Here is a 573,184-nt window from a genome sequence, read left to right on the forward strand (position 1 = left end):
TCTAACAGGTAGTTCTATGAGTAAAGGAAACCACACCATTACTCTATGAGGCGTTTCCAATGGTGTAGGTTTACAGAAAAAGCCCCGTCAGGATAGACCTCAACTCGAAGGTGTTGTTAAAAAGAAAGTTTGATAAGAAAATATACACAGGAAAACAGTTGCTCTGGATGGGGGATGTGTAGAAGCAGTTGATTCCTCTGGTGAACACAGCCGTTGGTTATAAACGCTGGAAGTCTTCTAACATGATGATACTATTCGTATTACCACCATTCTGGTATCTTTCTGTTGCCCGCTAGTTACCATCTCCACACATTCATCTACCACAGGACTCATAAAGGGATCAGATCTCCACAGTATTCCTCGGACATGTCTGCCACAGTTTAATTTCAATGACAACTTCTTTTCTATAAATTTTTTTCTTTTTTATTGGCCGTGCAGTGCAGCTTGCAGGATCTTAGTTCCCCTACCAGGGATCGAACCCCTGCCCCCTACAGTGGAAGCACAGAGCCCTAACCACTGGACCACCAGGGAATTCCCCACAAATTTTTTTTTCAAATAGGGAGGGTGAGCTTGGCTCATGGTATCTGCCCAGCGGCTCAAAGTTTCCTCTAGAGGATAACTTTTTAGGCTTTGTGAGCCACACAGTCTCTTCACAACTTTGCAGTTGCAGCAAGGAAGCATCCGTAGACAATGAATGCGTGTGGCTGTGTTCAACTAAAGCTTCATTTGTCGACACTGAAATGTGAATTTCACGATTTTCACATGTTGTCACACGGGTAACAGATCTTTTTCAATTGTTTAAAAATGTAAAAGCCATTCTTAGGTCCCAGGCTGCACAAAAACAGGTGATGGACTGGCAATTGGTGTGTGTGTGTGTGTATATATATATTTATATAAAAGAATATTTTAATTCTTGTCCTTAGAAACTGTAAAGACTGTACACCATTTGGAAATGAGTCCGTACCAAACAATGGCCAGAGAAGAATCATCCACTCTATGCCTTCTCTTTTGTCTGGTTACTCAGAAATATGTTATCAGTTATAACCGTTGTTGCTTGTCACCTCACATTATTTTAATCCATGTATTCACCATAGTCTACTTTCCCTTCCACATAAATTCGAGACCACTTTTTTTTTTTTAAGATGTTAGCTATGAGTTTTTCTTTTTTAAAAAAAAATTATTTATTTATTTATTTATTTTTGGCTGTGTTGGGTCTTCGTTTCTGTGCGAGGGCTTTCTCTAGTTGCGGCAAGCGGGGGCCACTCTTCATCGCGGTGCGCAGGCCTCTCACTATCGCGGCCTCTCTTGTTGCGGAGCACAGGCTCCAGACGCACAGGCTCAGTAGTTGTGGCTCACGGGCCTAGTTGCTCCGCGGCATGTGGGATCTTCCCAGACCAGGGCTCGAACCCGTGTCCCCTGCATTAGCAGGCAGATTCTCAACTGCTGCGCCACCAGGGAAGCCCGAGACCACTTTTTTACGTACTGATAGAGCCGTTGGTATTTTATTCATAGTTAAAGTTAAAAGAAGGCAACTAACCCCCTTTTTTAAAAAAAAAAATTTATTTATTTACTTATTTTTGGCCATATTGGGTCTTCGTTGCTGCACGGGCTTTGTCTAGTTGCAGCGAGCTGGGGCTACTCTTCATTGCAGTGCGTGGGCCTCTCATTGCGGTGGCTTCTCTTGTTGCAGAGCACAGGCTCTAGGCGCGCAGGCTTCAGTAGTTGTGGCTCGCAGGCTCAGTAGTTGTGGCGCACGGGCTTAGTTGCTCCGCGGCATGTGGGATCTTCCCGGACCAGGGCTCGAACCTGTGTCCCCTGCACTGGCAGGCGGATTCTTAACCACTGCGTCACCAGGGAAGTCCCTCCTCACTCGGTTTTGAATGCAGACTTTAAGATTTCTTTGGCCCAGGTCTGTAACGTCCCTGGGGAGAAAGAAACTCAGACAACAGAGTGAGTGGGAGCAGCTGGACAAGAATAAGAGCTAAATCATTGGAGCCTGCAGGAGAGAAAGGAGTGAAAGGAAAACCAGTATGTCAATGAGAAGTGATGTGGGAGGAGGGTATTTAACTAGCAGGGAGACTCATCCCCACTATTTTAGAACAACACTTAAATTCAGTTTCTGTTTCTAGTTGATTCTTAAACTATGTGGAAATAGTAATACAGTCATTTTCAGTAATAAATTATTATTTATAGCTCCTTGTTTGATGTCACCAACTTCCTTGAGGGCAGGGAGCTTGTCATGGTATGTGCCCAGTGTCTGGCACATCATGCCAATCGATAAATGGTGAATGAATGAGTATCATGTCCCCAGATCTAAATAAGTCAAGATAACTGAGGAGCTGCTATGTTGGCTGTCACCAGCATTATTACCTCTTGTTTCTTGTGTGGAAGCCAAATGAAAATAAGTTGAATGGAGCTGGGGGACAGAGGACCCCAGGCCCTGAATTTTTTTTTTTTTAAATTAATTAATTAATTAATTAATTAATTTTTGGCTGTGTTGGCTCTTCGTTTCTGTGCGAGGGCTTTCTCTAGTTGCGGCAAGCGGGGGCCACTCTTCATCGCGGTGCGTGGGCCTCTCACTATCGCGGCCTCTCTTGTTGCGGAGCACAGGTTCCAGACACGCAGGCTCAGTACTTGTGGCTCACGGGCCTAGTTGCTCCACGGCATGTGGGATCTTCCCAGACCAGGGCTCGAACACGTGTCCCCTGCATCGGCAGGCAGATTCTCAACCACTGCGCCATCAGGGAAGCCCAAGGCCCTGAATTTTTCAACGTGCATTTTTTTCTTGGTGTATAGACAATGGAGACAGTGGAACAGGGTACGGGGCCGAGAAGAGAATAAAGTGGCCTCATTCACTCCCTCTGGTGTGCTGAGTCCTTCCAAGTGGGCTGGGCTCTTGGATTTTCAGAGCTGCTCTTCCTACCTCTGAGACCAGCTCACGGTTTAAGGTGTTGAGGTGGCCAATAAGGAGCACATTGAAACCTTCCTCAGGGAGACATCAACCCATACAGGAAAGGCTGAGTGCTGAGAATGAGGTCCCTTTATCCTGCTGTGAAAGGAGCCTGGCAAGGGCAGTGTGGCCAGAGGGATAAAGGAGGAGCAAGGACAACGCCTAAAGCCTCAGCCCCTCCCTCTCACCCTTTTCCACCAATGTTTTGGCAACATTCCTAAAAGGCTTGTGACTTCCAATTCTGTTTGCACTCAGAACACCTGAAGTCTATGCTGTAGGGGAAGGAAAACATATCTTTTTCCCACTACCCTCCTAGGTTCTCCAGTTGGGGCCCCATCATTAGACTGACAAGACAGATTAACAAGAGACAAAGAAACAGACTTTATTAACATGTGTCATGCATACATGGGGAGAACTCAGATGAGTAACTCAAAGGAGTGGTTAGAACTTGGGCATATACAGCATTATAACAAAAGAATAATAAATTTTTAAAGAAGTGATGAGACAAAAGGAAAAGGACTTTCTAGGCTGGCAAACGGTAGGAAAGTAAGTATATGGGAAAAACTAATGCGAGATAAGTGTTAGGTTTGTTATGTGGATTTCTTCTGGTGCCATCTCTGGGCTAAAGGTCTAGAGTTGTCTCTGGTGATTAACTTCTGTCCTTCCTGGTAGAGAAGGTAGGCGGGCACCTTTACAAATTTCTGTTCTGCTTTTAGGCAACTAGGGGAAGGGCAGAGGGCTTTTCTTGTATCCACTTCTCATTCCCTTCAGCTCGAAATAATCAATATGCCAAAGTGGCATATTTTGGGGTGGCATATTCTGCTACCCTTCAATGTCTATTTTTGGAGGGGAGTACTCCACAAGACACAGGTCGAAATCCTTAAAGATGTCCAGGGTGAAAAGAGATGTCATTGTTGGGTAAAACCATCACAGATTTAAAAAGATGTGAGAAACATGAGCATTCTTTAGAGCTCTAGATAAGCAGATTTAGGTGAAAAACAGCCTTATGTTTTCCTTCATGGGGCTACACATTTAGGAACCACAGAAGAGCTGATGTAGCTGAAGCTGTTCCCTAGGGAGCAGCAATGTGGTTGGAGGGCAGGAGCTGAAGCTGTATTTGTGTAGTGCTTTACATAATAAGAGTTGGCCTGGAAGTCTCATTAGTGCCAGGCATTGTTCTAATGCTTTCAATGTACTCACTCATTTAATCCTCACACCTAAAAGAAAGGTACTGTTATCATCCCCATTTTCAGGTGAGGAATTGAGGCAGGAAGAAGTTAGTGCCTTGCCCAAGGTCATATAGGAGTAAGAGCCAAAATGCCAACCCAGACAGACAGGCTCCAGAGCCCAAATTCTAAAGACTCCCTATTCTGCTTCTACCAAGGTTACAGACACATAATTATCTATATGGGAAAGAGCTATTGGAAAGCTTCGCTAAACCACCCCAGCACTGTCACTCAGTACACAACTCCAGAGGCTTTTTGGAAAATTCACAGGTAAGAGATGTCATGTTAGGAGGCATTGCAGGCCAGAGGTGCCACTCTCATAGAATTCAATGCGAGTGATACCAGGAGGGCACAACTTGGGGCTCTTGCCTGTGGCTCCCTGTGGTGCCTGCAGAATCCAGGGCTGGATCTGAAGTCTGTTTCAAGAAAGCATTTTTTACGGATGCAGGTCAAATTTCCTATTCCCTGAAAACTTGTTTAGTCCTGAGATAGGGCCTTATAGTGTCACCTTTAGGTCTTGGGCATGTAGAAGAGAGAAGGAAAAAAAGAAAAGAAGAAATAAAAGGAAAATAGGTTGGGGGGAAAGAAGCTGGCTAGTGGGGGAAGCAGGTGCTGACAACCTCTAGCCTCCAACATCAGAAAAGAGCCTAAGGTCCAGGTGGTCTAAAGTTGCCCTCTGCTATGGTCTGAAGGTTTGTGTTCCACCCAAATTCATATGCTGAAAGCCTAACCCTCAAAGGTGATGGTATTAGGAGGTGGGACCTTTAGCAGATGCTTAAGTCATGAGGGTGGAGCCTTCAAGAATGGGATTTGTGCTCTTATAAAACAGGCTCCACAGCGCTCCCTGGCCCCTTCCACCATGCAGGATACAAGGAAAAGTCTGCAATGAGGAAGAGAGCCCTCGTTCAACCACAATGGCACCCTGATCTTGTAACAGGGAAGAGCAAAATCTGACTCCATGTTGGATCTGTTTCTTTGACTTTAACCTTTGCTTTTCGTTGCTTTTGTTATTATAATCATACATAATGGCCTGCCTCAGGGAACCCTCCCCACCTGTGAATGGCTGCAGAAAAGAAGAAACTAACACATCCCCTCCCATATGCTGGCCAAGCCAGGCAAAACTAATGGCCTTTTTCTTTACTTCCTCACCTCCTCTCCCTCTCTGCTCTATAAAAGAAACTGACATTCAGACCCCGATAAGATGGTTCTCTGGGGACACTAGTCCGCTATCTTCTCAGTCTGCTGGCTTTCCGAATAAAGTCACTATTCCTTGCCTCAACACCTCGTCTCCTGATTTATTGGCCTGTCGTGAGGTGAGCAGAGTGAGCTTGGACTCAGTAACAATCTCAGACTTCCAGCCTTTAGAACTGTGAGGAATAAATTACTGTTGTTCATAAGCTACCCAGTCTATGATATTTTGTTATAGCAGCCTAAATGGACCAAGGCACCCTCTAATATTTTAAAGAGTCTAATGGACAAAAGGACTAAACTACAGGTGTACTTGTGAAATGAGGTTGGTAAGAGGGTCAAGCCCAATGTCTGGTATGACAAAGGCCAATCCCTTACCTTTCCCCTGTCTGGAACTTGGTGATAAAGGTACTTCTCTCTTAAGTTGAAAGCTGGCTCCCCCAAAATACCACAAAATAATCTGTTGGTAAGGCAAAACCGAGCTTCTTGCTTATTGGAGTAACAGAGGGAATGTCATTGATAAAGTCTTAGTAGAGTCTCAGAATGGGGGTGCAAAGGCAGGGTATTGATGGGAATTCTGGAGTCTGGTTTACAGGGGGTATTTCATTGTGGGGGGAGGCAGGGGTTGCTGATTGAGATTAGGCATACTCTGTGGCAAAATAATTTAGGATTGGTGGGAAATATTTTCTAGGGAAGGGTTTCCTAGCTACTCTTGTTTGATGAGTCATTTTACGCTAAGGACACTTTGTCGGGATGTCTAGTTCCTGGGCAAGAGTTTCCTGGGTTAGTAAGGTCTTGTTAATGCAGACCTTCACATAGTGAAGTCAGGTTAATGTAAACAGCAAACTGTGTGGGTGTGGGTTATTTTAGTGGCCATTTAACTCACAAAGTTTGGCATATGGCACATGCTGTAGCCAATAGGAAAGGGGTTAGAATACAGGTTTTTTTCATTAGGGAAGAAGGGGCAGGAGATTTAAGAGGTAAGCAAATGTGCAAAGGCACAAATATCCCTGAAGTAAAGGTACAGTACTTTTCCTGCAACTAGATATGCTACCACCAGGTGGAGCTAGACCCTTCTGGCATGGCTATTCTTCCAAACGTGATGCTATGTTACAGGCATAATTTCCTGGACATAGAGTTAAGTATGAGGAATTACAAATAGTTAACTTCACTTATCAGATTGGCAAAATTTATTATTATTATTTTATTTTATTTATTTATTATTGGCTGCGTTGGATCTTCGTTGTGGTGCGTGGGCTTCTCACTGTGGTGGCTTCTATTGTTGTGGAGCATGGGCTCTAGGCGCACGGGCTTCAGTAATTGTGGCACGCGGGCTCTAAAGTACAGTCTCAGTAGTTGTGGCGCACAGGCTTAGTTGCTCTGCACCATGTGGGATCTTCCCGGACCAGGGCTTGAACTGGTGTCCCGTGCACTGGCAGGCGGATTCTTAACCACGGCGTCACTAGGGAAGCCCCGGGAAAATTTTAAAAGCTTGTATAGGGGAGGAAAGAATACTTTACCTCTACCCTTCCAAGTTCTTGGTTGAAGAACCCCCCTCCCGCCAACATTAAAAAGATTAACAGGAGAAAAAACAGAAGTTTAATAACATATATACCTCCAGTACACATGTTTCCAGGAAAACTCACCAAAATGGCTGAAGCTCTCACCTTAAATACTGTCTCTAGCTAAAGGCACAAAATGTTGGAGTGTTGGGGACGCAGAGCTAGTTATGGGAGGTTTTCAGGCAAAACACAGTAAAAAGGGTAAGGTTTGTTATGCAAATTTAAGTCTGTGCTTTCTCCATTGATAAGAGGTTTCTAGAGACTTGGTCATGCTCTTCTTCCAGGTACAGAAAGGGAGACACCCTTACAGATGGAGATTTCCCTTCAACATGTAAATTTCTCTTACAAAGGGTAACTTCTACTTGGTTTTCAGAGCTTTTCCTGTGTCTGCTGTTTTTAAAAAGTAAGCAACTCAAGATAATCTTTATGTCAATGTAGGGGAGCAGAATTTGCCGCTTTAAAATATGTCTCATTGGCATATTTATTGTTTGAAGCTGGTTATTTTCTGAGGAACAGCAGACATGGGAAGCGCTCTGAAAACCAAGTAGGAGTTGCCCTTTTGTAAGAAACATTTACATTTGTGAGGGAAATCTCCATTTGTAAGGGTGTATCTTCTCTGTACCTGGAACAGGAAGAGGACCAAATCTCTGGAAACTCTTAGCAATGGAGAAGGCAGTGACTTAAATCTGCATCACAATCACCCTTGCTTACTGTGCTGTTCCTGGTAGCTTCCCATAACCGACTGCCCCCATCCTAAACGTTCTCTTTTGACTTTAGTTGAGGATGGTATTTAAAGTGAGGGCTTTGGCCATTTTGGTGAGTTACTCAGTTTTCCTGGGTCTCTGCCCTGTACACATGTTATTAATTAAATTTTGTTTGATTTGCTCCTGTTAATCTGTCTCATGTCAATTTATTTCTTAAACCAGCCAGAAAAACCTAGTTGGGTAGAGGAAAATTTCTTCCTCCTCAATACCAAAAAGGCACATTTTGGGGTGGCATTTTCTGCTCCCCTTCACTTGATAATACACTTGATCGTCAAGGCTGTGGGGGAAACAAACACTCATATGTTGTTGGTGTGAATACAAAAGGGAGGGTGGGACTTCCCTGGTGGTCCAGTGGTTAAGAATCCACCTTCCAATACAGGGGACACAGTTCGATCCCTGATCAGGGAACTAAGATCCCACATGCCTCGGGGCACCCACGCACCGCAACTACTGAGCCGACACAGCCAAATAAATAAATAAATCTTTAAAAACACACAGACACACACACACACAAACCAAAAGGTAGGGCAATTTGTCAATATCATAACAAAAGTACATATACATTTAAAATTTGACCTGGTCATTATGTTACCAGACCAAACTCAGGTCCACTCACCTGCCATGCAGCAAAGCCAATCTACTGATATCAGGTTGTGGTGAAGCAAAGTACAGCATTTATTGCAGGGCACCAAGCAAGGAGACTGGGCAGCCTGTGCTCAAAAGACCCGAACTCCCGATGTCTTTCAGGGAAGGGTTTTTAAAGGCAACATTTGGGGTGAGGATTGCAGCTCATGGAGTTTCTCCTGACTGGTTGGTGGTGAGGCAACAGGGTGATGTTTCAGAAGTCTTTTTTTTTTTTTTCCACTCTATGTGGCTTGCAGGATCCTAGTTACCTGACCAGGGAATCGAACCTGTGCCCCCTGTAGTGGAAGCGCAGAGTCCTAACTCCTGGCCTGCCAGGGAATTCCTGATGTTTCAGGAATCTTGATCACCAACCTTCTGGTTCCAACCAGTCCGGGGTCTATGTGCTGTGGTCAGCATGTAGTCACCATCCTATACCTGGGTGTGTGGGTGGGGAGTGTCTTAGTTTCTGCAGAACAACTCAAAGACATGCGTCAGATTGTTATCTACCTCCCTTGAGGAGGAAATAGAACACTGTGTTGTGGCTGAAATATTGTTAAGCTATCATTACTTTTCTTGCTTGACTGCTTTTCCTTTTTTTCTGCATTCCCTCACTTCCCTAATAAGTAACTGTTTGAGTCTGCTCTTTGGAACTCAGAGAAAGCCTAAGGGACTAAATCCTTTTTCTACAAACAAGAAACAGGGGACAAGGAGGACTTTTTGTACCTGGGAATTCCCTGCAGGGTCCTGCTCATTTTTCAATCTCCTCCTTTACTTTGATACTTCTCAATCCTGAGGGGAACAGGGGCGGGACAAGAAAGTGAATAAAGTTTTGGATAGAGAGGTTAATCATAAACTGAGCAGGAGAACTCAGTTTTAGAGGGACTCGGTTTCAATCCCATGTCTAGGAATTTACCCTGAAGATATACCTCTAACAGTATGAAAATAAATGTAGGGACTTCCTGGGTGGTGCAGTGGTTAAGAATCCGCCTGCCAATGCAGGGGACACGGGTTTGAGCCCTGGTCCAGGAAGATCCCACATGCTTCAGAGCAACTAAGCCCGTGCACTACGACTACTGAGCCTGTGCTCTAGAGCTCGTGAGCCACAACTACTGAAGCCCGCACGCCTAAAGCCCATGCTCCACAACAAGAGAAGCCACCGCAATGAGAAGCCTGAGCACCGCAATGAAGAGTAGCCCCCGCTTGCCACAACTAGAGAAGGCTCGTGCAGCAGCAAAGACCCAATGCAGGCAAAACTAAATAAATAAATAAAATTAAAACAAAAACAAAAACAAAAAACAAAGAGCATTTGTGGAATAGAGATTTATATAGTAGTCAGGAAGGGCATTCTGGAATAAATCAACTAAGTTAGAAATAAGCTGGGCAATAAAACTTTGGGGGTAGTCTTCAATCATTTGTGTTTTTAAGAGGCAAAAATTGACAAGTTAACGTGTAACTTCAGAGTTTAGGCCCTAATTAATTGCAACTAGTAAATGAAAGGTTTGTACCTTAGAGCAGCACTGTCCAATAGAAGCATAATGCAAGCTGCATATGTAATTTAAAATTTTCTTTTAACCCTATATAAAAAGTAAAAAAAAAAAAAAGTGAAATTAACTTTAATATATGTGTGTGTGTGTAGCCAAAATATTATCATTTCAATATGTAGTCAATGTAAAAAATTTCTTTTCTTGCTTAGTCTTCAAAATCCAGTGTGTATTTAACACTCACATACAGCTCAGCTCAATTTGTATACTATATATTCATCAGAATTGTTGATGTTGCATTTTGATTTCATAAAATTTATAGTGAAAAAGTTGTTCCAAACATAATTAAAAATATACTGTGAATTCTCCGGCAGTCCAGTGGTTAGGACTGCCGAGGGCCTGGATTTGATCCCTGGTCGGGGAACTAAGATTCTGCAAGCCGTGTGGCATGACAAAAACAAACAAACAAACAAACATCCCCCAAAAAACCCACCCAAGATGCAAATAAAGACAAAGACTTACATTAATATATATGTATATATATATATATACATATATATTTAAAAGTTTCCCAATAACTGAAGTTTAAAATTTTAAATTAATTAAAGTTAAATAAAATTAAACATTTGGTTGTGCTAGCCACATTTTAGGTGCTCAGTAGACACCTGTGACTTGTGGTTACAGTATTGGACAGCCCGGAAGGAAAGAATGAGATAATCCTTGGGGGAGCCTCTTGGACCATGCTTGTGTGTGACCTTGAAGCCACATGCAGTCATCCTTTCGCCTTATTTGCAAGTTTTGGATAATTTTTGTTAAGAGTTCTGAGGGTATATCAATTACCTTGATTTTTAAAAACAGCTTTATTGGAATAGAATTCACATACCATACAATTCGCCCACTTAAGGTGTACAGTTGAATGGTTTTTAGTATATTCACGGAGTTGTATAACCATCAGCACAATCAAGTTTAGAACATTTTCATCACCCCCAAAGAAACTCCATACCCATTGCAATCACACCCCATTTCCCCCAACCCTGTCGGCCCTAGGTAACCACTAATTTACTTTCTCTATCGATTTGTCTATTCTGAATATTTCATATAAATGGTTCATCCATTTTGCAGCATGTATCAATAGTTAATTCATTTTTATCACCAAAAAATATTCTATTTTATGGATTTGCCATATTTTATTTATCCACTTATCAGTTGATGGACTTTTGGGTTATTTCTCTGGATTTTGTATGTTGACTGAGCAATGGACATTGTCAGCCAGGTCATTTATGGGGCTGCATTCAGCTGGGAACTTGGCAGGGGCTCCTTGGTTCTCCTCCATGCCTCTCTCTCCAAGTTGTGTCTCACACTCCATGACCCCTCTTTCTCCAACAGGATAGCTTGGACTTCCTTATCCATGGAGGCTGAGTTCCAAGAGAGCAAAAACAGAAGGTGCCACTTCTTAAGGGCTAGGCTACACCTACATGATTTCTGCTACATTCTATCCGTCAAGGAGGTGACATTGTCAGATTTGGAGAGAGGGGAAATAGGCTGCACCTCTGATGGGAGGAGTGATATCCCCATGTAACCAATGGGGAAGGAATGTGGGTGACATCTTTGGATTCTGTCTACCACACCCACATGTACCAGTGTTTTTAAAATTAGGTGGGGCCATTTGACTAGTTGTGGACAATGGGCTGTCAGCAAACGTGACGCATTTCATTTCCAGGCTAAAGCAAAGAAAAGCCTGCAAGATGCTCCAGATGTATCATCTGTTCTGTAACCAAGAAGGCCTCATGTTGAAATTACTGTGAACTGCTCCATGGATGACAAATATTTTGCAATCACCTGGACTTGCAGGTGACTGCATTAGCACGCAATAAATCTCTGTTGTGCTAAGCCACTGAGTTTGGAAGCTGTTTGTTAGGGAAATATAACGGAGTCCATCCTGATTAAAACATATGGCTTATGTCCTTACCTCACCCCTAAACCCAATACTGCTGCTGCTGCTGCAGCTCTGACTTCCGGCTGCCTGCCTCACCCACTGAACCTGCTTTTGTGCTGTTGCTTCTGACTTCTCTGGGTAAACTTGCCTGATATAGCTTGACTCTGGGACCTCCCACCCTTAGTGGCTGGTGTACCTGGATTGACCTTGGATGCCCCCTGGGACCTGTTGTAGGGTCATGGCGAAAAGAGGGAGTTGCAGCAAGGTAATTGAAGGTCCTTGTGGCTTCAGTTTACACTTACCTGCAAAAACCAAAAAACAAAAAAACTATAGGCAAAGGGGAGCTGTCAAGAAGTTTTTTTTGTTTGTTTTTTTTTGTTTAAACTTTTGGGTTTATTTATTTATTTATTTATTTATTTATTTATTTATTTATGGCTGTGTTGGGTCTTCGTTTCTGTGCGAGGGCTTTCTCTAGTTGCGGCAAGTGGGGGCCACTCTTCATCGCGGTGCGCGGGCCTCTCACTATCGCGGCCTCTCTTGTTGCGGAGCACAGGCTCCAGACGCGCAGGCTCAGTAGTTGTGGCTCATGGGCCTAGTTGCTCCGTGGCATGTGGGATCTTCCCAGACCAGGGCTCAAACCCGTGTCCCCCTCATTGGCAGGCAGATTCTCAACCACTGCGCCACCAGGGAAGCCCTGTCAAGAAGTTTTTAATCTGAAGAGTGAGTTGGGGAAAAAAAGATTTGAAGAATAATTTGCTGATGAGAGCAGGGTATATGTCTGTGATATTGTGACTTGTAATAAAAAATATATATATTTGGTGTTCATCTCCGTTTCTGGCACAGAGTTCTAAAACCCTTGAAATTTCCTAAATGATGAGGACAATAAAGATGTCTTTTGTTATGTGAATGAGGTGAAATTTGGACGCCACCTAGGGATAGGGGCTGGTTGGCAGAAGAACCAACCCTGTGATTAGAGGGTTGGAACTTTCAGTCCCACCTCCCTTGACCTTTAGGGAGGGGAGAAGAGTTGGAGGATGAACCAACCAATGGCCAACGATTTAGTCAATCAAGACAATGTAATGAAGCCTCCATAAAAATCCAAAAGGAGAGGGTTCCGAGATTCTGGGTTGGTGAACAAGTGGAGATTCGCGGAGAGTGGTGTGCTCAGAGAGGGCATAGAAGCTCCGTGCCCTTTCCCCGTACTTGCCCTATATATTTCTTCTATCTGGCTGTTCCTGACTTATATCCTTTCATAATAAACAGGTAATCTAGTAAGTAAAATGTTTCTCTGAGTTCTGTGAGCTGCTCTAGCAAATTAATTGACTCCAAGGAGTGGGTCATTGGAACCTCTCATCTATAGCCAGTCGGTCAGAAGCACAGGTGACAATCTGGACTTGCAACTGGTGTCTGAAGGGGGGCGGAGTGGGCGGTCTTGTGAGACTGAGTCCTTAACCTCCCGGTAGATAGCATCAGAATTGTGTTGAATTGTAGGACACCAGCTAGTGTCGAAGAATTGCTTGGCAGTGTGGGCAAAATCCCGCCTCCCCCGCTAGAACTGGGTCAGAACTCTTTTTTTAAAAAATATTTTTGGATTTATTTATTTATTTTTGGTTGCGTTGGGTCTTCATTGCTGTGCACAGGCTTTCTCTAGTTGTGGAGAGGAGGGCTGGTCTTTGTTGAGGTGCATGGGCTTCTCATTGTGGTGGCTTCTCTTGTTGTGGAGCACGGGCTCTAGCTACACAGGCTTCAGTAGTTGTGGAGCACAGGCTCAGTAGTTGTGGCGCACGGGCTTAGTTGCTCTGCGGCATGTGGGATCTTCCCAGACCAGGGATCGAACCCGTGTCCCCTGCATTGGCAGGTGGATTCTTAACCACTGCGCCACCAGGGAAGCCCCTGTGTTGTCATATTGTTCATGTTCTCCACAGTGGGGGTCCTGGTGCTCAGTCTGAGTCCAGGCAGCAACGATGGTGGAGCATTTTAAGGAACTAGATTTAAAATGGCGGCAGAAGAGCCCATTCCTTTAATTTTCAGATACTTTGACTTCTTGGGGCCTTACTTGCCCTGCAGGGACTACCCCTCTCCGGGTTAGCTAATTCCTAGGGGTAGCAAGCAGCTTGCTTGTGAGCATTCCTGCCATGTGCAAACGAACCAATCCTGAGCCCATACCCTCAGCCACCTGTCTATTATGCTCTTTCACTCTGGGCCACTATCCACCTGCCCTAATCACCCAGGGTCAGGTACCAGACAACTAGGGACAGTCCCTGTGCCCCAGAGGCCGCTGAAATTATTCAAACTAGCCAATCCTAAACCTGCTTATCCTGCCTTGCCTCTTCCTTCCTGTGGAAACCACAATAAAGGCTCTTGTGTAAGTTTTCCCCTCACTCCCTCTGCCTCCTGATTGACCCTGGTTCTTCCCTGTGTGGGTCCCCCACTCCTGTGATATGGCATCCCACCCCTCCCTTGGGAACTGTGAGTATAACTATCTCTTTTTTTCTTCCAGTTTTTTTAAGATATAGTTGACATACAGCACTGTATAAGTTTAAGGTGTACAGCACAGTGATTTGATTCACATACATCCTGAAGTGATTATCACAATGATTTTAGTGAACATCTGTCATCTAATACAGGTACAAAATTAAATAGAAAAAAAAAATAAAATTTTTTTTTTCTTGTGCTGAGAACTTAGGATTTACCCTCTTAACAACTTTCATAACATACAGCAGTGTTAATTATATTTATCATGTTGTCCATTACATCCCTAGTACATTTTTTTTAAAAAATAAATTTATTTATTTATTTTTAGCTGCGTTGGGTCTTCGTTGCTGTGTTCGGGCTTTCTCTAGTTGTGGCGAGCGGGGGCTACTCTTCGTTGCGGTGCGCGGGCTTCTCACGCGGTGGCTTCTCTTGTTGCGGAGCACGGGCTCTAGACGCGTGGGCTTCAGTAGTTGTGGCACGTGGGCTCAGTAGTTGTGGCTCGCGGGCTCTAGAGCACAGGCTCAGTAGTTGTGGTGCACTGGCTTAGTTGCTCCGCGGCATGTGGGATCTTCCCGGACCAGGGCTCGAACCTGTGTCCCCTGCATTGGCAGGCAGATTCTCAACCACTGCACCACCAGGGAAGTCCTTTTTTTTTTTTAAATTTAGGAAAGTATTTTATAAGTCCTTTCGACTCAAAATCTGAAAGATATTTTTTTAAATTGATAAGTATGACAATATAAAAAGAACTTTCCATGAAACCTTTAGGCAATGGAATCATCACCTCAAGCAAAGCCAAAGCTAGATATCCAACAGGAGAAAATGTTCACCGCTTCCATTATAGACAAAGGGCCAGTCCCCTGAATGTGTAAATTGCAGATGCAGGCCCTTAGGATAAAGCCCAACCGAGAACCCAGGAAGAAAAGGGCCGAAGACCCCCAACAAGGAGTTTGTTCACAGAGAGAAAATAAAGGCGACTCTGAAACAGGAGAGGACGCTCAACCTTATTTACCCAAGATTAGAAAGCAGCAAATCCACACTACGCTGAGGTACCATTTTCACCTATGAGATCGACCCCATCCCCCTTTCACCACCCCGCACCAAAAAAGCATTCCCAAGTTTGATGCCACGTGGGGTTGTTGGCGAGGCTGCGGAAAGAGGCGCTGCCGGAGAACGCCTGCCCTGCTCTTCCGGTCACCGTCCCTGATCTCCCGAGATTCCAGGCTCCGTTGCAGTGAGGGTGGCTGGCACCGCGACGGCCCTGCACCACCGTGAGGGCACAAGGGCACCCGACCGGCCTCCGCAGAGCGCCGTGCACGGGGGCTGGGCGCCATTCACAGGCCCTTCAGTCCGTGCACGTCGATTTGAGCAAATTCCGCGGGAGTGAATCACGCTGAGAAAACGGAGATGCTAAAGTATTGATTTGCGACGCGCAGTGTTGCATTCCAACGACTGTCACCCAGGACATCCCTTCTCAGGACGACCCCCCCCCCCCACGGGACCCGAACTGTCGGGCAGAAGACGGGCGGGCGAACACCGACGCGAGCAGAGCGGCCCCGAGCAAGGAGGGGTGAGGGGGTGTGGTGGTGGTTGAAGAGCCCCCGTAATCATGGCTTGTGTCGGGCACTGGCTAAGCGTGTAGGAGGCACGCCTACTCATTGAACGGTTGTTGAATGTGCAGTGCGTGCGGGGGGAAGAGCGGTGGGCAAAAGCAAGTTCTTGATTTCCGGGGCTCGAACCGTGAGAGCTGCTGCCGTGTCACCGCTTCCTTCGCATTCTCCGGCTGCCGCCCCTGTCCCCGGTCTGCAGCATGAAGTGCACCGGCCAGGAGGCCAGGAGTCGGGCTCCCGGTCTGGCCTGGGCTCCCGGCGCGAGGAGGCGGTCCGGAGGGTGGAGTCCGCTCGCGGTAGCCACGCCTCCTCGGGGGACAGAAGGCGGAGCATGCAGATTGGAAATGGCTGTTCGGCGCGGGAATGACGGAACAATCAAGTACATAGAATTTCTCCTCACAAAGTAGAGAGCAGAAAGCCTGCACAGGAGTCCACGATAGCACTGTCGACGACGCAAAAGGAATTAGACAAAGAGTGTGGATTAGGATGCTCACCATACTTGAATAGGGATGAAGGAAGAACCGCAACGGCCAGAGCCAATCACCTAGTGGCGCGTCTCGGTGTTTTCATTAAAGTCACGCCTAAGAATTGTTTGTGTTAACTTAGCATTTGATATGTTTTGTGTCAAAAAGTAACACATTACATGAGTTTTTAAAACTCGTAGTTATAACGGCGGCCTGTTTTTGTTCGCTCTGCGCATCGGCTTCTTTTTGTAGTGCTGTTGAAGACAGTGCGGTTTCCATACAGGAGGTAATTCAGGGTGTCAAGATTAGCTCTTGGGGGGGTGATTCATTGTGTCAACATTAGCACTTGTGGTGTTGTCTACTAATCGCCTTTTTTTCCATAGGGCTTTGACAATGGTTTGTCTTGTTTTTCTGTAAACTGTGGAGTAAAGAGAAAGGCTGGTAGGAGTAGCTACCTTAAAACTACTTGTCCATTGAGTAGAAGCGCTGCTGCTGTCGACGGAGCGTAAGGCGGGAATGTTTTCGTCTTTTTCTAGATATGTGTTCAGTGACTCTCATTCTGTAGAACTTCGTTTCTTTTCCCGCTTCTCATTTTATGAGTTTTATAGCCCGAAAACTTTTCTATCCCTTCTTTTTTTTCTGAAGGAGGGACTCCTGATGGAGCCGTATGGAAATGATACAGCACTCTGCCATGGGAGAGAGCTGAAATCGGCACACAGCGTTACTGGTTACTTACAGTCTGAACGAGAAGGACGTGGTTGCCGAACAAGGAACTCCGGACATGAAACTCGGGAGACGGAGAAGCTTTTCGGCCAACAAGGCCCTGCAGGATCCTGCTCCATTTCACGGTTGTGAACTTTCACGTCAGCATTCTGTACGTCTGCGAAATACTAGTTGCGAAGTTTTTTTGTTTTTTTTTTCCAGAAAACTGTGAGATTCCTACATACAGCTTTACTTTCTCCGTGAAGGGAAGCGTGTGTTCAGTAATTTATAGTTTTAGTATTCTTATTTTGGAAAGATCCAGTTAGCTAATGAATCTCCATCAAAACCCTTTATTTTTTCTTGAATTTTACTTTATTTTTTTATACAGCAGGTTCTTATTAGTTATCTATTTTATACATATTAGTGTATATATGTCAATCCCAATCTCCCAGTTCATCCCACCATTAAGTTATACTTAACCTAGAGTATAACTGTCTCTTCAATGACAGTTGTGTCCTCATTTATTGGCCTTGCCATACCTAAGTAGTAATAAAAGCTATATTTTAAAACAGGGGCTGGTGTTTCATGTTGGCTTCTCTGGTGGTAGACACTGAAAAGGAGTTTGAGGTACAAGATGGTCTTTGGAATCCAAACCTGTGAAGGAAAAGAAGGGCGGTGATAGCAGGGAATGGAGACAGGCAAGGTTTAAGACTTTTTTAAAAAAAAATTATTTCTTTATTTGGCTGCGTCGGGTTTTAGTTGCAGCACGTGGGATCTATCTTTAGTTGTAACATGTGAACTCTTAGTTGCGGCATGTGGGACCTAGTTCGCTGACCAGGGATCGAACGTGGGCCCCCTGCACTGGGAGTGCAGAGTCTTAGCCACTGGACCACCAGGGAAGTCCCAGTTTAAGACTTTTAAGTGATATTTAAAAGGCAGAATCAGTAGGATTTGAACCAAGTCTTCCAACTCAGCTTGAGTGGATGGTTAGTACTGTTCTTAGTCCCAGACAAGTGGGGCTCCTGCTCAGGGTGCTTTAGAAGGCACCACGCTAGTCTCCGTGGCAGTGCCCGTCTGCACAGGGTGAGGAGTCCACAGATCCATTTTCCCTACCAAAGGAGACAGCCTGTCTGCAGAAGTAAAGAATGAGTAAAAGAAGCAAGAAGAAGATGAAGAGAGTAGCCTGAGGACCTCACCTGAGCCTGTACTTACCCCATCATGCCCCTGACTCCACCTCTGGATCTCCTAGTCACATAGCTGATAAATTCTACGTTTTTTGCTTATGGTGGTTTTTGAGGTAGATTTCTATCACTTGGAATTGAAAGATTCCTGACTGCTATTAACAGCACAACATGTTGAAGCAGAGGATGGAAATGTACTTCATTTTAATGTAGGCAGACAGCTGGATCATGGGAACTAAATGTTGAGATTAAGAACAGACAACCGAGCTTCTTTAACATAGAAACCATATATATATATATATATTTTTTGGCTGAGCCACACGGCTTGTGGGATCTTAGTTCCCCGACCAGGGATTGAATCTGGGCCCTCGGCAGTGAAAGTGCAGCGTCCTAACCACTGGACCGCCAGGGAATTCCCTAGAAACCATATTTTATTCATCTTTATATCCTGGCATCTATTAGGACACCTAGCTCATAGAAGATAGTAAATGCTCTTATACAGAGCACGGCCTAGAAGGAGAGATGCAAAGTCTTGGGTTAGGAAAAACATCTAAATAGGCAAGTTTTGCTGTGAAAACCTAGCCTAGACAGGAGATGGTGCAACAAAGAAGAGTTAGGCTTCCCCATATAAGACAACATTGGGAAGTTGGCAATTGATCGATGTGGGAGGCTAGGGAGAGGCTGTTATAGGTCTGGGAGCCAGAGGCGGGGTCACTCTTCTGAGGGGGAAATTCAGCCAGTAGGAAGTTCCTTGTTGCAGGGATGCTGAGAAACATGAGAGCAGAGATGCCTAATTCCCATTTTTATTTATTTTTTGGGCTGTGAGGTAATTCCTCTGTTATCCAAAACCTTCGGTAGCAATCTACACAACTGTCTTGGATTGGTGATGTTTTGCAGATGAAAGAAGGGGCTCCATACTTGGTCCTACATACAGTGGAGAGAAGAAAAGAACGTGGGAGGAGAGATGTGAGAGAATTCAGCTAGAACAGGAAGTCGGAGCCAGAGGTGACCATAAGGAGCCCCTGGGAATCCCCTGAAATCTCAGAGAGGGTGCTGGGTTTTTCCATAGTATGTAAGGCAGGAAATTGAGCCAATGGATTTTTTTTTTTTTTTTTTTCCCCCAGTTTTAGAGGGAAGAGTGTCCAATGGAGGTTGGAAGACTTGGACTTGGGGACCTCCTGACTGGAATGTCTTACACATTCATTTGGCTTACACATTCATTTATTTTTTATTTTATTTTAATTTTTGAATTTTATTTTATTTTTTTATACAGCAGGTTCTTATTAGTCATCCATTTTATACACATCAGTGTATACATGTCAATCCCAATATCCCAGTTCATCACACCACCACCACCACTTCCCCCAACCCCCGCTTTCCACCCTTGGGGTCCATACGTTTGTTCTCTACATCTGTGTCTCAATTTCTGCCCTGCAAACCAGTTCATCTGTACCATTTTTCTAGGTTCCATATATATGCGTTAATATATGAAATTTGTTTTTCTCTTTCTGACTTACTTCACTCTGTATGACAGTCTCTAGATCCATTCATGTCTCAACAAATGACCCAATTTCATTCCTTTTTATGGCAGAGTAATATTCCATTGTATTTATGTACCACAACTTCTTTATCCATTTGTCTGTTGATGGGCATTTAGGTTGCTTCCATGACCTGGTTATTGTAAATAGAGCTGCAATGAACATTGGGGTGCACGTGTCTTTTTGAATTATGGTTTTCTCTGGGTATATGCCCAGTAGTGGGATTGCTGGATCATATGGTAATTCTATTTTTAGTTTTCTAAGGAACCTCCGTACTGTTCTCCATAGTGGCTGTATCAATTTACATTCCCACCAACAGTGCAAGAGGGTTCCCTTTTCTCCACACCCTCTCCAGCATTTGTTGTTTGTAGATTTTCTGATGATGCCCATTCTAACTGGTGTGAGGTGATACCTCATTGTAGTTTGGATTTGCATTTCTCAAATAATTAGTGATGTGGAGCAGCTTTTCATGTGCTTCTTGGCCATCTATATGTCTTCTTTGGAGAAATGTCTATTTAGGTCTTCTGCTCATTTTTGGATTGGGTTGTTTGTTTTTTTAATATTGAGCTGCATGAGCTGTTTATATATTTTGGAGATTAATCCTTTGTCCGTTGATTCATTTGCAAATATTTTCTCCCATTCTGAGTGTTGTCTTTTCGTCTTGTTTATGGTTTCCTTTGCTGTGCAAAAACTTGGAGAGACAGTAACCATTCTGTGATCATGAGGCTGAAAAAATTTATATATACAAAGGATGGTGAAGCAGGAACATCAAAGAAGTCAAGTACCCTCTTGAGACAGTTGTGTCTCACATCAGTCCTCCATTGCCTGCCCCTGGAAATTTTGTTTTGTGATAAATAACCTCCTGAACTATTTAAGCTGCTATAAGTTTTTCTATTATTTGCAGCCAAATATAATCCTTGGCTAGGGGTTCAAGAAACGGACTCTTTTAGGACAGATTAGTGGTTGCCAGAGGGGAGGGGGCTTGGGGGAGCAAAGTAGGTGAAGAAGATTAAGTACAAATTTCCAGTTATAAAAAAAGCGAGTCATGGGGTTGTAATGTACCACATGGGTTATATAGTCAATAATATTATATTAACTTTGTAAGGTAACAGATGGTAACTAGACTTATTGTGGTGACCATTTTGCAATATACATAAATGCTGAATCAATATGTTGTACCCCTAAAACTAATATAATATTGTATGTCAATTACACCTCAACAAAAAAAAGAAAAAGAAAGAAATGGACCCTTTAAATCTCTACTGGTAGAAATAAAAATTGATACAAAGTTATCAGGCAGATGATATAGATAACTTCAAAAATGTTTATAGATGTCTTTAGTCTAAATCTTGGTGCCCTAAATTCACCTGGTCCCCAGAAAGTTATTCATATATCTGAGTCTCAGTTTCTTTAACTGAATACAGATCACACAGATAATAATAAAATACAGATAATAATGGTAAAGTCCTCACATATTGTTTTTTAAAAATTAAATGGAATAACATTACACCACTTATAAGAGTGCCCAACTTATGGTAACTGCTTGATACATACTAGCTATTATTTTATTGTGTTCTTGAGAGTTTTGAAAAGTCTACTTCAATTCAATTTCAGTCACTCATTAAAAAGACATTTTTGGGCCTTTCTGCTGCTGAAGAATCACTGTGCCATGCATTGTGGTAAACTCTGAAACAGATGCAAAGAAAACAAAGACATGTTCATTGAGTTGTAGAGTGCAGTGCGAAAGAGGGCAAAGTCAGGGGAATGGCAGGGAGAGACATCCATGTAAGCAAATAATTCAAACACTATGAGTACACTTTTTTTCTACATAATTTAAGAGACTAATGCATTAAAAACATTATTAGTTTATGTTTTTGGACACACAATGTTAGATGTAATTTTGTGACAACAACAACTGAAGGGTGGAGAGCTATAAAGGAACAGAGTTTTTATATGATATTGAAGTTAAGCTGGTATAAATTCAAATATGATGTTATAACTTCAGTATGTTACATGTAATCTCCATGTTAAGCACAAATAAAATAGCCATAGGATATACACAGAAGGAAATGAGAAAAGAATTTGAACGTTTCACTACAAAAAAATTTATAAACTAAACTTAAAAGAAGACAGTAATGCAGGAGATGAGTAATGAAGATCTATAAGACATATAGATAACAAAGCAAAATGACAGAAGTAAGTCCCTCCTTATCAGTAATTACTTGAAATGTAAATGGATTAAATTCTCCAATCAAAAGATAGAGATTGGCAGAATGGATTAAAAAATCATGATCCAAGTTTATACTGTCTCCAAGAAACTCACTTTAGATCTGAAGACACAAATGTGTTGAAAGTAAATAAAAGTGAAAGGGGGGAAAAGATATTCCATGCAAATATTAACAAAAAGAGGGCAGGGTTGGTACACTAATATCAGACAAAATAGACTTTAAATTTTAAAAAGTTGCAAGAGACAAAGGACATTATATATTAGTAAAGTTTCAATACAGCAAGAAGACATAGCAATTATTAACATTTATGCAACTAATAATAGAGCATTAAAATATATAAAGCAAAGATGGACACGATTGAAAGGAGAGATAGTTCTACAATAGGCATGCAGCCCCAAAGGGAAAGGGGTGGGAGACTTAATCATCAGACCAGAACAACCCCTGAGTTCTCCTTCCAAGGGGTGGAGGAACTTTTCCTTACTGTCTCCCTCCCTCGATGAGCTTCTTGGAATGAGGACTTCCCTGCTAAGCTGGGATCCTGTGCTTGTTTTGTAAACTCCCTGGGGATTGCTGCTGAGTCCTTTAGGAGGAAAGCCCAGTGACGCCACTGCCCACATATTTTGCTCAATGGAGGCAAGAACTTTGGTTTTCTCAGGGCCAGCCTAGGCTCAGCACAGAATCATAGACTTAGAATTTATCATGAAGTTCATTTACTTCCACGGGAAACAATATAAAGTTACAAAATTAAAAAAATTGCCAATTGAAGATTAAGAAGCAAAAATAGAACATGTTATCAGTATCATCTTAAATGAAAGGTATTCTAACAACAACAAAATAGAAAGGCCATAATCGCAGAGTAAATATAGTTCTTTAGCTTGAATATATTTATTTCCATGGAAAACGCACAATTTTGTTCTTTTTAAAAAAATAGTTGTATTATTTTAAAATATTTATTTATTTATTTACTTTCTGGCTGTGTCAGGTCTTAGTTGAGGCATGCGGGATCTCTTGTTGCGATGCGTGGGCTTTTCGTTGCGGTGGGCATGCTTCTCTCTAGTTGTGGCACGCGGGTTTTCTCTTCTCTAGTTGTGGCGTGCGGGCTCCAGAGTGCGTGGGCTCTGTAGTTTGCGGCACGCGGGCTCTCTCGTTGAGGCACGCGAGTGCAGTAGTTGTGGAGAGTGGGCATAGTTGCCCTGTGGCATGTGGGATTTTAGTTTCCTGGCCAGGGATCGAACCCATGTCCTCTGAATTGGAAGGCGGATTCTTTACCACTGCACCACCAGGGAAGTCCCACAATTTTGTTCTTATATTTTGTATGTTGTATGCCAACCACTGGAAGTGTCATGACCTGCCACATCTTCAGACGGCAATTTGTGACTCTTTGATTCAGTACAAACCTTTCTCATGATCAAAACCTTTGACATTATTCATATCCCAGAGCCAATGATTTCTTTGAGAAAAAACATTTAAATCCCTTTCCCAGGGGCTTCCCTGGTGACACAGTGGTTAAGAATCCACCTGCCAATGCAGGGGACACGTGTTCGAGCCCTGGTCTGGGAAGATCCCACATGCCATGGAGCAACTAAGCCCGTGTGCCACAACTACTGAGCCTGTGCTCTAGAGCCCGCGAGCCACAACTACTGAGCCCACATGCCACAACTACTGAAGCCCATGTGCCTAGAGCCCGCGCTCCACAACAAGAGAAGCCACCGCAATGAGAAGCCCGTGCACCGCAACGAAGAGTAGCCCCCGCTCTCCACAATCAGAGAAAAGCCCATGCGCAGCAACAGAGACCCAATGCAGCCCAAAACAATAAATAAATAAAATAAATAAATTAAAAAAAACCCCTTTCCCAGTGATAGAATCAACTACTTCCTCCTATGTATTTTCATAATTTTGAGGCAAGCTTTTACTATATAACTAATATTGTTGCACTTCAAATATTTATTTATCTTTTATAGCAGTTCTTAGGAAAAAGTTGGTGGTTTCCTACGTTTGCTAAGCTAATATTTTCTATTTCGAGGATGTCAAGGAAATGAATTACTCAATAGGTCCGGATGAATTAACATAAGTAAAGAGTTCTCTGATGCCAAGGAGTAAGAATTTTTAAAAATTGCAAGAATAGATCATAACCAGGTCTAAAACCTGGTTCTGCTACCAGGATGTTGTGACTACAAAACAATCTTTCAGTACTCCTGTACACTTTGATATTCTGTAAGATTGCAATGTTAGTGTACTTATTGGGGTAAAACCAGGATGGATTTTTGAGTGAGGAATGGATGTGGTGATATTTTTTTAAAGGAGTGTAGTTTTATTCAATTTGAAATTTTAATGCAAAGTGTTCCTCAAGATATATATTAAGATACACAAATTCAGATTTCATATTTTTGAAAAACACTAATATATGTTATTATACCCCAAATATTGGGATTTTGGAACGTAAGGGCTCTGTATTTCAGAATGTCAGCACATGCCAAACCTGTACTGCAATCACAAACTCCCCACCCCCCCAACCAGGCCCAGGTTTTAGGGCTGCTCAGTCTCATCCAGCAATTACACACCTTTCTGGTAGAGGTCACTGAATACACATTTGGCCATACAGTCTCAATAGTCCCACGTTAGAAGCTGTATTCAACAGATGATAAAGCCATGTGCTGATGCGCAAAGAATGAACATCGGAAAGAATTTTCAATCCAAATGTAATTTTAAATGTATTGCTTTATTTCCCCAAATTTTACTAGTCAAATTTTAGAAGTTTGATATATTGTGTAGGAACAATATTTCTCGGCTCCCTCAGCTGCTAGCTTGGGTCTGTGTCATTGGTTACTATAATGCATATGAGTAGTAAATACTTGCTGTTGACTGAGATGATGGAGAGAAAGATTTTGGGAGTGATATATATATATATATATATAGTGCTTGTGCGTGTGCGTGTGTGTGTGTGTGTCCTGATTGAAGATGATTTCTCAAGGAAAATTTTCCCTACCATTTTCCTGTTGAAGACCCAGAATCAGTTATTCCTTTCATTCCTGCTTGCAAAACACACCACCTTTTCTCCCTGAGGTCCTGTCCTTTGTAATATAGAACCAAGGCAGCTGACATGCAGTGCTCACGTTGTTTCCCAGAGGTCTTCCCTTAAAGCTCCAGTGCAGTAGTTACATCACATACCTCCTGAGATACCACAGGCAACACATGTAACATTTTTCCTACAACAGAACACAGAACTCCATCCTGATAACCTCCAAGATTAGTTTCTTCATCAGCTATAAACATACCACCAAGCCAGGGCTACATATTTGATTTATTTCTTGAGGCTGGAAAAAGGACGATGTTGACTTGTGCCCTGCCTGGTAAAGCCTTCAGCCTGAAAGTGACCCCTTCTGCTTACATTTCTTGGCTAGAACAATTCCCATGGCTTGTCTAACTTCACAGAGAAGAGGTGCAGTCTTCCACGTGCCTCAAAAAAGAAGAGAATTAATCACAGTGAACAACCCTAATGATTACCTGAGAAATTCCCTGATGAAGTGATATTAGTGGTCATTTCCGTATGGTTGTACCAAAGAGCAGAGATGCACAGGAGACAGGTCAGTCCTCTCTGCATCTCTCCCTCCCTCTCTCCTTCCCTGCAACGCAAATACAGACAGGGTGATATATAGAAGCACATGGGTAAGTGTAAGTTATTAATAATATTCCAGTTCTGGGGTTGGGTAGTGGTTTATACATGTGTAAGGCATTTGCTTTCTTCAACACTGAGCATGTTGAATGGCTCCTGGGTGCTGGAGGCCCAGGAATGAGAGGAAGCAGTGCCCTGAACATCAGCATCTGGTCCCAGAGAGCCGGCCAAACAGCAGAGGGGATGGGGATGAGGAGTCGTAAGTTCAGTGGTCAGCCAGAGCGTGGCCAGTGGACAGTGCTGAAAGGAATTGGGCTGGGGGTGTGTGTGGAATGGAGAAATCTTGTTTGTAAGCATGAGTAGACCATCACCTGGGGATTATGGGCTCCAGTGTGGGCAGGAACTCTCCTAATAATGGGAAGGAATGAAAGCCAGAGAGATTCAGTACCGTGAATTCCAGCTCAATAGAACTCCTGGGCTGGTGGACCCTAGGACAGTACAAGTTACATTAAAAACAGTTAATGATATGAAGTTGATAATTGCATGTGGTTATATATGAGGATATCCTTATTAGGCAAATACACACTTATCTAGGGGAAAGGGCCTTCATGTATGTAACTTACCTCAACTTGTTCAGAAAAAAGTGTGTTTGTGTATGCATAAAGAGAGAGGGCATACATGATAAAGCAAATGGGGTAAAATACTAACAATAGGTGAATCTAGGTAAAAGGTATATGTGTGTTTTTGTGTTATTTTTATTTTTGCAATGTTCTGTAAATTTTCAATTATTTCTAACCAAAAAGTAAATAAAAGATGACATGACAGCGCGAAACATGTCACACTCTGGGTTTGGACAAAGTCCAGTAGGAAGACAGGGGAGAAATCCATCAGCTTTGCCTGTGGCTGGGCGTGTCAGGGAAGGCTTCACGGAGAAGTTTCAGGAGAGACTTGAAGGATGCCGTCTTGACAGAGATGTGTGAGGCACTGGAGCATCTGACTGAGGTGGGAGCAGGAGAGGTTGCAGGGAAGAATTGTAAGGTCCCATCCATCCTGAAAGTCTGTTACAGAATGTAACACTGTATGTGCTCTGACCCAGCAGGGTTCCCCCTCCTCAGATGGTGAGTGTCACCAGTGTGACCAAGAGCACTGCTCCCTGCCCCTCCAGCCAGTCACACATTCCTTCTCATTGCCAGGGTTCAAGGCCCCGGGGACCTTCAAGGGAAGGACTCCCGAGCGAGGGACCTGCAGCCTGAAGTGAGCAGGGCTCGGCGGGGCCCTCGTGGTTTGCTCTCCCCATAAAGGCTCAGCACTTCACCCACCTCAGGACTCTCTGCAGAGGCGGTAGCTCTGAGTCTCCACTCGGCTGGGAACTCTCAGCTCCTGGCATCTGTGAGGAAGGAAGGAGGGGGCTCTCCGTGCTGTGAGGAAGGTGTTTCTGAGTCTGAGACAAGATCCGAGTGTGTGGGGAGCCATGATGCCAGCTCAGATCTGGTCTTGGTCTCAGAGATGCGGAGTTTCAGAGAAAGGAGCCTGTGGCCCCTTAAGGATTTGTAGCATTGGATAGAGGTGGGGGCTATTCCAGGAGGTTCCAGAATGCTCATAATCCCATCACTTTCCATTTGAGGTTTCCTTACTCAGAAAGTTCAAAGATCAAGGATGGAAGGAAAAGATGGGCAAGCCAATGACCTTGTGCATCTCCTTTCCCCTTAGGGGCCAGGGGCCAGATTCTGCCTCCTGCTTTTCCCCTCTTTGGCCACCAGAGGGCCGAGTGCAGGTAAATCACTCAGGAGGCGCAGATTCTTCAGCTCACCTGAGGTGTGCAGTGGAGAAGGAGTAGAGCTGGGCTGGATGCTGAAGTCCTGGGCCAGAGCGGAGTTGTGAAGATGCAGAGAAGCCACACTTTGCAGCCGACTTGAGATGCGGCCTGGGTGCTGACTGCTGGCCTCTCTGGGGTCTGGTCTGAAGCTAAGGCATGTCTTGGGGCCGCAATCTGTGCCTCTGTGTGGCTTAGCAGGCTCAGGGAGCCATGATAAAGACTGTGCTCCCTTCTAACTACTCCTACTGCTATGGCCTTGGCCCGGGGATTCCCAGAGGGAGCTGCTGGGTGGTCAGAGCTGTGTCCAGGGAATATCCTTCTTTAGTCCCCATCCTCACAATTCCATCCTCACAGTAGGTGTAATGATACTTTTCATTTTTAATTAATTGAACAGAAGAATGCAAGTGTTAAGCCTGTACTAGATTGTGGGTCAGCTAGTCTTAGCAGAGAGGATCCTGACCTCTGGGGCCGCATAGCGCAGTGATGAACTGGTGAAGTGGGCAGGGGCTGGGATCTGATGGCCAGGAAGGCTGCTGTCAGCAGTACCAGACTATTAATGAGAATTATCTTCGCATCCTCTAGCAGCGACCCATTCTCCTGAGACATTTCAGGAGAGCAAAACCTGTGCTTCTTTCCTGTCTTTCCTGCCCAGAAGCATCAAGGAAATCAAAGAAAGTTGTGGTGAAGCAAGTGGTGAGTTATAAACCAACCCAGCATCCTCTCATTTTAGTCACTTTTAACCTAAAGGGACCCCAGTCATGGACAGCAAGAGGAGTGTACCCATCACTCCTGTCTGCTCTGACTCCAGCTACAGCCAAGGAGATTTCCAGTGAGAATTTTGAGGTTTTTCAGTCTCACCCAGGCACAGCAGACATGATCTTCTGAACACAGAGAGAATGCAGTGTTCCTGGTGACTCTTAAGGTGGTGGCCAGAGCGGTGATGAGTCTAAGATTTTCCCCTTCTTGTAAGCTAAAGAGTTAACCTGCCACAGTTTCATAGATGCTGGCAGAAAATATGAAACTCCTGACAGTGAGACAAAGAAATTTATTACTCACATTCATAGCAGTAGCCAGAGTATCAGCATTTTCTTGTGCTGGTTCCCTGAGTCCCATCCCCACAGGGTGACGTGAAGAGGGCCAGGAAACATTTGCAGATTTAGTTTGTTTGCCAAGCAGCCCATAAATTGGGTTCGTCAAGCAACTACAAACCTTTTCAGATAAGATTATTCTCTTTGGGGCTGAGCATGAGGAGGAACTCTGCGCTTAGAGAATCTGAATCTTATATAAAGGGCTGAGACCATGCCTGCCCTTTACTCTTAGTTCCAGAGGCTACATCCTGATGTAGACTTGAGATGTGGTTGGGTGCTGATTTCTGGCCTCTCCAGGCCAGAAGGAAGCACAATCCATTGAGAGTTAATATCTCTGTCTTCTAAGGATGTTAGTGCTACAAAGTCTTTGAACATGTAGCGTGGAACAAAGGCTGTCAGTGTCCCTGTTCATAGATGACCCATAGAGAATTGTACTCTAACAAATGGATATGTGTGGGAGCCTCTAGGATACATTTCTGACTTTCCAGGGTGTTTCTGGTTTTGGAGCCTGAGGTGGACCCTGTGCTCGCAGACACGGGCTCTCTAGGCTGGTTCCCTCCGCAGATGGCCTGTATTTCCTCCACACTGAGAATGGCGTCATCTACCAGATCTTCTGTGACATGACCTCTGGGGATGGCGGCTGGACCCTAGTGGCCTGTGTGCACGAGAACCACATGCCTGGGAAATGCACGGTAGGTGATCGCTGGTCGAGTCAGCAGGGCAGCAGGGCAGACTGCCCAGAGGGGGACGGCAACTGGGCCAACACGTTTGGGTCTGCAGAGGCGGCCACCAGTGATACAAGGTAGGTGGCACTGACCACCCAGCTGGGAAAGGGTGAGGAGCTGAGTGTGGCTGGAGCAGAGCATGTGGAAGGGAGGATGGGAGATGGGGATGAGGAGGTAGGGCTGGAGAAGAAGAAGGAAAAAAGTCCATGTCCTGAATCATGACTTTCTCCCACCGGGTCTTTTTGGGTGGTGGGGCCTTATCGTCTGCTGGAGGTGGCAGGTGTCTGAGCACTGCTGGGCACCTGCCCCCTGGAGCCCAGAGCTCTCAGCTCAACTGAGAACGGCATGTATGGGTCTTTGGTTAGTGGGACCTCCTGAGCTGTTCAGGCTCAGTGTCCGTGTTGCTCTGCAGAACCCTGGTTACTATGACATCCAGGCCCAGGACCTGGGCACGTGGCACGTGCCCAACAAGTCCTCCCTGCAGCACTGGAGGAACAGCTCCCTGCGGAGGTACCACACCAACATTAGCTTCTTCCCGAATCTGGGACACGATCTGTTTGGACTCTACCAGGTATATGGGGCTGCTGGCTGTTCACACTCCTTTTGGTGGACAGAGAGCCAAGTGTTTGGGGTGAGGAGTAAGTCTGCTCTGGGTTCCGTATCACTAACAGGTGCTTGCGCTTGGCTGTTTCTTCCACCTGTGGGTCAGGTGAACTCATGTGCTACCTCTCTCAGGAATCTGAGCTGAGCACGGGATGAGGCCTATGGAGGAGGAGAGAGCGGGTAGAGAGGGAAGAAGGACAAGGGGCTTGAAGCTAGTTAGGAACCTAGCTATGGGGTGGGGGGAGGGGGAAGGAGTCACTATTATTTAGGCTGATTTCTGCATATTGACACCTGAAGGCTCGAAATCCCCAAATTCCCAATGTGGCAGCTTCTCTACTGTCCTGACACAACCTGTACCTTGGGTCCCTGCAGAAATACCCAGTGAAGTACGGATCAGGGAGCTGTCAGACTGACAGTGGCCCAGCTATTCCTGTGGTCTATGACTTTGCTGATGCTGAGAAAACTGCATCTTATTACTCACCAATTGGTCAGCGTGAGTATCTGCTTCCAAAGCCCAGTCATCAATCCTTCCCTGCAGTCTTGGGGAAAGTGTAACTAACAACAATTAACAATTGTAGCATTTGTTGAACGCATACAATGTGCCAAACTCTTTTCTAGGAACTTGACATGGTTCTGTGTCATTTAATCATCATTAGAAAACTATGAAGTTAGAATTACTATCCTCTCCAATTTATAGGATATAAACCCAGGCTTCTTAACCAATACCCTGTATGGCTCTTAAAATAGTAAAAACTAGGCTAATGTTCACAGGTGAGAACAACTTGCAGAGTGGCGAGAAAAATTTATTTTTGTTATGATGGATAGCTATTATTTTAAAGAAGATATTTTTTCAGCATAATAAAGCCACAGAATTTAAGTCTTTGGTGGGAAAACAAGAGCCATTACTTTTTACATTTACTATTTCAGTGAGAGCAGGTAATGGTAGGCAGGGAAAATAAAGTCATGGTAATTGGATGAGAAGTGTGCCAGCATAAACAGATGGCCACATCTGATCATTGCTTATTCCTGCTGGACCTCTGGAGGTCTTCTTGCTGATCTTTCAGTGGAGTCTAATTTCTCCTATGAGCCTTAGGCAGACAAGTGACCTCTTGTGAGCCCATGCCTTGGTCCTCTTTCCCCAGATGGAGGGAGGTTCTCTTCTAGCCAAGTTCAGGGTCAGGATGTAGCAGCCATTGTCCACAGAGGTGCAGGGCTCTCTCCCCATAGCTTGGAGTGTTGAGCTGTAACCTGACCTGTTGGTGTAGGGAATCCCTGTGCTGGTGAAAGGGAAGCTGTTTCCAGTTCTTCCTTTGAATACTTGGCCCTTCTCTGCCTCTTCTTTTCCAGGGGAATTTGTTGCAGGATTTGTCCAGTTCAGGGTGTTTAATAATGATAGAGCAGCCCAATGCCCTGTGTGCTGGGATGAGAGTCACTGGTTGCAACACTGAGCACGTGAGTTTATTTATTTATTTATTGCCTGCGTTGGGGCTTCGTTGCTGCACGCAGGGGCTTTCTCTAGTTGCGGCGAGCGGGGGCTACTCTTTGTGGCGGTGTGTGGGCTTCTCATTGCGGTGGCTTCTCTTTGTTTTGGAGCACAGGCTCTAGGCGCGTGGGCTTCAGTAGTTGTGGCTTCCGGGCTCTAGAGCGCAGGCTCAGTAGTTGTGGCGCACGGGCTTAGTTGCTTCGCGGCATGTGGGATCTTCCTGGGCCAGGGTTCGAACCTGTGTCCCCTGCATTGGCAGGCGGATTCTTAACCACTGCGCCACCAGGGAAGTCCCAAGCATGTGATATTTGAGAAGATATACAGCCTGGCGTGTTTGTGTGTGTGTATGTGTGTGTGTGTGCACACCCACCCTATGGAGTAGGTTGATGTGTTTCTCCATGACTTGCATTTTTACTTTTTTGCTGGTATTTTGTGGACATAATTTTTAAATTGTTACTATTATTTTTTAATCGACATATAACATTATATAAGTTTCAGGTGTATAACATAATGATTCTCTATTTTTATATATTGTGAAATGATCACCATAATAAGTCTAGTCAGCACCCACCACCACACATAGTTACAAATTCTTTTTTCTTGTGGTGAGAACTTTTAATATCTACTCTCTTAGTAACTTTTCAATGTACAATACAGTATTATTAACTATAGTCACCAGTCTGTACATTACATCCACAGGACTAATTTTATAACTGAAAGTTTGTACCTTTTGACCACTGGACATAATTTCCTGTATTGAAGTGCAATTTATCTGTATTCTTATGTATGATTAGTACTTTTATGTTGTGTTTAAAAAGTATTTCCTTATGCTGAGGTCATGAAGATATTCTCCACTATTCTTTTTTTTTTTTTTTAACATCTTTATTGGAGTATAATTGCTTTACAATGGTGTGTTAGTTTCTGCTTTATAACAAAGTGAATCAGTTATACATATACATATGTTCCCATATCTCTTCCCTCTTGCGTCTCCCTCCCTCCCACCCTCCCTATTCTCCACTATTCTTATTAACTTGTAGAAGCTTTATGTTTTTGTCGTTTTTCCAGTCTTGTAGAAGAGAGCACCATAGGTGTGGTGACTGGAGACTGCCTTTGAGGGAAATTTTGTGGCTGGAAGGGCAGGAGGAAGATGGAGTCAGAGCTATAAGAATAAGGGCATTCACGTAGGGCCTTTTCCTTCCTTTCCTTCCTGTCAGTCTGAGAAATGTGACCCTGAAGTCAAGAACATCTTCACTTCCCCCATGAATTATCAGTTTGTCCATTTGTCAGTCAAAATGAGGCATCTGTGCCCTCGTGGAAGGACCCCTAGTTTGTGATTCAGAAGACAATCCAGACATGTGTCAAACTCAAGTTTGACATAGCAGTGTGAAGGATATGGATTCAAGAGCAGGGAAACTAAGGGCAGGGAGGCCATGAGGCAGATGTAAAGGTGCAGACGTGAAATAATAAGGACCTGAGCCAGGGTGTTCTTGATAAAGTTGAATGAGCAAGGACAGATACATAGACGGTGGAATCAACTGTTCTTGATGACCAAATGAATATGGGGGATGGCATGTGAAGGAGACTGAACATACTTCAGGTTTTTGTTTTGGGTGACTGGGTGCTATCAATTAAGATGGGTGACAAGATGAGGAATAGATTTAAGGGCAGCAAGAGAGAATTCGTTTGGTTTTGCTCAAGCAGAGTTTTAGATCTAGAGATACTTAGGTGGAGACATCCAAGTGGTGGCTGGATATGGAGTTTCAAGCACAGAAAATATCTGGCTGATCTCCGACATTTAGGAGTATCTTGACAATATATGATTATGCTGGTACTAGCTAAAGTCATGGGAGGAGATGAGCCATCATCGGGAGAGTGAGGTGTGGACAGAGCCATGAGGAATAGCATTTGGGGAATCGATTGAGGAAGAGAGGTGAGCTGAGGGGCCTGAGAATAAATATGAAGGAAGGTAGAAAGGAATTCAGGAAAGAGCATGATTTCAGAGTCCACTGGAGGGAGGGTTTTGTGTGGGGCGGTGGTCAAGGCCAAGTAGGATGAAGACCAAAGATTCCGGGGGATTCTACCATTAAGAGCTCACTGGTGTCCTAGCCAATCCCTCATTGTGTCTCTTCCCCCTGCCCCCCAGCACTGCATCGGCAGAGAAGGATTCTTCCCAGAGGCCAATCCCATGCAGTGTGGGGACTTCTCCTCCTTTGACTGGAATGGATATGGAGCTCACAGTGGTTACAGCTGCAGCCGGGAAACAACTGAGGCAGCTGTGCTCTTGTTCTACCTCTGAGAGCTGTGTGGTATGAGACGTGGAACCCAGCTCCTAAGCTCTGATACTCAGAGATGGAAAAACGGAATGTTAAGAAGGAGAGGAAGAGAATAAATTACATCACATTGTGGTCCTAAGTTTCTCTGAATTCTTTTTACAAATTGACTGAGACCTGGAGGGATGTTTTAAAATAATGCCTCTTATTCTAATGATTTCTACTTTAGACGATCTGAGTTTGGAACTTCAAGTCTCTGGTATCCCAGAACACAAGTTTGCCCCTCTTTCTAGGGAAACCCTGAGTGAGATTGAAGAGCAGGGGGAAATCTTTCTTGTTAAATTTCCTATCATACTGTTGTTATTGGTTAATGAAATAAAGCCCTCAACATCAACGTCTTAAGGAAGACAAGATGACTATTATTTAGATCCATAGGAAAAAAGAATTCGAGGTCACAACTGTCCATTTCTTTTATTCCTCCTGCTTTGACAGTCGGGATAGTATCCTTAAAATGATTCTAGAGCAATTCCAATGTGTGTGTTGGGGAGGGTTCTCACAGCACCAAGAAATTCACTGACGGCTAGCTGGATGTCCTACAACTCAACACAATTTTGACCCAGTCTATCAGGAGACAATATCAGATCCGCATGTGAAGGGCTCAGTCCTACAAGTCTGCCCGTGGAATCCCCCACTCCAGATGCCAGTTGCAAGTCCAGATTGTCACCTGTGCTTCTGACTGACTGGCTATAGATTGGAGGTTCCAATAAACCCTTCCTTGGGTTCAATTAATTTGCTAGAGTGGCTCAGAGAACTCAAATAAACATTTTACTTACTAGATGATCAGTTTATTATAAAAGGGTATAACTCAGGAACAGCCAGATGGAATAGATGCCTGGGGCCAGTATGGGTGAAGGGCACAGAGCTTCCTTGCCCACTCCGAGCACGGCATTTTCCCCCAGTCTCCACATATTCACCAACCCAGAAGCTCTCCAAACCCTATCCTTTGAATTCTTTTTTTTAAAACATCTTTATTGGAGTATAATTGCTTTATCCTTTGGATTTTTATAGAGGGTTCATTACACAGGCATGAATGATTAAATCATTGCCCAGGGCAATTGGTTAAACCTGCCACTCCTCTCCAGGAGGGTCAGGGTAGGTGGGACTGCGTTTCAACCCTCTCATCACAAGTCTGATTCTAACTTCATTAATTTTACTGAAGGCACCCCCCTTTTTTCCCCCTCTGATCCCTTAGGTAGTGTTAAGTGTTTTAGGAGCTCTTTGCCAGAAACAGGATGAAGGCCAAATTTATTATTCATATTGTGATTCTCAACATCATGCTCCCCAAGGATGGATGTGAATGGCAAGGTCTGGGCTCCCATCTTCTGTTGCTTATTCAAAAGGGGAGCCAAAGGTTCCAGTGAGGTCTCAGTGTTTCATCTATGGAAACAGGAAGCTGATGACAGCAGTCCTGGCCTGTGAGCAGATCAATCTTTTTACAGTTTTGCTCAAAGTGCAAATCTGATCATAACATTCCCCACCTCCCATCACCATACTTTTTCTTTATTGCTCCTGTGGATTAGGGCAGTGGTTCTCAAATAGGGTGGGAGGTGGGTGGTATCTCTTCTCAGGTAGGGCTGCCAGATTTAGCAAATAAAAACACAGGAGACCCACTTACATTTTAATTTCAGATAAACAGTGAATAATGTTTTTAGTATAAATGTGTCTCCTGCAATATTTTTCTGGTGACCCTACCCCCAGGGAACATTTGGGAATATCTGGAGACATTTTCATGACTGGGAGGTGATGTGTGGGTGGGAGAAGTACTACTGGATAGAGGCGAGGGGTGCTGTGAAACACCTTCCATTGCACAGGACTCCTCCCCCAAATGGAGAATGATGTGGTCTGAAATGTCAGTAGTGCTGTGGTTGAGAAAAGCTGGATAGAGGATTTCATCTTTACCATTTTTTTTAAAGCAATTTCCACAAAGGTCAGTTTCATTATTGGTGGTTAGTACATTTAACAGTTAAATAGATTTAAATAATGTAAGGTGACTGCATGACTGCAGCATTGGTAACTAGACAGATTACCAATTTAACTAGAAGCCAGCTAACATGAAATTGCCTACACATTTAAAATACAGTTCTTGTTTAGATGGTCTTTTGTTTTGATCACTGGGGGTCAGGAGAGGGGGAGGGAAGCCTACTGTCAAAGGGGAAATGTATTCAGGCCAAACCTTCTGATATCTCTTCCCAGAAGTTTCTACAGCTGGATTCACCCCCAACCCCAGAGAAAGCCCAGGTTCATGGCTTCCAGCAGTAATGTTCTTCCTGTTTACCAGTACAGACAGTGTCAGCTTCATACCAGGCACAGAGGCTGAATGTAGCCCATTCCAAGTGAACTACAATTGTTGACTTTTGCAGAAACAGAAGCAGTGGGATCCAACTGATATTTAGCTGCAATGTCCAAATGAGTGCAGCTGGTACCTAATATCCAAGCAAGATTCATCCAAGTGTCAAGATCTTCACATCCTTTCTGATAAATCGATCCTCCAAATTCTGTCCCCAGAATCACTGGCATAGTATGCAACTGGAAGTCCCCAGTCCTGTAAGGCACTGAAAATTTATTCCTTTTCAGCTTTGATTTGGCACTCTCCCAGGTCATGGGCTGGTACCCAGCAAGCTAGCCACCACAGTCAAAGACAGCTGAACCATGGATTGCAGGTCCAGCAAAACCCGAGTCAACATCACAACCAAGGTTTATACACTCCCTCTTGTAAGAAGACTTGATTTTACCATTTTCCTTTACCATGCTAGTGTGAGAAGGTAGTACCAAATCTTATAATCAAACCTTGAAAAATCTGGTCCTCATTTGTAATTTAATTCTGCTCCCAGAGTGTTATCAGTGTTCCATTGTTCTGTGCTAGATCAAATAGTATATGTATTTGGTCTCCAAGGTCCCAGGAAATTGACCTGTGTCCGTATTAGATGATCCAGATGTTGAGAATTTTGTGTCAGTGCATGATTTTGTTTTCACATCCAGACAACCCCAAACCAAATCCTTCACAGAAAATATCTCTGGCAGATTTGCCAAGGTCAGCCCATGATAGAGCCCATGATAGAGGAATACACATTGTTCACATACTCCATGGCAAGACTGTGAGAAGAGGTGGCCTGGTGTTTCCTGAGGGGAGAGTTGCAGCCACAGCTGAGGCCACTGCACTTGCTCTGGGTTGGGCAGCAGCTGTCCTGGCTGGAGGGTGAAATAAAAGCCTTGTGGTTGTTCTTGGCTAAACCTGATTTGTATGGTACTTGGTCAACTCCTGTTAATGTACAGTTGATCCCTGAACAACGTGTGGGTTGTGAAGACCGACACTTTGCACAGTCTAAAATCCACATATAACTTATAGTTTGTCATCTGTACCCATAGTTTCACCATATCTGTGGTTCCTCTGTTTGTGGTCTGCAGATTCAAAGAACCATGAATTGTGTAATACTGTGTTATTTACTATTGAAAAAAAACCCACGTGTAAGTGGACCAGCACAGTTCAAACCCACTTTGCTCAAGTGTCAACTGTATTTGCTTTTTTCTAGTATCTTCTCTTTTTTTCACCTCCCTAATAAATCTTTGTTCCTTACTACCTCATTCCTGATTTTCCTTCCTGCTCTTTTATTCCTTCTTTCTCTACTCATCTTTGATACCTCTTGCCTTATTTCTCTCTCCGCATGTCAGGGTGTTACAAAATCAAACTTGAGTCCACATGCCTGTGTGCAGTAAAGCCAATCTACTGACACAGGGTTGTGGTGAAGGAAAGTGCAGTGTTTACTGCAGGTGCCCAGCAAGGAGTTTGGGTAGCTAATGTTCAAAAGCCCCCCGAACTCCCAGTGGCTTTCAGGGAAAAGTTTTTAAAGACAGGGCGAGGAAGAGGGTTACAGTGTGCGGCATCTACTAGTGGACATTTTTCTGATTGGGTTGATGGTGAGGTCATTGGGATCAACATCATCAACCTTCTGGTTCCAAATGGTCTGGGGTCTACCTGCTTGTGGTCAGCATATAGTTAACTTCTTCCACTTGGTGAGAGTTTTAGTAATTGCAAAACAGCTCCAAGGATATGGCTCAGAAGGCGTTTGTCATCTGGAAGGAGTATTTTTGGAGCACTGGCAAACTTTAATTTCTTAAACAGGATGGAGATTCATAGGTACTTGCTTTTCTGTAATTTGTGAAACTGTATATTTATGTTTTATATCCTTTTCTATATGTGTTTTAATTTTTTCCAATAAAAAAAATTTTTTTTTTAACAGTAAAGTATAAACAAGTCACTTGGAGAAGCTGGGCTGGATGTGAGGTTGGAAGGGGGTTGGCTATTTCCCACACTATTCTCTCTCCACACACACACATACTGTCAATTTTTTTTTTTTTTTTTGCCTAAAATACATTTTGAATTATGTTGATAAAGACTGGTGATTGGTTATGAGTCTAAATTCACAAAAAGCAATACTCTATCAGAGTCAATTTTTTATTCCTTCTTTTACATTCTTACCAACCCTCCTTCACCTTCCAACAATTTCCAGCTTGTCACCACACACAACACAGACTCAAACTCTACCTTGTCTCCCCAGTTGAGTCTGTCCTGTAGTGGAAAGATCAGTTGGCTGCAATCAGTACCTCCTAACATTTACCTCACTTTCCCCAGCTCCTTTTCACTGCCAAAGCTGTAACATTCCTTGCTGTTTCTACAGTTTCCCTCTTAACTTCTCTTGCTGATTCCTAACTTCTAGTGCACATGGAAATTCAGTGATGAGAGGAAGTGATCTACAGGGCATACGGGCACAAAGTGGGGAAGAGAAAGGTGGAGAGGGCAAGTGCCAGGTGTTCACGCAATCCCACTGACCAGCAGCAATGGGTCCCTCTTCCTTTCAGATATATGAGAAATTTGACTCTAAAGCCCATCCTGACAGCCTGTTTCCAGAACCATTTCTGGTGCTATTTATCTTAGCCTGGATCCTCCACATGTGAAAGCCTGAGGCAAAGATGAAAGTGCTAACACTTGAGTTGGGAGCTGCCAATTCAGAAATAAGGATTAGGAAAAAATGGAAGAGATGAAGAAAACATTAGAAACTATGTTATTTGTGACCTCTCTGCCTATCTCTTTATAATGATTCTGGAAGAGGCATGGAGGATGCAGAGTCCTGACCAGAAATCTGTCACAGGTCCCATGGTGGATTGTCCAGTGTGAGAGAGAGCTTGGCTGACGACAGCTGATTCCATATGAGGGACAGGAACGAGTAAGGGCAGAGAGAGGAAGGGGGGAAAGAGAGGAAGTGGTCAGGAGGTAAAGAACGTGAAGCGCAAAAGAAGTGAGAGTAGGGAGAGTGATGGCAAAGTCGAGGTGCTGGGGGGTGGGCAGGATCATTGAGGGAGGAGAGAAGGTGAGAGAAGGTATTCAAATGTCCCAGTGACACCATGTGCAGTAGAAACAAGCCATCTCCACTGAGCTGTTCTTAAACTGCAGACTCATGAGCAAAAGAAATGATTGCTGCTGTGTTAAGTCACTGGGTTTGGAGTGGCTTGTTGTACCACAGTAGATAACTGATCCAACCTCCATGGTGTGCAGTTTGAGCCTGGGGGTATAGCTGATGACATAACTGTTTTCATTGGGATTATGGAAGTGCTTTGTGGTTTATAAGGACCCTTGCTAGCAGCAGCAGTGTGGGGAAGGGATTGGAGTGGGCCAACACTGGACACAGTGAAGATTACGAGGGGGCAGGAGGCCAGTTCAGGAATGGAGGACCTTGTTCTATGGTCACCAACATCATTCCATGTCCAGATGATTAGTTGGAGGCAATCAAAGTCATTCCACCCTTCTGGCCAGAGGCTGATTCTGGAGTGGGCATGTGTCCTATCTCTGCCCAATGAGACAGTAGGAAAAGTGTGCTGGAGCCTCTGGGAAAAGCTTCATTTCTTCTAAAAAGGAGTCAGAGGAAGTGATCCCTCTTTTTGCTCTTGATATTTCTTAGTCTTATAGATTGTTATGGGTTGTCCAATAGAAGAATGGGCAGAAGACCTTAACAGACATTTCTCCAAAGGAGACATACAGATGGTCAGTAAGCAGATGAAAAAATGCTCAACATCACGAATTATTAGAAAAATGCAAATCAAAACTACAATGAGGTACCACCTCATACCAGTCAGAATGGCCATCATTGAAAAGTCTACAAATAACAAATGCTGGAGAGGGTGTGGAGAAAAGGGAGTCCTCCTACACTGTTGGTGGGAATGTAAGTTGGTGCAGCCACTATGGAAAACAGTGGGGAGGTTCCTCAGAAAACTAAAAATAGAATTACCATATGATCCAAGAATCCCACTCCTGGGAGTATACCCAGACAAAACTATAATTAAAAAGGATACACGCATCCCTATGTTCACAGCAGCACTATTCACAATATCCAAAAAATGGAAAAAACTTAAATGTCCATCGACAGATGAATGGATAAAAAAGATGTGGTACATATATACAATGGAATACTACTCAGTCATAAAAAAGAATGAAATATTGCCATTTGCAGCAACATGGATGCATCTAGAGATTATCATACTAAGTGAAGTAAGTCAGAAAGAGAAAGACTAATAGCATATGGTATCACTTATATATGGAATCTAAAATATGGCACAAATGAACCTATCTACAAAACAGAAACAGACTCACAGACATAGAGGACAGACTTGTGGTTGCCAAGGGGGAAGGGTATGGGGGAGGGAAGGACTGGGAGTTTGGGAAGAGCAGATGTAAACTATTATATACAGGATGGATAAACAACAAGGTCCTACTATATAACACAGGGAACAATATTTAATATCTTGTGATAAACCATAATGGAAAAGAATATAAAAAAAGAATTGTCTATATGTGTATAATTGAGTTACTTTGCTGTACAGCAGAGATTGGCACAACATTGTAAATCAACTCTACTTCAATTAAAAAATTATTAAAAAAATTTAGATTATGATGTGTTGAAATGTGTTTCCCCCAAATTCATACCAGAACTCTAACCCTGAGTACCTCAGAACGTGAGTGCATTTGGGGATTGGGTCTTTAAAGAGTTTTTGAAGTTAAAATGAGGCCATTAAGCTTGGGTCCAATCCACTCTTATTGGTATCCTTACAAGAGGAAACAATTTGGACACAGAGTCATGAGGGATGCATCACAGAGGAAAGACCTTGAGGACACAGTGAGAAGGTGGCCATCCGCAATCTGCAAGCCAAGGAGAGAGGCCTCTCAAGGACCTAGACCTGCTAACATTTGATCTAGGACCTCTACCTTCCAGAAATTTGAGAAAATACACTGTTGTTTAAGTGCCCTGCTCCCACACAAGTCTGCGGTGTTTTGTTATGGTAGACCTACAAAACTATTACACAGGTGCTGCTTGGAGCACTGACAGACATTTTACTCTCAGCCAGAGGATGAGCCAGGGTAGAGAGGCTGAAAGTGCTGGGGTCTTGAAGACAGTGAGCTGGTGCCGAGTCAATCAATCCTGAAACTGCCCTGCCTCTAAATTTCCTATTTCATAAGGTGATGTATTTACTTTTTGTTTAAGCCACTTTGAGGTGGGTTTTCTATTAGTCCCAGATGAAAGTCTTGTAACTGATCTAGACCTGAACTAATCAAGCGTCAGAGGCAGTAAGACTTGAGGGCGGTGGTGTGGGAAACAGATTTAAGAGGAAGTAGGAGGTAGAATAAATGGGACACAGTCATTGATTGTGACTGGATGTAGGTGGTTTGAAGGGGTGCTGTCCCTAAGTTTACTTCTACCATTTCCCCAGATGCTTAGGTGCCGTCAACTTTAGGTCATTCCATAATTTATATCCCACGAAGGATGAGATGCACAATGAAATTAAAGATGTCAAAATATGAAAAGCTATATCTTAGAATCAATAAAATAATGTATTACAAGAAGCATAAGTTTTCTTTTTTTTAAAAATAAATTTATTTATTTATTTTTGGCTGCATTGGGTCTTCGTTGCTGCACGCACGCTTTCTCTAGTTGCGGTGAGCGGGGGCTACTCTTTGTTGTGGTGTGCGGGCTTCTCATTGTGGTGGCTTCTCTTGTTGCAGAGCATGAGCTCTAGGCGCGTGGGCTTCAGTAGTTGTGGCACGTGGGCTCAGTAGTTGTGGCACGCAGGCTCAGTAGTTGTGACATGCGGGCTCAGTAGATGTGGCTCATGGGCTCTAGAGCACAGGCTCAGTAGTTGTGGTGCACAGGCTTAGCTGTTCCGTGGCATGTGGGATCTTCCTGGGCCAGGGCTCGAACCCGTGTCCCCTGCATTGGCAGGTGGATTCTTAACCACTGTGCCACCAGGGAAGTCCCAAGAAGCATAAGTTTTCTTTGGAGTTTTTCTTGGGCACTGTTTCATTTTCCTTTATCAATGTATCCGAGTATTTTGTGTAAGTCAATACTTTGAACCTACAAAGACAGAAGATGTTAGCTTAACAACAACAACAACAAAAGGCTCAATCTTAGCCTAAGGCTTGCAATGTTATCAGCGATATAATAAAGTGATGTATTAGGTATGTGGTAATCACTGTGGATGAACTGATCAATTCTATTATAGCTGAAGGGAGAATCCGAGAACAGAAGAATGCCATTGGGACAGAAATGATAGATGAAGCTTGAAGCATCAGAGGTGGTTTGTACGGACTTATCCTGAAATGTAGTCTCTTCATTTGCTCATCTGTAGTAAATATTCACCAGTTTGTGGGAAAATGAGAAAATAAAAGACAAAGTAGTGTCGCTGTGTGAAACTACATTTATTTCAACTGAAGATTTATATGTATTCTGAGACGATCAGTTCCAATTTTCTCCTTAAAATATCTTTTTTTCTATGAAATGATGATGATGGTTGATGTTTAATTGAAAACAATTTTTTTGTGTATGTTTTGCCAGAAGGAAGGACACAAGCAAAAAACCGAAAGTAACACCAGTTCTTATTAGTCTTGTCCCCATGTGTGTATTTTTTTTTTTTTTGAAAATAACACAGGTCCATGAAATCCCTGCATCTGGACACTATGCTGCTAGTTGATCTTTAAGATTTGTCTTTTATAGTCTGTTGAGCTTCTAGAGAGAAAGCTCTTAGGGTCCAGCCGGCTGTCAGCTCTTGGCTTCTGGCCCCAGTGTGGAGGGAAATAGGGGACTCTGCACTGTGCTGCTGAGACTCAGACAAGATCTGTTGAGTGTGGAAGCCCGGATTCCAGCTCAGAGATGTGTGGAGGACAAGGGATCCTTAGCCTTCAAGTCTTTGTAGGACTGGACAGGGGTGGGAGCTGGGACTGAGGGGAAAACGAAGGTCAGGAAGGTAACCTTCATCTTGTTTTTCCTTAGATTACAGGGATCCACCCCGGCTTCCTGCTGTTTCTCATGGTGGCCACAAGAGGGTGCAGTGCAGGCGATTGTCTCCTGGAGCAGCACTTCCTCCCCTTCTCCTCTAAATGTCAATAACAGAACTGGGCTGGGCTGTTCTCAGGGTCCTGGAGACTCTGGGGCAGAGGGGATGTCTTTGAGCTGCACAGAGACCACTTCCTGCTGCAGACTTGAGATGCCTGTAGGCTGAGTGCTGATTTCTGGCATCTGGTGGGATCTGGCCTGTAGAAAGCAGTTCGGGTGTTGGGTGAGGCATGTCCTGAGTCCCAGCTCTGTGCCTCTGTGTGGCCCTCAGGGGCCTGTGGTAAGAACTGTGTCCCCTTCCAGCCTCTCCTCACTCCAGTGGGCTTGGTCTTGGGATTTCCAGAGGGGGTCGAATGGTCTGTTTTTTTTTTTTTTTAACATTTATTTATTTATTCATTCATTCTTGGCTGTGTTGGATCTTCGTTTCTGTGCGAGGGCTTTCTCCAGTTGCGGCAAGCGGGGGCCACTCTTCATTGCAGTCGCGGGCCTCTCACTATCGCGGCCTCTCTTGTTGCGGAGCACAGGCTCCAGATGCGCAGGCTCAGTAGTTGTGGCTTACGGGCCCAGCCGCTCCGCGGCATGTGGGATCTTCCCAGACCAGGGCTCGAACCCGTGTCCCCTGCATTGGCAGGCAGATTCTCAACCACTGCGCCACCAGGGAAGCCCCGAATGGTCTGTTTTGTTCCCAGGACTGCTCTCTTCCCAGTCTTCCTCTCCACAGCAGGACTAGCAATGGCATAAAAATTGGTCTTTCTCTTCATTGTCATTTAGGCATTTTTTCAAACAAGTAAAGCATGTTCCTCAATATTGTCTCACCTGGTCTTCACCAAATCACTGTTTACTAGCTTCGTTTTAGGTATGAAGAAACAGGCTCATATATGTTAGGTATAATTGCAAGTCCTCAGCTCTAAGTGTTGAGCTTCTTATAATTGAATACCTCTGACCTGAAAGCTTGGGATTTTTTGTTCTCCCAAACTTTTTGAATTGTCTGCAAACTCTTCAAAGTTTAGACTAGCACACAGGGTTCTTCATTCTACACCTCTGTTGGCCTGTTGGCCAGCTCTGACCACTTCCTACCTTACACCTCATGTTTCAGACGCATTAAGCTACTGACATTTCCTGACAGGTGGACCATGCTTTATTATTTTTTCCCTGCCTCTGGGCATGCTGTACTTCCTGCTTTGCATTCTCTTTTCTTCCAAATGAAAAGTCAGGTCTATTCTCTCAGGATAAGCTAAGGTGTCACCAGGACTAGGAGGCCTTCTTTGAGTAACCACTGGCATCCTTTCCCCAGACAAACCCCCTGCCCCCAGACTGGCCACTCCAGTATCCAGTCTCATCTCATAGTCTCTGTTTTGCTCTCCTGGGCTTGTCTTTCTTTTATTATTTATTCTTCTCAACATAATTTTCTGTTGAGGTAAATTCTTGGGGGAGTGTTTGATTTCTTTGAAAGGCCTGTGCCCAGGGCAGGACCCAGCATAGGCATGAGGTCATGTGGAGGGAGGGATGCAATAAGTCTGTGCTGGACGCTGGGTCAGGTGGGCTGAATGGAGAGGATGCTGGATACCTCAGGACCTTACATCCCAGGCAGTGAGGCTCTGCTCCAGTGGCGGAATGGGATTGGGACTAGTAGCAAGGAGAGGCTGGGTTTTGTGTCAAACCAGTAGTAAGAATAAAACTCTGCATATTCTCTGTGGTCAATACTTTGGTTATGCAATGGAAAGAGAAATGGACCTGTCATTTTTCTGTCCATCTCTGCCCAGAAGCTACAAGGAAATCAAAGAGAGGTGTTGTGGTGCCTGTGATAGGTGATGAAGCATTGACACCAAGCCCATCTGGACAGTTAGATTTCTGTCCACTGGGAGATTTTTAAAAATTGTGATAAAATTGAGATAATATAAAAATTACCATTTTAATCATTTTATGTGTACAGTTAAGTAGTATTGATTGTCTGCACAGTGTTGTGCATCTATTTTGCATCTAGTGTGCAAAATCACCACTATTTCCCAAACTTTTTCATCACCTCAGACAGAAACTCTGTACTCACCAACAATAACTCCATATTCCTCCTCTCCCCCAGCCCCTGTTAAATTCTATGTCTCTATGACTTTTCTATTTTAGGTACCCTGTTAAATTCTATGTCTCTATGACTTTTCTATTTTAGGTACCTCATATAAATGGAATAATGCAGTATTTGCCAATTTGTGTTTCACTTAGCTTACTTACATCAAGTTTCAAGGCTTATCCATGTTGTAGCATGTGTCAGAACCTCATTCCTTCTTACCCATTGTATGTATGCATCACATTTTGTTTATCCATTCATCTGCTCGTGGATACTTGGGTTGTTACCTCATTTTGGCTCTTGTGAATAATGCTGCAGTGAACACTGGTGTAGAAGCATGTGAGTCTCTGTTTTCAGTTGCTTTGAGTATATACTTAGGAGTGGAATTGCTGGGTTTCAATGTTTACATTGTTGAGGAACGTCACTGGAAGTTTTGATAATTCTATGCTCTGCCTCAGTCACGGGGCATGGCCTTCTGAACTCAGGGAGACTCCAGTGCCAGTAGGGGCACTCAGTGATAAGATTCAGTGGAGGAGCTTTAGGCCATGTTTCTAGTTCCCAGGACCATTTTGGTTGTGGAGTCTGAGATGGACCCTGTGCTCTCAGACAGGGCATCTCTGGGCTGGTTCCTTCCGCAGATGGCCTGTGTTTCCTCCACACTGAGAATGGTGTTGTCTACCAGACGTTCTGTGCCATGACCTCTGGGGATGGTGGCTGGACCCTGGTGGCCTGTGTGCACGAAGACACATGTCCAGGAAGTGCACAGCGGGTGGTCACTGGTCCAGTCAGCAGGGCGTCAGGGCAGACTACCCAGAAGGGGACGGCAACTGGACCATTTACCACACCTTTGGGTCTGCAGAGGCAGCCACCTCTGTCGGCAGACTACAAGGTTGGTGGCACTGACCACCCAGCTGGGAAAGGGTGGGGAGCTGAGTGTGGCTGGAGCAGAGCGTGTGGAAGGGAGGGTGGGAGATGGGGATGAGGAGGTAGGGCTGGAGAAGAAGAAGGAAAGAAATCCATGTCTTGAATCACGACTTCCTCCCACCAAGGCTGTTTGTGTGTGGGGGGCCTCATCATGCGCTAGAGGGTGGAGTGTATGAGCGCTGCTGGGCACCTGCCCCCTGGAGCCCAGAGCTCTCAGCTCAACTGAGAGCTGCATGTGTGGGTCTTTGGCTGGTGGGACCTGCCGGGCTTGTCAGACTGAGTGTGTGTCACTCTCCTGAACCCTGGCTACTACGATTCCAGGCCCGGGACCTGGGCATCTGGCATGTGCCCAACAAGTCCCCCCCTGCAACACTGTAGGATCAGCTCCCTGCGGAGGTACCGCACCAACAGTGGCTTCTTCCTGAGTTTGGCTTCTTCCAGTGTTTCATCCTACCAGGTGCACAGGGCTGCTGGCTGGGGCTGGTTTCCTGAGTGTAGAGACAAGGAAGTGACTGAGGTTGGGCATGTTGTCCTATCATCATGTTCCCCTAACGAGGATTCTGTGATGGCTCCTGTCCTGCTTATCTCAGGAGTTCTGAGCCAGGCGAGGGAAGAGACCTATGGGAGAGGAGGATTCAGCAGGGGGGTGTGTGGGGGGGGTGGGTTTCGGGGAGGGGGACAGAGGGAGAGAGAGAGCGAGCAAGAGCAAGGAAGGGCATGCATGGTGGCCCGGGCTGTCAGAGACGCAGATCTCTTGAGTGACTGTCATCAGGAAAATCGAAAGATCTTTGACTGGTTTTGAAATAATCTTAGTGACTGAGGAAGCATTGTTTCGCCTTTGCCCTCTAAGAATGGCAGCATCTCTGAGAGAGTGAAAGCTATTGTCCTCACGCAATGACTTACTTGTACCTTGTAGACATTCCCCATGAAACGCGGAGGATAGTGTTGTACTGACAATGGCCTGGCAATACCTGTGGTCTGTGATTTTGGTGATTCCCAGAAAATGGCATCTTATGACTCACCCCTTGGCCAGAGTGAGTCTTTAACGCTCCTCTGAACTTGTAATAGGACAGGCGATACATTCAATTATGTTAGGTAACAGTTATGTTCACTTACTACAGCCTGGTTCTCTTCTATAAACGTTATGTGTGTTGTCTCATTGAATCTACTCTTGACATCAGAGCTATTACCAGATCCATCTTATAGCGTAGGAAACTGAAGCACTGTGTGGGTTCAAGAGCTTGCCCAAGGTCCCCCAGGGTATACATTGGAGAGTCAGGGTTCAGAATGAGGAAATTTGGCTCCAGACTCTTTACTTCTCTAACCTCACCGTCAGCCCCTCTGTAACTTGTTAGGACCAGGCTGGATTCATGTGCACGGGGCAGAATAACCAACACAACAGTGAGACAGTTTTATTTCTATTGTGATGGGTAACCATTAGTTTATTTTAGTGAATCTGAAGTTGGCAGCGTAATATCCTTCATGGAGGCTGAGCCTTTGATATAAAATTAAAAGCAGTCATTATTTATGTTTGGGAATTTGAGACTTTAAAGGAGAACAAGAAAAGTGTGAACAGGATCAGAGTGAGTAAATCTGCCAATACAGCCACTGCGCCCTTGGAGGTGTTTGGTGGTGATCTTCCTCTATAGGTGAGTTTCTCCTTTCAAGCCTCTGGCAGACCAGGGGCCGTCTCTGAGGAACGGCTCTTGATCTCAGGGTGGGGAAGAGGTCCCTCTTGGCTAAGTTTGAGGCCAGATGCACCAGCGACTGTTCACAGAGGTGCTGGGCTCCACCAGTCTGGCTGGAGTATTGGGCACAGAGAATCTCTGGGGCAACCTAAACAGGCTATTTCTAGTATGTTCCTTAATACTGTTTTCTGCCTCTTGTTTTCAGAGGACTTCACTGTGGATTTGTCCAGTTCAGGAATTTAATAATGAGAGAGCAAGTCAGAGCCTTGTGTGCTGGAGTGAGAGTCACCAGGTGACCGTCACATGGAACATGTGAGTCCTTGTGGGGCTCAAGGGGAACTTGCTTAGACTCGTTTGTCAGTGTGTGTGTGTGTGTGTGTGTGTGTGTGTGTGGCCAGGTGTGTGTGTGAGTGTGGTATGACCATGGTGTGAGTGTGTATATGTATGTGGGAATGTGACCTTCCTTTACTCCTTGCTGAGTCTCTGGGGCCAGGGCTATAGGATCCTCTGTCCAGGTACAGACATACTGTACATTTGAGGACTGAACCGCAAGGGCTGGGGCTTCAAAAGAACCATTGTTGGATGCTTGGCGTTTGGGATAAGCTGCTCAGTTGCTTGAGTTGGATAAGGCTTGTGTGCAGAAACATTCTGTGGAAGGCTTTTGGACCTGAGATTGCTTGAGAAACACAAGGTGTTGTCATTCTCAACCCGATGGTTTAGCTTTTCAGAGCAAAACTCGACCTCCCTCTCCCTGGCCAGTGTCTGCACAGATACTCACTGTGTAGGGGGGTTACTGGAAGAATCTTGGGCATCCCTTGGACTCACTCAGGCCACCCACCTCCCCACCATGGGCTGTCTCTCTGGTCAGCGGTCACCATGAGCATTGACGTCCAGGGCAGGTGGACTCAGCTCTCACCTGCAGCAGCCCCCATGTCTCTTCTGGGCCAGAGACCATTCGACTCCTGTTTTTTCCAGTCTCTGTGGGATGTCTCATGGGCAGAGGCAGGATGAGGAGGAAGCCCTTGGGCTTCCCAGAGTCAGAGTTGTCAAGAGTGAGCATGCTCACTGGGGACCCACCCCTCTCCAAATGTACAGTTTGAGACAAGGGCCCTTAGCTGCTGGCAGGTGACTCTGAGATCCTATCTCTTCTTCCTCCTCAGTCTTCAGCTTGTCCCTCTCCCGGTCAGGATGAGGTAGTTTCCCTGTCAGGGAGGACCTGGGATCTGATGGGGGAGTGATGAGTGTGGGGCACGTCTCTGTGCATTCCTCCTCCTCCTTGTGATAGCTTGGCCCCCATGGCTCTGTCCAGCCATGGTCCAAAGCATGTGTGAGGTGGTGTGCATGTGTGCCGACGTGCACCTTAAGAAGTGTGAGGGGAACAGCTACTCTGTGCTGGTGTGGGAGCACACAGATGGCATGTGCCTTGCTCAGTGTCTGGCAGGACAGACATCCACCCCAACACAGAATTATAATCTGAAGCATCTGAAGTATAACAGAAATGTTACTGAGGGGCCATATGAGCACCTAACTCTGCTGGGATGTCAGGGGTGGTGACTGCAGGAAAAGTAACTTCCAAGCTGTGTCTTGAGAGATGTGTAGGAATTTATAGGGCAAAAGCTTCACAATGTTGAATTTGGTAATGATTTCTTGGATATGACACCAAAGGCACAGGCAAAAAAAGTAGACCCATTGTATTTCACGAAAAATTGAAAAAAATTGTGCCTGATAAGACACAGTTAGCAGAGTAAAAAAGCAGAATGGAAAAAATATTTGCAAAACATATATCTGATATGGGATTAAGGTCCAGGATACACAGAAAACTCCTAAATCTCAACAGCAACAACAACCAACAAGAAACTCAATTCAAAGATGGGCATAGGACTTAAGTAGACATTTTTCTAAAGAAGATATAGAACCAGCCAACAAGCACATGAAAAGATGTCCTACACCACTAATCACTAGGGAAATGCTAATCAAAACTATAATGAGATACCACTTTACACCCTTAGGATGGCCTTTATAAAAAAAAAATAAACAGAAAATAACAAGTGATGGAAAGGATGTGGAAAAATTGGAACCCTTATGTACTGTTGGTGAGGATGCTAAATGGTATGGCCCCTGTGGAACACAATATGGCAGTTGCTCAAAAAATTAAAAATAGGGGGCTTCCCTGGTGGCACAGTGGTTGAGAATCTGACTGCTAATGCAGGGGACACGTGTTGGAGCCCTGGTCTGGGAAGATCCCACATGCCGCGGAGCAGCTGGGCCTGTGAGCCACAATTACTGAGCCTGCGCGTCTGGAGCCTGTGCTCCGCAACAAGAGAGGCCGCGATAGTGAGAGGCCCGTGCACCGCAATGAAGAGTGGCCCCCACTTACCGCAACTAGAGAAAGCCCTAGCACAGAAACGAAGACCCAACACAGCCAAAAATAAATAAATAAAAAATATATGGCCTCGAGGAGCCGTCCCAGGAGTGCCAACCCACAAACATTAAAAAAAAAATTAAAAATAGAATTACCATATGATTCAGAAATTCCACTTTTGGGTATATACTCCAAAGAATTGAAAGCAGGGTCTTGTATAGCAGGGTCTGGTCCTGTCCAGAGCAGCATTCTTCACGATAGCTTAAACATGGACACAACCAAGTGTCCACTGACTGATAAGTGAATAAGCAAAAATGTGGTATATACATATAATGGAATATTACTCGGCCTTTAAAAGGAAGGAACTTCTGACATGCTGCAACATGGATGAACCTTGAGAACATTATGCTAAGTAATGTAACCCAGTGACAAAAAGACAAATTCTGAACAATTCCACTTAGGTACTTAAAGGTATTTAAATCATAGAGACAGAAAGTAGAATGGTGGTTCCCAGGGACTGGGGGGGAGGATGAGAATGGAGAGTTGTTGTTTAACAGGTAAAGAGTTTCAGTGTTGCAAGATGAAAAGACTTCTGGTGATGGTTGCACAACAGTAAGAATGTAATTAATATCACTGAACTACACTCAAAATGGTTAAGATGGTAAATTTTATGTTACGTGTATTCCAACAGTTCCAGATTCCCATTTTCCAGAGTCCTTTCCACTGTCCAGGAAGGTGGAATTTTTTCAGAGCAGTGGTTCTCAAACTGTAGTGTGCATCAGAATAATCTAGAAGGCTCCTTAGAACACTCCCTGGAGTTTCTGATTCAGGAGGTATAGAGGAAGACTCAGGAATTTGCATTTCTATCAAGCTCCTAGGTGACTCTGATGCTGCTGGTCTGGCAACCACACTTTGAGAACCACTGTCCTAGAATTTCTTTTCCCTAATTAGGGTCCTATATCAGATTGTTAGAGCTGCTGTAGCAAAACACCACAAACTGGGTGGCTTAAACAACAGATATTTATTGTTTCATAGTTCCGGAGGCTGAAAGTCTGAGATCAAGCTGTCAGAAGGGCTGGTTCCTTCTGAAGGTTGTGAGGGAGAATCTGTCCCATGCCTCTCCCCTAGCTTTCGGTTGTTTGCTGCCAATCTTTGGCATTCCTTGACTTGTAGCTGCATCACCAGAATTCTGCCTTCAACTTCACGTGATGTGTCTGTCTCTGTGTCCAAATTTTCCTTTTTCATAAGGACACCAGTCATATTGGATTAGGGCTTACCCTAATGACATATCTTAATGTGATTTTCTCCAAAGACCCTATTTCAAATTAAGGTCCTAAGCTGAGGTACTGGGGATTGGTACATCAACATCTTTTGGGGGGACACAATTCAACCCATAACAGGTCCCTTATATATTTTGGTCTCCACATGGCTGAACAATTCACTCAGCAGCACATTAAGCCCTACCATAGGCAATTCTATCCTTTCCTTTTCTGCAATCCTGTCCTGGCCTTAGCTGCTTTTTAACTGTAGGATGCCTTTGTCTTCCTTTATATGTTAGGCTTGCAACAGAGTTGGGCTTCTGGTTCCACTCTCTTGGAATTTTAGGGGAGGGATACTCCCTTCTTTGTACATTATTTCTGCTCCTTCAGCACTAAGAACAAACCACAACCCATCACAGTGGGACCATGAGACAAAACTGTATGTACAGAAACCAATAACTCTCCCCTTTATTTAAATAACAAGTTAGAAGACATAATGGAAGAAAAGATCCCATTTATCAATACAATAACAATAAAAAATAAAATATTTGGGGATAAATTGAACTAGTAATGTGTGAGGTCTAGATGACGAAACTATAAACACCGAGATATTTTGAGGAGGAAAATGGTTCAGTCCTGGAATAAGTAGGGCGAAGGTGCCAACAAAGCATACTGACAGATGTTACATGGAGACAACCTGTCATGGTCTCCACAGTTAAAATAGCCAAGTCTTCTGAAACTGTTTCCTTTGATAACCCACTCAAGTGCACATAACAATGATAATGCCATGTGGGATTTTTAGGAATTCTTTATATGCTCTAGACACAGCCTTTTATTAATTATGTGTGTTACAAATTCTTTTCCCATTCTGTGCCTTGCCTTTTCACTTTATGGGTTCTTGATAAACAGAGATTCTTAATTGTAATGAATTGCAATTTACTGTTCCTGTTCCTTTTGTGTCTTATTTAATAAATTTTTCCTTATTCCCAGGTCATGAAGATACCTGTGGGGGTATCTTCACAGGTATCTTTACCTGTGTAATATTCTAAAAGCACTGTTGTTTTATGTTTCACATAAAAATCTACAGTTGAGCTGTAATTGATTTTTTTCTTTATTGAGAGGTAAGAGTTGCTTAATTTTCTTTTCCATTTTGATTTCACATTGTCCCAGCACCCCTGTGATTGATTTACTGTTATTTTCCCCACTTCTCTGCACTTTCCCGATGGGTGGTTTGGTGCCCACTTGCTTTTTCCACTTATTTTCTCTCCACATCTTCATGTCCTTAGAGTGTCCTATCCATGGAAATCCAGGCTGGGAGTAAGGGAATTTCACAAAACTGGGTTCTCCTTTGGGCTGGCAGGAAGACCATTTAAAATGGGTAAGAAAAAGAGACTCCAGCAAAGGCCCAGAAATCATCTCCCCAGTTTTGGAGTCTGCAGTGCGCTGAAGGTTCTCTGCAGCTCAGAGGCATCCACTCTGATACAGGGTAGACCCTGCTGCCAAGAACATCTTAGCACAGCTCTGTTACCTCCACTCCATTGAACCACTAACTTGAAGGAATTATTGCTCCTAAGAAAGTGACTCATGGACAGGACCCCTCTCCTGGCTATGAAGAAAACAACAGAAAAGAGATTCTGGTCATTGGCATTGAAAAAATATAACCAAGGTGTAGAAAGGGTCCTAGTGATCACTTTTATTTCCCTTTTTCTTTTCTAGGCATGAAACCCCAAAGGGAAAGGGATGGGAGACTTAATGACCAACCAAGAACAGCCCCTGAATTCTCCTTCCAAGGGGCAGAGGAGCTTTCTCTTACTCTCTCCCTTCTTCCACCAGCTGCTTGGAATGGAGATTTTCCTGCTAAGTTGGGATCCTGTGGTTGTCTTGCAGACTCTCTGGGGATTGCTGCTGAGTCCTTTAGGTGGAAAACCCAGTGTTGCCTCTGCCCACATACTTTGCCCAATGGAGACGAGGATTTTGGTTTTCTCAGGCTAAGCAGAGAATCACAGACTTAGAACTTGTCATAAAGTTCATTTACTTCAATGGGAAAAATATAATGTTACAAAATTTAAAAATTTGCCAATTAAAGATTAAGAAGCAAAAATTTAACATCTATTATTATTTACTATAAGTATATAATATTTTAAATATTTAGAGCACATGTTTGTAGAGCACATTTTACTAAATATAAAAGTCAAAAACATTAATAAAAAAGGAAAAATTTCAGGCTTTGACATTTCAGGAAGCTTTGAAGACTATAGTCTCCCAGATATTTAAAAACAAAACAAAACCAAACCTCAAGAGCAGTTTCTGTGAGAAAGATATAAAATAATCTTTGGTCCAGAAATGGGTGGACTTCAGCACTTCACTTGAAGGATTTACTTGGAGCCCTACATGCATCTCCAACAGAACCCACACTAAGCCTGCAAAGCTCTTCTTTCTAAGGAAGAATAAGTGAAGCAAATACAGTATGAGTTCTATGACAATTCAGGCAACACATAAAAAAACCAAACTTAATGTCCCTTCATGCAAGATATCAAGGTCTCCACTTCATCTCAAACAGCTGATGCCAGGGACAGAATCTGGTTTACCTTGATGCAAGAGGCCACTGATACAAGACAAAGTGTGTTTTCTAAATGACTGCACAGTAAGAAAAAAAATCCAGGATTTTCAAGGTGGGGAAAAGTTATAAGAGACTCCTTCCACATTGACTAAATATCTGAGGTAAGAGCAATCAGAACTAATCGCTATCCCTTCTCCCAACCTCAGGGAGCTGTAGAAAAGGTCACCTTGCTGTTCAACAGAGAAGGAAAGAGAAAAAAAATACACATATATATATGAGAAGATTAGTCTCAACATAGATTTACACCCCATTCATTTGATCAAAACAAATTATAAAACCATCATACTTATTTCCACAATATGCTCAAAAGTATGTACAGGCAACCAGAAACTATAAGTCTACATAGAAGGTCTGAAGAAAAATAAATGAATTGCTAGAAATGTAAGATATAGTTTTTAAAATTCAATTAACATCTATTTTTAATATCATTTTACATGAAAGATATTTTAACAACAACAAAATAGAAAGGACATAATCACAGAATAAATATAGTTCTTTACCTTGAATACATCTAATTGCATGGAAAATCCACATTTTTGTTCTTATATTTTTTATGATGTATGCCAACCCCTGGAAATTATCATGACCTGCCACAATCTTTAGAAGGCAATTTGTGAATCTCTGATTTAGTAAAAACTCCTCTCATGATCAAAACTTTTGACATCATTCATACCCCAGATCAATGAGTTCTCTGGGAAAATATATTTACATCCCTTTCTCAGTGACAGAATCAATCACTTCTTCGTATGTATTTTCATAATTCTGAGGCAAGCTTTTATTATGTAACTGATAACATTGCATTCAAATATTTATTTGCCTCTTTTAGCAATTATTAAGAGAGATGGTGATTTCCCATGTTTGCTAAGCTAATATTTTCTATTTTGAGAACATCAAGGAAATGAATTACTCAAAGGGTTCGGATGAATTAAAGCAAGAAATGAGTTCTCAGATGTTTAGGGTTACAAATTTTTAAAAACACAACAACAAAAAATTGCAGGAATAGGCTATAACCAGGCTTAAAACCGGGGTCTGCCACAAGGATGTTGTGACTACAAAACAAGATTTAAGTACTCCTGTACACTGTGATATTCTGTAAGATTGAAATGTTAGTGTACTTACTGGTCCTGTACACTGTGATATTCTGTAAGATTGAAATGTTAGTGTACTTACTGGGGTAAAACCAGGATGGGTTTTTAAGCAAGGAATGGATATGGTGACATTTTTTAAGAGGAATGTAGTTTTATGCAATTTGAAATTTTAATGCAAAGTGTTCCTCAAGATATATATTAAGATACACATTCAGATTTCATATTTTTGAAAAACACTAAAGTATTTTATTATATCCGAAATATTGGGATTTTGGAACTTAAGAGCTCTGTATTTCAGAATGTCAGCATATGCCAAACCTGTACTGCAATCACAAATTCCCCACCAGGCCCAGGTTTTCAGGCTGCTTGAGGTCTTACCCAGCAGTTACACAGTTTTCTGGTAGAGGTCACTGAATACACATTTGTCCTCATATTCTCAATAGTCCTATGTTAGAAACAGTATTCAGCAGAGGATAAACGCATATGTTGATGACCAAAGAATGAACATCTGGAAGATTACTAAATCCAAATGTAATTAAAAATGTATTGTTTTACTCCCCCAAATTTTACTAATCAAATTTTAGAAGTTTGATATATCATGTAGAAACAATATTTCTCAGTTCCCTCAGCTGCTAGGTTGGGTCTGTGTCACTCGTTACTATATTGCACATGAGATACCACATAGCAAATACATGCTCTTGACTGAGGTGGATGGACACAGAGATTTTGGGAGTGGTATTTTTGTGTATATATATATATATATATATATAGTGCCTGCATATGTGTCTGTGTGTGTGTGTGTCCTGATTGAAGATGATTTCTCAAGGAAATTTTTCCATACTGTTTGCCTGTTGAAGACCCAGAATCAGTTATTCCTTTTACTCCTGCTTGCAAAACAGACCACCTTTTCTCCCTGAGGTCCTGTCCTTTGTAATATAGAACCAAGGCAGCTGACATGCAGTGCTCACATTGTTTCCCAGAGGTCTTCCCTTAAAGCTCCAGTGCAGTAGTTACATCACATACCTCCTGAGAAACCACAGTCAACACATGTACCATTTCCCCTACAACAGAACACAGAACTCCATCCTGATAACCTCCAAGATTAGTTTCTTCATCAGCTATAAACATGCCACAGCCAGGGCTACATATTTGAGTTATTTCCTGAGGCTGGGAAAAGGACAATGTTGACTTGTGCCCTGCCTGGTAAAGGCTTCAGCCTGAAAATAACCTTTTCTGCTTACATTCCCTGGCTAGAACAAGTCCCATGGCCCTTTTTAACTTCACAGATAAGATGTGCAGTCTTCCATGTGCCTCTAAAAAGAAGTGAATTGAATCAGAGTGAACAACACTAATGATTACCTGAAAGTTTTCCTGATGAAGTGGCATTAGTGATCATTTCCTTATGGCTATAAGAAACAGCAGAGATGCATGGGACTCAGGTCGGTCCTCTCTCTGTATCTCCTTCCCTCTCTCTCCTTCCTTTCCTCCACCCCTCCCTCCCCCTTTCCTTTTTTTAATAATGACTTAGACACTTATAAACCGCTACCCAACCCCAAAACTGGAATGTTATTAATAACCTATACTACCCATGTGCTCCTCTACATTGCCATTGTCTGAATTTGTGTTTATCATTCTGTTGTGTAGACTTACTTGGGCCAAGATTGTGGTCTGAGCTCTACTTCCTCTCATAGGCACAACAAAATTAAAACAGAGTAACTATTGATGAGAAAGATTGGCATCTAGCAGAAAAGATCTTCTACAACTAAAGATATAGAGAAGGAATCTCAAGGAGATAGGTAGGAGGGGTGGAGTCTCGATATATCAAGACCCATACCCTTGGGAGGACGACCCATAAATGGGAACATAATTACAATTGCAGAAGCTCTTCCCAAGGAGTGAGTGCTCTGAGCCCCACATCAGGCTCTCCAGACTGGGGGTCTTGCACTGGGACGATGAGCCCCCAGAACGTTTGACTTTGAAGGTCGGCAGGGCTTAATTTTGGGAGAGCCAGAGGGCTGTGGGAAACAGAGACTCCACTCTTAAAGGTGGCACACAGGATCTCACACACTCCAGGACCCAGGGCAGAAGCAGTAATTTGAAAGGAGCTTATAGCTCATAGCCACCTGCTTATCCTGGGGAGCCTCCTGGAGAGATAAGAGGTAACTGGAGCTAACCCTGGTGACATAGACATTAGTAGCAGCCATTTTTGGGAACTTGTTCTACTACCTGGGCACTGGTGCTGGCAAGCACCATTTTGTAATCCTCTCTCTAGCTTATTAGCACTGGAACCTGCCCCACCCACCAATACTGTGATGCCTCAGGCCACGCAACTAATTGGTGGGGACACAGTCTCACCCACCAGTAGGCAGGCTGCCTTAAGACTCCCTGAGCTGACACATTCCTTGTGACATGGCCTGTCTACCAGAGGGCCCAGGACCCTGCCCCCCACACCAGGGCATAGGCAGTAACCCTAAGACCCCCAGAGCCCTGCAGCCAGAAATTCCAGGATCTGGCTCTGCCTGCCAGTGGACTGGTAGGCCAAACGACAAGTAAGACAGAAATACAGCCCCACCATCAAAAAAAAAAAAAAAAAAAGGAACAACAAAAAAATATGTTACAACGAAGGAGCAAGGTAAAAACCTACAAGACCAAATAAATGAAGACGAAATAGGCAGCCTACCTGACAAAGAATTCAGAGTAATGATAGTAAAGATGATCCAAAATCTCAGAAACAGAACGGAGAAAATACAAGAAACGTTTAACAAGGATCTAGAAGAACTAAAGAGCAAACAAACAGTGATGAACAGCACAATAACTGAAATTAAAAATACTCTAGAAGGAATCAATAGCAGAATAACTGAGGCAGAAGAAAGGATAAGTGACCTGGAAGATAAAATGATGGAAATAACTGCCGTGGAGCAGAATAAAGAAAAAAGAATGAAAAGAATTGAGGTCTCAAAGACCTCTGGGACAACATTAACTGCACCAACATTCGAATTATAGGGGTCCAGGAGAAGAACAGAAAGAGAAAGGGTCTGAGAAAATATTTGAGGAGATTAGAGTTGAAAACTTCCTTAACATGGGAAAGTAAATAGTCAATCAAGTCCAGGAAACACAGAGAGTCCCATACAGTATAAACCCAAAGAGAAACACACTGAGACACATATTAATCAAACTTTCAAAAACTAAATACAAAGAAAAAAATATTAAAAGCAGCAAGGGAAAGCAAAAAATAACATACAAGGGAATCCCCATAAGGTTAACAACTGATCTTTCAGCAGAAACTCTGCAAGCCAGAAATGAGTGGCAGGACATATTTAAAGTGACGAAAGGGAAAAACGTACAACCAAGATTACTCTACCCAGAAAATATCTCATTCAGATTTGACAGAGAAGTCAAAAGATTTACAGAGAAGTGAAAGCTATGAGAATTCAGCACCACCAAACCACCTTTACAACAAATGCTAAAGGAACTTCCCTAAGTGGGAAACACAAGAGGAGAAAAAGATCCACAAAAACAAACCCAAATCAATTGAGAAAATGGTAATAGGAACATACATATCGGTAATCACCTTGAATGTAAATCAATTAAATCCTCCAACCAAAAGACACAGACCAGCTGAATGGATACAAAAACAAGACTCTTATATATGCTGTCTACAAGAGACCCACTTCTGACCTAGGGACACATACAGACAGAAAGTAAGGGGATAGAAAAATGTATTCCATGCAAATGGAAATCACAAGAAAGCTGGAGCAGCAATACTCATATCAGATAAAATAGACTTTAAAATAAAGACTGTTACAAGAGATAAGGAAGGACACTACATAATGATCAAGGGATCAATCCAAGAAGAAAACATAACAATTATAAATATTTATGCACCCAACATAGGAGCACCTCAATACATAAGGCAAATGCTAACAGCCATAAAAGGAGAAATTAACAGTAACACAATAATAGTGGGGGACTTTAACACCCCACTTACACCAATAGACAGATCATCCAGAGAGAAAATAAATAAGGAAACACAGGCTTTAAATGACACAAGATAGACTTAATTGGTATTTTTAGGACATTCCACCCCAAAGCAGAAGAATACACTTTCTTCTCAAGTGCTCACAGAACGTTCTCCAGAATAGATCACATCTTGGGTCACAAATCAAGCCTTGGAAAATGTAAGAAAACTGAAATCATATCAAGCATCTTTTCTGACCACAAAGCTATGAAATTAGAAATCAATTACAGGAAAAAAACAGTAAAAAACACAAATACATGGAGGCTAAACAGTGCACTGCTAAATAACCAAGAGATCACTGAAGAAATCAAAGAAGAAATAAAAATATACCTAGAAACAAATGACAATGAAAACACGATGATCCAAAACCTATGGGACGCAGCAAAAGCAGTTCTAAGAGGGAAGTTCATAGCAATTCAAGCTCACATCAAGAAACAAGAAAAATCTCCAAAAAAAATCAAACTTTACGCCTAAAGCAACTAGAAAAATAAGAACAAAGAAAACCCAAAGTTAGTAGAAGGAAAGAAATCATAAAGATCAGAGCAGAGATAAATGAAATAGAAACAAAGAAAACAAGAGCAAAGATCAATAAAACTAAAAGTTCATTCTTTGAGAAGATAAACAAAATTGATAAACCTTTAGCCAGACTCATCAAGAAAAAAAGGGAGAGGACTCAACTCAATAAAATTAGAAATGAAAAAGGAGAGATTACAATTGACCCTGCAGAAATACAAAAGATCAGAAGAGACTACTATAAGCAACTGTATGCCAATAAATTGGACAACCTGGAAGAAATGGACAAATTCTTGGAAAAGTACAACTTTCCAAGATTGAACCAGGAAGCATTAGAAAATATAAACAGACCAATCGCAGGTAATGAAATTGAAACTGTAATTAAAAACCTTCCAACAAACAAAAGTCCAGTTCCAGATGGTTTCACAGGTGAATTCTATCAAACATTTAGAGAAAAGTTAACACCTATCCTTCTCAAACTCTTCCAAAGAACTGTGGAGGGAGGAACACTCCCAAACTCACTCTACGAGACTACCATCACCCTGATAGCAAAACCAGAAAAAGATATCACAAAAAAAGAAAATTATAGACCAATATCCCTGATGAACATAGACGCAAAAATCCTCAACAAAATACTAGCAACCAGAATCCAACAATGCATTAAAAGGATCATACGCTATGATCAAGTGGGATTTATCCCAGGGATGCAAGGATTCTCCAGTATACGCAAAACAATCAATGTGATACACCGTATTAACAAATTGAATAATAAAAACCATATGGTCATCTCAATAGGTGCAGAAAAAGCTTTTGACAAAATTCAGCACCCATTTATGATAAAAACTCTCCAGAAAATAGACATAGAGGGAACCGACCTCAACATAATAAAGGCCATATATGAGAAACCCACAGCAAACATCATTCTCAATGGTGAAAAACTGAAAGCATTTCCTCTAAGATCACAACAAGACAAGGATGTCCACTATCGCCACTGTTATTCAACATAGTATTGGAAGTCCTAGCCACAGCAATCAGAGAATAAAAAGAAAAAAAGGAATACAAATTGGAAAAGAAGAAGTAAAACTGTCACCATTTGCCGATGACATAATACTATACATAGAAAATCTTAAAGATGCTAGGATTCTAGAAACAAATGAAATCAGAAAACTACCAGAACTAATCAATGAATTTGGTAAGGTTGCAGGATACAAAATTAATGCACAGAAATCTCTTGCATTCCTATACACTAACAACGAAAGGTCAGAAAGAGAAATTAAGGAAACAATCCCATTTGCCAATCTCAACAATAAGAATAAAATACCTAGGAATAAATCTACCTAAGGAGGCAAAAGACCTGTACTCAGAAAACTAAAACACTGATGAAGGAAATCAAAGATAACATAAACAGATGAAGGTATATATCATGCTCCTGGATTGGAAGAGTCAGTATTGTGAAAATGACTATACTACCCAAAGCAATCTACAGATTCAATTCACTCCGTATCAAATTACCAATGGTATTTTTCACAGAACTAGAATAAGAAATTTTACAATTTGTATGGAAACACAAAAGACCCCGAATAGCCAAAGCAATCTTAAGAAAAATGGAGCTGGAGGAATAAGGCTCCCTGACTTCAGACTATACTACAAATCTACAGTAATCAAGACAATATGGTACTGGCACAAAAACAGAAATATAGATCAATGGAACAGGATAGAAAACCCAGAGATAAACTCATGCACTTATGGTCAACTAATCTATCACAAAGGAGGCAAGGATATACAATGGAGAAAAGACAGTCTCTTCAATAAGTGGTGCTGGGAAAACTGGACAGCTACATCCAAAAGAATGAAATTAGAACACTCCCTAACACCATATACAAAAATAAGCTCAAAATGGATTAGAGACCTAAATGTAAGACTGGACACTTACTTTACTCTCTTAGAGTAAAACTCTTAGAGGAAAACATAGGAAGAACACTCTATGACATAAATCACAGCAAGATCTTTTTTGACCCACCTCCTAGAGTAATGGAAATAAAACCAAAAATAAACAAATGGGACCTAATGAAACTTAAAAGCTTTTGCACAGGAAAGGAAACCATAAACATGATGAAAAGGCAACCCTCAGAATGGGAGAAAATATTTGCAAATGAAGCAACTGACAAAGGATTAATCTCCAAAATATACAAGCAGCTCATGTAGCTGAATATCACAAAAAAATCCCCAGCCCAATCCAAAAATGGGCAGAGGACCTAAACAGACATTTCTCTAAAGAAGACAAACAGATGACCAACAAATACATGAAAAGATCCTCAACATCACTAATCATTAGAGAAATGCAAATCAAAACCACAACGAGGTATCACCTCATACCAGTCAGAATGGCCATCATCAAAAAGTCTACAAACAAGAAATGCTGGAGAGGGTATGGAGAAAAGGGAACCCTCCTGCACTGTTGGTGGGAATGTAAATTGATACAGCCACTATGGAGAACAGTATGGAGGTTCTTTAAAAAACTAAAAATAGAACTACTATATGACCCAGCAATCCCACTCCTGGGTATATTCCCTGAGAAAACCATAATTCAAAAATATACATGTACCATAAGGTTCATTGCAGCACTATTTACAATTGCCAGGACATGGAAGCAACCTAAATGTCCATCAACAGATGAATGGATAAAGAAGATGTGGCACATATATACAATGGAATATTACTCAGCCATAAAAAGGAATGAAACTGAGTTATTTGTAATGAGGTGTGTGGACCTAGAATCTGTCAGAATGAAGTAAGTCAGAAACAGAAAAACAAATAGCATATGCTAATGCATATAAGTGGAATTAAAAAGTGGTACTGATGAACCTAGTGACAGGGCAGGAATAATGACGCAGATGTAGAGAATGGATTTGAGGGCATGGAGGGGGAAGGGGAGGTTGGGATGAAGTGAGAGAGTAGCACTGACATATATACACTACCAAATATAAAATGGATGGCTAGTGGGAAGATTCTGCATAGCACAAGGAGATCAACTCGATGCTTTGTGATGACCTAGAGGGGTGGGATAGGGAGGGTGGGAGGGAGACTCAAGAGGGAGGGCATATGGGGATATATATATACATATAGCTGATCGCTTTGTGGTACAGCAGAAACTAACACAACATTGTAAAGCAATTATACTCCAATAAAGATGTTAAAAAAAAAAAAAAAAGAACAAGAACAACAAAAATAACAAAGAGCCTAGAAAAGAGAATAAAAAGGAATAGCCAATGGACTGCAAATGGGCCTGAGAAATCTTTTGGGGGTGATGAAAATGTTCTAAAACCAGTCTGTGGTAATGAAACTGCAAAACTCCATAAATTTACTAAAAGTCATTAAATTGTGCACATAAAATGGGTGAATGTAAATTATACCTCAATAAAGCTGGGATGGTTTTTTTTTTTTTTTAAAACAAAACAAAACAAAACAAAAGAACAAAAAGAACAGGGCAGGGGCTTCCCTGGTGGCGCAGTGGTTGAGAATCTGCCTGCTAATGCAGGGGACACGGGTTCGAGCCCTGGTCTGGGAGGATCCCACATGCCGCGGAGCAACTGGGCCCGTGAGCCACAATTGCTGAGCCTGCGTGTCTGGAGCCTGTGCTCTGCAACTAAGAGAGGCCACGATAGTGAGAGGCCCGCGCATCGCGATGAAGGGTGGCCCCCGCTTGCTGCAACTAGAGAAAGCCCTCGCACAGAAACGAAGACCCAACACACCCAAAAATAAATAATAAATAAATAATAAAATAAAAAAAATTAAAAAAAAAAAAAAAAGAAGAACAGGGCAGGAGGAACCAATGCATTTAGAAAAGATAAAGGGACTGGATGTGAAAGATAAAATGCTATTTTTCAGACTTGAGGAAGTGAATAGGAATAAAATTTCTGGGGTCCAAGACCCAAAAGTTATCCTTTGATATAGTCTGAGAAGAATTACTAGAATTAAAACACAAGGCAACAGAAGTCTCTGCCAAGGACTTCTAAATCTGAAATGATGCTTTAAAAACCTCAGTTGGAATGAGGCTGATGTACTTTTTGACATTTAATGGTGTGTCTAACACTTGCGCTTGTGCTGGATTGCCCTGGCTGGGATGGAGGGCAGAAAAGCAGTATCAGATAAGAGAGTGGAGCAAGGGGAGGTCAAAGCATGTGATCCCCAAGTCTCTATCTTCAGAAGAAGAAAGCACACAGATGTGCTAAGGAACACCAGCAGAGGCAGTTAGAACAGAGTCTGCCAGAAAGACTGAGAGAACTTCACATGAAAGTTATATAGGAAGGTTGGATGGGGGGAGAAAAAGGGGAACTCTTGGGGGACGGGAAATACGATCTAGGCTCTTCATATTTTGTGGTCTAATATGTGGGTATGTGGGCATGTGTAACCTGTGTAGTAGATGTAACTGCACATGGAATCAGGAAACCTGTCAGCACTGATATGGATTATACGTGACAGACAAACAACAATGTGGAGAAAAGAAAATCCTCCAGAATAGAGTTTGCCATGTCAAGAAAATTTCATTTATGGTTTATTGTGAATGTTCATATAATTAAAAAAACAAGATAACTTGGTTTTAAGCTTCTAACTGCAGTATGAAACTTTGATCACATGCTCTTGTTTTCAGAGGTGCCAGTGTACCACAACTTAAAAAATTAAAGGGAACATTGACTTGCACAAATTACCTTATCATTCAAACCTCAGTTTTGAGCTTCTAAATTTATAATTCACAAAGTAGGTGTAATTCACAAACTAGGTGGCAGGGCACCTAGAGTCAGTATGTTTTCTTTTCCATTTTTGCAAAACATGCTGATATATTAATATGTCAAATGTAACAATTTAAGTATAAAATTTGATGCTAAATCAGATTCTGATTTATACTACAAAGTTGACCCTTGAAAAATGAACAATGTGGAGGTTAGGGGTGCTGATCCCGCCCCTACCAAAGTCTAAATTTTGAGTATAACTTTATAATTGGCCCTCCATACAGGCGGTTCTGCATCCGTGGATTCAACCAGCCACAGGTCAGGTAGTACTGCAGAACCTATTTAGTGACAAAAAAAAAAAAAAAGGTTTACTCTCCCTCAAGTAAGAGAAAATTCTCCTGCCTGATGACCTTCAAACTGAGACATTGGCTCTGCAGATTTTGGATTTGCCAGCCTCCATAATTTCATGAGTCAGTTCTCTATAATAAATCTCTTTATCTCCATCTCCATTTCCATCTCTATCTCTCTATCTATGTCTATATATCTCCTATTGGTTCTGTTTCTCTGGAAAGCCTCACTAATACATTGATCTTATGTTATGTAGTTGAAAACCTGGGAACTCGGAGAACTGATACTTTAAATCATCTCACGTGTAATATAGTTATTGTAAAAAGTTCTGGACAGGAAGTATATGTGGAATAAAAAGTAAAAGTCACTCACTCACCTCTACTCAAAATTCTACTTCTTTATCTAAAGGTTGCCATCATGAATATATATATATATATATATATATGTAATTTTTTTTTTTTTTTTTTTGGCTGTGCTGGGTCTTTGTTGCTGCGTGCGGGCTTTCTTTAGTTGTAGCGAGTGGGGATTACTCTTCGTTGCTGTGCACGGGCTTCTCATTGTGGTGCCTTCTCTTGTTGTGGAGCACGGGCTCCAGGTGCGTGGGCTTCAGTAGTTGTGGCACCCGGGCTCAGTAGTTGTGGCGCACGGGCTTAGTTACTCCGCGGCATGTGGGATCTTCCCGGACCAGGGCTCGAACCCATGTCCCCTGCATTGGCAGGCAGATTCTTAACAACTGCGCCATCAGGGAAGCCCCCATCATGAGTATTTTTCCCCAGGCATGTTTCTTTGCATTTACAACCATTCAGAGAACATAAATACACACACATTAGTTTGTCCACCTAAACAGAACTATATTATGCAGATGGTTTTGTGAATGTCTTAAGGTTCTTTTCATGTGAGTATGTGGACATTTATTTTACTCTTTTAAAAGCCTTCTTAATATACTGTAGTATAGAATGAATACACCATATTTTTAAAACTGTTCCCCACTGATTAACTTTAGGTTATTTCTGATTTTTTACTTAACAATGCTATAAGGAAGAATCTTGCTTATCTTTGGGCATTTGTGAAAGTATTAGTCAGAGTATTTCTGTGGGTAAATTCAAAGGGGGTATTGCTAGGTGAAAGGGCATATGTATTTAACATGTTAATGATTACTATTAAATTGCCTTCTAGTAAATTATCAAAATTGAAGGTGGTCTTAGGGACCCCAAATTTAAAATTTGTCTCAGAAGTGGGTGGATTGTTTCAGACATTACATGAAATTTCTAAAAATCTTATATGTTCTGGTATAATGTTATAAGTCATAATTCTAGTATTACTTTAAAATGTATATCTCAGAAATAACTAAATTTCCTTGTCAATTGCATTATTATGAACTTTCATCAAATCTTTAACCGTGGTCATTTTTAAGTCTTTTGTCATTTACAGACAGTTCTGGGTGTACTCTGATGCTTTTGCAAAAATGTTCCTATAAAAGGGTTTCATCTTCAAGGAATTCATGGAGAAGACTCTGACAAGTGCAGGTTTCTGGTAACTGACTATACTGCTGAACTGAATGAATAAGCATTTTCAGAACTCTAATGGAAAACTGATGAATTCATAAAACTGTTAACAAAATATCAAGATGAAAAAAAAATTAATTACATGGGACTGAGTGAACTGATGAGGATGATTATAATTTTTGTGACTTTCTATTTGAATAAAAAAAAATCCCACAAGGACTCAGAGATAAAAAGTATACAAATCAATTTTCACTGCAAAGTAAAGGAGCTGTTACAGTGGAGGATTACTGGACTGAATGTCAATATTATGACATAGTATGAGTGTGTTTCGTGTTTGGTAATTGCAATCATTGTTGCTTTTGTTGTGGTCATCCAAAAAAAAAAAAAAAAAGAAGAAGTGGGTGGATTTGGGGACTCGTCAGTGTTGTAGCTGGGATATACTAGAATGACCTTGACTCCTTGAAACATGGTGAAAGTGTGATTTGAGAAAAAGAAGGATGAGAGGGTGGGGGTTGATGAAACTAATTCTTGGATGGTCACTGACCATTAAATGTCCAAGACTTACAAATACCTGGGAAATATGCATGGGAAATGGGAATACAGGAGTTTCTGAGTTTATGTGGACTTTGTAGCATGTTGGGTCTTCATGCTAAAGTGGCCGGATTACACAGAAGGGCTCTTTGTACAAGGATCCTGCAGGGCAAGATATAAACTCCATGAAGGCAGGGACCATGGTGACTTAGTTTACCAGTGTATCTCAGAGGGAAGGGAAATGCTTTCTCTAGGGAACTCATTCATTCCTTCAGCACTCAACAATCTATAACCAACTATTAAGAGCCAGGCACTGGGCCAGGCTCTGGAAACACTAAACTAAGGAGAGAAAAGACTTCATGTAGAAGAGCTCAAGGTCAGGCAGGGCAGTGTGGAGAACAAGTAGCAGTTATCATGGGGTAGAGTATGGTCAGGACCACAAGACACAAAGTGGTACATCTACTTCCAGTTCAGTTTCCAGGGGATGGTAGGTCAGCCATGTGACTGGTGGGAAGAGGATGGAGCTGGTGCTGGGGTCAGGAGCGGTGAACCACATTCCTAATTCATGTTGTCCATTAGTTGCTTTGAACAGATGGACCTTGTCCTCCATCTTTAACGGAAGGAAATTTACTCTTCCTTATTTTATCATGCCTTGAGCACCATTTCTTAAGGTCAAGGGCATGGCCAGATCAACTCTGAGGAAATTTCCCAGGGCTGAGGGCTGCCCCTTGGGAGGAGAAAAATGAGAGAAGAGCTGATAACCATTAGATTAGCTGGAAAAATCTGTGTGGGTCTATGTTTAAGAAAACAAAACCTTACCGTTGTCCAGAGTTTTTTACACGCATCCTCTCAGGTTCAGTTTTTAATTTGATTCTGAAACTACCTTGTGAGGGATGGGAGCCAAGTATTGTTGAACCCACAGGCTCAGAAAGTAATTTGGTCAGGATCATACAGGTTGTGTGTTGCTGAACTGGAACTCAAGTCTACATCTTTGACTCCAAATCCAGTACTCCATCCGGAATATCACTGCTGCCTTTTTTGGCAGGCAAGGCTTTCAGTCTGCCTCCCCTCAGCCCAGCTTCAGACAGGGTGACTGGAAATGGATCAAAAGATGGAAAAGGAGAAGAAAGACTGACCTGAAGTGAACTGAAAGTATTTTCTGCTAAGGGGAAAGCAGAAGAAAGAGAAAGGCATAGAACGCTGGGGTGTGGTCTCAAAGCAATTGCGTTCTGGGGAAGGTGGGCTGCCTCCGCCTTTCCCTGGCAGGGTGAAGAGGATCAGATGCTACCTGGCCTTTCTGGAGGGTGGAATCAAAGTGCGTGCTGGGGGGAAGCAAACATGCGTCTACATCCTGTCTGGGTGAGAGAAGCTGAGAGAAGGAATAAAGGACTATTAAAGGAAAGTAGAAAAAGAAGAAGGGAGGGAATTTAGAAGTACAGATAGGAAACTAGGGCAAAAACACATTCTTAAGAAAAAAAATTTAATTTGCATATGCTTAAACTTTGGTATCAACTTGCAGAGATTCCCCAGGCCTGTTAGATTTTTCCAGTGCCCCCTACTTGTCTTCTTCAACATTTCACCCACTTATCTAGGGTTCCACTTCTCAGTCCACATCCTTCCCAAACCCTCTCCCCTCCACCTTCACCATGTCTGTTGGGATGGGACAGGCTCTGATGATGGCTGTTTGGTCCCCATGTAGGTTTCTCCATATTGCCAGTAGGATGCAGAGAATTGGAAAATTTCTTGGACATCTGTCCTTTAAACAAAGCAGCTGGGCTGGGGCAGAGCTTGGGACAAGATTTTGAAGCTGGTTTTGTGAGTCACTGTGAACTCTGAGCACCCGCCCACTTGAGGCAGACTTTGCAAGTTTAGCTTACGGGACCTATCAGACCAGGTCCAGGGACTGGGGCTTCCTCAACGGCCTTGTTAGCGTTCAGCTAATGAGAACAGCCTCAAGTTGAGGAAACTGTGGCTGGAGCGAGGCAGTTCTGCTCCCCGTCACCCTCCTGCTGATGGGTGGCTGCTGAGCCTGTGCAGGGCAGAGCATCTGGTGGGAGAGGACCCGGCCTGACCCCTCTGTCTTGTGGGGATGTTGGGGCAAGTGCTTACCCTCACACTCTTCCTGCTCATCAAGGGACATCGGGGCCAAGGTAAGGAGGCTCAGCCTGGCAGGGGTGGGGTTGGTATGGACTAGGGGCCGTGGCCTTCAGGGAGATCAGCATCCAGAGCCTCTGGGTTGTGCTGCTTACATGGTGACCTGGAACTGTGACTGAGCAGTTCCCCGCAGCTCTGGACAGGCTGGGTCAGAGACCAGAGGCTGGCAGTGGGTTGGGAGGTCCTTGAGAAGTGCCTCTGGCCAAGCAATCCAGGCCACCTCAGGCAAGGTGAGTCTTTTCCACTGGCTTCAGTTTTCCTTTCTGTCTAGTGGGGAGAAAGTATCCTCCCTGCTGGCTGTAAGAAAGACAAAGGAAATATCCTCTAATTTGGTGGGATTACCAGCAGAGAGGAGAAGTGGCCATGAGCTTCATGGGTTTCTCCAAGGAAATAGGGGTACTGGAGCTCAGAGACTGACAGATTATTCTCTGAGGCAGGAAAGCTGAGCCCTGGCAAGGGGGAGGGGAGAGGGGAAGTGTGAGGCCAAGGCCAGAACAGACGCTTTACCAGCATGGCCTGGTCCCTCATCCCTCAGCTCTTCCAGCAGCACAGAGGCCATGGGAGCCTGAGAATTATTAGGGAAATGTTGTCTGGGGGCAGGGTGCGGGGAAGGGAAGAGAAGGAGACATATATAAGGAAGCTCCATAGCAAACTGATAACTGTCAGCTGGGCCCAAGCCAACTAATGTTTGTGTGTGTGGGAAGCAGTCTCCCCCTCTTTTTCCAACCCTGTCTAGGATGCTCTGAGACTTGGAGCCTGCATTTTAGATCAGCGACTCTTTGAGGGGCATCATGAGCGCGGCGTGCAGTGAGAGGAGGGCACACTTTTGTGCAAAGGGAAGAAACAGAGGCACAAGGAAGTATTTGTGCAAGGCCTGTTAGAAGCCATCCCTGGGTACTCAGTTCAATCACTGAGCCCCTGAGCACTCTGGTATCTTTCAAGAAGACACATTCTAGGCTCCGGCTTTTGTAACGAGTACAGGCGGAGTAAGGCAGGGTGTAATAAGGAACAGGGAGCAGAGAGAGAAGTCTGGAGACTGGGGCTCATGCGTGTGGGCTGGGGGGACCCAAAGACGCAGGATCCTAGGTAAGAGAGCTAGGTTGGAACCTGGGCTAAGTAGCCTTGAAAGCTGAGATAGGACCCACATGCTTTGATGCCTGGCTTTGGGGGTGGGAGGGACAGAAGGTTGAGGCTGACTCAGATCATGAGCCCAAGTGGCAGGAGGATGGTGCTCCCTCCATCCTCATTCCCAGGGCTGTGGTGCTCTCTTTGGGTGTGGCTATGACAAGACTCATTGGTAGGGGGTAGGGGGGAGCCTGGCAAGTGATTCTTTGAGCACAGGGACGGATGGACTTTGGTCTTAGGGAACTTCTCTCTCTTCTTGCTATGCCCTGTGTCTGTGGGGCCGGCTGATGTAAGCTGACTGAAACTACTCTGTTTATTTAGTTCAATTTTTAAACTTCTTAATTGAAAATAATTTTGAAGTTTCAGGGAAGTTGCAAGAATAGCACAAAGAATTTTTGTATTTCCTTCACCTAGATTCACCAGTTGTTAACATTTTATCACATTTGCCTTATTTCTCTTTCTCTCCAAATATAGGTATGTGTGTATAGCTGTATAATAATAATTATTTTTGTGGAATATTCAAGAGTAAGTTTCAGACATCATGCCCCTTTACTCTTAACTATTTTAGCACACATCTTCTAAGGACAAGGATGTTCCAATATCATATCATATCATATCATATCATATCAGCACAGGTATCAAATTTAGTAAATTTAACATAGATACAATCAAACATACAGTCCATATTTAAATATTACCAACTGTCTCCAAAATGTGCTCTACAACATCTTTTTTCCCCATCCAGAATCCAATCAGGATCATGTATTGCATTCAGTTGTTATGTCTTTTTTGTCATCTTCAATCTATAATTATTCCTTTCTTTGTCTTTTATGACTTTGACATTTGTGGAATACAAGTCAGTTGTTTTCTAGAGGGTTCCACAATCTGAGTTTGTCTAATGTTTTGTCATAAGACTTAGGTCATGCACTTTTGGCAGGAATACCACGAAAGTGATGGCATGTCTTTTTCAGTGCATCCCATCAGGTGGTACAATGATAGTGAAACATTTTTTCTAAGACTTGGTTTACTGAAGAATGTAATATGCATCACATATGTGTAAGAGGCTCATATCACTCTTGAGCATTGTAAAAGTCTTCCAAAGTCTTCTCACTTCACGTAGAGTAAAAGCCATACATTTTGCAATGGCCCACGTGATCGGACCTCCCTAACCACCGCCCCTTCCTCTCTGATCTTCTCACTGCATTTCAGCCACGCTGGCCTGCTGGTCCTCACGCATGTTCCACTTGGGGGCTTTGCACTGTCTTCTCCACTTAGAATGCTGCTTTCCCCTCATTTGCCATGAGGCTTGCTTCCTCATTCTGCTCAAATAACACTTCTGCAGTGATATCTTTCCCATTAAAAATGTCAACCCCTTCATCCTGTAACTTCTTATCTCCCTCTTCGTTTATTTTTCTCTGTAGTGCTCGTCTCCATTTTACATACTATCTGTTTACTTATTTGTCTTATTTTCTATCTCCTAGGCTCTTCTTTACCTCATTAGAATGTAAGATCCTTGAGGCCAGGGCTTTTGTTTGTTTTGTTCACTGCTGTATCTTCAGCATCTAGAACAGTATCTGGCACAAGTAGACCCTCAATATGTATTTATTGAATGAATGAGTACTTTAAATAATCCATGGAATAAAGTGAGTTTATCTGCCTACCAGAAAGCTTCATTGGGAAAACTGTTTTAGATTTTAAAGCATGTAAATACTAACTACCTCTGTGGCCTTGAGGAAGTTAACTAACTTCTTGTTTCTCAATTTTTCATTCATAACATGAAGTTAACAGTGGTGCCCATTTCCTGGGGGATGTGTGAGGATTAGATGAGATATAGTGTATAAAGTGTTTAGAGAAATGTTGAGTTATGACAAGTCCTCCAAAATGAATGCTCATGTTATTCAGCTCTTTGGAGGCAGGGCATATATTTCACTTAGTTTTGTAGTCAGAGTAAAGAAGAGAGACTATTCAGTAATCCTTTGTTGACTTTAATTAGTTGAAGAGAAAGTGAGTTAGAGAATCTTGAGATAAGATGATAAAGTTTTAATGTGTGACCCTTTTCTGAGGGTTTCTCATTATCATAACCAGGATCTTAGGGAGTCTTCAACATTTTTAACTTAAAGGAACATGTATTCAAGACATTTAATCACATGATTACATCGTAATGTAAAGTAGTCTGTTTTCACAATAGCATCTCCCTCTCTATTCCCATTCCTTCCCTGGATATGTTTTGAGTAGCTCTGCACCAGGTGCTGGACAAGATATTTAGGATTCAGTAGTGATTAAGTACACGGCCCCTTTGTTCATAGAGCCTACACCATTTATATCCATCAGTATATAATTACAGCTGTGATTAGTGCCCAACGAAGTGCCCAACACAGTAAGTGCTCCAAACATGTTAGTTGAGTGAGTAAATGAATTGTTTTCAGGCATCTTAGAGGAAGATTGGGATAATTTTTGGGTCAGATGGTTTGGGGACCAGGGACCTTCAAATCACTGCCCATAAGTGTGGACTTGGGCCCTAAAGTTCATTTTGGACCCTAAATTCAGGTTTTGGCTATGCATTCTGAAGAAACTACAAAGGACACACCAGAGGCTATAAATGCCCAGGGGCAACAAGGTGAGATGTGCTGGACAAAAAAAAAGGGGCAGGGGCAGTGTCTCACAGATCAGCTCTGAAGGCTGCAGGCTGTTCCCATAGGTTGTATTGAAACTTTCACTTCTCAGGAAGGAGTCACTGATCGCAACTGCTCTGGCTGGGATCCAGACAAGTTCTAAAAAGGCTGGATTTATTTTTGTCCATCTTTTCCTGATTGTACTCCCCCTCAGACAAAGTGTGAAGAGTGAAGTATCTGTCCACAGGAGAGAGGTCAGGACTCAGAGAACTCAGGGCTGCAGCACCACTGGAGGAAACCAGTTCTATAGAAATCCCTCCAGAGATAGCTGGGCCACGGTCTTCATGATATGTGTGCAGAAAAGTGTGCAAAATTATAAACGTACCATCTCAATGAGTTATTGTTAAGTGAAAACACCTGTGTGTCTACCACATGTTCCCTCCTTTCCTTACCTCCACCCTCTTCCACAAATACAACCACTCTTCTGACTTCTAACATCATTGGTTAGTTTTGCCTGTATATAAATGGAATCATAAAGTATATACTCCTGTATTTGGCTTCTTTTGCTCAACATCTGATGAGATTTATCTCTGCTATCAGTTGCAGCTGGTCGTTTTCATGGCTGTATTTCATTGTATGACTATATAATAGTTTATTAATCTATTCTACCATTGATGAACCTTTGGGTTGTTTCAAGGGTTTTTTCCCTATTATAGTCACGCTGCTAAGAGCCTTTTGGCCAAGCTGCTTGGCATGCGGGATCTTAGTTCCTTGCCCAGGGATGGAGCCCACGGCCCCTGCAGTGGAAGCGCAGAATTTAAACCACTGGACCACCAGGGAAGTCCTCTATGAGACTTTTAGTGCATGCACGTCTGTTGGGCGTATCTCTGGGGGTAGAATCACTGGGTATGTAGATATACCTCTAGCAGTTGCTGCCAAACTGTTTTCCAAAGTGGTTGAACCAAGCAGTGTGTGAGAGTTCCAAGTTGTTTCAGGGCCACCAGCTTTGTGTTCTGAGGACCTGCAAATGGGAAATGAAAGTGCAGGGGTGTGGAGCCTGAAAGGTGAAAGTCAAAGCCAAGAGAACCATGTCTGTGTGGCTTCCCTGGTATACTGCACGAAATTCCTACGGGAGAGTCATTTCTGGGAGCTGAATTTAATTGATTAATTAATCAACTGAACACTTCATTAAACCCTTACTATGTTCCAAGAACTATGCAAGATTTTGTGGAGGAAACAAAGATGAAACACACATTGGTTCCATCCTTAAGAATCTTTCAGACAGTTAGAGGAAAATAGGCCTGTACAATATCAACTCTAAGGGAAGACAGAAAATGCTAAATGCTAAGTGTCTCTGACAGGCAAGATACATTTAGAGCACAAAGGGTGCAAAGAAGATGGAGATTCCTTCTAGGTAGGGACACTGGGGAAGTGGCCTTGAAGGATAAATAAGAGTTCAGGAGATAGAGGTAAGGTAGAAGGACAAGCTAAGCAGAGGGAACAGCCTAAACAGAAGTAGGGAAAACAGGTTTGAATGAGGAGATATGAGAAGCAAATGCACTTGTTATCTTGGAAAAAGACAGTATTATAAATGGGATGATTCAGTTAACTGATACAAAGAGTGGGACATAGGCTAGGTAAGTTGACAGAGGTAAGGGGTTGCATTGTCTGAGAGGTGGAGTCAGTATGGTCAGGAGGAAGCCCTCCAGGGTGGGGCTAGGTGAAGAAGAAGAGAGGCGATGAATTGGGTTGTGGACCTGGAGGGGATTTTGTCTACTTTATAATTTTGCCTTGACTAGGGCCGGCCCTGCCCCAGCACTTTTGGGACCTCACTGAGGTTTATCCACCCAGACCCCATCAGGAACCCCTTCTGTTGCCTTCACTCCAAGCCTGGTGGCACAACCCTGAGCTGAGGAAACCTCAACATCCTTTGTTGGCTAGGGGAAGTTATACTTTTCTGAAAGTTCTCTTTTCTCTCCCCTGTCCCCTCTCCCAGTCTCTCAGGCCTCAACCTTCTTCCCATCTCACCCTTCCTCCGACCAGCAGGTCAAGGTGAGAGGGAGCTGAGCTGACAGTGGACACTGCGGGACTTTGGAGGCTGCAGCTCTTGCACCCAACTCTGAGGCTGAGCGGGACTCACTGCTGGGTCAGATCGTCTCCTTGACCGTCCTCTGTGCTGGCTTCCCTCTTCTTCCTGAGGAGGTGGTGGAGTTAATCACTTGACCTCTGCCCTCCCTCTGCAGAGTTGTTTCACCCCATTCTTTCCTAACCACCGGAAGAGAGGCCCCAAAGCTGCTGAGTGGTAACAACAGAGGTAGCAGCAGCCCTGGGGCCTGCTCTGACCACCGGAATCTGCTGTGGCCTCTCCGCTCTGAACAATCCACCACTTGTCGGGGCCTCCTCCACCTCTCACTAAGCATGTGAGAACTTGTGTTGAAGTTATCTTATCATACTGCGATTTCTTGTCTCTCCATTTGGCATATGTGCCCCTCGGGGACAGGGACAGAGGTCTTTCTGCATCAGTCACAATACCCAGTACATAGTACCTTGCCCACTCATCTTTCTGCTGTATCCTCCCACTCCAACCTCACCCCACCGCCATCCCTGTCTAGCCCTGCCTCACCCTGAATATCTTCCTTTTCCCCACACTGGGCTGTTGAGGGCTGCAGAAGAAAATTCAGCAACAAAGAGCAACTACAGATTGAGAGCCTTCAATTTCAGCTGGGTCCTCAGTGCCCTGGGAATCCTTGTTTCTGATCCACAGCTTTCCCCTTTCTCCAAAGGGGTGATTCCAAACCTTCACCATCTCTTCAAGATCCTGTTCCATCATCATAGCTTTTATCAGCCTACATTCTCCTTCTCCAAGTAAACGGAGGCCCCAATTAGGGATTCTGCCGACCTCACCAACAATCCTTCAACATCAACTGACCTCATCTGCGCCCATAAATGACCACAGTCACCTCTGCTCTGCATTAGGGAGCTCTCCTCCTTTCCTTGGTCTGTCCTTCCCCGTGTGCTCTGGACTTCACGGCTTCATCTGGTAGGTCATCCAGGACCTGCCCAGTCCATGATATCTCTGATCTTTCTTCAACTGCTCCTTTTCTGTTGGCTCTCCACTCTTAGTTCATTATCCTCCCATTTAAAAATCTATGTTGGAATACCATCCAGTTTTTCCCTACTGTGTCTTTCTTTCCCATGTGTCTCTTTTACTACTCATACAGAACACTTCACTTCTGATACCTCTGGTCTCCAAATGTGTGTGAGGTTCTTTCCCCATACCAAGCAACTCTCTGTGACACCAGCTGGGTGTCTTACAATTTGACTCAATTCTGACACCATCTGCCAGGAGACAGTGTTAGATTTCACAGATTAAGGGCTCGTTCCCACAAGATTACCTCCCTCTGCCATTTCAGACACCAGTCTCAAGCCCAGGTTGTAGATCAGAGGTTCCAGTGAACCCCTCTTCTGATTCAATTAATTTGTTGGAGTGGCTCATAGAACAGTGGGAAACACTTACTTACATTTACCAGTTTATTAAAGGATATGATAAAGGATACAGATGAACAGCCAGATGAAGAGATAAATAGGGCAAGTTCTGGAAGGGAGCTTCTGTTCCCTTGGAGTTGGGGTTCACCAAACTGGTAGCTCCCCTAAACTCATGCTATTGGGATTTTATAGGGGCTTCCTCATGTAGATGTGATCAGTTATTAACTATTAACTCCATTTCCAGCCTCTATCCCTCCTCCAAAGGATGGGAAATGGGGCTGAAAATTCCAAGCTTTTAATCATGGCTTGGCCTTTTTTGTGATCAGCCCCTCCCGCCCAGGAGTTGATCCAGAGTCATTTAATAGAATAAAAGATGCTCCTCTTATTACTTAGGAATTTACAAAGGTTTTAGGAGCCCCATGTCAGGGATGGGGTCAAAGACTAAATACTAAAGCAAGAGATGCTTTTATCACTGGGAAATTATAAGGATTTAATTTAATTTAATTTAATTAATTTAATTTAATTCCTCTGTGCCAGGAACTGGGGGGAGAGAATAATATATATATTTCCATTATCTCACAAAAGTCAAACCAACAAATCAAAATAACACCTGGTGTTCTTCCTGTGGTAGCTTGTTTCCTACCTCCTTTTTAGTTGGAGACAAACCCTTCTTAAGTGTGTAAACTAATACAATTTACATAAAAATAGAATAGTATAATTAAAAAAATGACTACAATGGCAGTATAGCATCAGGAGGGTAGATCACACATTCGATTCCTTAATAATTTAATAGTTTAGTTAATAACTTAATCATTCCCTGTATACTCTATGTTCAGTTTTTTAAAATTTAATTAATTAATTAATTAATTAATGGCTGTGTTGGGTCTTCGCTGCTGCACACGGGCTTTCTCTAGTTGCAGCGAGCGGGGGCTACTCTTCATTGCGGTGCGTGGGCTCCTCATTGTGGTGGCTTCTCTTGTTGCAGAGCATGGGCTCTAGGCGCACGGGCTTCAGTAGTTGCAGCATGCGGGCTCAGTCGTTGTGGCTCGCAGGCTCTAGAGCGCAGGCTCAGTAGTTGTAGCGCACAGGCTTAGTTGCTCCGCGGCATGTGAGATCTTCTGGACCAGGGCTCGAACGTGTGTCCCCTGCATTGGCAGGCGGATTCTTAACCACTGTGCCACCAGGGAAGTCCTATATTCAGTTTTGTCATGATGAAGGAGAACCAGAATGAAGGCTCTATGTTTTGATCTGATGGTGGTTATTCAGGAGTTTACTTTATAATTATTCATTATACTATGCATTTATATTTTAGGCACCCTTTAATATTTGTGCTACCTCTCAATTTTATAGAAGGTAAAAATAAAATAAAACCATCACAACCCCCTAAAAATTAAACTCATGTTCTATCACCCCACTCTCCAGACCTGCTGGAGAGAGCTTTATTACCATCCTTAGCAGACCCATAAGCCAGAAGTGTGGGTGTCTGTAACAATGCTGCTGTTCTGTCTGTGATGCCCTCTTCCATACTCCTTTCTCAATCCACCTGGCAGGCCTGGGTGCCCCAGGCAGCACCTAGGTCTCCTCCTCTGGGAAGCCACTCCTAATGCCCCAGGGAAGAGTAAAGCGTGCTTTCCTTATGCTTGTGTCACGCCTTGGGCATACCCCCATAGCACATTTCACATCAAGTCTTAGTTGGCTGTTTTAGGTCTATCTTCCTCTAGACTGTAAGCACAGTAAAACAGAGATTGTAACTTTTCCTTTACGTCTTACCCAGTGCCCTTAATAATCCCATTCTCCAAAATAGGAGTGATATTACAAATGATATTACAGATATGATATGAGCAACAACAATCATAACAGATGCCAGCTCTGAGCAACCTGGAAAGCTTTATTTGATGTATTGGCTGAACTTCTTCCCTGCCTTTGGGCCAGTAAGATGCACCCATGCATGCACCAGTAACCTTGGCTGTTCACTGTTCCCATATTACACTTATATGCTTCTGTTTTCATCCTCTTCTCTTCTTATGATTTGGCTTTCATTCCTTATTTAAAATCCTGCCCAGCCCTATAGATTCTGGTTTTGTGGCAAGCATTTCTGGCACCCATCTTGGAGCCCTTAAACTTGGCGTTTCTTGTTGGTCTTGGAGTTGGCTCCTGTGGAATACTCAAGATCCATCTGTAGTCTCAGCCCTTTTGCTGCCTTAGGTGGGGTGGAGCTTTAGATACCCATTACTTAGCCCAGTGCCTGGCCAATGAAATATGCATCCATTGGTGTGGCTCCCTCTCTGTTGGGCCTTACCCTTGACCCTTCATATGACTGACACTGCTATTGCCAGTTAACCAGTCATGGGAGTTCCATATCTTCCTTTAGCACTTGCTTGTTATGTATGGGGGGCATTTCTATCTTTCTGCGTACCATTCTATTTGCAACTCTCCCCAACTCTACTCGCCTGGGTTAATCTCTTGAATGTAATTTGGTTGTTTTATCATCTCCCATTTCTAGTCTGTGAAGGTGATGTCCTGTTTCTAGGAAATTAAGACTTATGATATGTATGTATTTCTTTGTAAATGCTGCCAACCACTAAGACCATCTTGCTTAGTTCTTCTATCTCTAATATTCTGCCTAAGGGCTGCACCGTCTGCTTGATTCCCTGTCCCCAGAGGAGCTGTGAAGTTGCAGTTCCCCCTACCCAGAATGTTTTTTCTGTAGCTCTTCGCCTGGCTGGATCCTTCATATCTTTCATTTCTTAGCTCAGATGTCACCTCCTCAGAGAGGTCTTCTCTGGCCATGAATCTACCAGTCAGTCTGTTATATCACCTTTTAAAACTACCTTCATGGCACTTAACGCTTCTCTGAAAGGATCTTGTTTCATTTTTCACTTATTTATGGTGCGTACCCCAACTGGAGTGTAAGCTTCATGAGAGCAGGGACCGTGTCTCTCTTGCTCACCCCTCTAGTCCAATGCCCTTGAGCAGTGGTTCTCAAGTGGGGACAATTTTGCCCCCCAGGGGACATTTGGAAATGTCTAAAAACTTTTTTGTTTGTCATGAATGGGCCAGGGGTGCTGGCATCTAGCGGGTAGAGGCCAGGGATGATGTTACACATCTTTACAATGCACAGGACAGCTCCCCTTCCCTCTGCAACAGGGAATTAACAGACCCCAAATGTCAAGTGTTGAGATTAAGATATCCTCCCTACAGCAATACCTGACACACAGAGAGTATTCAATAAATAATTGTTGAATATAGGAGTGAATAGTCTTCTCATTGCCTCAAAGGGGCTCACTGATTCTTATAGATGTACCTGGAACCTAGGTTTAGGACATCTTTGTCAATCTGTAAATTTGCCCAACCTATTTCCTAGTCTATTTTACCTGTGAGAATTTCTGATCCACTGATTTCTGGTTGTCATTTGAGTAAGTATCAGGAAGACTTTTGAGTAAGTATCAGGAAGACTTTTCTAATATTTCTCCAAAAGTGAGTGCAGAAATCTCCTGTTTTTCCACTCTTGCTGTGGTAATGTTTCCACAGTGGCAACATCTTACTTTGCTCTAATCAAAGTACATTTTACTTAGTTTAATGATCAGAAGAGCTCTCTGAGAGGTAGTAATTACTCCTTTTTTACACTTTGTATTTTTATCAAGATATAACTTACAGTAATGTACAAAAAGTTTAAGTGAATAGCTTGATGAAACTTTATATATGTATGTACATGTAACCACCACCCATCTCAAGATGTAAAACATTTCTAGCACCCCAATAGTCTTCTTTGTGTCCCCTCCAACTTGATAATCTCCTCAGAGTTAACCAATATTCTAACCTCTTACCATAGATTTGTGTTTTTTCGGATTTTGAATTTCATATAAGTAGAATCATTCACTATATACTTTTTGGTGTCTGGCTCCTTTATTAATAACCACGTCGATAAGATCCATCCACATTTTTGCTTGTAGAAGTAGTTTATTCTTCTTTTTTTAAAAAATTAATTAATTTATTTTTGGCTGCATTGGGTCTTCATTGCTGCATGCGGGCTTTCTCTAGTTGGGCGAGCGGGGGCTGCTCTTCATTGCGGTGCACGGGCTTCTCATTGTGGTGGCTTCTCTTGTTGCGGAGCACCAACTCTAGGCATGCAGGCTTCAGTAGTTGTGGCATGTGGGCTCAGTAGTTGTGGCTCGTGGGCTCTAGAGCACAGACTCCATAGTTGTGGCACATGGGCTTAGTTACTCCACAGCATGTGGGATCTTCCCAGACCACGGATCAAACCCATGTCCCCTGCATTGGCAGGCGGATTCTTAACCACTGCGCCATCAGGGAAGTCCCAGTTTATTCTTTTTCATTGCTGTGTAACATTCCATTATATGAATATAACATGATTGATTTATTCATCTAATGATGACTGATATTTGGGTTGTTTTGCATTTTGAATTATTATGAATAAAGCCATTATGAACGTTCTTGTATATGTTTTCTTGAGTATGTACAAATTCTCCTGGGTCATAGGGCATATGTAACTTTAGTTTTAAAAGATATTGTCAGTTTTCCAAAGTGGCTGCACCAATTTACACTTCCATTAGCAATGAATCAGAGTCTCAGTTGTGCCTCATCCCTGTCAACACTTGGAATTTTTGGTCTTTTAAATGTTAGCCATTTTGGTGGGGATATAGTAGAGTCTCATTGTTTTCTGATATCCAGCAATGTTGGGGACCTTTTTGCTGCTTGTTTGTTAATTGGGTATCATTTATTTGTCAAGTGCCTGTGCCAGTCTTCTACCTTTTTTTTTTTTTTGGGTTGTCAGTTTATTTCTTACTGATTTTTAGGAATTCTTTATAGACAGGCATACCTCATTTTACTGAGCCTCACTTTATTGAACTTTGCAGATACTGAGTTTTTTACAAATTGAAGGTTTGTGTCAACACTGTGTCACACAAGTCTATTAGCTCCATTTTTCCAACAGCATTTGCTCACTTCGTGTCTCTTTGTCACATTTTGGTAATTCTCTCAATATTTCAAACTTTTTCATTATTATTATATTTGTTATGATGGTCTGTGATCAGTGATCTTTGATGTCACTATTGCAATTATTTTGGGGTGCCACAAACTGCACCCATATAAGATGGTGAAGTTAATCAATTGTTAAAATGACAACAAAAGATTCAGAATATTACATAAACTTAGTTGATGAAGCAGCAGCAGGGCTTGAAAGGATTGACTCCAATTTTGAAAGAAGTTCTACTGTGGTTAAAATGCTATCAAACATCATTGCCTGCTACAGAGAAATCATTTGTTAAAGAAAGAGTCAATCCATGTGGTAGAGGAGGCTCAGGTAAAAGGCGGAGCCTGACTTTCCTTCCCCAAACCACTACTCCCCATCTGGGTGGAGACTACTCCAATGTGCATGGTGTGAGGGTGTGCTCTAACTTTATTGATTTACATGTAGTTGTCCAACTTTCCCAGCACCACTTGCTGAAAAGACTATCTTTTTCCCATTTTATATTCTTGCTTCCTTTGTTGATGATTAATTGACTGTAGGTGTGTGGGTTTATTTCTGGGCTCTCTATTCTGTTCCATTGATCCGTATGTCTGTTTTTGTGCCAATACCACACTGTTTTGACTATTGTAGCTTTGTAGTATTATCTGAAGTGTGAGAGGGTTATGCCTCCTGCTTTGTTCTCTTTCCTTTGTATTGCTTTGGCAATTCTGGGTCTTTTATGATTCCATATAAAATTTAGGATTATTTGTTCCAGTCCTGTGAAAAATGTCATGGTTATTTTGGTACGGATTGCATTAAATCTGTAGATTGTTTTGAGTTCTATTGCCATTTTAACAATATTAATTCCTCCAATCCAAGAGTATGGGATATCTTTCCATTTCTTTGAATCATCTTTAATTTCCTTTATTAATGTATTATAGTTCTCAGCATATAAGTCTTTCACCTCCTTGGTCAGGTTTAATCCTAAGTATTTTATTTTTTTTTTGGTGTGATTTTAAAAGGTATGGTTTTTTTACATTCCCTTTTTGATATTTCATTATTAGTGTAAAGAATTGTAACTGATTTCTGTATGTTAATCCTGTATCCTGCTACCTTGCTGAATTTATCTATCAGTTCTAGTTGTTTTTGTGTGGAGTCTTTAGGGCTTTCTATATATAATATTATGTCATCTGCATATAATGGCAATTTTACCTCGTCCCTTCCAATTTGGATAACTTTTATTTCTTTTTTTTGTCTGATTGCTGTGGCTAGAATTTCCAATACTATGTTGAATAGAAGTGGTGAGAGTGGACATCCTTGTCCTGTTCCAAATTTTAACAGGAAGGATTTCAGCTTTTCACCATTGAGTATTATATTGGTTGTGGGTTTGTCATAAATGGCTTTAATTATGTTGAGATATGTTCCCTCTATACCCACTTTCGTAAGAGCTTTTCTTAAAATCATGAATGGATGTTGAATTTTGTCAAATGCTTTTCCTGTGTCTGTTGAGATAATCATGTGGTTTTGTCTTTCTCTTTTGAATGTGGTGTATCACATTGATTGATTTATGTATGTTGAACCATCCTTGTGACCCTGGAATGAAATCAGCTTGACCATGGTGTATGATCCCTTTTATGTAATGTTGGACTCAATTTGTTAATATTTTGTTAAGGATTTTTGCATCTATGTTCATTAAAGATATTCACCTGTAATTTTCTTTTTTTGTGGTGTCTTTGTCTGGTTTTGGTGTCAGGATGATGATGCCTTCATAGAATGAATTTGGAAGTGTTCTCTCTTCTTAAATTTTTTGGAATAGTTTGAGAAGGATAGGTATAAGTTCTTCTTGGTATGTTTGGCAGAATTCCTCAGTGAAGCTGTTCAGTCCTGTATTTTTGTTTGCAGAGAGTTTTGCTTTGTTTTGTTTTTAAATTACAGATTGTATTTCACTTCTAGTGATCAGTCTGTTTAAATGATCTGTTTCTTCTTGACTCAGTTTTGGCAAGCTGTATGTTTCTACAAACTTGTTCATTTCTTCCAGGTTGTCCAATTTGTTTGCATATAACTATTAGTATTCTCATAATTTTTTTGTATTTTTGTGGTATCCGTGGTTAAAATTTCCCTCTTTCTTTTCTTATTTTGTTTATTTGGGTCCTCTCTCTTTTCTTCTTGGTGATCCTGGCTAGAGGTTTGTTGATTTTGTTTACCTTTTCAAAAAATTAGTTCTTGGACTTATTGATCTTTTCTATTGTTTTTTTGGTCTCTATTTTATTTATTTCCTCGCTGATCTTCATTATTTTCTTCCTTATGTTGACTTTGGGTTTTGTTTGTTCTTCTATAATTCTTTTAGGTGGTAGTTTAGGTTGTTTGTTTAAGATTTTTCTTGTTTTTTGAGGCAGGCCTGTATTGCTATGAACTCTCTTAGAACTGCTTTTGCTGCATCTCATAGATTTTGTAAGGTTGTGCTTTCATTTTTGTTTGTCTACAGGTATTTTCTGATTTCTTCTTTGATTTCATTTTTGACCCATTGGTTTTTTAAGAGCATGTTGTTTAGTCTCCATATGTTCTTCTCCTGTTTTTCTTCCTGTGGTTGATTTCTAGTTTCAGATTTTTGTGGTCAGAAAAGTTCTCAGTTGAGTTTATTTTTCAGTTATTTTATATTTTATTCCCACAATTTTCATTTGGTTCTCAAAAAATTCATTTTTTCAGGTAACTATTGCTGTATAATGAAGCACCTCTAAACTTAGTAGTTTAAAACAACAACCACTTATTTAGTCAATGATTCTGCTAGTTGGCAATTTGGGCTGGGCTCAGCTGGGTCATTATTTTCATTTCAGCTTGCACCATTATGCATATATGGTCAGCTGCCAGATTGACTGGGGACGGCTGATCTAAGAAGGCCTCAACTTGCTGCATGTGATCTCTCATCCTCCAGGAGGCTATCTGAGTCTTGTTTATATGTCAGCTAGACAACATGCCAAGAGAACACGTAGAGGCACATTCCAAGAGGCATGTGCAAGGCCTCTTCAGATCTAGGCTTAGAACTGGCACAACAACATTTTTACTGCATTCTGTTCAGAAAGCCAGCCCAGTTACAAGAGATGGGAAAGTGAACTCTATCTCTTGATGATGGAAGGAGCTGCAAAGTCACATTTCAGGGAGCATGGCCATTTTGCTTTCTATCACACTAGTTCTCTGCTGTAATTCTCAAACATATTTTATTTCCTTGAACATGTTAAACAAAATTACTTTAAAGTTTATGGCTGATAACACTATTATCTAGATGTCCCTTGGATTTATTTCTATTTTTTCTTTTGGTTTTTGGACATGTTTCCTCTTCTTATGCCTGTTTATTTTTTTATTTCATTTTGGACATTGTTGTATGAAAAATTTTAGAAATAGTTTAATGCGCTGGTTTTTGTTATTTTCCTCCAGGAATAATTTATATTTGCCTCTAGTAGTCAGATTAGAAATACTAGAGATATTAGATAATGTTAATCCAATTCAGGGTTGAAATTATTCAAAACTGGGCTTCAATCTCTGTGAGAGCTGGCCTATTTCTTTTCTTTCTTATTAACTTTTTGGCTGCGTTGGGTCTTTGTTGCTGTACCTGGGCTTTCTCTAATTAAGGCGAGCTGCGGGCTACTCTTCATTGGGATGCATGGGCTTCTCATTGCGGTGGCCTCTCTGGTTGTGGAACATAGGCTCTAGGTGTGTGGGCTTCAGTAGTTGTAGAGCGCAGGCTCACTAGTTGTGGCTTGCAGGCTCTAGAGTGCAGGCTCAGTAGTTACGGCACATAGGCCTAGTTGCTCCATGACATGTGGGATCTTCATGGACCAAGGATCGAACCGGTGTCCCCTGCATTGGCAGGCAGATTCTTTTTTTTTTATAAATAAATAAATTAATTAATTTATTTTTGGCTGTGTTGGGTCTTTGTTGCTGCACGTGGGCTTTCTCTAGTTGTGGCGAGCGGGGGCTACTCTTCGTTGCGGTGTGTGGGCTTCTCATCGCGATGGCTTCTCTTGTTGCGGAGCAAGGGCTCGAGGGTGAGCAGGCTTTAGTAGTTGTGGCATGCAGGCTCAGTAGTTGTGGCGCACAGGCTTAGTTGCTCTGCAGCATGTGGGATCTTCCAGGACGAGGGCTTGAACCCGTGTCCCCTGCATTGCCAGGCAGATTCTTAACCACTGTGCCACCAGGGAAGTTCCTGGCCTATTTCTTGTTCACCCTTACTCTTAGTGTGTAGACCTTTATGGTATCAACCCCAAATCTGCTGGATTTTAGGTATACCCACTTCCTATCAAGAGGTTCCTGAACTCCATGTTCTCTTAGTTCCTTAAGCTTATTGTAAACTCTGCTTAGCTTCTCAGCATTTCAGCTGCTTTTTATGGACTCAGAAGATGTCTCCAAGGAGCAACAGTCAAAAATTCAGGTTCCACCTCTCTGAATTGCCTTCTTCCAGATCTTGGCCCTATAATTTTATACTGCTTTATTAGCTCTCTGATGCCATTAACAACATGCTTTTATACTTTGCCCGTTATTTCTAGTTATTCTCAGTAGGAACATTGGTTAGCATGTCTTAATCTGGTCTTCCATTATCAGAATTAGAATTCTTTAGATGATTATGTATCTCAACCTTTAAGTATATGCTGTAGGATGAAAGCATGTTCTATTTCCAGATCACAAATTCTCTGGAGTCAGGAACCATATCTTATACATGAAGAGGTCCTGCCTTTTCAGGGTCCTCATTACAGTGGGGACTCAGTAAAGACTGAATAATTGGTGATGACAGTTCATGTCATTTTTGTAGGTTTAGTAATTATTTTTCTGTTCACCTTTGTTCTCAACATCTTTAGGCAGTGCTAGGACCTCAAGAGACAAAGTCACAGAGATGTATATCACAGTCTCTGCTTTTGGCTTGGTAATGAGCACAGCCAGTTCAAATCATGGGAATATGAATATGAACCTCATGTGTTTTACTCTTAGGAGTGTCAAACCAGAGGAACATATTATATTAACCAGATAGTAATTACGAGTCCTTTAATTATTTACTTAGTCTCTTGAGAAAATGCTGACATGAAGGTATGGTTAGGAGTGAGGGTATTTATAATGCATGTGGACATCTAAAGATCTCTCTCCATCACTCTCTTCTCAATGTCCTCCATTTTAACAGATCTGTTTGTATAACTATCTCCTTCTTTTATTCTCTCCTCCAAAGTCTCCCTGACCCTTTTCAACCCGCCCAGATAGACCTTTTTATCTCCAGCATCCACTGGGCCATGGCACATAGCTTCCCTGCCAAAAATGGCCACAGGGATTTCCACTTGTTTTCATTGATTGCACTGGGGTACTCTAGGGTAGGCAATGACAAGCAGCTCTATTGCACATTGTCACGGTCATTAACCCCCATCTTGGTCCTTAGAGAGGGATGTGCTAGGATATGCCTTGGCAATATAGTTTTATTTTTCTCTATTTGTTTTCTATGGAGCGATTCTGTGGATACTTTCTAGTAACTAAAAAATTGGCAAACACTAATGAATAAAGACCACAATCCTATGTGCAAAGTGCTACAAGAAAGGATTACGAATCTAGTTCTATGAGGACGGAGGACGGAGGAGGGAGCCATTAGTTCAACTTGGAGGGTTAGTCTTATTAGGTCTGGCCATTAAGAATTTCCAGCAGTCACTGATGGCCACTGTTGGTTGCCTCAGCACTGCAGGGAAGGAGTGACATCATATATGATATTTATAACATTGTGGTGGTTAAGAATTCGTCCTCTAAAGCCCAATTGACTGGATTTTAAGCTCATCTTTCTCACTGTGTAACTTGGGCCAATTACTTTTAAGTTCTTTCTAACTCAGTTTCCTAACCTGTAAAATGGGGATAAGACTCTTTTAGGGTCATTGTAAAATGAAATAGTAAAAATATGTAAAGTGTTTAAAACCTGTCTGTCCCATAATAAGAACTCAGGAGATTTTAGCTATTATTACTGGTTTGTGGGCCCTTCAGACTCGGGCACAGAGCATGGAGGGAGGGGAGGCAGATAAGGGAGATACACTTTCAGGTTCTCTTAGACTTTGGGCTCCTCATATGCATTTCCATCCTCTTGGTTTAAGGAAGGTCACATCCAACAACACACAATGTTCAGGCTTGAATCTCTTCTTTCCACCTCCAGCCTGCGTTCTCTTTCCTATAATCCCTAGGTTCTGCTGATCATGTGGTTGGAATCTCGGGAGAGTCTGTCTGGTTACGGCCCCCCAGCGTACAGATAAGGACATACTCTGTTAAATGGAAGATGCAGCCATACTCAAATTCAAGCTGTTTTTTGATACACTCTTGGAAGAATGTTTCCAGCCAGAGCGATGTAGGGAAGAGTTTGAATTGGACTCCAAATCATTTCAACAATAGACTCAGCTTCATAAGCGAAAACTTAACTCTTCTCATCATGGCAGTTCAGCAGCAGGACAGTGGCCTCTACTTCCTGGAGGTCACTGAAGACACTGGGAAGGTTTGGAGACATAAGTTCCAGGTTTCCGTATTTGGTGAGTCCTCAGGACAGCTCATGCTGCACCTCTGACTCCTGCAGGGCTTGTATTTCCAGCACCTTTCTGATCAGAATCTCTGCTTCCAGATCGTGTTGAGAAGCCCCAGCTGGTGGAGAGGTGGAAGGTCCTGGGCAGGGGGATGTGCCAAGTGACTCTGTCCTGCTCAGTCTCCAGAGGTGGTGATGTGAGCTATGCTTGGTATAAAGGGACTGAGCTGATTCAGACACCCAGGAACCTCACCAAACTGGAGGAGAAGATTGATGTCAGTGGTTTGCACACATACACCTGCAATGTCAGCAACCCTGTCAGCTGGGCAAACCACACCCTCCAACTCACACAGGGCTGTCTGAATGCCCACCCGAGTAAGTGGAGCACTTTGCGCTGTAACAGGGGCTGAAGGTGTGGGACCCCACAGCCAGGCTCATGTGCAAAGGAGACTTGGATCTGAGATCCCTTGGCTGCCTCCCCCAGGGCTTTGCAGTCCTTCCCCAGGGAGGTCCTGGCCTCTAGGCACACAGTTTCCATAAAGCCAGGGCTGTCTTTGTCTGGGAAGGATTTTATCCCAATAAAGAATCTCCTTCTGGGAGATGCGCATTTCTCCTTCATGTAGGGAATGCTTAGTTGTTTGGTGAGTCGCAGCCCTGCCATGATGCTGATCGTTACTTTCTTTCTCTGAGAGACTGATGGAGATCTACTTTCTCCTCCTGAGTGACAACTCCCCCAAACCATATAGTTCCCCAAGAGGTAACTATGCTGTACACAGTGTTCTGGGTCATAGGGTCATCAGGATGATCTTGGGGGTACCTAGAAGAGTTCTTGTTTTTTTTTTGCTTATGCTCATCCTAAGAGTTACCCCGAGTTAAGTTGACACCACTATTGATTAGATAAACAAAGAATTACTGTGCCATCAGCATGGGCATGACAGGAAAAAACAACCCACAGTTCGCATACTTAAGGAACTTATAATCAAATGGGGCAACAAACTAAGCATTCATGGGCAAAAAAGAAACAAAACAAGCTGAAGTAATGTGGAGTGACAAGGACACTGGAGTTTGGTTCATGCCAGCCATGGCTTCATCATTCACTAGCTCTGTGAACTCAGGCTGATGCATTACCTCTCTGAGCCTCAATTTTTCTTTTGGGTAAAATGGGGATGTTAATAATAAGTACCTCACAGGATTGCTGTTAAGGTTAAATGAGATGATGTTTGTAAAGAGCCTAGTCAGCTGGCATCTGGAACTTTAATTCATTTCCCTTCTCCCCATGTTGGCTGGGTTATATAACAGGCTACACGTGTGACACAAATGTTAAAGTTTGAATGAAGAAGAGCAGTGAAAGCAAGAATAGCAGAAGGTGAAATGGAAGACTTGCCTGGCACATAGTAGGTGTGCAACAAATGTTTGTTGAGTTAAAAACAAAAGAGTGAATGGATTAACATTTGCTGTGCCAGATGTTTTACATATATTAGACCCCGTAATTAACCCCCATGTGTAGATAACATTATCTACTTTCTGTAAGTGACAAAACAGAGGCTCAGAGAGTTTAATTAAGGAAGTTGCCCAAGGGCACAGAGCTTATAGAATTAGAATCGAGCCTGGCCTCTGAGATACTAATACCCATACTCTTAGCATCACTCAGGGGAGGTCACCCAATTGAGAAGAGAGATGACTTTGATGGTGAATTCACAGGGTGCGTGGAGACCAGCCATTTGAGAGAGGAGTGTGGGTTTTGAGACAGTCCCTGCAGCAGACAGGTGGGAAGGGAGAACAGAGAGGGCTTAGCACTCAGGCCTGGTGCCTTCCATATCCCTCAGGTTTCATCTTTCTGTTCATTTTGGTGAGCATCGTGATTCTCCTAACGGCATTGTTCCTGGGCACCCTCACCTGCTTCTGTGTGCGGAGGTGGAAGAGGAAGCAGTCACGTAAGTGGAGGGTCCCTAGGAGGTGTGTTGCCTGATTTGACATCCCCAGTGGCATGCACCTGGGGGCACAGTACCTGCTTTTCCTTGGGGGCATTGAGGTATGTGTGTGTGTGCTTGGGGGAGGGGAAGCAGTGGCTGCTGGGCCCTCTCTCCCAGTTCACGCCTTCTGCAGTGGCTGCTGGATGTTTACAGTCTGATCCCCAATGTGCAGATTTACCTGCACTCTGCCTGGCCTGACGGAATAGGTATGTCAGGGCAAGTTGCTGCCACTGTGCATTTCGGGTATCCTAGGGAGAGCACTAATCTGCCTCCTTTCTAGAACTTTTCTCAAGGTCTTGGTCATCTGGGATGGAGGGAGGACCGCCAGTAGCAGAAGCCTGGACAGGACGCCCTCTGGAGGTCTCTGCAGCTCTTTTCTTTGCTTCTTTGCTTTCCTCTCACAGAGACCAGACCAGAGGAATTTCTGACGATCTATGAAGATGTCAACAACGTGCAAACCAGGAGAAATCAAGTATGGCGCCCTAGGGGCTGCGGTTTCTCTCAACGAGTCTGGGAGATGCTCTTGGGAGGATGACCATCCAGAGCAGGGGGACAAAGAGGACCAGACAATTGTCCTCAGTCCTCCCCATCTATCTTTTCTCCGTCAGCCTCCTAGCTCTGGCCATGGAGGAAAAGAGGAAAACAAGGGGGCGGGGTGCAGAAAAAATGAAGGAGGCAGAAGGGGCATCTTGGTGCAGAATCACACCTGTTGGGAAGGGATGGCCCCCTGGTGTCCTCATTTCTGTCCTGTCTTACCAGCCAGGCTCAGCCCCATGAAGAGTCCAACCTTCTTGTATTTTTGTATCTGACCACAAAGTCTCGGGTCCCTGCAAGTCCGAGTTTACTTTTGTGGGTCCCTTGATCGTTGCCCAGGCTGGGAAGGAGGCCAGCCTGAGCAGCCAAAGCACAGCTGTTTCACAGCTGGCTCAGTGGTCTGTGCTCACAATGCTTTGGGAGGAAGAGGCCCGAGTCTGGCTGAGGTGCTAGAGAGAGTATCCAGGTTAGCACAAAGGTTAGTTCCTCTGCGAACCTCTCTGGCCGGTCAGTGTCTGCAGCTAGTGGCCTACTCTGCCTGCCATCCAGGGGTGTTGAAGAGGAGGAAACTGCAGGGGGCTGCAGGGGCCCTCCTGCTGCTCTGCCCCTGAGCAGGGCAGGATGTGTGACAGGCCTCAGGGAAAGGCAGTGCCCAGCTGAACTGCCAGGTGGGAAGGGTGATGGGCGTGGGGAGGAAGGGCCCTCTTCCCACCCCCATTCCTGGTGTTCCACCTGCGGAGGCGAGGCAGGAAGTCACAACAGTGGGACTCTCCCTTGTCACAGGTGTGAGGCCCTGTGAGGCCTCATAGAACAGAGAAGCAGCTTCCCAAATGTCTGGGCTCAGTGGGAATTAGGAATCAGTGTGGCTCCCCTGGCCCGTTTCCTTGCCCCACCCATGGAATATTGGGGCATGAAAAACAAAAGGAGACTTTGTTTCTCCCATCATTACTGGATGCTGGTACAAATTCCTGAGAGCAAGTGCATCTTCCTACAGCCACGGATGCCCAAATGCTCAATAAAAATAGCCTTTCTTCCCCAACAAAATGAAGGTGACTTCAGATTAAGTAAACGGAGGAGAAGACAAAGGAAAATAACTACTCAGAATAAGAGAGATCTCTTGGGGATTCAGGTCTGTTACTCTGCATCTGACTCAGGGCTTCCTCCCTCCGTGGCCACGTCTCTCCATGGCCTGTCCCTTCTGTCCCCAAGGTTCTGCTTGAAGGTCTAAATCTTAAGCTTCACGTGGTCTCACTTTGGGTCCCAGCTTTGACCTTTCTGGAGACACTTCACTCAGGTCTGGGCAGAAGAGAAAAGCACAAACTCCTGTTTCTTGCCGGATGCCAGCGACTCCAGCCTCCGAGCACGGCTGATGTTTTTCTGCTCCTCTTAGTGTCTTCCTGCTTCTGGGGAGTTCAGCTTCTTCCTTGTCTAATGGACTCTAATGGTCTCCATGGGCTCTCCCCCAGAGCCTAGCCTGGCAGTCTGTGTTCGGGGTCGAGCAGCATGAAATGCCTCCAGCCCCAGTCTCCCGTGGGACAGGACTGAAGAGAGAAGCAGGAAGGGCGTGTGCTCCCTGCCTTTGGCCTTGGTCCAGGGCTCCACCCAGCACCACAGCTGCTCAGAGGCTGGCTTGAGGCCAAAGGCAAGCTGGCCACCAAGGCTGGATCTAGAGAGGGGGCTTTAGAACATTTAGAGTCCCTGAATTTGTGTCCTTTATAGGTAAGGCTCAGATTAGAGCCCCACCCAAAGCTCTGCCCCTTATCAGTAGTTACGTGGCAAATTTAGTCAGAAAGTCAGCAAAGGCAAGTTTCTAAGTTACCAAAGTAAAGCAAGTGACAGGAGACCCTTTGGGCAGGGTCATTCGATGCAATTCTTTCATACTTGGGAGGTTCCCCACTTCTGACACTAACTGCTGCACGGTGAGTCGCTCCTACTGTCTCTCCCTATCCTGAGATGCTCAAAGACCACCTCCCTCCCAGGTTCCTGGGAGCGCCTCTTCTTATGCTGTTCCTCCCCCACTCGATCCAAATTCAGACAGACACAGCTGTCTGCTCACGTTACCATATGTCCTTTTACTATCTCTTGTGCAGGAGCAGAATTCCTCTGGAGAAGGGCACACCATCTACTCCATGATCCAGTCCCAGGTACCACTCTGGTTTCTCGAATCCATTCTGTACCTGTCCATGGGGCTTCCTAATGCCCCCTAGACACTCACACCCTTGAATGGCAGAGTAAGACCTTGGTGCTCCTGGAGTCTGGAAGACAGCTCGGCCTCAGCTGCATTAAGTTGTTTGCAAAGATGAGTGTGATTCTGGAATGTCTCGACAGCTGAACAGAGCTGGAAAGTCTGATGCAGACATTCTTTTCTCTTCCATGCCTGGTAGCAAGTGTGGTCCAGATAAAGTCAGTGGGAGGAGGAAACTTGTCAGGGGACTCAACTTCTGTTTTCCCTCCCTGTTGCTTCCAATACTTGGGGGCCTTGTACTTTTTATTCCTGCCCTGATTATACCTGTTTTCAGGAGATAATGCATCTGTGTTGTTCTCTTCTATCTAATTATGACTTAACAATAGCATTTATTAAGCACGTAACATGTCTATTTTCTTATTGAATGTCACAAAACAACCTCATGAAGTAGGTCTAATAAAAACCCCATTTTGGGGACTTCCCTGGTGGAGCAGTGGTTACGAATCTGCCTGCCAATGCAGGCGACACAGGTTCGAGCCCTGGTCCAGGAAGATCCCACATGCCGCGGAGCAACTAAGCCCGTACACCACAACTACTGAGCCTGTGCCCTAGAGCCCACGAGCCACAACTACTGAGCCTGCATGCCACAACTACTGAAGCCAGTGCGCCTAGAACCCATGCTCCACAACAAGAGAAGCCACTGCAATGAGAAGTCTGTGCACCACAATGAAGAGTAGCTCCTGCTCACCACAACTAGAGAAAGCCCGTGCGCAGCAACAAAGACCCAACAAAGCCAAAAATAAATAAATTAAAAAAACCCCATTTTGTGGATGAGGAAACAAACTCAGAGGTTAAATAACGTGCTCAAGGCCACATAGCTGTGTTGCGGCAAAGCTGAGCCAAATGATTTCCGAGTCTTCACTCCACCTCTACCTACTTCATCTGTAACATTCTGGGATTGTAGAAATTCACCCATAAACTGGAGAAGGAGCCTGTAACATTGACTACTAAAATGACTGTATTGATAACCCGGACTGCTGAGGCATCTCTCGCAAAGGAGACACTGCCCCCTGGTGGCCAGTAATGATAATGTCTGATAAAAATGACATTATTTTACTTATTTATGTTTTAAAGAATTAAGACTTGAAGCAGCAACCTCTTCAGCTTGGTAGCTAGGCTGCAGGGCAAAGAAAACTCCTGGGGAATGGTGATAAGCTTCAGAGGAAGATCAAGAAAAGAGGGAAGAGGAGAAAGGGAAGGGGAAGAGGAGAAGGGAAGGCAATGGAGGGGAGAGGAAGAGAGGAGAGAAATGGAAGAGAGGGAGGAAAGGAGGAAGGAAGGTGCCCGACCCCTCAGAGCCACTCTGGAATTCCCAAGCTGGGTGTTGCCTACTCCTACTCCCCTTAAGATAACGTGATTCACTGATAATGGGTCAAAGTCAAAGAGAGATGTAAGGGCCATTGATATCTGGCAGTTTTCTGGCTTTAGTCACATTGAATTCCAACAAGAGGAATTTAAATAAATGCAAGGAAGAAATCCTCTTAGACTGAGATGATGATGAGAATGAGATTTCTCCTCTGGAGCATCTTAAAAAGAGGATGGTTACCTGCCTTTGAGGACACCTGGCTCAGGTCCAGAGAGGGAAGGTATGATGTCAAAGGGAGGCACTGAGGTGTTGAGGAAAGAACCTTGGAGAGTCTGAGGTCTAGATCCCGCTTCTACTGTGAGCACACTCTCTGACTTGGGCTATTTACCCTTTTGGAGTCTCATCTGTAGAATGGGGCAAATTATGATTATTCCTATTTTGTAGGAGTGTTATAAGGGTTAGAGGAGAATGCATATACAGAGTAAGCACTCAAAAAATAGCAGCTGTCTTTAATAACAGAGCAGGACTAGCTTTCAGGTTGTCTGACCTCCCAACTAGTCCAGGATTCTTTTCACTAACACTTAAACCTGCTGTCTGGGCAAGGTTGAAGGGGAGGAATGGAAGAGATAGATGCCTGCCTCCCCAGGGTTGTGTTGGATCTCTGCTTCTGAAATGGTTTTATTTCTCTTTTCTTTAGTCTTCTGCTTCCACATCACAAGATAATGCAAATACATTGTATTCATTAGTACAGTCTTCCTGGAAGGTAAGTCTCCTCCACAGGGTGTTCTTTATGCACAAATGTATTTTGCCTGTGCATATGCAGGCATGTGTTTGCAGAGGGTGTGTGTGTGTGTGTGTGTGTGTGTGTGTGTGTACTTCTGAGCGAGTTGTCTTCCACTGTGTGTATCTGAGTAGCTTGTGTTAAATGACTGTGTTTAAATGTTAATGGGTCAACTAGAAATGCCTTTCTGGTTCTGTCTGGGGAAAAAGGACAGCTCTGAGATTAGGAGAAGCGTGGATTCTATAGGAGTTTCTGTGGGAGGCGGAGGACCGTCAAAGACAGAAAGGAGGTGCTTTGTGCAGAAGGACCACAGAGCCCTCATTAGACCAACTGAGGCTATGGTGGGAGATACTGGAGTCATTTCCAAGGCAGGGGCATATAACCTGGAACTGGAGGAGTAGACTGGACCTAGAGAGAAACAGTGTTGACTTTCAGAGAATCAGACAAAGGTTCTGGCCAGTCACCTGCTGGTGGAGGTCTCCAGACCGAGGCAACCCATCACGGTCTCCTTGAATCCTGCTCCAAGCTGAGCTCACAGCTGTTACATGTGCCTGGGACCACAAAGTGGGACGTCTTAGTGCCCATGGTCATATTTCCACCTTGGGGGGTTGGGGGGTGGGAAGAATGTTAATTCCAAGGCTGGAGTCACTGTATGAAGCCAAAACCTTACCATGGTAGTATGGGAAGTTTGGAATCTGCCAAACTGTGGAAGTGTTGAGTTCATGTGTGTCAGGGATCCTGTGTTTGTGTCAAATGGGGGAGAGGTTTGGGAAGATTTTTTAGACTTTTCACTCGCCCTCCTTCTAATAAGTCATTAAATCAACTTGGATTCTACCATGAGAGGTATTTATATTTAAATTATACACTAGAGTTTATGGACATATAGATGGTCACAGGCACCATGATCACATGCTTTTGTATTAGGTTATGAAGGCTCTGTATACTACTGAAAGTGCTTCTGAGTTCCTGCACTGTCTCCAGTGTTTCACCATGTTCAGGGTATGTGCTAGGATTGGTACTTATGTATGTGCCAGAATTGTTTACACTAAGGTGTGTATGTATGCTATGTGTTGAAAAGATACATAGTTTGAGGCAGTATTTGTATTAGGTTTGTCTGAAGGGTGTGTGTGTGTGTGTGTGCTGGGAATGTGTGTATGTGTGGATTTTAGGGGTATGTGGGTGTGGGATACTAAACTCTTTTGGTTCAGAAATGTCATATCTTAGGCAAGTATGTACTGTGCCTTCTTTGGAAACCGTAAACACCATTGTTTACTCCCGGGGTAGGAAATTCTATTTGCTTTTGGCTGGGGATACTTCAGGGACTTTCTGGGCCTTGAGTCTCCTTTGGGATCTCTCACATCAGTTAGGAGTGGGACATTTCTTAACTTGAAGTTAAGCACTCTTTACCCTCTGAATTTCCAGTCTGGATCCAAGAAGATGAACCACAACACTTCCTTCAATAAAACTGTCTATGAAGAGGTAAGGAACTCCTCTGAATGGGTTTAGTGCTCATAGCATAGCCCTGAAGTCATACACGTGTGAAAAGTCATCCATAGAGTCTCAGGGCTGTAGGGATTTTAGGGATCTTCTAATCCAAATCTTCATTTTAGAGATGAAGAAACTGAGGTTCAAGGAGAGTGATGGTCTAACCCAAGATCATATCATATTTTGGAGTTTGACTCCTGTTGGGGAGATAAAGTTTTAAGTTAGGGCTATCCCCAGGCTAGTTTCCCAGCTGTGTGCCACACACTGGACATCTCTCCTTTCCACGGGTATGTGTGTGTTGGGGAACGGGGAGCAGAGAAGGGAGGATAAATGAATCTAAATGATTTTCCCATTAGTAAGTAATTGGGAATCATTCCAGGACATAGGTGATCTTCAGCTGCTGCTGGGATGGACACTGCACAAAAGAGACCAACGAGCCCGGTGGCCAGATTGATTCCCATTAGGCCATTTAGGGAATGGAAAGTAGGGACTCAACGTTTATTGGAGGTTTATTGCATATGTGTGTATATATATATATATTAGCCTGCCAGTGACTTCATGTGAACTATCTTATTTAATCCTCACAGAATACTATGAGGTAGTATAATTACACTTCCTATTTATACCCAGAGAATTTAAGGCATGGAGAGCACCCCGCCCATCAACCTCAGTTAACACCTGAGCTTCCACCTGTGGCCTGATAAAGATGTTGCCCCTGGTCACAAGGGAGAGGATAGATGGGTGCCTGCTGGAATTTCTGGCACTTGAGCTGCGGCCCTACATTAAAGCCAGCTGGACAGGCCAGGGTTGTAAAGGGCACCATGTGGGCCAAGGCAATCTAGGTGGGTCACGAAGAGGGGTGGTGTGGTTAAAAAGCACTAGAAATGGAGCCAGAAGAACTGGATTCAAGCCCCTCCTTTACTTCTTACTAGTAGTTGACCCTGAATTATTTGCCTTAGCCATCTGAGCTTCCTTTTCTTATGAATTGTGAATCAGGATAATAATTCACAGCCCACAGGGTTGTTATAAGGATCTCTTAGTGGGAGGGTCTGAAGTTCTCCTCTTCTTCTGCAGGTGGGAAAGAGAGCATCCAAAGCTGCAAACCCTGCTCGACTGAGCCGCAGGGAGCTGGAGAACTTCTGTGTATATCCCTAGTTGCCGCAGCTGTTCTCACCTTTCTTACAGTTCTGCTTCTGTCACAATGGATGACACCACATGACTCTCTGCAGAGCGGTTCCTAGTCTGGAGAGGATACGAGAGTTTGTGCATGGTCTATATTTTGTTTTGAAAATGATTGCTAACAGCCATTATAGGAGCAAGGCTGTTAAATACTATCTCAACCCACAGACTGGACAAGAATGGGTAGAGATATTGGGTAGTTTCCAAAAAATGACTCAGCAATCCAAGTACTGGTAATCTTTCAAGTGCTATGTAAATGTATGGTGGTGTTATTATTAGCATTAAGATTCCCTTCCTCTGGTTTTCTAATCTATGACTTGTTTTCCCTCCTCCCTAATCAGGGATGACCACATTTTTAGACCCTTCCCTTGCCCAGGCTCATCTTCCAAAGAGGAAGGAAAGATAATGGGGATGCAGAGGAAAAGAAACAGCCCCCTCTGTGAGGGTGGAATAACTAGCCATAAGCCAGCTGGCAGGTTCTCCAAGGGGGCCATGCCTGGGCTTTGGTCACAAAAGGGTGTAGGCAGGAGCGAGGGTAGATGGTGCAAAGCAAGCCCATCTGTGAGTGGAAAAATCACCCAGAGCCCATGCCATCCTGATAACCTGGCAGTAGGACCAGCTTTGTCTACAGATCGAGGTTTGACTTACAAAAACACATTATTGGACATCTATTTTGGCCTCTTCACAGTTAGAAACAATATTGTATTTAAGTTCTGAGTTCTGATGTTCCCCATGGCACATGCTGGAGGGAGGGCTCAGACCGCTGAGCTACTGGGAACCAGACACCTTGCTGGGCTCCCCTGAGTCTTCAGGCCAGACCCTTCCACAAGGCTGTGGGGAGCAGGCTGAGACTCTGGCCGACCCCAGGAAAGGGTGAACTGGAAGAGGGCCTACTGAGAGACCCCCAACAGGTGGCATTGCATGGAGCATTGTTCTTCAATTGCCCCACTCTGTATTTAAGGTATGAATTTAATATAGAACTGTGTTGTTATTTAGAAGCAGTCTAAATTTCTTTCCTGAATTAAATGTCTGGGTCTCCTCCCTATTCTGTACTTTTCTTCTCTATAGCAGCCAAAGGGCACTCGTGGGCCATCAATAAACACGTCTGTTCAACTCCTGCTGGAGAGGAGTCTGGCTTCCTGGTAAGCTGTCAGTGTCTCCCAGCCTGCGTTCACACTGGAACCACAGATTCTAGGGTCCCCAGATCCCAGGGCCACTTAGTCTTGGGGGATAGCCACTTGCTCATGCCCCGCCTGATCCCTCTCCCCTGCAGGTGTGTGGTTGGCCAGGCTAGCTTCTTCCTGGAGACAAGTGTGGACAGACCACATCCTGGAGAAAGTGTCAAGGGTAAAACTTGGAAAATATATGCAAAAGGAAGAGGGGGAGGAGCCGAGGCACCTATTAGGAGCTGAGCTGCTCAGTCAAGGAGTTTGGTGAGAAGAGGGAGTGGGAAATGATAGGGGTCACAGCAGTTCAGATGAACACCAGAGATGTGGACCGTTGCCTGCTGCTGGCCTTTCACATGTCCTGAGTTGCATAGCTCTTGAACTGGCCAGATTTGTTGAAGGAGCAGAAGAGATCCTATGAGCCCAAGACCTTTTGGGATGCTCTATTCTGGAATGTAATAATGGACATCATTATCATCTTACATGTCTTTGTTGAGCTTCTGTGATAAAGCCTTACAAAGATAATTATCCATGCAATGACCAGCCAATGAGCAAAGCAGTAATTAAGCTCCTGCTGTGTAGGAAACACTGCCTGGCTCCCTGAGAGTACTCACTTCAGGCCACAGGAGTCATACTGACTCCATGGACCACGTGCAGGGGCGCATGACAGCGGAAGCACAGTATTCAAAAACATAAATGGGCTGCAAAGCACATGTAACGCAAGCGGACCCGAGAGTATCATGAATGTAAGTCAAGGGCAGTGTACAAGCAGGGGGACAGGGCTGAGGCCACAATTTGGGGGAGAAGAGAGATATTATGGCTGTTATGCATCCAGACCTGACAATAAGGAGGGAAATTCTTTTGGGTAAATACGGGAGGCTTATACAGAAGACGCATTTTAAGCACTTAAAAAATATATCAAAAGAGTAGTACACACAAGTGGTTTAAAAAATATCTGGCAGTACAAAAAGTATGCATTAAAAAAATCCCCAAGCCAATCCAGTTCCCTCCACAGAGGCAGCCCCTGATAAGATTTTTGTATTTCCTTTCAGAACTTTTCTTTATCTATATAAACATACAGTTATTTTTTTATCCAACTGGTAGCATATGAAACACACTGTCCAAGACTTTGTTCTTTCCATTAACAATGTATCTTAGAGCTCATTCTATATTAGCACATATTAGTCTTTACTTTCCTTTCTTTACAGAAGTGGCAAGTTTTGCCATTGCATGGGTATACTTTCATGTGCTTAACCAGATTCCTACTAAATGGACACTTAGGTTATTTGTAGCCTTTTATTTAAAAAAATACTACTGTGGTCATGATTTCACCTAGATCTTTGTGTCTGTAAGTGAGAATATCTGTTGGATTTATCTTAGCAGCTGTTTAGAGGAACATGTGAAGGTCCAGGTCCCCTTCTACAACATGACAAGCCTTGGCAGAGTTTTGAGGTGTGCACCTGAGTTGAGAGGCAGAAACAGTATGAGCATGCAAGGAGACAAATGGAGCCCAGAAGTTGTCTGATCTGTTAATGGGTTTGGGAAGTCATGGGGGTGAGAGGAAGGGGGAGGCACAAATCCAGGCATCGCCGAGACACTGAAGGAAATTCTGAAGTGCTTCTGCCTGCAGGAGCCCCAGGCCCTATTAGGTCCAGCACTCCAACCTCATGGAGGGAGGCAGCTGCTTTTCAGGGGACATTTTCATAGGTAGATATTTCAGGAGACTCAAGGTCATTCTGTTGCGGTGCTGGCGCCACCTGTGAGCCAAAAGACACACAATAATATGGTTAATAAAGCAATTATCCAAGCTGATGACAAGCATTTACGGAGAATCTCCTAATGGTGAGGGCCATGCGCTAGGCTCTTTGGAAGGGAGATATAAGACAGTTTAGTGCAGCAAATTGAGGGTGTTCAAAAATGACAATAAAAGGCCTTGCTCTCGTGAAGCTACAGTCTAATGATCCCAGTCTCTACCCTAGCGAGAGAAACAATACAGACATTTATATAAAGATAATTCAGGTGATAGAGGCTAAGTTCCAAAGTAATAGTCCAAACCATTAGACCTTCATATTCCAGGGGTTCTGAGGATCCCTTGTCTGAGAGTGTTCAGGAAAGGCTCTAAAGAGAAGATGAGACTTGAGCTGATGCAGAAAGGAGGTTGGGTACCATCAATAGCTTGGAAATAGCACAAACCTTCTTTGAGAGATCATGCAGAGACAAGTGTCAGAAAATAACTAAAGTAGGTTTGAGAATTTCCTGGTCAAGTGGGAAATAATGGCCTTAGGAGACCCAGAACCAGAATTCCTGGTCCTGAAAATTCTGAGGGCAAGGAATAAATTCTTTCTAGAGTTTGGCTGAGGAAATGCACTGATTTCCACTTATATTGTGGGTGAGGGTGGTTTTAGGGGTCTTGAGTTCCTGGAGTGGTGTGGGAGTCATGCAGGACTGACCAGATAAGGTGGGGGGGGGGTCACATGACCATTCTGAAACTCAAAGCAGGGACTGCTGTCCATGACTTTAAGATTGACCAGTATTGACCCAAACACAAAGGGCCAGGCCCAAGCAGCTTTAGTGAACGTAGTCAACAGTACAGATTTGGCCTTGAGACCAAAGATAAAGTTCCTACCTGGCTAGGCATTAGGCCATGCTCTAGAAATCAGGACATGAGGCAGATGATGGTTGAACCAAACTGTGTATTTGCACAAATGTTTACTGAGCAAATTCTACCCATCTTTTAAGGCCTAATCCAAATTATTTTTTTCATGAAGCCTTTCCTGGCTACCTCCATGCAGGGCTGTCTACCATTTCCAATGTCTGAAAAACCCTTGGGAACTGCACACATAATAAGCAGTCATGTAGAGTATTTTCTCTCCCCTTTCAGGTGACTAAATCAATCCAACTCTCCTACATCAAAGATAGATAACAAGTCTTCAAAGTCAAAAGTGGTGCCTTAAACATATTTGAATCCCCATAGCACTCAGCCCAGTTCTGGGCAAACAAAAGGTATTCAATAAATATCTACTGATTGATTCATCAATCACAGAGAAGTAGCATAATTGAAAAACTTGGAGAGTTAAAAAAAAATCTTGTTCGAACATATTACAGTGAGGAAATTCTGGGGGAGACTTGAAAGCAAAAGTATGAATGGACTCAATATTTTCAGGAAAGTGAAAGTGGAGTGGACAGCCAGATTCAGATCAAGGTTAATTGTTTAAGACTTTTCAGGATTATTTAAAAACTCCTTGTGGTTTTTAATATTGAAATTCCAACCACTATCTGTGTGAACTTAGGCAAATTTAATTCCTGAATCTCAGCTTCTCTGGCTATAAAGTTTGGATGACAGCACACTTGTAGAGTTGTTTTAAGGATCAGATGAGAATATGTTTGCTAATGTTTTGTAAACTGTAAAACTTTATATAAACTTATTATTAATGGGGAATTCTATGCTGAAGGGATGTTTTAACGCTCTAATGAAACCAAAGGGCTGTAGTTAATAGCACATATTCCAAAAAATCTTGGCATTAGACTGTTGGCTAATTTCCAGTTGTTTTGGGAAGTTGCCATTTTGATGGATTAGAGATAGATTTTTAGAGATAGATTTAGAAACATACATGGACCATACAGTGTTTGGGTTTACAGACTCTTATTCTGGTCAGTGTTAAGATTAATCAATATAAGATATCATTAAATTAATTAGAAATATTCAGCTTTTGGCCACACCAAAATATATTATATTATATTTTAATATATTATATATTTAATATATATTAATATATATTTAATATATTAATATATTATATTTTATATTTTATATTATATTTTCATATATTATTATATTATATAATATATTATATAATTATATATTATATTATATTATAATATATTAAATATATTATATTCCAGATACAAATCAGGAATATTTGTTTCAATATCTCTATGCACCATGGAGTGTGTCATGGGAGCACACAGTGAGTGGAACTTGAGCTCCTCTGCTTTCAGTTAAAATGGTCTGGGCAATATTTCCTCACTTTATGGGCCTTAGGATACAGAGAAAATTGTTCTCACCTTCTGAGGTTTCTGTATAGAGCAGTAGATTGTGGCTGACCTCTCTTTCTTCTGAGGAACTGGGGTCTGTCTCTGTAACAGACCAACACCAGGATATCCATAATCACCAGACGAGAGCTTTCCAGAGATTCGCCCTCAACTCTTGAGGAAAAGGGGCACCCCACCAGGTTCTGATTACACATAGAGGGTGGGAACTGCCTTAGTGCAGTGGAAACAGCGCCTCTGGTTTCCCAACACCTCCCTTATTTACGGCCCAAGAATGGGAGCGAAGTTCCTTCATTTCAAGGGACCCCAAGGTTGGTAAACATGGATAGAATCACAATTCTCTGCCCTTGCACCGCTGGTCCTGTCTCCCAGTTTGGAGAGATTAGTCTTCCAGGTTACTGGATGGTCCTAGAAGGGGGAGGGGGAGGGAAGGTGTACTGATCAAAAGAGCTCACCTGAAAGTCAAGGAACACCTGTGTATACACAGTTTCCCCTTCAGTCACAAGCGCCGGTGCCGTGTCATCTGGAGTGACGAGATCGTACTCTGCTTGCCCCTCGGAGTCATGTCCAGCATCCTCCTGAGTGACCAAATCACACACCTGGTCTCTTCCATTGACAGGTTGGTGCCTCTCTGTCCTCTCCTCATCCTCCTCAGTTGTTCCATTGCTGTCAGAGCTGCTGTCGGAGACGTGCCTGGCAGTCTTAGGGAAAGTGTCCACCTTCTCATACCCTTGGGAGAGCATGGAGTATACTGTGTGGTCAGCAGTGGGCTCTGGAACACATTGTGCAGGGTTGGTAAAACGTGTGTCAGCCCCCTTCTCTCTCTTGCTTTGTGCAAGGATCCAAGCTGCTCTGACTCCTACCCCAGACGAGGCCTAGAGAACTGGAGGAGAAGGTGTTTTCCTGTCTCGCCTCACAGGACTCCATTCCACTCCCCCTTCCTTCTTCCTTTCAAGCATTCACTTGTTCATTCATTTGATAAGCATTCATCGAGTGTGTTACGTGATGGACTTAGGAGCTCTCAGTGAGCAGGACTGGCCCCGTTGAATAAACCATCCTAACTGCCATGACAGGTACTCTGGGGAAACACAAAGGTGAATTAGACCTGGTCTTGAAGGAGTACACTGTCTACCTGGGGGTCAGATCTATACATAAATCAACTAATGTAAGGCCAACTGTGACAAGTGTCATAGGAAAAGTATGAGGAAAGTACAGAAGTGAGAGGAGATGGTCTCTGGTTAGGAAGCAGAGAAGAACTTGTGAAGTGGCAGAATTAAGGTAGGCCTTGACATTGGGGCAGGACTTTGATGAATGACAGTGTATTCTTGGTGGAGAGAACAGCATGATTAAAGGCAGGTATGAAACCTGAGGCACCCTCTCTTTTGGGAAAGGATGATACTTAAAATATTTAACAACCACAATGGTTTGGGCATAGGACAATCAGAATGGGTGCCTGCTATGAACAACTGGGTGGATGTCTACTGCCTTTGGGGCATATCAAGCAACCCATTTGATCTAAGTGTAGAATAATAATGGCTCACATTTATTAAGTGCCTACTATGTGTCAGTCACTGTTCTAAATGTTTTTCATGAATAAATTCATTTAACCTGCATAAAACCCCATGAAGCCTAGACAATAACTATTCTTATTTATGTTTCGCAGATGAGGAAACCGGAGCACATAAAGGTTGAATATTTGCCCAAGTAAGTGGGAGGGTCAGGATCTGAATGCAGGTAGTCTGGTCCCTGGTGTTCTTAACTGCTACTCAATACTGCCCCCTATGGGCTTTGTGTAGGAAAAAAGTAGACAAAAGTAGCGATAATCATAGTTACCACTTACTGAGTGCACACTGTGGGTGCTGCCCCACGCAGTCCTCACAGCAACTGAGAGGTTGGTGCCTTCATTTTGCAAAGTAAGGAAACTAAGGCTTAGAGACTGAATTGCCCAAGATCACTAAAAAGGAGGAGAGCTAGGATAGAAACACAGGATTATCTGACCTCAGGACTCATACACATGACCACTAGGTTATCTTGCCTTTTGAGTAACAGACAAAGCCATGAGGAGCCACTGATGGTTTTAGAGCAGTCAGAATTAAGCTTTGCAAAGGGGGAGCAGAAGGGATAGAAAGGAAAAGTTCTGGAGAGGGAATGGCCAGTTAGGAAATTATTACAATATTTCAGGGAAGAAGTTACAAGGAATGGGAATGTCCGTTAATAAGGACTTGTTAAATAAATTAAGGTACATCTGTAGAATGGAATAAATGGGAGTCAGTCTTAATCTACGTATGCTAATATTGCTAGGATCTACTGTTAAGTTAAAAAAGCAGATTCAGAAAAATGTTATAGATGGCTCCCGTGTGTGTAATCAAAGGAAGAATATATGGCTTGTAAATGCATTAAAATGCTCTGAAAGGATTTAAACATACATATATCTTAACAATGGAGGTCTCTTCAGGGAGAGCTGGAGATTGGGATTTAGAAGGAGATTATTTTTGATTTATACCATGTGAATATGTGACTTTTCAATTAAAAAAAGAACCTGTTTAAAAAAACAAAAAATTGATGACAGCAAGAACTCAGGCAGTGGCAGAGTCTCCAAAGAGGAAACTCTGGAGAGATAGTAGAGAAATAAAAGAAGCAGGCCTTGGGCACTGAGGAGATGTGCTAGGGGAGGGAGGAGGGACAGGAATGACAGTGGTGTTCCCAAAACTTTTTTATGCCTCCTCCTGTGCCCAGGGCGTCAAGGAAGGAGCGTTCAGGCTAGGGGAGACCAGGGTCTGTTCTGCCAGCTCTAAGGAGGAAGCTGGTGGGAATCTCCAAAGTCTAGCTTCATTTCCATTTCATGCCCCCTTTTTCTTGGTTACACTTTCCCATCAGAAAAGGCTTCAGTGTTGGATTTCTGAGCCCCTGGATCCCCCACACATTCCCTCCTCCTATTCCATCTCCTTGGGACATCCCCTCCATGAGAGGTGACATAGGGTTTTTTAAAGCAGGGTTTGACTGAGTGGCCAGAGTTTGAGGATTCCTTAGAACTCCAGAGCTTCAGAGTTCAAGGTGGTAATTTAGGACACTGAGATTTGGGGCTGAGAGAATAAGGTGTAGGCATCTCAGCTCTCCACCCCAACACTCATCAGAACAGCTCCACTTTTACGTGCATTGTGATTTGGGGGTGTTACATAATATTTTGTTTGAAGAAAGCATTCCTTAGCTTTTTCAAAAATTGGGAAAACCACTGCCTCAGTAATACTTACGGGTAATAGGTATCTAAACAGTCTTATGAGTTTTAATTTCAACTAAGTTTTAATTTTGCTTCTGTCACAGATTTACTGTTTCATCTGGTCTTTGTTTCTCCATTCTTGGAGTGGAGACGGTAAATTCATCCTCATCATGGGGCACATTCCAGTGATGGCAGTCAATGCCTGAGGAATCCTAGAGACACCGGAGGAAGGACTAGTTCTCCTAGCTCTGGTTACCAACTTTCAGGAGTTCAGCCTGGTTGTGGCTTTTGTTCTCCAAACCACTTTCCTTTCAACACGTTGCTTCTCAGACTTTAACAGGCATATGATTCACCTACAGATCTTTTTAAAATGCAGGTTGGTGTTCAGTATTCTGGGGTGGTACCCAAGAGTTGCGTTTCTAACAAGCCCTTGGGTGTACCCACGTTGCTGGTCACACATTGAGTAGCCCCACTCTGGAGCTTCCATCTGGCCTGGGAACCCCATAGCCTGTGTCATTGGTGATATATTACCTGGTGTGTCAGCTGGAGCCTCAACTTGACTGGAACTGAAGGCTGGGGCTGAACCTGAGAAATCAAGTTAGAGAAGGGTTATCATTAGGGCTGTGAGGGGAGAGAGTCTCTGATTCTGTGAGAGTCAAAGGAGAGGGAGAGAGATTTCTGAGAACATAGGGAAAAAGCTTTAGGGAGGAGAGTGGACCCTGATGTGAGTACAAGCCCATGGGAAAGGATGGCCAGAGTCTAGGGTCATCTTCAGCTGAGGAGAATTCTCTGGAGCTTCCTGCCATCTCTCTGGAAGGGAGAGCTCTAATCCCTCTGTGGTAGCCACTCATCAGGTTGGTTTGCTGGCTCACAGTAATTCTTCCAGGGACCCTATATATTCTAACCAATCTGTTCTTTCTGGGAACTACTCCATTTCCCACTTCAATACTGACATTCCAGAAGGAGCTACCAATCACAAACACTCATTCCATTGCCCACAGTGATTAGTCCAAGCAATAGTCACATGACCTAAAGCTGAGCCAATCAGAGAGATTTCTGAGGTTCTTCAAATTGGAATTGGAGGGGAAACATCTTTTTCCCCTTTCTGATGTCAGAACTACTAGTATGTGTGAGTCTGGAGCTACCAGTTGCTGTGTTTTGGTACATTCCACCCCCACCCCTGCCCTTCAGCCGGCTGTATTAAGAGAGTTAAGCTGGCTTATAGGGAAAAATAGCGATGAGAGATGGAGAGCTCTGGTGGCTTTTGAGTCTCTGGTGACATTTGTCTCTAGGTCAGCTCTTCTCTTCCTTGCCCATAGACTGATTATGTGAGTCTCCAAATAATAAAGCACTCCCCTTGCACTTCTCCCCACCCTTTCTTGTCTAAACTAGTTTTGAGTTGGGTTTCAATTATTTGCAACTAAAGAGTCCCAACTGACACTCCTCCCCTATCATTCTGAGAAGAAATGAGGTCTTGGGAGAGAAGGGCTAGGAGGGAATTATGAGAGGACAAAGAAGTCTCCAGAGGTCTTAGGGAAATGGCCTAATGCTGGCAGATGTCATTGATCTCAGAAACTCACATCGTCCTTTTTTCTTCCAAAAGCACCAGCCAGAGATCCCAAAGCACAGAAGGCTGAAAAGAACCATCAGGGAGAGCCCAGACCAAAGTGCTGTCCTTCTCTCAGGTCCTGTGAAGAGGAACGGAGTGATATCAGTAAAAATAACAACAAGGGAGTTGGGGCAAGCAATGGACAAAACATAAAGGCCATCCTACCTGCCTCTTAAAATCCCATACTATTGCAGGAAATATTCCTTTTCATTCATTCATTCATTCTACAGCTATTTATTGAGCAATCATATTCTAGGCAAGAAATTATAGCAGTAAGGCAGACACCGTCCCTGGGTAGAGAGGTTTATTGCTTGCCCAGTGTCACAGAGTTTTAAGTACCTGATCTGGGATTTGAATGCAGGCTGTCAGATCCTAAAACACCCTTATCCATCACACTACACTGCCCCTCTCTATAAATGGCATAAGGAGAGTTCTAGACAGTGAATCCAGATTACTATTGATCGGAGCTCTAAAACCATTTGCCAGACACAGCCTGACCCAGCATTTTCACATCCTGGGTAGACCTTCCTTTTTTTCTACTTCTCTCTAGGGAAGAGCAGAGCACAGAACTCAGAGCCTCAATCCTGCTTCTGCTGTGTGACCTTGGTTAGTATGACTAAGGAATTAAATTGTCTATTTAATTTTAATTAATTAAAATTTAAATTAAAAATCAGCTACTCTAGTCCTTATTGAAAAACTGATAAGTATATTTAGAACAACTTGGATATAAATATATTTTTTCAACTGCAAATTTTATGAAATCTGAATACAGATCAACTACTGCCCATGAGAATTTAGCACCTGAATTAAGATGTGCTGTAAGTGTAAAGTACATACTGGATTTCAAAGACTTAGTACAAACTGAAATGCAAATTATGTCATGAATAATTGTTTGTATTGACTACATGTTGAATTGATGATATTTTGGATATATTGGGTTAAATAAAATATATGATTAAAATTAACTTTACCTGTTTCTTTTTGCTTTTTCTAATATGACTATTAAAAATTTAAATTATGTATGTGGCATCCATTATATTTCTATTGGAATGTGCTGCTCTAAAGACTCTCACTCACACTCCCTCACTGCACTTTATAAAGAACCACTCAGAATGAAAACTCTTGGGTCCACGGACTCAAGGCTCTGAGGTCTGGCTGAACAGGAGAGCAACCTGGACAGAGGTCCCTAGAAAGAAACTGCTGGGAGCTGTTGCTGACAGGATTGCTGGCTCTGCACGTGAAGCTGGGGTGTTTTTCTCCACTTCTCCAGGAGACGCTGAGGTGAGCTCCCCCTTGGGACACGACAGCTCCTTTCGGTAGGGGGCTCCATCTGTATGTCACGTTGTGTCCACTGTCCTCCACTGAGCATGTCAGGCTGACCCTGCAGACGCCGTCCTCTGTGAGCCCGAGGTTCCCGGTGACTTTTGGCTTCTTCAGTCTCCCTATGTGAGGAGAAAGGTAGACCAGATGTGGAGTCAGGCCTGCACCCTGGGCAGTTACCACTCAAAATATATTCATGAACTTGTGGGTTGACATTGCCTTAGGGCTGGGAAGGTGCCTCCAGGCGTGCACCTGAACTTTCCTTTGATAGCTCTAAAATCTCGGACTCATCACTTTACTCATCTTTGGTCCTTGGAAATAGAGGAGTTAATGAAAAGTGAAAAAAGATACCCCATCATTCTATACAGTATACTGTGAAGAACAAACAAACCAATCAACACAAATAAGCACAACACTTCCAAGTGCCCTGAGGCCCTTCAAGGCTTACATTCTGAGGTCCCATTATCTAATTTGTTTACTTACATGAGATAAGGAATATGGAGAGGTGAGCACAGCACTGTCACAGAGTAAGCACTTAATAAATGCTAACAATTTTAAAAGCAACGTAAGACTGGCACTCTTTGTTCCCAATTTCTTATTCTTTTGACTTGATCTTCTTCCTGGTTCTTTGATATTTGAGTCACAGTAGGCAATAGATGTGAACTAGCGGACTTGCATATTTTAACACGACCATGGACAGTGACACTTTTCTCATGTACTGAGACACCAACATGCCCAGGCAGGGGATAGGTTGACCATGTCTGAATGGTACAGGTGAAGGAGCTGGCAAATATAAATTATCCAAACCGTCCAGCTAAGCTCCTGTGAAGCACAGGGCTGAGGAGGAAGACTCTGAGTTCTTTCCCTCACACTCAAGGAAGCCAAGTAGCCTTCCAAGCTCTTGGAGGTCACAGGACAATAAAGGCTTTCTCCTCAGTCTTCTATGATTTTACCCAGCCAGCTCTGTCTTTATGCAAAGTGATAATGTTCTATAAAAATACAGGTTGGAGAGTTCCTTGTCCCACCCAATAATCAATGCAGGAGGACAGGGCAAGTACCAGAAGTTGGTTGATTGAGGCTTAACTGGAAGCCTAGAAGAAGGGGGCCTGGGCCAGGGGAATTTGCCCAGCTGCTGATTGTATTGTCCTCCTGTGAACTGACTGGTGTGAACTGAGTAGCTGTCCTGTGGGTCTGAGGCATTTTGTAGGAGGAGGGAGGTGGGATAGGCAGCAAAGAGGAGAAACCTTTCAGGGAATGAATCTAATGATGGGCGCTCTACTCAGAAACTCACGGTAGATGCTCAGGTTGATATGTTTTGTGCTGGCAACTCTGGCGTTTGAGCACACATAGGCGTGGTAGGGGCCAGCGTCCTCCATCTTCAACTGGCCAATCTTTAGGGAGTAGTCCTGGCTGGAGACCCACGCCGTGTTCAGATTTGGATCCTTGAACTTAATGAGTTGATTGGCTGTTGCTTCTTCTCCCCGCTCTTTGCTGATAATAGAGGTGTTAAACATCCAGACAACGTTGTCTATGTGCTGACTGTCCGGGAGTGCCAGGGACAGGGTGATGGACTCCCCCAGGATCCCCGCCACTGTCTCCCCCACTGGTCCTCCTCTGGAAGCTCCTAGATCTGTAGCCAGAGGTGAGACATTGCAGTTTCAGACACTGGTCTCTATCCCTTGACCCTCAGCCTGCCTGAAGGGGACCATAGCCCAATACACCCTCCTGCCCAGGCCTCCTTCCCCCTTTCTCTGATGAGGCATCCCTGCTGCTTTCCCATGACCACTTGTCATGCACAGGTATGCACATGGCTCTGCCTATTGCATACGCAGGCCCCTCCTGCCCTCTCTGCCCTTCTAAGGACACCCTAGGAGACACCCCTACCCAAGCAAAGAGCAATCTGGATTTCTGCATCCATACTCTCTTTTTCTCTCTTGTGTTATAGCCCCTTAGAGTTTCACAGTGCCCTGGGAGTTCCCAAGTCCCCTGCCAGTCTCTCTCAGGCTCCTGAGGGTAGAGAAAAAGGGATTTTCGGGCCTGTTCTCTTACCTCCCTACCTCATCTCTGTCCTGCCAGAATCCTGGGGTTTAGACTCTATAGCTGCTTAGATTGTTTCTGGAATCCCCTGGAGGGCCTTAGTGGAGCCAGTTACCTGTACAGAACTGCCAGGCATGGACAGGGCGGGAGTTGCTCTGGCTGACTGGGTTCTTGGCTCTGCAGATGTATGGCAGGTCTGAGTCACAGGGCAACCAAGAGATGGTGAGACTAGGCCCCACCCAGGATTCAGAAGCATGGGGATCCCTCGAAGTCCAGTAGTACTGAACATCTTCCCCTGCCCCCTTCACGGAGCATACCAGGGTGATGTTACAGGAGGCGTTCTCAGACATGTTCACAGACGTCATGGTGACTCGGGGCTCCTGCAGCTGTTCTGCAGGAACAAGGGCAATAGGAAGACTACTCAGAATGCTTCCCCAGCAGGAAAGGGCTAAGTGAAAAAGATGGTGATGGTAGAGGAGCTGGGGGCCGAAGGAAGAGGCCAGCATTATCTGTTCCAGTGGGAAGTCTTTTTCTTTCTCTTTGTATCCCATGCAAGCTAGGTTGATTGCCTTCCCTCAGTGCTTCCATAGTATCCTCTACAGCTGTTATCACCAAGACTCAACATGACAATAGTCTGATTACTTCTCTCTCTCCCCCACCAGTTAGTGAATTCCTTGAGGACAGAGCCAGTGTCTGTGCCTGAACATCTAACATCTGCCTGGTGCATGAAAGACACTCATGAATGTTTGGTAAATAAATGGATGAATGAGTCAGCCCCAAACACTGGGGATTTGGAAGCTCTGCCTCTATAATTTGAGTTGCCCTTGCCTTTTGGTCTAGATTTGGGACCCACTGTGCTTCCAGACTTTCTTCCTGGTCCTCTCCTTTCCTTTTGTTCCATCTCCTCTGTTCACAGCCTGTGTGTGTGTGTGTGTGTGTGTGTAAGTTCATTTTCTTTTTCTTTTTTGAATAGGCAATACATACATAAAATTGAAATTGCAAAGATACAAAAAGGTACACATGCACACACAAAAAAAACAAGCTTTCTTGCCCCAGCCACCTAGTTCCTCTTCTCAGGAATTATTGTTCTTGGAGGCAATTACTGTTAGGAGATTCTTGTTGATCTTCCCAGAGATATTCTACTTGTAGACACATATATATAATAGCATGCTGTACATATTGTCCTGAAGCTTTTAAAAATTTTAATAATATATCTTGGAAATTGTTGTATGTTAGTACATATTAAGTTGATTCATTCTATTCCTGTTAACTGCAAGGAATTCCATTTCCTTAATATATCCAGAGCACCCTAAAAATCATTCAGAAAGATCAAACAATCCAATAGAAACATGGTGTTATAGGCTAAATTCTGTCCCCACAAAGTTCATATGTTGAAATCCTAACCCCAAGTACCTCAGAGTGTGATTGTATTTGGATATAAGACTGTATTTGGAAATGGAGGTAATTATTTTAAAATAGGGTCATTAGGATGGTCCCTAATCCAACATGTCTGGTGTCCTTATAAGAAGAGGAGATTAGGACAGAGACAACACAGACAGAGAGACAACCATCTGAGGACATAGGGAAAGAAGGTGGCCGTACGCAAGCCAGGGAAAGAGGTCTCAGAAGAAACAAAACCTGCTGACCTCGTGACCAGCCCCAGATTTGTGAGAAAGTAAATCTCTGTTGTTTAAGTTACTCAGTCTGTGCTATTTTGTTATCGCAACCCTAGCAAACCAACACAGATTTTGGCACCAGAACTGGGGTGCTGCTATAATGAATACCCAAAAATATTGAAGTGGCTTTGGAACTGGTTAACGGATAGAGGCTGGAAGAGTTTTAAGGTGCATGTTAGAAAAAGCCTAGATGGTCTTCAAGAGACAGTTCATAGAAATATGGATGTTAAAGGTGATTCTGGTAAGAGCTCAGAAAGAAAAGAAGAGAGCTGTAGAGAAAACTTCTATTATCTCAGAGATAGACATATTATTGTCAATATAACATTGGTAGAAAGATAAACATTTAATGTGTGGCTGGTAAGGTAATAGTTGAAAATGAAGAGCCTGTTATTGGAGGAAAGGTGATACTTATAAAGTGGCAAAGAACTAAGACAAATTATGTTCTAGTGTTTTGTAGAAAGTAGAACATTTAAGTGATGAACTGGGTGTTTAGTTAAGGAGATCTCCAAGCAAAGTGTTGAGGGCACTGCCTGTTTTCTCCTTTTGCTTGTAGTAAAATGTGAGAGAAGAAAGATAAATTGAGGAAGGAATTGTTAAGCAAGAAGAAACCAGAATTTAAAGATTTGGAGAATTCTCAGCCTATCTATAGAGCAAAAAATGAGAATTTGTGTCTGGAGAAAACACTGAGAGTATGGATAGACAATGGTGTAATTCAAGGATCCAGTCAACCATTTCAGTAGAAATTCTGCCACCTTGGACTGAAGGGACACAGATGGGACAAAATGAAGGAAGGCTGTCAGATTTGGGGGATTTTACAGGATAAGCCAATAGAGATGTCCAGCTGAGACCATGCTTTATCCTTCAAGAAAAGGGAAGAACGACCCCAAGGGCAGTTCAGAGGTTGACAGGTCTGCCACTGGTGCCACAGGCCTAAAGGGCATAGGCCCAGGGGACATTGGTGAGGTGGTTTCCTCCTTGGTTCCAGGGGGCAGGGCTGCTGGCCAGGGCCCAGGGCTAAGGGGTGTGGCTGTCACCCCAGCGGACCAGAAGGATAAACCATAGAGCCAAAGGGGATTATTCTCGGACCTAAGAAGATGTGGAGACTTCCCTAGTGGCGCAATTGTTAAGAATCCGCCTGCCAATGCAGGGGACACGGGTTCGAGCCCTGGTCCGGGAAGATCCCACATGCCGTGGAGCAACTAAGCCCATGCACCACAACTACTGAGCCCGTGTGCCACAGCTACTGAAGCCTGCGCACCTAGAGCCCATGCTCCACAAAAAGAGAGACCGCTGCAATGAGAAGCCCATGCACCGCAGCAAAGAGTGGCCCCTGCTCGCTGCAACTAGAGAAAGCCCGCACGCAGCAACAAAAAACCCAATGCAGCCAAAAATAAATATATAAATAAATAAAATTTATTAAAAAAAAAATACATCATCAAAAAAAAAAAAGATGTGGTATATATATACACAATGGAATATTACTCTGCCATAAAAAAAGAATGAAATAATGCCATTTACAGCAACATGGATGGACCTAGAGATTGTCATACTGAGTGAAGTAAGTCAGACAGAGAAAGACAAATACCATATGACATCACTCATATGTGGAATCTAAAAAAAGGGTATAAATGAACTTATCTACAAAATAGAAATAGAGTTACAGACGTAGAAACTAAACTTATGGTTACCAAGTGGTAAGGGAGGGGATAAATTGGATTGACATATACACACTACTATATATAAAAGAGATAACTACCCCAATAAAATTTTTTTAAAAATCTAATAGAATTTGCCCTAATAGGTTTTAGACTTGTTTGGGACCTGTGACCCATTTCTTCTTTCAGATTTCTCCCTTTTGGAATGCAAATGTCTATGTTGTGCCTGTCCCATCATGAAAGCAGGTAACTCATCTGGTTTCAAAGGTTCACAACTGGAGAGGAATTTTGCCTAGGATGACTTATACCTCAAGTCTCACTTATACATGATTTAGATGATATCTGGATAAGATTTTGGACTTGATGTTGGAATGGGTTAAGACTTTGGGGGCTGTTGAGATGGGGTGAATGTATTTTGTGAGAAAGACATGAGTTCTGGGGGGCCAGAGGGCAGAGTGTTATGGGCTGAATCAAAATTCATATGTTGAATTCATAATCCCTATTACCTCAGAATGTGACTGTATCTGGAGATAGAGATTTTAAAGAGATAATTAAGTTAAAATGGGGTTGTAATGTGGGCCTTAATCCAGTATGACTGGTGTCCTTGTAAAAAGAGGAGACTAAGACACAGTCAACACAGATAGAGGGACGACCATGTGAGGACACATCAAGAAGGTGGTCATCTGCAAGCCAAGGTGTGAGTCTCAGAAGAAATCAAACTTGCTGACACCTTGACCTTGGGCTTCTACCCTCTAGAATTGTGAGAAAATAAATTTTTGTTGTTTAAACCACCCAGTCTGTGATATTTTGTTATGGCAACTCTAGCAAGCTAATACCGATGGATAAAGGATATTAATAGAGAGTGAGAATCCAAATGTCAGAAAAGAGGATCCAAATAGCTCTTAAACACATTTTGGCTGTTCTTCACTCTTGACATCTGTGTTTATGGAATTGGGTGAAAATGACCAATGTGATAGTTCTCTTTGTCCTAGAGAGATTAATTCCTGGAGAGGAAAAAACCCTGCTTTTAAAAATAAAAGGTCAAAACCCACAGACGCTCTCTGGAACTCACCATAGATAGACAGGGTGAATTTCTCACTTGTGGTGACTTCAGAATTCTTTTGGTTTATCTGGGCTTTGTAGGATCCTGCATCTTTCAGAGTCAGCTTGTTGATAGACAAGGAATTGTTCTGGGTGATGTTTATTCGCCCCTGGTAGCTTTTGTCTATAAAGATAATCTTTCCTCTTGCATCTGCTAAAGCCAAAGCTTCTTGGGGACCACTCCAGGCGATGTGCTCAATTTCTGTGCCTACTGAAATGTTCAGGGAGAGAATCACCGAACCCCCTAGAATCCCTTTCACCACTGTTGGGGCTGAGTCCTTTTCAGAGGCTCCTAGCCCTGCAGAGACAAAAGAGGGACTTGGAGGAGGAACTGGAGTCCTCAAGCCAGCGTTCATTTGTTTGTTCGTTTATTCATGCATGCGTGCATTCATTCATTAAATAAACACATATTGGTAATAAATGCCAGATGTTGAGAAATGAAATGATATTTTGGCTGTCCTCCATCTAGGTCCATTGCTTAGCAAATGGACCTCATTCATCCATTCATTCACTTCCCAAACATTCTCTCCCAGGAATGTAGCTACAATAATCAGTAAAACAGATTTTATACGTTTCTATTCCTACAGGGAAATTAACATTGTGACTTTTGATGAATTTCTGAATTTCTCTGAGAATCAGTCTACTCATCTGTAAGACAGAAATGTTCACACCTGTACCATCTTCCTCCAAGAATGTGGTCGAGAAGAAATAAAATCAGGTTGCTGTAAATCATAAAGAACTAATGAAGTAAAAAAATGGAGCATCTTTAAAAAAACAAGATGGATTGATGGATGGCTAAAAGGGTGGATAGAAGAATAGGTGTGTGATAAAGCAAGTAAAGTAAAACACCAGTGACAGAACTGAGCTGGGAGGTATCTGAGTGTTCACTGCAAAATTCTTCCAAGTTTTCTGTACGTTTGAGAATTTTCATAATAAAATATTGGGAATAAAAGGAGCATCTCTCACCTCTATTATCACCTTACCTTTCCCTCATTGTCCACGGATCTCAGCCTGACTTTGGCTTGGCCAAGGAAATCTGGTCTGTGCTTGGGAACAAGGTTTGAGGTTGGGAATAGGTAGGTAGCATTGATTCAGCCCCTGATTTCCTCATCTCAGGAAAGACTCAGATCTCTGATAACCATTGTTACCAAGGGTTCCAGAGACCTGACATTTGCCCACGGCAGCTTATTTCCTTGTAGAGGTCCTGTGAGTATCCGCCGGGTGACCCCAGCCTGGATTCCCAGATTCCAGGGCTTCTGAGGCTCTAGAGAGTGCTCTGTAAACCCTAGACCAACTCAGATGGGTTCAGGACCCAGACTACACCAGGAATTCTGGGTGGAAAAATATGTAGAAAATGTTAGAGAGAGAGGAGTGTCCAAAGTACAGCCTGGAGGGATGGGAAAAGGTTGAAGTGTGTTCGGAAAGCCTAAAGGTTACAACTTCCGTAGACACAGAGAAGAGATTGGTGCAGGCCAAGGGGGTCTCTGTCCAGACCCCCATCAGCAGAGCACTTGGACCTTGTGGCGTGGTAGCTAGGGAGGACACAGGACTAGGAAGCCTGGACATGAAAGGGTCAGTTCAGGTAGACTCTGGGGGCAGATTCAGAAGACAGAAGCTTAGCTGATGTGATGTTGGTTTGAGGTTGCCTAAAAGAGAGCTCTTCTCATCCAGAAGACACTGCTTATGATTGCTATGTGTGTATTAGGCACTTTGTAGAAATCACTTCATTTAATCCTCAAAATTATCTGATAAGTAGCCCTGTTCTTCTGATAAGGAACTGAAATTTAGAGAGTTTAAGCCACTTGCCTGAGATCACAGATTTGGTCAGTTGCAGAGCCCAGATTCTATGTACATGATGCCCCGGAGTATAGAGGTCAAAAGCACTCACCACCCTATCCTGGAAGCCCAGAGGTGCTGGGTCTTGGCTGGGTTCATATGAACATGTTTTGATCTCATCTTTCCTCACATCAACGATAAACAAAGCCTCTCATACTGTCAGTGGGAGGAGCAGGATGTGGTCCTGATCATATTGTAGCAGAGTGCTACATAGCTCCCTGCAGAGTGACAGGAGTCCCAGGTATCATCCATCTTATTTTTGAACTACATCATTTGACAAATAATTAAAGGGGGGTTCAAAGACTGTGATAACTGAATTTGACTTGCCCACCCTTTAATAGTGTCTGAGAATAATGTACTTAACAGTGATTATCATAATAACAAACATAGCTTCCACCAACTACGTGCCAAGCACTGTACACATACCATCTCTATCTATAAAACAGTCTTGCATAATACATCTTATTATTTGTATTCTACACTTAAGAAATAGAGTATGAAATTAGAACACTCCTTAACACCATACACAAAAATAAACTCAAAATGGATTAAAGACCTAAATGTAAGGCCAGACACTATCAAACTCTTAGAGGAAAACATAGGCAGAACACTGTATGACATAAATCACAGCAAGATCCTTTTTGACCCAGCTCCTAGAGAAATGGAAATAAAACCAAAAATAAACAAATGGGACCTAATGAAACTTAAAAGCTTTTGCACAGCAAAGGAAACCATAAACAAGAACAAAAGACAACCCTCAGAATGGGAGAACATATTTGCAAATGAAGCAACTGGCAAAGGATTAATCTCCAAGATTTACAAGCAGCTCATGCAGCTCAATAACAAAAAAACAAGCAACCCAATCCAAAAATGGGCAGAAGACCTAAATAGACATTTCTCTAAAGAAGATATACAGATTGCCAACAAACACATGAAAGAATGCTCAACATCATTAATCATTAGAGAAATGCAAATCAAAACTACAATGAGATATCATCTCACACTGGTCAGAATGGCCATCATCAAAAAATCTAGAAACAATAAATGCTGTAGAGGGTGTGGAGAAAAGGGAACACTCTTGCACTGTTGGTGGGAATGTAAATTGATACAGCCACTATGGAGAACAGTATGGAGGTTCCTTAAAAAACTAAAAATAGAACTACCATATGACCCAGCAATCCCACTACTGGGCATATACCCTGAGAAAACCATAATTCAAAAAGGGTCATGTACCAAAATGTTCATTGCAGCTCTATTTACAATAGCCAGGACATGGAAGCAACCTAAGTGTCCATTATCGGATGAATGGATAAAGAAGATGTGGCACATATATACAATGGAATATTACTCAGCCATAAAAAGAAATGAAATGGAGATTTTTGTAATGAGGTGGATGGAGTTAGAGTCTGTCATACAGAGTGAAGTAAGTCAGAAAGAGAAAAACAAATACAGTATGCTAGCACATATATATGGAATCTAAGGAAAAAAAAAAAAAAAAGGTCATGAAGAACCTAGTGGCAAGACGGGAATAAAGACACAGACCTACTAGAGAATGGACTTGAGGATATGGGGAGGGGGTGGGGTGAGATGTGACAGGGTGAGAGAGTGGCATGGACATATATACACTACCAAACGTAAAATAGATAGCTAGTGGGAAGCAACCGCATAGCAGAGGGAGATCAGCTCTGTGCTTTGTGACCACCTAAAGGGGTGGGATAGGGAGGGTGAGAGGGAGGGAGATGCAAGAGGGAAGAGATATGGGAACATATGTATATGTATAACTGATTCACTTTGTTATAAAGCAGAAACTAACACACCATTGTAAAGCAATTATACTCCAATAAAGATGTTAAAAAAAAAAAAAGAAATAGAGGCTCACACACGTAAGAAATGATGGAGCAAGGACTTAATTTCAAATATTCCTGGTACTAAAGCTTGGGGCGGGGGTCAAAACTTTTCACCCTACTGCCTCCTAAGTTCCTGAAACAACTCCTTGGAAACACAAAAGCATCAAGGAAACTCCCTTCTAGACCCAAACAGTGAGGTTTGAGGTAACCCTAATTGGTGGAGCCAGACAGAGGGAGATGTCTCTTTGCCCTGAACTGTTTGAAATTCCCTGCATTGACCATCTGAGGCTTGGGGGTCGTTGGATGTGGCTAATTCCAGGTTTATCCAACATAACCAAGAAGCACCTCGAGAGTTGGGTGTGGATATAAACAGCCCTGCTGCTGCCTGTGTTTTTATGGTGAGCAAGGATGAAATAGAAAGTGAAGAGAGGGGGCTTCCCTGGTGGCACAGTGCTTAAGAATCCACCTGCCAATGCAGGGGACACGGGTTCGATCCCTGGTCTGGGAAGATCCCACACGCCACAGAGCAACTAAGCCCTTGCGCCACAACTACTGAAAGCCATGCGCCCTAGAGCCCGTGCTCTGCAGCAAGAGAAGCCACAGCAATGAGAAGCCCGCGCACGGCAACAAAGACCCAACACAGCCAAAAAAAAGGGAAAGGAGGTCAAACTAAAATTCAGCCTTGAGGTCTAGGCTCCCTCTACCCCCATACATGCATCTAAGAGTTTTCTAGAGTTTTCCTCACTGCCCATGCCCACCTCCATCCTCACTGCTGTCAGGTCCTTAGTGGTACCTGCATTATCCTCCCTGAATCCCTGGTGAGGAAGCAGGATTCCAGATGGACAGTAACCGCCACAGCCACATCCAATGACCTCCAAGCCCAGGTGGTTGAGATCCTCCCTGGGGTACTGGGTCAGCTCTGCCCACTGGAGAGGGGTGACCCAGGCCATGCTCTTGAGAAATGTTTCTCAGAAACTAGCAGGACTTGGGCCTTGAGGGGGAGGTAGGATGGTGGGGAGAAAGGATATTCACATAGAAGCCACCTAGCCGAGGGCAACCAGACCATCTCCAGATCCCCAATGAAGCCTCCATACATGTGATGAACAAGGCAGGATGTAGAAAGAAGCTCCAGCAGTTCTATCCCTCCCTAGGAAATTGACAGGTGGCTTGTCCTCAGGACAAGTTCCCTGTATCTCTCTGTGTGTTTTACCCACAGCGTATACGGAACAAACTCATCACCCAGTATTTCTTAGCAGGAAAATGTGAAGGTGAGAGGAATAGAGTCTGAGCCCAGAGTTATTTGTGACCGGGGCTAGAATGTCACCTATTCATGGTATGTAACTATGCATACTCACACACACACATACAGAGCTCAGAGTAAGGTGGAACTTGCAGAATCATTACCAAAAGGAGAAGCATTTCCTGCTTTTAACAATTAGAATCCCCAGCAGAAATGTGACCAGCCTCAGAGGAATACCAGTAGCAAGCAGCGGTGACCATAGTGTGGACTTACCCATGAGCAGGAAGAGGAGAGGGGTCCACAGAAAGGGAGAGGATATGTGTGGCTGACTCTTTGGTGGCTTATTGGAGAAAGGTTGTAGAGCCCAGCCATCTGTTTGTCTTCCTGGGCTCGCCATGATGATCTACTTTCAGATAACATGCTGACGGAGGAAATACCACAGCTTCCGCAATTGCATGTGTGTGTGTGTGTGTGTGTGTGTGTGTGTGTGTGTGTGTGTGTGTGTGTGTGTCCCAGGGAGGGTTGTTTATACCCAGCACCACCAGCTCCTCCCACATGCTCAGGCTGGGGTAGAGGTCCCAAGTCGATTAATAACCTTCATGGGATTTGCAAACCAATAGCGGCTATCACTTGCTTCAGCCTCAGGAGACTTAGGTTCTAAACTTGGCTCTGAAGATGCAGCTTAAACATCTCTACCTCCTGGTATTCATGCCCTAGTGTAATCACCTCTCCTTGAGTGTGGGATAGATTTTGTGACTTGCTTCTAGTGAGCAGAATGTGGCAGAAGGGATGGGATGTGGCTTCCATCTTGGGCTCTCTTTCTCCACCCCCATCCCTCCTTGAGCTCATGCGAGGAGCCAGGTATTATGCTGTGAACTGCAGGGCCCCAAGATAAGGAAGGCCTCCAGCCAGCATCCAGCATGGAACTGATGTCTCTGGCCAATGGTCGATGAGAACCTGAGGCCTGCCAAGAGCCACAGGAATGAAATTGGAAGTGGATCCTCCCCTAGGAGGGCCTTGAGATGACTGCAGCCCTGGCTGACACCTTGACTGTAGCTTAGTGAGGGACCCTGTGCCAGAGGCACCCAGCTAAGCTGTGCCTGGATTCTTGATCCACAGAAGCTGTGAGATAATAAATGTTTATTGTTTTAAGCTGCTAAGTTTTGCAGTTTGTTACGCAGCAATGGATAACTAATACAATGGTCCAATAAATTCCCTATTTTGCTTAAGCCAGTTTGTGTTGGCTTCCTGTCAATGCAACTGAAAGACTTTGAATTAATCCTGAAAAAACACCAGGGAAACTGTGCTGAGGATGGATGTTGCAGGTGACAGTTGTAGAACTGGCTGAGTTGAGAAGGTAAGTTGCGGGGGGGTGGGGGTGTAGCATAATTCCCTTTATTTGCCTTGGGAAGCTGACTTCTTCTTTCAATTGATAGTGTAATAGCTGGTTAAGCTGTAGTTTGTTGTATCTTGAGATTTATATGTTTACTTAGGCTATAACCTTAGAGGACTTAGAAAACTTCAGGATGGTGGAGTGTGTGGCTTTAGCTAACATTCAGTGAGTGCTTCTTGGGTGCTAGGCCCTCTTCTAAAACTTGACACATATTAACTCATTAGTCTTCACAACAGCTTTATGAGATAGGTATTTTTTATCATCCCCACTTTATAGATGAGAAAACTGAGGTATAAGGAGAGTAAGTAGCTTGCTCTGAGTTTTGTAGTTAGTGAGAATTTGAACCCAGGAGGTCTGGGAGGAAGGAGGGAGAGAGGGGGTCAATTAGGATAACAGGCCTCTGCCCATGGAGAGCTTCTTCAGAGGCTGGTCATGAGCTGATGTTGCAGAATCCTGAGAGGGAAGTCCTCTTTAAATTTGTGCTTTAGACACCCCTCTCACCTCACTCTAGTACTGGCCTTGTGGCTAGAATATGGTTGCCTAGAGAGAACTGCAGGACATGGGGCCAGGAATGGTTGCTGTAGCTCAGATAAAGGGTCTTACAACCTAGGAGCTATGGACTAAATGTTTGTGTCTCCCCAACATTCACATGTTGAAGTCTAATCCCAAATGCAATGGTTTTAGGAAGTGGAACATTTGGGAGATGATGAGGTCTTGAGGGTGGAGCCCTGAAGAATGGGATTAGTGTCCTTATACAAGAGACCCCAGAGAGCTCCCTCACCCCTTGTGCCATGTGAAGACACAGTGAGAAGATGGCTGTCTATGAACCAGGAAGCAGGCTCTCACCAGACGCTAAACATGTTGGTGTCTTGATCCTCGACTTCCCAGCCTCCAGAACTCAATTTCTTGTTTATAAGGCACACAGCCTGTGGTATCTTTGTTATAGTGGCCCAAATGGACTAAGACATAAGACTACAGGCAGTGATGGTCCAGCAAGTGTTTTTAAGCAGAGGCATGGCATGACTCAAGGACTTGAAGAAAGATTACTCCAGCAGCAGAGTGGAAGGTGGATGGAAGGAATGAGACTGAGATATGAGAAGACAGGTCACTAGGGAGCCCAGGTAAGAGCATGAGAGCAGGGACAGCCTGGATGGGAAGAGAGAAGAAAGGTGGGAGAGGGTTCAAAGATATTGATAATAATAAAAATAATCACATCTGTTGAGTAATTGCTGTGGGTAAGGCTTTGTGCTTGGAGTTTTACATACGTTTTCTCTTTTAATCCTCAAATCAACCCTATTTGGTTGGTACTCCTATTATTCCCATTTTAGAGATGAGGAAACTGAGGCTTAGTGAAGGAAAAGTCATTGGAAGGACCTTCTTTGAAGTTGTGAACATAGGTAGACGCAGTCTTGTGATACACAGAATCCAAATGAAGTATCATTTAAGTATAGTAATTAAGTGCAATAAAAATCTAAAATAATGTGAGTTTTGATATAATGCAGTTGGCAAATGGGGTCTTTACTCACCCAGCCCCTGTCTTCACACAGCGAGGGCTAATATTCTCATTGGGCCATGGATGCAAAGGCACCTAGTGTTGGGAAGCAGAGTGGAGGCAGGTTGGCCCCAGCATCTCCAGTTTCTCAGTGTCCTTGTACCAGGCCAGCAAAGGGTGCAAATGACTGGAAAGTCTGGAACCCCTGCTACTGTCCTGGAAATCCAGCCAGTCACAGGCTCCTATTTACTGGGCATTGCCTTCAGGTAGCACCAAACTCCAGCCTGGGCTGAAATTTGGATCCTGCAACCATAGTCCCAAATTTAGTTGCATAGATTCACCATGAGCCCCAAACCAGCCCTTTAATAACTTTGCAATTAAGACGACCCTGCATTTTACACAACTGCATTTTTTGGACTTTATTTTTAATGTTATGTGGGGTTCTAATATGTACTATTCCTAAAGATTGGAAGAATATGAAAAGAGTATAGAATTTTGGCAAGTTCAAAGCTCTTTACACCTAAATGGAAAGAGAGTTAAATATCTTAAGAGCAAAAATAAATGCAAAGGAAAAATCAAGTTCTGTAGCTGCAGGAAGGGGAAAAATTAGGTAATATCACAGTGTGCAAATTGAATCTAGGGGACAAGGGCATGAGACCAGCCTTTTAGAGGGCATCAGCAAAGTAAATAAAGGGACCATCAGCTAAAGTCTCAGTGATATCTGGTCATTAAGCAACAGTCCTTGGTTGAGAAGGTGGCCCAGGGAATAGCTGGGATTGAGATGATTGTTTCCTTTGTAGTTATGAATCTTTCAATCCTGGAAAGATAAGGAATTCAGAATAGACATGTTCAAGATATCAGTTAATACTTTTTGTTTAAGCATATGTATTGTTTAAGAAATCCAGCTTATTAAAGTAATAGTTAACTTTGTGGTTCTGATTTGAACTGTGTTAATTGAGTAATTGATTTACACTTTGATTTTAGTTGGAAATCTTAAGTATATATGAAGTATTGAATATTTTAAAACAACTTAAGAATTACCATATTTAAAACTTTAGTTATTAGATTTATAAGCTCTCTTTAAGTATTTGGGGAGGCTTATTTGTTGATTAAAATACTTTAGAAGGAAATTAAATATATGACATTCAATAGTGAGGTTTGAAGTCCTTAAGGGAATCAATTTATACATTTGTAAAATGAGTCAAATATTATCAATTAGCCCCTAAAAAGGGTTATTAGAAGTTTCCTGACTTGTAAATGGAACAATATGTTTGTAAGCTGAACTGGCCTTAAGGCTGACAGGTTTTTAATTTGTCTGTTTGGTTTTTTTTTTAGTAAATTGAATATGAATTCTTTTTTTTTTTTTAAGTATTTGTTTATTTGGCTGGGCCAGGTCTTAGTTGCGGCACACAGCATCTTCGTTGCCGCGTGCGGGATCTTTAGTTGCAGCACAGGGGATCTAGTTCCCTGATCAGGAATCGAACCCAGGCCCCCTGCATTGGGAGAGCGAACTCTTAACCGCTGGACCACCAGGGAAGTCCCTGAATATGAATTCTTAAAAGCAGTATAACCTATGAATGATTTTTTTAAGCACTAAAACCACCTTCAGGGAAATAAATGAGAGTGGGAGAGTCTTACTGACTGGAAGGTAGTTTGCTAAGGTCACAGAGCTAGCAAGCAGCAGAGGCAGGATTCAGATCAAAAAGCTTCACACACACCCCACTGCACCCAATCCCTCCTGAGGCTACATCACTCACATAACTTTATTTTTCTATTGATGTGACTTTCCCACTGGCCTGTGAGCAACATGCTTGCAGAAACTTCTTTTCATCTTTGAATCCCCAGTCTCAGCACAGTGCCTTTGCAGCTCCCAGCAGGAGCTCATATGTGTGTTGAATAATTGAGTGAGGAGAACCCAGTGAGAATAGCATCCCGGAGCACCCTCCAGGGACGGTTTCAAGCAGGGAGTGTTCCAACGTCAAATTCCACCAAGCGGTCATAGAAGATAAGGACCAAAGGGTCTATAGGATGTGACTGATGGGAGACCATTGGTGACGTTCTTAAAAGCAACATAGATTCTCTTCAAGTCTTGTCGGGACACCTAGCCTCCACACACTGAAGGCCAGGGAGATACTTATCAAAGTCCGAGAAGTAAGGGAGCCTTACTTCTGACTAGATTGTGACTAGCGACAGGAGACACTAGTCACAGTCACCTTCTCATGGAGATGTCAGAGGAGTCTGCATAGCCTAGCAAAGCCATCAGGACTCCTTGGTGTGGAGAGGTGGGGAGGGGAGCTCAATACCTGCCCCAGCTGTCCCCTCTCTCTCCATCCACCCATGGACCAGGACTTTTCACACAACTCCCTCAACCGTACCACTAACAGGGCAAGATAGTAAAATGATATCTGGTGGTCCTTCATGGTTGGAGGTAGAGGTGGTCCCAAAAGTCTTGTTCCCTGGATCCTTCCAGCCTTGTTTCTGTGCTAAAGAAGCTACAGCCAAGCCTGTGCCTGTCACATTTTTGTCCTTGGGCCATTCTGGGCTCGTTCTTCTCTGCCTGTTGACTCCGTGTCTGCTCATGGACTTACCAAGCATGTAGGAACTAAGCCCTTACTATATGCTGATACTGAGCTAGTCACTGGGAACTGAAAAGTGAAAAAAGTAGGCCCTACCCTCAAAGCGCTGAGAGACTACTAGGAAGAGTATGCAAGTAAGCAGATGTTTATGGCACAGCAGGATGGGTGTTACCATAGAGGCGAGTAGGGGGAAACTGAGAGGCCCAGAAGAGGGCAACTGTTCTAGTGTGGCATTTCAGGCAAAGCCTTTCTCAAGGCGGTGATGACTTTAGTCGGGGAATGGGAGGATATTAGAGGGAGGCAGGTGAGCCAGGTGGCAGGGACTAGGGTAGTCCAGTAAGCCGAATTGCAGGAGTCAATTTACAATGGTGAGAAATCATAAGGTATGTGGGGGGGAGTCCAAGATGTGAGACTCGGTGACAACATGAGGCCAAGCTCATGTCGGGAAGCCAGCAGATCCTGAAGGATTTCATCTGTCAGGACTGTGACCCTGGACTTTACCTTGTAGGGGATGGGGGACCTTAGAAGGGTTTAAAGCAAGGCTGCGACGTCGTCAGCTTTGGCTTTTAAATAGCTCACTCTGCTGCCTCTCACACTTCTTTCTTTCATATCCCCTTTTTTTCATATCATGTGACTCAAAAGCTGCATGTGATTAAAGCGGTGAACTCTAAAAATGGGAAATGTTTGTGGGCTGATATTTACACGCACACAGCCTATCAGCTGTCGTGAGGCAGGCCAGTTCGCTGCATATTATGGGTCTTTCTCTACTGTGGTCCTTGCTCCTCCATGGTCTTCTCACTGGTAAGTCTGTCCTTGCCACTGCCTCCCAGGCACCTCTACCTGCCTGCCTGTTGGGTTTCTCCAGCAATGGGTCATTTTCACTGAAGATGCCGCCTCGCTGGGAGCCAGACTCTGTGTGTGTGTGTGTGTGTGTGTGTGTGTGTGTGTGTGTGTGTGTGAGGTGTGTGTGTGTATGAGGGGTGCGTGTGCTATCATCTCAGACCATGCAAACCCAGATTGTGTCCTGTCACTTTCACACTTCTTCTGCTAGTGAGTCACAAGGACCCTGGACGTCCCCAGACAGACCGATGGTGGAGGCATGAGATAGGAGATCTGCCACAGCCAGTTCCAGGACCTCGTTTGCATCTTGCCATTTCAAGCATGATCCTCTTATGTCTCTCTCCCCCAAGCCTCTGAGAGTCACCTTTATTGTGAATTGGGCTTTCCTGTCGCATAAATGACTTCAGTAGGGGATCTCAAACCTGGCACCTCGTGGCTGTTCCTGTCCCTCTGGGTCCTTACTGCTCACTCCCATGCCCCCAAGGACCTGAGTGGTGGCAGGAAACAGACTTGAGAACCGCAGGCCAGAGGAACAGAGCTCTTAAGAAACCCATGGTGAGGGGCCAGGTTCTGCTCTTAGTCTCCAGAGTTTCAGTCTTTCGCTTTCATCCTCATTTAGGAGGAAACCAGCTTGCACTGGTTATCAGGGTCACCTGTCTTCAGGGTGGCCGCCACCCCAGCCTTTAGGGTGTCCCCTAAGCCTGCTGTAGAATCCTTTAAATGTGTTTAAAACTTGGCAGTTTATAAAGAACTTTTACTCAAATTTAAAATAACCTGATCCCAGGCTTCCCTGGTGGTGCAGTGGTAAAGAATCCACCTGCCAATGCAGGGGACACAGGTTCGAGTCCCGATCCAGGAAGATCCCACATGCCGCAGAGCAACTAAGCCCGTGCGCCACAACTACTGAAGCCCGCGCACCTAGAGCCCGTGCTCCACAACGAAAGGAGCCACCGCAGTGAGAAGTCCGCGCACCGCAACGAAGAGTAGCCCCCGCTCACCGCAACTAGAGAAAGCCCGTGCGCAGCAACGAAGACCCAACACAGCCAAATATAAATAAATAAAACAAATAAATTTATTAAATAAATAAATAAATAAAATAATCTGATCCCTACAACAATCTTGTGATGTAGATAAGGCAGATAGTATTAAGCATATTTTACAGACGATGGACTGAGAGATTAGGTGACATCTTCTGGCACACAGCTGGTGATCTGTGAGAACGGAAGTCAGCGCTGCCCAGCTGTGGGAATGCAGCAGCAGCAAGGAAACTCAGAGAACCACAGTGTCCCCAGCCAAAGTCACAGAATTGAAACTCAGAGGCCGGATTCCTGGAAGCTTCCCCTTGCCTCCACTTTCATATCCCTCCACGAAGCAAGCACATCTGTGAGCTTCCCTTCCTCTGTGGCATCCAGGCCAGGCCCTTGGAGGTCACTGTTGACGGGGCATCCCTAGGGCACGTGGCAAAAGAATGGGTGAGACAGGTCTTGCCCTAAGAAATGTTCATATTTCTTCGGTTCAATTCCAGAAACATTTGTTGAGGCCTCTTGTGTGCTGGTCCTGTGCTGTGTGTGTGTGTGTGGTGGGGAAAGGGGTCAGTGGCACACGGGGAGGAATTAGGTGTGGTGCAATTCTGCTGCTGGCAGCACAGTGTAGTCCACAGAGCATAAGCTTCGGGGTCAGGCGAACTTGGGTTTCATGTGACCTCTATTGCTACCTAGCTGGTGACTCTGGGAAAGTAATTTTCTTAAGCTCTTTGAGTCTCATGGTCTTCATCTGTGAAGTGGGAATAAGAATACGGACCTTACTAGTTTGTTGGGAAAGTTAAATAAAATAATGTGCTTAACGTACTCAGCAGTGTCTGGCACTGGGGTTTCATGTACTGATCTGATCCCTTTGTGTCTCTTTCCCTCATTGAATCCAGAAACAGGATTCAGAAAGGGAAGCTCTACACACATCCCACTGCACCTAACCACGTGGCTAAACTCTCAGCCTTACTTTACTTTATTGCTCAGACACTAATTCCCTTCTACCTTCTCCTGGGGAGCTCATGAACTATGGGGAAAGACAAACAACCCAGCTAGTTGTATGAGGCAGAATGAAGTAAAAGCTTTAAACAAAACAAGCCAACAAAAGCACAGGCTGAAGGAAACTAGGAGGAAGGCATGGCCAGACCGGAAGTATGGAGCTCAGCTAAGGCTCCAGAAAGGAAGCAGCACTTGAACTAGGCTTAACGAGTTACTGCACTCAAGGGTGCAAGGGTGAGCATAGCTGCTTGGTCAAGGTGGAATTCCTCCAGGCCAGACTTTAGGTCCTGGGCCAACTTGGGATGAGAAAGATCCATCTGGTGCCAGCACTGCCTTGGCATGCTTCCAGACTATTTGCACAATCCTCCAAGTGGAGCCAGAATAGCTCCATGGAAGAAATGAACAGCAGGCCGTCCAGTGGACTCTGTGGTGGGCACACAGGATGCTGTACATCCCCCCGTGTGGAATCCCCACTCCCACAAGACAGCCACCACTCTCTTACCCCTCGTCACCGCAGCTGCTATCACAGGACTTCTCAGTTCAACTTTCAGCAGAAAAACCTCACCACCAGGCCTAGGAATCAGTGATGCAGCCAGTGCTTCTGGATTCCAGTTTGAATCAGGACCTGCATCCCTCCCTGGGCCAGGCAGCCTTTTCTCTTTAAATAACTATGCAGCAGACCTGAGTCAGTTTCAGACTTTCTGCCTCCTGGGACTGTGTATCAGTGTTGCAAAAATAGAGGTGGGTCGCACTGCACTACTTAGGAGTGTTTTTTTTACATTTCTCTGCAAGAGCACTGACTAGTTTTGGTAAGGATGCAAACAAGATGTGGTCACCAACTTATTTCAGTGACGTTAAGTATCTTTAATAATACCATAGTGAGGCATTTACTTGCATTATCTCATTTAACACTCACAAAATCCTGGAAGATGGCACTCCCTGTTTCACAGGTGAGAAAACCAGGACTCAGAGAGGTTAAGTAACCTGCCAAAGATCACACAGCTAGCACCTGGTAGAGCAAGGGCTTGAACTTGGGCAGTCTGACTAGTGCCCTGGTGTTACACTCTTCTCTCAAGAGCAGTATAGGCTAGTATCCAAATGACTGTCCCACTGACCACGCTTAACCTGGCTTGGCTAGCACAGCACCAGCCCTCCTGCTCTAGAAAGATATGTTCCCAGATTCCTGACTGGGCCTCAGAGGAGCTGGCTTTTGTTTCAGAAGTGGCCAAATAAGCAATTATGGGGGATGCTGGAAAGCAGTGCCTGCTGTGGATGGAGCTGGGCTAAGTGAGTTCTGGTCCTATTCCCTGAATCGGCAAGAGAGTGACTCAGAGAAACGGCAGAGATCACTGCCCCCATAGGCCCCTCCCAAGAATTTTGCTTACTCTCCATCACACTTAGTACCTGAAACCCTTAGGACAGCCTTCATTGATTATTTCCTCATATGTTAATTAATGTAAATGCTGAAGGAGACCACTTTGGTGTGGAGGAGTGACCAAGTTGTGTTCTACTTCTATCCCTAACTAGCTATGTAGTCTTGAGCAAGGCACGTAAATTCTGTGGGTCTCTGTTTTCTCACCTATAAAATAGGAATGATAATCATGGCCCTGACTCTCTCTCTCAGGCCTGTTGTGAGCCTCCAATGCAATAGGCTGCCTCTGAAGCCTCTGTTCTGTGTTTGCAGGACCAGGGGCTTCCAGAGATGACTCAGCCCCCATGGTGGTAACTGGAACCCTAGAGGGGTCTGTCATTTTGCCCCTGCAGCTGCAGGATGGACAGCAGGTGGAGAGCATCTCCTGGATGTGTCGTTCGGTCCCCGGGGCAATAGCCATGGTAACCTTGGTAGAACCCGGAGGGCCAGACAGCTTTTACCAGGCAGAAACGCAGTACTGGGGTCGTTTGAGTGTGGTGGGCCCAGGCTGCTCCCTGCAGATCAGCCACCTGAGCTGGGAGGATGCAGGGTCCTACCGAGCCCATGTTAATCTGTGGAGTTCCCGCATCACCCATGCCTGGGAGTACAGCCTGCACGTCTATGGTGAGTGTCTGGGGAACGGCAACAGGTGGGTGTGTGTGGTGACTGTCTTTCAGTCATTTTTTTTTTAAAATAAATTTATTTATTTTATTTATTTATTTTTGGCTGCTTTGGGTCTTCATTGCTGTGCACAGGATTTCTCTAGTTGTGGCCAGCGGGCGTACTCTTTGTTGTGGTGCATCGGCTTCTCATTGCGGTGTCTTAGGCTCTAGGCACTTGGGCTTCAGTAGTTGTGGCACTTCGGCTTCAGTAGTTGTGGCTCGTGGGCTCTAGAGCGCAGGCTCAGTAGTTGTGGTGCACGGGCTTAGTTGCTCCACGGCATGTGGGATCTTCCCGGACCAGGGCTCGAACCCATGTCCCCTGCATTGGCAGGTGGATTCTTAACCACTGCGCCACCAGGGAAGTCCCGTTCAGTCATTTTTATAGCCTTTGCCACTTCTCTTTTGGTTACATTTATAATTTTCTTTCTAATTACAAGGCTAACACATGTTCACTGGGGGAAAACATGGAAAGTAGAGTTACCTGGGAGAATATCCTGAAAAGTCTTGGGGCCCAGGACGTGTCCCAGACCAGTTGCAGCAGAACCCCTGAGTCTGGGCAGAGAATGGTATTTCAGGCCCTGAGAACTGGCTTCTGCCACAACCTACTTGTGTGGCCTTGAGCTTTCTCCTTGCTAAGATAGGAACACTACCTTCTGTGAGAATAAAATTCATGGGAAAGAGCTTTGTAAAGCTCTGTACAGATGTACGAGAACACTATTATCATATTCACTAAGCAAATTTAAACGATTGTTTTAGCGGGGGAAACTACGAAGGGGACAAGGAGTCGGGGGTGCCAGGCATATGCAGCCGCAAGATCGGCCAGTGAAGACACAGTCAGGTACTTTTAGATTCAAACAGCTTATTACTTATATAGGTAGTGAGAGGGAGAGGGGCCAAAGGTCCCAGATCCCTGGGTCCTCATCCCACACCCCAGAAATGATGACACTGAGAAAAAAGGGACCGGATGAACATAATGGGGGTTGCTGAGAAACAAATTCTAGACTGCAGAGAAGAGGTTTTGTAGTCAGCAGCTCTGTTCTGCGGGGGTGGAGCAGGAAGCCCCGAACCTCATGACAAACTGCTCATGACAGCCTCCCAGGAGGGACCGGTGGGAGACCCGTGGGAGATGGCTTCAAGGTAATGCCTCACAGGCCACCGTCCTGTCATGTTCTGGGGCGATCACAAGGCCTTTTGCAAGACTCGGATTAACTGTGATTCTAGTCTTTGCTTGAAGAACAATGATGCCATGGATGGCAAGTTCACCAGGCAAGGTCACCATGATGCCATGGCAGAGCCGTTCCTCTACAGTGGGTAGCAGGAAAGGTACCAGTGATGAGTGAGGATGAACACAGGAAGCTAAGTGATGGAGAGAAAGTGGAGAACCTTCTCAGACATTTTCCTGGGTTATGCGACAGGAAATATTCCTATTAGATGAAGGCATTTTTTTTTTTTTTTAAGTCGGGGATGATGGAATTGCCGCGGTCAGGTTCACATGGCTGGGGAGAAAGCATTTCTGCCATAAATTGGCCTGGAATGGCTGCGGCCCGTTCCTCAGACGGGGCAAGGGAACACTGGGTGAGGGGCTGCTGGGACCTGGGGTAGGACTGTTCACCCCAGGGGTGGTGGGAGAGCCCTCTCACTATGCTGATGGTCATTCTGGCAGGATGAGCTCAGTGTGGATTCTGGGCAGGATATAAAGCTGTGCTAACCAATCAGAGGTGGGGGTCTTCCAGAGAGGGCTCCTGGGGCCAGAGTGATGATAAAGGGCCAGGCTTTCATCCTTCACAGGGTATTTCCCAAGTCACTGGCGGTTCGTGACAACCTTGCTAACAGGCAGGAAAGGGGTTTGGATTTCTAGGCTAAGGAGACTGAGTCTCAGAGAGAAAAAAATGACATACCCATGACAGAGAGCTAGAAGGATGCAGAGGGCTGGGAATAGAACTCAGGTACCCCAATGCCACACCCTGGATTTCCCATATGTCCCTGTATTTATCTTCCTGAGCTTGAGAGAACACTGAGGAGACAAGGGCCTGCAGGAGGAGTCACAGAGGAAGGGTTTGGATCCCAGGGCCTGGTCTACGGAAGACACACTGGAGTGAGGCAGCAGAAAGTTACCCAGCAGTGGACATCTCCAGCTTGCCTTCTCCTGGGGGACATTCTGGGCTGTGTTGTCCTATTTTGCACAGTTGAGTTGCCCCTGGGGCTACTGTTAGGTGGACCCCAGGGCAGAGGCCCAATACCAGAGCAGCCTTCTCCCAAGCCTTGTGACTTTGTTGCCTGTCCTGATTGTCTGTTGTCTGCAACTGCTCTTGCGGCTGCCCTCAAACCCTCCTGATTCTGGCCTGGGGAGGCAGGTGGGCAAATAACGAGACTATGTGTACCTTAAGGAGAGCATCCGGGTGCCTGGTCCTGGGGTAAGAAGGGATGGAGTGGAGGTGGAAGGGAATGCAAGGACGTAGGAGAAACCTCAAAGGTATAGGGCCACATCCTCTGGGAGCCTCGTTCAGCATCTGGAAGCTCAGTGTATATTGCAGAGCCCCCTACTGGGGAAAGATGTAATTACAACACGGTTCCTTGCTTGCCCGTACAGACAGCCTTCATCTACTCAGTGCAGGGTGGGAATTCAGCTTTGAGGTCAGATCCATTGGATTTGGGATCGATGAGACTCTGGGCAACTAACTTAAATAGAGTAGATATAACACCTTCCTTAGCTACTTCATAAGATTGTTCTGGGAATCTGAGGAGATATTAAGTGACATGCCTTATAAAGCCCAAAGCTTGAGAATAGACGTGGCCAGCTTCTGCCTCTGTTGTTCCTTATGTGTATTCAGGGTGGTGCAGGGTCTTGGCAGCCACGCCTCCTGCTTCTGCCCTGTGAAGGGGAGGCCCAGAGCAGTTTTCCAGTCCTCCGTTGGTTCTTCTTTGCACGCACAGAGCAGCTGGCCCGGCCCCGTGTCACAGTGAGCTCCAGGATGAGTGGGAACGGACACTGCCTCGTCGTACTAACGTGCATGGCAGAAAGCAGAGGGGGCACTGCGACCTACAGCTGGACAGCCCTGGGGCCCCGGACTGCTGTGTCCCACGGAGGGTCTGTCCTCAGTGTCTCCTTGAGACCTGGGAACGGTGCTCTGAACTTTACCTGCGTGGTCAAGAACCCAGTCAGTAACAGCAGTTCCCTCCCTGTCTTGGTGCCGCCCTCATGCACAGGTACCTGAAACCCAAGCACACACCCTGCTCGGCAGCTCTGGGGTGGACGGAAGCTGGAGGGAGGAGTCTTGTCCCCTTCAGGCCCCAAGGAGAGCGGCGAACACCCTTGAGAGAGTGGGTGGGCCAGGGTTGGTCCGTGTGGTCAGGGGAGAGGGAGGAGACCCGCTGGAGCTGATGGGGAGGCTGGAGGGGTCTGGGCAGGAGGGGCTGGATGGGACCTGTGGCTGCCCCAAGTGGGCAGGGAGGCCCTGACGCTGAAGCTGTGGTTTTCTCTCTCCATTTGCAGGACCAGGAATCCTGGGAGGGGATTCAGTAGGGGAGATAGTGGTCAGCACCCTTGGGAAGTCAGCCACTCTGCCCCTGGAGGTCTCGGTGGGGCAGGAGGTTGAAAAGATTACCTGGAGCTCTCCAGGGCTTGTGGCTATTTTGCAACCAGGACCGGCAGGCAAACCAATCCTGGTTGCTGGGACTCAGGGACCCAAGAGCAGGAGAGTGAATGTCCTCCGCCACGACTACTCTTTTCAGATCAGCTCCCTGAGGCTGCAGGACTCTGGCTCCTATAGAGCCTGGATAACTCTGCAGAGTCCCCTGATCAACATGACCAAGGATTTCACCCTGCGCATCTATGGTGGGTGGGGGTGGGGGGGTAGAGGGCCTACGTTTGAACTCTGACCTTTCTTCTCCTCTGCTTGGCCAGGCCAGAGCCTTCTCATAGCTTGAACTATCCCTTCTTGGCACAGACGGTCTGCAAGAGCCCAATATCACGGCCAGCTCTCAGATCATGAAGGATGGGACCTGCTTCATCACCCTGGCTTGCTGGATGGACCAGGCTGGAGAGGATGTTAAGTAGAGCTGGGACCCCCAAGGCCAGGGGGCAGTTGTGTCTCACGGGGGTACCACTCTCAGCATGTCCTGGAGATCTGGGGTCAGTGACAGGTATCGCTGTACTGCCAAGAACCCCATCAGCCAGAGCTCCAGCTCCCTCCCTGTCAGGCCCCTCTGCTCAGGTAACCGCTTCCTTCTGAGAACCTTTCACTGTAGACTCGGTCCAGATTCACAGCATCCCTGCCTGCCTTCCTCAGGGTTCTAGGAGTGGTTAAAGAAAAATAGGGCAGGATTAGTTTGCAGGAGGGAGCGTCTCTGGGGTGGCAGGAGATGAGGGTTCTGGCACTACCATCTCGCTCTGCCCACCTTCTGTCGGCCCCAGACCCCCATGTCTGGACTTGCAGCAGACTCAGCTGGGTATTGGCTCATTCCCGGGACTCCCTGAGGGAAGGTGCTTCCCCCATCCCCACTCAGTCCTGCAGAGCCCAGCGAGGAGGGGTCCCAGACCTCCTTGCCTGTGTCCTCAGAGAAGCCTCAGCCCCTACCCCTGCCTAGAGCTGCTCCGAGAGGGTAACAGGGCTGTGCTCCTCCGGTGGGCAAGGGTGGCCTCTCCTGGTTTCCACAGGCCATGACAGGAAACCGCCTTGGTCCAAACACACCTGTTCCTCTCCTCTTCTCCACTGACCTCTGAAACAGTTGTCTCTGCTCGCTGTCTCTGGTTCCTCACCAGCCATTCACTCGTCAACCCCTTGTGGCTGGTTTGCCCCAGTAGCATCCTGATAGCTAAGCTCAGGGGCTACTTCTCAATTCTGTTACCCTCGACCTGCTCTCCTCAGCCACGTGGGCTGGACCTCTTCTCTCGGGTCACAGTCCTTCCCAGGACCGATGTTGCCCCATGCCCATGCCTCTCCCCACACCCCTTGTTTTCTTCCTGTTGCCAAAGGCAGAAAGCTGGTTTTTTAGAGCCCTCGTCTTCCTCACGCTACCAGCCATTGCTCACACCTTCCTCACTTCACGTATTCCTCACCTGGTCTCCTAACTCCCCTCCCCTCCAATCATCCTCCTGACTGTGCTGCTAGCGGGTTAAGTCTAAATGAAAGCAATGCTTGTGTTTCTTTTCGCTTAAAACCCTATGATGTCTGCCCACTACCTAAGGTATAAATATTTTTGCACCTCTTTCTTCATTAAGCAACATGCATTTACAGAGCATTTTTAAGGCACCCTGTGTTGTTCTAGTCATTGAAGATACAGTGAAGAAGAGGTCTGGATATATTCCCACCCCTTGGGGCACTCACCGTTACAATCATCACGATCTGCAGCTAACCCTAGTAAATGACTTTAGGAGAGCCTTGAGCATGCTGTATAATGGCCTTTGTGCATGTGTCTGTCTTCTCCATTGAACCATGACAAAGCCCATGCTTACCCTTCTCTGCATCTCCAATACACAGCATGTAATAGGTGTTTGAAGTGTGAATCTGACAAGATTTTAAGGAGCAGCCTATGCTGGGTGTAATGGGACACAAGGAAACAGGATAATTGGCTTCAGACATTAACATTCTCCCTCCCTCTCTATGGGGCCAGGAGGACATTTCAGCTCCATCCCCAGATCCAGCTTCCTCAAGGGGTCTCCAGCCCACTCACACCTCTGACTTTTCTTCCTGGAATACTCCTTCCCCTGCTTCCCTGTCTTCCCATTTCTTTTCTTCTCTTCCTTTTACCCAATTCCTAACCTGTGATCATTGTTTATTCAGGTTCCTTCCTACTCTGCTACTTGAGGAAAGAGTTTCTTCTCTTTTTGATCCTGGGAGCTTTGCAGATTAAATAGATTTCACCTTGACATGCGGAGAAGCCAAGAGGAAGAATGTGAGAAGAGGGTCATCCTGTGAGACACAGAGATAAGGAAGTCTACACAGAGAGAGAGTGTGACCTGATACCAGCATTTCCTGGTGTGAGTGAGAGAGAGACATCGATTCTGATTAAGTGTAAAACTGATTTCTTTTGCAAACCGAGTTCAAAACAAACAAGAAACTGCTACATATCTTCAGCTTAAAATAATCTGTTTATGTTTTGTTTAACTGTGTTTTAAAGTGTTCAGAAAGAAAAGAGGGCTTATTCACATAAGAAAACTTGAATGGTTTGAAACATAGTTAATATATAATGATAATACATAATTAACAAAACTATTAAATTTTGTACATATACATTATTTTTTTGTTAAAATTTAAGTAAATGGGCTCAGACGGCCCAGATTCAACTTAAATTTCATCTCCTTGGAGCAGCCTTTGACCACCTTATTGAAGCGGATCTTACTTCTTATTCATAGTCATTGTACCCGGTTCAGTTTTGTCAAATTATCACAATTTGTAAATATATATTTATTTGTTAGTTGTCGTGGTCTGAACGCGGGTTGGAAAATAACTTCTGGACACAAGGCAGAATGTAAAGAAGATAGAATTTATTGGAGGGAAGGGTCGCTGCCAGAACAGCGTGTCAACTTCCTAGTAGTCTGGGACAGTCAAGCCCGAACATGTGCTATTGCTCAGTTTTTATAGCCAGAAAACAAAGGAATGGTCCAAGGTGAAAATTTCATTTACTGATTGGTCGAGGCACATATACCTTCCTTCTATAGGGTGGGAATGGGACAGGACATATGCCTTTCCTTATTTGGGACAGGTCCTGTTGCCCAGGTGGGCATCGCCCAGGTGGGCTCAGGAATTTTGTAACCATTATAACATGGTGGGGAGGGCAATTAAGAGTCCAGTAGAGGGTGTAACGCTGACATTTTTTCAGGCAGCGCCGTCCTTTATCCTTGAAGCATCATTGTCCTTGGAGCACCACATTAGTTTACTTGTTTATTGTCTGTCTCCCCCACAAGACATTCACCCCATGAGGACAAGAACTGTATCTATTTTGTTTACAACTGTAAACCCAAAGGGTAATAGAGTTCTTGGCTTGTGGTAGATATTTCAATATTTTTTCAATGCATGAATAACTAGATGGATTAGAGTTGAGAACATTCTTTTTAAGATTTGAAGACTATCAGGAAGTTTCATAAAAATCTGGGACCTATACCATTGTGTGTGTGTGTTTTTCTTTCTGCTTTTGATAAAGGAAGAAGAAAATGGGATCTTTAGCCTAAAATTTCCTTGAATGCTCAACAGCTAGCAAAAGAAAGAAGTTAAAATAAGAAGAAAGTCTTTTCTAGGAGGTTCTGACATCAAGCTGCTCTGAAGTGCTAAATAGGTTGATCTAGAGTTTGAACCATATATAAACAATGGAGCCAAAATCATAAGTTAGGTGTGAGAGAGACCTTGAACATCTTCTCTTTTTTCACTCTCAGCTGATTACCTTGGTTCCCATTTCACTTACAGTGAGGATTGACAAACTCCATCCATTACACACAAATCTTCTAGTCAAGTAGTTAGTGATTTATTCTGAAATATAAATGGGTTGCTGGAATCACAAGATATTTGAGGAAAACCTCAGTTGAGAAAGACAGTCTCCAAAAAAACAGAATCAATTAAAAAAAAAAAAGGAACTTGGAAGACAGATAATGCAGGGAGCAAGAGAAAATGAAATAAAAGCCCCTAAACATGTATTTAATATTCTTAGAAACATATGAGAAGACATTACATTTTTAAAAAGGAGTGGGGAGCTTCTCAAGATGGCAAAGGAGTAAGACGTGGCACTCACCTTCTCCCCACAGATATATCAAAAATACATCTATATGTGGAACGACTCCCACAGAACCTCCATTGAAAGCTGGCAGAAGGCCTCAGACTTCCAAAAAGGCAAGAAAATCTCCACGTAACCAGGTAGGGCAAAGGAAAAAAGAAAAGAAAAAGAGACAAAGGAACCGGGTGGGACCTGCACCTTTGGGAGGGAACTGTGAAGGAGGAAAAGTCTCCACTCACTAGGAAGCCCCCTCACTGGTGGGGATTTGGGGGGAGCTTCAGAGCCTCAGAGGAGCGCGCAGCAACAGGAGTGCAGAGGGCAAAGCAGAGAGACTCCTGCACAGAGGGTCAGTGCTGACCGGCACTACTCAGCCTGAGATGCTTGTCTGCTCGCCTGCTGGGGTGGGTGGTGGCGGAGTGCTGAGACTCGGGCTTCAGAGGTCTGAGGTTGGCTGTGTGAAGACAGCCTGAGGGGGCTTAATGCACTACAGCTGAGGGAGTCTGGGAAGAAACCTGGGCCTGCCAGAGAGGCAAGAGACCACTGTTGGGGGGTGCGCAAGGAGAGGAGCAGGCCTGCCATAGGAGCTTCTATCTCTGTGCACTCACAGGTGGCAGGGCACTGCCTACACAAGCTCCAGGGGCAGGCGTGAGCTGCGGCTGCTATCTTGGACCCCAGAGGCAGGTCTGCTGCTGCCCCTGCCACCAAGGGTCCTGTGAACAAGAGCAGGCCACTGCCCACACCTTTCCGGGAGCCTGTGCAGCCTGCTACTGCTGAGGGCCCTGCGATCTGGGGCCAAATTCCCCAGGAGAGCGCACAGCACGCCTCAGGCTGTTGCAACTTCCTGCTGGCCTCTGCCGCCACAAGGCAGTCCTCACACATCCCAACTGTGACGGCTCTATCTCTCCCTCTCCCTGGCCTGAGTGAGCAAGTGAGCTCTAATCAGCCACTGCTTTTGCCCCCTCCTGCCTGGGCGGGGAACGGATGCCTGAGGGTGGCCCACATGGAGTGGTGGGGCCAAAACCAAAGCTGAGCCCCAGTGGCAGTGCAACCAAAGAGGAAGGGAAATCTCTCCGTGCAGCCTCAGGAGCAGCTGATTAAATGCCCACAGTCAGCTTGGTAAACCTTGCATCTGTAGAATATCTGAATAGACAAGTGTTCCCACAATTAAGGCTGTGGACTTTGCAGGTAACTGTGGACTTTGGGGGCAAGGACACGCAGGAGTTGGGACAGTTCAGAGTCTGAGCTGGCCCCGAAGTGCCTACAGCAGGTCCAGAGAACTACCTAGAGGTTTTGGAGGACTTCAGGTGGAGGCAGGGATTCACTGTGGCTCACTGAGGGGGCAAGGACACTGACAGCTGAAGCCCCAGGAAAATGCTATCATTTTTACAATTATTTTTGTTGTTTGGTTTTTTCTGTTGTTGTCCTTTTTCTTTTATTTTTTACATATTTTTTCTTTTATTTTTTATGCTTCTATTGTTAATATATTTAAAAATTTTTTTCTATTTTTACTTTACTTTTTTGTTATATTGTGTTTTTTCCTTGTTCTTGTTTTTTTTCTTTGCTTGGTTTTGATTTTATCTTTTTTAACCTATAGTTTCTATTTTTACTTTACTTTTATCTTTTGTGTTTTTTCCTTTTATTTTCTTATTTCTTTTATTTTGTTTTTATCTTTTTTTTGATCATTTTTGTGTGTTTGTTTTATGCTTTTTTGACTTTTTTTTAACTTTACTTTCTGTTTTTGATTTGTTTTTTGTCTTTGTTAGTTTCGTTTTTATTGTTTGTTTTCATTTTCAGGTTCATTTACTGTTTGGTTGCTCTCTTCTTTTTAGTTATCTCTCTTTCCCTTTATTCTCTGTTTTTGTGTGTCTGTGTGTTTCTCTGTGTGTTTTTGTCTGTTTGGTTTTGCTTTTACCATTTGACTTGGGGTTTTGTTTGTCTGTTCGTTTTCTTTCTTTATTCCTTTTTGTTTTTTCAAGCCACGTGGCTTGTGTGGTCTTAGTTCTCTGGCCAGGCTTTGGGCCTGAACCTCAGGTGGGAGAGCCAAGTCGAGGACTCTGGACCACCAGAGAACCCCTGGTCCCAGGGAATATTAATCAGTGAGAGCTCTCCCAGAGGTCTCCATCTCAACACTAAAACCCGGCTCCACCTAAGGGCCAGCAAGCTCCAGTGCTGGATGTCCCACACCAAACAACTAGCAAGACAGGAACACAATCCCACCCATTAGCAGACAGGATGCCTAAAGCCATACTAAGCTCACAGACACCCCAAAACACACCACCTGACGCAGCCCTGTCCATCAGAGGGACAAGATCCAGCTTCACCCACCAGAACGGAGGCACCAGTCCCACTGCCTGGAAGCCTACACAAGCCACCAGACCAGCCTCACCCACTGGAGGCAGACACCAGAAGGAAGAAGAACTACGATCCAACAGCCTGCAGAAAGGAGACCCCAAACACAGCAAGTTAAACAAAATGAGAAGGCAGAGAAATATGTCGCAGACAAACGAGCAAGATAAAAACCCACAAGATCAAATAAATGAAGAGCAAATAGATAATCTACCTGAAAAAATATTCAGAGTAATGATAGTAAAGATGATCCGAAATCTCAGAAATAGAATGGAGAAAATACAAAAAATGTTTAACAAGGACCTAGAAGAACTAAAGAACAAGCAAACACTGATGAACAACACAAAAGCTAAAATTAAAAATACTCTAGAAGGAATCAATAGCAAAATAACTGAGGCAGAAGAATGGATAAGTGAGCTGGAAGATAGAATGGTGGAAATAACTGCCATGGAGCAGAATAAAGATAAAAGAATGAAAAGAATTGAGGACAGTCTCAGAGATCTCTGGGACAACATTAAACACACCAATATTCGAATTATAGGGGTGCCAGAAGAAGAAGAGAGAGAGAAAGTGTCTAAGAAAATATTTGAAGAGATTATAGTTGAAAACTTTCTTAACATGGGAAAGGAAATAATCAAGTCCAGGAGGCGCAGAGAGTCACATACAGGATAAACTCAAGGAGAAACAGGCTGAGATGCATATTAATCACACTAACAAAAATTAAATACAAAGAAGAGAAAAGACAGTCTCTCAATAAGTGGTGCTGGGAAAACTGGACAGCTACAGGTTAAAGAATGAAATTAGAACAATCCTTAATACCATACACAAAAATAACTCAAAATGTAATAAAGACCTAAATGTAAAACTGGACACTATAAAACTCCTGGAGGAAAACATAGGCAGAACACTCTTTGACATAATTCACAGCAAGATCTTTTTTGACCCACCTCCTAGAATAATGAGAATAAAAACAAAAATAAATAAATGGGACTTAATGAAACTTAAAAGCTTTTGCACAGCAAAGGAAACCATAAACAAGAAGAAAAGACAACCCTCAGAATGGGAGAAAATATTTGCAAACAAAGCAACTGACAAGGGATTAAACTCCAAAATATACAAACAGTTCATGTAGCTCAATACCAAAAAAACAAACAACCCAATCAAGAAATGGGTGGAAGACCTAAACAGACATTTCTCCAAAGAAGACATACAGTTGGCCACAGGCACCTGAAAACATCACTAATTATTAGAGAAATGCAAATCAAAACTACAATGAGGTATCACCTCACGCCAGTCAGAATGGCCATCATCAAAAAATCTACAAACAACAAATGCTGGAGAGGGTGTGGAGAAAAGGGAACCATCTTGCACTGTTGGTGGAATGTAAATTCATACAGCCACTATGGAGAACAGTATGGAGGTTCCTTAATAAACTAAAAATAAAATTACCATATGACCCAGCAATCCCAGTATTGGGCATATAACCTGAGAAAACTATAATTCAAAAAGACACATGAACCCCAATGTTCACTGCAGCACTATTTACAATAGCCAGGCCATGGAAGCAACCTAAATGCCCATCGACTGACTAATGGATAAAGAAGATATGGTACATATATGCAATGGAATATTAGTCAGCCATAAAAAGGAACAAAACTGGGTCATTTGTATAGACATGGATGGACCTAGAGACTGTCATACAGAGCAAAGTGAGTCAGAATGCGAAAAACAAATTTCATATATTAACACATATATATGGATTCTAGAAAAATCATACAGATGAACTTGTTTGCAAGGCAGAAATAGAGACACAGATGTTGAGAACAAACGTATGGACACCAAGGAGGGAAAGGGGGGGTGGGATGAATTGGGAGATTGGGACTGACATATTTACACTACTATGTATAAAATAGATAACTAATGAGAACCTGCTGTATGGCACAGGGAACTCTACTCAGTGCTCTGTGGTGACCTAAATGGGAAGAAAATCCAAAAAAGAGGTGATATATGTATACATATAGCGGATTCACTTTGCTGTACAGCAGAAACTAACACAACATTGTAAAACAACTCTACCCTCCACAAAAAAAAAAGGAATAGAATGGAAAATGGAGGAGTAGGAAGACCCTGAGCTCATCTCCTCCCACAGGCACAGCAAAATTATAACTATTTACAGAGAGACTATTGATGAGGTTGTTTCCATGTCTTGGGGACTGTAAATAGTGCTGCTATGAACATTGGGGTGCATGTATCTTTTCAAATTAGAGTTTTCATCTTTTCTGGATATATGCCCAGGAGTGGGATTACTGGATCATATGGCAACTCTAATTTTAGTTTTTTAAGGAACTTCCATACTGTTTTGCATAGTGGCTGCACCAATTTACATTCCCACCAATGGTGTAGGAGGGTTCCTTTTAGACTCCACTCTTAAAGTGGACACACAGGATCTCACATACTCTGTGACCCAGGGTGGATCAGACCTACCTGCTGACCTTGGAGAGCCTCCGGAGAAGCAGGAGGCCCCTGGAACTCACCTTGGGGACATAGACACAGGTGGCAGCCATTTTGGGGAACTTGTCCTACTACCTGGGCACTGGTGCTGGCAAGTGCCATTTTGGAATCCTCCCTCTAGCTTATTAGTGCAGGGACCTGGCCCAGCCCACCAGCCTGTTGGCAGCAGTACTGGGATGCCCCAGGCCAAGAAGCTAGCTGGGCAGGGGTGCAGCCCCACCTACCAGCAGTCCTGGTCCTAAAGACACCCTGAGCCCATAGCCACTTCCACCAGAGGGCCTAAGACCCAGCCCCTCACACCAGTGGCCTGGCACTCGCCCTGGGACCAGCTTCACCCACCAGTGGGCAGGCATCAGCTCCAGGACCCCTTGGGCCCCAGCCCTGTCCACCAGTGGCCTGAAACACCAACTCTGGGAATCTCTAGGGCCCTGATGGCAGAGACCTGGGACCCAGCTCTGCCCACAGTGAGCCTGCACTAGGCCCAGGACCAGGTTTCACCCACCAGTAGGCTGATAGCAGCTCCAAGAGACCTTGGACCACTTAGCCAGTTACCCCAGGATCCAGCTCCACTCACCAGCAGGCCAACACTAGATCTGGGACCCCTGGTTCTGTAACCACACACTCCAGAACCCAGCTCTACCTAAGTGGACCAAGACTAGCCCCTGGCCCTCCTGGGGTCCTGCAGCCAGCAGCCTCATGACAAAACCTGCCCACCAGTGGCTGGCAGCCTCTGCATAAGACAGGACCTGGCAATCAACTGGGGGCCAGTCACGCCTACCAGATGACCCACTGTAGTCAGCCCACAGCAATAGAAGGACCCACACAGCCCAGATAGGGAACATCCCTAAGCATATAGCTCCAGTGATCAGAAGGGAGTGTGTTGCTGGGACACATAGGATGTCTCCTACAAAAGGCCACTTCTCCAAGGTCAAGAAATGTAGCCAATCTATTGGATACATAGAAATAAAAACAACAAATTAGGCAAAATGAAGGGACAGAGAAATGTGTTCAAAATGAAGGAAAAAGAAAAGCCCAGAAGAACTAAGTGAAGTGGAGATAGGCAATCTACCCTATAAAGAGTTCAAGGTAATGATCAGAAATATTATCATAGGAACTTCCCTGGTGGTGCAGTGGTTAAGAATCCACCTTCCAATTCAGGGGACATGGGTTCTATTCCTGGTTGGGGAACTAAATTCCCACAGGCTACAGGGCAACTAAGCCTGCGCACCACAACTACAGAGCCTGCAGTCTCTGGAGCCCATACACCACAACTAGAGGGTCTACGCACTGCAACTACTGAGCCCGCGTGCTCTGGAGCCTGCATGCCACAACTAGAGAGAAGCCTGCGTGTTGCAATGGAGAGCTGATGCACCACAGTGAAAGATCCCACGTGCCACAACTAAGACCTGATGCAGCCAAATAAACACTAAAAAAAAAAGAAAAAAGAAATATCATCATAGAACTCAGGAGAAGAATAGATGAACAGAGTGAGCGGTTAGAAGTTTTAACAAAGAGTTAGAAAATATGAAGAAGAACCAAACAGAGATGAAGAATACAATAACTAAAATGAAAAGTACACTAGATGGAATCAAAAGTAGGTTAGATGATACAGAGGAACGGATCAGAGATCTGGAAGACAGAGTAAGGGAAATCAGTGTAGAGGAACAGAAAAAAAGAATAAAGAATAAAAAGAAATGAGGGCAGTTTGAGAGACCTCTGGGACAATATCAAGCATACTAACATTCACATTATAGGGGTCTCAGAAGGAGAAGTGAGAGAGCAAGGGGCAGAGAACATATTTGAAGTCATAATAGCTGAAAACTTCCCTAACATGAGAAAGGAAACAGACACACAGGTCCAGGAAGTCCCAAACAGAATCAACCCAAAGAGGAACACACCAAGATGTGCTGTAATTAAAATGTCAAAAATTAAAGATAAAGAGAGAATATTAAAAGCAGCAAGGAAAAGCAGCAAGTTACATTCATGGAAACTTCCATATATCACCTGATTTTTCAGCAGAAACATTGTAGGCCAAAAGGGAGTGGCCCAATATATTTAAAGTGATGAAAGGGAAAAACCTTCAACCAAGAATACTCTACCCAGCAAGGCTTTCAATCAGTTTTAATGGAGAAATCAAAAGTGTTACAGACAAGCAAAAGCTAAAAGAGTTCACACCACACCAGCTTTATAAGAAATGTTAAAGGGACTTCACTAAGTGAAAAAGAAAGGCCACAACTAGAAACATGAAAGTTATGAAAGGAAAAATCTCATTGGTAAAGGCAAATATACAGTAAAGGTAGCAGATCAGCCATGTATAAAGCGAGTAGGAAAGGTAAAAGACGAAAGTAGTAAAATCATCTCTATCTGCAATAAATAGTTAAGGGATACACAAAACAAAAAGATGTAAAATATGATGTCAAAAACAGTAAACGTGAGGAAGGGATAAAAATTCAGGGTTGTTAAAATGTCTTTGAACTTAAGAGATCAGCAACTTAAAACAATCACAGATAGATAAATAGTTATGTACAGTGTGGAGAATATAGTTAATAACTATGTGTATCTTTGAATGGTGACATATTGTAACTAGACTTATCCTGGTGATTATTTTGAAATGTATAGAAATACCAAATCACTATGTTGTGTAATAGGAACTAACACAGTGTTGTAGGTCAAATATACCTCAAAAACAAACAAACAAACTTATAGAAAAAGAGAGCAGATTTGTGGTTACCCGAGACAGTGAGGTGGGGGGAGGGAGAATTGGATGAATTGGTGGTCAAAAAGTACAAACTTCCAGTTATAAGATAAATCAGTACTAGGGATGTAATATATAGCATGATAAATATAATTAACACTGCTGTGTGTTATATGTAAAAGTTGTTAAGATAGTAAATCCTAAGAGTTTTCATCCCTAGGAAAAAAGTTTTTCTCTATTTCTTTAGAAATAGAAAATTTTATATTTTTCTATAAAATAAAATTCTATAAAATAGAATTTTATATCTACATGAGATGATGGATGTTCCCTAAACTTATTGTGGTAATCATCCCATGATGTGTGTAAGTCAAATCATTATGGTGTATACCTTAAACTTATACAGTGCGGTATGTCAATTATATCTCAAAATTGGAGGAAAAAAATAAAATAAAACCTTAAAAAAAAGGAAATAGAATGCCAAATAAGAAAAACTGATAAAATCAGAAAATAAGGAAACACTCTAGAAAATAAAAATATATGATAACAGAAATAAATAAAAAACAATGGAATTTTTGGAAAATTAAGTTGAGGAACTCAGAAAGCAGAGCAAAAGGCAAAGAGATAAAAATAAAAGAGAAAAGATAAGACAGTTAAAGAATCAGCCCAGCAACCCCAACATCTGAATAATACAAGTTCCAGTAAGAGAGAGTCAAGAAAACAGAGAGAAGAAATTTAAGAAAGAAATAATAAAAATTTTTTTCCCTTAGATCTAAAGAACATATGTTTTTCAATTGAAAGGTGTTAAAAAAAAACAAAATCCAACTGAGTAAATTTGAAGATCTAATTGTCTTTATTCAATGATTCATGAATAGATCGGCATACCATTTAGTAAATAGAAAGGTGTTCTGAGGAGCTGTACAAAATGGAGGGTTTTTATAGGAGTGTTGGGCAAAGAATTTGTCATTAAAAGAAAAGAAAGAATGGTTTTAGGCTGGGTCGCTTTCTTTTGGGAGGAAGGTGAGGGTCTATCATGCAAACTACCTCTTCTTCCTTTGACAGGGGGATGGAGAGAACACATGTGACAGAATACCTCACTGATACTGACCAGAAAATTCCAGACTGGCTAATTAAGATTATGTCCCTGGGGAAGGTCATAACTACAGTTAGGTCAGATATTAAATCTAGGTTTGTGGTCATAGGCTTTAGCACAAGTGACACCATTTTGGGCCTGTGGTTTTCTCTTTCACAAAGGGCCCATCTGATTCCCAGAAATATAAATGAAAAAACACCCACTTCCAGCCACAAGATCATGCATAGAAAAAGAACAGGAATAGAAAAAATATTCTCAAAACTTTCAGAGAGAAGGGGCTTCCCTGGTGGTGCAGTGGTTAAGAATCCACCTGCCAATGCAGGGGGGCACGGTTTTGAGCCCTGGTCTGGGAAGATCCCACATGCCGTGGAGCAACTAAGCCCGTGTGCACAACTACTGAGCCTACGCTCTAGAGCCTGCGAGCCACAACTACTGAGCCTGTGTGCCACAACTACTGAGCCCATGCACCTATAGCCCGTGCTCCACAACAAGAGAAACCACCATGATGAGAAGCCTGTGCACCACAACAAAAAGTAGCCCCCAATTGCTGCAACAAGAGAAAGCCCGCGCAGAGCAATGAAGACCCAATGCTGACAAAAATAAATAAATAAATTTATAACAAACAAAAAAACGAAAACAACAAAAAACCCAACTGACTAGTAAATTGGCTGAATTTGCTAGCTGACACCAGGAGGGGGCAGCAGCCAGCTGACCCAGGGCTTTCTAAATGACTTGATGGAAAACCCTGAACTCACTACTGTGCATTGTGACCTTGCTTTCACTATTCCCTCCGTTTTTTTTTTTTTTTAATTTTTTTAATTTAATTTTATTTATTTTTTATACAGCAGGTTCTTATTAGTTATCTATTTTATACATATTAGTGTATATATGTCAATCCCAATCTCCCAATTCATCCCACGACCACCCCCCCGCCCCACTTTCCCACCTTGGTGTCCATACGTTTGTTCTCTGCATCTGTGTCTCAATTTCCGCCCAACAAACCGGTTCATCTGTACCATTTCTCTAGGTTCCACATATATGCGTTAATATACGATATTCGTTTTTCTCTTTCTGACTTACTTCACTCTGTATGACAGTCTCTAGATCCATCCATGTCTCTACAAATGACCCAATTTCGTTCCTTTTTATGGCTGACTAATATTCCATTGTATATACGTACCACATCTTCTTTATCCATTCATCTGTCGATGGGCATTTAGGTTGCTTCCATGACCTGGCTATTGTAAATAGTGCTGCAATGAACATTGGAGTGCATGTGTCTTTTTGAATTATGGTTTTCTCTGGGTATATGCCCAGTAGTGGGATTGCTGGGTCATATGGTAATTCTATTTTTAGTTTTTTAAGGAAGCTCCATACTGTTCTCCATAGTGGCTGTATCAGTTTACATTCCCACCAACAGTGCAAGAGGGTTCCCTTTTCTCCACACCCTCTCCAGCATTTGTTGTTTGTAGATTTTCTGATGATACCCATTCTAACTGGTGTGAGGTGACACCTCATTGTAGTTTTGATTTGTATTTCTCTAATAATTAGTGATGTTGAGCAGCTTTTCATGTGCTTCTTGACCATCTGTATATCTTCTTCGGAGAAATGTCTATTTAGGCCTTCTGCCCATTTTTGGATTGGGTTGTTTGTTTTTTTTAATATTGAGCTGCATGAGCTGTTTATATATTTTAGAGATTAATCCTTTGTCCATTGATTCATTTGCAAATATTTTCTCCCCTTTTGAGGGTTGCCTTTTCGTCTTGTTTGTAGTTTCCTTTGCTTTGCAAAAGCTTTTGTTTCATTAGGTCCCATTTGTTTATTTTTGTTTTTATTTCCATTACTTTAGGAGGTGGATCAAAAAAGATCTTGCTGTGATTTATGTCAAAGAGTGTTCTTCCTATGTTTTCCTCTAAGAGTTTTATAGTGTCTGTCTGGTCACATTTAGGTCTCTAATCCATTTTGAGTTTATTTTTGTGTATGGTGTTTGGGAGTGTTCTAATTTCATTCTTTAACCTGTAGCTGTCCAGTTTTCCCAGCACCACTTACTGAAGAGACTGTCTTTTCTCCATTGTATATCCTTGCCTTCTTTGTCATAGATTAGTTGACCATAGGTACATGGGTTTATCTCTGGGCTTTCTATCCTGTTCCATTGATCTATATTTCTGTTTTTCTGCCAGTACCATACTGTCTTGATTACTGTAGCTTTGTAGTATAGTCTGAAGCCAAGGAGCCTGATTCCTCCAGCTCCGTTTTTTTCCCTCAAGACTGCTTTGGCTATTCAGGGTCTTTTGTGTTTCCATACAAATTTTAAGATTTTTTGTTCTAGTTCTGTAAAAAATGCCACTGGTGACTTGATAGGGATTGCATTGAATCTGTAGATTGCTTTGGGTAGTATAGTCATTTTCACAATACTGATTCTTCCAATCCAAGAACATGGTATATCTCTCCATCTGTTGGTATCATCTGATTTCTTTCATCAGTATCTTATAGTTTTCTGAGTGCAGGTCTTTTACCTCCATAGGTAGGTTTATTCCTAGGTATTTTACTCTTTTTGTTGCAATGGTGAATGGGATTGTTTCCTTAATTTCTCTTTCTGATATTTCATTGTTAGTGTAGAGGAATGCAAGAGATTTCTGTGCATTAATTTTGTATCCTGCTACTTTACCAAATTCATTGATTATCTCTAGTCATTTTCTGGTGGCATCTTTAGGGTTCTCTATGTATAGTATCATGTCATCTGCAAACAGTGACAGTTTTACTTCTTCTTTTCCATTTTGTATTCCTTTTATTTCTTTTTCTTCTCTGATTGCCATGGCTAGGACTTCCAAAACTATGTTGAATAAGAGTGGCGAGAGTGGACATCCTTGTCTTGTTCCTAATCTTAGAGGAAACGCTGTCAGTTTTTCACCATTGAGGATGATGTTTGCTGTGGGTTTCTCATATATGGCCTTTATTATGTTGAGGTAGGTTCCCTCTATGTCCACTTTCTGGAGAGTTTTTATCTTAAATTGTTGTTGGATTTTGTCAAAAGCTTTTTCTGCATCTATTGAGATGATCATATGGTTTTTATTCTTGTTTGTTAATATGGTGTGTCACATTGATTGATTTGCATATATTGAAGCATCCTTGCATCCCTGGGTTAAATCCCACTTGATCATGCTGTATGACCCTTTTAATGTGTTGTTGGATTCTGTTTGCTAGTATTTTGTTGAGGATTTTTGCATCTATGTTCATCAGTGATATTGGTCTGTAATTTTCTTTTTTTGTAGTATCTTTGTCTGGTTTTGGTATCAGGGTGATGGTGGCCTCATAGAATGAGTTTGGGAGTGTTCCTTCCTCTGCAATTTTTTGGAAGAGTTTGAGAAGGATGGGTTTTAGCTCTTCTCTAAATGTTTGATAGAAATCACCTGTGAAGCCATCTGGTCCTGGACTTTCGTTTGTTGGAAGATTTTTAATCACAGTTTCAATTTCATTACTTGTGATTGGTCTGTTCATATTTTCTATTTCTTCCTGGTTCAGTCTTGGGAGGTTATACCTTTCTAAGAATTTGTCCATTTCTTCCAGGTTGTCCATTTTATTGGCATAGAGTTGCTTGTAGTAGTCTCTTATGATGTTTTGTATTTCTGTGGTATCCATTGTAACTTCTCCTTTTTCATTTCTAAATTTATTGATATGAGTCCTCTCCCTCTTTTTCTTATGAGTATGGCTAAAGGTTTATCAATTTTGTTTTTCTTCTCAAAGAACCAGCTTTTAGTTTTACTGATCTTTGCTATTGTTTTCTTTGTTTCTATTTCATTTATTTCTGTTCTGATGTTTATGATTTCTCTCCTTCTACTAACTTTGTGTTTTGTTTGTTCTTCTTTCTCTAGTTCCTTTAGGTGTAAGGTTAGATTATTTATTTGAGACTTTTCTTGTTTCTTGAGGGAGGCTTGTATTGCTATAAACTTCCCTCTTAGAACTGCTTTTGCTGCATACCATAGGTTTTGGATCGTCGTGTTTTCATTGTCATTTCTCTCTAGGTATTTTTTTATTTCCTCTTTGATTTCTTCAATGATCTCTTGGTTATTTAGCAACGTATTGTTTAGCATCCATGTGTTTGTGTTTTTCACGTTTTTTTCCCTGTAATTGATTTCTAATCTCATAATGTTGTGGTCAGAAAAGATGCTTGATATGATTTCAATTTTCTTAAATTTACTGAGGCTTGATATGTGACCCAAGATGTGATCTATCCTGGAGAATGTCCTGTGTGCATTTGAGAAGAAAGTGTAATCTGATGCTTTTGTATGGAATGTCCTATAAATATCAATTAAATCTATCTGGTCTATTGTGTCATTTAAAGCTTGTATTTCCCTATTAATTTTCTGTCTGGAAATTTCTGTCTGATCTGTCCATTAGTGTAAGTGAGGTGTTGAAGTCCCCCAGTATTATTGTGTTTCTGTCGATTTCCTCTTTTATAGCTGTTAGCAGTTGCCTTATGTATTGAGGTGCTCCTATGTTGGGTGCTTATATATTTATAATTGTTATAGCTTCTTCTTGGATTGACCCCTTGATCATTATGTAGTGTCCTTCCTTGTCTCTTGTAACATTCTTTATTTTAAAGCCTATTTTATATGATATGAGTATTGCTACTCCAGCTTTCTTTTGATTTCCATTTGCATGGCATATTGTTTTCCATCCCCTCACTTTCAGTCTGTACGTGTCCCTAGGTCTGAAGGGTCTCTTGTAGACAGCATATATAAGGGTCTTGTTTTTGTATCCATTCATCAAGCCTGTGTCTTTTGGTTGGAACATTTAATCCATTCACGTTTAAGGTAATTATCGATATTTATGTTCCTATGACCATTTTCTTAATTGTTATGGTTTTCTTTTTTAGGTCCTTTTCTTCTCTTGTGTTTCCCACTTAGAGAAGTTCCTTTGGCATTTGTTGTAGAGCTGGTTTGGTGGTGCTGAATTCTCTTAGCTGTTGCTTGTCTGTAGAGCTTTTGATTTCTCCATCGAATCTGAATGAGATCCTTGCTGGGTAGGGTAATCTTTGTTGTAGGTTCTTCCCTTTCATCACTTTAAGTATATCATGCCACTCCCTTCTGGCTTGTAGAATTTCTGCTGAGAAATCAGCTGTTAACCTTATGGGAGTTCCCTTGTATGCTATTTGTCGTTTTTCCCCTGTTGCTTTCAGTAATTTTTCTTTGTCTTTAATTTTTGTCAATTTGATTACTATGTGTCTAGGCTTGTTTCTCCTTGGGTTTTTCCTGCCTGGGACTCTCTGCGTTTCCTGGACTTGGGTGGCTATTTCCTTTCCCTTGTTAGGCAAGTTTTCAACTATAATCTCTTCAAATATTTTCTCTGGTCCTTTCTATCTCTCTTCTCCTTCTGGGACCCCTATAATGCGAATGTTGTTGCATTTAATGTTGCCCCAGAGGTTTCCTAGGCTGTCTTCATTTCTTTTCATTCTTTTTTCTTTATTCTTTTCCACTGCAGTGAATTCTACCATTCTGTCCTCCAGGTCACTTATCTGTTCTTCTGCCTCAGTTATTCTGCTATTGATTCCTTCTAGTGTATTTTTCATTCCAGTTATTGTATTGTTCATCTTTGTTTGTTTGTTCTTTAATTCTTCTAGGTGTTTGTTCTTTAATTCTTCTAGGTGTTTGTTAAACATTTCTTGCATCTCTTTGATCTTTGCCTCCATTCTTTTTCCGAGGTCCTGGATCATCTTCACTATCATTATTCTGAATTCTTTTTCTGGAAGGTTGCCTATCTCCACTTCGTTTAGTTGTTTTTCTGGGGTTTTATCTTGTTCCTTCATCTGGTACAAAGTCCTCTGCCTTTTCATTTTGTCTATCTTTCTGTGAATGTGGTTTTCCTTTCACAGGCTGAAGAATTGTAGTTCTTCTTGATTCTGCTGTCTGCCCTGGGGTTGATGAGGCTATCTAAGAGGATTGAGCAAGCTTCCTTTTGGGAGGGACTGGGGGTGGGTAGAGTTGGCTGTTGCTCTGGTGGGCAGAGCTCAGTAAAACTTTAATTCACTTGTCTGCTGATGGGTGGGGCTGTGTTCCCTCCCTGTTGGTTGTTTGGCCTGAGACGACCCAACAATGGAGCCTACCTGGGTTCTTTGGTGGGGCTAATGGCGGACTCTGGGAGGTCTCACGCCAAGGAGTACTTCCCAGAAGTTCTGCGGCCAGTGTCCTTGTCCCCATGGTGAGCCACAACCACCCCCCACCTCTGCAGGACACCCTCCAACACTAGCAGGTAGGTCTGCTTCAGTCTCTTATGGGGTCACTGCTCCTGGTGACCCGATGCAGACACTACTTTGTGTGTGCCCTCCAACAGTGGAATCTCTGTTTCCTCCTGTCCTGTCAAAGTCCTGCAATCATGTCCTGCTAGCCTTCAAAGTCTGATTCTCCAGGAATTCTTCTTCCTGTTTCCAGACCCCCAGGGGAAGCCTGACATGGGGCTCAGAACCATCACTCCAGTGGGTGGACTTCTGTGGTATAAGTGATCTCCAGTTTGTGAGTCACCCACCCAGCCATTATGGGATTTGATTTTATTGTGATTGCACCCCTCCTACTGTCTCACTGTGGTTTCTCCTTTGTCTTTGGATGTGGGATATATTTTTTGGTGAGTTCCAGTGTCTTCCTGTTGATGATTGTTCAGCAGTTAGTTGTGATTACCGTGCTCTCACAAGAGGAAGTGAGTGCACGTCCTTCTACTCTGCCATCTTGAACAAATCTCCTTTTAATTTTTTTATTTTTTTTAATGCATGTAGTAATTTATTGTTTACAGATGAAGAATCTGAATTAGGAACAGAGCAGTTAGAAAAGTTGTTCAAAGCTTCAGGACCAAGGAAAGGAGTACCATGATGGAATTCCAGCTTCACATCATTTCATCTTGGGATATGTTGGGAGTAGCAGTGACTTCTTTGTAATGATACAACCAGCTGACAACAGGTGCAGGTGAACTGCTAACTTGGCACAGCACTTTGGCATTCTCTTCTGTTTGAACTTTTGAGGAGATACCACTTCTCTGAAAGTGAGTTTTTGGTAAATTTCCAAAACAACGGTAGCTTCCTGTGTCTGTCCTTTGGTATCTGTTGCTTGACAAGATATATCCATGCATCTTCTATATTTGCAATGTAGATGGTTAATCGTGACCTAATACCTTCCTTCTGCACCACTACCCTCTGTGTTGAAATTATCTTCTCTCCTTGAGGATTATACTAATCTGTACTCTTAGGTTCACCAATTGCTGTATGTGTGAAAAATTTAGATTCACCCACACTGAGTTCTACTTTGCTAAGTGGAATTGTCACTTGAAGAACAGCTTTTTTCTTTTCCTTTGTGCTTAGTCTAGTTTCACTTGCTCAGAGGGTGCTGCATGCAGAGGTCTTGCACCCAGAACTTCAGACCAGGGTTCCTTGTTTTCTCTCTGTTTTTCTTTGTCATCTGTGAAATGAAGAGGTTGCATTGAGTGATCCTTAGAGTCTCTTCCAGCTCCATAATTCTGTCTGTAAGGTTTAAATAGGAGAAGTTTGGCTTTGATCTAGGCTCTGGGGACAGAACAGAGAAGTCTTCAGACAAGAATTCCCCATCCTTATGAGGCTTACATTCTGGTGGGGACTTCCAGAGCCCTGTGGCTGCCACAGTGATGTGGAACGTGTGAGGAATGGAGGGTGTGGGCTGGACAGGGCCTCAGACCAGTGCTTGACCAGTAGGCACTTGACCAGAAAACAAGCAGTGAAGGAAACAACAAGGGGTTTGCTGGAGAGTGTTAGGTACATCACTTGATCTGTGAACACTGGTCTGCCACCTCTTATGACATGCTTCAATATTTTAATTATTTGATTAACAGCTATCCTCAGATCTTCAATTATTCTTTATACTTAAAGGTAGAGGTTCAGTTCCAAATGGAATGTGCATGATCAGGCAGTGACCTACTTAATACTAGGTAACTTTTGTTGAATGATTATTATGTAATAAATGCTCTGCTAAACCATTTTCCTGTATGATTACCTTTAACCTTTAATCTCACTACAGACCTATGAGGTAGAAACTATTATCTATATTTTCTAGATAAGGAAACTGAGATTCAGAGAAGCTAAGCTCCTTGCTCATGGTTATAGGATCAGGAGGAGATATATAATACTCAGAGCTGTTCTTTCTCTCTCTCTCTTTCTCTCATCCCAGTTTTCAGGGTGGCAAAAGTAATTCAGATTAGTGATTAACCACCTTTGGGAACATGGACTTTTCCTTTCCTTTCTCATTTTTAAATTAAGAATCCTTTATTTTTGTTCCCTGGTGCTCTAAGCCAGTTTACCCCTTGGTTTTTGTTCTGCCTAGTGTCAACCAAAAAATAATGCAGTAGCCTGCAAATAAGAAAAGAGTTTAAGGGACTTCCTTGGTGGTCCAGTCATTAAGACTACACTTCCACTGCAGAACATGCCATGCAGCACAGCCAAAAAAAAAAAAAAAAAAAGTTTATTTAGGGTCTTAAGAATTGCAATTCAGGAGACATAGATTTGGGTAACCTCAAGAGAGTGTAAGAATGTTCCAGGGAAGAGAAAGAGTCAGGGACTTATAAAGACAAAAAGCCACAAGGTTGTTAAAAGTTGCCTGGTGAAAATTGTGGTTGACTCTGAAGCTATTTTAGGGTAGGGGTCCAATAATGTTATCTTCTAAGGAGTGACATGGCTGGTGCCAGAAGGAGAAAAACTGATCTTTATGGTTGAGTAGGTATTTCTGCCATTGGTGAGGTCTGGTTAACACATAACACATAATGCCGCTGCACAATACACACTATGGGTGGGGGGGAGGAGGCCAAAAGGCAGAGAAAAAGTTTTATGTTTAATTTTTTCTTGTCTTGCCTTAAAATGTGAATTTTTATTTCATCACTGGTTTATTATAAAAGATACATTTCAGGAGCAAACTAATGGAAGAGATGGACAGAGCAAAGTTATGTGGGAAGGAGTGTGAAGCTTCCATGTCCTCTCCAGGCTCACCATTCTCCCAGAACCTCCATGTGTTCACCACCCTGGAAGCTCTCTACCCCCTTGGCTGGGGATTTTTTTTTGGAGGCTTCATTATGTAGGCATGATTGATTAAATCATTGAACACTGGTGACACAACTTTATCTCCAGCCCCTCTCCCATCCCTGGAGATTGGAGGTGGGTGAGTAGAGGAGTTGGGGGAAGATGGGGCTGAAATTCCAGCCCTGTAATCACATGCTTCGTTTCCCTGGCAACCAGCCAACATCCTGAGGCTATCCAGGAACCTCCTGCCACCAGTCATCTCATTATCAAAAAATCACTTCACTTTGAAGATTTCAAGGGTTTTTGGCACTGTGTGCAAAGAAAGTATAAGACCAACATATATTTTTTATTATATCACAATATCACAGCCTCTTTCATTAGAATGTTAAGTACCCTGATGGCAGAGACCTTTGTTTTGGGCTCACTGCTATATTCTGTGTTCAGCACAGTGCCTGGCACTGAGTGGTGTTCATTAAGCCCTGCTGAATGAGTAAATAATGAAGGCATGCATGAACAAATGAATACCTGTCTAAAATGGTAGACTCCTTTTCTGTATTTCTATATTTGAGAACCCGGTATTTACAGCTCACAAGCCCCAAACCACACAGCTCTGGGGGCTGCAAGTGTTGGACCTTGACGTGAAATGTGACTTCTCACCTAACCAGCTGGTGGTTTCCTTTGCCTGCTGGTTGAGCTCCTGAGGTGAGGTCTCCTTCTGCATCTGGCCTTGGGAAAGATCTTGAGTGTCCAGACTCCAGATCTATTGGTATCCCTGGGCCCAACTTCATCACTGGTGGGAAAAAAAAAGAGGAAGGGGGAGAGTAATTCTAATTGTTTTACCATCTGAACTGGCTCAGAGGAGAGAGGGGGTGGGGGAACGGATGCATTTGAAAGCTAGCAGTTACAATTCTCCCCCTCTTAATCTTCACCCCTTTTGAAGCTCCTCCAACCTCAAGCCGCCCTCTCTGTAATCTTTTCCTCTGATCATCGTGGAGGGGCTTCCTCACCTCTTCCCACCCATCCTCACTCAGAGGAGGCACTTTCCATCCTCCTCCACCTCACCACCAACATGTGGGTCTCAGACTTTCCCTTGCCCCTCACAGTGGGCAACACCTTTGTTTTCCCTCATGGAATGTTTTTTAAAATTTCTTCCACTCTTGAATTTCCCTGGTGGTGCAGTGGTTAAGAATCTGCCTGCCAATGCAGGGGACACAGGTCCGAGCCCTGGTCCTGGAAGATTCCACAAGCCGTGGAGCAACTAAGCCTGTGCGCCACAACTACTGAGCCTGCGATCTAGAGCCCGTGAGTCACAACTACTGAGCCCGTGTGCCACAACTACTGAAGCCCGCATGCCCAGAGCCCGTGCTCTGCAACAAGAGAAGCCACCGCAGTGAGAAGCCCGCACACCGCAGTGAAGAGTAGCCCCGGCTCGCCGCAACTAGAGAAAACCCGTGCGCAGCAACAAAGACCCAACACAGCCAAAAATAAATAAATAAATAAATAAAACAAAATTCTTCCACTCTATTATGTAATACGTGCTTTCTCATTAAAGAACATTTGACAAATGAAGACAAGTAGAAGAAAACCATGCCACTTATCACCCACCCCCCAAAAAACCAGTGTTAATATTTTGATGTTTTTCTCTTCTGATGAAATAAATTCATATTTTATGGCAAGACAAAAAAAATTTAAACATAAAATTTTTCTTTGCCCATTTTGGCCTCCTCCCTCCCCCTTACTGTGTATTGTGCATCTGCAATAACCAGACCTCCTTAGGAGGTAACATTCCTTTTTAATCTCATAAAGGGTTATAACTCCTTAGGAGATAACCTTCCTTCTTAACCTTGCAAGGGGTCATGACCCATGACTCACTACTTGCTTTGTATGCATAGAGCTGGATTGTGTAAACTGTCAATAATCCATCATTTGACTATAACCGTTTGTCTGAAAACCATATATAACTGTGTCTCGGCCTCTAAGGGGCTGAACAGTCCTCAGAGCTTTCTGAAAGACTGTCTCCCAGGTTATAATCCTCAGGTTGGCTGAAAGAAAATTTTCCATTTCTTCCTTAGATCAACTATTGATTAATTTTTTCACAACAATTTTTTTGCATAGGCGTTTTTAAAAAGCAGTTTTAATTATACAGCATATTAAAATTTACATTCTACTTTTTTCACTTGTGATGTTGTAAGGGAAGAAAAACAATCTTCCACCCTCTACCTTTCTAGGTTCTATAACTGAGACCTTCCCCTTAATCAAAGATTAACAAGAGAATATTCTACCCCAAAATGTGCCACTTTGGCAGGTGGATTATTTTGAGCTGAAGGCAATCAAGACGGAACCAACTCAGAAAAAGCTTTTTACCATCCCCTAAACTGACTAAAAGAATTTAGAAATGGGGTCTGTGCCAGAAAGAGAGCTACTACCAGAGACAACTTTTTCATCTGAGTCACTTATCTGCATGGCAGGGCTCTTCTCATCTTCCTGTGAGTTGTCTTCTACCCCTCTGAAGTCCCAGACCCACATTTCTTTCATTAGCTCAGGATGGTATATAGGCTTTAATTGTCTGACTGCCTTTGAGTCTCATATTCTTATGGGTCTCCTGTATGTATAAAATTGAATTTGTTTTTCTCCTGTTACTCTGTCTTCCATCAATCTAATTATTATACCAGCCAACGAACCTAGATGGTAAAAAAGGGAAATTTTTTCTCCCCTATAATAGATACTTATCTTTTAAGGGCTGAGTCTCCACTTTAATGCTTCTGTTACCTTATTCTGAGTTGACTTTCGGGAAGTTAACCACTTTTTATGTACTGTCTTTTTCCCTAAACATCATGTACCATATGTGAATCTCCAACTACAGGCCAAGCACTTGTTTCATATAATCCCCACATTGCAAGCCCTATAAGGGTTTTAGAGATAAGAAACTAGAAGCTCATGGAACCCAAGTCTTTGGTGAGGGTTACTCTGCTAGTAGGGCCTCAACCCCAGCCCTGACGGTCTCCAAAGCTATGTCCTTTCCTCCACCTACAGTTGGGAAGAGGGGGGACCACCCCTCTCAATCTTTGAGCCCCATCTTCCTCTGCAGTAGATAATGGGTGGTGGAGAGGGCACTGCTTTTGTTCTAGCTTTGGTTGCATACTGAAGTGTGGAACTTCAGGCAAGTTTCCTAGTTTGTCTTGGTTTCAGTTTCAACATCTGTAAACTGGACATACATACCCCAGATGAGCTGGTCCCACAGGAGTCATATGAGGACCCATGGGACAAAATTTACACGAAAGTAACTGGTCCCTAGCAAGGGATTGTAGGTCGGGGATGTGTGGGGAGAGAGGGGAGTCTTAGAAGACTCACTTGTTGTTGGGAGGTTTAGGCGGGTGCAAAATGCTAGTGGAATCTCAATGACACATTTTCTCCAGTGGAGTCAGGCAAACACCCAGAGAGGTTGTCATCTCAGTTTAGGGAATACCGTAAATTAGTATTTTTTTCCACTTAGAATAATGGGGGACTCACACTCTTGCCTAAAGACCCACCTGGCTTTGGGCTGAAGGAGAAAGAGCAGCGCAGCTCAGAGAACAAAGTATCAAAATTTTGACTAAAGACAGAATCAGTATTACTAATTTTTCCTTTTCCTTCAGTCTCCAATCTGACTTGGCATGGCACTTCTTTATTTAAAATTTTGATATTTTGTCCATCACAGTGATGGGGCAGAGAACAGACCACCCCAAGTTGTGCCACTCTGGCATGCAGATTATTTTGAGCTGAAAATTACCAAGGTTAGTCATCAGTTAGATCCATTAAACTTGTAACCTGCCTTCACTGATTGAGCTTGTTTTAATAGTTTTTACAAAAACTTTCATGTTCTCCAAGAGTCATGTAGCCTAAATGATAAGATGTTTGCCTTAATTGTTTTTCAGGAATTTGGAGTTAGCTATGTTCAGTTGGAGCTCGAGCCAGTTAAGACCTCGGGCCCTCCAACTGGGCATGCATGAGTGTCCTCTTGGTGACCTTTTAACAGCAGAGGGTCTAAAACTCCACCCTCAGGACATGCATGCAGGCGTTTTCTGAATATGCATCCTATGAAGAAGCCTGTAGTTTAGTTGCAGTGTGCAGAATGATGATTACCTCACCTTTTTTTTTTTTATTTGAACATCTTTATTGGAGTATAATTGCTTTACAATGGTGTGTTAGTTTCTGCTTTATAACAAAGTGAATCAGTTATACATATACATATGTTCCCATATCTCTTCCCTCTTGTGTTTCCCTCCCTCCCACCCTCCCTCTCCCACCCCTCTAGGTGGTCACAAAGCACAGAGCTGACCTCCCTGTGCTATGCGGTTGCTTCCCACTAGCTATCTATTTTACGTTTGGTAGTGTATATAAGTCCATGCCACTCCCTCACTTTGTCACATCTTACCATTCCCCCTCCCCATATCCTCAAGTCCATGCTCTAGTAGGTCTGTGTCTTTTTTTCTTATTTCCATTCACCTTTTCCCACATTCCCCATGCTTCAGACCACCCTGCTTTCTTACCCCATAAATAATCTGAGCCCCTCACCTTTGGGGAGGTGGATTTGAGATTTGTTCTCCTGTCTCTCCACTTGGCTGTCTCAAGAATAAACCTTTTCTCTGCTGCAAATCTTGGTGTCTCAGGAAGAACCTAGAACTTACCCCTTACTGCCTAAAAGACTTTAAGATAGGAGGCCTGTCCAGGAAGATGCTATCACCATAGATAACTATATAAAGTATTAGGAGTGGCAGACAGTGGTAGAACCTAGCAAAGCCCATTTGGTCAAAGTCCTGTGTCCCATTATCTTTTGATGGCCCAGTAAACATTTGTTTACCAAACATTAACTCTTTTTATCTTCCTGTGAGTTACCTTACTTCCCCTTGAAACTTCAGACCCCTACCTTCTTCTCTTTAGTCCAGAATATATACACACCTCACCTTGTCTTGCTGTCTTTGAAATTCTTCATACTTATATGGATTCCTACTGTGCATGTAATAAATTTGATTTTCTCCTGTTAATCTGCCTTATGTCATTTTAATTGCTAGCCAAAAGAACTAAGAGGGGAAAGAAGGGAAACACTCCTTCACCCGTAATGGATTTTTTGCATTAATTTTGATTTTTCTAAATATTGCACAAAAATATTATTTACCTTGATGGTTGAGTGTTTTGGTGCTCCCTTAAATTTTGTGCCATGATGAATGCCACACTGGCTTCACCCTAGGCCATGAAGATGTGGTACAGTGTCACAGCTGAGGTGGCATCAGTGTGCGTCACACATATACTTAGTTGGTAGCTTCTCTTTCTGGCTCCAATGTAGATCACTCTCCCCTCCAAGTGCTGCTATAGCTACACTCCACCCCACCCCACCCCACCCCAAAATTTGTGAGAATTAGAAAAAAAAATCTTCCTCAAGACATGCTTATTTTATTAAAAAAGTAATTGTAGTAATAAATACAGACATTTACAATATTTATATGTGAATCACACTCTATTTGATGTGGTGTCTCAGAAAGGACACATCTGTGAAGGGGAGCAGAATTTGTCACTTCAAAAATATGTCTCTTTGGCATAAGGATTATTTTATGCTGATTACTTTTAAGAAACAACAGACATAGGAAGAGCTCTGAAAATGAGTAGAAGTTACCCTTTTGTAAGAGACATTTACATTTACAAGAGAAATCTCCATTTGCAAGGGTGTCTCCTTCTCTGTACCAGGAGGAGGGGGGTGATTAAATCTCTAAAAACTCATCAACGGAGAAGGCAGTGATTTAAAACTGCAAAACAACCATGTGGTACCGTGCTTTGCCTGATAACCTCCCATAACTGCCCCCACCTCCGTCTTCTTTTGTCTGGAGATGTTGATGGAAGAGGCCATTTCAGGAAGGTTTATTCAGTTTTCCTGGGTATCTCACATGTATATAGGAGGAATACTTGTTATTAAACGTGTTTGTTTTTCTTCTGTTAATCTTTTTATTATGGGGTCTCAACCAAGAACCCAGAAGGGCAGAGAAAAATTATTTTTTCTCATCTACATCTGCACGGCTCCACGTGGAGGCCAGCTGGGCCCTCCTCCAGGTTCCTCAGAGCTGGGGGACTGCCTCCTACTCACATTTGTTTCCCCTCAAATCAGCCTCAGACTGTTCTCTTGGTCCCCTCCCTTTTAGTTTTTTTCTTGAAGGCTTATTATCTCTTACATTGGCCATTTTATATCTGAAGGTTTTTTTTTTCTAGATATTTCCTCTTTCTTTCTCTCTCTCTCTCCATCCCTCTCCCTCCCTCCTTCCCTCCCCCCCCCCTCATTCTCTCTCTCTCTCTCTCATGGTTTAAAACAACAATTTTTAAATTTCTCACTATTCTCTGGATTGCCTAGCTGGTTCTTCTGCTTCACGTGGTATTGGCTGAGGTGCCAAGAATGATGGAATATACAAAATGGCTTCCCTCTCATGGCTGGCAGTTGGTGCTGGCTGCTGGCTGGAAGCTCAGCTTGGCTGTCAGCCAGTGGCCTTGCTCTTCTCCCATGTGGGCCTTTCCACACAGAGCAGATATCTTCTCCCTTCACAAACTTTAACACACATTTCTCCACCTTATTTCTAATAATTCATATATTTGGACCCACAAAATGGCAGCTACCCCAGTGGTCCAGCCCACATCACGAATCTAAGCCTAAGTCAGCCTGCACTTATGGGAAACACCTGTCCAGGAACCTAACATCCACTAATCACAATCCTCCAACTCAGCTTTCCCTAGCTCACCTTGCCCTAGAAACTAGAACTTATAGGGAAATCCCCACCTCTTAGCCAATCATGCCCTGTTTCTAAGTTGCCTCTTCTAAAACTCTATAAAACTCACTCTTGCCCAAAATCCCTCAGGAAGAGTGCTGCACTGTTTGTGAGGCACTGTACTCCAGAAGTTGTTTTCCCTTGAATAAAGGAAACACTTCACACCCCTAGACCTGAGACCTCAGATCCCTTTCCAACATTTCCATTCAAGATGTGTGTCCAGGAAGACATCCAAAGCAACCCTCTCCCTCCACATGTTTCTCATTTCACTAAAAAGGTGAGCTCTATGGGGGCAGGAATCATGTCTGTCTTATTTGCTAGACTCACCTAACAGAGGTTCCTAATAAATATTCATTGAATGAATTAAACAACTTTAAATGTTTGCAAGTCTTCTATAAATAGATTCAAAGTATGTCTTCAGGCGCAGTTCTTCTACTGAGATGGGTTCCTGCATAGGCCTAAGGCCTGGGTTTCTCCCTTGCAGCACAAAAGTGTAAATGAAGCTGGGGCAGTGGTCAATCACACTTCTGAGCTTCCACTCAGCCAAACTGAGTCTTCTACTTGGCTTCTCTGTCCTTGTGCGCTTTGACTCCCAAGTCCTGTGGATCCACACCCGACCCCCCTGGGTGTTGGGAATCAGTGGTCAGGTCTGCTGCCACTGCCCACGGAAGTAGTTCATGAAGGGTCAGTTTCAGGAGAACAGAGAGCACATCTGACGAAAATCACAGTAAGCTCAGCACAGTGTCAGGCACGTCGTTGATGAGTCAGTAAATAAATCCATTTCTGACTGCTGTCTTCTGCTTCTGCGGGGAACATCAGCTGCCTGCTCTGAAGTTCTTGCCCTCTTGGCAACCAAACCCTTGGTATATTCCTCATCTCCAAACCCTGGAATGGGAGCTGTCATTCAAATGTGTGAAACTGCATTTACATTTCAACAGAGATGCTTCTAAGCCCTTGCTTTGAGTTGGCTGATAAATTCCCAATCACATTTCCAGGAGGGATTCTGGATTTGAAGAGATTTCTCAGCAGTGGGTAGGATTAAGAACTCTCTCTTTTTTTTTTTTTGGCCTCACCACACTGCTTGTGGGATTTTAGTTCCCCAACCAAGGATTGAACCCCGGCCCTCAGCAGTGAAAGCACAGAGCCCTAACCACTGGACCACCAGGAAATTCCCGGATTAGGAACTCTTAAGTCTGAAGGAGCCTAAGGGATACTTTATTCTGGAAGGAAGTCAGTGTCCTTCATTCTTCCTTGATGTTTTTGGTCAAGTCAGTGAATTCTTTTGACCATTTTCTTTGGAACACATGGCTGCTTAGATGACATTCTCATGGGTAAATTGCCTTGGTGTGTCTGGCAACGTGGGCAGTGAGTGGGATTTCTCCACCTGCTGGGCAGACATAAGGATGCAGAACACTGGAGAGGAGCAGAACTATGGACCCCCCCCAGGAGACCCCACCATCCCAGACACTCTTCATTGCCAAGGGTACCCAACCCAAACCTCTCGCTATGCTTGCTCCCATTGTTTAATCATTTCGACTTTAGAAAAACTACTCCTCAAGCCTAACCCACATTTATCTTGTTGAATGCTTAATGAACTCAACTTTCCTTCTAATAATCTATCCAAACCAACCTTTCCTATTACTAGGCAAAGTGTTTTACCCATCCTCATTTTTCTGATGTGGTTGGGAGAGGAGACAGGAAGGTATCCCTGCTTCTGCCAAGCGTGATCTGTGAAGGAATAAGCTTTAAAAGCTTACTACGTTAGTAGCTTGACTGGGGAGAAGTTGCAAATCACATGTAACATAGCTAGACCATGGAAAAGAAGAGGAACACTCTCCTGCCTCCAGTTTGCTAGTGGCTCAGAAACAAGCCGGAGTTGTCTCCCCAGCCATCCCTTTCTCCCAGGCACAGCCTAAGCCATGGAACTTTTCCCATGCCCTCAGTCAGGATCCTGCTGATTTTCCCTATTGATCCCGCCTGGAACCTCTCTCCTACTCTATTTGTTCCACATTACCCCCATTTTCACTCTTAAAACACAATTCTCTTCTATTCCCCACATACTTGTGTAACCTTAAGCAAAGGGAATGGGTATCCTGGTGTGCCTTTTAGTAACAGGGAAAATGAGATCCCTGGGGCCCAAGAAATTCTAGCTAAACTTGAAAAAGGAAGAAGGATGGGACAGCTAAGATAAAACTCAGCTCTAAAGCTTCTTACCTTTGGGGGTATTTTCACAGTGGAATAAAGTGTATTTACTGCATTTTCCTCTGGTATAGTGCTCTGTTAAAAAACAAAAAACAAACAAAAGAAATCATCACCAACCCCCTGGGTCACATAGACAAGGCCAAAGAGACAACCAGAATCCAGAGAAGGGAAAACAGAGGTGGGAGGAGAGGGTGAGAGAGAAGAGAGGGTTCTGGAGCCAGAATGGGGGAGTGGGAAGTGCTCTTGTCAGTGACTGCTATTGTAATTATTAATGACATTTTTCAAGAAGCAATTGTGGGCTTCCTTGGTAGTGCAGTGGTTAAGAATCTGCCTGCCAATGCAGGAGACGTGGGTTTGAGCCCTGGTCCGGGAAGATTCCACATGCCACAGAGCAACTAAGCCCGTGCACCACGACTACTGAGCCTGTGCTCTAGAGCCGCAAGCCGCAACTACTGAAACCCACGTGCCTAGAACCCGTGCTCCTCAACAAGTGAAGTCACTACAACGAGAAGACCGCGAACCACAACGAAGAGTAGCCCCCGCTCACCACAACTAGAGAAAGCCCACGCACAGCAACGAGGACCCAATGCAGCCAAAAATAAATAAATTTTAAAAAAGAAGAAATTGCATTATTTTAAAACTGTATCTTGTTTAAATTACTTAATAAATATATAAGATATATTAAGTCCTATGAGCTATGAGCCTCCTAAGGTGATTAAAGGATAATTTGAAATCATATTGTCAATGTTGGAAATAAACTTTTCCATCAGTCAAAAGAGCTTATGGAGCAAATCAGAAATGATGACTAAAGGGACAAAACAAAACAAAACAACGACAGCAATAACAAAAGCTCCTTCCAGGCTGGAGAAAAATATCCTGGGTCAGTGAAATTTATTTCACTGGACAGTCACTGGACAGTCTTGTGGTCTCCAGGGAATGTGTCTTGAGCAGGGGAAGAGGGAGGATGGTGATAAAGTGATCAATTTTGACAGAAGCCGGGCTGAGTGAAGCACAAAGAGGTCGCCCCTGTGAGGAAGGAAGGAGCTCTCAGGACACCAACAACTTCGAAGAGGAAACATAATATCTCCTCTTGGAAAAGTTGTGGATAAGTGTAAGAAGATGCATCCTGATCAGGAGACACTGAAGGCTGGAGTAAAACTAAGATTTTTTTTTTTAAGTTAATTAATTAATTAATTAATTTTTGGCTGTGTTGGGTCTTCGTTTCTGTGCGAGGGCTTTCTCTAGTTGCGGCAAGCGGGGGCCACTCTTCATCGCGGTGCGGTGCGCGGGCCTCTCACTATCGCGGCCTCTCTTGTTGCGGAGCATAGGCCCCAGACGCGCAGGCTCAGTAGTTGTGGCTCACGGGCCTAGTTTCTCCGCGGCATGTGGGATCTTCCCAGACCAGGGCTCGAACCCGTGTCCCCTGCATTGGCAGGCAGATTCTCAACCACTGCGCCACCAGGGAAGCCCAAAACTAAGATTTTTGAAGCTCCAAAGTGCTTTTATTTCTTCATTAAGTGGGCCAATGTGGAAAGGACACTATGACCTCTAAGGAGCAAGCCTAGCCTTGGCTGCAATGATTTTTGCCAGTGGACATTTTGAAGCTGTCTACGTAGTTCCTGTCTCCAAATTGTCTCTTGTTATTTGTATTTCTTTAAACCTTAGTCTTAAGATTTTCTTTTCAAAGAGTTTTCTTTGAATTAACCTTGTGTTCATTCACTGCAGCTTGGCGACCCACACTTGGGAAGCCTTGAGTGAGGGCCCAGAGCCACCATGGACCCTCTGAGCCCCCTCCTGATGGTTCCTTGAGTTGCCTCAGAGGAAATGGCATCTCTAAAGCCAGTTTTCTGACACCATAACTCAAACATCATGTCAAAGTCACATTTCTCTACCCGCCATCCTATGCAAAAGGAATTGGGTCTGTTGAGTGGCCATTTTGAACAGTGGAGGGGAAGGAGTGATCCCGTAGATCACAGTGTGAACGTTACTGGCTAGGTCAGAACCAGATGCTCCAGGGGCCACCAGTTCCTGCACAAGAGAGAATCCATAAATACTTGGGGGAGACACAGGTACATTGGGTTTAAAGGGTTATACATTTTCATTTCCCATGTTGCCCAAATCCATGAAAAAATCTCAAGTAAAACAAGGAGGGCCTCAGAGAGGAGAATCAGGCCCCAGGAAAGATGGGAAAGAACTCACATTAAAGTAAGAGATTATGTCATACTCCGAGGTCTCTTCAAAAGCGGGGGAGTAGTTAAGAGTTTCTGGATGAAGGTTCAGTCCCTTCTTCTCTTCAATGAACTCTGAAACCAAGATGGGAGAGAATCAGAGCTGGCTCCTCCTTCCACTGGCCACCCTCATTGGCCCACCATCTGGATGACCCACTTAGGGTGGCCAACCATCTTGATTTCCCTGTAACTCAAGGGTTTTCCAGGACATGAGACTTTCAGTGCTAAACCCAGGAACCCCAAGATGAACTGGTCACCCTCATCACTTCACTTCCCAATTTCTGGACAAAGGCAACCAAAAGAGGAAGCAGAGGAGATCAGAAATGCTTTTACAGTGTTTCCAGGAGGGAGAGAATATCTCAAAGTCTGCAGTTCATACCCAACCAGCGCTTAGGTCCCTCCCCAATACCCTGAGTGGACAGTATCAGTGGGAACCCGAGAAGACAAATCAGCAGGGTTTAGGGACACAGAGCATGGGGTACAGCCTGGAGAAAGACAGAGAAAGGCTTCTCCAGGAGTAATGTATCTAGACTGAGGTGGGGAGTAGAGAGAAGTCTCTGGAGTTGATCCAATGGAGAGAACAGGGATGGATTGGGGGCTCTGACAGGGATGGGCTGAACGGACGGTGCTGGTTTGTGGACCTCAGAGTTGGAGGCCATGGCCTCCCAGTCAGGGGAGCAGAGTCAGCAGTGTGTGACCTGTGTCAGCAGGAGGGATACACTAGTAAGTCCCTCTGGGGGGAAGGAGAAGGGCAGGCACTGGAGAAGGAACTAGGAGAACCCTGGCCTTAGGAGAGAAGTTAAGGGCTCAGGTATTCTCTCCACTCCAGAACTAAGGAGTACAGATGGATGGTGCTGTCCTTTAGGGCAGAGATGATGGCTTCTTCATTTCTGCATCCTTAGTGCCTAGCACCAAGCTTGGCACACAATCCAACATACTGTTGAATGAATGAGGGAGAAAATGCATGATTGAGGGTGAAGACAAAAATAGTTTATGCTGTACCTTTTCTTCTTTCTCTTCGTATGATCAAAATAATTAGCACCAGTGCAATGAAACAGAGCAGGATGAGTGACAACAGGAGTTTCAGGATCACAGAGGTAGCCAGGCCACCAGCAGCACCTTTAAAGAGAGAATGGATGGAGGCACAGGGCAAGGAGAAGAGTCAGCTAGGGAAAATGACCCAACTTTTGGAGCAATTGTAACCTTCCTCCCAGTCTGATGACTTCCCCAGGGCTTCCAGTTTTCAGAAAGGGCTTGTTCCCATGGGGGACCAGGAGCTGAAGAAGATATAGGTCCTAAGACCAGTGGCTCCTGGAGAGAGAAGAGAGACAGTCACCTTCACAGAGGTTCCAGGCAAAGATGGGGTTTGAGGAATTGCTGCTGATGGGGTTTCTGGCCATGCAGATGAAGGTCATGTCCCTTTTCTCCTGCCTCCAGGATATGGGGAGGATGGAGCCACTATGAGACTCATTGGTCGCCTGTCCCAGGGACTTCCAGCTGTAAGTTACATCCTCTCCTCCCTGTTCCATGGAACATGTCAGATTGGTTACACATGTGCCATTCTTATTGTTCTGCAGACCTATGATGACTTTGGGCTTTGACAGGTGCTCTGTAAAAGAGAAACAGACAACCAAGTGTGGAAACTATGCCCATAGCCCTCCTTTTTTCTGCATTATTCTTGTAAACCTTGGACCTGAATCTCCCTGGTGTGCTACAGAGTGGAGAGGAAACAGTAGTTCAGAGCAGAATTCTCATTCTTATCTGGGGAAGAGAACTATCTAGGTCAGATTGCCCACAGCCATAAAACAACAATAGTAGTAGAAATATTTACAGTGCAACAAGAATGAGCTGCCATTTACTAAGCACAGACATATGGCAAGCACTGTGTTAAAAGCATTTTAGATGTTCATTAGTTTTATCTTTTTTGGAGGCTCCCTATTCCCCTGTCCTCAGGCTTCCTTGAAGAGACTCACTTTACTCTCTAGGAGAGAACAAAGGTATTGGAGCAACACTTCTGGTTCCCCTCTCTACCTTGTGCTCATTCTTTCAGAGGATGAGCAATTGTTTCATTGCTGAGATGGTGAGTCTGACATCCCTCAACTACATTTCTCTATTTACATATTTGAGCTGTTATGATTGTTGTGTAAATGTGGTTTGCTCTCCCCCCACCCCCCCCACCCCACTAGTTTGCCTGCAGAATGCATGTCTTCCATTCTTTTCAACTATGTCTATATGGAGGACACATCTGGATTAAGGTGCATGGTCTACCTCCTACAAGCAAACCTGCAGGCCCATCTCCTGGTGTCCCTGATATTGCAGCTCAGTGAGAGAGGCAGCTATTCTTGTAGCTGGTTGAGTAATTGTTTCATAAGTTCATTTTCCCTGAATAGGCACCAAAGTCTAGACTTGGGAGAAAGTATTTTTATTATCCAGCTTTACCAGAAAAAACAAAGTTGATATTTTTATCTTCCTTTCTAATTCTTGTGTCTATTTCTCATTTGGTTAGAATATTCAGGGGAAGAGGTGTGATTGATAGTTATACCTGATAATCTTTCTAAGATAGGTATCACTTTACTCCCCATTACAGATATGGAAATGAAGTTTCAAAGAGATCAAGTAACTTGTCTAAGGCCATGTAACTAGTAAGTAGAGAAGCCAACATTTGACCTGCGTGATTGTCACTTCTCATAACGCCTATCTGCTCCACCACAGTCCTTCTTACAGAATCTCTAAGAGGGGACTTCAAGGGTTGACTATATCTACTTCATCCACGCACGAGTTCCCTCTTCCACTTTATTGCCAAGGGTTTATCCAGCCTTTGTTTGAACAGCTCCAATATCAGGGAGTTCACCATTTTAAGAAGGCAGTCATCCACCTTTGGAACTGATTCTGCTCACCATAGACCCGCAGCTCATACTCCTGGGTGAGGGGATCCTGGAGGGTTGAGCTGTATATCTCCACACGGTAGACACCTGAGTCATTCTTCTTCAGTTTGCTGAGCCTCAGGGAGTAGCCTTCATGTGGGAAATTCACCCTTTCCTTGTTACGATGTTGGGTCACTATGATAACGGCTTTTTTGTCTGCCAACTTTGGCTGTATGGTGACGAGAGTGGTTGTGTTGAAGACCCAGATAATGCTGTCAATTGGATCTACTGAGAGATTCAGTGGGAAAGTCACAGACCCACCAAGGGCACCAACTAGCTTCTTCAGTACTCCAGAGGCTGCTGGCCCTGCAGAAACAGAGAACCATAAAATAAACCTGAGTTCCTGCCCTTGCCACCAATTACTCACTCCCTTTAGGTCCCGGAAAGGTCCCAAGAAACCCTCTCAGTCTAACCCAACCAGTCCTGGGAAACCCTTTGGAACCTCACTCACACAAAGGCACTGAGGTCAGAACTCTCTGCCTGAAAGGGGTGACTACAGGCGAACCCACCCCATTCCCAGAGATCTCTGGCTGAAAAGACCAAGCTCTGAGGTAGACCATGACGTCGGCTGCATCCTTGACAAGTTCCTGTGGGGTGACAAGTGGGAAGGTTACTGTCCAAGCTCCATTTAGGACTCCCAGATTGCTCCTGGGAGAGCTGATTGTGTTGCAGATGAAGAAGGTAGCAGTCTATCTGACCTGGGGCAGAAGTTCTCAAGCACAAACCAGGGCACCAGGAGGCAAGCTCTAAGTTTTTAAAGATAGTGGTAGCTTAGAAGTTTGAGGATGATTTATCTTTCTATTTTATGGTAGATGGGAGTGAATTCAAGATCATCCCCAAATGAGGTTCTCATTCACTTGAATTCCAATATCCTTCCTTGAGTGGAAAGGAAAAGGGTGAGTGACTGGGAGCTCTGGAATATGCCCAGGCTACCTTGTGATGTTTACCCTGAACTATCAGGAATTGTAGTAGGGCTTTACTGCTCCCTGCCTCCCAAATTTCTGTTTCACTGCAATCTTAATTCACCTCAGAAAGCATGACTTGCAAACAACCATCACTGATTTTGTGGCTCCAGGTGAAAAACAGTTAAGAATGTCTGCTGGAAAAGCTTCCAGAAGTGGTCAACTGAGCAGCAACCTAATAAATAGCTCATGGGCCAAACCTGGCCTGCCCCCTGTTTTTGAAAATAAAGTTTTATTGGAACACAGCCATGTTCTTTCCATTGCACATTGTCTATGGCTGCTTTTCAACTACAAAGGCTGAGTTGGATAGTTGTGACAGAGATCATACTGCCTGCAAAGCTTAAAATTTTAGTATTTGGCCCTTTACAGCAAAAGTTTGTTAACTGGATTTGATTTAAAAAAAACAAACCTGAGATTCAAAAAAACCTAAGTAGCTTTTCCAAGGGCACAAAGCTAGCAGCTGATAATTTCAGGATTTAACCCAGTGTCACTGCAGCCCTGGAGCCTGGACTCTTTCCTCTATGGCTCAATTTGAGGGTCCCTTGGCATTTGTGCCAGCTCCAGCCCTTTCCATTAGTCCCCTTCTTCAGTTCCCTCAAGGGCTCAGGTGTCAAATCTGAAGCCCTGGGGTCTCATGGAATCCCGATTTACCATTCAAGTCCTTTGGTGACCTTCCTTCAAGTACAAGCTGCTCTACCAGTGCCCCCAGATTAAGGGAATCTGGTGTTACCAAATGTTGACCTAGCCCCTTGATAACAGGTCTTGGATCTTGACCAAATTTTTTGCTAAATTTATCTCTAAAAGTACTGGTTTCTCTTCCTGAGTAAATTCCTTTTAGGAGCTGATTCCTGTTTTCAAACATTTGTCCCCTATAATTTATATATATGCATATATACTTTGGATCACTCAAGCCTTTATCAAGTCATCCTGTTAAGTAAGCTGAGTTTCCAAAAAGCTGCCCTCCCTGCTTTTCTAATACTAAGGGAGGATGGTTTCTCATTACTCTCTCTTTGATCATCTCATGGGGTGTCAAAACATTTCCAGTAAATGTTATAGACAAGACCAGTTTTATTTGAATTTTTGATTTATCAATTAATGTATTCATTCTTTTACTTCAACCATGAGATGGAAGGGGTGAATATTTTGCAGTCAAATAAAGATTGGATATCACTTGCCCACAAGTAGGTGCAATTCTTGGATTAGGGCATCTTTGAGTATTTTAATTTGCATGTGAGGTTTGGGGGACATGTATATGTCAAGGAGGTGACAAAATTGTAAGGATGTGGCTTTAGTGTTTTAGCATGTGTGCGTGCACTTAAGCCATGAATAATTAATTGTTCTTTTCACATCTTTGTAAACATGGTGCTATCTTCCTAGGGTACATTTTAAGAAATGTTAATTGTGTGGAGATATAAGAAAATATCTCCAAATGCATTGTTCCTTGTTAGAGTGAAATTGGAGGACAATACAGTGCAAATTGCCAACATGAACCTAGATGGAGGATATTGTTCTATCTTTATTGTATCTTCAGGGTGAGGAGAAGAGTCATAAAAGAAGAAAGTAGTTCCATGCCATTCCCTAAATGTGAGCTCAGACATTAGGGGGCTGGGTTGGTTAAGTCCTAAGCAGTTTTGTTTCCTCTTCCCAGTTGACTGTGAAAGGGGATCCAGAAACAAGACACTTCTCTTCTCAGCTTCTAAGACTGAACTGAAGCTCCCCTTTCTCTGATGGCTTCTCCACCTGTGGTGTGTGACCCTATAGGGTTTTACCATGTCTAGGTAAGTCATGCTCTGCTCATTCAGTCATTCCTTCCTTTAACAAGAATTTGTTTAGTTCCATACTTGTGCCTGGCACTCTGTAGGAGCTGAGGGTATAACTGGGGAGCAAGATAGTCATGATCCTTGCACTCATGGAGTTGGGAGAGAGTCATTAAATAAGTAACAACATATGCTGTGAAAGGGGAAATGACAGTACTTAGGGAACACATGATGGGGGTGGGGGATGTAACATGACCTGTGTGATCAGAAGGCCCTAGAGAATGAGTAGCTACTAGCACCTATCTACAAGGCCAGGGAGGATTGGGCCCCATGAGACTCATCTACCCTCCCACCTGGATTAATGTGGTGAATGTTGTAACTTGCCTCCTCTGTATACATTTCACTCCTTCCTCATTTTTTAGCAACCATATGGTTTGGTAACTCAACTCAAGTGGTAGCCTTCCTCTGCATAGTAATTAGTTCAGGGGTATCACATGTCCCAGGTTGATTGTATCTGAGAGAAGCCCAGGGCTTTTGTTCCTAGGCCAGCAAAAGTTGATGCTGTGGGAAGATATGAAGCCTTGGACTGCCACCCACTTACTACCACCAGACAAGCAGTCAGGGCTCCTCCTTCAGCTTATCCTCAGTTTATGTCCTAACTCACGCTTTTATTGGTGTTTTATCCTTTTCTGTGTCCATCTAAACCTTATTTAAGACCCATAAATCCTAGTTCAAAGCCCTTCCCTGAGGAAGTCTTCAACTCTTTCTCACACCTACCCTCTGAAATTCCACCATGAATGTCACTTCATTTTCCACTTTATATTCCCCATGAGGAGCTATTCCCCTGGGTGGTGACTGGACATACCATTTTGCTGTGAGTTAGCGGATCATTGATCTACAGGCATTAGGTTCCAGATCACCTGGTGATGGGGTCTGGAGTCTCATCCAGGGACGGGTGGAGATGGCCTCTTCTCCCAAGCAACATGCAGCAGTGTAAAAAAGTTAGAGGTCTGGCCTAACTGGGGGTCAGGAGACCTGGGTTCCATTCTGGTTCCTCTGTAATAATAACTCCAGCAATGAATACTTGGTTTAATGGGTATTCTCGTTCTTGATCCTCAAGTCAACTCCATGTGATAAACGTTAAGCTGCACTTTATAGATGAAGACATTGGGGCTCCAAGATGCTGAGTGACTTTCCCAAGGCCCCAAACTGGAAAGTGGCAGATGTGACATGAGAAGCTAGTGCGTTCCCCCATCTCCTCTAGAGGCCTGCATTCTTTCCGCTGCTACCTCCCACTACCACTTTGAATTTCAGTGTTCTCACCTCTCATAGGAGAAAAAGAATAACCTTTATTCACCAGGATTTAGGGAAGGATGAAGGGTGAATACAGATGTGAAAACATTTTGAGAAGTACAGAGCAGTCTGAGACACGGTGGGAGGCAAGAGGGAACGACAGGCAGTAGTGCTATAAGGGACAGGCTTTGAGAAAGCTTCCCACTTTTTGGTCTCATTTCTGCAAGAATAGCTAAAAGTGAGATTTCCCAAAACTTCTTTGGATGGCTTCTCAGTAAGGTAAGCTTCTTAGAAGGTGGTCTGGACCCTAACGCCTATACATCAGTCACTGGCTAATTCACAGCAAAAGATAAGTCCAATCACCACGCAGGGAGATAATTCCTATGGCAAGCATCCCCACCAACCTACTTTTGGAGGTTGAGGGAGCTGGGACAGGAGACCCTTTGCTTTCTGCCCTGGCCAAGTCTCAGGTATTTTTGGCACCAGGAGATTCAGCCCTAAGATGCTCTTCATAACAAGAACGGACAACAGCTCTTCCCTTTTGCCACCTGCCTTTCCTTTTGGCTGTCACCTCCTCCCCTTAACCTGTTCCCCCAAGGCTCATGTGTTGAGTGGAGGGAGGGAGCCAAATTAGGAGGAAGGGACACCATCAGTACAGCCAGAATCAAGGGATGGTGACGTAGGAGGAAGACCTCGGCATAGCGGAGTGTGCAAAGCCCACCTCCTGCTTGCCAGCCCAGTCCCCGAGCACCTCTTCCAGTACTGGGTGCCTCTATCAGAATGCACCAGCGTGTCATGCCACCCTCACCATGGAAACCAAGGACCAGAGCATCTCAAAGCTAGGAGGAATTTTAGGGACTACTTAGTCCAATCCTATTTTATAGATGAAGAGCCTGGTGCTCTGAAGGTTATAGTGATGTGTGCCAAGTGAGTGGAAGGTCAGGATTAGTAACAAGGGCTCCTAAGGCAAGGTTTCCCAAGCTGTGCCCCTGCTACCTTTGAGGTCTGTGGCAGTGCCTCAGTGTATTTCTTGGGAGCTTAGATGGAGGTCAAGGGGGTAAGGGATGGAGTGGAGGCTATGGAACTCCCCCCTCCATCAGGGAGGCTTCAATTCTATGCATCAGAGTTGTTTGTTTCTGTGTAAGTTTTCTTTTTATAAAAGGAAACCACTGCTTAAAAAAGAAAAAAACGACTTTGGAAATTACTGCTCTTTACCCAAATTCCCCTTAATTAATGTACTTGGAAAGGGCATTCACAATCAGTACCATGTAAGATGTACATAGAACAGAGGCTGGCAAGCCTCCCAATTCACCAACTACCTTTTCCAACACTCCAGTTCTAACCTGCAACATTCATATTCAAGTTTCCTACTGTTCTGCCCCTCACTCATCTCCGAAACGCTCCTCTTGTTTGTCTTTTCTGGTCTTTTTCAACACCTCCCCAATACCTCCTCACCCACTTTTTCTGATTTCCTTTTATAAACTGTCTCCTCAACCCTACTGTATCCTATAATCATCATAAAATTGTGCCCATTTTCCAGATGAGAATACTGAGGCGGCAAGAGTTCTTCCTTGGTCCCTCTGAATTTGGCCAGGGTGATTTTTGTTTGGTGCTTTCACATCCTGGAAATGGAGTTTCCTACACTTCTTGGGCATTTCCAGTGCCTACCTTGGCCTCATGTACCTGGAGAGGGAAGGAATCTCTGGGGAAGATTCATCTCAAATACACATTTGTTGAACACTTTTTCTGAGGGTACAATATTAGGCCGTTAGCCTGGTGTGATGAAATGAGCACTAGCTTCGGAAACTCAGTCTCTGTTCTACCTCTTAATAGCTGTGTAATCTTGCCTAAGACACTTGACCTCTCAGAGCCTATTTTGGGGATAATAATATCTATCTTATAGACTTGTGAGGAGATTGTATGAAAAATGCCTTGGACGTAACAGGAGCTTAATAAATGGTGATTATTATTATATTGTTTTGCATTTGATATCTTATTTAAAACATCACAATAATTTGCAAGTTAAGTTTCATTTTCTGTTACATACTTGTAAAGACCGAGGTTCAAAGGCTAAGAAACTTATCCACAATAATATAGCTACTAAGTCAAACCCAGGAGTTCTTCTCCAGGGCCAGCACTGCTTTCACAGTCCTGCCCACTGGAGGCTCTACGACAATCTCAGATTGTTCTTTCAGTCACGGAAGGTATATCACAGCCTCCTGGAGCAGGGTGCACACTTGCAACTTGCACCTTGCTGCCCCAGGTCATGTTTCAGGTGGGCACCTGGGTTTTGAAAAGTCCTGCCATGTCCTCCCCCATTTCACCATCCCCAAGTTCCACTTCTGATCACCATTTCCGTTCAGGGAGTGGTTTTTAAAGTAAGGGTCAGTTCCAGGACCAGGTGCTTCCTAAAATTGCAAACTTTTAACGAACTCACGGAGGGTGAGAGTCTGTTGATGCTGAACAGTTCAAGAGGCCAGGTTGCAGGGAGGAAAGGATTGGGAGCCCTGACTTACTATGAGGGCTTGGGCAGGTCTCTTCTGGCAGGCCTGGGGCACACATAAATGAACCAGCCACACCAGATCCTCAGAGGGAGACCTCATGGTGGTTCTCCATGAGTTTGATGACCAGAGAGATATTCCTAACTTATGGGGTTCCTGGTCCTTTCTGAGAGCCCTGAAGATAGTAACATCTTGAAAGACTAGAATACCTGTGACAGGCATAGAAAAGTCCTCAGCCCTTCATGGCATTAAATATAAAGTGCCTACCTATGAGTTGGTTTTCTAAGTAGAGACTGATTGGGTTACTTGGGTTAAGAGAGAAAATTCAAAGGTTCTCTGCCATCAGTATGATTGTTAAATGCATAATAATTTAAAATATTTTTCTAAATAATACATATTTATATTTACATAAATATAAAACATAGAAGTATATGTATAAATGTTATAAATATATTTAAATTAAACTATTTTAAATATATATTTCTAAGTAAATAAATATACACCTGTACCATCTCATTTTGTTTTAAAAATTACCCTCAAAATGAGGGAGGGCTGAGGTCCGAGGAAGATGACATTCTTCATCTATTTCATGGCAGAATCCAGATTAGGACACAGGTTTTTCTGATACCCAACACCACTTCTTTCAGCCCTTCCTTCCCTGGGACAGTCAGAAGGACAGTCAACTCCCAAAGTCATTCCTTCTCCTCTCCCTCCAGTCTCTTCCTGCCCTCTGTGAGCCAGAGACCACAGGATATAAAAAGCAATATTAGATGAGGGAGCAGAGCCTCCTAAGTTAAGCCAGAGGCCCAGAGTGGAGCCAGGAGTCTGGAGCTACATGCAGGGTGAGGTAGGCAGTCAGTAAAACAGGAGGATCTTGCTGGACTCACCTGTGAGCTGGCAGAGGAGAAAGATGAAGGCGAAGCGTGCTGGGGAAGCAAGCATATTGCTCTTTGGATGTCAGTCACTAAAATGAACCCACTTCCCTCTTGTAGTCACCCTCTTATATCTCTTCCCCTGCTGGGATTTTAAGTAGGTGGGGTCATGAGATTGAGAATGAGTCATCTCAATTTTCTCCATATGGCCAGCTTTTTCTGTTATACCATGTGACCTTTCAGAGGTTCAGAATAGAGAACATGGAAGGAAATAGAAGGTTATACGGAGAACAAAAAGGTGGCACTGGGGATAATAATAATATCTATTGAGCTTTGTTAAGTACCAGGAGTACCTGCATTTTTTAATTTATTCTTCATAGCAGCCCTGTGAGTGAAATACTACCATAATGCCTAGTTTACAGATGAGAAAATGAAGGCTTAGAGTATAGTACAGCAAAATTAAGAAGTTCTTTTAATCAAAAGAAACCATTATAATAGTAAAAAGGCAAGCCATGTAGTGGGAGAACATATACATAATACATTTAATCCACAAGAGCCTTATATCCATAATATATGGTTGTCCAATTGTTCCAGCACCATTTGTTGAAAAGACTGTCCTTTCTATATTGAATTGCTTTTTATTTTAAAATTAATTTTTATTGGAGTATAGTTGCTTTACAATGTTGTGTTAGTTCCTACTGTACAGCAAAATGAATCAGCTATACATATACATATATTCCCTCTTTTTTGGATTTCCTTCCCATTTAGGTTACCACAGTGCATTAAGTAGAGTTCCCTGTGCTATACAGTATGTTTTCATTAGTTGTCTATTTTGAATTGCTTTTATACCTCTGTCAAAATGCAGTTGATCATACTTGTGTGGGTATATTCTGGGCTACCTATTCTGTTCCATTGATTTATATAATGTAGTTATTGATATATTATGGCTTAAGTCTGCCATTTTATTGTTTGTTTTCTTCTTGTTTCTTCTGTTTTTTTATTCCTCCGTTTTACTTTCCTGGGCATTCTGTAGGTTACTTGAATATTTTTTAAATAATTCCATTTTGATTTATCTATAGTGTATCTTGAGTGTATCTCTTTGAATAGATTTTTAAATGGCTGCTCAAGGCATTACATTAAACATACGTAACTTATAGTTCACTGATGTTGGCTTTTTACCAGTTCAACTAGCATGTAGAAACATTACCCTTGCAAGATTCCTTTACCATCACTCCTTAATAACTTATCTTAACTATATCCTCTCCACGTATTGAGAACCATATCAGGTAATGTTATAATTTTTGCTTCAATTGTCAAATATAACTTAGAAAACTCAAGAGGAGAAGGATAGGGAATTCCCTGGTGGTCCAGTGGTTAGGACTCAGTACTTTCACTTCCAGGGCCTGGGTTCAATCCCTGGTGGGGGAACTAAAATCCTGCAAGCCGCCTGGTGCAGCCAATAAAAAGAAAGAAATGAGGAGAAGGATAGTCCATGATATTTAACCCATATTTTTACTCTTTCCATTGCTCTTTCTTTATTCCTGATGTTCCAAGTTTCCTTCTTTTTTCTTTCTGTTTCAAGATATTCCTTTAGCCATTCTTTTAGGGTAGGTCTGCTGGTGACAAATACTTTTAGTTTTCCTTCACAATGAGGATGTCTTGATTTCACCTTCATTTCCTAGGTATAGAATTCTATTTTTTTTCACAAATAAGATCTTTTATTTATCACCATTAGAAGTCTGATTTTTAAACAGATTCTTGGACTGGTGGCTCATATCCATCAGTTCATTCAACTTTAGCACCTGCTGCATTCCCAGTAGCTTTTCCAGAACTACTACCTTCACTATGTAGCTCCATGAGTTTTCCCAATTCAAACTCGGGTTTCTTCAGCATTTTTACTTTTCTAACAAAGACATCATGGAGTGGATAAATAGATTGGAAGGCCTTTTCTGTCTTTCCCAATGCTGCCTGGAATGAATTTATTTACCCTCTTTCAAGTCAATTGTCTGCACCTCTTGGGTCATGATTTTCATCATCTTCTTGCGGATCTGGAGGAGGACCTTCTGGTATTGGGCATAAGAGGTCTTCCGAATCTGATTGTTGTGTTTTTTAGTAAAACCCATACAGAATAGACGAAGCAAATAACCATAGGTAGTCTTGACATCAATGTGAGCTTCAATCATGGTCTGCCATTTTTTGACCATGGAGCACATTTTGTCTTGGGTAAGATCCATGCCATGGAAATTAGTCAGGCAGTTTTTGTCCTGAACATCCTCAGTAATTAGCATGAATTTTCTAAATGCAACTTCATCATTCTGCAGATCAGCAAAGCTCACTTCAAAAATATGACCCTTGAGGCCATCAGATGCGATTTTCCTTCCTTGAGTTCTCATGACTAGTGTTTTCCTAATATTTCTTATATTGAACATAGCTGGTGCTTTCACATCATACCAATCTTTCTTAGAAAATGGGTCAACAACTTTCTTCTTGGCTCCCTTTTTACCACCCTTTGTAAGGCGCTTGTTCTTGCTGACCCTGGGTATAGAATTCTAGATTGACAGTTCTTTTCTTTCAGCACTTGAAAAATGTTATGCTACTCCTCTTGCCTGCATTGGTTTCTGATGAGAAATCAGCAGTCATTTAAATTGTTTTCTCCTGTAGTTAATATGTTGTTTCTCTCTGTTATGAAGATATTTTTTCTTTTTTGTTAGTTTTCAGCTGGATGATTATTATGTGTCTTGGTATGTATTTCTTTGAGTTTCTTTGGGGTTCATTCAGTTTCTTGAATCTGTAGATTTATGTTTTTGCCAAGTTTGGAGAAATTTCAATACTTTTTGAATACTTTTTCTCTTTTTAGCCCAGCATTCTTATTTTTTCTCCTCTCATTCTGAGACTTTGATAACAAGAATGTTAGATTTTCTATTATTGCCCCCATAGAGCTCTGAGTCTCTGTTAATTTTTTTCAGTCTATTTTCTTTCTGTTGTTCAGATTGGGCATTTTCTATTTTCTATCTTCAAGTACACTGATTCTTTCCTTTATAATCTCCGTTTTGCTATTAAGCCCATCAAGTGACTTTTAAATTTCATTTACTGCATTATTCACTTCTAAAACTTCCCTTTGTTCCTTCTTCATATATTCTGTTCTCTTGTTGAGACTTTCTAGTGGTTTTGTCTTTTTTCATTTCCAGGGTTTTATAATTACTTGTTGAAGCATTTTTATGATGGCTGCTTTAAAATCCTTGCCAGATAATTCCAACATCTGTTATCTTGGTTTTGATTCCTATTGATTGCCTTTTCTTCATTCAAGTTGATATTTTCCTGGTTTTTGGTATGATGAGTGATTTTTGACACTGGGGTGGTGGGGTAGGTGATGTTATTACCACTGGGTGGTTGTGAAAATCCAAATTCTCCCTTGTCCTTGCTCAATAACACCCCAAGCAAGAGAGGGAAGTACTGCCTCATTACTTCAGGGTGGGAATGGAAGTTCAGTCTTCCAACTCAGCCTCTTCTGATGTCACCCCAGTTGGGAAGAGGAGGGATTCCTCCTTACTGCCAAGAGAGATGGAGGTCTAGGCCTTCCTCTTGGCCTTGCTGATGGTGTGGGGTCCCACATTTTTCCAATGGCATTTGGCCAGAATAAGGTGATTATTGCCTAAAGGCTTCTGTCTTGCTAGGCCATCTCTTTTCTCATCCTTTGCCAAGAGAGAGAAGAGTTCTCTTGGGATTGGCATTTCTGGGTTACAGACTTGTTTAACACACAGCCCAAGATATATACATGACAAAAAGGAAACCCAGGGAACTAACCACGATGTCATTCCTTGGATCTTGAGGTCCCTAACCAGCACTTCTTCTCTCCACCTTTTAGAGTCTTCTTGTGTTTCTGTTTTATATATAATGTCCAGGGTTTTTATCTGTTCTTGGAAAAGTAGAGAGAAGTGTGCCCACTTCATCTTCTCTGTAATGAGTAGTCTGATCATGTGTTTTTATAGCCTTTCTAATATATCTATCTATCTTTCTCTCATTGAAATAATGGTGGAATCTTTAAAAATGACTCCTTGTTAATTGGTAAGATCTCAGAAGATTTAATAAAAACTTGGTAAAATTCAGCACTCACTCATAATTGCAAAAATTTGTAGAAAACTACAGCAAACATCATATTTAGGTAGTGAGCCTTTAGAAGCAATACTATCAAAGTCAGGAATAAGGCAAGAATTTCTCCAGTTACTGCTACTATTTATTAATTAACTGGTGTCTTGGCCAAAGCAATGAGACAAGAAAAATAAAAATGTATGTGGATTAGAAAAGGAGACACAAATTATCATATTTTTAGATCACATTACTGCTGATGTAGAAAATCCAAAGGAATATGAAGGCAAATTATGAGAACAAATAAAGGAGTGAACAGGACTCCAGCAAACAACCATATCGTATACGAGATATTTTTCTAACTTGACTCACAGGTTAACACTTGTTTACTAATCTTGACATAGTTCAAGATTACCTCCTAGTAAGTCCTCAGTAAACATTAGCTATTATTTTAATTATAATTCATTTAAAATAGCTTCTAATCAGTTATAAAGAGCCAGGCCTTGGGCTGTAAGCATAAACAGATGAAGTCCCAGTCTTTTTTTTTTTTAAGTCTTTATTGAATTTTTTACAATATTGCTTATGTTTTTATGTTTTGGTTTTTTGGCCGGGAGGCATATGGAATCTTAGCTCCCTGACCAGGGATCGAACCCACACCCCCTGCATTGGAAGGCAAAGTCTTAACCACTGGACCGCCAGGGAAGTCCCCTAGTCCCAGTCTTTACGTGAGGAATGCTGGTGAGCCATATGCCTGCTGTGCATCTCCACTTGCCCTCTGCCCTCTGCACTGATGTTCCAGCTCCCTCCCCACTGCAGAAAAGCTACCTGACCCCTTCAGGTAGGCCACAGCACTCCTAACTGATACCTCATCTCTGATTCCCTGACTCTTTGCTGCTATCTGCTGGCACAGATATGTGTGCCATGTGCCAGGCTTAGGTAAGAGGGATGGGAGAGGTAGGTGGGAGACTGAGGGTGTGTGTAAGTTGACAAACATGGAGATGTCTGCTATGTCTAGTCTCTGTTTTCACAGAGCTCATGCCACCAATTGTAAATTCTGACATTATAATCATATACAGTAGTCCCTTGGTATCCATGGGAGATTGAGTCTAGGACTGCCCACTCCATACCAAAATACCCTGGATGCTCAAGTCCTTTACAATCACCCTCTGTATCTGTGGGTTCTAGAAACATGGATATGGAAGGCTGACTGTAATGTAAATCTTTTTCAAAAAAGGAGGGGGGGATTTGGTAGAAAGCTCAACATATTTCAGTTACTTAGCAGCTGTGCAAATTAGTATAAACAGATTTACAAATCACTTTGGGAGCCATTTTGTGGAAATTTAGGGTGATTTTTATATAAAATACTATATTTTGATGTAAAGAAGGTAGACTGTGTTAGTACATTAAGATGAAAATCACATCAAATTGATACTAAGACTAGAAAGCACACTGGAAGAACTTGCTACCATGTGCCCCTGGCAAGCTGTGACCAGCTCTGATCTCATGTAAGTAGTCAGTATTGACTCCACAGCCAAATTGGACAAATGAATGCAGTTACAGTTAGTAAAAACTCACAAAAAGAACACACAGGTATTGTGATTAGCAAGTGTATAGAAAAATTCAGTGTTAGAAGAGACAGGAGTAGAATGAGCAAGATGGTGGTGTAGGATTTTTTAGTGCCTGTCCTCTCCTAGAAACATCAATTTGAACAACTCCAGTGGCTCCAGGCAGCTTCTGTGACAACAGGCTCCTGGTGGACTCCAGTGAACCCAGCCTCCTGGACCACCCCAGAGCAAGGCAGCTCCCTTAGCTCATGACTACTGTGGCCCCAGCTCCCAAACAGCTCCCATGAATCTAAACTCCTATGAACCCAGACTCCAGCTGGGCCTGTGCTACCACACCCCAAGCTGCCAGCCTGCCCCAGTGCCAGGCTGGCCCCTGCAGACCTAGACTTTAGATAATCTCTTACAGACCCAGGCTCCTGGTCTGCCCCAGTGCCAGATGACTTCTCTCAGACCCAACCTTCAGGCCAGCAGCTGTGGCCTCAGGCTCCAGGATCACCCTAGGTCCAGGCCAATCCCCATATCCCCAGCCTCCAGGCTGGCTCCCACAAAACCAGGTTCCTGGCCCAAACCAGCACCTGGCTGGTCCCTTTAGACCCAGATGTCAGGCTCATCTCACTGGTACCTGGAGCCTTGGTTGACCCCTGTGGTCCTAGAAGACAGGTCTTCCCATTTGGACACAGATCCCAGGCTCCCCACCACAGACTTATGCATCAGACCCACCCAAGTGAACCCAGGCTCCAGGCCCAACCCATGGACCTAGGCACAAATGAACCCAAGCACCAGGCCTGCCAGTCTGCTGACCCAGGCACCATACTTGCCAGTCCAAGGACTCAAGAAGCAAGCCCACTCAGGATCTCTGGATCTCTGGATGGGCTGACTGGTAAAGGGTTTTGCCTGCTGAAGCTAGTCTTTAAAGACTGGAAGAGGTGCCTACTTCCTCAAATGTGCAGACACCAATTCAAGGCCACAAGGATCATGAATAATCAAGGAAACATGACACCATCAAAGGAAACTAATAAAGCTCCAATGGCTGACCCTAAATAAATGGAGATTTATAAAGTATTTGACAAAGAATTCAGAATAATCTTCTTAAATTCAGTGAACTCTAAGAAAACACATATAGACAACTAAATAAAATTAGGAAAACAGTGCAGGAACAAAATGAAAAGTTCAACAAAGAAATAGAAACCATTAAAAAAAAAAAAAAACAAAAAAAAACACCCCAAAACAGAAATCCTATGTTGCAGAATACAGTAACTAAACTGAAAGAGTCCATAGAGAGCTTCAACAACAGACTCAACCAAATAGAAGAATTAGTGAACTAGAAGACAGGTCCTTTGAATCATTCTCTCAGAGAATAAAAAACAATGAAAAAGAGCGAAGAAAGCCTATGTGAATTATGGGCTAACATTAAAATAAAAAATCTACACATGATTGGAGACCCAGAAGGAGAAGAGGAGGAAAAAGGGGCAGAAAGCTTACTTAAAGAAATAATGGCTGAGCAAGATCCTTTTTGACCCACCTCCTAGAGAAATGGAAATAAAAACAAAAATAAACAAATGGGACCTAATGAAACTTAAAAGCTTTTGCACAGCAAAGGAAACCATAAACAAGATGAAAAGACAACCCTCAGAATGGGAGAAAATGTTTGCAAATGAAGCAACTGACAAAGGATTAATCTCCAAAATTTACAAGCAGCTCATGCAGCTCAATGTCAAAAAGCAAACAACCCAATCCAAAAATGGGCAGAAGACCTAAATAGACATTTCTCCAAAGAAGATATACAGATTGCCAACAAACACATGAAAGAATGTTGAACATCACTAATCATTAGAGAAATGCAGATCAAGACTACAATGAGGTATCACCTGACACAGATCAGAATGGCCATCTTCAAAAAATCTGGAAACAATAAATGCTGGAGAGGGTGTGGAGAAAAGGGAACCCTCTTGCACTGTTGGTGGGAATGTAAATTGATACAGCCACTATGGAGAACAGTATGGAGGTTCCTTAAAAAACTAAAAATAGAACTACCATATGACCCAGCAATCCCACTACTGGGCATATACCCTGAGAAAACCATAATTCAAAGAGTCATGTACCACAATGTTCATTGAACCTCTATTTACAATAGCCAGGACATGGAAGCAACCTAAGTGTCGATCAACAGATGAATGGGTAAAGAAGATGTGGCACATATATGCAATGGAATATTACTCGGCCATAAAAAGAAAAGAAATTGAGTTATTTGTAGTGAGGTGGATGGACCTAGAGTCTGTCATACAGAGTGAAGGAAGTCAGAAAGAGAAAAACAAATACTGTATGCTAACACATATTTATGGAATCTAAAAAAAAAAAAAAAAAAAAAAAGGTTCTGAAGAACCTAGGGGCAAGACAGGAATAAAGACGCAGATGTACAGAATGGACTTGAGGACACGGGGAGGGGGAAGGGTAAGCTGGGATGAAGTGAGATAGTGGCATGGACATATATACACTACCAAACATAAAATAGATAGCTAGTGGGAAGCAGCTGCATAGCACAGGGAGATCAGCCTGTTGTGTTGTGTCCACCTAGAGGGGTGGGATAGGGAGGGTGGGAGGGAAATACAAGAAGGAGGAGTAATGGGGATATATGTATATGTATAGCTGATTCACTTTGTTATAAAGCAGAAACTAACACACCATTGTAAAGCAATTATACTCAAAGATGTTAAAAAAAAATAAGAAAGTTCTAAACAAACAAACAAACAAACAAACAAACAAAAAGAAATAATGGCTGAGAATTTCCCAAATCTGGAAAGAGATTTTGACATCCAAGTTCATGGAGCTAATAAGTCATGGACATGTTGGTCATTTATATGTCTTCTTTGGGAAAAATGCCTATTCATGTCCTCTGTCCATTTTTAAATCATATTTCTTTCTATTGAGTTGCATGAGTTCCATATATATATATTTTATTGAAGTATAGTTGATTTACAATGTTGTGTTACTTTCTGCTGTAAAGCAAAGTGAATCAGTTATACATATACAGATATCTACTCTTTATTAGATTCTTTTCCCATGTAGGTCATCACATAGTATTGAGTAGAGTTCCCTGTGCTATACAGTAGGTCCTTATTAGTTATCTATTTTATATATAGTGGTGTGTATATGTCAATCCCAATTTCCCAATTTAACCCTCCCCCCTTTCCTCCCGGTAACCATAAGATTGTTTTCTACTTCTGTGACTCTATTTGTTTTGTAAATTAGTTCGTTTGTACCATTTTTTTAGATTCCACATATAAGCGATATCATATGATATTTGTTCTTCTCTGACTTACTTACTTCATACTTTATTCAGTATGACAATCTTTGGTCCATCCACGTTGCTGCAAGTGGAACGATTTCATTCTTTTTTAGGGCTGAGTAATATTCTATTGTATATATGTACCACATCTTCTTTATCCTTTCCCCTGTCAATAATCATTTAGGTTGCTTCCATATCTGGGCTATTGTAAATAGTGCTGCAATGAACATTGGGGTGCAGGTTGCATGAGTTTCTCATATATTTTGGATGTTAACCCTTTATCAGATGGTTTGCAAATACTTTCTCCAATTCAGTAGGTCACCTTTTCTATTGTTTCTTTTGCTGTGCAGAAGCTTTTTAGTTTGAGGTAGCTCCACTTGTTTATTTTTGCTTTTGTTGTTTGTTCTATTGGTGTCATATTCAAAAAACCATTACCAACACCAGTGTCAAGGAGTTTTTCAGCTATGTTTTCTTCTAGGAGTATCACAGTTTTGGGTCTTACACTTAAATCTTTAATCCATTTTGATAGTTTTTGTGACTGGTATAAGATAGGGATCTAATCTCATTCTTTTGCATGTAAATAACCAGTTTTCCCAGCACCATTTATTGAAGACTATACTATTCCCATTGAGTATTCTTGGCGCCCTTGTCAAATATTAGTTGACTGTATATACGTGTGTTTATTCCTGGACTCTCAATTCTGTTCCACTGGTCTATGTGTCTGTCTTTATGCCAGTACCACACTGTTTTGATTACTATAGCTTTGAAATAAAGTTTCAAATCAGAACATGTGATGCCTCCAGCCTTGTTCTCCTTTCTCAGGATTGCTATGGCTACTTTTGGTCTTTTGTGGTTCCATATAAATTTTTCTATTTCTATGAAAAATGCCATTGGAATTTTGATAGAGTTTGTACTGAATCTATAGATGGCTTTGGGTAGTATGAATATTTTAACAATATTAAATCTTCCAATTCATGAACACAGGACATTTTTTCATTTATCTGTGTCTTCAATTTCTTTCATCAAAGCCTTGTGATTTTTTTTAAAAAGAATTTGTTTATTTATTTATTTTTATGGCTGTGTTGGGTCTTCATTTCTGTATGAGGGCTTTCTCTAGTTGTGGCAAGCGGGGGCCACTCTACATCGCGGTGCGTGGGCTTCTCACTATCGTGGCCTCTCTTGTTGCAGAGCACAGGCTCCGGATGTGCAGGCTCAGTAATTGTGGTTCACGGGCCCAGCTGCTCTGCGGCACGTGGGATCTTCCCAGATCAGGGCTCGAACCCGTGTCCCCTGCATTGGCAGGCAGATTCTCAACCACTGCACCACCAGGGAAGCCCAAAGCCTTGTGGTTTTCAGTTTACAAATTTTTCAAATCCTTGGTTAAATTTATTCCTAAATAGTTTATTATTTTTGATGCTATTACAAATAAGATTGTTTTCTTTATTTTTCAGCTAGTTCATTGTTAATATATAAAAATGACTCATGATTTTCCCTTGACAAGCAAACCAAAAATATACCAATAACACAGATCCTGTTGTGTTCATAACCATCAAGTGAATAGCTCAAACTATTTCTCAGAAAGATATATGTATTGACCCCTACAATAAAATCTTGTGGCTAGTTAAAAAAATGCAGTTGATTTTTGTATGTTGATTTTGTATCCTACAACTTTATTAAATTCCTTTATTAGTTCTAACAGTTTTTTGGTGGAGTCTTTATGACTATTTAGACAAGTTTACTTCTTGCTTTCTAATTGGATGCCTTTATTTCTTCTTCTTGTTTAACGGCTCTGGCTAGGACTTTCAGCTCTACGTCGAATGAGAGTGGTGAGAGTGGGCACATTTGTGCCCACTTTCTTAACGTTAGAAGAAAAACTTTCAACCTTTCACCACTGAGTATATCGTTAGCTATGGTTTTGTCATATATGACCTTTACTATGTTGAGGTACATTCCTTTTACACCCCATTTGCTGAATTTTTATTATAAAAGATGCTGAATTTTTTAAAATGCTTTTTCTGCATCTATTAAGATGATCATATGATTTTTATCTTTCACTCTATTAATATGGCTTATCACATTTATTTATTTGCCTGTGTTGAAATCCCAGGGATAAATTCTGCTTGATCACGATGTATAATCCTTTTAATATGTTGTTGAATTTAGTGTGCTAGTATTTTGTTGAGAATCTTTGCATCTATATTCATCAAGGATATTGGCCTGTAGTTTTCTTTTCCTGTAGTTCCTTATTTGGCTTTGGTATCAGGGTAATGCTAGCGTAATAAAATTAGTTTAGGGATGTTCTCTCCTCTTCAGTTTTTTTGGAAGAGTTTGAGAAGGATTGGTGTTAATTCTTTTTTAAATGTTTGGTAGAATTCACCAGGGAAACCATCTGGTCCTGGCTTTTTCTTTGTTGAGAAGTTTTTGATTACTGATTCAATCTCCTTTCTTGTCATTGGTCTGTTCAAATTTTCTATCTCTTCTTTATTCAGTCTTGACAGGTTGCACATTTCTGGGAATTGATCCATTTCTTCTGGGTTATCTAGTTTGTTGGCATATAGTAGTTCATGGTAGTCTCTTGTGATGTTTTGTATTTCTGTGGTGTGAGTTGTAATGTCTCCTCCTTCATTTCTGTTTTTATTTATTTGAGTCTTCTCTCTTTTTTTCTTAGTCTAGATAAAGGTTTGTCAATTTTATCTTAAAAGGAGATGGCATGTTTACTGGAACATGCAAGAAATTTACCTTCTGAGAATATAACAGCACAATCAGAGTTATAAACTGTTCTACTCAAATAATGGGCACAGTGGAGGGTGACTAGAGAATAGTGTGATAAATGAATGGAATTTAATGCCTTCCAGAACATTCACAGAAAAGTAGAAAACCACTGTTTTCTCCAAAAGGGGAGAAGATCTTGGTACTTCAGTCTACACTTTCTCAACCTCCAGAAAGTCTCTGTGTGAAGGTTAGCCAACTGTGAAGTTAGGGGCAGTCCCTAAGAACTCCCTCACTTCTGACACTAATTACAAGTTCAGGGGCTTCCCAAAACCACACTCTATTTTGATAACTCACTAGAATTCACCTCACATGTGAAAGGTTCGAGATTTGTAACCAGGTTGAAATACCAGGCTCTCCAGGCAGTTCTGGAGAGCAGCAAAATGAACCTTACCCTCACAGGCCCCTGTGAACAAGAACAGAGTTGGCCCAGGGGATTAGTGTACACCGCAGGGCTTGGGTTTGAATCCTGGTTCTGCCACTTGGCCACTGTGTGAGCTCTTTGCTGTGCTGACCTCTCTGGGTCTCTCTCTCCATTTGTTAAAAAAAAAATTCACCAAAATCTTTATACTCATGGTTATGATTTATTATAGGGAAAGGTTACAGATTAAAATAAGCCAAAGGAAGGGATGCTTGTGGCAGAGTCCAGGAGGGTTTTAAACATGGATCTTCCAATTGTCCTCTTCCCATGGAGTCATGAACAGCATTAACTCTTCCTGGCAGTGATGAATGACAATATACCTAAAGTATTGTCAGTCAGGGATGCTTACTCCAGTCTTGGTGTCCAGAGTCAGTGTTGGTGTTTCATCATTCAGCCTCCAATATTGCTGATCTCAGTTTTCAGCCCTTCAGTAAGTTGAGTTGATATATATGACCCAAAGTCCCCACGTTGAATCACATTTTTGATGTGGCTCAAATCCCCTAACCTAAATCACGTTGTTACTATCTGGCAGGTGCAAGCTCCCCTGGCAAACAAAGACACTCTTATCAGGCTTGACATTCCAAGGGTTTAGAGATTACCGCTCAAACTTCGAGGAAAACCATCTTTGGCTGAGCTTGTTTATTAGAGAGATAAAGCTGTGTAGACCAGACAAGAGTGAGGGAAGAGTGACGCCTGCCTTGAGAGTCACTCTCCTGTGAGGGAACTATACATCCAGGAAGTAAATGGTGGTGATTTCCACAGTCAGATAGCTGGATAGGGGAGAACCACCAGCACCACCAGACCTGAAAATTCTACTTTCTGCTGCAAAAATGTCATAAAAGACTTGAATAACATCTACAGAGTTGAGGAAGGTGCAGATGATGACCCAAGAACTCTATTGCCACTTCAAGTCATCATTTAGTACAAGGGAAAAGAAGGAACATTCTCAGATGCACAAAAAAATATGCCACCCTTGTGAAGTTTTAACTGAATGAGCTATAGTCAATGCATGTTTAGACTGGTATGCCAATTGCTTATACTGATATCAACTTTATCTTCTTGATATTAGAAAAATTCCATCATAAATAACATGACAGGGGATAGACGAAGCCACAGGGAAAGAGTAAATCATTCAGGGACCATATGTGAGAAGAGAAAGGATGAAGGACACAATTCTGGGAACTGCCAGTAATAAAAATGAACACAAGAAATAGAATCAGAGAGGTAGAAATGAAACAGGAGTGGAGTTTGGGATTAGCAGATGCAAACTATTATATATAGAATGGATAAACAACAAGGTCCTACTGTATAGCACAGGGAACTATATTTAATATCCTGTGATAAGCCATAATGGAAAAAAATATAAAAAAGAATATATATAACTGAATCACCTTGCTGTACAGCAGAAATTAAGACAACATTGTAAATTAACTATATTTCTATAAAATAAAAGTTAAAAAATAGGAGTCTCTCATGTGTATTTGTCTACAATATTTTTCTTCAACAATATATAATAGATTTCTTTTGGATCAATACCTTCTGTTTTGTCTCATTCTGTATTACAGATTCATATTGTTCCACAGTATGTTTATACCATAATTTATTCACCCAACCTCCTATTGATTGGTATTTGTAAATTATTTCCAACTTCTTTCATTGTGAATTATGGTGTAATGAACATTGTTTTACTTCTCACTTATCCTTGTGCAATTGTGCCAGTATGTGTGTATACAGATTGTTACAAGTAGAACAGAGTACCAAGGGTATCAAACAGTTAAAATTTTGACAGGTAACAATAAATTTTTCTCCAAAAAGTCCGCACCAATTTATACTTCCATAAACAGTGTATGTATCTGGTTTCCTCTAATTTTGTCATCACTGGAATCTATCAATTATTTTTTTCCAATTTGGTAGGCAATATTATCAATAGCTGTTTAATTTACATTTCTCTGATTCCTAGAATGAATGTGCATTTTTCATGTTTATTAAGCATTTTCTTATTCTTATTCTATAAATTGCCTGTTTATATACATTGCAATGAACACATCCCTGTAACATTATTGTATTTCATTTCTGCAGTATTTGACATTGTTAATATCCCAGTTCTTCAAATTCTCTAATTTCCTATTGACTTCCTTTAAAACGCTTTAATTTTCTTCCTACTTTTCTAGTGAGTTGTTGTCAATCTCCTCTGTGTATGTCTCTTCCGTTACAATTCTTTAAATGTTAGTATTGCCAGGATGCTATAGACTGGATGTTTGTGTGCCCCTCCCTTTCCAACACCCTAAGTCTTCTGTTGAAACTTAATCTCCAGTGTGATAGCATTAGAAAGTGGGACCTTTGGGAGATGATTAGCTCAGGAGGGTGGAGCCCTCATGAATGGGATTAGTGGTCTTTTTTCCCTTCTAGTTTCATTGAAATATAATTGACATACAGCACTGTGTAAGTTTAAGGTGTACACCATAATGATTTGAATTTCATACATCATGAATGATTATTACAACAAGTTTAGGGAACACCCATCATCTCATAAAGAAACAAAATTAAAGAAATAGAAAAATTTTTTTTCTAGTGATGAGAACTCTTAGGATTTACTCTTTTAGCAATTTTCATATTTAAGGTACAGCAGTGGTCATTATATTTATCATGTTGAACATTACATTCCTAGTACTTATTTATCTTATAACTGGTAGTTTGTAGCTTTTGACCACCTTCATCCAATTCCTCTCCCCACAACCCCAGCCTCTGGTAACCACAAATGCGATCTTTTTCTATGATTTGTTTGTTTATTTTTGAAGTGTAATTGACCTACAACACTGTGTTAGTTCCTGTGCCACAACATAGCAATTTGGTATTTCTATACATTTCAAAATGATCACCACGTTAAGTCTAGTTATGATGTCATCATACAAAGATATTAGTTATTGACTATATTCCCCCCATTGTACATAACTATCTATCTGTATCTATCTGTTAATACACACACACACATATAGTTATTTTAAATTGCTGATCTCTTAAATTCAAATGCCTTTGACAACCCTGCATTTTCACTCCCCCCAACACACTAACTGTTCTTGATGTCATATTTTACATATTTTTGTTTTGTGTATCCCTTAATTACTTACTGCAGATATACACGATTTTACTACCTTTGTCTTTTACCCTCCCTCCTAACTTTATACATGGCTGATTTACTGTATATTTGCCTTTACTAATGAGATTTTTCCTTTCATAATTTTCGTGTTTCTAGTTGTGGCCTTTCTTTTTCACTTAGAGAAGTCCCTTTAACATTTCTTGTAAAGCTGGTGTGGTGTGAACTCTTTTAGCTTTTGCTTGTCTGTAACACTTTTGATTTCTCCATCAAATCTGATTTAAAGCCTTGCTAGGTAGAGTGTTCTTGGTTGTGGTTTTTCCCTTTCATCACTTTAAATATATTGGGCCACTCCATTTTGGCCTACAGAGTTTCTGCTGAAAAGTCAGCTGATAGCCTTATGGGAGAGCCCTTGTATGAAACTTGTTCTCTGCCCCTTGCTCTCTCACTTCTCCTTCTGAGACCCTTATAATGTGAATGTTAGTATGCTTGATGTTGTCCCAGAGGTCTCTTAAACTGCCCTCATTTCTTTTTATTCTTTATTCTTTTTTTCTGTTCCTTTACACTGATTTCCCTTACTCTGTCTTCCAGCTTGCTGATCCATTCCTCTGAATCATCTAATCTACTGTTGATTACTTCTAGTGTATTTTTCATTTCAATGATTGTATTCTTCATCTCTGGTCTTCTTCATATTTTCTAACTGTTAAAAACTTCTAACTTCTCATTCTGTTCATCCAGTCTTCTTCTGAGTTATTTGAACATCTTTATGATCATTAACTTGAACTCTCTATAGGGTAGATTGCCTATCTCCACTTCACTTAGTTCTGCTTCTGGGGTTTTATCTTATTCCTTCATTTGGAAGATATTCCTCTGTTACCTCATTTTGCTTAATTTGCTGTTTTTATTTCTATGTATCTGTAGGTTGGTTATGTTTCCTGTGCTTGGAGAAGTGACCTTTTGGAGGAGACCTCCTATGCCTCCCAATAGCGTATTCCCCTCTGGTCACCAGAGCTCTATGCTCTAGGGTTGCCCCCTATTTGGGCTGTGTGGGTCATTCTGTTGTGGCAGGCTGACTATTGTGGGCAATCTGGTAGATGTCGCTGGCCCCCAGTCCAGTTGGTTGCCAGGTCCTGCCTTGTGTGGAAGCTGCTGGCCACTGGTTGTCAGGTCTGAGTCATGAGGCTGCTAGCTGAAGGACCCCAGGGGGTTTTGGGTCTAGTGCTGGCCCACTGGTAGGCAGAGCCAGGTCTGGCATGGGTGGTTGTGAGGCCAGGTGTTCCAAATCTATTGTCAGTCTACTGGTGAGCAGGGCCAGTTCCTGACACAAATGGCTGTGGGGTCTAAGTTGTCCCAAGACTAGTGTTGGCCTATGATGAGTGGGGCTGATACTAGGGCAGCTGAGTGAGGGGTCCAAGGTGTCTTGAAGCTGGGGTTGGCCTGCTAGGGCCAAGGCCAGCAGGTCGTGGGGCTGCTGCCTACCCACTGGTGGATGAGGATGGTCCTGGGGCTAGTACTAGTTCATTGGTGGGCACAGTCAGGTCCCAGGGCCTCTGACTGCATGACCCTGGTGTTCCCAGGGCTAGTGTTGGCGCACTGGTGTATGAGGTGTGGTCCTGGGCCCTCTGATGGGCAGGGTCTGGTCCTGGGATGGCTGTGGGCTCAGGAGGCCTTAAGGCAGAAGCCCTGCTAGTGGCTGGGACTGTGTTCTCGACCAGCTTGCTGCTTGGCTTGAGGCATCCCAGTACTGGTGCTGAAAGACTGGTGGGCTGGGCCAGGTCCCTGCACTAATAAGCTAGAGGGAGGATTCCAAAATGGTGCTTGCCAGCACCAGTTCCCACATGGTAGAACGAGTTCCTCAAAATGGCTGCCTCCAGTGTCTATGTCCCCAGGGTGAGCTGCAGTTGCCTCCTGCTTCTCCATGAGGCTCCCCAAGATCAGCAGGTGGGTCTGATCCAGGCTCCTTTCAAATTACTGCCTCTTTCATGGGTCCCTCAGTACAGGGAATTTTGTGTCACCTTTTAAGACTGAAATGTCTACTTCCCATAACCCTCTCACACCCCTGAAAGTAAGCCCCATTGGCTTTCAAAGTCAAACATCCTGGGGGTTCATATTTCTGGTGCAGGACCCCAGGCAGGGGAGCCCAATGTGGGGCTCAGACCCCTTGCTCTTTGGGAAGAACCTCTACAATTATTATAGTCCTCCCACCTTGGGTTATGGGTCTTGACTATACCGTGTCTTCACTCTTCTACCTGTCTCCTTGTGGCTCCTTCTTTATATCGTTAGTTGTAGGAGATCTTTTCTGCTAGTCTTCCAGTTTTTCTCATCAATAGTTGCTCTGTAAATAGTTATAATTTTGTTATGCCCATGAGCTCAGGGTCTTCCAACTCCACTCTCTTGGCCCTGTCCTAGATTAATACTTTTTAAAAAGAGACCTCAGAGAGCTCCCTCCTCTTTTCTACCATGTAAGAACACAGTGTGAAGATGCCCATCTATGAACCAGTAAGTGGACTCTCACTAGACACTGAGTCTGTTGGTTCCCTTATCTTGGATTTCTCAGCCTCCTGAACTGTGAGCAAAAAAAAGTGTGTTGTTTAAGCCATATAGATAATGGTATTTTTGACATAGAGGTTGGCATGGACTAAGCCACAGGGGATGCTCCTCCTCAACCCCCTTTTCACTTTACATTTTCTTTCCAAGAAAGATCCTTCTAGCACATGGTATGACTTCAACCACAATTTGTGTGCTACTTATACATGTAACGGGTATGTAGCTCAGGTGACTCTTTTTAGTCCCACATCCATATATTCAACTCTGTCATAGACATCTTAATCTTAACGTATCCCAAACTGAACTTATCATCTCTCATGTCCCAACTTGTCCCTTCTCTTATCTTGGGTTTGATCACCCAAGTCAGCAACCAGACTCTTCCTTTTCCCTCTCCTTCAACTCGCATATAAAACCAGGTATCAAGTTTTGCTGAATCTGACTTGTTCCGTTTATCCACCCCCCCTCCCTGCCCCACTTCAACTAAGGCCTTCATTATTGCTTAGCTGGATTCTTCCAATAGCCTTGGAATATCTCCTTGTTTCTAGTCTCATTCTCCTCTTCATCAGTTTTGTTTCTAACCTGTGAATTGAAGTATAACATTCCTCTGCCCCAGATCCTTTCTTTACATCTCCTTGAAAGGCTACAGGATAAAATCCAAACTCCTAATCTTGGACACTAAAACCTTAGCACTATGGACCAGGTTTTCTTTCCTTTTCTTTCAACCACATTAAAATATCCTCAGTTTCTTGAACTAGCTAAGTTCTCTGGCTTCTTAGATATTACCCTTGTTCAGCCTCATTATGTAACATACTTCCCCTGTTCTTCAAAGGAACCACACCTATTAACTTCTTTCCCAGCAGCCTCCTCTGATAACACAGAGTTATGTTATGCAGTCATTCTAAGTGACCGCATAGTTTCACAACCACATTTTAATGCTTTGCTTCTCTAGCTCGTTCCTCCATGAGACTGAGAGTTGCTTAAGAGCAGACAAGAATGTAACTTTTATTTCTACATCCTCAGATGTAGCTCAAGAAATATCCAATAAATAGAAGGAAGAAGGAGAAGAGCAAAGGAGAATCTGGCATTTACCTCCACAAAAATAATGCTCACCAAGATCAACGTTACCAGTGACCACACAATTACTAAATGCATTGGACATACTTTTTGCTAATCTGGATATAGTTTTGAAAATCTTTTCCTTGTTTCTTTGTTTTGTTTTTTGAGACATTGCTTTCTCTTAGACTCCTGTCTATCAGGTGGATCCTTCTCATTTTCCTCTTCAGGATCCTTTTCTTCTGCTTGTTTCTTAAATATTAAGCTTACCTCCTACCTCAGGATAGTGTGCTGGGTCTCCAGTTCTTTTAGTTTCACTGGAGACCGAGGTCCAAGCTGGAGCTTACTCAGACACCTGCAGAGTTGTACTGCCACCTACTGGAACCAGCAAGAGGCCAGCCAGCAAAAGTAGAGCCCCTCATCCTAGGGTGTTGTAAATAGGTTTTGCTATTCTCTGCTGGCTAAGACCTCAAATGTTTCAGCAAAACACTGGGCAACAGGGAGATTGGTTCAAGATGGCAGAGTAGAAGGATGTGCTCTCACTCCCTCTTGCAAGAGCACCAGAATCACAACTAACTGCTGAACAATCATCAACAGGAAAACACTGGAACTCACCAAAAAAGATACCCCACATCCAAAGACAAAGGAGAAGCCACAATGAGATGGTAGGAGGGGCGCAATCACAATAAAATCAAATTCCCTAACTGCGGGATGGGTGACTCACAAACTGGAGAACACTTATACCACAGAAGTCCACCCACTGGAGTGAAGGCTCTGAGCCCCACGTCACGCTTCCTAACCTGGGGGTCTGGCAATGGGAGGAGGAATTCCTAGAGAATCAGACTTTGAAGGCTAGCGGTATTTGATTGCAGGACTTTGAGAGGACTGGGGGAAACAAAGACTCCACGTTTGGAAGGCACACAAAAAGTAGTGTGCACATTGGACACAGGGGAAGGAGCAGTGACCCCATAGGAGACTGAGCCAGACCTACCTGTTAGTGTTGGAGGGTCTCCTGCAGAGGCGGGGGATGGCTGTGTCTCACCATGAGGCCAAGGACACTGGCAGCAGAAGTTCTTGGAAGTACTCCTTGGAGTGAGACCTCCCAGAGTCCGCCATTAGCCGCACCAAAGAACCTTGGTAGGCTCCAGTGTTGGGTTGCCTCAGGCCAAACAACCAACAGGGAGGGAACCCAAACCCACTCATCAGCAGTAAGGTGGATTGAAGATTTACTGAGCTCTGCCCACCAGAGCAACAGTCAGTTCTACCCACCACCAGTCCCTCCCAACAGGAAAATTGCACAAGTCTCTTAGATAGCCTCATCCACCAGAAGGCAGACAGCAGAAGCAAGAACTACAATCTTGCAGCCTGTGGAACAAAAACCACATTCACAGAAAGATAGACAAGATGAAAAGGCAGAGGGCTAGGTACCAGATGAAGGAACAAGATAAAACCCCAGAAAAACAACTAAATGAGGTGCAGATAGGCAACCTTCCAGAAAAAGAATTCAGAATAACGATAGTGAAGATGATCCAGTACCTTGGGAAAAAAATGGAGGCAAAGATCGAGAAGATACAAGAAATGTTTAACAAAGACATAGAGGATTTAAGGAACAAACAAACAGAGATGAACAATACAATAACTGAAATGAAAACTAAACTAGAAGGAATCAATAGCAGAATAACTGAGGCAGAAGAATGGATAAGTGACCTGGAAGACAGAATGCTGGAATTCACTGCTGCAGAACAGAATAAAGAAAAAACAATGAAAAGAAATGAAGACAGCCTAAGAGACCTCTGCAACAACACTAAACACAACAGCATTCGCATTATAGGGATCCCACAAAGAGAAGAGAGAGAAAGGACAAGAGAAAATACTTGAAGAGATTATAGTCAAAAACTTCCCTAACATGGGAAAGGAAAGAGCCACCCAAGTGCAGGAAGTGCAGAGAGTCCCATACAGGATAAACCCAAGGAGATACACGCCGAGACACACGGTAATCAAATGGGCAAAAATTAAAGACAAAGAAAAATTATTGAAAGCAGCAAGGGAAAAACGACAAATAACATACAAGGGAACTCCCATAAGGTTAACAGCTGATTTCTCAGCAGAAGCTCTACAAGCCAGAAGGCAGTGGCACGATATACTTAAAGTGATGAAAGGGAAGAACCTACAACCAAGATTACTCTACCTGGCAAGGATCTCATTCAGATTCGATGGAGAAATCAAAAGATTTACAGACAAGCAAAAGCTAAGAGAATTCACCACCACCCAAACAGCTCTACAACAAATGCTAAAGGAACTTCTCTAAGTGGGAAACACAAGAGAAGAAAAGGACCTAAAAAACAAACCCAAAGCAATTAAGAAAATGGTCATAGGAACATACATATTGATAATTACCTTAAACATGAATGGATTAAATGCTCCAACCAAAAGACACAGGCTTGATGAATGGGTACAAAAACAAGACCCATATATATGCTGTCTACAAGAGACCCACTTCAGACCTAGGGACACATACAGACTGAAAGTGAGGGGATGGAAAAAGATATTCCATGCAAATGGAAATCAAAAGAAAGCTGGAGTAGCTATACTCATATCAGGTAAAATAGACTTTAAAACAAAGAATGTTACAAGAGACAGGGAAGGACACTACATAATGATCAAGGGATCAATCCAAGAAGAAGGTATAACAATTATAAATATATATGCACCTAACATAGGAACACCTCAATACATAAGTCAGCTGCTAACAGCTATAAAAGAGGAAATCAACAGTAACACAATAATAGTGGGGGACTTTAACACCTTACTTACACCAATGGACAGATCATCCAAAATGAAAATAAATAAGGAAAGAGAAGCTTTAAATGACACAAAAGACCAAATAGATTTAATTGGTATTTATAGGGCATTCTATTCAAAAACAGCAGATTATATTTTCTTCTCAAGTGCGCACGGAACATTCTCCAGGACAGATCACATCTTGGGTCACAAATAAAGCCTCAATAAATTTAAGAAAATTGAAATCACATCAAGCATCTTTTCTGACCGCAACACTATGAGATTAGAAATGAATTACAGAGGAAAAAACGTAAAAAACACAAACACATGGAGGCTAAACAATACGTTGCTAAATAACCAAGAGATCACTGAAGAAATAAAAAAGGAAATCAAAAACTACCTAGAGACAAATGACAATGAAAACATGACGATCCAAAACCTATGGGATGCAGCAAAAGCAGATCTAAGAGGGAAGTTTATAGCTATAAAAGCCTACCTCAAGAAACAAGAAAAATCTCAAATAAACAATCTAACCTTACACCTAAAGGAACTAGAGAAAGAAGAACAAACAAAACCCAAAGTTAGCAGAAGGAAAGAAATCACAAAGATCAGAGCAGAAATAAATGAAATAGAAACAAAGAAAACAATAGCAAAGATCAATAAAACTAAAAGCTGATTCTTTGAGAAGATAAACAAAACTGATAAACCATTAGCCAGACTCATCAAGAAAAAGAGGGAGAGGACTCAAATCAATAAATTTAGAAATGCAAAAGGAGAAGTTATAACAGACACCGCAGAAATACAAAGCATCCTAAGAGACTACTACAAGCAACTCTATGCCAATAAAATGGACAACCTGGAAGAAATGGACAAATTCTAAGAAAGGTATAACCTTCCAGAGTGAACCAGGAAGAAATAGAAAATATGAACAGACCAATCACAAGTAATGAAATTGAAACTGTGATTAAAAATCTTCCAACAAACAAAAGTCCAGGACCAGATGGCTTCACAGGTGAATTCTATCAAACATTTAGAGAAGAACTAACACCCATCCTTCTCAAACTCTTCCCAAAAATTGCAGAGGAAGGAACACTCCCAAACTCATTCTATGAGGCCACCATCACCCTGATACCAAAAGCAGACAAAGATACTACAAAAAAAGAAAATTATAGACCAATATGACTCATGAATATAGATGCAAAAATCATCAGAAAAATACTAGCAAACAGAATCCAGCAAAACATTAAAAGGATCATACACCATGGTCAAGTGGGATTTATCCCAGGGATGCAAGGATTCTTCAATATATGCAAATCAATCAATGTGATACACCATGTTACCAAACTGAAGAATAAAAACAATATGATCATCTCAATAGATGCAGAAAAAGCTTTTGACAAAATTCAACACCCATTTATGATAAAAACTCTCCAGAAAGTGGGCATAGAGGGAACCTACCTCAACATAATAAAGGCCATATATGACAAACCCACAGCAAACATCATTCTCAATGGTGAAAAACTGAAAGCGTTTCCTCTAAGATCAGGAACAAGACAAGGATGTCCACTCTCACCACTATTATTCAACATAGTTTTGGACGTTCTAGCCATGGCAATCAGAGAAGAAAAAGAAATAAAAGGAATACAAATTGGAAAAGAAGAAATAAAACTGTCACTGTTTGCAGATAACATGATACTATACATAGAGAACCCTAAAGATGCCACCAGAAAATTATTATAGATAATCAATGAGTTTGGTAAAGTAGCAGGATACAAAATTAATGCACAGAAATCTCTTGCATTCCTCTACAATAACAATGAAAGATCAGAAAGAGAAATTAAGGAAACACTCCCATTTACCATTGCAACAAAAAGAATAAAATACCTAGGAATAAACCTACCTAAGGAGACAAAAGACCTGTATGCAGAAAAGTATAGACACTGGTGAAAGAAATTAAAGATGATACCAACAGATGGAGAGATATACCATGTTCTTGGATTGGAAGAATCAATATTGTGAAAATGACTCTACTACCCAAAGCAATCTGCAGATTCAATGCAATCCCTATCAAATTACAGATGGCAGTTTTTATGGAACTAGAACAAAATATCTTAAAATTTGTATGGAGACACAAAAGACCCCAAATAGCCAAAACAGTGTTGAGGGAAAAAAACGGATCTGGAGGAATCAGACTCCCTGACTTCAGAGTGTATTACAAAGCTACAGTAATCAAGACAATATGGTACTGGCACAAAAACAGAAATGTAGATCAATGGAACAGGATAGAAAGTCCAGAGATAAACTGACGCTCCTATGTCAACTAATCTATGAGAAAGGAGGTAAGGATATTCAATGGAAAAAAGATAGTCTCTTCAGTAAGTGGTGCTGGGAAAACTGGACAGCTACATGTAAAAGAATGAAATTAGAACACTCCCTAACACCATACACAAAGATAAACTCAAAATGGATTAAAGACCTAAATGTAAGGCCAGACACTATAAAACTCTTATGGGAAAACATAGGCAGAACACTCTATGACATACATCACAGCAAGTTCCTTTTTGACCCACCTGCTAGAGAAATGGAAATAAAAACAAAAATAAACAAATGGGACCTAATGAAACTTAAAAGCTTTTGCACAGCAAAGGAAACCATAAACAAGATGAAAAGACAACCCTCAGAATGGGAGAAAATATTTGCAAATGAAGTAACTGACAAAGGATTAATCTCCCAAATATGTAAACAGCTCATGCAGCTCAATATTAAAAAAACAAACAACCCAATCCAAAAATGGGCAGAAGACCTAAGTAGACAGTTCTGCAAAGAAGACATACAGATGGCCAGGAAGCACATGAAAAGCTGCTCAACATCACTAATTATTAGAGAAATGCAAATCAAAAGTACAATGAGGTACCACCTCACACCAGTTAGAATGGGCATCATCAGAAAATCTACAAATGCTGGAGAGAGTGTGGAGAAACGGGAACCCTCTTGAACTGTTGGTGGGAGTTTAAATTGATAGAGCCACTAGGGAGAACAGTATGGAAGTTCCTTAAAAAACTAAAAATAGAATTACCATATGACCCAGCAATCCCAGTACTGGGCATGTACCCTGAGAAAACCATAATTCAAAAAGACACATGCACCTCAATGTTCACTGCAGCACTATTTACAATAGCCAGGTCATGGAAGCAACCTAAATGCCCATCGACAGACGAATGGATAAAGAAGATGTGGTACATATATACAATGGAATATTACTCAGCCATAAAAAGGAACAAAATTCCGTCATTTGTAGAGACATGGATAGATCTAGAGACTGTCATACAGAGTGAAATAAGTCAGAAAGAGAAAAACAAATATTGTATATTAACATATATGTGGAACCTACAAAAATGGTACAGAAGAAACGGTTTGCAGGGCAGAAATTGAGACACAGATGTAGAGAACAAACCTATGGACACCAAGGGGGGAAAGCGGTGGGGTGGTGGTGGTGGTTGTGTGATGAACTGGGAGATTAGGATTGACATATATACACTAATATGTATAAAATGGATAACTAATTCTAATAAGAACCTGCTGTATAAAAAAATAAGTAAAATAAAATTCAAAAATTAAAATAAAAAAAAGATCAAGAGAAAAAACAAAAACAAAAAACAAAAGAAACCCACTGGGCAGCAGCCCTTTTGAAAAATCCTCAGAGGATTCAGTCTGAGCAAATCCCATGACCTTGACTTCCATCCTTTACCCTGTTCTGTCATTTGACTCCGCCTACTCCTCCTCAGCTTCTTTTTCATGGTTCACTTTAAAGTCTTCCTTAGTTAATTCCACTTCAACCTTGCTCATTCTACTCCTGTCTCATCTTCTAGTCCAAATGTTTACTGTAGTCCACGTTGGGGGAAGAGCTGAATGAAAACTGGGCTTGACTGGAGCTGAAGCATGACCTCAGGCAAGTCTGACGCTGAGTTTCAGTTCGGAAATTCAGGTAGTAATACCTGTCCTCACCTCACAGGGCTCCAACATGATCAAGTGTCATATACAATTTCTGGTATTTAGCCGACTCCATTTCCCCATGCTGATCCTTTGGAGAGGGTAACTACTTCCAAGACAAGAGTTCAGAGATTGAGGAGAGCAGTGTTTTTATTTGTCATCTCAATGTTGAGAATCAGAAATGTCCCCAATTTGGAAATAGCTACTAATATGCTGTATCAGGGACTGTGGCTAACTTATGGGTCTCCAAATTGTCCTGGGTGGGCAAATAATTCATTTAGATACAAGAGGGATGGGCCTGAAATTTCTTAGACCACAAGCATGTGGAATCCATTCATTTGGGTCAAATAACCTTGCTTTTCTACTAATGTTCAGTGGATAGGCCAATGTAAAGGTTCATACAGTGAATTTATCATAAGGGAGGAAGAGCCTGGGGGTGAGAGACCAGTATTCAAACTGTGTAGATCTGATTTCCCACACTTTGTGCTCTCAACCTACCCACACATGATCTACTCCTCACATGATTTAAAGTTGGCTCAGGCCAGAAATCCCCTTGGGTGGGTACCTGCAAATTTTAGCCTCTGGATTAATCAGGGTGATTCCTAACTGGGAAACCAAAAGCAGATATTCTCTATCAGGGGTCTTTAATCTTTTCTGAGCACTGACATCTCTGAAAACCAGTAGAAGCTATGGATCCTCTCACCAGAAAACAAAACTAACACACATTCAAACAAAATGGTTCGTTTCCGTTGTGCTCTCATTAAAAAAAAAAAAAAAAAAAATGGGGTTTCCTGTTTTTGGTGCCCAGGCCCCACCCACGAGTTGCTGGATGGAGAGAAGAATTCAGTGCTTTTTTTCTCTAATCTTAAGACACGAGTTCAAGAGAGTCCTCGGTCCCTTCCTAGCTTGGTTCTGGCCTGTCTCCAGAGTTCCTGGGAAGTTCTGGAGAGTAGCATGTGCTCCAGAAGGTGGGAACTGTCTCTGGCTCTGGAACTTCTACTGCTGCCTCATTTGTTCCTGGCAACCAGCGTACAAGGTACTTTCCACAAATTGTCTGCCTCTAATTGTGCACTGAAAGCCCTGTCAGACGGAAAAGGGAATATGGGGTGTGGCTCCACCTGGAAGTGGAGTAGGGGGTCCGGGCAGCAGTGGTAAATTGGGGAGCCTTCCTTAGCCTGGAGAATCAGACTCCATCTCTTTCCCCAAGGGGCCGTGACAAAATTAGGACCTTGGTGAGATGGGGATGTAGGCCTCTCATATTTAGTGCTGTGGTTTGTCCTCTGTAAAGTCTCCTTGCATTGTGAATAACAGGAAGCTACTCTGATAGCCGCCACATTTTATGCTCAGGTGTGTTGTGCTCCTTGAGGCATTCTTTGAGACCTTTGTCTTTGCAAGGAGTTGTGTCATGAGCAAAGGTAAATGATGCTGTCATTGTCCCAGAGAGAGACAAAACTGTGGGAAAGGAAACTTGTCTAGGGTCTCTGAGTGAGAGTCTGAGCAGAGAACTCAGTATCAGAGGAACCTCCAAACATCTGATTAAGAGTTCAGGTTCGTTCTTCTGCCATGGGCTTGTTCTGGTCCCCTCGTGTGCTAATTTTCCTTTCCCTGTTACAGCTGCCCAGCCCTCCAGAACCTGTCTGAGAATTGAGAGCTAAGTTATTGTCTTTCTCACTATTCCCCCTAATAAATACTCAGGTCTTTTTCATTTGAGGGGCTTTAATGCTCACCACTATGGAAAAAAATGAGTAAAAGTGAATGTTCTTATGGGAAACAAATATAACATCATAGAATTATGACAGTATGTAACTTTTAGGGAGACGAGATAGCAATGCTTAAAGGAAACCTTGTTGGCCAATTATGCAAGGCCTCTCAGGGTGGTAATACATTGGATCTGGTTTATGACTGGTTTAGGAGAGGAAGAAATTTTTCTCTACCCTTCTAGGTTCTTCTGGCTGGTCTAAGAATTAAATTGACATGAGACATATTAACAAGAGAAAATCAGAGTTTAATATTGCGTACATGGGAGAAACCCAGAAAACCTGAGTAACTTGCCATAATGGCTGAAGTCCTCACCTTAAATATCATCCTCAGCTAAAGACAAAAGAGGATGTTGAAGGTGACAGTTCTGGGAGGTTATCAGGAAGAGCACAGTAAACAAGGGTAAGGTTGTTAGGCAGATTTAAGTTAGCGCCTTCTCCAGTGATACGAGTTTCTAGAGATTTGGTCTCCCTCTCTGTCCTCTTCCGTACAGGGAGGGAGATACCCTTACAAATGAAAATTTCCCTTACAAATATAAATGTTTCTTACAAAAGGGTAACTCCTACATGGTTTTCAGAATGTTTACCACGTCTTCTCTTTCTTTAGAAAATAACCAGCTTAAAACAATTAATATGCCAAAGAAACATATATTAGGGTGGCAAATTCTGCTCCCTTAGGCTGTATGAGCCTAGAGACATGATGTCTTCAGGGCACTCGTGGCTGTGTGGGCTCCATGGGACTGACTGTACTCATAGGACACTGATATGACCTTGGGAGTGGGGACTGGCCTGAAGTATTCATCCCATTGTTGGGAAAGATAAAGATGCCAAGAGAACTGGAATATTTCAGGACTTTTCTAGACTTAGGTCAATGTGTCTAAATATTTTTATGTCTAGATTATGCCTACAGATGGTCCTTTTATCCCCAATTTATGACCCCCTCACCCCATAACCACATTTCATCTAAATTTAACTTTGCTGTTTGCCTTGAAGGAGGTTCTGTCTCTCTTACCTCTAGGTCTATATAAATGCCTTTCCTTCTGCCTAAAATTTCCTTCACTCTCTTCTCTCCAGCTCCTCCCTTAGCATTCCATTTTCATGTGACTTCCTCCTGGAAACCTCAGGCTCCAGGTTATGGTTGGTGAACTGCTTGATTGTCTGTTTCCTTGAGCCCCGTGAGGACAGGGACCTTGTCCAGTGCTAAACCTGGCACAGTGCCTAGAACATGGCATGGGCTCAATAAATAATTATTAATCCTATGAATGAATGACATCAAAGGACTTCCTTTCAGGTTATCTGTCCAGATCTTCCTAGGGGTATAGTAATTCTCTCCTCCCCAGTAAGGGATGCTCTTGTGACGAAATTTAAGAAGTAGTTTTAAATCTTCTCCTTAATCCCTCCTCAGACTTGAGTTTCTCAGCTCTCTGACCTCAGGGCCCCCTCATCACTAGTAGGCATCTTCCCTGTCTCCCTTCAGTACAACAGAGTGTGGTGGAAACAGCTTGAACTGGGAATCAGAAGACCTATGTTCTGTGTTCCATGCCATGGGACTTTCTATAAATTGTGAAAGCTTCCTGAGCCTCAATTTTCTCCACTCTGTTATGGGTATAACAATATGCTCACCATTTTTTCAAGGGGTTATTGTTAAGATCAAAAGAAATAAAGAATGTGAAATTGCTCTGTGATTGTGACCACATACAATTTGAGGTAGATAAGAGCTGAGAAGAACATAAGGAAACTCCAAAGCCCAACACGCTCTCCTGAGCCACAGACCTGAATTTCTAACTGCTTTTAAAACATCTCCAGACTCTCCAAACACATTTCCAAAATCTAACTCCCCATCTTTGTTCCAGCTATCTACTGCTGCATAACAAGCCACCACAACACTGGGACTTCCTCACCTTCCATTTAGTCATTGCAATCTGGCCGATTAAACTCATTAGACTTCCCATCTCAGGAAATGGCACTCTCTCTGTTCATCTTGTCCCCCATGACACACATCTGGAATCTTGATATCTATTGACAAATTACTTCCTTGAAAGGTTTGTACAGGTTTGTTAAATATTTGATCTCATTAGAGAGCTCCAGGTAACTCTATATCAATATCTTTAAGACTCATCTCTTTCAGTTCTTCAAAGTTTTACTAGAAATCACATGACTTGTTTTTAGAGTAATCAGAATTTCTCCTTTAGGACCTCTTTCTCCTTCCTGGGTAGACTCTTTTTGTATGAAATTACAACTTCCTTTGATCTGATTTTTCCCCCTGTTTTAGTTTTGCTTCTCTACAGACAAGAAACATGGTTAAGCACAGGAAAGATCTGCTTCATTTTCTGTTATAAACTACAGGTAAACACCGTTACTTTATCCTAAGCATCCACACACATAACCAACTACTTCTTCTTGATAGAATTAAATCAAAATAGTACTTTTCTTTAAGTAGTTTTCTACTTCTAAAACATGGAATTGTTAGGAAGGCAAATCAAGATTTTTTCAATTTACTTTAAAAATTGAAAAAATACATAAATATATTATACATAAGAAAAATATAAGTGAATCTATCTATCTGAATTTATTAGACAATCCTCTGTAACAGACTAAACCACCACCTTGATATCCTAAATTGTACTACAATGGCTGGGCATTAATTTTTGCAATCTATATCAGTAATATTAATGCATCTTTCTTCAACTTGTGATTGGATTAAAGAATGCTTCTAGAAGACTAGAATATTTTTTGTTCCCTTTTTTTATGGTTAATCAAGCATTCTTTCTACTGTTTCTATCTTTAGGTTCATGTTGCTTTTTAAGCCTACCCTTTCATTAGATATTTCATAACAAAACTCACATTTCTTTTATTAAATTAATTTTTATTTTATGTTGGAGTGTAGTTGATTTACAATATTGTGTTAGTTTCAGGTGTACAGCAAAGTGATTCATTTATACGTAAACATATATTCATTCTTTTTCAGATTCTTTTCCCCAAACTCACTTTTCCTTTGCTATTCTCAGGCATGAGTCTCAGCCCATGAGAGGTTGCTGGGTTTATATTTCAAGGTTTCCCTTAGCTGCTTTTTATTGATTTGTTGATACTGAAACCATGAATGCTCTACTCAACACTCTTTTATGTTGTTCCTTTTGAGAGTTTCTGGGCAGCTTCTCCATTGCTCCTCTGCTGTCTATGTCCTAATAGTCATCTTTTATTCATTTATTCAGGACCCAACCATAAGACAGGGCTGCTGCACTGTCCCAGTTTGGGCACATTATGATACTTAAGAAACACTGTTCATTGGTCATAAGTAATTAAATAGTAACTCCAATTTCTACTTGAAGTCTCTCAAAGGATGTTAAAGGGAATCCAATTTATAAGCTATAGTAATACTTCTACCATATCCTCTCCTGTCCTCTTCAGTCTTCTCAAACCATCCCACTCATGTGCTGCCCAGAGATTCTCACTCTTCTGAGCCTTAATACTATAGCTCCCCGATTTCCTAAACCAACCTGAGTGGTCCCTGTTTATCTTCTCCTTTCCTCTCTGCCTTTTCAGTCCAAACCAATCTTAAGAAGTAAGCAAAAAAAAAAGGCTAAGTGGCAGTAAAAATAAGAAAAATGTGACTAGTAGGAGGTCATGAGGAGATGACTGGGAACACTTATGTATGCATTTGTGTCCCTGCCATTCATTCATTCATTCATTCTTTCATTCTATACTAAACAACAAATGTGAGCCAAGTATTGTGGGGATTCAAAATTGAGTAAGACATGGTTTTTGCCTTTGAGAAGTTCACAATCTTAGTGACTATGTGTCTGTTATAGTTTCTCCCTCCCCCTCACACTTTAGTTTGAAGTTCTTTTGAGCATGTTGGGGATACCCTGGACAAACAAGATCTCATTGTTATAAAGCAGACTCCATTCTCACAAGGAGAAATGATGTGTATTATAACTGGGTCTGGATCATGACTTGAGTCTATATGCTCTGTATTCTTCATTCCTCATTGGGTTCATCTTCATTCCTCCTTCCCCAAGGAAGCTTCAGGTAAGTTCTCTGGTCTTACCATGTTGCTGGGGCCTCTTTCTTATCATCACATGTCCTAGCCAAAGACTTGGTTTTGTTTTTCTTTTGTGCATGCTCATGTCTTTTACTTTTAGACCTAGCCTGCAAGTGAAAGCTTCTTCAGGAGCTGCTACAGTTTTTTGGATTTTTGGCCCCTACTTCAACATTCTTCACTCTTCCAGATTCACATATAGGCATTCATTCCTAAAAAATATATCATTAGTCTAGTCCTTATTTTACCACTGTTTTGGTACAATAAAGTAAGTTCAACAGGCAGTTGTTAAACATCTCAATACTTAATGCATAGTACTAGATGTTATGGATACAAAATTAATGTAGGTAATAATAATAAAACAATACATGACATTTATTGAATACTTACTAATCTTCCAAGTATTATTCTACGTACTTTATGTGTATTGATTATTTGTATTAATTTAATTGTATTCTAAGCATTTATTTGTGTAACTCTGGGTCAGGGTTCTTTAGAGAAAAAGAACCAATAGGATATATATAAATATATAGAAAGAGATTTATTATGAGGCCCATGCAGTTATGGAAGCATAACCCATATTATGTACTTCTTTGGAGAAGTCCCATGATCTGCCATCTGCAAGATGGAGGCCAGGAAAGCTACAGGTGTAGTTCCAGTACAAATCCACAGGCCTGAGAATATATAGACTCATGATTTGAGTCTATTTGCTCTGTGTCCTTCATTCTCAGTGGACTCATCTTCATTCAACCTTCCACAAAGAGGCTTCAGGGAGCCAATGGTCTAATTCCTAGTCCAAGTCCTAAGGTCCAAGGACCAGGAACACTGATGTCCAAGGGTAGGAGAAGATGGATATCCCAGCTCAAAGTAGAGAGCAAATTTGCCTTTTTTTCTGCCTTTTTGTCGTATTCTGGTCCTCAATAGATTGGATGATGTTCACACACATTGGTGAGGGTGATCTTCTTACTCAGTTTACTGATTCAAATGCTAATCTCTTCCAGAAAAACCCTTATAGATGATCCAGAAATAATGTTTTACCAGCTCTCTGGGCATCCTTTAACTCAGTAAACTTGACACATGAACTTCACCTTCACAAACTCTGTAAGATAAATACTAAAACAAAGGCAGAGAGGCTAGGTAAAATGCTCAAGGTTATACATCTAGTAAGTGGGCTAGGATTTAAATAGTCTAATTCTAGAGCCCATGATCTTTTTTTTTTCTTTTTGAATTGTATTTATTTATTTATTTATTTTTGGCTGTATTGGGTCTTTGTTGCTGCACGCAGGCTTTCTCTAGTTGTGGCGAGCTGGGGATACTCTTCGTTGCAGTGTACAGTCTTCTCATTTCAGTGGCTTCTCTTGTTGTGGAGCACGGGCTCTAGGCACGTGGGCTTCAGCAGTTGTGGCATGCAGGCTCAGTAGTTGTGGCTCGTGGGCTCTAGAGCACAGGCTCAGTAGTTGTGGCACACGGGCTTAGTTGCTCCGCGGCATGTGGGATCTTCCTGGGCCAGGGCTCGAACCCGTGTCCCCTGCATTGGCAGGCAGATTCCTAACCACTGCACCACCAGGGAAGTCCCCAGAGCCCATGATCTTAACCATTATACTACAATGGAGAATGAGTTAAACTCATGAGATTCGTTTTTTGTCCGTAGGAAGCATGTGGTCTGGTGATAAAGGCAAGTAATAGACATTAAATGGATCACTTTAATATGCTATGAGTTCTAAGATATAGACATGCACAGGATATTGTAGCTTTCCTTCCTCCTTCCTTCACCACCTATGTGTAATGATTCAAAAAAAGCCATCCTGGTGGTTGGCTGTGACTTCTCAGTGAGAAATAAAGTGGTTAATTGTGGGTTGTGCTATCTTCCTAAGCATATGTCTGAGACTTGTTGGAGAGTCTACCAAGGATGACCTAGGCCAGCAGTTCTCAACCAGAATGAAGACAGGAAGATTTTTCCTCCCAGGGGGCATTTGGCATTGTCTGGAGATATTTTTGATGGTCACAACTGGAATGATGCTACTGGCATCTAGTGGGCAGAGGTCAGGGAGGCTGCTAAATATCCTACAATGCACAAGGACAGCCCTTCACAACAAGGAATTCTCTGGTCCAAAAAGTCAATAATGCCAAGGTTGAAAAACACTGACCTAGGCTGTCTATTGTCACCACTTTTATTAATTCACATGGAAACAAGTAACAGAATGAGAACGAGTCTAGAATATGTGTCTAGTAATTTTAAAATCTTGAAGAGAAAGTATGCTCCTGAAGAGGCTGTATGGTCCAAGAGGCCAGAGACTCTGCATTGCTGATGTCAGAGCCTAGAACAGGACCTGGCACATAGTCATTGTTCAAATACTGTTGGTTGGACTGAACTGATTATGTCACAGAGATTATAAAATATGGAATGGATCAATCAGAAACAGTGTGGAAATAAATGTCTGTGTGTGTCTGTGAATGCACCAGGCATACATTAAATGCTCCATAACTGGTTGTTGAATGGATAGATGGATGGTTGGAAGGATTAGTGACTAGGAACTTGAAAGACCTGGGAACACAGGCATTTTGAATCTTTATTGAAAAGAATGTTTTTGGAAATGATAGACATGTGGAAATTAAATAGGTATAGATACGATGTTAAACAATATGAAGTTTTGTGTGACAGTATATGAGGTAAGAGCGATATAGATCATATTTCTTCTTTCCTCTACCATTAGCTTTTTTCTACTGCTCTTTCTCAGCCTATACATTTACACTTAGTTTTCCTCCCTCCACAGAGAGTGTTAGCAGACCTCCCTTCATCTTATGTCTTCTGGCTATCACCTTTTCTTTCTCCTTGCATTCAAGAAACCAGGTTTTTTAGAACTGAGGCTTATACAATTTGGGGTGCCCTCATGAGAAAGAGAACAGAACTGTAAATACAAATAGGAAAAAAAAATGAATGTAGTTAGAATGAGAAAAGAAAGCCCAGTGTATCACAAGTTTTTTTTAAAAGCTGACAAATACAAAAATCACAAAAGCCAGAAAAATAGCACAATATTTTTATTAATAAAATGCTTTCACTCTCCTATAATACTTTGCCACTGACTAACTCTGGTTCCCTTTCATTTCAAACCTTGTTTCTCCTTTACTTCTTACCTACTGCTGGAGAACTAAATTGAACCACAAGGAACACAAACACAGAGAGGAGACGTGACTCGTCATCATTTTATTTGAAAATGTCCTGTTATGAGAGTAAGGGAGAGAGCCAGGTCTGGCTCAGTGTCCTTTTTCTTTCTCGTCTAGGGCAGAATTAGACGGATTATAAGCACACCTCCTGTCCTCATGCCCACTTCTCAAGCTCTAACTATCATTGAATTCCTGATCAGTGGTCAGGCCCTCTGATAAAGATCATACTCACTGCTCCCAAGCAAAAGTCTCTTCCTTCTTCTTTGTTCCACCAGCCCAGGCCAAAGCCTGGGCCACTGGGCAGCTCTGCCTTCTCTAAAATGGGTCTCACTCACTCTGACTCTCATTGGCAGATTATTCAAAATATGCCGTCTCCGGCAGCAACGTGAGTCTGCCAATCTCCAGTTTGCCGAGGAACTACAAATCACTCACCTGGTTTTATACTGCTGACCAGAAGATTGTAGAATGGGAATCCGGTCAGCTTAAATACTTCAATACTAAACTTAAGGACAAGGCCAGGCTTGATCTTCAAAGTGGCACACTGCACATCGATAACGTCCAGAAGGAGGACAGCAGCACTTACCTCCTGATGGTGCTGAAGGACACTGGGGATGAGGACGAATGGAAGATCTCACTGGTGGTGCTTGGTGAGTTCGGGGAACCAAGCAGCAAGTCCCCACTCTAGGGCCCTGGACGGACCACTGGGAGGGGACTCTCCCTGGGCGGGGGGAAACCTCAGGATAGGCTTAATTCATTTCTCCTGGAGCCAGTTCCACTTGGAAGTGAGGCTGGGCCAGCCAGACTCAAAGTAGATTACTCTGGGACATTTAAAACCTCTTCTGACATTAAGGAGTCTAAGATTTGAAGATAAAGAAAACAGTAAGGATGGTTTCCTCGCTATTCTCTTCATGCTCTCCTGTGATCAACCCAAATCAGTTCTGAGCTCTTCTTAATAACATAACTGAACAAAGACTTCATCAAACATAAGGAAAAAGATAGAAGAGATAAAGAATTGGGCAAGAGCTGTTCAAGAGTGTTTTTACCTTTCAGAATGGTTGGGACAAAAACTTCCACTCCTAGCGCCAGCCTAACCAGTATATGTGAAGTAAGGGCTTGAACATTATACTTGGAGTCAGACAGACCTGGGTTTAAAACCCTGGTCAGTAACTTACTATCTGTGTGAACTTGGAGAAAGATCTTGCCATCTCTGCCCCATTAGGTAAGATTCTGTTGATGGCAAGTGATGGAGACCAATTTGATGTACCTTTAGCAAAAAAGGAGAATTTCTTTGAAAAAAAGAAAACTAGGACTATTTAAAGCAATGCAAGGAGTTTAGTAGAGTCAAGAAGAGCTGAAGGGGAGGAAGAACGGTCTAAGAGGCTAAAATCCCCTGCTCACTCACTTCCTCCATGTCATATGGCCTGAAAATTCAAGACGTACTGGGAACAGGAAAGATTCAAAGGCTTTTACAGTGGTTTTTAAAAAAAAAACCCCAAATTTATATCATTTACCAAATTCTGTGGTAAATACTCCCACCACAGCCACCTCCAAACTGCTAACGGTTTCACAACCAACTTGCAACATTTCTGCATATCTTAAAATCCACAAACTGGCTTGGCTTTAGCACACTTGCCTAGGGATAAGACCCTGAGGATGCGATTAGCAGAAGAATCATCCTTCAGTCCAGCCCAGGAATTTCTGACAGCTCAAAGGGGGCCTCTTGGAGCCAGGCTGCCCTAGCTGGCTCTGTCCACAAAGTGCTCAGGGCTGTGCTGCTTACCATGGGAAATGAGGAAGGTATGCAAGACTTGAGGCCAGACCACAGGAAATGATGAAAAACAGTATGAAGATTGCTCATATAAAGTATGCAGGAGGAGTCCAGCAATCTGATAGGGTTTCATGGAGGAGATGGATCTAGAGTTCAGGAGGTCAGATGGCAGAGTCTCCATTGCCCCTCACAGACATACAACCCAGAGGCCAGCACTGATTGGGTCAATTCTCTGCCACATTTTAATCCTCTGACATCTGAGCTGCATTGATTCTGTAAGTGTTTTACCCTTGACCAGAAGGAAAAGACCCCAGAGGATTTCAGGTAAAGCAATCCTAGTCAAGGAAGGAGCAGATGATGGGATTACCTCTCAACCAGTCTGGCTGCAGGATGACAGCAGTGATGACGCTGTGACCTCCAGCATGCATGTAACGCTTACACCCTGCAAAAGCACTTCCTCATGGACCATGACATTGTATCTTACTAACATTGTGCTGTGAAGCAGTCATCTTACATGCAAGAAGGAAGTTCAAGGGGTTAATTATCTTGCCTAATGTCACTCTACCAGGGCCAAGTCCAGGACCCAGGCTGGTCTCACTGTAAAGCAAGTGTTATGTCTTTTCTATCGCATAACTGATTCATCCATCCATCCATCCATCCATCCACCTATCCCTTTCATCAGATACTTATAGAATACCTGCTCTGTGGCTGGCACTGAGATACCAAAGTTAACTGATGCAGTGCTGTTCATCACTACTGATTTTTGCTGGGAATTCCATGAGGTTCTTCTCTGTAGTTCTGCCAGCGTCCAGGAAAGGTATAGGGTGATACCTCTTACCCCAGGACTCTTGCTGAATCTGAGCCCAAGAACTCTTGAAGGACTGATAGGCCAAGGTGCCAAGTGTGGGCCATTGCTAGAGAAGGGGCCCTGAGCAGCTCAGACAGTTGGGATATCAAGTCCAACCCTGCTGATCTCTATGCTAAACCTCTGCTGTTCTTTCTGGCCCACAGACGGTCATAACCCCATTTTTGTTTCTGGGTGCATGGCTCCCCCTTCTGGATCCAGCTTAGCTTCACTCCAAGGAGTAGCTGTTTCAGTCGGAAGCCTCCAGAGGTCAAAGCTGCTCACTGGCTCCCTCTGCAGGGGCCTCCTCTCCATGACTGCTCCTGCAGCCCTCTGGGGCTCCCTTTGTACTTTGTTGGCTAAACCCTCCCAGCATAAAGGTTTCATAAATGCATAAACCCATTGTCTCATCTTAACGTATTCATTTTTAGACCCTGTACCAAAGCCTGACATAAAAGTCAAGAAGACACAGGAAGTGAACAAGTGTAACCTAACCCTGTCCTGTGTGACCCAGGACCAGCCTGTAAACTACACCTGGTATGCAGAGTCCCTTCCAAAAGAGTTCCAGAGCAGTGTGCTTGAAGTGACCCATGCACCACAAAACTACTCCAGGTCTTACACCTGCCAAGTCAGCAATCCTGTGAGCAGCCAAAATAAGACAGTCAACTTCACTTCACCCTGTGTACAGGGTAAGAGATACTGCCAGGGGACCTGAGGTGGGCACAGGGTAACTAGTCTTCTCTTGAAGGAAGAAAAGCGTGGAGATCTTATTCAGCCTCCTGGCACAGAAATTAGTGGAGAATCCCAAAGGCGTCTGTGAGGCATGGAAGACTTGGGTTCTCTAAGGTTTCACTGCCTTGCTGAGAGGGTTCACCGCCTCTCAGCAAGCTCACCTCGGCTTTGTGGAGCTCAGTGTCCTCATCTGCAAAGGGCAGTTGGCACAGGGGCTCTGATTTCCCCTTCTCCTGCCATGCTCTAACAGTGCATGGTCCTGGAATCTGAGGCCAGTGTCCTTGCAGAATAATCTGAGATTTCAGGGTGAGCAGGGAGAAAAAGGGCAAGTAGGGGAACAGTCCAGACACTGTTGGGCAGCAACACAGAGACATTTCTGGTAGGCAGCAAAGGAAAAAAGGGCCAAGTGGACGAGCATGAGCGAGAACAAGTGGTGAACAGGAGATCCTGATCCTAAGGTAGAGACTTTCTGTTCTTCCCCAGGTGTATGCTCCTTGATGAAGTTGGAAAAGCAAACTCTGGGTTTCATGTTTCAGATTTCTCTGTCGCCTGGGAGGATCCACTCATTAGAGCATCAATCCTGGTTCTCTCTCAAGCCTACACAGGTCCCATAGTGGGGTAGCTATGAGCATAGGTTTTGGAGCCAGTTACACCTGGGATTAATCCTGGGACTGTCACTTACCAGCTAAACAAGTTACTTAGCTTCTCCAAGTCATGTCCTTCTTTTTTTATTTTTACATCTTTATTGGAGTATAATTGCTTTACAATGTTGTGTTAGTTTCTGCTGTACAACAAAGTGAATCACTGTATGTATACATATATCCCCATATCCCCTCCCTCTTGAGCCTCCCTCCCACCCGCCCTATCCCACCTCTCTAGGTCATTGCAAAGCACCGAGCTAACCTCCCTGTGCTATGCTGCTGCCTCCCACTAGCTATCTATTTTACATTTGGTAGTGTATATCTGTCAGTGCTACTCTCTCACTTCATCCCAGCCTCCCCTTCCCCCACTGTGTCCTCAAGTCCGTCCTCTACGTCTGCGTCTCTATTCCTGCCCTGCCAGTAGGTCCATCAGTACCATTTTTCTAGATTCCATATATATGCATTAGCATAGGGTATTTTTCTCTTTCTGACTTACTTCACTCTGTATGAAGTCATGTCCTTCTTAAATAAGACAAAATAATAGTTCTTATCTCATACTGTTATAAGGATTAAATGAGACAATACAGATAACTACCTAGCACAGTATCTAACAAGTCCTCAGTGAATGGTAGTTAACTTAGGCCCAGTCTTTTTAATTCTAGAGACACTAGGGATTTGGGAACCACTTAATAAATTTGGATCACCATCTTCAGCATTCCAGGCCCTGTACTCTCCACACGCCTGAAATCATATCCCCAAGCCCTGGTGTACAAATCTCTCCAGAATAACTCATACCTGTGATGCCAACATTTACCTGAGATCCCTGTCATACCAAATCATCAGGGATCATGGCCCCTGGAGACATGGCTCTTTCATGGTCTTCCTGGACCCAGTCTACTCTGCCCACCTGTGCTGATTTCTTTACCTCTGCTCCCACACATGAGCTATGGAAGCTGTATGTTCAGTATTCTTCCCAACCTACTGATCATGTCTCTTCTAGTCTTTCCTGATATGCCCTGCTTTTCTGACACCATAGACCCAATATGACACTTTGGTGTCTGACCATAAGACCACCAGTTGGCTGGGTGGTTCTAGCACCACCTTTATATCACCACCATATCCTGAGATCCAGAAAAAGGAAGAGAAACAATCTCTGTCCTTTATAGAATGAAGGTGGCTGCTCATTCACAGAGAGGATGAAAGCAATAATACATCTATTTTTTGAAGGGCTAAGCCCATCTTGTCACTTTTTAGCTATCCAAATTATCCTAGAAAAGTATCCCTAATTCTTCTACCCTAATTTATCAGGATCCTCTCCTCCCCTCCCCTGCCTTCCCCTTCTGTATCTCTTTATCTCCCTTTCTTTTTTTTTTCCTACCCCTTTTTTCCTCCTAGTTGGTACTGATGGTTAGTAGTGTAGAGAAACACGGAAAGGAAGTAATACTTCCTTCCCTAAAGGAAGGAAGCGCATAGCATCATATTATCAACTGCACCTGAAGCTCTGCCCTACTTAATGGCTGCCCAGTGTAGGAGAGTGATTCTTTCCCAGGTCCATAGATGTGCCAAGGTAAGCTTCAAGTACAGGACTCAGCTCAGCCAGTGATATTTAAGAGATTTCTGTACTCTTTATACTTTACATCTGGGAGTTTGAGCTTTGCTCAATCTGGGAAAAGGATGTCCCAGGAACACTGGGTCTGGATTCAGGGAGGAAACAGTTCCCCTGCTCTATAAGCTCCCATGCCAATGTCAAGTACCCCTGCCCCTTCTCAACACATTAATCAAGACACCTAAATGTTTTGTGTTTTCTTGCTATTTCAGCCCCATCCTCTGGAGTAGCTTGGACTGCAACTTGGCTAGTGATCATGGTAACCACTGTTCTTGGTCTCCTATGGATCTGAGATAAGCTCTTCTAACTCAAGAGTGAAACTTCAAGAATGCAAGATCTTGCCCTCATCAGTAACCATACTATTAACCAGGACAGAAGTTCTGGCTATATAGGATGGGGGAAAGTACTGAGATGTCTACAAGGATTTTCAAATTAACTTTTTTAAACCATAGTAATATTTTATTTTATATCCTCTAGTTGTTTTTTAACATACATATACACATGCATTCTTCCCACCAAAAAATGGGCAAAATGTATTATGCAATGTTTTCTTGTTGGAATAAATATTTGATATGATTGTCAAAGTGGATTCCTAAAGTTGCCCCAAATTTGTTGGACAATGCCTGCTCCATTAGCCTAGACAAACTGGAACATGGAGATACAAAGGGGAACACCTGGGACCACTGCCTCCTGTGTGCCTACAGGGCTGGGGGGTAATTTGTTCTGTCTCTAACTCTTGCTTCCACATCCTTGCCAAACCTCCTGGGGTTCCAGCTCTCAAACTCCTCCCCCACTAAGTTCTGGTCTCCTTCTCAGTGGTTTGCCTTGTTCTAGCCTCTGTGAGGAACATACTTACTAGGTTTCCTGGGAATGTGAGGTCAGGCTTACTCCCCCAGAACTGAGTATGCAGCTTTTTTTTTTTTGCCCTGATTTTTTACATCTTTATTGGAGTATAATTGTTTTACAATGTTGTGTTAGTTTCTGCTGTATAACAAAGTGAATCAGCTCTATGTATACGTATATCCCCTCCCTCTTGAGCCTCCCTCCCACCCTCCCCATCCCAGCCCTCTAGGTGTCACAAAGCACTGAGCTGATCTCCCTGTGCTATGCGGCAGCTTCTCACTAGCTATCTATTTTACACAGGGCAGTGATATCTGTCAATGCTAGTCTCTCACTTCATTCCAGCCTCCCCTTCCCCTCCTGTGTCCACAAGTCCATTCTCTATGTCTGAGTCTCTATTCCAGCCCTGCCACTACATTCATCAGTACCATTTTTCTAGATTCCATATATATTGAGTATGCAGCTTTACCACATAAAGAGGGTCCTTCCCAAGCCTCTTATTGGGAGCTGAGTTTCCTCTCCTCCTCTTTTCACCATTGTTGCTGTGTGGGCAGCTCTTCAAGTCCTAGTTGTGTCCTGAGATCCAAAAAACCATCAAATCGACTAAATGCTGTCACCAGGGTCTTTCATTATAGGAAGGTAAGAGCTACCAGGCCCACCATTGACATAACACCTGGATTTTTTGCTGTATGTTCTCCTCCTCTAAGGTTCTCCATGGGCCTGAAGCTGAGAGGGTCACTAAAGGATGTGCTTCCCTTTCAATGAACTGTCCCACCACAGACCATTTTCTCTTTACACCAAATCAGCCTTACCTCCCCTTCCCCTCATCAACTCTGTGGCAGAGATAATACTGTGTGTTCATCAAACACTTTCATTTCCTTTCTGGACTTTGACGGTTAATAATTTTATGTGTCAAACCTTATTCTGGGTGTGTCTCTGAGGGTGTTTCTGGGTGAGGTTAACATTTGAATCAGTAGACTGAGTAAAGCAGATTATCCTCTCCAGTGTGGGTGGGCCTTATCCAATCAGTTGAAGGCTTAAAAAGAACAAAAAGGCTTACCCTCCCACAAGTATGGGAGAACTCCTCCTAACTCACTGCCTTCAAGCTGGGACATTTGGTTTTTCCTGCCTTCGGACTTGGACTGGAACTACGCCATCAGCTCTCCTGAGTCTCCAGCTTGCTAACTCAGATCTTGGGACTTGTAAACCTCCATAATTGCATGAACCAATTCCTCATAATAAATCTCTTTAAATGTGTGTGTGTGGTGTGTTACTGGTTCTGTTTCTCTGGAAAACCCTGACTAATACATCAGCCAATAGAAAAACTCTTTTTCCCAGCTCCCTTTTCATCTAACTGGGGCCCTGTACCTGGTTTTAGCCAATAGAATGTGGGTAGAATTGATGTAACAGAAAGTGAGGGACTCAGAAGTGGAACCACATAATGCAAGGAGCCTTGGTTCAAGCCATTGCTTGGAAGCCGGCTGTCTGATCTGCATTGGACATGCATGACAAGAAAGTTTGGGTTTGTTTGTTACAACAAAAGATAGCCTGGGCTCCCTAAGACACCCTCTGTCTTCTCTCTCAGCCCAGCCTGCAGTTCCATCCCAAACTGACCTCTGATCAGCTTGCATCCTCCAATCAGGCTGTCTAGATCTCTTTTCTGTATGCAGTGTCCTCCCCTCTTCCTTCACTTTATTTTGGTAGAGGAGGAGGTTTTGTTGGGAGAAACACACACACACACACACACACACACACACACATGGGCATGCATGCACACATACACATGAATGGAATAAAAGAGCATTTCTGGGGAAAGTAGTAAGAGGAAAGAAATGTCACTTTATATCACAAATCAGCGTATTCCTGGGCTGCTAAGGAACAGGCACACCTCTCCAGGCATCACGTTTCTATTGGTTCTAGTTACTTAAAAACTTGCGGCAAATCCCACCTTAGATAGCTTAGGTCACCAGCAGCAACTCTTCTCTGCCTCTCCCATCTCTTGAGGCAGTGCCAGATACAAAATACGTGGGGCTCCGTACAAAATGGAAATGAAGGACCGCTTGTTCAAAAAGCAGGAAAAGAGTGCCATTAAATGTACCAAAATGAAGCTTTTTCCTTTCTTCCACAGACTCTCTCTACTTGGGATGGTATTTTTTAACTTGTTATTTAAAGATGTTCTAAGTAAAGGAAAATTAAAATCTTAAATTATTACTATGAATCTTACTGTTTATATTGTGCAATGTCAGTTTTGAAAGAAATACAAGAATATTTACTTTGTATGTAGAATCATTGAAATTACTCAGTTCATATTTCATAGCTCATACATCCACACACATTCTACCAGCACTCTATGGAAGCCAGTGGCTTCCGTGACACAATTCCTTTGTGCTTGTTTTGAGTCTCACTGAACTCCTATGCATCGTGCATCCGCTGGATTCTGCACTCATGCAGTACCATGAATGAGGTCACAAGGAACAGTGATTGACATTCACAGTACACACATCTCCTGCTCATGTGTGTCCTCCCTTGTCTCAATGGACTTCACTTAAAACACAAGTTGAAAGATAAAATTATTAAGAATTGCAACTCCAAATATCATGTTATTACTTATATGTGGAATCTAAAATAATTATATGGGGCTTCCCTGGTGGCGCAGTGGTTGAGAGTCTGCCTGCCGATGCAGGGGACACGGGTTCGAGTCCTGGTCTGGGAAGATCCCACATGCCACGGAGCAACTGGGCCCGTGAGCCACAATTACTGAGCCTGCGCGTCTGGAGCCTGTGCTCCGCAACAAGAGAGGCCGCGATAGTGAGAGGCCCGCGCACTGCGATGAAGAGTGGCCCCCGCTTGCCACAACAGGAGAAAGCCCTCGCACAGAAACGAAGACCCAACACAGCCATAAATAAATAAAAATTTAAAAAAATATATTAAAAAAAATTATACAAATGAACTTACTTGCAAAACAGAAAGACTCACAGACTTCGAGAGCAGACTTGTGGTTGCCGGGGGTGGGGGGGGGGAAAGTGGGGGAGAGAGATAATTTAGGAGTTTGGGAATAACATATACTCACTATGTTACATATAGTAACATATACTCACTACTATACATAAAATAGATAATCAACAGTGACCTACTGTATAGCACAGGGAACTCTACTCAATTTTCTGTAATAACCTATATGGGAAAAGAATCTGAAAAAGAATGCATATACTTATATGTATAACTGATTCACTTTGCAGTACACCTGAAACTAACACAACATTGTAAATCAACTATACCCCAATATAAAATAAAAATTAAATTACAAAAAAGGAAAAAAAAAAAGAATTTCAAGATGGTGACAGCAGAGTACTAAACCAAGTGCAGCACCCTTCTGAGCATAGGGCCCTGTTTGATTGCTTAGGTCACAAGCCCATGAAGCCAGGTTTGCCTCGAGGATGCCTCATACCCTACGGCCAAGACAATTGCTCCTCTGAGAGTTCTAGTACAGGGATCAAACCTGATTCTCATGTGTTCCCCAGACCCTCATATATTTCAAAAGTTAGTGGGATGATTATCAGTGAACTCAAGCCATTTGTCTTTGTGCAAAGAAGATATTCCAGCATTGGCCCAAAGTTCTTACCATGAATAGCCTCATGTGAACTGAAGTCTGAAGACAAGTTTCCTGTCATCCTTCAGTCAGCTCTGGGGAGCTCTACAGCACTGCCCTCTGCTGGCTCCACGGCAGCAAGTTTAAGTTTAAAAAGTCTTGGATTAGTCCAGTGCTTCTCTAACCTTCACTTTAACAGTAGCAAATCACCTTGGGATCTTGTTAAAATGCAAGCTCTGAATCAGTAGGTCTGGGGTGGAGACCAAGACTCTGCATTTCTAACAAGACCCCCACAGGATGCTAACGCTGCTGTCCATGGACAACTTTCTGAGCCTCAAGGCACAAGAAAATGTCTCTAAGCTTCCTTGTTCTGAACTTAGCTTCAGGATTCTAGGCCTGTCCATGGGACTTGGTTCGCTCCTCCACTGCCTGCCCTACTCTGCTCCTGGATACCACACTCCTTCCCTTCTCAAATTAAATTTTCCATTGGTCCCTCCCAGGTTCCCATGGTCCTCTGGTGCATCAGATATGCCACCAGGGACCAGCTTGTTCCAACAGGCAGCACAAGGTGACACATGGAAGGTTTGCAAGGCCAGGAGCTCCTGTGAACTGAGAGAATGCAGCTTTCATATCTGACTCTGCACAAACAGATTGGATTGGCCCTGGAGGTGGGACCAGGCAAATTAAACCTGGACCCTTGGATCAATGAGTTCATTCATTACCTGCCCATATTTAGCAAGTGCCTGGCCATGCTGGATACTGAGGCTCTGTGTTGGGAGCTGCTTAATAAGAACTAACACTGATGGAGGTTGTCTATGTGCCTGGCTCTGTGTCAAGCTCTTTTCCTGAACACTCTTCTTAAGGAAGCGATGCTGGGTGTTGGCAGAAGAAGTCTTTCCAAAATTCTTCATTGGGTTTTAGATTTAAATGGCTTCTTTGACCATGTGTATTTACACAAATCTTGCTGAGAGCAAAGCAGTCATAGAAATGTTCCATCCTTTATCCTTACTTCTTGTCCAGGAATAACAGGATCAACCTCCTCCAGTACCTTTGGGTTATATTTAAGTGCATTTGTTAAAGTGGCAGCCCCTGCACCTGGAGAGGTGTGCTTTCCTCTCCTCCCAACCTCCTGCTATTCTCCTGCACTCCCCCCACCTTCTCAGAAGATTGCATGGTGGGGGAGGGGACAGATATAGCCCAGAGACACCTGTACCAGCTGGAAAGTGGTAACCACAGAACCTTTTCCTCTTTCACCAGCTGCTCTACCCATCCCCCCATGCTCCAGCTGGGCAAGCTATAGCACAGTCCCTTTGCCCCGTCCCCTCCCGATCACGCCCACCTCTTAGTCTTCTCTCCTCTCTCCTCCATCTTCTCTCTTTCCAAACTTCTGTCACCCTCATTTTCTATTCCACTATCTTCCCATCTCTTAATTTTTCATTCCTCTGTTCCACCTCACCCTACGGATTATTTCTTTCACCACTCCTGCTTTTTACCCAGAAATTTTTGCCTCTGATGTACCATCTGCCAATGAGGGTCTGCACAGTTCCTGATAGGCAGTACCTTGGATGATTTCTTTCCTTCCTTAATGAAATGAGAAATGTGATCTCCTGAATGAATGCCTCCCAGGACAGTAACCTCTGTGGCTGGGAGCCCAGTTTAGGCAGAGGCTCCCTATGGAGCAGACAGCACAACAAACCCATTGGCTCATTCCCTCAACAAATATTTGTTTGTTTGTTTGTTTTTTAAACACCTTTATTGGAGTGTAATTTTTTTACAATGGTGTGTTAGTTGCTGCTGTATAACAAAGTGAATCAGCTATATGTATATATATATCCCCATATCTCCTCCCTCTTGCGTCCCCCTCCCACCCTCCCTATCCCACCCCTCTAGGTGGACACAAAGCATCAAGCTGATCTCCCTGTGCTATGTGGCAACTTCCCACTAGCTATCGGTTTTACATTTGGTAATGTATATATGTCCATGCCACTCTCCCACTTCATCCCAGCTTACCCTTCCCCCTCCACGTGTCATCAAGTCCATTCTCTACATCTGCGTCTTTATTCCTATCCTGCCCGAGGTTCTTCAGAAACATTTTTTTTAGATTCTATATATATATGTTAGCATACGGTATTTGTTTTTCTCTTTCTGACTTACTTCACTCTGTATGACAGATGCTAGGTCCATCCACCTCACTACAAATAACTCAATTTCGTTTCCTTTTATGGCTGAATAGTATTCCATTGTATATATGTGCCACATCTGCTTTATCCATTCATCTGTCGATGGACACTTAGGTTGCTTCCATGTCCTGGCTATTGTAAATAGAGCTGCAATGAACATTGGGGTACAAGACTATTTTTGAATTATGGTTTTCTCAGGGTATATGCCCAGTAGTGGGATTGCTGGGTCGTGTGGTAGTTCTATTTTGAGTTTTTTAGTTTATTACGGAACCTCCATACTGTTCTCCATAGTGGCTGTATCAATTTACATTCCCATCAACAGTGCAAGAGGGTTCCCCTTTCTCCACACCCTCTCCAGCATTTATTGTTTGTAGATTTCTTGATGATGGCCATTTTGACTGGTGTGAGGTGATACCTCATTGTGGTTTTGATTTGCATTTCTCTAATGATTAGTGATGTTGAGCATACTTTCATGTGTTTGTTGGCAATCTGTATATCTTCTTTGGAGAAATGTCTATTTAGGTCTTCTGCCCATTTTTGGATTGGGTTGTTTGTTTTTTTGACATTGAGCTGCATGAGCTGCTTGTATATTTTGGAGATTAATCCTTTGTCAGTTGCTTCCTTTGTAAATATTTTCTCCCATTCTGAGGTTGTCTTTTCATCTTGTTTATGGTTTCCTTTGCTGTGCAAAAGCTTTTAAGTTTCATTAGGTCCCATTTGTTTATTTTTGTTTTTATTTCCATTTCTCTAGGAGGTGGGTCAAAAAGGATCTTGCTGTGTATGCCATAGAGTGTTCAGCCTATATTTTCCTCTAAGAGTTTTATAGTGTCTGGCCTTACGTTTAGGTCTTTAATCCATTTTAAGTTTATTTTACTGTATGGTGTTAGGGAGTGTTCTGATTTCATTCTTTTACATGAAGCTGTCCAGTTTCCCCAGCACCACTTATTGAAGAGGCTGTCTTTTCTCCATTGTATATTCTTGCCTCCTTTTTCAAAAATAAGGTGACCATATGTGCGTGGGTTTATCTCTGTGCTTTCTATCTGTTCCATTGATCTACATTTCTGTTTTTGTGCCAGTACTGTCTTGATTACTGTAGCTTTGTAATATAGTCTGAAGTCTGAGAGTCTGATTCCTCCAGCTCCATTTTTCTTTCTCAAGATTGCTTTGTCTACTCAGGGTCTTTTGTGTTTCTATACAAATTGTGAAATTTTTTGTTTTACTTCTGTGAAAAATGCCATTGGTAGTTTGATAGGGATTGCATTGAATCTGTAGATTGCATTGCGTAGTAGAGTCATTTTCACAATGTTGATTCTTCCAATCCAAGAACATGGTATATCTCTCCATCTGTTTGTATCATCTTTAATTTCTTTCATCAGTGTCTTATAGTTTTCTGCCTACAGGTCTTTTGTCTCCTTAGGTAGGTTTATTCCTAGGTATGGTATTCTTTTGGTTGCAGTGGTAAATGGGAGTGTTTCCGTAATTTCTCTTTCAGATTTTTCATCATTAGTGTATAGGAATGCAAGAAATTTCTGTGCATTAATTTTGTTTCCTGCTACTTTACCAAATTCATTGATTAGCTCTAGTAGTTTTATGGTGGCAGTTTTAGGATTCTCTATGTATAGTATCATGTCATCTGCAAACAGTGACAGCTTTACTTCTTCTTTTCCAATTTGGATTACTTTTATTTCTTTTTCTTCTCTGAATGCCATGGCTAGGACTTCCAAAACTATGTTGAATAATGCTGGTGAGAGTGGGCAACCTTGTCTTGTTCCTGATCTTAGTGGAAATGGTTTCAGTTTTTCACCATTGAGAACGATGTTGGCTGTGGGTTTGTCGTACATGGCCTTTATTATGTTGAGGTAAGTTCCCTCTATGCCTGCTTTCTGGAGGGTTTGTATCATAAGTGGGTGTTGAATTTTGTCAAAAGCTTTTTCTGCATCTATTGAGATGATCATATGGTTTTTCTCCTTCAATTTGTTAATATGGTTTATCACATTGATTGATTTGCCTATATTGAAGAATCCTTACATTCCTGGGATAAACCCCACTTGATCATGGTGTATGATCCTTTTTTTTTTTTTTTAAACATCTTTATTGAAGTATAATTGCCTTACAATGGTGTGTTAGCTTCTGCTTTATAACAAAGTGAATCAGTTATACATATACAATATGTTCCCATATCTCTTCCCTCTTGCATCTCCCTCCCTCCCACCCTCCCCATCCCACCCCTCTAGGTGGTCACAAAGCACCGAGCTAATCTCCCTGTGCTATGCGGCTGCTTCCCACTAGCTACCTATTTTACATTTGGTAGTGTATATATGTCCATGACACTCTCTCACCCTGTCACATCTCACCCCACCCCCTCCCCATATCCTCAAGTCCATTCTCTAGTAGGTCTGTGGCTTTATTCCCGTCTTGCCACTAGGTTCTTCATGGCTTTTTTTCCCCTTAGATTCCGTATATATGTGTTAGCATACTGTATTTGTTTTTCTCTTTCTGACTTACTTCACTCTGTATGACAGACTCTAACTCCATCCACCTCATTACAAATACCTCCATTTCATTTCTTTTTATGGCTGAGTAATATTCCATTGTATATATGTGCCACATCTTCTTTATCCATTCATCTGTCAATGGACATTTAGGTTGCTTCCATGTCCTGGCTATTGTAAATAGAGCTGCAATGAACATTTTGGTACAAGACTCTTTTTGACCTATGGTTTTCTCAGGGTATATGCCCAGTAGTGGGATTGCTGGATCGTATGGTAGTTCTATTTGTAGTTTTTTAAGGAACCTCCATACTGTTCTCCATAGTGGCTGTATCAATTTACATTCCCACCAACAGTGCAAGAGAGTTCCCTTTCCTCCACACCCTCTCCAGCATTTATTGTTTCTAGATTTTTTGATGATGGCCATTCTGACCGGTGTGAGATGATATCTCATTGTAGTTTTGATTTGCATTTCTCTAATGATTAATGATGTTGAGCATTCTTTCATGTGTCTGTTGGCCATCTGTATATCTTCTTTGGAGAAATGTCTATTTAGGTCTTCTGCCCATTTTTGGATTGGGTTGTTCGTTTTTTTGTTATTGAGCTGCATGAGCTGCTTGTAAATCTTGGAGATTAATCCTTTGTCAGTTGCTTCATTTGCAAATATTTTCTCCCATTCTGATGGTTGTCTTTTGGTCTTGTTTATGGTTTCCTTTGCTGTGCAAAAGCTTTTAAGTTTCATTAGGTCCCATTTGTTTATTTGTGTTCTTATTTCCATTTCTCTGGGAGCTGGGTCAAAAAGAATCTTGCTGTGATGTATGTCATAGAATGTTCTGCCTATGTTTTCCTCTAAGAGTTTGATAGTGTCTGGTCTTACACTTAGGTTTTTAATCCATTTTGAGTTTATTTTTGTGCATGGTGTCAGGGAGTGTTCTAATTTCATACTTTTACATGTACCTGTCCAATTTTCCCAGCACCACTTATTGAAGAGGCTGTCTTTTCTCCACTGTATATGCTTGCCTCCTTTATCAAAGATAAGGTGACCATATGTGCGTGGGTTTATCTCTGGGCTTTCTATCCTGTTCCATTGATCTATATTTCTGTTTTTGTGCCAGTACCAAACTGTCTTGATTACTGTAGCTTTGTAATATAGTCTGAAGTCAGGGAGCCTGATTCCCCCAGCTCCATTTTTCGTTCTCAAGATTGCTTTGGCTATTCGGGGTCTTTTGTGTTTCCATACAAATTGTGAAATTTTTTGTTCTAGTTCTGTGAAAAATGCCAGTGGTAGTTTGATAGGGATTGCATTGAATCTGTAGATTGCTTTGGGTAGTAGAGTCATTTTCACAATGTTGATTCTTCCAATCCAGGAACATGGTATATCTTTCCATCTATTTGTATCATCTTTAATTTCTTTCATCAGTGTCTTATAGTTTTCTGCCTACAGGTCTTTTGTCTCCTTAGGTAGGTTTATTCCTAGGTATGGTATTCTTTTGGTTGCAGTGGTAAATGGGAGTGTTTCCGTAATTTCTCTTTCAGATTTTTCATCATTAGTGTATAGGAATGCAAGAAATTTCTGTGCATTAATTTTGTTTCCTGCTACTTTACCAAATTCATTGATTAGCTCTAGTAGTTTTATGGTGGCAGTTTTAGGATTCTCTATGTATAGTATCATGTCATCTGCAAACAGTGACAGCTTTACTTCTTCTTTTCCAATTTGGATTACTTTTATTTCTTTTTCTTCTCTGAATGCCATGGCTAGGACTTCCAAAACTATGTTGAATAATGCTGGTGAGAGTGGGCAACCTTGTCTTGTTCCTGATCTTAGTGGAAATGGTTTCAGTTTTTCACCATTGAGAACGATGTTGGCTGTGGGTTTGTCGTACATGGCCTTTATTATGTTGAGGTAAGTTCCCTCTATGCCTGCTTTCTGGAGGGTTTGTATCATAAGTGGGTGTTGAATTTTGTCAAAAGCTTTTTCTGCATCTATTGAGATGATCATATGGTTTTTCTCCTTCAATTTGTTAATATGGTTTATCACATTGATTGATTTGCCTATATTGAAGGATCCTTACATTCCTGGGATAAACCCCACTTGATCATGGTGTATGATCCTTTTAATGTGCTGTTGGATTCTGTTTGCTAGTATTTTGTTGAGGATTTTTGCATCTATGTTCATCAGTGTTATTGGCCTGTAGTTTTCTTTCTTTGTGACATCTTTGTCTGGTTTTGGTATCAGGGTGATGGTGGCCTCATAGAATGCGTTTGGGATTGTTCCTCCCTCTGTTATATTTTGGAAGAATTTGAGAAGGATAGGTGTTAGCTCTTCTCTAAATGTTTGATAGAATTCGCCTGTGAAGCCATCTGGTCCTGGGCTTTTGTTTGTTGGAAGATTTTTAATCACAGTCTCAATTTCAGTGCTTATGATTGGTCTGTTTATATTTTCTATTTCTTCCTGGTTCAGTCTCAGAAAGTTGTGCTTCTCTAAGAATTTGTCCATTTCTTCCAGCTTGTCCATTTTATTGGCTTAATGTTGCTTGTGGTACTCTCTCATGATCCTTTGTATTTCTGCAGTGTCAGTTGTTACTTCTCCTTTTTCATTTCTAATTCTATTGATTTGAATCTTCTCCCTTTTTTTCTTGATGAGGGTCCGGCTAACGGTTTACCAATTTTGTTTATCTTCTCAAAGAACCAGCTTTCAGTTTTATTGATCTTTGCTATTGTTTCATTCATTTCTTTTTCATTTATTTCTGATCTGATCTTTATAATTTTTTTCCTTCTGCTAACTTTGGGGTTTTTTTGTACTTTTTCTCTAATTGATTTATGTGTAAGGTTAGGTTGTTTATTTGAGATGTTTCTTGTTTCTTGAGGTAGGATTGTACTGCTATAATCTTCCCTCTTAGAACTACTTTTGCTGCATCCCATAGCTTTAGGTCATCGTGTTTTCATTGTCAATTGTTTCTAGGTATTTTTTGATTTCTTCAGTGATCTCTTGGTTATTAAGTAGTCTATTGTTTAGCCTCCATGTGTTTGTATTTTTTACAGATTTTTTCCTGTAATTGATATCTAGTTTCATAGTGTTGTGGTTGGAAAAGATACTTGATATGATTTCAATTTTCTTAAATTTACCAAGGCTTCATTTGTGACCCAAGAGATATGATCTATCCTGGAGAATGTTCCATGAGCATTTGAGAAGAAAGTGTATTCTGTTGTTTTTGGATGGAATGTCCTATAAATATCAATTAAGTCCATCTTGTTTAATGTATCATTTAAAGCTTGTGTTTCCTTATTTATGTTCATTTTGGATGATCTGTCCATTGGTGAAAGTGGGGTGTTAATGTCCCCTACTATGATGGTGGTACTGTCGATTTCCCCTTTTATGACTGTTAGCATTTGCCTTATGTATTGAGGTGCTCCTATGTTGGTTGCATAAATATTTACAATTGTTATATCTTCTTCTTGGATTGATCCCTTGATCATTATGTAGTGTCCTTCTTTTTCTCTTGTAATAGTCTTTATTTTAAAGTCTATGTTTTCTGAAATGAGAATACCTACTCCAGCTTTCTTTTGATTTCTATTTGCATGGAATATCTTTTCCATCCCCTCACTTTCAGTGTGTATGCGTCCCTAGGTCTGAAGTGGGTCTCTTGTAGACAGCATATATATGGGTCTTTTTTTTTTTTTTAAACATTTAAAAAAAATAAATTTATTATTTTGGCTGTGTTTGGTCTTCATTGCTGCACGTGGGCTTTCTCTAGTTGCAGCGAGCAGCAGCTACTCTTCGTTGCAGTGCGCATGCTTCTCATTGCGATGGCTTCTCTTGTTGTGGAGCATGGGCTCTAGGTGCACAGGCTCCAGTAGTTGCAGCACGCAGGCTCAGTAATTGTGGCACACGGGCTTAGTTGCTCCATGGCATGTGGGATCTTCCCGGACCAGGGCTCTAACCCCTGTCCTCTGCATTGGCAGGTGGATTCCTAACCACTGCACCACCAGGAAAGTCCCTGGGTCTTGTTTTTGTACCATTCAGCCAGTCTATGTCTTTTGGTTGGAGCATTTAATCCATTTAAATTTAAGGTAATTATCAATATGTATGTTCCTGTTACCATTTTCTTAATTGTTTTGGGTTTGTTATTGTAGGTCTTTTCCTTCTCTTGTGTTTCCTGCCTAGAGAAGTTCCTTTAGCAATTGTTTGGAAAGCTGGTTTAGTGGTGCTGAATTCTCTTAGCTTTTGCTTGTCTGTAAAGGTTTTAATTTCTCCATAGAATCTGAATGACATCCTTGCTGGGTAGAGTAATCTTTGTTGCAGGTTTTTCCCTTTCATCACTTTAAATATGTCCTGCCACTCCCTTCTGGCTTGCAGAGTTTCTGCTGAAAGATCAGCTCTTAACCTTATGGGTATTCCCTTGTATGTTATTTGTTGTTTTTCCCTTGCTGCTTTTAATATTTTTTCTCTGTATTTAATTTTTGATAGTTTGATTAATTTGTGTCTTGGTGTGTTTCTCCTTGGATTTATCCTGTATGGGACTCTGTGTGCTTCCTGGACTCGATTAACTATTTCTTTTCCATATTAGGGACGTTTTCAACTATAATCTCTTCAAATATTTTCTCAGTCCCTTTCTTTTTCTCTTCTTCTTCTGGGACCCCTATAATTCAAATGTAGGTGCATTTAATTTTGTCCCAGAAGTCTCTGAGACTGTCTTCAATTCTCTTCATTCTTTTTTCTTTATTCTGCTCTGCAGTAGTTATTTCCACTATTTTATCTTCCAGGTCACTTATCCATTCTTCTGCTTCAATTATTCTGCTATTTATTCCTTCTAGAGAATTTTTAATTTCATTTATTGTGTTGTTTATCATTGTTTGTTTGCTCTTTAGTTCTCCTAGGTCCTTGTTAAACGTTTCTTGTATTTTCTTCATTCTATTTCCAAGATTTTGGATCATCTTTACTATCATTACTCCGAATTCTTTTTCAGGTAGACTGCCTATTTCCTCTTCATTTATTTGGTGTGGAGAGTTTTTACCTTGCTTTCTTCTGCTGTGTGTTTCTCTGTCTTCTCATTTTGCTTAACTTACTGTGTTTGGGGTCCCCTTTTCGTAGGCTGCAGGTTTGTAGTTCCCGTTGTTTTTGGTGTCTGCCCCCAGTGGCTAAGGTTGGTTCAGTGGGTTGTGTAGGCTTCCTGGTGGAGGGGACTAGTGCCTGTGTTCTGGTGGATGAGGCTGGATCTTGTCTTTCTGGTGGTCACGATCACGTCCAGTGGTGTGTTTTGGGGTGCCTGTGACCTTATTATGATTTTAGGCAGCCTCTCCACTAATGGATGGGGTTGTGTTCCTGTCTTGCTAGTTGTTTGGCATAGGGTGTCCAGCACTGTAGCTTGCTCATCGTTGAGTGGAACTGGGTCTTAGCATAGAGATGGAGATCTCTGGGAGAGCTTTCACTGTTTGATATTATATGCAGCCAGGTCTCTGGTAGATCAAAGTCCTGAACTCAGCTCTCCCACCTCAGATCACAGGCCTGACACCCGCCCAGAGCACCAAGACCCTGTCAGCCACATGGCTCAGAAGAAAAGGGAGAAAAAAAAGAAATAAAATAAAATAAAATAAAAAAGTTATTAAAATAAAAAATAATTATTAAAAATATAAAAAAGTTAAAAAGAAATAAAAAAGGAAAGAAAGAGGAGAGCAACCAAACCAAAAAAACAAATCCACCAAGAATAACAAGTGGTAAAAACTATCCTAAAAAAAAAAAAAAACCACAAGTAAGAACAAGAAAACGGACAGACAGAACCCTAGGTAAATGGAAAACTATACAGACAAAATCACACAAAGGCGCATACACATACATGGTCACAAAAAGAGAAAAAGGAAAAATATATATATTGTTGCTCCCAAAGTCACCGTCTCAATTTGGGGATGATCCGTTGTCTATTCAGGTATTCCACAGATGCAGGGTACATCAAGTTGATTGTGGAGATTTAATCCGCTGCTCCTGAGGCTGCTGGGAGGAACTTCCCTTTCTCTTCTTTGTTTGCACAGCTCCTGGGGTTCAGCTTTGGATTTGGCCCCGCCTCTGAGTATAGGTCGCCTGAGGACGTCTGTTCCCGCCCAGACAGGATGGGGTTAAAGTAGCAGCTGTTTAGGGGGCTCTGACTCACTCAGGCCGGGGGGAGGGAGGGGTACAGAATGAGGGGCGAGCTTGCTGTGGCAGAGGCCAGCGTGATGTTGCAACAGCCTAAAGCGTGCCATGTGTTCTCCCGGGGAAGTTGTCCCTGGATGATGGGACCCTGGCAATGGTGGGCTGCACAGGGTCCCGGGAGGGGAGGTGTGGATAGCGACCTCTGCTTGCACACAGGCTTCTTGGTGGCTGCAGCAGCAGCCTTAGTGTTTTATGCCGGTGTCTGGTGTCCGCGCTGATAGCTGTGGCTCGTGCCCATCTCTGGAGCTCATTTAGGCAGTGCACCCCGAAACAATGAATCCCTTCTCCTCACGCACCCCGAAACAATGGTCTCTTGCCTCTTAGGCATGTGCAGACTTGTTCCCGGACTCCCTCCCGGCTAGCTGTGGCACACTAACCCCTTCAGGCTGTGTTCACGCCGCCAGCCCCAGTCCTCTCCCTGGGATCCGACCGAAGCCCAAGCCTTACCTCCCAGCCCCCGCCCCCCCCCCCCTCCGGCAGGTGAGCAGACAAGCCTCTCGGGCTGGTGAGTGCTGGTCGGCACCGCTCCTCTGTGTGGGAATCTCTCCGCTTTGCCCTCCGCACCCCTGTGGCTGCGCTCTCCTCCGTGGCTCGGAAGCTTCCCACCCCCCACCCCGTCTCCACCAGTGAAGGGGCTTCCTAGTGTGTGGAAACCTTTCCTCCTTCATGGCTCCCTCCCAGAGCTGCAGGTCCCGTCCCTATTCTTTTGTCTCTGTTTTTTCTTCTTTCTTTTGCCATACCCAGGTACGTGGGGAGTTTCTTGCCTTTTGGGAGGTCTGAGGTCTTCTGCCAGTGTTCAGTAGGTGTTTTGTAGGAGTTGTTCCACATGCAGATGTATTTCTGATGTATTTGTGGGGAGGAAGGTGATCTCCACGTCTTACTCTTCCGCCATCTTGAAGGTCTCTCCATTTATCATAAAGGGATGAACAGCCAGAGAAAGAGGTGGAGGGCGAGGTCTGGAAGGGTCCTGAGTCCAGGAGCTTCTGTCTCCGTGGAGTTTAGGGTCCACCACTCTCCCAAATTGTGGACGGGTTCCCCAACCCAGAAGTTCTTGGAACACCTTTATTTAGGGTTTTTATGGAGCTTCCATTAGGCACTACTGATTAAATCCTTGTCCATCTGTAGCAGCTCAGTCCCCTGCCCCTCTGCCCTCTGTGGAAGCTGGCTCAACAGATATTTGTAATGGAGTTCCTGGCAGGACTTTTCCAAATGCCTCTCATTTAGAGCTAGAAGAAAGAGACCTCACATTCTAAATAGAGCTGCAAATAAATCAGGGATAGCACTATGTCTAGGTTTAGTCAGGGGTGACTGAACTGACTTTGCTACCCCAGCAATCACCCCAGCACTCTTCATCCCCCTTCTGTATAAGCAGAAGACTAGGGAGAGAGGAGAAAATCATCAGGATCAAGACTGTTGGAGTTTGGAGAGACCTGTGACTTTCTCCTCCCCTCCTCAGGAGTGTGGTCCCTTTCCCGCAATGCCAGATGAAGGGGGCCCTGAAAGTATTACATGAGAGATTTAAGATGCGCAAAGGAAGTGTAGAGTAACATCTTACTCTCTAGTTGGGCAGTAGGTCCATTGATCTTCCCTGAGGTAGAAACACGACATTGGAGCTAGATGAAGAAGCAGCCTATACACTCACTGCTTAACATGTAGGAGTTTCCACAGTGGACTCTGCAGACAGTACCAGGTTTCAGTTGTCTTGCCACCTTGGCCACCAGGAAGGCAGGTCTCAGAAGCAGGAGGTTCTATGGTACATCATCAGTGGGAGTTGAGTCGAGGGAGGGCAGGAAGAGGGAAAGCCAGAGAACATCTCCCACAACAGCACTCTTCAGTGGAGAACTCCTCACCCCCACCACCGCCAAGACACTCAAACCCATGCTCCACCAAAGAGCCAATATTCAGATATCTGTCAGAGAAGGCATCTACAGTGGATTAGTATTATTCAGAGAAACAGAGATAACCAACAGAAGCCAAGTAACTAAGAAAGAGTTTGGCCCTTTACTCCCTGACCTAAAACCACTTGAGAAGCTGGAAATGGGCGAGGTAAAATAGGAGGGGTGCGGGAGAGTTTAAACCATACCCCCCTCCCTATTATAGACTTTTTTGGACCATGAGGCAAGCCTGAGCTGGAGTGACAGGAAGAGGTTAAAGGGGAGTTTTACATTGAACTGTACTGTTAAGTTACTAGAAGTGATAAAAATGAAACTGAGGGATTTTCCCAAAACATCCTTAAGTGACAGAAGGCAGTTTGACATAGTCCTGATGTAAATGGGGGGAAAAGCGCATTCTTTGATGTTAGTGTCCAAACAACCAAGTTCAGACTATTTTATTTTTATTATTATTATTATTTTTTAATTTAATTAATTAATTTATTTATGGCTGTGTTTGGGTCTTCGTTTCTGTGCAAGGGCTTTCTCTAGTTGCGACAAGCGGTGGCCACTCTTCATCGTGGTACGCGGGCCTCTCACTATCGCGGCCTCTCTTGTTGCGGAGCACAGGCTCCAGACATGCAGGCTCAGTAGTTGTGGCTCACAGGCCCAGTTGCTCCGCGGCATGTGGGGTCTTCCCAGACCAGGCTCGGACCCGTGTCCCCTGCATTGGCAGGCAGATTCTCAACCACTGCACCACCAGGGAAGCCCCAGACTATTTTTAAAAGTGGTTATATGTATTTATTGAGCAACTGCTATGATTCAAACACCATTCTAGATATAGCATGTAGAAAGACAGACACAGTTCTTGCCTTCATGCAGATTACATTCTACTCTGGAAGACAGCACACAGGAAAATTGGTAATTTAATTTCAATTGTAACAATGCAACAGGTGTCAGATATGACAACTGCTAGACAGATGAGCTTGTGAGAGCTGAGCATATGCAAACCAGGAAGACTGGATCTGGTTTTGAGGGTCAGAGAGAACTTCCCCTTGGAATCAGAGGCTGAAAAATGAGCAGACATTAGATAGGTCAGGGACGGGTGTGTGGAGGAGCCTTTAAGGAAGAGGAAAGGAGCATGAAGCAGGGATGCTCTGGAAGAAAAAAACAACCTGGTTGCTGGAGAGGTCTGAATTAAAAAGTATCTAAAATAAGCTATTGCCACATTTCTAGGTGGAAAATAGAGAGCCATCTTGGGTAGTGGCTCTTGAGAAATAAACCAGTTCTCAAAGAATCAAATGTTCCTTAGCACAATAATTCTGGGACTTTAATTTCATAAAAGTCAGGGTCAGATCAATAAGAAAAGTCTTATTTTCCTGGGACTTCCCTGGCAATCCAGAGGTTGGGACTCCACACTTCCAGTGCAGGGGGCGCAGGTACAATCCCTGGTGGGGACTAAGATCCCATATGCCACACAGCCCAAAAAAAAAAAAAAAAAAAAAAAAAAAAATCCCATTTTCCTAATGTGACTGATGTCTGCTTATTTCTTGGGAATACTAGTGAGAAAATCAGCTGCAAAATTTCACTGACAAGGCGACTCAATCAGAATGGAGTGGACCCATTTTCTCCTTCACCCTTTAGACTAGAATTTACCTTTCTCCACTTCAAAATCAACTTTGATTGAGCAAAGGAGAATTTCAAGCAATGTCAGGGCAAAGCCAGGGCATTTGTATTTGCAAAAGATGAGAAAGGATTGAAAGGGCAGAAACTGTGCCTCATGTATCAGCTAGTTGTACGCAAGATACCCAAACAAAAAAGGTTGGAGAGAATCTCACTGAAGGGTTTTGGAGTAAATTGAAGAATCAAAAGAAAAGCTAAACACTGACATCTAGGTGGCAAGATTTAATGGGCAAATTTTTAGGGTTCCCCACAAAGGTGAATCAGCTTTGCTTGCAGACTTGTGACATTCTGCTTTATATGTAAATTCCTATGACCTGTTTTTGCTAAAGTTCCCTGGGCTTTTGAGATCCCGTGGACAATTCAGTAAAGAAATTTATATACATCCATAGTAGGCTGGGGTGTTCTTTTTACGAGAAAAACTGGAAAGGCAGGAGGTACTCTGAAAAGAGCCAGTGATTCCTCTCCAATCTCTTGCGAGGGCTCTGGAGAGGTGAGGCTGGAGGAGAATCAGCCCCATCCTCTTATGAATTTCCAAGTAGAGTCGGAGATAGTTATTCGTACCATCGGACAGATCCATAGACCAGTACCTATAGAGACACTGCCTTAATTCCCACCTCCTCCTGCCTTGCATCAGCACCAAAGATACAAAACTGAATTCAGGAAACCATAATTCAGGAGAAGCTTGCCACTCCTGAGATTCAGATTGAGAGAAGACCAGTGTGTCTGGGAAAGCTAGAGAAAGCATAGCAGGAGACAAGACTGATGGGGTAACAGGGACCATATCATGCAGGGTCTTGGGAATTTTATCCTAAAAACATTGACAAGCCATTGCTTGGCTTTGAGCAGGAAAGTTGCACAGCCAGATTTGTGCTTTGATAGGTTGCTCTCGCTGATGTATGGGAAATTTCAAGGATGTCACAGGTATTGATAGAAGTGTTTCTGTATGAACTTTCTACAGGGTGAGTTGGCAAGTTAGAAAATTGTGAAATTTGAAATATTTCATTGAAAAATTCTGAATATTAATTTGGTTTTATTTTATAAATTTTTTTCTAGATATGGGATAATTAATGTAATGCAATACCAAGGTTTTATAGGTAGACCTGTGGGCCTCAGAAATGATCCTGATAAATATATATACTTATATAAATTTTATTATGTATTTATATAATGATAATAAAATAATAAAATATATTTATATGTTACATAATAGTATATTTCTATATAAAGGGGAGAGAAAATAGGTTCAAAGTGTTGTGGCTCAAATGGATAAAATTAGGGAAGGATCTGAAACAAAACTTTATAAGTCAGTATTTTCTCCCAGTCACTATTTCTCATTATCTTTCTTTATTGGAATATTACATATGTTCTGAAAAGTGCTTGGTAAATTTCTACAAAATAAACATACCTGTAAAATTAGCACCCAGACCAAAAACTTGCATTTAACTTTTAATAAATGTGAGGGATAAATTCTATTGTGACACTGTTCTCAGAGAAAATAAGATGAGCACATAATGTTGGCAGATGTCCTCCCCATTCTCCTTGACTGCCAAGCAAATGTTCACGCAAGCACATACACCTTCACCTTCTTCCCATACATCCAATTACAAATATGTCCTCTCTTCCATGATCAAACCATTCTCTGGGTGGCAGAGACTCCTAATTGCTTATTAAATAAATATTTATCTTCCTTTTTTTCTCAAACTAACAAACCCTGATGTTTAGTTGGATGTGTTCCATTCATCTAAAGGGTGCATTTCCCAACTCCTTTACACATAGCTAAGTTTTAGCCCTTGCTATATAAGCAGAAATTGTGTGGGATTTCTGAGAATGAATGGGAAGGTATTTTTCATTTCTTCCTTCATCCTGCTGCCTGGGACAAAAATGGATGGATGGAGCTTCAATAGCCATTTTGGACCATGAGAACAAGGGTTACAACATAAGGATAGTAGAACCACCATATCCTAGAGCTATCCCAGATATTCTAGAGATATCCAAAGAATCACCATACTAAAATAAACTGCCTACCTCTTGTCTTCTTTTAGTTTAGTTGAGGGAATAATAAACATGTATCTTGCTTAAGGCACTCTTTTTCAGCCTTCTTCAACTCATCTAATCCTAACCCTAACTGATTCGCCATGTGTAGCCTCAAATGGATTTACCTCCTTCCCAAGAGGAACCAACTAAAAGTTACAGCCAACTCTTGTACACAGAAGTCACGTCATTGTTACTGACTTTTCTGAGTTCAGTTGTCCAAATGATGGTTATTCTTCTTTTAGTTCTCTGTATTATAGGCCGATCTCACTTGTGGATAGAAATTCTAAATAAAATATTAACAAATGGAATTCCTTAACCCAATAAGATATACCATAGGTTTATCCCAGGAATGCAAAGATGGTTTCACTTGGAACAATCTATTTATGCAGTTAATCACAATGGCTCATTAAAGGGGAAAAAGCATACAATCACTTCAATAAACAAAGAAAAGATGTAAAAATTTTATGACAATTAAAAAAATCAACCTAGTAGATGAGAATCCCCTTAATAGAAAGAGAATTTCACCCCCCCCCCCAAATAGTAGGTGTTAGCAAAAATGGCAGAGTATGGACCTCCGAAAACTCTCTTATCTGTAAAAGCAATGAGAAAACTGGGTGGGAGGGGTGTGGTGATGATCAGAATCAACTTTTTCAGAATCCTAGAAATTAACCAAGGGCTTACAACAATTCAAGGAATGTTTATTCAAGAAAAATGGCTGAATCCCAGTAAGAACAGTGAGCTTTGTGGCATTTTAACCTGCCCTGTTCCCACTCCACTCTCTCTAGCCTGTCTCTTGCCTTTAAAACCAAAATCCCACAATAATGGTGAAAACTAACAGCCTGGAAGCCACTGGAGGGGTAGAAAGGGATTGGAACTCTTTCAAAACCTCATTCCCAGAGAACTGTCATTATTTGATCTGTCTGGCGGTTCCTTGAAAGACCCCACCTGCAAGGCTGTCTTTATTAAACCTGGCTGGAAAATCACACAGTGTGAAAGTCTTTCCCCTGAGGGTTTTTGTCAAAAACAATAGAGGTAATTAATTAATTCTGCAGCTCTATGAGGTGTGGATAACAGTGTTCTTCTTACCATTTTTCTGTCCAATCAATCAAGAAGAGAAGAGGGTTGTCATGAATAACAGATAAGTAGGGGCTACAGGTTGGCTGTGGCTCTGGATGGTCTGTCCCACAAATGTCTTTCCATTCCAGTTCCCAGGCAATAGGAGTACCTCCTTTCTTTGTTGTGCTATTCTCTGTTAGAGGGCAGAAATCAGAGCAGAAGGGTCTTTTTAAAACACAAGTTTTACTGTGATATCTCCATGCTTACAGTCTTCAAGGATAAACTGTTTAGAGGGCCTCAAGGTTACTAATTAATGTCTACATGACTTGGCTTCTGTGGATGTCTCTTGTCTAATTTCTAACCTGGCTCCTCCCTTGCAGCAAGTGCTGTAACTTTCCTGAACTACTTGCAGTTCCCCAAACTCACTCAGCACCTTTGCTCAATCTTTTGTACTTCCTGGAATCTCCCCTCCCCCTCCTTGTTTGCCTAACAAACTCCTACTCATTTGTTAAGATTCAAACTAATTGTTGCTTCTCCAAAGCCCCCAAACCACTTCTTAGGGATGAGTTTCTCTCTTTCCCCATACATGACCTCTTTCCATACCCTGTGTGATGGAGATGATTATTACAGAGAAGACTTGGAAATCATCAGCTGGGAAGCCCAGAAAATTTGCATTTCCCCATATTTTCTTCAATCTTAGAAGACCAAGAGAGGGAAGTGATATGCCCAAGGCCACGTAACAAATTACGAGCAGAGTTGAGGCTAGAAGTCAAAAATGTTTTCTCCTTCCTTTAGGATTTGCTGATGCCCACTAGGCACTCCCTTGGGCTTGACCCATTACCTATTTTATGTTCATAAGGGTCTCCTGGACTCTCCCAGATCCCAGAGCACTGAATTCTGCAGGGTCTGCTAAGATGGCAAAATTGAAGGGCCTATTGGCACCTAGAGAAAGCACTGGAATGGACATGTTTGGTATCCATGCTTATACTTAAGACCTGGAACCACACACGAGCCTCTGGAAGGTTGCATGGTATAAGGGAAAGAGTATAACCTTTGGAGCCAGACAGTCTTGGGTTTGAGTTCCAAATCCACCAGTTTTAGAACTTCAGGAAAACTAAACTTTCTAGTCTCAGTTTCCTTACATAAAAAAAGTGGATGATCTTTTCACCAGGATTAAATAAAATAACTTCAATAAATCATCCAGAACAAGGTCTTAGCCTAAGTTTTTCCAAATGTAGAATAAAAAGGAATTGATTACATGATCTCTGTGCCCCCAAATAATACCTTCTTTCTATTCTTCTTGCTTTTATCAATTTTCCCATTCAGATCTGTGGACTCCACAGAAAGCCTGCCCATGGGTGTGACCTGCACAACAGAGATTTGGCTCTCAGAGGAAGTGAAGATGGGTCAGGAGGTACCTGGGGAAATGCAAATTTGGTGGCTAAATAGGACTTCTCTGGGTCTGATGATTTCCAAGATGCCACTGAGGTATAATTTCAGTGATGATGTGGAGAGGAGAGAGGCCAGTCCTACCTCAAAGAATGGTTGCAATTAGCATGTTCATTCCACAAACACTTTTAACACCTACTGTATAGTAGGCATTGTTAGATCGGGGAAACATAAATACAAATAGAGTGAAATGAAACTCAGTTAGGGAATAGGTACACTGACCCAAGAGACCTGATTTCTGGCCATGGCTTTACAAAAACTGGCCACGTGGCTTCTGGCAAATTCCTCAGAAGTGGTAACCTCTAAACCTCAGCTTTCTGAGGGTGAGATGAGGAAGTTTGAAAGGTGGCTTCTAAGGTTTTTTTGGTTTTGTTGTTGCTGTTTTTCTGCAGATTATATCTCTCCTCTGAAATTCAGCTCTATATGTTCAAGTACTCCCTGGAAATCTCCATCTGGATGAACCAAAACCACTTCAATTCTACATATCCCAAGCCAACAAAGTAATCTTATGCCCTTGCTCCCAATTTTGATCCAAAGTTCTCTCCATCTCCTATACTTCCTATCTCAGAGAATGACATTGCTATATGCCTGGAAACTACACCATAAGTCTAAACGTCACTTTAGAGGTCCTTCTCCTTTAGACCCCATATCCTAACAGTCACCAAATGCTACCAAACCCAACTATAAAGTGTCTCCAACGGACCTCCTTCTCTCCCACCCCATTGCCACTTATTAGTGGAGACCATTGTTTCTGCTAATCATTTCCCAGCCTCTAGTTTTACCTAAATTTCTCCCACACTATGGCCAAAGTAAGCTTTCTAAACAGAAATATGACCTGGTCACTCACCAACGGAAAACTTTTCATGGTTCCCATCAGGAGGATGAAAGACTTTCCAAGAATGTTTTTAACTATTTGTATGTGAAAAGGAGTTTTGATCAGGTGGGAGGAGGGACATTGCCTCCTGTTAGAAGGCCTAGGTTCACTAGGTCAAGTATCATTAGGAATCAGTGAGAGAAAAGAACAATAGGAAGGGGAGGGAAGTAGCAAATATTGAGTGCCCATGCTATATCAAATACTGTACTTTATATACCCTATGTTGTTTTAACATTCAAAAAATATATGCTATATCTTAGGTCAGTTCTTCCCAACATAGACTGAGATGGAGATGTGTGTGCAGGAAGTTTATTGGGGAGTACTTGTGGAATCAACGCCTGTGGGAAGCAAAGGATGTAGGACTGAGCAGACAGAGGAGTCGAACTCTGAATGCAGTTACAGCAAAAACCTCAGCTGGCTCCATGAGGAACTCTTGACCTGGGATGCTCCTGAAGGGCTGCTCTAAACTGAGACAGAGGGACTGGACTTCTATATCCTTTCATTGACCAACTGACCAGTTGTTAGAGGTGGGTGGCCCTCAGGGAAGGGACTGGCTGAGGCCAGCTCCAGAAGTGGGACTCAGCTGAGAGCTGTCAGTCATCAATGTTTCCAGCAACTGGGGAATGATTGCTTTTGTTCTGAGGAGGTCTGAGCAGCACATCACAGTATATACTAGGTAACTTGTAGTGCACTCACTATTTTATAGGTAGAAAAGCTGCGTTCCACCAACAAGGTGACTTATCCTAGAGGTTATACAAGTAGTGAGTGAAAACTCTGTGGTTCAAATTCATATTTTTCTGATTCCATCCTCCTTTGACTACAGACACCTTTGCAATTTGGAAAAAAAATTCCACTAGCGTAAAGTCAAATTCGAACCCTCAGGTACTTGGGTGGCAGTATAAGCTGTCACACACATTAATCCTTTGAGGAAGAATTTGAGCAAAAGTGAGGTCAAGTATTGAACGTCCTAGATACAAATATCATATGATATCACTTACATGTGGAATCTAAAAAAATGATACAAATGAACTTATTTACAAAACAGAAACAGACTCACAGACTTCGAAAACAAATGTATGTTTACCAAAGGGGAAACTTGGGGTGGAGGGATAAATTAGGAGATTGGGATTAACATATATACACTACTATATATAAAATAATCAACAGGGACATACTGCATAGCACAGGGAACTCTACTCAATATTCTGTAAAAACCTACATGGGAAAAGAATCTGAAAAAGAATGGATATATGTATATGTATAATTGAATCACTTAGCTGTGTACCTGAAACTAACACAACATTGTAAATCAACTATACCCCAATATAAAATAAAAATTCAATTGAAAAAAAAAGAAAGCCCTAGATAGAGATTTCTGAGAAAAGACAGAGTAAGAATCAGGACCTGTGGAGACTCGATGTGAAACTGAGAACAAGGAAAGCAGAACCATGCTTATGGCATGCCCAGAATGAGTCTTTGTAGAAAACTGGCAGCTGAAAATGCTAGTAAGGCAGCAATCACAGACCTGGACCAGTGGCCAGAAATGTCCTGGGAGCTAGAGAGCTCAAAGGGCTAATGGGAGTGGGACAGAGGGAGGGGGAGAAAGAGGGAGCCTAAGGTCAAAATGGAGGCAGTTCTTTTTTTTTTTTTTTTTTTAAAGGGAAAGAGAGAGTGCAAAGTCAAGGTGTTGGGCCTGGCAGAGCTCAGGGCTGCCTTCGGTTTTCTTTTTTTTTAAATTAATTAATTTATTTATTTATTTTTGGCTGTGTTGGGTCTTCGTTTCTGTGCGAGGGCTTTCTCTAGTTGCGGCAAGCGGGGGCCACTCTTCATCGCGGTGCGCGGGCCTCTCACTATCGCGGCCTCTCTTGTTGCGGAGCACAGGCTCCAGACGCGCAGGCTCAGTAGTTGTGGCTCACGGGCCTAGTTGCTCCGCGGCATGTGGGATCTTCCCAGACCAGGGCTCGAACCCGTGTCCCCTGCATTGGCAGGCAGATTCTCCACCACTGCGCCGCCAGGGAAGCCCCGAGGCAGTTCTTAAGAAGAGGACAGAAAGTACTAAAGAAGTCAAGAGTCATAGATACTTATGGATAAATATATAGAATACAGGGTACAGAGCCCAGAAAGAATGTGATAGAATGAGGGCATACGGTCATAGCCGTTCTCTTCCTCTGATGTCTCCTTATGTGGCCTTCTTGTCCCTAGACATTAAGGGCTTTGATAATGGCTTTGCTAGGAAGCGTGTATTCCAAGCCAGTGTGGCAGGAGGTGGTAGAACTTATATTCAAGTGCTGTACTTGCTACTTATTTACTGTGTGACCTCAAGCAAGTTATTTAACTCTCTAAGCTTCAATTTCCTCATCTGTCAATTGGGGATAATAATTGTAATGTCTAGGCCTGGTGCAGAGCTCATGGGAGAAATAAGCTGTTTCTATTTTAGAATTCTCATATTCTTCCACGCCCATGACCTAACACACCTGTGTGGACAAACCAAATTTAGAACCCAGGCTCTTAAAGTAGATTCTTGTATTTTAAAGAGTTCAGTAAACAACACAGGAAGCAATATGATTGCCTGTCTTTCTCCCAGCCCTCTGTCCCAGTGTGGGAGTCTCCCCAAGGGGGAAGAGTGGACACTTTGGGATTCAGGGGGGAACATCTGCAGAAGTTCCTGCTGTCAGCTCTAGCTGGTGGGAAATTTGAGAAGGACAGCTGGAGCTCAGGTTGCCATCTGAGCAAGTAGGACTTAATATCTCAGCCGCTTAAGGCCCAATGAGACCAAGATTCAGCATTTAAATGTCTGTTTTCCTGCTCTGTCATCAGAACTGGGAGCTATGAGCCATCCTTCTTAAAGATAAGACAACATAAATAGAGACCTCCTCTTTTTTTTTTTTTTTTTTAGAGGCCTCCTCTTAATTGACTTATTAATGCCCAGAAAAATATCATAGGATGGGAACTGCTTCTTACTGTTTTAACTCTGTTATCTTGCTTAACAGCACAACGTTTAGAAACAGCAAAGCTAAGAAGACAACCTCTGTCTTGGGGTACAGTCTGTACTTCTTTTATCTCATAGAATGCCTCCTAAAGCCTAACAATTTAAACAATCCTTTGCTCTTCCTTTGCTCTCTTTTCAAGGCAAGATAATTAACATGAAATTCTTTAAGAAGTCTCTGTTCATAAACTAAGCAACACATATAACAATACATTTTATGTATAATGTTAAATTAAAAAAACACAAAACTGTTTGCACACCAGTCGTTTTAGTTACATATGTGCTTATAGAATAAGTAGTCCACTGAGGCAAGAAAGTACTTAACTGAAGATACTGCACAGTAAGGAGTATTGTTCCCACTGTCTCCACCCTGTCTTGATTGTAATTATTTGGAAGTAGCCCAACTATCAGACGTTTACTTATGATGATACCCAAAGGCATTTTTGACTTGAAATTTCTTAATACAGCAAAAGAATAAATTGAGGTGACCAAACCACACTACAATGAGAACCCTATAGGTATTTGATACAGTTACAGTTAAAATAAAAAATAAATGCCATTATTATACTGTGTGATTTTGATATTGACTTCAAATCCTCCCACACATGAATTTTGCAAAATTGAATCAGGTGTGGCTAAGGGTTCAGTTCATATTTTCATTCTGTTTTACATTTTCAGCTCTGATTCATATTTTATTTTATTGTTCTTATTCTGTTTTATACACTGATATTTTTCTTTATCAAATGTGATGGTCTGTGCTGAGAATTTTCAATTGTTTTATAACAGGGCTTTTAAATACTGATTGCAGAAGATCTACCTTTCTGTCTTCAATTGCTAAAGGTTCTTAATGGTCCATGATGTGCTTTGTCTCTAATTTATGCTGCAGATTTACCGTTGGTCTTATGAAGAAAACCAGGAATGACATCCCTTTCTGGGGTGCCTGAGGCATTCTGTTCCAGGTGTCTGAGTATTGCCCCTGATTTTGACCAGAGGTAGTACTTCCTGTGCATCAGCTGCTGCAGCTACATGAGGTTTGTCATTTAATCACTTATGCCTACTTACCAGAAATAATGAAAATGACAGATGCCAAATGCAGTATGGCCACCATACTCCAGACACTGCGCTGAACACCTTACTTGCATTAATGTCATTTAGTTCTCCCAACAACCCCATGAGATGGTTCATCTTAACTCTGTTACTGCTGAAGAAAGAAAGGCTTAGAGAGATTAAGTAACTTGCCAAGGTCACATGATCTATAAATAACAGACGGGGGACTTAACCCCAGGTCTCCCTGACCACAGAGCCAGAGTTCTGAACCAGTCACTCTAGTACCTTATAAACAAAGATTTACATGAGATTTGCAAACTTGAAAACAGTTGTGACAAGATTAGAAAACTATGGAAGATTTTCTTTTCTTTCTTTTAAAATTTTCTTCACTGCTGTATTACATTTGCAATTTTTAAAAGAGGAGACAGAACCCTAATATTTAAAAATCCCATATCCTAAATGTCCTGCTCTTAACTAGAAATGATATCTGATAAAGTAATTCGAGTGGTGGATAATTAAATGTGTTAGTCCTTGTATGATTACATCATTAAAGGATGTTTGGAGTCATTATGTTTTAAGCCAATGGAATGGTTTTCTCAGGGTAGTGTTGGGGCAGGCAAGTGGATGGAGAAAAGGAAGCTACTGGACTTCCTCTACCATGCTTCATCTGGGGCTGTCCCCACAATTCATTGCACTCTCCAGTGATCCCAGCTAGTGTTCGTCACTGAAGCTTATTAGTCTATAGCTTGTTGTTTTGGTTTTGTTTGTTTTTTTGTTCTGTTTTGTGTTTTTTTTTTTTTTTGTTTTTGCCTTTAAGAGCCCTTCTTTTATTGGGAAATAAATACAGAGTCAAATAGGTGGGCCAGCCAACATCTGTATTTCTGGGGGCTAAGAGGAAGGAGTCTGACTTTCTCAGAACTCAGTATCCTAGCTTCTCCCTCTTCCCTGGACTCACTTCAAGTCAGCCCACTTCTTTGTCATGACAGCACAGGAATCCCTGTTCTGGGCTGCATACATGACCCATGAGCATCTCAGAGGATCATGGAATGACTTCGTGGAGCATGCAGCCCTCATTCCCCGGCTGTCTCTGTCTCCCAGGGAAGCTTTGGTTGGTTGGGGACTGGAACTATTCAGAGACAAAGGAGAATCCAGCTCTGTGCCAGCCTCTGCAGGAAGAGTGCTCAGTGGATGTACCAAAGAGTCTTCTAGAACCGCCAAAGATGCGGCCTTGGTTTGAGCTTTGTACAGAGGGAAGAACAAAGCTGAATGTGGTTAGTCAGGGTTTCTAGGGTACTGCGCAAATTATTGTCATATTTACCACTCTTGTCTAAGAAGGTAGATCAGAGTTATGGGAGGCAGTTTTTGGTGCACAGAAAAGGTTTGAGGTTGGTGACTCAACAGTCACAGTTACTGGTCCCTAAACCCTGTTCCTTCCTAGAAGGTGTGGAATGGTAAGGACATTTCCCTCTCTCAAGTGGCTTATGGCAGCAGAAAGCAAGCTAGCAAACTACGTGGCTTGCCATGTAGGGTAATTTGAGGGACATTAAAAAGTACCCCCAACCCTACCAAGAATACTTCTCAAAGAGCTGTGGAGACTGCGGGGACATGAGAAGTTCAGGGTCAAGTCCCAGGAAGGCCCCAGAAGGGGAGAGATTCCACATATTGGCTCTGGGGTCTGGAAGGATGGCAGGAGCATCAGGAAAGTGACAAGGGTTCGGGGAGAAAATCCTCAGATTACAGATGCTCATGAATCTCTCTCCTCAACCTCCAGACTCCAGTGCTCTGAACCAGGTCTGAACCCTGGAGGAGGCACTGATGTGGAAAACCTGGTAAAAGCCTTGGAGTGGGCTGTCTGAGTAGCACAGATTGGGTAAGGTCCAGAAGGCACTGCCAGTGGGCGTCATCACAGACCATACTGGGCTATGTCCCCAGCTCCCTTCCTTATGCCTGGGCACATCTATCTTCTCAGGAAGGTGACTTCCTGAATTCTCAGGGGAAAGATGCTGGATAAAACCTGGGCCTAGATCTGAGAGAGAGCCACCTCATAGTCTCATTTTCACCCCCATCTCTGCTCAACCTTACAACCCCAGCCCACGGCAGGGCTGTTTGGTACACTGGTCTGCTCAGCCTCCATATCAGACACCTGTCCCCATGGGCTTCCTCATCTCACCCAGCATGGCTGACCCCAGGGTATTTTTCCCAGTGCTTTCCCCAGGCCAGTTTTAGACTCTGCAATCAGATCTCCTAGGAGATGTTTCAGAGTTTGGGGGAATTTTATACTTTCATTTTGTTTTTGTGGGGGTTTTGTTTTTTGATTTTCTTTTACTTATCCAGATAAATGTACTCATCATGGGCTCCAAGTGGCCAGGTGGTCTGGACTGCTTCTCAGTGACCCTTCACTGTGGGGCTGGCTTATATTATAGAGACCTCTGGTCAGAGACCGTGATGAGAACCATCACTGGCTGGGAAGATGGGATGCTCAGGGGCAGCCCAGACCCAGGCACCTTCAGGCAGGTCACTTTGCCATCCTAGGCCTTAAAGTGTCAGAAGGGAGAGCAGCAAGTCTCAGGGGGATATTTAGACTCTCTTGTTTAAGAACAGGAGATGACCTCATTGTGCAGCCCACCTGAGATTGTTTAGGGAGGGGTTTTTCCCACAGACACATGATCCTCTTTGCTTTCAGGGAGGGACTCCACATAGCCAAAGGGAAGGAAGTGGTGCTTTGTCACAAGTGATGAAGGTGTGGGGCAGGAAATGGTGCTCACCCGGGATGCTCTTGTTGCCTATACGTTTCTCTGTGCCAGATGGAATGTTCCACGGATAATGGGCTATTGACCAACACAAGCTTGAAGATTGGTTAAGGTTCTTGCCAGTGTAATAAGTGGTATGGTGCGTGGATAGAGCACAAACTCTGGAGTCAAATTAGGATTGAATCCAATCCTCCCATTTTTTTGGCTATGAGCCATTAGACAAGTTATTTAGAAGCTCTGTTCCTCAATCTGTAAAATAGTGATAAATATGCCTGCTTTTTACTATCATAAAGATTAATGGAATAATGTATGTGGAGGCCCTGGACATTTAGGGAGTTGAGTTAGCAGAATTTTCCTCTTCCTACCCTCTTGAATATTCATGGGGAAAATGAGTACACTCCAGGGGAAGAGAAAGAGGTCTTGACCCAGGGTCAGGATTCCCAAGTTTGGTTCAGACCCTGCCTTACCACCAGCACTGCCTCCTTCATAGGGCTGTTGTAAAGATCAAATAAGGCAATGAATGTGAAGGCCTTTGAAAACGGCTTTGTAAATACAAGGCATTGTCACCTGTGTATCTTTTGTTCTTGGTCTGCCAAAGTCTGTTCTTTATAGCTGATGAAGCAGCTTGGTGTACCAAGCATAATAACTGCAAACCTCAGGTTAGTCACCTTGCCTCTCAGGTCCTGTAACTGTTCCCTGCGGCTGCTATAACAAAGTACCACACATTTGATGGCCTAACTGTAGGATTTTGTGGATATTCTTTATCAAATTGAGAAGTTCCCCACTATTTCTAGCTGGTCAAGAGTTTTTATCATGAAAAACTGTTCAGTTGGTAAATTATCTACCTGGGTTCTCTGGAACTTTAATCTTCTGTGATCTCTAAGAGTAAAGGAGAAAAAAGAGCTTTTAGATTTGTGCAGGAGGACCTTCAAGAAGGCAGAGGAGTAAGACGAGGAGATCACCTTCTTCCCCACAAATACATCAAAATTACATCTACATGTGGAACAACTCCTACAGAACACCTACTGAATGCTGGCAGAAGACCTCAGATTTCCCAAAAGGCAAGAAACGGCCCACGTACCTGGCCATGTGGCTGACAGGGTCTTGGTGCACCAGCCGGGTGTGAGGTCTGAGCCTCAGAGGTGGGAGAGCCGAGTTAAAGACATTGGTTCACCAGAGACTTCCCGGACCCATGTAATATCAATCAGTGAGAGGTCTCCCAGAGATCTCCATCTCAATGCTAAGACCCAACTCCACTCAATGACCAGCAAGCTACAGTGCTGGACACCCCATGCCAAACAACTAGCAAGACAGGAACACAACCCCACACATTAGCACAGAGGCTGCCTAAAATCATAACAAGGTCACAGGCACCCCAAAACACACCACCGGATGCAGTTTAGCCCACCAGAAAGACAAGATCCAGCCTCATCCACCAGAACACAAGCACCAGGCTCCTCCACCAGGAAGCATATACAATCCACTGAACCAACCTTAGCCACTGGGGGCAGACACAAAAAAACAACAGGAACTATGAACCTGCAGCCTGTGAAAAGGAGACCCCAAACACAGTAAGTTAAGCAAAATGAGAAGACACAGAAAAACACAACAGGTGAAGGAGCAAAGTAAAATCCCACCAGACCAAACAAATGAAGAGGAAGTAGGAAGTCTACCTGAAAAAGAATTCAGAGTAATGATAGTAAAGATGATCCAAAATCTTGGAAATAAAATGGAGAAAATACAAGAAACGTTTAACAAGGGCCTGGAAGAACTAAAGAGCAAACAAACAATGATGAACAACACAGTAAATGGAATTAAAAATTCTCTAGAAGGAATAAATAACAGAAAAACTGAGGCAGAAGAATGGAGAAGTGACCTGGAAGATAAAACAGTGGAAATAACTACCACAGAGCAGAAAAAAGAATGAAGAGAATTGAGAACAGTCTCAGAGACTTCTGGGACAACATTAAATGCACCAACATACGAATTATAGGGGTCCCAGAAGAAGAAGAGAAAAAGAAAGGGATTGAGAAAATAATTGAAGAGATTATAGTTGAAAACTTCCCAATTATGGGAAAGGAAATAGTCAATCAAGTTCAGGAAGCACAGAGAGTCCCATACAGGATAAATCCAAGGAGAAACATGCCAAGACACATATTAATCAAACTATCAAAAATTAAATACAAAGAAAAAATATTAAAAGCAGCAAGGGAAAAGCAACAAATAACATACAAGGGAATCTCCATAAGGTTAACAGCTGATCTTTCAGCAGAAACTCTGCAAGCCAGAAGGGACTGGCAGGACATATTTAAACTGATGAAAGGGAAAAACCTACAACCAAGATTTCTCTACCCAGCAAGGATCTCACTCAGATTTGACGGATATATTAAAATCTTTACAGAGAAGCAAAAGCTAAGAGAATTCAGCACCACCAAACCAGCTTTACAACAAATGCTAAAGGAACTTCTCTAGGCAGGAAACACAAGAGAAGGAAAAGATCTACAATAACAAACCCAAAACAAGGAATTGATAATAGGAACATACATATCAATAATTACCTTAAATGTAAATGAGTTAAATGCTCCAACCAAAAGACATAGAATGGCTGAATGGTACAAAAAGAAGACCCATATATATGCTGTCTACAAGAGACCCACTTCAGACCTAGGGACACATACAGACTGAAAGTGAGGGGATGGAAAAAGATATTCCATGCAAATGGAAATCAAAAGAAAGCTGGAGTTGGAGAGGGTGTGGAAAAAAGGGAACCCTCTTGCACTGTTGGTGGGAATGTAAGTTGATACAGCCACTATGGAGAACAATATGGAGGTTCCTTAAAAAACTAAAAATAGAATTACCATATGACCCAGCAATCCCACTACTGGGCATATACCCAGAGAAAACCATAATTCAAAAAGACACATGCACCCGAATGTTCATTGCAGCACTATTTACAATAGCCAGGTCATGGAAGCAACCTAAATGCCCATCAACAGACGAATGGATAAAGAAGATGTGGTACATATATACAATGGAATATTACTCAGCCATAAAAGGGAACGAAATTGAGTCATTTGTTGAGACGTGGATGGATCTAGAGGCTGTCATACAGAGTGAAGTAAGTCAGAAAGAGAAAAACAAATATCGTATATTAATGCATGTATGTGGAACCTAGAAAAATGGTACAGATGAGCCGGTTTGCAGGGCAGAAGTTGAGACACAGATGTAGAGAATGGACATATGGACACCAAGGGGGGAAAGCTGCGGTGGGGTGGGGATGGTGGTGTGCTGAATTGGGCGATTGGGATTGACATGTATACACTGATGTGTATAAAATTGATGCCTAATAAGAACCTGCAGTATAAACAAACAAACAAACAAAACAACTAATACTAAACTTTCATTGGGTTATTTGTATGGAAATATGTTAATATAAATGTTTCAGACATTACATGAAATTTCTAAAAATCTTATATTTGCATTTGTATGGAAATATGTTAATATAAATGTTTCAGACACATGAAATTTCTAAAAATCTTATATGTTCTGGTATAATGTTATAAGTAATAATCCTAGTTATTACTTTAAAATGTACATCTCAGAAATAACTAATTTTCTTGTCAACTGCATTATTATGAACTTTCATCAAATCTTTAACTGTGGTCACTTTTAAGTCTTTTGTCATTTACAGACAGTTCTGGGTGTACTCTGATGCTTTTGCAAATATGTTCCTATAAAAGGGTTTCATCTTCAAGAAATTCATGGAAAAGACTCTTGACAAGTACAGGTTTCTGGTAACTGACTGTACTGCTGAACTGAATGAATAAGCATTTTCAGAACTCTAATGTAAAACTGATGAACTCAAAAAAGTGCTAACAAAAGATCAAGATGAAAAAAAAATTTAATTACATGGGACTGAGTGAACTGATGAGGATGAATATAATTTTTGTGACTTTCTGTCTGAATTAAAAAAAAAAAATCCCACAAGGACTCAGAGGCAAAGAATATACAAATCAATTTTCACTGCAAAGTAAAGGAGCTGTTACAGTGGAGGATTACTGGACTGAATGTCAATATTATGACATAGTATGAGTGTGTTTCAGGTTTGGTAATTGCAATCATTGTTGCTTTTGTTGTGGTCATCCATGTACAATGCTTGGTGTCAGTCTATTTATCTCTTGTAAAAATAAAATACAGTGTGTGTGTGTGAAAAAAAATAGTTCTATACATTACAATTCTTGGCTTCATGTCCTTCACCATGTTGTAAGAGAAATTATTTAAAAAATACTATTTTAGTCATAAAATTAAAGTTTGCGGGCTTCCCTGGTGGCGCAGTGGTTGAGAATCTGCCTGCCAATGCAGGGGACACGGGTTCGAGGCCTGGTCCAGGAAGATCCCACATGCTGTGGAGCAGCTAGGCCCGTGAGCCACAACTACTGAGCCTGCGCATTTGGAGCCTGTGCTCCGCAACAAGAGAGGCCACGGCAGTGAGAGGCCCGCGCACCGCAATGAAGAGTGGCCCCCGCTTGCCACAACTAGAGAAAGCCCTCGCACAGAAACAAAGACCCAACATAGCTAAAAATAAATAAATAAATTTATAAAAAAAAAAATTAAAGTTTGCATTGCTATCAGTAAAAAAAAAAAAAAAAAAAAAAAAAGAAAGCTGGAGTAGCAATTCTCATATCAGACAAAATAGACTTTAAAATAAAGACTATTACAAGAGACAAAGAAGGACTACATAATGATCAAGGGATCAATCCAAGAAGAAGATATAACAATTGTAAATTTTTATGCACCCAACATAGGGGCACCTCAATACATAAGGCAACTGCTAACAGCCATAAGAGCGGAAATTGACAGTAACACAATCATAGTAGGGGACTTTAACATCCCACTTTCACCAATGGACAGATCATCCAAAATGAAAATAAATAAGGAAACACAAGCTTTAAGTGACACATTAAACAAGATGGACTTCATTGATATTTATAGGACATGCCATCCAAAAACAACAGAATACACTTTCTTCTCAAGTGCTCATGGAACATTCTCCAGGATAGATCACATCTTGGGTCACAAATCAAGCCTTGGTAAATTTAAGAAAATTGAAAGTATATCAGGTATCTTTTCTGACCACAATGCTATGAGACTAGGTATCAATTACAGGAAAAGAAAACTGTAAAAAGTACAAACACATGGAGGCTAAACAATAACTAATAAATAACCAAGACATCACTGAAGAAATCAAAGAGGAAATCAAAGAACACCTAGAAACAAATGACAATGAAAACACGATGGCCCAAAACCTATGGGATGCAGCAAAAGCAGTTCTAAGAGGGAAGGTTATAGCTATAAAAGCCTGCCTCAAGAAACAAGAAAAATCTCAAATAAACAATCTAACCTTATACCTAAAGGAACTAGAGAAAGAAGAACAAACAAAACCCAAAGTTAGCACAAGGAAAGAAACCATAAAGATCAGATCAGAAATAAATGAAAAGAAATGAAGGAAACAGTAGCAAAGATCAATAAAACTAAAAGCTGGTTCTTTGAAAAATAAACAATATTGATAAACCATTAGCCAGACTCATCAGGAAAAAAAGGGAGAAGACTCAAATCAACAGAATTAGAAATGAAAAAGAAGTAACAACTGACACTGTAGAAATACAAAGGATCATGAGAGATTACTACAAGAAACTATATGCCAATAATATGGACAACCTCGTAGAAATGGACAAATTCTTAGAAAAGCACAACCTTCAGACACTGAACCAGGAAGAAATAGAAAATATAAACAGACCAATCACAATCACTGAAATTGAAACTGTGATTAAAAATCTTCTAACAAACAAACGCCCAGGACCAGATGGCTTCACAGGTGAATTCTATCAAACATTTAGAGAAGAGGTAACACCTATCTTCTCAAACTCTTCCAAAATATAGCAGAGGGAGGAACACTCCCAAACTCATCCTACGAGTCCATCATCACCCTGATACCAAAACCAGACAAAGATGTCTCAAAGAAAGAAAACTACAGGCCAATATCACTGATGTACATAGATGAAAAAATCCTCAACAAAATACTAGCAAACAGAATCCAACAGCTCATTAAAAGGATCATACACCATGATCAAGTGGGGTTTATCCCAGCAAAGCAAGGATTCCTCAGTATACGCAAATCAATCAATGTGATACACCATATTAAAAAGTTGAATGATAAATACCATATGATAATCTCAATAGATGCAGAAAAAGCTTTTGACAAAATTCAACACCCATTTATGATAAAAACTCTCCAGAAAGTAAGAATAGAGGGAACTTACCTCAACATAATAAAGGCCACATATGACAAACCCACAGCCAACATCATTTTCAATGGTAAAAAACTGAAATCATTTCCACTAAGATCAGGAACAAGACAAGGTTGCCCACTCTCACCACTATTATTCAACATAGTTTTGGAAGTTTTAGCCACAGCAATCAGAGATAAAAAAGAAATAAAAGGAGTCCAAATCGGAAAAGAAGAAGTAAAGCTGTCACTCTTTGCAGATGACATGATACTATACATAGAGAATCCTAAAGATGCTACCAGAAAACTACTAGAGCTAATCTATGAATTTGGTAAAGTAGCAGGATGCAAAATTAATGCCCAGAAATCTCTTGCATTCCTATACACTAATGATGAAAAATCCGAAAGAGAAATTAAGGAAACACTCCCATTTACCATTGCAATGCAAAGAATACCTAGGCATAAACCTACCTAAGGAGACAAAAGACCTGTATGCAGAAAATTATGAGACACTGATGAAAGAAATTAAAGATGATACAAACAGATGGAGAGATATACCATGTTCTTGGATTGGAAGAATCAACATTGTGAAAATGACTCTACTACCCAAAGCAAACTACAGATTCAATGCAATCCCTATCAAACTACCAATGGCATTTTTCACAGACCTAGAACAAAAAATTTCACAATTTATACGGCAACACAAAAGACCCCAAATAGCCAAAGCAATCTTGAGAAAAGAAAAATGGAGCTAGAATCAGGCTCCCTGATTCAGATGATACTACAAAGCCACAGTAATCAAGACAGTGTGGTACTGGCACAAAAACAGAAATATAGATCAATGGAACAGGATAGAAAGCCCAGAGACAAATCCACACACATATGGTCACCTTATCTTTGATAAAGGAGGCAAGAATATAGAATGGAGCAAAGACAGGCTCTTCAATAAGTGATGCTGGGAAAACTGGACAGCTACATGTAAAATAATGAAATTAGAACACTTCTTAACACCATACACAAAAATAAACTCAAAATGGATTAAAGACCTAAATGTAAGGCCAGACACTATCAAACTCTTAGGGGAAAACATAGGCAGAACACTCCATGACATAAATCACAGCAAGATCCTTTTTGACCCACCTCCTAGAGAAATGGAAATAAAAACAAAAATAGACAAATGGGACCTAATGAAACTTAAAAGCTTTTGCACTGCAAAGGAAACCATAAACAAGATGAAAAGACAACCCTCAGAATGGGAGAAAATATTTGCAAATGAAGCAACTGACAAAGGATTAATCTCCAAAATATACAAGCAGCTCATGCAGCTCAATATCAAAAAAACCAAACAACACAATCCAAAAATGGCCAGAAGACTTAAATAGATATTTCTCCAAAGAAGATATACAGATTGCCAACAAATGCATGAAAGGATGCTCAACATCACTAATCATTAGAGAAATGCAAATCAAATCTACAATGAGGTATCACCTCACAGCGGTCAGAATGGCCATCATCAAAAATTACAAACAATAAATGCTGGAGAGGGTGTGGAGAAAAGGGAACCCTCTTGCACGGTTGGCGGGAATGTAAATTGATACAGCCACTATGGAGAACAGTATGGAGGTTCCTTAAAAAAGTAAAGTTAGAACTCCCATATGACCCAGCAATCCCACTACTGGGCATATACCCTGAGAAAACCATAATTCTAAAAGAGTCATGTACCACAATGTTCATTGCAGCACTATTTACAATAGCCAGGACATGGAAGCAACCTAAGTATCCATCGACAGATGAACGGATAAAGAAGATGTGGCACATATATACAATGGAATATTACTCAGCCATAGAAAGAAATGAAATTGAGTTATTTGTAGTGAGGTGGATGGACCTAGAGACTGTCATACAGGGTGAAGTAAGTCAGAAAGAGAAAAGCAAATACTGTATGCTAACACATATATATGGAATTAAAAAAAATGGTTCTGAGGAACCTAGGGGCAGGACAGGAATAAAGACACAAACGTAGAGAACAGACTTGAGGACACTGGGTGGGGGAAGGGTATGCTGGGATGAAGTGAGAGAATGGAATAGACATATATACACTACCAAATATAAAATGGCTAGTGGGAAGCAGCTGCATAGCACAGGGAGATCAGCTCCGTGCTTTGTGTCCACCTAGAGAGGTGGGATAGGGAGAGTGGGAGGGAGACGGAAGATAGAGAGGATATGGGGATATATGTATTCATATAGTTGATTCACTTTGTTATACCACAGAAACTAACACAACAATGTAAAGCAATTATACTCCAATAAAGATGTTTACAAAAAAATAAAAGATTTGTGCAGAGGGAAGAAAAAAACTGTTCAGTTTTGTCAAATTATTTTTCTGTGTCTATTAATGTGATCATGTGATTCTTCTTCTTTAGCCTGTTGGTATGATGGATTAATTGTTTTTCAAATGTTAAACCAGTCTTGCATACCTGGGATAAATCCCACTTTGTTGCAGTATATAATTCTTTTTGTACATTGTTGGATTGGAGTTGCTAATATTTTGTTGAGGATTTTTCTGCCTATGCACATGAGAGTTATTCGTCCGTGGGGTTTCTTTCCTTGTATAGTCTTTGTCTGGTTTTGTTATTAGAGTGAGTTAGAGTATGGAAAATAATGAGTTCAGAAGAATTCCCTTTACTTCTATCTTCTGAAAGAGATTCTAGAGAACTGGTATGACTTCCATTAAATGTTTGGTAGAATTCACCAGTAAGCCCATCTGGAACTGATGCTTTCTGCTTTGGAAGGTAATTAATTATTGATTCAATTTATTTAATAGATGTAGGCCTATTCAGATTGTCTATTTCATCCTGTGTGAGTTTTGGCAGGTTGTGTCTTTCAAGGAGTTAGTCCATTTCATTTAGATTTTCAAATTTGTGGGCATAGAGATGTTCATAGCATTTCTTTATTATCCTTTTAATGTTTATGAGGTTGGTAGTGATGTTCCCTGTTTCATTTCTAATATTAGTAATTTGCATCCTCTTTTTTACCTTATTTAGCCTGGCTACAGGTTTATCGATTTTGCTGACCTTTTCAGAGAACCACATTTTGGTTTCATTGATTTTCTCTATTGATTTCCTGTTTTCAACTTCATTTCTTACTGTTCTAATTTTATTATTTCTTTTCTTCTGCTAACTTTGGATATAATATGCTCTTCTTTTTCTAGTTTGATGAAGTGGAAGCTTCAATTACTGATTTTAGTCCTTTATTCTTTTCTAATACATGCATTCAATGCTATAAATTTCTTTCTAAGCACTACTATTGCTATATCCCACACATTTTCATTAGTAGTGTTTTCATTTTCATTTTGTTAAAAATATTCAAAAATTTCTCTTGAGATTTCTTCTTTAACCTATCTTATTTAGAAGTGTGTTGTCTAATCTCCACATATATTGAAGTTTTCCATTTTTTCTGTTGATTTCCAGTTTTATTCCATTGTGGTCTAAGAGCAGACATTGTATGACTTGTATTCTTTTAAATTTGTTAAGGTGTGTTTTATGGCCCAAAAGGTGGTCTATGTTGGTGAATGTTCCATGTGAGCTTGAGAAGAATGTGTGTTCTGCTGTTGTTGGATGAAGTAGTCTATAGATGTACATTTATACAGTTGATTGGTGGTGGAATTGAGTTCAATGATGTCCTTACTGATTTTCTGCCTGTTGGATTCGTCTGTTTCTGATAGAGGGATGTTGAAGTCTCCAATTATGACAGAGGATTTATTTCTTCCTCCTTGTAGTTCAAACAGTTTTGCCGCACATGTTTGAAGCTCTGTTGTTAGGCACATACATGTTAAGGGTTGTTATGTCTTCTTGCAGAATTGACCCCTTTGTCATTATGTAACATCCTTCTTTATCCTGATTACTTTCATTGCTTTGATGTCAGTATATCCGAGTTTCTGGCCTTTATTATTTTCCTTCTCTATAAAGAACTTCTTTTAACATTTCTTACAAGTCAGAACTACTGGCAACAAATTCCCTCCATTTTTGTTTGTCTGAAAAAGTCCTTATGTCTCCTTCACTTTTGAAGGGTAATTTCAACAGGGTACAGAAAATTATAGGTTGGTGGTTTTTTCCTCAACACTTTAAATATTTTACTCCACTCTCAATTCTTGCTTGCAGTTCATTTTTTTAAGTTAAATAAATGTGGAGACATTTTGAAGACATATATTGTGACCTCACTTGCTCTTCAGCGACACTACTGACTTTATGCTGAATAAGATGATAGTTTTTAAGTACTAGAAAATATTTCCTCAATTTTTTATGTATTTCACAGTGATCTGATATTTTATCTCCACAACAGAGATACAATAGATGTAAATGTTCTCAAGAGCATAGAGAATAGTAAAATGTAAAATAATTAAGAAGTAATGAGTTTTTATTCCCTTAGTTTTTGATATAATTTATTTAATTGTAAGTTTATATAATTCAATTTTTAATAATGTAATGTTTATCAATAACCAGCTCACAAGATTTCTGAAAATTTAACAATTGGCTCTCATGAGTTGGTATGTGCTGGCCCCAGCACACCACTGGGTAGTGTTGTGGGGAGGATAGTTGGGTGTCAGGTGTTTGTGTGTGGGGGGGGGGTGATGAGAATAAAGAGCACTTTCACATATATCAGCAGTTCTTATTACCCTTGTCCTCTTAGGGAGGCCCATTGGAAAGTGCCTTTGACCTGTTAAAATGGACTTTCAGTTTCCTTGTGAGCCAATAATAGCATCTTTCCCATGTTTCATATTTATAGCTTAACTTACGGAAAAGCACAAGATCTTTCTTCTGTCAACTCTAGTCCCTTCTCCTCAACAAAAAATTAGTTACAAATTCTAAAATAAGGTGGCCCCTCCAAACACAGCACAGGGCTCACTAAATTCTACCACAGTGTACCCAGCAGGGAAATTGGGTTTCTGCCAGCTGACCCACCTTTGCCCACCCCCATCTCTCTGTGACTTTGGCACCAGGACCTGACTGCATGGAGAGGTGTTCTCTGAAATTATGAAACAAATCAGAAGTAAAAGGTCCATCAGCTCATTAAAGGTCAGTCATCCAAGTTCAACTTTGAACTAACACATCCAAATTTGGGGTGGCCTGACATGACTACATCTCTTTCTTTATATAATAAGAGTTACCAGGCAGAACCGCCCAGAGAGTCTTGACATCCCTTTCCGGAAGACAGCTAAGAAAGGGAGGGGGGAGCACATTTCTGCCCAAGGCTGGGGTTTGACCGAGGTGACTACACAGCTCCCTTCTCGGCTCTTGCAGTCTAAGCACCTGACTTTGACTTCTTGGGAACAGCAGAGTGACTTAAAGCCTGAAAGGAGATGAGCAATCCTCGAGGCACAGGCAGAAAAAGTCCCAGTGAGACAGGAAGCCTGCTGGTTCCTGATGCATAAACTAGACAGTAGAGGCAGCACTTGCCTGACAAAGAGCTCACTCTGCCGTGGCGTCTGCGAGCAGCTGCCGGGTTCCTCACCAGGCTCCCTTCCCTCTCCTCACTGGCTGATGGATCCCAAGGGGCTCCTCTCCTTGAACGTCCTGCTGTTTTTCTCCCTAGTTTTTGAGCTGAGCTGCAGAACAGGTGAGTGCTCATCTGTCTGAGGGCTTGGGTCTCATGATTACCTGCCAGGAATCAGCTGTAGCCCATGGATGGAGAGAAGATGCAGGGGTGACTTCGGCTGCCTCTTCCTCAGAGACTGACTCTTGAGTTCTTCCTGCCGCTTTTAAAGAGGAAGGAACATTGTAAGTTACTGGGCTCCTGGCTTCTGAGGCTAAGCCCCACCAGTCCTAGTTTCCAAGGAAACCAGGAGCTCTAAGCCAAAGGCACTGGTCACATTCTAGACCAGCCTCTCTGTGTGAGAGGCTCCAGTCAAAGTCCTGGCTGAGTGGTTGGTTTTGCATGAGTATCCTTCTGGCAAAGACCCAGGCTAAGGGAATGAGCTGTAGGGATGGAGCTCTGGGAGAATATTACTCCTACAACCCTGTCCTGGATGGGGATCATCACACACACAAGCAGACAAATGAAAAGCATGGTCCACCTACATGAAAGGGTTGTAGTGGGAAGAGAGGGTAGAAGTGAAAACCCCAGGCACTGGCTGAGAACAGATAGTGGCCACAGTGTGGTCATACTGGTGGCTACTTTCCTGGAAGAGAAGGCTCCAAGGCAGCAAGAGGGGGAGAGGCCAGGATTTTTGGAGCCCAGGGCTGGTTACAGTAAGTGAGAAATGCAAATTGGAAATGCTCAGGGTCAGGGCAGCTCCAGTGTAGGGCCGGACACAAGACAAAGTGTTTGGAGCTGGGCTCTGCTCCTGTCTTTCTGGTTTGCTGGTATTCTCTGTTTAGTAATAGCTGAGCTATGAGAAAATGTGCTTGAGAAAGAAAAAGCCAAACAATGGGCAGACTTTGGGCTCACTATGGAGTGGGTGAGAATCTCCTTTCTGCTTAAATGCCTTGGGACTGTGGGAAGCAGTCTGGAGTGGAAGCAGCATTAAGGGAGGGGAGACGTCCTGAGGCTCCGGATGTTCTGTTTTTGGGGTTTTCAAGCCCACAAATCCATTATGGACTTTTCCAGGAGAAGCCCAGAGATATGCTAGGATTGTCAGAGGGGCTGCACTTGGGATCTCTCTTTTGCCAGATTCCCAGATGAATAGGCCTTCCTTGGCCCCACTTTTCCTCAGAATCAGGCAGACCCATGGCTCTTGCTACCCAAGGTCTCAGAGAGCAATAATTGAACTGAGGGCTCAGAAAGCCAAACGGAACCACTTTAAGCCATCACAGGGAGAGTCAAACTTTACTGGGTGCACCCCATTTGTGACTCCACCATTTTTGGAATTCTTCTTAGTGACTATCAGGCGTGATGGGTTTGAACAGTAAGCTGGACTTTTCTATCTCTGTGCTGGCTTGCCTCCTGGCCAGTCTGGCCCTGGCATTTCAGGTTCTGCTGACAGCTGCTGCACGGAAAGCTTTGGAGGTCACTGGTCAGTGAGAATCAGCCCAGATCCATAGGCATGTCTACCCAATCGGTAGTGTCTCCCTTCCTTGCCTTTGTCTTCTCTGAAATATGTACAAAAATTTTAGTGTTTTTATTTTAAAATATGCACCCTTTTGTGAAACCCCAATAAAACCCAGATGGAAATGCTTTGCAAATGGGACAGGTCATTCATGACAGATTCACCCAACCAAGAAACCCCATTCTTGTAAAATCAGTACCCACTCCCTTTCCCATCTCTACTCAGCTTGACTTCCAATTCCCAGTCAAAACTGTAAAAGTCAAAAAGTCCACATGTCCCTCCCCCCAATAAAGTGAATTTTCCATTTCCACCAATGATATATTTTTTAATAGACTTCATTTTTTTAGAGCTGTTTTGGGTTCACAGCAAAACTGAGCAGAAGATACAGAGATTTCCAACTACCTCCACACAGGCACAGCCTCCCTCATTATCAACGTCCCCACCAGAGTGGTGCATCTCTTACAACTGATGGATCTACGCCAGTGAGATTTTTTATTCCTTCATTCAGGTCCTCCGCACCTCCTTCACACACATGAGGGGAGAGGTGAGGGACAAGTGGGGGCATCCTAGACTTGGCCCAACCTTGTTGTTCACTGGCCCATTGTACCCCAAGATGCAGATCTAGGCACTTTCATCTCTCAAAAGCTTTAATACTGTGATATAATGCCACTACCTTCACTGTCTCCAGTGTTGGACTGGAAATCAGAACCTCAAGGCTATTTGGTTTTATCCATAGATTGCCTTTGAACAATCCCATTCAGCAATGGTCTACTAAGGACACACGATGTGGCTAGCACTATGTGAGGTGTGAGGTGTGGGGGAAGTAAAATGAACAACCACAGCCTCTGCCTAGTACTTGACACAGTATCTGGTACATGAGAGCCCTTCCATGAATGTTTGTTGAATGAATAATAATAGCATGTACAGCATCCTGGCTGTATACCAAACACTGTTGTAAGTGCTTTATGTGTATTATTCATTTAATGATCATACCAACCCTATGAGATATGTGTAGTTATTGTTACAATATGATTTTATAAAAGAGGAAAAAGAGGCACAGAGTAGTTAGCAATTTCTCTTTAATCACCCAGCCTGACTCCAGAGGCCTGAATGAATGAAACTCGATAAGCTTATGTTTAGGGAGGAGGAGAATCCTAAAATTTGTATCCAGGTCCCATGGTAAAAATTAGAATATGCTATCTATAATTGAAGCATATGAGTTGATTTTAATTGAATTGAAATGAAATATAGGAATTTTCAAAAGGTGAGAGAAGTTGACAAAATCAAAGAAGGAAGTACAAGGCGTATGGAAGTATTTGATCTGGAATTTGAAAAGTGGATAGAAACATCTTTCATCATGTAGCTTTCATTTAATTTTTTGTTAACGAGTTTGTTTACTGGAAGAGTATCACATGTATGTCTATAAAACTTCAACAGTATAAAAGGGTACAGAATGGAGACAAATCTCCCTTCTATACCCCTCCCTACTGTTACCAGTTTCTTGCATGTCCTTTTAAATATATACATCAGGTAGGTTGGATTTTTATATAACTTGAAAAGAGTACTCTAGATGAAGGCACAGATGCAGAGGTAAAGTGCTGTGAGTTTTCACGGGGAACTGTAAGTGGCCTGTTGCACCTGAAACAGAGGTTTCATAGCTTAGGCACGTCTAGCTCCTCACCTGGCAAATAGGGATAAGGGTCCCCTTCACCTCCCTATATAAACAACTCTTATGGATGTTATAAAGATAAAGGAGAGTACATTCAGATTTTGGAGAGAGAGAAATTAGACTCTGTTTTGTCATTTGTTCATTCATTCATTCGTCTCATTCAGTTTTTTCATTCTCTCGGGCAAAAAGGATTTATTGAGTTCCTACCATGTCCCAGGTGGGTATTAAGATTACAGCAGTGAACAAAACAGACACAGTCCCTACTCTTGGAAACTTATAACTGAGTAAGGATGACAAGCATTGAACCAGAGTTAAAAGTGTATTGAGTGATATGAAAGGAGAGATGCAAAGTGAACTGGAAGCACATGGCAGAGAAACCGAATCTAAGCCAAGGGTCAAAGGCAGAGGCCTGAAGGACAGAAGGAGTTAACCCGGCAAATAAAGCGCAGTAACAGGCTTTCAGGCTGGGGAATGGTGAGTGCAAATATTCTAAGATAGAAATACCCAGCAGCGTCAAGGAATGGGACTAGGAGGACAGCTGGTAGGACTTCAGTTTAAAAAGGAGACTTATTAAAGACACATTATCTTTTCTTTGTAAGCCTAGATTTCCCATAAGAACTGTGAGGGCTCTGAGTCCTACCTGAAAGACATGCTGTAGCAAGATGCCCAGTATCAGGGCTGGGCAAAAAAAAAGTTATCATTAGGTAGAATCCCATTCTGTGAAAGGTTTGGCTAAATGCTACTGATTTCAGGAAAATATCCACGGGCCCAGGTGAATCACTCTACTTTCTAAGTAGAATTGCCCTGGAAGGAAAGTGAGTTGGTGTTAACAGCTACAAATGTTTCCTCCAGACTCTCTTAGTAACCAGGGGCTGACTGAATCACAGACCCGCTGGAAAACACTCATCAGGCAGTAGGATGTTTCAGGAGCTGGGACTCTACTTGAAGGGTTTTATGAACCACTTTAAAGTCCCCACTTATTTTTCCACTCTTGCTTAGGTGGCAATGAGTTCACGTACCCCCTGCAGACCTGGCCACTCACACACTCAGTTGTTACATCATCATTCTTTATGTGGGTTGTAGCATGTGAGGGTCTCTTCCTGATGAAGTTTTGATTCCACTCCCCATGACTGAGTCTGCCTAAACCACTCAGCCTTTTCTTCTCATCTGCCCTCTCTTTCTTTCCCTCTTTACCCTCTTCTTTTCTTTTTTCAAAAATTTTTTTCTTTTCTTTTTTCTTTTTTTTGGCTACTCCCTGCCCCATCCTCTATTTCCTTTTCCCCCCTGACTCCCTTCCAATTCCAAGTTCTGAAAACAACCACGGCGTAAAGAGTCTGTTGGGTTACATGGGCGGAAGGGGCACACGGGAGACACAGCAGGGTGGAGACTTATGGTCTATGAATGGGTATAATTTCCATTTCTTTTTTCTCCATATTAAAATTGATCCAAAATAATCAACAGTATGATGGCAATTCTCAACCTTGATTTGAAGCCCAGACTCCTTTGAGAGATGACATTAATGGCTATGCTCCCAGAAAAATGTACATATGCTTATTTATACCACTTTTGTACGCAATTTCAGGGGGCCCATGTACCACATGACATTTCTCCTTGCATGGATGGTTCTAGTTTTCTGTCATCGCTTTATTGGTAGAAGTTTAAGTTCAGGATTCAAGAGGTTACTCTCTTGGGTACTGTACCTACCACATTATCTGAACAGTCAGGCATCCATAACTGTGGCTGGAAGGAATTCCAACATGCCCTCCAGTTTATCTTTATAAAAACAGCAACACCAGCACCATGAACAGCAGTCCTTATTGAATCAATTAAGCAACAAGGGAGAGCATTCTGTTTCAAGAGTTGATGTATTAGCAATATGTAAAAGAGCAAATGCCTAATTGTCTTTCTCACTATTCCTTAATAATGATAAGTGTCAGGAATTCCCTGGCAGTCCAGTGGTTAGAACTCGGGGCTTCCATTACCGGGGCCCAGGGTTCAATCCCTGGTTGGGGAACTACGATCCTGCAAGCCATGTGGCATGGCAAAAGAAAAAAAAATACTATGTGTCAACCACTCAAATCCTGATTTTTCTTTTTTCCCAACCTCTGAATCTCTAGTCTGATATCAGCTGGGCCCTTTACAGGATCTCAGAGCATGTTGGTGTCAAGAACATCTGAATCAGTTTGCCCAAAGTTCCAACATCCATCTTAACCACGAGTTATTGTGTCTTTTCTAAGTGGCTGCATTACTTAGGCAGACAGTTTTATTGTACTCTTCTGACTTTCTTATCAACTAGAACAATTTGTGCTCTCTCTGACTCATGGGCTCCTTCTTTTATGAACATTAGCTTATGGTTAAGTTCAATTATTAAGTTCAGTCACATACTGGGCAGAGCTAAATAAGAGAGGTTTTAGTCAGGTAACATGGCTTTCAGCATTCATAAATTGAACAGATATTTATTTAAAGCCTACTATGTGCCAACCACAGTTGTGAGTCCTAGGGACAAAGCTTTGAACAAAATCAAATTCTTCCTCTTGAGAAGTTGGCATTCTAGTGTTAAAAAATAAAATGAATAATATATACAGTATAACATCAGACAGTGATAAGCACAACAAGAAGGGATAGGTTAGGATAGATAGGATAGTCAGAGCAAGTCTCTCAGAGAAGATGATTTTTTGAGCAGAAATCTAAAATAAAATGAGGGAATGAGCTCTTTAGATATGTAAGGGAAGAGATTGCCAGAGAGAGAGAGAGAGAACAGCAAATGCAAAAGCTCTGAGATGAGAATATTCTGGATGAGTTACAGACCAGCCGGAGCCAGTGTGGCCATAGTGCAGTGAGGACAGGAGATGGAGTTGGAGAGGTACCAGGGATTGGGTTATTCAGTCTTTGAAGCAATAACAGGGACTATGGATTTTATTCCATGGGTGCTTAGAAAGCCCTGGAAGATTAAAAGCAGGAGAGAGTCAAAATCTGATATAGTTTTAAAAGGTTACGCTGTCCATTGCATGGACGCAGGGAGATTAGTTGGAAGACAATGGCAGGGCCAGGCTGGTGATGTTGTTGGTTGAAAGTCCTCAGATGCCAGATATATTTTTAAGGCAGAGCCAACGGGATTGCTGATAGATTGAATGTGGAGTATTAGAGGAAGAAAGGAGTCAAAGATGATTCCAGTGTTTTGGCCTAGGAATTGTAATGTTGTTTGCAGAAGGGGCTATAGAATCAAGAGTTCATTTGCTAAGTTTGAGATGCCCTTTAGACCTCCAAATACCAATACCAATCGGTGTAGGCAATTTGGAGTACTGTGAAGGGTTTGGGTAAGAGATATATCTCTGTAAGCATTCCAGAAACATGTCAAACTATGCAACTAGATAAGTGTGGCTGAGAAAGAGAAGAAGTCTGAGTACTGAGTCCTGGGATGCTCCAGTCTTAGAGGTCTTTAAGAGCAGAAGGTTCCAGGCAAGGAGACTGAGAAAGGGCAGCCAATGAAATAGGAAGAAAACCAGGAGAGTGTGTTGTTCCCCAGGCCAAATGAAGGCAGTGTTTCAAAGGGGCAATATGAACTATGCCAAGTGAAAGCAAGATGAGAAAGCAAGGATGAAGATGGAGAAGTGACTTAGTATTATGGAATATATGGTGACCTTGACAAGAGTGGTTCCAATAAGTAGTAAGGAGAAGGCTGGTCTGGAGTGGGTACAAGGAAAAATAAGTCAGGAAATGGGGACAGAAGGTATAAACACACATTAAGGGACTTTGGGATAAAAGAAAACAGAGAAATGGGGAGGTGGCTGGGGATGGACCTGGGACCAGGGGAGGGGTTTTTAAGATGGGGGAAATTACATGTTGGTATGTTGTGTGTTAATAGAAATAACCCACAGCATACCATAACAATAACAAAGTTGATGACGCAAGGGGTGGGGGAAGTTGCAGGAGCAAAGCCTTGAAGGGAGTGAGTGCTCCATGAAGGAAGAGGCTAGCCTTATCTGGGAGCAGAGACCATCCATCCAAGTAGGTAGGTTGACTTGGTGGTGGAAACAAATGGAAGTTCTCTTTTGTTTCTTCTCCTTTTTCAGTGAAATGAGAAGCAGGGTCATCAACTGAGGTTGTGGGTTTGCGGAGAGGGGAGGTGTTAAATCATCAGCAGTAGGATCCTTTACAGTGGTGGTTTGAAAGGTTTGGTTTTTTTTGGTTGTTGTTGGCTCAGCTTATTTGAAAAAGAGAAATAAAAAAATTTCTCACCCTTGACATTGTTAAATATCTTAGCTTTTGGGGGAGTTAGGATTCCACAGTTTGAATATGAGTCTCATCTCCTCCTGGACTCCACATCCCTCAGACTTTTCTCTTTCCCCCTCATCTGAAATGATGTTTCTGTAACCTTGGTCTCTTGGGCTCACAAGCTCAGAATTAGTTTCAGTTACTCTCCATTCTTCATGCTATATATCCAATGGTGGTGGGAAGTCTGGCTGAGGAATTAATCCAGTTACTAGTTATATGACTTTAGGCAAGTCATTTAACTTCTCTATGCCTTAGGTGCCTTAATTGTAAATCTGAGTTGATAGAATTTCCTCCTAGATCAAAGAAACCCAGTGTCCTAATTAGTCTATACAGCTCTATCATAAGTGATTTTAAGATTTCCACTGGAATTTTTGAACACTGAGAATATAGTGGCAAATACTGAGAATATAGTGGGATCCTCATGACAGTCCTTATAAACTACTAAGGACCTGGCAACCCCAGGGATTGGCCAAGAGGAAGAGGGAGATCGTCCAGTCTATTATTCCTGATCCACAGACAGGATGTGAGTCTCAAAGGCTTCCATAATAAGGGACTTCATTCTCCTTCCTCCCACAGGTGAGGGCTCAACGAATTGCCCAGTGATGATCCTTGGGCGGCTGGGAAGCAGTGTGCTGCTGCCCCTGACATCTGAGGGGATAAGTAAGAGCATGAATAAGAGTATCCACATCCTTGTCACAATGGCAGAATCACCCGTAGACACCATCAAGAAGAAAATAGTGTCTCTGGATCTGCGGAAAGGTGACTCTCCACGCCATCTGGAGAATGGCTATGAGTTTCATCCAGAAAACCTGAGCCTGAGGATCCTGAAAAGCAGGAAGGAGGATGAGGGCTGGTACTTTATGAGCCTGGAGGAAAACGTTTCAGTCCAGCAATTTTGCCTGCAGCTGAAGCTCTATGGTAATGATGGTGGCTTCCCCAGTCCCCAGTGGAGGGACGAGATAGTTCCTTGCCTAAGAATTTAGGCCTCTCTCAGAAGCAAAGGGTATTCAGAGTTGGAAGCAACTTGAAAGACATTTCAGTCCAGGGGTAAACCGTCCTTCAGGAAGAAGTTTTAGAAGTTCACAAATCTTTTTTTCGTCCCAATTGCACGTTAGTGATAGCTGATTAGCACAAGTTACCTTTAACCCCATTTTCTTGGGGCTCCAGGACCTCTTGCCTACAGCCCCGCTGCCTGTAGGCAAGAGGACCTGGAGCCCCAAGTGTCTCAATTTACAAATAAGATTTTATTTGGAAAAAGGTGTCTTTTTTTAATTAAAAAAATTTTTGAATACCACTGATCAAGCTCAACCTCGCTTTCATAGATGAGGACACTGAAATCTAGAGATAAGTGGTTTGCACGTTCCTACTCACATCTGCGTAGGTGGGTTCACTGCACTAGGAGTCCTGGGAGAAGGAGGGTTGAAATTCAGCCCACACACCACTCACCAAGCCCCGCCTCCTGGCAGAGGATTGCATCTACCTGGTGGAAGAGGCATATTTTTCTCACTTAAACAAATGCTCTGATTATAAAATTGCTTAGTTGCAGAACTTAAACTAGAACGTAAGTCCATCTAAATCTAAGGCCAGTGCATTTTTGAGTCTCTTTACCTGCCAGCCCCTCTTGAACACACCCAGAGTTTGTCTCTTAAGTCCCAAGGCTCCCTTGAATTCCCAGGGAATTCCCAGGGATCCTGGCAGCCATGTGAGCTACGCTGCTTCTTCACAGTGAGTTTCTTATCTCTGAGGATGGGGCAGGGAGCCCCAAACACCCAACATTTCTTTAAAATCCTCAGGTACCTACAGGAGAGACAGAAATACCCTCCCTGCCCTTCCCCTGGCCTTAGCATTCCCTTCCCTCCGAACAGTGTATGCAGAATTCCCACAGCCTTCCACCAGGTATCAGGGTGTCCTGATCATTCCAATAGTGTTCCCGGGCCAAGGCTGCCATGAGCACAAAGATTACACATGCATTTTCTAGAACAGTTCACTGCCTTTGTCACATCTTGTCTTTTATGATCAAATTCTTACCTTAGAAAATATGGTTTCTGCAACCATGGTGTTCTTCTCAAGTCAAAGAAAGAGTCTGAATCTTGGAGTCAGAAAGACATAGTTTCAGATCTCAGTTTGGCTGTTAGAAGCTGAGTGACATTATGTAAGACACTCCACCTCTCTGGGTCTCAGTTTCCTCATCTATAAAATGGGAATAATTATAACTAGGTTCATAATTGTTGAGAAAGTTGTTGAAAAGATTAAAGAATATTATGAATGTGAAATTCTAGCATTATGCCTGTCCTATAGTATGTATTAAATAAATAAGATTTCCCTTTTCCCTTGTCTATTTCACAGCATTAGAGTGAGATAAGTTGGTGAGGCCTGTGGCTATCTCAATTTCAGACACCCTAAAGCACTTGCTATAACACACACACACACACACACACACACACAGAGTATAGATGAAATCTCACCAGTAAAAAGTCATTCTTTTAGATCTGGAAGGTAATACTTTAGCCAAGGACAGTTAAAGCCCGTGGGGGAGTTAGCTGACAGCAAACACCACAGGTAGAATACAGGAGAGCAACCTAGATGAGGAACAACAGAAAGGCAAGGGGAGCCCTAACAGTACTGGTAGGGGGGAACTAAAAGACAATTTTTTCTCCTCTATTTTATCCCAAGGTGATCCTGGAAAGGAGTATGGGGGAGGGGTATATGAGAGAGGGATGGTATGAAGCAGTAGGTCCCCACAGAAATAAATCACACTGCAGCTCCACAAGGAGGGAAAGATGCCATTAGGTTGCATTTTCTTCTAACAAGAAGGTTAAGACAGCATTCCAGAGGATTCATTTCAGTGATGGCTCCCTTCCTCCTCCTCCTGACAGAACAGGTCTCCACTCCGGAAATTAAGGTGTTGAACTCCAGCCAGGAGAACGGGACCTGTAGCCTGATGCTGGCCTGCATGGTGGAGAAAGGGGACCATGTAGCTTACAACTGGAGTGAGGAGGCGGGTGCCCCCCTGCTGAGCCCCACCAAGAACTCCCACCTCCTGTATCTCACCCTTGGCCCTCAGGATGCCAACAACATCTACATCTGCACCGTGAGCAACCCCATCAGCAATGGCTCTCAGACCTTCATCCCGTGGTCCAGATGCAGCCTCGGTTCCTCAGGTGAGTGCCTTGTGGCGGCTAGTGTGCCACATTAATGATATGGGCTCAGTCCCCACCTGGACCAATTGCTCTTCTTCCATAGCCATGGTCTTCACCTTGGGAACAACACTTTATATTTTCTCTATAGTTTGTAAAAGCCTCCCATGTGCATTCAGTGAGTGGTTACAGTTCATAATGACCGGGGTGGCATTATGCTCAGTTCACAGTGGAGGAAACCAATGAGAAACGATGGAGCCAGACCCGGAGCCCAGGTCTCAAGTTGTGATCCTTCCTCTCCCCTCCTGCAGTGGCACCAACCTGAAAGGCTGGCCGGGTGAGGGAGTGCAGGTGGCAGGTCCTGACTCCCAAGTCCATGCTCTACTAATGGTGGGATGGTTCTACACCATCAATAAGAATTTATCAATCACCTATGCTGTAGGAAATTGGGAATAGATATGATAAATGACCTCTCCTCTCCATCAACATGTTATAAAGATAAGACATGACACATGTGCTCAATAATGAAAAGCAGGATGTAATAAAGGGCCACATTTCATGAAATGTACTGTGAATCCCATAGCAGGTCAGAGGGCCAGGGTAGTCAGTTCTCTGACTAAGACCTAGACTGTGAAGTTTGGGAAAATGATAAATCATAGGGCACTTTATTATTGGCAAAGCGCTTTCAACTGTATGATCTCTTTTGATCCTCACAATGGTCTTATCAGATAAGTGTTGTCATCATCTTCATTTCACAAATTAGGAAGTTTAAGCTCATAGCATGTAAGTACCCTCCTCAAGTTTCTTCAGCTAATAAATGGTAGAGTCAGCACCTAAACCTAGATCTTCTGACTGATCTTTCTCTGGAAAGATACAGCTTCATTATTCTGTTATCAAAAGGAACGAAGGGCTGATTAAGTAAGCTCATCTAACCACTTGAGATTGGAAACAGGATAGACCACTGAGCCTTTTCATTAATCCATCTTGTGTCCATGCCTCAGGTAGGTTCAGGGACAGAAGAACCAGGGTGCTGGCCTTGCAAGGTATTACCTGTGCCCTGACATTCTTCCCTCTGCATCCACTGGGGGGAAACAAGAGTCATTCCAAGGAGACTCCTGCCCACAGTAGACTTGGTGTATATTTGGAGGGTTTCTCCAGATGACCAAGGATCCAGGGACAGGGGAATGAAGCCAGGGCATGCCCTTCAGCAGAGCATGTCCAGTCAGCGACTCCCCTGAGGTATTCCAGAGGGACTGCTGGGAAAATCCACCTGGTCTCTGCATCTGAGAGTTCGGTGGTGAGCCTAACCAACTGCCTGTTTCCTCCCCCAGCCATTCATGGCAGAGTCGGCCAGCTGTCCACCCACTCAGTGTGCCTGGCTGCTTGCCCACCTTGCACACAAGCCACATTCACAGTTTCCTTCCCCAGTTCAGACCTCTCTCTCTGCCCACAGCTATTCAGAACATGCTGGTGGGATCAAGAAAGCAGTCTTGCATGAGTGCGGAGTTTACAGAATGTGACTCCAGTTGTCCTAGATCCAATATTACCCTTTTTACTCACAAGGATAAGCCACTTAACCTGTCTAAGACTTAGATTCTTTATCTAAAATAATAACAGCTGAAAGGTCTTAATTGTTTACTATGTGTCAATATGTGGCATCTCATTTAATCCTCCCAGCAACCAAATAGTATTAGTATCCCCACCTTACAGATGAGGAAACAAAGATATGGAAAGGTCACACACAGAGCAAGGGGCAGAGCTGAGTTGCCTGATTCTGAAATCCTCATAGGTACTAGTGGAACAGATAATACACTTTTTAAATGCCTTATAAATCATAATAAAAATGTGTGTTTTTCCCTCAGGGCTGAGGAAGGAGTAGCCCTTACCCCTGCACAGCCTTCTCTGGTCGTAGCAACCCTCTTAGAGTAAAGACAGGGCACCAAATGTTTTACCCTGACCCACCTCAGAAAAGAGGAATAATTCTCTTCATGCTCCTCAATATAGTTTAATGAGAATTTAATCAATATTTTCCAAAGTCTTGGCCATAAAGCTTCGCCTAGGGGCACTTAGCTCAGGACATTCTTAAGAAACATATAGGGACTCCCTGGTGGCGCAGTGGTTAAGAATCTGCCTGCTAACGCAGGTGACACGGGTTCGAGCCCTGGTCCAGGAAGATCCCACATGCAGCGGAGCAACTAAGCCCGTGCGCCACAACTACTGAATCTGTGCTCTAGAGCCCGTGAGACACAACTACTGAGCCTGCAAGCCACAACTACTGAAGCCCGTGCGCCTAGAGCCCGTGCTCCGCAACAAGAGAAGCCACCGCAATGAGAAGCCCGCGCACCGCAACGAAGAGTAGCCCCGGCTCCCACAACTAGAGAAAGCCTGCGCACAGCAGTGAAGACCCGACGCAGCCAAAAATAAATAAATAAATAAATAATTTTTTTTTAAAAAGAAAGAAACATGTAAAAGTACTTCCCTGGTGGTCCAGCAGTTAAGACTCTGTGCTTCCACTGCAGGAGGCGCAAGTTCGATCCCTGATCAGGGAACTAAGATCCCACATGCCGTGCAGTGCAGCCAAAAACTAAAAAAAAAAAAATTTAAAAAGTACTCTTTAAAAAAAAGCATGTAAAGATGCTCTTACCCATCTAAGCCACTTTGAGGACCAAGTATGCCCTAGTGTGACCAGATTTACTGGGTATGGAGCAGGCTTTTGTGAGATGGGGAAGGACAAGAAGAAGAGGAAACATGGCACCATGGGAAAGCCCTGTCAGGACCTCAGCTCAGGCATTAAGACAAATACCCAGCAGCCACTGCACTTTCTTGGGCCTCTGTTTCATTATATGTGAAATGAAAATGGTGAACTAGTGACATTCTTTCCAGAGTAAATATTCTATGATTCAGTTTGTATGTACCTGAATAAGAAATGCTAATAAAGCGTTACCAAGGTATATTAGTTTGCTAAGGGTGTTGTAAAAAGATGCCATAAACTGAGTGGCTTATATAACCAAAATTTATTGTCTCATGGTTCTGGAGGCTAGAAGTCCAAAATTAAGGTGTCAGGAGGGTTGGTTCCTTCTGAGGGCTGTGAGGGAAAGATCTGTTCCAGGCCTCTCTCCTTGGCTTGTAGATAGCTGTCTCCTCCTTTTGTCTCTTCACGTTGTCTTCCCTCTATGTGTATATCTGTCCAAATTTCCCCTTATTATAATGACACCAGTCACGTTGGATTAGGACCCACCTGTACTTAGTTTGCTAGGGTTGCCATAACAAAACACCACAGACAAAGTGGCTTAAATAACAGAAATTTATTTTCGCAAGTTCTGGAGGCTAGAAGTCCAAGATCAAAGTGCTGGCAGGGTTGATTTTTTCCTGAGGGCTCTCTCCTTGGCTTGTAGATGGCTACCTTCTTGCTGTGTCTTCACACAGTCTTTCCCCTGGGCATGCTCACCCCTAGTGTCTCTTTGCGTGTCCAGATTTCTTCTTCTTATAAGGACACCAGTAAGACTAGATTTGGGTTCACCCTAATGACCTCATTTTAACTTGATTACCTCTGTAAAGACCCAGTCTCCAAATAAGGTCACATTCTAAGGACTTCAACATATGAATTTTGGGGGAAACACATTCAACCCGTAACACAAGTAAAGATCCCCTCCCCTGCCTCCAGGGATGGGGAACCACAGCATGTCAGAAACAAATCACACAGCTAGTTTGTGGCATGCCGTTCGCAGTATACCAGGTTGCCTAAATATGGAAAACAGAGTTTTGTTAGTTCATTGATTTGTGTTTGCAAATGAATGTCACTAATTTTTAAATTACTGTGCTTAGTTCGACAAAACATTTACTGAGGTTCTACTATGTTCCAACATTGTGTTAGGTGCTGAGAACACAAAGACAAAAAAAGACACAGTCCTTGCCCTTAAAGAAGGAATAGTTCTATAAATAACTAATTATCCCAGGTCTGGTAGTGCAACAGGTGCAAAACAGAAGTATGTGCAAATTAACCAAGAGGAGGGAATGATTGACACTGTCTCAGGGAATCAGAAAGAGCATCACAGAGGATGTGACATAAACAAGGTTTTGAAGAACAAGTAGAAATTACCCAAGCAGATAAAAGAAAGACATTCCAGGCAAAGGAAAAGGCAGATATAACTGGGTCTTGTTCTGTATTATCTTTTAGTATCCTGATGGGAACTAATAGATAGTTTTAGGTAGAGGAGTAACACGATCAGCTTTGCATTTCAGAGAGAAAATTCAGTGGTGTGGAGAATAGATTGGGGTGGGGAAGAGGCAGAAGAAAGAGAAACTAGTTATGAGGAGGGCCCATTATTTCAGTCACCCATCAAGAGATGATGAGGCCTGAACCAGAGCAGTGGCCGTTTGTTTAACAAAGACTCCATTCAAGGGAAACCCCAGCCTTGGGCTGAAGTGGTGGGGTGTGAGGGTTTATTAGAGGTCACTTCACCATCTATAATGAGGACAGTGATTTTAAGATATTTTTCACTTTCATTAATGAAAAACTCAAAGTGGTTAATGATGTGATGAGAGCAAATGAGACATGAGGTCAGCACTGCTTCTCATCAGGACTCAAACTAAACCACAAAAGAACATATTTGTTCCTCAAAATCTTTTCTTTCTTTTTAAAGGTAAATCGATTTTTATTTTATTTATTTATTCATTTTTTTTTTTTTTGGCTGCACTGCGTGGCTTGTGGGATCCTAGTTCTCCAACCAGGGATGGAACTAGGGCCCCCTGCAGTGGAAGCTTGGAATCTTAACAACTGGACTGCCAGGGAATTCCCTGTTCCTCAAAATCTTTTCTTTCTAACAACTGTCCAGGCTCTCCATCATACATAAATCTTTATTCCAACTGCTATCTCAGTGTTTACAGCAAGAAACACCTTCATGTCTATTGTTATGATGTCTCTTTATTGCAAAGTCCATTTCCAAGGGTGCTACCAAGCATTCTCTTAGGTCATGCAGTGCATGTCGATGTGGGTCAACACTGGACAGTGTGTGACAAGCTGCCGTCCTTCATGACCATGTTCTGAAATAGTTCTTTCTGTGCAAGAAGGAGTAATACTAAACCTTAAATAGCTTAACTCAAAGGGAATACCCCTGGAAGCTCATCTTGAAAAGAGGATCCCTTTCTGCAGATTAGCAAAAAGTTGGCTCAGCAAGTCTAGGTTAGCTCAGTGGAAGGAAAAGCTGACACCTGCCAGTGTGTTCTGGGGGCTCCCCATTTCTAACAAGGCCATTTCATCAAAAGGGAGCTCTCATTGTTACAGAGTCACCTAGCTGTTCCATGCACAGAGCAGGTCCCTCTCCCTGGTACTCCCAATCCAGGACGCATGGCAACAATCTTGGAAGGATGGAACCTGGACACTTCTCACGGACCAGAGCCTTGTCACGTGACCACACCTGCTACACAGGATGTTGAGAAATGTAATCCTTAGCTGGGCAGCCATGTGACTGGACAAGACTTACATTGTCATGGGAGAATGAAAATGCCCCTGGAGGCACACCTAGTAGACCCTGCAACACAATGCTGGGTAGGATAGGCAGTTGTAAGGGATTTTTCTGGAAGCTGTGAACTCTGTAATAATTTTAACCTGGATGGTCCCAGATCTTAAATTAGTGTATGGTATGGTTTAGGACCACCCTTCCCCCACTAACAATTCTGAGAGGAAACTGCCACCAACAAAAAGATGTCTCTTGAAGATGGTTGACTTCTTCAAGTTGATGTGCTCCAGGCAGGCGGCCTTTCTGACAGAACCACATGAAAGGCAGGAAAGAGATCTGGCACTCTCAGACGGTTACATTAGCATCTCAGTATCTCCTGGGATTAGCTACATTTGTTTCTCAGATTCTTTTTATTTTCTTCTTTACCTGCCTTAAAGAATAAAGGTTTGGGGACTTGAGAGAGAGGAGCTTTTGTGTTTCCATGGCAGCAGACTTTCAGAGATAAAAAAGGCCCTTCAGCATTTTCCTTGGAGGCATGTCTACGTGCCAAGTTATCAGGTTTAAACCACAGCCAATCTAATAGAAGACCAGGGGTGGAGACTTGTGCAAAGAACTCTTCATAAAATGTACTGGAGTTCTCAACCAGCCTGCTCAGCTACCTCTAAGAGGCTCCAGGGAGGAAAAAGTCCCAAACCTCCTGTTTAAGAATGTTAAGATAACATTTTTTTGTGGACGAAGAATGGGACCTGTGGACCCCAGAACAATATTTTCGAGCTGATTTTCGAGCATTGCCATCCTGAGGGGCCTCACTACATGACTGAGCAAAAAGAAGGAGAGCTGGAGATTCTGCCACAGGAAATGGTGGTTTGAAAATAGGAACACAGATGGTGCTGAGAGCACAGATGCACATAATAATATAATAAATATAATATAATAAATATAATAAAGCACATGCCAAGTAGGTCATTGCTTGTTCCCTTCTACCCCTGCCTTGGGCCATTCAGAAGATGACTCTGCATTCCTTCCCAGACTTTCTCATACTTAGTGCTCTGATAATTCTTAATGAAAGGTACATGACAGAATTCTCCTAGCTTCATTCTACTGCCTCTAAATTAACTTAGCCCATCACGTGTATATTGAGTGCCCTCCTGCCCTACACAGAGTCATGTGGAAAGGGGAATGCATATGAAGCATAAGGTACAGCATCTACCTTCAAGGAGTTTACAATCTAGATAGGACTCAGAAGCTACTAGGTAGAAAAATATGATCATATTAAGGAAACTACTACTAGAATTCCTCTTTGGAAGGGAACAGAGTTTGTTTAGGGTAGTAGCTTCATAAATGCTAGACTGCAGAAGGTGAGACCCCGCCCCCAAAGAATCCAGCTGTAGGTTAGATAGTTCTGTATTATAATGGGGGAAGATGTTGCTTGTGCAGATATAGGAAGAGAAAGAGAGGGTCTGAGCCTGTCAGATGGTGGGAAGCTGCCTAGTTCATGATGGAATCTGCTCCTTGTGACCCTTCAAATCTACACTAGAGGATTTGAACCCACACAATTCTTAGTGTAGGTTTTTTTGTTTTGTTTTGTTTTTTGTAGAAACTGATGAAGGCACTGAACCTTGCACCCAGGACAGCCGAGACTAGAACAAGTAGAGCTGCAGGAGAGAAAACTTAGAGGACCATGAGGAAGTTATTCCCAGAAATTACAGAAATCATGGGCAGCCTGACCCCAACAAGCTGTAAAAGTAGCATTTTGTCCATATTTACCCAAATTCCTGACAGCCTAGAGTCTGACATTTAGTTTCCATATACATATCATAATTGAATAAGAGCACCAAAAAGATGAACAACAAGTGTAGAAATATTTGGACCTGGTAGACAGATAGAGAAATTAAGTCATAAGCAAATGCCATGATGGTGCTGAAGCATCCCTGAACATCAGTGAAGGGACCCCTCTGGACTTGAGATCAAACCTATCTCCTTGTCCTTATAATCAACCAGCAAGAATTTACCAAGGACCTCTATGTGTCAAGTAGTAAGAGAGCTGCAAAAGAAGTAAAGAGGTGGTCTCTGGCCTCCAAGACCCTAGCAGCTAGTTAGAGAATTGAGGCAAGTGGAGCTGACATTTATTCACCACGTGCTGGATTGCAGGCATTGCTCTGAGCACTTTCCATACATTATTTCATTGGTTCATCAGAACAGCTCTGTGAACTGAATATTTTTATGTTCATTTTGCAGATGAGGAAACAGGGGCCCCAGAGAGTAGGAGCAGCCTATCTGAGGTCACAGAGCTGTCAAGTGGTAGACCCAGAATTTGAATCCATCTGTCTGGCTCTAAATGCCCTCACTGAAAATAGTCTCCACAGCAGAGATAATTCTAAGATGTAGGACATAAACCAGGGTGCTTCAGAGTCCAAGGGGGAGGGAAGAATGGGAGCTGGAATGGTCAGGAAAAGTCACACAGAGGAAGTAAGATTGACCTGGGAGGGGGGTGGGTCAGGACTCAGCGGGGACGGGGGGTGTGGTGGACCGCTGAAGGTGCAGCGGGAGGGAGAATAGAGGACCGAGCACATGCACAGGTGTTGGATGGAAGATGGTGAAGGGACTAGTTGGCACCTCAGAGGGCTTTTGACTCACGAGGTCTCCCAGGCACCCCAGCCTTCTGCTGTTTTCCATATGGAGGCCTCACCACCACAGGCTAAAAGACAGACTATAAATTCTGCAGGTCTTATGTCACCTGGCTCGACCATCACCTTCTTCTGTGACTCTAGGTACATTTGTCTGAGTCTCAGTTTCCTCAACATAAAATTAGTGAGCTGGGTGAGATAAGCACTACAGTTCCTCTAAGGTTACAAAAGTCTATGGTCCTGTAACTTAAATCCTCCAGTAGATTCATATTACTTTGTATCCAAAGACTAGGAGAAAACTTGGACTTCTGAAATATCTTTCAGGACTGTGGCCAGGTTGCCTCTCAGATCTGGCTGGACTGGCCGAAGCTGGTCATGTATGTCATAGGACAAGTGGAACAGATAGTTTTCATCCTCCTGAGACCCTGAAAAGAAAGAGAGGGCTGGTGTCATTGTGTCCTCTGGGCCAGTAATATGTCCCCATCATTTTTAGTTTATGTGAGTAGGTGGGCAGCTGAGCTGTCAGCAACAGGAAAAAGTCTCACTTGGCAGAAGTGTTACAGATGCACTTATGTCATCTGCTATTTCCTAATTTTATTTTATGTATGTATCTATGTATTTATTTATTTTGCTATTTTCTAGTTTTAGATGCACCACCTTGTTGGTTTTATTTTATTTTTATCTGTATGAAATTTGAGAGAACTAGTATTTTTTTTAATGACCTAAATAGTTGCAGTGTTTGTTCTTAAATTAACCATTGTTTTAGAAGGTCTCAAAATACATGAAGGAAGAAAAAAGAGGAAATAGTCTTGAAATATAAAATGCTACTATAACTATTTGCTGGGTCAGTTCCATGTGCTGATGAAACCTGCTGGTACTTAGGCTTCTGGCTCTGATTCTTTATCTTAGGATCTGAAAGCTTTCTCCATGGGTTTCTGGTGCTGGCAACATCAATCTGAATAATCAGTCTCTCACTGTTTCTTGGACAACACACACACACACACACACACACACACACCTGTGAAGTGGACTCTCAGCAACCATAAGCCATTCAGAGTGGTTACTCAGGGTACAGCTGCTCACAGGGCAATTCCAGCCTCAGCAGTGATTTTGTGCTCTTATTTCATGCTTTATATAAATTCAGGAGTCTTACTACAACTCTCTGCTTGCCCCCTAGCTTTTTTGATCAGGGGTCAAATGACTGCTGAAGTTGGTATCTGGCAGGGTTAAAACATGTTTAATTCTGGGAAGAAACTCTATCATCAAGATCTTTACAAACCCAGTTCAGTGAGATTCCCTGGGATGACGATGTGTGAAACGCCTAGAAAGAAAAAGAGAATATTTTCAAACCCAGGAGGCAACTTCTGGTTATCTAACAGGCTGAAGGCCCACTTGGATCTTGGTGGGGTGTGTTTCATCAATTTGTTGAGACTTTAGTCTGTATCTTTGGTTAACTCTGTAAACATCTGAATTGTGTCTGCAAGCACCCTACCCCTTTGTACCCTACCTATTTCTTCCTTTCAGTTTCTTCCCAACAAATCCATCATAAGTTCAACAACAAGCAGGCTGATTGCAAAACCATCCTTATAAGTTACCCTTACACATTAATGTTACCTCCTGGTATTATTCTATTTAGAACGTGCATGCTATTACTTAGAACCCTAGTGGTGCTTCAGGTTGTCCCCCACCGTTAATTACTCTGGTGTAACTTACCCCAAGCCCATAAGTCTCCCTGACTCTCCAAGAAGTCTGTCTTCAGTATTCAGCCATGTTTCTACTCCTAGACCAGCCTCTAGTTCTTGAGGATCTCTGTGCCAGCTTCCTTATCCATAAAATGGGAGTAATAAGAGTATCTACCTCATAGGATTTTTGTGAGGATTAAATATATTACTAAACAAGATACACTAAAAAAAAAAAGCCTGGCCCATTGTAAATGCTCAATAGTTGTCTCTTATTATCTTATTGAGCTAAACGTCTTATTTACTGGGGTAAGAGGTCTCGTCCACTGTTTTCCAAAGTGCTGCTCCTGGTTCAGAAGGATTTGGTAAAGGGAGCAAAGAAGAAAAAACAATGAAAACTGACTCTCTGATTTTTAGCCTGGGTGATGTACTCTAGTGCTAATATTAAACACAGGGCAGATTCAGAGGAAAACTACATGACTTTCTTTCAGTTCAGGTCTAGTGGCTTCAATACAGTTATTTGCATGGAAGGACAATAATAGCACTATTATGTTTATTTTTAAAAAAACATAAGTAGATCCTCCTTCCTCCCAGTGTCTCATGAGAATGGTGTGGGAGTATGGGGACAGCACATGGAGCCATCGTGCTCTTTCTACCAAAATGGATACAGGACACATTAGAAATTTAAAAACAGAGAAACTGAGCAGAGAAGTTGACTTAGAAAAAACAAAGATAAGTTTAATTTTAGTCATGTGGTAAACTGTCTAAAGTGAAGTGAAAAATAAAACATTTGAATAGAAGAATCTTTAAAGAAATTAGGAGTATGAAAGTCAAAAGTAGTGAGAGAAATTGGGATAAGAAAACAGATCTGGAGCTCTTCAGTGGTCTAAAGCTGACCTCTAAAACCATAAGAACGAATGTCTCCCTTGAGAAAGAACGTAGACAGAAAACATGAGGCTAGGTCTCCCCACTTCTGCATGGGATGTTTTTAAACTCACAGCACTTTTGAGACTGCCCTTTGACTTTTTTTTCAGAATCAAGACAATGGGGACTGTATGCTGGGCTCTTCTTAGGGGTCATCGTTGGTGTCATCATGATTCTGCAAGTGGTAATACTACTGTTGAGAAGAAGAGGTAGGTGACAATAGATTCTTATCAGACTCCCTGTGGTAAGCAGGGGACCTTTCACCACAAACACTTGCTCTCACCACTGTGGCTTTCTGCAGGGAACGCTTTTGCAAAAACACTACATAAACCTATCCTGGGATCTTGTTCAATTCAGTTTCATTCAACATGTCTTGCTTGATCCCACCACACTAGTCTGTGGGGATAAAAAGATAGATGAACCACAGGTATTTAACATGGGAGACATGACACAGATAATTTAAATTCAGTATGACTAACACTGCAGCAGAGGTGTGTACATGATGCTGAAGGGATCCAGATAAGAAGCTTAAAATATTCACTAGGAGCAGAATACAGAGGACCCTTGAATCTTGTTCAAGAAAAGTTATAACTACTGACTAATAAAAAGGATGCTTTTACCCAAGGGTTGAAACCTTTCTATAATTTCTTTTTTTTTAATTAATTATTTTATTTATTTTTGGTTCCGTTTGGTCTTCGTTGCCGTGCACGGGCTTTCTCTAGTTGCGGCGAGCGCGGGTTACTCTTCGTTGCAATGCGCGGGCTTCTCATTGCAGTGGCTTTTCTTGTTGCGGAGCACAGGCTCTAGGTGTGCGGGCTTCAGTAGTTGTGGCTCGCAGGCTCTAGAGTGCAGGCTCAGTAGTTGTGGCGCGCAGGCTTAGTTGCTCCACGGCATGTGGGATCTTCCCAGACCAGGGCTTGAACCCATTTCCCCTGCCTTGGCGGGCGGATTCTTAACCACTGTGACACCAGGGAAGTCCCTATATTTTCTTTTTATGCTTACAATATCCCTCTGAGAAGAGGAGGGTATAGTTGTTTCTATGTGACTTAGCAATGGGGTAACCAAGGCACAGAGAGGCTGACTCCTGCAAAGTCACCCAGCTGGTTGGTGAGGGAATCAGAACTGCAACTATGTGTCCCAACTACCAGGGCGTGTTCCTCTAGGAAGGCCCACAGGTTATCAGAAGACAGAGAGAACACACTTTACTACCATTTTAGCACAAATTCTGACTCACCTTGGACAAGTGTGCAATTCATGTGGTCACTTAAAGCCAAACTAGTTATGGAAAGTTACCCAGGGTAGACTGACACCATTAGGGCCCAATTACTCCCTTGCAGTTTCAATGCTTAGAGTTAGTATCTCCTGGCCTCTCCTCCAAGTTGTCCTATGATTCAATATCCAGGGCAGTGTGCTCCCCTCAGCCACACTACCCACCACCCACCCACATTAGCATCAGAAGGTCCTGCCCCACGATCAGGACAGATCCCTGGGCTGGTCTTCCCATGGGGAGAATAGAACTTGATCCTCACACCACAGATCTGATGGCCGATCTCATTCTCAAGTAGATCAGTGTTCTCCACATATAACCTTCTTGGAAAAGCCCTGTCTCAGCACTCTGATGTTGGTTTTGCTTATGTAAAAAAAATCTAGGTCATAGCAAGCCACCTACTTTGTCTCATTTCCTCCATCTAAGAGGTAGCTGGAGAGGAGTGGGAGGAGTGTGTCAATGCAGACAGAAATCATGATGAGAGTCTATGGGGATGGGCCAGGGCAACCACGTTTGTCTTAGACAATAAGGAAGCAGTGAAGTACCAGTGATGAGAAAACTGAGATTAACATACCCGCATTAACCCAGCTAGTGAAGGTCCTGGGATCCTAACCCCCACTCTTTCCTCAACTACATTCTGCTCATCACATGGTTGTCTCTGAAGGGAATAGTGCTCCCCACCCCACTACAATTCTCTACTACTTTTCCCAACACATGTACCCATCCTTGTTTCTAATCACCGTGTATTCCTTGTAAGCCAGGAATATACAAAACCCTGCGGGATAAGTCTGTGGGAAAAACTTATACTTAATTGCTGTACCCCCATAAGACTTTGCTCAAGAGATTCTGTTGCCAACTTCTAATGGTGTCACCTCCAGAATGCAGCCTGACTCTGAAGGTTTTCAAATGGACTCTCTGGAAATTTCGTGTCCAGGAGATACACTAGATCAGAACATAGATTTTTAGCATTCAAATGCAGACTTTGACACTGACAAGCTCTGTGATCAAACGAAATGCAAACAAATCTGCAAAATGGGAATAATATTATGTACTTCATGGTATTGTTTTGGGGATCCATAAGTCAATACACTGAAAGCACTGAACACGGTGGCTTCCATGGATAGATGATGGATGAGAGATGGACAAATAGATGGATAGATACATACACACACACACACACACACACACACACACACACAGAAAGATTAATCTCTTAATGTAGGCATCAATATTTAATCCCTATTGCCAGCAGAGGGCAGCACTGGAAGGATCTGGGAAGGGCACTTAGAGCAGATTTAAAGTACTTGAGGTTAGCGTAACATAAGACAACTTTATGCCTCTGATGAGAGCTGAAAAGGATACTAGACCGACTATGCTTTCATTTTACAGTCATGGTAAGAGAAGAGACCCACTGAGATGACATGTTGTCCAATGCCACACAGCTAATGAGGGCTAGAAGGTGGATGCCTCAATTCTAAGGTCAAGATCTTTTTCATTAGATCCTAAGGCCTCAGTGACTAGAGTTGAGCTGGCTCTTGAAAACCTGTTCCTGCATTGGGGGAAAAAATCATGAGACTGAATTATCTTTTTTTTTTTTTTTTTTTAAAGAAATCTCCATTTTAATTTTTATTTATTTATGGCTGTGTTGGGTCTTCGTTTCTGTGTGAGGGCTTTCTCTAGCTGCGGCAAGTGGGGGCCACTCCTCATCGCGGTGCGAGGACCCCTCACTATCGCGGCCTCTCTTGTTGCGGAGCACAGGCTCCAGACGCGCAGGCTCAGTAGTTGTGGCTCACGGGCCCAGCCGCTCCGCGGCATGGGGGATCTTCCCAGACCAGGGCCCGAACCCGTGTCCCCTGCATTGGCAGGCGGACTCTCAACCACTGCGCCACCAGGGAAGCCCCGAGACTGAATTATCTTGATCCAGTGGTCTTTTTGAGCAGCAACATCCAGCCTTGCTTTGTCCATCTCTCTGACCATTTAGGACTGTCCCCTCAATTGTAATTTTCAGCTTGAGCTGACCTGAAAGACGAAAAGTCCTTAAGGACCGAGGTCTGTTCTCTACACTATTTGTTCCCCTACAACACCTAGGACAGTGCTGAGTGGGGGCTTCTGACTGTGCAAACATTCATGGTTTTGAACCGAAGGATGTATTTCACAGAACTAACTTGTGCCCCCTCTTATCTCCTCTGATCACCCCAAACCCCATCCTCCCTCCCTATCCCTCCCACCACACACACACACGCATCCTCAGCCAGTTATCAACCCTGACCAAAAAAGTGAAGTTGGAACCACCAGGCAGATACTCCACGCCCACACATGCACAGGAAAACCATACGTTGGCTTTTTTGAATTCTTTGAGCTTCCCAGCGGCTGCCCATCATTTCCTTCCTAAGTGTCACACCCTCATGCAGCACCTTCCACCACCTTCATCACGTACATACATACAAGGCCTTTCCCTTCCAAATAAAAATATACCTCTCCTAAGTGCTATTCCCTCAGAGACATGCTCCTAGTTTTTTAACAGAATAAATTAATTGGTGTTAAAATGTCTACCCTAAAGACTTCATGTGATTTCCTCTGAGTCAAGTTTCCATTGCTTTTGCCTGGACTTTGCAATAGTCCCAAAACAGGCCTCCCTGCTCCCATCTGTTTTTTTTTTTTTGTTTTATTTATTTATTTATTTATTTATTTATTTATTTATTTATTTATTTATGGCTGTGCTGGGTCTTCGTTTCCGTGCGAGGGCTTTCTCCAGTTGCGGCAAGCGGGGGCCACTCCTCATCACGGTGCGAGGGCCTCTCACTATCGCGGCCTCTCTCGTTGCGGAGCACAGGCTCCAGACGCGCAGGCTCAGTAGTTGTGGCTCACGGGCCCAGACGCTCCGCGGCATGTGGGATCCTCCCAGACCAGGGCTCGAACCCGTGTCCCCTGCATTGGCAGGCAGACTCCCAACCACTGCGCCACCAGGGAAGCCCCCCATCTGTTTTTTTACCCTCCATCCTTCTCACTGCTACATGATATATCCAAAGAATACCACAAAACATTAGAAAGAATGAGATAGGTCTACTGCACTAGCATGGAAAATGTCCTCTACACATTTTAAGTGAAAAGGTCAAGTTACAGAGAAGTGTATGGAATGACTGTATTTGCAGAAGAAATATCTGTATAAGTATAGCAAGTGTCCAGAACTGCACATCTAATATGGTAGTCATCAGCCACATGTGGCTGTTTAAATTTAAATTAATTAGAATTAAACGCAATTTAAAAAAAATTTTATTGAAGTAGAGTTGATTTACCATGTTGTGTTAATTTCTGCTGTACAGCAGAGTGATTCAGTTATACATATATATACATTCTTCTTCATAGAATTAAAAACAATTTAAAATTCAGTTTCTTGGTTGCATTAGCCACAGTTCAAGTGCTCAGTAGTCACTTGTGGCTTGCAGCTACCATATTAGACTGCAAATATTGAACCTTTCCATCATCAAAGATGATGTTCTATTGTACAGAGCTGATCTGGAAGGATATACATCAAATTGTTAAAAGCAATTACTTCTGAGAATGAAATTGTACTGGTTAATGGGGGAAGGAGGACATACTTTTTACTCTCTATTATTTAAATTTTTGTAACAAGAATGAATTATTCCTATAATTTAAAAAGAAAAAATTTTAAAACTGGTTAAAAATTTAAATGTTCAGCAACATATTAATTTCCAGAGAGCCTAGGCTCTGAGCAAAAATAGATGGTAGGCATTAGAATGACATTGCAGCTTTATTCCAAATAGTCCCAGGCAGATCATCTCTCTTACACCCGTTCCACCTACACATACACCAAGTCCCCCAGAAACAGGGAGGTGAGAAAGCTGTGAATGAAACAACATGCTATGAGCTGAAGAATTCAAAAGAGGTATAAATAACTTGCCCTGCCCCTAAAGAACTTAGAATTCTATTAGGAGATCGGATATGCACATCAAACAATAGAGATCAAAATAATTGAATGGCATATCAATTACACCTAACAATTACACCTAACACTATGTGCCAGGCACTGTTCTAAACACTTTACAAGTAATATATCATGTAATCATCACAACAGCCCTATGAGGCAGGTATTTCAATCCCATTTTACAGATAGGGAAATAGGCCAAGAGAGATCAAGTAACTAACCTAATGTTATATGACAAATGTGCATGGGGTTTGGGACTCAGTGCTTTGTTCCTGTGGTACTTCTGGGGAAGGTGGGTGTGCAATGGGGGGTAAAGACCAGACAGGTCTGAGCAGAGAGTTCGTGCTGGGGACCAGAGGGAGATAACCACTATGGTTTCTTTTCCCCAGGTAAAACAGACAATTACCAGCCAACAATGGAAGCAAAAAGCCTTACTATCTATGCCCAAGTCCAGAAATCAGGTGTAAGTCCTATACTGTCTTTGTCTGGGGTGGACCTGTCATGTTTCCCATGGAATCCCTGACCATTCAGTTCACTTTGCATGTCTGACATTCATGGTTCTACATGGGTTCTGAAGCGGAGGAAATTAGGAAAGCAGAAGTCAAGAACAAGAGCTCTCTAAAAGCACATTAACTTCGGTGTTAGATGGGAGTATTTATTATTTGAAACAATGGGAAACACTGGGTAATTTTCTGGTCATCTGTTTCTTCTTAGGAACAATTGAGGAAGATAGAAACACGTGATGTATGACTCCTTCCAGCTCTGGCATTCTAGGAGTCTACAGTTCTCTGTTATCAAACTCTTTCCTTCTCTATGGAGAAGGGTGCTGGCTTGAGGAGAGAGGGGAAGATTGAGAAAGGCTATTGTGTGATATATTGGTCTGATCCACGCTTAAGAGTTTGCAAACATCAAAGAGACAAGGAAGGAAGATCTTGAGGATTCTGCCTAGAGAGTGGTTGGTGAGATGGAAGATGGTATGTAGGCAGCAGATGAAAGCAAAACTGTGACGGAGTGATGGTTGGGCTGAAACAGAAGAGATGGATTTAAAAAAACTAGAGTCATGATGAAGTTGAGGAGCAGATAAGTTAGAAGTAAGAGGGAGGCTAAAGAATAATGGCTAGATATGAAGATATTATAGTTTTTCAGACATGAAGGCAATTCTAGGTGATGTATAGGCCAGAATATGGCCATTCAGGGTGTAGGGGAAGGCAAATTCTTGAGTAAAAGATGTGAAGGTAAAGACAGCTTTGATTAGCACTTTGGAAAATTGCATCAGATGACAGTAAATGCATTTCTGATAACCCGATATAAACTCTTGGACAAAGCCTTTCTTTCTGCTGTCCCCTAGTGGCCTGGAGGGTTTATTACACAGGCCATGACCACCGTTGAGAACCAAACTCCATTTAAATATATGAGTCCCAAGAGCAACCTCTTTTGCATATACACATTTAGGTAATCAGGTTCAACTTAACCATGGTGCCTTCCCTATCTATTCTATCCCATGTTGCTAGCATCCCTCTTTTTACTGTACAGTATGACATCCATACCAAAAAGTGCACAATGTATAAATGTCAGCTCAATGAATTACCCCATCTTGATACCTAGTAAAGCAAGTCTCCCCACCTTGTTTTTCTTCAAGAGTTTTTGGCTATTTTTGTCCCTTTGTACTTTCATATGTATTTTCGAATCAACTTCTCAAGTATCACAGAAAGGGGAAAAATCCTATTAGGATTACATTGAATCTGCAGATCTATTTGAGGAGAAATTATATCTTTCAGTACTGAGTCTTCTAGGACCATAAAACTACCACCCAGATCAAGGAAAAGAACATTGGCCCCACCCCCAGAAGACCTCCTTGTGTGCCTCCTAATCACTATCTTCTCTCTCCTCCCCAAAGATTCCCTATCCTGATTTCCTGAAAATATAGTTTACTCTTTTTTTTTTCTTTGGACTTTATAAAAATGGAATCTTATAGCATTTTTCCTCCTGTGTACGGTTTCTTTTGCTCAATATTACCTTTTATGAGATTCATGCATGTCTTTGAGCTTAGATATAATGTGTTCAGTTTCATTGCTTTATGGAATATCAATGTATACATATACAAGAGTTTATTTTTCCAGTTGACTACTGATGGACATTTGTGTTATTTCCAGTCTGAAGCTATTATGAAAATTGCAGCTATTTACATTCATATTCATATGTGTGCTTCTTGGTAGATATGTGCACATATTTTTGTTGGGGATATATCTAAAGGTAGAATTTCTAAGTCATAGAGTATGCATATCCTCAAATTGATTAGATAAGGCCAAACTGTTTTTCAAAGTGAGTGTACCAATTTACTTTCTTGCAACTGCATACAGGAGTTTCAGTTGCTACACATTCTAATCAAAACTTGGTGTTATTGGTCTTTTAAATTTTAGTCATTCTTTTGGATGTGTCTTTTTATAGTTCCATTTTGCATTCCTCTAATTATTAAGAAAGTTGAACAATTTTTCATATGTTTATTGGCTGTATAAATATCCTCTTTCTTAAAGTGACTGTTAAATCTCTCGCCAATTTTCCCTTGTGTTTCAGTCTGTTTTGGGTGGGATTATTATAAGGCCTTTAAATATTTTTAGCAGTTATATTTTAGCAAATACCTTCACCCATCTTGTGGCTTGCATCTGCAATTTCTCAAAGATACATTTTGATAAAGGAAAGTTCTCAATTTTAGTGTAGAACAATTTCATCATCTCTTCCTTTGTGTTATAAAAAGATAACACTTTTTGTATTCCTGTTAAGAAATCTTTCTCTACTCCCAGGTATGAAGATATCCTTCTATCATCTTCCAAAAACTGTATGGTTTATCTTTTCAACTTATATCTGCTATGCACCTGAAAATGATTTTTTGAGTGTGGTGTGAGAGGGGTCAAGTTTTGTTTTTTTCCATATGGATATCCTATTGACTATTTATATTTAAAAACTGTCCTTGTCCCACTGCAGTGCCACCTCATTATAAATCCATCTGTGTGTGGATCTATTTTGAAGTTCTCTATTCTGCTCCATTGGTTTATTTCTTTACAATTGCACCAGAACCATACTGTCTTAACAAATCTGTGATTGCAGATTTATTACAAGTTTGACATCTGGTAAAACAAATCTTCTTACTTGTCCTTGTTCCTCAAGTTCTTGGCCGTTTTTGGTCCTTTGCATTTTCATCTATATATTTTAGATTCAGTTTGTAAAAATCCTCCTTAAAATCCTGCTGGAATTTTAATTAGAACTTCATTGATCAATTTCAGAAGACCATATATGTTTTCCTATTGAGTCTTTCAATTCACAAAATGATATATCCTTTCCTTTATTTAGATCTTCTTTAATTTTACCCAATCACTCCTTGAATTACCTTCTGCAACATTACTTCCAAAGTGCTGGCTAGCTCCTTTTTACTAAAAGGACCTTTTTACTAAAAGCATTACCTGGGACCTAATTAGAAATGCAAAAAGTCAGGCCCCACCCCAGATCTTCTGAAATAGAACCAGACTTCTAACAAGATTTCAGGTAATTCATACGCACATTAAAGTGTGAGAAGCCCTGCTCTACCCCAAGCACTTCCAGTAATGGGAAATTCACTGCCTCTCAAGGTAATTCATCCCACATTTGAGCACTTCTTACTATTAGAAAGATCTTCATTATATTGAACCAAAATATTACCCTAAAAATTCCAAACTTGGTCTAAAGCTGACAGACCGTACAGAACAAATGTAATTCCTCTTCTACATGGCAACCCATTAGCTATATGAAGAGAAAGATCATGTCCCACCTTGAATCTTCTTTCCTCCAGTAAAGTTTTCCAATTCCTTATCTCTTCCATCAGATGACAAGATTCCAAGTTCTCTCCCATTATCACCCATGTGCTTCAGTTTTAAGGCTTGTTCTATGTCCAGGAAAGGCAGAGAATAGCATTATCCTACACCAGTACCCCCAAGTGTGTTGAAAAGATGACTTTCCAGGCATAAGATATGTCGTCTCCATCTTAGAGGGACGGGGTCTCAATTTATGCCTACACTGACTTCATCCTGGTATTGTGGATTTTAATTCATTCTAAGTAACATTAACAAACATCAGCTGAAGGTTCTTATGTGCCTAGCACTGTTTTGTGGGGAATGCAAAAAAAAAAAAAAATAGGCTATTTCTCAAGGAATTGATGGTCTGTTTGGAGAAGTGATGTGTAAATATATCAGAGTGTCTTAAATACAGTGTACAGTTAAGTGCCATAATGTGTGAATTAGACTTTAGGTACCTGAGGAATTTAGGTAAAGGAGAGGTCATTATAAGTTGGGGTAACCAAAGAAGAACAGTATAATGGAAAATACATGCGCTTTAAGTTAAAAGATATTTTAAGTTAAAATCCTGGCTTTGATACTTCTTGCATGTGCACATTAAGAAAGTACTAAATCTTTCTGGGCTTTAGCCTCTTCATCTGTAAAATGTGAGTAACAGTATTTAACACATAGAGTGGTTGTGAGACAAATGGGAAGATATATGTGAAGAACTTGGTAAACTTTAACACACTTGCACATGTGTGGTTATTATTAAGTTCAATATTTGGACAGGAAAGAGAATTGATGAGAAACCATATTAGAGTGAGGAATAGCAGGACCTCTGCATGTTGTGGGTGATATGAGTGAGACTAAAATACTATAAAAATCCCATTCCCTTCAGCTGTCCATGTAAGAACCACACCAATTTCAGTTCACTGTGAGGAAGATGTTTAAAACATCTGGGAAGTGGTAATGATGAATCAGGCTGCCTCACAAGGCTGTGAGCTCCAAGATGTCACTCGGGGAGTCTGAGCAAAGCCCAGAGAATTGAGTTCCAGGGAATTTGGGGGAGAATTTTCACCTGGGAAGGAGGCTGGACCAAATGACTCCAAGGAGCTTTCTAACTCATAACTTCTTGATGCTACGCTTCTCCATGGGGAAAGTTGAATGGGAAATAACTTGCTGCTCAGCTAATAGCCTGCTTTCTTTGCTTCCCTTGTAGTCTGTTCAGAAGAAACCTGACTCTCTGCCAGCTCAGGACCCCTGCACCACCATTTACGTTGCTGCCACAGAGCCTGTTCCAGAGCCCGTCCAGGTGAGGCATCGCTCTGTGCTTCCGCTCTGTAGAGAGGGAATAGGTGGAGGAGGGGAAAGGGTGGAACCTGTGTAGAGCTGAAATGGAAGACATAGGCCCTTGCAAGCAGGTAGCAAGGAGTATCTGCAGCCTCAATTGCAGGGCTTCCGGGAAACCCCTCATGGCTGCTTACATGGGGTCTCTGCTCACTCTCTGCTCACCAGGGTTTCTCTGAGAGCTGTCACATCAGAATCAACTGACATATTTGTTAAAAATAAAGATTCCCAGGACCTTCTACCTAGGATTCTGTTCAATCAGAATGTCTATGGTGGGTAACCAGGTACCTACATGTTAAAAAACAACATCCTCCTGGTGATCCTGATGCACATTTAAGTTCAGGCATCACACCTTGAGTCCGGGAGTTCTCAAGTCCAGCTGCATAACAGAATTGCCAGGGGAGCTTTGTAAAAATGCTCATGCCTAGTCTCCATTCAGCCCTGTTTAATCAGAACATTTAGGAGTAGAACTCTGCATAGGTGTAAAGCCTAGAAGAGAGTATGACACATGGCCCACCTGTTCTACCCCATTGCAAGATCAGCATGGATTAAGTTTACTTGACAGGAATCTTTCCTTTTACTAAATGAACAGAAGTAAATTCTGGGCTAAAATCTTGGCTCTAGTTGGGCCCTATCAAATAAAGCATTTTAGGAGACAATGGAGGATCAAAAGGCCACAGAAATGCCTACATTTACCCATTTTCCTCAAAGCTCCTACTGTACACATACCCAGCAATGCTTGGGAGGATGCCTTGTCTTCATCTTGAGGTGTATTCACAGACCACTCTCTTATCCAAAGGGAAGTAAAAACATAAATCTGACTTTAAAAGCTTTAATAAATAATGTAGATTTTTAATGATATTTTCTTGGGGAAGAAACACAGCGCTCGGTATATTTCACATTTTACAGCAAAACCACCTAAATTCCCTCATTCCTGTCTCTTTCTGTCTCAGACTCTTGAATCTCCTCTCCCTGGGAGAGGTCTTTGCCCACAATCTTCATCTCTTCCCCATCCCTCTCTTGCCGGAACCACTTCTTCCTTCTCCCTTTGGGTCTCACTAATCCCCCCCTTTTTAAAGCTCAGTAATTTAGAACTCTTTTGGCTTCTCTAAACTGAGTGCAGGTCCTCAGATGACTGGGACAGGTCTCCTAGTCTCCCTGATGACATGCGTATGCTTGAAGGGAGCTGTAACCCATCTTGTGGGTGAGCAGGCAGTCTGGGAATCTGAGTGCTACCTCTAGCAATACCCCGCTGTGGCAGACCCTGAGCAAGTTGCAATGCTACATGATTCTTGAGACCCTTTCCTTTTTCTAAGCATCACTGTTTCCATTTGCAGCCTCTGAACCCAGTCCTGGTCCCTCCACCCATAGACTTGTTCTGTTTTGCCCCCAGGAATCAAGCTCCATCACAGTCTATGCCAGCGTGACACTTCCAGAGAGCTGACACCACAGATCCAGTGAAAGGACTTTCTGAAGGAATACGGAGGAGCCAAAATAAACACTGAACTTGGTCCCAAGTCCCAAGTTTCTTGTGACATCTACACATCTGTACTCTTCTCGGATCAACTCCCTGGTGATGTTTCTCCCACATCTACCCGCGAGATAGATAAGGAAGTGAGGCTTCCCAAGCACTTAGCCTGCTCTGTGGGAGGCACAGGCTCAGAGCAAAGAGCTACCTGGAATAGCTTTCCATCTCTGTGGTGTAGCAGACGAAATGGATAATGCCGGTCCAGTGAGGTGTCTCACTCTTTGCTGCAATTGGGTAATAAAAGCCAAAGGCAGAAAGCCAGGACAGGACATCTAGTACCTATCTCAGACAGCTGACCACCAGCCACAAAGTCTGGAACAGCTTACACTTGGGTTGCCTGTACTCGGTCTGGGAGCTGCTCTCGATCACCATGCAGACTTGATCAAGGCTCTGGGCCTCAGTTTCTCTCTCTGGATAGACAATGAGATTATTGTCTCAATGAGATTAATAAACACTCTGAGATTATTCCATAAAAGAAGCTAATAAAGTATTTTATTTGTAAAACATGGAAGCTAACAGTCAATAAACTGAAAATATGACTTTGAGGTCTCTGAGCTTTGAATCATGGAATGAAAAAAAAATCTAAGATTCTTAAAAGTACAGTTCTGTGCAAATGATGTTCAGATTTAAAGAAAAGTGGTAAGAGTATGGTGATGCTGTTACAAAGGAACATGGGATAATCGGAACTTGTCCCAGAGTGATTTTTCACTTCCCAAAATGATTTTTAAATCCTAGTTCTCTGCTTACTCCATTGAACAACAAACCTGGAGCCTCAACTAAGACTCTTCAAACTGATTCTGAGTCCATTTTACATCCATGGCCTCACATCCTCAGGGTCTCTACCAGACACTTCTTAATCCTTGCGTACCTCTTCCCATCACTAAATTTATCCTGAAGTAGACAATAACATATATTGGCCCAACAGTTTCAAGTAATTGAATGCTTAATAACTTAAATTATTGGCTGCAGACAGAAAGAGCCTCTTCCATTAAAGTCCTATTTCCCTTCTATTCTCACTCTCAGATAGGCCTTCTTCAATTTAAGCACTTCTTTCTGATAGGGTCTTGTGTGACCCTAGTGAGCACTTTAAGAAATCGCCAAATCTCTTACACCCATATAATAAGAGTCACCAACTTTCCAGCTCAAAACTCTGAGCTCCTTATAGTCTTGTACTTTATCCCCTCTATTCAATCAATTCACATTTTAGTTCTGTTGTTTGGAGCATCCCACTTCCTGGAACCGATGCAGTAGTATTCTTTTTTGTGAAGAACAGAAACTGACTCTGCATTTTTCTATGTAGAAAAGGAATCTACGGAAAAGATACTGCTTGGTTCAGATAACTGCTAGGAGGTTCTGTAAAATGATGGTTTGAAAATGAGCAAGCAAGGGAAGACTTGGACTGTGGCTAGGGCCACAGCCCAAATCACAAAACCAGCCCAGGGATGACAATGCTGGGCACCAGTTGTTTTGCTATTGTCCTCCCAGCACTAGACCCAGATTCCATCATTCCCTCCCTGCCTCAGCTGGACTTGAAAACTCCAAATTGCTGTTGTACTGTCTGTACCAAAGTGACTTCTCCAGGGTCCATTCTTCATCTTTTCATCTTTATAGTTTCTAAATCAGAGTCCGGGACCAAGCAGCCAATCCTAGGTCACACATCCATGTTCTACCTCCAAGGGAGGTTGGGAATTGAATACCTGGCATTTTCCATGTTCATAGTGGTGGTGGTGGTGGGGTCTGTCTCTTATGAATTAGGAAATTCCCCAAACACAAGCAGTGAGATTCCATGCTGGACAGGCACACACACACACATACACACACACACATACACAATGTCCACTATACCACCCTTGTATAATCTTAGGCTCATTAGCTGTCTACACTAAAAAACCGAGGAGCTACTAACCAGGATTTGTAAACCCTGGGGTTATGAGCAATCATTCTTTTACTATAACTCAGATTGTTTTAACAGCTCAGTTCCCAACATTTGGGTTTTTCCTGTGGCTGAATTCTACTTGATGGAAGGGCAGAAACAAAGGGGGAAAGAAGAGGCTATCCCCTCAAAATTCTCTGACAAGACTCAATAGTTCACTGGGAAGATGGCTGTGATTAGGGGTCTTTGGAGCCATTCTTCAAACAACATTTGATGTATGTCCTGCACCACCAGGTCCCAGGTTCAAGTGGGAAAGCAGAGAACCCCTCAGATTATTCTCTTACCATTCTCCAATTTTCCCCTAAGGCACTGTCCATGAGCTGAAGTTTTCTTCTTCCTCAGGCTTAAAATAAAACTGATACGTCAGTTTCTGTTTTCCCCGTGTTTCTTCTCTAATGTTTTCTTTGACTGATCATATCTGAACTCTGGAGAACTCAGGAGGAACAGGCCCATTCTCAGTTTTAAGGGGCTGGGGTTCTGAAATACAGCTGGGCATAACCTTGAGCTTCCTTAGACACTAACTCTAGTCACACAACCAGGATGTGATTGGTAAAGAGTCCATATGCTGACCAAGGAACCACTGATTACAGTAAGTTACTTCTCTTCCTCAAGATTTTGTTTCTACCTCCTGGAAATGAGTAAAATATGGACAGTCCATCCAAGAAATTGCACTTTTGTCTTTGTGTTGTCCAGAGAATGCATAACATAGCAGTGTGGCAAAACATGTTTCATGACCTTGTGTCTCTATAGCTATGGTGTGAAGCACTGAAGGTGGCTGATTTGATATGATGAAGTATGAGGTTGTCCTTATCCTAGGGGGGAGGTCAGAAGTCACACTCCACATGGAGAAGATAACTTGTTTTTAAAGGATTGTTTAATTTTTGTCACTGCCAGGGTAATTGCCTTCCCTGAATTTCTCCAAATTCCCCTTGTGGAGCAAATCTAGACTGGGTTTCTCAACTGCAGCACTATTGACATTTTGGTCCAGATAATTGCTTGACATGGGGGCTGTTCTGTACGTCATATGATGTTTATCAGCATCCCTGGCCTCTGCCCACTAGATGCCAGTAGCACATCCCCTGTCCCTGGTCAGTACAATCAAAAATGCTTCCTGACATTGACGGATATTCCTTACTGGGCAAAATCTTCCCACTGATTGAGAACCCCTAAATTGAGAGCTGCTAATCTAGAAACATACTGGCTCCCTAGTCATCTTTTTTTTTTTTTTAATTTATTTATTTATGGTTGTGTTGGGTCTTCGTTTCTGTGTGAGGGCTTTCTCTAGTTGCGGCAAGTGGGGGCCACTCTTCATCGCAGTGCGCAGGCCTCTCACTATCACGACCTCTCTTCTTGCGGAGCACAGGCTCCAGACGGGCAGGCTCAGTGATTGTGGCTCACGGGCCCAGTTGCTCCGCGGCATGTGGGATCTTCCCAGACCAGGGCTCGAACCCGTGTCCCCTGCATTGGCAGGCAGACCCTCAACCACTGCGCCACCAGGGAAGCCCCCCCTAGTCATCTTTGCATAGACTAAGTACACATCAATATACCAAGTAGTAGATCTATCAAAAATCATATTTTGAAAGTGGCCACCTAGTCACTTAAGCATGACCCACATCTGCCAATATTACCAAGGTTATCTAAATATTAGAGCTCCCTGCCCAAACCCTACCTCAAACACAAATGAAATCTGGGTGAAGATCTATAGCAGCGGTCCCCAACATTTTTGGCACCAGTGACCAGTTTTGTGGTCCCGGGCTGGGAGGGGTGGGAGGTAAGAGGGGGGGGATGGTTCAGGCGGTAATGCAAGTGATGGGGAATGGCAGATGAAGCTTCGCTCACTCGCCTGCTGCTCACCGCCTGCTGTGCGATCCAGTTCCTAACAGACTGCGGACCAGAACCGGTCCGTGGACCGGGGGTTGGGGACCCCGATCTATAGAACCACCAACTTAGAGGCTATGGTTATAACCAGAGGATTTTGTGAAGAGTTCCACACAACAACCACAAGAGGGAGATGTAGCAATATAGTCCACCCCACACCAGCATCTCCAACACCACTTCGCTTGCATCTAAAGGATGTGGACTTAGTCATAGACTTGCTGAAATGGTGGCTGGATTCTCATCAGTTCACAGCACTTACAGGCTGGAAGGAGAGTTTACCCCTCCCCCTAGAGATAAGGAGGCCCAATGTGAGTTGATAACAGACTGTAATCAAAGTTAACTGCAATAAGTTTCTTTCACAGAAGACTCCTAATTCTACTCAGTGCTTCACTCATTTAACAAATAGTTATTAAGTTCCCACTAAGCATTAGGGGTTGTCATCCAGTAGGAGATACAAAGAATACAGGCAATTAAAATACTACAATATCCGATATCTGGAGAAAACCATAATCCAAAAAGATACATGCACCCCAATGTTCATTGCAGCACTATTTACAATAGCCAGGACATGGAAGCAACTAAATGTCCATCAACAGAGGAATGGATAAAGAAGATGCGGTACATATATACAATGGAATACTACTGAACCATAAAAAAGAACAAAATAATGTCATTTACAGAAACATGGATGGACCTAGAGATTATCATACTAAGTGAAGTAAGTCAGACAGAGAAAGACAAATGTCATATGATATCACTCATATGTAGAATCTAATTTTTAAAAAAGATACAAATGAACTTACTTACAAAATAGAAACAGACTTAAAGATATCAAAAACAAACTTATGGTTACCAAAGGGGAAATGTGGGGAGAGGGATAAATCGGAAGCTTGGGATGAACACACACACACTACTATATATAAGATAGATAACCAACAAGGACTTACTGTATAGCACAGTGAGCTCTACTCAATATTCTGTGATAACCTATGTAAGAAAAGAATCTAAAAAAAGAATGAATATATGTATAACTGAATCACTTTGCTGTACACCTGAAACTAACACAACATTGTAAATCAACTATACTCCAGTAAAATTAAAATAAATAAATAAATAAATAAATAAATAAATAAATAAATAAATAAATAAATACTACAGTAGGTAGACAACCATATGCTCTACTGGGACTGCTTGAAAGTAAAAGGAGGTGCTGTTAATAATTATACTGTGGCAATGGCTGGGCAAATCAGAATGTGTAGTCCCCCTAAGGACAGAGAGGGTAAGGGATATTCAGTAAGCACAGAGGAGGTGCACAAAACTCAGACTTCAGGAGTGAGGAGAGTAAGCTTATTTTAGTTAAAAAGTTTTAAGTAACAATGGAAATGAAGACCTCCTTCTCCTAAGATTCTATTGTGTCTAAGTCTCCTTTTTTTTCAATTATCTGTTACATGACACACGCCCCTTACATGTCCCTCCCACTGTCCTGACTGCTCTCCTCTGAACACAGTCCAGTTCGTCAATGCCTCTTAAAATTTACTGCTCAAGATTGAACTCTGCTTCAGATGTACCAATGCAGACAAGAGTGGAACTGTTATCTTCCATGATATGAGCAATATACAGTCATTTTGGTTTTTAAGTTGGCCTCAGGTCTACAGAAATGGATGAATACATTTAAGCATATTCCTCAATTCATGGTATATGATCATCACTGGTCCATGTACCACACCTTTTTTATCTCATTTTAATTTTATTCTTATTTTTTCCCCCTTCATACCACATCCCTGTTCTCTGTCCCACCTCCACGTCCCTGAATAGAATCTATCTAATGTGTGCCCTTTTAGTTCATTATCTATATATTTATTTATGTGTGTGTTTATAAGTATACATGAATATCTAGAATTGTTTTCAAGTTACGTATATAGGCATCTCGTTCTGCTTCTCAGCTTCATTTTGGTTTTGTTGCTCAATGTTGTGATTTTTAGATCTTTCTAGGCTGAAACATGTAGCTTTAGGTCAACCTTTTTCAATACTGTATAGTATTACATCCTCCAGACATGCTACATTTTCATCTATCCATTTCCCTATTGATAGACATTGAAGTTTTTCTAACTCTCTATTATTTCAAACAATGCTATGATGAACGACCATATATCCATCATTTTATATCTCTTTTGCCACCCATATAAGTGATTTTCTGGGTAGTAACAGGGGTGGAATTGCTGGGTAATAAATTATGTAAATACTCAGCTCTCTAGATATGTGCAATTGTTCTGCAAAATTTATACTCTTGCTGAGAGTACATTAGAGTTTCTCCTTTCCCCCATCTTCAACAGCACTTGATATTATCTGTTTTGTTTGCTTGTTTTGGCCACTCAAGTACGTGATATAGCATAGTTGTTTTAACTTTCACTCCTTTGATCCCTATTGAGGGATATTGCATCTCTCCGTATGCTTGTTTGCTGATCTAGTTTCCATTTTTATGAATTGCCTATGCATATTATTGACTCAGTATCATGAGATATTCTGTTCTGTTCTTGGTAATATGCAGGTTATTCCTATATGTTTGGGATATTAAGTCTCAGTTGGTTACATACACCTCTCTTTTTTTTTTTTTTTAAGAAACATGTTGGCTCTTTAAATATATTTTATTTATTTATTTATTTGTTTATTTGGCTCTGTTGGGTCTTAGTTCCTGTGCGAGGGCTTTCTCTAGTTGCGGTGAGCGGAGGCCACTCTTCATCGCGGTGCGCAGGCTTCTCACTGTCGCAGCCTCTCTTGTTGCGGAGCACAAGCTCCAGATGCGTAGGCTCAGTAGTTGTGGCTCACGGGTCCAGTTGTTCCGCGGCATGTGGGATCTTCCCAGACCAGGGCTCGAACCCATGTCCCCTGCATTGGCAGGTAGATTCTCAATCACTGCGTCACCAGGGAAGCCCCACACCTCTCTTTTAACACTGTGCATAGTGTCTTTCTCTACGTATAAAACTTAAATTGATGTAGTTATAAATTTTCACTTTTTTGTTGGCGTATACTTGATTTACAATGTTGTGTCAGTTTCGGGTGTACAGCAAAGTGAATCAGTTATACAGATACATATATCCACTCTTTTTAAGATTCTTTTCCCATATAGGCCATTATAGAGTACTGAGTAGAGTTCCCGGTGCTATACAGTAGGTCCTTATTATTTATCTATTTTATATAAAGTAACGGGTATATGTCAATCCTAATCTTCCAATTTATCCCTACCCACTCCTTACCTCCTGGTAACCATACGTTTTCTTTCTACAACTATAATTCTATTTCTGTTTTGTAGATAAGTTCATTTGTAACTTTTTTTTAGGTTCCACATATAAGTGATATCATATGATATTTGTCTTTCTCTGTCTGACTTAGTTCACTCAGTATGACACTCTCTATGTCAATCCACATTGCTGCAAATGACATTATTTTGTTCTTCTTATGGCTGAGTAATATCCCACTGTATATATGTACCACATCTTCTTTACCTATTCCTCTATTGATAGAGATCAGTGGAACAGGATAGAAAGTCCAGAGATAAAATCAAGCACCTATAGTCACCTAATCTATGACAAAAGAGGCAAGAATGTACAATGGAGAAGAGACAGTCTCTTCAATAGTGGCATTGGGAAAACTGGACAGCTACATGTAAAAGAATGAAATTAGAACATTTCCTAACACCATACACAAAAATAAACTCAAAATTGTTTAAAGACCTAAATGTAAGGCAAGATGCTATAGAACTCTTAGAGGAAAACATAGGCAGAACACTCTTTGCCGTAAATCGCAGCAAGATCTTTTTTGATCCATCTCCTAGAGTAATGAAAATTTAAAAAAAAATAAACAAATGGGACCTAATGAAACTTAAAAGCTTTTGCACAGCAAAGGAAACCATCAACAAAACGAAAAGACAACCCTCAGAATGGGAGAAAATATTTGCAAATGAAGCAACTGACAAGGTATTAATCTCCAAAATATACAAACAGCTCATGCAGCTCAATATCAAAACACAAACAAACCAATCAGGTTTGGAAGATAGGTGGAAGATCTAAATAGACATTTCTCCAAAAAAGACTGACAGATGGCTAAAAAGCACATGAAAAGATGCTCAATGTCATTAATTATTAGAGAAATGTAAATCAAAACTGCAATGAGGTATTACCTCACACCAGTCAGAATGACCATCATCAAAAATATCTTCAAACAATAAATGCTGGAGAGGGTGTGGAGAAAAGGCAACCCTCCTATGCTATTGGTGGGAATGTAAACTGGTACAACCACTATGGAGGACAGTATGGAAGTTCCTTAAAAAAATAAAAATAAAGCTACCATATGACCCAGGAATCCCACTCCTGGGCATCTATCTGGAGAAAACCATTCAAAAAGATATATGCACCCCAATGTTCATTGCAGCACTATTTACAATAGCCAGGACATGGAAGCAATCTAAATGTCCATCAACAGAGGAATGGATAAAGAAGATGTGGTACATATATACAATGGAATATTACTCAGCCATAAAAAAGAACAAAATTTTCACTTTATTATTTGCGTTTTTTATATTTTGGTTAAAAATTTCCTCACTCTCAAGGTTATAAAGATATTCTTCTATTTCATCATCTAATAGGTTTAGTATGTCAAATTAATTTTTTTAATAGATTCAAATTCTCTGTTGAAATTCTCCATCTTTTCATCTATTGTGTACATCTTTTCCTCTATTTTCTTCAAAATATTAATCATAGTTATTTTAAAATCTTTATTTTATCTATATCTGTAGGTCTGCCTCTAATGTCTATTTTCTTTATTATCAACCATAGTTTTGTCTGCATAGAATTTTTTCAATATAATGCTGTATATTATGTATAAAAGAACCAAAGAAGCTTCAAATTATGTTATCTTTCAGCAGAAAAGGTTCCCTTTTTTTTCCTGTTAGGCAGATAGGGTAAGAGGCTGATCACCTCAGTGCAATCAGAGAGTTTGCTTGATTGGGCTGGGTTTCAATTTAAACAAGACTTAATTTATCTCTGCTTTACCCTGTCCTTTGGGTGTGGCTCTCATGCGCCTTTGATTAAGGCATCCACCTCCTCAGATCTGAAGGACAGTGGAAGATCTAGCTCTTCAGCCTCCATCCCACACAGCTTCAAAATCTAGCAATGAATTAAGGGAAGGACCGTCATGGCAGGTCTCTTTCACAGGGCTGCAGGACTGTGAAAGATTTCACTCTTCTCTTAGAAGATGTCAGTCTAGCTCGTCACCCTCCTATGTATTCCTGGAACCAAGCAAATATCTGTTCAGAAGATCAGCCATGTGTTAGAGACTGCCTCAGGTTTCCAATTTTCCCTCTAGATTTGCAGTCAAAAATCCTTACTGTCCCTCCCTTCCTCAATCTGGACCAAGTTCAATATTCAGCTAATGAATAGAGTAAACCAATCTCCCCTACCTCCAAGTGTAAAAATGGCTGGTGATTGTCAGCTAACTTCAGAAAAGTCCTGCCTCTCTGGAATTTTAGGTCATGGGGTCCCATTCTTTCCACAGTCTTCTGATACCTTTAAAAATAAGACTTTTGTAATTCATCTGGCCTTTTAAAATTTGTTTAAAATGTTTGCAGCATTGACCTGGTGCAAACTGTTACATCCCACTTGGAAGTGGAAGACTTATGCTTTGCAATATCTTGACTTCTGCAAAGAATTTCTGAGTCAAATTCTTATTTTTAATTGGTTACATTTTTATTCTGCATCGGATTTGAATGAAATTAATAAGGCTTATAATTTTGTAGCACTTAAATTTAGCAAAATAACCAAAGAATTATAATTAGATATAATTTATTTGACAAACATTGTATCATAAATAATATTTTTAAAAGAAAATTTTTTGAATGGAGGTACTAATATGGAATTTGAAAATATTTGGGCTAAAATGTTCACAGGCTTTCATATAAAAATTTAGAATTCAGAGTATCCACTTAGCAGAATTTTCTCTGAGTTTACCATGAACCTTAGCACCTATGGAGAGATCAGCTTCTTAACTAAAAATACTGTATTTCTAGAAAAGTCATTTGAAGGTGCCAACAATTCAAAATAATAATAAAATGTAAATTTGAGGAAGCTTACAGGTCATTTTATAAGAGAATTAACCTAAAATGAAAAGATAAATGTTAGCTTAAAACACATTTTTCTTAAAAATTCCAGTGACCTGTCCTTAAAAATCTAAAGATAGAACTACCGTATGACACAACAATCCCACTCCTAGGCATATACCCAGAGAAAACCATACTTTGAAAAGATACATGCACCCCAATGTTCATTACAGCACTATTTACAATAGCCAATACATGGAAGCAACCTAAATGTCCATCAACAGAGGAATAGATAAAGAAGATGTAGTACATATATACAATGGAATATTATTCAGCCACAAAAAAAACAAAATAGTGCCATTTGCAGCAACATGGATGGACCTAGAGATTGTCATACTGAGTGAAGTAAGTCAGACACAGAAAGACAAATATCATATGATATGGCTTATACGTGGAATCTAAAAAAATGGTACAAATGAACTTATTTACAAAACAGAAAAAGAGTCACAGATGTAGAAGACAAACTTATGGTTACCAGGGGATAAGGGGTGGGGGGAAGGATAAATTGGGAGATTGTGATTGACATACACAATACTCTATATAAAATAGATAACTAATAAGAACCTACTGTATAGCACAGGGAACTCTACTTAAGACTCTGTAATGGCCTATATGGGAAAAGAATCTAAAATAAGAGTGGATATATGTATCTGTATAACTGATTCACTTTGCTGTACACCTGAAACTAACACAACATTGTAAATCAACTATACTCCAATAAAAAAATTTCTTTTAATGATAAAAAATTCCAGTGACCTGATATTAGAGACAGATATAACTGAAAAACTAATGAAACTCTGTGACTATGTTCCAAGAATAATTATTCTATTTATGTTATTTTAAAATTTTATTTTATGCTATTTTTGATGTTCAGATGACCAATAATATAAATATAATTTAATGTACAAATAGTAATAAAGAAAGTTTTTATTTTACTTCAATAAACATAAACATGTCTTTTTAGAAAAAAATTTCATTTTGAAAATATTCTTACAAACTATTTTACCAGTTCACCATTATAATAAAAATCAATTTGTCATCCAAAATACTAATATTTCAAAAAATCAAATAGTATTAAAGTGCCCCTTTAAATCTCAAACATCTGGTTTCGATGATAAACTATACAATTATTTTAAAAAGAAGAGAACAAAGAATTGACCAATACAGTTCACAATGTGAAGGTTACAGATTAACTTGACAGGAAGAGTTTTAGCAGAGTCGAGATTTATTGGAGAGGGCTGAAATAAGAAAGTAAAGTAAGGACATGAAGACAATGACAATATTTTCATAGTTCAATAAGTCTTGCTTTTAATAGGAGGAAAGAAAATGAGATGGTATATGGTAGAGCAGTGGTCCCCAACCTTTTTGGCACCAGGGACCAGTTTCGAGGAGGACAATTTTTCCACAGACTAGGGTGGGAGGTATTGTTTGGGGACGATTCAAGCACATTACATTTATTGTGCACTTTATTTCTATTATTATTACACTGTAATATATAATGAAATAATTATACAACTCACCATAATGCAGAATCAGTGGGAGCCCTGAGCTTGTTTTCACTTGCCACTTACTGATAGGGTTTTGATATGAGTCTGCAAGCAATTGATTCATTATGGTCTCTGTGCAGTCAAACCTCTCTGCTAATGATAATCTGTATTTGCAGACACTCCCCATTGCTAGCAACACTGCCTCAGCTCCACCTCAGATCATCAGGCTTTAGATTCTCATAAGGAGCATGCAACCTAGATCCCTCCCATGTGCAGTCACAGCAGGGTTCAGGCTCCTATGAGAATCGAATGTTGCTGCTGATCTGACAGGAGGTGGAGCTCAGGCGGTAATGCGAGTGATGGGGAGCAGCTGTAGATACAGATGAAGCTTCACTCACTCACCCGCCACTCACTTCCTGCTGTGCAGCCTGGTTCCTAACAGGCCATGGACCGATATTGGTCCATGGCCTGGGGGTTGGGGACCACTGTGGTAGAAGATGTGAGGTTAGCATATGATACTGTGGGGATTAGTTTATAAAGCATGTTTGTGTGTGTATTTACATTGCTGTCCAGTGATGAGGTAGAAATTGGTGATGCAGGATGGAGAGAGGTAAAAGGGTAGAGTCCAAATAACAAGGAGGAAGATTGACCTTTCACTCAGAGCCACCATACTGTCCCTTCTGAAAAGCATATTTGTTTTCTCTTCTTTATTCCACTTAATTTCCATGATTATTTGCCTTTTTTTTTAAGTCACATAAATAGAATAACATAAATAGAATAATTATCCCCGGTACATAGTCACAGAATTTTTTTAGTTTTTCATTTGTATCTGTCTCTAATTCCACGTTACTGGAATTTTTTAGAAGAATATACTTTTTAAACTAACATTGATCTTTCTGTTTTTAAGTTAGTTCCCTTACCTTCTCTTCAAATAATTTTTTTTTTAAAAAGTAGGAGAGAAATAAGAGACATGAGGAGAGAGGAAGAAAAAAATGAATTGTGTTTAAAAACTGAACCTCTCCCTATGCACAGAAGATATGGATTAGATGCTAATAATGGACTCTGAGCAAATAACTTAAGGAAGATGTGCACTTGAGCATGTGTGTGTGTGTGTGTGTGTGTGTGTGTGTGTGTGTGTTTGTGTGTGTAGGGGGCTTACTGTTCTCCACATGTTTTTTTCTCCAAACAACTGGAGAGAGCACTAGTAAGCTTCAGGTGTTTCACACTGTCTATGATTAACAATTAAACATATACATCTTTGTTTTTCATGACCCCAAAATAGATTTCCATATGTTGATATAAAAAGTGATTGGTTTTAGTTTGCATGCTGAAAATATCAAAATTGTTGCAGAATTTATCCCCTCCTCCATTGATATTTATCATTTTAGGTTACCCACAAGCTGCTGATGGTTTTTTAAGCCAGCTAGAAAAACAAAATCTATTGGATAAACAACCTCTAAGTTCATAGCCCCACACACTAAGTAGCTAGGGAGGATTTCATAAGAATGAAACACAGAATTTAAAAAATTTTGTTTGGGTACATTCAAGATTCAACTACAAAATGAGACATTCCCACAGCAGCATCTGCTTACTAGAGGTCCAGGTGTAGTCCTTGGGGAATGACTACACTTGTTGGTGGAGGCAGGAGGACCGGCAGGAAACATTATGTTGAACTGAAGTCCGCTTCCTGGAACAAGATCCATGGTGACTAGTTCTGCCTTATGGAGACACCTTGATGCCATCAACCAAACAACAGTGTTTCAAGTATCTGGCCACGGTTATTACACTGTTCCACTCCCCACCTTAATCCCAGCCCCCTCACCAGATTTTCTCTTTTCCAAGCTAATCAACCCCAATTCCTTCAAATATTTCTCATCTGGAATTGTTTAACATAGTCCTGGAAACAAACTCAGCAATCAATAAATGATAATTATGTCTTTCTTATTGTTGTCAGTGCCTCATGTTTCACCATCAGTTGCCCTCTGGTGGACAGTTCCCTGATCATTAATTTTGTTCAAATGATATGCTATTTATTATTCATTTCTTAGTAATGATACTATTAAGAACTAACACTTATTGAAAGCTCACAATGTGCCAAACACTTTGCTAAGTGTTTACAGACATTCTCATTGAATCTGCAAAACAAACTTAGGATACTATTATGGTTTGTCCTTATTTTACAAATCAGGAAACCAAGGCCTAGAATGGTTAAAAAAAACCTGATGGGGTAATATGGCAAAGGGGTGGGGACTGTGGTCTTCTGCATTTTCTCTCATGTTTTCAACAATTTGTACAACATTGTCATCTTATAACTTTCCCCTTGTTTCTCACTTAAATTGTGGTATCCTCCTTTCTCTTCCCTCTTGACAGTTTTTTTTGGGTTTTTTTTTGTTAAGCTCAAAGCTATGGCCATACAGGTAAATGGATTTGGAGCCTTTTTATGCCACTTGGTTATTTGGTTTATTTCTTTCTCAGAACCTAAATTTTGCTTACATTATTTTAAAAATTGCATATACTCTTTCATTTCTCATTCAATTATCTGCAGAATTAAAAATGCTTCAACATTCCTTTCTTATGTAAACCCTTCTTTGTTTGAATTTCATGACATTACCTCTCCTGATTTCCTCTGAGCACTTTAACAATTCTTTCACAGTTTCCTTCTCTTCCAGTCATAGTTGTTTCTTACAGGGTTTTGTTGTTATGTTTTGGTTTTTTAGCATACACTTTTTCTAGTGTAGAGAATTCCCAAACATGGAATTAAAGATAATCATAAATCAAGAGTCAGGTGCAAATGGAGGCTAAGAAAAGACTCTTAGAAATCAATTTATATTACCAAAATTTAAAGCTCAAGCAAAAAGCTGAAGAGCAGTATGAACATGGTTGAAACCTGTGTTTGGAAGATGTTCCATAAGATGTCTATAAGGAATTATATCAGAATGTAAAACAGAAAGACAAAGAGAAAACTGGGAGATGTTAATTCATCCATATGGAGGATAGCTTCAGATATTTTAATAGGAATTTCAGTAAGAAAAAGTAGATAGGCCAGAAAAGAAGTAATAATCAAGGAAACAGAAGAAAATTGCCCTTTACTGAAGAAAAAAAAAAAATCAGTGCCATACAGGAATATATTGAAGAAAAAAAAAAAAACCACACTTGAACACATCCTGGTGAAATCTAGAAATCCAAGTGTAACAAAGCAGGACCCTATGGGCCCTTCCCAGAACACACCCCCCCCCCAATATCCTCTGCTTGCCTTTTCTCTGTAGAAAAATTTTAATCAAAGAACAAAATGAATCAAGGAAGTGAGAGAACACAGAAAGAAAGGAAACCAGTCAAGCAAGACAAAATAATACTTCAGCCATTAATCAAAGTCAAGGGCTTTTAGTTCCTCCTCAAGAACTATAGATAATATTCTGAGCCCTGTCCTTTGAACTGTTTTGCAGATGCTGAAACCCCCACCAGGTGGGAGAAGTTAACTGTATGCTGCCCACAAGCATGTAGACCCCAGACCAGTTGGAACCAGAAGGTTGATGGTGTTGCCTCCTGATTACCTCACCACCAACCAATAAAAAGAATGTCCATGAGCTGATCACATACCCCACAGCCCTCTCATTCACCCTATCTTTAAAAACCTTTCCCTGAAAACCTTCCGGGAGTTCAGGCCTTTTAATCACTAGCTACCTGGACTCCTTGCTTGGTGCCCTGTAATAAACGTTACACTTTCCTTCACCACAACCTGACGTCAGTAGATTGGCTTTACTGTGCACAGGCAAGTGGACCCAAGTTTTGTTTGGTAACAATGTTGGCACCCCAGATGGGGTGGAAGTCCCAAGTGGGTGTCTTGCCCATGGCACATTGGCACCTGGATGATGGTGGCTCTTGAATCCTGTTCAGCAGCTGCCTGAGCACCTTTGTCTTGGGGACAGCCCCAAGTGCTTGCCATTGACCAGACATTGTTGGCTTACAGTGCTTTCAATTCTGTGATGAAGGAAAAAAGTTCTGGTTTTGATTTGTCTCTACTAATGAACAGACATTTGGGAGTTGAAAGACTCAGTGTAGGAGGGTAAGATGCTTTTGTGTGTAAAACCAAAAATTCCTTTCCTCTCTACCCTCGGCTTTTCCTCCCCAGAATAAGCCTGTTTGTTTCATGTTGGTGTGGGGTACCTTGTTGGAAAGAGGAATAGTTGTTGGACTTCTACCCTATTTGTGAACTGGTTCTTTGTTTATTTGGATGCTAACGTTTGGTTTTGGGGACACCATTTGTGTTTTGTTTCTCCTGTCTGGGGAACATGCCCTCTGGGGCATATTTTGGAAAAATGATCTTATTATAGCTATGAACATATGACTAAGGAAAAAATGATTTAAAACTGTGTGGCCACAATATTGCTTAGACTCTGGAGAGAACTGGTTAAGATGAAACTCTTTTGAAATTCCAAAACTGGTTCTTTTTGTGCAAGTAGTTAGAAAAAGCTGGCTTGATAAAATACTACAGAATTCTGACCCTGAGAAAACAAAAATATTCCTAGGAAAAAGCTTGAAGTTTTAACTCTTATCATGTCCTTGAAATACAAATACAGCCCACTTTGCCTGAGACGTTGGCTTTGGGTTAATTAATAGAACTTCAAACCAAGGAAAAAAGTATAAAGAGACCTTTTAAGCTCAAGTAAGTAAACTTAACTTATTCCTAATGTTATTTTTTTTGATTTTGCATTTGCCAAGTAAATTGCCATGACACGTGTGGTCATGATTCCCTATCTTTCCATTTACATGTTGTTTGTTGTTAAAAAGAGGGATCCTTGTTTGAAAAACTTTGAGAAAATTGTTGGACTTCACCCTTTTGTTTTTGTCCTACAGGAATTAGATTTTGTTCTTTGTGTGTATGTTTGCATTTTATCTTGTGTGTAAGTGTGCCAGCTGTGGGAAGCTCAAATTTGTTTCCCAGATGCAGCCCCTTGAGGTACATTCTCCAGAATTGGAGAATTTCATTTATAAGCCAGTGAAATATAAAAAGATGATTTTCCCTTGTCATATGGCCTGGCGGTAATACTCTTAAGATTCAGGGGAAAAAGTGACCCACAAGTAGATCCCTGAACTATGCAACTTATGCAATTACAGCTGTTTTACAATAGAGAGGGAAGTAGGTAAAATTTATAAACTAATAAGTTTTATATTAAAATATCTTATTCATGATTAAATTTTAAGATGAGGCTATGAGATCTCTGTCTGTCTGGATATATGCATGTCTCAATATGATTATGTGTCTTTGTCGTTGGATAATATTGCTGTGGTTAATTTGTAAATGAGCTCTATTTAATTGGCTTAAAGAAAAGTAAATGTTTACAAATCAATCATTTTAAAATACAACAGAAGAGACCTTCAAGATGGCGGAGGAGTAAGACTTGGAGATCACCTTCCTCCCCACAAATACATCAGAAATACACCTACAAGTGGAACAACTCCTAGAGAACACCTACCGAACGCTGGCAGAAAACCTCAGATTTTCCAAAAGGCAAGAATCTCCCCACTTACCTGGGTAGGGCAAAAGAAAAAAGAAAAAACAGAGACAAAAGAATAGGGATGGGACCTGCACTTCTGGGAGGGAGCTGTGAAGGAGGAAAAGTTTCCACACACTAGGAAACCCCTTCACTGGCAGAGTCGGGGGGTGGCGGGGGGAAAACTTCAGAGCCACGGAGTAGAACACAGCAATAGGGGTGCAGAGGGCAAAGCAGAGAGATTCCCGCACAGAGGATCAGCGCTGACCAGCACTCACCAGCCTGAGAGGCTTGTATGCTCACCCACTGGGGCGGGTGGAGGCTGGGAGCTGAGGCTCGGGCTTTGGAGATCAGATCCCAGGGAAAGGACTGGGGTTGGCTGCATGAACACAGCCTGAAGGGGGCTAGTGCACCACAACTAGCCAGGAGGGAGTCTGGGAAAAAATCTGGAACTGCCTAAGAGGCAAGAGACCATTATTTCAGGGTCTGTGAGGAGAGGGGATTCAGAGCACCCCGTAAATGAGCTCGAGAGATGGGCACGAGCCGCAGCTATCAGCGCAGACACCAGAGATGGGCATGAGACGCTAAGGCTGCTGCTGCAGCCACTAAGAAGCCTGTGTGCAAGCACAGGTCACTATCCACACCTCCCCTCCTGGGAGTCTGTGCAGCCTGCCACGGCCAGGGTCCCGTGATCCAGGGACAACTTCCCCAGGAGAACACACGGCGCACCTCAGGCTGTTGCAACGTCATGCTGGCCTCTGCTGCCGCAGGCTCGCCCCGCATTCCATACCCCTCCCTCCCCCCAACCTGAGTGAGCTAGACCCCCTGAATCAGCTGCTACTTTAACCCCATCCTGTCTGAGTGAAGAACAGATGCCCTCAGGAAACCGACATGCAGAGGCGGGGCCAAATCTAAAGCTGAGCCCCAGGAGCTGGGCAAACAAAGAAGAGAAAGGGAAATTTTTCCCAGCAGCCTCAGGAGCAGCAGATTAAATCTCCACAATCAACTTGATGTACCCGGAATCTCTGGAATACTTGAATAGACAATGAATCATCCCAAAATTGAGGCAGTGGACTTATGGAGCAACTGTAGACGTGGGGTTTGCTTTCTGCATCTAATTTGTTTCTGGTTTTATTTTTATCTTAGTTTAGTATTTAGAGTTTATTTTCATTGGTCAATTTGTTTATTGATTTGGTTGCTCTTGTCCTTTTTTAAAATATATATAGATATATATATATTTTTTCCTTTCTCTATTTTTGTGAATGGGTATGTGTAAGCTTCTTTGTGTGATTTTGTCTGTATAGCTTTGCTTAAACCATTTGTCCTGGGGTTCTGTCTGTCTGTTTTTGGTTTTTTTTAATTATTTTTAAATTTTTTAAATTTTTAATAATTTTTTCTGTTTTAATAACTTTATTTCATTTTCCCTTTCTTTCTTTCTTTTTTTCTCCCTTTCTTCTGAGCCATGTGGCAGACAAGGTCTCAGTGCTCCAGTCATATGTCAGGTCTGTGCCTCTGAAGTGAGAGAGCTGAGTTCAGGACATTGGTCCACCAGAGACCTCCCGGCTCCATGTACTATCAAATGGTGAAAGATCTCCCTGAGATCTCCATCTCAACGCTGAGACCCAACTCCACTCAACGACCAGCAAGCTACCATGATGGACACCCTATGCCAAACAACTACCAAGAAAGTAACACAACCCCACCCATTAGCAGAGAGGCTGCCTAAAATCATAATAAGGTCACAGGCACCCCAAAACACACCACCAGACGTGGTCCTCCTCACCAGAAAGGCAAGATCCAACCTCATCCACCAGAACACAGGTACTAGTCCCTTCCACCAGGAAGCCTACACAACCCACTGAACCAACCTTAGCCACTAGGGGCAGAAACCAAAAACTACGGGAACTATGAACCTGCACCCTGCAAAAAGGAGACCCCAAACACAGTAAGTGAAGCAAAATGAGAAGACAGAGAAACACACAGCAGATGAAGGAGCAAGGTAAAAACTCATCAGACCAAACAAATGAAGAGGAAATAGGCAGTCTACCTGAAAAAGAATTCAGAATAAGGATAGTAAAGATGATCCAAAATCTTGGAACTAGAATGGAGAAAATAAGAGAAACATTTAACAAGGACCTAGAAGAACTAAAGAGCAAACAAACAATGTGAACAACACAATAAATGAAATCAAAAATTCTCTAGAAGAAATCAATAGCAGAATAACTGAGGCAGAAGAACGGATAAGTGACCTGGAAAATAAAACAGTGGAAATAACTACCACAGAGCAGAATAAAGAGAAAAGAATGAGAAGAATTGAGGACAGTCTCAGAGACCACTGGACAACATTAAACACACCAACATTCGAATTATAGGGGTCCCAGAAGAAGAAGAGAAAAAGAAAGGGACTGAGAAAATATTTGAAAAGATTATAGATGAAAACTTCCCTAATATGGGAAAGGAAATAGTTAATCAAGCCCAGGGAGCACAGAGAGTCCCATACAGGATAAACCCAAGGACAAACATGCCAAGACACATATTAATCAAACTATCAAAAATTAAATACAAAGAAAAAATATTAAAACCAGCAAGGGAAAAACAACAAATAACATACAAGGGAATCCCCATAAGGTTAACAGCTGATTTCTCAGCAGAAACTCTCCAAGTCAGAAGGGACTGGCAGGACATATACAAAAACAAAGTGAAGAAAGGGAAAAACCTACAGGCAAGATTACTCTACCCAGCAACCATCTCATTCAGTTTTGACAGAGAAATTAAAACCTTTAAAGACAAGCAAAAGCTAAGAGAATTCAGCACCACCAAACCATCTTTAAAACAAATGCTAAAGGAACTTCTCTAGGCAGGAAACACAAGAGGGAGAAAAGACTTTTACAAAAACAAACCCAAAACAATTAAGAAACTGGTAACAGGAACATATATATGGATAATTACCTTAAATGTAAATGGATTAAATGCTCCAACCAAAAGACATAAACTAGCTGAATGGACACAAAAACAAGGCCCGTATATATGCTGTCTACAAGAGACCCACTTCAGACCTAGGGACACATACAGACTGAAAGTGAGGGGATGGAAAAAGATATTCCATGCAAATGGAAATCAAAAGAAAGCCGGAGTAGCAATTCTCATGTCAGACAAAATAGACATTAAAATAAAGACTATTACAAGAGACAAAGAAGGACTACATAATGATCAAAGGATCAATCCAAGAAGAAGATATAACAATTGTAAGTATTTATGCACCCAACATAGGCGCACCTCAATATATAAGGCAACTGCTAACAGCATTAAAAGGGGAAATCGACAGTAACTCAATCATAGTAGGGAATTTTAACACACCTCTTTCACCAATGGACAGATCATCCAAAATGAAAATAAATAATGAACCACAAGCTTTAAATGACACATTAAAGAAGATGGACCTAATTGATATTTATAGGACATGCTATCCCAAAATGGCAGATTACACTTTCTTCTCAAGTGCTCAAGGAACATTCTACAGGATAGATCATATCTTGGGTCACAAATCAAGCCTTGGTAAATATAAGAAAATTGAAATCATATCAAGTATCTTTTCCGACCACAATGCTATGAGACTAGATATCAATTACAGGAAAATATCTGTAAAAAATTCAAACACATGTAGGCTAAACCATACGTTACTAAATAACCAAGAGATCACTGAAGAAATCAAAGAGGAAATTAAAAAATACCTAGAAACAAATGACAATGAAAACACAATGACCCAAAACCTATGGGATGCAGCAAAAGCAGTTCTAAGAGGGAAGTTTATAGCAATACAATCCTACCTCAAGAAACAAGAAACATCTCAAATAAAGAAATTAACCTTACACCTAAAGCAACTAGAGAAAGAGGAACAAAAAAAACCCTCCAAAGTTAGCAGAAGGAAAGAAATCACATGGATCAGATCAGAAATAAATGAAAAAGAAATGAAGGAAAGAATAATAAAGATCAGTAAAACTAAAAGCTCTGTTTTTGAGAAGATAAACAAAATTGATAAACCATTAGCCAGACTCATCAAGAAAAAAAGGGAGAAGACGCAAATCAACAGATTAGAAATGAAAAGGAAGTAACAACTGACACTGTAGAAATACAAAGGATCATGAGAGATTACTACAAGCAACTATATGTCAATAAAATGGACAACCTGGAAGAAATGGAAAAATTCTTAGAAAAACACAACCTTCTCAGACAGAACCAGGAAGAAATAGAAAATATAAACAGACCAATCATAAGCACTGAAATTGAGACTGTGATTAAAAATCTTGCAATAAACAAAAGCCCAGGACCAGATGGCTTCACAGGCGAATTCTATCAAACATTTAAAGAAGAGCTAACATCTATCCTTCTCAAGCTCTTCTAAAATATAGCAGAGGATGAACACTCCCAAACTCAGTCTACGAGGTCACCACCACCCTGATACCAAAACCAGACAAAGATGTCACAAAGAAATAAAACTATGGGCTAATATCACTGATGAATATAGATGCAAAAATCCTCAACAAAATACTAGGCAACTAAGAATCCAACAGCACATTAAAAGGATCATACACCATGATCAAGTGGGATTTATCCCAGGAATGCAAGAATTCTTCAGTATATGCAAATCAATCAATGTGATAAACCATATTAACAAATTGAAGGAGAAAAAACATATGATCATTTCAATAGATGCAGAAAAGCTTTTGACAAAATTCAACACCCATTTGTGATAAAAACCCTCCAGAAATTAGGCATAGAGGGAACTTACCTCAACATAATAAAGGCTATATATGACAAACCCACAGCCAACATCGTTCTCAGTGGTGAAAAAATGAAACCATTTCCTCTGAGATCAGGAACAAGGTAACGTGGTTCAGTCTCACCACTATTATTCAAAATAATTTTGGGAGTTTTACCCACAGCAATCAGAGAAGAAAAAGAAATGAAAGGAACCTAAATTGGAAAAGAAGAGGTAAAGCTGTCACTCTTTGCAGATGACATGATACTATACATAGAGAATCCTAATGATGCTACTAGAAAACTACTAGAGCTAATGAACGAATTTGGTAAAGGAGCAGGATACAAAATTAATGCATAGAAATCTCTTGCATTCCTATACACTAACGATGAAAATCTGAAAGAGAAATTAAGGAAAAACTCCCATTTACCATTGCAACAAAAAGAATAAAATACCTAGGAATAAACCTACCTAAGGAGACAAAAGACTTTTATGCAGAAAACTATAAGACACTGATGAAAGAAATTAAAGATGATACAAACAGATGGAGAGATATACCATGTTCTTGGATTGCAAGAAGCAACTTTGTGAAAATGACTATACTACCCAATGCAATCTACAGATTCAATGCAATCCCTATCAAACTACGAATGGCATTTTCACAGAACTGGAACAAAAAATTTCACAATTTTTATGGAAACACAAAAGACCCCGAATAGCCAAAGCAATCTTGAGAAAGAAAAAGGGAGCTGGAGGAATCAGGCCCCTGGATTTCAGACTTTACTACAAAGCTACAGTGATCAAGACAGCATGGTACTGGCACAAAAATAGAAATATAGATCAATGGAACAGGATAGAAGGCCCAGAGGTAAACACACACACATATGGTTACCTTATTTTTGATAAAGGAGGCAAGAATATAGAATGAAGCAAGGCAGCCTCTTCAATAAGTGGTGCTGGGAAAACTGGACAGCTACATGTAAAAGAATGAAGTTAGAACAGTCCCTAACACCATACAGAAAAATAAACTCAAAATGGATTAAAGACCTAAATGTAAGGCCAGACAGTATAAAGCCCTTAGAGGAAAATATAGGCAGAACACTCTATGACATAAATCGCAGTAAGATCCTTTTGACCCCCCTCCTAGAAAAATGGAAATAAAAACAAAAATAAACAATTGGGACCTGATCAATCTTAAAAGCTTTTGCACAGCAAAGGAAACCATAAAGAAGACGAAAAGACAACCCTCAGAATGGGAGAAAATATTTGCAAATGAAGCAAATGACAAAAGATTAACCTCCAATATTTCCAATCAGCTCATGCAACTCAATATCAAAAAAAACAAACAACCCAATCCAAAAATAGGCAGAAGACCTAAATAGACATTGATCCACAGAAGATATACAGATGGTCCACAACAACACATGAAAGAAGGCTCAACATCACTAATCATTAGAGAAATGCAAATCAAAACTACAATGAGGTATCACCTCACACCAGTCAGAACGGCCATCATCGAAAAATTTACAAACAGTAAATGCTGGAGAGGGTGTGGAGAAAAGGGAACCCTCTTGCACTGTTGGTGCAAATGTAAATTGATTCAGCCACTATGGAGAACAGTATGAAGGTTCCTTAAAAAACTAAAAAAAGAACTACCATACGACCCAGCAATCCAACTACTGGGCATATACCCTGAGTAAACCATAATTCAAAAAGAGTCATGTACCACAATGTTCATTGCATCTCTATTTACAATAGCCAGGACATGGAAGCAACCCAAGTGTCCATCAACAGATTAATGGATAAAGAAGATGTGCACATATATACAATGGAATATTACTCAGCCATAAAAGGAAACGAAATTGAGTTATTTGTAGTGAGGTGGATGGACCTAGAGTCTGTCATACAGAGTGAAGTAAGTCAGAAAGAGAAAAACAAATATCGTATGCTAACACACATATATGGAATCTAAAAAAAAAAAATTGTTCTGAAGAACCTACAGGCAGGACAGGAATAAAGACGCAGACGTAGAGAATGGACTTGAGGACACGGGGGTGGGAAGGGTAAGCTGGGACCAAGTGAGAGAGTGGCATGGACATATATACACCACAAAATGTAAAATAGATAGCTAGTGGGAAGCAACCACATAGCACAGGGAGATCAGCTCAGTGTTTTGTGACCACCTAGAGGTTTGGGATAGGGAAGTTGGGAAAGAGATACAAGAAGGAGGACTTATGGGGATATATGTATATGTATAGCTGATTCACTTTGTTATAAAGCAGAAACTAACACACCATTGTAAAGCAATTATACCCCAATAAAGATGTTAAAAAAATTTTTTTTAATAAATAAATAAATTAAATACAACAGAAAATAATCCAAATGACTTCCAGCTTCACGTGATCTGGGAAATATTCAGTATTAAACTAATATGTGGTATTAAATTTTGATTAAGTTTATTAATTAATACAGACATGTCTTTAGAGTCATCAACATTAAGTATAATAGTTTTTTACTGTACCTAGGTATCCTGAAAGTCAATAAGTTCATATTATATTTATTACAAAATTTGTCAGCAAGAAAATTATCTTGATATGATGATATTGTCATAACTAATGAAAAAGAGATAAATGGTAAAGATGTCTTACGTGAAATCTTTAGAAATAATTATGTTTTAGTTTTTCTAGATTCTTAGTAACTTGAAACTTTAAGGTTTCGCTAAGTTAACTTCAATGATAAAAATTCATTGAAAGTCTAGGTCATTTTAATTAAGATAAAATGCTAGAACATTGTTTGCCAGACAAGTCTTTTTATTAAGAGAAAAAAACTAAAGATATTTGGGTTTATTAGGTACATGTCTTGTACCACATTAAAAGTTATGCTATAGAAATGTGTGTTTTTAGAGGTTATGGTATATGTTGTTAAGTTCTTTGCTATTCAGGAATTACTGGCATGACATACAGTTCACAATTGCTTGTTTCTTGATTTTCATTTGAGATTAAGGTTTTTAAGGGTTAAAAATGGTAATATATGTAATTCAAGCTACTAAAAATGACAAAGGAAGCATTTCAGTGTGTAAAGAATGGAGGATATAGGTTGTCAGTGATAGAAAATATGAAGACTAGAAATACATTTGTTGGAGAAAAAAGGAGAATAATTTTTTCTTAGAGTTGGTTATTTCTGGATGGAAAAATGGGACAATATGGATTCAGAAAACTATGAAAAATTTGTAGAAAAGAACCTTGAAAAAAGAGTTTTGTACATGGTCAGGATTGATTAAGATTTTAGTGAATTTAATTAGTTAAATGAATTTTGTTATTAACAGTAAACTAATTTAAGGCTGGAATCTGGTTCTCTCTCTCTGTTAAGAACAAAGTTTTCTTAGAATGCTGCTTTTGATAACAGGCTAAATCTCTTTCTCTAGCTAACTTTAGGATGCTTTACAGGGCCCCTGAAGCATCTCAGAAAAATATTAAACTAACTAGGATTATTTGGTAGATTGGATTACAGGGGAAGCATTGTCAAATAAAAGGTAACGTTAAGCCTTCTTATGTTATGTCTATATAAGTATATATTATAGGTGTTCCAGAAGTTATATGAAGTTCCTGGAAATCACATATGTCCTAGCATAAAATGTTATCTGTCCTCAAAACTGAGGCTCACTCTAAAGGGACTGAACCCGAGTATTAAGGAAATGCCCTAGCTGACTTTCATGTAAAGGCAACAACAACAGAATCTGTAAAGATTATGGCACATATAGATAAAGTCCATTCTACTTCTACAAAAAATTAACCCCTCATGTCAGACTTTTGCCATCCTGATATCCTTGTGTCATGGCAACAGTCTGCTCCTAAATCAGAGAAATTAAGATAGGTAAACAATAGTTGTGAATTAAATAATCAGGGCTATAGGAAACCGAATACAGCCAATTGGCTCTTCCTGGCTCCCTGGAAAACCCCATTTTTCTATTTGGTGGGTTAAAGCCTTCCCTTGATGCAATGCTGATGCCCTCACAGTAAAAAAAAGAAATGGTTAAAAATGTATTTTCTACTTGGGGTATACTTTCTACAGTCTCCAGTGATCAAGGCACGCACTTCACTGGACAAAACATACAAGCCTTAAAAAAATCCCACAAACTTGTTGAAATTATCACTGTCACTATCATTCTCAATCATCAGGCAAGGTCAACAAAACTAATGGAAAAAGTGGACTCAAACAGAACAAAAATTAATTACATGGGACTGAATGAACTGAAAAATATATTATAATTTTTATGATTTTTTGTCTGACATATTACTGGCTTTCAATCTTTGTTTTTCAGATGTAAGGGAACCTTTCGCCTTAAGCTGATTATGATTTATAACAATTTGGTAAATTATACCTTATAAATTGAAATATTTATCTTTTCTCTCTACCTGATCCCTCCAGAAATTAGAAACTCTCTGGTTCCCAGAAGCCTTATGAGATGAATAAGGAAGGCCACCTCTTAACAAGTTCAAGAATCTCAAGGGAGTTCCCTGGTGACCTAGTGTTTAAGATTCAGTGCTGTCACTGCTGTGGCATATGTGTGTGTGTGTGTGTGTGTGTGCATGTAAAATCTCAAGCTATTTTGGGGACCTTGAGAAGAGAAGAATTCACCCAAGTCTATAGATATTGCAGGCAGAATCTGTGACAACCCTTGGTGTGGCTTTACTGGCCTTGAGATTCTTTTTAAAAGTTCAGTCTGAGTTTCCTTATGAAAAGTTTAAGCACAGCCAATTTTTTAAAAGCCTATGTGATCAATTAATCAGACTTATTTTACGAACAAATTAATCTTAATTTGGTTATATTTGGTAAAAATGAGGGTAAATTTAGAGAGAAAAAGATTGTGTTTTGTTATATATTAAATTCTAGTTTTGTTCATTGACATAGTATTTACTGTCTAAAACTCATTTCCCAAATAGCTCTTTGTTGCTATGTTACATTATTGTAAAACTCAATTGAGTTATTAAGAAGATATTCTAAGCTTGTTTCTGATCACTGTAATCTATTTTTGGCTGAAGATCAGATGCCCCATGATCTATAACCAGGGAATTATGCATACCAGAAAAAAGCATCATTTAAAGGACTATCTCCAACCTAGATGAAAGACTACTTATCAGGTATTCTTAAGTACGTGATGAACAAAGAAACTGAAGTGGATTAACTCAAATTCATATTTCTTACTTAAGAAAGGCCTCTGCGGGCTTCCCTGGTGGCGCAGTGGTTGGGAGTCTGCCTGCCAATGCAGGGGACACGGGTTCGAGCCCTGGTCTGGGAAGATCCCACATGCCGTGGAGCAACTAGGCCCGTGAGCCACAACTACTGAGCCTGCGTGTCTGGAGCCTGTGCTCCGCAGCAAGAGAGGCCGCGACAGTGAGGGGCCCGCGCACCGCGATGAAGAGTGGCTCCTGCTTGCCACAACTAGAGAAGGCCCTCGTACAGAAACGAAGACCCAACACAGCCAAAAATAAATAAATAAATAAATTTATAAAAAAAAAAAAAAGAAAGGCCTCTGCATTGGACTGGTCTATAGAAAGGACTGCTGACCCCAAACAATATTAATACCAGAATGAGAAAAAGACAACAGCAGTGGTAGGCAGTTGAACCAGACTGGACCTGTAAGACCTATCATACAAATCTAATGGAACTATTCACCAAATGTTTGTCTCCCTATCAACATTGAAAGTTACTGTTTTACTTTTAACCACACTGCTGCCCTCAGTGTTTAGGATAGGAACACAATTCTCTAATGGAGCTTTCACAGAGTATAACTACTCATGATGTGTAAAACTGCTGGCTTAAACCTATTGCTGAAAGCACATGTACAATGCTTATGTGACAATTGATTTTTGTGACAATTATTGATAAAATGTATAGCCTATAAAATGTTTCCCCATTAACATACCTCTGAACCTGTTCACAATATCTGATTAGTTTTCCCCAATGTGGATACCTAGGCAAATATAAAGGAGGCCTAGCACCTAGGGACATGATCTAACCCTGGGGCAGGCAGCTGAACCACCCCAGCATCAAGAGACAGATATTCTGATTATCAATACTTTCTATTGAAAGATTTGCAATCAAAAGTTGAAAATAATGAAAGAAATTTTTACATATTGAGGTACGTGGAGGTCACTCTGGCTTTAGGCTAACCAAAACAGCCTGTTTGTGGGCTATTAAACATGCATTGTATATCTGCTTTAGCCATTAAGGAAAAATACATTTAAAAAATCAGAATGGAATAACTGTGGTTCAGACATCCAAAATGGAGATAGGTGGCCTTTGTGGACCTGGGTTCAGACACATTCCTATATTACTGAGAACTTGTTTTCTAAACTTTATTAGACTTAAGGACATCACCAGCTGTTCTCAAAACAATATCTGCTAACAGCTGCCAACTGCAACCTTATGGTTTCAAGGTCTTGTAACTATGAAACATTTTCCCACTTTAGAAATAGTATTGGCAAATTAGACAGCTCAAACTATAGCCTCCCAGCAAAAGGCACTTGTTTCTTTAGTCAGAATAATATTAGCTAATAAAATTGCTTTAAATTATATTTTGGCCAAAAAAAAGGGAGACATGTATAGTGGCCAATAGTTACTGTTATGTATAATTAGTACCCCTGGAAAAGTTAAAACCCAAATATAGAACAATTCAAAAATCTACTTGATTACTGAATGTATGTAAAGAGGAAACACTCTAAAACTTATTTTCCTGGTTGCCATCTAAAGTAGGAGGACTCTTTTGAAAAATACTATAAGGGTGTAGTTTGATCATTATCCTCATTGTAATATGTCTATTAATATTCAAATGTTTGTCCAGGTGCTATAACAAAACAATCAAAGATGGAAGTACTGTTTTCATAATACAAAATATTGATGCTGAGCTTGGAACTAGAGACTATTTCCAATTCTGTGTCCATTTCCCAAATTAGGCAGGACTATGCCCCATTTCAGCAGGAAGTAGCCAGAGTGGTCATCACCCCATTCCCTCAAAGAGTTGGGGAAAATTGAAACAGAAATGGAAACTAAAACTGAGTTCCTCTGCCAAGTTTATGATTAACCTCTCAATCCAAAACTTTATTCCCTTTCTTGTTCTGCATCTGTTCTCTCTCAAGACTGAGGAGTATCCAAGGAAATGGGGGAATTGTAACTGAGCAGGTCTCTATGGGGTCTTTCCTGAACATACCACCCACCATGTCCTCTGCCTGCCTTTTGTCTGTAGAAAAACTTTAGTCAAAGAATAAATTTAATCAGAGAAGTGAGAAAATGAAGAAAGAAAGGAAAACAGTTTGGTTTAGTAACCTAGGATAAACAGAAAGTCCAAAATATTTCCAGACAGAGAAATTAAAGAACAAGAATAAAAATAGCATACTTTTGTATGCAAGTCTAAATGCTACTCACACATAAAAAAGAATAAAATTTTGCCATTTGCAACAACATGGATGAACCTGGAGGATACTGTGCTAAGTGAAATAAGACAGACAGAGAAAGATAAATACTGGATGTTATCATTTATATGTGGAATCTAAAAAATAAAACAAATGAATGAATATAACAAAACAAAAAAATTAACAGGCATAGAGAACAGACTGGTGTTTACCAGAGGGGAGAGGGAGGTGGGGAGAGGTGGGATGGGGTGCAGATTGAGAAATACAAATGTGTAAAACAGATAGGCTACAGGGATGTATTGTACAGCACGGGGAAATATAGTCATTATTTTATGGTGACTTTCAATGGAGTATAATCTATAAAAATGTTGAGTTGCTATGATGTATGCCTGAAACTAGTATGATGTTGTAAATCAACTATACTTCAACTTAAAAAATAGATTAAAATAAATATTTCCAAAAAGAGGGGCAAGTTATGGAACTCAAGATATACTGGTGAGCAAAGAAAACAGTAATAGTAAATTCCCAAACTGCTGAGAATAAAATTTCTAACATAAGTATTACTAGGAGAGGATTCATAAAACAGGAAATGATTTTTTAAAGTAATAAAGGAATACAATTTCAGCTTATTTCAATGAAATGAAGAGATTGAGAGAAATAAATGCTAATATTTCATCTTGCTGGGAGTTAGGGATATCAACACTAATTAATTCTCATTACTGATAGAAAAATATAGATTTGTATGTTTCTTAAAATGTTATGTGTAACCACTAATAGAACAGATTAGTTTCAAAAGTTAGCCCAGTCTGTTAAGGCATTATGACACATTGGTGAAAGAACTTGGCAGTAGAAAAACTGACTTCTGGCTAACCAGTTTGTGAATATGAGGCTAGATAGCTCCACCAGATAGAAATTAGAAGAAACCACTGCAGTGAGCAGGACAAGAGACACCGTCATGAGACTGTTAACTGGCCAAGTTAATTAGAATGAAAAGAAACATAACCATCCTTCTGACAAATTTTACTTGTATTCTAAGCAATTTTTTAATATAGGAACGTAAATGCTATGTTGTTAGGTGCCTAATGTTTTATGATCACTATATCTTTTAAGTATATTGCATATACTTTTTATCATCATGCATTTTCTCATTCAAACAACATACTACAATGTGCTTATTGCACAAAGTTCATATTAAAAAGGAAATTTAGAAATTATGTTGGAGGCTTGGTGACACCCAGAGTCTTGACAATTTAATGTAAATTTGAGGACTTGGAACTAGATTATGCACAAGATGATGCACAATCTACCATTTTCCAAGGAGAGGTGGAACTAATTATTTAAAATGTCTAATAGTAATATTGAGAGTATGACATTTGGGGGTATTCAGTCAAATCTGCACACTTAAGACAAAAATTGAAAATAGTGTAAATTGAGTTTCAGGTACCCAAGTTGCTCTCTACTCAAGGGAACAGATGTAGGAGACTTCAAAAGTTCTTTGCTTAAATGTGTGAATACATTAAATGTGATCATTAATTTCTAAATAATTAATAAATGTGATCATTAATTTCTAAATAATTTCTCCAACATAATTTCTTAATTTCCTTTTTAATATGAGCTTTGTGCAATAAGCACATTGTAGTATGTTGTTTGAATGAGAAAATGCATGATGATAAAAAGTATATGCAATATACTTAAAAGATATAGTGATCATTAAATGTGTGAATACATTAAATGTGTGTATACATTTCATGTATACACAATGAAACATTACTACATTCAAGATAATGAACAGATCCATTACTGCCAAAAGTTTTTTTGTAACCACTAATCTGCTTTCTATCCCTATAGATAAGTCTCATTTTCTAAAAATTTTTTATAACTGGAATTTAGAGTATGTTTTATGTTTGACTTCTTTCACTTGGCATAATTACGCTGATTCATCTACGTAGTCATGTTTCATGTGTATTAATGGTTCATTCCTTTTTACTGCTGAGTAGTATTGTATTCAATGACTATAACACAATTTATTTATTCATTCACTTGTTGAGAGACATTGGGGTTGTTTCCAGTTTTTGGCTATTACAAATAAAGTTGTACTGAACATTCATCTACGAGACTTTGTACAGCCATATGCTTTCATTTTCTTTAATAAATACCCAGAAGTGGAATAGCTGAATTTTATGGTAGGTGTAGCTTAACTTTTTAAGAAATTGTCACTGTTTTCTAAGTGGTTGTCCATTGTTTTAAGTCCATTCAGGCTGCTATAAAAAAATACCATAAACTAGGCAGCTTATAAACACCAAAAACTTACTTCTCGCAGTCTTGGAGGCTGGGAAGTCCAAGATCAAAGAGCCAAGAGATTCGGTGTCTGGTGGGGGCAAAATTCCTGGTTCATAGATGGCTGTCTTTTTGCTGTGTTCTCACATAGTAGAAGGGTGGAGGAAGCTCTCTGGGACCTCTTTTTTTTTCTTTTAGATTTTATTTATTTTTTAATTGAGATATAATTGACATATGACATTATATTAGTTTTTTAGATAGATCTTTATTGGAGTATAATTGCTTCACAGTACTGTGTTAGTTTCTGTTGCACAACAAAGCGAATCAGCCATATGCATATGAATGTCCCCATATCTCCTCCCTCTTGAGCCTCCCTCCCATCCTCCCTATCCCACCCTCTCTAGGTCATGACACAGCACCAAGCCGCTTTCCCTGTGCTGTGCTGCTGCTTCCCACCAGCCAACTATTTTACATTCCGTAGTATATATATGTCAATGCTACTCTCACTTTGCCCCAGTTTCACCTTCCCACCCCATGTCCTCAAGTCCATTTCCTATGTCTACCTCTTTATTTCTGCACTGCATCTAGGTTCATCAGTACCTTTTTTTTTTTTAGATTCCAAATATATGCATTAGTATATGGTATTTGTTTTTCTCTTTCTGACTTACTTCACTCTGTGAAGTACAAATAACTCACTACAAATAACTCAATTTTATTTCTTTTTATGGCTGAGTAATATTCCATTGTATATATGTGCCACATCTTCTTTATGCATTCATCTGTCGATGGACATTTTGGTTGTTTCCATGTCCTGGCTATTGTAAATAGTGCTGCAATGAACATTGTGGTACATGACTCTTTTTGAATTATGGTTTTCTCAGGGTATATGCTCAGTAGTGGGATTGCTGGGTCATATGGTAGTTCTATTTTTAGTTTTTTAAGGAATATTGATACTGTTTTCCATAGTGGTTGTATCAACTTACATTCCCACAAAGAATACAAGAGGGTTCCCTTTTCACCACACCCTTTTCAGCATTTATTATTTCTAGATTTTTTGATAGTGGTCATTATGACCAGTGTGAGGTGATACCTCATTATAATTTTGATTTGCATTTCTCTAATAATAGTGATGTTGAGCATCTTTTATGTGCCTCTTGGCCATCTGTATGTCTTCCTTGGTAAAACATCTATTTAGGTCTTCTGCTCATTTTTTAACTGGATTGTTTGTTTTTTTGATATTGAGCTCCATGAGCTGTTTGTATATTTTGGAGATTAATCCTTTGTCTGTTGTTTGATTTGCAAATATTTTCTCCCATTCTGAGAGCTGTCTTTTTGTCTTGTTTATGGTTTCCTTTGCTGTGCAAAAGCTTTTAAGTTTAATTAAGTTCCATTTGTTTATTTTTATGTTTATTTCTGTTACTCTAGGAGGTGGGTCAAAAAAGATCTTGCTGTGGTTTATGTCAAAGACTGTTTTCCCTATGTTTTCCTGTAAGAGTTTTATAGTGTTTGGTCTTACATTTAAGTCTTTAATCCATTTGGAGTTTATTTTTATGTATGGTGTTAGGTAGTGTTCTAATTTCATTCTTTTACATGTAGCTGTCCAGTTTTCCCAGCACCACTTATTGAACAAGCTGTCTTTTCTCCATTGTATGTTCTTGCCTCCTTTGTCATAAATTAGGTACCCATATGTGGATGGGTTTATCTCTGGGCATTCTATCTTGTACCATTGATCTATATTTCTGTTTTTGTACCAGTACCATACTGTCTTGATTACTGTAGCTTTGTGGTATAGTTTGAAGTCAGGGAGCCTGATTTCTCCAACTCCGTTTTTCTTTCTCAAGATTGCTTTGACTGTTCAGGGGTCTTTTCTGTCTCCATACGAATTGCAAAAATTTTTGTTCTAATTCTGTGAAGAATGCCATTGGTAGCTTGATAGGGATTGCATTGAATCTGTAGATTGCTTTGGGTAGTATAGTCATTTTCACAATATTGATTCTTCCAATCCAAGAACATGGTTTATTTCTCCATCTGTTTATGTCATCGTTGATTTCTTTCATCAGTGTTTTATAGTTTTCTGAGTACAAGTGTTTTGTCTCCTTAGGCAGGTTTATTCCTAGGTATTTTATTCTTTTTGTTGCAACGGTGAATGGGATTGTTTCATTAATTTCTCTTTCTGATTTTTTGTTGGTGGTGTATAGGGATGCCAGAGATTTCTGTGCATTAATTTTGTATCCTGCAACCTTACCAAATTCATTGATTAGTTCTAGAGGTTTTCTGGTGGCATCTTTAGGATTTTCTATGTATAGTATCATGTCATCGGCAAACAGTGGCAGTTTTACTTCTTCTTTTCCAATTTGTATTCTTTTTATTTCATTTTCTTCTCTGATTGCTGTGTCTAGGACTTCCAAAACTATGTTGAATAAGAGTGGTGAGAGTGGACATACTTGTCTTGTTCCTAATCTTAGCGGAAATGCTTTCAGTTTTTCACCTTTGAGTATGATGCTTCCTGTGGGTTTGTCATATATGGCCTATATTATGTTGAGGTAGGTTCCCTCTATGCCCATTTTCTGGAGAGTTTTTATCATAAATGGGTGTTGAATTTTTTCAAAAGCTTTTTCTGCATCTATTGTGATGATCGTATGGTTTTTATTCCTTAATTTGTTAATGTGGTATATCACATTGATTGATTTGTGTTTATTGAAGAATCCTTGCATCCCTGGGATAAATCCCACCTGATCATGGTGTATGATCCTTTTAATGTGCTGTTGGATTCTGTTTGTTAGTATTTTGTTCATCAGTGCATCTATGTTCATCAGTGATATTGGTCTATAATTTTCTTTTTTGTGTGATATCTTTTTCTGGTTTTGGTATCAGGGTGATGGTGGCTTCATAGAATGAATTTGGGAGTGTTTGTCCCTCTGCAATTTTTTGGAAGACTTTGAGAAAGATCGATGTTAGGCCTTCTCTAAATGTTTGATAGAATTCAGCTGTAAAGTCATCTGGTCCTGGACTTTTGTTTGTTGGAAGATTTTTAACTACAGTTTCAATTTCATTACTTGTGATAGGTCTGTTCATATTTTCTAATTCTTCCTGGTTCAGTCTTGGAAAGTTTTACCTTTCTAAGAATTTGCCCATTTCTCCATGGTTGTCCATTTTATTGGCATAAAGTTGTTTTGTAGTAGTCTCTTATAATCCTTTGTATTTCTGAAGTGTCAGTTGTGATTTTCCCTTTTCACTTCTAATTTTATTGATTTGTGTCCTCTCCCTCTTTTTCTTGAGGAGTCTGGCTAATGGTTTATCAATTTTGTTTATCTTCTCAAAGAACCAGCTTTTAGTTTTATTGATCTTTGCTATTGTTTTCTTTGTTTCTATCTCATTTATTTCTGCTCCAATCTTTATGATTTCTTTCCTTCTACAGACTACGGGTTTTCTTTGTTCTTCATTCTCTAGTTGTTTTAAGTGTAGGGTTAGATTATTTGAGATTTTTCTCATCTCTTGAGGTGAGATTGTATTGCTATAAACTTCTTAGAACTGCTTTTGCTGTGTCCCATAGGTTTTGGATCGTCATGTTTTCATTGTCATTTGTTTCTATGTATTTTTTAATTTCTTCTTTGATTTCTTCAGTGATCTCTTGGTTATTTAGTAGTGCACTGTTTAGCCTCCATGTATTTGTGTTTTTTACAGCTTTTTTTCCTGTAATTGATTTCCAGTCTCATAGCATTGTGGTCAGAAAAGATCCTTGATACAATTTCAATTTTCTTAAATTTACTTAGCCTTGATTTGTGACTCAAGATCTGATCTATCCTGGAGAATGTTCCATGTGCACTTGAGAAGAAAGTGTATTCTGCCACTTTTGGGTGGAATGTTGTATAAATATCAATTAGATTTATCTGGTGTATTGTGTCATTTAAAGCTTGTGGCTCCTTATTTATTTTCTGTTTGGATGATCTGTCCATTGCTGTAAGTGGGGTGTTAAAGTCCCCTACTATTATTGTCTTATTGTCAATTTCTCCTTTCATGGTTGTTAGCATTTGCCTTGTGTTTTGAGGTGCTCCTATGTTGGAAGCATAAACATTTATTATTGTTATAACTTCTTCTTGGATTGATCCCTTGATCATTATGTAGCATCCCTTCTTATCTCTTGTAAGAGTCTTTATTTTAAAGTCTATTTTGTCTGATATGAGTATTGCTACTCCAACTTTCTTTTGATTTACATTTGCATGGAATATCTTTTTCCATCCCTTCACTTTTAGTCTGTATGTGTCCCTAGGTTTAAAGTGGATCTCTTGTAGAAAGCATATATATGGGCCTTGTTTTTGTATCTATTCAGCCAGGCTGTGTCTTTTGGTTGGGGCATTTAAACCACTTACATTCAAGGTTATTATTGATATGTATATTACTATTATCATTTTCTTAATTGTTTTGGGTTTGTTTTTGTGGGTCTTTTTCTTTTCTTGTGTTTCCCACTTAGAGAAGTTTCTTTAGCATTTGTTTTAAAGCTGGTTTGGTGGTGCTGAATTCTCTTAGCTTTTGTTTGTCTGAAAAGCTTTTGACTTCTCCATCGAATCTGAATGAGATCCTTGCTGGGTAGAGTCATCTTGGTTTTAAGTTTTTTCTCTTTCATCACTTTAAATATATCCTGCCACTCCCTTCTTGCTTGCAGAGTTTCTGCTGAAAAATCAGCTGATAACCTTATGGGGATTCCTTTGCAGTTATTTTTTGTTTTTCCCTTGCTGCTTTTAATATTTTTTCTTTGAATTTAATTTTTGCTATTTGATTAATATGTGTCTTGGTGTGTTTTTCCTAGGGTTTATCCTGTGTGGGACTCTCTGTGCTTCCTGGGCTTGATTAACTATTTCCTTTCCCAAGTTAGGGAAGTTTTCAATTATAATCTCTGCAAATATTTTCTTAGACCCTTTCTTTTTCTCTTCTTCTTCTGGGACCCCTACAATTAGAATGTTGGTGTGTTTAGTGTTGTCCCAGAGGTCTCTGACATTGTCTTCAATTCTTTTCATTCTTTTTTCTTTATTCTGTCCCTTGGCAGTTATTTCCACCATTTTGTCTTTCAGCTCACTTATTTGTTTTTCTGTGTCAGTTATTCTGTTATTGATTCCTTATAGTGTATTTTTCATTTCAGTTGTTGTGTTGTTCATCTCTGTTTGTTTGTTCTTTTGTTCTTCTAGATCTTTGTTAAACATTTCTTGTATTTTCTCAATCCATGCCTCCATTCTATTTCCGAGATTCTGGATCATCTTTACTATCATTACTCTGAATTCTTTTTCAGGTAGATTGCCTATTTCCTCTTCATTTATTTGGTCTTGTAGGTTTTTACCTTGCTTCTTCATCTGTGATACATTTTTTGCTGTCTCTTTTTTTTTTTTTTTTTTAATGAGTGGGATTGTTTTCCTGTCTTACTGGTTGTTTGGCCTGAGGCTTCCAAAACTGGGGTTTGTAAGCTATTGGGTAGAGCTGGGTCTTGGTGCTGAGATGAGGAACTCCGTGAGACCTCACTCCAATGAATATTCCCTGGAGTCTGAGGTTCTCTATTAGTCTAGTGGTTCGGACTCAGAGCTCCCACCGCAGGAGCTTTGGCTGGACCCTGGGCTCGTGAACCAAGATCCTGCAAGCTTCCTGTGGTGGCAAAAAAAAAAAAAAAAAAAAACAAAGTAAAAAATAAAATTAGACTAGGAAACTAACAGACATGTTAGGAAGAATATAAAAATAAAAATATAGATGAATTGACAACTGGATGGTACATCAGTACCACAATAGTTAAAAAGAAGAGGAGGGAAAGAAAGAAAAAAAAAGGGGGGAGGGACGGAAAGGCCTTGGCTGTGTGGGGCGGGGCCAATGCTCAGGACCCACAGGGCTGGAAAAGACCCTGGGGGCTGTGGGGGGTGGGGCTTAGGTTCAAGGAACAGAAGAGACCCTGGTGTGACCCCACCCCTGGTCTCAGAGGGCAGGGGACCTCACCTGGGAGCTCAGCAGGTTTCCTGTGCTCTAGTGGGTGGGACAAATGCCCTCCTCTCCTCTCCTGCTCCTCTGGTCTGGGAGGGACCCTCCCGCCTGCCTCTCCTGATCTCCCTGGCCTCCCTCCTATGCCCCCAAGGACCCACGCAGTCCAGAGGGTACTTTGGAGGGCAGGGGGCTGGCCTGGGAGCTCAGCAGGCTCCCCAGCCCAAGTGGGCCAGGCAATCGCCCTCCACTCCTTTCCCACTCTTCTCGGAGAGTCCCTCCCACCTGCCTCTCCTGATCTCCCTGGCCTCAAGGGCACCAATCCTGTCTGGCCTCCACTTCTCCTCCCCCCTCAGTCACCCTACATCCTACCAGTTCACTTTTGGGTTCCTTCCATCTCTTTGGACATCAGAGCCTCCCACCAGTGGCTGGCAGGTGCCCTAATTGTAGGGAGATGCTAACTCCACATCTTCCCACACCGTCATCTTGACTCTGCCTCTCTGAGACCTCTTTTATAAGGGCACTAATTCCTTTTATGAGGGCTCCAGCCTCATGATCAAATCATTTTCCATGGCCCCCACCTCCTAATACTGTCACATTGGGGGTTAGGTTTCAACATATGAATTTTAGGGGGCACAAACATTCAGTTTATAGCAACCATTTAACATACATACACACCAGAAGTGTATAAAAGTTCTAGTTCCTCCATATCCTTGCCAACATTTGGTATGGTGAGTGTATTAGTCAAGGTTCTCCAGAGAAACAGAATCAATAGAATATATACATATATAACTAGAATGAGACTTATTATAATGAATTGATTCACAGGATTATGGAAGCTGTAAAGTCCCACAGTCTGCTGTCTGCAAGCTGGAGAACCAGGAAAGCTGGTGGTGTAAATTCCAGTCTGAGCCTGAAGGCCTGAGAACCAAGAACACTGATGGTGTAAATCCCAGTCCGAGGGCAAAAGACGAATGTCTTAGCTCAAGCAGTCAAGCAGAGAGAGCCAGTTCAACCTTCCTCTACCTTTTTGTTCTATTCAGACCCTCAACAGATTGGGTCATGCCCACTAACAATGGGGAGAGCAATCTACGTTACTCAGTCCACCAATTCAAATGTTAATATCTTCCAGAAACACCCTCACAATACACTCAGAAATAATGTGTAACCAGATATCTGGGCATCCCATGGTGCAGTCAAGTTGACACATAAAGTTAAACATCACAGTGAGTCTTTTTAATTTTAAAGCATGTTTAAATGTATCTCATTGTAGTTTTAATTCAATTTCCCTAATTAATGAAGTTGATCATCTTTTCATTTGCTTAGTTGCCAGCCTTATACCTTCTTCAATGAAGTGTCTATTTAAACTTTTGTCCATTTATTTTATTGGGTTGTTTGGTTTTTCCTATTATTTAGTTTTGAGATCGCTGCATTTTCTGGATATAAGTCCTTTGAGAGATACATAGTTTGCAAAAAATTTCTCTCTGTTTGTGGCTTTTCTTTTCATTCTCTTAACAGTGTCTTTTGAAAAGCAGAAGTTCTTAATTTTGGTGAGGTTGGATTTGTCAATTTATTCTTCTGTGGATCGTGATTTTGGTGGTGTGTCTAAGAAATCTTCATCTGCCACAAAATTACAAATATTTGACAAATATTTTCTTTTATGTTTTCTTCTAGAAGTTTTATAATTTTAAGTTTTACCTTTAGGTCATGGTCTATTTTGAATGGATTTTAAAAATATGGTACAATGTATGAATAAAAGTTATTTTTCTATTTTTTCCTTTCCTTTCTCTCTCTCTCTTTTTTTATTTTTGGCTGCGTTGGGTCTTCATTGCTGCACGCAGGCTTTCTCTAATTGCTGCGAGTGGGAGCTACTCTTCATTGCAGTGCACAGGCTTCTCACTGCGGTAGCTTCTCTTGCATCAGAGCATGGGCTCTAGGTGCACGGGCTTCAGTAGTTGCAGCACATGGGCCCTAGAGCATGCAGGCTTCAGTAGTTGTGGTGCATGGGCTCAGAAGTTGTAGCACATGGGCTCAATAGTTGTGGTTTGTGAGCTCTAGAGTGCAGTCTCGGTAGTTGTGGTGCACAGGCTTAGTTGCTCCATAGCATGTGAAATCCCCCTGGACCAGGGATTGAACCCATTTCCCCTGCACTGGCAGGCAGATTCTTAACCACTGCACCACCAGGGAAGTCCCTCTTTTCTTTTCTTTCTTTCTATTTCTTTTTCTTCCGTCCTTTCTTTATCTTCTTTTTCATATGGATATTCAATTATTCTAAAATCATTTGTGGGAAATACTGTCCTTTATGCATTTCATTTCTTCTGTGCTTTCATCAAAATCCATTTGTCCATATATGTGTGAGTCTGTTTCTGGACTCTCTATTTTATTCCATTGATCTGTTTGTCTATCTTTAAACCAATACTACACTATTCAACTCTAAATTCATAATTATTATTGGTAGCTCTCCAATTTTGATTTTCTTTTTCATAGTTGTTTTGCCTATTTAGGTTTTTTGTATTTCCATTTTAGAATCAGCTTGTAAATTTCTGTTAAAAATCCTGCTGGTTATGAATAACTATACAACTACAAATTAGACAACTTAGAAGAAATGAATAAATTCCTAGAAACATACAACATACAATGTACATACATACATACACATTCTTTCTTCATCATGAAGAAATAGAAAGTCTGAACAAATAGTGAATAAGGAGATTGAATTAGTAATCAACAATCTCCCAACACATAAAACCCCAGGACCAGATGACTTCACTGGTGAACTCTTCCAAGCATTAAAAGAAGAATTAATATCAATCCTCAATCTCTTCCAAAAAATAGAAGAAGAGAGAATACTTCCAAACTCATTTTACAAAGTCAGTATTACCCTGATACCAAAACCAGACAAGGACACTACAAGAAAAGAAAATTACAGACCAATATCCCTGATGAACATAGATGCAAAATTCCTCAACAAAATTTTAGAAAACGAATTCAACAATACATTAAAAAGATGATACACCATGACCAGGTGGGATTTATCCCTGGAATTCAAGGATGGCTTAACATCTGCAAATCAGTCAGTGTGATACATCACATTAATAGAATGAAAAGTAAAAATAATATGATCATTTCAGTAGATGAAAAAATATTTGGAAAAATTATCATTAATTCATGATAAAAATTCTCTAAAAAATGGGTATAGAGGGAATGTACCTTAACATTATAGAGGCCATATATGACAAGCCCACAGCTAGTGTCATACTCAACAGTAAAAACATAAGTTCCTCTAAAATCAGGAACAAGACAAGAATGTCCACTCTCACCACTTTTATTCAACATAGTACTAGAAAACTTAATACTAGCCAGAGTATTTAGACAAGAAAAAGAAATAAAGGCATTCCAATTGAAAAGGAAAAAGTAAAGTTTTCTCTGTTTGCAGATGACATAATATATGTAGAAAACCCTAAAGGCTTCACCAAAAAACTCTTAGAAGTAATAAGCAAATTCAGTAAAGATGCAGGGTACAAAACTAATATACAAAAATCATTTGCACTTATATACACTAATAAACTATCAGAAAGAGAAATTAAGAAAACAATCTCATTTACAATTGAATCAAAAAGAATAAAATATCTAGGAATAAATTTAATGAAGGAGGTGAAATGTCTATACACAAAAACTATAAGACATTGATGAAAGAAAGTGAAGAAGACACAAATTAATGAAAATGTATTCCATGTCCATGAATTAGGAGAATGAATAGTTAAAATGCCCATACCATCCAAAGCAAACAATAGAGTCAATGCAATCCCTACGAAAATTCCAATGGCATTTTCACAGAAATAGAAAAAGCAATATAAAATTTATATGAAACCAAAAAACACCCAGAATAGCCAAAGCAATTCTGAGAAAGAAAAGCAAATCTGAAGCATTACAAGTCCTGTTTTCAAACTATATTGCAAAGCTATAGTAATCAAAACAGTCTGATATTGGCATAAAAACAGACACATAGATTAATAGAACAGAATAAAGAGCTTAGAAATAAACTTTATGGCCAATTACTTTGTAACAAAGGAGCCAAGAATGTGCAATGAAGGAAGGATAGTCTCTTCAATAATTGTATTGGGAAAACTCAATATTCACATGCACAAAAATGAAACTGGACCCCTATTTTACACCATACACAAAAATCAACTCAAAATGGATTAAAATGTAAAACCTGAAACCATAAAACTCCTGGAAAGAAGCATAGGCAGTAAGCTCCTTGACAGTAGTCTTGGCAATGATTTCTTGGATTTGACACCAAGAGCAAAGGCAACAAAAGAAAAAAAATTAAAAAGTTGGACTCATCAAACTAAAAAGCTTCTGCACAGTGAAGGAAATCATCAACAAAATGCAAAGATAGCCTAAGGAATTCGAGAAAATATTTGCAAAACACATATATTGTAAGGGATTAGTATCGAAAACATGTAAAGAACTCATATGAGTCAATAGCAAAAAACCCCAAACAATCCAATTTAAAAATAGGCAGAGGTACTAACTAGACATTTATCCAAAAATGGCATACAAAAGGCAAACATGTACATGAAAATGTGCTCAACCATATCTTGTATTTTCACAGAAAGAACCTTTGCTGCAAGCAGTTTCATCACAGCAGTTTTGTTGCCCAACTAGTTAGCCATAAGGCAATTTTGCCATAAAAGAAAATAACAGAAACAAATCAGGGCTTCCCTGGTGGTGCAGTGGTTGAGAATCTGTCTGCTAATGCAGGGGACACGGGTTCGAGCCCTGGTCTGGGAAGATCCCACACGCCATGGAGCAATTGGTCCTGTGAGCCACAACTACTGAGCCTGCGCTTCTGGAGCCTGTGCTCCGCAACAAGAGAGGCCACAATAGTGAGAGGCCTGTGCACCGCGATGAAGAGTGGCCCCCGCTTGCCGCAACTGGAGAAAGCCCTTGCACAGAAATGAAGACCCAACACAGCCAAAAATAAATAAATAAATAAATAAATTTAAAACAAACAAACAAACAAACAAACAACCGTAAATGAGTTAAAAAAAAAATCAAAGATGGACATAAAAAGGACATAATGAAACATGAAAAATTAATAACAAAACATTTAAAAGATTTTATTGTGAAACAAATGAACCTGTCTATGAAACAGAAACAGACTCACAGACATAGAGAACAGACTTGTGGTTGCCAAAGGGGAGGGGGAGTGGGAGAGGGCTGAACTGGGAGTTCAGGGTTAGCAAATGCAAACTATTATATGTAGAATGGATTAAAAAAAAAGGTCCTGCTGTATAGCACAGGGAGCTATATTCAATATCCTGAGATAAACCACATGGAAAAGAATACAAAAATGAATTATATATATATATATATTTATATAAAATCATATATATATATAAAATTTTTCTGTACAGCAGAAATTAACACAACATTGTAAATCAACTACACTTCAATTAAAAATATTTTACTGTGGAAAATAAAAATACAAAAATATTTGAAAACATTTTAAATATGTGTAGATTCATAATTGTAGCTGTATTCAGGTATATCTTAAAGAGAAAGATGATACTTCCTTTCTCAAGGTCAGTCATTAAGGATTCAGGATCTAATGTTGGATGTTTAAGTTGTTTATAATATAAGAAAGTCTGCTGTAAATCTCTTCAGATTTCCCTAGAAGTAAAATGAACAGATAAGGAATGCTGTTATCTCTTATCAATGCATATAACCTATACAACTGGTAGGACACATCTGGACTACATTTAAATGTTCCATCACATGCCCAGTCCTCATATTTCACCAAATCATCTAAGCCAGATTCTGTGCCAAATGCAAAATTCTACATCACATTATCCACTATCAAGTAGAAAAAATTTCCACTATTTTCAAGAAACTTATACTCATCAGGAATCTTGTAATTTGGCAGGGGTAGGGAAAGTTTGATTCTTCTGTCGTCTCCAACATTTAATATTGCTTGATACATTTGGTAAAGATGAGATTAGAGAACAAGTGGTTGTATCTAAATCAGGTAAAGAATTGATAATTAATGCTCTTGAAGACTGTTGTGAATTACTAACCATCTCTTTCATATTTGCTATAGCTTGGTAAACTTTTGGTTTTGATGGAGGGAGGGATGACTGTGCTCACCAAAGGATTTTTCAATTTTAGTTTTTTCCACAGGTTTTCTCAGGATAGTATAGTAATCATCACAGTGATTATGAAGAACTAGGCTATAGTAGGGTCTACATGTTTGTAATTATTACTTGTTTAATATAATTACAGCATTTTATTATATGTATTTAGAGAAATTTATATACTAAATAAAACAAGTGTCTTACAATGTTCAAAAACAAAAAAACCTACTGGGATTTTGAGTGGGATTTTGTTGGATCTATAGATCAATCTGGGGAGAACTAACATCTTAACAATATTGAATCTTCCAACACATCAATAGGCATTCCTTCCCACTTATTGCTAGTTTCCAGTGTCTTTTGTCAGATTTATCCTTAAGCTTTCATCAAATTTATCTGTAAATATTTCATATTTTTGATCCCCTCTCTACTTCAGTTTGAATAGTTTTTATTGTCTTGACATTCACTGACCCTTTCTTCTGCAGTGCTTATTCTGATATTAAGTCCATCTAATTAAATTTTGTTTCATATATCATATTTTTACACTTTAGAATTTCCAGTTGGTTCTTCGTTGGGATTTTGATTTCTCTCCGGAAACAGGCCATCTTTTCAAAGTTTCAACACATTTTCCTGTAAATTCTTCAAAATATTTACAGCAGTTGTCTTAATGTCTTTACCTGCTATTTCTCAAACCTGCTCATCTGTGGTTTATTTCTGTTGATTTAGCTTTCTTCTGATTATGAATCACATTTTCTTGCTTCTGAACAATTCTCATAATTTTTATTGTATTCAAATAGTTGTATAAAAGAATAATATATTGTTAAGTATAATGCTTTTTTTTTGGTTTTACTTTATTTATTTCCCTAGGAATGCAATCCCTTCCCTCTGCCTGGCATTTTGAGTGAGAAGGTGATCATTAATATTCTCCTTAGAATTAAATTGAGCTGGGATAGTGTCATAGCTTTAATTAGATTGAGTTCACTTACAATTAGCCTAACCCCCAACCTCCTTCACCACCACTGCCTTTCAGATCTTATTAATATTTGAAGTGGGAAGGGGTTGGGCTGTAGTTTCATTATTTTTGGTTCACTTTTATATTAAAACTCCAACTACATGTGTCATACAATCTGCCTCTGTTTTCCAGATCCTTCTCAGTGCCACTTTCTCAGCAAAATTCTGGAGGGCATGGGAAATGTTGGACAAAAAGAATTTGTTTTTGCACTGGAGGCTTTTCCAGATTCCAGCTTGTCCTGCCAGCCCACAGAGTCACCTAAGTTTTATCTAATTTGCCTGTCTTCTCAAAGTTTCTGTCTGTGGCAGACTCTCTCTTCTATTGGTCTGTACCCCAGACTGGCCTCCTGCCCCAGATCTCAAGCTATTTGGCTCTTTGCTCATCTACAAAGGGCACATCAAGAGAAGAAGTCTCAAAAGCTAGTATCTTCTTGATAAAAAAAAAAATACACTATTGTGTGGCAGGTTAAGGCTGAAAGACAGAGATAAGACACTGGTTCAAGCTTAAGAGAATATAAGTCCTTGAATAAGATACCAATATAGGAGTTCTTGTCTATGGCCATACCACCCTGAATGTGCCCTATCTCATCCAATAAAGGAGTTCTAAAGACATACACATGAGACCAAACAAGAGTTTTAAATGCAAGGAGGATTGGGGCAAGATGGCGGAAGAGTAAGACGCGGAGATCACCTTCCTTCCCACAGATACAGCAGAAATACATCTACACGTGGAACTGCTCCTACAGAACACCCACTGAATGCTGGCAGAAGACGTCAGACCTCCCAAAAGGCAAGAAAATCCCCACGTACTTGGGTAGGGTAAAAGAAAAAAGAAATAACAGAGAAAAAAGAATAGGGACGGGACCTGCGCCAGTGGGAGGGAGCCGTGAAGGAGGAAAGGTTTCCAGGCACTAGGAAGCCCCTTTGTGGGCAGAGACTGCGGGTGGCAGAGGGGGGAAGCTTCGGAGCCGCGGAGGAGAGCGCAGCCACAGGGGTGCGGAGGGCAAAGCGGAAAGACTCCCGCACAGAGGCTCGGCGCCAACCAGCACTCACCAGCCCGAGAGGCTTGTCTGCTCACTCGCCGGGGCGGGCGGGGGCTGGGAGCTGAGGCTCGGGCTTTGGTGCTAGCCGGGAGAGAGTCCGGGAAAAAGTCTGCAGCTGCCGAAGAGGCAAGAGACTTTTTCTTGCCTCTTTGTTTCGCGGCACGCAAGGAGAGGGGATTCAGAGCGCTGCCTAAACGAAATCCAGAGACGGGTGCGAGCTGCGCGGCTATCAGCGCGGATCCCACAGCAACAGGGGCGCAGAGGGAAAAACGGAGAGATTCCCGCACAGAGGCTCAGCGCCGAGCAGCGCTCACCAGCCCGAGAGGCTTGTCTGCTCACCCGCTGGGGCAGGCGGGGCTGGGAGCTGAGGTGCGGGCTTCGGTTGGATCGCAGGGAGAGGACTGGGGTTGGCGGCGTGAACACAGCCTGAAGGGGTTGGCGTGCCGCGGCGAGCCGGGAGGGAGCCGGAGAGGAGGTCTGCAGCCGCCGAAGAGGCAAGAGACTTTTTCTTGCCTCTTTGTTTCGCGGCACGCAAGGAGAGGGGATTCAGAGCGCCGCCTAGACGAACTCCAGAGGCGGGCGCGAGCCGCGGCTAACAGCGCGGACCCCAGAGACTGGTAGGAAACGCTAAGGCTGCTGCTGCCGCCACCAAGAAGCCTGTGTGCGAGCCCAGGTCACTCTCCACACCGCCCCTCCCGGGAGCCGGTGCAGCTCGCCACTGCCAGGCTCCCGTGATCCAGGGACAACTTCCCTGGGAGAACACACGGCGCGCCTCAGGCTGCTGCAACGTCACGACGCCTCTGACGCCGCAGGCTCGCCCCGCCTCCTCCGTACTGCTCCCTCCCCCGGCCTGAGTGAGCCAGAGCCCCCGAAGCAGCTGCTCCTTTAACCCCGGTCTGTCTGGGCGGGGAACGGACGCCCTCAGGCAACGTACATGCAGAGGCGGGTCCAAATCCAAAGCTGAACGCTGGGAGCTGTACGAACAAAGAAGAGAAAGGGAAATCTCCCCCAGCAGCCTCAGAAGCAGCGTATTAAAGCTCCACAAACAACTTGATGTGCCTGCATCTGTTGAATACCTGAATAGACAACGAATCATCCCAAATTCAAAAGGTGGACTTTAGGAGCAGGATATATTAATTTCCCCTTTTCCTTTTTTTGTGAGTGTATATGTGTTTGCTTCTGGGTGAGATTTTGTCTGTATAGCTTTGCTTTCACCATCAGTCCTAGGGTTAGGTCCGTCCATTTTTTTTGTTTTTTTTTTTTTTTTACTTAAAAAAAATTTTTTTCCCTAATATATGCTTTCTTAATATTTTTTTCCGTATTTTCTATTTTTAGAAATTAAAAAAATTTTTAATAAGTTTTTTCATATTTTGTATTTTAAAAAATTAAAATTTTTTTTCTAAATAAATTTTTTTCTTAAAAATCTTTTTCTTATTTTTTACTATAAAAAATTAATAAATCTATTTCTAAAAATTAAAAAAATTTTTTTTCTGAATACATTTACTCTTAATAATTTTTTTTCTTATTTTTTATTATAATAGCTTTATTTTATTTTATTTTACCCTCTTTTTATCTTTCTATTTTTTTCTCCCTTATATTCTGAGCTGTGTGGATGAAAGGCTCTTGGTGCTCCAGCCAGGCATCAGGGCTGTGCCTCTGAGGTGGGAGAGCCAACTTCAGGACACTGGTCCACAAGAGACCTACCAGCTCCACGTAATACCAAACGGCAAAAATCTCTCAGAGATCTCCATCTCAACATCAAGACCCAGCTTCACTCAACGACCAGCAAGCTACAGGGCTGGACACCCTATGCCAAACAACTAGCAAGACAGGAACACAGCCCCATCCATTAGCAGGGAGGCTGCCTAAAATCATAAGGCCACAGACACCCCAAAACACACCACCAGGCGTGGACGTGCCCACCAGAAAGACAAGATTCAACCTCATCCACCAGAACACAGGCAATAGTCCCCTCCACCAGGAAGCCGACACAACCCACTGAACCAACCTTACCCACTGGGGACAGATACCAAAAACAACGGGAACTACGAACCTGCAGCCTGTGAAAAGGAGACCCCAAACACAGTAAGATAAGCAAAATGAGACGACAGAAAAACACACAGCAGATGAAGGAGCAGGGTCAAAACACACCAGACCTAACAAATGAAGAGGAAATAGGTAGTCTACCTGAAAAAGAATTCAGAATAATGATAGTAAGGATGATCCAAAATCTTGGAAATAGAATAGACAAAATGCAAGAAACATTTAACAAGGACGTAGAAGAACTAAAGAGGAACCAAGCAACGATGAAAAACACAATAAATGAAATTAAAAATACTCTAGATGGGATCAATAGCAGAATAACTGAGGCAGAAGAAAGGATAAGTGACCTGGAAGATAAAATGGTGGAAATAACTACTGCAGAGCAGGATAAAGAAAAAAGAATGAAAAGAACTGAGGACAGTCTCAGAGACCTCTGGGACAACATTAAACGCACCAACATTCGAATTATAGGGGTCCCAGAAGAAGAAGAGAAAAAGAAAGGGACTGAGAAAATATTTGAAGAGATTATAGTTGAAAACTTCCCTAATATGGGAAAGGAAATAGTTAATCAAGTCCTGGGAGCATAGAGAGTCCCATACAGGATAAATCCAAGGAGAAACACGCCAAGACACATATTAATCAAACTATCAAAAATTAAATATAAAGAAAACATATTAAAAGCAACAAGGGAAAAACAACAAATAACACACAAGGGAATCCCCATAAGGTTAACAGCTGATCTTTCAGCAGAAACTCTGCAAGCCAGAAGGGAGTGGCAGGATATACTTAAAGTGATGAAGGAGAAAAACCTACAACCAAGGTTACTCTACCCAGCAAGGATCTCATTCAGATTTGATGGAGAAATTAAAACCTTTACAGACAAGCAAAAGCTGAGAGAGTTCAGCACCACCAAACCAGCTTTACAACAAATGCTAAAGGAACTTCTCTAGGCAAGAAACACAAGAGAAGGAAAACACCTACAATAACAAACCCAAAACATTTAAGAAAATGGGAATGGGAACATACATATCGATAATTACCTTGAATGTAAATGGATTAAATGCTCCCACCAAAAGACACAGACTGGCTGAATGGATACAAAAACAAGACCCATATATATGCTGTCTACAAGAGACCCACTTCAGACCTAGAGACACATACAGACTGAAAGTGAGGGGATGGAAAAAGATATTCCATGCAAATGGAAATCAAAAGAAAGCTGCAGTAGCAATTCTCATATCAGACAAAATAGACTTTAAAATAAAGAATATTATAAGAGACAAAGAAGGACACTATATAATGATCAAGGGATCGATCCAAGAGGAAGGTATAACAATTGTAAATATTTATGCACCCAACATAGGAGCACCTCAATACATAAGGCAAATACTAACAGCCATAAAAGGGGAAATTGACAGCAACACAATCATAGTAGGGGACTTTAACACCCCACTTTCATCAATGGACAGATCATCCAAAATGAAAATAAATAAGGAAACACAAGCTTTAAATGATACATTAAACAAGATGGACTTAATTGATATTTATAGGACATTCCACCCAAAAACAACAGAATACACATTTTTCTCAAGTGCGCATGGAACATTCTCCAGGATAGATCATATCTTGGCTCACAAATCAAGCCTTGGTAAATTTAAGAAAATTGAAATCGTATCAAGTATCTTTTCCGACCACAACGCTATGAGACTAGATATCAATTACAGGAAAAGATCTGTAAAAAATACAAACACATGGAGGCTACACAATACACTACTTAATAATGAAGTGATCACTGAAGAAATCAAAGGGGAAATCAAAAAATACCTAGAAACAAATGACAATGGAGATACGACGACCCAAAACCTATGGGACGCAGCAAAAGCAGTGCTAAGAGGGAAGTTTATAGCAATACAAGCCTACCTCAAGAAACAGGAAACATCTCGAATAAACAACCTAACCTTGCACCTAAAGCAATTAGAGAAAGAAGAACAAAAAAACCCCAAAGCTAGCAGAAGGAAAGAAATCATAAAGATCAGAGCAGAAATAAATGAAAAAGAAATGAAGGAAACAATAGCAAAAATCAATAAAACTAAAAGCTGGTTCTTTGAGAAGATAAACAAAATTGATAAACCATTAGCCAGACTCATCAAGAGAAAAAGGGAGAAGACTCAAATCAATAGAATTAGAAATGAAAAAGGAGAAGTAACCACTGACACTGCAGAAATACAAAAGATCATGAGAGATTACTACAAGCAACTCTACACCAATAAAATGGACAACCTGGAAGAAATGGACAGATTCTTAGAAATGCACAACCTTCCGAGACTGAACCAGGAAGAAATAGAAAATATGAACAGACCAATCACAAGCAGTGAAATTGAAACTGTGATTAAAAACCTTCCAACAAACAAAAGCCCAGGACCAGATGGCTTCACAGGTGAATTCTATCAAACATTTAGAGAAGAGCTAACACCTATCCTTCTCAAACTCTTCCAAAATATTGCAGAGGGAGGAACACTCCCAAACTCATTCTACGAGGCCACCATCACCCTGATACCAAAACCAGACAAAGATGTCACAAAGAAAGAAAACTACAGGCCAATATCACTGATGAACATAGATGCAAAAATCCTCAACAAAATACTCGCAAACAGAATCCAACAGCACATTAAAAGGATCATACACCATGATCAAGTGGGGTTTATCCCAGGAATGCAAGGATTCTTCAATATACGTAAATCAATCAATGTGATACACCATATTAACAAATTGAAGGAGAAAACCCATATGATCATCTCAATAGATGCAGAGAAATCTTTTGACAAAATTCAACACCCATTTATGATAAAAGCCCTGCAGAAAGTAGGCATAGAGGGAACTTTCCTCAACATAATAAAGGCCATATATGACAAACCCACAGCCAACATTGTCCTCAATGGTGAAAAACTGAAACCATTTCCACTAAGATCAGGAACAAGACAAGGTTGCCCACTCTCACCACTATTATTCAACATAGTTTTGGAAGTGTTAGCCACAGCAATCAGAGAAGACAAAGAAATAAAAGGAATCCAAATCGGAAAAGAAGAAGTAAAGCTGTCACTGTTTGCAGATGACATGATACTATACATAGAGAATCCTAAAGATGCTACCAGAAAACTCCTAGAGCTAATCAATGAATTTGGTAAAGTAGCAGGATACAAAATTAATGCACAGAAATCTCTTGCATTTCTATACACTAATGACGAAAAATCTGAAAGTGAAATTAAGAAAACACTCCCGTTTACCATTGCAACAAAAAGAATAAAATATCTAGGAATAAACCTACCTAAGGAGACAAAAGACCTGTATGCAGAAAATTATAAGACACTGATGAAAGAAATTAAAGATGATACAAATAGATGGAAAGATATACCATGTTCCTGGATTGGAAGAATCAACATTGTGAAAATGACTCTACTACCCAAAGCAATCTACAGATTCAATGCAATCCCTATCAAACTACCACTGGCATTTTTCACAGACCTAGAACAAAAAATTTCACAATTTGTATGGAAACACAAAAGACCCCGAATAGCCAAAGCAATCTTGAGAACGAAAAATGGAGCTGGGGGAATCAGGCTCCCTGACTTCAGACTATATTACAAAGCTACAGTAATCAAGACAGTTTGGTACTGGCACAAAAACAGAAATATAGATCAATGGAACAGGATAGAAAGCCCAGAGATAAACCCACGCACATATGGTCACCTTATCTTTGATAAAGGAGGCAAGCATATACAGTGGAGAAAAGACAGCCTCTTCAATAAGTGGTGCTGGGAAAATTGGACAGGTACATGTAAAAGTATGAAATTAGAACACTCCCTGACACCATGCACAAAAATAAACTCAAAATGGATTAAAGACCTAAGTGTAAGACCAGACACTATCAAACTCTTAGAGGAAAACATAGGCAGAACATTCTATGACATACATCACAGCAAGATTCTTTTTGACCCAGCTCCCAGAGAAATGGAAATAAGAACACAAATAAACAAATGGGACCTAATGAAACTTAAAAGCTTTTGCACAGCAAAGGAAACCATAAACAAGACCAAAAGACAACCATCAGAATGGGAGAAAATATTTGCAAATGAAGCAACTGACAAAGGATTAATCTCCAAGATTTACAAGCAGCTCATGCAGCTCAATAACAAAAAAACGAACAACCCAAGCCAAAAATGGGCAGAAGACCTAAATAGACATTTCTCCAAAGAAGATATACAGATGGCCAACAGACACATGAAAGAATGCTCAACATCATTAATCATTAGAGAAATGCAAATCAAAACTACAATGAGATATCATCTCACACCGGTCAGAATGGCCATCATCAAAAAATCTAGAAACAATAAATGCTGGAGAGGGTGTGGAGGAAAGGGAACTCTCTTGCACTGTTGGTGGGAATGTAAATTGATACAGCCACTATGGAGAACAGTATGGAGGTTCCTTAAAAAACTACAAATACAACTACCATACGATCCAGCAATCCCACTACTGGGCATATATCCTGAGAAAACCATAGGTCAAAAAGAGTCATGTACCAAAATGTTCATTGCAGCTCTATTTACAATAGCCAGGACATGGAAGCAACCTAAATGTCCATCAACAGATGAATGGATAAAGAAGATGTGGCACATATATACAATTGAATATTACTCAGCCATAAAAAGAAATGAAATGGAGGTATTTGTAATGAGGTGGATGGAGTTAGAGTCTGTCATACAGAGTGAAGTAAGTCAGAAAGAGAAAAACAAATACAGTATGCTAACACATATATACGGAATCTAAGGGAAAAAAAAGCCATGAAGAACCTAGTGGCAAGACGGAATAAAGACACAGACCTACTAGAGAATGGACTTGAGGATATGGGGAGGGGGTGGGGTGAGATGTGACAGGGTGAGAGAGTGTCATGGACATATATACACTACCAAATGTAAAATAGATAGCTAGTGGGAAGCAGCCGCATAGCACAGGGAGATCAGCTCGGTGCTTTGTGACCACCTAGAGGGGTGGGATGGGGAGGGTGGGAGGGAGGGAGATGCAAGAGGGAAGAGATATGGGAACATATTGTATATGTATAACTGATTAACTTTGTTATAAAGCAGAAGCTAACACACCATTGTAAGGCAATTATACTTCAATAAAGATGTTTAAAAAAAAAAAAAAAAGAGTTTTAAATGCAAGAGAAGACGAAACATTTTTTCAGAGAATGAAGAAGGGAAAAAGAGGATACAAAGTCAGGTTTCCAGCAGCTCTTGGCAACTTCATAGTCTTTCTTCCTTCTCTGTACAACTAATACAAGATAGATGTGTTTTTGCAAATGTATTAATTATATATTTCAGGAAGATATGCTTGCTAAAACTGTGACAGTAATATGGTTTTATCTTGTGAAAGGCAATAATAAAATTAGGAAATTTTATTTTTATTTTAATCCTTCTTTGGTCTCAGCTTCCCAGTTCACTATATCTACATAATGGCACTCAACTATTCAATATTGAATAAGTATATATGGAGAATTATGAGCAGGATTGTTCTATGAATGACTCCAGTTGCTCAGGACCCCTGGAAATGAGCTAGCTGGCTGAGGGAAAGGCTGCATAAAATCTTACTTCCCCAGGTCTCAGGACCTATCTCCCCAGTTTTCCTAGCACTCCCCAAAACAGCTGGGTCCAAGTTCAAACTGCTTGGCATCTGTTCCCAAATATTTACTCACATTACCACTCTCCAACACACCCCACACAGACAAGGCCCTTGTTATACTTCTAACAGGGATTGGCTAGGAGCATAACTAGAGAAGTATCCTAGAAGTATACTAGAGAACAGTCCTGCGTTACATCTAGCTCAATCATAACATAATTATACAAATTATACATTATATACATTATTTATGTATATACATATATACATTACAATGTATAATATAATTTATATATTTATATATAACTATATATTATCTGATAATATACATTATATTACTATTACATATAATATAATTATTATACAGTATAAATAATTTTACAGTTATATACAATTATACAATTATACAATTATATAATAGAATTATACATAATTATTATTACATGCAACTATAATTATGTAATATTAACTGCTACCACTTATTAAGCTCCTATAGTGTTAACACATTCTTCCTATTCATAATCCCTACCACCTTTCTCCTAATAATGTTAACTTACCCTTCAGACCTGACTCAGCTTGGTTGTCGGTTCCTTCAGGAAGCCTTCCCTACACTGTCCTAGTCTGGGTTAGAAGTCCCCACTGCCCTCTCAGTTCCCGTTATTTTCTCTTCGGCAACACTTATCGCACTATATTGCCTGTTAATATTGATCTCCCCAACAAGGATATGAGCTCCATGAAAGGAGGGTGATCAATTGCTTTGTTGCTCTTTATATTGCCAGTGCCCAGAAGAGTGTCTGGCACATAGTAGGCATTCAATAAATATTTGTTGAAGAAATAATTAATTATACAATAGACAAAAAAAAAAAAAAAAAACTAGCATGTCCTTCATCAGCTAACTCACTTCCTTTCTTCAATGTGTTCTATAAAAAGGGACATGAAAACAGAAGTGAGACTGATTCTCTGCAGGAAGAGAGCCATACTTTTGCACAGAAGTTTATACTCTGGAAGAAGATGGCTCTTCACCACCTATGGATCTTGCTCCTTTGCCTACAAACCTGTGAGTTCTGACCCTTGCTGATCCCCTCCTAATTTTCTGTTGTTTTAGAAATTTCCCTTAAGGAAGACATTGAAATGCCCTTTTGATCTGCTTTAACAGAAACACACTGGGTCTCAAAAAGGATCCAACTGACTGGGGAGAGACCTAAGATCCAAACCTAACTGTTTTTCAGCTTTAGAGTTTATATTTCTGAATTTTATTTGTATTCAGTCTCTAAAGATCTGAGACAAACCCTTCTACTCAGAAGAGTCAGCACATGGTATACCTGCCCAGAAAACCAACAGAGGAATAGATAATCCAAAACCTTCAAAAACTTAAAAGCAATTTGTTTTTGGTGTTAGAATGTGTTATATAGATTTTAACAGAGATAGACCCTTCTCAATTATTTCATTGCTCCAGCAGATTAGAGAGATGCATGACTATAATTATCATTGTAAAAACTTCATCTCTATAAGCCCCCTTTATTTTCAAAGCAAATTCAGAGCTATTACTCTGCTTCTGTCCTCCAAAAACCCTAAAATAAATGGAGAAGAGATTATTATCCCTGTTTTACAAATAAGTTAGTTCTCAAAAAAGAAACAGAGACGTTGAACTGAAAATTCTGTTTTTCTTACTTATGGCTTAACAGTAAAGTATAAAGGTCAAATGAATATTGGTTGTTGTTAGTACAAAGAAAACTATGTAACATTAACATAGTTCTAGGAGTGTTTTGTCATTGCATATATTATCTCATTGAATCCTAACAATTGCCTTATTTACGTAAAAACTGACTATATTTGGCATTTCTAAATCTACTTATAGTGTCTCTTACCAGCTTTGGAAATGCACTAGCAAATTCCTGGCATGGGTTAGAACACAGAGAATCTAGTGGGTTAGGATTTCTTGAAAAGGTAGAATCCATGCACCTTGGTCTCTCTGGTTCTTTAACCATTTAAAGCTGTGGCTCATTTAATGTGAGCTTCATAGAGATTGTATCCACTGGGCAGGCCAAGTTTTTAGAGCCTATGTTAGTCATCCTGACATACAAGTAAAAAATGCAAGTAGATGGGGAAAAAAGTTGGATAGAACCTAAGTGTAAATCTAGGGATGTCCCCAATCTTCCAAAGAAGGGCTGGACAGGGTGGTACTTGATACCACTTAACTTGGAAAGCATTTTACAATTTTTATGCCCACATTCTTATGTGATACCTACTAAAATCATTTAAATAAGCAAGATAGATATTATTAATTCCATTATGCAAAAAAAGTGTAATCTAAGATTCAAGTCAAACAATTCACCTGAAATTTCACAACCTGAAATTGGTAGAGCTGGAAATGGACGTTTGTTCTGTTAACCCCAGGGCTATAGTTCTTTCTGCTCCACACTTTTCTGACCTCTTCACTCATTCAGTTTCTGCGTCCTTGATACTCTTCAAAGGGCAATACATGCTATGATGAAAGGCAGCTCTAAGATACACTTGCCTCATCTACTGAAACTGAAATCGAAGTTGTCAAATCAGCTAGTAGTGAATCATTCATCCATTAGCTTTAGGACTTTGGGAAAGTTATATAAACTCCACCTGTTGTCGGGAAGGGGAATATTTCCCCTCTTCCCCCTCTTGAGTGCTTGTGGCTGGACTAATAATAAAATTGACACAAGACAGATTATAGGAGAAAAGAGACAAATTTTAATTTGTGCACACAGAAGTCTCTTAGAAATTAGACCTAGCAAGTGGCCAACACAAACAGCTTTTATACTTTTTAGACAAAGAAAAAATAAACTTGTGAAGATTCAACAGGACAAAGAAACTTAGGCTTTGGATGCTCAATCAGTGAAGAATGTAAACAGAGTTTGGGCTTGGAGTAGTAAATTAAAGTAACAAGGTTTGTTTATACAAGCTTCTTGCCCCAAATTCCCTGTCTCTGGCGATAAGGATGTCCTTGTACCTCCAGATATAGGGAGTGCACCTTTCACATGGGATATTTATTTTCTGCTTTCAGGGGGACAGAGAAGAGTCAGAGTTTCCCTCTTGCATTGGCTGCTTCTTAAGGAACTTCAATTCAAAATAATCAACATAGGGAGTTCCCTGGTGGCCTAATGGTTAGAATTCCGGGCTTTCACTGCCATGGCCCAGGTTCGGTCCCTGGTAGGGGAACTGAGATCCCTGCAAGTGGCACAGCCAAAAAGTAATAATAATAATCAATATGCCATTGTGGCATATTTGGGAGCAGCCCATCCTGGGCCCCAAAAATGTTATTTAGACTTCAAAATGGGAGAACTATTAGTACAATAGGATTGTTTTGAGAACCAAAATGATAATCCATGTACAACACTTGGCACAGTATCTGAATGTAGTAGGTGCTTAATATTAGCTAATGCTGTTGTTTTTCACACTTGCTTTTCACATGGTTTGAGGAGGAGCCAGGGCTTTCTTGCACTGAGATCCTGGGTGAGACTCCTCTGTTTAGGATGATCCAAGGAACATGAGCAGATGAAAAGATGGTGGGAATTTGAGCTTAGGTGTGGGCTTTTGGGGTTCCATAAGAGAAAACCAGGGATGAAATATTCATTTTGTCAGGGATCCATAAATGAGAGATGGGGACTTGTTTTTATAGCAGTAAAACTAAAAGTACTTTCAGGTACAATTTGCCTTTGCTGAATGGATCTCTTTACCTTTTAAAGTTTATTCCACCAACATTTCCTGAGTCAAAAATATACCTGAAATCCCTCCTGCTGCTATTCCTGACAAAGTTGGTCCCTTATATTTAGCACTGGGCTTAGACATCAACACTGACTTTACTTACTTCCCTGGAATTCAGAGCAGTGGAAGCAGCTGAAATGCAGTGGGAAAAGGGGGTTGGAAATCCCATTTTCCCTTGAAATCACTGAAATAAGAGGAGTCTGAATGTGCAAAGCTCATGACCATTCCATGTTGGAAAAGTTTTCTCTAAGAACCAAGACTCACAGTCTTATGCTCTGTAATCTCAGCTTCCTCATCCTGACCTGTGAACACTGTGACTCTGACTGTCCCTCCAAGTATTCTACTAGCCACCTACCCTTTGGGGTAGAAAACAAGAATCTACCACTTTTGCTTCATGCCCCTCTATGAGTTCTTTCTCATACCCCTTTAATTCTTCCTTTTCTCCACACCTTTCTCACTTCTCTTTCTTCAGCCCCTCCACTTGCTCCCTTCTCCTCTCTCCTGTCAATAATAGTAATAATTAACCATTTATGAAGCAATCATTACATGTCTGGCATTACTCTAAGTAGCGTACGTTTGTTATTTTGTCTAATCCTCACAACACCTTATGAGATGGATACTATTAATATCCCAATTTACAGATGAAGACATTGACACAGAAAATCAGAAGTCATTTAACCAAAAAGTGGGGGATGTATGATTTGAACTCCAGTGTCTTTAGGCTTAACCACTGAGCAGTGCTGCCTTCACCCACTTTGATGCTGAAGTAGAATTGTCCCTGAGATTGATGGTTATCCCACTTTGGGATTTATCATGAATGGTGATTTATTCCCAACAAGAAAGGATTATTCAGCAGAGGCTGGGCCTATCTCTATACCTACCTACAGAGGAGGATGGGGGTTAGAGGCCAGGCCTTTGCCAATAACAGAGGTTTAGGCAGGCCAGCAAGGCAGAATATCCAAGGAAATGACCATATCCAGACATGGTTCAGGTATCATTCACATGAACATGGTTATGTGTTGACTTGAATTTGCTTTTTCACAACAAACAAGGGTCCAGTATCAACAAGGTCTTGATGCCTTATTGAACGTAGAGCACAGTCATGGTGTGTTCCAGCAGGTGATACTTAAAAGTACAAGAGAAGTGAATGGGCCCTTCTGGATATCTGTTCCTGGATAAGTAGGCCCCAAACATCATGCTGGGGGTTAGAGACAGGACTTCATGCCTGGAGAAGGGTCTTGGCAAGAGTCAACTTGCCACTAGTCCCAAGTCCTAATAAAGAGGGGCCTTCAAGATAAAGACAAAGCCTCTGTTCTAGAAAGCGATTTGAGCAGACTACTACCATAGACACTCAGAAAGGGCTTAAAAGCAAAAGCCCAAACTAACACACCATTGTAAAGCAATTATACTCCAATAAAGTTTTTAAAAATAAAAACTACTATGTATACAACAGACAAGCAAAAGGGTGTATTGTATAGCACAGGGAAATATAGCCATTATTTTCTAATAATTTTAAATGGAGTATAATCGATAAAAATATTGAAAAAATAAATAAAGCAAATCATTGTAAAGATTCAATGATACAGAGCTTAGCACAAATGTCTGGCACATAGTAAGTGCTCAATAAATATTGGCTATTGTTCAAAAAAAAAAAAAAAAAAGCAAAAGCCCAGTTATAGACAAGAAAAAATATATTAAGTATGGGGAAAACTAGGTGTCAGGACATTAGCTTAACAATCCAGTCTCCAAGTAGAGGCTCGAAGCTGCATCCTTGTGACAACACGGGACTCCAGTAGAGGGAGTAGTGACCCACCACACCAACCCAATCCACAAAGCAGCCCTAGAGATCAATACGGTGACCCACAAAGCAGCCAGAGTGCCTTCACAACAGGACCCCAAAAGTCAGTGCTAGGCCACTTGGGCTACTCAAGTATTTCCTAAATCAAACCTTTCTTCTCTTGAACCTAAGAGAAGGAGGAATCTGTAAGTTTGGGGGTATCTAAACTCATCTATGTGGAAGTTGGAAAAGAAGGAGTTGTGAACAATCAATTGGGGGGCTGATGTTAGTAGAGGTATGTACCCGCATTTCCTTTGTTATACTCGACTTTTGATTATATGCTTATAGTGCCGAGTAGTGATAAAACAATGGGTGGCCAGGACCCCATCTCTGTTTTGAGAATCTGTGTGTGTGTGTGTGTGTGTGTGTGTGTGTGTGTGTGTGTGTGTTTTGCAGAAGTGGATTCAAGTCAACCCAAATGTCAATAAAGATAATATAAAGTAAAAAAAAAAAAAAAAATCCAGCAGAAAATAACATACTATTGATGGGGGTGGTAGGTTCCTTTTTTTTAAAACCTCATAACCAAGGACTTTCCATCCTCATGCAGAATGACACAAAACTTCTGGCTGCTAACACTTTGTTTCCTCTTTGCTACTTCCCTTCACTCAGAATAACTGCTTACAACCACCTCTTTTCTGGGTGCCATTGGGTGGTGCTACGTCTGGTCACCCTTCCAGGCCTGCAATATTCAAGGAGACAGTGAATGGGAGAAGAGGAGGGGAAGGTTAGCTGGAGTCAAAAAAGGACAAGAAATACTGACTTGAAGAATCCTAAAGAAGTGAGGGGGTTTGGGTCACTATTAAGCAAAAATCTACCCTTTCTTATTTCCACTCCCATGAATAGCTTCATGTTGGCCTTCTCTAACATCTCCCCAATACTGCAGCTCTTCTTTTGGAACACATAAGAGTTGTCTGGGGGTATTATCTTAATCTCTGTAATAGTACTTTCGTTTTACATAACAAACGCACATGGTGCCTAGTATATGCCAGGTACTTTTCCAATAGGCTTACAAATATTAACTTTAACTCTCATAACGCTTCTATGAAGTAAGTGCTGCTATTAGTCTATTGGCTTCATTTAGAAGCTGATAAAACTGAGACACAGAGAGGTGGTTAAATTTCCCAAGGTCTCATGGCTAGAACCTGGCAGAAGCAGGATTCAAGCTCAGGCAGTCTGGATCTTCATCACTAAGTCATGGTGCCTGACACGGGGGCAGAAAGAGGGTGCTCCTCATGGCAAGACTCCCTTTGGGGTCTCTAGATTCTTCTCTGTTGATATATACACCTGAGAGCACTCTAGTGTCATTTTTTTTAATTGTATTTTTTTTTTTATACAGCAGGTTCTTATTAGTCAGCAATTTTATACACATCAGTGTATACATGTCAATCCCAATCGCCCAATTCAGCACACCACCATCCCCACACCCCCGTGGCTTTCCCCCCTTGGTGTCCATACGTTTGTTCTCTACATCTGTGTCTCAACTTCTGCCCTGCAAACTGGTTCATCTGCACCATTTTTCTAGGTTCCATATACATGCATTAATATACGATATTTGTTTTTCTCTTTCTGACTTACTTCACTCTGTATGACAGTCTCTAGATCCATCCACGTCTCAACAAATGACTCAATTGTGTTCCTTTTTATGGCTGAGTAATATTCCATTGTATATATGTACCACATCTTCTTTATCCATGCATTTGTCGATGGGCATTTAGGTTGCTTCCATGACCTGGCTATTGTAAATAGTGCTGCAATGAACATTGGGGTGCATGTGTCTTTTTGAATTATGGTTTTCTCAGGGTACATGCTCAGTACTGGGATTACTGGGTCATATGGTAATTCTATTTTTAGTTCTTTAAGGAAACTCCATACTGTTCTCCATAGTGGCTGTATCAATCTACATTCCCACCAACAGTGCAAGAGAGTTCCCTTTTCTCCACACCCTCTCCAGCATTTGTTGTTTGTAGATTTTCTGATGATGCCCATTCTAACAGGAGTGAGGTGATACCTCATTGTAGTTTTGATTTGCCTTTCTCTAATAATTAGTGATGTTGAGCAGCTTTTCATGTGCTTCTTGGCCATCTGTATCTCTTCTTTGGAGAAATGACTATTTAGGTCTTCTGCCTATTTTTGTTTTTGTTTTGTTTTGTTTTGTTTGTTTGTTAATTTTTATTTATTTATTTATTTGTGGCTGTGTTGGGTCTTCGTTTCTGTGCGAGGGCTTTCCCTAGTTGTGGCAAGTGGGGGCCACTCTTCATCGCGGTGCACGGGCCTCTCATTATCGCGGCCTCTCTTGTTGTGGAGGACAGGCTCCAGACGCGCAGGCTGAGTAATTGTGGCTCACGGGCCTAGTTGCTCCGTGGCATGTGGGATCTTCCCAGACCAGGTCTCGAACCCGTGTCCCCCGCATTGGCAGGCAGATTCTCAACCACTGCATCACCAGGGAAGCCCCTTCTGCCCATTTTTGGATTGGGTTGTTTGTTTCTTTAATATTGAGCTGCATGAGCTGTTTATATATTTTGGAGATTAATCCTTTGTCCATTGATTCGTTTGCAAATATTTTCTCCCATTCTGAGGGTTGTCTTTTCTTCTTGTTTATGGTTTCCTTTGCTGTGCAAAAGCTTTTAAGTTTCATTAGGTCCCATTTGTTTATTTTTGTTTTTATTTCCATTACTCTAGGAGGTGGATCCAAAAAATCTTGCTGTGATTTATGTCAAAGAGTGTTCTTTCTATGTTTTTCTCTAAGAGTTTTATAGTGTCTGGTCTTACATTTAGGTCTCTAATCCATTTTGAGTTTATTTTTGTGTATGGTGTTAGGGAGTATTCTAATTTCATTCTTTTACATGTAGCTGTCCAGTTTTCCCGGCACCACTTATTGAAGTGACTGTCCTTTCTCCATTGTATATCCTTGCCTCCTTTGTCATAGATTAGTTGACCATAGGTGTGTGGGTTTATCTCTGGGCTTTCTATCTTGTTCCATTGATCTATGTTTCTGTTTCTGTGCCAGTACCATATTGTCTTGATTACTGTAGCTTTGTACTATAGTCTGAAGTCAGGGAATCTGATTCCCCCTGCTCCGTTTTTTTCCCTCAAGACTGCTTTGGCTATTCGGGGTCTTTTGTGTCTCCATACAAATTTTAAGATTTTTTGTTCTAATTCTGTAAAAAATGCCATTGGTAATTTGATAGGGATTGCATTGAATCTGTAGGTTGCTTTGGGTAGTATAGTCATTTTCCCAATATTGATTCTTCCAATCCAAGAACATGGTATATCTCTCCATCTGTTGGTATCATCTTTAATTTCTTTCATCAGTGTCTTATAGTTTTCTGCACACAGGTCTTTTGTGTCCCTAGGTAGGTTTATTCCTAGGTATTTTATTCTTTTTGTTACAATGGTAAATGGGAGTGTTTCCGTAATTTCTCTTTCAGAATTTTCATCATTAGCGTATAGGAGTGCAAGAGTTCTAATTTCTCTTGTGGTCAGAAAAGATGCTAGATATGATTTCAATTTTCTTAAATTTACTGAGGCTTGATTTGTGATCCAAGATGTGATCTATCCTGGAGAATGTTCCATGCGCACTTGAGAAGAAAGTGTAATCTGCTGTTTTTGGATGGAATGTCCTATAAATATCAATTAAATCTCTCTGGTCTATTGTGTCATTTAAAACTTCTGTTTCCTTATTTATTTTCATTTTGGATGATCTGTCCATTGGTGCAAGTGAGGTATTAAAGTCCCCCACTATTATTGTGTTACTGTCGATTTCCTCTTTTATAGCTGTTAGCAGTTGCCTTATGTATTGAGGTGCTCCTATGTTGGGTGCACATATATTTATAATTGTTATATCTTCTTCTTGGATTGATCCCTTGATCATTAGGTAGTGTCTTTCCTTGTCTCTTGTAACATTCTTTATTTTATAGTCTATTTTATCTGATATGAGTATTGCTACTCCAGCTTTCTTTTGATTTCCATTTGCATGGAATATCTTTTTCCATCCCCTCACTTTCAGTCTGTATGTGTCCCTAGGTCTGAAGTGGGTCTCTTGTAGACAGCATATATATGGGTCTTGTTTTTGTATCCATTCAGCAAACCTGTGTCTTTTGGTTGGAGCATTTAATGCATTCACATTTAAGGTAATTATCGATATGTATGTTCCTATAACCATTTTCTTAATCTTTTACATTTGTTTTTCTAGGTCCTTTTCTTCTCTTGTGTTTCCCACTTAGAGAACTTCCTTTAGCATTTGTTGTAGATGTGGTTTGGTGGTGCTGAATTCTCTTAGCTTTTGCTTGTCTGTAAAGCTTTTGACTTCTCCATCAAATCTGAATGAGATCCTTGCTGGGTAGAGTAATCTTGGTTGTAGGTTCTTCCCTTTCATCACTTTAAGTATATCATGCCACTCCCTTCTGGCTTGTAGAGTTTCTGCTGAGAAATCAGCTGTTAACCTTATGGGAGTTCCCTTGTATGTTATTTGTCGTTTTTCCCTTGCTGCTTTCAATAATTTTTCTTTGTCTTTAATTTTTGCCAATTTGATTACTATGTGTCTCAGCGTGTTTCTCCTTGGGTTTATCCTGTATGGGACTCACTACGCTTCCTGGACTTGGGTGGCTATTTCCTTCCCCATGTTAGGGAAGTTTTCGACTATAATCTCTTCAAATATTTTCTCTTGTCCTTTCTCTCTCTCTTCTCCTTCTGGGACCCCTATAATGCAAATGTTGTTGCATTTAATGTTGTCCCAGAGGTCTCTTAGGCTGTCTTCATTTCTTTTCATTCTTTTTTCTTTATTCTGTTCTGCAGAAGTGAATTCCACCATTCTGTCTTCCAGGTCACTTATCCGTTCTTCTGCCTCAGTTATTCTGCTATTGGTTCCTTCTAGTGTAGTTTTCATTTCAGTTATTGTATTGTTCATCTCTGTTTGTTTGTTCTTTAATTTTTCTAGGTCTTTGTTAAACATTTCTTGCATCTTCTCGATCTTTGCCTCCATTCTTTTTCCGAGGTCCTGGATTATCTTCGCTATCATTATTCTGAATTCTTTTTCTTGAAGCTTGCCTATCTCTACTTCATTTAGTTATTTTTCTGGGGTTTTATCTTGTTCCTTCATCTGGTACATAGCCTTCTGCCTTTTCATCTTGTCTATCTTCCTGTGAATGTTGTTTTTGTTCCACAGGCTGCAGGATTGTAGTTCTTCTTGTTTCTGCTGCCCGCCCTCTGGTGGATGAGGCTATCTAAGAGGATTGTGTAAGTTTCCTGATGGGAGGGACTGGTGGTGGGTAGAGCTGCCTAGTGTCATTTAATCTTCATAATTCCTCAAAGTGGTAGAGGAATTTTATTTCATTTACCAACTAGAATCCTGAAGTTTAGCAGGTAGGTGACTTAGTCATGGTCATTTAGCTAGTTGGCAACAGAGCCTTGACTAGAACATGTTTCTTGATCCCTAGTTCAGAACACTTTTACTAACCATGCTATGAAGCCTCAGTCTCTGGACCTATGCAATTTTTTTGTTGTTGTTAACAACATGAGAATATTGGAATGGAAAGAAGTTACAGTTAGCCAACTGCCCCTTCTTATTAATCAGTTTACACCATGGACCTTCCACACCAAGACCCAGAGACCAGTAGAGTTATCTCTTGCCCTCACTCTCTCTCTTGCTCTGAGTTTTCTACCTTGCTTTTTATTGCTAGAAAAAGAGTAACTGTGTCAGTAGCCCCAAAAGTATTTATTCTTTCAACAAATATTTAATAATCATCCACTAATTGTTAGGGAAATACTAGTGACCAAAACAGACAAGGACTGCATGGCAATTATATTCTCATGAGGGTGCAAAGTGGGGAAGACAATAAGTAAATATGCACATACAATGCTTTAGTAGTCATAACTGCTATGAGGAAAAATAAAGTAAGGCAAGGCAATAGGGAGTGATGGGAAGGAGACTGTTACTTAAACATGGTGATTAAGAAAGCTCTCTCTGATGAGATGACATTGGAGCAGAGTTTCACGGTAAGGGAGTGCTGGAAAGAGTGTAGAAAAGGAGGACAGCAAGTACAAAATCTCTAAGACAACAGCAGTTGGTTTGAAGAATGAGGAAGTCAGTGTGGTTGGAGTGAGTAGGGGAGAGAAGGGTAGGAGATGAGGCAGGAGGGCAGGGGCCAGACCAGACAGGATCTAGTAGACGGTGGCAAAGTATATGAAAGGAGACTAGGGAGCCCCTCAAAACCCCAGATGTACACTGTCTTTGTTTTTTGTTTTTTTTTTTTAACATCTTTATTGAAGTATAATTGCTTTACAATGGTGTGTTAGTTTCTGCTTTATAACAAAGTGAATCAGTTATACATATACATATGTTCCCGTATCTCTTCCCTCTTGCATCTCCCTCCCTCCCACCCTCCCCATCCCACCCCTCTAGGTGGTCACAAAGCACCAAGCTGATCTCCCTGTGCTATGCAGCTGCTTCCCACTAGCTATCTATTTTACTGCCGCAGACCGGCTGCAGAAAGCTAGAAGTTCCTGGCGGTGAGGGGTAAGGAACTGAAAAGCACCAGTATGGGGTCAGAAGGGCCAAGACAACTGATGGTTGCAAGGCAAGTTTATTCAAAGAGCATGAATGTATATATAGGTTCAGCACGGAACGAATACCAGACAACAAATCAGCAAACCTTGTATTTCCACATAATTCTGTCGCCACTATCTATGCGCCATTATCTATGCGCCACTATCTATGCACCACTATCTATGCACCACTATCTATGCGTCAGCATGCCTTATGGGCCATTCTTTGGAGATACAGACTTCCCCCTCAGGGCAGCACGTCCTTCTTCTGGGGAACAACCAGGGGCTCTTAGATCCAGAGCAGGCACCTGGAACGAAACTAGCCGCAAGCCATTTTCCTTTTTTACGCTCAATACTGCAGCGTCAGGAGTGCATACCAAGAAAGAGACAAGCAGTTCTCCGGAAAGCAGAAAGCTGAATAAGCTTACAGCTTGGGGGCCACCACATTTTACATTTGGTAGTGTATATATGTCCATGACACTCTCTCACCCTGTCACATCTCACCCCTCCCCCTCCCCATATCCTCAAGTCCATTCTCTAGTAGGTCTGTGTCTTTATTCCCGTCTAGCCACTAGGTTCTTCATGGCCTTTTTTTTTTTCCTGTCTTTGTTTTTAATAGACTCTAAGGAGAACTATGAGGTTTAAGCCTAAACATGCTCTTTGTTGTCATCAATATTTGATATTTCAAAATCTCTTTGGATTCCACCCAACACTTCTTAGTAAGTTTCCCTTGCTCAGCTATGAAGAATTTCCCTCTATTCAGTTAATGTTCTCCTGCCCCATCAATATTTCTAACCCAGGTGAAGTTTCTGATTCTTTATTTTTTCCAAACACATTTCTTATTCTCATATTCTCTATTGCCTTCTTCCAGTCAATGAGTCAGTGATTTTTGGCAGCTACTTTATCATGAAATGTACATTTGTAAAGTCCACCCATTCACATGGGTTCATCCAGGGGAACAGGAGTTATCACCTAATACACGAAAGATATATTAGGCTGGAAAATGTGCCCAGCTTCCCTTCCAGGAGGGGAAATCCAGCTCCAGTGAATAGCCTGTCCACAGTGCTCTCTGTCTAAGCTGGTGTCATCCTGCCCCTCCGGTCCCCTCTTCACCATAGCTACCTAGGGGTCACAGTGAACATATTTTCCCATCCAAGCCCACATCCCAGGGTTCCAGCCTTTTCTTGCTTTTGCTTCTCCTCTGGAAGTAATGCCTTTCTCCTACCCACCCCTGTTGTGGTCTGGCTATGGGAGTCAGGAAATCACAAACAGTGGGAAATGTTATAAATGTGCATCATCTCTTCTTCGTTAGGCTTCCAAGCCTGCTCAGCAGTACCTTCATCCGCTTAATCAATCTCTTGTTAACTCCCTGAGGTGTTCCCTGGAGCAGCATTTCCTCAAAATTTTTACATTCATCAAAATGATAATAGCAACTACCATTTTTATGTGCCAGGCATTGTGCTAAGTGCTCTATCTTTATAATTGCGTTGAATAATTATCCACATTTTAAAGGTGAGGAACCTGAGTATCAGAGAATTTCAATAATTTTCTCAAGATAACATATGTAGGTTCAAATATACCTAGTTTCAAAACGTGTGTCCCTAACCTTTATACTTCCTAACTAGTCCCACTCTTGCCTCTTCTTATCTCCTACATTACTGAAGAGATGAAGGCCATCAACCATGACTGTCTACTATTTTATCTTCTCTACTCCAAAATGTCCACTACGTATTAAGCACCTTCTGTGTGCCCTCACAACAATTCCATGAGGCAGGCATTATTATATGCTATCTTGTAGTTATGTAATATAAGGGCCTCAGTAAATGTCAGGGATTGAACTTGAACACAGGTCCATCTGGCTCAAACCTATGTTGCCTCCACCTCACAAAGCAGCCTTTCTTCTATCACTACTCCCAACAAGACCTCAGAATACCCGTATGCTTTCACTCATCCTTTCCTTTTTTTCTTCCACTTCAGATGAAGGCATTACCCTCCTCTGATTGAAAACCTATACCTTTCTCTGCCCACCATTTCCATTCCATCTTTTGTTCCACACAAGCATTAGTGGCCTGTGTATCCTGCACTGTGCTAGGTGCTTGGGATTTGAAGGCAAGGTCCCTGGATTCAAGTGATTCACAGTGTCCAGAAACAGATACATGGATTCATGACTACCAGCCAGTGTGGCAAGTACTATCAGAGAGAAACACCGAACTCCATGAGTAGGAGCATGTAACCTAGAGCAGACATGATCAGGGAAATCTCTATCTTCTCTCCCTCCCTACCACACTTCCCCCACCAATACCTTCTATTTTAAAACAAAATCAAATAAATTAATTTTGCTTGACCCTCTAGCTATTATTCTATCTTATAACATTTCTTTCACTATCAAGCTTTTCCACTTCTTTACCGCATATTCTATCCTCAGTCCTCTGTACTCTGGCCTCCATATGAATCATCTTAACTTGCACTACATTCTCAAGGGCCATCAATAACCTCCTAATGGACAAATCTAGGGATCATTTTCAGTTTATCTTACTTGAAGACTCTGAATCATTAGACATCAGTTACAGCCCCCTTCTTGAGATTTTTTGTCCTCCTGGATTTCATGATATTGTCCACTATTGGTGCCTCTCTTGCCACTCCTACCACTTGGTCTATTCAGTTTCTTTTGATAGTGTCTCTTTTAGAACTGTGAGCACTGTTCACAAGGCTCAGCCTTGGACTTCAGCCAACTCTTCCTGAGTGACCCTCTTCTTCAATCATCTCCTCTCCATAGATGATTCCTAAACACTTGAATTTCAGTTTGATGGCAAATGACAGAGACTCAAAAAAAAAAAAAAAAAGAATTCCTTAAAGAAGAAAAAAGTTCATTTCTTGCTCATGTAAAATGTCTGGAGTTGGCAGTTCAGTTGGTAGAATAGTTCACAAGGTCATCAGGAATCCACACTTTTTCAGTCTTCCTGCTCCACAGTTCTCAGTACTTGGCTTCCTCTTCTTGATCCAAAATGTCCAAGATCCAGTTGTCATGGAATTCCAGCCTGCAAGAGTCAAGGAAGAGATGAAGAAAACAAAGCATCCTCTTCTTAAAGACATAAAAGTTGATACAATACTTTCACTTTCATCCTATGGACCTGAACTTAGTCACATGACCAAACTGAGCTAGCAGAAGGCTGGGCAATATAGTCTTTTTTTTTTTTTTAACATCTTTATTGGAGTATAATTGCTTTACATTGGTGTGTTAGTTTCTGCTTTATAACAAAGTGAATCAGCCATACATATACATATATCACCATATCTCTTCCCTCTTGTATCTCCCTCCCTCCCACCCTCCCTATCCCACCCCTCTAGGTGGTCACAAAGCACCGAGCTGATCTCCCTGTGCTATGCGGCTGCTTCCCACTAGCTATCAGTTTTACATTTGTTAGTGTATATATGTCCATGCCACTCTCTCATTTTGTCCCAGCTTACCCTTACCCCTCCCCGTGTCCTCAAGTCCATTCCCTAGTAGGTCTGCATCTTTATTCCCGTCCTGCCCCTAGGTTCTTCATGACTTTTTTTTTTTTTTTTTTAGATTCCATATATATGTGTTACTAAGAATGGAGATGAAAACAAATGTTGGAAAACAACTAGCAGATTCTGTCACAGCCCCCCAAACAATACTTTGAATCCATTAACTTTTGTTATCTGCCATCCTTCCAACTCCTTATTTAGATGGTCCACCATCATCTCACATTCAATATTTCTGACACTATACTTGTCTTCTCCTTTTGACTTCTTTCAAGCATAAACTTAATCAATTTCCAGTAGCTATTAGTTTTCCACTGACATGAAGTAGACACTCAAAATATATTGTTGAATTCTGTGACATGCCTCCTTATTCCTTGCCTTTATTTGTGCTCTCTCTCAAATTCCACCCTTCCTTTCCAGTCTCATTATCATCCCCCGATTCATGCCCAGATGGCTACAATAGCATATGAAATGGTTTCTTAAGCCCAGCTTCTCTTTCCTCTTATTCTTCCTATGTGTTATTACCATATTACTATGACCCTAAAACATCATTTAATCTTTATTCTCAAAAACTTTAATAGCTCTCCTCTGTCTGTGGTGTAGACTTCAAACTCAGGGCTGTCCCAAGTCTAAACAATTTATATCTCCAGCCTTATTGCTCTCTACTCTGTTATGCAAATCTATACTTATTCAACCTATAACACACATTCTCCTGTTTCTAAACTTTTATTCAGAACCTGAAGACCCAAGACACCCATCCTTTCCCTTTCTATCCAATAAAATTCTATTCACTCTTCAAGGTCCTCCTCAAACTCTATTTCTTCCAAGAAGTTTTCTCTAACCACTGCAGATCAAAGTGATCTCTCCCTTCCTTGAAATCCTACTGCAATTATTGTCTCTACCATTTGCTTAAATTTACCATTTACCACTTCATATTGTAAAGGAGAGTTATGTGTGTCTGTGTGTGTGTCTTATTTCCCTAAGCATATATGAAATTTCTGAAAAAGACAGAGAACTTGTCTTGGTCATAGACTTGCGTACTGCATTTCATAGTAAGTCCTTAAGACATTTTTGTGCCACAAATTCTCTCTGAAATTGAGTTTTCTTAAGGTCTCCTCCCACACTAATATAATGTTTGAGTCCCCTCAGCACCTAGAAAAATAAATATTAGGGTTGGTTGATATGGAGATTCTTTTTTTAAAAGACTGAAGTCTTTAAGAGAAGAATAAAGGCCACTAAGTGGAATGGTGCTGAAAACTCTATCCCTCTGTGCTTTACTTGAATTAGCCCTTAATAATGGCTCTTCATACATTCTTCAGTATGGCCCTGGTGTCATGAAGGCCATCATAGAGATAGACTAGGGAAGCCCTAAAGGGCATGTCCTAATTGTTAAGGTGAGAATGAGAATGAGAATCATTACTAACATTTATTTTGGCTTGATGGTTACCGGAGTTTCTACTCTTATGATTTTCTGATCACTAATTAGATAGGCAATTTTTATAGTTATTATTTCCATTCTGTGGATGAAAATACTGAGACTCAGAAAAGTCTTTGCCCAGCTCATAAGTAGAAGTACTAGCACCTATGTCTTCAGCCTCCTTATCTTTCCGCTGCATGCTATGGTTTTGCAGCCGCCTCAGACCTCAGATGGAATGTCCAAAGGCGCATATTACGCTTGTGCAAGCCCTACACCTTTTCTCAGCAAGCCCAGGAATCTCACCCCCAGCACCACAGCACAAAATAGCAGCAGGGCTTCCGCTAGCTTAGCGTATCTGCCACCCCCACTGCCTTATCCTTTGATGCCCCAGCATCGCTTCCTGAATGACTTGCTGCAGAAGACAAGACATACTTCAAAAACAACACCACACACCAATCATTTTGTGACCTCACAACTATGCTCCTATTAAGAAGGCCTCAGCCTTCAGCAAACTTCCCACCACTTCCTGGGGTTTGATAAGAGAATTATGAGTCTATGGAACCCACACCCTTTCCATCTTCTCACACTGAACCTGAATCCAAAGAGCAGAATGGAAATTAGGCACGAGGACCTGACTAAAAAAAAAAAGCCTTATGAGACGTGGGAGATCTGGCACCAGGACCAACCATATAATTTGTGGAACCCAGTAGAACATGAAAATATGGCGTCCCTTGTTCAAATAATATTAAGAAGTTCAAAGTGACATGGCAGCATTAAATCAAGTTCAGGTCCTTCTGAGCTCAAGGCTCTGTACGACTGCACAGGTCACATGTCCATGTCTGGGACATCCAACAATTCAGGCTGGGACACTCTAAGTGCTCCTCTACCCGACCTTGTCAGCCCAGCAGAAGAGTTTTTCTGGGGAGAATTAATGTTCAAGGAATGGATTTTAATAAACTCTGACTCCTGTCACCGAAGGCAAGCTTAGTCTCTCCTGTTGCCCCAGTGGTTTGTTCCTTTTGCTTTTACCATTTAGTACTCATCATATTGCATTATTGTTCACTTGAATGCTCATGTGTCTTATTCTCTGGGCTGTGAGATCCTCAGGGCTGCCACCATGTTCTATTCATCCCTGAGTCCCTAACACAGCATCTGGCACTTAATTAGCACTTAATAAATGTTTGTAGATAGGGATCATTTGTGTCGCTCTTTCCCTCAGGGCCCTGTTACGTCTCATTCTGTACTTAGCCCACCCCAACTAAGTCACCAGTCCTTGCCTGGGATATTCCTCCTAAGGGAAAATCTTGGATGTTCTGAAAGGAAAGAGGTTTATATTAGCAGTCCCTGGCTCATTAAGGAGTTACTGTGCTGAAGAGTGGGGGTGGCCATAGTGAGACAGCACCATCAGGTTAAGAAATATCTTTGCTTTTCTGACACTTCAAAATGACTTGTATTCTCAATGACCTTTATTCTTGCCCTCTTTTCTTTTTTTAATTAATTAATTTTATTTTTGGCTGTGTTGGGTCTTCATTGCTGTGCACGGGCTTTCTCTAGTTATGGCGAGCAGGGGCTACACTTCGTTGTGGTGCGCAGGCTTCTCATTGTGGTGGCTTCTCTTTGTTGTGGAGCATGGGCTCTAGGAACGTGGGCTTCTGTAGTTGTGGTACATGGGCTCAGTAGTTGTGGCACACAGGCTTAGTTGCTCTGCAGCATGTGGGATCTTCCCAGACCAGGGCTCGGACCTGTGTCCCCTGCATTGGCAGGCAGATTCCTAACCACTGTGCCACCAGGGAAGCCCTATTCTTGCCCTCTTTATGCCAAGCCTGGATAAACTTTAGGGTCCATCTGAACTCACTTACATGGGAAACTTTTGTTCTGCTCTTTGGGGCTTACATGCAGCCAGTACTCATCAGAATGGCCCTGTTACTCTTTATGGCTGAAGCCCTACTTGATTGGTCAGGGACTGTACTTATTGGTTATTAAACATTTTGAATATCACACATTCTGCCTTAACACACTATTTCACACTATATAGCTCAGTGAGAATAACAAAGTGATGAAAGAATAGAAGGAAGAGGAGAAAAAACACCTTATAATTATATTGCCTTTCATTTTACAAACTATGTATTAAATCAATTTATCTTCATAAGGTAATGGAGGAGAAGAGAAAAAAATAAACATTTCATTTTTTTCCATGTTAGATTTTAAAAGCATTCATCCTTCAGCTTTTACCCAAAAGTATTCCTGGATTCCCAGAACAAATCAAGTTCCCCTTCTTATTCTCTCTCAAAGTACCATAACACTTAATACCATTTGCACTTAGCCAATCAAACCTGTTCTCTTCCTTTAACTGTTAAGTTCCAGAGAGCAGGAACTATGCCTATTTTTACTCACCAGTGTACCCCCATCTCCTTATATCATGCTTTAAGGAGTAGATGCTCAACAAACTTTTGTATTATAATTAAATTAATAAATACCTGCCATAGTATCAGGAACAAAGCTGACCTTGAATAAATACATTCATTCATTCATAAAAGTATAAATGAATAAACAAAATTTGCTTACTTCAGAAGTTGCTCCAAAAGATCCTAGGCAACACATAAGTTAATTCCATTTATTAATTCATTCCACAAATATTTACTAAGCACCCACTATGTGTCAAGTACTCGTCTAAAGACTGGGGATATAGCAATGAACAAAAAAGACCCCCCAAAATCACCAGCTTGGGGAATATTTACTCCAGAGCCTCTAAAGCACTCTCTGCCTATATCTTCTAGGAATAGAGGCATACATGTAGCTCTTTATTTGCACAGACCACAGTAGCCATCGTAGGCTCTTGCCCCAGCTCTTCGACCACTTGGCAATATGATCTTGGGAAAGAAAGAACATTTAATATCTCAGACCTCATGGAAGTTTATGGCCTTCATCTCTCAAATTCCATCTAGCTCTCAGACTCTATACGTCTAGATAAATAAATTTTAATGAAATGGATCCCTTAAAATTCACTGGGAAACTTAGTTTTTGAAAGAGAATCTTTTAGAATATTTAGCCATCATATTAAATATATTTAAAGCAGAATGTCCCCCACCAAAAAGAAGATATCATCAAGAAACTGGATGAGCTGCTCCTTGGGGAGATTCAAGACTGGGGAAACAGGGAATTCTAAAAGGTGCAATAGTCAAATGGTTATGATTTTCTATTTATGTCCTCAGGTCTGGAAGCAGCTGGAAGTGACACAGACATCTTCATGGTGAATGGGATTCTGGGGGAGTCAGTTACTTTCCCCTTAAATATCCAGCAATCACAGAAAGTTATCAGCATTTCTTGGAATTCCAAAACATCTGTCGCTTTTGTAACACCAGGAAACTCAGGAGCAGCACCCACAATTTCCATAACCCACCAAAATTACCATGAACGAATAAATGTCTCAGGTCAGAACTATAACCTGGAGCTCAGAAATCTGAGGATGGAAGACTCAGGGATCTACAAAGCTGACATAAATGTAAAGACCTCTGAAATGATCACCACCACCACCAGGTGCTACAATCTTCAAGTCTATCGTAAGTTGTAGGAAGACAGAGGGCTTGTTTTTTTATTTTTACTTTGCAATTTGCTGTCTAAAGAACACTTTTATTTCTGACAGCTGGGTTCCCTAAATCTTTTTATACTTATAAATACTTACATAAACATATCAGTACATAAGAGGATGTGGCTTTGCTTGCTTTTAGCTATGTACTCTTCCTGTGGACCTTGTTTCTCTTTTCTATAAAATGTAAATAATCATACTATTTACTTCCCATAGTTATTGTGAAGATCAAGTAAGATAGTGTATGCAAAGTACTTTTTAAAAACCTTTTTATTTTGAAATAAATATAGATGCATAGAAAGGTGTAAAGAAATGTATAGGGAGGGCCTGTGTGCATTTCACCTCCACCTCTCCCAATGGTAACATCTTACATAACTAGAGTACAATATCAAAACCAGGAAATCGACATTGGTACAATCTGTAGAGCTTATTTATTGAATAGATTTCACCAGTTATATAGGCACTTATTTATGTGTATGTGTGTAGCTCTGTACAATTTATTCACATAAATAGCTTTATGTAAACACTACCATAATCAAGATACTTAACTGTACCGATGTCACAAGATTTCTTCATCCCTTTATAGTCACTCATTGCCACCCCCTTTCCCCTCCCAAACTCCTGGAAGACATTAATCCATTCTTCATATCTAAAATTATGTTACTTCACAAATGTTACATAGATAGAATCATGCAGTATGCAAGCTTTTGAGATTGGCTTTTCTCATTCAGCATAATTTCTTTGAGCCGTCCTAATTATTGCAAGTATCAATAGGTTATATATTTTTATTGTTGGATAGTATTTCATGGTACAGATGTACTACTTTGTTTAACCACTCACCTATTGAGGGATATATTAGTTGTTTCTAGTTTGGGTGTTATTACAAATAAAGCTGCTATGAATATTTGTGTACAAGTTTCTGCATGAAATAAGTTTTTGTTTCTTTAAGATAAATGTCCAAGAATGAAATCATATGGTAAATCCATTTTTCTTTCTTTAAATGGTTTATTGTGATAAAATATACATAACATTTAACATGTTATTCATTTTTAAGTGTAACATTCAGTGGCATTAAGTACGTTTACATTATTGTGCAATCATCACCACTCTTCAACTCCAGAAATTTTTTTCCTCTTTTAGATAGATTCTATTTTTTAGAGCAGTTCAAGGTTCATACAAAAGTTTAGTAAAAAGTACGGGAGTTCCCATATGCACCCTGCCACCTATGACATACATAGCCTCCTACATTATCTACATCCCCCACCAGAGTGATACATTTATTACAATTAATAATGTACATTGATACATCATTAGCAACCAAAGTCCACAGTTTACATTAGGTTTCACTCTTGGTGTTATACATTCTATGGGTAATGACAAATATATAATGACATTTATCCACCATGACAGTATCATTCAGAATAGTTTCACTGCCCTAAAATCCCTCTGTGTTCTGCTTATTCATCCCTCCCCCCAAGCCCTGGCAACCACTGATCTTACTGTCTCCATGGTTTTGTCTTTTTCAGAATGTCATGTAGTTGGAATCACACAGTATGTAACCCTTTCAGGTTGGCTTCTTCCACTTAGTAATATGCATTTAAGTTATCTTTGTATCTTTTCATGGCTTGATAGCTCTCTCCAGAACTTTTAAGAGTCATTTTTAGTGTTAAAAGGATTGCCAAATTATTTTGCATTCCCACCAAAAATGTACGAATGATCAGTATCTCCACATCCTCACAGCATTTAGTGTTGTCACTGTATTTTATTTTGGTCATTCTGATGAGTGAGTAGTATAGTTCATTTTGGTTTTTAATTTTAATTTCTCCAGTAGCTAATGCAAAATGCTTTTAAAAGGTAAAATATTAGTACTGTTATTATCACTAAAATTGCCGCAATTCACTAGGAGATGTGTGTGGTGTGTTACGCAATGTTACTCAAAGCGTGGTCTGTGTGCTGGCAGCGGCAGCATCACCTGGGAACTTATTGGAAATGCAAATTCTCAGGCCACAATCCTTACCATTGGTGGTGAAGCCCAGGAATCTGTGTTTTAACATTCTCTCTGGACTATTCCTGTGTGTGCTGAAGTTTGAGAAGTGCTAATCTAGAACTGCCCTGTCCAATATGGTAGTCAGTAGCTACATGTAGCTATTAAGTATATGAAATGTGGTGAGTACAAATTGAAATGTGCTCTAAGTGTAAAATACACACTAGATTTCAAAGTCTTAGCATCAATAAAGAAACCCATAAAATATCTCATTAATCAATTTATATTGGTTCCAGGTTAAGATAACATTTTGGATCTATTGAGTTAAATAAAATACATTATTACATCACCTGTTTATTTTCACTATTTTTATTATTATTATTTTAATTTTTAAAATTTATTTATTTATTTATTTTTGGCTGTGTTGGGTCTTCGTTTCTGTGCGAGGGCTTTCTCTAGTTGTGGCAAGCGGGGGCCACTCTTCATCGCGGTGTGCGGGTCTCTCACTATCGCGGCCTCTCTTGTTGCAGAGCACAGGCTCCAGACGTGCAGGCTCAGTAGTTGTGGCTCACGGGCCCAGTTGCTCCGTGGCATGTGGGATCTTCCCAGACCAGGGCTCGAACCCGCGTCCCCTGCATTGGCAGGCAGATTCTCAACCACTGCGCCACCAGAGAAGCCCCTATTTTCACTATTTTTAATGTGGCTATTAGAACAATTTAAATTACATAAATGATTAACATTTTATTTCAGCACTAATTTCTAGCATAGAGAAATTTGAGCCATGTCTCAAGGAATTTACTGTCCATCTGCCCCACAGCAGGAAAACACAGAAATGCGACTAATAGATACAATTCAGGTATATAGTTAATCCACTAAAGTTCAAGCTCCATAAAGGCAGAGACTGGTATATGATACACTTCATGTCCCCAGCTCCTACCTTGCCGGGCACATAGTGGGTGCTGCAGAAGTATTTGTTGAATGAAAAAATGAATTAATCATAATAGTCCCAGGTCCTAATACAGTGCCTGGCAACTGTAAGTGCTCAATTAGTATAGCATAATTCAATCGGGTTGCATCTGGATAGGACGCATACTGTAAAGAACATTAATGTTAGAATTAGAACCCTTGCCAACTGTGTGACCTTGGGCAAGTTGTTTACCTTGTCTGGGCCTAAATTTCCTTATCTATAGAATGTAGATTGTAATAGATGGGATTAATTGAGATAGTGTTAGTTGAGCTCCTAGTACAGTGCAAGCCTTAAAGTAGATGCTCAATAACCAGCTATTGTTATTAATTTTTTAACCCTTGTCCCCTTTTTAGATTCTAGTTAGGAAGAACTTCCTAGATGAAGAAGGCTCTGAACTGGGCATGAGCGACAGAGTCAAAGAACCGTACCCAAGTGTGGACACTTCAGAAAATATCTGACTCATTCAAGAACTAAGGCTGAGAAAATAAAGAGGGCATTCAATTTTATGATGTTTGTTTTCATCCCTTTATATGTTTAGTTTTACCCACTCAGTCTTTAGGGGGTGTTATACCATCTGCAATTAGGACAGACTACTGTAAAATCTTAGAGAAAGCCCATACAACAAAATCTGCACTTTTTGGGTAGTTAGCTGAGAAGATAAAGAGAAAGAAACTGACATTTAATGAACACTATCTATTTGTATGGCATTCTACCACCTAATTTTTAAAAATACATAAAGATTATACATATTTAGGCAATATATGCACAAACAGAGCAAAAGATAATACAGTGAAATGCAACTCTTCCTTTTCAGAGGCAGTCACTATTGCCAGTTTATTTTGCTTCTTCAGTAGAAAATTAGAGTACATATAAGCATAGATAGATTGATGTTGGATAGATAGATAGATAGATAGATAGATAGATAGATAGATAGATAGATAGATGATAGATAATAGATGGATAGTAGAATGGTCTTTATATATAATAGCTCATCTAATCCTCACAACCACCCTAGCTAGAGAAAATTGTTGTCCCCGTGTTATAATTGAGGAAACCAAAGCTCAGTGCAGCTGGATACCTTCTCCACCATTCCATAGTTAGAGAACAGTGGAGCCTGGATTCTGAACCTGGTCTCCAATGGCTTCTCCACACTTTGACTTGGGAGGATGAAGGCCTGTCAGCCACAACCCTGACCTTCTCTGCCCATCAGCTTTGTGTAGGTAACATCTGTGTTCCTGCAGAGAAAAATGAGATGGAATCCTATTCTTCACCACTATCCCCCACCTTGACACCCACACAAAAAAAGTCTTTCTAAAAATAAGTGAACAACAAGCAGAGACTTAAACACTGTTGTAAATCAAGTTTCTACAGAAACACACACACACCATTTGGTTCCTTTTTCACTATACATATCTGTATCTATCACTGTTATAGCTAATCAAGGTCTTTACTCCAAACTAGTTTAGAAGTTCTTTGGCAAGTTATCACTAATTCTGATCTGGAATGGTTCCCTCTAAGAGACTCTTAGGACCAGAGTATCTGGTTAGGTTGGAATCAAAGACTTTACAGCTCTTAGTTCCCATGTTCTACTCCTCCACAGGTACAGACAAATGGTTCCTATATTTACAGTGCTGAATATATTGCCTTTACAGACTCCACATTAATTAGAAAGTTATGTGCCAGTTCCTTCCTCTATTTCCTCCCTCACATGGCAATGGTGGGAGGAGCAAACCACATTGCAGCGGTTTTCACAAGAATGAACTAAACTTATCAGCTCTGCAAGTGGTCCTTTTCTTATCTCCTGGTAAAAGGTTTTTCCTTTCCTTCTGCCAGCTCCAGATCTAGCTATTGCCTCAACTTATATATAACTGGTTTTTTGGTAACCCTTTACTACCTACAACTTTTATCATTTACTTTTTCATTGCTTTAGTAAAAACATTTTTTAAAATGAACTTTTTCTTTTTTCTTTTTGAACATCTTTATTGGAGTATAATTGCTTCACAATGGTGTGTTAGTTTCTGCTTTATAACAAAGTGAATCAGCTATACATATACATACATCCCCATATCTCCTCCCTCTTGTGGCTCTCTCCCACCTTCCCTAACCCACCCCTCTAGGTGGTCACAGAGCACCGAGCTGATCTCCCTGTGCTATGTGGCTGCTTCCCACTAGCTATCTATTTTACATTTGGTAGTGTATATATGTCCATGCCACTCTCTCACTTCATCCCAAGCTTACCCTTCCCCCTCCCTGTATCCTCAAGTCCATTCTCTACGTCTGAGCCTTTATTCCTTAAGAACCATTTATTTATTATTTATTTTTAAAATTCCATATATATGTGTTGGCATACGGTATTTGTTTTTCTCTTTCTGGCTTACTTCACTCTGTATGACAGACTCTAACTCCATCCACCTCACTACAGATAACTCAATTTCGTTTCTTTTTATGGCTGAGTAATAGTCCATTGTATATATGTGCCACATCTTCTTTATCCATTCATCTGTCAGTGGACACTTAGGTTGCTTCCATGTCCTGGCTATTGCAAATAGAGCTGCAATGAACATTGCGGTACCTGACTCTTTTGGAATTTTGGTTTTCTTAGGGAATATGCTCAGTAGTGGGATTGCTGGGTTGTATGGTAGTCCTATTTTTAGTTTTTTGAGGAACCTCCATACTGTTCTCCATAGTGGCTGTATGAATTTACATTCCCACCAACAGTGCAAGAGTGTTCCCTTTTCTCCACACCCTCTCCAGCATTTACTGTTTGTAGATTTTTTTGATGATGTCCATTCTGACTGGAGTGAGGTGATACCTCATTGTAGTTTTGATTTGCATTCCTCTAATGATTAGTGATGTTGAGCATTCTTTCATGTGTTTGTTGGTGATCTGTATATCTTCTTTGGAGAAATGTCTATTTAGGTCTTCTACCCATTTTTGGATTGGATTGTTTGTTATTTTGATATTGAGTTGCATGAGCTGCTTATAAATTTTGGAGGTTAATCCTTTGTCAGTTGCTTCATTTGCAAATATTTTCTCCCATTCTGAGCATTCTCTTTTCGTCTTAATAGTTTCCTTTGCTGTTCAAAATCTTTTAAGTTTCATTAGGTCCCAATAGTTTATTTTTGTTTTTATTTCCATTTCTCTAGGATGTGGGTCAGAAGTACCTTGCTGTGATTTATGTCATAGAGTGTTCTGCCTATGTTTTCCTCTAAAGTTTTATAATGTCTCTCCTTACATTTAGATCTTTAATCTATTTTGAGTTTATTTTTGTGTATGGTGTTAGGGAGTGTTCTAATTTCATTCTTTTACATGTAGCTGCCCAGTTTTCCCAGCACCACTTATTGAAGAGGCTGTCTTTTCTCTATTGTATATTCTTGCCTCCTTTGTCAAAGATAAGGTGACCATATGTGCGTGGGTTTATCTCTGGGCTTGCTATCCTGTTCCACTCATCTATATTTCTGTTTCTGTGTGAGTACCATACTGTCTTAATTACTGTAGCTTTGTAGTATAGTCTGAAGTCTGGGAGGCTGATTCCTCCAGGTCCGTTTTTCTTTTCTGAAGATTGCTTTGGCTATTCGGGTCTTTTGTGTTTCAGTACAAATTGTGAAATTTTTTTTTCTAGTTCTGTGAAAAATGCCATAGGTAATTTGATAGGGATTGCATTGAATCTGTAGATTGCTTTGAGTAGTATAGTCATTTTCACAATGTTGATTCTTCTAATCCAAGAACATGGTATATCTCTCCATCTGTTTGTATCATCTTTAATTTCTTTCATCAGTGTCTTATAGTTTTCTGCATACACGTCTTTTGTCTCCTTAGGTAGGTTTATTCCTAGGTATTTTATTCTTATTTTTGCAATGGTAAATGTGAGCGTTTCCTTAATTTCTCTTTCAGATTTTTCATCATTAGTGTATAGGAATGCAAGAGATTTCTGTGCATTAATTTTGTATCCTGCCACTTTACCAAATTCATTGATTAGCTCTAGTAGTTTTCTGGTGGCATCTTTAGGATTCTCTATGTATAGTATCATGTCATCTGCAGTGACAGCTTTACTCTTCTTTTCCAATTTAGATTTCTTTTATTTCTTTTTCTTCTCTGATTGCTGTGGCTAAAACTTCCAAAACTATGTTAAATAATAGTGGTGAGAGTGGACAACCTTGTCTTGTTCCCACTCTTAGAGGAAACGGTTTCAGTTTTCCACCATTGAGAACTATGTTGGCTGTGGATTTGTCATATATGGTCTTTATTATGTTGAGGTAAGTTACCTCCATGCCTACTTTCTGGAGGGTTTTTATCATAAATGGGTGTTGAATTTTGTCAGAAGCTTTTTCTACATCTATTGAAATGATCATATGGTTTTTCTCCTTCTATTTGTTAATATGGTTTATCACATTGATTGATTTGCATATACTGAAGAATTCTTGCATTCCTGGGATAAACCCCACTTGATCATGGTGTATGATCCTTTTAAAGTGCTGTTGGATTCTGTTTGCTAGTATTTTGTTGAGGATTTTTGCGTCTGTGTTCATCAGTGATATTGGCCTGTAGTTTTCTTTCTTTGTGACATCATTGTCTGGTTTTGGTATCAGGGTGATGATGGCCTTGTAAAAGGAGTTCAGCAGTTTTCCTTCTTCTGCTATATTTTGGAAGAGTTTGAGAAGGATAGGTGTTAGCTCTTCTCTAAATGTTTGATAGAAGTGGCCTGTGAAGCCATCTGGTCCTGGGCTTTTGTTTGTTGCAAGATTTTTAATTACAGTCTTAATTTCAGTGCTTGTGATTCATTTGTTTATATTTTCTACTTCTTCTTGGATCAGTCTCGGAAGGTTGTGCTTTTTCTAAGAATTTGTCCCTTTCTTCCAGGTTGTCCATTTTATTGGCATATAGTTGCTTGTAGTAATCTCTAATGATCCTTTGTATTTCTGCAGTGTCAGTTATTACTTCTTTTTCATTTCTAATTCTATTGATTTGAGTCTTCCCCCTTTTTTTCTTGATGAGTCTGGCTAATGGTTTATCAATTTTGTTTATCTTCTCAAAGGACCAGCTTTTAGTTTTATTGATCTTTGCTATTGTTTCCCTCATTTCTTTTTCATTTATTTCTGATCTGATCTTTATGATTTCTTTCCTTCTGCTAACTTTGGATTTTTTTTTGTTCTTCTTTCTCTAATTGCTGTAGGTGTAAGGTTAGGTTGTTTATTTGAGATGTTTCTTGTTTCTTGAGGTAGGATTGTATTGCTATAAACTTCCCTCTTAAAACTGCTTTTGCTGCATCCCATATGTTTTGGGTTATCGTGTTTTCATTGTCATTTGTTTCTAAGTATTTTTTGATTTCCTCTTTGATTTCTTCAGTGATCTCTTGGTTATTAAGTAGTGTATTGTTTAGCCTCCATGTGTTTGTATTTTTTACAGATTGTTTCTTGTAATTGATATCTAGTCTCATAGTGTTGTGGTCGGAAAAGACACTTGATATGATTTCAATTTTCTTAAATTTACCAAGGCTTGATTTGTGACCCAAGATATGGTCTATCCTGGAGGATGTTCCCTGAGCACTTGAGAAGAAAGTGTACTCTGCTGTTTTGGGATGGCATGTCCTATAAATATCAATTAAGTCCATCTTGTTTAATGTATCATTTAAAACTTGTGTTTCCTTTTTTATTTTCATTTTGGATGATCGGTCCATTGGTGAAAGTGGGTTGTTAAAGTCCCCTCCTATGACTGTGTTACTGTCGATTTCCCCTTTTATGGCTGTTAGCAGTTGCCTTATATATTGAGGTGTACCTATGTTGGGTGCATAAATATTTACAATTGTTATATCTTCTTCTTGGATTGATCCCTTGATCATTATGTAGTGTCCTTCTTTGTCTCTTGTAATAGTCTTTGTTTTAAAGTCTATTTTGTCTGATATGAGAATTGCTACTCCAGCTTTCTTTTGATATCCATTTGCATGGAATATCTTTCCATCCCCTCACTTTCAATGTGTATGTGTCCCTATGTCTGAAGTGGGTCTCTTGTAGACAGCATATATAAGGGTCTTGTTTTTGTATCCATTCAGCCAGTCTATGTCTTTTGATTGGAGCATTGAATCCATTTACATTTAAGGTAATTATCCATATGTATGTTCTTGTTACCAGTTTCTTAATTGTTTTGGGTTTGTTATGGTAGGTCTTTTCCTTCTCTTGTGTTTCCTGCCTAATGAAGTTCCTTTAGCATTTGTTGTAAAGCTGGTTCAGTGGTGCTGAATTCTCTTAGCTTTTGCCTGTCTGTATAGCTTTAAATTTCTCTGTTGAATCTGAATGAGATCCTTGCTGGGTAGAGTAATCTTGGTTGTAGGTCTTTCCCTTTCATTACTTTAAATATGTCCTGCCACTCCCTTCTGGCTCCCAGAGTTTCTGCTGAAAGATCAGCTGTTAACCTTGTGGAGATTCCCTTGTATGTTATTTGTTGTTTTTCCCTTGTTGCTTGCAATATTTTTTTCTTTGTATTTAATTTTTCATAGTTTAATTAATATGTGTCGTGGCATGTTTCTCCTTGGATTTAACCTGTATGGGACTCTCTGTGCTTCCTGGACTTGATTGACTATTTCCTTTCCTGTATTAGGGAACTTTTAACTATAAGCTCTTCAAATATTTTCTCAGTCCCTTTCTTTTTCTATTCTTCTTCTGGGACCCCTATAATTCGCATGTTGGTGCATTTAATGTTGTCCCAGAGGTCTCTGAGACTGTCCTCAAGTCTTTTCTTTCTTTTTTCTTTATTCTGCTCTACAGTAGTTATTTCCACTATTTTACCTTCCAGGTCACTTATCCATTCTTCTGCCTCAGTTATTCTGCTATTGATTCCTTCTAGAGAATTTTAAATTTCATTTATTGTGTTGTTCAACATTGTTTATTTGCCTCAGTTATTCTGCCTCAGTTATTCTTCTGCCTCAGTTATTCTGCTATTGATTCCTTCCAGAGAATTTTAAATTTCATTTATTGTGTTGTTCAACATTGTTTGTTTGCTCTTTAGTTCTTCTAGGTCCTTGTTAAACGTTTCTTGTATTTTCTCCATTCTTTTTCCAAGATTTTGGATCATCTTTACTATCATAATTCTGAATTCTTTTTCAGGTAGACTTCCTATTTCCTCTTCATTTGTTTGGTCTGGTGGGTTTTTACCTTGCTCTTTCATCTGCTGTGTGTTTCTCTGTCTTCTCATTTTGCTTCACTTACTGTGTTTGGGGTCTCCTTTTCATAGGCTGCAGGTTTGTAGTTCCCATTGTTTATAGTGTCTGTTCCCAGTGGCTAAGGTTGGTTCAGTGGGTTGTGTAGGCTTCCTGGTGGAGGGGACTAGTGCCTGTGTTCTGGTTGATGAGGCTGGATCTTGTCTTTCTGGTGAGCACAACCGCACCTGGAGGTGTGTTTTTGGGTGCCTGTGACCTTATTATGATTTTAGGCAGTCTCTCTTCTAATGGGTGGGGTTATGTTCCTGTCTTGGTAGTTGTTTGGCATAGGGTGTCCAGCACTGTAGCTTGCTCGTTGTTGAGTGGAGCTGGGTCTTAGCATTGAGATGGAGATCTCTGGGAGAGCCTTCGCCATTTGATACTATGTGGAGCCGGGAGGTCTCTGGTGGACCAATGTCCTGAACTCAGCTCTCCCACCTCAGAGGCACAGACCTGACACCCAGCCGGAGCACCAAGACACTGTCAGCCACACGGCTCAGAAAAAAAGGGAGATAAAAAAGGAAGAATGAAATAAAATAAAATAAAATAAAGTTATTAAAATAAAAAATAATTATTAACAATAGAAAAAACTTAAAAAGTAATAAAAAAAAGAAAAAAAAAGAAAGAAAGAAGAGAGCAACCAAACCAAAAAACAAATCCACCAATGATAACAAGCACTAAAATCTATACTAAAAAAAAAAAAGAAAGAAAGAAACCAGACAGACAGAACCCTAGGACAAAGCTCTACAGACAAAATCACACCAAGAAGCATACACATACACACTCACAAAAAGAGGAAAAGGAAAAAAATACATATATCTTTTGGGAAGTCTGAGGTCTTCTGCCAACGTTCAGTAGGTAGGTGTTCTGTAGGAGGTTTTCCACATGTAGATGTATTTCTGATGTATTTGTGGGGAGGAAGGTGACCTCCACATCTTAATCCTCCTCCATCTTGAAGGTCTCCCCACTTTCAGTGGTTTTTGTTGAGCATTTATATCCTTAGCCAACATATGGTTGCAACTGATGAAGGAGTCAACATGAGGAGTGGATAAATGCAACCAACATATATATTGGTTGATATTTTCATTTAAGTTCAGTAATAAGAAAAAAGTGATTCAACAAAGACATATATATTGGAACTTCACTTGTTCATCAATGATGTGAGCAACTTCTTTGCTGAACTGGATAGTGGTTTTCAAATACTGGAAGAACATTTCCAATTTTTTGTGTGCTATTCACAATATAATGGCTACAGACAGGATGCATTGTTACTTTAAGCTGCTTCAGTACCCTCTCCTCCACTGTTTTCTTAAGTCTAGTGTGACAATCAAGAAAGCAATAAATCAAGGCCTAGTTTGCAGCTGATGCCAATTTCTTTGGTGTAAATACTCCCACTTTGGCTGATTTTAAGATCTGCAGAGTTGGGAAGACTTTGTATTGATACATCATTACAAGGGATAGATACAATAGATGTAAATAACCTCTAGAGCATAGATTATAGTAAATTGTCCAAAAAAATTAGAAAGTAATGTTTTGAATATTATTAGCTTTGTTTTTAATATAATTTATTTCATTGTAAGTTTTTAACGTCCATCATGAAAATTTCTGAAAATTTAACAGTTGGCTCCCACAAGCTGGTATAGACCAGCTCCAGCTTACCACTGGCTCATGTGTTTTCTCCTCATAGGTCGGCTTGGGAAGCCAAAAATTACTCAGAGTTTAATGACATCTGTGAATAGCACCTGCAATGTCACACTGACATGCTCTGTGGAGAAAGAAGAAAAGAATGTGACATACAGTTGGAGTCCACTGGGGGAAGAAGGCAATGTCCTTCGAATCTTCCAGACCCCTGACAACCAAGAGCTGACTTACACGTGTACAGCATCGAACCCCGTCAGCAACAATTCTGACTCCATCTCTGCCCAGCAGCTCTGTGCAGGTAACCATCTCTGTCCATCTCTCCTGGAGTCTCAGAAATGACTCTAGCCTGCTGCAAGGCCTGAATCGGCCCTAGTTCTCCAGGGGAAGGTGCCTCCCTTATGCCAGGGCTGGACCCAGGGGAATTCTCTTTCCAAGAAGCCCTGGAAAAGAATCCAAAGCCTTCTGGGTGATGCCGGGCATTTCAGGGTGTTCTGAGGCAGCCCCCGCTCAGCTCCCCAATTCAGTTTCTGATCTTGACCTTTAATAGCAGAAAGTACAGTTTCCCTCAGCGCTTTGGCACTCCCCTGGAGGACACTCAATATGGATAGTGCCCCTGAATGTGGACAAGCTTGCCCAGCCTCTATGGCCTATTTCCTGAGAGTCAAGTCTCACCGCATCTTCTATTTCCAGACATCGCAATGGGCCTTCATACTCGCCACACTGGGCTTCTGAGTGGGCTGGCTGTGCTCTCTCTGCTTGTAATCATTCCACCTTCAGTGATTTTGTTCCTTTTGCACAAAAGAGGACAAGGTAGGATTTTCTCAGAAGTTAAAATGTGGAAATGCACCTTCCTTCTTCCTTCTTCCTGGGACTGAAGTCATTTATCCAAGATGGGGTGGAAATGTCCTTTGTTCCAGGGAATTAGCCTTCCTAAAATCCCCAGCTCCCCACTTTACCATCTCCCAGAAAGATGGTCCCAAGGACTATATAACATTACCCTGAATGGTCTTCAAAATATGTTACTGGGGTCACCAAGATGGGGTGGGCCCAGAACTTGGGTTCGAGTTTAGCACTGCCATTAACAAGCTGTGCTTCATAGGTTACATGTCTTTACCTCTCTGACTCAGTGTTCTCACATGTGAAATGAGGTTTGGACTAGGTATCCAAGGTCACTTCCAATTCCATCAAAACTGTGACCTTTGAAATGTCATTGAGGGACATGTACTAATTTTATATTCCATGGTTGTCACTAGATCCCTTTGGGTCCCTCTGGATCATTCTGTAATTGTAACCATTCTCAATTCAGAAAACCTGATCTTGGGCCCTAGGGGATCATTGTACCCTCCTATTGTTCCTAACTCCGTGTCCACCCAAAATCTTGCTTTCCCACCGATCATAATAACAAGCCTGTATGTAGCGAGGCTCTACATCTGATTCCATGTTCCTGACTCTCCTTTGTGTCTGATTCCTCAGGTTCCTACTTGAAGACCTTCAGTAAGAACCCTGGTAAGTTCTCAGTCACGAGTTTCCCTGGATGATGGAAGAGATGCATTCATAGCAGAGTGGTTAAGCCTAAGCTTGTACTTTGCAGGCAGTCTGGGGTGAAGGTGCCAGCTTGACCATTTATCAACTACCAGTTATTTTATCACTGTCTCAGTTTTCTCAGTTGTAAAATATGCATAAAAATAGGATGTGCTGCAGATACTTATTAAACAGATTTAATGAATTACACATATAAAATACTTGGCCAGTGCCTGGTACCTTGTAAGTACTCAGTTAGTGTTAGATACTGTACTTACAATCGACCAACCTGGGCTTGGTACAGAAGGAGGCATTCTGGGGGAAAAGAGTTTGTGACACGAACTGTAACTCAAATGGCCTCATGATGGGGAGAAATCACACAACCTGCTCAGGCCATAGGTGATGTTCAGGGCTCCTCAAAGAGGCATCTGCCTCCAATCCCTCACAGCCTCATGGGAAGGAATAAGGGCTATTTTTTCATCTGCAAATGAGATAAGAGAGAGCACTGGGTCCGGCTCACTCACCAGGTCTGAGGCAGGGGCTGGGACAGGACTAAACTCTGAAACACTGGATCCCTGTAATATCGCTCAGCTCAGACTTGTTGTCTGCGGTTATGTTGGTGCCCTGGAATATGAAGGCCCCGAATTCTGGCTATCTCTTTTCAACTTGACCCTCAAGTGTTCCATGTTAGGAGCAAAGAAAAGCAGTACACTGGGAGGAATGCCCATGAATTCTTAAAAGTAGGGACTTATCTCTCTTGTCTGCTGCTCCATGACCTCATACATAGCTTGGCATGTGGAGAGAGCTTAACAAATCTTTGACTCTGTGAATCAGTCAAGTAACAAATATTTGCGGAGCATCTACTACAGGTCTAACATTGAGGTGGTAAAAGAAAGGTATGCACCAGAAGAGGCCAACACAGTGTATAACTAGAGAGAATCATTCTAGTCGAAAAATTAAGACCCTCAAGTGAAAAGAAAACTAGCCATGCAAGACAGTGGATGCTAAGTGCCAGAGACACAAAGTAAGACCCTGGGTGGAAAAGCTACTTTCATTGCCCACACAGGGATTGGGGAGAATCTCTTTATCTTAATGTGGACTTTGGAACAGAAAAGAATTCCCACTGAGCTCTGGGCGAAACCTGAGCCAGGTGTCTCCCATACCACATGCCATCCCTAGAAAAGGGAAAGACAGTCAAGGGTCCAAGCATCCATCTCAAGAGGATGGGAGTCATTTAACCTATTGGGGTTTTATTTCTTCATCTGAAAAAGAGAACATTAAAATAGATCACCTCGAAAAATTCATCCACATTTCACATACTGTGGTTCTATGTTTGTTTGTGACACAGATGCTGCCTCAAAAAAAACAATATACACATACATCACAGTTCCAAGAGACACCCAGACTGCAGAGCCCAGGATCTATGATGAAATCCCCCAGTCCAAGGTGAGGTGATGCTACTCATGGGTCTCCAACACACCACCCACCCCCCCAAGACAGGGAGTCATGGGCAGCAGCCACAGCCAAGAGCCAGGCAGGGTCCAACCAGGAAATACCAGGTCAGGGAAACGATGCCATGAGTCTTTCTATGAGGACAAGAATGTGACCAAGTGTCACCCCATGACAGCCTCCTGGGGTTGAAGCCTCATGCTTCCACATGAGGGCCTGGCTCCAGGTTAGATGAGAGTCATGACTAAGAGCAAAGCACCTTCTATAGGGGACCCACAACAGGGGAGTTCCTGATGTGAGGTGAGAGCTGTTATGTGGCCACTGACAGGTGAACAAGTTGCTAAGGGGGTTTCAAGGGCACAGAACTGAGAGAGGTCCCCTTGAACTTGACTTCTTGGTCTGGCTGCAGCAACAGCTTGCTTTCCTCAGGCTGATTCACTCTGTCCCACAGCCTCCCCTCTCGCCTGCCTTTTACCTGCCTGTCCCTCCCTCACCTCCACCCTGAACCAGGCTTCTACATGGTATTGCCTTTCTCTGTGCCCCCACCAGCCTGCTCTCCTAAAGTCTCCAAGGAGTGAAAGGGAAACTGAGGTCTGCCTGGTCAATCCAGCCTTGTGCTTGGACTGATAGGTCAGCTGGGTCCATAGAGCCCATGGAAAGCTAAAATTCTGACTAAGCAAGACTCAGTCTGACCCCTCCTCTTGGCTCCTGAAGATTTTGCCCAATGGCTGCCAACTGTCCCATGCTCACCCCCTCCTGAACCTGATCTTCTCCAAAGCCGGATGGAACCAGAGCTGAAGCTGGAGAGGAGGCCACCTAGTGAAAGTGCAACCAGGGAGGGCTGATGGGCAGAAGCAGAAGTAAGAAGGGGGACTCATAAGATTTTGCCTGGGCTCCCTCACTGAGGGAAGATGGGTGTTTTACAGGTGCTCCCCACCAAGGAGGAGCCAGTGAACATGATTTATTCCATAGTGCAGTACTCTGATAAGGTAAAGACTTTCTGATTTTTATCCCTGTTGTCCTGTCTATTCCAACCTTTCTGTTGTATCTTGTCCATCCAACCAGGAGTCAGCTGGTTCCCTTGGGACTCTATGCTTCTCAGGATTAATTTCTGAGGCCCTTGGTCTCATTCCACACATGCACACAGCCCTACTCCCCAGGTCCATGACCATCCACAAGCTGGCTTCCATGATGCTGATCCCACACTTTATATGCAGAGGCCCCTAGGCCTCTGAACTACAGTGTGGAAACTCCAACCTCTGTAACATCCAAGGCCATTGCTAGCTCACAGTGTGGAAATTAGAAAGCAAGTGTCCCCCACTTTCCCCCTACCCTGGACAGACACAGGCCCACACCAAGTGCACAGTAGAACACAGGTGCAAGTAGAACACAGGCTGAACCCCAGTTCCCATTTGCTCCCTTAGCAGACCCTCACAGTGTGCAACATGCCCAACCATTTGTAGAGCTCTAGTGACACTCACATTCCCTGTGCCTCAATGTCCTTCTCTCAATTATGCAAAGAGAGAAGGTAAGTCCTGATCTTTGACAGGTCTTTCAGTTTGGGGAATCTGGTGAGGGGTTGATACTGTCTGAGGATCCTCATTTCTGCTACAGTAAGGACAGCTCTGGGGTATCTGGGTGAATCAAATATTTTGGAAGTGTTTCTGTTTAATAGCTGAGCTAATAGGTAGGAAGCTTATCGTGAAAGATAAATTTGAACCCGAAAGTCTCGGAGGAAAAGGATAATAATGATAACAAATGAAGAGTGGGAAGAAATATCAGGATACCAAAATGGAATGCAAGTGAATCCATGAATAAGAATTAAGAGCTGATTCTATGAGGCATCTATGAGTTGGCCAAGTAGGAAGGTCGTAAGGGAACTCAATGCACAGGTTAGTTTGAATGTAAAGATCAGCCAAGTGTCCTGGAGAACAAGATAAAAGGACCTTGACTTCCTCAGTGATCAGGAGATGAAAGGAGGGAGAAGGAAAAGAAGGAGGTGAGTGAGGAAAGAGGAGGAGGAGGGAAAAGGAAGGAGAAGCAGGAAGTGGGAAGCAAGGTGTCCGCATGTTTGAACCAGGATTGGAAGGAGAGAGGGAGGAAACAGAGAAGAAAATACAACTGGAAAAGACTAGATTTGAGGGATTAATCAGGGACTCTTGGATTGAGACATCTCAAAGTAAACCCTCTAGACAAGTTGGATGACAATTATTAATTTGGTTAATATGTAATTTAAAACCTAGGACTCTGCGAGCCAATGGGAGGGTTGTCTGCAGTATTCTAAGTAACTAAAGCATATGACACCAGTGGAGGTGACTCACCAGTACATATAGACCAAGGTGCAGTTACTGGGGTACAGAAGGAATGAAGGCTGAACTAGGAACATGGAATGTGGGTAACTTGAGCCTGGATATCGCCTCAAGCCTATAGTCAAAATCAATGCAAATATTCACATTCTCTACTGCTGCTTTTTTCTAAGCTAAGAAGTTGATTACCCAAGGGCTTCCAAATTGGGTGGCTGGAACAGAGGTGAGGGACTCAGCAAAGGGCAAGGCCCTGCTTCCCCAGTTTACCCCAGAACCAGGGAACTCTAAGGCATCTGTCTGTGCCATTTGCATGACTCTTGAGGGCTCCTTGTGGGACTGGAATTCCCTACCAGCACCTTTCAGTCAACATGTCCTCCTTCTCCCTTTTGTGCAGATGGGGAAAACCAACACTCAGGACAGCAAACCTCCTGGGACTTCAAGCTATGAAATCGTGATCTAGGCTCCCAGATGGAATTCTCCCCATGGAAACTGAGCTACAACCATACCTACTGGCAGATGCTCCATACCTAGACTTGCTCTTCCCAGATCTTACCTGGAGATTGCAAATCACCAGATCCCAACACGTAAGCAAAGAAGCAAACACTCTGTTGCTGGGCATAGCTCTTGCCTAGATAAGCAAATGGATGCATGCCCTTCCTGAAATCGCTCCCTTCCTGATGGATGACAAGGCAGGTCCTTTGGTACAGTGCTTCCCACCCTTCTTCACATGGCAGCACATGGAGAAAATATTTTTATGGTCTAAAGGGATAAACAGTCAAGATTGCTCATGGCTGGAGGCTGTGTATGACCAGAGGTGATGACTCTTCCCAGCAACCCCATATGTGAAGGATCCACATTTTGCACACCTGTAATCTGCCATGACACACCACTTAGGAGCCTCTGCTCACACTCAATATATGGGAGGAGCCCTGGTGCATGGCTTCCCCAAGTCCACACAGCACCTTGGGCAGATTAGCCCCTCACCTGAGTACACGGCTTGGCATGTAGAGTGGGGACTGCATGTCAGCCTCTGTTTGTCCCTTTGCCTGGGAAACTTTGTTCAGGGTACACCTGGCTGGACCAGCCCAACCCTATATGACTGTGTGGCATGGGAAGCCATCAGAGTTGTGGCTCTCAGCTGTGCAGACACAGTCTCCCAATAGAGTGTTGGAAAATGCTCTTTCTGTAGGAACTAGACTGCTGGGGTATTTTTCTTCAGACTCCACTTCAGAAACCTCATAATATATTTTTTTCTGGCCACATTTTCCTTCTATATCATTCTGTGATTGTTAATTTTATGTGTCAACTTGATTGGACCATGGGGTGCCCAGATATCTGGTTAAACATTATTCAAGCTGTGAGTGTGAGGGATGAGATAAACATTTGAATTGGTAGACTGAGTAAAGCAGATTAATCTTCCCCTCCTGTGTGGGTGGGCATCACCAAATCCATTGAAAACCTGAATAGAACAAAAAGGCAGAGTAAGGGAAAATCCATTCTCTCTCTCTGCCTGTCTTTGAAATGGGACATCAGTCTTCTCCTGCCTTAGGACTTGCACATGGACTGGAACGTCCACGATCAGCTGTCCTGGTTCTCAGGCCTTCGGACTCAGACCAGAACTAAACCATCACCTCTCCAGTTTGCTGATTACAGATCCTGAAATTTTTCAATCTCCATAACCACATGAGTCAATTCCTTTATAGCTATTTCCTGTTGGTTCTGTTTCTCTGCAGAACCAGGCTAATACACACTCCAAACAGCCTCATCAAGAAGAAGAAGCCATATCCAGTAACCCCATTCTCTAAAAGGAATTGCTCAGCTATGCTTCTGGCACTTTAGGGGAACCCAACCATCAAAACAATAGACCTTGAAGGAAGCAGTCATTCTCTAGGGGGAACTTGGTAGATGACAGTATAGATGATGAAATTGGGTTCACCTCAGTTCCTAAGGCTCAGCCCAGAAAGCCGTGGAGTTCAAGCTGATGTTAATGGCCCTCCCCCTTCCCCTGACAGCACTGCGGAGGAATCACCTATGGCTGAGCAGAACATTGAAGTAAGCATTTGAAAAATTGTTTCCCTTATGTGTTAGCAAACATAACCAGCTAAATTCTAAACCCCCATGAACAATCCCAGGCTGGATAGCAGAAATAAACTGCATTTAGGCAGAATGAAGTTGTTAGTCCCCATTAATGGGTCCATAGAACCACCTAGTCCTGACTCTCATTAGCACTGTGTTGGGGGTTGCAAGGTCTCCAAAGTGTAAGATGAGCATGATGTCTGCCCTGGTCTAACTACAGCACAAACACTACAGTTAAATTCTGAACTACATGCTACAGGGAGTGGCATGAGCTAGCACAGTCAGAAAAGATCTTATGGAGGAAGTGCAGCTGAAGCTGGACCTCAAAGGATGGATGGGATTTGGCAGAGAATGAAGAAGACAGAAGACATCCAAGTGAGGAAGGCATGAAAGAAAGAAAAGGACTGGATCTGTGTCATGTATTTGGGGGTACCTCCCCAGATATACCACGCATGTTCACAGTCCCTTGCCTGTGTGTGGCACAGTGCTCAGATGGAATGTATGCCCCCATCCCCTGTCCATTTACACATCCTTCAATACCCAGCTCAAATGTCACCTCGTCTATGAAGCTTTCCCTGATATCACTAGTCAAATTAACTATGGTTCTTTTTGCACTCCTTCCCCCACCCCTTTGGTCTTTCTGTCATTAAAACTCATTTCATTCTACCTTACAGTATAGATTATTATTTGTTTCCCTCTATATTGTCCATTACTTAAAGGCAAGGCCCGTGACTTCATGATCATGAAGAGGTGATCATGAGAGGTAATAGCTTTATTCATCTCTGCATCTACCGCCAACCAGCATGATGTCTTGTACCTTGTTTGTGAGCTATAAATGCTGTTGAATAGAATTGAAAGTGACCAGCCAGCTTGCAAAGAAGATACATATTGGAAATACTGATGGATAGGAGCCAATAAGCACAGTGGAATCAAATCGTGGCAAGCATTACATATCAAGAGGCAGATATCAGAGGCTATTCCTAGTATAAGGACACTTTGGAGGGAGAAGATTTTCAGAGTTAGACAGACCAGCTAAGACATCAAGTGATGCAATGAACCAGGTGTGAAGAGGTGAAAGGCAGTCACCCTAGGGAAGGGTATGAAGGAAGAAATAAAAAGATGTGGCCCTAAAGGATGAAGAAGTTCCAAAGTCACACTGAACAGGCTGTTTCTTCTAAAATAAAAGTACTCCTTTATGTGAATTGAGGGATTGCTCCTGAATATCTTCATTCTGTAACTGCTGCCCCTGCCTCTCTCTGGTGTGCTTACTCAGTCACATTCTTAGTATCCTAACACCCCAGTGGAAAGGTGGGGTGGGAGAGAAAGAAAAGAAAGAAAGAAAGAGAGAGAGAGAGAACGGAAGAAAGAAAGAAAGAAAGGAAGGAAGGGGGAAGGAAGGGGAAAGGAAGGGGGAGAAAGGAAAGAAGAAAGGAAAGAACCAGAGATAAGTGTTCCTTAAGTCTTCCAGGAGAACGAACCTGGGATGGAACCAGTGCACAGGAATTCTTCAAGTGGGCTTTGGGACTCAGGACCACCGTGTTTGATTCTTTCCTATGAATCTTCCGATTTATGAAGACATAAGCTACTCACCCCATTCCTAAGGGCTCAGTTCTCAGATAATCCTTCTGTAAAATGAATGTGATCTTATTTTCCCCTTCACATATTTCCATACAAACTAGATTATGAACAACAGGTCTATAAAATCAAAGTATTCTTTCAATGGAAGAGGATCTTGTATCAGACAAAGATGTGCTAGTTTAAAAATGTGCATTGAGGGCTTCCCTGGTGGCGCAGTGGTTGAGAATCTGCCTGCCAATGCAGGGGACACGGGTTCGAGCCCTGGTCTGGGAAAATCCCACATGCCGCAGAGCAACTAGGCCTGTGAGCCACAACTACTGAGCCTGCGCGTCTGGAGCTTGTGCTCCGCAACAAGAGAGGCCGCGACAGTGAGAGGCCCGCACACCGCGATGACGAGTGGTCCCCGCTTGCTGCAACTAGAGAAAGCCCTTGCACAGAAACGAAGACCCAACACAGCCAAAAATAAATATAAATAAATAAATAAATAAATAAATAAATAAATAAATAAATAATTTTTAAAAAATGTGCATTGAAATTGAAATTGAAATCTGAGGGGCAGGGCCCTCTAGTGGAAAGCACCGGTAAGACAGGACACTCCCTCGCAAGTCAGCGTGAGCTTTAACAGGGAACTGAGAGAATAAGAAGTTGCAGTTAATGCCTCTCAGAAAAAGAAAGTGAAGCTGATTTAAAATTAGATTTTTTTAAAGCTATAGAACATTATGAACTGTACAGCCCACAAGAGAAGAGCTGGACTGGGCCACCTATGGAAAGTGGGCATAGGAAGGAGCCTGGCTGGTCCAGGCTATGTAAACAGAGAGCACTTCTCATGGTTACTCCTGGAGAAAAGAAATGACCGGGCTATATTCTCTTCAAGATCCATTACTTTCCTTCTATTTGAATTTTCCCTGAATTTCCCTTGATTTGTAAAATTTTTTCGCCTGTAATTAGTGACAGTCCCTATTGGCTGTAAAATGAAGCTTAAGGACACAATAGGAAAAAGTGTAATGAGTGGTCGCAAATGTGGACTCTGATGCTAGAGTACCTGGGTCTAAATCCTGGTTTCTTAGATATGTGACCTTGGGCAAGTTATTTTAACCTCTCTGTGCCTCAGTTTTCCCATCTGTAAAATAGGAATAATACTGGCTCCTACCTTGTAGGGTTGATGTGGGATTAAATGAGGTGTTCCATGCCTGCACACAGTAAAGCCCTGGATCATTATATTAGCTGTTCTTATAGGCCTGAAACCGTCATAAGATGCTAAACCAAAATTATGAAATAAGGTTCTTGCAACAGAAATGTATCTGATATTGTGCTAAACTAACATGGTATATCAAACTTTTAACTCTCAATGCTCAACTCAATATCTGCTCCTATTATTTCACTTATTACACTACATCCTAGTTACCTGATAACATACCTGTCTCCTCAACTAGTGAGAGCACAGGGGCTATGTCTGAAGAATAGTGATGAAATAAAGAGCTATTTGAGGGCAGGGAGCCTGTAATAGTTATTTGAGGGCTTACTTTGTACACCAACTGCTACACTAGATGCTGTAAAATAGAAATTAACTCTTCTAGTTTACATTAAGGCTGAGGGAATAAATACCTTAGCAAAGCCAGTAAGCTTGGGAAGACAGGATTTGAACTCAGGACTTCTTGTCATCAAGGGCTAAGTACTTGCACTCTACCATGCTGCCTCCCTTTACCTGCTCTGGATTCCCAACACATGGCACTTTGCTTCAAGTATAGCACACACCTGGCACCTTGCTTGACACATAATAGGTGGCCCACAAATATTTATTGAATGAATATGTACATATAATAATATTTTAAAGACAATAACTGCAGCTCCAAGTCAACATGTTCATATATTAATTCCATTGTTCTCTGGATAACCACCCAACTTTCCTTTTGGAAACAGCCATTAACGAAGCTTGGATAGAAGCCCTCTCTGCATTTTGGACAGAGCTAGTTTCCTAGCAAACAAGGAATCCAGGTCTTAAGCATTTCTGATGAGTTGTTACAAAATGGGAAAAACACAGTGTAAATTTCCACTATTGATACCACAAGAAAAACAGGAACAGAAGAGGTAAGAACTGGGGAGTTGTGCTATACTATTTCATGGTTAAGAAACAGCTACGCACCTTGAGATTTTAATGATCCTCCATCCAAGTGTGAGGAGCCCTTGATGGTTTTTCATATTAAAGTGTTAATACATTTTGACAAAGGCCCATTAGTAAAAGTCCTGAAGTTCTGATTTGAGGAAGCAAAGTAATGACTAGTACATTCTCTAGAGGCTTGTAGACTTTGAGAAATTTATTTAGAGAATGCATAAGAGAACTATTCTCTCTTTGGATGATAATTATTATGATCGCTCTTGCTGGCTGATTGCCCAGGCAGTTTTGAATAACCCTACACAAGCCTCTGGGTTTAGCTGCATCAACTCTGGGACCTGAAAGTGGCCATATCTTTGCAAGTGGGAAATAGAGATTTTTTTCTTATGAGGTCTTATCATAGGCAAATAATTACATAAATTATCTGTCAGGGAATTTTTAAAAATACACATAATCTCAATCACTAATTTATAATCTATATTTCCAACTGCTTATGGGTCATTTCTGCATGGATGTCAGAAGTCACCTTAAATTCAGTGTGCCCAAAATTGAACTTACAGGTCTTTCCTTGACCTCCCCAACTTGCTTTCTGTCTGTTTCCACTGTGCTAGTTAATGGCCCACCAAATCATAATAGCTGACACTTACTGAGTGCTTACTATGTACCATTCCCGCCCTGATGTTTTATATGTATTCACCCATTTAAAGCCCATAAAAAACATTAAAACTTATCTACCCCCAAAGTAGATGCAATCATCCTCCATTTTACAAGTTAAGAAATTGAGTCACAGAAAGGCTAAGTAACTCAGACAAACAAATATTTAAACCAGGAATCAATTCCTAGTCTTCCAACTCCAGGGGCTGTGTCCTGAACTGCTATTCTTCACTGCTTCACCAATCAGCAGCTACCCAAAGCAGAGAAATCTTTTATCCTCGAGTCTTCTTTCTTTCTTCCCATCACCTCACCTCCCCCCTATATCTAATCAGCTATTTGGTCCTGTCAATTCCAACTCCTCTATATGGCTCCTCTCAACCATGTCTCCTCAATCTGTCTAATTCTCAAACACACCCTCCCTCTCTATCCCAGTCTCTCAGTTCATTCCTTTATCATTTATTACCTGAGCTGCTATCACATAAAGAGCAATCTTTCTAAAACATGGAAGTTATCACTTCATTTCCCTGTGGGACCAGACTCCTTAGCAATCTGACCCATCAGATTTTCCAGGCCCCTCACCTGCCTCTTCTCTAGGCTCCAGCCACATAGAAATATCGTGAGTCCATGAACACACCAAATCCTTTTCCACTCCCATGCTTTTGCCCACGCTGCATCCCCCACCTGAAATGCCTTTCTCTCCATTCCATCTATGGCTCTTTCATATTTCAAGGATCAGACCAAGTATCCCCTCTTTGTGTAGCCTTCCAAAACCTCCCACTCAAAGCTAAATATATAGCTCCCTATTTACACTCCTACAGCATTTAGTACATAAGTGCATAATAGTAGCATTTATCATATTCTTTTATAATTATATAGCTGTGGCATTTTCTTAACTGTCTCCCCAGCTGGTCAATAAGTTGTTTTGGCTCAGAAGACTTTCTCCTCTTCTTTGTGTCCACAGTACCTAATAAACCTTGGATCCTCAAAAACTTGGATTAATTAATACAAGCATGAAGATTATGCTCACTAGTAGCAAATGCTGCTAAACCTATTTCAGAAGCTAGGTGCCATGTTTGTAACAGGGTATTTTATCCTTTCTACATGTTATCTTTTATTTCATGCATTTGTAAATTTCCATTAATAAAGTATTGTCCACACCTTGTAAGTAGCTAAGAAATGAGACTACAAGCTCCATTTCAGCAAGTAAACCCAAAAATATTTGATGATGCATCTATTCTGTTTGTGTCTTACTTTGCTTTTTCAAGAAAAGAAGAGATAAAATAAGTAGCTGAAACATCAAAGACTATCAACAATATGATAAAGGCTCTGAGCAGCTGAGAACTCAGACACTGAATAGACACAAAGTTACCATGGATTGAGTAGTCAGACAGAGAATGGGGAAAAGGAAGTCTGTTGTGAGAGAGATGACCAGGATCCTGAGAGAAGATGGAAAACCTAGAGATAGGGAGGACCAGGACCAGAAACAAGAAACCAGAGCACAGCAGAGGCATATGGCTAGAGGTAGAGCAGGGAGTTCTGCCTTGATCATCCTAGAAACAGAGAAATTGGGCACTTAAGTAATATGTTTTGGGGTCCATTTCCCTCCAGTACAAGAGCTTTGTCTTATTCATCTTTTCATTAAGAGTGCTCATCACAGAAGCCAATGCCTAGGAGAGCTTAATAAATATTTGCTGATTCACTTTGTTATAAAGCAGAAGCTAGCACACCATTGTAGAGCAATTATACTCCAATAAAGATGTAAATAAATAAATAAATAAATAAATAAATAAATATTTGTTGAACTGAACTCGGATTGGGACCCAGACATCAAGAGTAGAATAGAAGTCCTGGAAACCACTTTGAGTCTGTTTCTAGGGAATTTGAGAGTAAGATTGCATGGATCACCCACAGTGCCACTTGGAGAAAAGGGATAAAAGGACTAGGTTTTTCAGTGACGAGACTTGTGTGTGGTTCCCTCAGAACTATGGGTGCAGGGCCTCAGGATGTTTTGTAAAACTTTGAAGAAATGACTTGCTAAGAGGCGGTATGTGAGATAGCAAACAGTACCTTCTAGATCTGAAACCACTTCCTTTACTCTCTACTTATCAAAGAAACTTCAGATCCTCTGCTCTGAGCAACTCTTTGCAAATACGCTTGGGCTCCCAGCTCCCACAGTTACATCTCTTCATCCGTTTCTTGTTGGGCTGAAATGGAACCACTACCCAGAAGAATTTCAGAGCCACCTGTGTAGCAACTTTATAAACAGATACAGATAATCTTGAGAAGATTTTTTAAAATTTTTGGTGGTGTTTTTCTAGTGCCCTCTGAGGTTCTGGCACATTTCATTTAATTTAATCTACACATTAGCCTTAGGACTCTCCCTCTGTCTGAAATGTTTTACCACCCACTCCGTACCTTCACTACCTCTAATACACACTTCACTTAGTTGATGCCCAGTCATCCCTCAGGGCTCAGCTCAAATGTCCCTTCCTGAGGGAAGTCTTCCTGTTCTTCAAACCATGTCTGATGCCCATTTTTACTCTCATTATACTAGATCTCTTTCCACCACAGCAGTTTTCAAATTTTATCTTTAAATATTTCTCCTTGTGATTATCTGATCAATGTCTCTCTTTCCCCACTAGACTGTGAGCTCCATCAGGGCACAGATCACATCTGATTTTGCTCATCATTTGTATCCACAATGTCTGATCCTGTGCAAGTTGCAGAGGAAGTCCTCAATGTATAATATTTTGATTAACTAGTGAAGATGCAACAGTTTGTACAGCCTTTAACTGTCTTACCTTACCTGGAATGAGTAATTCTTTGGCACATGTCTCAATGACAAAGCTATTTATTCCAAAGTATATTCCCTTAATAAGTTTCCAACCTTCAGATGGAAATGCAATAGACAAATACTGGCTTTACTTCCTGTGTAGAAAACATAGTTAAGAATTAGAAAACACAGAAAAGAGTTAACATTAACAATGTGGGCCTAAGACTGCTATCCTTTGAAAGGTGTGCTTACAAGGTTGGCCCTTGGCTGGTGTCTGGGAACTTGGATTTGGGGAAAGTTCTACCATTCCCTGATAAGAGGGAGTCACTGAACTTAAACTGTTTATACAAACAATTTGCTTTGTGCGGAACACCTGCTTTCCTTCTGGGATTCTGAAATTTTGTACATGCTAGGTAGACAGCTCCTGCATGACTACTGATAAAAACCCTGGAATCCTAGGCTCAGACAAACTTCTCTAGTAGAAAATATTTCACACTTGTTGTCATCACATGTCACTAGAGGAATTAAGCATATCCTGTGTGACTCCACTGGGAGAAGCCTCTTGGAAGCTTGTACCTTGATTTCTCCTGGACACCACTCTATATACCATCTCCTTTTACTGATTTTGCTTTGTATTTATTCACTGTAATAACTCACAGCCATGCGTATAACTATATGCTGAATCCTATAAGTCCTCGTAGTGAACCATTGAACGTGGAAGTGGTCTTGAAAATCCCTGACATACCTCCTTGAATGTTTTTATAATCCATCCAATTTTTCTTCTTTCATCCAGCAGTAGCTACAGCAGTCAAGCCACTATCATCTCTTACCTGGACAACAGCACTTTACCTCCTGAAGTCACACTTGCCCTGGTCCAATCCATTCTCTACACCACAGCCAGAGTGATCTTTCCAAAACACAAACATAACGCCATCTTGTGGCAGGGATAACAAATGGATTGCTCTGGTATATAGATTTACATCCATAATAGTTCATAAGTTGAAAGATTATAACTAGAAGAACTTCTTTAACCAGAGATAAAATGGAAAATATGCTCAGTTATCTAATTCCTCAAGCGGCACCAAGCCTAGACCGTCTTATGAGCTAGCTCCACCACCTTCAATGAAAGGATAATTTCTATGTAATTTTAACTGTTCCAAAGTGTAAAAAATAGTGGAAAATTTCAAAATTCATTGAGCACTATTAATATAGCACTGATTCCAAACTAGATGAGGATGATTCCCAAAATAGAAAAATATAGACCAGGGATCAGCAAACTACATCCCGTGGACAAATCCAGTCTTCCAAGTGTTTTTATATAGGTCGTGGGTTAAGAATAGTTTTTACCATTTTTAAAAGTTGGAAAAACTCAAAAGAAGAATAATATTTGGTGACATGCAAAAATTATATGAAATTCAAATTTCAGTGTTAATAAATAAAATTTTGCTGGAACACTCCCAATACTCACTTATTTACATGTTGACTGGGGCTGCTTTCATGCTACAACAGCAAAGTTGAATAGTTGCAGTGGAGACTGTACAGCCCCCAAAGTCTAAAAATATTCACTATCTTGACCTTTACGGAAAAAAATTTGTGAATTCCTGATATTGATCAGTCTCACTTATTAATATAAATGTTAAAAATCTTAATTCAAATTTTAGTAAATTGAACCAAGCAAGGAATTAAAAGGAAAAAATTGCAATCAAGTAGGGGTTCTCTCCAGAATGCAGAAATGATTTATCTTTAAGAAATCTTTTTTTTTTTAATTTATTTATTTATTTATTTATTTATGGCTGTGTTGGGTCTTCGTTTCTGTGCGAGGGCTTTCTCTAGTTGCGGCAAGCGGGGGCCACTCCTCGTCGCGGTGCGCGGGCCTCTCACTATCGCGGCCTCTCTTGTTGCGGAGCACAGGCTCCAGACGTGCAGGCTCAGCAGCTGTGGCTCACGGGCCCAGTTGCTCCGCGGCATGTGGGATCCCCCCAGACCAGGGCTCGAACCCGTGTCCCCTGCACTGGCAGGCAGGCTCTCAACCACTGCGCCACCAGGGAAGCCCAAGAAATCTTTTTTTAAAAATTTTTTATTGAAGTATAGTTGATTTACAATGTTGTGCCAATCTCTGCTATACAGCAAAGTGACTCAGTTATACTCATATAGACATTCTTTTTTTATATTCCTTTCCATTATGGTTTATCATAGGATATTGAATATAGTTCCCTGTGCTATATATTAGGACCTTGTTGTTTATCCATCTTAAATGTAACGGTTTTCATCTACCAACCCCAAACTCCCAGTCCATCTCTCTCCCTCCCCACTCCCCCTTGGCAACCACAAGTCTGTTCTCTATGGCTATGAGTCTGTTTCTGTTTTGCAGATAGGTTCATTTGTGCCATATTTTAGATTCCACATATAAGTGATATCATATGGTGTTTGTCTTTCTCTTTCTGACTTACTTCACTTAGTATAATAAGATCTAGATGCATCCATGTTGCTGTAAATGGCATTATTTTGTTCTTTTTTAGGGCTGAGTAGAATTCCATTGTATATATGTACCACATCTTCTTTATCCATTCATCTGTCGATGGACATTTAGGCTGTCTCCATGTTTTGGCTATTGTGAATAGTGCTGCTATGAACATAGGGGTGCATGTATCTTTTTGAATTATAGTTTTGTCCAGGTATATGCCCAGGAGTGGGATTGCTGGATCATTTGATAATTCTATTTTTAGTTTTCTGAGGAACCTCCATAATGTTTTCCATAGTGACTGTACCAACTTACATTCCCACCAACAGTGTAGGTGGGTTCCCTTTTCTCCACACCTTCTCTAGCATTTGTTATTTGTAGACTTTTTAATGACAGCCATTCTGACTGGTGTGAGGTGGTACCTCACTGTAGTTTTGATTTGCTTTTCTTTAATAATTAGTGATGTTGAGCATCTTTTCATGTGCCTACTGGCCATCTGTGTGTCTTCTTTGGAGAAATGTCTATTAAGGTCTTCTGTCCATTTTTCGATTGGGTTGTTTGTTTTTTTGTTGTTGAGTTGTATGAGCTGTTTGTATATTTTGGAGATTATGCTCTTGTCCATGGTATCATTTGCAAATATTTTCTCCCATCTACTCCGTAGGTTGACTTTTGTTTTTTGTTTGGTTTTTTGTTTGTTTTTATGGTCTGCTGTGCAAAAGCTTGTAAGTTTGGTTGGGTCCTATTTGTTTATTTTTACTTTTATTTCTACTGCCTTGGGAGACTGGCCTAAGAAGACATTGGTACAAGTTGTGTCAGAGAATGTTTTCTGCCTATGCTTTTTCTAGGAGTTTTATGGTGTTATGTCTTATGTTTAAGTCTTTAAGCCATTTGAGTTTATTTTTGTGCATGGTGTGAAGGTGTGTTCTAACTTCATTGATTTACATGAAGCTGTCCAACTTTCCCAGCACCACTTGCTGAAGAAACTGTCTTTTCCCCATTTTATATTCTTGCCTCCTTTGTTGAAGATTAATTGACTGTAGGTGTGTGGGTTTATTTCTGGGCTCTCTGCTCTGTTCCATTGATCCATATGCCTGTTTTTGTACCAATATCACACTGTTTTGATTACTGTAGCTTTGCAGTATTGTCTGAAGTCTGGGAGAGTTATGCCTCCTGCTTTGTTTTTTTTTCCTCAGGATTGCTCTGTTAATTCTCGGTCTTTTATGGTTCCATATAAATTTTTGGATTATTTGTTCTAGTTCTATGAAAAAATGTCATGGGTAATTTGATAGGGATCACATTAAATCTGTAGATTGCTTTGGGTAGTATTGCCATTTTAACAATATTAATTCTTCCAATCCAAGAGCATGGGATATCTTTCCATTTCTTTGAGTCCTCTTTTATTTCCTTTATTAATGTTTTAGAGTACTCAGCATATAGATATTTCACCTCCTTGGTCAGGTTTACTCCAGGTATTTATCTTTCTTTGGTGCAATTTTAAAAAGTATCTTTTTTGCATTCCCTTTCTAATATTTCATTGTTAGTGTAAAGGAATGCAACTGATTTCTGAATGTTAATCTTCTACCCTCCTACTTTGCTGAATTCATTTATTAGATCTAGTAGTTTTTGCGTGGAGTCCCTAGGTTTTCTATATATAATATCATGTCATTTGTATATAGTGACAATTTTACCTCTTCCCTTCCAATTTGGATAACTTTTCTTTTCCAGTCTGATTGCTGTGACTGGGATTTCCAATACTATGTTGAAGAGAAGTGGTGAGAGTGGGCATCCTTGTCTTGTTCCAGATTTTAGCAGGAAGGCTTTCAACTTCTCACCATTGAGTATTATATTGGCTGTGGGTTTGTCATAAATGGCTTTTATTATCTTGAGATATGTTCCCTATATTCCCACTTTGGTAAGAGTTTTTGTTCATGAATTGATGTTGAATTTTGTCAAATGCTTTTTCTGCATCTATTGAGATGATCATGTGGCTTTTGACTTTTATCTTGTTAATGTGGTGTATTACATTGATTGATTGATTTGCATATGTTGAACCATCCTTGTGAACCTGGGATGAATCCCACTTGGTCGTGGTATATGACCATTTTTATGTGTTGCTGGATTCGGTTTGCTAACATTTTGTTGAGAATTTTTACATCTATATTCATCAAAGATACTGACCTGTAATTTTCTTTTTCGGTGGTGTCTTTGTCTGGTTTTGGTATCAGGGTGATGGTGGCTTCATAGGATGTCTTTGGGAGTGTTCCCTCCTCTTCAGTCTTTTGGAGGAATTTGAGAAGAATCAGTGTAAGTTCTTTGTATGTTTGGTAGAATTCACTTGTGAAGCCATCTGATCCTGGACTTTTGTTTGTAGGAAGTTTTTTTATTACAGATTCTATTTCACTTCTAGTGATAGGTCTGTTCAAATTATCTATTTCTTCTTGATTCAGTTTTGCTGGGCTGCATGTTTCTAGGAAGTTGTCCATTTCTTCTAGGTTGTCAAATTTGTTGGCATATAATTGTTCATAGTATTCTCTCTTTTTTTTTAAATTCCTGTGGTATCAGTTGAGCTTTCTCCTTTTTCATTTCTTATTTTGTTTATTTGGGTTCTCTCTCTTTTCTTCTTGGTGAGCCTGGCAAGGGATTTGTTAATTTTGTTTTTGCTTTCAAAGAACCAACTCTTGGTTTTGTTGCTTTTTTCTATTGTTTTTTTTTAAATCTCTATTTATTTATTTTCTCCCTGATCTTTATTATTTCCTTCCTTCTGCTGACTTCAGGTTTTGTTCTTCTTTTTCTAATTCTTTTAGGTGGTGAGTTAGGTTGTTTATTTGAGATTTTTCTTCCTTTTGATGAAAGTCTGTATTGCTATGAACATCCCTCTAAGAAACGTTTTTGCTGCATCCCATAGATTTTGTAGGTTATGTTTTCATTGTCATTTGTCTCAAGGTATTTTTTTTTTTTTAAATATGGAATCTTTTTTTTTTTTTTTTAATTTATTTATTTTTGGCTGTATTGGGTCTTCGTTTCTGTGCGAGGGCTTCCTCTAGCTGTGGCAAGCAGGGGCCACTCTTCATCGCGGTGCGCGGGCCTCTCACTATCGTGGCCTCTCTTGTTGCGGAGCACAGGCTCCAGATGCGCAGGCTCAGTAGTTATGGCTCACGGGCCTAGTTGCTCCGCGGCATGTGGGATCTTCCCGGACCAGGGCTCGAACCCGTGTCCCCTGCATTAGCAGGCAGATTCTCAACCACTGCGCCACCAGGGAAGCCCTCAAGGTATTTTTTAATTTCCTTTGTGACTTCCTCATTGACCCATTGGTTTTTTAGTATCATGTTATTTAGTCTCCACATAATCATTTTTTTTCTCATTTCTTTTCCTGTGGTTGATCTCTAGTTTCATGCCATTGTGGTCAGAGAAGATGCTTGAAATAATTTCTATACTCTTAAATTTCTTAAAGTTAGTTTTGTGCCCTAGGATGTGGTCAATTCTAGAGAATGTTCCATGTGCACTTGAAAAGAATGTATATTCTGTGGTTTTTTTGGATGTAGTGCCCTGAAAATATCAATTAAGTCTAACTGTTCTATTGTATCATTTAGGACCTCTGTTGCCTCATTGGTTCTCTGTCTGGAAGATCTGTCCATTGATGTGAGTGGGGTGTTAACATCTCTTAGTATTTTTGTATTCCTATCGATTTCTCCATTTATGTCTGTTAGTATTTGTTTTATGTATTTCGGTCTTCCTATATTAGATGCATATATGTTGATGAGTGTAAAAGTCTCTTCTTGTATTGATTCTTTTATCATTATATAGTGTACTTCTTTATCTTTCTTTATAGCCTTTGCTTTAAAGACTATTTTGTCTGATATGAGTATTGCAACTCCCACTTCCTTGTCATGTCCATTTGCATGAAATAACTTTTTTTTTTTGGCTACATAGGTCTTCATTGCTGCATGTGGGCTTTCTCTAGTTGTGGCAAATGGAGGTTACTCTTTGTTGTGGTGTGCAGGCTTCTTATTGTGGTGGCTTCTCTTGTTGTGGAGCATGGGCTCTAGGCGTGCAGGCTTCAGTAGTTGCAGCATGTGGGCTCAGTAGTTGTGGCACATGGGCCCTAGAGCACAGGCTCAGTAGTTGCGGTGCACGGGCTTAGTTGATCTGTGGCATGTGGGATCTTCCCAGAGCAGGGATCAAACCCATGTCCCCTTCATTGGTAGGCAGATTCTTAACTACTGCACCACCAGGGAAGTCCCTGCATGAAATATCTTTTTCTATCCCCTCACTTTCAATCTATGTGTGCCCTTTTCCCTAAAGTGGGTCTCTTGTAGGCAGCATAGTGTAAGCTCTTGTCTTTTAAATCCAGCCTGCCACTCTATCTCTTTTGATTGGAACATTCAGTCCATTGACATTTAAAGTAATTATTGATATATATGTATTTATTGCCATTTCAAACCTTGTTTTCCAGTTGATTCTTTATTTCTTCTTTGTTCCTTTCTTTTTTCTTTTTGTGGTTTGATGATTTCCTTTTATTTTATACTTGTGTTCTCTTCTTTTAGGTTTTTGTGACTCTGTTGTAAGTTTTTTATTTGTGGTTACCCTGTTTTTCCAATATGTTAACCCCTTCCTATATCTGCTTGCTTTAGACTGATAGTGATATAGACTCAAACACATTCTAAAAAAAAGGGAAAAGAGGGCTTCCCTGGTGGCGCAGTGGTTAAGAATCTGCCTGCCAATGCAGGGGACATGGGTTCGAGCCCTGGTCCAGGAAGATCCCACATGCCACAGAGCAACTACGTCCGTGTGCCACAACTACTGAACCTGTGCTCTAGAGCCCGCAAGCCACAACTACTGAGCCTGCATGCCTAGAGTCCATGCTCTGCAACAAGAGAAGCCACCACAATGAGGAGCCTGTGCACTGCAATGAAGAGTAGTCCCTGCTCGCTGCAACTAGAGAAAGCCTGCATGCAGCAACAAAGACCCAACACAGCCAAAAAAATAAAAATAAATAAAATAAATAAAATTTTAAAAATAAATTTAAAAAAAGAATCTGGATTTTCTTACTCTCCTTCCCCACACTTTATGATTTTGATGTCTCTTTTTACATCTTCATGTTTATCCTTTGGCTGTTCCTTGTGTTTACCATTGCTTTCACAAATAGGTTTTTTTTCTTTCTTATCTGTATACTGGGTAATTTAAGTGATTTACTTTCCAGTTGGATTTACTCCTTCTTATTTCTTCTTGCTTCTTTTCTATTTAGAGATGACCTTTCAATATTTCTTTTAGGATAGGTTTAGTATTGCTGTATTCTTTTAGTTTTTGCTTTTCTGAGAAATTCTTTATTTCTCCACCTATTTTAAATGATAGTCTTGCTGGGTAGAGTATTCTAGGTGGCAGATTTTTCTCTTTCGAGACTTTGAATATATTTTGCAAAAGAAATCTTTTATTGCAAGGTTTTCTTTAAACACATTAAAGGGGAGGAAAAAAATAATCATCTGGAGAGATTCCAAAAAATGTATTTGATTAAATTCAACCCTGAATGACCAAAACAATCCTGAAAAGGAACAAAGTTAGAGGGCTCACACTTTCTGATTTCAAAACTTACTACAAAGCTACAGTAATCAAAACAGTGTGGCAGGGGTTTCCCTGGTGGCTCAGTGGTTGAGAATCTGCCTGCCGATGCGGGGGACACGGGTTCGAGCCCTGGTCTGGGAAGATCCCACATGCCACGGAGCAACTAGGCCCGTGAGCCACAACTACTGAGCCTGCGTGTCTGGAGCCTGTGCTCCTCAACAAGAGAGGCCGTGATAGTGAGAGGCCCGTGCACCGCGATGAAGAGTGGCCCCCACTTGCCACAACTAGAGAAAGCCCTCGCACAGAAACGAAGACCCAACACAGCCATAAATTTAAAAAAAAAAAAAATTTAATTAAAAAAAAAAAAACAGTGTGGCAGGGGCATAAGACAGACACAGGGTGCTGTGGAATAAAACAGAGGAGACCAGATATAAACCTTCAAATATATGGCCAAATGATTTTTGACAAGGATGCCAAGAACATTCAATAGGGAAAGGACAGCCTTTTCAACAAATGGTACTGTGAAAATTAGATATCCTCATGCAAAAGAATGAAGGTGAACCTTGCCTTAAATGATATAGAAAAATCAACTCAAATGTATCAAAGAGATAAATACAAAAACTAAGACTATAAAACTCTTAGAGGAAACACAGGGGAAAATCTTCATTACATTGGATTTAGCAACGATTTCTTGAATATGACACCAAAAGTATAGGCAACAAAAGAAAAAACAATTAAACCAGCCTTCATTAAAACGAAAAACTTTTGTGCATCAAACCATAATATCAGGAACTTCCCTGGTGGCACAGTGGTTAAGAATCTGCCTGCCACATATGGTCACCTTATCTTTGATAAAGGAGGCAAGAATATACAATGGAGAAAAGACAGCCTCTTCAATAAGTGGTGCTGGGAAAACCAGACAGTTACATGTAAAAGAATGAAATTAGAACACTCCCTAACACCATACACAAAAATAAACTCAAAATGGATTAAAGACCTAAATGTAAGGCCAGACACTATCAAACTCTTAGAGGAAAACGTAGGCAGAACACTCTATTACATAAACCACAGCAAGATCCTTTTTGACCCACCTCCTAGAGAAATGGAAATAAAAACACAAATAAACAAATGGGACCTAATGAAACTTAAAAGCTTTTGCACAGCAAAGGAAACCATAAACAAGACCAAAAGACAACCCTCAGAATGGGAGAAAATATATGCAAATGAAGCAACTGACAAAGAATTAACCTCCAAAATATACAAGCAGCTCATGCAGCTCAATATCAAAAAAACAAACAACCCAATCCAAAAATGGGCAGAAGATCTAAGTAGACATTTCTCCGAAGAAGGTATACAGATTGCCAACAAACACATGAAAGGATGCTCAACATCACTAATCATTAGAGAAATGCAAATCAAAACTACAATGTGGTATCCCCTCACACCGGTCAGGATGGCTATCATCAAAAAATCTAGAAACAATAAATGCTGGAGAGGGTGTGGAGAAAAGGTAACCCTCTTGCGCTCTTGGTGGGAATGAAAATTGATACAGCAACTATGGAGAACAGTATGGAGGTTCCTCAAAAAACTAAAAATAGAACTACCATATGACCCAGCAATCCTACTACTGGGCATATACCCTGAGAAAACCATAATTCAAAAAGACACATGCACCCCAATGTTCATTGCAGCTCTATTTACAATAGCCAGGTCATGGAAGCAACCTAAATGTCCATCGACGGATGAATGGATAATGAAGATGTGATACATATATACAATGGACTATTACTCAGCCATAAAAAGGAACAAAATTTGGTCATTTGTAGAGACATGGATGGATCTAGAGACTGTCATACAGAGTGAAGTAAGTCAGAAAGAGAAGAACAAATATCGTATATTAACGCATATATGTGGAACCTAGAAAAATGGTACAGATGAACTGGTTTGCAGGGCAGAAATAGAGGCACAGATGTAGAGAACAAACATATGGACACCCAGGGGAGAAAGTGACAGGGGGGTGGGGGTGTGATTAATTGGGAGATTGGGATTGACATATATACACTAATATGTGTAAAATGAATAACTAATAAGAACCTGCTGTATAAAAAAAATAAATTAAATAAAATTCAAAAATTCAGAAAAAAAGAACCCAGTAAATTTTAGGTTGCATAACCACAACACGTAATTTAGGTTGTTTTACTACCATAAAAAATAAAAAGAGAAAAGGATATAGATAGTGAAAATTCCAATTCACAACACACACAAGATTTTTGCACTTCGCTCAGAAAAGAAGTAAATAGAGTAATAAAATAAAACTGGGACTCTTTGTATGTGGGAAGGAGGCCTTGCCACGCCTCTGAGAGGAAGAGAGCAATTTCGGTAGAAGCACTTTCAGTTTATGAGAGAATGCCAAGAACATTGACTGCCTTGAGGTCTCCAGCACCATTCTCCACTGCTAAGAGCATGATCTGGCTGTTCCAGTTTCTCACGCTTGTCTTCTGCCTTAGCCCAGGTAAATGCTGAAGTGGACCCATGTAGTCTTGAGTCACTCCTGGTTTTGTGCAGCTTGCTCAATCTAAATCACCTATTTATAGGTGTCTGTCTCTCTGCCAGGGGATCCGGTGGGGCTCACAGTGGTGCCTGATGAACTGCCATTGCCTCTCAACCTAAAAGCTTATGGCCTGAGATGGTTCAGAGTTAACAGCTTCAACTGTGTTTTCATTTAAGTGAATTATCTGCTGGGGCATGGGAAATGTGCTTTTATGAGACAAGACTGTTTGGGGTTTATGACCAGCATGTTGTGGAATAAAGAGACCTAAAGTTAAGAAAAGAAGCCTTCTTACCAAATTAGCTACTATCTTACTGTGGTATCACAGGTAGGTTACATGTTCTTCCTGAGCCTCACGATCTTCATTGGAAATATTGAAACTCTATGGTTCAGCTTAGCCGAAATTTCTGAACCCAACTAAAACACGAGAAATAGTCCTCTCAGTTTTTGCTTACTGTGATAAAAAGCGTTCTCCAGCTTTCCTTTCCTTTGATGCAAGTCAGGGGCTATCTAGTCCAGCAGTACCTAATTTGGCAGACAGAAAGGAATTCTCTGATCCTGCCTGCCTCTCATTCCCTGCTGTCCGTTCCGTGGAAAGCATGAAGGTTCATGTCAGGTTTGGAGAACCACAAGTGGTCAACTGGGGCCAAAGTATAGGATGGGGCAGAAGACGAAACAGGAAAGCTAGCCCAGAACTAGCCCAGGGTAGCAGATAAAAATAGTTAATATTCACTGAGGGTTCATACTGTTCCAGGAACTGGGTCAAATGCTGTACATACATCATATACAAAAGCCTTATGACAGTTCTATGAGTCTATACTATTATTACACCCTTTTTAAATAACTTGCCCAAATCTCAATAGCCAGTAGGTGGCAAGCTCTTGCAATATTTTTGAGTAACAGTGACAGCTGAATAAACACGGTAGCAGCACAAGAGAAAGAAGGACAGAAGCAAAAATCACCATAGATGTAGAATTAACTAGATTAACTGGCAATGGGAATTAGGGGGGAAGAGACTTCACTGTCATCCAATAAATATTCATTGAGCACCTACTGGATGCCTGGCACTGTTCTAGTTCCTGGGGATACACCATAAACAAAGGAGGCAAAAATTCCTGCTCTCATGGAGTTAACTTTTTAACAGGGGAGACAAACTATAAACAAGATAAATAAGTGAAATAGTATATTTGATAGTGATAAATGATAAGAATGAAATAAATCAAGCAGGGAAAGGTGATATGAAATATTGTGGGGGGGGGAGGTGAAATTTCAGAGTAGCCAAAGAAGGTTACAAAGTTGCGGGCATGAGGGAGCAGGCATGAAGAGAAGGTGATTTCAATTTTGGAGCTACTAATTTTAAGATGTTACTGTGATATCCATGAGAAGATTTCCTGAAAGCAGCTGGAAATTTAGGACTGGAGGTAGAGCTGAGGCTGGAAGCTTAGAAGTCACAGCATAGAAGTAATAAATGAAGTTAAGGAGAAAAGTGTAAGGAGGACAGAAACTTGGGAAATATGTATAAGATGCAGAAAGAGGGAGAATTCACTTACACATTCAAGAGCCACTCCCCAGAGTAGGAGCAGAGACCCATGTCTTTGCCTCCTTGCAAAATTGAACCCATCTCTAGAATTAAATATTCTGAATGTCCTCAGGTTAAAATTTCCCTGCTTCTCCTCATTCCCATCAATACTTCTCATAAGGGCCCTATGAAATATACACTATCCTCACTTTAAGGAAGAGGAAAGAAGGCATACAACACTTAACTAACTTGCTTGATGTCACACTGTTATTGGGGAAGTGGGGATGGTGCAGAAAAGAAACATACTTGAATGTGTTTTGCAGGTGTTCTGAGGCCCAGGAGGAAAACAGTGATTGCCAGGGTTAGAAATCAGGGAGCCTGACTCCAGAGTCTGTGTTCATAACCCCTTTACTCTGCTAGTTAGTTTATACACAGTTATATATTCACATAAATGTATATATAATTATAAACTGTGATGCTAGGAAGAAAATAAGCAGGGTACTGATGCCGAAAACTTGGCTTCTGTACAGTGGTGCTGAATTGAATCTCAGAGACAGAGTTTTGGGTGAAATTGAAAAGTATAGCTTTATTGCTTTGCCAGACAAGGGAGACACAGCAGGCTCCTGTCTTCAAAAACTGTGTGTCCCAACCTGGGAGAATTTGGTGAGGAGTTTTATAGCAACGGTTCAAGGTTGGGGTTGCTGATAAGATTAGGGTGTGTGCAGGACCTGCACTCCTTTAATTTGGTCTCAGGTAATCTGATGAGTTTCTATGGTTCCTTTAATCTGGCCTCAGGTGGTCTTCTTGAAGAGCTTCTCTGGTTCCTTTAATCTGGAATGAAGAATGCTGATATTTTCCATTTGTTGGGTTTTAGTTCTGTAGAGCAGCTCAAAGATATTGTTGTGTATCCCTTGAGGCAGAACTAGGACCCTGCCCCAAGGCTGCACTATTGTTTCTTGGCTGCTCCTCTCTCGTCTCTGCATCCCCTCTCTTCCCTGATTAGCAACTGTTCTAATCTGCCCTTCGGAACTCAGGGAAGGTCATGGAGGCTGGAGTCTATTCCCTACAAACAAGAAATGGGGACCATAAAGGCTTCCATGCCCAGGAGTCCCCACAGTGTCCTTCTTGGTTTCAGTACCATTGGAGAGAAAAACAAGAGGATCTGCTTTGGATGAGGTGATGTGGAATGGATTTTCTGGAAAAGTAGCATCTCCTCTGATATTTAAAGAGTATGAGGAGTCAAACGGGGAGGAGTCTAATGAAGAAGCATTCAAAGCAGTGGGAATTACATGTGCAAAGGCCCTGGTGCAGGGAAGAGTTTGGAGTGATTAAGGAAGGGGAAAAAACCACTGTGACAAGAGTATGGCACAAATAAAATCAATCTTGAAAACAAGCATGAAGGAAGATGACTCATGCCAGACTACATTCTTTCAAGGGACTGGACACCATAACTTTTTCCTTTGAAGAAATGTATCTGAAAAGATAAACCATGTTAAGAAATAATCCCAATTGGTATAACTGAAATCAGACATTATCATGCCCTGGAGAAAATGAATCTCATTTGCTTCTCCGTTTTATTCTTTATAGGTGGGAACTTACTTATCAAATGTTAATATGAATACAAAGTATTAGGGAATCTTATTATAATGCTGATTCTGGAATGGAGACTAAGATTCTGCATTTATAACAAGCTCCCAGGCAACCCCAATCCTGCTTCATGAACCATACTCATGAGACTTTAGTCACAGTGGAGTTGGAGGGATGGAGAAATAAGAACAAATTCTTCAAGTGTGTTTGCAAGAAGCAGATACATGTATTCTGATGCTGAAGAAAGAACAGTAGTAGGAAATATATGTACAGCCAATACACATGGGCCAACCGAATGATTCTGACGTTTTGAGTCAAAAACTTACAGGCTCTTCTGCTAAAAGATTGTAATCCAATGACTCCCCTTCCCCTGAGGAGCATTATCTACTTCTTACTAACCATCCACACCTTCAAATGTTTATTGTTGCTCACCATAGGCAGAGAGTTGTTTATATTTTGTCACTATCCTCAAGGACAACTGTGTCTTTCCACCTCTCAGAATCTGTGGTCTGTGCCCACTGGACTGCCAGCCTTCCACACCTCCCAGTTTTCAGCCTCCCACTACAGATCTAGCCTCAGTTGTGTCTCCGTGTGCACACAAAATTTTTGTCTTTCTTTTTTTTCATTAAGGTGAAATTCACAAAACAAAATAATAATATTAAAATGTACAATTCAGTGACATTTAGTAAATTCACAATGTTGGGCAACCACCACTTCTATTGCTCCAAAACACTTAGTCACCCCAAAAGAAAACCTTGTACCCATTAAACAATCACTTCTCATTTCTCCTTCCCCCTATCCCTCTTCAAACACCAATCCACTTTCTGGCTCAATGGGTTTACCTATTCTGAATATTTCATATAAATGAAATCATGCAACATGTGACTTTTTATGTCTGACTTCTTTCACTTAGTACAATGTTTTCAATGTTTATTCATATTGTATTGTGTATCAGTACTTTATTCCTTTTTATTGCTGAATAAGATTCCATTGTATGTGTGTACCATATTTATTTATCCACTCATCTACTGATGGACATTTGTGTTGTTTCCACCTTTTGGCTTTTGCAAATAGTTCTATTATGAAGACTTTTGTACAAGTATTGTTTTCAATTTTTCTGGGTATATACCCAGGAATGAAATTGCTGGATCATATGGTAATGTTGTACTTAATTTTTTGAGGGATCACTAAATAGTTTTTTCCACAGTGGCTGTACCAGTTTACAATCCCACCAGCAATGTATAAGCGTTCTAATTTCTCCACATCCTTACCAAAACTTATTTTCCAATTATTTACTATTATTATTGTTGTTATTATTATTAATCACCATCTTAGTACATGTAAAGTCTCTTGTGATTTTGATTTGCATTTCCCTAACAACAAATGATATTGAGCATCTTTTCATGTGCTTATTGGCTGTTTGTATATTTTCTTTGGAGAAATGTCTATTCAAGTCCTTTGTCCCTTTTTGATTAGATTATTTGCCTTTTTTTTTTTGAGCTATAAGAGCTCTTTAACTACTTTGAATACTAGACCCTTATCAGTTATATGATTTATAAATATTTTCTCCTATTCTGTAAGTTTTCTTTTCATTACCTGATAATGTCCTTTGATGCACAAAAGTTTTTAATTTTGATGAAGTCTAATTTATCTATTTTTTCTTCTCCTGCTCACACTTTTGTTGTCATATCTAAGAATTCATTGCCAAATCCAAGATCATGTAAATTTACCCCTATGTTTTCTTCTAAGAGTTTCATAATTTTTTGCTTTCATATTTAGGTCATTGAAACATTTTGAGTTGATTTTTGTATAGGTGTGAGGTAGGTGTTCAACTTCATTCTTTTGTTTATAGACATCTGGTTGTCCCAGTACTATTTGTTGAAGCAACCATTCTTTCCCCATTGAACGATCTTGGCATTCTTGTCAAAAATTAATTGTCCATAAATGTATGGGTTTATTTATGGACTCTCAATTCAATTCCGTATAGACATCTATATGTCTATCCTGATACCAGCAATACACTGGCATGTGATTAACGTAGCTGTGGAAATTTTTAAATTGGGAAGTGCGAGTTCTCCAATTTGTTTTTATTTTTCAATATAGTTTTGGCTAGTTGGGGTCCCTTCCAATTCCATATGAATTTGAAGAATGGCTTTTCTATTTATGAAAAAAAAGTCACAAAAATCATTGGAATTTTGATAGAGATTGAATTGAATCTGTAACTTGCTTTGGGTAGTATTGCCAAATACATAATCTTAAGTCCTACAATCCATGAACATAGGATGTCTTTCCATTTATTTAGGTATTCTTTAATTTCTTTCAAAATGTTTCATAGTTTTCAGTGTATAAGTATTGAACCTCCTCGGCTAAATTATTCATAGATATTTAATTATTTTGGATGCTATTATATATGGAATTGTTCTCCTAATTTCCTTTTCAGATTGTTCATTGCTAGTGTTTAAAAATACAATATGTATTTGTAAAATACAAATTAAAAATATACAATTGTAAATTTACAATTGTAAAAATACGTGTTGTAATTGTAAATTTTTGTAAATTGATCTTCTATGCTACAACTTTGCTTAATTCATTTATTAGTTCTGATAGTTTTTTGTGGATTCTTTTTTTTTTTTTTTTTTTTTTTTTTTTTACTTTTTATTTTATATTGGAGTATAGCCGATTAACAGTGTTGTGATAGGTTCAGGTGCACAGCAAAGGGACTCAGTCAGCCATACATATACATGTAACCATTCTCACCCAAACTCCCCTCCCATCCAGGCTGCCACATAACATTGAGCAGAGTTCCCTGTGTAATACAGTAGGTCCTTGTTGGTTATCCATTTTAAATATAGCAGTGTGAACATGTCAATCCCAAACTCCCTGACTATCCTTTCCCCCGATCCTTCCCCCCTGTAACCATAAGTTCATTCTCTAAGTCTGTGAGTCTGTTTCTGTTTTGTAAATAAGTTCATTTGTATCATTTCTTTTTAGATTCTGCATATAAGGGATATCATACAATATTTTTCTTCCTCTGTCTGACTTATTTCACTCCATATGACAATCTCTAGGTCCATCCATTTTGCTGCAAATGGCATTATTTCATTCTTTTTAATGGCTGAGTAATATTCCATCATATATATATATATACCACATCTTCTTTATCCATTGCTCTGTTGATGGACATTTAGGTTGCTTCCATGTCTTAGCTATTGTAAACAGTGCTGCAATGAACATTGGGGTGCATGTATCCTTTCAGACCATGTTTTTCTCTGGATATATGCCCAGGAGTGGGATTGCAGAGTCATATGGTAGCTGTATTTTTAGTTTTTTAAGGAACTTCCATACTGTTCTCCACAGTGGCTGTACCAGTTTACATTCCCACCAACAGTGTAAGAGGGTCCCCTTCTCTACACACCCTCTCCAGCATTTATTGTTTGTGGATTTTTTGATGATAGCCATTTTGACTGGTGTGAGGTGATATCTCATTGTAGTTTTGATTTGCATTTCTCTAATAATTAGCGATGTTGAGCATCTTTTCATGTGCCTGTTGGCCATCTGTATGTCTTCTTTGGAGAAATGTCTATTTAAGTCTTCTGCCCATTTTTTAAATTGTGTTGTTTGTTTTGATGATATTAAGCCTCATGAGCTGTTTGTAAATTTTGGAGACTAACCCCTTGTTGGTCACATCATTTGTAAATATTTTCTCCCAATCTGTGGGTTGTCTTTTCGTTTTGTTTATGGTTCCCTTTGCTGTGCAAAAATCTTTTAAGTTTAATTAGGTCCCATTCATTTATTTTTGTTTTTATTTCTATTATTCTGAGAGACAGATCAAAAAAGATATTGCTGCAATTTATGTCAGAGAGCGTTCTGCCTATGTTTTCCTCTAAGAATTTTATAGGTTAGGTCTTTAATCCATTTTGAGTTTATTTTTGTGTATGGTGTTAAAGAATGATCTGATTTCATTTTTGCACATGTAGCTGTCCAGTTTTCCCAGCACCATTTGTTGAAGAGACCGTCTTTCCACCATTGTGTAGTCTTGCCTCCTTTGTCATAGATTAATTGACCATAGGTGTGTGGGTTTATTTCTGGGCTTTCCATCCTGTTCCATTGATATATATTTCTATTTTTGTGCCAGTACCATACTCTTTTGATGACTGTAGCTTTGTAGTATAGTCTGAAGTCAGGGAGCCTGATGCTTCCAGCTCCGTTTTTCTTTCTCAAGATTGTTTTGGATATTTGAGGTCTTTTGTGTTTCCATACAAATTAAGATTTTCTTTGTTCTAGTTCTGTGAAACATGCCATTGGTAATTTGATAAGAATTGCATTGAATCTGTAGATTGCCTTGGGTAGTATTGTCATTTTAACAGTACTGATTCTTCCAATTCAAGAACATCGTATATCTTTCCACCTGTTTGTGTCATCTTCGATTTCTTTCATCAGTATCTTACAGTTTTCAAAGTACAGGTCTTTTCTCTCCTTAGGTAGGTATATTCCTAGGTATTTTATTCTTTTTTATGTGGTGGTAAATGGGATTGTTTCTTAAATTTCTCTCTCTGAATTTCATTGTTAGTATATAGAAATGCAACAGGTTTCTGTGTATTAATTTTACATTGTGCAAGTTTACGGAATTCATTGATTATCTCTAGTAGTTTTCTGGTAACATATTTACGATTCTCTATGTATAGTATCATGTCATCTGCAAACAGAGGCAGTTTTACTTCTTCTTTGCCAATTTGGATTCGTTTTATTTCTTTTTCTTCTCTGATTGCCATGGCTAGGACTTCCAAAACTATGCTGAATGAAAGTGCTGAGAGTGGAAATCCTTGTCTTTTTCCTGATCTTAGAGGAAATGCTTTCAGCTTTTCACCATTGAGTATGATGTTAGCTATAGTTTTGTCATATATGGCCTTTATTATGTTGCGGTATGTTCCCTCTTTGCCTACTTTCTGGGGAGTTTTTATCATAAATGGGTGTTGAATTTTGTCAAAAGATTTTTCTGCATCTATTGAGATGATCACATGGTTTTTTTCTTCAATTTGTTGATGTGGTGTATCACACTGGTTGATTTGTGGATATTGAAAAATCCTTGCATTCCTGGGATAAATCCCACTTGATCATGGTATATGATCCTTTTAATGTACTGTTGGATTCAGATTGCTAGTATTTTATTGAGGATTTTTGAGTCTATGCTCATCAGTGATATTGGCCTGTAATTTTCCTTTTTCGTGGTATCTTTGTCTTGTGTCAGGGTGATGGTGGCCTCATAGAATGAGTTTGGGAATTTTCCTTCCTCTGCAATTTTTCGGAACAGTTTCAAAAGGATAAGTGTGAGCTCCTCCCTCAATGTTTGATAGAATTCGCCTGTGAAGCCATCAGGTCCTGGACTTTTGTTTTTTGGGAGATTTTTAATCACAGTTTCCATTTCAGTACTTGTGATTGGTCTGTTCATATTTTCTATTTCTTCCTGGTTCATTCTTGGGTGACTCTACCTTTCTAAGAATTTGTCCGTTTCTTCCAGGTTGTCCATTTTATTGGCATACAGTTGCTTGTAGTAGTCTCTCATGATCCTTTGTATTTCTGTGGTGTCATTTGTAACTCCTCCTTTTTCATTTCCAATATTATTGATTTGAATCCTCTCCCTTTTCTTCTTGATGAGCCTGGTTAAACGTTTATCAATTTTGTTTACCTTTTCAAAGAACCAGCTTTTAGTTTCATTGATCTTTGCTACTGTTTTCCTTGTCTCTATTTGATTTATTTATGCTCTGATCTTTATGATTTCTTTCCTCCTAGTAACTTTGGGGGTTTTTTTGTTGTTATTCTTCTTCTTTCTCTAGTAACTTTAAGTGTAAGGTTAGGTTGTTCATTTGAGATTTTTATTGTTTCCTGAGGTAAGATTGTATTGCTATAAACTTCCGTCTTAGAACTGCTTTTGAGGCATCCCATAGGTTTTGAATCATTGTGCTTTCATTTTCATTTGTCTGTAGGTATTTTTTAATTTCCTTTTTATTTCTTTAATGATCCATTGGTTCTTTAGTAGCATATTTTTTAGCCTCCACATGTTTGTGTTTTTTATAGTTTTTTTCCTGTGGTTTATTTTTAATCTCATAACGTTGTGATCAGAAAAGATGCTTGATATGATTTCAATTTTCTTAAATTTACTGAGGCTTGCCTTGTGGCCCAGCATGTGGTCAATCCTGGAGAATGTTCCATGTACACTTGAGAAGAAGATGTATTCTGCTGCTTTTGGATGGAATGCTCTATAAATATAAATTAAGTCCATTTGGTCTAATGTGTCATTTAAGGCCTGTATTTCCTTATTGATTTTCTGTCCAGATGATCTGTCCATTAGTGAAAGTGGGGTGTTAAAGTCCCCCATTATTATCGTGTTACTGCTGATTTCTCCCTTTATGGCTGTTAGTACTTGCCTTATATATTGAGGTGCTCCTATGTTGGGTGCATATATATTTACAATTGTTATATCTTCTTCTTGGACTGATCCCTTGATCATTATGTAGTGTCCTTCTTTATCTCTTAAAACAGTCTTTATTTTAAAGTCTATTTTGTCTGATATGAGTATTACTACTCCAGCTTTATTTTGGTTTCCATTTGCATGGAATACCTTCTTCCATCCCCTCACTTTCAGTCTGTATGTGTCCCTAGGTCTGAGATGGGTCCCTTGTAGACAGCATATATACAAGTCTTGTTTTTTTATCCACTCAACCAGTCTATGTCTTGTGGTTGGCACATTTAATCCATTTACATTTAAGATAATTATCAATATATGCATTCGTATTGCCATTTTCTTAGTTGTTTTGGGTTTGTTTTTGTTGGTCTTTTTTCTTCCCTTCCTCTTTTGTTCTTTTCTCTTGTGACTTGATGACTGTCTTTAGTGTTGTGTTTGGGTTGCTTTTTCTTTTGTGTGTGAGTATCTGTTGCAGTTTTTGGGTTTGCTGTTCCCATGAGGTTTTGATATATCAGTCTATATATGTGCAAGGTTTTTTTGTGGTTGTTGTTTTTTTTTGTTTGTTTGTTTGTTGTTGTTGTTTTAAGTTGCTAGTCTCTTTCCTGCCTAGAGGAGTTTCTTTAACATTTGTTGCAAGGCTGGTCTGGTGGTGCTGAATTCTCTTAGCTTTTGCTTGTCTGTAAAGGTTTTGACTTCTCCTTCAAATCTGAATGAGAGTCTTGCTGGGTAGAGTATTCTTGGTTGTAGGTTCTTCCCTTCCATCATTTTAAATATATCATGCCTGAGAGACCTTCAAGATGGTGGAGGAGTAAGACGTGCAGATCACCTTCCTCCCCACAAATACATCAGAAATACATCTACATGTGGAACAACTCCTACAGAACACCTACTGAATGCTGGCAGAAGACCTAAGACTTCCCAAAAGGCAAGAAACTCCCCACGTACCTGGGTAGGGCAAAAGAAAAAAGAAAAAAACAGAGATAAAAGAATAGGGAAGGGACCTGCACCTCTGGGAGGGAGCTGTGAAGGAGGAAAAGTTTCCACACACTAGGAAGCTCCTTCACTGGTGGAGATGGGGGATGGGCGGGGGGGGGAAGCTTCAGAGCCATGGAGGAGAGTGCAGCAACAGGGGTGCAGAGGGCAAAGTGGAGAGATTCCCACACAGAGAATCGGTGCCGACCAGCACTCACCAGCCTGAGAGGCTTGTCTGCTCGCCAGCCGGGGTAGGTGGGAGCTGGGATCTGAGGCTTGGGCTTTGGAGGTCAGGTCCCAGGGAGAGGACTGGAGTTGGCTGCATGAACACAGTCTGAAGGGGGCTAGTGCTCCACAGCTAGTGGGGAAGGAGTCCGGGAAAAAGTCTGGACCTGACTAAGAGGCAAGAGACCATTGTTTAGGGGTGCATGAGGAGAGGAGATTCACAGCACCGCCTAAATGAGCTCCAGAGACAGGTGCGAGCTATCAACACAGACACCAGAGACGGGCATGAGATGCTAAGGCTGCTGCTGCAGCCACCAAGAAGCCTGTGTGCAAGCAGGTCACTATCCGCACCTCCCCTCCTGGGCGTCTGTGCAGCCCGCCACGACCAGGGTCCCGTGATCCAGGGACAACTTCCCCAGGAGAACACACGGCACGCCTCAGGCTGTTGCAATGTCACCCCAGCCTCTGCCACCACAGGCTCACCTGACATTCCGTACCCCTCCCTCCCCCCTGCCTGGGTGAGCCAGAGCCCCCTAATCAGCTGCTACTGTAACCCCATCCTGTCTGAGCAAAGAACAGACGCCCTCAGGTGACCTACACGCAGAGGCGGGGCAAAATCCAAAGCTGAACCCCAGGAGCTGTGCAAACAAAGAAGAGAAAGGGAAATTTCTCCCAGCAGCCTCAGGAGCAGTGGATTATATCTCCACAGTCAACTTGATGTACCCTGCATCTGTAGAATACCTGAATAGACAACAAATCATCCCAAAATTGAGGCGGTGGATTTTGGGAGCAACTGTAGACTTGGGGTTTGCTTTCTGCATCTAATTTGTTCCTGGCTTTGTGTTTATCTTAGTTTAGTATTTAGAGTTTATTAGCATTGGAAGATTTGTTTATTGATTTGGTTGCTCTCTTCCTCCTTTTATATATAGATAGATAGATAGATGATAGATAGATAGATAGATTTTTTTTCCTTTTTCTCTTTTTGTGAATGTGTATGTGTATGCTTCTTTGTGTAACTTCGTCTGTATAGTTTTGCTTTTACCATTTGTCCTAGGGTTCTGTCTGTCCGTTTTTTTGTTGTTGTTTTTTTTTTAGTATAATTTTTAGCACTTGTTATCATTGGTGGATTTGTTTTTTGGTTTGGTTGCTCTCTTCTTTGTTTCTTTTTTTTTTCTTTTTTTATTATTTTTTTAATTTTAATAATTATTTTTAATAACTTGTATTTTATTATTTTTTTTCTTTCTTTCTTGTTTTTTGCCCTTTTCTTCTGAGCTGTGTGGCTGGCAGGGTCTTGGTGCTCCGGCTGTGTGTTAGGCCTGTGCCTCTGAGGTGGGAGAGCTGAGTTCAGGACATTGGTCCACCGGAGACCTCCCAGCTCCACGTAATATCAAACAGCAAAAGCTCTCCCAGAGATCTCCATCTCAACACTAAGACCCAGCTCCACTCAATGACGAGCAAGATACAGTGCTGGACACCCTATGCCAAACAACTACCAAGACAGGAACACAACCCCACCCATTAGCAGAGAGACTGCCTAAAATCATAATAAGGTCACAAGCACCCCAAAACACACCACCGGACGTGATCGTGACCACCAGAAAGACAAGATCCAGCCTCATCCACCAGAACACAGGCACTAGTCCCCTCCACCAGGAAGCCTACACAACCCACTGAACCAACCTTAGCCACTGGACCACTGGGGGCAGACACCAAAAACAATGGGAACTACGAACTTGCAGCCTGTGAAAAGGAGACCCCAAACACAGTAAGTGAAGCAAAATGAGAAGACAGAGAAATACACAGCAGATGAAGGAGCAAGGTAAAAACCACCAAACCAAACAAATGAAGAGGAAATAGGAAGTCTACCTGAAAAAGAATTCAGAACAATGATAGTTCTTCTGCCTCAGTTATTCTGCTATTGATTCCTTCCAGTATAGTTTACACTTCAGTTGTTGTATTGTTCATCTCTGTTTGTTCTTTAGTTCTTCTTGGTCTTTGTTAAACATTTCTTGCATCTTCTCAATCTTTGCCTCCATTCTTTTTCCAAGATCCTTGATCATCTTCACTATCATTATTCTGAATTCTTTTTCTGGGAGGTTGCCTAGCTCCACTTCATTTTGTTATTTTTCTGGGGTTTTATCTTGTTCCTTCATCTGGGACATAGTCCTCTGCCTTTTCATTTGGTCTATCTTTCTGTGACTATGGTTTTTGTTCTGCAGGCTGTAGGATTGTAGTCCTTCTTGCTTCTGCTGTTTGCCTTCTGATGGATAAGACTATCCAAGAGGCTTGTGCAAGCTTCCTGATAGGAGGGACTGGAGGTGGGTAGAACTGGGTCTTGCTCTGGTGAGCAGGGCCTGTGCTCAGTAAAACCTTAAACCACTTGTCTGCTGATGGGTGGGGCTGTGTTCCCTCCCTGTTAGTTGTTTGGCCTGAGGCGACCCAGCACTGGAGCCTACAGGCTATATGGTGGGGCTAGTGGCAGCCTGTGGGAGGGCTCACACCAGTGAGTACTTCCCAGAACTGCTGCTGCCAGTGACCTTGTCCCTGTGGTGAGCCACAGCTGCCCCCTGTCTCTGCAGGAGACCCTCCAACACTAGCAGGTAGGTTTGGTTCAGTCTCCTATGGGGTCACTGCTCCTTTAGCCAGATCCTCATGCACACAAAACTTTGTGTGTGACCTCCAAGAGTGGAGTCTCTGTTTCCCCCAGTGCTTTGGAGGTCCTTCAATCAAATCCCACTGACCTTCAAAGTCAGATTCCCTGGGGATTCCTAGTCCCATTGCCAGACCCCCAGGCTGGGAAGGCTGATATTGGGCTCAGAACCTTCTCTCCAGTGGGAGAACTTCTGTGGTATAATTGTTCTCCAGTTTGTGGATCGCCCACCTGGCAGGTATGGATTTGATTTTATCATGATTGTGCCCCTCCCACTGTCTCAGTGCAACTTCTCCTTTGTCTTTGGATGTGGGGTATTTTATTTTTGGTGGGTTCCAGCATCTTCCTGTCAATGTTGTTCAGCAGTTAGTTGTGATTTCGGTGCTCTCGCAAGAGGAGATGAGCGCATGTCCTTCTACTCTGCCATTTTGAACCAATCTATTTTTGTGGACTCTAGGATTTTCTATCTATAAGATCATGTCCTCTGTGAATAGGAATAGTTTCACTTCTTCCTTTCCAATTAAGATACCTTTTATTATTTTTCTTGTCTAATTGCTGTAACTAGAACTTCCAGTACAATGCTAAATAGAAGTGATGAAAGTAGGCATTGTTATCTTGTTCCTGGTCTTAGGTGAAAGGCTTTCAGTCTTTCATTCTTTATTATTTATTTATTTATTTATTTATTTTTGGCTGCATTGGGTCTTTGTTGCTGTGGGTGGGCTTTCTCTAGCTGCAGTGAGCTGTGGTTACTCTTCATTGCAGTAGGCAGGCTTCTCATTGCAGTGGCTTCTCTTGTTGTGGAACACGGGTTCTAGGCATGCAGGCTTCAGTAGTAGTGGCACATAGGCTCAGTAGTTGTGGTTCGTGGGCTCTAGAGCACAGGCTCAGTAGTTGTGGCGCACGGGCTTTGTTGTTCCACGGCATGTGGGATCTTCTGGGATCAGGGATCAAACCCATGTCCCCTGCATTGGCTGGTGGATTCTTAACCACTGCACCACCAGGGAAGTCCCTTTCATTTTTGAATAGAATGTTAGATGTGGGTTTCTCAAATGCCTTTTATCAAGGTGAGGAATTTCCCTTCTATTCTTAGATTCTTATGTGTGAAACAGTGTTGGATTTTGTTAAATGTTTTTTCTGTATTAATTGAGATGATAATGTGTCTTTTTTCTTTAATTCTATTAATGTAGTATATTGCATTGATTGATTTTCATATGTTGAATCACTCTTGCATTCCTGAAATAAATTCCAATTAGTCTTGGTGTATAATCTTTTTAATATGCAGCTGGATTCAGTTTGTTAATATTTTGTTGAGGGTTTTTACATCAATACTTATAAGGGATAGTGGTCCATAGTTTGTGCGTGCGTTCGTGTGTGTGTGTGTGTGTGTGTGTGTGTGTGTATGATATCTTTGGCTTTGGTAAAGGTAATGCCGGCCTCATAGGATGAATTAGAAAGTGTTTTCTCCTCTTCTTTTTAGGGGAAGTGTTTGAGAAGTATTGATGTTAATTATTCTTTATATATTTGGTAGAATTCACCAGTGAAGCCATCTGGTCCTGGATTTTTCTTTGCCAGAAGGTTTTTGATTACTGATTCAATCTCTTTACTTGTTAAAGGTCCTCTTAGATTTTCTATTTCTTCTTAAGTCAGTCTTGGTAATCTGTTTGTGTATAGAAATTTGTCTATTTCATCTAGGCTATCTAATTTGTTGCCATACAGTTATTCATAATATTCTCTTATAATCGTTTTTATTTCTATAAGGTCTGCAGTAATGTCCACTCTTTCATTTCTAATTTTAGGAATTTGAGCTTTCTCTATTTTTCTCTTAATTAATCTAGCTAAAAGTATGTCAATCTTCCTGATCTTTTCAAAGAACAAATTTTCCCTCTGAGCACTGTGATCGCTGCACCCTGTAAGTTTTGGTATGTTGTATTTTCATTTTCACTTGTCTTACTCAAGATCCTGCCTGATATATCTCTTCCCTTCTCTATTAAAGCTCTTGAGAAATCAGCCCCTACCCTCCTTCTGAACTTGTTTCATACTGAGCTGAAACAACCCACTGTATCTCTTTTTCCTATAGATAGGACTAAGCCAGTCCTAGGCCTAAGCCATTCCCCTAGGTTAGATATCCCAAAGTTTCTCTGACTTTTCTCTTTTTCAGAATCAGTTCAGCCTTACCTGCTTTTTTTTTTTTTTTTTTTAATTTTTGGCTGTGTTGGGTCTTCGCCACTGCATGCGGGCTTCCTCTAGTTGCGGCGAGCGGGGGCTACCCTTTGTTGCAGTACACGGGCTTCTCACTGCAGTGGCCTCTCTTGTTGCAGAGCATGGGATCTAAGCATGCAGGCTTCAGTAGTTGTGGCACATGGGTTTCAGTAGTTGTGGCTCACGGGCTCCAGAGCGCAGGCTCAGTAGTTGTGGTGCACGGGTCTAATTGCTCCAAGGCATGTGGGATCCTCCCGGACCAGGGATCGAACCCATGTCCCCTGCATTGGCAGGCAGACTCCTATCCACTGTGCCACCAGGGAAGACCCCTGCTTTCTTTATTCCTTTTCATTTCTCAAAAATACTCCATGTTTCTTAATACATTCAAAAAAAATCATTCAGATAATCATTCAAGACACTTTACATTCTAATCTCAACCTACTTAGTATTCCAAGTTCCCTGGGCCAGATTCTGGGGACATAAAGAGCTGACTGATACATTACTCATGTTTCCAGAGTGAGTGAAACGTAAACAAACATACCCCAAATTTCTGCTGACTGAACATCCACACCAGAGGATGGACCTCAGCACCACCCCCATGCTCCAAGTGGCTCCCAGTGACTTATAAGGGATGCTTCCCATAGGCCCCCAAAGCAGCCTTCTGTTAAGGTCATGAGGCATCCTCCCAATTCTTAGTCTCTTCTGGTTCTAGTCCCCCAAATCTGCTGCCCGCTGAACCACTTACAGAAGACCTCAATGCTCTGCAGAGGACATGGATATTCATGCCAAGGATGCTGACCCAGGACATTCCCAAAGCATCAGTGCTGATTCCAGGCAGATTAGAGAAAAAGGCCTTCTTGTGCCTTCTGGGCCACACCACATCATCTGGGCCCCAAAGCAGCTCTCCTTCAGTCCAAAGTCTTTCAGAGGAGCCTATGAGCTTTTTCAGTAACTTCTTACCTTCACCTTTCTTAAGCACTGTGGCTCTTCTTTTTTTTCTTAGACTTACAGGGAATTCTTCTACCAACCCCTTCTCCTCCTTCTATAACTTCTCCTCTTCTCCCACCACAAACTCCTTTCTCTTCCCCTGTACCAATGCAAACCCCACAAATATAAGCAAAGGCAAACAGATATTTGAACTTATCCTTGAAGGATAAATAGGAGCTCACCAGATGGGAAAATGTGAGCAAGGTATTTCAGGCAAAGGGAACAACAGAGCAAAGAAAGAGCTGGGCATTCTTGAAATAATCAAGCAATGGAGAACTTCTTGTTTTTATTCAAAACCATACTACAATGTTATCTTCTCTGCGAAGTGTTCCCTGACAACCCCCAACCCTTTCTGCCCCATCATTTTCACTATTTGTGCTCCTATAGAGCATTATCTCTATCAATTCAACATTTATTGAGCTCAAAATTGTGCTAAATGCTAGGAATACAGAGATAATAAGCATAATCCCTACCCTCAAGATTACGAAAAATAGAGGAAAAGAACATTTTAATTATATCTAAGAGAAAGAAACACTTGATATTGAGTGTGCAGGGTGCAATTAGTGGTATGAGGGCAATGCAGAAGCAAACCCTATCCTAGGTCAATGCCTAACTCACCACACCATAGCTACATGTTTACCTGTCAGACTCCTCTACCACACGGTGAATCCAGAGGACGGATAATGTCTTATTCATTTCTATATTCAGTCTTCAGTCCAGAAACTGGTACATAAAAGGAATCTAATAAATATGGTCTGAATGCCATGATTTCTAAGGCTTTTACTCACTGAATTGGCATAGAGCTGAGCAAATAGTACAATGAATAGTAAATGAATGTAAATGAATGATTTCAATCTATAAAAACAAAGGAAACTTAAAGGTCTGTGCTAGAGAAGGAAAAACATTTCCTGGAGAGTCCTTGGGCCACAGGGTATGCTGAGACCCCTTACAAAGAGAAACTTGTCCTAAACATCCTGGGCAGAGAACCTCCAAAACAAGGGATGGAGCTGTGCTCATTCACTCAGCAATATTCATTGGGTGCCTACTATGTGCCAAGCACTGTTCAAGAATGTCCATCACTGTGAACAAGAGAGAAAAAATCCTTGCTTTCATGGAGCTTACATTCTTATAGAAGGGAAAAAGAACAAAAAAACAAATATGCAAATTACAAAGTATGGTAGAAAGTAAGTATTACAGAGAAAAACAAATTCAAAGGCAGTGAGTACACAGGAGTGAGGGCTTGTGGTGAGGAAAGTGTGGTCACAGAAGGCCTCCTTGAGAGGGAATGTTTGCATTAAAGACCTTATGGAGACGAAAGAGTGAGCCATGTGGACACCTGGGGGAAGAGCATTCTAGGCAGAGGGAATTACAAGTGTACAACTCTGGCCTGTTCAAGGAATAACCAGGCCAGTATAGTGTGAGCAAAGGGAACAAGAGGGAGAGTTATAGGAAATTAGGCTAAAAAGAGAAAAATGACCAGATCATTCTGGCCCTCATAGGCCATTGTAATTGCTTTGTTTTGTTTTTTCTTGTTGTTTTAACCTCTTTTACTGAAATATAGCATACAAAGAGAAAATTACAAATCCTAAGTGTCAGCTCAATGAATGATCATAAAATGAATAAATCTGTGTATCCAGACACAGGTTAAGAAATGGCACATTACCAGCAGCCCAGAAAACCCCCTCTATGCTCCCTCCTACATGTTATCCTTCCCTCCTCCTCAAAGGTAACCCTATCTTGACTTCTAAAAGAATAGATTTGTTTTGCCTGTTTTTTAACTTTAAATAAATGTAAGCATGCCACTGTATTCTATTTGTATTTATATTTTCTTTTTTCACTCAAGATTTTGCTTGTGATATTCACCCATGTGATTCCAAGAGGGAAGAAGGGTCAAATGACAAACATCGGCATGTTAAAGTGCTGATGGGAAAGATGTAGTAAAGAGGGGGAATTGATGGCAGTGTTCATGTGACGGGCATGCATATGACAATTTGAGAAAAAGAGAGGAAATATGAGGTCACCCAGGAGCTGAGTGCAAAGATCCCAAGAGACATTTCCTCCCCTACTCAGATCCTCTCCTGAGAATTAAGAAGTCTTGAAAAGGTTGAGGTTGTGGTAATGGTTATTCATTGATTCACTCAAATATTTCCAGATCCTACTTTGTATCAGGCACAGTGCTGAGATATAAAGATAATTAAGGCATGGTCAGCTGGACAAACAAGTAAACAGAGAGCTAAAAATGGTATGATAAATGCTAGGAATTTGGCAAAGGATGGTAAAGAAACATCTTCTTTAAGAATGATTGTGACTATTTCACCTTTTTTGCTTGAATATTAATGGCTCTGAGATAGGCTCATGAGAGTATAGTCATTATATGTTACTTTGAAGTTATATGTATTACTTTTATGCTTATCAGTTTTTATCTCCTCAACTACTAGACAATAATCTTTTGGGAGAAGAAAAGATATCTTCTAGTATCATGGAAAGAGCACAAAGTAGTTAGAGTCAAAGGAGTTGGGTCTGAATCTTGACTCTGTTATTCCTTAGCTAGGTAACCCTGGGAAAATTAGGTAACCACTCTGTGCCTCAGATCCTTGTCTATAAATGGAGATGGTAATATTCATCCTCACAGAATTGTTGTCAGCGTCCAATGAAATAATGTGTAAGAACTGTAAATTCCTATTATTAGTCCTCTAAATCTCGCAAACCTACTATACTGAACACAGTAGGTATTTAATAAATGTCGAGCTTTGATTATATTTCATCAGCAAAGACTTGTGGGTTTTGAAGTCTGTGCCAGAGAGTTGATATAGTTGTCCCTCTCTATCTCATGCCCAGATAACTCAGAGGCTGGGGTCAGATAGTGTGGCCATGACCCAGGAGTGACCAGCTAGTGTGGGAGGTTAGACTGGCCAGGATCATCTGGACCAACTACTCATTAAACAAGAGTGCCAGACATTTTGCTGGGGTGGAGCCTCTGTGATTGCCCATTTCAACACTCCTCTTAACGCTTTCCTTTTTCATCATATTTCTGGGCTTCAGTATCAGAGAGCTCTAACTGACTGGAAGAGTATGGAGAAAGGGTGTGGGGAGCAGGGGGAGGGCAGGAAGAATTATAGCAGTTTCCTTTCTGTGTTCACAGGGAACACAGTTTCACAAACCAGCTCAACCCCATTGATTGTGAACGGGGTCGTGGGGGAGTCTGTAACACTTACCCTGAAGTCTCCTGTGGAAGAGAAGATCATGTCCATCACCTGGCTTCATGATGGAAAATCTATCATCTTCATAGAGCCAAATGAAGCACTAAACAGGGTGACTGACCCAAAGCGGAAAAATCGATTGAAGGTCACCAAGTCCTACTCCTTGCAGCTCAGCAACCTGACGATGGCAGACACAGGAACTTACAGCGCCCAGATAACCACACTGACCTCTTCACTGTTCACCAGTTATGATCTGAGGATCTTCAGTGAGTCAAATCATGGGGTTTAATTGTGTATGGACTGAAAAATGGTACATATTTCAATTCTATGTGACTGCAAGTGTGCACTATAGCTTAGTGGTAAAAAGCATGGCATTTGGAGCTAGACTGAGGTCCAGCAACAAAACAATTCAATGGCATTGCACAGCAGTTAGTGACAGAGCTAAGATTAGAACCTAAATCTTGTGACTCCTAGACCCTGTACTAGGCTCCATTACACTTGTTGAGACAAGTTTCTTCTGTCACTATTTAGGTGACCAAGCACAACTTCTTCTGCAACAACCACACTCCTGAGGCTGAATGCCAATGCCAATGCCTTCTCAGGGCCTTTTGGAGTACCTCTCCTTCAAAGGCACATACACAGAGAGATGTGTAAGCTACACCAACATGTTTTACAATTGTGTAAAGGAATTTTAAGATATAAATTATATAGGTTTTTTTTTAAAAAAAAAAAAACACTGGTCAATTGTTCTGTATGTACTAGGCTAGGGATGGCAAAGATTTGATCTTATGGGCCAATATCACTTAATTGGGAGTAACTGCCTAGGATTCAGTGTTAAGAAAGATATCAGAGTCATGTTGTTTATTCACTGAGTCAACAATATTTGTTAACCAGGGATAATATACAAGACACTGTTTTAGACCCTTGAAATACATCAGTGAACAAAACAAAGATCCCTGCCCTCATGGAACTGACATTCTGGGTAGGGAATATGGGAGCAATAATAAACAGTACACATAATATATAAACAAATGACACAGTAAGCTGCGAGTGCTATGGAGAAAGAGAGATTAGAACAGAATAAGGAGCATCAGAAATGCCAGAGAGCAGTGGTCAATTTTAAATGGAGTGGTCATAATAGGCCTCTTTGAGAAGATGACATTAGAGCCAAGACATGTTGGAGGTAAAGAGTGAGCCATGCAGATATCTGGATGAAAAGCCATCCCGCACAAACACTCCCTGTGTCTGGCAGCTCAAGGAATATAAAGAAGGTCAAACATCAAGGAGCAGAGTAAGAGAGAACAATAGGAAATGAGGTCAGTAAGGAAGTAGGGAGCCATATCCATATCTTCTAAGGCTATGAGAGCCATCCCAAGGACTTTGGCTTCTATTTTGGGGGAATAGACAACTATTGGAGGATTTTGCAGAGAAGTAATATAATTTAACTTACTTATTTAAAGGATCTCTTTGGACAAGGGTGGAAGCCACTGAACCAATTAGGAAGCCATTGCAACTATCTAAGCAAGAGGTAATACTGGCTTGGACCAGAGTGGGAGCAGTGGAGGTAGTGAGAAGTGGTTGGATTCTGGATATATTTTAGAGGTAAAGCCACCAGGATTTTGTGATGTGGGAGTATGAGAGGAAAAGATGAGTCAGGGATGACTCCAGGGCTTTTGGCTTGGATGACTGGAAGGATGCAGTTGTTGTCAACTAAGATGGGGAAAGTTGCAGATTGAGAAGGTTTTGGAGAGAAAAACAGGAGTCTTTTTGAACATGTTGAGTTGGAGATACACATTATAACCAGGTGGAAATGTCAAGTCAATAGTTATACATTCATCAAGTGAAGAAAGATATCAAGATAGGTTTTTGAGGTCAGCAACAGACATTGGCTGAAGGAGATGTAATATTCATGCCAAATATTTGCCATTTCTGTGCTACATGCTATCTCATTTAATCCTCATAATTACCCAAGAAGTAAGTATTATTGCCCAGTTTTTTTTAAACATCTTTATTGAAGTAAAATTGCTTTACAATGGTGTGTTAGTTTCTGTTTTATAACAAAGTGAATCAGTTATACATATACATATGTTCCCATATCTCTTCCCTCTTGCATCTCCCTCCCACCCTCCCTATCCCACCCCTCTAGGTGGTCACAAAGCACCGAGCTGATCTCCCTGTGCTATGCAGCTGCTTCCCACTAGCTATCTATTTTACATTTGGTAGTGTATATATGTCCATGACACTCTCTCACCCTGTCACATCTCACCCCTCCCCCTCCCCATATCCTCAAGTCCATTCTCTAGTAGGTCTGTGTCTTTATTCCCATCTTGCCACTAGGTTCTTCATGATTTTTTTTTTCCTTAGATTCCATATATATGTGTTAGCATACTTTATTTGTTTTTCTCTTTCTGACTTACTTCACTCTGTATGACAGACTCTAACTCCATCCACCTCATTACAAATATCTCCATTTCATTTCTTTTTATGGCTGAGTAATATTCCATTGTATATATATGTGCCACATCTTCTTTATCCATTCATCTCTTGATGGACATTTAGGTTGCTTCCATGTCCTGGCTATTGTAAATAGTGCTGCAATGAACATTTTGGTACATGACTCTTTTTGAATTATGGTTTTCTCAGGGTATATGCCCAGTAGTGGGATTGCTGGGTCGTATGGTAGTTCTATTTTTAGTTTTTTAAGGAACCTCCATACTGTTTTCCATAGTGGCTGTATCAATTTACATTCCCACCAACAGTGCAAGAGTGTTCCCTTTTCTCCACACCCTCTCCAGCATTTATTGTTTCTAGATTTTTTGATGATGGCCATTCTGACCGGTGTGAGATGATAACTCATTGTAGTTTTGATTTGCATTTCTCTAATGATTAATGATGTTGAGCATTCTTTCATGTGTCTGTTGGCAATCTGTATATCTTCTTTGGAGAAATGTCTATTTAGGTCTTCTGCCCATTTTTGGATTGGGTTGCTTGTTTTTTTGTTATTGAGCTGCATGAGCTGCTTGTAAATTTTGGAGATTAATCCTTTGTCAGTTGCTTCATTTGCAAATATTTTCTCCCATTCTGAGGGTTGTCTTTTGGTCTTGTTTATGGTTTCCTTTGCTGTGCAAAAGCTTTTAAGTTTCATTAGGTCCCATTTGTTTATTTTTGTTTTTATTTCCATTTCTCTAGGAGCTGGGTCAACAAGGATCTTGCTGTGATTTATGTCATAGAGTGTTCTGCCTATGTTTTCCTCTAAGAGTTTGATAGTGTCTGGCCTTACACTTAGGTCTTTAATCCATTTTGAGTTTATTTTTGTGTATGGTGTCAGGGAGTGTTCTAATTTCATACTTTTACATGTACCTGTCCAATTTTCCCAGCACCACTTATTGAAGAGGCTGTCTTTTCTCCACTGTATATTCTTGCCTCTTTTATCAAAGATAAGGTGACCATATGTGCGTGGTTTTATCTCTGGGCTTTCTATCCTGTTCCATTGATCTATGTTTCTGTTTTTGTGCCAGTACCAAACTGTCTTGATTACTGTAGCTTTGTAATATAGTCAGAAGTCAGGGAGCCTGATTCCTCCAGCTCCATTTTTCGTTCTCAAGATTGCTTTGGCTATTCGGGGTCTTTTGTGTTTCCATACAAATTGTGAAATTTTTTGTTCTAGTTCTGTGAAAAATGCCAGTGGTAGTTTGATAGGGATTGCATTGAATCTGTAGATTGCTTTGGGTAGTAGAGTCATTTTCACAATGTTGATTCTTCCAATCCAAGAACATGGTATAGCTCTCCATCTATTTGTATCATCTTTAATTTCTTTCATCAGTGTCCTATAATTTTCTGCATACATGTCTTTTGTCTCCTTAGGTAGGTTAATTCCTAGATATTTTATTCTTTTTGTTGCAGTGGTAAACAGGAGTGTTTTCTTAATTTCACTTTCAGATTTTTCATCATTAGTATATAGGAATGCAAGAGATTTCTGTGCATTAATTTTGTATCCTGCTACTTTACCAAATTCATTGATCAGCTCTAGTAGTTTTCTGGTAGCATCTTTAGGATTCTCTATGTATAGTATCATGTCATCTGCAAACAGTGACAGCTTTACTTCTTCTTTTCTGATTTGGATTCCTTTTATTTCTTTTTCTTCTCTGATTGCTGTGGCTAACACTTCCAAAACTATGTTGAATAATAGTGGTGAGAGTGGTATTGCCCAGTTTTATAGATGAGGAAACTTAGGCATGAAGAGACTAAAATTTGTCCATGTAGCCAGTAAATGACAAAGCCATGATTCTAACCTAGGTCTTCCTAACTCCAAATCCAACACTCTTGCCATGACATGAAAATTCTGTTATAGCAAGGTATTGTTCCACCACTCCTACTCAGCTAGGCTTAAAGCATTACTTAATCTCTTCTAATCAGACAGTTGGAGTCATTCTGTTTCTATTGGGTCACCTTTATTTCAACCCTTGGGCAGAGTCTAGGTCAGACGGCTTTTCTGTACTGCTTTCATATTCCCATTGACTCACAGCCACTGACACCTTACTAGGTAATATTTTCTGGTCTCTGCTCTCAGATATTTCTGCAACATATGTAGTCTCAAATATATTGCACTTCTTTCTTCCCCAGAATTTCATGCTTGCTCTCTGTTTCTTCACTTCTTCCTTTCCTAATTCTTTAGTTCTCAACATTTCCCTTTCTGACTTGGTGACACTCTACATCAAGGTCTCTTTGTCATCATTTGAGCCAGCATCAGCTCCAGTGAGAACCAATATTCCCACAGATTTGTGGGAAATACAGTTCTCCAAGAGTGTTAAGCTTTTATCTTCCATCCCATCTAGGGAATTCTTACAATGGAGAAGTGTGCCTGGTCTTCTGGTTTCTGACCTGGTTAAGGTAGGGCTGGCCCTTAGCTTAGTCTCCAAATTATCTTTACATGAGGGGCAGTGAACAAGGGCTACAAGGACCCCCAGGAATAAACTGGAGCTCCAAAAGTTAAAGTGATCAGCTCAAAATCACCCGACTAGTTGGCGACAACCCCAGTCTTTCCCTTCCCTCTCTCCCACTGCCTATTCTGTCTCATACTGATGTCCCTTATAATTTGGTCACCCCAGACCTTGATGTCATCAACTAGGCAGTACATGCAGAGTTATTTACAGAGTACACAGCAGTGCCAGGTGGAATACAGAAACATCGAGGTGAGAGATATTTTTCACAGAGGGCTGAGCCAAGCCATTTGTCCTTAATACAGGCCTCTTCTTTGCACACAGGACGACTGAGGAACTTACAAGTTGTCCCTCACACCAAATGGTCTAAAAATAGGACCTGTGAGATCCACCTGACCTGCTCTGTGGAGAATCCAAATGATAACATCTTATTCAGGTGGCAGGTCTCAGGAAACACACTTCAAAGTGAAGCAAACCTCACTATCTCCTGGGACCCCAAGAGTTTCGATGAAGAGACCTACACCTGCGTAGCTGAGAATCCTGTCAGCAATTCATCCTTCTCTGTCTCTGTCCAGAGTCTTTGCAAAAGTAAGTCTGTCTCAGGTCTCTCTGAGAGCTTTGAGTGGCTGTGGGGTGTGGGGTGTCTCTCGTGCTCTTTATGATTCCTAAAACAGCGGCCCAGTAGGAGACAGCCAAGTGACACTTGGAAGGGACAGACATCCCCAGGGGCTCCATGCCTCTCACTCCCCCAGAGATCTCTCCTTCCTCCCTCCCCCTCCACCAACCCTTTCTCCAGCCCACTCAGAGCCCAAGAGCAAAGTCCTTGGGAAGTCAGGATTGCTTCCTCCCACTGGCTCTACCAGGCTCCACCATGCCCTGTCTGCCTAAATGGACTCCCACTCCCAGAAAGCCTGCTCAGACCCCCAGAGCCTCTGGGTATAGATGAACCCACCCAACCCCCAAAGATGGTCTAGAAGAGATGCAGTAGAGGCTCTAAAAAACCACTCTGGGCCTCACTCGATGTGTCTCAAGTGCAACTTCTTTTTTTTTCTTTTTAGGTGTTACTAATGAAAAAAATGAACACCTGGATACCATGTGGATTGTAGTGGCAGTTCCTTCAATATGTATAGTCGTAGTCATCATCGTGTCGTTATTTGTTTGCAGGAAAAAAATAGGTTTCCTTTCTTCCTACTTACTGTCTCTTCTCCAAGGTTCCAGAGACTTAGCGTTTGGGACCTCCACAAGACTCTGTCTTGTAGAAGATAGATAAAGGGAGGGAGGATGAAAACCCTGGCTCAGCTGGTCCACTGGGAAAACACCTGGGTTGTGAATACACATGTGCTAATCTCCTAGAAAAGTGTCTTACTGGAAAATGCAGGACCCAGTCTCAGGGCCTGCCTGCCCTTCCCTTTCGGGTCCCCTTCCACCACACTCTCTAGAGAGACACCTCTAGGGGTAGGGGGTGGAAGGCTTCTCTCACTATAGTCACAGATTTCAATTTCCCTGATTTTATTTTTCAGGTTTCTTTCAATTCTCTACTCAGCAAACCCAGTGTCCTGGTAAGCGTCCAGACTCTTAACTCCCAATCATAAAACAGATGGGAAGAACCAAGTGGAAAAGGAAAGGGGGGCGGTCAGAGGGCTGGATAATGAGAGAGGAGGGAGTCAGAATGTCATTACTCAGATGGACCAGATGGTGCAAGGGGTAAGACCTGGAACTGTGCAAGTTTGTCCCCTGTGCGACTTACAGGGTCCCTTACAAGAATGCAAACCGGTCACTCATGCAATTTCTTGGGGTAGGATTAGGGTCATTCCCCACTCTGCCAATGGAGAGATTAAGCGCCAGTGAAAGGACTCATGACTTGTCCATTATCAACAGGAGGTGCAGGGTAAAGACAGAATTACAGCATCAAATGCCCAAAGACAAACTGCCTGACCCCATCACTCTCTTCAGCCGGGGTTTGGGCATTGAGTGGACACAGTCAAAAAAGAAAGTATGATATAGACACAGAAACACAGGCTCTGGACTCAGATTGGCATTGAGTCTCATTTCATGGGTGAGAGATACATGACTTCATGCGTGGAGGACCCGACATGAGGTTTGGAGTCAGAAGGCATGCATTCAAATTCTTGTCTGATCACTTCCTGTGTGAGTTTGCACCAAGTCTGTAAAACTTTCTGAGCCTCCAGTTCCTCATCTCTAGTATAATCAAACCCACTCTAAGGAGCTCTGAAAAGTTTAATAGTATTATATATGTGAAATAATCTGGCTCCATTATGCTCACCAGTGAGGTTCTCTAGCTCCTGTGTAGGCAGTGCTATTTGGTCCCAGAAGCTTCCCTTCCTGTGAAGCCAGAGGGAGACTCTGAGGCTTTAGGATAGCTCAAGACCATGTGCCCCTGAGGAGATGAGGTCAGAAATAGATCACATGGCTGAGAATGTTCTGGTTCAACCCAGAACTCCAAAGACTGTCAAAACTGAATGAAACCTAAGGAAGGGCCATGCTTTGAACAACTGCCTCTCTGGGGTCAGAGAATGGCCTGGGGTAGACAAGGTCCTGGGAGAGCAAACCAGAGTCCTTCAGCTACTGACTGTGCCTTCCTGTGTTAACAGCAGAGACTGTGAGGAACTTAGAGTATGCTTCCTTCTCTCCAGGGAACACTGTGTATGCTCAGGTCACCCATTCAAACAGGGTGAGTACGTTCAGGTTTATACTCCTTCATGGTCATTACTTTTACCATCATTATACATGACCTTGTCACCAAACTTTTCTAAATCCAAATGACATACACCATTAAGGAGAGGCAAAGGCAGCGACAAGAACTGCAGAGTTATGTGCAGGACCTTTCTAGACCTCACTGCTCATACCTCAGTAGAATGTTGACTCATATCCTGCTTTACATTGCTTAATCTAACTGCTTAATGCATCAGTAAGTCTTGTCCCTTCAGCTTAATTACAAGCTGCCTGGAAGTGAAAATTATGTCTTCCTCTCTCTTCTCCTACGTCTTAGCATGATGCTCAGTAAATACTTGCTGGATGGATCAGAGTTCATTTAAGTTTGAGAGCCCCCAGAAGACACGGTTCTGTATCAGGGGGCTTCTCATCCTGGATGTAGGGGAAATAGGGGAGCTCAGAAGAGTCTCTAAAGAGGGAAAGAGGGGCAAGAATTTGCAATCCCTCAACAGTAGAGGACACTAAAGACATGAGCAGTCCTCAATCGTCCCCTGCCCTCTAGCAACATAACAGGATGGCCTTGGTCAGGCATCAGGAAATCCTCGCCATGCATCAGTAATTCCCCATCAACCCCAAAATAAAGCACCTGCAGGTGGTACATTTCTAAATAACACTAAACATCCTGGGAGGCCATTTTCCATGTCTTCTGAAAAATAAGCCAAGAGAGCCAGCATTCTTCAGTTGATGGAAACAATGGTCTGGCTAAAAATCTTGGATTCCACAAGCAAGTCTCCCTTCACAAAGCCCCTCACAGATGTTTGCAAAGTAGACTCTGAAGCTAGCAAACAATAAGAAGTGCTCTCATTTCAGATATTTCAATTGCCTTTCCAATTTCCTCTTGAAGACAAGATGAATTACTCTCAACAAAACAAGAAACTTTCCGGCAAGTTTGTTAACTTTTTCTTAGCAAAACATGGTACTTTGAAGAGTTTCAGAGGTTTTGATAACACCCCAAATATACCTTAATTAATTTAAAATGCCAAAAACTATGAGCATGGGGGACTTCTGTTACTGCCGGACTTTTTATTCCAAGCAGAGACATTCTTAAGACAAGATATTCCTGCTCTACCAGTTCCCCATGCTTGCGGAGAACCCCAATGACATGATGACCAGGCAAATAGAATCACAGGGGCAAAATGAAGCAGGCAATAACTCCAGTTATAGGTAGTAAAGATCTGAGACAAAAGATGTAATACAATAACCATCTGGTGTGTAGATTAGTTCCTAAAAATGGAGGAAGGAGTGTAGAGTTGGATGCAGGACAAGAATGCTTTCTTTCCTTCACACCACCTGCGAACAAGGTCGCCCTTCTGTCTCTCTCTGGTTCTTGAGCCCACCGGTTTGCTGGAGTGTTGTGCTTCTGTTTGGGGCTCAGGAAAGGTGACTAATCCTTCACAGGTTTAAGAGCTAGTGGTGCTTTGTTTCCAGCTTCTCTTGCTAAACACTCCCTAGCCTTCCTCCTGAAGAACTTTGACATCATCCCTCTTTTGTCACACTGCCTTTCCCAAGAATATACAGTAAGTCGTTTACATACGAATGAGTTCCGTTCCGAGAGCGTGCTCGTAAGTCCAATTTGTTCTTAAGTCCAACAAAGGTAGCCTAGATACCCAATTAACACAATCAGCTATATAGTACTGTACTGTAATAAGTTTATAATACTTTTCACACAAATAATACATAAAAAACAAACAAAAAATAAAGAAAACATTTTTAATCTTACAGTACAGTACCTTGAAAAGTACAGTAATATGGTACAAGAGCTGGCATACAGGGGCTGGCATCGAGTGAACAGGCAAGAAGAGTTACTGACTGGCAGAGGAAGAGGACATGGGAGATGGCAGAGCTGAAGGATCTCCTGCAATAGGAGGTGGAGGGCAAGCTGCAATTTCACCCATGCCTGACGTTGATGGCACAGGTTCTGGTTCCTTGCTGCATTCAATTTCATCTATTCTCTTGAAAAAATGATCCTGTGATGTCTAGGTAGTTTTTTTTTTCTCACCATAGATGACACAGTAGCACTGGATCGCATTCTGAACGGCTGCTGCAACCTTCATGTACTGTTCTATATTTGGGTCCTGTGCCTCAAAAACTAACAGTGCCTCCTCAAATAAAGAAAATCCCCTTGCCATTTCCTGTATCATGAATCTCTTCAGTTCTTCAATTACTTCTTCTTCCTCTTGTCTCTCTTCTTTCTTTGAGCCTCCAATTCTATCAGGTCTTCATTAGTAAGCTACACAAAGTAAGTACACAAAAGCTTGTGTACTTACTTTGTTGTCAAGTACACAACCACTTGACATGACAATGTACACCAGACACATGAACTAACTTACGTGATTGGACATGCAAACACATGTTCACATCTTTGAAATATCACAACTTGAAGTCTCATAGGTAGGGGACTTACTGTATCTGTGCATGAGTACATTTCTCTTTATGTGAGCCAAATTGGTATGATTGTGTTTTACAGGAAATGGAAATCCCAAAACCTGTGAAAAACAATGACTCCACCACAATTTACTCTGAAGTTCAACAGTCCCGAGAGGTAAGCCTATGATTGACACCTCTTTTTACATTCTTACCTCTCTTCTCAGACCTATGACTTTGCAAATATAGTAAAAGTAAAGGGGCCAATTTACAGATGCACAAATACCAGCAGGATACAGAAAGTCTCAGAACAGCTCCAAAACATATCCAAGAAGCTATCTTGTATTAGGATCACCACACATAACTGAGTTTTTAACCTACTTGTTTTTGAAATTTCATCCTGCTTATGCTGTCAATATCCTTTTCTGCCTGTTAGTGCTCTCCAAACCACCTCTATATCCATGAGGAGTGGCCTGATGCTCTAGTCCCTATTGACCTACTTTATTTTTCTCTTTTTTCCATTACAGAAAGCCCATCTATTCCAGGACAACTGCCCTTCACAATGTCATGTAAGTTGCTGAAAGTCTTCAAAGGAATTCAGAAACGACACATCTTCTCCTAATCCTATGAGAGAGAACAGAGCTTGGTTTCTGGCTGACAACAGAATTTGAATATCTAGGATTATCAGACTTGAATCTGCTTACCTAGGTCAAACATTTAAGGAATAACATCATCTCCAGCATATGACCCAAATAACAATTTCTAATCAGCTCCAAGTGAAAACATACATCAGATACCATGCTTGAAAAAATCCTCAACAAAATACTAGCAATCTGAATCCAACAATACATTAAAAGGATCATACACCATGATCAATATTAGTTGATCAATTTCAATATCTGCAAATCAATCGGTGTGATACACCACATCAACAAATTGAAGAATAAAAACCATATGATAAGGGGGTGGAGTCAAGATGGCGTACTAGGAGGATGCGGAATTCGCGTCTTCTCACAGCTAGGGCACCTACTGGGCACCGGTAGGGGACCACGAACATCTAAGGGGACAGGAGGAACCCCCAGCAACCAGGTAGGGTGTGGGGGGAGTGAAGGGGTAGAAGAAGTGGAGGTCAGAGGGGACTGGCCCCCCTGAGGGGTGGCTGGAGGAGGGGAAGGGATCCCACGCTTGAAGGGGGAAATTGGGGAACCACTGGGAGGGCAGAGGATCAACAGGGAGCGTGGCCAGGTTTCTCCTTCCCACTTGGGCCCCCAGAAACCTGCTGAGATCCTGGGCCTGATCGTCTGCCCACCTAGGGACCCTCCAGCCACACGGGTCTGAGGGAGAGGGAAGGAGGGAAGGGGGAGCAAAAGTAAAGACCAGACCTCCAGGACTGGCACCCCTGAGGGTTGGCTGGTGGAAGGGAGGAGTTCCTACACCTAGCGGGACCCACCCATGGTTAGGGGTCCAGTGGCTACAGGGGAGACCCTGGAGGTGACAGTGGGGGAGGGGTGCAAAAGAATGGAAGGGAATGTGGCCAGTGCTTTCCTTGTCCACTTAGGCACTGGAGAGCCTGTTGGGTTCCCTGGTCTAATCCTCTGCCCTTGGAGTCTCCCTCCTGCCCCGCAGAGCCCAAGCCCTGTTCCTACACCCCCACCCAGGGCTCTACCTCTACACTCAGAGACCCCTCTGAGACCCCCTCCAATGCGCTGGGCCTAAACACCATCCACACACCCTCACTCAGGGCCCTATCTCCAAACTCTGGGTCTCCACACTCCAGAGGCCCTCCTTTCTACGTGCTGCCTCTTCCCTTCCACGCAGGTCCTAAGCAGAGGCCCCGCCCCACGCTTGAACATTGCCCAGCCTAGGCCCCGCCCCCAGGACCTTTGCCAGCTATGTGGGTCCTGAGCCTAGGCCCCGGCCCACACGCAAACCTCATGCCCATACCTGCCTAGATCCCGCCCCACCCTAAACCCCACCCCTGCCTAAGTTCCACCACCACCTAAACTCCACCCCCATAGCCAAGGCTGTTTTTTTTTCTTTTTTCCTCTTTTAGTTTGGTGTTCTGTTTTACCTTGTTGATTCATTGTTGTTGATTTTTATATTTTCATTTTTCCTAATAAATCTTTTATTTTTCTAATTTTATTTTATTCTTTATACTTTGTTATTGTTCTCTCCTTTTGGCTTGCTGCCCTCCACCACGCTTTTTTTTTTTTTTCTTTTTTTCTTTTTTCTGTTGTGGTTTTATTTTACCTTGTTGCAATTGTTTCAATTAAACTTTTATTTTTCCTAATATATTTTTTATCTTTCTAATTTTATTTTGGTTTTTAATCTTTGATATTGTACTGCTCCTTTTTATCTTTCTTTCTTTCTTTCTTTCTTTTTTTTTTTTTTTTTTTTACCGGGTCATGAAGCTTACGGGATCTTGGTTCCAAGCCCAGAGGTCAGGACTGAGCTCCTGTGGTGGGAGTTCCAAGACCAAATCGCTGGACTAACAGAGAATGTCAAATCCCAGGGAATATCAATAGGAGTGAGAACTTCTGGAGGTTCTTATCTCAGCACCAAGATCCGGCTCTATCCAACTGCCTGTAAAATCCAGTGCTGGACATCTCAGGCCATACAACCAGTAAGACAGGAACACAGCACCACCCTCCAAAAACAAAAGAAACAACAAAAAATTATGTTACAGATGAAGGAGCAAGGTAAAAAACTATAAGACCACATAAATGAAGATGAAATAGACAACCTACCTGAAAAAGAACTCAGAGTAATGATAGTAAACATAATCCAAAATCTCGGACACAGAATGGAGAAAATACAAGAAATATTTAACAAGGATCTAGAAGCAAACAAACAGTGATGAACAACACAATTACTAACATTAAAAATACTCTAGAAGGAATGAATAGCAGAATAACTGAGGCATAAGAACGGATGAGTGACCTGGAAGATAAAATGGTGGAATTAACTGCCAGGCAGCAAAATAAAGAAAAAAGAATGAAAAGAATTGAGGACAGTCTCAGAGAGCTCTGGGACAACATTAAATGCACCAACATTCGAATTATAGGGGTCCCAGAAAAAGAAGACAAAAAGAAAGGGTCTGAGAAAATATTTGAAGAGATTATAGTCAAAAACTTCCCCAATATGGGAAAGGAAATAGTCAATCAAATCCATACAGCAGAGAGCACCATACAGGATAAACCCAAAGGGAAACACACCAAGACACATATTAAGCAAACTATCAAAAATTAAATACAAAGAAAAAATATTAAAAACAGGAAGAGAAAAGCAAAAAATAACATACACGGGAATTCCTGTAAGGTTAACAGCTGATTTTTCAGCAGAAATTCTTCAAGCCAGAAGGGAGGGGTAGGACATATTTAAAGTGATGAAAGGGAAAAACCTACAACCAAGATTACTCTACCCAGCAAGGATCTCATTCACATTCAATGGAGAAAATAAAACCTTTACAGATAAGCAAAAGTTAAGAGAATTCAGCACCACCAAACCAGCTTTACAACAAATGCTAAAGGAACTTCTCTAGGCAGGAAACACAAGAGAAGGAAAAGACCTACAAAAACAAACCCAAAACTATTAAGAAAATGGTAATAGGAACATACATATCAATAATTACTTTAAATGTAAATGGATTAAATGCTCCAACAGACATAGACTGGATGAAGGGATACAAAAACAAGACCCATACATATGTTGTCTACAAGAGACCCACTTCAGACCTAGGGACACATACAGACTGAAAGTGAGGGGACGAAAAAGACATTGCAAGCAAATGGAAATCAAAAGAAAGCTGGAGTAGCAATTCTCATCGCAGGCAAAATAGAATATTACAAGAGACAAAGAAGGACACTATATAATGATCAAGGGATCAATCCAAGAAGAAGATATAACAATTGTAAATATTTATGCACTCAACATAGGAGCACCTCAATACATAAGGCAAATGCTAACAGCCATAAAAGGGGAAATCGACAGTACAACAATCATAGTAGGGGACTTTAACACCCCACTTTCACCAATGGACAAATAAAACAAAATGAAAATAAATAAGGAAACAAAAGCTTTAAATGACACATTAAACAAGATGGACTTAACTGATATTTATAGGACATTCCATCCAAAAACAACACAATATATTTTCTTCTCAAGTGCTCATGGAACATTCTCCAGGATAGACCATATCTTGGGTCACATATCAAGCCTTGGTAAATTTAAGAAAATTGATATTGTATCATGTATCTTTTTCAACCACAGTGCTATGAGAAGATATCAATTACAGGGAAAAAACTGTAAAAAATACAAACACATGTAGGCTAAACAAAACACTACTAAATAACCAAGAGATTATTGGAGAAATCAAAACAGAAATCGAAAAATACCTAGAAACAAATGACAATGAATACACGACCACCCAAAACCTATGGGATGTAGCAAAAGCAGTTCTACCAGGGAAGTTTATAGCAATACAAGCCTACCTCAAGAAACAAGAAACATCTCAAATAAACAACCTAACCTTACACCAAAAGCAATTAGAGAAAGAAGAACAAGAACAAACAAACAAACAAAAAAACCCAAAGTTAGCAGAAGGAAAGAAATCATAAAGATCAGATCAGAAATAAATGAAAAAGAAATGAAGGAAACAGTAGCAAAGATCAATAAAACTAAAAGCTGGTTCTTTGAGAAGATAAACAAAATTGATAAACCATTAGCCAGACTCATCAGAAGAAAAAGGAGAAGACTCAAATCAACAGAATTTGAAATGAAAAGGAGAAGTAACAACAAACACTGCAGAAACACAAAGCATCATGAGAGATTACTACAAGCAACTATATGTCAATAAAATGGACAACCTGGAAGAAATGGACAAATTCTTAGACATGCACAACCTTCCGAGGCTGAACCATGAAGAAATAGAAAATATGAACAGACCAATCACAAGCACTGAAATTGAAACTGTGATTAAAAATCTTCCAACAAACAAAAGCCCAGGACCAGATGGCTTCACAGACGAATTCTATCAAACATTTAGAGAAGAGCTAACACCTATCCTTCTCAAACTCTTCCAAAATATAGCAGAAGGAGGAACACTGCCGAACTCATTCTACAAGGCCACCATCACCCTGATACCAAAACCAAACAAATATGTCACAAAAAAGGAAAACTACTGGCCAATATCTCTGATAAACATAGCTGCAAAAATTCTCAACGAAATACTAGCAAACAGAATCCAACAGCACATTAAAATGATCATACACCATGATCAAGTGGGGTTTATCCCAGGGATGCAAGGATTCTTCAGTATATGCGAATCAATTAATATGATACACCATATTAACAAATTGAAGGATAAAAACCATATGATAATCTCAGTAGATGCAGAAAAAGCTTTTGACAAAATTCAACACCCATTTATGGTAAAAACTGTCCAGAAAGTAGACATAGAGGGAAACTACCTCAACATAATAAAGGCCATATATGACAAACCCACAGCCAACATCTTTCTCAATGGTGAAAAACTGAAACCATTTCCACTAAGATCAGGAACAAGACAAGGTTGCCCACTCTCACCACTATTATTCAACATAGTTTTGGAAGTTTTATCCACAGCAATCAGAAAAGAAAAAGAAATCAAAGGAATCCAAATCGGAAATGAAGAAGTAAAACTGTCACTGTTTGCAGATGACATGATACTATACATAGAGAATCCTAAATATGTTACCAGAAAATTACTAGAGCTAATCAATTAATTTGGTAGAGTAGCAGGGTAAGAATTAATGCACAGAAATCTCTTGCATTCCTATACACTAATGATGAAAAATCTGAAAGAGAAATAAAGGAAACACTCCCATTTACCATTGCAGCAAAAAGAATAAAATACCTAGGAATAAAGCTACCTAAGGAGACAAAAGACCTGTATGCAGAAAACTATAAGACACTGATGAAAGAAATTAAAGATGATACAAACAGATGGAGAGATATACCATGTTCTTGGATTGGAAGAATCAATACTCTGAAAATGACTATACTACCTAAAGCAATCTATAGACTCAATGCAATCCCTATCAAACTACCAATGGCATTTTTCACAAAACTACTACAAAAAACTGCGCAATTTGTATGGAAACACGAGAGATCCCGAATAGCAAAAGCAATCTTGAGAAAGAAAAACGGAGCTGGAGGAATCAGGCCCCCGGATTTCAGACTACAAAGCTGCAGTAATCAAGACAATATGGTACTGGCAAAAAAACAGAAATATAGATCAATGGAACAGGAAAGAAAGCCCAGAGATAAACCCACGCACATATGGTCACCTTATTTTTGATAAAGGAGGCAAGAATGTACAATGGAGAAAAGACAGCCTCTTTAATAAGTGGTGCTAGGAAAACTGGACAGCTACATGAAAAAGAATGAAATTAGAACACTCCCTAACACCATACACAAAAATAAACTCAAAATGGATTAAAGACCTAAATGTAAGGCCAGACACTATAAAACTCTTAGGGGAAAACATAGGCAGAACACTCTATGAAATAAATCACAGCAAGATCCTTTTGACCCTCCTCCTATAGAAATGGAAATAAAAACAAAAATAAACAAATGGGACCTAGTGAAACTTAAAAGCTTTTGCACAGCAAAGGAAACCACAAAAATGATGAAAAGACAACCTTCACAATGGGAGAAAATATTTGCAAATGAAGCAAGTGACAAAGGATTAACCTCCAAAATATACAAGCAGCTCATGCAGCTCAATATTGAAAAAACAAAAAACTCAATCTAAAAATGGGCAGAAGACCTAAATAGACATTCCTCCAAAGAAGATATACAGATTGCCAACAAACACATCAAAGGATGCTCAACATCATTAATCATTAGAGAAATGCAAATCAAATCTACAATGAGGTATAACCTCACAGCAGTCAGAATGGCCATCATCAAAAAATCTACAAACAATAAATGCTGGAGAGGGTGTGGAGAAAAGGGAACCCTCTTGCACTGTTGGTAGAAATGTAAACTGATATAGCCACTATGGAGACCAGTATGGAGGTTCCTTAAAAAACTAAAAATAGAACTACCATATGACCCAGCAATCCCACTACTGGGCATATATCCTGAGAAAATCATAATTCAAAAAGAGTCAGGTATATGGAAAGCTAATTCACTTTGTTATAAAGCAGAAATTAACACACCATTGTAAAGCAGTTATACTCCAATAAAGATGTTTTAAAAAAATAAAATAAACAAAAAGAGTCACGTACCACAATGTTCACTGCGGCACTATTTACAATAGCCAGGACATGGAAGTAACCTAAGTGTGCATCGACAGATGAATGGTTAAAGAAGATGTGGCACATATACACAATGGAATATTGCTCAGCAGTAAAAAGAAATGAAATTGAGTTATTTGTAGTGAGGTGGATGGACCTAGAGTCTGTCATACAGAGTGAAATAAGTCAGAAAGAGAAAAACAAATACCATATGCTAACACATATATAGGGAATCTAAAAAAAAAATCATGAAAAAAGAACATAGGGGCAGGACGGGAATAAAGATGCAGACATAGAGTATGGACTTGAGGACACGTGGAGTGGGAAGGGTAAGCTGGGACGAAGTGAGAGAGTGGCATGCACTTATATATACTACCAAATGTAAAATAGATAGCTAGTAGGAAGCATCCTCATAGCACAGGGAGATCAGCTCCATGCTTTGTGACCACCTAGAGGGGTGGGATATGGAGGGTGGGAGGGAGACGCAAGAGGGAGGAGATATGGGGATGTATGTATATGTATAGCTGATTCATTTTGTTATACAGCAGAAACTAACACTCCATTTTAAAGCAATTTTACTCCAATAAAGATGTTAAAAAAGAGAAAACATTCCACATATAAGTAAAAAAAAAATGAAATTAGATTATTCTTTAACACCATACACAAAAATAAACTCCAAATGGATTAAAGACCTAAATATAAGACCAGATACTATAAAACTCATAGCGGAAAACATAGGTAGAACACTCTTTGACATAAATTGCAGCAATATCTTTTTCGATCTGTCTCCCAGGGTAATGGAAATAAAAACAAAAATAAACAAATGGGACCTAATTAAACTCAAAAGCTTTTGCACATCAAAGGGAACCATAAGCAAAACGAAGACAACCCACACAATGGGAGAAAATATTTTCAAACAATGTGACAGACGAGATTAGTCTCCAAAATTTACAAACAGCTCATGCAGCTCAATATCAAAAAAACACAACCCAATCCAAAAATGGGCAGAAGACCTAAACAGACATTTCTCCAAAGAAGACATACAGATGGCCAACAGGCACATGAAAAGATGCTCAACATCGCTAATTATTAGAGAAATGTAAATCGAAAATACAGTGAGATGTCCCCTCACACCAGTCAGAATGGCCATCATCAAAAAATCCACAAATGGGCTTCCCTGGTGGCACAGTCATTAAGAATCCGCCTGCCAATGCAGGAGGTAAGGGTTCCAACCCTGGTCCAGGAAGATCCCACATGCCACGGAGCAACTAAGCCCGTGAGCCACAACTACTGAAGCCCATGCACCTAGAGCCCATGCTCCTCAACAAGAGAAGCCACAGTAATAAGCCCACGCACCACAATGAAGAGTAGCCCCCACTTGCAGCAACTAGAGAAAAGCCCGCATGCAGCAACAAAGACCCAATGCAGACAAAAATAAATAAAATTAAATAAATAAATACATAATTTTAAAAATATAAAAATAAAAAATAAAGTCTTTAAAAAAAAATCCACAAACAATAAATACTGGAGAGGGTGTGGAGAAAAGGGAACCCTCCTGCACTGTTGGTGGGAATGTAAATTGATACAGCCACTATGGAGAACAGTAAGGAGGTTCCTTTAAAAACTAAAAATAGGGACTGCCCTGGTGGCACAGTGGTAAACAATCTGCCTGCCGATACAGGGGACACGGGTTTGAGCCCTGGTCTTTGAAGATCCCACATGTCACGGAGCAACTACTGAGCCTGTGCACCACAACTACTGAGCCTGTGCTCTAGAGCCCACAAGTCACAACTACTGAGCCTGCCTGCCACAACTACTGATGCCCATGCTCCCAGAGCCTGTGCTCCACAATGAAGAGTAACCCCTGCTCTCTGCAACTAGAGAAAGCCTGTGCACAGCAATGAAGACACAACGCAGCCAAAAATAATCAATCAATCAATCAATCAATGTAAATAAATTTAAAAGATAAAAATACAACAACAACTAAAAATAGAGCTACCATGTGATCCAACAATCCCACTCCTGGGCATATATCTGGAGAAAAACATGGTCTGAAAGGATACATGCACCGCAATGTTCATTGCAGCACTGTTTTCAATAACCAAGACATGGAAGCAATGTAAATGTCCATCAGCAGATGAATGGATAAAGATGTGGTACATATATACAATGGAATATTACTCAGCCACTAAAAAGAATGAGATATGCCATTTGCAGCAACATGGATGGACCTGGAAATTATCATACTAAGTGAAGAAAGTCAGAGAGAGAAAGACAAATATCATATGAACTTGTTTATATGCGGAATCTAAAAAAATGATACAAAGGAACTTATTTACAAAGCAGAAACAGATTCACAGTCTTAGAGAATGAACTTATGGTTACCAGTGGGGAAGGGTAAAAAAAAAAATGTCTGGATATTGACTTTCTCTTTGGCAAATGGAGTTATGGTTGGCAGAGGGATTATAATTCAGAAGACAACCACTTCTCTCCTTCTAGAGAGCAGCGGGATTGTGACTCACTGGGAGGCAGTAGAGTTATATTGGTTATATGTGTTGTCTCTGGAGTTGAACAGGCCCATGCTCAAATCGTCATACATTATTTACTAGATATACCTCCTGGGACATGTTACCTAACCTCTTGGAGCTTTGGCCTCCTAGACTGAAAAAGGAGGCTAGCAGTACCTCAGCCCTGTTATTCAAAACAGGAACCTGAGTTATCGCTGGCTTCAGCTTCTCTATCACCAGGCCCTTTGGACTCTACCTCCAACTAGTGGACCTATCTACTTTTCTCAAACTCTTCAACCACCATCCTATATACAACCATCATCCTATCAACCTGGAATACTGCAATAAACTCTGAGCAACTCTCCCCAACATTTGCCCTTGGCTCCCTCCAATCCATTCTCCACAACACAACAAAAGTATTACTGTTAATATAAATCAGAGCCTTCACTTGTCTGCTTAAAATCCTGCAAGACTTCCCAATAACATAGTTTTGGATAGTTTGGCCCATCCCAGTCTCAGCTAGCATCACTCTCCCTCCACTGTCTCTATTTAGCCTCCTTGATCTTCTATCAGCTCCCCTATTAGAGGAAAGAGTACTCTATGTTAGAGTTATTTACATATGCCTCAAGGCCCTTCCTCTGCCTGCCTGGATCCTCGTTATTTTTAGGTGTCAGCTTACATATGTCACCTTCTAAGAGAGACCTTCCCAGGTCCCTCTATCTGAAGTAGATCTCCCTATTATTCAGTCACACCTTTCATGTCATTTATCATGTGTCATTAAATATTTATTTTTATTTGTTTAATGTCTGTTTTTCCTTCTATACCATAAGCTTTTCAGGAATAGGGACCATGACAATTTTGTTTATCACTGTATCCCTAACACCTAGCAGAGTATCTAGCACAATGTTCAATAAATATTTTTAATAAATAAATAAATAAAATATGTAATGGAGTTTTATGAGAATTAAGTAAAACAATGCACCCGAAACCCTTAGCATAATGGTTAGCACATAAAAGAACTCAATAAATGTCAGCCAGTCATCATTATTGTTGTGTTGCTGTTGTTGTTATTATTATTATTAAATTACATTCTCCTGCACTGACAGAATCTTCTTACATGCCTTCAGCACAATAAGAAAGGAAAAAGGATACATTGTCTGTGTATGCCACTTCCACATTATTTCCTACCTTTCCTCTGCTCAAATTTTCTAATTCCATTCTTTCACCTCATATGAGAAATAACCCTCCTTTTCCTCTGGGGTGAATTCTCTTTTAAAAAATAACAAAACTTTATTGAGGAATGATCGACATACAAAAAGCTGTACATACTTAATGCAAACAACTTACTGAGTTTGAAGATAAGTATACATTCATGAAACCATCATCACAATCAATACTGTAAACATATCCATCATATCCAAAAGTTTCCTCCACCTTCTTTATTTTTTTAATTTTTAATTTTTTGTGTGTGATAAGAACACATAACATAAGATCTACCCTCTTAAATTTTTAAGTGTACAGTACAATATTGTTAACTATAGACACTATGCTATGCAGTAGATCTCTGGGACTTATTCCTTTTGCATAACTGAAACTTTATATCCTTGACAAACACCGAACACTGTAGCTTAGCTTAGCCTACCTTAAATGTGCACAGGACACTTATGTTAGCCTACAGGTGGGAAAAATCATCTAACGCAAAGCTTATTTTATAATAAAGTGTTGACTACCTCCTGTAAGTTATTGAATACTGTACTGAAAGTGAAAAACAGAATGGCTATATGGGTACAGAATGGTTGTAAGTGTATCAGTTATTAACTTCATGATCATGTGGCTGACATGGAGCTGTGGCTCACTGCCCTTCCCAGCATCACAGGAGAGTATCATACCACATATGGCTAACTGGGAAAAGATTAAAATTCAAAGTATGGCTTCTACTGAATGTATATCACTTTCACACCATTGTAAAGTCAAAAAATTGTAAGTTAAACCATCATGAGAGACAAACAGTAGGCAGCTTTCAAGTGAAAGACCTCACAGACTAATGGAGAGAGACACATGAAATGACAATTATAATGGAATGAGCCGTGTGGATGAAAGGCTCTTGGTGCTCCAGCCAGGCATCACAGTTTTGCCTCTGAGGTGGGAGAGCCAACTTCAGGACACTGGTCCACAAGAGACCTCCCAGCTGCACGTAATACCAAACGGTGAAAATCTCCCAGAGATCTCCATCTCAACACCAAGACCCAGCTTCACTCAATGACCAGCAAGCTACAGTGCTGGACACCCTATGCCAAACAACTAGCAAGACACAAACACAGCCCCATCCATTAGCAGAGAGGCTGCCTAAAACCATAATAAGGCCACAGACACCCCAAAACACACCACCAGATGTGGACCTGTCCACCAGAAAGACAAGATCCAGCCTCATCCACCAGAACACAGGCACCAGTCCCCTCCATCAGGAAGCCTATACAAGCCACTGAACCAACCTTAGCCACGGGGGACAGATATCAAAAACAACAGGAACTACAAACCTGCAGCCTGTGAAAAGGAGACCCCAAACACAGTGAGATAAGCAAAATGAGAAGATAGCAAAACACACAGCAGATGAAGCAGCAAGGTAAAAACACACCAGACCTAACAAATGAAGAGGAAATAGGCAGTCTACCTGAAAAAGAATTCAGAATAATGATAGTAAAGATGATCCAATATCTTGGAAATAGAATAGACAAAATGCAAGAAACATTTAACCAAGGATATAGAAGAACTAAAGAGGAATCAAGCAAAGATGAACAACACAATAAATGAAATTAAAAATACTCTAGAAGGGATCAATAGCAGAATAACTGAGGCAGAAGAATGGATAAGTGACGTGGAAGATAAAATAGTGGAAATACTACTGCAGAGCAGAATAAAGAAAAAAGAATGAAAAGAACTGAGGACAGTCTCAGAGACCTCTGGGACAACATTAAATGCACCAACATTCAAATTAAAGGGTCCCAGAAGAAGAAGAGAAAAAGAAAGGGACTGACAAAATATTTGAAGAGATTATAGTTGAAAACTTCCCTAATATGGGAAAGGAAATAGTTAATCAAGTCCTGGGAGCATAGAGAGTCCCATACAGGATAAATCCAAGGAGAAACACGCCAAGACACATATTAATCAAACTATCAAAAATTAAATATAAAGAAAACATATTAAAAGCAACAAGGGAAAAACAACAAATAACACACAAGGGAATCCCCATAAGGTTAACAGCTGATCTTTCAGCAGAAACTCTGCAAGCCAGAAGGGAGTGGCAGGACATATTTAAAGTGATGAAGGAGAAAAACCTACAACCAAGATTACTCTACCCAGCAAGGATCTCATTCAGATGTGATGGAGAAATTAAAACCTTTACAGACAAGCAAAAGCTGAGAGAGTTCAGCACCACCAAACCAGCTTTACAACAAATGCTAAAGGAACTTCTCTAGGCAAGAAACACAAGAGAAGGAAAACACCTACAATAACAAACCCAAAACATTTAAGAAAATGGGAATGGGAACATACATATCAATAATTACCTTAAATATAAATGGATTAAATGCTCCCACCAAAAGACACAGACTGACTGAATGGATACAAAAACAAGATCCATATATGCTGTCTACAAGAGACCCACTTCAGACCTAGGGACACATACAGACTGAAAGTGAGGGGATGGAAAAAGATATTCCATGCAAATGGAAATCAAAAGAAAGCTGGAGTAGCAATTCTCATATCAGACAAAATAGACTTTAAAATAAAGACTATTACAAGAGACAAAGAAGGACACTATATAATGATCAAGGGATGGATCCAAGAAGAAGATATAACAATTGTAAATATTTATGCACCCAACATAGGAGCACCTCAATACATAAGGCAAATACTAAGAGCCATAAAAGGGGAAATCGACAGTAACACAATCATAGTAGGGGACTGTAACACCCCACTTTCACCAATGGACAGATCATCCAAAATGAAAATAAATAAGGAAACACAAGCTTTAAATGATACATTAAACAAGATGGACTTAATTGATATTTATAGGACATTCCACCCAAAAACAACAGAATACACATTTTTCTCAGGTGCTCATGGAACATTCTCCAGGATAGATCATATCTTGGGTCACAAATCAAGCCTTGGTAAATTTAAGAAAATTGAAAACGTATCAAGTATCTTTTCCGACCACAACGCTATGAGACTAGATATCAATTACAGGAAAAGATCTGTAAAAAATACAAACACATGGAGGCTAAACATTACACTACTTAATAACGAAGTGATCACTGAGGAAATCAAAGGGGAAATCAAAAAATACCTAGAAACAAATGGCAATGAAGACACGACGACTCAAAACCTATGGGATGCAGCAAAATCAGTTCTAAGAGAGAAGTTTATAGCAATACAAGCCTACCTCAAAAAACAGGAAACATCTCAAATAAACAACCTAACCTTGCACCTATAGCAATTAGAGAAAGAAGAACAAAAAAACCCTAAATTTAGCAGAGGAAAGAAATCATAAAGATCAGATCAGAAATAAATGAAAAAGAAATGAAGGAAACAATAGCAAAGATCAATAAAACTAAAAGCTGGTTCTTTGAGAAGATAAACAAAATTGATAAACCATTAGCCAGACTCATCAAGAAAAAAAGACTCAAATCAATAGAATTAGAAATGAAAAAGGAGAAGTAACAACTGACACTGCAGAAATACAAAGGATCATGAGAGATTACTACAAGCAACATTATGCCAATAAAATGGACAACCTGGAAGAAATGGACAAATTCTTAGACATGCACAACCTTCCGAGACTGAACCAGGAAGAAATAGAAAATATGAACAGACCAATCACAAGCACTGAAATTGAAACTGTGATTAAAAACCTTCCAACAAACAAAAGCCCAGGACCAGACGGCTTCACAGGCGAATTCTATCAAACATTTAGAGAAGAGCTAACACCTATCCTTCTCAAATTCTTCCAAAATATTGCAGAGGGAGGAACACTCCCGAACTCATTCTACGAGGCCACCATCACCCTGATACCAAAACCAGACAAAGATGTCACAAAGAAAGAAAACTACAGGCCAATAGCACTGATGAACATAGATGCAAAAATCCTCAACAAAATACTAGCAAACAGAATCCAACAGCACTTTAAAAGGATCATACACCATGATCAAGTGGGGTTTATCCCAGGAATGCAAGGATTCTTCAATATACGCAAATCAGTCAACGTGATACACCATATTAACAAATTGAAGGAGAAAAAACATATGATCATATCAATAGATGCAGAGAAAGCTTTTGACAAAATTCAACACCCATTTATGATAAAAGCCCTGCGGAAAGTAGCCATAGAGGGAATGTTCCTCAACATAATAAAGGCCATATATGACAAACCAACAGCCAACATCGTCCTCAATGGTGAAAAACTGAAACCATTTCCACTAAGATCAGGAACAAGACAAGGTTGCCCACTCTCACCACTATTATTCAACATAGTTTTGGAAGTTTTATCCACAGCAATCAGAAAAGAAAAAGAAATCAAAGGAATCCAAATCGGAAAAGAAGAAGTAAAGCTGTCACTGTTTGCAGATGACATGACACTATACAAAGAGAATCCTAAAGATGCTACCAGAAAACTACTAGAGCTGATCAATGAATTTGGTAAAGTAGCAGGATACAAAATTAATACACAGAAATCTCTTGCATTCCTATATACTAATGATGAAAAATCTGAAAGTGAAATTAAGAAAACACTCCTATTTACCACTGTAACAAAAAGAATAAAATATCTAGGAATAAACCTACCTAAGGAGACAAAAGACCTGTATGCCGAAAATTATAAGACACTGATGAAAGAAATTTAAGATGATACAAACAGATGGAGAGATATACCATGTTCTTGGGTTGGAAGAATCAACATTGTGAAAATGACTCTACCATCCAAAGCAATCTACAGATTCAATGCAATCCCTATCAAACTACCACTGGCATTTTTCACAGAACTAGAACAAAAAATTTCACAATTTGTATGGAAACACAAAAGACCCCGAATAGCCAAAGCAATCTTGAGAACGAAAAATGGAGCTGGAGGAATCAGGCTCCCTGACTTCAGACTATACTACAAAGCTACAGTAATCAAGAGAGTATGGTACTGGCACAAAAACAGAAATATAGATCAATGGAACAGGACAGAAAGCCCAGAGATAAACCCACACATATATGGTCATGTTATCTTTAATAAAGGAAGCAAGCATATACAGTGGAGAAAAGACAGCCTCTTCAATATGTGGTGCTGGGAAAACTGGGCAGGTACATATAAAAGTATGAAATTAGGATACTCCCTAACACCATACAGAAAAATAAACTCAAAATGGATTAAAGACCTAAGTGTAAGGCCAGACACTATCAAACTCTTAGAGGAAAACATAGGCAGAACACTCTATGACATAAATCACAGCAAGATCCTTTTTGATCCAGCTCCTAGAGAAATGGAAATAAAAACAAAAATAAACAAATGGGACCTAATGAAACTTAAAAGCTTTTGCACAGCAAAGGAAACCATAAACAAGACCAAAAGACAACCCTCAGAATGGGAGAAAATATTTGCAAATGAAGCAACTGACAAAGGATTAATCTCCAAAATTTACAAGCAGCTCATGCAGCTCAATAACAAAAAAACAAACAACCCAATCCAAAAATGGGCAGAAGACCTAAATAGACATCTCTCCAAAGAAAATATACAGATTGCCAACAAACATGTGAAAGAATGCTCAACATCATTAATCATTAGAGAAATGCAAATCAAAACTACAATGAGATATCATCTCACACCAGTCAGAATGGCCATCATCAAAAAATCTAGAAACAATAAATGCTGGAAAGGGTGTGGAGAAAAGGGAACCCTCTTGCACTGTTGGTGGGAATGTAAATTGATACAGCCACTATGGAGAACAGTATGGAGGTTCCTTAAAAAACTAAAATTACAACTACCATACGACCCAGCAATCCCACTACTGGGCATATACCCTGAGAAAACCATAATTCAAAAAGAGTCATGTACCAAAATGTTCATTGCAGCTCTATTTACAATAGTCAGGACATGGAAGCAACCTAAGTGTGCATCATCGGATGAATGGGTAAAGAAGATGTGGCACATATATACAATGGAATATTACTCAGCCATAAAAAGAAAAGAAATTGAGTTATTTGTAGTGAGGTGGATGGAGTTAGAGTCTGTCATACAGCGTGAAGTAAGTCAGAAAAAGAAAAACAAATACAGTATGCTAACACATATATATGGACTCTAAGGAAAAAAAAAAAAAGGTCATGAAGAACCTAGTGGCAAGACGGGAATAAAGACACAGACCTACTAGAGAATGGACTTGAGGATATGGGGAGGGGGAAGGGTAAGATGTGACAAAGTGAGAGAGTGGCATGGACATATATACACTACCAAACGTAAAATAGATAGCCAGTGGGAAGCAACCGCATAGCACAGGGAGATCAGGTGAGTAACCAAAGAGCTTATAATAAAAATTAAGCTTACATTTCACTATAGAGCAGGTAATAAATTATAGACTTCTTGATTCTTATGTTTCCTTGAACCTTTTAAACTTCCTTCATATTTATTATCAATGACACACTCTCTTTCTTTGGCGTCTATGACACCAGATTCCCCTAGCTTTCCCCCTTCCCTAGTTGCTTCTCAGTCTTCTTCTGAATCTCTTTCTCCTCTGTAGGACCAGTAAGGACTGGAGATAAGGCTCAGACATGAGCCCCTTTTACTTCTCCATCTACGTGTTCTTATTATATGATGTCAACAATTCCCATTGTCTTAATACAATTTATATGCTAATGGTTCCCAAATTTATATCTTTAGCCCTGGCCTCCTGGCTTACCTCACAAACTGCCTACTTGGAATCTCCACTATATGTCTAATTCACATATCAAACTTAAGATGTCAAAAAGAAGAAAAAAAAGAAAACTCTGGATTTCCTCTCCAAGTCTTTTCTTCTACTACTCTTTCTCATAAGAGTAAATGGCACCACTGCTGTAGGACCCTCTCAGTCAGAGGTCCTTTGTAGGCCTGAAGACCACCCAACTCTCACCATGTAATTAATTACTTTTTCCTTTCTTGTGGGAAACAAAAGGAATTAACCAACTGTAACTAATCTATTGCTCTGTAGGTAAACACATGAAGACCTGGATGCCCCATTCCCAAAAGATAAATTATGCATTTTGCCATCAGGGAAGAAAATATGCAATGTTTACAAAATTTCTACCCAGAAAAAACATTTCTTTGTCCAGAAAGTAAGCTTGTTCTTTAATAGAATGGAGGAAACTACATCACCGTTAAACTGCTTTGATTGAGGTAAGATGATTGTGATTCGCTGTCCTGGGAAGGTAATAAAAGAGAAGAGAAGTCCTTTTCCCTTTTAAGCAGGCCCCAGTCACACCAACTGGCAGTCCCAAACCTTTGGCATGACCTCCAAGACCCCTACTACATCGTCACTCCTTCTTTCACAGTATCCCAGCCACACTGGCCTTCATTCAGCTCCTAGAATTATCCAAACTCTCTTGCTTCTGTGCCTTTACATATTCAGTTTCCTCTGCAATGCCTTCTACACACACACACACACACACACACACACACACACACACACACACACACTTATAGAGGCAGGCTGGCTAATTCTTATTTAGTCTTCAGGACATAGCTTCTACATCATTTCTCCAGAGAAGTCTTCTTTGACATATTTATCCTTACCCCTAGTTAAGTCAGCTACTCCTGTTATATTGTCTCATAGCTCCCTGTATTTCTTTATAAAAATTGTAATTTTATAAGCATTTATGTAATTTTATGTTTGATATATCTGTATATCTAGACATATATCTCCACTGGCCTCGAAATTCCAAGAGAATAGAAAATTCCCCAGAACCTCACAAGGTACCTAGTTCATCAAAGTAGACACTCAGTAAATACTTGTTGAATGAATGGATGAACAATAGATAGAAAGTCAATGAGGGGGTTCCTTCAAATGGAGGGACAGCTCTTCAATGGAGTCACACCATGATGACAAAACCCAAACTTTCTCAACACAATGGCCTGATCTGCCTCTGAAATCTCAAATTTGCAATTACCCTTATTCCTCTTCCTTACACTTCGCCTATGCTCACTGGTGTTTCCTCTCTCCTTCATGCATTTTAAGTCATCCATGTCCTTAGTCCTTATCTAAATATCTTTCATTCCCTTTCCACAGATCAATAAAGTCAACATTAATACTCTGTGTGCCCTCTTCCTTAGTTTTCCACTTTGCTGGGTCAGTATCCAGTCCAAAGGATTCTCTATCCTCCATCTCGATTTCCCAGTGACTACACTTAACCTGCAAAGTCCGTAGGAGAAAATCAGTGAAGCATGCAACACACCACAGATCCATTCAATTTCTCTTTGGGTCTTTGCTCCATTCAATGATACTGTTACTCTCCTAGCCATTCCAAACTCTCACCCTTCACATATTCTCAATAATATCCTCCATATCATCTATTAAGGCTGCTCTTTAGAACCACTTGAGGAGTTTTTAAAACTACAGTGCCCAGAAATACTGATTTAATTGGTCTAAGCTGGGACTCAGGCATCAGTATAGTTTTTTAACTTTTGCGTGATTCTAATCTACTTAGTAGGAGAAACATTCACTTTTGCATGTAGATTTCATGGGGTGGTCTTCAAGAAAAAATTAACCTTCTCAGTGAGGTTATGAGTTTATCTTCAGGTACTATAGGAGAAAACTGATAGCATCCTTGTGGATGTGAGAAACCAAACTGGAATTGAAAAAGCTACAATGTTTTCCCCATTCCTACCTATAGGGTATTGCCCATCCTTCTACTTCCCTCAGAGCCAACAGATAAGGATGGATGAGAAAATAGTCCAAATTCAGTGAGTGCCTGAGGAAAGGGGACCCAGGACTCCATGATGGAAGTGTTTTAGGGGTGGGGAGTGACCCGTAAGAATTAAGGAAAGAGGAAAGTATTCCCTTGTCATACTTCCTTAAGTTCTAAACTAGAAATCACAAGCTGGGAATTCCCTGACAGTCCAGTGGTTAGGACTCTGCACTCTCACTGCCAAGGGCCTGGGTTCAATCCCTGGTCGGGGAACTAAGATTCCACAAGCCACGGGGCCACCGAAAAAAAAAAAAATCACAAACTGGCAGCTGGAGATCAGGATCCTATCTACAGATGTTCACCCCCACTGTGCTTTTTTATAAATGAGAAATTGGGACAATTCACTTGAAGATCCTGATTTTTTTTAATGTTTTCCAGATATCTGACCACAGTGGAACCACATTTCTACAGGGCAACAACTATCTGGTGCTGAGTAGCATTCATCCTATTCTAAATGGAGTTTGCACTCTACACTTCATCCCTGGCCTGCCCTGCCTACTTCATTCATTTATTATACCTTCCTGATACCTATAAATGTTTAAGTTTCCAACTGCTAGCCTAAGCCGTGAAGCTTTGCCCCACCTCATGCTGGTCAAAGGAGCAAATTAGCCAGACCTAAAATAACAATGCCTGATCCCCCTTGCCCACTACCCAATCCACCCGCAAAACAACACTTGGACCCTGTGTGGCTTTAGAACATTCACCTGAAGCTTTCAGTAAAGAACCACTTAACCTCTCCCTCAGGGTCCAGTGTATATGTTGCTATAGGAAGATTGCTGCTGATGGATGCAGAACTGAGAGATGGGAACCCTGTTCCAGAATCACTAGGGAGACATTTCATCCTGAATTTCAAAGTGATGAGAAGAATAGGCTGAGAAGTGACTTCTCAACTAGAGAGGAAGGGAGTATGACCTCCTGACTTTCTTCTTCCCAGAGGTGAGCAAAAGACACTTCCTGTGTGAAGGAAGGACGGGGGCATTATAACTGACCTTTTACTACCAGACCTCTAGAATGAATGGCTCATGTCCAAAGCTTTCACTTCCTCACATCTAGCCCCACCACTCTTCTGAAACTGCAGTCTTAAAAGGTACAAATGTCCAGACACAGGGGTCTTTACTCTGTATTCTGGTTCTTGTTGCAGCATTTGACATTACAGAATCCTCCCTACCCTTAAGTTTCCCCCTTTTCAGCTCTCATTAAGTTGCACCATCCTAGTCTTCTTCTCATCTTTCTGGCTCTTCCTTACCTCTTCTTAACTTGGCTTCTCTTACAATTCCTGTTCCATAAACAGACTTGTCTCCCTAGACTCTGCTGACTGGACATCTCCTGAATGTCCCATAATCACCTTAAATTCTACTTTTCTCTCTCCCTTCATTCATTTCTATATACTGAATATGATTAATGCTTCTAGTGACCCAAGGAAAGGAGAATATCTCTATCAAAGTCCCCCTCAGGGTCTGATGAAAATCCAAATCATAGAGTGAATTCATGACAATTGAAGGTAGAGGGAAAAGAAACTTCAATATCAAACTTCTTAGAACAGATGTTTTCAAAGGAGGAAGGGTACAGGAAAAGAGCCTACTTATGATAGTAGATAGAATATGTGTTTGAAAGAGCATAGTCAAAATTGTAATTTTATATTTAGAAAACAAAAAAGTACCTCTTCAACAGCTAATACTACAAATAAATTTTTTTATTAAATAGTTGTTATTTATTTATTCGTTCAGTAAACATTAAACTACTCACTGTGTGCCAGGTGCTAAGTATGAAACTTTAACAAGATAAACACAGCCTTGGTCCTCAGGAACCATGGGAATAAAAGACAATAAGCAAATATATAATAGATCCAACTAGGTAAACACAAATAAACATATGATTACAGTCTGTGATAAGTGCTTTGAAGGAGGCCTTCAGAGATATTGACAGCATCTTTGAACATGCCAAGCACGTATACCTCAGAGTCTTTACAATTGCTGCGCTCTGTGGAGATCTCTTCCCCGAGGTCCTTGTGTGGCTAGCTTCTTTTCATCATTCATATCTACACTAAAACCTCATCTTCTCAAAGAGGCTTTCCCTGATTTTCCTACCTAAAATTGCTCCCAGCCTCCCCACCACCATTTATTCTGTTCTGTTATCTTTTATTTTCTCATAGGACGGATCACTATTGGAAAATACATTATTTATTTCCATACAGGTTTCTTGATTGGCTCCCCCACTAGACTCTAAGTTCAATGAAGGTATGGATTTTGTCTCTTTTCTTCGCTATATTCCTATCACTCTGAATAGTGCCTGATACAAAATAGGTACTCTAAATATTCGGTAAATCAATGAAGGAACAATAAGAAAATAATAGGGAAAATCCTACTTAGGTAAGGTGATCAAGGAAGGTTTCTCTGAGGTAGTGACTTTTTCATTTTTGTTTTTGTTTTTTAATTTGCAAATATCAAAATGCAACAAAAACTTCTTATCTGGTGTGGATACACACACACACACACACACACACACACACACACAAAATAGAAGAATTCTCAACCTAGAATATGCCTGCTTTGGGGAGACCCCATGCTTCATAACTGACACGTCAGTGTAATGAGTTGACTTTCAACATCCATTCCATCTTCCTTCTATGCGCCTCCCTGTGCTATAGAAACAGAGCATCTGATAAACTATATTTTCTAGACTTCCATGAGACTAGGGCAATGCCTTTTGTAGGGTTTTTTTTTTCACCAAATTTTTGTTATACAGATACAGGTCTGAAGGAGTCAAAGAGTTGGATTTAATCAGTGTTGACAATTCAGAAATAGAATTCATAGTAGAGAAATGGAATTCACGACTTGACTACATTTGGGAGATGAGGAAGAGGAATTGGACTATGATGAGTCAAATATATCTTAGTGATTAAAATTCAAAAATGAAGAGATGGAAGTTTGGAGAAGAAGATAATGAATTCAGTCTTGAATGAATTTAAGCTGTCTGAAGCACATCCAAATGCTATTCAGTGGGCAATCAGAAATACAGGACTAGAGCAAGGGAGCATAGTTGTGGCTGGAGCTAGAGATTTGAGAGCCACATGCATTTGGGCGGCAGCTAAAACCATGAGATTGGTGAGATCACCCAGGGAGTATGCGTATAGTGAGGAGAGAAAAGGACATATAGGGAGCTGTGGGTAACGCCACTGAGAAGGAGAACCTAAGAGATGATAACAAATGGTATTGACAGAGAGGTAGGAGAACCAACAGATCTCAAGGTCAAACAATTTCAAGAAAAGAGAAAATCAAGAAAGTGGAAGTGATGACAAATCCTGCAGAAAACTTAAGATAAAATTTTTGGTAAGAAGGAGGTCATGCATGACCATAAGATGAGCAATTTTGCCTTGAATCTCATTTGTTTAGAGTATAACATACTACTCCTGTTACAGTCATCTGCCCCCCATTCCCTGAAGAGTTTAACTTCTGGCTAACTTATATTCTTCAACACTACTAATTTCATAATTCTATCCAAGTAGATGGTCCTTGCATCAGCCTAGTTTTTCAGATTCTTGACTTCCTCTCCTCCAATGAACTTGTCCTCCACTCCTTTCATTCCTTTAACCTTTCAGGTGCATCATCCTAGTATACTCCTCTGTCTTTCCAGCCCCTCCTTACCTCTCCTTGTCTTGCTTTCTCTTATGACTCCTGTCCCATAAAAAGACTTGTCTCCCTAGATTCTGCTGACTGGATACCTCCTATAGTCATGCACTATTACCAACAGCTACAATTCTTTTATAACTTAATTCCAAGCACCCCACTCTCTCTAATCACCACCTTCTATTTTTCCATTTCATTCCCTCTTTTACCCCAACCCTGACAATCCTTTAACCTCCATCCCCTGATCTACAGTCCATTGATCCAACCACTTTTCACTATCCTTCATGTCCCTCATGTCATCACTTTGCTCCCTACCCAGTTTAAATTCCATGTTCAGTTATCATCATCACTCCCTCCCTTACACTCTCAACTCCCTTGTTCTGTTTTGGGTTGTACGTGCCTAGCCAAAGGAAAAAAAAAAAAATCAATACTGATTAAATCCAATTATTGGGCTCTTTCATAATTGAATTTGCACAACTAAAGGTAGCTGGAGTAAGGCATACAACCATACTATGATTAGTCTTACTTAAGTTTATGATCCCTGACTTCAATGCTGCCAGGCAATTGTATCTTATTTCCCTAGTCCATTCTTTCACTCTCCTAAACAACTAGAATATGAGGGCAGGGATTAGGGGCCACCAATCCTCCAATTCTTCTTCACTCATGCTCTCACTCTCATTTTCCTTATTGAGAAAAATAGAAAACAGAAGATTATTTCCATTTGTTACCACTATAACATCTATCTACTTACCTACATCTGTATCATATTCTATCTTCTCTCCTGCTACTAAGATGAATTTAACTGTGTCAGGCAAGGGACAGTTCTTCTCCTTATGCACTAGAACACATCTCCTCTCATCTACTCAAGGACATTGCTCCAGCAATTCTCCCCTTTCTCTTTCTGCTTTAACAAATTCCCTTTCTACTGAATCTTTCCCATCAGATTACAAACATGTTATTATACAATCTAATAAACAAAACAAAACTCTCTTTATCCTCCTTCTCTCTCTAGCTACTACTCCTTTTTACAGTGAAATTTCTATTTTTCTTGACCCTTTGAAACACTCAGTTCTCAACTTACTTGACCTATCAGCCACATTTGGTGGTCAATCCCTCCTTTCTTCTAGAGACATTTCTTCAATCATCTTCCAGGATATCACACTCTCTTGATTTTCCTCCCACCTACTGGCTACTCCTTAGTCTCCTTTGCTGGTTTTCTTATCTTCCCTGCCTTTTAACACTAGATTACTCCAAAACTCAGTTCTTAGAACATTTACCTTTTCTATTTATTCTCATTCCAGTGATGATCTCATCTACTGTCATAAGTTTAAATGCCATCTACAGAAAGATAACTCCCAAATTAATATCTCTAATCCACTTAAGCACTAAACTCCATCCTTTATCCAGATGCTTCAAGACTTCTACACTTGAATGTCTAATAGATATCTCATATTTAATTGGTTCAAACCTGATCTCCTAATCTTCCCCCAACCTGCTTTCCCACAGTGTTCCCCATCTCAGTAAACTGTGAATCCATCCTTCCAGTTACTCAGGACAAATGTCTTTGAATCCTTCTTATATCTCAGACTCCACATCCAATCTGTCATCATATGTTATTAGTTCTCCCTTTAAAATAGATCCATAATCAGCTACTTCACCACTACTACCCTGGTCCAGATCACCAACAACTGTCATCTAAATTACAGCAATACCTTCCTTATCAGTTAGCCCAGGTTCCTATTTTGCTCTTTCCAATCTATTCTCTATACAGAATGGTCCTTTTAAATCATCAGTCAGGACACATCACTCCTGTGCTCAAACCCCTCCCTTGACTTTTCATCTCGCTCCCAGCAGAAAGAAGTTAAGGTCATTAAAATGGCCTATAAGGGCTTATATGACTTGACCTTCCCCCATCCATTACTTCTCTGATCTTATTTTCTCTTAATTTTCCCCTCACTCTCTCAGTCATTCTTTGAACATGCCAAGCACACTCCCACCTCAGGGCCTTTACACCTGCTATTTCCACTCTCTGGAATGATATTCTTCCAGATATTTACATGGTTCACTCCCTCATCTCCTTCTGGTCTTTGATCAATTGTCACTTTCTTAGGTTTGAACAAAAGAGCATGGTTGAAGCTGGAGATATAGATTTAGGAACCATTTGCGTCTGGGTGACAACTGAAGTTATAGTATTGGTAAGGTCACCCAAGGAGTGTGTATATAGTGAAAAGAGAAGATGATTACCTCCCAAGCCCTAAGTAACACGGTTGAGGAGACTCCCATTTGAAGAAGAAAAAGGAATCGAAAGAGAGTTTAGAAAAACCAGAAAATCCTAGTGTCACAAAAATTCAAGGAAAGGGATATTTGCAAGAAATAGGATATGTGTAAATAAATTCTGCAGTAAACTTACATAATATATGAGTCTGATAAGTAGGAAGTCATCAGGGACCTTAGCAAAGACAGCTCACTGACATGGTAATGTTGAAGCTGGTAAACAATGAGTTGAGAAATGGCTGGAAGGTATGAAAGTAGAGACTGAAATTGGATATTACTATTTTTTTGATATTTGTTTATTTATTTAGCTGCACTGGGTCTTAGTTGTGGAATGCAGGATCTTCGTTGCCATGTGTAGGATCTTCGTTGCGGCGTGCAGGAATTTTAGTGGGGGACCTAGTTCCCTAACCAGGGATGGAACACAGGCCCCCTGCATTGGGACTGCAGAGTCTCAACCACTAGACCACCAGGGAAGTCCTGGCTATTACTATTTTGAGAAGTTTAGTTCACTAGAGAAAGAGAAGATTTAGATGTTAGCTAGGGCGTGGATGCAGGTAAATGAGAAGGAAGGTTTTTGTTCTCATCTCTCAGCTCTACTTGTCTCTGCTTGACTTCATTCTATCCCAAATCTCTCCAAGTATATATGGCAGGACAACCTCCGGCAGCTCGACTTTTATATATTCTTTAGAGCTCATGACCCCATAGGGTGACCCTGACCATTTCTCTCATTGTATACATATCAATCCCTAACAAAGATTGCTTGGACAGCCTGAGTCAAGTGCCCACACCTATGGTGAGGTGGTTAGAACACATGATCAACAGCCCTACCAATACCATGTGGAAGGGAAGAAGAGCAGTTCCCAAAAGATATAGGATTCAGCATACAGAAAAGCAATAGGTCAACTATGGTAGAAAAGCAAAGTGAGGCCATAGAGAAGATAAGTAAATTGAGAAAAAATGAGTCAGTCATTGGACTAGAGATATTGAAGAGGCTTGTAATTTGTGCAGAGACATGACACAAAAGCTAGAAGGATTAAAAGTTGTGGTCAAAAGGTAAGATATAGAAGTTTAATATTTCAGACAGGTGGAACAGTTCTAGATGGCAATTGGCAAGATCTATTTTGTGGATATAGAAGAGGGTGGTAAAAATAAAGATCTGAATCAAGAAGATTAAAGTACTAGATCAAGATTATCAGGGATAGATTTAAGGCCTTAAACTAGCAAAACAGTAAACTAGGAAAACCATTTATGGTAACTGAATTAGTTATCTAACAAAAATCTGTGAGCACACATTAAAACATGTAAAGCACACAAGGAAGTAATTCATTATAAGTTAAAGTCTGCATATAAAAAAGGAAAGTTAAAATTAGAGCCCTCAAGCACGTAAAATGACAGGTTGACAATGTGAACTAGAATTTAAATTATTAATGCTTAAAATTATTAAAGCCATAAAGTAAAACAAAAAGCAAATTTAATTTAATTTTAATTTTAATTTTAAATTAAAATTTAAAGCAAATTTAATTTTAATTTAAAATTAAATTTTATAAAATTTAATTTCTAGAAATGAAGCATATAATCACTGAAACTGAAAGCTCAATAGATATTCCAACTTAAAAAAGAAGGAAATCCTGTTACATGCTTCAACATGGATGAACTTTGAAGACATTATGCTGAGTGAAATAAGCCAGACACAAAAGAACAATTACTGTGTGATTCCACTTACAAGAGGTATCTAGAGTCATCAAAATCATGGAGACAGAAAGTAGAATGATGGTTGCCAGGGGTCGGAGAGGGGAAAATTGGGAGTTGTACAATGGGTATAGTTTCAGATTTGCAAGATTAAAAAATTCTAGAGATCTGTTATACAACAATGTGAATATAGTTAACACTACTGAACTGTAACTTAAAGACAGTTGAGGATAAATTTTATGTGTCTTTTACCACAATTTAAAATTTTTTTTTAATTTTAATTCAATAGATATTTCCACCAAGATGAAATGGATATTTTTTTTCTATTCTTCCCACTAAATACAATGAAAAACCCTAGACATTATATGTAAAACAAACATAAGAAGATTCTGAAAAGTGAACAGAAGAAGACAGGCTAGGGAACTCAGGACCCAAAGAATGACTCAGTGGTGAGTTCCCTGTGTTTTGTTTTTGCTTCATATATCTCAAGCTTGGAGCTGAAGAAGTCAGCAACCCAGAAAAACCAATGGGCATAGAAAACTTATACCTGGGAATCATCAACATATAAGTAATATTTCAAGGCATGAGTCTAAATAAGGTCACCTAGAGAGTGAGTATAGATTGAAAAGAGAAGAGGCAAAGTCAGATAGATTACTGCCTCTGGAAGAGGAAGATACAACAAAGGAGTCTGACAAGGAGTGGTGATAGAGGTGAGAGAGAAGCCACTGTTATGTGCCAGGCCCCATACTAATATTGTATACAAACTACCTCATTTAATCCTCACAACAACTCTATGGTTTAGCCACTGTTATTATTTCTGTTTTATAGATGAAGAAATTGAAGCTTAGAAGCTTAGTAACTTACCCAAGTTCCCACAAGAGAAAGAGGTAGAGCTAGGACTAAAATCCAAGACTAAAAGCAAATTCCACACTTTGAATCAATACACCACAGAAAGAAATGGGTTTCAAAAGCCTAATGTGATGACAGCCAGTTTACAGTATAGTCTGGATAAAGAGCCGAGAAAACCAGAAACCATTACAGTTGGAGAGCTGTGGAATAACTTGGGTGTTAAATGATAAGGGTTAACCAGGAGAATAAAACTGGAGGGACAGCAACATCACCAAGGAAACATTGACAGAACTTTAAAACTGATTGCACATGGGAAATAGTTATTCAAAGATGAATCCTAAGCCTCACACTTGATGATTGTGATACAAAAATAGAAACTTGAGAGTATAGAGAAGTCAGCTTGGCAGATGAGCTGGAAAACACTCCTGTGTTTCTCCTTTACTCTCATAACACTACCACACTCACTACATTTCTGACACCAAATATGTGGTGTCAAGCAAGCAATTCTCCATACCAGCTGGCTGTCCTACAATTCAATTCAGTTCTGAGGCTATCTACCTGGAGTTAGTGTCAGATCCCACAGGTTAAGGTTTCAGTCCCACGAAACTCTACACTCCCCCCCCCCACTTCAGATGCCAATCACAAGTCCTCAATTGCTATCTACACTTCTGCCCAATCGGCTATAAATCTGGGTTCCCACAACTCCTTCCTTGGGTTCAATAATTTGCTAAAATTGTTCTCAGAACCCAGAAAACACTTACTTATATTTATTCATTATAAAAGGATATGATAAAGGATACAGATGAACATGAAGATGGAAGAGATGCATAGGGCAAGGTATGGGGAAAGGGGCACGGAGTGTCCATGCTCTCACTAGTAATGCCCCCTTTCCAGTACCTCCATGTGTTCAGCAACCCAGAAGTTCTCCAAACCCCAATACTTTGGGGATTTTTATGGAGTCTTCATCACGTACAGATGATATATCATCAATTCAATCCCCAGCCCTCTCTTCTTCCCGGAGGATGGGAGATGCAGCTGAAAGTTCCAAGCTTCTAATCATGTCCTGGTCTTTCTTGTGACCAGCCCCCGTCCTGAACTATCCAGGATCCCACCAAGAGTCTTCAGAACAAAAGACACTTCTGTCACCTGAATTTCCTGAATTCCAAGGTATTTAGTTGCTGTGTCAGAAACTGGGATCAAAGACCAAATATTAGAACAAAAGATGCTCCTAGTGCCCTTAAGACTGAGGAAATTACCAGGGTTTTAGGATCTCTGTGCCAGGAACTGGGGGAAGAGACCAATATATATTTTCTGTTATTTCATAGGAAAATTTATGAGTTTGGTTGTCAGTAAATTGAGAATGAGATGAAAGCAGAACATCAGATGAAAAAGTGTAGCCAGAGGCATAATTTAGACTTCTTGCTATTATTCAACAACTCTGACAAATTAGGAAAGTGGTTACAGATTTTTTTAAAAAACTCAAATGTAGGGACTTCCCTGGCAGTCCAGTGGTTAAGACTCTGTTCTTCCACTGCAGGGGCCATGAGTTCAATGCCTGGTCAGGAAACTAAGATCCCACATGCCACACAGTGCAGCAAAAAAATAAATTAATTTAAAATAAAAATTTTGAAAAATCAAACGTAAAAATTATATAGTAAATCTGCATTTAACCAGGATGCTTAAGGAACAAAGCGATTTGTATTAATGTATTTTTTTCAGGTAACTGAAGTTTACCCTTTCAAGCAACTTCTTTATATTGTAAACATTTTTTATGGAAATCTGTCTAGAATAGTTAATTAGCACCCTCCTTCTTAAATAGATGATAGTAACTATTATTTTACCATTTCTTGACTAATCATGTGTGTTATTATAACTATTAATTACTGTACTCTATTTCCTAAAATCTCCTACTATGTCAGGAGAACAATAGTTACTTCCTTTGTCATAGAACCTGTCTCTTATAACCCAGTACCTTCTAACCTGATGTTTCATTTTTGCTGTGGTCAGAGAAATACAGTGCCACTGATTCTATATGAATTAAGATTCAGTGGACTCTGAAAGATGACCCAAGGACCCCTCCTACAAAGCTGTAGACAAAGGCATGGTGGCAGCCATTTTAGCAGCCCAGCAGCCCAGCTCTTCTTTATATACTGTTTCTCCTGGTCAGGTAATCTGAACATCTAAAGTTTCCAGAAGTCTGGGGCAATTTTTATAATAATTTTGCTGACACAACTTTTGAAACTTGCTTTTAGTACTGTCAAATGAGAAAACTAAAATGATTAGGTAACCAGTTTGATGAATTTTATTCAAGGGAAATCAGTCTATGGATTGGGAGAGTACAGTTCCTCACAAGTAGTGGAGCGTTCTTCCCATGGGATTTTGGGCAAGAGCGAGTTTTATAGGACATTAGAAGAGGCAACACGGAAACAGAACATGATTGGCTAGGAGGTTGGGAATTTCCTTATAAGGCTAGCAGGTCCTAGTTTCTAGGGTAAGGTGAGCTAGGTAAAGTTGAGTTGGAGGATTGTGACTGGTGGATGTTAGGTTCCTTGACAGGTGTTTCCCATAAGTGCAGGCTGACTTAGGCTTAGATTTGTGATGTGGAACAGGCCACTGGGGCAGCCTCCATTTTGTGAGTCCCGTTATGTAAATTAACTTTATTAGCATTCAATACATTTTGCCATGCCATCCCTATTGTCAAGACAAAAGTGGAAATGGAAAAATGACCCCTATTAATTACAAAAACTCTTCATTTATCTAATATCCAAAGGAAATAATCAAGCCTTATTTCTTTGTGTCATTCTTATTCATTTAAACCTTTTTTTAAAATTAAATTATTTATTTATTTATTTATTTTTGGGTGTGTTGGGTCTTCGTTTCTGTGTGAGGGCTTTCTCTAGTTGCAGCGAGCTGGGGCCACTCTTCATCGCGGTGCACGGGCCTCTCACTGTCGCGGCCTCTCTTGTTGCGGAGCACAGGCTCCAGACGCGCAGGCTCAGTAGTTGTGGCTCACAGGCCTAGTTGCTCCACGGCATGTGTGATCTTCCCAGACCAGGGCTCGAACCCGTGTCCCCTGCATTGGCAGGCAGATTCTCAACCACTGCACCACCAGGGAAGCCCGAAACCATTTTTAAAATAAAGTATTGCTTAAATATTTAAACCAAATGGTTTTCTTTTTATTGTTTTGTTTTGTTTCATTTTTGTTTTTGTTTTTTTTTGGCTGTGTTGGGTCTTCGTTGCTGCACACGGGCTTCTTCTAGTTGTGGTGAGCAGGGGCTACTCTCTGTTGTGGTGCACGGGCTTCCCATTGCAGTGGCTTCTCTTGTTGCAGGGCATGGGCTCTAGACACGTGGGCTTCAGTAGTTGCAGCACTCAGGCCCTAGAGCGCACAGGCTTCAGTAGTTGTGGCACGTGGGGACAGTACTTGCGGCTCACAGGCTCTAGAGTGCAGGCTCAGTAGATGTGGCACACGGGCTTATTTGCTCCGTGACATGTAGGATCCTCCCAGACCAGGGATCAAACCCGCGTCCCCTGCATTGGCAGGCAGACTCTCAACCACTGCGCCACCAGGGAAGTCCAAGCCAAATGTTTTTAATTCTTCTAGACTTCTAGGGTCACCCTTTCCTTTAACACCCAGACAAAGCACCTCAAGCGCCATCCCACACTCAGAAATTCCTGTTCCAGGGGATTGCTGTATGGGTGGGAAGGAAACAGTGCTTATACTCACCTGGTAACCTCACTCCAAATTGCTACACCTATAGAGTTTCCATTTCCTATTGTCCTTTCACCTTCTACAGCTGTGTTCTCGCCATACTATTTCATCACTAGTGTTGACTGAAAAAAAATACATGTCAGAGCTTTGAGTTGAATTTTATTCAGGGTCTTACTGAGGACTTTAGCCAGGGAAACAGCTTCTCAGGTAGCTCTGGCTAGCTGCTCTGAAGAGGTAGGAGGACCAGCCTATATATATATATATATATATATATATATATATATATATATATATCTCCCCACACATCTCAGTAAAAGGTAACTGCTAGTCACAAGGAACAGGTATCTCTGTTAATGATCTAAGTGCTTTTTAAAATATATATGTGGGAAAACACAAGAATTTGGGCTCATTAAAATTCTTCCTGGGATATCTAACTAACTAAGGGGCTTGTTTTTCCAAAGCACAGAGTGACTTATGCTGTTTTTCATCCGGAATTCCTTTCAGGGCATACTGTCAGTCAGCAACTGCAGTGGCTAATGACTTAATCCTCACAGACAGCCCAAGGATGGTGGGCAACATTCTTTGTTTTAAATTTGCATGGACCCTGACCCTGAAAGTACCACCAAACACTAGTCTGTGTGTCTATCACCCTTTCACTTGTTCAAATAACTTTCTAGGCCCAAGATGGAGCTCTGCCTGCCCCAGATGCTATGTCATCAAACCAAAACTTTGACAACTTTCATGTCCTAGTAAATGCTCTTGTCAGGAAGGAAGAAATTTTCCTTGTAGGTTCTTCTGGCTGACCCAAGAATTAAATTGACATGAGACAGATGAACAGGAGAAAATAAAACAAAAGTTTAATAGCATGTACAACTGAGAGAGATCCCGGAAAACTGAGTGAATTACCAAAATGGTTAAAACCCTCACCTTAAATATCATCTTCAGCTAAAGACAAAAGAGGATGTTGGGTGTAGTGGTTTGGGACTTCAAAGGAGAGGAAGGCAATTCACATGGATATTGAAAAGCAAATGTTTGGTAAACAAATGCTTGCTGGACCACCTGAGACAATAGTTCACAGAGTGGACTCTTATCAATAGGCCCTGCTGAGTTTCCCCACCACCCCTAGCCCATATTCTTTGCAGATTATCTCTGGTGACAGCCCTATTCCAGGAACAGTCTATCTAAATTCTTTTAGGCAATTAGGGGGAAGGTCAATGTTTCTTCCTGAGTCTTTTAGGACTTGATGGTTTTCAGCTCAAAATAATCCTCATGCCAAAGAGACCCTTTGGGGTGGCAAGTTTTGCTCACCTACACTCTGCTTGACCAGAAACACGGTATATCCAGTCAGCCAATCCCTAAACACCCAGCCAACTCTGGGCTCTACACTTACTTGCTTTTGCCTTAGTCTTTACCCTGTAAAAGCTGTTGCCAAAAAGAATCTGAAATATATATATATATATACACACATATATATACATATATATATATATATACATATATATACATATATATATATACATATATATACATATATATAAATAACTGAATCACTTTGCTGTACACCTGAAACTAACACAACATTGTAATTCAATGATACTTCAAGAAAAAAAGAAAAAGAAAGAAAAAAAAAAGAAAAGAAAATCTCCTGCCCTCCACCCCATTTTGCAGTTCTCCAAATGGAGACATTCCACTTCATAAAATGGTAGGTAAAGATTGTTTGTATTACCTAAATTGTCTTCTTCAATCATTATTTAACACACTTAAATATTTGAGGAAAAAGACTGGAATAAAAAACAAATTAAAGGGCTTCCCTGGTGGCGCAGTGGTTGAGAATCTGCCTGCCAATGCAGGGGACACGGGTTCGAGCCCTGGTCTGGGAAGATCCCACATGCCGTGGAGCAACTGGGCCCGTGAGCCACAACTACTGAGCCTGTGGGTCTGGAGCCTGTGCTCTGCAACAAGAGAGACCACGATAGTGCGAGGCCCGCGCACAGTGATGAAGAGTGGTCCCCACTTGCCGCAACTAGAGGAAGCCCTCGCACAGAAACGAAGACCCAACACAGCCAAAATAAATAAATAAATAATAATTTTAAAAAAAAATTAAGATCATTAAGAGAAGGCCATTCTTATAAAATAAAAAAAAATTAAAATTGAGATATTTAAATCACTGTCCTCAAAGTCCATTGGTTATCTCTGCACAGAGAGTTTCTCATTGGTTATCACTTTGTTGTTGTTGTTCTGGCACGTACCCTTCCTGAGAGACCATTCTCATTCTCTTTCTCCTCTTAAAATTTCAGGCCCCCAAAGCTAGTGGTATGCCATAGCTGCATACAGGTACACATAAGTCCATTGCTAAAATTTCAGGAATTTCACAAGCCTGTTGTTAAACACAGCCATTATTAAAAACTAAATTATATAAGCTTACATTTGAATGAATTATATTTTTAAAAGATAGTAAGTATTCACTTCCTAATTATTTTACTACACTTTAGTATTCGACGCTCTTGAGACTATTTACATCTATTGTACCTGTTGAGTGGAAATACTGTATAATGGTACACATCTTTATGCAAACGCTACCACAGAATGGACAAGTGCTATAAATCAGGGTTTTGTGGGTTTTCTGTTCGTCTGTAGTTTTTATTAGAGAAGTGGTTTTTAAACATTTGCTAACACACCACTCGCCTTCCCCCAAGGGGAAAACTGAAACACACCTGTTACTTTATTATGCAGACCAATTTGAACTCTGTCACAGTTGTTCCCTTTTCAGAACATGATCAGAACAGGACCTGAACCAAACAGGCCTGTTGAGGAGCTTTTCTAAACCCATCACTTCCCTAAATGATTTTACCAGACCCATAAAATTTGCAGCTGCTGCTGTGCTTTTTTATAAGCAATGCATTTACAAATCTTTGACTAATCCTGTTTTCTTCAATAGCAAATACTCAACACAAGTATTCAGTATGTTTGAAAGAAGTCAGAGTGAAAGAAGAGGCCAGGGAAGTTTGTCGTGACTTCTTCGGAAAAACTGAATTTGCCTCATAGGAGGGAGTTAAGAGAGTTTGAGTTGTTGAGGGAAAAATCCTAAAAACAAAGCTAATGGAAATGCTTCTTTCTGTGAGAGGAATGATCAAGGTAAAGGGAGTGCCCCCTTCTGTGGTTTATGAGTCATTTTCTGTTTTAAATCTTCCTGTTTATCCTTTGTTTTTCCACAAGTAACAGTTGAGTCTGTACCCTTCACCCTTACCTTCCCTCCCAGGTCGTGATTACCGAAGCCCTGGTGTTGAGTGAATACACTGGGGAGTCTGAAGCACTTTGATGTTGAAAGCTGCTAGGGAGTGAGAAATAACTTCTAAATTTGCAAACTTTCCATTCACTGTGAGCCTATCTGATTAAACTGTAGAAACAAGCTCCAGAACTAGCCCTGGTCTGAATGCTTTCTTTCTTGCTTGCTTTTTTTCTTCTCTCCCTCCTTCCTTCCTTCCTTTCTTCTCTGTCTTTCTCTGTCTCCCTTTCTTTCTTTTTGATCTGTTCCCCCACTGTCCTTCTTTCTTTTTCTTTTGTGTTGCTCTCAGTAATGCACATGTATCTTGATTGGGGAGCACTGTCACAAGGAGAGGAAATAAGATTCTGAACATAAGATTTTGAGGCTCATAACTGAACTACTCTTATTCCACCAAAGGCATGAAGAAGAGGTAGATAAGAGAAAGGAGCAAAACAGTGCTCCTTTGAAAGGAGAATCATAAAAATAAAAGCTCTTAGCCTTGTTTACCTTTCCTAAATAACATCAGAATACCTACCTTTAAGAATAATAATAGTTCAACTCTGTGTAGATACTTTCTTCTGAAGTGTTCATCAAATAGCTGGAAAGAGCACGGACTTTGTCATGGGTCAGCCCTGCAAGTGGTCCTGGTCCCTCCTTGCTAGCTGTTTGACCTGTGTGAGCTGCTCTGTAAGCCTGTTTCCTTGAGGCCCACACTCAGGCAGGCCTCAAGAGCACAGCCTACTGGTTGTTAATGGCCAGAGTCATCCTGATTGCTCACTGACTGTGCTATACCTGTTGCTAAATGATTTTAGTCAATACTGGTTAGATGAAATAGTGTGTAAAGAGCCTATCATAGGGCCAGCCTGGAACATAGTAGTGGATGTTCAGTCAATTTTAATCCTACCAATTCTTTTTCTACCCACCAACCTCCTGGCATCCTCACCAACACCAACCTGGAAGCAGTAAAAAAAAAACAAAATAAAATTATTACTTTTATGTTCCACAGCTCACATAAAGGAAACCTGAGACACAAAGGTGAATGGACTAGCACCATAGTGAGTCAGAGGCACCAGCACTTGACCAAGGCTCCTCACACCTGACTCAGAGCATTAACCACAAGACTCTCGGCCACCCTGGTAATCTGTTAACACTTTTAAAGTGGAAGGAGCATAAAGTTTGAAGTCAGAAAGATCTGCGTTCACATTCTATCCCTGCCACTTACTATCTACATGATCTCAAACAAGTCACATAACCTTTTTAAACCTGTTTCCTCATGTGTAAAATGGGACCAATATACTGAAATGTTTAAGTGAGGTAATTCTTGTGTAAAAGGAGCTTAAAACGGTATTCTTTCTTTCTTAGTTTGGGCTAAGTCTACAAAACCAAAACTAAAACAGTAGATGCCAAGCTCTCCTCACAGTACAAAGCTTGCCCTCTTTTTCTGGAATTTACTAAGGAGATGATCAAAAGCTGGCTTTGTGACCCTTAGCACATCCCCTGTGTCAGGAGTTAAAGTTGAAGAGAAGGGGAAGCACAGAATTTCTTTAGAAGAGTTGTGTAAATGCTCGTGGTCACAGCACGAGGAAGGGGGACTTCCCTTCACCCTAAGCCAACTGGATGGGCTTCAATAGAATCATAAACAGCAGATCATTCAGAGTGACCTGTGTCCTCTGGACTTTGGGGTTTATAAGGACTGTGAAGAGAGGCTGTGGATAGATGGGCCTGAGGCCACAGAGCAGAGAAAAAAGAAGGCTGACCATCCACAGATGGCAGAACAGAAATAAGAATGTTTCCTCATACCAGACACAGGTTTTCTAAAATGGAGTTGACCTGGAGCCAGTTTGAAAACTCCTGACTCCATAGAGGTACCCAATGTTTACTATAGGAGGCTCATTCCTAGGAGTTGAAGTTAAAACCAGCCTGTCAGATAAGAAGCATCACCCATATGACAGGAATGACAGTTACAGATTCCCAGCAGGGGAATCTTTGAAGAACCTACAATACCCCATTTTAATAAGCCGACAATATTAATCTGCCCGTTTCCAGATCACAGAACTACATAAGATGGCTTCAAATCTCCACCTACATCTTTTAGTAATCCAATGCCCTCTTTCATGGCATTGTTCTCATTGTCACTTCTGGCTCCAAATTCCTGCTTCTGCTAAATCAGTTCAGTTTGTGGATCATTTGACCACCTATGTGTGTTTCCCTATTCCTTACTACCTTAAACCCAGACAAGGGGACTTCCCTGGCGGCCCAGTGGGTAAGACTCCGCACTCCCAATGCAGGGGACCCAGGTTCGATCCCTGGTTGGGGAACTAGACCCCACATGCATGCTGCAACTAAAAGTCCACATGCTGCAACTATGAGCCTGCATGCCGCAACAAAGATCCTGTGTGCTGCAACTAAGACCCGGTGCAGCCTAAATAAATAAATAAATAGATATTTTTTTTAAAAGAGCAGACAAGGCCTAATATCCTTTCCAAAATTTCCACCTGAAAAGCTCCATTTACACAAAGCTGTTGCATGGATAGAAGATTGTACTGAAGGTTTTTGGAAGAGAGTTTAAGCAACACAAAGTTCCACTCTTATTTTTATCTTCCCAGTAAGCATTTTTATTCCCATTCTTCTGGTAATAGACCCTTCCCCTCTAGGCAAAAATGTAGTCACATGACTTGTGTAGGACAATCATAGTGCCTTGTATCACTAGCACTGATGATTGATCCAACAGATGGAAATGTAATCCAAACAAGGCTAATTAGAGAGGGTCCCTAGGATTGTTATATGCATACTTGGACCCCAAAAAGCTCTCTTTCTGTGGTCACTGAGCTGCGTCTGGCAGGAACCATGTTTCCTACCACATGGCAAAGTCCTGTCTGAAGTAGAGAAGAGTGAAGTCAACATGGAAAGAAAAAGTCAAGCAGAGATGAGCAAGATAGGAAAAGAAGGAAGGGGGGAAGAAGGGAAAGAGAGAGAGATGTGGCAATTTTTTAACATTATTTATTTATTTATTTATGGCTGTGTTGGGTCTTCATTCCTGTGCGAGGGCTCTCTCTAGCCGCGGCAAGTGGGGGCCACTCCTCATCGCGGTGCGCGGGCCTCTCACCATCGCGGCCCCTCTCGTTGCGGAGCACAGGCTCCAGACGCGCAGGCTCAGCAATTGTGGCTCACGGGCCTAGTTGCTCCGTGGCATGTGGGATCCTCCCAGACCAGGGCTAGAACCCGTGTCCCCTGCATTGGCAGGCAGATTCTCAACCACTGCGCCACCAGGGAAGCCCCGGCAATTTTGTTTAACATCTTTATTAGAGTATAATTGCTTTACAATGGTGTGTCACTTTCTGCTTTATAAAAAAGTGAATCAGTTATACATATACATAAGTCCCCATATCTCTTCCCTCTTGCATCTCCCTCCCTCCCACCCTCCCTATCCCACCCCTCTAGGTGATCTCTAAGCACCGAGCTGATCTCCCTGTGCTATGTGGCTGCTTCCCGTAGCTATCTATTTTACGTTTGCTAATGTATATATGTCCATGCCACTCTCTCACTTTGTCCGAGCTTACCCTTCCCTCTCCCTGTATCCTCAAGTCCATTCTCTAGTAGGTCTACATCCTTATTCCCATCTTGCCCCTAGGTTCTTCTGAGCATTTTCTTTTTTCTTTTTCTTTTTTTTAGATTCTATATATATGTGTTAGCATACGGTATTTGTTTTTCTCTTTCTGACTTACTTCACTCTGTATGACAGACTCTAACTCCATCCACCTCACTACAAATAACTCAGTTTCGTTCCTTTTTATGGCTGAGTAATATTCCATTGTATATATGTGCCACATCTTCTTTATCCATTCATCTCTTGATGGACACTTAGGTTGCTTCCATGTCCTGGCTATTGTAAATAGAGCTGCAATGAACATTTTGGTACATGACTCTTTTTGAGTTATGGTTTTCTCAGGGTATATGCCCAGTAGTGGGATTGCTGGGTTGCTTGGTAGTTCTATTTTTAGTTTTTTAAGGAACCTCCATGCTGTTCTCCATAGTGGCTGTATCACTTTACATTCCCACCAACAGTGCAAGAGGGTTCCCTTTTCCCCACACCCTCTCCAGCATTTATTGTTTGTAGATTTTTTTTAAAGGAATTCCTTTATTTTTATTATTTATTTATTTATTTATTTATTTTTGGCTGTGTTGGGTCTTTGTTTCTGTGCAAGGGCTTTCTCTAGTTGCGGCAAGCGGGGGCCACTTTTCATCGCGGTGCACGGGCCTGTCACTATTGCGGCCTCTCTTGTTGTGGAGCACAAGCTGCAGATGCGCAGGCTCAGTATTTGTGGCTCATGGGCCTAGTTGCTCCGCGGCATGTGGGATCTTCCCAGACCAGGCCTCGAACCCGTGTCCCCTGCATTGGGAGGCAGATTCTCAACCACTGTGCCACCAGGGAAGCCCTGTTTGTAGATTTTTTGATGATGGTCATTCTGATGGGTGTGAGATGATATCTCATTGTAGTTTCGATTTGCATTTCTCTAATGTTTAATGATGTTGAGCATTCTTTCATGTGTTTGTTGGCAATTTGTATAGTTTCTTCAGAGAAATGTCTATTTAGTTCTTCTGCCCATTTTTGGATTGGGTTGTTTGTTTTTTTTTGATATTGAGCTGCATGAGTTGCTTGTATGTTTTGGAGATTAATCCTTTGTCAGTTGCTTCATTTGCAAATATTTTCTTCCATTCTGAGGGTTCTCTTTTCGTCTTGTTTATGGTTTCCTTTGCTGTGCAAAAGCTTTTAAGTTTCATTAGGTCCCATTTGTTTATTTTTGTTTTTATTTCCATTTCTCTAGGAGGGGGATCAAAAAGGATCTTGCTGTGATTTATGTCATGGACTGTTCTGCCTATGATTTGCTCTAAGAGTTTGTTGGTGTCTGGCGTTACATTTAGGTCTTTAATCCATTTTGAGTTTATTTTTGTGTGTGGTGTTAGGGAGTGTTCTAATTTAATTCTTTTACATGTAGCTGTCCAGTTTTCCCAGCACCACTTATGGAAGAGGCTGTCTTTGCTCCACTGTATATTCTTGCCTCCTTTATCAAAGATAAGGTGACCATATGTGTGTGGGTTTATCTCTGGGCTTTCTGTCCTATTCCATTGATCTATATTTCTGTTTTTGTGCCAGTACCATACTGTCTTGGTTACTGTAGCTTTGTAGTATAGTCTGAAGTCAGGGAGCCTGATTTCTCCGGCTCCATTTTTCTTTCTCAAGATTGCTTTGGCTATTCGGGGTCTTTTGTGTTTCCATACAGATTGTGAAATTTTTTGTTCTAGTTCTGTGAAAAATGCCAGTGGTAGGTTGATAGGGAATGCATTGAATCTGTAGATTGCTTTGAGTAGTAGAGTCATTTTCACAATGTTGATTCTTCCAATCTAAGAACATGGTATATCTCTCCATCTATTTGTATTACCTTTAATTTCTTTCATTAGTGTCTTATAATTTTCTGCATATGGGTCTTTTGTCTCCTTAGGTAGGTTTATGCCTAGATATTCTTTGCGTTGCAATGGTAAATGGGAGTGTTTCCTTAATTTCTCTTTCAGATTTTTCATCATTAGTGTATAGGGATGCAAGAGATTTCTGTGCATTAATTTTGTATCCTGATACTTTACCAAATTCATTGATTAGCTCTAGTAGTTTTCTGGTAGCATCTTTAGGATTCTCTATGTATAGTACCATGTCATCTGCAAACAGTGACAGCTTTACTTCTTCTTTTCCAATTTGGATTCCTTGTATTTCTTTTTCTTCTCTGATTGCTGTGGCTAAAACTCCCAAAACTATGTTGAATAACAGTGGTGAGAGTGGGCAACCTTGTCTTGTTCCTGATCTTAGTGGAAATGGTTTCAGTTTTTCACCATTGAGGACGATGTTGCTGTGGGTTTGTCATATATGGCCTTTATTATGTTGAGGAAACTTCCCTCTATGCCTACTTTCTGGAAGGTTTTTATCATAAATGGGTGTTGAATTTTGTCGAAAGCTTTCTCTGCATCTATTGAGGTGATCATATGGGTTTTTTCCTTGAATTTGTTAATATGGTGTATCACGTTGATTGATTTGCGTATATTGAAGAATCCTTGCATTCCTGGGATAAACCCCACTTGATCATAGTGTATAATCCTTTTAATGTGCTGTTGGATTCTGTTTGCTAGTATTTTGTTGAGGATTTTTGCATCTATGTTCATCAGTGCTATTGGCCTGTAGTTTTCTTTCTTTGTGACATCTTTGTCTGGTTTTGGTATCAGGGTGATGGTGGCCTCATAGAATGCGTTTGGGAGTGTTCCTCCCTCTGCTATATTTTGGAAAAATTTGAGAAGGATAGGTGTTAGCTCTTCTCTAAATGTTTGATAGAATTCGTCTGTGAAGCCATCTGGTCCTGGGCTTTTGTTTGTTGGAAGATTTTTAATCACAGTTTCAATTTCAGTGCTTGTGATTGGTCTGTTCATATTTTCTATTTCTTCCTGGTTCAGTCTCGGAAGGTTGTGCATGTTTAAGAATTTGTCCATTTCTTCCAGGTTGTCCATTTTATTGGCATATAGTTGCTTGTAGTAATCTCTCATGATCCTTTGTATTTCTGCAGTGTCAGTTGTTACTTCTCCTTTTTCATTTCTAATTCTATTGATTTGAGTCTTCTCCCTTTTTTTCTTGATAAGTCTGGCTAATGGTTTATCAATTTTGTTTATCTTCTCAAAGAACCAGTTTTTAGTTTTATTGATCTTTGCTATTGTTTCCTTCATTTCTTTTTCATTTATTTCTGATCTGATTTTTATGATTTCTTTCCTCTGCTAAGTTTGGGGCTTTTTTGTTCTTCTTTCTCTAATTGCTTTAGGTGTAAGGTTAGGTTGTTTATTTGAGATGTTTCCTGTTTTTTGAGGTAGGCTTGTATAGCTATAAACTTCCTTCTTAGAACTGCTTTTGCTGCATCCCATAGGTTTTGGGTCAATGTGTTTTCATTGTCATTTGTTTCTATGTATTTTTTGATTTCCTCTTTGATTTCTTCAGTGATCTCTTGGTTAGTAAGTAGTGTGTTGTTTAGCCTCCATGTGTTTGTATTTTTTACAGATTCTTTCCTGTAATTGCTATCTAGTCTCATAGCATTGTGGTCAGAAAAGACACTTGAAACGCTTTCAATTTTTTAAAATTTACCAAGGCTTGATTTGTGACTTAAGATATGATCTATCCTGGAGAATGTTCCATGAGCACTTGAGAAGAATGTGTATTCTGTTGTTTTTGGATGGAATGTCCTATAAATATCAATTAAGTCCATCTTGTTTAATGTATCATTTAAAGCTTATGTTTCTTTATTTATTTTCATTTTGGGTGATCTGTCCATTGGTGAAAGTGGGATGTTAAAGTACCCTACTATGATTGTGTTATTGTCAATTTCCCCTTTTATGGCTATTAGCAGTTGCCTTATATATTGAGATGCGCCTATGTTGGGTGCATAAATATTTACAATTGTTATATCTTCTTCTTGGATTGATCCCTTCATCATTATGTAATGTCCTTCTTTGTCTCTTGCAATAGTCTTTGTTTTAAAGTCTATTTTGTCTGATATGAGAATTGCTACTCCAGCTTTCTTTTGATTTCCATTTGCAAGGAATACCTTTTTCCATTCCCTCACTTTCAGTCTGTATGTGTCCCTAGGTCTGAAGTGTGTCTCCTGTAGACAGCATATATACGGGTCTTGTTTTCGTATCCATTCAGCCAGTCTATGCCTTTTGGTTGGAGCATTTAATCCATTTACATTTAAGGTAATTATCGATATGTATGTTCCTATTACCATTTTCTTAATTGTTTTGGGTTTACTATTGTAGGTCTTTTCCTTCTCTTGTGTTTCCTGCCTAGAGAAGTTCCTTTAGCATTTGTGTAAAGCTGGTTTGGTGGTGCTGAATTCTCTTAGCTTTTCCTTGTCTGTAAAACTTTTAATTTCTCCGTCAAATCTGAATGAGATCCTTGCTGGGTAGAGTAATCTTGGTTGTAGGTTTTTCTCCTTCATCACTTTAAATATGTCCTGCCACTCCCTTCTGGCTTGCAGAGTTTCTGCTGAAAGATCAGCTGTTAACCTTATGGGGATTTCCTTTTGTGTTACTTGTTGTTTTTCCCTTGCTGCTTTTAATATTTTTTCTTTGTATTTAATTTTTGATAGTTTGATTATTATGTGTCTTGGTGGGTTTCTCCTTGGATTTATCCTATATGGGACTCTGTGCACTTCCTGGACTTGATTATCTATTTCCTTTCCCATATTAGGGAAGTTTTCAACTATAATCTCTTCAAATATTTTGTCAGTCCCTTTCTTTTTCTCTTCTTCTTCTGGGACCCCTATAATTCTAATGTTGGTGCCTTTAATGTTGTCCCAGTGGTCTCTGAGACTGTCCTCAATTCTTTTCATTCTTTTTTCTTTATTCTGCTCTGCAGTAGTTATTTCCACTATTTTATCTTCCAGCTCACTTATCCATTCTTCTGCTTCAGTTATTCTGCTCTTGATCTCTTCTAGAGAATTTTTAATTTCATTTATTGTGTTGTTCATCTCTATTTGTTTGCTCTTTAGTTCTTCTAGGTCCTTGTTAAATGTTTCTTGTATTTTCTCCATTCTCTTTCCAAGATTTTGGATCATCTTTACTATCATTATTCTGAATTCTTTTTCAGGTAGACTGCCTATTTCCTCTTCATTTGTTAGGTCTGGTGGGTTTTTGCCTTCCTCCTTCATCTGCTGTGTGTTTCTCTGTCTTCTCATTTTGCCTAACTTACTGTGTTTGGGGTCTCCTTTTTGCAGGCTGCAAGTTCGTAGTTCCCATTGTTTTTGGTGTCTGCCCCCCGTGGCTAAGGTTAGTTTAGTGGGTTGTGTAGGCTTCCTGTTGGAGGGGACTAGTGCCTGTGTTCTGGTGGATGAGGCTGGATCTTGTCTTTCTGGTGGGCAGGTCCATGTCTGGTGGTGTGTTTTGGGATGTCTGTGGCCTTATTATGATTTTAGGTAGCCTCTGTGCTAATGGATGGGGTTGTGTTCCTGTCTTGCTAGTTGTTTGGCATAGGGTGTCCAGCACTGTAGCTTGCTGGTCGTTGAGTGGAGCTGGGTCTTGGAGTTGAGATGGAGATCTCTGGGAGATTTTCACCATTTGATATTACGTGGAGCTGGGAGGTCTCTTGTGGACCAATGTCCTGAACTTGGCTCTCCCACCTCAGTGGCACAGCCCTGACACGTGGCTGGAGCACCAAGAGCCTGTCCTCCACACGGCTCAGAATAAAAAGGAGAAAAAAAAGAATGAGAGAAAGAAGAAGCTAAAATAAAATAGAGTAAAACAAAATAAAATAAAGTTATTAAAATAAAGATATTTATTAAGGAAAAAAAATTTTTCTAAGTAAAAAAAAACCAAAATGGACAGACAGAACCCTAAGACAAACGGTAAAAGCAAAGCTATACAGACAAAATCACACACAGAAGCATACACATACACACTCACAAAAAGAGAAAAAGGGGAGAAATATATATATATCATTGCTCCCAAAGTCTACCTCCTCAATTTGGGATGATTCTTTGTCTATTCAGGTATTCCAGAGATTCAGAGTACATCAAGTTGATTGTGGAGATTTAATCCACTGCTCCTGAGGCTGCTGGGTGAGATTTCCCTTTCTCTTCTTTGTTCGCACAGCTCCCAGGGTTCAGCTTTGGATATGGACCCGCCTCTGCATGTAGGTCGCCTGAGGGCATCTGTTCTTCACTCAGACAGGACGGGGTTAAAGGAGCAGCTGATTCGGGGCCTCTGGCTCACTCAGGCCGGCGGGAGGGAGGGATACGGAGGTGGGGCGAGCCTGCAGTGGCAGAGGCCGGCGTGACGTTTCACCAGCCTGAGGCGCGCCATGCGTTCTCCTGGGGAAGTTGTCCCTGGATCACGAGACCCTGGCAGTGGCGGGCTGCACAGGGTCCCGGGAGGGGAGGTGTGGATAGTGACCTGTGCTTGCACACAGGCTTCTTGGTGGTGGCAGCAGCAGCCTTAGCGTCTCATGCCCATCTCTGGGGTCCGCGCTGATAGCCGCGGCTCGGGCCCGTCTCTGGAGCTCATTTAGGCGGCACTCTTAATCCCCTCTCCTCGCGCACCAGGAAACAAAGAGGTAAGAAAAAGTCTCTTGCCTCTTTGGCAGCTCCAGACTTTTTCCCGGACTCCCTCCCGGCTAGCTGTGGCGCACTAGCCCCTTCAGGCTGTGCTCACGCCCCCAACCCCAGTCCTCTCCCTGCGATCCGACCGCAGCCCGATCCTCAGCTCCCAGCCCCGCCCGCCCCGGCGGGTGAGCATACAAGCCTCATGGGCTGGTGAGTGCAGGTCGGCACCAATCCTCTGTGCGGGAATCTCTCCGCTTTGCCCTCTGCACCCCTGTTGCTGCACTCTCCTCCATGGCTCTGAAGCTTCCCCCCTCCGCCACCCACAGTCTCCGCCCATGAAGGGGCTTCCTAGCGTGTGGAAACCTTTCCTCCTTCACAGCTCCCTCCCACTGGTGCAGGTCCCATCCCTATTCTGTCTCTGTTTTTTCTGTTTCCTTTTACCCTACCTAGGTACGTGGGGAGTTTCTTGCCTTTGGGGAGGTCTGAGGTCTTCTGCCAGCATTCAGTAGATGTTCTGTAGGAGTTGTTGCACATGTAGATGTATTTCTGATGTATTTGTGGGGAGGAAGGTGATCTCCGTGTCTTACTCTTCCGCCATCTTGAAGCTCCTCCTGAGATCTGGCAATGTTAATTCAAGTTTCTGGTTCCAGTTCCTGCAGCTCTGGTGTCTGTAACTCTTCCTTAGATGTTACAAACTCTCCTAGTATCTTTCCAAACTTTGTGAGCCACTAAGATTTTTTTTATTGAAGCTTCTTTGAATTGGGTTTGTGTTACTTTCAAACACAGAAGCCTAATTCATACAGAGAAAACAAAAAAAAGCTTCAATTAAATGTTGTGTATCTCTAGCCTTAAAAGCCCTTTCCCCATTCTACCCCCAGGAATGTTCACCCCATGTAGCTCTCTAGCTTCTTACTCTTTTGATAGCTTCACTCTTTTTCCTTGCTTCTTCCTTCTCTTTTCTATTCCCTCCTAGAGTGAAAACTAAATGCCTTCTCTTTTTATACAGAACAGTTCAGCCACATTTTTCATTATATTGGCCCCAAAATCCATGTTCTCAGATTACATCCTTTACCACGAGTGGTTTATCAAAGTATTTTCCTAAAGACAGTTCAATACAAAAAAAGTCTTGGACCATTTGTTGGCTGTTAGGGAAAGAAGTCCAATCCAGATATTCACTAACAAAATTTTGGATAATTGGACAGGTAAATTACTTAAGCTTTCTCATCTATAAAATTACATTTTAGAGTTAAAGGGTCTATATAGGTGAGCTAGCCCAAACCCTTTAATAAACTTAGAGAAGTTAAGTGTCTTGTCTAGGTACAAAAGAGAGTTAGCAGTAGTGTCAGGGCTCCTGATTCTTTATCCAGGACCTCAGGTCACCAGATAGGAGAACAAGCCTTTATGACCTATTGCCATAATATAGGTTGGTTTCTCTTCACAAACTCAATATTTAGAAGGAACCTCTGAGCTTCAGTATCTAAACTATAAATGACATAAAATAGATCACTAGCTCTCAAAAACTTTTAGATCTGGAACCTTTTGTTTAAATGAAATTCTATACTGACTGAAAACAAAAATAAAATAATAATAAATATATTTTTTCAGATCCTCCAATGAACAAGATGCCAAAGATTTACTGAGGGAGATGCCTATGAGAAAAAGAGAAGGAACTGGAGAAGGAGGGAGGTTTTTCAGACTATGATGTAGATCTGACCCTTAGGAAAAAGAGAGGAAAGGAAGAAGAATTGGATTAGTAGAGTTTCCAACTGCGATGCAATTCTAAGAAAGTCTCAGCTAGGCTGATGGGTCCTCAAGCCAAAATCACCCATCAGAGGAGTCTGCATCTTACAAGAAAAGGCCTGCATTAGTATACAAACCACATTCAATCATTGACTAAGAGCAGCCCATGAAAACCAGGACTTCAGTACAAACACAATGCTGGATTCAGAGCATGCTGCTGGAGTCATCAATCAATTAGCCTTTCTGCAACAAAAGATCTCAGTGACATACTTTCATGACTACATCAATTTTTTAAAATGTTTTAAGCTGATGTTGCATTTGATTCTTTTCTATGCTTCCACTTCTCTCCTTATTGTGTTCATGTGGGAAAAAATGGAAGACACAGGAAACAATCGAATGGAAGTTATAGAGTTAAAAAAATACAATATCTGAAATAAAAATTCCCTAGCTGGGCTTAACAGTTACAAAAGAAATGACCAGTGAACTTGATGACGTAGTAATAAAAACCATCCAAACTGAATAATAGAGAGAAAAAATTACTTTAAAAAAGAGACAAGGACAGTACCTCAGTGAAGTGTGGCACTATTAAGCAGAATAACATAAATGTAATCAGAGACCCAAAAGAGGGAGCAGAGAAATATTTCAAGGTATAATGTCCAAAAATATTCCAAATCTGATAAAACTATAAACTCACAGAAGCTCAGTCAGCACCAAGAAGCTCAGTCAACCCCAAGCAAGATACACATAAAAACCACAAAAAGTATTATCATAACCAAATTGTTGAAAACCAGTGATAAAAAAATCTTAAAAGCAGCCAAGGGAAAAGGGAGCCTTACATACAGGGGAAGAAAGATAAGAATTATTGCAGATGTCTATTAAAAAAATTTTGCAAGCAAGCAGACAAAAAACATCTCTACAGTGTTGAAAGAAAAAACACTAAATCTAGAGTTCTCTCCAGAGAAAATATCTTTTAGAAAAGAAGACAAAATAAAGACTTTTTAAGAAGAATAAAAGGATAGAAGAATTCATGACCTGAAGACATACACTACAAGAAATATTAAAATAAGTTCTTAAGGCTAAAACAAAAAGATTTCAGACGGAAATTTGGATGTTCACTAAGGAGTAAAGAGGACTGGCTCTAATCTCACCTAACAAACCCAAAAGCAAGACTCAAAATATTAGTCTCCAAATAAATTAACAGCACACACAACTCAGAATTATTTTTAAAAAATACAAAAATATCCAATAACCTAAAATTCACAAAACTGACATCCAATAAAAAAATTATCAGACAAGCAAAGAATCAGGGTCATATGACTCATTTTGAGGACAAAAAAAAAAAGAACCAAAAAATGACACCAATGATAAAAATAATAGAAAAGGACATTTAAACAGCTGTTATAAACATATTCTATATGTCCAAGAAGGTAGAAGAAAGCATGAGCATATTAAGGAGAGACAGGGAAGGGAATTACCTGGTGGTCCAGTGGTTAGGACTCAGCACTTTCACTGTCGTGACCTGGGTTCAATCCCTGGTTGGGGAACTAAGATCCTGCAAGTCATACAGCATGGCCAGAAAAAAAAAAAAAAAAAAAAGGAGAGACATGGAAGATATAAAACAGGCCCAAACTGAACTTCTAGAGATGAAAAAATGCACTGGTTGAAAGTAAGAACTTATTAAACTCTGCATTAAAAGAAAGATTAGTGAACTTAAACTCTGCATAAAAAAAGATTAGCAACAAAAACTACCCAAAATGAAACATAGAGAAAAGACTGAAAACAAAATAACCAAGAATTATTGACATTTAGGGCAACTTCAAATGGACCAATATACATGTAACTTGAGTCCAGGAAAAGGGGAGGGGAAAAAAGTTTGAAGTAAAATTAACAGTAAAATTTTTCAAGTTTGATGAAATTATAAACCCATAGATCCAAGAAACTCAATAAATTCCAACCACAAAAAAAGTTAAGAAAACTATGCCAAGGTGCATCATAATCAAATTGTTTAAAACCAGTGATAAAGAGAGAAGCTTAGAAGCAGCCAAAGGAAAAAGGACATATGTACAGAGGAATAAAGGTAAGAATGACAGCAGACTTCTCATTGGAAACAATGCAAGACAGTAGACAGTGGAGCAACATCTTGAGAGTGAGAGACAAAAACTGTCAACCTAGAATTCTTTACCCAGTGAAAATAGCCTTCAGAAACAAAGCTGAAATAAAGACTGTTTCAGACATGCAAAAGCTGAATCGTCACCAGCAGATTGGCACCACAAGAAATGTTAAAGGAAGCCTTTCAGGAAGAATGATAATGATACCAAATGGTTTCATCAGAGGAGGTAGCACAGCTACCACTCAACCTTTTTCTTTACCCCTTTACTAAGATGCTCCAGGTGGGGACTCTACAGATGCCTAACAATGCCTCAGAACCACCTCAAATGATCTATAAAGGCCTTTCTTGTTCTCACCATTTAAAATGACTTCATCGCTGTACAGTAGAAACTAACACAACATTGTAAAACAACTATACCCCAATTAAAAAAAAACTTTACCTCTCTGACCATAAAAAATAAAATAAAATAAAATAAAATGACTTGAGTCTGGATTGTGTGTTTTCTCTTGGGCACTTTTCCTATAAGCAGAATGAACAGCCACCAAATAAATATTAATGAGTGAGTTACTGAAATAGTTTCGTGATGCAAAGAGTCAGGAATTAACAATGAGATGGTAGTCCAAAACCATCCTTTTTCCAGTATTAGTGATATATACCAAGTATTGCTTTGATCATCAGCAATCGGGAATGTGGCAGAGGAAGCACAAAACGGCAGAATTTGTGCTAGAACTGAAAGTCAGACAAAACCAATAGTAAAAATCATAGTATATAATAGTTAAAAGCATACTGAATCTGACTCTTAAGAAACTGAGTGCTAATCTAGGGATTCAATGCAATCCCTATCAAATTACCAATGGCATTTTTCACAGAACTGGAACAAAAAATTTTTTAATTTGTGTGGAAACACAAAAGACCTCAAATAACCAAAACAACCTTGAGAAAGAAGAATGGAGCTGAAGGAATCATGCTCTCTGACTTCAGGCTATACTGCAACGCTACAGTAATCAAAACAGTATGGTACTGGCACAAAAACAGACACATAGATCAGTGGAATAGGGTAGAAAGCCCAGAAATAAACCAATAAACCCAAACACTTATAGTCAAATAATCTGCAACAAAGGAGGCAAGAATATACAATGGATAAAAGGCAGTCTCTTGAAAAAGTGGTGCTGGTAAAACTGGACAGATATAAGTAAAAGAATAAATTAGAACATTCTCTAACACCATATACAAAAATAAACTCAAAATGGATTAAAGGCCTAAATGTAAGACCTGATACTATAAAACTCCTAGAAGAAAACAGGCAGAAAACTCTTTGACATAAATCACAGATATATTTTTTTGGATCCATCTCCTAGAGAAATGGAAACAAAAGCAAAAATAAACAAATGGGACCTAATTAAGTTTAAAAGCTTTTACACAGGAAAGGAAACCATAAACAAAACAAAGACAACCTACAGAGTGGGAGAAAATATTTGTAAATAATGCAATTGACAAGGGATTAAACTCCAAAATATGCAAACAGCTCATACAGCTCAATATCAAGAAAACAAACAACCCAATCAAAAAATGGGCAGAAGACCTAAGCAGACATTTCTCCAAAGAAGACATACAGATGGCTAACAGGCACATGAAAAGATGCTCGACATCATTACTTATTAGAGAAATGCAAATCAAAACTGCAATGAGATATCACCTCACACCAGTCAGAATGACCATCAAAAAGTCTACAAATAATAAATGCTGGAGAGGGTGTGGAGAAAAGGGAACACTCATATACTATTGGTGGGAATGTAAACTGGTGCAGCCACTATGGAGAATGTATGGATTTTCTTTAAAAAACTAAGAATAGGGCTTCCCTGGTGGCGCAGTGGTTGAGAATCTGCCTGCCAATGCAGGGGACACGGGTTCGAGCCCAGGTCTGGGAAGATACCACATACCGCGGAGCAACTAGGCCCGTGAGCCACAACTACTGAGCCTGCGCGTCTGGAGCTTGTGCTCTGCAGCAAGAGAGGCTGCGATAGTGAGAGGCCCGCACACCGCGATGAAGAGTGGCCCCCGCTTGCCGCAACTAGAGGAAGCCCTCGCACAGAAACGAAGACCCAACACAGCTATAAATAAATAAATAACTAAATAAAATTTTAAAAAAAACAAAAAACTAAGAATAGAGTAACCATTTGATCCAGCAATCCCACTCCTGGGCATATACCCAGAAAAGATGAAAATGCTAATTTGAAAAGATACATGCACCCCAATGTTCATAGCAGCACTATTTACAATAGCCAGGTCATGGAAGCATCATAAATATCCATTAACAGATAAATGGACAAAGAAGATGTGATATATACATAAAATGGCATACTACCCAGCAATTAAAAAGAATGAAATAATGCCATTTGCAGCAACATGAATGAACCTAGAGATTATCATACTAAGTTGTCAGGCAAAGGAAGACAAACACCATGTGATATCACTTATATGTAGAATCTAAAAAAAAAAAAAAAAAGATACAAATGAACCTATTTACAAAACAGAAATATACTCACAGACATAGAAAACAAACTTATGGTTACCAAAGGGGAAAGGGGTGGGGAGGGATAAATTAGGAATTTGGTATTAACAGATACTTACTACTGTATATAAAATAGATAACCAACAAGGACCTACTATATAGCACAGGGAACTATATTCAATTTCTTGTAATAACCTTTAATGGAAAAGAATCTGAAATATTTACATATATGTAACTTTGCTATACACCTGAAACACTGTAAATCATCTATACTTCAATTTTTAAAAATTAAATTAAAAAAAAAAAGAAACTGAGTGCCAGGTCAACTCTACTACTAGTTACATAAGCTTGAGGTTCACTCTTCTCTTCTGGACCTCAGTTTCTTCATATTTAAAATTAGGATTTTGGCTAAATGACTCTAAAAATCCTTCCAGCTCTAACTGCGTGCGAGTCTATGAGAATAACGGAATTCAGACTAACCTCTTCCTGTCTGTGACTATCTCAGCCTTCTCAATCTGACTAGTTATCAGCAGGGAAATTCCCACAACCCCAAAATAGCCATTATTTTTGTAATTCAAAAATTAAAATTCGACAGCCTAGACAGATCTTGAGGGCATTATGCTGAGTGAAATAAATCAGACAGAGAAAGACAAATACCATATGATCTCAATTATATGTGGAATCTAAACCTTCCCTGCCACCCCCCTCCAAAGAACAAAAACAAAAACAAGCTTATGGATACAGAGAACAGATTGGTGGTGTCATTGGAAGTGGGGGTGTGGGTGCAAAATGGGTGAAGGTGATCACAAAATAAAAACTGCCAGTTATAAAATAAGTAAGTCATAAGGATGTAATGCACAGCATGGTGACTATAATTAATAATACTTTATTGTATATTTGAAAGTTGCTAAAAGAGTGGTTCTTAAAAGTTCTCATCACAAGAAAAACTGTTTGTTACAACTTTTTCTGTAAGGTGACAGATGTTTAGTAAACTAGACATATTGTAGTCATCATTTCACAATATATACAAATATTGAATCATTATTTTGTACACCTGAAACTAATATAATGTTATATGTCAACTATATCTCAGTTAAAAATTAAAATTAGTAATTGCTGTTTGAAAATCTTTTCAAAATTTATATATCATGTAATGTCCTTGAAAAGACAACACTATAGAGACAGAGAACAGCTCAGTGGTTGCCAGGGTCTGCAGGTGGGAGACAGGCTGACTACAGATGGGCAGCACAAGAGGATTTTTGAATGTGATAGAACTGTTCCATATCTTGATTGTGGTGGTGGTTATATAACTATATGCATTTGAGAAGACCCACAGAAGTATATATCACAAAGAATGAATTTTACTGTGTGTAAATTTAAAACTAATTAAATAATTTTTTAAAGAATGAGTCAATAACTTCAGTGGTGATTCACATACTCTTTTTTTAAGTTTACATCATTTTAACATAGTCTAGATAAATTTCCAGGCATTAGATTTAACTTCTTATTTGAGTATCTAGTTTCTTAAAACTATCCCAATTCTTAGCATATACTTTAAACATATATAATGTACAATGTAAAATAAATATATTGTTTTAAAAATATGACAGTGTATGTTCTCAAGACTTTTTAAAAACAGATTTATTGAGGTATAATTTATGTACCATAAATTCATCCATTTCAAGTGTACAGTTCAATGATTTTTAGTAAATTTGCAAACTTGTGCAATCATCACTATAATCCAATTTTAAAACATTCCATCACTCCAAAAAAGAACCTTATGCCCATTTGCAGTTTAAGAGATTTTCAAAAAAGTAAAGGAGGAGGAGTCAACCTAATAATAACTTTGCTAACACAGAATCACCAGATTGTCAGTGTTGTAGACCTCTTAAGACCATCTCACTTAAACTTCCACCCATGCTCAAATGCCTCTATAGTTACCGAGCCTAGTTAGACAACTTTCAGTGATAGGTAAGTAACTGTCTTATTTAACAACCCATTTCATCCTTGGTCAGGTCCATTTATTGCAGTTATTCTTTAAAGCATTGAAGCCTCACATGGGCTACCTCCTGTAAGCCCTAACCCTCAGCTCAAAAACTTCAAGAAGTCCTAACTCCAGCAAACTTAAGACTGTAAAAATCAAAACTATCTGTTCTAGGAAAAAGTTGGAGATCTCTGGGACTGAGCATTAAATTAGTATCCAAGGAAGTACCAGGGAAGGTTTAAAAGGTATTATTCTTAAGCACTTGAGTTTCAAACAGAAAGCTGAAGTAAGTAAAAGAAGCCAATTGAGCATAGGCTTGAAAGATGGGCTGGAACAGCAGGATGTTTGTAGAACTTGTCTGGGGTAGAGGATGAGAAGCAACAGAGTAAGAAGTTAGGTGACACGAGTTGAAAAGTCCAAGGGACTGTTTAAAACCATTCAAGGCAGAATTTTGAGGTCAACCAAGTCAAGAAGACCTGTCAGTAAAGTAGATCAAAACACTACTGTGTAATTTTAAATGAAACTAAAACTAAGAATACTTACATTTTGGTATATTACCCCATGCTATGAATTCCCTCACTTTCTACTAAGTGGGTAATAACTTGCAGGACTGGTCCTGTGTATTGCAACAGATAAGTAAAAAGACAGGTGGACAGGTCATAAACCCGTAAACCACCAAGAGGTGCTAGGAGAGCTGGATACCTGGGAAATTACAAAACCGTGAGGGATGGCTTCACGGTCTTGTGGCTTGTGCAGTCACACAGGGCCACACACTGAGAAGGTCCCTGTGCTTGGTTTAATGCTCTGCTGTTGCTGTCCTGCAATTCTTAATAACTTTTTAACAAGGGACCATGTTTTCATCTTGCAACAGGCCATGCAAATTACATAGCTGGTCCTGAAACCCACTCACACCAAGGGTGGGAGGTGGGAGAGATAGAAATAACCACACATCACATTCACACAGACACTTAAGATTTCAAAGTTCTTTTTCACATCTTGCTTGACTCTCACAATGTTTCTTTTAAGAAGGAAAAAAAAGAAAAAGGAGGAGGGACTTCCCTGGTGGACCAGTTGGTAAGACTCCGCACTCCCAATGCAGGGGGCCCGGGTTCAATCTCTGGTCAGGAAACTAGATCCCACCTGCATGCCGCAATTAGGATTCAGCATGCTGCGACTAAGAGTTTGCATGCCGCATCTAAGAGTCTGCATGCTGCAACTAAGAGTCTGCATGCCGCAACTAAGAAGTCCTCATGCCACAACTAAAGATCCCACATGTCACAATGAAGATCCCACATGCCACAATGAAGACCCAGTGCAGCCAAAATAAATAAATAAATATTAAAGAAAAAAAAGAGGAAGAATAGTTGTAATTTGTCCAGGGGCATGGAATCGGGGAATTTTAGAAGCAATGTTATCAACTGTGTGGTTTAATCTTTCCCTGCCCATTTTGCAAAAAACAGATCAGGTTCAAGGAGGTTAAAAGACTTTTCCAAGTTCACACAACAAATATAATACCAGAAAACAGGGCTTCGTTTTCTACTGCAGTATTTTTGCCACTATACCATGTTGTCTCTGTGGATTGTGAGCTCCGTGAAGGCTGGAATTGATTATGTGTTGTTTTTGCAGGATCAGAGAGAGTACCCAGTGAGTGTATATATAACTGCTTCCATTTTTTTTAAATACTTCATTATTTATATTTTGAATATCTCCTTTGATCTTCCCAACAAGTATATAAAGTAAATGAGGTAGGTACTGTTATCCTCGTTTGAAAGTGAAGGAAACAGTTTCAAAGAGGTACATGTATTGTTAAAGAGCTTTATAGTGACTGAGGGGGCAGACTGGTGGGCCTTACCCTTTCTTGTAAACTTCTCACCAACTCTCGCCATACCTCCTTTCCACTTCTTCCCTGGGTACATCAGTGTTATCGTCCTAAAACAGGTAAGAAATCAGATATTTATTAAGCACTCACTCTGAATAAACATGCAAGAGAAACTAGAGCTATAGAAAAAGAAACTAAAATCTATATATGTATATATACATATAGTCACACAGAAAGATAATGACTGAGTCTCATTTGAATTTTAGAAGTGAAAGAGTCATTATAATTCATGTAGCCCAACAAATAAGAAAACTGAGATCAGTCTGAGATCACACAGAAAATAGTTACAGAAGGGAACCAGGCTTTCTTGCTTCCAGGCCCAGTACACAACTTGGCTCCCCTGGCTCATTTCCCTAGCTCTTTGCTTGGTGACTTGAATTATCCCTTTGTTCTCTCCAAAGTTTCAAAACCTGAGAGTCAGCTATTGACAAGAGTCACCACACAAGCATCTCTGATCTGTGTGGCTTGGGGCAAGGTAGCAGAAGGGGGCAGGTACCCAGGGGAATTTACAGGTCGTTATGAATGTGGTAGTCCTCAACTCAGGGAAGTTAAGAGATACACAATATTGATAATACTTTAGTATTTTCATAATACTACATCTGTAAAATAACCACATGGAAACAATAAGTGAGAAGAGTAAAACAATAGGTATACAAAGTTAATAATTCCATTGTTCTCAAATTTGAACAGGGGGTCATTGATTACCCATAGTGGAAAGTGGTGGTGCGTATCTGTGGGAAAAGGATGGATTTTTAAAATAAATCACACTGGAACAACTGGACTCCTCCCCCTATCTGACACCATACACAAAACGCAACTCCAGGAATATTAAAGACCTCAATATAAGAGGCAAAAATATAAAGATTTTCAAAGACAATATAGGAGAATATCTTGATGATCTCGGCATAAGAAAGGATTTCTTAAACAAGACACAAAAAGCACTAATCATACTCATACATTAAATTTTTTTTAATCTGTTCACCTAAAGATATCATCAAGAAAGTGAAAAGCCAAGCCACAAACTGAGAGCAGATATTTATAATATATATATAACTGACAAAGGACTAACAAATATCCAGAAATATATAATGAACTCCTATGAAGAAAGAAAGAGAGAGAGAGACAATAGAACAAAGAGGCAAAAGATATGAGCAGACATTTCCCAAAGGGCAAGGGAGAACTCCAAATGGTCAATGAAGACATGAGAAATTGCTCAGCCTTTTTAATAATCACAGAAATGCAAATTAAAACCACAATGAAGTAGCATTACACACCTTCAGAATACAAAAATATTTAAGTTTGATAATATCAAGTGTAAGAGAGAACATAGAGCAATGTAAACTTGGTATAAGTTACACCTGCTGGGTGCAGAGAAATATGGTATAAATAGTTTAGTCTTTTCTTCCACTTAGAAATTCTACCCATAAATGTACACCTTAGACTTGAAGGAATTCCTGACAGGTGCACCATGAGACATGCAAGAATGTTCACAGAAGCATTGTGCTTATTGGCTCAAACCCAGAAACAACCCAAATGCTCTTCAACAATAAAATGCATAAATAAACTGTGATTTATTCACATGATATAATATTATACAATAACAATCAAAAAAACTATAGTTGCAGGCATCAATCTAGCTCGCAAACATAGTGATGCATGAAAAAAGCAAGTCACAAAATAACATGCGTGGTGTGATCCATTTATATAAAGACACAACCAAGCAAAAATAAGCTATATTCTTTAGGGATGCCAACATCCCTGAAGTTTAACAGTTGTTAAGCTATAAGGAAAAGAAATGATTATCAGAAAGTCAGGACAGTGTTACCTAGAAGGGGGAAGAAGGAGCATGTGCCAGGGAGGGACACAGAAAACAATGTTCTATTCTTTAAACTGGGATGGTGGTTATACTAGAATGTGCTTTAACTTTAAACTAGTTCATGAAAAAGTATATAGTATATTAAATCATGAAATTGCCATTTTTGTATGTCAAATCTGAGCAAATATTGACAATTTTACATGGCTCAGTATAAAATATACGTATGTATGTGTGTTTATACAATACGATCTATTTCACAATAAAAAATGAAAAAAAGAAAGAAGCGTTAGATAGCAGTCAGGAAACCTAGGTTCTAAGATGACTAATTAGGCTCCAACCTGAATTCTAAGACCACATAGGAGCTTTCTACCCCTGTTTCTGTAGAGGAGAAATGTTGACTAGTGGGTAAGCACTGGGGTTCTGGAGTCAGGCAGACCTAGGTTTAAATCCCATCCCTGCTTGTGAGCTGTATCCCTGTGACCTGATTAAGTTATTAAGGCATTGATTTCCTCATCTGTAAAGCAGCTGTAGTAGTAGTACCTATCTTATAGAGCTGCTCTGAAGTGTATACATAAATTTAAATGAAGAATGTGTTAACAGTGTATATAAATAGCTTAGCACAATGCCTGGCACTTTGGAAATAACTGATGTTAGTCATGTTATTGGGTCCCATTGTCTTCCCTCATATTTCTTCAGAGAGTTTCAGAAAGGTGCAAAAAATTATGTGAATATGTTTTGAAAAAGCACACGTTTCCATGCAAGCACTATGACTATTTTTATCCTCTTACATGTCCATGTTAGTCCATTATCATTGATCACCCTGACAGCACTGGAAGCAAAGCAGCCAACAGGAGTTAGGATAGAGCCAACACTGCCTTCCACACAGAGTCAGATGTGAATGCAACACTTGAGTTTCTCAAGAGGGAGTTAAGCCATACTCTTTCTAACTCCAACCTCCTAGTGCAAAATTGAGATCCTAGAACTCAAGAGAACAAGACCTCTCAAAAATCCACCTAGAGGTCACCCAATCAAACCCCCTCAATTCACAAAGAACCAAAGCCCTGAAAGGAGTCTAAAACAAATGCCAAGCTTCCTTTCCAGGAGACCCAGGTGTGCCAGTGAGGCTTGGTCTGCCGAGACTTTCGGGGTAGCGGTGGCAGCAGCCCTTGGATGTGCAAGGTCCATTTTAAGATAGAGCTGCAGGCTGTTCAGACCAGGGTGGATTTCTGCCTCACCAAAGTCAGCAGGTGGCTTGGTTTTTCCACTCTGAAACTCCTTTTTTAAATTTGGATTCATGCTATTTCTGTATAGAACATTAAAAAATAAATAGGAAGTGAGAGGTATCCACTGCAAAAACAGGATGGACTTTGCCAATGGTCCTCACTCCACTTTCATAAGTTACCCCACCCCACTCACCATCAGTAAGAGGCACCAAAGGCTGGAAGCTCAGTTTAAACCTGGAACCAAAAGAAAGTTTAAAATCTCTGACTTATTTTATGTTCAGTCTCAACCAGCTTAGTTAAAACAAAAAAACAAACATGCGGAAAGAAGGAAATTTATACAAAAATGTAAACACTGTGTAGCTCTGTTTTTCAAATTTCAGGTGAGAACATCAAGTTTTATGTTATAGTTTGGCTGATACTGTCAGGTGAATTAAGACAAAGCAACAGGCTTCCCAAAATTCAGAGCCAAGTGTGAGCTGCAACCTTTAAAAATTCCTAAGATACCCTCAGCCTGTGATGTCACAGATATCTGGATCTAATCTCTGGGCCTCTGTTTTCTTGAATTAATCATTTAATAATAGAAAAACTCCCCTTGGTAGCTCTCACCATAAATTACGGCCCAGTACTATTCCAAAATCTCTAAAGAAAACAAACATTAAAAAAATTCAAAATGAAAATACTTAGACTGAGCAAACACAATACTCTTCCCCCATTTAGCTTACATTATCTTTTACTCAGAGGATCCCCTTTTCAAGGATGCTTGCAGAGTATGTGTGACCTGGGTTGCAGTGGCTAGACTAGTCATCGATGATTACTTACTTCATGTAGTGAAGCTGCCAAACCCCAAAAGCGTGGCCCAGAAGTGAAAAATTCTGAATGGTTTTGCTACTGTTGAATTACCTTGTGAGGACCACCTGCAAAGGTGATCAGTTTGAAAGTACTATATGGATTTTTCTCAGTCCTAGAGCATGTATGAAAAAGGCCCTAGCTCCTCAACTGCACTGGCCAAAATTCACCTTTGTCCAGTTCCACCATTACTCACAGAGACCAACTCCAGTGTTTAAAATTGAGTGAATATTATGGTCCAGCTACAGACATAGCAGCATAAGAAAAAGATTCTTGTTTGTCTATTAAATCCTTATTCCAGCCTGGGATAGTGATAGTGAAGGTAAAATTGAGGTATTACCCCATCAGTCTTTTGACAGGTGCCCAATTGCTGAGCTTAGAATGACATGTTGCAAATGATGGGAAACCTGGAAAGTATTAATGACTGCTACCCTCCATCAGACCACTTCTGGGACCCCATAGAAGTCTGCACTATTATTTTGGCCTAGCCTTTAGCTTGCAGTGGATGAGAGCCACAATGATAGGTAAGGTTCTTATCCATTAATTTGTTAAATAAACTCCAACCCCTCCAGCTCTCCGGTCTGTGACACATTGCTCCTATGGGGAGCTTACAACCTTGAATTCTTACTTGGTGGACCTGTTGCAGTCCCAAGGAAACACCTCACCCCTTTGGGCAAGAGTGAAGTTTTTCCTGAAGGGAAGGTCTTGGCCGTGCTCTGAGGAAGTAAGTGGAAATTTGTGAGTCTAATGTTGAGTCATAATGGCATAAATAAAAAATACTCATGGATAAGGCAAATAGGGAACAAGAACACAAGTGGGAGAGCTGGTACCTGGACTCAGGTGCCATAGCTCATGTAGAGAGTCTCCCTATGCTAGCAAACTTCTTATTTTTTTATGTGAGTTAGCAGATTTCTCTACAACCAATGATCAAAAATTATGTTGTGGATTAAATAAAATAAGAAAATGCTTTGGAAATTTTAAAATGCTATTCAAATATTCAATTAACATGAATATTTGGATCTCAGCAAAACATTTGGATCTCAGCAAAATTAACAGCACTACACAAAATCACACAATTTATTTTTCAATATTTCAGACAAATGAAAAATATAAAGGATAATAATAAAATCTGTGTAGTCAGCACCTAGTTTATAAATTTAAATTACCATATAAATTACCTTTTCTTAATTGAAAGTATACTTGCCAAGTATACTGGTGCTTATTATTCCTGTGCATTTTTTAAATATTTTGACTACATTGTGTCCCTAGACAAAAAAAGCTATTATGATGTATGTTTTCAAATAGTATACTACATGTATTCTTCTATAATTTTCTTTTTTGCACAATATTGTGATTGAAAAACTCATTCATGTTTATCCATGATGCTGTAGTTTGTTTTCATGGCTGTGTAGTATTCCACTATACGAATAAACAACAATGGTGGATATTTAAGTTGAGGGGTTTTCCCCCTTTGCTTTCCTTTTCTATTTAAAAGAAGACCGAAATGTACATGTCTCCTTATGTACATATTCAGAATTTCTCTACGTCCTCTGCCTAATTGCAGAATTACAAGTTATCGGGTGGGGGCCTCATCAAGATTACCAGATATTATCAAATTGTTTTCCAAATGATTGAGGCAGTTCTCACTTCTGTTGCCTCATCTGCAACCAGCACCTGATATTGTCAGACTTCCTTTTTTGCTAATCTGATGAGTGTGAAATGAGGTTTTAATTCACATTGCAATTTTAATTTGTATTTCTCTGATCTTTTAATAGTTTATTGGGCATTTGGATTCCCTGTCATTTCTGCAGCTCAATCTTAATTAAATCATTTGTCTTTTCTCTTTTGATTTATAGGATATCTATATATATTTATCCTTTATAATAATACAAGTATATACATTGTAAATATCTTCTCCCCGTCTATGATGAATCTTTTTTACTCACTTCAAGGAATTTTTTAGATAAACAAAAGGTGTTTTACTTCAATGTAGTGAAGTTTATCAATATTATCTTCTACAGTTCGTCCTTTTCATGTCTTCATACAAGGTGCAAAACAGTAGAATATCATTTGTATGAAAGGTGGGCAGAGAAGAAGATATAAATGTATTGTGTACACATACAAAAAAATTGGAAGGAGAGGGCAGACAACAGAAGCAAGAAGAACTACAATCCTGCAGCCTGTGGAACAGAAACAACATTCACAGAAACATAGACAAGATGAAAAGGCAGAGGGCTACGTACCAGATGAAGGAACATGATAAAACCCCAGAAAAACAACTAAATGAAGTGAAGATAGGCAACCTTCCAGGAAAAGAATTCAGAATAATGATAGTGAAGATGATACAGGACCTCGGAAAAAGAATGGAGGCAAAGATCGAGAAGATGCAAGAAATGTTTAAAAAAGACCTAGAAGAATTAAAGAACAAACACACAGATGAACAATACAATAACTGAAATGAAAACTACACTAGAAGGAATCAATAGTAGAATAACTGAGGCAAAAGAACGGATAAGTGACCTGGAAGACAGAATTGTGGAATTCACTGCTGCAGACAGAATAAAGAAAAAAGAATGAAAAGAAATGAAGACAGCCTAAGAGACCTCTGGGACAACATTAAATGCGACAACATTCGCATTATAGGGGTCCCAGAAGTAGAAGAGAGAGAGAAAGGACCAGAGAAAATATTTGAAGAGATTATAGTCAAAAACTTCCATAACATGGGAAAGGAAATAGCCACCCAAGTCCAGGAAGTGCAGCAAGTCTCATACAGGATAAACCCAAGGAGAAACACGCCAAGACACATAGCAATCAAACTGGCAAAAATTAAAAACAAAGAAAAATTATTGAAAGCAGCAAGGGAAAAATGACAAATAATATACAAGGGAACTCCCATAAGGTTAACAGCTGATTTTTCAGCAGAAACTCTACAAGCCAGAAGGGAGTGGCATGATATACTTAAAGTGATGAAAGGGAAGAACCTACAACCAAGAATACTCTACCCGGCAAGGATCTCATTCAGATTCAATGGAGAAATCAAAAACTTTACAGACAAACAAAAGCTAAGAGAATTCAGCACCACCAAAGCAGCTCTACAACAAATGCTAAAGGAACTTCTCTAAGTGGGAAACACAAGAGAAGAAAAGGACCTACAAAAACAAACCAAAACAATTAAGAAAATGGTCAAAGGAACATACATATCGATAATTACCTTAAACGTGAATGGATTAAATGTTCCAACCAAAAGACACAGGCTTGCTGAATGGATACAAAAACAAGACCCATATATATGCTGTCTACAAGAGACCCACTTCAGACCTAGGGACACAAACAGACTGAAAGTGAGGGGATGGAAAAAGATATTCCATGCAAATGGAAATCAAAAGAAAGCTGGAGTAGCAATACTCATATCAAAAAAAATAGATTTTAAAATAAAGAATGTTACAAGACACAAGGAAGGACACTACATAATGATCAAGGGATCAATCCAAGAAGAAGATATAACAATTATAAATATATATGCACCCAACATAGGAGCACCTCAATATATAAGGCAACTGCTAACAGCTGTAAAAGAGGAAATCGACAGTAACACAATAATAGTGGGGGACTTTAACACCTCACTTACACCAATGGACAGTGGACAGATCATCCAAAATGAAAATAAATAAGGAAACAGAAGCTTTAAATGACACAGTAGACCAGATAGATTTCATTGATATTTATAGGACATTCCATCCAAAAACAGCAGATTACACTTTCTTCTCAAGTGCACATGGACCATTCTCCAGGATAGATCACATCTTGGGTCACAAATCAAGCCTCAGTAAATTTAAGAAAATTGAAATCATATCAAGCATCTTTTCTGGCCACAACACTATGAGATTAGAAATCAATTACAGGGGAAAAAAAGTAAAAAACACAAACACATGGAGGCTAAACACTACGTTACTAAATAACCAAGAGATCACTGAAGAAATCAAAGAGGAAATCAAAAAATACCTGGAGACAAATGACAATGAAAACACGACAATCCAAAACCTATGGGATGCAATAAAAGCAGTTTTAAGAGGGATGTTTATAGCTATACAAGCCTACCTCAAGAAAGAAGAAAAATCCAATAAATAATCTAACCTTACACCTAAAGGAACCAAAGAAAGAAGAACAAACAAAACCAAAAGTTAGCAGAAGGAAAGATCATAAAGATCAGAGCAGAAATAAATGAAATAGTAACAAAGAAAACAATAGCAAAGATCAATAAAACTAAAAGCTGGTTCAAGAAGATAAACAAAATTGATAAACCTTTAGCCAGACTCATCAAGAAAAAGAGGGAGAGGACTCAAATCAATAAATTTAGAAATGAAAAAGGAGAAGTTACAACAGACACCACAGAAATACAAAGCATCCTAAGAGACTACTACAAGCAACACTATGCCAATAAAATGGACAACCTGGAAGAAATGGACAAATTCTTAGAAAGGTATAACCTTCCAAGACTGAACCAGGAAGAAATAGAAAATATGAACAGACCAATCACAAGTTATGAAATTGAAACTGTGATTTAAAATCTTCCAACAAATGAAAGTCCAGGACCAGATGGCTTCACAGGCGAATTCTATCAAACATTTAGAGAAGACCTAACACCCATCCTTCTCAAACTCCCCCAAAAAATTGTGGAGGAAGGAACACTCCCAAACTCATTCTATGAGGCCACCATCTCCCTGATACCAAAACCAGTCAAAGATACTACAAATAAAGAAAATTACAGACCAATATCACTGATTAACATAGCTGCAAAAATCCTCAACAAAATACTAGCAAACAGAATCCAACAACACATTAAAAGGATCATACACCATGATCAAGTGGGATTTATCCCAGGGATGCAAGGATCCTTCAGTATATGCAAATCAATCAACGTGATACACCATATTAACAAATTGAAGAATAAAAACCATATGATCATCTCAATAGATGCAGAAAAAGCTTTTGACAAAATTCAACACTGATTTATGATAAAAACTCTCCAGAAAGTGGGCATAGAGGGAACCTACCTCAACATAATAAAGGCCATATACGACAAACCCACAGCAAACATCATTCTCAATGGTGAAAAACTGAAAGCATTTCCTCTAAGATCAGGAACAAGACAAGGATGTCCACTCTCACCACTATTATTCAGCATAGGTTTGGAAGTCCTAGCCACGGCAATCAGAGAAGAAAAAGAAATAAAAGGAATGCAAATTGGAAAAGAAGAAGTAAAACTGTCACTGTTAGCAGATGACATGATACTATACATAGAGAATCCGAAAGATGCCACCAGAAAAGTACTAGAGCTAATCAATGAATCTGGTAAAGTTGCAGGATACAAAATTAATGCACAGAAATCTCTTGCATTCCTATACGCAGATGATGAAAAATCTGAAAGAGAAATTTTGGAAACACTCCCATTTACCATTGCAACAAGAAGAATAAAATACCTAGTAATAAACCTACTGGGAGACAAAAGACCTGTATGCAGAAAACTATAAGACACTGATGAAAGAAATTAAAGATGATACCAACAGATGGGGAGATATACCATGTTCTTGGATTGGAAGAATCAATATTGTGAAAATGACTATACTACCCAAAGCAATCTACAGATTCAATGGAATCCCTATCAAATTACCAATGGCCTTTTTTATGGAACTAGAACAAAAAATCTTAAAATTTGTATGGAGACAAAACAGACCCCAAATAGCCAAAGCAGTCTTCAGGGAAAAAAACGGAGCTGGAGGAATCAGACTCCCTGACTTCAGACTATACTACAAAGCTACAGTAATCAAGACAATATGGTACTGGCACAAAAACAGAAACAGATCAATGGAACAAGACAGAAAGCACAGAGGTAAACCCATGCACCTATGGTCAACTAATCTATGACAAAGGAGTCAAGGATATACAATGGAGAAAAGACAGTCTCTTCAATAAGTGGTGCTGGGAAAACTGGACAGCCACATGGAAAAGAATGAAATTAGGACACTCCCTAACACCATACACAAAAATAAACTCAAAATGGATTAGAGACCTAAAGGTAAGATCGGACACTATAAACTCTTAGAGGAAAACATAGGAAGAACACTCTTTGACATAAATCACAGCAAGATCTTTTTTGATCCACTTCCTAGAGTAATGGAAATAAAAACAAAAATAAACAAATGGGACCTAATGAAACTTAAAAGCTTTTGCATAGCAAAGGAAACCATAAACAAGACCAAAAGGCAACCCTCAGAATGGGAGAAAATATTTGCAAACGAATCAAAGGACAAAGGATTAATCTCCAAAATATATAAACAGCTCATGCAGCTCGATATTAAAAAAACAAACACCCCAATCCAAAAATGGGCAGAAGACCTAAATAGACATTTCTCCAAAGAAGACATACAGATGGCCAAGAAGCACATGAAAAGCTGCTCAGCATCACTAAGTATTAGAGAAATGCAAATCAAAAGTACAATGAGGTATCACCTCACACCAGTTGGAATGGGCATCATCAGAAAATCTACAAACAACAAATGCTGGAGAGGGGTGGAGAAAAGGGAACCCTCTTGCACTGTTGGTGGGAATGTAAATTGATACAACCACTATGGAGAACAGTATGGAGGTTCCTTTAAAAACTAAAAATAGAATTACCATATGATCCAGCAATCCCACCACATGGTATATACCCAGAGAAACCCATAATTCAAAAAGACACATGCACCTTAGTGTTCATTGCAACACTATTTACAATAACCAGGTCATGGAAGCAACCTAAATGCCCATCGACAGCCGAATGGATAAAGAAGATGTGGTACATATATACAATGGAATATTACGCAGTCATAAAAAGGAACGCAACTGAGTCATTTGTTGAGACTTGGATGGATCTAGAGACTGTCATACAGAGTGAAGTAAGTCAGAAAGAGAAAAACAAATATCATATATTAACACATGTACATGGAACCTAGAAAAATGGTACAGATGAACCAGTTTGCAGGGCAGAAGTTGAGACACAGATGTAGAGAACAAATGTATGGACACCAAGGGGGGAAAACCGCGGTGGGGTGGGGATGGTGGTGTGCTGAATTGAGCGATTGGGATTGACATGTATACACCGATATGTATAAAATTTATGACTAATAAGAACCTGCAGTATTAAAAAACAAACAAACAAAAAAATACAACTAATACTAAACTTTCTTTGGGTTATTTGTATGGAAATATGTTAATATAAATGTTTCAGACATTACATGAAATTTCTAAAAATCTTATATGTTCTGGTATAATGTTATAAGTCGTAATTCTAGTTATTACTTTAAAATGTATATCTCAGAAATAACTAAATTTCCTTGTCAATTGCATTATTATGAACTTTCATCAAATCTTTAACCATGGTCATTTTTAAGTCTTTGTCATTTTCAGACAGTTCTGGGTGTACTCTGATGCTTTCGCAAAAATGTTCCTATAAAAGGGTTTCATCTTCAAGGAATTCATGGAAAAGACTCTTGACAAGTACAGGTTTCTGGTAACTGACTATACTGCTGAACTGAATGAATAAGCATTTTCAGAACTCTAATGGAAAACTGATGAATTCATAAAACTGCTAACAAAAGGTTAAGATGAAAAAAAAATTAATTACATGGGACTGAGTGAACTGATGAGGATGATTATGATTTTTGTGACTTTCTGTTTGAATAAAATAAATAAATAAATAAATAATAAAAAAATAAAATAAAAAAATAAAGAAAAGCTGCTCAGCATCATTAATTATTAGAGAAATGCAAATCAAAACTACAATGAGGTATCACCTCACACCAGTTAGAATGGGCTTCATCCGAAAATCTACAAACAACAAATGCTGGAGAGGGTGTGGAGAAAAGGGAACTCTCTTGCACTGTTGGTGGGAATGTAAACTGATACAGCCACTATGGAGAACAGTATGGAGGTTCCTTAAAAAACTAAAAATAGAATTACCATATGATCCAGCAATCCCACTACTGGGCATATACCCAGAGAAAACCATAATTCAAAAAGACACATGCACCCCAATGTTCATTGCAGCACTATTTACAATAGCCAGGTCATGGAAGCAACCTAAATGCCCATCGACAGCCGAATGGATAAAGAAGATGTGGTACATATATACAATGGAATATTACTCAGTCATAAAAAGGAATGAAATTGGGTCATTTGTTGAGACTTGGATGGATCTAGAGACTGTCATACAGAGTGAAGTAAGTCAGAAAGAGAAAAACAAATATCATATATTAACGCATATATGTGGAACCTAGAAAAATGGTACAGATGAACTGGTTTGCAGGGCAGAAACTGAGACACAGATGTAGAGAACAAATGTATGGACACCAAGGGGGGAAAGCCGCAGGGGGTGGGGGTAGTGGTGGGATGAATTGGGTGATTGGGATTGACATATATACACTGATGTGTATAAAATTGATGACTGGGCTTCCCTGGTGGCGCAGTGGTTGAGAATCTGCCTGCCAATGCAGGGGACACGGGTTCGAGCCCTGGTCTGGGAAGATCCCACATGCCGCGGAGCAGCTGGGCCCGTGAGCCACAACTACTGAGCCTGCGCGTCTGGAGCCTGTGCTCCGCAACAAGAGAGGCCGTGATAGTGAGAGGCCCGCGCACCGCGATGAAGAGTGGCCCCCGCTTGCCACAACTAGAGAAAGCCCTCGCACAGAAACGAAGACCCAACACAGCCATAAATAAATAAATAAATAAAATTTAAAATAAAAAAAAAATTGATGACTAATAAGAACCTGCTGTATAAAAATAAATTGGAAGGATACACAAGAAATTATTAACTTTTCAGTGGAGGGTAGTGGTACAGGGGTTGTGCAGAGGCAGAACTAGGTGCACAATCTAGTTAGGAACAAATAAATGAATCCAGTTACAATCTAGGTTACACTTTAGGAACAAACACATGAGGTCAGAAATGAGACTTTCTTTTCAACAAAAGTTGAAAACTCTCTGCAAAGTTCAAGCAATGTCTTCTGAAAATGTAACTTGATTTTAATCCATTGAGTCAGGGCTTCTTGAACCTGTGAATGAATTGCCCTTAACACATTACAATAATTTAACACAACATTATCCATCACATGGGTGTTTCACTAGTGTGTGGCCATGAGTGACCAGACAACTCATGGGCCTACCCATTGGTGTTTCATTTGGAAAGAGTTCTGGCCTTCTATCTGCTATAACATTCATGTTCATTAAAGTTATGGACAGAACGTCTGGCCACTGTGGTTTGGATAAATAAACTGACACAACCTTAGGCCAGTTTGGTTTTTTTTTAAGTTCTATATTGATGTTTTATTGCCCTCTTTTCATTCTGGAAGAAATAGGCAGTGAAATCATAGGATCTCGAGGTTTTCAAATTTTATCATCTCTCCCACAAAATGTGTGCCCTGATGACTATCAATAGACAAAGATATTGAAAACTGAGAGATAATGTCTTTAGAAATTATTTGCTGACCATCACTGGTCATAAGCACTTACTTATGAACATGCTATAAAGCTATAAAAGTACACATGGTCACTAAAGCATATGCAGGTGAAAGAACTTCACTTGTATAAAATCAACCCAAGTATTTACCAAAGCCTCCATGAGGGAGAATGAGCTGTCTTCTTTCCCTTGAGGCCTGATGATAGGATAACTTGTACAATTCCATTGAGCAGCTCTGGACCCATGAAGCAAACCAGCCATGCCTAATAATTCCTAGAAAACTTTTTGTTCATGTGTGCCATGTGATAGGCTACACAAGCTTGGTGCCACCTAGCCATCTGAGAAGCCCTAAAGATGATCTGGGTATCAAAAGAAAAAGAACACAAAACACCATATTAGTCTCCAAGAACTCAGAAAGTGGGCTCTGACTTTGAAGTAGAGCAATATTTGACAGAACTGTCAGGGGAATATAGTCAGCTGATAAAGATAAAAACAAAGATACCTATGAATAGAAAATGACCACAGCCCTGGCTGTGTTATTAACCAAACTAACCATTTTATAGTAACTAAAACAGAAAGTCAGAAAAGAACTTGAGAAATGTTTATTTGTCCAGAAGTGAGAAACACCTGTTTTTACAATTAATGAAGTACCCAAAAGCATAGCTAGAGTCAGTCTAAAAGTTAATTTTCAGAAGAGTACCCACTCTGGTGAGGCAATGTTTTGCCACCTGAGCAGAATATGCAGAAACAAACAAACAAAAAGACCGTAAACTACTTCACAATCACCATAGAGCGCAAATCAGAGGCAAATTTTCACTCGTCTCACCTATAAGTAGCCCTCTCACCTCAATTTTACACTTTTTAAAATTATTTATTTATTTATTTATTTATTTTGGCTGCACCGGGTCTTAGCTGCAGCACGCGGACTTCTTAGTTGCGGCATGTGTATGGGATCTAGTTCCCCAACCAGGGATCGAGCACAGGCCCCTGCATTGGGAGCGTGGAGTCTTACTGGCTGGACCGCCAGGGAAGTCCCTCAATTTTACACTTTTTAAAAATTCCACGTACCTTTGTAAAGAAAAACACACTCTTGTGTCTTGTGTGTTTCTCTATTACTCTCATACTGCTACACTCACAACACTTCACTTCTGACACCCGAAGTGTGAGTTTCCTACATGTCAAGAAATTCTCCATGACACCAGCTGGGTGTCCTGCAATCAATTCAGTTCTGACACTACCTACCTGGAGTTAGCGTTAGATCCCACAAATTAAGGGCTCAGTCCCATGAGACTACCCCCACTTTAGATGCCAATCACAAGTCTCAGGTTATCACCTGTACTTCTGAGCAATCAGCTATAAACCAGGGTTCCCATGACCCCTTCCTTGGGTTCCATAACTTGCTAATATGTCTCACAGAATTCAGGGAAACACTTATGTTGATCAGTTTATTATATGATAAAGGATATTATAAAATACACAGATGAACAGCCAGATGAAGAGATACATAGGGTGAAGTCTGGGAGGGTCCTGAGGATAGGAGTTTCTGTCCCCATGGAGTTGGGGTGGCCCCACTCTCTCAATTGGTGGATGTGTTCACCAACCCAGAAGCTCTCTGAACCCCATACTTGGGGGCAAGTAGTGGGCAAGAGCTGAGGAGTAAGTGTCCCCATATTCTACCTGCTCATGCAGCTGAGAGGTGAGAGTTAAGATTGAGGCAAGCTGTCCAAATGGTGTTGGCTGTTCGTTTTCTTTTTTTTTTTTTTTTAACATCTTTATTGGAGTATAATTGCTTTACAATGGTGTGTTCATTTCTGCTTTATAACAAAGTGAATCAGCTATACATATACATATATCCCCATATCTCCTCCCTCTTGCATCTCCTTCCCTCCCACCCTCCCTATCCCACCCCTCTAGGTGGTCACAAAGCACCGAGCTGATCTCCCTGTGCTATGCGGCTGCTTCCCACTAGCTATCTGTTTTACGTTTGGTAGTGTGCCTGTTCATTTTCTGCTGAGTGGGAGGAGGAAGAGATGTTATTGCGACAATGCAACAGCAAACCCCACAAGTACCAGCCATAAGGTGATAAGGCAGTGTTCACTTAGTCAAGGTATCCCCAAAGTTAAAATTAATGCTGTCAGTAGTGAGGAAATAGAGCTTTGGGTAAACCAAAATCAGAAGTTTGGTTGCTCAAGCCTGGGCCCATCACGTGAAATGGAAAGTAAATGCAAAGCCTCGCTTACTGACACAGAGCCACTCTCAAGAGTCTGGTTAAGTCATTGCCCTCTGCTCACAGAGAAACACTATCTTTATCTTCCAAGGCTATTACAGGTTGAGCTGTTTATAGAAAGCCTCTCTTGGAGGTGACATTAAGCTGACATTTAAATGATAAGAGTCTGGCAAAAGAAGGTCAAGTGGTCAGCATTTCAGGCAGAGAATACCTAATAAAAGACCCTTCATTGAAAATGAGCAAGATGTGTTCCAGGAGCAGACAGAAGGACTGAATGTGGGGAATGAGAAAAAGAGAAGAATCAAGGGTAAGTCCTATGTTTTTTAGCTTGAGCATGTAAGTGGATGGTGATGCTGTTTAATGAAACATGATCACCAGGAAAGAAGCAGATTTGAGCAGGGAATCAGTTCTAGAGTTCTGGGGAGAAATGAGGGCTAGAAATAGAGACTTGAGAGTACTTGGCATATAACTAACATTTATTAGGTGCTTACTGTGTCCCAGGCACTATCTAAGTGGTTCATGAATATTTTCTTAGTTATACTCTCAACATCCATATGGGGTTAGCACTGTATTATTATCTTCATTTTAAAGATGAAGAAACAGAGAAATTTTCCCCATGGTCACTCAGCTAATGGAGGTAAAGTCAGAAGAAAAACTCAGGCAGGCTAACTCCAGAGCCCAAGTGCATTACCACTATGCTATGTTATCCGGAACACAATGGTATTTAAAGCCATGGGACCAGATGACGTCCCCCAGGTACAGTGTGTAGATAAAGAGAGAAGGGCATTGAAGTACTACAGCACTTAGTCATGTCCTTTCAGAATTTACAGTTTCCTCTGTCTTGTTCTGTACTTACCCTACAAGAGGCTAATTTACCCATTTGATCTGCCTCACCAAGAATATGCCTGTACAGCTGACCAACCCAGCTCCCAAACTAGACCTACCAGCTGTTATAAATTAATAAAGTAGCATTCTTATTTATAATTGTATGTATGGCTAGTTTGATTCCATTATTTCCCCTTGATTAATTGATAAAAATAGAAAGTCTGAACAAGTAGTGACCTTCCAAGATGCTAAAACTCTGTGAGGTCCCACCTGAAGCACCCAGCAGGCTTTCGTGGGCATCTTTTTAGTCAAATATGTGTCATTCCAGGAATTCTGGAAAGTAGGGTTTCCATGTGGCTTGTTAAAAATGCAAAGAAAATAAAATTCTGAACTAAAAATTCTTAACTCAGGATTTTCCTCAAACAGTACACACTTTCAGCAACTAGTTATAAGCTTTGGCAAGGCAAAGACCCTGTTCTCAGGAAGAACCATGGCAGCTGAGGACGGGCGAGTACCAGGTATGGACTCTGTGGTCTAAACATGAGAGATTTCTGCCAAGTTCCTCTTTTCTTTAGTTTTGAGCAATTGGTATATACATATATATCAGCAGGGCACATTAGGTTCTCTAATTCTCTCTCTCTCTTTTTAGATTTCCAAAGAGAGCTTTTGTTCTTTTGCTTTTGGTTTTTGGTTTTTAAAAATTTTTTGTTTTTATACAATTTTAAAGGTTACTTTCCATTAATACAAAATATTGGCTATATTTCTACCCCTATATTGCCCTACCCTCCTCCCCACTGGTAAACACGAGTTTTTGTTCTACATCTGTGAGCCCGATTCTCTTATGCTATATTCACTTAGTTTGTTATACTTATTAGATTCCACATATAAGCAATATCATATAGTATTTATCTTTCTCTGTCTGACTTATTTCACTTAGCATAATGCCCTCCAAGCCCATCCGTGTTGCTGCAAATGGCAAAATTTCGTTCTCTCTCTCTTTTTTAATTGAAGTATAGTTGCCTTACAATATTATATTAGTTTCAGGTGTACAACACAGTGATTCACAATATTAAAGGTTATATTTCATTTATAGTTATTATAAAATATTGGCTATATTCCCTGTATTGTACAATATATCCTTGTAGCTTATTTATTTCATACATAGTAGTTTGTACCTCTTAATCCTCTACCCCTATTTTGCACCTCCCTCTTCCTTCTCCCCACTGGTGACCACTAGTCTGTTCTCTATGTCTGTGAGTCTGTTTCTTTTTTGTTATATTTACTAGCTTGTTTTATTTTTTAGATTCCACTTATGTGATATCATACAGTATTTATCTTTCTCTGTCTGACTTATTTCACTTAGCATGATACCCTCCAAGTCCATCCATGTTGTTGCAAATGGCAAAATTTCATTCTTTTTTATGGCTGAGTAGTATTCCATTGTGTGTGTGTGTGTGTGTGTGTGTGTGTGTGTGTGTGTGTATGTATCTCACATCTTCTTTATCCATTCATCTGTTGATGGACACTTAAGTTGCTTTTGTATCTTGGAAATTATAAATAATGCTGCTATGAACATTGGGATGCATATATCTTTTCAAATTAGTGTTTTCTTTTTTTTTTTTTGGATATATTCCCAGGACTGGAATTGCTGGGTCATATGGTAGTTCTATTTTCTGTATTTTGAGGAAACTCCATACTGTTTTCTACAGTGGCTGGACCAATTTACATTCCCACCAACAGTGTACAAGGGTTCCCTTTTCTCCACACTCTTGCCAATATTTGTTATTTGTGTTCTTTTTGATTCTCCACACTCTTGCCAATATTTGTTATTTGTGTTCTTTTTGATGATAGCCATTCTGACCAGTGTGAGGTGATATCTCACTGTAGTTTTAATTTGCATTTATCTGATGATAAATGATGTTGAGCATCATTTCATGTGCCTGTTTACCATCTGTATGCCTTCTTTGGAAAAATGCCTATTCAGGTCCTCTGCCTATTTTTTAATCAAGTTTTTTTTTGATATTGAGTTATATTAGTTCTTTATATATTTTGGATATTAACCCCCTATCAAACATATCATTTGCAAATGCCTTCTCCCATTCAGTAGGTTGCTTTTTCATTTTGTTGACAGTTTCCTTTGCTGTGCAAAAGCTTTTAAGTTTGATTTTAAGTTGATTAAGTTTCCCATTTGTTTATTTTCACTTTTGTTTCCCTTGCCTGAGGAGGCAGATCCAAAAAGATATTGCTAAGACCTATATCAAAAAGCATACTGTCTATGTTCTCTTCTAGGAGTTTTATGGTTTCTGGTCTTATATTTAGGTCTTTAACCCTTTTTGAGTTTATTTTTGTACATGGTGTAAGTGTTCTAATTACATTCTTTTACATGTAGCTGTTCAGTATTACTAACACCACATATTGCAGAGATTGTCTTTTCCCCATTGTATATTCTTGCTTCCTTATTGTAGATTAATTGCCCATAAATGCATGGGTCTATTTCTGGGCTCTCTATTCTGTCTCCTTGATCTATGCATCTGTTTTTATTACCATACCAGTACCATACTTTTTTGATCACTGTAGCTTTGTAGGCATAGTCTGAAGTCAGGGAGTGTTACCTCCAGCTTTGTTCTTTTTTCTTGGGAATGCTTTGACTATTCAGGGTATTTTGTAGTTCCGTATAAATTTTAGGATTATTTTTTCTAGTTCTGTGAAAAATGTCTTGGGTATTTTGATAGAGATTGCATTAAATCTGTAGATTACTTTGGGTTGTATGGACATTTTAACAGTATTAATTCTTTCATTCTATGAACATGGGATAACTTTCCATTTATTTGTACTATCTTCAGTTTCCTTCATCAGTGTTTTATGATTCTCAGATTATATGCCTTTTACCTCCTTGGTTAAGTTTATTCTTAGGTATTTTATTCTTTCCCTATCTCTTTTTATTTTATTCTTAAAACAAAAGATTTGTTTGTTTTAAAAATATTTTTTATAACTTTTATTTCAGTTACCATCACTGACCTTAATAAAGTAACTCCCTCATTTCTCCAGGAAACCTATTGACAACTTCCTAAAGTCCCATGATTTTGACACTCACTTTTTAGCAATTACTTGGACACAGTTTCCTCACTGAAGAGAAAGAGAGGCTCTTCCTGGTCAAAAAGTTCTTGCGCCCCACGTTTTCAAGCAGAAGTTTTTCCATGGAGATGAAATGACATTTTTTCAAGGAAACCTTCCCAGTTGGCCCCTCTTGGTTAGGTTCCTATTATAAGGTCCCATTATTCCTTCATTACATTCATCACATTTGATATTATGTGATCAGTATCTGTGAACAAAGACCACGTCTATATTATTCATTGCCATATCACCAATACCTAGCATAGTTCCTGGCACATAGAAGATGCTCAACAAATATTTGTTGAATGACTAAAATGAATGGAAAACACTGGACACAGATAAGGCAGCTTCCAGTAACATAATGAACATGATCATTATGATCTCAAAGACTGCATAGTAATCTCAATGACTTTCACAAAGAAACTTGAGAAGGCATGTGTAAATTATTGGTATATTGTTACAGTTTATTTTCATTCTATGCCCATAGCAATTAATATAAGTATTGAAATACATTAAAGAAGCTTATCTGAAACTCTCTAAACTTGGTAAAATTCTTGAATTTCCTCTGTTTTATTGATCATGTTGGCAAGAAATTTATGGTCAGATAATTTTTATTGTAAGCTGTTCCTTTAATTTCTGTGGCCTCTAGTGATAAAGTCTCACTAGCTTGGATCTTTTCTATGTCATTATGAATGTCTCTCTGGGTCAGTTAAGAGATCCAATGAATTGCTTTGCATAAACTCTACACATAAGGCCATATCACAACATATCATTTAAGAGTCTCATAAATGACAATTTGATGTAGATGGTGCAATTCTATAATATAAGGAACAATGAGTTTACCAAACTATTTATTATACTCATGAAATTTAGATCTCAACATATCTCCTGGATCCAGCATCTCAGTGTTAAGTAAGGGATGTTTGGGCCCCTCAAGCTGTCATAGGAACACAGAGCTTCTTTTAGGGTCTTACTACTTAAAGTAAGTTCTGCAGAACAACAGCAGCAGCACCTGGCACTATGGACTGAATTGTGTTCTCCCCAAAATTGATATGTTGAAGTCCTGACTCCCAATGTGATGGTTTTGGAGTTGGGGACTTCGGGAGGTAATTAGTTTCAAATGAGGTCTTATGGGTAGAGCCCCCATGATGAGATTATTGTCTGTATAGGAAGAGGAAGAGGCCAGAACTCACTCGCCCTCCACCAAGCCAGGAAGAGAGCTCTCACCAGAACCTAACCACACGAGCACTCTGCTCACAGACGTTCAGCCTTAAGAACTGTGAGAAAATAAATTTCTGTTGTTTAAGCCACCCAGTCTACGGTAATTTTTATGGCAACCTGAGCTAAGACACCTGGGAGCTTGTTAGAACTGCTGAATTTCAGACCCTATCTCAGACCTGTTGAATCAGAATTTGCGTTTTTATTAAACCTTCAAGTGATTGTCATGCTTGCTACATGGCACGATTAAAGTTTGAGAAGCTCTATTTTAGGGACCTCCTTCAAGATAGAATAAAAACCAATTCCAGGTAGCAGATTCCCTGGTATCAAATTCTTCGGTATGCTGCCAACCAGAAGCACCAAACTGCTGACGGGTCCTGGAAAATGAAATTTTCAGAGTCAGCTTTCCCTGCTTCCTTTTTAACTGGATTTCACTTTTGAGAACAGAAATAAAGTGTTGGGATGTAGGTAAACAGGCAGAAGACAAGTAGTTCTTCAACAACTGTTTTTCAGCTTTATTAAAGTATAATTGACAAATAAAATGTTATATATTTAAAGTGGACAATGTGGTGATTTGATATATGTCTACTTTGTGAAATGATTACCATAAGCAGGTGACCACATCCACCACCTCACATAGTTACCACTTTTTTATGTGTGTAGTGAGAATGCTTAAGATCTTCTCTCTTTACAAGTTTCAAGTTCACAGCACAGTATTTTTAACTATAGTTACCATGCTGTACATTAGACCCCCAGAGCTTATTTGTCTCATAAGGGAAGGGGCATACCCTTCAACAACAGTTATTTACTGCAGTAAAAACTATCCCAGTCAACTCTCCCTAAAGTCATACATTCATATACAAAAAAGAACAAACATTAACAGGAACTTGAAAGAACCCAAAACTGGAACTAAGTTAAACGGCTGTGGACGCATGCAAATTTTCAGCTGTCACTATGTTGATGGGTTCCCAGACACTCCTCTTCCGTTGGCTTCATCAGATTTTCAAACTTCATGGTGACACACTTTGAGGAATCCAGGGGAAATTGCATACGTTTTCACTTTTTTTTTTCCTGAATCACAAGTGCCTATATTATTCCTTTTATTAATAGGCCTGTGTCTAGAACTAAGGTTATGCTTGGTTTTATTTTGTTTTTAATAGGCTTTATTTTTCCTACCAGTTTTATTGAGATATAATTGACATACAGCCCTGTATAACTTTAAGGTGTACAGCATGATGAATTGAATTACACGTATTGCGAAATGATTACCACAATAAGTTTAGTTAACATTTTTCCTCTCATGTAGATGCAAGAAAAAAAAGAGAAAAACCATTTTTTTCCTTGTGATGAGAACTTTTAGGATCTACTCTCTTGGTAACCTTCAAGTATACCACACAGCAGTGTTAACTATTGTCATCATGTTGTATATTACATTCCCAGTACTTATTTATCTTTTAACGGAAGTTCGTACCTTTTGACCAGACTTTATTTTTCAGAGCAGCTTTAAGTTCATGGCAAGATTGAGCAGAAGGTACAGAAAGTTCCCATATGGACCCTGCTCCCACACATGCATAGCCTCCCCCACTATCAACATCCCCCACCAGAGTGGTCCATTTGTTACAATCGATGAGCCTACATTGACCATCCAAAGTCAGTAAGTTACATTAGGTTTTACTCTTGGTGTTGTACATTCGATGGGTTTGGACAAATTTATAATGACACGTATCCACCATCATAGTGTCACACAGAGTATTTTCACTACCCCAAAAATCCACTTTCACTTTTAACCACATATTTGCCCCTGGTGAAGCAGCTGCACTGGTGAACTGTGCCCAAAAGCAAGCAGAAGGGACAGGACACAAATGAAGATCTCATACTCCTAACTTTTTTCCACCAAAGTGGTCCCCCTTACAGGATATCAATCGTCCTGATGTCTCTTTTTTGAGTGGTGACGTCAAATAGTTTACCTATCAAGCTCAATGCACTCACCAAGTATTGACTTCAATCTGTCTCTTGCTAATGGTACTGACCACCTCTTGGGTGCCTACAATAGGCGACAAAATAATAAAATTTCCCATGAATCACCATGAACTCCTAGAGGATGGGGACAATGTTTTATCTTTTTATCTGCCTGCCTGCACAGCACACAGTTAAGTATCCTCCTAAAACATGCTGGGATGAAATGAGAGGTCAATGCCTTGCCCAACTTTCCCAAATCTAAATCAGTACCTTCTCCCAATTTTCCATACATACTTCAGTTTGGCATTTGTTATTATGAGCTCCTAGGATGACACGTCTACCCTGTCCTTTGTAACAAGGGAAATGGACACCATTCTCAGCCTACAGAGAAACTGGAGAGCTGGACGGGGATGACTGTTTCCCAACATCTTTCCACTGTGTGGGTGGTCCTGAACTATCTCTCTAGCATCTTCCATGACCATTTGTCCGCTGATACTGTAATGGTTTTCCAAAGGCTGACTTCCTCCCATCGCAGCCAGCCTTCCCAGCACCTGGAAGAGTATTTCCATTACTGGCTTAAACTAACAAATAAAAAGCCAGGGGCTATTTTAAGCAGCCGGTTTTCTGTTTTGTAGAAGCCATTCAACTGACCCAAACAAAAAAACTCAATATGGAATCACTAAGAACTGGGTCTAAAGATTCTTACGTCTTCTCACCCAGAGCCCTAACCCCTGGTTCCCCCTTGGCTTCATTTCAAAGGCAAAGGCTGGAAATTCACATCTGGGCAGCTATGGGAAGAAGTCCCAGGCAAGATCCTGACTATCCACCAAGTTGAGTCTCTGTCTTCAGTGATAGGCACAGTACTTCCATGAAAAAATATGTCTTTTCGGCTAAGTTACAAATACCCTTTGTTACATGACAAATGGGTGGGATCATCACCTTTACTTTCAGCAAACCCTGAGAGAAAATATGATCCCATGGGATCTGGCCTTAAATCTGTTAACTCGTGGGCCTGGCATTAGAGGAGGAGATTCATGAGGTTAAATACAGACTCCTCCAGGGTCCACAAGGGTGGACTCAGAGAAACCAGGAACATATCCACTACCTTTACCAACCAAAGCACTTTAGTCCCAGACTGGGAACGTCATAGGCACTGAATAGAGATTTACTAAAAGGTATTTAAGAACAAGAATAGGGCTTCCCTGGTAGCGCAGTGGTTGAGAATCTGCCTGCCGATGCAGGGGACATGGGTTAGAGCCCTGGTCTGCGAAGATCCCACATGCCGCCGAGCAACTAGGTCCGTGAGCCACAGCTACTGAGCCTGCGCGTCTGGAGCCTGTGTTCCACAAAAAGAGTGGCCGCGATAGTGAGAGGCCCACACGCCGCGATGAAGAGTGGCCCCCGCTTGCCGCAACTGGAGAAGCCCCTCGCACAGAAAAGAAGACCCAACACAGCCAAAAATAATTAATTAATTAATTAATTAATTAATTTTAAAAAAAAAGAACAAGAATAATTTCAGAGGCATGGTAGGGTAGAAATTTGGTCACAGTAAGTCAAAAGCTGGCTTTGAGGTGAAATGAAAACAGCAAGTGAAATTAAAAGCCTAGTTACAGAAAGGACAGAGCTATGAGAATGGGGATGCAGTTCCAAGGGAAGGTTTTTTTAATTCATTTTCACATGAGAAAGACCTGAATGCAAATTTAAAGGGAGAAGTAAGTATAAGATCTCTTTTATATGCCCCTATTGTATCATTCGTTTTTTATAATTCACTATTCATTCAATAAATTTTTTAACTGAACACCGACTGTATGTGAGGAACTGGTATAGATGCTAGGAATACTTAGGTGAACAGAATAGATAAACCTCCCCTCAAGAAAGTAGCGTTACCCAGTCCTGATTCTTAAACAAACTGCTTAAATTTCTTGAAGGGAGGCTGTCTGAGCTCCTCGGAATCCAGTCAGGACTAATCTGTGCTCTGCCTGTGAACAGGCCACACAGTCTTGTGTTAGGTTATCTGGTCTGTCACCTCCCTGTGGCCTGGATCTTCCTCCAGGACAAGGATACAACTCTGGTCTTTGCATCCTCAGAGTATGGCAAAGTATGAAGCAGGGTAGAGGAGGACCAAATCTAGTAAATGGGTTAACTTCACACAGGAAAGTTTACATTTGCTGGTTCATTTGTTTTTAACCTTAGAAAGAGGTTTATATGCTAAGAATTTTGCCCAAAGTCACAGAGAAGCTTGGGTCTGGGTAGAGCTGAAAGAAGGGCCCTGATCTCTCAATGATAATTCCAAGGCTTGATGACAAGCACAGTGCCAACAGAATATTTCCATTTTAAATAAATGACTACTGCCAGAAAATTCTTTTGTGCAGTATCTGAAAGATTAGAGAGATAATGGTAGAAACAAGACGATACTTAGTAACACGAGATACACTTCAGGAATGTTTCTTTTTTTTTAGAACCACCATTATTATTTTAAATTTTTATTTATTTATTTTATTTATTTTTGGCTGTGTTGGGTCTTCTTTTCTGTGCGAGGGCTTTCTCTAGTTGCGGCGAGCGGGGGCCACTCTTCATTGCTGTGTGCGGGCCTCTCACTGTCGCGGCCTCTCTTGTTGTGGAGCACAGGCTCCAGACGCGCAGGCTCAGTAGTTGTGGCTCACGGGGCTAGTTGCTCCGCGGCATGTGGGATCTTCCCAGACCAGGACTCGGACCCGTGTCCCCTGCATTGGCAGGCAGATTCTCAACCACTGCGCCACCAGGGAAGCCCAGGAATGTTTCTTAATAAAATGTGATGAGCCATCACTATTGAATGAAATCATCAACTGTTCTCTGAAACTCCTATGAATCCACCCATACAGGAATCTTTCCTTCCTCCTTAACCACCCCAGAGAACAGCTGAGTCCTCATGTTCCCAAGTGTCTCTCTTCTCAGAATCAGTGTTCAGAATAAGCAACTTCCTTTTTCAATCATCCTGAAAAGAGTGGAGCAATGATGAGCTCACGCTGCCCCCTCCTGGCCCACCCACTCCCTAACAAGGAGCATACATTCACTCTTTCCTGACCCTCTTTGGCTCTTTTTACTCCTGTGAAAAAAAAAGAAAAAAACAACAGAATGCCCCCACAAAAGTCAAATGTCTTTATTTTATATAAAAAAAATTTGTACAGTTTTAGTTCCTATGTTTAAGAAAAAAAAATCCCTAAAATTGTCATAATGTTTAGATCCACTGCAAACTGTAAAAACAAGCTTTTTATATATTAAAAAAAAGAATTTACATTTTACAATTTTCTACATGCATGCACAAGGTCTCAGCTCTGTAACCCAAAAAAAGGAAAAAAAAATCTAGATCCAACAGTGGAAAATTCTACATTTACAATCTCACTTGGAAGGAACTCAAAAATTCCTCTTCCTTTCACACACAGAAGAACAAATCACAACAATCACACACCAGGACCATCAGCAGAATGCTGCCCCATGGGGAGGGCAGAGGAAAAAGAAGACAGACTGACAGACACCACAGAGGGGCAAGGGAGCTCATCCGGGCCCAACAGAGAAGAAGAGAAGCACAAACTCTGGGAAACAAACGTTTCAGATAAGAAAGGATCCCAATGTCTCATGACAGGTATTGTGTCAGGGTTTGCAACAGGACTGAGGTGGGGATGGGGAAGTGAAAAGGTAAGGGCTGAAATGGAGGGGGTTGGGAAGAAAAAAGGAGAAGCTAAAGGGAAATAAACAAGAATAGAAACAGAGAGCATGAAGAGTAGTTTAAGAGAAAGGGACGAATGGGGACGGCGGCAGAGTGGCGAGGTAGGTGAAGGACTGAGGCACAGCTTCCTGGTGTGGAGGGAAGGAGGACCAGCCTTCCAAGGTGGTGAAAAGGAAGGCCTGGGAGGTGTGGTGGGGATGTGCTAGGATGCCATGTAGTCATAGAAAAGAGCCCTGGAGAGACCCAGCCACAGCATCCCTGATGGTGGCATATGGGGCGCGGGTGGTAATGGGTGGGCAACACCCCTATGGGGGAAGAACGAGCAAATCCAGCATGTGATGGGACAGGCAAAGTGGGGGACACTGCTCAGAGGGACTGAGTCAGCTGCACACCCCACAGCAGTTCACAGCATGAAGACAACTTCCCATATAGGAGAAGCAAAAGACAAACACAGCCGTACACTTGACAATTCATCCTGACATTTCAAAAAATAATAATAACAATAATCAAAGAAGACAAAGATACCACAGTTCTGATGCAAAGGACCAAAACACTACCATTCTCAGTCACAGACCTTAGTGCTTAGAGAGAGAGTCGGGGGGGGGGGGGGAAATGTCTTTTTGTTTTAGGAAAAGGGAATGAAAAAAATCACAGTGATTAAAAACATGGCAGGTTCTTAAAATAAACATTCCCCCGCCCCTAACCTAGGGCAGCGACTCTGATCCCAAAGACTTTCCCTCTCCCCACCCCAACTCCTCCTCAAACCACACCACATCCCACTCCTGCCCACAAAGGCAGTGACCCCAATCACCATCCAGGCCCCGTTTTCCAGGATAGTGAGGTATTTAGAAATGTGACCCAGAAGGGACTCCTCTGAAACCAGGTCTTTGAAGAGAAGGAAAAAATACCTTCCCAGGACCCCCAGGACAGGATGTATCTCACTCAGGCTTCTCCCCAAACCCACAGCCCCGGCCCAAGGCTGACCTCCAGGCCCTGCCTAGGTCAGCCCCATAACCCACCCAAGTGCAGACAAGGTAAGCACTGGCCGAAGAACCCTTCTCTAGTAAGCGGTGTGTGGAAAGATGTGCTTTTTCAGAAAGGACAGCAGGAGAAACAATCCCCAGGTTCCATCATGCCCAGGGCTGCCACTACACAGAGAAGACTCCCTGGTAAGAGATCAACTGTGATCTTACCCCAGGGTGCACTCTGCAAGGCAAGAACAATGAGTTTTCCAGGGGAAAGACGGGCTTATAAAGGGGCATTTGAGGACTGGCCCAGGGGACTGCTCCAGCCCAGCCACCAGAATGCTCCCCAACATGGGTGCTGGCTGGAGGTATGTGAGTACTTCTTAGTTCTATTCCCCTTGGCTAAAACTACATAATTTAAGGGTGTCTGATTTAAAGGCTCAGATTTACAGTGAAAGTAAGTATTAGAAGGCCAGCAAATTTTGCTCAAGAATTCAGATTGGGTGCAAAGACTAAGGAAGCTAAATGGGGTGAGGGGCTAAGTACCCATCAAAGGCAGCAATCTTGGTCCCTCACCCCAATACAGAGGGAGACCAGAGCCCAGAAAACCAGGCAGTGAGGGAACAGGGGGGGACCCTGGCCAGCCAAGGAAAAGAGACCCCTGAGGCAAAGAAGTGGACTTAAGGCAGGGGATGAGGAGGAGCTGCTGGCTCCCCCCCAAAAAGAGATGAGGCAACAGGTCTCTGGAGCTGAGAGAAGAGACAGCAAGACTGGGGGTGGCTGGTGAAGGAAAGAAAAACATTTGGCTGAGACCACCAGGGTGGGTCAGGGTCTGCAAGCCACTAATTCTGTATAGAAGTCTACGTGGCATCCTTCACTGGGAAGGGGGAGACCCGTCCCACCATGGTGGGAACAGAGGTGAAGGAAGTTCAGAGGGCAGGGGTCAGCGATGTTCACGGGGCTCTCTCCCAACCTTCCCCCAGGGAAAGACCCCTTGGAAGAAAGGTACTGTCCCCCAGGGCCCAGGAAAAGTGGTCACAGAGGTTTTCCATCTCAGTTTGCCTGTGGTCACACGTGACCACACAAATCAGAAATGGAAGGTCGAGATTTCAGGGTAAAGGATGGGATCTTCCCTTGCTCTGAATATGTGTGGATGGGGGAGAGAGGCTCAAACAGCTGGAAGCAAATAACCCTGGCAGGGAGGCCCCGGACGCTGGGGCTGTGTGGGAGGATGCAGGAGGATCCTTGCCCAAGAACTCCGGCTTGGGGTGAGCGGGCAGGGGGAGCAGATCCACCTGCCGCCAGGAGGCAGCAGGTAGTGCTGCCCAGGAGTTTGGCACCGTGGCTCTCTGGAGTCAGATCTGCGCCCCCCAGAGAAACCCTTTTGGGGGCCACTGGATAGAACTGCTTATAGGAACCTGGGTTCGAGAGTGGGGCTCAGGTGGGCCCTGTGCCCTTTCAGAAGAGACTGTCACCCGGGGAAAGGAGAGGGAGAGAGGCACTGATTCCTGCAGGGCCTGGAGTGATACAAAAGTGAGGAGGGTGGGAGAAGGAGAGGGAATTTCCCAGGTACTGTTGACAGCAGGATGGTCTCTCCAGGTTCACATGGGGTAAATAAGGAAGAGGGGAGGAGACAGGTGGGGGGGTGGTTAATTCAAGTAAAAAAAAAAACTAGAGCAAGAGGAAGAAGGTGGCAGGAATGTGGCAGGGCCTGAGGGCCACGCCCCCACCACCCTCAGGAGCCCCCCGCGTCTCCCACTCCCCCTGCTGTTGCACAGTCACACCGAGGTCTCAGACTGCAGCCTCATGACAAACTTGTGAGACTTGGGGTCCACAAATTCCTCGGAGAGTTTGAAGAATGGGACCTTCTTGGTGCTGACCACCAGGCTGAAGTCCTGGCGTTTCAAGAGGAAAACGATGCCATCCTTGAGCCCGTTGGTCACCGGCTCCTCGCTCACCAGTGTCCACTGTTTGGCCAGCCAGCGTTCCTTGTGGTACTGGATGGTGGGTCCAGCCGCCAGGTACCGCTCCAGGAAGGCCTGAGGAAGGGAGAAGGGACTTCACAGGAAGTTCTCCCTCCCACCCACCCAAACTCCTTTACCCCTCGGGGGGTACAGCTTCCAAAGACCACCAAGATGTGCCCAAGCTCACTCTCTGCAAACGATCTCAGAATGTTAGAGCAGGAAAGGGCCTGAGATCATCTGCCTCAGACCCTAGTTTATCAATGAGGGATCGGAAGCGCACGGAGGTGACATGACTCAGTAGGGTCGGGCCTGGGACTCAGCTCTCCTGACCCCTCATCCCCGGCACCTGCTATGACCCGGGCAAGCCCTCCCTCGTCCTTCCTTCTTCTCCCTTCTGCTCGTACGGGTAGCGTCCAGCAGGGCTGCACCAGCAGAAAGCTAGAGGTGTCACAGTTAAAGTGCAACATCTTTAGTCACCTGTTCCCCAAAGATGGCTCAGGGGATGCAATTCTAGGAAGTTGGCTGTAGAGCTGAAGGGTGGGAATGGCTCAAAAAGAGCACAGTGCAAAGAACATCTTCTGGAGGTGAGGGGGATAAAGGTGGGAGTTTGGATCTGAAAATTCCGGAACCCCTACAGAGATGAGAAATAGCTCTCAACCATTCCCAAAACGGTCCTGAAACTCCGTCTTCTCCTCACCACCTAAGAACTTCACCCCATGCAGAGATGGAGTGGATGGAGTACGGATGAGAGAAGAGACTATACAGAGGTAGAGATGAGAGAGAGAGGGATGGAGGGTACGGAAGGAGGTGAGAGAATAAGGGAGAAGGAAGTGGAAAGGAAGGGGCCAGAACTGGGGAAAGAGGAAGGATGCCGGGGGCAGAGTGGGCCTACCTTGGGTGTCATGTCGTGAGTGATGCAGAACTCAAGGTGCTGCAGGATGCTCTCCATGGTGTGGTAAGGCTGCTGCTTGGTGGTGCGAAGATACTTCTGCATGGCACGGGCCATGGATGCGAAGATGGCCTGGGCTGCCTCCCGTGGGTCCATCACCTCCCTGGGGTTCTTCTGTTCCTCTTCCTGCAGCCGCTTAATGTGAGTGAAGGCCTCCTCCACGGCCACCACAAGCCTGGGGGACATGAGGAGTATGGACCAGACGCCAACCTCTCACCTTCCCCCCAGCAGCCTGAGCGAGGTCAGGCCTTTGTGCTCTCCCTGAAGCAATACGCACCCAACTGGAGTCAAGAACCAGGCTTTGGGGGCTGTGTGTGTGCATGTGAACATGCATGTGTGCAGCTGGGTAGAGGGGGAGGGTCTTTCCCCCTCTAGGGATAGGAAACAGTTGTAGAGCTCAGTGAGCTCAGCCCAGGGACCCAAGGAGGACAATCTAGTGTCAAACCCAGAGAGACAACTATGGATCAAACCCTAGAAAAAGCCTCCTTAAGACCCCCCAAATCACACTTCAGTGGGTGAAAAATTAATAGCTGTAACTACATCAAAATGACAGATGCCTATTCAACCATGACAGCATGGGCAACATTAACTAACACCTGGGGTGGGCAGAGGTAATGCAAAAAATATGCTGCAAATCAAGAAGGAAAAGGTAAGAACAGCATTGAAAATGGGCAAAGGAGTGAACAAATAATTCGTAAGAGACCTGAAAGGCAGAAAAATAGATGAAGTCGTCACTGGATAGTAATCAGAGAATTAAAATGTTAATAAGATACTACTTATTCATCAAAATGGAAAAAATTAGGAAGATGACCATCATCCAAATATTGGTCAGGATGGTGGAAGATTTCTCTGAGTACTATGCAGCGATGAGATGCAACAAACCAGATATACAGACAAGGGTGAATCTCAAAAATATACTGTTAAGGGGGAAGCAGGGAAAAGAAGCCAATTTACATTAAAAGCATAGAGACATACAAAACAATAACAGTATCCGGAAACCCAGGAACCTGGGGACTTCAAGCAGCTTAGGATGGGATTCTGGGCTAAGTAAACGTGTGGATCTGTGTAAGTCTACCATATCTCTGTTTATTCTTTTGCTTCCCCCAAGTGTCTCAGTAAAGTTTCTTTCGAAAAGATCCTTTTGACTCAGGATCTGAACCAAGGGAAATAGTTTTCTCCTCGTTACAACCAAGGTAATGGGGAAGGAAAGGGTCCCCTATGGTGGTGGCAGCACAGGAGATCCAAAGACCCTAGTCAGGGCAAAGGTAGAGGAGGAAGGGAACATCTCCGGTTTCCTTCCCACGAGGGCCTTTTCTGAGACAACTGGAGACTTGCTGCAATGTCACAGAAATGGAGCTGCTGACCTTCAGTCTACTGCAGCCTCGTGTAAGAACAGGGTCAGGGCTACCTTTCTCCCTGGAAGCCTGGAGATCATGTGGGAGGAAGGGCAGAGTTCCATGACCCTCTACTCCTCCTCCGTGGAAATCCCAACAGACCAAGGTGGGCCCTGGCAACAGTAAGCACCAAGAAAGAATCTTCAGGCATGACTAGCATTCACATAACAATGTGAACAGGAAAAAAGGAGAAGTGAGGACAGCGTTTAAGAATTTACCAAGATATGGGCACTAGAACCTCATTTTCTTTTTTCCCGGGAAATAAATGGATATTATTTTATTTTATTTTTTTTTAACATCTTTATTGGAGTATAATTGTTTTACAAGGGTGTGGTAGTTTCTGCTTTATAACAAACTGAATCAGCTATACATATACATATATCCCCATATCCCCATATCCCCTCCCTCTTGCCTCTCCCTCCCTCCCACCCTCCCTATCCCACCCCTCTAGGTGGTCACAAAGCACCAAGCTGATCTCTTGCCTCTCCCTCCCTCCCACCCTCCCTATCCCACCCCTCTAGGTGGTCACAAAGCACCAAGCTGATCTCCCTGTGCTATGCGGCTGCTTCCCACTAGCTATCGGTTTTACGTTTGGTAGTGTATATATGTCCATGCCACTCTCTCACTTTGTCCCAGCTTACCCTTCCCCCTCCCCGTGTCCTCAAGTCCATTCCCTAGTAGGTCTGCGTCTTTATTCCCATCCTGCCCCTAGGTTCTTCATAACCATTTTTTTTTTTTTTTTTTTAGATTCCATATATATGTGTTAGCATATGGTATTTTTTTGCAGGTAAAAATGTACCATCTGCTGAGCAAGCCTACAAGATCTACTGGAAGGAGGGCTAGTCTAGCCTCAGTCCCTGCCATTGCCAGGGAGGCTCACATCCTTTAATAGTCCCTGCTCCACTGTGTAGACAGAATTCAAATGCCCCGTCCACTTCCATCAGATGCCCATCCCCTGGTTATCCAATAATCTCAGTACGTTTTGCAGATGCAATGAAAGTGCTGAGTCAGTTGACTTTAAAATAAGGAGATTATCCTGACAGGTCTGGTCTCATCACATGAGCCCTTTAAGAGCAGAGTTTTCTCTGGCTGGTGGCAGACGTCAGAGAGAGACCTGGTCTTGCTGGCCTGGAGGAAAAGGCGAACTACCTATGGGTCCAGGTGACAAGGAACTGATTCTGCCAACAGCCAGTGAGCTTGGAAGGGGACTCGGGCTCAAACGAGAGTCATCTTGATTTCAGCCCGTGAGCCCTGAGTGGAGGGTCCAGCTCACCCGTGCCTGACCCATGGGACTGTGAGACAATCAATGTGGGGTGTTTTGCAGCACCGGGTTCACGGTGATTTATTAAGGCAGCAACAGAGAGCGAATGCACACACCCCACCCATATCATCAGCAGTTACAGAAGCCGATGGTCTTCCTCTCCCCAGCCTATCCACACCCCACAGCCCCCAGCACCCCCTCCTCCCCCAGGGACCCACCTGGCCCTCCTCTTGCGCACCCTCCGCTCATGCTCGGCCTCCTCGTAGTAGTACTCGTTGTGGCTGTTGTCCCGCCTCCGGGCCGCTGCTGCAATCACAGCCCGGGACTGGCCCGTGGAGTTGTTGGTGCTGTTTTCTGCACAGGAGCAGGAGAGAGAGGGGATGGTCACTTCAGAGCGTGGCCTCCTTTCTCACTCCAGGAAGTCTGGAGCCAGCAACCTGACGCATTCAGAGGAAGCTGTGTCCACCCCCCAGCAACACCTCCCGTTCCCAACCCTCCTGGCCGCGTCTGGGAGAGGCCCACAGGAAAGCAACAAGGAAGGCACCGGAGGGCAGGAGTCCCGCACACGTTCCTCCCCAGTGCAGGAGGTTCTGGAGCTCAGAGAGCGAGGGCTTAGGACCAGGGCTGATGAGCAGACGCAGAGGAGCCAGATTAGGGGGACGCACCATAGCATAAAGGGACAGCAAGTAGAGTCAGCAGCTAAGACCAGCCACCTGGCGTTAAGGGAAATGACAGAACAGAAGGGGCTGGGATACGGGCTGGGGAAAGGAAAAAGCAAGGCAAGAAGGGGGAAAGAGAAACGGGAGGCAGGAACTTGGGAATCCTGCTTGGGAAGAGACCAGGAGGCCGAGGAGCAGGGCCGCTCACCCTCTCCGAGGGAATACACCTTGAAGCCAGACACTTTCTTGGCCAGGACGGACTTGGGCAGGTTGAGGAGGGCAGGGTTGTAGACAGGGAAGTCATGGTAATACTTCTCCAGGATCCACACTGCCACGCGCTGGATGCTGTGGGGGACACGGCAGGAGGGGGAGGGAGAACGGACAGACAAGGGGCGCAGGGGGAGGGACACATCAGGGCAGGTTGGCAGGGCAGGAGAGGACAGAGGGCAGGGACAAGCTGCTTCCAAGGAGCCTGGCTCAGGGCCTGAGGTCTACTTACCAGGCTCCCAAGCCTTCCCCAGGGAGAGAAAGCCCAGGGGAGAAAGGGCGTCGGGCCAGGGTCCCCAGCCAAGGGTCACCTCCTCCCCTCCATCATTCCCCCCCAAGATTCCCTGCAGGACCAGGAGGTGCTATTGATACTCTGGATGGCCAGGGCGGCCATCCTGCCCACAAGTTTAGGGGGGGCTGAAGAACTTTCCTCATTATCTTTTCCTCTGGGGAGGGGAGTCCCTCCTCTGGCCAGCTCATCTCAGTGACCACTGACTAAGTGTCCTCAAGAGGCTGTGCCTCCAAGAAAGAGCTAGAAACGTGATTCCAAAAAGCCCCTGTTCATGCCCCAAACCTTTTTCCTCTTTGGTCCATCCCTCTCTAAGATCCCCGATCTCTAATTGTCTGTTCATCTATTCACTCCCAACTCCTAACTCCCGCCTTACCTGCTCCAGGACCCTTAGCCTGACAAACGCTGTTGAAAACCTAGGATGTGCAGAGTACACAACTCCGTCCCACACAGCCCTCCTAACCCATCCCTTCCAGCCCCACCATCACACCCTCCTACCCTACGGTCCCCTCAGCCTCCTCCCCAGGCCCGTCTGCCTGCCCCGACGCGCCCATACCTGAGATGGCCCACGTTGTAGAAGCGGCTGGCCCCGTCGGTGGAGCGCACGACCTTGAGCGTGAACTGAGGCTGGAGCTGGCGCAGCTCCAGCAGGACCACAGCCAGGTAGTGCACGAAGAGCAGGGCATCTACCAGCGACACGGCAAACTGCACCACGCCCTGGTAGCTGCGCTCGCGGGCGTCCAGGATGCGCACGCCGTAGAAGAGCCAGTAGGAGACGACGAGCAGGAAGACGAGCACCATGAGCAGGGCACGCAGCACGAAGACACGGGGCAGAGAGGCCTTGGGCCGGCGGAAGAACAGGGCCCAGCTGCCCAGCAGCAGGATGAGCAGCTTGAAGGCCACGGAGATGAAGAGGCCCTCGCAGGCTGTCCCGCACGGCTCCAGCTCCTCCCGCCACAGCAGTGGGGGCAGCAGCAGGAAAGCCAGCGGCGTGAGGAAAGAGAGCAGGGCCAGCGTGGCCCCCGCCGCCACGCCCAGGTGCCGGGAGCAGTCCAGCGGGACGCTGTCCTCCATGTCCTTGGCGATGCGCGTGAGGTCATCGTGGGAGATGCTGTGCTCCGAGGTGCCCGTTACTACTGTGGTCGTCTCCCCCCAGTTGTCGTCCTGCATCAGGAAGGGCCGCAGCAATGTGGGGAGAGGAGGAGGAGGCAGGGACACAGGAGAAAAGGTGAGCGGAGAGAAGACAGAGAGCAAAGCAGGGAGAGGAGAAAAGAGGGCAATCAACAAACATGCAGCCATCAAAGTACTTACTGAGCTCCACCGCATGCCCAAGCCTGGCCTCTGCAGGGATGGGACATCTGAGACCTGGGCCCTGTGGGAGCTTCATGCCATCAGCCAGACAGTAAAAAACTACACATGTACCCTCAGAGCAGAGGGTACAAGACAGATGCCAGGGAGCTGCTCAGCCAGAGACTGGGATCCGAGGTCAGACTCTCCAGGCAAAGTGGGCAGGCTCGATCAGGCCACCTGCAAGGCCAGGATAAGCAACAGGTACCTATCCTCCAAGTATGGAGAGCCACTCAAGGTTTCTGGTTAAGGGAGTGACCTGACAAAGGCAGTGTGGTGAAGAGAAGAGGACACCGGGAGGAAGGGTTGGGGAAGGTGAGTGACTAATGCGGGGCATGTGAGACACAGTGCAGACTCGGGGCCACTCTGGGTCTCTGGTCCGCCTGGCTGGCTCTATTGGGCCATCTGAATGCCCACCACACAGGGGCTGCCTGTTCCTGGAGGCAAGTGGGTGGACAGGCTGAGGTCCCCTGGTGCCCTTCTAAGTGTGGTCCACTCAAGCTGTTTCTCTGCAGGGGCTGGACGCCATCCCTCAGAGGAGCCCCAAGACCACCAGCGGTCATTCGTGCCTACACCCTTAACTCGTGGGCAGTCTGGGAATATGGAGTCACATTTTGACACCCAGGGGATTCAGGCTACAGGACAGAGACAGAATGGGGAGTGTAGGAGACTGCCTGGCAGGGTCATCGACTAGGGGGTGGAAGAATCTCCTCGCCGAGGAAAGGAGAAGAGTCTGACCAGAAGATGAAAAGTGGAGGCGCTGCCTGCTCTCAGCTCAGGGAACCCTAACATGACCCTCAGCCACACTGCCTAGGCACTCCAAGCATCAAGGGCCTGGGCACTTGTCAACAACAAGGAGCTGATCAGGTCTCAGGGTCACTTCAAGAATTCAGGAGGCCAGGTCTCTGGGAGAAGATGGGATTGGGAAAGAGAGAGAGAGACCATTTCCCTCAGGTACTGATCTGCTCCCAAGACCCAGGAATCCCCAGTGTCAGTCACAGAGATGTCCTGTGAAGTCTCCAGCTCCCTAAGATGCTCCCAAGAAGAAAGAAAAGGAGGAATGAGACACGGACAACCTCACAGTCAACTCAAATCCTGCCTCTGCCTTCTGCCAGCACTGGGTTCTGCCCCCTGACCTCCCTGCCAGGTGCACACAGTGGGCCAGAGAGGCTAGACCAGGAGCAACCTGCTCAGCCCTGTCCCAGAGAACTCTCTTCCAGAACCTCCTCCGTCTCCCCAGGCTCACTTCTTCTCCCTCCCCTTTCTCCCTCGACTCCTCCCACCTACCCTAAGACCAGAGGTGCTATTCTATAGTTCGACACCAGAGAGCGCTGGAGTGCCCATGCCTTTAGGCTCAAGGAAAACTCAGGGCTGCCACACCCCCAGCCCCTCCCACTCCAGATTCCCAGCCCCTCCCACTCCAGATGCCCAACCCCCTAACTGGCTGGCCTGAGCCCAGAGGAGTCAGGCAATTCCCATTACACAGCCCAAGTCACATGGGTCATAAAGACGAAAGAGGCTGCTGCTTCCAAAGGGATCTCTGAATTCTACTGAAATTCTACTGAATTCTACTGAAACAAGGTCCTAGCTTGGGACACTTAGCAGACGTATGTCACAAGATGCCCTCCCTGATCTGGTTGCTGTTGGAAGAGACCAGGTTTCCAGGCCCTTCCCCTTTCTGATGGACCTCTAACTTCTCCAGGGATCAGTCTGGAAAACACCTGGCCTAGACCTCATCCCTCTGACGCTCACCCGCTCATCCCCTCGCGTGGACTCATTGTCCAGCAGGGGCTCCCCTGGAGCCTGGATCGTCACCGACTTGTCCCCACGGCTCCCGTCTCGGCTCTTAGAGCGGTGTCGGTCCCGACGGTCCCTGCGGCAGGAGGCCAGGGGAACAGGCACAGGAGGTCAAGGGGAGGACCCGGGTTTCTCAGCAGCCACCCCCAGTCCACCACCCCTGTGCATGATCCCACCCCTCCCCCCCGCCTGCGTCGCGCCCCACGCACACCCACCTGTGCTTGCGGGAGCTGCGGGAGTGGCCCGACTTGTAGGAATAGCCCGAGTACTGGGACTCGGTGTCCATGGCGTCTGAACGCCGCGCCTTGTAGCGCTCCAGGGCCACAGGCTGGGGCCTTTTGGGGGGCCCCACTGCCACCTCCTTTAGCACCGACTTCTTCAGGCCAAGGGGCACCTTTAGAAAATCAACCGTCACCCTGAGGGACTCTATTTTGCTGGACGGGTGGGCTGGTCTCGGAGAAAATCAAGCGGCCCTCCTGAGGAGAGGAAGCAGCCGGTTAGGGGGAGCTGGAGCTTTCTGTGGGGTCAGAGTGGAGAGGCAGGCCATCCCCAAAAGGCAGCTGCAGGAAGCTCAGCGGAGCCTTGCCACTACCTGAGAATATTCCACCCAGGTTCCTGCTCTGTGCAGTGGGCCCAGTTCCTCCTGCCCTGCCTCCTAGAAAGAGCACCCCCAGACTGTGCCAAGGGCTCAGGGGTGGGGGAAGACGGCCAGCAAAGGCCACCCAGAATGACCCAACACTGGACCCCCTGCAGGGGAGAACCAGGCAATGCTTTCCTATTCTCAGCCAGGAAAACTAAGACTCGGCGAAGGCAGGTTCTGGCCAGGCCAACTGGTTGGACCAGTGGAGACCATAGCAGGAGGCAGCTAGCTCTGCCCAGTGGCTACCCCAAGCCTCTCCTTCTCTCCTCTCATCTCCTCCCACTCATAAGTTCTGAGTGGGCCCACAGGGGACTGCCTATGGCTGCTTCTCTTGGCATCCGGTCCACAGCATCGACGTCAAACATACCCATAGTTACTGCCAGGTCAAGTTGGCGGCTCCCCCTGAGGCTGTGTATGTGTGTGTGTGTGCTTGTGTGTGCACACAAAGCAGGGGTAAGGAATGGAAACTACAGATCACATGGTGGGGGGCAGGAGGGAAAAGCGAGTAGAAACCATTCTCTAAAAACCTAACATCCTGAACTAGGCAAGGTCATGAGCTTATCTGGCTATTTGTGGGCTGAGGGGCAGCATCTTTCTTCTATACTTTCACCTGCTAAGTCTGCAGGGAGAAGGACCTCTTCTTCTCCCCTCCTCTCTCACTCTCAACCAAATCCTGCTCATTCCTCAGAGCGCAGCCCCTACCCCCTCAGGAAAGCCCCCACCTCCCCCAGCACCCAATGTTACATCTTCCCCTCCAACCCCGACCCCACCGTCATCATCCCCGTGCACTGAGCAGTCATTTCCTACCTTCACTCACTGAGTCATCAGCTCTTGCTTAGGCTCCTTCTAGGAACCATGTACCCTGCTAGGCCCTGGGTACAGTGGTGAAAAGACACTGAGTTCACAATCTAGCGGGGCAGGTGCACGCTAAACAAGTAAACAGGTGAGTATAAACGACTAACTACATCAGTGATGAAAGGAGAATAACGAGGACAGTATGACAGACAAGTCTGGGGAGCGGGGCTCCTTTAAACTGAGTGGTTCCAGAAAGTCTGAGAAAACAACAGCTAAGCCTGAAAGAGCACAGGAGTTAAGCAGGCAGAGCGGAGGGAAAAGCCTGCAGAGCTCAGAATGCCCCGTGGAAGGCCAAAGGCAGCAAAGAGTTGGGTGGACCAGTGGAGCCGGAGCTGCGGAAGGGAGAGGGCAGTGGAAGGTGAGGCTGAAGAGGTGGCCGGGGGCCGGGTTATTGCAAACTCCATGGGTCAGGGGAAGAGCTCATGGGAAGCCTGCAAAGGGTTTTAGCTATGCAGGTATGGACTAGAAAGAGGAGAAAGCAGAAGTAGGGAGATGAGTAAAGAAGCGACTACTGGGCTTCCCTGGTGGCACAGTGGATAGGAGTCTGCCTGCCAATTCAGGGGACACAGGTTCGATCCCTGGTCAGGGAAGATCCCACATGCTGTGGAGCAACTAGGCCCATGCGCCACAGCTCCTGAGCCTGCGCTCTAGAGCCCGCGAGCCACACCTACCGAGCCTGTGCTCTAGAGCCCACAAGCCACTGCTACTGAGCCCGTGTGCCACAACTGCTGAGGCCCGCATGCCTGGAGCCCGCGCTCCACAACAAGAAAGGCCACCGCAGTGAGAAGCCTGCACACCGCAATGAAGAGTGGCCCTCGCTCGCCGCAACGAAGAGAAAGCCCACGTGCAGCAACGAAGACCCAATGCAGCCAAAAATAAATAAATAAAATTAAAATTAAAAAAAAAAAAAAGAAGCGACTACAGTGGTGAGGCTTGGATAGGGCAGAGCAGCAGAGGAGATGGGGAATAGTCACTTTTGCAACATATGTTGGTGGTAGGACCAACAGGACTTAATTGGACTGCGTGAGGGGGAGGGGAACGTCAAGATCTCTGGCCTGAGCAAGACAGTAGGTGGTAGTGCTATTATTAGGTGGGAAGACTGGGGAGGAAGTTGGTGAGTACAGTTTCCAGTGTGCTGAGTTCATGACTGTGAGACAGGCTGTGGAACAGGCAGCTGGGTGTCAGAGGAGCTGGACTCAGAAAAGAGTCTGAGCTAGAGGTATGGATGGTGTGCAAGGTCAAGGGAATGGATGAGGTCACCCAGGGAGAGGGTTAAATAGGGGGTCCCGAGAACCCCAATATGTAAACGTGTCCGAGGAAAGGGATCAGGCAAAGGGGCTGAGAAGGCAAGGCCAGAGGAGCCTGGAGGCCAGAAGAGTGGGCTCTCATGCAGCCAAGAATTAGAGTGTTTCAAGGTAGGAATAAAATCAGCCAGGTGCTGCCAGAGGTCAGTTACGTTAATTTGCTTTATGTAGTTGTTAACTTTTCTCCAACTGAACTGAACCATCAGTAACTTGAGAATAAGAACTATGATTGATACATATTTGTATCTGCCACCTTCCCACGGGCAGATAGCAAGTAACTAATACCCACCTGACTCTCAGGGAAACTGCAACGACTGTAGGGAGATGAAATCAATGCTAAATCCATTCATTTATCCTCCTAACAGAGTTATGTGGAGGCACTCCATGGCCTAGTGATGTCTGTCAATAGCCCCATGTCAAGGCAAATGTGTGACATTACATACATACTTAGGCAAACACGACAAACATACTTAGGAAGACAGAGACACAATATCTTAACCCACCCTAAACCTTTCTAAAAGCTTTTGCTACAAACAAGGCCCTGTTCATCTCCCTGTCTGCAAATTACATGTTGGGGTCCACTACCCCGTCTCCCCCAAGAACCCATTCTACTGGTCTAGTCCCTGATACAGTTCAGACACATCACCTGCAGCTCTCTTGCTGTGGTTCAGCTTACTCTTTCTAGTCATCCTCCTAAAAACTGAATTTCACCAGGAGGTTCAAAGAGAACAACTGGGTTACAGAGTGAGAGAGGTGGAGAAATAAAGACGAAAAGGACTGCCATGGACTCCAGTCCAGACAGAGACACCAGAACCCAGACTCTCCATCTCCCCAGCCTGAGTTCTCATGTCTGCCAGAGCCAACAGCAAAAAGAGCCTGGGATTTGCACCCGAGTAGCTGAATTCCAAGCCTAACTCTCCCACTGATGAGCTGTGTGACCATGCGCAAGTTACTTAACTTCTCTGTGCTTGGCAGCCTGGTAGGCTCATTGGTAAAATAGGGAAAATGATACACACCTCGTGGGGTTGCTGTACGTATCCTGGGGGTAAAAGAAGTACTTTAATAAACTGCTCAGCAAGTAATAAGTTAAGCAATTAATACACTCTGGCTTCAGGATCATTCCTACTCCAATCCCCAGATACTTCCTCTGAGACTTGGGGAAGAGGTGGTATAAATAAATCCTGCTGCTTGTACAACTAAAGTCACACACACACACACACACACACACACACACACCAGACCAGAACCACCACTTCAAACACACCCAGGAGGGAAGCTGATGCCATTGTGCTTCCCCTACAGATAAATTTCAAACCAGACAAGGGTGCCAGTCCCCTCCCAACCCTTTGTTCTAAGCTGCCCTCGCCTAAAGCTCCCTACCTTCCTCCCAGCTACTTATTGAAGACCCAACAGAAACCCAGCTCCCCTGGCCTGCTTCTCCCACCCCTACCTAACAGAGGGGCCAAAAATGAACCCAATTTCTGAGGCCCTTGCCTGCTGTCCCCTCAAATACCCCAGGGAACTAATCCAAGCACTGGAGAGGCTGTGGGGAAGGATGGGAGGTGAGCAAAGAGAAGGGCAGACGTTCCCCTTGTTTAATCGGTCTCAGGAATCAGGGGTTTGGAGGGTCTCCCGGGTGGGCAGCGTTCCCAGGGAAGAGAGTGGGGGAGGGGATCGCTGGATGAGATCAACAAGTGGAAATGTGGGAGGCATGACAGGACAGGGAGGGAAGTCCGGACTTGCTGCAGGGCAGGGAGTGCCCTGCTTTGGGGGGTGGGAGGCTGTAAAAGGGAATGTGTTCCATTGCTTTTCACCTTGCCCCCACCCCACCCCAGACACACAAACACATTCACCCGGTCCCCTGCTCAAACCAACCATGGATTATCTGGGGTTGGCCAGAGAGGAGAGTGGGAGGGAAGAGAGAGGCCGTCACAAAGAGGAGACCCTTCTCCCCTCCAAAGGTCTTTCAGAAATAAAATTAATGGAATGTGTCTCAGTATCATCCCAAGAGGATTGGGAGGAGGGCTGGGGGGGAAATGTGGGGGCTTTTGTCCCTGCTGCCCAGCTTCTCCCACAATGATCACCATGGCAACCAAAGCCCCCTGTTGCCTAGGTGATGGCAGCCAGGTCCTGGAACCCATACCCAGCATCCCAAGCGAGAGAGGTTATGGAGGTGGGGGGGTAGGGACAGAGGGGGAGAGAATGGGGTTTCTCCTCTGGCGGCCCCAGCTTTTGTATGAGCTCTGGGATCGGGTTTCTTCAGGAAACAATCAGAGGCCTCTGGAAAAAATACACTCAAAACCCGGCAACAGGCAGAGGGAGTAAGGCTCTTCTGGGTGGGGTGGGAGGCATCGGAGGGGTTTGTGTTGGCCAAAAGTCAGACGAAGACTAGACCCTTCCTCACTGCCCCACTCAGAGGAGCAACCTAGGCAGACAAGGCCTTGGACACAGACACAGGCAGCCCCACGCGAGGCGCGTGCTGAGGACCGATGACCAGACGGCAGGCGGCCATGGTCACCACCTCCCCCTGCTGCTCTAGCCCGGGGCCACCACACCACCCAGTCCCAGCTCCTTTCAGGCCTGGGGTGGGGAAAGGAGGCAGAGACAGGACCCAGATGGGGCTGGGGTAAAGAACTGTGGGAGCAGGGCAACCAGGTAGAGAAGAAGGTGGGGAGGTGACAGAACACAAACATGCACCCAGAAAGGGCGCCTGCAGTTCCTCGTCCCTACCGAGGACAGGGCTGGGAGTTCCAGACCCGAGGCGCAGCGGAAGGCGCTTGTGTGGAATTTCAGAATGCACTTCCAGCTGGAGGGGGGAAGAGGATGAGAAAGAGGACAGGAAGCCAAAAGTTTTCATCCTACAGGAGCAGCGCTCCGATAGGACCATTTTTTAAACAAATGGCCTTCCTCTCCTCAGGCCAGGATGGGGGAAGGGTGGTCCTGCCTGGACGCAAGGAAATGGACATGATCACCTCTTTAGACCCCTCCTGCAGAGGAGTCTGTGGACCCTTGCCCATTAAAGGGCTCTGATTCCTATCATCTTCAAAAATACTGAATCACTATGCTGTACATCTGAAACTAACACAACAGTGTAAGTCAACTACACTTCAATTTTTTTAAAAAGGTCTCTGATTCCTACACAAGAGCCTAAGTCTTACCGCATGTGCCCTGCACCCTCTTCCCCACTACAAATCATGGGAGGTGTGGACATGTGGGCCCCCAGCCCCATGGCTCCCTAAGCTTCACCTACCACTGCCTCTGTCCAAGGATATCAATGTGAGTTCCACCCAAAATGCTGGATGCCCACCCTCCTGGGGGGCACCAGAAGTCCCATCTCCCAGCCCAGTATCCAAGGAGCTAGATGTCTGCCCAGAGAGACCAAGCACCTTGCCAAGACATCAGCTAGTGTGAGGCAGAGCAGATTCCAAGTCACAACTAACTGTCCCGCTTGGTTTCTCCTCTTTACCACATCACTCCCTGAGCTTCATGGACGTGCTCAATCCAGGCCGCCCTGTCAGACACTGGTAGAGGCAGGAGGTGTCCGATGTGGGGGGAAAATGCAGCACCTAACAAGCTCCCAGGGAGGAGAGGGAGGTTCCAGAACCTCTGACTGTGCCCACATCGTTCTCCACGCACCCCCACCGCCAAAGGAGGAGACAGTGGATTGACCCACCCAAGTCTCGGTAGGTCCCAGCACTAAGCTAGAAGAGGCCTTCCAGGTGCAACCCCAAGTTTTACAGCTAAAAAGGTAGGGCCCAAAGAAAGAAGGGTGCTAGCTCATGGTACTATATCCGAGGCAGCCCTTTCTGGCCTCCGTTGTTAGAAAGACCTCACTAATACTGGGACTCTGAGGCGTGCTCCTCTTGGAGTGAGGCCAGGTTCCTCCACGACACTCCTCCTGGACTCTGGTTCCTGGAATAGCCAAGACTATAAGATGGCCAGGACAGGAGAGAATTCACTGGCTCCTGCCCTAGCCCTTCTTCCTCAGTGACAAAGGGACAGAGACTAGACAGGCCTAAGCTTGTTGAGACAGTTGAGACTGAAGAGCCCCTTCCCCTGTAAGGGCTGGTTTCTGCCTCTGCCCACCGACCACTCCTGACTGAGGATCTCAGTGTTCCTTCATCATTCCCATCCAGGCTTGCACCACGGACGAGCCCTCCATCCCAGGAGGCCCATGCTGGGTTCTCCCTACCACGAAAAGAACTAAGGCACAAAGTGGGCCAGGACCAGCCCCAGGGCCTAGACCAAAACTGGGATTTTTGCACCCCCCATTCCTGGACCCTGAAAAAGGCCCCAATGTCCTTAAGTCACAGTGCTGTCCAGGAGGCCAGAGAGAACAGCTGGATCTCAGTGGGCTGAGGGGGTAGGAAAGAGTCGGACGCAGAAGTCCGAAAGCTGGCACCAAGCCCCGCTCCCGCCCTGTTAACGGGCACTCTCCCAGGACGGCCCCAGACATGAGCTCACCCTCCTTAGAGCCCTGGGGCAGGGGGCAGGATCCCTCTCCCCACTGGGCTGAGTAGCAGGGGAAGAGCCGTGCTTGGGTCATGCAGACAGTCTATGCTTCCAGAGCAGCTGTTCACCACCAGACCCCAGTGCAAGGAGCGCTGCAGGGGAGGGCCCATGGATTGGGCTCCCGGCCAGGATACCTGAGCTTGCATTCTAACTGAAAAGGAGCTAGGGAAGCCAGAGCCAAGCCCTTCTCCACCTACTTCCTTAATTTCTCTCGATCTAAAGCAGGGGGGTCCTGCTTTAGACACTGAGGACCCTCCAAATCCACAGACACACTTAAGCACAGACACAGGCACATGTGCACCCGTGCTCATATTCCCCCTCTGAAACCCGGAATGGCTCCTGCCTGCCCCGCCCAGCTCCACCCACCCTGGCCAGGCAGGTTCTGTAGAGACCTGCTCTGCTTTCTCTCCAGCACGCCCACCCCCAACCCCAGCTCTCAGAAAGTCCCTGCCCCCAACGCACTGCACACAAGTACACGCATGTTGCACACACACCATAGCGCTGCATTCCCTGCCTCCCCCAGACCCATTCCCAGTCGGTCTGGAAAGGAACACTGGGCGGGAGGAAGGAGTGCGCGGTAGAAGGGGCCAGTAATCCCTCTGGCATCTGTCCCAGGTGGAGGCCAGAGGGGAGACAAGATGCTACGCTGGGGAGAAGGTAACCGGGGCTTCTAGATGCCTGGATGCTCTGTTAAATTTGCACCAATGAGCAGGCCCCATAACTCCCACCCACCAGGCTCTGAGCTTCCTCCTCCCTCAGCTAGGGCAAAGGACTGGCCCCTACGTGCCCACCACTAAGCTGCGGAAGAGCCAAGAAGGAAAACAGGCACCCTGAGTTGTCCTCAGGGACAGGAGAAGGTGGAAACGGGAGGCGGGCAAGCCACATTGTCCCAGAGGCCAACTTCCTGTGCGCTCCACATGCCCACCCTTACGGAAAACAAAAATGCCTCCCCCTCTTCTTAGCCTACTGTCCTAGGTGGGCCCCAACTGTCCCTGACCCCAAGAGACCCTCAAAGCCTGCTCACCCAGCCCCCACCTCGGGGGGAGGGGGGGACTAGTAGAAAGCAGATGAGGAGTCAGCCAACCTTAGGTCTGCACATGGATGGGGAGAGCTGTGACGTGGGGACACTGGCAACAAAGGTCGGTTTGTGTGGGGAAAGCAGTAGGGAGGGCCGAAGGGTGCAAGACGCAGTGTGACTAGGGGTGCGGGTGGCAGGCCTGGCTCTCCCTGGGTCTCCCCATTCTGAAAACCTTCTCCTCCTGCTTCACTCCAGGGCCTCTGACCTGGTAAATCAGCCAGTTCGTATCTAGGAAAACCGAGCCAGCTGAAAGGCCCAAGCACCAGCCAACCTCCACTGTCTTGACAAACCCACCACCTGAGGTTTCCACTCTTTCTGAGGAGCCTCACATCCCCCAACCCTTATATCTGCCACCCTAATCCTGGAGTAAAGCAGGGGACAAAAATAAGTGTTTCTGTTCACACCCGGTTGCTTTCTAAGTTACTGCATTCACACCTCGGGCTCAGCACCTGTTCCTGTGTACCTCCACTCACCCTAACAAGCCAGAGCCCCCTCCCCAGACCCTCACACACACACACACACACACTCTCTCTTCTAGCCAGACTGGGGGAGCCACGAACTCTCTGGTGAAACTCTCCGGGGTCTGAGGGATATTGTTAGGGGGTTGCTGGAAAACTCTACAGACAACGAGGGCCAGGCCCTTCCAATCAAAACAAGACTCCATGGGTTATGGTGGCCGGAGCCCCCACGTGTGAAGTGACCCAGCAGACAGGAACAGGCCAGCCCCCGGGGATGTTCTGCCCAGGTGGCAGGCCTGCCCCAGGCTGTGACAACAAGGTGCTCCTCCTAGGAGACCCCATTCCTCCAGCAGACTGACACCCTCCCTCAAGGGTAGACTTCTCTACTCCTCAGGCTGACATCTGGACTCGTGTCTGCTTTTCAGGAGATAGGGGAATTATTCAAGTTTGAGATTAAAGGCAATAATGAACAAAACCTGAACTAAATGAAATGAGAGGAGGGAAAGGTGGAAAGAGCACTTTGGAAAACAGAAGAGAAATGACATCAGATAGACCTAGCATAGCCTCTGAGGAGCTATGTAATCTTAGATGAGTTGCTTGCCCTCTCTAAACCTCAGTTTTCTTATCTGTAAAATGGGGATAATTGTGCCAACTTCAGAAGGTCGAGTGTTCAATGAAATAATGTATACAGAATATCACAGAGTCAAACACGTAACAGATGCTCAATAAAATGTTAGTTTCCACCTCCTTCTCCTATAGAGGGTGCACAGCCAATCCCCTTCACTCCCTGTTCCCATAACCTCATTGTGAGAAGTAAGACCCCACCTGGAATAAGACGGAAACAACACTTTGGCTACAGTGCTGGCCCCAGCCCCCAAATGACGGCCCCTCTCTAACTTAGACCACACCCAGGTCTGAGAGAGCAGCCAAAACCCCTCATCCCACGCTCTGCCTCTTTCCTCAGGGGCTCCTGGATCCTCCAGCCTCTCTCTTCCCCTCCCTCCTTCCACATTTACAGTGAGGCAGGGCCTGGGCTGTAATCACCTCCTTCTCTCCTGCAGGCGCTAAGCTCAGCTGTGTGTGGAATGGCAGGAGAAGGGGGCCCCAAGCCTCCCGCCCCACTCCAGCCCCCAACTTCTTCCCACTCTCCCCTCTCACTGCCCCACCCTGATTACCAGGATATCCTCAGCTCTGCTGATTCTAAGCCTGCTTCTCCCAAACCCGTTCCCAGCTGTCATGTCTGTAATTACCAGCCTTGCCAGGGGCATCAGACAAGCACAGCAACACCTAATTTCCAATGGGCGCCACCACACAAGGCCTCTGCCTCCTACTCTGAACCAAGCAGTGTGGAGAAAGGGATGGAGAGAGTCTTCCTGACCCACCTCATTTCTCTCCACATCACAAGAGAAAAGGTGACAGAAGGTTGCCCAAGTCAGATCAGCAAGAGACAGGATATAAAGAGTAGGATTTACTCCCAGGCCTTTTCCTTCACCTCTGCTACCAAAATCTCCCCATGAACAGGGTTACCCACCTGGAGAGCGTGAGAGAAATTTCAGGTCAATTCAGAGAGAGGGGAAGTCAATGCCCAGTAAAACAGGAAGATGGGTACCCACAGGGATGAGGGCAGATGCATACTGGAGGGAGCTGCCCAGGAAAGAGGAAGAAAGAGTAGGTTTTAAAAAGTCCCATCTGCGACCCAGACTCTGAGAAGAGGCAATAATATCCCAGCCTCTCCTCTCCCTAATACCTCCATCCCCAGCCAATCACACAGGACTTCATTTTATAGGCAGGGAAACTGAGGCCAAAACCCCAGTTAATACTTCAAAATCCAGTAACACCAGCAGCATGTGGCTCACCAGCACCCCCGGTTCCTTCTAGCTCATGCTCAGCCTCTACCTGCAGCACCCTCCCCAGGCCCCTCCCTGCCTGCCTTACTCAGCCTTTAAATCCAGCTAAGGTTGATCCACACAGTGGAATATGATTCAGCCACAAAAAGGAGTGGAGGTGTGATGCTACAACATGGGTGAACCTTGAAACAATTATGTTAAGTGAAGGAAGCAAGACAAAAGGTCACACATTGTATAATTCTATTTATATAAAACATCAGAATAGGTAAATCCATAGGGACAGAATGCAGATTGGTGGTTGCCAGGGGCTGGGAGGTAAGGAATGGGGAGGATATATTAACCTGTATCCTTAATGGGTACAGGTTTCCTTTTGGGGATAATGAAAGTGTTTTTAGATAGAGGTGGTAGTTGCACAACACTGTGGGTGTACAAAGTGCCACTGTTCACTCTAAAATGGCTAATTTTAGGGAATTCCCTGGCGGTCCACTGGTTAGGATTCCGCACTTTCACTGCCGAGGGTGTGGGTTCGATCCCTGGTCGGGGAACTAAGATCCCACAAGCCGCACAGCGTGGCCAAATAGATAAATAAATAAATAATAAAATGGCTAATTTTTTTTTTTTTTTTTTGGTCACACCGCGTGGCATGTGGGATCTTAGTTCCCCGACCAGGGATCGAACCTGCACCCCTTGCAGAGTCTTAACCACTGGACCACCAGGGAAGTCCCTAAAATGGTTAATTTTATGTGATGTGAATTTCATCTCAGTTAAAAAACATCCAACTAAGGGCACATCTCCTCCAGGGACCCTCCCTGACACCCACGCCAGGACCAAGCACTCTTGCTCCACATTCCGGTGGCCTCCTGAACACACCTCCATATACTACTCACTGGGTTACAGTGAATCGGCATGTTTATGCACATTTTCCCTATGAAAGCTGGTCTTATTCACCCTTCCATCCCTTGTGCTTCACACAGCACCTGACAAATAGTAGGCAGTGCCCAATGTGGTCTGCCAGAAGAAGTGCAGAACCAAGGCCTAGCTCTCCTCCCCAACCCAGAACTCACTCCTTTAATTATCATCAATCAGAACCCAAACCATTCCAGCTAACGTTTACTGAGGGCTTCCCAAGTGCCAGGCACCATGTGAAGTACTCTCTATATATTACTTCATTTAATCCTCATAAACCTAAGAGGTAGGGCCTATTATTAACTCCATTTTACAGGTGAGGCTTCAAAAGTTATCTACTCTATCTGAGGTCTCAGAACTAGGAAGTGGCAAAACCAGAATTTAGGAGCAGGCTAAAACCCAGGGAAGGAGACCACTAGAGGTTCCTGGAGGAAGGCCCAACCTGGGGAGGGAGGATAGTGCCTTTTTTTTTTTTTTTTTTTTGGTAAATATTTATTTATTTATTTATTTGGCTGCGCCAGGTCTTAGTTGCAGCAGGCGGGATCTTTGTTGCGGCGTGCAGGATCTTTTAGTTGTGGCATGTGGGATCTAGCTCCCTGACCAGGGATCGAACCCGGGCCCCCTGCACTGGGAGCACAGAGTCTTAACTGCTGGACCACCAGGGCAGTCTTGAGGATAGTGTCTTAAGACATCTAAGAGGCTGAGGAATAGGTTTTAAGAAGCTGCCCAATGTCACAACACTATTAAGTACTAATTCCAGCCAACTCTGCTGGACGCTTCCCTTTGGCCTCACAGTGTGGGGAGCTGCTCAGGGAGGAGTACCAAGGAAAACTGGAGACCCTCAAACTCAGGGGATGAGGGGCATCCCAGATCTCTTCACTGTTCCCCACAAAGCTTCTGTAAGTCAAGTTGATCCCCCTCTAACTGAAAGGACCTCTTGGAAACCAAGTAAGCAGATAAAAGTCTGTCCTGCTCTAGGGACAGGGAAGGGGGCCCTTCCTCAGATCTCGAAGGAGCAGAGGGGGCACACCAGAGAGGCCGGCCCCAGAAGAATTAGGGGGAGAGAGGGCAGAAGCAAGACAATGGGGGAGGAGGGGGCAACGCGGCCACTAGTTCCAGTATGAAGTACTTTCAGAGGCGGCCTTTCCTAATGTCTGACCACAAGTCCTCTCCTCCTTGGAAGAGCCCCCCAACACACACCAGTATAATACATCATGCATGCAGTGAGAGGACAGGAGCGAACAAAGTACCCTGGAAGGTACCCCAGAGCATACCATCCTAGATGCAAGAAACTCGCTCGCCCTGGGAACCTTACCCATCAGATAGGTGTCAGGTTTGGGGAAATCATGCATTTTCTTAATCCAGTCTTTTCCTTCTCTGCCCCACACCTAGTCCCAACATTTTCTGCTCTTATCCTGGGGGCTTAAGAAAGGTGGGGAGCCCTGAGGGCTAAAAAGGGAACATTCCAATTGCACATGCCCATTAGGAACTCCCATTCGGGAATTACCCAGAGACCCTAATGGGCCTGTGCATTCACAGCCTCAGCTCCTAAAACTGGGTGCCTCGATCTAACCTCTGGCAGCAAAAGGAAAATGACTGAGAGTGAGATGGGCAAACAAGGCATGCATCCCAAAGATGGCCAGCCCCTTCCCTTCACCCCAAAAGAGAAAGAATGAGAGAGAGAGAGAGAGAGAGAGAGAGGGAAAGAGACAGAGAACGTAGATGCTGCTTCTCTGGGGACCGATACATCCACTTCCCACCGCACCATCATGACGGTGAGTACAGCCCTCGATGGGTGCCTGCCCCTTCCCCACCACAGGGACAACTGCCCTCCTGGCAAGCTCAGCCCCTATTCCTCACCCTGAAACCTGGCCCCAGACCACAGCTCCATCCCAATCATGCTTCTCACCAGCAAAAAGAAAAAGTGTGTGATAACCCACACAGACACACCTGCAGAAACTCCTTTAGAAACACCCTCCACTGCCCTCCCCAGAGCTCCCATGCTACCTTCTCAACCCCATGGGAAGGGAACCCAAGATGTTAAGCACCGGGTCTCATCCCTCCAGGCATGCTCCTTCCTCTGGCCTCCATCCCATACCAAAATCCCAGACTCCTCGGGAACTATAGGATCCTAGAGGCAGGGCAGAGTTAGTGGGCTCCGAAACAGCAAACTCCAAGGTGGCTTTACAAGAGAACTGTGGCCTGAGGGGGCTGAACTTGGGCTGGGAAGCCAAGAATGTAGCCTCTCCAAGCACTAGAACCCTACCTATAAGGTGGAATAAGAGGATGTCCCTCTTATTCTTCTCCCTGACTCCTCCAATCCCCCAGATTCCTCTAGGACTACCACCTGAACCCCTGTTCCCTATTCCCCACAACACACACCCTTGTCCAAAACAGGCACCTCATAAAATGGCCCACTCACTCCCACCCATAGGTCTCAGATACTTAAGGCACTACCCTCAAAACCAGGGCAGGGCCATCCAAGAAGCCTCAGAATCCTCCAGGCAGCCCTCCTTTTGGGCTCTCTGCCAGGAAAATCTGCCTGCAGAGGCAAGTGGCAGTACCCCCAATACACACTCAGAAATGCACACACCACCTAAGGCAGGCACACGCTGGTACTTATCTATCAACACAGGTTACACACAAGAGAACACATTCACTCGCATCCCTTTCCAGTACACAGGTGCACACATACCTATCCAGGTATGCCCCATTCTGCTCTTACACACCCACCTTCCTCAGTACCTATCTCTTTCCCATAAACCCCTACCCAGTTCACACACATAGACACACACCCCTTCCCCAGAGTAAGCCCATAAATACATATCCAAACACACCACAGATACACGGTCAGCTCCTGCTTGGGTGCACACACACTCAGGCACAGAAAAACACCTTCATCTCCAAACCCACCTGCAGGAACACGCAGCACACACACACAAAAACAAAGAATCATGCACACTGATGCTCCACCAAGCCTTTAAAACTCACCGATGCAGAGCCCACAGCCCCTCAAATGGGTAAATATGAGTGGAGAGAGGGACGCCGGCGCCTGTCCTCTGGGCCCCGATAGATAACACAGTGCCCGGGTCTCTGGCCTCCATCCCCATCCTCGACCTGCACGAACACCCCCTCTACTCTCCTCGGGCGGGTCTTCCCAGACTCCACATCACACCCTCAACGCATACCTGCCCCTGGCCCTCCCCACACTTCTGAGGGGAAGTGTGTATGCACCCCTAAACACCCTCGCCTTCCAATACCTCCAGATTTCGATCCTTCCACTGCCTCTCCAACCACCTCCAACACACACTCCCAGCCTCTGACTTCAACCGGCTCCCCCGGTAACATTAAGGTCCCCGCCGGGCGCCGGGCGCCGGGCCCCCGGGCCCAGGAAAGTCCCCGGCTCTCCAGGCCCGGGCTCCGCCCCCTCCCCACGCGCCCCTTCCTCTCCCCAAAGTTGGGGGGGCACTCCGCTGTGCAGTGGGGGAACGGACCGGAAGGGGGTTACCCCGCGCCCCCCTTCCCCCATAAGCCACCCCGCTCGCTGGGGGACCGGGCACCCCCTGGCCCCTTGCATGATTGTCCCCTTTTCTGTTTCCTTTTTTTTTTTTGCAAACTTTGCCCGCGCCCCCTCGGCCCGGCACTCACCAGCCGCTGCGAACTGCCGGGTGGGCTCCGCCGGCGCCCCACTCGGCCCGGCGCCTTTGTATCCGCAGCGTTCCGGGTCGCTACGAACTCCGCGCTCCCGGACGGGCAGCGCGGACGATGGGGGGGTGTAGAGGGGGGCTCCTGAGTCTGGTCGCCCCCTCTCCGTCCCAGATCGCAGTCTCTTCCCCCTCAGGGCCCCAGGGGCAGGGGGCCGGGGGGAATGCGGGGCGCTTAGGCTCCCATGGCGGGACCAAAGATCAAGGAATCAGGGATCAGGAATCAGATCGGGAACCGGCGGAGGAGGAGGAGGGGGCGGAGGGGGAGGGGACGAGAGCCGAGGGGGTGCAGGGGGCGGGGGAGCGCGCGCTCCCGGGTGCCGCCTCCCGGCTGTTCCCGCAGCCGCCGCCCCTCCCGCCGCCGCGTCCATTGTCTGCGGCCCCGCTCTTCCACGAGTCGCCGCCCCCCCAGCCCTTCGCCTCCAGATTCCCGGCGGCCCTTCTGGATCCTGGGAATTGCCGGCGGGACTGTGACCCCGGCCCCGAAAGGTGGTCTGGGGGATGCCTCGATTCCTGGCCTGGGCCCACCCTGCAGCCACTCCTGCGGCTGTTTTCCTCCACCCGCCTGTCGGAGACCGAGCCCGCCGACCCCGAGGGGTGGCCGTGTTCAATTCTTTAGGGCCCCAGACCCGGCTACACGAAATCCAGTGGAATCTGGGACGTGGAAAGATTGAGTTTTTGCCCCCTCTAGGGCTGCGAGAAGAGCAAGTCATCCCTGGTTTTAATTAGTGGCGAGAAATGCTCCCTTCTTCCCATGCATACGGGGATTTCCCTGACACCGTCGCCACCATATCCCCCGGCTTCCAAAAATAATTTAATTACTTGGTGTTCTAGCTGCGAGCGGCGACCGCCCAGTCAGTCTGGGACGCTCTCTTCATTAACACTTTTTTCCTCCCCTCTGGTTTGAGCGTTGGGATTAATTACAAAGGAAACCCTGCCCTGGGGGAGTGGGGGAAGGGAGACGACGAGGGCGCCGGGAAGTTTGGATGGCAGGGGAGAGAGGCCCTTCTCCCAGGAAACCTCCAAGTGTAAAAATGCGTTAACCTATCAGGTCCTAACCCCAAGTAGGCAGGGCTCTTGGCCCCAGGGTTTCACATACACTGGAGCTGATGGCACTACACAGGGATTGTAGGGTACCACAAGTATCCGACATAATCGGGCATTTCTGCTTTAGAGTATGCCAAGAAACCAGCTGAGTTTCATGAAGTGGGGCAGTAGCTTTGAACCCACCAAGACTGACCCCCACTATAAAAGTCTAGGCTTGTGAAAAGTACATGTACTCCTTGGAGTGAGTGAAAGCAAAAGTATTATTATAATGTCATTAGTATTGTGTGCAACCCGCACTTACCTAGAATAATAATACTTCAAAAGCACATTTGCACACTTCATCTCTGGCAGGGCAAGGCTCTCTCAACATCTCAACATCTTAGGGCTTCCAGTCCTGATAACCTTCTCACCCAACCCTGTGATTAAAAAGTCTCAGGGTAGGAGACTCCCAGCCTCTCTGTTCCTGACTTGTTGGGGATTTTTCTCCTCTCTGATGAAAAAATTTTTTCTGAGACTTAGTGTCAGACTTTTTGGTCATCCATTCTAACCTGACCAAAGATGAGAACAGAGTCAACTTCATCTGCACTGTGACCATTCCAATATGTCATTCTTTAGGTCTTAATAGAGCCTTAAGACAGACTTCCCTTCTTGACCCAAACCCTTGCCTTTCCTCATACAGTACTCTCTTCCCACATCATGGGTCTGCAAGTGACTGAACACCAAGACTGCATGAAATATGCAGAATCATCATTTCAGGTACCCAAGTCTCTGCATGCATTCAGGTGCTCATTTGCTTGGTGCCTATCATGTGCCAGGCACTGGGCTGCACTGGAGGTCCTGCCGGTGTGGGGGACGGTTGGCAGGAGAGCTGGGGAAGGGTAAAACGTGGTAGAGAGGGCTTAGGGTGCTCCCAGCCCACCCAGAGCACACCCCCGGTGCTGGGCAGCAAGTGTGTAATTTGACACAGTGTTGGGAATGTCCTAGCTGCCACAGCCCCACCTGACTATCCAGCAGGTTTACTGTGAACTGTGTTCACATGATGATAGCCTGTTTCACAGACCTCAAAAGGGCCCAAAGAATAGGAAACACTGCTTCTGATGCCAGAATTACAGATAGCTCTGTAACCTCTCCCCACCTAAAGCTTGAAACCTAAGTCAGGATGTCAACAAATGAAGCGTCAGGATTAACAGAGATCAGGCATCAAACTGCAGTAAGCTATGACCCTCTTTTCTCTCTCTGAGGGTGAGATTGGGGGCTTTCCGTTATATCTCTGTAACAAAAACACTGGATTTCAGAGGAGAGGTCCAACATTAAATCTGACTGGTGTGGTGTGTCCCATGCAGCTATTCTCTGAACTGTCCTCCACCCTCACCCCTAGGATGGAAACCCATCTGGACTTCACACATCCTTAATTCACAGAATGAAGAAATGGAGACACAAAGAAGAGGCCCATGTGCCCTGGGGCCCAAGGGAACTAGCCTAATTCTTTAGGAGGGAGGAGAATGCTGAGGTGACATCCAACCAGGATTTTCCCAAAGAGGCCAACCTACAGTGACAGAGGGAGGTCAGGAGCCTGAAGGACAACAGAGTGGGACAGGTTGAACTTCAAATGCACAGCTCCTAGGGCTTCCCTGGTGGCTCAGTGGTTAAGAGTCTGCCTGCCAGTGCAGGGGACACGGGTTCGTGCCCCGCTCCGGGAGGATCCCACATGCCGCAGAGCAGCTAGGCCCATGAGCCACAACTGCTGAGCCTGCGCGTCTGGAGCCTGTGCTCCGCAACAAGAGAGGCCGCGACAGTGAGAGGCCCGCGCACCGCGATGAAGAGTGGCCCCCGCCTGCCACAACTAGAGAAAGCCCTCGCACAGAAACGAAGACCCACCACAGCCTAAATAAATAAATAAATAAATAAATAAATTTAAATTTCTAAAAAAAAAAAAAAGTTCTCTTTAAAAAAAAAAAAAAAAAATGCACAGCTCCTAGCTTGGAGCACATGGGCAAGTTTCTTAATTTCTTCAAGCCTCGATTCCTGCATATAATATGGAACTAATAAGGTAACAGAAGGAACCCCCTCTGCATACCCATAGTGCCCCAGTCAATTCCCAATCAAACTTCCCCTCTCTGTTATATGACTTGGGGATTCCTGGCGCTTTGGGGAATCCTGATCAAGGAAGGGGGCGCCCAGCCAAAAGCCAGGGTCCTCAGTAAAAGCTCTTTCAACTCCTCACCAGCTCATGGGCCTGGGGCAGCAGTGATGGAACAGGCCGACCACAGGCCTCTCAGGAGCCCTGGGAGGTTGAGTCTCCCAGGGAGATGCAAAGGGCTCAAGACATGGCAGTGGACACTCTCCAAGGGAAGGTCCCAGCTCTGAAGAATTGCCTGCTTCCCGTGCACAAGAAGCTGTTCCTGGAAGTAAGGCCCATGCCAGAGTGTCAAAGGTTAGGTCTTCTAGTCTGGTGAAAAGTAGGGCCCTTTCCCAGCTCCACTGCTGAGAAAGAGGAATCCTTAGTATCTTGCTCAGACGTAGAAACTTCACAGCCTACGGGATGGCCATGAAAGGTTTCCAATGTGAGTGATTAGCAATTTCACCCACCTCCCAGGTACAGGGGACCCCAGTAATGAACCCCCCATGTGGGACAAGAACCACCATCTTCTTGTAACCCTGTTGATAAAACTGGGGACAGTTCAACCTCTCAGGATAACTAGAGCTCTCTCCCCAGCACCCGCTTTCCTAGAAAGGCTGTTCTCAATGCTTACAAAAGTATTCCCAGACCCAGTTTGTACTGTGAAATAACTGGATTTTTTTTTTTTTCACTTTTAGTGAAAAAGGATACAAAATAGAAAAAACAAACAAACAAAAAACGCTTAGCTGGTTAAGAACTGTAGGATGGGGCTTCCCTGGTGGCGCAGTGGTTGAGAATCTGCCTGCCAATGCAGGGGATACGGATTCAAGCCCTGGTCCGGGAAGATCCCACATGCCGCGGAGCAACTTAAGCCCGTGCGCCACAGCTACTGAGCCTGCGCTCTAGGGCCTGTGAGCCACAACTACTGAGCCTGAGTGCCACAACTACTGAAGCCCGTGTGCCTAGAGCCCATGCTCCGCAACAAGAGAAGCCACCACAATGAGAAGCCTGTGCACCGCAACAAAGAGCAGCCCCTGCTCGACACAACTAAAGAAAAGCCCGCGTGCAGCAACAAAGACCCAACGCAGCCATAAATAAATAAATAAATAAATTTTTAAAAATAAAAAACTTTAAAAAAACTTTAAAAAAAGAACTGTAGGATGTAATAGGTTTGTTTTGAGGTGTCTCTCTCAGATAAGATGCTGATCTCTTTGAGAACAAGGACCAAGCCTCATTCATTTCTACATGAATGGCACAGAAAAGTCACTAAGTTAGTATTAGTCCCCTTCCCTTCTAACTTCCTTCTCTTTCTCTATTCCTAACCTATCCCCAAACTTTACTACTCCCTATTCATCCAATCTTTATCAAGCGTGAGCTTCCTCAGATCCCATCCTATTATCACCAATCTAAAAAGTCACCTACAACTAAACCAGTGGTTCTCAACCTTGACTGCAGATTTTAATCACCTGGGAAGCTCTGAAAACATACCAACACCCAGGACCCATGCCAGACTAATTAAACCAGAGACTTCCGAGTTGTGGCCCAGCTATTAGCATTTAATTTTTAAGTTACTTCAGTGATTCTAATGTGAGAACCACTAAATCGAACTCTTTTTTGATAGGCTTCCTCCTTTCTTGACACAAGGAATGCCCCCACCTCCCTTGCCTAGGACTAATCCCCCCAGGTTTCATTAGATCTTATCCTTTCCCAACTCCATTCCTTATCCCCAGTCTCTACTGTATCTAACTTCAAATTCTTGTAGCAAAATAAAATACCTCCCTCCATTTTGCACCCTCCTCTTGCTTCAGCCCTCTCTTTTCTTTTCTTATCATCCAGTCTTCTCAAAAGAGTAGGTTCCTCACCACTATCCTTCATTCCTCAGCTCCTTGCAACCCAGCCATCCTCTCAATATCTTTCCTCTTCCTGACTTTGAATATCGATATTTCCCAGAATTCAGCCTTTGGCCCCTTTACTCCTCACCTTACATCCTCCCCCAAAGTAATGTCATTCTCTCCCTTGCCTTCAGTCAGTGCTTACTTATTAATGATCTTAAATCCAGATCTCTCTTCTGAACATCAGACTCAAATTTCCAGCTTCCTACTGGACATTTTAACTTGCCTATTCTTTTGGGTACTTTAAATATAATAGGTTTAAAGGGAACATATTATCTTCCCTCCCCCATCCCAAATCCCTTGGCTTATTCAGACCTTTCTCACTTCCAAACTTGTATCATTCCCTTCCAATCTATCTTTCTATCTGTTGCCAGTGTGATTTTTCTGAAAGAGAAATCAGAGTGTCCCTCCATTGCCTAAAACAATTCAATGACTCCCCACTGTCTGCAAGATGAAATCGAAACTTCTTGGCACTCTACGTAAGGACTTTGAGTCTCCCCCTCCAGCCTTATCTCCTGTTGCTCCCTGGGCATTCAAAGCCCAAACATGCAATACGCATACGTTCCAACTAGACCCATCTACTGGTTGTTCTGCCAGCTTAGGGCTTTATTACTGCCTCTTCCTTTCTGAGGTGTTTTCTTTGCCTGAAATCCCATCCCCCTCCACTCTGCCTAGAAAATTCTGTACATCCTTCAAGACTCCACTGTGGTCTCCTCTTTGATTCCTCCCCAACTTTCCCAAGCAGAGTTAGATGCCCCTTTCCCCAGAGAGCCTCCTTTGTGCTCCCAGAGTTCTGCATTTTATGGTATTGTATGGTAATTTCTTATTTACATATCTGTCTGCCCAGCTGGTTCTGTGAGCTTCTGAAGTGAAAGAAACAGTGCTTTATATATCTTTCTATCCTCAGAACTTGGCTCAGTGGGTGGGACACAACAGTGTTTGTCTAGTGAAACCTAACAGAGGAGAAGAGACTGAGAGGAGATAAACTGGAATATTTGATGTCAAAGGAATCTTTCTGTATTTTACAGATAAGGAAACAAGGGCGGAGCAGGTAAACCCACTGCCCCAAAATCATACAGCTAATTAGTTGGCAACACCAAAATTCCCTAAGTCTCCCGATTTCTTGTTCAGTAGTCTGTTCAGTAGTCTTGTTCAGTAGTCTGTCAACTATATCTTATTAACTGAGCATTAATTGTTTCACTTGAAATACAGATACAACTCCTCACCAGCTCATGGGCCTACCAGCCTATTATAGAAAAGAAAAAAGCCTTGAGTCAAAGATATAAGCTTCCACTTTACAAAATTAGAGGAAGAGTGCAAATTAAACCCCGAGTAAGTAAAAGAAAGGAAATAATAAAGATCAAGTAGAAATCAATGAAATAGAAAACAGAAAATTAATAGAGAAAAATCAATGAAGTCAACAGCTAGTTCTCTGAGGAGGTAGGTAAAATAGATAAATCTGGCCAGACTGATCAGAAAAACAAGAAAAAAAATACAAATGACTAATATCAGTAATGAGAGAGGTGACATCACTACAGATTCTAAAGATATTAAAAGGATAATGGAAAAATATTATGAACAGCTTTATGCCAATAAATCTGACAATTTAGATGAATGTAAAAATCCCATGAAAGTACCAAAATGTCAAACTCACTCAAGAAGAAATAGATAATCTGAATCACCCTATAGCTATTAAAGAAATTGAAGTGTAAAAGATTCCCACAAAGAAAACACTAGGTATAAATGGCTTTACTGGTGATTTCTACCAAATATTTTAAAAAGAAACAATGCCAATTTTATACAAACTTCCAGAAAATTGAAGCACAGGGAATACTTCCCAAGTCATTATATAAAGCCAGTGTTACTCTGACACCGGAATAAGACAAAGAAATTACAAGAAAACTACATACCAATATCCAGTATGAATAGTTGCAAAAATCCTTAACAAAATTTTAGCAAATCAAATCCATCACTGTATAAAAAGGATAATACATCATGACCAAAAATGCAAGATAGATTTAACATATGAAACATTGAAAACATTTTAAAAGATTAAAAAAAGAAAAAACAAAAAAAAAGGAAAACACATGGTCATCTCAATATCTATCAAAAAACATTTGACAAAAATTCAATATCAATTTCTGATTAAAAAAAAACTTTCAGTAAATTTGGAACAGAAGGGAACTTCTTCAACTTGATAAAGGGCATCTACAAAAAACTATGGATAACATCATATTCAAAGATTGATTCTCCTAAGATGAGGAAAAAGGCAAGGATGTATGTTCTTACCACTTTTACTCAACATTATACTGGAGGTTCTAGCAAGTGCAATAAGGAAAAAAAAAAAAAAGGCATCCAGATTGGAAAAGAAGAAGTAAAATTGTCTTTATTCAGAAACGACATAATCATCTTTATAGAAAATTCAATGGAATACTTTTTTAAAGTTACTAGAACTAATAACTGAGTTTAGCAAGTTTTCAAGATACGAGATCAATACGCAAAAATCAATTATATTTCTACACACTAGCTTTATTAGTTTCCTAGAGCTGCCCATAACAAAGTATCACAAACTGGGATGGTTTAAAACAGCAGAAATGTATTCTCTCACGGTTCTGGAGGCTAGGGATCTGATATCAAGGTATTGACAGGACCATGTTCCCTCTGAAGGATCTAGGAGAGAATCCTTCCTTGCCTTTTTTAGCTTCTGTTGTTTTCTGGCAAGCCATGGGTTCCTTGGCTTGTAAATGCATCACTCCAATCTCTACCTCTGTTGTCACACAGCCATCTGTTCCCTGTGGATTTTTACATCATCTTCCCTCTCTGCATGTCTGGATCCAAATTTCCCTCTTCTTATAAAGACATCAATCATATTGGATTAAGGCCCCACCCTACTTAAGTATGACCTCATCTTAACTCTAATTACATCTGCAAAGACCCTATTTCCAAATCAGTTGACATTCATAGGTGCTGGAGGTTAGAATTTTAACATATCTCTTGCAGTGGGGGGGACACAATTTAACCCATAACATTAGCAACGAACACTCAAAAAATTAAATTTAAAAATACCATTTATAATAGCATCAGAAATATAAAACATTTAAGGTAAGTCTGACAAACAATGTGCACTGAGGGACTTCCCTGGCAGTCCAGTGGTTAGGACTCCACGCTTCCAATGCAGGGGGCGTGGGTTCGATCCTTGGTGTGGGGAACTAAGATCCCACATGCTGGGCGGAGCAGCCAGAAGAAAAAAAGATGTGCTCTGAAAACTACAAAACATTGCTCAGAGGAATTAAAGAAGACCAAAATAAATGGGGAGGTATACATTGTTCATGGATTGGAAGGCTCAGTATTGATAAGATTTCAATTCTACCAAAATTGATCTAAAGATTCAATGCAATCCCAAACAAAATCACAGCAATCTTTTCTTTTTTTATAGAAATTGACAATCTGATTCTAAACATTATATGGAAATGTAAAATACCTAGAACAGCCAAAACAACTGTGAAAAAAGAGAATAAAATTGAAAGATGTATGTTATATAAATTCAAGATTTATTATAAAGCTACAGTATTCAAGACAGTGTAACATATGCATAAAAAAAAGATAAGTAGATCAATGGAACAGAATAGGGAGTTCATAAATAGATCCACATACATATGGTCAACTGATTGTTGACAAAATTGCAAAGGCAGTACAATAGAGAAGGGATAGTCTTTTTAATATAGAACAGTTGGATATCTACACGCCCAGAAAAAGAATGTCAATCCACACCTTGCATCATACACAAAAATTAATTCAAAATTGATCACAAAGCTAAATGTAAAATATAAAACTTCCAGGAGAAAACATAAGAGCAAATCTTTGTGACCTTTGGTTAGAAAAAAAATCTCTTAGACGTGACATTAAAAGCATGGTCCATAAAAGACATAAAATGATAAATTGGACTTTACCAAAGTTAAGAACTTGTGCTTTCAAAAGACACTTCTAAGAGGTGAAAAGACAAGTCACAAACTGGGGGGAAGTATTTGCAAATCACGTATTTGATAGAGAACTTGTATCCAGATTATATAAAGAACTCTCAAAACTAAAAAAAAAAAAAAAAACAAAAAGTAATATATGAAAATATTGCAAAGGAAAAAATAAAATTGCTCTTTTAATTTAAAAAAAGATGGATTGTTCAATAAATTGTATTGGGATAATTAGGTAACCATTGGGAAAAAGCAAAGTTGGATTCCTACCTCATTTCTTATATCTAATGAAATGCAGATAGATCAAAGGACCAAAGGTAAACAGCAACAACACCAAAACAATAATAATAATATAACTACTAGAAGAAAGCAGTGGAGTTTCTTTTTTTATCTTCTGATCTTGGAGCCAGGAAGGCCAAGGCCCAAAATACAGAATCCAGAGAAGAAAAAAACTATAAATTTGACTAAATAAAAATGTTTTGCATGGCAAAAGAGTTAGTATCCATAATCCTATAGATTTTACAATCCTATAATCCTAGAGATACTGCAATCAATTAGAAAATTCCCAACAATCAAACAAAACAATAAAAGAATACTTATGACTTTACATTTACCTGAACAGCAAAACTTATAAGTTGGATAATATCAGGTGCTAGTGAGGTGGTAGGAAATAGAGATCATCACAAGCTGCCGGTGCAAAGGTGAGTTGATATGTTTTGTAGCACAATTTAGAAGTATCTCATAAAACTGAATATGTGTATATTCTATAATCCAGTTCCATTCCTAGGTATGTATCACAAAAATGACCCTGCAAAGGATAAATAAATTGACATATTCAAGGATATCCATTGCAGAAAAAAACTGGGGGAGAAAAATCTTATATAATAAATACATGGTATTGATAGAATGTACATATGGCATATGCAGATAAAAAAAGAACTAGTTCACCATATATTGTGTTTTAAATTCCATCTCATAAGAAAAGCAGAATAGAATTTTAAAACACAATGCTCAGTAGGAATAAAAAAGAAAAGAAAAAGTAAAAGAAACAGAATGAGATGTACATCACAATATTGTCCTGAAATATAAAAACATGCAAAATAATGTAATGTACGGATCATGGATACATACGAGTCAATAAAGGGATGAAAGGGAGATTCAAACACATGCACTAAATAAATGAGTAGATTCCTATGGGAGGGGTGGCAAGGAAAATAGGGTCAAGGATGGGAAAAGAGGAAGCAACAAAAAAGGAGGCATAGACGAATTATTTAGTGTGCCACAAACTGAGGAATTAACTTGATTATAGCAGTTGAACAAAAGAAGAGCAAAAACATTTTTGTTTTCCTTAAAATCAATTGTATTTTTTAAAAGAAAAAATATTGCGTAAAATTTTTTTTAAATAAACAGTTTTTTTCACTCGAGAACCAGAGAAGCTCATGAGGAGACCACCTGAGACTAGATCAAAGGAGTGCAAGGTATTGCGTGCACCCTGATCCTTATCAGCAACCCCACTCTTGAACTATTGCTATAAAACTCCTCACCAAATCCCCCCAGGTTGGGACACACAGTTTTTCAGGGCACGAGCCTGCTGTGTTCCCCTTTGCCTGGCAAAGCAATAAAGCTGTTCTTTTCTACTTCACCCAAAAATTTTAATAAATAAACAGTTTTTTTCAATAGGCCAATGATATGAACAGGCAATTCACAGAATAAGTACAAATAAGCATATGAAATTATTATAAGCATATGAAATAATAAGCATATGAAATTATTATCATATGAAATTATCTAATAAGCATATGAAATTATTATCATCAACCTCAAATAGGGAAAATTCAAATTAAAGAAAAATTGGTATAGTGGAGGTCGATAAAGACTTTTTGGAGGGCAATTTGGAAGAATCTATCAAAATTTTAAATGTACATTCTCTTGAATCCAGCAGTTCCATTTCTAAGAATCTACCTTCCTAAAATGCTCACATTTGAGTGAGCAAATACATACATAAGTGCACAAATGTATGCATAGAATGATATACACTGCAGCATTATTAATAACAAAAGATTGGAATTAACCTAAATGTCCATCAGCAGGAGGATGGTTACATGAATTATCATACATATGTCCTATGTAGAAGTTTAAAAAGTGAAGTTAGGGCTTCCCTGGTTGCGCAGTGGTTGAGAATCTGCCTGCCAATGCAGGGGACACGGGTTTGAGCCCTGGTCTGGGAAGATCCCACATGCCGCGAAGCAACTAGGCCCGTGAGCCACAATTACTGAGCCTGCGCGTCTGGTGCCTGTGCTCCACAACAAGAGAGGCCACGATAGTGACAGGCCCGCGCACCGCGATGAAGAGTGGCCCCCGCTTGCCACAACTAGACAAAGCCCTCGCACAGAAACGAAGACCCAACACGGCCAAAAATAAATAAATTTAAAAAAACAAAACAAAAAACGAGCCATTCAAAAGGTTGGCATTAAAAAGTGAAGTTAGTCTGTATGTATACATAAAAAAGATTTTTATAGTGTGTTGTTTAAAAAAAAGTAACAGTGCATATTAAGTTAAAGTCTAACAGTAAATGTACAATATAATTTTAAATGCATGCACCTATGTATTTATATATATTTGTAATGTAAAGTTTGGAAAGATGGTTCAGACCAAATGGTTAATACAGATTACTTTGGGGGAGGGGTATGTAATTCATACCTACACAGTTGGTACATCTACTTTTAACTCTATGTATGTATGTTAGTATTATTTGAATTTGTTACAGTAGGCATATATTACTTTGGTAATTTTTTTTTAAACTTGCCTTTTTTTTTTTTTTAATTTATTTTTGGCCGCGTTGGGTCTTCGTTGCTGCGCTCAGGCTTTCTCTAGTTGCGGCGAGTGGGAGCTACTCTTTGTTGAGGTGCGCGGGCTTCTCATTGTGGTGGCTTCTCTTGTTGCGGAGCACAGGCTCTAGGCACTCAGACTTCAGTAGCTGTGGCTCCCAGGCTCTAGAGCGCAGGCTCAGCAGTTGTGGCGCACGGGCTTAGTTGCTCTGCGGCATGTAGGATCTTCCCAGATCAGGGATAGAACCCGTGTCCCCTGCATTGGCAGGTGGATTCTTAACCACTGTGCCACCAGGGAAGTCCAGTAATTTTTTAAACGCTTTTTAAAAATGAGTAATCCTATGGCTTCCAGTGGAGTGAAAAGATAAGACACAGCTTCCAGAGGAAAATAACAAGAACCCCGTCTGAAATGTCAAATGAACTGGAATAGATGAATACGTATTCTCAAGGTGAATGGTAACAGGTAGATGTTGGGACAATACAGAAAACTGAAGTGGAAGATAATAAAAGCAATAATTTGTCTTAATATAACCACCATTTATTGAGCTTTGTTATGCACTAGCATGGGGCTAAGGGCTTAACATGTTATCTCTAATAAGGAAACAGATGTTTGGAGATTTCAAGTAACTCACCCAAGTCACACCAAAACCCATGTGATAGTAGGTAAATGATCTCAGTAACATTCAATGTGGGGAGGGCAATCATAGAGATGTGCATAGAAAGCTAAGGGGGAGCAGGAAGAGCCAACTTGAGGCTATAGGAGGGTTTCCTGGAAGAGGGGACATCTTTGTTGTCTTGAAGGTTGAGTAGGACCTACATAGGTGAAGTAGGAGCAAAGGCACAGAAGTCAGGAACAATGTGGAGTGTGCCAGAGAGCTCCTTATAATGTTAGAGGACAAAGTGTGAAGGATGGAATAGCAGTCGGGGTGGAAAGACTTGCAGGAGCTGCACCATGAAGGGAATTTCGTGCCATGTTGAAGAATTTGGCTTTTATTCTAGAAATAATGGGGAGCCATTAAAAGGATTTGAATCTAGAACTGTCGTGATTAGATTTGCACTGGGGGTAGGTCACTCTGATGGCAGTCTGGAGGGTGGATTTAAGGAGAGGAAACCAAGAGGCAGGGAGACAGCTCGGCAACTGCGCTAGTCCAGGCAAAGGAAAGCAGGGGTGGCACTCGTGGAAATAAAGAAACGGTTCCAAGTCTCGTTTAGAAGGCAAAATGGATAGATGTTGATGATGGATTGGAGGTGGGAGCCAGGGCAATTGAATGCTGATGGTGCCATTTAGTCATATGAGGAGCAACAAAGGAAAAGTCGGGATGAGGGGAGGAGAGAATAAGGAGGCCAGTTTGGGGACGTGGAGTTGGAGATTTCTGGGACACGTCCTAGCAAAGAGGTCCAACTCTTTAGTCACAAACCCAGAGAGCCAACTTCCTTCTGGACAGCTCCATGGGAAGACTCCTCAACAGTTCTTGTTCAGTGTGTCCTTAGTATGTCACCACTACTGCCACCATCCCCACCACAATCCCCCACAGTTTCTCCTCCTATTTGGTCTATTTTGGAAGGCAGCGCCACTGTTCATCCAGGCTTCCCAGCCAGAAACCTGGGAGTTCTCTTCTAGCCTCTCACATTTAATAAATCGCCAAGTTCTGTTGAATCCACATTTAAACAGCTTTTCCTAAATCTGTCCTCTCCTCTCCATTCCCTCTGCCACTGCTTAAATAGACTCTCTTTTTCTCTCAGCTGACCTTGCAATAGCCTTCTAAAACTGTTCCCTGCACAGATCTTACCCTTGCTCGTCTGTCTTCAGAACTGTCCTTAAAGTGACATTTCCAGAATGTAAGCCTGACGGCATTTATCTACCCTACTCGACAACATTTACAGGTTTCCCATCATTAAGTGGCAAAGGACAAGCTCCCTAGGATAACACATAAGGCCTCTCCTGCCTGGCCCCTGCTTTCCTCTCCCGCCGTTCTCCATCACTCTCCTGTCCCACCAGCCCCTCGTATTTTATGTCCTAACAGTACCAAACTGTTTATGGTGTGCTCTCGCTCACAAAGCCTCCTCAGGCCTCCATGCCTTCGTACCTACAGTGCCTTCTACCTGGAATATCGCTGTCTCAGGTAGAGTTCCCTGGGAAAGAGATTCTTACACACTGAGGTGTATGCAGGAGGATGCTTTCAGGAGAGAATACCTGTGAGGTGTGAGAGAGGCTGTATTAAGCAGAGAGCTAAACTGAAATGCAATGGGATTGCAGGAGAGGCCTCTGGCAATCCCATGGGGGATCTCAAGCTGGGACAGACCTTCATGGCTGTCCCTGGAATGGGGCTGTGTAACCCCACGCACCAAGCAGCCCTTGCATGTACACTGCCTAGGGAGGGAGTGCAGCCTTAAGCAAGGCAGCTTTCCTCCTCCAAAGGCAATTCCTGGAGACAGACTCCCCGGCTGTGAGTCAACACTCCTGCATGTGGGAAGGTGAATGCCCTGTCCAGTGAAGGAGGAAATTTGCAAAGGGGGTTCCTGACAGCACACGGCAGAATTTTCCGCAAGCACCTTCACAGACCTGGCAAATCCCTTTCAGTCTTTGCAGCCCAGCTCAGGTTTTACCTGCTCCCTCCTTCACCAGCACTCCCTCTGAGTTCATACTGACTTCTGATCCTTGCATATGCTTTTCATCCTCAGGAAACTGATGTGTTTCTATGTCTGTCTCCCCAGTAGATACTGAGGGGAGCCTGGGCCTGTATTTCAGAACCTAGAACAGTGTCAGGTACACATTGGCTAGTTAATAAATGCATGGTGCACTGAATAAAATGGGATTGACTGGTGAAGGAGACAGCTACAAGGTTATAAAAGGAGAAGGCTGGAGTTTAAATGCCAGTAAGGACAGCAGAGAGGTGGATGGCAAAGAGGTGGTGATCTCAGGGCTCTCCCTCTCCTCTCACTTCACTCGGGAACCAGGTTAAACCCAAGAGTCTCAGGTGAAAGCAGAACAAGGCTCTGCTCTTGGAATGATCAAAGCAGGGCAGAAGCCAGCAAAAGTCTGTCACTTGTACATAACCATGTGGCTGATGGAGCTGGAAGGCAGAGGTAAAACCTAGAGGGAAGGATGTAATGGTCTATATGGGAAGAGAATCTTAAGAAAGAGTAGATATATGTATACGTATAACTGATTCACTTTGCTGTATACCTGAAACTAACACAACATTGTAAAAATCAACTATACTCCAATAAAAAGTAAAAAACAAAACAAAACAAAACAAAACAAAAAATCTAGAGGGAAGGAGAGGAAGTTAAACAGCTTCAGGTCTCTGTGCCATACCTGACAGTTGTCACTCAGATTCCAACATGAAAAAGGGCAAAAAAACAAGCACACCGATGTACGCGCATACAGCAACCACAGAAGCAGGCAAGCACCCTCAGAGTAGAAAACACACACACACACACACACACACACACACACCCTGAATGAAATGGACACAGGAAAAAATCAATCCGAAAATTATAAACCATTAATATATGTAAATGAAACACCATTTATCCCTAGACAGCAATCAACCCTCATCCACCTTCCAGAAACCTCTGACAAGAAGAGAACTTTGGATTGCAAGTCCCACCACATCTCCTCCACCCTTTGTCCCCAGTCTAGCACCATCTTCTCATTTCCCATTTCTTAGCAGCTCCCAGCCAGAGAGGGGGAAGAGTGAGAACATCTCTAATCACAGACAGCAGGGGGCAGTGCTCCATAAGCAATAATCAGACCTGGCTTAGAGAAACTTGCTTAAGGGAGGGAACAGGGGAAAAGGAGGAGCAAGAGGTCCACCCAGCACAGCGTTCTGACCACATTACCCCACCCAGGTCTCCCTCCTTTTCTGTTTCTTCAGCACCCACCCCCCTTTTCCTCAGCTGCTATGTCTCCATCCTCAGTTTAGCAGATTTCAGAGTTTGGCTCTACCCAACTCTCCAGAGAAGCCTGAGCTAAGGGATCCACAGCCTCTTGTCCCCTCCCACTCTATCTTGGTTTCCAAGGTGGTCAGGACTCCTGAGTTTTTGGTTGGACTCCTGACTGATGCTCAGGAACCCACATGAGGGGCTTGATTCTAAGGCCACCTCTTGAAGGATGCATGCATCCTCACTGGCACCAGTGGCACAACTGGTGTGGTGGAACAAGGGCTGGATATCAGGCCCCTTCACTGCCATGGCCTGGCACATTGTACAGTGCACAGACTGTGCAACAGTACAGGTTGGTCCTTTTACTTGCTGCCCCTGAGGTACCCTAAGTGAGAACTTATCATGCTAAGCACTGCCACGATGATCTCGTTTAATCTTCATAACACCTCTTTAAGGCAGGTCTTATTATCTTCCCCTTTTTGCAGATGAGGAAGTTGAGGCCCAGGGAAGCATGTGCTTTGCTCATTATGACACAAAGCGTAAAAGGTAAGTATGGAGCTGGGACACGCATCCTCCAGCTGCCAGGTATGAGCTTTCTCTCTCCTCTAGCACAATGTTGCTGCTTCTGCTGCGGCCACCACACTGCCTCCCTTCTCCCCAACTCCCTCTCTGCTCTCTTCCTTCTTCTCTCTGGCGAATTAGCATTTGAGGACTAACCTTCCTGTTAGCTTCTTTCTTCTGTCCCCAATCCTTACCCAGTTGGATTTCAAGAGCTTAGGAAAGGACAGAAGAAAGCAAGAAAGACTCAGAAAGATGAAGGAAGGGGGTGGCCTAAGGGGCCTTCCAGAAAGAGGAAGAAGAGAAGGCAAAGAAGTCAGGCACTGCATTGGGAAGGAAGGAAGGTGGGTGAAATGAGGGAGAGGAGCCCTGTGCCCAGACTGGAAAGGGGCACAGGCAGGGCCTCCATTGTGTGGGCACAAAGGGGCCATATGCCTGGCAGCCTACACAGTGTGTGTGTGTGTGTGTGTGTGTGTGTGTGTGTGTGTGTGTGTGTGTGTGTAAGGGGAGGAGTGGGAGGAGTGGCTAAGAAGTCCCCCCCATTCTCTCAAACCCCTGGGGCCCTGCTGTCTGCTCTGTCACTGGGGGTGGGGTTTTCTGAGAAAAAGGGCAGAGGGGAGCAATTATGACAGACAGCATGGGAGGGTCAAGGCCAGCGGTAACTGGGGATGGAAGAGGGCATGGAAAGCTCGAAGGGGCATGATGGGGAGGGGCTAGAGGAGGGAGGGGTGAGGTGCCAGAGCCTCACTCGCCAGGTGCCCCCAAACCGCCCCTCCCCCACCCCACTGGCCCACTTGCTGGGGTTTGGAGGTTGTGAAACGAGGGCCCCCAGATGCATCCTCTTCTAACCTTCCGTTCCTCCCTCCTCCCTGAGTGCTAGCCCCGGAGCGCTCTCTTTTCCCCTCATCCAGGGACTTCCATCTCCCTGACAGTCTCCTCTCCCAGGACCTGGTCCCTTTCTCCCTTCCTCCTCCCACTCCCCACCTCCTTCTTTTCCCATCCTGTGGAGCAGAGCGGCAGCCGAGGCCAATTGATTATCTGAAGAAATTCGGAGCTAGCAGTAGAGCAGCTGCAGCTGCCCCCTCTCACCACCCCCAGGCCCTAAGGGATCCCTGAGGGGAGGGGCCCAGTAACCCCTTCTGCTTTCCAGCGGGGCAAAGTGATGAGAGGGAGGCAGGGCGCTCAGTGGACTGAGGCCTCTGTGCAGTGGAAGGCGCAAAGCACTCGGGGCCAGGTAACCCCAGTCCACCATCAAGGGTGAGTCCCATCATTTCACCTGCCTTTCAAACAAAAGTGTTGGATTCAGCAATTTCTGTGCTCCCTTCCCACCCTGGCCCCTTGTAGTCCTCAGATCCTCCGTGGTCTCTGTTCAGCCCTCCCTCTTGCCAGGTTCTGGGCGGAGTACATTTCATCTAAATCAGATGGGGAAGGGAAGATGTCAACCTCTTCCTGTATGGAAGTTCTTCCCTAAGTCTAACTCAAACCCCTCTTGCTGCTGATGTCATTCTTTGCCCATCAGAGATGAAAACAGCACCCTTCAGAGACTGAAGGACATCTCAGCATCTTCCTCCCAGTGTTGGCCTTCAGCCGTCTCAGATGACCTGAAGTTTGGAAAGGATCTTCAAGTTCACCTAGCCAGGATTTCATCTGGCAGGAATGGCTCCCTGGCAACTCTGCCTACAGTGTTTTCTTCAGCCTGTCGATTTGGGCTCCTCCTCCCTGAGGCAGGCGCTTCCGCTGCTGGACAGCTCCAGATGTTGCAACGCTCTTTGGAGTTAAAAATCTGTTTCCGGGCTTCCCTGGTGGCGCAGTGGTTGAGAATCTGCCTGCCAATGCAGGGGACACGGGTTCGAGCCCTGGTCTGGGAAGATCCCACATGCCGCGGAGCAACTGGGCCCGTGAGCCACAACTACTGAGCCTGCGCGTCTGGAGCCTGTGCTCCGCAACAAGAGAGGCTGCGATAGTGAGAGGCCCGCGCACCGCGATGAAGAGCGGCCCCCGCTTGCCGCAACTGGAGAAAGCCCTAGCACAGAAACGAAGACCCAACATAGTAATCAATCAATCGATCAATAAATCTTTAAAAAAAAAAAAAATCTGTTTCCTATCACTTCCACCTACTGGTCTTTGTTCTGCCTCCTGGGACCACATAGAATGTCTGTTTTTGTTTTTTCTTTCAATATTTGAAGATGGGTATCATCTTGTCCCTAAATCTATTCTTGTAAAGACACATATCCTCAGTGTTTCAACTATTCCTTCTGTGAAGCTGTTTCCAGACCTTTTGCCTTCTTGGCCACACAACTCTGAATACTCTCTAGTTTATCAAAGTTCCTGTTAAAATAGGGAGTCCATAGAGTGTCACCTGTCAGGCTGGCTCATTTCAGAGAAGCAGAGGGGCATTGGCAGCATAGGACAAAAAGAACCTGGGTTTGAACCTTCTCTCTGCCCTTAACTAGCTGTGTGACCTTGGGCAAGGTCCTTCTCCTCTCTGGGCTCTAGTTGCCTCATCTATAAATTGATTTTAGAGTCCCTTCCAGGATTCCTTTGATATTCCTTCAGCACTACTTTTTATCCCTTTCCCTATTCTTCTCTTAGTACCAGGTCCTCCACTGTGTTCTCTCCAGTATCTGAAAGTTGGGGAACACAAAATGGGCCAAGAACTGTGATTGCAAGGAATTTTGATCCAGCTCAGAGACAGTAATGGGGAAGGCCATGTTTCATAGCCATGGCATGAAATGTTTCATAACCCAGCAACATGGACCCACAGACACATGTTTAACTTGGGTTCCACTGGGACACTCAGCTCCTTCTCTGATCCATAGAGGGCAGGAGCAGAAGCACATCAGAGGGGTCAGAAAGTTTCACTCAGTGGGTGCCAAGGCGGAAGTACATGGCACTTTAGGTGGAGAGGCCTGGGACCTGTTACACCCTCCCCTGCACCTCTTTACTCTGTGACCCCTTCTTCTCTCTTTTTTCATTTGCTCACCATAGTGAGCTCTCATGATCCCATCAGGAGAGCCTTCAAAGCTTAGGACCCTCAATGCCCACTCTATCATAACCTGCAGTCCAGCTTCCCAACCCAATTGAATGATCCACAGCTGTACCTGGTGCTAGAACGAGGTCACTTTAATTTTTCTTTTTGTATGAAATCAGAACTGCAACAGGAGGAAATCACACACAGGACACAGGACACAGACCTTTAGGGCCCACTGTTGGGGGTCTTAGGATGAAGTGAGCGTCATGGGAGAGGGCTAGAGAGAGAAAAGGAGCAGGCAGGACTGGGGTGGGATTGTCTGGGGATGGAGGGAGCTGAAGAAGGATCCAGGAGCCCTGGAAGTGGGGGAGGGGCGCCATCCCAGAGGACTAGGGTGTCAGGACAGATGGATCCCAGGAAGGGATACGGGTGTGGTGAGCAAAAGGGATCCCCACACACACCTGGAGTTACAGAAGGAGCAAGCAAGGGAAGGGAATAACTAGGGAGGAAGCAAGAGAGACCTGGCTAGGACAACCAGGAGCTCCCTCACTCGACCCCAAAGTGCACGACTCGGCAATAAATAGTAGTATTTATAAATAAATAAGTAAATAAATAGATGAATAAATAAATAAATACGTAAATAAATAATATCCTTGTAGAGCTAGGAGTTTGGTGCGAGGGAGGTGGGAGCATGGGAAGTGCGGTGAGCTCATCTCTTCTACACAGGTCCTCAGGCCCTTCATTCTGCCACGGACCCTGGGCTAGTGAGCAGGGGGTGCTCAGCAACATGGGGGTAGGGCAGAGAGCCTCGAGGTGGGATGGGCTAGGGGGGTATCTTCCCTTGCTAAAGGCAGCTTAAGGAAGCAGAAAAAATATAATAAAGAGGTCCTAGGGCCGGGAGAGCTGAGCTTTCCCAGAGGGCAACAATAGGGCATCCCCCCTGCATCCGAGGGAGAAATCAGTGTGGGTTTTGCACATCTTTGTGGTGGACTGGGATGGAGGAAGCAGACATGAGATTTGGCCCACTCACTGCCTGGGCCTTTTGCAGATACTCTGGGCTGATTTGGGGGACATCACCCCCTACCCCAAGATCTAGGTTCCCTTTCTCTAGCTGCACACAAAGAAGAAGAAAATTGAGATGGTTGGGGTAGGAGGAGATAGGGAGGGGGGCCAAATAGCTCAGAGAGGGCAAGGCACTCACTACCAAGTAAGATCCGAGGTCTGTATATGCTAAGCCTCAGGAACAAGATAGAAAACAGGAAGAGTTTTTCCATAATCCCCAGCTACTGAGATTCCCCTCACAGGAGTTACCTCACCATGCCCCTGTCTCCCAAGGGCTAGACTGAGATGTCTAGGAAAAAGCCCACCCCCTCTAACCCCAGCCTTCCCCTTTCCTGTTCCCATGCCCCCTCTCTACCACGGGTAGGAGAAGCTGCAACAGGGTGCAGACAGGATGGGAGACAAGAGTCGGGGTCTGGGGAAGGGGGGTGTGTCTCTGAAAATTTGGATATAGGAGTAGAAGAGGCAGCAGCGCATGAGCGAACCAGGGGGCGGACTCCAAGACTGTATACCCACCACCCAAGCAAAAACATTTCTAACCGGCTGGGTCCCAACCACAGACTGTAGAAGGTACCCACGAGAAGAGCCCTCCGGGTGCCTGGGCGAGTAAAAGGAAGTCGCCTTCGACCAATCGACCAACTGGTGGGCACTCTGCCTCGGCCCGGGGCCAGTGGGTACATGCTATGCCAGGGTACAGGGGCTCAGGGAGGAGAGGTCGTTCCAAGCAGTGAGCGGTGAGGAGGGACCCCAGCGAAGCCCCGGGGAGAGGAGTGAATCCAGGGCGGGAGGCAGGCAGTGTTCAGACGTCCAGCACGTGGTTCAGGTAGGAGATGTAGCAGATGGCCAGGCGCAGGATCTCAATCTTGGAAAGCTTCTTGTCGGGGGGCAGCGTGGGCAGCAGCTTGCGCAGCTCGGCGAAGGCCAGGTTGAAGGCTTCCACGCGAATTCGCTCCCGCGTGGCGTGGGCCGTGCGGTACTTGGCTGTGGCGCGCCGCCGGCGCCGCCGCTCCTCACGGCTCAGGTGCTGCAGGTCTTTCCGGCCCGGCTCTCCCGGCTCCAGGCCGCGAGCCTGACCCCCTCCCGGCCCCCCCGGCCCCGCCCCGTCAGGGCCCGCCCCGCCCCCACAGTCGCTGAAGCCGGACTCGGTCTCAGAGTGGGTGGGAGGCAGGTCCAGCTCCATGGTGTCTGAGTTGAGCATCATGATGGATACCCCTCGCCCTGTGAGATCAGGATCCCCTCCCCACCCCTCCCTCTGGGAGCCTGAAAGCTGGTTGCGGGAGGGGCAGGAAGGGCCTGGGGTCGTGGGGTCTGCCACTGAGCTCAAGGAAGTGAGAGCCACTTCAGGGTTCCATGGTCAGCGTTCTGGTCGGGAGCCTGGAAGAGAGAAGGGGAAATCGGTAAGGGCAGAGGGAGGAAGGAGGGGACAGCTCAGAGATGGGGAGGGGTGAGGAAGGTTTAAGATGGGCTGGGAGAGGGGGAGGTACTGTAAGCTTGGGGAAAGAACAGCAGAAACATGGGGAGGGGTGGAGGCAGTGAGGCAGGAGAGACAGGCAGGAGGCCATGGTGTCAAGGAGTAAGAGGAAAGATGGAGAGAAGGGAAGAGATACAGAAAGTCGGCAACTGGAAAGGAGGAGCAATGAGAAGGACAGGGTCAGGATACAACTGAGCAAGAGGATTAAAGACCTAAATGTAAGAACGAAAACTGCAGCTCCTAAAGAAAACACAGGGGGAAAACTTCATGACATTGGACTTGGCAATGATTTCTTAGATGTGACAACAGAAGCACAGGCAACAAAAGCAAAAATAGACAAATGGGACTACATCAAACCTACAAACTTTTGTGCGTCAAAGGACACAATTAACAGAGTGAAAAGGCAATGGGAGAAATTATTTGCAATTCATATAGATGATAAGGGGTTAATATCCAGGCTATAATATTATAAAGGACTCCCACAGCTCAACGACAAAAAATTAAATAACTTGATTTAAAAAATGGACAAAGAGCTTGAAGACATTTCTCCAAAGATGATATATAAATGACCAGCAAACATATGAAAAGATGCTCAACATCACTAACCATCAGAGAAATGCAAATCGAAATCACAATGAGATATGTATGACCTCATACCCATTAGGATGGTTACTATCAAAAAAACAAAACAAAACAAAACAAAACCCCAGAAAATAACAGGTGTTGGCAAGGGTGGAGAGAAATTGGAACCCTTTGCCCTGTTGGTGAGATTGTAAAATGGTGTAACTGCTATGGGAACAGTATGCAGGTTCCTTTAAAAATTAAAAATAGAATTACCATATGATCTAGCAATCCCACTTCTGTGTTTATGTCTAAGGAAATTGAAATTAGGATCTTGAAGATATATCTGCACCCCCATGTTCATTGCTGCATTATTCACAATAGCCAAGATATGGAAACAACCCAAATGTCCGTCAATAGATACACAGATAAAGAAAATGTGGCATATACATACAATGGAATATTATTCAGCCTTAAAAAGGAAGAAAATCCTGTCACAATTCTACAACATGGATGAACCTTGAGGACATTATGCTAAGTGAAATAAGCCAGTCACAAAAACACAAATTTTGTATGATTCCACTTATATGATATATCTAAGTATTCATCTTCATAGAAGCAGTATGTAGAATGGTGCTTACCAGAGGCTGAGGGGAGGGTGGGGACGGGGAGGTGTTGCTCAAAGGGTATAGAGTTTCAGATTTACAGGATGAAAAAGTTCTGGAGCTCTGTTTCACAACAATGTGAATATAATTAACACTACTGAACTGTACACTTAAAATAGTAAATTTTATGTTATATGTTTTTATCACAATAAATTTTTTTTAATAATTAAAAAGGGGGGTGGGGTGGAAACTGAGCGAGACTGGAGCCACAGCTCCAAGAGAGATTGGCTGTGGCTCTAAACCTTTCCCAGTTGTGAGGGGAGCATTGCAAGCCTTGGCCCTGCCATCCCTTCCCTCCCAGGGCCTGTCTCCACCCTGGCTGCTTCTGTATGTGTGTGTGGAGAGGAGGGGATGATAAACACGCAGATTGCCCTTTGTAGAGTGGACTGGGGCATATGGAGCTCGGCACAGCTGCCCAGTTCAGTCCCTCCCAGCCCCCAAACCCCACAACAGGACCCTTGCAGACACCAGATCCTACCACCCCGACCACTAGAATCAGGGGGAGGTATCTGATATACAGATATCTCCCCTGTATCTCCACAATCCCCCTGCTCAGGACAGTCCCTTCCTCCAGCTCTGTCCTCAACACCCTCAACCCTTGCCATTCCCTGGCCCTTTCGGCAACTCTGCAAGGAAGATTGGGGAAAGGGAACATAATCAGCTTTCCACTCCACATCCTCCCCCAGCCCAAGGCCAGTTCAGATGTGGCCGGCAGAGAAGGATAGGGGTAGCTTTTGGAGGCCACCATTTGGGGCTTGGCGAAGCTTGCTTGTCCCTGGGACCAGAGGTAATCAGGGAGAGGCAGCAGGAACATGGTCTGGGGAAAGGCTGGGGAAAGGGCTTTGCTGTGGGGGAATGTCAAGTGGGAACAGTGGGCCACTCACTGTGAGCTCAGCTGGACTTAAGTGGCAGAAACAGAAGCACAGAGGCTCCTTCGCAATCACCATATCCCCTTCCTCACCAGTCCGGGTTCTCCTGCCTGATGGACATCTTCACAGGGGTCAGGACTCCCCAGCCTTGCCCCGCCCCACCATGCAGAAAACAGGCTCAAATGAGTAGTCCACTAACAGTAAGCTCTGAGGTTGGGGGTGTGAGATCATCAACATCTGACAGCATGTACACACACAGCCATAACACAAAACAGAAGGGGGTGAGTGCTGAAATTTAGAACACACCGCATATTCCAGGGTCCAAAGGAACACGAGGAGATGGATGGCAATAGCGTGGGAGGCCCCGAAGTCAGCACCTCCCAGTATGTGTTTAGTGCACCAACTCCCCACCCCCATGATCCAGGAGTTCAGCTATGGGGTTCTCGGCACATCTATCACAGCCCGATTCTCCCTCTGCCTGGTCCCCATGTTCCTTCATCCCTGGTCACTTGGCCCTCCTTTCCCCCCTTCTGCTCCCAATCTGACCCCAGTCCCACTTCCACCTGGACCCACTGTCTTCCCCAGCTCCAGTCCTGGCAGCAGCTTCTATTCACCCATCAAGTCAGTCCTCACCCCAAAATCCACTTCTGGTTTCAAAGTTGCAGGCTCCGAGGATCAGAATTCCAAGCATCCAGGATAGGACTTCCTGCCCCACTTCTGCCATCCCCAACCCGACTGAGAACAGATAGGCACAAAGAGTCAAAGGGGAGAAGTGGGGAAGAGGGAGGTGCAGGGACAGAGAGAGACACAGCGTGAGAGAAAACTAGAGGGAGGCTCTGGGAGGGGACTTGAGCCAGAGAGTGGGAGGGACACGCCCACCCCTCCCCAGCCTTTGGTTCCCCCTTTACCTAGGAGGAGCCTGTGAGGGGATCCAAGCTGGCAGGACAGGGGGGCAGCGTTGACAGCCCCAGTCTCCTCTGGCTGCTCAGAGCTCATCCGTCTGCAAAGTTATTGACCAGCTTTCTAGACCTCTCCGGGGCAGCGTGGCGTGGCTGTACAGGCTCCGGGGCATAGGAGAGGGGTACACATGTTGGGGATATAGGACCCAGGTGGAGGGGGTGAGCTTGGCCAGGTACTGGGGCCACCCGCACTCACACGCACACACACACCACCCGCTCACAGACACATACACACCTGAGCTGGCCCAGCCCTATGTATATATATGGAGATACACACACACACCCCCAGCTCTCCATTGGCTGGCCCAGCCCCCCCCCCTTATCAATATTAAACAGTAAGGCCAGGCAGCCATTGGCAGAGGGATCTGGGAACCCCCCTGGGAGCTGGGGGTGGGGCTGGCCCTGGGGGGGGCGGGGAGTGGGGGAGCAGGGACATCTGTTCTCCATGCATATTTCATAAGCAAGAAATGGAGAGCTGGGGAAGGGGTGGGGCTGGGGCGAGAGCCAGGGCAGGATCACAGATGAAACCCCTCAGTCTCCCACACCAGAGGTGGCAGGGACAGAGGCCCCCAGCAAGCCAGGTTTAAGTGCCATGGTCCCATTCTGAGTCCCAGCTGGGCTTTGACAGCCCCTTCCCACATCTCCTTTTCCCTGGGAAAAAGGCTCTCCAAGGTACTAACAGGGAAATCAAGAAAAGGGCAAGTGGACAGCACGAAAACGCAGAAGAGGTCCCTAGAGTCCTTGCCCTCACCAAGCTCTCATTCTTCGTAAAGCTGGTTCCCACCAGCCCCTTTGCCAGGCTGCCTGTGACTACTGTTCAGGCCCCTGCCCTTGTCACCCTGGGACTCAATCACCCCACACCCTCTTATCCCAGCCTCCAGCCTCCCACCTACCCCATCACCAGGGGAGGAGTGGGGTCAGATTCCTGACACAGATCCTACAAGGAGTTTTTCTAGGCTGGCTGGCCCAACCTGACCCACTGGGAATTGGGGGCTCTCAGGAGGAAAGAGGTAAAGGCTAAAAGGAGCAGGGTACAGGAGCACCGGGAGAGGAGGAACCAGGGTTGGAAGGACACTGGGGGAGGAGGGCAGGGCACCCAGGCAGGCTTCAAGCATGCTGGGGCATCAAATGAGCAATAAGAAAACTAGCTACAAAATCATATGCAAATGGGCATTGATTAAGTTCACATCAATAGCTCAGCTGCCTCCAGCCTGTGTGTGCATGTGCGTGCGTGTCTGAGTGTGTGTGTGTGTGTGTGTGTGTGTGTGTGTGTGTGATACAGGGTGGCAGGAGCAGGGAGCAAGGGAAGCACAGAGGCAGTGGGCTACATTTCCGTATCTGAAGTTCTCTTCCCCACTCAGCTGTTGAATGTCTTCATTGAACCTCTGTGAATATCCAGAATGAACCATGGCTGGGAGGACTCCAGAGACGGCTACAGTGCTACAGTGAAGAAAGCTTTGTCGGCTGTGTGACCTTGGATGAGTAACTCAACCTCTTGAGCCTCAACCTTCCTTTTCTGTAAAATGGGATTAGATATAGCTGCCGCTTAGGTTGCCATGGAGATTAAGTGAGATAATGCATGTAATGTGTCTGGACCTTAGTGGGAGCACAGTCCACATGCAGGCTTTTGGAAGCATTTGCCATTTCCCTGTTGCTGATCAACCTTTTCTGGGCTTTCTCCAGGGTAAGGCATTCCCTAAGGGGAGTCCTGTAATTCTTCCCCAAGCTCCCCCACCCCCAGGTCTGGGAGGTGCCAACTCCCACCTGGGCAGGCCCAGACAGGTGCCCAGGCGCCAGCAGATTGGCTGAGCTGGAGGGGAAAGGAGGCTTGAGGAGGGGGGCTGGGGGGCAGGGGATCAGGTGGCATCTCAGTTCTTGCATCATCATTGCCATGGTGCTGATTAAAAACCAATCTCTACCTAATGAGCCCCCAGCAACAACAATCCTACCTCCCCCACCCTCTTGCCCTCCACCCCATCCAAGAAAATTGGGAGACAGAGAGGGCCATGGAGGAGAGGAGAGATACGGAACAAATGGGAGGTGGAGAAGAAGCAGAGGAAATGAAGGGGGAGACGTGGGGAGATGTCGAGACACACACAGAGAGAAACAAGATGAGAAAACAGAGTCATGAGGTTACAGACATGGGGAAGATGTAGAGAAATGGGAAGACTCATTACGGGGAGATGGAGATGTAGGGGAGACAGAGAGATAGAAGAGAGAAGATGGGAGCAGAATTGCCACGTTGCCAAGGCTTTGTGGAAGATTCGGGGATGCAAGATACAGGGGGATAGAGACATGGGGAGAGACATGAAAAGAGGAGATGGTTAGGGAGACACAGACCTGGGTGAATTATGGACGTGGAGAAAACATGGATATTCAGGGATGGATAGGTATTGATACTGGGAGAGGGTCCTGAGGGAGGCCTCAAGACAGGGCGGAGATATACAGACATGGGGGAAGCAGAGTGCGGACTGTTGTGAGGAAACAAAAAAATACTGGAGACAGGAAGACAAGGAGGGGAGACACGACAAACAGCTAGAGAGATGAGGGACTGTTACTGAAATGGGGAGGCCTGGTTCCCCAAGGGTGAGACATTGAGAAAAACAGAAGCAGAACCTGGAGAGACCGTAGAAGCAGAAGGGAACCATGGTGGGGTGGAGATGGGAGAGAGAAACCAAATCCTTGTTCCCGGCCTCCCTGTTTTTTTAGGCAGTTCGGCTCAGATACTTCAACCCTGCAACTTCCATCCTTGAAGCACCCAGCCCAGGCTGTGCCCAGTGCAAGCTGAGGGTTGATGGTACATGGGGGTGGGAGAGTGCTCTGGGACCACCTCTGTCTGCCTCCTCTGCATCTGTCATTCCAGGGTCCTGGACTCTGGGGGCCCCCAGACCCAGTGTTCACTCAGGGATTCAGTTTATGCACCTAGGGGGTGTACCTAAAAAGGACATAGCGTGTGATAAAGAGGAGGAGCTAAAAGCATGGAGTGGTGGGAAGAACTACTAATTCTACTGAACTTGGGGCCAGTAGACCTGGGTCCGAGTCCTGGTGACCTTGGACACACCATTAACCTCTTTCTTTTGGCTGCGCAGCTTGTAGGATCTTAGTTCCCCAACCAGGGATCAAACCCAGGCCCTTGGCAGCGAAAGCATGGAGTCCCAACCACTGGACCACCAGGGAATTCCCTGGACACATCATTAACCTTGACTGAACCTATTTTGTCATCTGTGAAATGGGAAAAAAATTGCCTTCCTCGTAGGGCTTTTGTCCCACCGTGCGTGGGAAAGTGCTAGGTACCCCAAACGCTTACATTTGTGCAGTGATTCAAAGGTGGCAAGAAATCGTCCGTGTGTGTATATGAGGCATGATGATTGAGGGAGGCTGGGGAGAGCTCTGAGGTCAACTCAGGTTGCCGGCAGCTCCAGGCCCCGCGGGGGGAGGAGAACCCTGGGAGTTGTGTTGGGGTCTTTGCTGTAAGCAGGGCAGGAGGATGGGGAGGGGGTGGGAGGATGAGTGTGGCTCTGTGGTTTATTGTTATTTTGCATTTGATAGGTGTTCAATTTTTCAGATTGTTACTCCCCATCTTTTTTCATCGCCACACTGCCTGCCTGTGAGGTAGATGGTGGGGGAGGGAGGTTGGGATGTAGGGAAGACATGGGGGCAGGGGGCCTGGTCCTTGAGGGTGGGGGCAGGGCCTGGAGGAGCTGGGAAGCCGTGGGTTTGGCAGGAGAGGGGGTGACATATGTGGGGAGCCCTGGGGACCCAACCAGGCAAGCGGCTGGCAGAGAGAGCAGACGGCATTAACCCTCACTGTGCCACACTGCGCGACCCGTCCGGGGAGTGGCCCGGGGCGGGGGTGTTATCATGTGTGTTCTGGGTCACAGGAGCTCCTGGGCAGGATCTGTTATATTCCTGGGAAGCAGTGGCTCGTCTTGGATCTTCTTCCGTCTTTGAAGTTCCCTCCTCGTCTGCTTCCACGTGTTCTCCCTCAGTCTGTCTTTCCCTGTCTCCACCTCTCTGTGCCTCTAGGTGACAGTGGGTCTCCACAATCTGTCCCCCTCTCTGCCTCCAGCCCGGCTGGAAGCCCCTTTTCAGCGCCAGGCCCTGAGCCCTCTCTCACCCCTGGCCCCCTAGGCCTTGTCGCCTTTGTCTCCTAAGGCAGCCTCTCCTTTCTTCTCTCCTCTCTGCTCACCTCTCCCCAGCTCCAAGCCCATCCCAATCTCATTAGGCCTCCTCCGACCACTGCCCCCCCCACCTCTCCTCCTCCCTCCCCCATCCATCTGTCTTCCCCGAAGCCCTCCTCTTTGTGTCCACCCATCTGTCACCACCAGCTCTGGGCCCACTCCCCCCCCCCCCACACCCGCCTGGCCTCTCTCCCCTCAGGCTCAGCTCCCTCAGAGCACTCCCAGCCCCCTGCCCTCCTTCAGCCCATCAAGGATTGCCTACTTCCGCTTGCCCTTCACTCCTTTATTCTTTTTCCAGATACCCTCTTTCATCTCTGTTGTTCCTTTTTCCCCTCCAGTTTCTCTAACTCCTCCTCAGTTGATGGGGAGAGAGACAGGGGACTCTAGGGTCCTGGCCCCCAGCCCCTGAGCAGCCAGCCAGCCAGATCCAGAGGCTGGTAATATTTATTCACAGTTGCATCATCTCCTCAAGCCTCCTGAGATGCCCCCTCCGCTCCTGCCCCATGTTCTTCCTGGTTGGGAACAGGGGCTCCAGCTGCCCTTCTCAACAACAGGAGTGTGCCAACCCCTCTACCTTCTGAGTGTGGGACTCAGAAAGGAATCAAAATCTGACCTGAGCCCACATGGACCCTGACCTTCCAAGGCTCTCTGCTTCCCAAACTCCCACCAACTCAACAACTCCCACCAAGCTTTTTTGAGGATGGGATGCTGAGTTTCAGGATGGCTTTTCTACCACATTATGCCACTACCTGCAAAGTCTACTGTCCTTGGGTTAGAGGGCAATCAGTGCCCCCCAGGCCTCCCTCTCCAGTGGGAGAACTTTCTAACTACCTTCAAAAGCTCACAAATTGGCCAACCCTTCAAGCCATCCCCCCGCCCTGAGGGGTTTAAGATGAAAGGGAGAAGGGAAGAGAGGCTAACTGTCAGAGCAGGGCGGAGCCTCAGACAGCAGGCCTCGGTCTGACTCCACTTTGTGCAAATGAGAACACTGGGGCCCACAGAGGGGAGCGCCCTTTCCAAAGTCACACAGAGCATTGGAGGCACTCCAGAAAATCTGGTCCTGACTCTTCCCACAACAACATGAAGCTCTTCCTTACCGGCCCCACCCAAAGCAAACCCTCCATCCTCTGAACTCGGGTAGAACCTTTTTATAGCACTGATTTTGCATGGAACATATGCTGCCTGGCCTGGTTATTTATCTTGTGTCATGTCCCATCCTGCCATCTAGACTCTGGATCCTAAGTCTCTAAGGGAAGGTGCCATATCTCATACCCTTTTACGATGCTGGGACAGAGTGCCTTGCCTGTAGTCAGGCTCAATAAATGTTTATTACCACTGTAGCTGCCAGTGCAGATATAAGAAATGTTCCAGTCTCTGCTCTAATATGCTGTGTAACCTTGAGCAAGCCACGCCACTCCTCTGGGCTACTGTTTCCCCCATCTATCGAATGAGTTAGACCATACACACAATTTCTCAGGGCTTATCATATGGTCCCTGGAAGAAACAAAGTCCTCTTGAAAAAGGTGGGATCTTGGTACAGAACACCAGACTCTGGGTGAAAATATCTCCTCCCAGGATGTGCCTCTGAGATGTGGGAGACAGAAAAGAGTGAACCCTTTACTCAGAGAAGCTGGGAAAGAGAAACCAGCTAATAGGAAAGCCTTTGGTGCTAGTCTCGAGGGACCAGGTGTCACAAGAGGTAGAGACACAACAGACTGGGTCCTAGAGCAGGGTGGTCTGTTATTCAACAGTCCACGTGGGTAGGGTGGAAGAGAAGGTGCCGTGAGAACTAGCAGTGGGTAGGAGTAGGGAGGGAGGGAAGCCCTGTGGGCAAGGGAGGAGCTGGAAAATGACAAATTTCAGAAGGCGGCACAGAGGTCAGCAGGGCCTGGAGCAAGCAGGAAGAGGGAGGCTAACGAGTTAAGTCTGTGGCCCTAAGATGCTGCTAGCCAATCGCATGCGGTCTCCAGGACACAGGAGGTGGCTGGGGAGGAGTTAGGCTGTGGTCTCAGAAAGAGGGCCCCAGTGGGTCATCTGGGGGTCTATTGCCCCTTCCATGGAGACTGGTCTCCTCAGGAGACATGTTTTTTTTTTTTTGTTTTGTTTTTGTTTTTGTTTTATATTTTTTTATATATTTTTTTAAATTTTTTTTAAGGAGACATGTTTTTTGGTTTTGCAATTTCTTTTGGGGCAGGGGGAGGGTGAGGTAGGGATAGCATGGAAGGCGGAAGACAAGCTGGTGCTGAAGAGT

The 573,184-nt window shown here is 42.0% G+C and overlaps 10 protein-coding genes, 1 long non-coding RNA gene and 3 pseudogenes across 31 annotated transcripts; 8 read left to right on the forward strand and 6 right to left on the reverse strand.

Annotated features, from left to right (window-relative positions):
- The first annotated feature begins 13,057 nt into the window (after positions 1-13,057).
- Positions 13,058-33,659, forward strand: ITLN2 (intelectin 2). Its single transcript, XM_082398274.1, is given in 11 exon segments — positions 13,058-16,563; positions 16,661-17,151; positions 25,328-25,510; positions 27,250-27,313; positions 27,938-28,048; positions 29,008-29,135; positions 29,581-29,739; positions 30,144-30,264; positions 31,119-31,174; positions 31,176-31,223; positions 33,398-33,659. Coding segments are annotated over 9 exon segments (855 nt in total). The 5' UTR covers positions 13,058-16,563; positions 16,661-17,151; positions 25,328-25,495; the 3' UTR covers positions 33,551-33,659.
- A 941-nt stretch (positions 33,660-34,600) lies between these two features.
- Positions 34,601-45,690, reverse strand: LOC309631976 (non-selective voltage-gated ion channel VDAC2 pseudogene; annotated as a pseudogene). The gene has a single exon. The product of its transcript is annotated as a non-selective voltage-gated ion channel VDAC2 pseudogene (transcript).
- On the forward strand, positions 44,509-47,143 carry LOC309618410 (intelectin-1-like; annotated as a pseudogene). The gene is made up of 4 exons: positions 44,509-44,551; positions 45,611-45,912; positions 46,229-46,313; positions 46,891-47,143. The product of its transcript is annotated as an intelectin-1-like (transcript).
- A 7,881-nt stretch (positions 47,144-55,024) lies between these two features.
- On the forward strand, positions 55,025-252,432 carry LOC309636047. The gene is made up of 2 exons (XR_014249205.1): positions 55,025-62,241; positions 251,284-252,432. It is a non-coding gene; the product is annotated as an uncharacterized lncRNA (long non-coding RNA).
- On the forward strand, positions 67,270-99,168 carry CD244 (CD244 molecule). The gene is made up of 9 exons (XM_082407834.1): positions 67,270-68,759; positions 87,153-87,491; positions 87,581-87,856; positions 89,308-89,415; positions 89,859-89,926; positions 92,079-92,132; positions 94,237-94,302; positions 95,743-95,799; positions 96,880-99,168. Exons 1-9 carry the CDS (start codon positions 68,699-68,701, stop codon positions 96,958-96,960), a joined length of 1,110 nt encoding a protein of 369 aa, XP_082263960.1. The 5' UTR covers positions 67,270-68,698; the 3' UTR covers positions 96,961-99,168.
- LY9 (lymphocyte antigen 9) lies at positions 99,259-127,966 on the reverse strand. Of its 9 annotated transcripts, none has more exons than XM_082405570.1 (10): positions 120,012-127,966; positions 114,787-115,113; positions 110,499-110,774; positions 109,638-109,976; positions 108,199-108,468; positions 106,998-107,105; positions 105,949-106,002; positions 102,656-102,930; positions 102,216-102,287; positions 99,259-99,907 (listed from the first exon to the last, which is right to left on the reverse strand). In XM_082405570.1, exons 1-10 carry the CDS (start codon positions 120,133-120,135, stop codon positions 99,839-99,841), a joined length of 1,914 nt encoding a protein of 637 aa, XP_082261696.1. In that variant the 5' UTR covers positions 120,136-127,966; the 3' UTR covers positions 99,259-99,838. The 9 variants fall into 9 exon arrangements, with proteins under 9 accessions (XP_082261696.1, XP_082261695.1, XP_082261698.1 ...); XM_082405569.1 differs by having other exon boundaries at positions 102,656-102,972; XM_082405572.1 differs by lacking the exon at positions 114,787-115,113 and having other exon boundaries at positions 102,656-102,972.
- SLAMF7 (SLAM family member 7) lies at positions 157,986-177,118 on the reverse strand. 4 transcript variants are annotated; one of them, XM_082406473.1, is made up of 7 exons: positions 177,050-177,118; positions 169,623-169,955; positions 168,062-168,334; positions 167,728-167,844; positions 166,697-166,800; positions 164,510-164,572; positions 157,986-163,679 (listed from the first exon to the last, which is right to left on the reverse strand). In XM_082406473.1, exons 1-7 carry the CDS (start codon positions 177,102-177,104, stop codon positions 163,608-163,610), a joined length of 1,017 nt encoding a protein of 338 aa, XP_082262599.1. In that variant the 5' UTR covers positions 177,105-177,118; the 3' UTR covers positions 157,986-163,607. The 4 variants fall into 4 exon arrangements, with proteins under 4 accessions (XP_082262599.1, XP_082262598.1, XP_082262597.1 ...); XM_082406472.1 differs by having other exon boundaries at positions 157,986-163,682; XM_082406471.1 differs by lacking the exon at positions 157,986-163,679 and having other exon boundaries at positions 163,700-164,572.
- Positions 178,766-179,589, reverse strand: LOC309635728 (small ribosomal subunit protein eS1 pseudogene; annotated as a pseudogene). The gene has a single exon. The product of its transcript is annotated as a small ribosomal subunit protein eS1 pseudogene (transcript).
- CD48 (CD48 molecule) lies at positions 197,359-218,260 on the forward strand. The gene is made up of 4 exons (XM_082407008.1): positions 197,359-203,662; positions 211,941-212,234; positions 214,631-214,888; positions 217,391-218,260. Exons 1-4 carry the CDS (start codon positions 203,362-203,364, stop codon positions 217,468-217,470), a joined length of 933 nt encoding a protein of 310 aa, XP_082263134.1. The 5' UTR covers positions 197,359-203,361; the 3' UTR covers positions 217,471-218,260.
- A 3,609-nt stretch (positions 252,433-256,041) lies between the features above and the next one.
- On the forward strand, positions 256,042-298,146 carry SLAMF1 (signaling lymphocytic activation molecule family member 1). 2 transcript variants are annotated; one of them, XM_082406399.1, is made up of 7 exons: positions 256,042-260,115; positions 268,065-268,406; positions 270,365-270,649; positions 281,425-281,523; positions 286,917-286,990; positions 291,553-291,645; positions 293,074-298,146. In XM_082406399.1, exons 1-7 carry the CDS (start codon positions 259,923-259,925, stop codon positions 293,122-293,124), a joined length of 1,137 nt encoding a protein of 378 aa, XP_082262525.1. In that variant the 5' UTR covers positions 256,042-259,922; the 3' UTR covers positions 293,125-298,146. The 2 variants fall into 2 exon arrangements, 1 of the variants encoding a protein (XP_082262525.1); XR_014248782.1 differs by lacking the exon at positions 286,917-286,990.
- A 47,462-nt stretch (positions 298,147-345,608) lies between these two features.
- Positions 345,609-388,310, forward strand: CD84 (CD84 molecule). Of its 2 annotated transcripts, XM_082406709.1 has the most exons (8): positions 345,609-347,519; positions 366,717-367,064; positions 378,921-379,172; positions 379,565-379,684; positions 380,348-380,380; positions 381,744-381,841; positions 382,771-382,833; positions 384,545-388,310. In XM_082406709.1, exons 1-8 carry the CDS (start codon positions 347,474-347,476, stop codon positions 384,608-384,610), a joined length of 1,026 nt encoding a protein of 341 aa, XP_082262835.1. In that variant the 5' UTR covers positions 345,609-347,473; the 3' UTR covers positions 384,611-388,310. The 2 variants fall into 2 exon arrangements, with proteins under 2 accessions (XP_082262835.1, XP_082262836.1); XM_082406710.1 differs by lacking the exon at positions 379,565-379,684.
- Positions 388,304-434,623, forward strand: SLAMF6 (SLAM family member 6). 3 transcript variants are annotated; one of them, XM_082406602.1, is made up of 9 exons: positions 388,304-398,748; positions 399,075-403,876; positions 423,657-423,980; positions 428,979-429,242; positions 429,713-429,829; positions 430,175-430,213; positions 431,267-431,346; positions 433,855-433,929; positions 434,279-434,623. In XM_082406602.1, the coding sequence occupies exons 2-9, from the start codon at positions 403,771-403,773 to the stop codon at positions 434,330-434,332; spliced, it is 1,059 nt and encodes a 352-aa protein (XP_082262728.1). In that variant the 5' UTR covers positions 388,304-398,748; positions 399,075-403,770; the 3' UTR covers positions 434,333-434,623. The 3 variants fall into 3 exon arrangements, with proteins under 3 accessions (XP_082262728.1, XP_082262729.1, XP_082262730.1); XM_082406603.1 differs by lacking the exon at positions 388,304-398,748 and having other exon boundaries at positions 398,815-403,876; XM_082406604.1 differs by lacking the exons at positions 388,304-398,748; positions 399,075-403,876 and adding an exon at positions 404,100-416,443.
- An 80,496-nt stretch (positions 434,624-515,119) lies between these two features.
- Positions 515,120-542,173, reverse strand: VANGL2 (VANGL planar cell polarity protein 2). 3 transcript variants are annotated; one of them, XM_082405913.1, is made up of 8 exons: positions 541,842-542,173; positions 526,809-527,069; positions 526,549-526,669; positions 524,006-524,613; positions 523,102-523,238; positions 522,453-522,588; positions 519,523-519,754; positions 515,120-518,705 (listed from the first exon to the last, which is right to left on the reverse strand). In XM_082405913.1, the coding sequence occupies exons 2-8, from the start codon at positions 526,877-526,879 to the stop codon at positions 518,445-518,447; spliced, it is 1,566 nt and encodes a 521-aa protein (XP_082262039.1). In that variant the 5' UTR covers positions 526,880-527,069; positions 541,842-542,173; the 3' UTR covers positions 515,120-518,444. The 3 variants fall into 3 exon arrangements, with proteins under 3 accessions (XP_082262039.1, XP_082262041.1, XP_082262040.1); XM_082405915.1 differs by lacking the exon at positions 541,842-542,173 and adding an exon at positions 541,454-541,543; XM_082405914.1 differs by lacking the exon at positions 541,842-542,173 and adding an exon at positions 530,409-531,644.
- Positions 542,174-561,299: 19,126 nt separating this feature from the next.
- Positions 561,300-567,004, reverse strand: NHLH1 (nescient helix-loop-helix 1). Its single transcript, XM_082344762.1, has 2 exons — positions 566,702-567,004; positions 561,300-563,601 (listed from the first exon to the last, which is right to left on the reverse strand). The coding sequence occupies exon 2, from the start codon at positions 563,426-563,428 to the stop codon at positions 563,027-563,029; it is 402 nt and encodes a 133-aa protein (XP_082200888.1). The 5' UTR covers positions 563,429-563,601; positions 566,702-567,004; the 3' UTR covers positions 561,300-563,026.
- Positions 567,005-573,184: the final 6,180 nt, after the last annotated feature.

The sequence above is a fragment of the Balaenoptera borealis genome (genome assembly GCF_965194805.1).
Source record: "Balaenoptera borealis genome assembly, chromosome: 1".
Taxonomy (NCBI): domain Eukaryota; kingdom Metazoa; phylum Chordata; class Mammalia; order Artiodactyla; family Balaenopteridae; genus Balaenoptera; species Balaenoptera borealis.

Bases quoted from the DNA above. Each gene is read 5' to 3' on its own strand.
- CD244 (XM_082407834.1), top strand. From the start codon at position 68,699: ATGTTGGGGCAAGTGCTTACCCTCACACTCTTCCTGCTCATCAAGGGA. The intron at 87,857-89,307 runs GTAAGTGGAGCA...CATATCCCTCAG, and splicing joins CTGTCTGAATGCCCACCCGA to GTTTCATCTTTCTGTTCATT. The intron at 89,416-89,858 runs GTAAGTGGAGGG...TTCCTCTCACAG, and splicing joins GTGGAAGAGGAAGCAGTCAC to AGACCAGACCAGAGGAATTT.
- LY9 (XM_082405569.1), bottom strand. From the start codon at position 120,135: ATGGCGAGCCCAGGAAGACAAACAGATGGCTGGGCTCTACAACCTTTC. The intron at 108,469-109,637 runs GTGAGTTTCTGA...CTCCTCACATAG, and splicing joins TATCAACCTGAGCATCTACC to GGAGACTGAAGAAGCCAAAA. The intron at 99,908-102,215 runs GTGAGAACAATT...TTTGGCTCACAG, and splicing joins CTATACAGAAACCTCAGAAG to GTGGCGCCAGCACCGCAACA.
- SLAMF7 (XM_082406471.1), bottom strand. From the start codon at position 177,104: ATGCTTGCTTCCCCAGCACGCTTCGCCTTCATCTTTCTCCTCTGCCAG. The intron at 167,845-168,061 runs GTGACTGTCTCT...CTCTCTTTAAAG, and splicing joins TGCCTGGAACCTCTGTGAAG to GTGCTGCTGGTGGCCTGGCT. The intron at 164,573-166,696 runs GTGAGTTCTTTC...GTTTTTTAACAG, and splicing joins ACATAATCTCTTACTTTAAT to AGCACTATACCAGAGGAAAA.
- CD48 (XM_082407008.1), top strand. From the start codon at position 203,362: ATGGTTCGTTTCCGTTGTGCTCTCATTAAAAAAAAAAAAAAAAAAAAT. The intron at 203,663-211,940 runs GTACTTTCCACA...TCTCATTGGCAG, and splicing joins CCTGGCAACCAGCGTACAAG to ATTATTCAAAATATGCCGTC. The intron at 214,889-217,390 runs GTAAGAGATACT...TTGCTATTTCAG, and splicing joins CACTTCACCCTGTGTACAGG to CCCCATCCTCTGGAGTAGCT.
- SLAMF1 (XM_082406399.1), top strand. From the start codon at position 259,923: ATGCATAAACTAGACAGTAGAGGCAGCACTTGCCTGACAAAGAGCTCA. The intron at 286,991-291,552 runs GTAAGTCCTATA...CTTCCCTTGTAG, and splicing joins CCCAAGTCCAGAAATCAGGT to TCTGTTCAGAAGAAACCTGA. The intron at 291,646-293,073 runs GTGAGGCATCGC...TTTTGCCCCCAG, and splicing joins CTGTTCCAGAGCCCGTCCAG to GAATCAAGCTCCATCACAGT.
- CD84 (XM_082406709.1), top strand. From the start codon at position 347,474: ATGGCTCTTCACCACCTATGGATCTTGCTCCTTTGCCTACAAACCT. The intron at 347,520-366,716 runs GTGAGTTCTGAC...TTATGTCCTCAG, and splicing joins GCTCCTTTGCCTACAAACCT to GTCTGGAAGCAGCTGGAAGT. The intron at 380,381-381,743 runs GTAAGTTCTCAG...TTTGTGACACAG, and splicing joins GACCTTCAGTAAGAACCCTG to ATGCTGCCTCAAAAAAAACA.
- SLAMF6 (XM_082406602.1), top strand. From the start codon at position 403,771: ATGCCAAGAACATTGACTGCCTTGAGGTCTCCAGCACCATTCTCCACT. The intron at 403,877-423,656 runs GTAAATGCTGAA...CTGTGTTCACAG, and splicing joins TGTCTTCTGCCTTAGCCCAG to GGAACACAGTTTCACAAACC. The intron at 430,214-431,266 runs GTAAGCGTCCAG...CTGTGTTAACAG, and splicing joins TCAGCAAACCCAGTGTCCTG to CAGAGACTGTGAGGAACTTA.
- VANGL2 (XM_082405913.1), bottom strand. From the start codon at position 526,879: ATGGACACCGAGTCCCAGTACTCGGGCTATTCCTACAAGTCGGGCCAC. The intron at 526,670-526,808 runs GTGGGTGTGCGT...CTCCTGCCGCAG, and splicing joins CGCAGCTCCCGCAAGCACAG to GGACCGTCGGGACCGACACC. The intron at 522,589-523,101 runs GTGAGCGGCCCT...GCTCCTGTGCAG, and splicing joins GGTGTATTCCCTCGGAGAGG to AAAACAGCACCAACAACTCC.
- NHLH1 (XM_082344762.1), bottom strand. From the start codon at position 563,428: ATGATGCTCAACTCAGACACCATGGAGCTGGACCTGCCTCCCACCCAC.